We start from the raw sequence: 576,716 nt of genomic DNA, 5'->3' as shown, positions 1-576,716 counted from the left end.
AAATATATAGTTGACCCTTGAATGATATAGGTTGAGCTCCATGGGTCCACTTATACGCAGATTTTTAAAATAAATCCAGTCCATTACTAAATGTGTTTTCTTTATGATTTTTAATAATTTTTTCTCTAGCTCACTTTATTGTAAGAATATAGTACAACATACATATAATGTACAAAATGTGTTAATCTTCCATATATTAAAGGGCTCAGAGAAAAGAGATGGTCTCAACGGCCCCTTCCAGCTCTGCTTTTTGAATTCGTAATTCATTCTGATGAATGGAGAGCAAAATATTAATTATTCTGGAAGTGGTCCAATCCAAGATGAGTTAAATTATTTGATTAAGGCTGTACATTCAGTTTACCTAGAGCTGGATCTACATCCATGGAATTGATCCCTAGCCTAGTGTGACTTCTAGGCTTTCTGATTTTCTGCCATCTTACAAGTATCAGTCACCTACCACATGTCAGACCCCATGCTTAGGCACCAGGGATATCAGAAGAGGTCTCTCTCCTTGAAATCTCCTCCCCTCTTGGTTTTGGTGATGCCATGCTCTGTGGACTTTCTTCTACATCTCTGGCAGCCTCCCTGGACTTCCTGAAACCATGCTGCATGTAAAACAAATCTATTTCCAGAGAGAAGAAAGTCTGTGTTGCTCTCTTCATACCATGTACTCTTTAGATCGAAGTCCCAGCTGTGCCAGAGGCTGATAGCATCTGGAGGCCATTCTTCCCTGGCACAACAGAATTATCATTCTGATGTTGAAAAGACCCCGTGTGTCTTTTCAGCATCTCCCAGAGATGGTACTTTCTTAAAACACAGTTTGACCAAGTGGCTGAGTACACATGATGAGTTAATCAATTGTTTATGTTATCAGTAAGGCCTTCAGTCATCAGTAGGCTACTAGTAGTTTGGGGAGTCAAGTTACAAACAGATTTTTTTTTTTTTTACTGCACAAAGGGTCAGCGCTCCTCACCCCCACATTGGTCAAGGGTCAATTATAGTAGAAATTAGAAATAAGTTTGATAAATTCCAACTCAACTGCTATGACTTTAGTGAAGACATAGTTTAGCAGGTCTCATCAATTCTCTCTTATTGCTGCTTATAAGAAATTTGTTGTTGTCTGCACATTCAAGGGAACCCACTATTTGCTCTAAATGTTCAAAGGCACCACAAAATCATCTATGAGTTTAAGAAGACCATCTCTAATGCTATGGAAGCCTCAGAGAAGGTTTATGTCAATTGCAAGTCAGAAGGTGCTCTTTCTTCTGTTTCTCCATCATGGGGACCTTGAGCTACTTCCCATACTTTCTCTGGGGTGACAATGGCCTCTCTTCTCCAACCAATTCAGCTCCCTGTCTAAAGCTCTCAAATTCCATTCATGCCATGGAGCTCTCATCCCAGACCCATTATATAAGGCTATTTAATGACATCTCATTTCTTTTGATATTTCTTCTAGTCTTCAGTACCAGGAGGCCTTAAGGGAAATAAAAAGGTGAAACTTCAAAAGCAATACCTTAAAAAAAAAAAAGAAAAAGAAATCAGTACCTGACAATATAGTGAAGACTCTGTGGCACACTCCCAGGCAGGCACAGTAGACCCGAGTGTGCCATCCACTGTCATGGAATGCCATTTCACAGAGGCCAGGGCCTCACCCTGGCACCTGCTTAGTGCTCAGCAGTTGTCAAATAACCTTTCCAGGGCTCCTTAGAGAGGCTGCATGGAATAGTGGGGAACGCCTGGATTAAAGTCCTGGCTCTGCTATTTAATGCTGTGAGGCCTTGTAAGAATTGCTTAATTTTCCTGGGCTTCAGCAATATGGACCCTGGATAGCTTGGTGGGTAAAGAGTAGGCAGGATAACAGCCCACATCCTAGTCTATATTCTGTCCCTTGCCAGCTCTCAGTCAATATGGCCTCAAATGCTTTTGTTATAAAATAAGGACAATAATATCTTCCCCATGTGCACAGCATTACTGTTATGAGGAGAGGAGAGATGAGATATAGAAAGCCCTGTGAATGAAATAGTCTTCAAAGATTGAGGCCCCTCTGTGGGCCTCCTTACCTTATCCATCTGCCTGTAAGATCACATTTAAATGTTCAAACCTTTCTAAAACACTTTCTCCCCAGGACTGAAAGTACCATCTGCAGTCACATGTGTTCAGTAGTGTGCTTTCAGATGGGTCAGGAACTCCAGGACACTGGGTCTCTGCTGCCTTAGAGTCCCAGTGAGAAAACTCACAGCTGGGCAGAAAGCTGACCTCCTCCCCCTTCCCTGCCCTCATCCCTGGGTACACACAACTGACTTTGAAATGCTTAAAAATCAGGAAATTCCAAAGCACAAAAAATTGGAGCATGATTTCTTTTTTTTTTAATTTTTCCTTTTTCTTATATTTTATTTCGATTAAATTTGCCACCATGTAGTATAAGACTCAGTGCTCATCCCATCAAGTACCCTCCTTAATGCCCATCACTCAGTTACCCCATCCCCCCACCCACCTCCCCTTCTGCAACCCTTTGTTTGTTTCCCAGAGGGAGGCGTCCCTCATGGTTTGTCTTCCTCTCTAATACTTCCCCACTCAGTTTCCCTCCTTTGCCTAGAGCATGATTTCTTGATCAAGTCTGGCCATCCTTCTTTCTACCCCATGGCAATTCCCTTGCTCACAATCTGATATATTTTTTTAAAGCCTAACTTTTTCCTTCTCCATACTAACCAGCATTCTCCTTTTCTCCTGTTTGTTTTTAGAAAAGGAATCTTTAGGGGCATCTGAATGGCTCAGTTGGTTAAGTGTCTGCTTTTGATCGGAGCGTCCTGCAATTGAGCTCTGCCTCGGGCTCCCTGTTCTGCAGGGAATCTGCTTCTCCTTCTCCCTCTGCCCCTCCCCCCTGCTCAAAGGCACCACAAAATCGTCAATGAGTTTAAGAAGACCATCTCTCTCTCTAATAAATAAACTCTTCAAAAAAAGAACCTTTACACTCACAGACTTAAAGTATGTGAATGTAAATAGGTGAAATTACACTTTATTTTAGGCTCTCAACTATCTAAAGAAGTAATGGTGGAAGGCATTTTATCCCTGTTTTAGAACAACAACAAAAAAGCAGTAAGAGACAGAAAGGCTGGGTGACGGGCTCCAAGGCCACATAGATAGTATGTGGCCAAGTTGGCCACGCACACCAGCCTGCTGACTCAAGGTCAATATTCTGTTACCCCTTGTGGGTTCCACAAAAAACACAAGAGGCACAGCCAAGAAGGAACATTCTAGCCACCTAAATAAACAGACAGCCTGAATCCAGAAGTAAGCCAAAAAGTTAAAAAAGGTAAAGGTTGTTGACTCCAAGAACAACAGGCAGCATTTTGGGGTCATTCGGTCTCCCAGAGTCATGTTCAGCCAAAAACACATTCCAGGAGCCTTAGGATTCCCGGATGCCTCAGCCCCTCTTCTTCCATCTGTGGTGCCTGGATTCTACACATTTTCTTCAGGTATGGGACTTCTTCCAGTGAAAGGTACCAACAACTTCCATTTTTCTTTTAGAACAAGGATGGGGTGGGGATAGAAATATTTTAAAGTACCAATGAGAATATTCTGGAAGAAAAAACATACATGATTTTCTCCACTTTTTGCATTCACTTCAACAGACATACAGACAAGAGCCAGCTTTGTGCTTAGATTTATCAGCTTCCAGCATGATCTAGTTTCAGAAATTCTAGGGCAGTAGAGTGGTGCAGTGAAAAGAACCCCAACTCTTAAGCCAGCAGATTTGGGTTTCCATCCCAGAACCTGCCACTGAATAGTTATGTGGCCCTGGGATGCATTTACCCTGCCTGGAAACATGGGAATATCTCTTGGAAAGTTATTATAGCAAGTATCATAAACTTATGACTCATGGGCTTTATTGAGTCCACAGACATAATTTCCTTGGCTCCCCAAATTGTGAAATGTACTTTATAAATTCCTCTAGAGAACACCTGCCTTCTGTTCAGCACACTCTTTATTCTTCTGTCCGGTCTTATACTGACATGCATCAGTGTTTGTGTTCTGTGTGCAGGCCCGTGGGCCTCTTCTTCAAGAGTCCATGAGGGTATAAAAGCTCCCAGCATATAGCAAACACTGAGTGACTATTTTGAGTACTCTTTGTAACCTTAGAAGTGACATTCTGCAATCTGAGTTTCAACTTCCAGTCTCTGTTGCTGGCTGCTCCATTTCTTCCCCTTTCCCATGACAGAGTGCCCAGGGCATAGTTCTTGGGCCTCTCCCCATCCTCATGACTCCCATTGGTGACCCTATACAATCTATGGCTCCAAATACGATCTACATATTGATGACTCTCAAATATATAGATTCCCAAATGTGTTCCAGAATGGACTCATCTCAGGAACTCCAGGCTCATTTATCTAACTGCATGCATGACTGTCTCCACTTGACTATCTAAGAGTGGGGTAATCATATTTGTTTCTTAAGAACCTTCCTAGTTTGTGTAAGACAGTCTGTGCCTGTGGTCCCAGCAGCATCCCATCTGAATCTAGCATGTGTCCTTGGATTTTTTTTATTTTTAATGAAATATTATCACTACCATTTTAATTACAATGAGCTGGGATGGGTTTGTGAGGTCTCCAATTTGTACTTCCAGCTCTTGCCATGGTTTTGTCTAATAATGCATAGGCAGTAAACACAGTTTTCATGTTAACACGTGGTTACATTTGAAATAATCCATCTGTCTTTTCCCAATCATTTCCAGATGAAACCTAATGCCTCCCTCTCAAATATAGCATTGAGGACACTTACTGCTTTAAAGAAAGTCTGGATAGAAGAGATAGCTAACTCAGGGTGGCTGAGTGGCTCAGTCAGTTAAGTATCCGACTCTTAATTTCGGCTTAGGTCATGATCTCAGGGTTGTGAGATCAAGCCCCATATCTGGCTCTGTGCTGGGTGTGGAGCCCCACTGCCCCTCAATGAATGAATGAACTAAAAAGAAGAGTTGGCTAACTCCTGGTATCAGGTGGTGATATGGGAAAAGCTCCTGCCGCAACTAACCACTTGGTGTACCAGCCACTTTTGCTATGGATGCTACCAGGGCCTGCAAAATGGATGAAGACATAGTCAATGAGGTCAGTGGGCAATACAGGAATTACAGGTCAGATGAACACAAAATATGTGCGTGAAATAGAGTGAGGACAGGCCTCTGAGTAGATTAGTTTTAGTAGTTTAGTGAACTTTGTTACAGAGGTCTTGTCACTTATGGCATGATATTGATCTATAACTATTCATTTACCTTATTGTGTGAGAACAATTTTTGAGTTCTTATTTTTACAATAAATCCTTTCAGTAGCAAAGTGCTGGAAAAGAAATGAAAAACTAAGCAGATGAGCTTACCTGCCTAAAAAGTATTAATAATCAAAGTGTAATTTATACAAAATGTTAACATTTGCCAGGCTGTGGTAAAATCAGTGACCACATGAAAACCAGGTACACATCTACTGAAGAAGCTTCAGCACTTAATTTAAAATGAGTTCAATAGTGATTGCAAGAAAGCTGTGCCCAGAGATGATTTCACAGATACATTTAAATGGTGTTCTGGGAAACATGAATTTTCACATCAATTAAATGACTCTCTTAAAATTAATTTAATTTATTTCTGATTCCAAGTTTTCTTGTACATGTAGGAAAATTGAAGTGTCATTAATGATGCCAGTTTTATCTCAATATAATCAGATACAAAAAAGGCAATCATTTAAGGTAATTTTAAAAAGGGATAGATTTTTTTTAACCCAATTAATGGAATCAAAATAAAGCTTTTGGAAAAGTAGAATGCCTAGAGTGAAACATCTAACATTCTGCGAATGTCATTATAAATGAATTCAAAGGTCAACACTGAAGATAAAATTATTTTTGCAATGATAATATAAATGCAAATCTTGGTAAAAACCACTGTGTTGTAAAAAAGCCAAAGTTTTACTAACCTAAGAATCTCATGAAGCAGAGGTGTACTAGGAAGTGATTGTGTGCACATGTTAGAAATAATCTGTGACATCTTCTAACCAAAATAGACTCTCCCATTGTCAAAACTTACAAATACAAATATATATGAAATTTAAAAATATTTACACTTACAAATATTAAATGGAAATTGTTATAAATATTTACAAATATATCTAATATTTGTAAGTAATATTTGTCAGTTATATATATATAAATTTCAAAATAGGTATGAAGCATATGTTAAAATTTATATGCAAGGCAAAAATTTGCCTTCTCTCTTCGATGCATACCCTCAAGCAAATTTTAGAAAAGTCTGAGCCTTTAAAAAGTGCTTTGTCAATTAAACTTACATGTTCTACACTCACATAGAACATTTTATAAATAAGCCCTCTAAGTTGTTGGTACCTCTTGTTCTGTATCACCTGAAAGTTTTCAGTAAGATATTCAGTGAATGGAGTAACAAAAATTTCAGCTTTTGCAATTTGCTTTTAAAAGTCTCAGTGATAAAAATAAAAGCAGAAATTTACTGAAATTTATTCTATAAAAAGCAAGGGAGGAACTGAAAAAAGTAAGTAATCAGAATTTACATGGGAAATAATACTTAGCTTTGAAATTCTCTAACTGTGCTTTTCGATATCCTGATGGATAGCAATGCTTTTTTTGATGGAGCTCCTATTTTTAATTGGATAATTTTATATTCTACAATGAAATGAAATAGAATTGAGAAAATACACAAATTTTCACCATTTATATTTATAAAAGCATTGAAAATAGTCATAAACAACTTATTTGATGAATTTTATCTTACAAAAATATTTGTTGAATAAACAGAAAACTTATGAAAATATTATGGCTGCTATATTTACAAATTTCAATACAGAAAAATTAGAATTCAGATTATTCACTCTAGAGGATTTACTGTGAGCTCACTATATATCCAGATACCTATAAAGAGCATCAATTTAAAATATGATGGTCTACAGATGAAAATCAATTGAAAGGATCAGTAATTTCAAAATTATAACCATGGAATGCAACCACTTCTTCAGACAAACAAAAACTAAGGAGTTTATTGCCGAAGATTTGCCTTGACAGAGATGTTAAAAGTTCTTTAGAGAGAAGGAAAATTATGCAGATCAGAAACACAGATCTACCTAAAGAAAAGAAGAGCATCAGAGGAAGGATAAGTGAAGGTAAAATAAAACTTTTCTTTTTCCTATTTTTAATTACATTATAGTTTGTTCAAAACATTAAAAGCAATCATGTACTTGATTCTGTAGGCATATATATATGAAATGAATGGCAACAATGATAAATGGGATAGGAGAGAAGAATTAGCATTACTTTACTATTATAATGTACTGTAATGTACTCACACTACCTGTGAAGTAGTATAGTGTTACTTGCATGTGTATTGGATCACTTGTAAGTGTGTATTGCAAACCCTAGGACAACCACAAAAAAAAAAAAAAAACCCACAAAGTTTTACAAAAAGTTTAATAAACTAAGAAAGGAGAAAAATGAAATCATATAAAATGCTCAAGGCATGCCTGGGTGGCTCAGTCAGTTAAGCATCTGACTCTTGATTTCAGTTCAGATCATGATCTCAGGGTCATGAGATTAAGCCCTGCATCAGGCTCTGTGCTCAGCATGGAGTCTCTTTGAGTTTCTCTCTCTCCCTCTGCCTCTCCCCTGCTTGTACACATGCACTCTTTCTCTCTCTCTCTCTCTCTCTCTCCCTCTCTCTAAATAAGCAAATAAGTACATAAAATTCTTTTGAAAATACTTTATTAAATAAACAAAATACTCAACAAAAACCATAAAAGGTCAAAAAAAGAGTGCAAGACAAAAATAAGAACAAAGAACTAGGACAACAAATAGAAAACAAACATGGTAAATATTAATCCAACTATATCACTTGCAACAGTGCAACTGTGCCAGTTAAAAGACAGAGATTGTCATAGTGGATCAAAATACAAGACCCAACTATATGCCTATAAGAAACCCACAGGGATCCCTGGGTGGCGCAGTGGTTTAGTGCCTGCCTTTGGCCCAGGGCGCGATCCTGGAGACCCGGGATCGAATCCCATTTCAGGCTCCTGGTGCATGGAGCCTGCTTCTCCCTCTGCCTATGTCTCTGCCTCTCTCTCTCTCTCTCTCTCTCTCTCTCTGTGTGTGACTATCATAAAAATAAAAAACAAAAAAAAAAGAAACCCACATAAGAAGACACAGATTAAAAGTAAATGAATGGAGAAAGCTATACTATGCTAACACTAAGCAAAAAAAAGCAGGAGTAGTTATACTAATTTCAGACAGACTTTAGAGAAGGAGTGTTATCAGGGATAGAGAGGGGCATTACATAATTATGAAAGGGTCAATTCTCCAAGAAGACAGCCAGGAAACCACTAAGGACATAACTGAATTCAACACCACTATCAATCAAGTGCACATAATGGACTTGCATAGACTATGTCAGACAACAACAGCAGAATCTTCTCAAGCTCACATGGAATATTAACCAACATAGACCACACTCTGGGCCATAAAATACATCATAACAAATGTAAAAGAACAGAAATCATACAACGTCTGTTCTCATACCATAAGGAAATTAAACTAGAAATTAATAACAGAAAAATAGGAGGAAAATCCTCAAATGCTTGGAAATTGTTTTTTGTTTTTTTGGGTTTTTTAGGATTTTATTTATTTATTCATGAGAGACACACAGAGAGAGGCAGAGACACAGGCAGAGGGAGAAGCAGGCTCCCTATAGGGAGCCCAATGTGAGACTCGATCCCAGGACCCCGGGATCATGCCCTGAGCCGAAGGCCAACGTTCAACCGCTGAGCCACCCAGGTGTCCCAAATGCTTGGAAATTTAAAAATATATAAATAGCATATTCAGGGGATACCTGGGTGGCTCAGCAGTTGAGCATCTGCCTTTGGCTTAGGGTGTGATCCTGGGGTCCTTGGATCAAGTCCCACATCGGGCTCCTCTCAGGGAGCCTACTCCTCCCTCTGTGTCTCTGCCTCTCTCTCTCTGTATCTCTCATGAATAAATAAATAAAATCTTTAAAATAAATTAATTAATTAAATACTCAGAATAGCTAATAGGAGTATTAAGGATGGAGAACAAAGTTGGATGACTGGTGCTAACCAATTTCAAGTCTCACTATAAATTACAGTAATTAAGACAGTGTGTTATTGATGAAAGAATAGACAAGCAGGGGCAGCCTGGGTGGCTCGTTTAGCGCTGCCTTAGGGCCAGGGCCAGATCCTGGAATCCCAGGATCGAGTCCCATGTCGAGCTCCTTGCTTGGAGCCTGCTTCTCCCTCTTCCTCTCTCTCTCTCTCTCTCTCTCTCTCTCTCTCTCTCTCTCTCTGTCTCATGAATAAATAAAAAAATCTTAAAAAAAAAAGAATACACAAGAAGATCACTGGACCAGAATACAGAGCCCAGCAATAGACCTCCATAAATATAGTCAGCTGATCTTTTTTAGAAAGGGACACAAGCAATACAAAGAAGTGAAGAGGGGATCCCTGGGTGGTGCAGCAGTTTAGCGCCTGCCTTTGGCCCAGGGGGCGATCCTGGAGATCCGGGATTGAGTCCCACATTGGGCTCCCAGTGCATGGAGCCTGCTTCTCCCTCCTGTGTCTCTGCCTCTCTCTCTCTCTCTGTGACTATCATAAATAAATTTAAAAAAAAATTAAAACAAAGAAGTGAAGACAGTTCATTCAACAAATGGTGCTGGAATAGTTGGACAGCCACACACAAACAAAAATGAATCTAGATATAGACTTTACACCATTCACAACAATCAACACAGAATGGATCACAAACTGACATGTAAAATGCCAACTATAAAACTTCTAGAAGATAACATAAGAAAAAACCTAGATGACCTTTGGGTGTGGTTTTGCCTTTATAAATACAATAAGTTTTTTTAGATACAACACCAAAGATAGGATCCATGAAATAAATAATTGATAATTTGTATTTCATCAAAATTTAAAACTTCTGCTCTGCAAAAGACATTTCAAAAGAATTGGAAGGTAAGCCACAGACTGGGAGAAAGTATTTGCAAAAGATACATCTAGTAGAGGTCTATTATCCAAAACATACAAAGAATTCTTAAACTCAACAATAAGAAAACAAACGTTCCCCATTAAAAAAAATGGATTAAAGACCTTCACAAGCACCCACACCAAAGAAGATATACAGAATACAAATATGCATATGAAAAAAAGCTCTACATCATAAATCATCAGAGAAATGAAAACAAAAACAACAGTGAGATACAATTGCACACCTATTTGAATGGCTGAAGTATGGAGCACTAACAACACTAAATGCTGCCAAGGATATAGAGCTACAGGAACTCTCACTCACTGCTGGTGGAAATGTAAAATTGTACAATCATTTCATGAGACAGCTTGGCATTTTCTTACAAAACTAAACTACACTCTTATACCATACAATCCAGCAGTTGAGTTCCTTCGTATCTCCCCAAAGGAGTTAAAAACTTATGTCCATACAAAAGCCTGCACATCGATGTTTATAGCACCTCACCTCTGTTCATATCGCCAAAACTCAGAAGCAACCAAAATGTCCTTCAGTAGATGAATGGACCAACAGTAGTACATCCAGACAATGGAATATTATTGAGCATTAGGCATATTATTGAGCATTAAACATTATGACCAATCAACCCATGAAAACACATGCAGGTAACTTTAATTGCATATTACTAACTGAAAGAAGCCAATCTGAAAAGACTACATACTATATATGACACTATATGACAATCTAGAAAAGGGAAAACTATTGAGACAGTAAAAAAAAAAGTCAGTAGTTTCCAGGGGTTAGAGAGGAAGGATGCAGAGCAGAGGGGACTTTTAGGGCAGTGAAACTCCTCTGTGTAACCATAATAGTAGATACAAGTCATTATGTATTGGTCCAAATCCATAAAATATGGACCGAGAGTGAACTCTAGTATCAAATAAGGACTTTGGGTAATGACATGTTCATGTAGGTTCATCAGTAGAAGTGAATGCACCTCTCTGGTCAGGGATGCTGATCACAGGGGAGGCTGTGCACGTGTGGGAGTACAGGGTACACGGGAAATCTCTGTACCTTCCTCCCAATTTTGTTGTGAACCTGAAATTGCTCTAGACAACAAAATCAATTAAAGAATCAATTTGTAGATGTTGCAAATATGATCAGCTGTGGGACTTTAATCTGTTTTAGCATCCCTTCACTCTCAAATATTTCTCATTTTAAATGATAAATTATATGGTTCTCCTATTACTAGCATCACAGAATTAACATGCCATAACTGAAGTTCCATTATTCTCTCCGCCATAAATCTACACTCCTGAGGCTCCCCTCCTCTTAATTTAAGGACATTCCATCCTGTCGGTTTCTCAAGGCTTGAAGTCATCTTAAACTTCTCTTTCTCTTATCTTTCACACCCTATGCTAAGTTCATCAGTAAATCCCATTGAGTCTACCTTCAAAATATAGCCAGAGTCCAATACATCCCATTCATCCACTGTCAGTATTTAACCTAAGCCATCATCATTTCTGGCAACATTTTAACAAGAAAAGGTAAGAGATCCAGGCACAGAATCGAGTTTATGTGGGAACAGCAGAGGAATAGCAATTTGGGACAAGCAAACTATAGCAAACCAGAGGCAAGTCTGCAGAACCAAGAAGTCCTTTTGTAGAGGGAAAAATAGAGGGATTGTTTAGAACAAAGTTCATTGGAGGAAAATGATTTCAAATGGGTGTGAGCCTCTCATTGGCTGGAGGCAATCGACGTGGCTTCTTACTGGCCGCGGGTGAGGAGGGCAGCCTGCTATTGCCTGGCTGAGAGGAAATCTTCCTCCTTCCTGCTAGACTTCTGCGAGCTGCCTGGAACTGTAGTGGTAGGTGCACGAAAGCCTTCCCTTCTTTAGCTTCCCAGCTCCAATTTTGAATTGGGTTTCCTTAACACATTTTCACACTTCTCACTTGGATGATTGACGCCTCCTTCATCTGCCCCCACGCTATTCTCAAGCCAGAGTGAAATCTTTTTTTAAAAAAGTCTAATTTAAATATTACCATTTTGCAGCACCTAATGGGCTAATTGAATAAGTAAGCATTAAATATTATAATATAAGCTTCTAACATCACACCAAAAAAGGCAACAACTAGGCATTATACTTCTTATTGGAAGAACACAACACCATCTAAAAAGTTATCTGACAAAACTAAAACCTGAATCTGAGTAGACCTCTAAGTCTAATTAATAGTGTATAGGAAATACCGGGGCGGAGAGACATGTTGGAGTGCACCAAAAGGTACCATCAGCAAATCCAGAATGTGGAAATCTCCACAACTCCAGTAATAGCAATCTGGATTTTTCCACAAATAAACGAAAGAGTTAAGAAAATAATATGGGGGGAGGGGAAGAACTTCTAGATTAAAAAGATCTAAAAGATGATCAATCAATTGCAATGTGATTCGGCTCCCGAATTAAAAAAAAAAGACTAAAATATGACCTTTATGGGAGAAATAGAAGGATAAAAATTGGCTGGGTATGTGAAGATAGTAATATGTTATCATTAATTGTGCAGGGCATAATGGTATTGCAATCATGTTTTTTAAATGTCTGCTCAATGAACTCCAGTGCCTTCTCCTCTCTTTCAGAATTAAAAGCTACAGCTCTTACAATGGCTGCATAATAAAACCTATACAAACTGGTCCTTTTCCCGGGGGCCAATAATCTCTTATTACACTTCCTCTTAGATAATAGACAATTAAGAGAGAGAGAGAGAGAGAGAGAGAGAGAGAGAGAGAGAGAAGTGTTCAGTGGGTGGTGGAAGCCATAAAACTAAACAGTATAAACCGGAACATGCTGAAAGTCATCTAAACATGAATAGCCCTTTTATTCTACCAACTTTTCTAAGCTACTCTTCAACTTCCAGTACTGAAGCACTTATAAACCTTTTTCCTAAAATAAAATCACAATTTAGATTTAAATGGCATTCAAAATAAATATTGTAAATAGGACATCAAGAAGAAGATACGGGGGCGCCTGGGTAGCTTAGTTGGTTAAGCACCTGCCTGCAAGTCGGGTCATGATCTCAGGGTTGTGGGATTGAGCCCAGTGTTCAGCTCCCTGCCCAGCAGAGAGTCTGCTTCTCCCTTCATCTGCTCATGTTCTCTTTCTCTCTCTCTCTCTCTCTCTCTCTCTCTCTCTCTCGAAGAAGAAGAAGAAGAAGAAGAAGGAGAAGAAGAACAAGAAATGCCCGAATATATTAAAGGCAGGATAAATTGCAGAACCTCCAGATTATAAAGAAACCAAGGCTTGTTTCTAGAAGGATCAAGGTCATCATTACTCCTCCCCGCAGCTACATGCTGCCCCCCCCCCCTGAATAAAGTGCACAGCCCTTGACTTAACCACAGTAGGAGCTACACGCAGGACCGTTCCCAGTGCAGGTGTGTGCAGCACTGCCCTCCCGAGTCAGCTCCGGAAACGGCATATCCTCCACTCCAGCCCTAGAGCGGCCTGTTTTAACTCTTTGAACGCCTCAACATAATTGTGAAACGAAACAACTTGGCCCTCGTCCACAAAGCAAATACAAGAGCGGCTGGGCCTCCCCTGAGGGCCAGGTACGGACACTGCTGGCAAAGGCGGCCTGTGTGACCTGGTAGGATTTCTTAATTCCACTTGACACACTGAGTTGCAAATAGGGACGGGAAGTCACAAAGCAAGCACTGTTACACCCGTAAGCCTTCTCTAAACAACCGGCCAGAAAGACAAGTCCAGGAACTGGCTGTGGACGCCCATTGACGCAGAGCCCTGGGAGCCACGGTGTAGAATAACACGCAGCCCTGTGGCCACGTTAGCAGGAAGGCGCTGTGGGGAGGGAGGTGTGCCCATCAGCACGGTGCGTGTGCGTGTGCGTGTGCGTGTGCGTGCACAGTGAGGGAGCCTTCGCACATCCCACAGGTCTTGTGCAGTTTCCTTATTTAGGGGTGTTATGTTTTTCCAGGGGGTTTTCCTAAGACTGATGAGGACACATGCAAACTCTGCAGCTCCTCCTCTGCCCTGCCTACCCCACCCACTCCAGCCCGGGCACCTGACAGATGAAGGATTCCTTTAGTCACTACAAAGCAAGCACTGCTCCCAGCTCAGCTCTGCGCCCGGAAGTCATCAATTCCCTGATGCCACTCACCTTTGGCTCCGGTGTTGGGAACCCGGAACCCCCAACACTCTCAGGTAGAACCTGGCTGTCAGATCTCAGCAGAACTACACAGAGGCAGTAGGCTCTCTTCATCTCTTTCTGCAGGTGACGTTGGGCTCCACATCCCAGCATTCAAAGAACAGAAGCTCTCTGGGGAGTACAGAGGTTCAAAAGTGACGGGGCCTGGGGCCAGACTCCCTGGGTTCGAATCCTAGCTTTGCCACTTCTGAGAAAGCTCATCCCCGTGCTTCTATTTCCTAATTGGCAAATGGGGTCAAAGTAGCACATTCTTCAGAGGGTCGTAATAAGGATTTTAATTTGTTAATATACTTGAAGGGCTTCGAACAGTGCCTGGCATGAAGTGGGATTCAGTTATGATTCCCTAAATAAGGCAATTAAAGTAAATAAGTAAGGAGTAAACAGGTAACCTTGGGGAAATTTTCGTGTAATGGAAATAACACTGAAATTGGCCTCCGGGGTGGGGGCTGGCATCTCCTTGCTTCACTGCCAACCAGCCAGTATCTAGGGTAAATCACTTAAAATCTTTAAGGGCATATTTTCTGGCAATACCAGTATCTTTCCAGGATTGCTATGAAAGCCCCTGAGAAGTTTGAGACAGCAACACTTCATAAATAAGTGTTCTACAAATGTTGGGGATGTGCCTCTTGCATTTCCTTCCTCTTGCAATAGCTCAAATTGACACATGATCCACTTACCATGCAACTCACCCATTTAAAGTGTATAATTCAGGGACTTTTTTGTATTTTCTTGGTTTTGCAGCCATCACTATAATCAATTTTAGAACATTTTTAACATCCCCCACAAGAAATCCAATCTGCTTTAGCAGTCACCTCTCCCCTTATTACTCACTCCCCCTCCCCCAGAGCTAGGTAACCACTAATCTACTTTCTAGCTATATAAATTTGCCTAATATAGCTATGTCATATAAATTGAATAACAGGGACTCCTGAATAGCCCAGCGGTTAAGCGTCTGCCTTCGGCTCAGGGTGTGATCCTGGAGTCCCAGGATCAAGTCCTACATCGGGCTCCCTGTGTGGAGCCTGCTTCTCCCTCTGCCTGTGTCTCTGCCTCTCTCTCTGTGTGCTTCTCATGAATAAATAAATAAAATCTTTGAAAAAAATAAAAGTAGGGGCAACCCGGGTGCAGCGGTTTAGTGCCAACTTCAGCCCAGGGCCTAATTCTGGAGACCCAGCATGGAGTCCCACGTCGGGCTCCCTGGCTCCCTGCACGGAGCCTGCTTCTCCCTCTGCCTATGTCTAGGCCTCTCTCTCTCTCTCTCTCTCTCTCTCTGTGTGTGTCTCAAGAGTAAATAAATAAAATATTTAAAAAATAAAAAAATATAAATAAATTGAATAATATAATGTATGGGGTTTTGTGATAGTGTTGACTTTACTTAATGTTTTCAAGGTTCATCCAGATGGTATCTATATTTTATTCCTTTATATGGCTGAATAATATCCCATTGTGTAGATATACAACATTTTATTATCCACTAGTCAGTTGATAAGCATTTGGGTTGTTCCTACTTTTTGGCTTATGTGAGAATGTTGCTCTGAACATTCATGTACAGATTTTCGTGTGGACATATGTTTTCAGTTCTCTTGGGCATATATCTAGAAGTGAAATGACTAGGTTATATGGCCAATTTGATACCTAACTTTTTGAAGAACTGACAAATATTTTCCAAAGAGCCTGTGCTCCAGCAATCCTACTAGTTTTTGTACATCCTTGTCAATACTTGTTATGTCTTTTTTTTTTTATAGCCATCCTAGTGGGTGTGAAATGGTATCTCAGTATGGTTTTGATTTGCATTTCTCTGACGGCTAATGATGTTGAGCATCTTTTTTTTTTTTTTTTTTTTTTTAAATTTTTTTTTTTTTTTTTTTATTTTATGATAGTCACACACACACACAGAGGAGAGAGAGAGAGAGAGAGGCAGAGACATAGGCAGAGGGAGAAGCAGGCTCCATGCACCGGGAGCCCGACGTGGGATTCGATCCGGAGTCTCCAGATCGCGCCCTGGGCCAAAGGCAGGTGCCAAACCGCTGCGCCACCCAGGAATCCCTGTTGAGCATCTTTTAATGTGCTTATTGGCTATTTGTGTATCTCCTTCACAGAAATGTCTATTCAGATCCTTTGCCCATTTTTAATCGGGTTGTCTTCACATTATTGAGTGCCACTGTTATTGGCAAACATAATTACATTTCTATATGTGATAGATCCACAGTACAATTAAATATATATTGTTTTGTATGGTTGCTTTTTAAATCCACTAATATAAGAAAGGAGAAGAAATGTACATTCATCCTATCTTTTGTAATTACATAATAACCTTTACCAGGATTCTTCATTTTGTGTGTGTGGATTTAAATTATTATCTAAATAGGCTGGAGAACTTCCTTTAGTATTTCTTGTAAGGTGGGTTCGCTGGCAATAAATTCTTTATCTTTGTTGATCTGGGAACATCTATGTCACTTTCATTTTTGAAAGATATTTTCACTAAATATAAGATTCTTGGTTGACAGGTTTTCTTATTTGTGTGTTTACTTTTTGAATTTTGACTAGGACATCCAACTACCTTCTGACCTCCATTGTTTCTGGTGAAAAGTTTCAGGTGAGATGTTAATCTTATTGCAATTCCTTTGTAAGTGATATGTCATTTTTCTCTTGCTGTTTTCAAGATTTTCTCTTTATCTTTGGCTTTCAGTATTTTTACTACAATGTGTCCTTGTGTGGATCACTTTGCATTTATCTACTTGGAGTTTGTTGAACTTCTTGGATGTGTACATTAATATCCTCTCATCAGTTGTCTTTCTCTCCTTCTGGTACCTTTATTATGTGTGTGTTGGTGTGCTTACTGGTTTTCTTCATTCTTTCCTTTTTCTCTTTGTTCTTTGGGTTGCATGATTGCTATCTTTAAGCTGGTTAATTTGCTCTTCTGCAGGTTCAAATCTACTATTGAGCCCCTGTAGTAAAAATTTTCAGAAACTTTAAATGGTTGTTTTTAAATAATCCTCACAAGGTATGGTTGTTTCATTTGAGAGTAAGTCTTCAGAGCTCCTCACGCTATAATTCCAGAAGTGGAAGTCCATCCTGTGTTCTTTATTGTTCATCTCCTCAGAGACATTAAATTTGAAAATTTTTTCTCTCCTTTGACCCACTTTACTATTTAAAAAAATACCATGTCAGTGCACCTGGATGGCTCAGTCAGTTAGGCATCTTGATTTCAGCTCAGGTTCTGATCTCAGGATTGTGGGATTGAGCCCTTGGTTGGACTCCACACTCAGCTGGGAGTCTGCTTGGGATTCTCTACCTCTCCTTCTTACCCTTCCCTGCTCACTTTCTCTTTCTCCCTTTCTCAATAAATAAATAAATCTTTAAAAAAAAACATGACAAGGGAAACTTTTCAAAATATTTGATCAGTAAAAATGACAAATCACAATAAAACTTCTAGAACACATTGATAAATGCATCCAATGCAACCATGAGATCTAAGGAAGAGAAAAGAACTAGCACTTATTGTGTTGCTGTGTCAGGCACTGTGACGGGTGTTTTACCCAATGTTCTCAGTTTAAAATAATTGCTGTATGGATGGTGAGGGGGAAATGTTGCTAGATTGGCCAGATCGAGTTGCATATACTCCTTGGACATCATGATGAACCCAATTGAGGGAAGAATGTTTCTCCAGAGGGAAATTGGAATTCCATTACCAAAACAGAAATAGAGGCTAGAAATTCAAGAGAAATCACTCACATACAACAAAATGTAGCCTTTAGCTGCACTAATAGAAGCAAAGCATCCATATCTCAGGAAGCGAAAATACATGTGTAGCTCTGTCAGTTGGAATTTATTTGCTTAATTTTTTGACACATTTTAAGTGAGACTTTGGTAAGAAGACCATCTGTCTTAGTTCTCCCTGGATAGTCCCTGTTTTACACTTTTTTTGCCTCTCTAAAATCATTAGGCACACCTTTTAGTCTCAAATATGTCCCAATAATGAGGAAGTAAATTACAATATGATACTAAATCTTGGAAAATAAGAAAACATTAGTAAGTGGTATGTTCAAAATGGTGAAAGTCTGAAAAGAAAGAAAGAAAGAAAGAAATAAAGAAAGAAAGAAGAAAGAAAGAAAGAAAGAAAGAAAGAAAGAAAGAAAGAAAGATGCTGGAGAAACCAGGGATGTTTATCCAAGAGAAAGCTACCATGAGGCATGAGAGTTGTCTTCAAGTATTTGAAGAATAACCACGTAAAGAGAAGAGGTAGGGTAGAATTGTTTTGTGTGATTCCAGAAGACACAGTACCATGGGCAGAGCTTCAGGGAGTATATTTTATCTTCATATAAGAAGAAATTTCTGAGCACTGGCTGGTTGGAAGAACCAGAATGGAAGACAGTTTCAGATTCCTGAGAAGGGTTTGTGCCCAAGTGTCAGAGAATATAATGATGAGATTGCCATCTGACCACAGATCTTCAAGAGCAAACATGGTCAGACCTAAAACAGAATTTAGGATAAAGCAGTGGATGAAGAAGAGATGGATACTTGCAAGACTTGGAGGAGGTAGTAATGATCCTGGTAGCTAAGCATCTCCAGAGCTGAACACTGCGATCCAGCCCAAACCACTGGTGTCATGGAGGGATCAACAGTTAGAGTCTTGCCTTAAAGAGTGACCACTTCGGATCTGATAGCAGCATGGTAATCAGTGGTCATTCTCTTATGCAAGATAATTTCCTGAACATAGGAAATAATTTCCTGGTCAGGAGAGAGATGTGACCATGAGAAATAGGACATGCCTCCAACCATTTCAGATTAGAACACCATTATTTGCTGCTCAAATGCCACCAATTAAAAAGCTATTTAATCCAAGTCATGTGAGAAGACGAATATTCATGCTCACTATTTGACTAAACATAAAACAAGTCAATATTCCTGGCAACTCTTCTACATTACCATCATATTATAAAACATAGTTAACAGGCAAAGGCTTGTTGTTGACTAGAAATTAAACCTCAACTTTAAAATTCATGTCACATGCTTAGACACATTGATGTTTGTGGTGTCTTGGTCTGAGGAACTTATGAAGGACTCATATGTCCAATAAGATAGCCAGAAGCTATGTGAGGCTACTTAAATACTTAAAATTTAAAAATTAATGTTTAATACAAATCAAAATTTAAAAAATTAAAAGTATAGCTCCTTAGCCACATTTCAGTATTTTTACTTATAGTCATATGTAACTGGTGGCTACCATATAGCACAGATACAGAGCTTTTCCATGATTATAGAAAGTTATATTAAACAGCACTGTTCTATAGTCTATATTGAGTTTCTATCTATGTGTTTTTCTCCCTTTTATAAATGGAATCATTCCATATATACACTTATGTGTCTCAGTTCTTCTGCTCAATATTATGTTTGTGAGATCCATGTGTTTTTGCTCCTAGCAGTACTTCTTCCACTCTCATTTAGTAATGAATTGTATCAACCACAATTTATTTATCCATTCTACTCTTGATGGGCATTTAGATCATATCTAGTTTTGACTATTACAAATACTGCTGCTGTGAAAATTCTTTTGATGCATATATGTATGTGATTTTGTTGAATAGATACCTACTAGTAGAATTGCTCAACCCACTGTTTACTGAAATATCAAATGAAACAATGGAATGGAATGGAATGGAACATAATATAATAAAGTAGAAATAAGAATCCATCACATGTATTAAGGTTAAGTATTGTTTTTCACAAAAAATGTTTTTGTTCAGTCATACACATATGCTGAGAAACGATATAAAATGTATTTCTGTGGACCACAATAAATACAATTTGTAAGCATTAGATGGATGATCTCTAAAGTCTGTATTTCTACACCAAAGTGGTTCAAAACTAAATTTTGCAGGGTGGTGGGAGTTTTTTCTTTGGGGAGGAGCGTAGGGATAGTTCAAATGAGGAAAAAGGGAAGTCTGTGCTTGGCAGTCCTGGTCCTTGGTGGTCATTTCCAAAAATGAACTAGGAACATGTGGACCAGTACACCAAGTCTTACATGGCATAATTCTAGAAGCCTTTAAATTGAATACTCCTAGAAGTAATGCATCAACACAACACAAGAGATATTTTCCCAGAGATATTTTGAGAAGGCAAAAGAGGTAGAAGAAAGTAGAAGGATGTACTTGGCAAACTTGCTGTTTCCCCATCTTGCCAGGACCCTATAGAATGAGACCATGGACACTGGGACTTCGGTGGCTGGGTTGATGTTAACCAACACAAACCCTGCTTCACTCCCAAGCACCTGGGCCTAAGCACTTAGGCAGAATTCCAAGATCAGGGAATTCAAACACCCAGGCATCTTTGTCTTAGTTCTTTTTACTCAAACTAACTTGTGTCCACCCAGCTGGATATATGTGGAGATGATGTTCTTGTCATTGACAACTGGGACTCCCAGTGTATTAATCACACCTGTATGCTTTTTGCTCATCCTGGTGCCTCTGCCTGGAAAGCCTCTCTCTATCCTCTTTGGCTGCTAAACTCATAGATGTTGCTATGGCTGGCTCAGCTAACCTGCTTCTTAGAATTTCAAGCTAAATCCACCACTCCTTTCTCTATGCAATTACTGCTGTTGTACTAGTGAAATTGTAACTTAAAATCTCTTTCTTTTTTTTAAAGATTTTATTTACTTATTCATGATAGACACAAAGAGAGAGAGGCAGAGACATAGAGGAGAAGCAGGCTCCCTGTGGGGAGCCGGATGTGGGACTCGATCCCAGGATCATACCCTGAGCTGAAGGCAGACGCTCAACTGCTGAGCCACCCAGGTGCCCCTAAAATCTTTCTCTTTCAACACCTGTTTGCCCAACTAGCTTTTCCTCATATATGATAAGTGATGTTATCTTTATATCTCTTAGCACCAAGCAATACTAGGCACATAAAAAGCACTTAATAAATAACTAATTAACATGTATGGATTAGAGACAATGTCTGTGAAACTGGCTGATGGCTGGTTTTGTTACACACAAGATATAATTTATTTGCAAAACACAGAACCTAAAAGGCATCAAGAAAAGTAACACATAACATCACTGCCCTAAAAAACAAAAACCACCACAGAAATGTCTCTCCTACAAAGAATTTACTCTTGTGAAACGCCTTTTCTCTGAGCAACTGGCTTGTTTTTCTTTTCTGAGCAATGAGAAGTTTGTGATTCATCATGCTCACCTCTTTCTAGGCCCAGGAAAATTCAGTCAATTGTGCAGTGACTTTACAATTACAAAAGGATAAAAAGAGCACACAATTCTATGTGTCCCCCTGCCTTTATTTATCGATCTGATTTTATTTCCTTTTGCCTTGATATTATTGTTTTATAAAATGAAACTTATATTTTTTAATTTATATACATTTTTTCTAAATACCTCAAGAATCTCTTAGGAAAAAGTAGGGAGTATGTAGGTAAATAATCACATAAGAAAAATGTTTTTAAGTACTTACAAAACTACTTTCTTACATAATGTGGTAAACAAAATTGAAAATTATATGGTAATATGCAAACATTTTTCTCTATACTTCACTCCTGGAAACAAAAAAAAAAAAATATAACCAGTTCAGATCATCTCCCAGAGTCAGTGTCCACTCGTATTCACTGCTAGTTGGGTTCTATTTCAGATGAAGGAGCCTGATGTGGCTCAAAGATGCCCATACCTTGCCCTTGGCTGACTTGTAACCATGCAACTGCTCAAAACATTCAGCTTTATTTGCAGGATCCCAGCCCAGGAGTCCTGCTCACTATAAACAACATGCCTGATGTCTAAAACACCAATGCGGGATCCCTGGGTGGCGCAGCGGTTTGGCGCCTGCCTTTGGCCCGGGGCGCGATCCTGGAGACCCGGGATCGAATCCCACATCGGGCTCCCGGTGCATGGAGCCTGCTTCTCCCTCTGCCTATGTCTCTGCACCTCTCTCTCTCTCTCTCTCTCTCTCTCTCTCTCTCTGTGACTATCATAAATAAATAAAAATTAAAAAAAAAAAAAAAAAAAAAAAAAAAATAAAACACCAATGCATGGCTGTCTGAGACACAAGAGTCTGCTGCTTCTAGCCATTCAGTCTTGTTAACACCGCCAGTTAATATTAGCTTCAAATTTTATTCTGGAAATGTTGCAGAAGCCAAAATCTCTGACTAGTAGCAGGTAAAAATCAGACCGATCAACAGACACTGGCACCTCCTTAAATGTATTACATTTATAGCTTTAAAGCTCGCTTTGACTAGATTATGAAAAATGGGCATTTCCTACACATATACCATGACTGTCACTGGACAACCAAAGATTTATATTATAAATCAAAGTGAATCTGTGATTCAATTTTTAAAATTCCAATTCAAGTGAAATTCCTTTGAATCATCTTTAATAAGGCTATTTAATTCAAAAGCAATTATCTAACAAAGAATTACATCATCAGGATTGGCGTAAGCACTTAGGCAAATACACTCATTTTTATTTCAATTAACTAATTACATTATCATTTACAAAATGGTCAGATAGACCAATGGAACAGAATATAAAAATTTAGAAAAATAAATAAATACATATAAGTATTTGGGTGACTTACCATTTGGGAGGGAAAAAGGTTAGATTCCCAAACTTGCCAAATTCCAGATGGACAAAATATTTAAATATAGAAGAGGAAATCATAAAGCAGCAGAAGAAAATTTAAACAACCTCTGAAATCTAAATGCAGGGGAGTTTTGTTTTTTGTTTTTTGGTTTTGTTTGTTTGTTTGTTTTTTGCAAAACAAAACCAAAACCAACAAAATTAGAGACCATAAAGAGATTTCATTATATTAAAATTTAATGCTGGCACATCAAAACAAGACTACAGAAAATCAAAAGGCAGATGACAAACTGGTAAAATATTTTGTAAAACACATATTAGGACACTGACATATTTCTACTTCAGCATCCAATGCAATATGTGGCAATTATCTGGATTCTAAATGTTTACAAAGGAGGTTTGTGAAAACCAATTTTGTAGCCCTTAGCCACTCATCTACTTCGGCAGGATCAAAGGGTTTAAGTTGGAGAGGCTAGAAGTTGGAGTTGAGAGAATTTCTTTAGAAACTGCTGTTGATGTGCTATGGGTAACAGCCATGAGTGGTGTAGCACTTGGTCCTTCTCTGAAGCCTAGAGACAGATAATTTAAGACTTCGCAAGGAACTTAGTGTGCACATCCTGAAGTACACAGTGTGGGATGGACTGGTATCTGACTCAACTCTGAACTTTAAAAAATGCCCATAGATAAGGGGCAGGCTGAAGTAACTGTGTGAGCGAACCAGAGAAATACCTTTGGGAAATCATAGCAGGTCAGAGTACGTAATCTGGGGAACAGATGTGGAATCCACACTGTGAATATCAACTGGGGGGTCATTTTTTAAAAAAAGATTTTATTTATTTCTTCATGAGAGACACACAGAGAGAGGCAGAGACAGAAGTACTTTCCTCACAGGGAGCCCAATGTGGGACTCGATCCCAGAATCCCACGATCACGACCTGAGCCAAAGGCAGATGCTCAAACACTGAGCCACCCAGGCGTCCCAAATGAGGGTCATTTTTCAAGGGATCAAGGAGGGGCACCTGGGTAGCTCAGTGGTTGGGCGTCTGCCTTCGGCTCAGGTCATGATCCTGGGGTCCTGGGATCAAGTCCGCATCTGACTCTCCATGGGGAGCCTGCTTCTCCCTCTGCCTATGTCCCTGCCTCTCTCTCTCTGTGCCTCTCATGAGTAAATAAATAAAATCTTAAAAAAAATTTTTTTAAGGGATGAAGGAGGTAACATTAGGTGTCACTTTGGGTCATTCAAATCAGGTCTTCTACTGAAGACAACTGAAAAATCTAAGTAAAAGGTTTTTTTAAGCCATCTTGAAAGTATGAAAAAGCTAACTAAAGGGTAAGGAACTACCTAGCTGAAAGCCTAGAAAAGCTGTAACCTAGTGTGGGGAGTCTAGTTTTTGAAACCACCTCTTCCCTAGGGCATGTTCCTCTCTAGCAAAGGCAGCAGAGAGGGGCCAGACAGTGGTTTTTCATAGGCTCTTGAGGACAGAGGAAATCAAGAGAAAAATCCCGACCCTACTAGGACAATGACCCAAGGCAATGAGTCATGGGTTTGGTTCAAAACCTAGGAAAAGAGTGAACAAAAAGTAAACTAGTCTTGGGACCTGGACTCTTCTAGGATGTCAAGAAAAACTCAATCCCTAAAACTGGAGAAAGTTGATGCCATGTTAGTAGTGCCCCAGGGACCAAACAGAATCAAATAAAAGCACCTGCTGGAGGAACATAAAACCATCTTAGGGCTCAAATTCTCCCACAAATAATTTTTCAAAAACAATGTTCCATACATAATAAAAGAAAACAAGGCTCATTAGGAAATATGCTACCATGAACAAAACCTAGCACAGGGGATCCCAGGCTGGCTCAGCGGTTTGGCGCCTGCCTTCGGCCCAGGGCATGATCCTGGAGTCCCGGGATCGAGTCCCACATCAGGCTTCCTTCATGGAGCCTGCTTCTCCCTCTGCCTATGTCTCTGCCTCTCTCTCTCTCTCTCTCTCTCTCTCTCTCTCTCTCTCTCTCATGAATAAATAAATAAAATCTTAAAAAAAAACTAGCACAAATAAGATACAATAGAAAGGCACTCAGAGGGCTGTAAATTACAAGACATAGGCTTTATTTTAAAACTTTTATTTATTTAAGAAAGAGAGAGACAGAGATAGCAAGAGAGAGCATGAGCAGGGAGGGGAGGGAGAAACAGGGTCCTGGCTAAGCAGGGAGCCTGACATGGGGCTCAAACCCTGGACCCAGATCATGACCTGAGCTGAAGGCAGACCCTTCACTGACTGAGCCACTCAGGCATCCCCAGACATGGGCTTTAAAACAAATGTGGTAACTATTCCAGAGAATAAAATCTTGGAATGAATTTGCAAACTTTAAAGAGTAGCAAGTTTAATAAACAGAAGTTCTAAAACTGAAAGACAAGAAGAAAAAATTTAAGAACTTAACAGACAGGATAACACACCATGATGTGCATGAGTTTAATATTCAAATGAAGGATTGGTCTAATATTCCAAAATCAATCAATGCAATTCATCATGTTAACAGAATAAAGGAGAAAAATTGTATCACTTTACTAAATGAATAAGAAACATGAGATCAAATGCAATATCAATTCATGACAAATACTCTCAGCAAACTAGAAGTAGAAAATGTCCACAATCTGATGAATGTCAAGTTTTTAAAACCAACAACCAACATCAATCTCAATGATGAAATTTTAAACTATTTCCCCTATGACTGAGAAAAAGGCAGGAATGACAACTCTACCATTTCTGTTCAACATCATCCTGAAGGTCCTAGCCACTGCATGAAGACCAGAAGACAAAAGGCAAAAATGTTGGAAAGGAAGATGTAAGACTGTCTCTATATTCAGATAACATTGTTATTTATATCCTCTTAAATCTAGAAACAAATATTAAATATAAGAAGTGAACTTGGCAAGTTAAGGGGATACAATGTTGATATATATTATATATATAATTTTTATAAAGATTTTATTTATATAAGAGGGAGAGAGCACGAGTGGGGAAGGGGAGGGTGAGAAGGAGGAACAGACTCTGGAGTTCACCAGGGGGTTGACCACCAGGCTCAATTCCAGGACCCCGAGATCATGACCTGAGCCCAAGGCAGACGCTTACTCACTGAGCCACCCAGGAGCCCCACAATGTTGAAATACAAAAATAATTGTATATTTTGTACTAAGGGCAAACAAAGAAAATAAAAATTTACAAAAATAAGTCCATTTACAGTAGCATCAAATAGCAGAAAATACTTAGGAATAAACTTAACAAAAGATGCACAAACCTCTACAGTATAATATCTAACACATAGTTAATAAATATTATTTTTGTAAATGAAATAAATGGAAATGCAAACCATGTTTATGGATTGGAAGACAGTATAGTATTAGTATAAGGATAAACATAGATCAATAGGATGGAGTAGAGACCTACATTTATATAGTCAGGTGAAGTTTTATAACGATATCGTGGCTATTCAGTAGGGCAAGGATAATCTTTTCAACACGTGGTACTAGAAGAATTGGATATCCACATGAGAAAAGAAATAAACATCACTCAAATATTAATTCAAAATGATAAACCTAAATCTAAAACTATAAAAATTCAATAAAGAAACAGAACATTTTTGTGACATAGTGGTAGGCAATAATTTCTTAGATAGGATATAAAAAGCACATGCTACAGAAAAATACTGTTAAAGTAGACTTTATCAAAATGAACAAAGTTTGCTGCTTGAAAGACAGCATTAATAAAATGAAAAAACAAGCCACAGATTGGTAGAAAGTATTTGCAAATATATATATATATATAATATATATATTATATATATATAATAAAGAACATATATCTCAAATATGTAAAGACTTTTTACAAGTTGATAAGAAAAACAACTTTAAAAGAAAAGGCAAGCTAATTGAATAGACACTTTATGAAAGAAAACATACAAATGGTCAATAAGTACATAAAAAAGGACTACCAGTATCATTAGTCATAAGGGAAATGCAAATTCAACACACAATGAGATATCACTGTACACACATCAAAGTGACCAAAAATAAGACTGATGATACCGATTGTTGGTGAGAATGTAGAACAACTCTACGTCTCATACACTTATGGTAGGAACCTAAAATTGTGTAACTATTTTGGAAATTGACATCTAAAAAGAAATGTTAAAGTTTTTACATGTAGCATATGACCCAGCCATTTTTCACCTAGGCATCTACCCAAGGTAAATAAAATCACATGTCCACACAAAGGCTTGTACATGAATGTTCACTGTAGAATTATTTGCAACTGCCAAAAGCTCAGAATGTCCAAGTAAGTAAACAAAATGTGGTACATTCATACTATGAAACACTACACAGTAATGAAAAGGAATGGATTACTGATACATGCAACAACATGGATAAATCAAAATCCTTGTGCTGAGTTCAAGAAGCCAGACACAAAAGAATACATACTGTATGATTCTATTTATATAGAATGCTAGTTAATCCACTGTAATCAAAAGTTGCCTGGGGCCAGGGGCCAAAGGTGAGATAGACTGCAAGGGTACACAAGGAAAATCTGAAAGGTAATGGAAATGTTCTGTATCTTGACTGTGGTGTTAATTTCCTAAGTGTAACTTTCAAAACTTATCAAATTGTATATTTTAAATGGGTGCAGTTTTGTTTTACGAATTGTACTTCAATAACATTAAAAGAGAAAAAAAACTAGTAAGAGGAACATCACTTAGATCACTTAGACATACTTAGACTATACACAAATTTATGATTATGCAGAGAAAGCATATTTACATACTCTCTGTACATGGCCAGTTACAATTTCTCTGGACAATAAGCAATATATTGTAAATCCCTGAACATTTAGCAGAACCTTATCTAGTAGTGTTTCTAGATAGCATTCCTCATTATTTTTCAATTCTTCCAATGAGAAAGAATATAATTAAGCAAAGCATTAGAAGATTTTAGGTATGAATGTAGTTTACTTTAAATGGACACAATTTTTTTAAAAATGAATTTAATCAGCAGGGTTTTTCTTCCTACTGTTAGATAGCTTGACTTCTATTAAATCATTGTTATTATCCAATTTGTTACAGCACTCCAAAGCATTCATTATCTATGGTTGAATTATAATAATTTAAAAAAGCAGTCAGGGCATTTGTACTACATAATAAAGTCAGTGAAATGTTAAACTTATGGAGAAAACATTCTCATTTTGTTTCTTAAGCAAACTGCTGAGGAAATTAAAACTGTTCATCTTAAAAGAAATGCAAAATCTCAATGCTTAAAATGGACTGTTAGCAATTAGAGAATGGGATTTCATCTGGGAAGAAACAGCCCTCTGGGAGGGCTTTGGGGCCACTGGCCAATAATTAGTTTTCCTCATGGAGCAGTATTTCTCAGAAACACCTGGGGGGCTAGTGACAACTCAGATTACTAGACCCACCCCTAGAGATTTCCCATTCAGGTCTGTGGTGGGGTTGGAGTATTTGTATTTCCAAGTCCCCAGGTAAGGAGGACCATACTTGAGAACATAGTCATCACAGGGAAACCAGAATTGAAGATGATGAGTATAACTTGAACACAAATAAGTGAGGGAAGGAATGATCTCCTCATCAATTCAAGCTATTCATTAATCACTAAAATTGAGTTTGGGGAGGAATTGGGGCCATTTTAATTGAGTCCTGGGTGCCATGAGCTGTGCTATGTGAGACTGGTAGAGAAAGGAGAAAAGTAGATGCTGGGTGAAGGAGGGATCAGGGGCAAAGGATCAGGAATGGTCTTGGAAAATATAGAAAGTCCTCTGGGAACAGTGAAGGAGTTAATCCAAGGGAAAGTAGGGAAAGATGAGCCAGGAGGGTGGCGCCAGCTGGTGGGGAATGTCCTCTTCCACCAAGGCACACTGCTCTTCAGAGCTGAAAGTTCTACGTTCTGTGTGATGCAGCCAGATGTGATTTTACAAGGGCATTTCCAATGCTGGCCCTTTGTCCATGCTGGTGGGTCCTCTCATGACAAAACTCCCTCCTCCCCATCCTTTATCCCACCACTCAAAGCCTATTCTCACTTCAAAGACCAGATGAAGCTCTATTTCATCCCATGTTCCTTCCAAAACACTCAAATCTGTATTCACTTGTCCTACCCCTGATCTATACTTGGCTAGACTTTTCCCTTTTCTCCAATTTATATGTATTCCAGATCTCTTCAACCAATCAGAAAAACCCCTCAGGATAAGGACCAGCATCCCACAATGCCTAGTATGGTGCCAACTGCATAATAAGAACTAAAAAAACAAAAACATCAAAAAACCCCAAAACCTCATTGCTTGATTGGCAGGTTGCTAATATAATAAATAATCAACATTAATTGTTTTTATTGTTTGTTTTCTTCATGACGGTGGTACTCAAAATGTTGTTCCTGAACCAGCAGCATCAACACCTGGGAATGTGTTAAAAATGCACAGACTCAACCCTGTCCAGACCCACCGAATCACAGCCTGTGCGGAGAGGACCGTCATCTGGATTTTTTAACAAGACTTTCAGGTGATTCTGAGGCATACTCAAGTTTGAGAACCACTGCTTTCTGCAAAGTTTAAATCCCAAAATAGGTTCAGCCAGCTTATAAAAGCTTGTAGACAGTACAGTGTATAATTTAAAATGCCATTTAAAATTATAAAATTCTATTTTATCATTCTAATTTATACATTTAAATGATATATACAATATTTAATATAGATTATTAGATAATACATAAGATGTATAATTATATTTTATATAATACAATTGTATTTTAAATTACAAAGATAATTTAAATAGGAACAAAAAATAATGTGAAGAGAAAACAAGGATAGAAAACTTACCAGAGCCAGCCATATTCTTGTTCAACAAGGTAAACACCTCCCCTGCCCCCTGTCCTTTATATGTGTTACCAGTGGGCCACCCACGTGGCTCTAAGTTTTCTAAAGCAACACAAGTACACAACTCCGTGCCATGAGATGAAAGAAGAGAGGCACTTAGGAGAAGTATTTTCAGAAGTGAGACCTCTCCAGGGCTGCCCCAAGGAGATGGCCATGTAATGTAGAGTATGATATTCTCAGCAAGCTTCCAGGAAACACTGTGAGCCTCCCAGGGCTGTTTCTCTACAGAAGCTGCTGGTGGCCACAAGCCAGATGACATTCCACTGGGGTGACATTGCAAAGCTGAGAGACTAGCACCCCTTGGAGGTCTGAATTCAAACCAGGGACAGATTGCTGGGTATTTAGAAGAAGAGATGCGCTCAGCTACTCCTCTGTAAATACCTTCTTCCCTCAACTGAACTTCTGATAAACTCTAAACAGCAGTAACGTGGAGATCACAGCCTGCTGTGAGCCAGGGTGCAACCATGTGCACCCAAAAGCACAGGGGGTATAGAATTATTCCCTTCTCACCTTAGTGAATGCAAAGTTACAGTGGTAATTAGAGGGGCTGCCTTCACAACCTTTTGCAGAGTAAAGGTCTCCAAAAAGAATCCTTCTCTCACCCCACAGAGAAGCTATTCTGCATTTCAGGGTTGAAACGTGTGACACCTAAAATCCTAATCTCCAAATGACCTCTAACATTAGCCACCAATAATAAGAGGTTTGCCTTTATTATTTGCTCTACTGGAGGGAAATTTAAATTTGGAGACTTGGTATTCACACATGAGATTGCAATGACAAATATATATTAAATGTGAAACGTGAAAAAGCCCTGTCAGGGTTCATGATTGATTTCTAAGATTTTCCTATGGCTACATAATTCAGAGAATCACCTGGAAGAGTAGGCAAACAACACAATTTTACTTTGTTTGGTTTTCATGTTTATTTTTTTAAAGATTTTATTTATTTATTCATGGGAGACAGAGAGAGAGAGAGAGGCAGAGACACAGGCAGAGGGAGAAGCAGGCTCCATGCAGGGAGCCCGGTGCGGAACTCAATCCCAGGACTCCAGGATCGCGCCCTGGGCAGAAGGCAGGTGCTAAACCATTGAGCCACCCAGGTGTCCCTCACGTTTATTTTTTAAATTGGTTGTAAAAAGCTAATTATAAAGAAACAAATGAATAAATGGATGAATAAAAATAGTTTTTCAAGAAAGCTTAAACATAAAAAGTACTGCGTAACCTCTAATAAATCTCAGGCCCAAGAGCAAAGGATCCGTCATTTTCTCCCCACCCAGAAATTATCATTAAAGAGGAATGGGGGGCAGCCCCCGTGGCGGAGCGGTTCAGCGCCACCTGCAGCCCAGGGCGTGATCCTGGAGACCCTGGATCCAGTCCCGTGAGGGGCTCCCGACCTGGAGCCTGCTTCTCCGTCTGCCTGTGTCTCTGCCTCTCTCTCTCTCTCTCTCTCTCTCTCTCTCTCTCTCTGTGTGGTGTGTGTGCTATGAATAAATAAATTTTAAAAATATTTTAAAAAATATTTTTTAAAAAAGAGGAATGGGGTGGAATCTAATGTTTTGAACAGGAAGCAGTAAGCTTTCCCTTTAAGAGTTTTAAAGAAACTAAATAGTAAAGATTAGGCTTCGTGGGTCATAAGCTTTTTGTAGCATCTACTCAACCCTGCCATCTCAGCAAGGGAGCAGTCATAGGCAATGTGTAAGTAAATGGGTATGGTCGTGTTCCAAAATAATTTTATTTACAAAAACAGGTGGCCCGAGTTTATGATTCCATGGTTTTGGGAATCCTAAGACCATCCTGATGCCTAACAGGAAAGTATATGGCAAGCACAAAGGAGTACGTTTTCCAAAAAAGCCAAGTGGCCCAAGTTAAGAAATTCCTTCTTCACCATTCCCCTCATGCCTTGTTAGAAGCTCACTCCTGCCTTTAAAACCACAGAGCGAAAATAAATAAAATAAAATGAAATAAATAAAAATAAAATAAAATAAAAATAAATAAAACCACAGAGCGAGACTGCTGGGATCCATTCTCAAGGTATCATTGAGCACCGTCTGTCTAATGATGGAATGAAGCCAGGATAAGACAGGGAAGCCACCACATTCTCCCTGTCCCTCAGACCAGCACCCTCGTCATGGTGGACATCCAAGCCCCCACCTCCAAACAGCTACCCTAAGATGGCAGAGCTATTTCATGTCTTATTACTCATTCTACAATCTTATTCATGCATTCCATAGGTACAGCAGACATGGTAAATTTGCACTGTTGTCTCAAATCTGGTGTAAATTTGAGATGATGCTCACCTAGAATCTAGAATTCTAGGTGTTAATCTAGCAAAAATGTCAGATGTCTCTCCTGGAGCATGTCCCTGTGTGCCTCATTCAAATAAACATCAATGTAACCATCAAAAATCATTTAGGAAGCAATTCAAATATTTACCAAAGTCTTTCTAAAAATATCAGAAAAGACTCAATTCAAATAAAGTGTCTTAAACTCCCACTTCCTTGTTTATTCATTTATTCCTTGATTAAATTCCTGCTTCTTTCAAACTTCCTCACACTGGCCCTCAGGACTGGACTTCCTGCTCTCTCTAAGCTCCTCTTCACCCAGTACAATTCTATCCCCCTTTCTGGATTTATTTCCTCCTTTCTCTAATTTTATTTTTCAGTATAACATCTTTGGCCTCCTCCAATTCTGGAGCACTTTTCCCACAATATTCCAATCATCAACACAGATTTCTAGGATTGAAGAAGCCAGAAGGACCGTACGTAGTCCTCTATATGCAATTTGTTGTTACTGTCACATGAAGTATTTGCATCTGAGTTATATGCACAATATAATAAGCCCCGTGGAAAATAGACTCTTTAAAACATTGTGAAAAGGGTGCCTGGGTGGCTCAGCCAGTTAAGTATCAGGTCATGATCCTGGGGTCCTGGGATGGAGCCCAACAGAGAACCCCCAGGGTGAACTCTTTGCTCAGTGGGGAGTCTGCATCTCCTTCTCCCCCTCACCCCTACTCATGTGCTCTCTCAGTCACTCTCTCAAATAAATATTTTTGAAAACCTTAAAACTGTAAAAAGTACACTGTATTTTTAAATAACTAACTATATTTAAAAATAAACCTGTAAATCATAAAAATGAACTGTAAGTTACCCACTAATTCTATTGGGCCAATGGGCATCTATCTACACACACAAACACAAAAGAAAAACACCTGTTTGTTGATGAACTTTCATTTACATGGTATCTCAGGTCTTTGAGGATTCAGGTTTATAGTCTCAGCTTTTTGTTTTGCTTATGATCATGGATTTCACAGCCCTCAGTATTTTTATTCTGTGAATGCTTCACTTTTTATCTTATTCTTAATGACAGTAACATATGGGTGGGGGAGAAGATGCCTAAATAAGAGAACGGCAACAGGGCAGCCCGGGTGGCTCAGTGGTTTAGTGTCACCTTCGGCCCAGGGCCTGATCCTGGAGACCCAGGATCAAGTCCCACGTCAGGCTCCCTGCACGGAGCCTGTTTCTCCCTCTGCCTGTGTCTCTGCCTCTCTCTCTCTGTGTGTCTCTCATGAATAAATAAATAAAATCTTTTTAAAGAAAGAGAGAACAGCAACATCTGGAAAAGGCATGGCTCTTGGCCAAGGTTCCCACCTGCATTAAATCCTTTGTTAATATACATAATTACCAACTACTCGATTTAAAGGTATTTTCACTCCAATTGCCAGAACTGTGCTATAGCAATGATTGTTGAGAAAGGCCTGAAATCCTCACCTGGCTTCAGAAAAAAATGTAATTCAGAGATTCATCAGCCTTTCCTATCTGCTATGTTCCACGCCCATCTAATCACCAAACAACTGTCCTACTAAAGTAGGGTTTTTCCCATTTGGAGTTTTTCAAAATTAAGCAACAATGAGACTAGCGTGTTGATCATTCATGCTGTGCATGGACTGGCTACCTCATTTTCCATCTCTACATCTCGAAGCACAGTCTGACAAAATAATTTTTCAACAGATCCTAAAGAAGAAAAGAAATTTAGCATATGAGACCCATCAGAGGGAACCAAACAGTGACATATCCCTCTAGTCAATGAGCAGAAACCCCTACAACCCCAAAAAGGCTGTAAGTAATCACTCTCAACTCACAGAAAGGAAAGCCCGGCCTGAGAAGTTGTGATGAATGTGTAGGTTTTGAACTTTCAATCACCAGAAAAACCAATCTGCTAACAAAGGCTCCAGAAAAGATGAAGCCCTTTCCCCAGACAGAGGGCATCTTAGTTTGATTATATTTTCCTATTACAGAGTGATGAACTGGCAGGCACCAAAAATAATCCCCTGCAGAAACAGCCCCTTCCACTTCACAACTACCCCTTTATTACTTCTTGACAGGCTAAGACTAAAAGACTATCAGGTGATGAAAACAGCAAGGCCACCAGCTGGATTCACTCATTTGATCTGAACAAGTTTCAGCCATCGTTTTTTAAACATTTGGAATCTATGGAAAAGAACCATGTGGTGGGTGATTACATCAGATCCTTTCACACTATCCATTGGAGCTTCCATTTGGAAACCCATAGTGCTAAAAAGACTTAACTTTGATCTTTCTTCCTCTTTGAGTAATTACTGACTCCAAAGTATCAAACCTTTATCTGCCTCTTCCCACCCCCTTCACTCCAATCAAAAAATGTTTTCTTTGGAAATGACTTGAATTCAAACATTATTTAGAGATAGTAATGTTAGGAAAAGTTGGATGAATGGCCTATGGGAAGTCTCTACATTTGGCAAGTTTTCTGGAAATATATAATTTTTTCAAAACAAAAAGGGTTTTAAAAAGAAATGGGTTAAGCAGTGCCTGGTGGCTCAGTTGGTTGAGCATCCAACTCTTCATTTCAGCTCAGGTCTTGATCCCAGGGTCCTGAGTTCAAACTCTGCACTGGGTTCCATGCTGGGCATGGAACCTACTTAAGATAAATAAGTAATAAATAAATACATAATGAAATGGAATGGGTTAGATAGTGACAACAGTGGTAAACACTGCTGATTATATCCGGAGGAAGTAAAACCAATGGTTCCAGCTTAACTGAAGTAATAAAGAATGCAATTTTATCACCAAGAAAGAGAAAATAGTGACATCATGCTGAAATGCAAACTGTTTCCTTATTATTTCTTATGTAAATGCCTTTACTGTTGAAAACCCATAAGAATCTGCATTGGATAATGTGCCCAGGATCCTAGTAAAGATGGGTTATAATGTCTGGCAGTTAAATGAATACATACACCCTATGCAAGGCCTATTTGAGCTTTCAAGTATAATATGGAATGTGTTTGCTGCATGGGGATGCTTGTATTCTTTGCTGCTGGGATCCAAATGCAGCAGAAGTAGTGGACAACACTGCAAAGTGGGATAAAAAGGAACTGCCAAAACCCATGTGTGTGCCCATTAGGGGGTGCTCCCACCTCCCAGGGGGCAGCCCTAGTACCAGGTCTCTGCCCTGTGGGCCCAGATGTGCCTTAACCAGTATCACACTCCACAGCCAGACCTGCAGGAGAATAATTACAGAAACGCATTCCTGTGCGTAATGATGAGTATGTAAGATCAGAGAAAATTCAAGTACTGGACTATCTTTCCTTCACCTTCATTATGATGAATGGACTTTATGCATGAAATTAGTATTCTGGGCACCTGGATGGCTCAGTGGCTGAGCATCTGCCATTGGCTCAGGTCTTGACCCTGGGGTCCTGGGATCAAGTCCCCCATTAGGCTCCCTGCATGAAGCCTGCTTCTCCCTCTGCCTATGCCTCTACTTCTCTATGTCTCTCATGAATAAATAAATAAATATCTTTTAAAAATTAGTATACCAATAATTCTAAGCATTTCAATGAGACCTAGAGAGGAAAATCCATTCTTGAGGTAGGCAGAACTCAAAACACCTGCATTATTTTGTTTGTTAGCATCAAACACAGGACTTGGTACATAGGAAGTATCTAATAAATGCTAGTTTCCTCCCCCTAAATGGTCTCATACATATGGAATTCTATATTAAAATTGAAATGGAGAAGAGTAGGGGTCCTCAACTCACTTGGTTCCCCCAACTTACCTAGATAACTTCCAAATCATCCTAAACACCTACACATTTGACCTGAGATTTAAAGAGAGAACAGCCGGAATGCTACAGAGAGAGGAGTTTTCCCTTCTAGCAAGACAGGAAGGCAGAAAAAAATAAAAAAGAATCAAGGAGGGGGGCACTGTGAGGAGCTGGGCTGAAGCGGGGGGGGGGGGGGAGAGCACGAAAGCCTCCGGGACAGGAAAGTCCAGCCCCGGAGAAGGGGGAACTTTAAAAATCTGCACTAGATTCATCATGTCAGCTGAATTAGAGTTTATCCCAAAGAATATAGTAAGAGATGAATAGGGACACTATGTCATACTTAAAGGGTCTATCGAACATGAAGACCTAACAATCATGAATACTTATGCTTCTAATGTGGGAGCTGCCAAGTATATATCAATCAATTAAAAACCAAAGTAAAGACATACTTAGATAATAATATACTAACAGTAGAAGACTTCAACAGGGCAATCTCAGCTCTTCTAAGCACAACATCACCAAAGAAACAAGAGCTTTAAATGATACACTGGACCAGATGGATTTCACAGATATTTACAGAACTTTACATCCAAATGCAACTGAATACACATCCTTCTCAAGTGCACATGGAACTTTCTCCAGAATAGACCACATATTGGGTCACAAATCAGGTCTCAACTGATAGCAAAAGACTGGGATTGTACCCTGCATATTTTCAGACCACAATGCTTTGAAACTAGAACTCAATCACAAGAAGAAATTTGGAAGAAACAAACACGTGGAGGTTAAAGAGCATCCTGCTAAAAGATGAAAGGGTCAACCAAGAAATTAGAGAAGAACTAAAAAGATTCATGGAAACTGATGAGAATGAAGATAAAACCATTCAAAATCTTTGGGATATAGCAAAAGCAGTCCTGAGAGGGAAATACATCACAATAAAAGCATCCCTCAAAAAATTGGAAAAAACTCAAATACACAAGCTAACCTTGCACCTAAAGGAACTGGAGAAAGAACAGCAAATAAAACCTACACCAAGCAACAGAAGAGAGTTAATAAAGATTTGAGCAGAACTCAATGAAATAGAGACCAGAAGAACTGTAGAACAGATCAACAAAACCAGGAGTTGGTTCTTTGAAAGAATTAATAAGATAGATAAACCATTAGCCAGCCTTATTAAAAACAAAAGTGAAAATACTCAAATTAATAAAATTATGAATGAAAGAGGAGAGATCACAACCAATACCAAGGAATACAAATGATTTTAAAAACGTATTATGAGCAGCTATATGCCAATAAATTAAGCAATCTATTAGAAATTGGCGCATTTCTGGAAAACCACAAAATACCAAAAACATGGAAAAAGAAGAACTAGAAAACCTGAACAGGCCAATAACCTGGGAGGAAACTGAAGCAGTCATCAAAAATCTCCCAAGATACAAAAGTCAGGGCCAAATGACTTCCCAGGGGAATTCTGTCAAACGTTTGAAGAAAAAATAATACCTATTCTCTAAAGCTGTTCTGAAGGATAGGAAGGGACGGAATACTTCCAAACTCATTTTATGAGGCCAGCATCACTAATTCCAAAACCAGACAAAGACCCCATCAAAAAGGAGAATTATAGACCAATATCCCTGATGAACACGGATGCAAAAATTCTCAACAAGATACTAGCCAAAAGGATCCAACAATACATTCAGAAGATTATTTACCATGACCAAGTGGGATTTATCCCCGGGATGCAAGGCTGGTTCAACACTCATAAAACACTCAACGTGATAGATCACATCAACATGAGAAAACACAAGAACCATATGATCCTCTCAATAGATGCAGAGAAAGCATTTGACAAAATACAGCATCCATTCCTGATCAAAACTCTTCAGAGTGTAGGGATAGAGGGAACATTCCTCAGCATCTTAAAAGCCATCTGCAAAAAGCCCACAGCAAATATTATTCTCATGGGAAACACTGGGAGCCTTTCCCCTAAGATCAGGAACACGACAGGGATGTCCACTCTCACCACTGCTATTCAACATAGTACTGGAAGTCCTAGCCTCAGCAATCAGGCAACAAAAAGAAATAAAAGGCATTCAAATTGGCAAAGAAGAAGTCAAACTCTCCCTCTTCGCAGATAACATGATACTGCTCATAAAAAACCCAAAAGACTCCATTCCAAGATTGCTAGAACCCATACAGCAATTCGGCACTGTGGCAGGATACAAAATCAATGCCCAGAAATCAGTGGCATTTCTATACACTAACAATGATACTGAAGAAAGAGAAATTAAGGAGTCAATCCCATTTACAACTGCACCCAAAAGCATAAGATACCTAAGAATAAACCTAACCAAAGAGGTAAAGGATCTATACCCTATAAACCACAGAACACTTCTGAAAGAAATTGAGGAAGACACAAAGAGATGGAAAAATATTCCTTGCTCATGAATTGGAAGAATTAATATGGTGAAAATGTCAATGGTACCCAGGGCAATTTACACGTTCAATGCAATCCCTATCAAAATACCATGGACTTTCTTCAGAGAGTTGGATTTGTGTAGAATCAGAAAAGACCCCGAATAGCTAGGGGAATACTGAAAAAGAAAACCAGAGCCAGGGGCATCACAATGCCAGATTTCAAATTGTACTACGAAGCTGTGATCATCAAGACGGTGTGGTACTGGCCCAAAAACAGACACATAGATCAATGAAACAGAATAGAGAACCCAGAAATAGGCCCTCAACTCTATGGTCAACTAATATTTGACAAATAAGGAAAGACTATCCACTGAAAAAAAGGACAGTCTCTTCAATAAATGGTGCTAGCAAAATTGGACAGCCACGTGCAGAAGAATGAAACTAGACCATCCTGTTACACCAGACCCAAAGATAAACTCAAAATGGATGAAATATCTAAATGTGAGACAAGATTCCATCAAAATCCTAAAGGAGAACACAGGCAACACCCTTTTTGAACTTGGCCACAGCAACTTCTTGCAAGATACATCTATGAAGGCAAGGGAAACAAATGCAGAAATGAACTATTGGGACTTCATCAAGATAAAAAGCTTCTGCACAGCAAAATAAACAGTCAACAAAAATAAAAGACAACCTACAGAATGGGAGAAGACATTTGCAAATGACATATCAGCTAAAGGACTGGTATCCAAGATCTATAAAGAACTTATTAAACTCAACAGCAAAGAAACAAACAATCCAATCATGAAATGGGCAAAGGAGATGAACAGAAATTTCACCAAAGAAGACATAGACATGGCCAACAAGCACATGTGAAAACTCTCCGCATTCCTTGCCATCAGGGAAATATGAAAGTTTTAGATGTACAGAAAAGCCACAAAGGCAATAGAGTGAGTACCTATATACCCCTCACTTTGTTTTGCCTATTAGCATCTTAAATTACCATGGAATATTTGTCACTAGTAAGAAACCAAAACTGGCAAATTGAAAATTAATTAAACTCCACACATTATTCTGATTTTTAAAAGATTTTATTTACTTTATATATACAGAGTGCAGGAGAGAGAGAATGAGCAGGGGAGGGGCAGAGGGAGAAGCAGACTCCTTGTTGAGCAGGGAGCCTGAAGCAGGGCTCAATCTCAGGACCCTGAGATCATGACCTGAGCCAAAGCCAGACGCCTAACTGACTGAGCTACCCGGCTGCACCTTGATTTTGATTTTTTTTTTAATTTTTTATTTATTTATGATAGTCACACAGAGAGGGAGAGAGAGGCAGAGACACAGGCAGAGGGAGAAGCAGGCTCCATGCACCAGGAGCCCGACGTGGGATTCGATCCCGGGTCTCCAGGATCGCGCCCTGGGCCAAAGGTAGGCGCCAAACCGCTGCGCCACCCAGGGATCCCTTGATTTTGATTTTAATAGTTTTTCCACTAATGTCTTTTTTCTGTTCCAGGACCCCATCCAAGACACGATATTATATTCAGTTATCATGTCTACTTAGGCTCCTCTCACCTTGGATAATTTCTCAGACTTTCCTTGTTCATGAGCTTGACAGTTTTAAGGAGTCCAGGTCAGGTATTTTGTACAATGTTCATTGATTTGGGTTTGTCTGATGTTTTCCTCATGGTTAACTTGAGTTTCTGGGTTTTAGGAAAGAAGACCACAGAGGTATAGTGCCCCACTTTTTTTAAAGATTGATTGATTGATTTATGAGAGAAAATGAGAGAGTGAGAGAGAGAGAGCAGAGGGAGAGAATGTTCAAACAGATTCCCTGCTGAGAAAAAGCCAGAGTCAGCGCTCCATATCAAAACCCATGAGATCATGACCTGATCTGAAACCAAGATTCAGATGCTTAATTGACTGAGCCACCCAGGTGCCCCAGTGAAGTGCCCTCTTGTACACCACAGGCCATCTGCTATCAACATGACTTAGCACTGATAATGCTGACCTTGACCACCTGGCCAGTGGTACAGTACAGTTTCTGTACTGTAAGGTTACTTTTTTCTCCCTTTTCATACTCTTAAGTCAGTAAGTATAGCCCAAACTTGAATTGGGGGAGGGGAGCTTAAGCTCCACCTCCGAATTATATAAATTATTTGGAATTCTGTAAGACCGATTTAATCTCTTCTCCCCCACTGATTTCTTTATTCATTCATTCATATCAGCATGGACTCATGGATATTTTATACTTTAAGTTCTAACATTAGGTTATTTATTTTCATGCTCATATTGTTCCAGCTTTGGTCAGCTCTGGCAGGATGACTCCTGCATTCCTTGAAGATGCCCACCCTTTTATTTCTTGAACAATTCTTACTTTCTGGTGCTGCAGGATATTCCTGACTCATCTTGTATATTCCCTTCTAGGTCCCAACCCTGGACAGTCATTTCTCCAAGAAAACCTGCTTCCTTTTGTCAGGGAATGGTAACAGAAGGGAAGAGCCATGCTCTGGGTGTTGCCCATTGGCCTGGCACTCAAAGATCACACTGTAACTGTCTATGGCAGGCATGGCCTCCCCTGGAGGCTTGCTCTGGAGCATGTACTTTGTTCACCAGCATCATCTTACTGAATTATGGTTGTCACATGTTGGAGACTTCATACTGCTGTGTGGTGGGACTTCAGTTTGAAGAATTTGTCTGCCATGGACATGACTAACAGCCAAGGTGCATGGGTTCTCCTGGACACGGAACAATTCATTCTACCACTCAGAGGTAGGATGAATTATTTGGTGATTTTGAAAAAGGGAGCTAAGTTTCCTCAACCCCTTAAGGGCTCTCTCTTTCCAATGTGTCTGACAGAAGAGCAGGGGTATCAGCCACTGTCTGATGCCATCAAGAGGGCCTGGGGTTGGGAGTATTGGTCCCACTTAGGTTTGGAGAATGAGGAGGCCCACCGTGGCCATGCTGCTAGGTCATGCCAATCAATCAGTCATTCATGTGTTTGTTTCCTCCTTAGGTAACAAACACATATTTACCTCATATATACACTGTTCCAGGCACTAGTGACACAGCAGTGGAAAAACAGACAAACAAAAACCAGACTTCCTACTCACATGGAGCTAACATACTTGCTAGGGAATAAAGGTCACAAGCAGAAGCCAGTATGTAAAGATCAGAGGACTACCAGGGGAGGTTAGCTAGAGAGAGCCAGCAAGGAGGGAAGGGGGTCCGGGGAGGGGAGGGGGCGGTAACAGACCCAGAGTGAAGGGAGGTCATCAGTTGGCTTTGAACAGAGGAACAGTTCCTCTCTTTTCTCTTTTTTTAGGGACCACTCTGACTCTCATGTTTAAAGTTGCCTGTTGATAGGAGTCTTGGGCAGTAGGAAGGCAAAGGGCAAAGCAGGTAGGCCAGCCAGGCAGCTCTCATAGTCACCTAGGCCAGGGATGATAGGGACCTGGGCCAGGGTGGTGGCAATAGGAGTGGCACGTGGAAGAGAGTAGGAGCCATGGATTACTCCAAGGTGTTTGGTCTGCGCCATTCCACATAGAGTTGGACTTGACCTCGATGAAGAGGGCTCCAGGATCAGGTTGGGATGGAGAGGGTCAGAAGCTGGGCCAGAGACATGATAAGTTAGCAATGGTGAAGGAAGTAAGAACGTCAGTACCATAAAGTGCATAACTTGCCCACATCCCTCAGAACTACCTTAGAAGCAGCAGTTAAGATGTCTTTCCCACTCCAGTGACTCGGCACCCAGACTGGAATGTAAGCCCTAGGCCTGCACAACTAGAATGATAGCAGTCATGCATAGGAAGTCATTTGTGTCTCCCGTGGGCCCAGGTGAGCCACACATCCTGCTCACACCATGTCAGTCTTACACAACCCGTGCGGAGACAGGGCGGAAACCAGCTGTCTGTAGCTTGCTGCTGGCCTCTCAAGAACATGAAGATGCTGTACCTGCTGTACTTTCCATTTTGTATCTCTCTGCAAAGCCCCCTACATGTAATATGAGATTTAAGCTTATTTGTGTCTTGAGTCTGATACCAACTCATATCCATCACCACACCTGTGCTACTGCAAAATAAAGACAGTATTTTAATGTCTCTCTGCCTGACTCCCATCCTGCCGTGATTGGGAAGGGAAGAGAGCAGGGTTAATTATCGCCTCCCTGACTTTCTGGCACCCTGGAGGGGCAGGGGGAGGGAGTTTTCTCAAGGTGGTGAGATGTGCTAATCAGTCTTTGTAGTAAATCAGAGGGCAAAAAGCCACCTGATGGACCTGGGAATCTTACCCTGTTACAACAATCCAATCTTTGCCAATTCTCAGAATGATGAAAATTTCAAGTGCCACTCCGCAAATGAAGAACAAGAGGTTCCTAGACAGGAAAGGGTGAGCTGGTCTCCTGCGGTGGCTGTCACTGAACACTGAGCAGAATGGCCCCACTCCATCTCTAGAGGGCCATGCTCTCCCAGAGGACACAGTACTCACTGGTCACGGGAGTGGCTTTACCTCTTCGTGGAGCATCTCCTGATTCTGCATGAACTCAGCCCCTGGGAACCACAGCAAGACCAACCTGGAGAGAGGTCTTTGCTGAGGTTCCGATAGGCACACAGAGCAGCTGGGTAAGCCTGTCACTTCTTCCCTCCAGTGGTGGCAAGAGGAAGAGAAGGGACAGTGGAGTATCAAAAGTGATGCCGGTGGTGTTCAATCCTGATTCTAGAATAAGGGCCTTTTGAAGGAAAGCTTTGAAAATTATTTGTGAGACCATACAGAGTTTATGTGTGCTTCTCTGAAAATGATGCTAACATGCTAGCAGTTTGAGAGCCACAGATCTAGTTTCCCTTTCTTATCCCTGCTATCAGTTCCCTCACTTCCTACTTTTTAAAAAAATATTTTATTTATTTATTCATGAGAGACATGGAAAGAGAGGCAGAGACATAAGCAGAGGGACAATCAGGCTCCCTGCAGGGAACCTGATGCGGGACTCAATCCCAGGACCCCAGGATCACACCCTGAGTCAAAGGCAGATGCTCAACAACTGAGCCATCCAGGCATCCCTCAGTTTTTAAATTTTAATTGGGTCTGGCACATGCGACTTCTCTATTTCTGTCTGACAGATTGACCACTTGGCATATTAACCACTTGGCAAATTAACCACTTGGACACCTACCAACAGCATAAGCACTGGGATGAGTCCCAGTGGATATTCTCTCCTCTGCTTCAGCTGCACTTGATCTGCAAATGCTTTGAGATCTATGGCAACAAAAAAATTATCTCATGGAGATAATTCAGTTGCTTGATGGAGGCACTGCTCTGCTCTTGTACATCAGAGAGAATTGTAGTTTGGAAGTTCATGTGTACACCTCCTCGATGTCATTGCAGCCATGCCCACCTCACAAAATCTCTCTCTGGTCTAAGAGAGGCCTTCCGAACAAAATGACCCCTTGGACCAATTTATTTACTTATAATTAACTGATCACAATTCATCATTCCTTTAATATGTAATGTCAGGACTCCCCAAATAATGTGTTCTTTGCTAAATTCCTCAGACATATAATTTGGAAAGAAGGAATCATCTGAAATCTATGACTACATGACACTTGTGTTCAAAGCAAACAGACAACCTAACACACAATTTAGGTAAAGACAATGCAACAGACCTCACCCCTTCCTCTCTACTGTCTAAAAAATGCAATGCCAACAGTTCTGCCCCTTTTTATCTTGCATAAGGAATCCTCTTTCCTTATGTATAATTCACAGGCTTTCACTTCCACGCCCTGCACATTTTTACATGGGATGGACCCCCACGTCAGCTGCCCAGCTGGCAGACCCCAGAGAATGACCTCATTTCATTAACCCACTGGACCAGTTAACATGGCACCACATGGAGATCAGGAGGCCAATTACTGGACCTCTGGTTCCTTCAAGCTCCTACCACCCACCACTCACCTCAGTCTGATGTCTCGGGCAGAGTGAGCCTGCTCACCGGGCCTGGGAACTGAAGCTGTGTCCTGCTCTGCATGCCACTCAGCACATCTTAGTTACACGTCTTGGAGCACTGCAGCCTCCTGTGTGGGCAGGGAGGGAGAAAACAAAGGCCAAAAGGATGAGAAAAGGCAGAAGGAGTAGCTTTCCATTCCCATACAATTTTATTTATTTATTTTAAAGATTTTATTTATTTGACAGAGAGAGCAAGCAAGCACAGCAGGAGGAGCAGCAGAGGGAGAGGGAGAAGCAGGTTCCCCGCTGAGCAGGGAGCCCAATAATGTGGGTCTCGATTCCATGACCCTGGGCTCATGACCTGAGCCAAAGGCAGATGCTTAGCACACTGAGCCACCCAGGCACCCCTCCCATACAATTTTAAAGCCTACAGATAGGCAGGGGAAGAGGATCCACAGAAAACACTTTACTATAGAAATAAACATCTAAAGTATTTAGACAATGAAAGAAGCAAAGAGGACGGCCACAAAGTCCACCTCTAGGTACAAAGAACCATACAAAAAGTTACAAACATCAAACAACTGTTCTAAGTCCTGGGATGCTTTCATCTCAAATTACTCTGCTTGCCAACTGCCCAGCTATTTCCAAGACCTTTGCAAGAGAAAAAAGATCCAACCCTCTTCCAAAGTTTGGCAGGATTTTTATGTCAGGAAACAAACTAGGCTACCCTTTTTCAAGTTAGGGGCTGAGAAGTTATCATCCCCACCCCGACCCTGCTCCATAAATTTTGGAGGCATCTGGATGGACCAAAAAACCCCAAAACAATACAAAACAAAGCAAAAAAGAAGAAGAAGAAGAAGAAGAAGAAGAAGAAGAAGAAGAAGAAGAAGAAAAGAAAGAAAACCAAAACAACAGCACTTGACCTCCGAAAACACATTAAAACAAGTCAGTTTTATTTCCCCGTGAGAGATCTGCCAGAGAGAGCTACGCACTTTTAGCAAAAGCAGGTGTGTATCCAGCTACTGACTGGCTTGCCCTGGGGCTGCCTGCTCTGAGCTGGGATCGCTAACCAGCGTGGCCAGCCTGCGTGTTGAAATAGCATCATCCACTAGAGGCCAGACTGACACTGTCGCATTCAGTGCAGTTGAGGTCCGGTCAGCTTCTAGGGAGCACAGACTTAGGGAGAAAGGGAGCACCAACGTCAGCGAGTAACACCATGGCCACCATCGGTGACAGGTCCTCACAATGCATTTCTGAATCTCTGTGGGCGACCTTGTATTTGTAAGGTCATCTATGGCTTGTCGGCTGAAATAAGTTGAGTCCAACAAATATTGGTGGAGCCGAAGCCATTTGCTCCCTGCTTTCATTTTACAGATGGGTTAGAGGTTTCATATCTAGGAATAATGATTAATTGGGTGATAGGCATTTTAGGTTGCAAATGGAGAATGCCCTCCTTCAGTGTTACTATAATAATTTTAATTTCTCCTGTATAATCTTCATCTATTACTCCCGGGTGGACATTTAGTCCTTTCATAGTCCAACTAGATCTCCCTAAAAGCAATCCCCAAGTTCCCTTGGGAAGAGGTCCCCATATCCCCGCTGTTATGGCTTTGGGGGTTTGTCCAGCTTCTAGATATACGGGGGTGTCTGGGATTAAGTCTAATCCTGCACTGGCAGGGGTACCGCGGTGTAATTTGCTGATGTCTGGGAGGTGGGCGGTATTGGCCCTAGGGCCGACATCTGAGGAAACATTGCTGCTATTGTTTGTTGGAGCTGCAGCGAGCCCCGCTTCCAGTTTCCCTGAATAATATTACCAAATCTATCCTTTTAGGAACGGCACTCGTTTGCCCAATGATAACCTTTCTGACATCTAGGGCACAGAGAAGAGGTTTTTTTTCCCTATTTCTCCAGGTCTTTCCAGCCCATCTATTAACTGAGGGCATTTAGCCTTGAAATGGCCTGCCTGTCCACATTGAAAACAAGTTTGTCTTTTTTGGTTACCTCTTTGCTGCATAGGCCTCTGCATTTCTTGAGGGGAAATCCCCCTCAGTGCTGCAGCTAGGGTAACTCCCTGTATATATGAAGACCCTATTTCAGCACATAAACGAAGGTAATCTTCCAAGGTCCCTGTCCTTTTCCATGGTCATATAGCGGCTTGGCAGGCAGAATTAGCATTTTCAAAAGCCAGTTGTTTCACAATGATTGTGCCTGCTTCCCCATCACCACTATTCGTCCTACTGCCTTTAACAAGCGAGCCACAAAATCTTGATAACGCTCATCTGGTCCCTGTTGGATTTTGGATAACTCTTCCGACCTGGTCCCTGTTGAAGGAAGTCTTTTCCAGGCCTTAAGGGCACACTGTGAAACTTGATTGTATGCTATTGGTGGATAATCAATTTGCATATTTACCTATGCATAAGCCCCTTCCCCAGTTAGCATTTCATAAGAAACCAGAATATTTGTCCTGCGATTATACATAGACATTTCATTAGCTCTTTCAAAAAAGTCAGTTTTCCAAAGTAAATAGTCACCACCTGACAGGCAGGCCTGAGCTATGACCTTCTAGTCTCCTGGACAGAGGGCGTCCAGTCCCACACTATCTAATAAGGACAGGGTATAAGGAGCTGTGGGCCTGTACTGGGCGGTGGCTGTCTTTATCTCTTTTAGTATCTTAAAATTGACAGTAGAATAGGCTCTCTGGCCATTACCATTTAGCATGCCAGGAAAAGCCGAAAAGGCAGAGGTGTCCTCTCCAGCTTGTTGTGCTTGATGGAGAGTTTGTTGAAGAGGAGTTATTTTCAAAGGCGACAACCCGTTGGAAGGTGTTTGGGAAATACAGGGGGATATCGACCCATTGGAAACATGCTTTTAGAAGTTAGCCCTTCCTCTGTATGGAACCCCAGACTGAGGGTAAGGTGTCATTATATGACCATAAGGAGGATCTTTCCTGTAAGAGGGAGGATCAAAATTGCATGGCTGTGGCTTGGCATGATCTATGGAAGAGGGTCGTATTTTTTTGCTCATGCCTGGAAAGGGATCAATATCATGATTAGGAGCGCAGAGTTGCTCATGGGATTCCTGTGTAGAGGGGGGCCCTAGTGGCCCTGGAGCTGAAGATGAAAAAAATATTTTCTTATCATCATCTAAATATACCTCATCTCCTTCAATTTCACCTCCTCTGGTTTCAAATAAAGGTGGTGCCGTAGGGATGATTGTCTGAGGCTTATTTATGGTTTCCTTTTGCAGTTTCTGTCGGGAGGGAATTGAGTGGGCGATATCTGCCCTGGTGGTGATGGTGACTCAATCATCAACTTATTATTCTCCTTTTGTTCCTCTGAAGAGGTCTGAACATCATTTTCAGGGAGGGATTCATGAGAGGCTATAGAGATTAATTTGAAAGTGTGTTGTGGATCTAAAGCATCTCCCAAATTTGCATGGTGCCTGGAGGACAGGCCATAGGACCACAATTTTTTAAGTTGATTTTTAATTTCCTGTCCTACCCTTTGCCAGGCGTCCAAACTGACAGTCCCTTCTTTTGGAAACCAGGGACACAAGTCTGATACAGTACAAAAGAATTGTTGCAAGGCCTTTTTAGAGACCTTGGACCCTTCTCACTTCATAAGGGCCTGCAAAGTGGTCATAAAGAAGACCTGTTCCATACACTACGACTGCCCCATAATTTTTTACTCCTGTTGTGGCCTTAAGTAACTGGGCTCCCCTTACCTGATTGGCAGCGACGACTTACCTATATGTGCACCTCTCTTGCATGTGCTCAGGTCCCTGTTCGGGCGCCACTTGTTGCGCGCCCTGCGGCAACACGATCAGGGGCCTGAGGGTAAGGGCCCTCGGGAAATAAAAGAAAAGTAAAGAGATGGGGACAGGAGGGACACAGTGGATAATGTCCAAGCAGTGCCAGCTTTATTCAAGGTTCTACAACATTATAGAGCATAAGCAAAACAAAGACAAAGAAGTATCTGTTCTTAGCATATTTGTGAAGGCCTCCAAGGTTCCCCTTTATCAGCATCCAAGACAGACCCACTGGTGTCCGAAGACCTTGGTAAATAGATAAGCTTGTTGCTCCAGATGTAATTACCTCGAAGGAACATTGGATATGGTTAACAGACCAGCAAGAACAGCACAGACCCCTATTCAACTTTATGGCCAGGCCAGAATACATTGTATCTAATGTGTTATGTGGGCGATCAGGAGCAAGCAGCTCTGAAAACCATTGCTCAAGCCCTTTCTCAAGCCTCAACCAACTATTCACCCTTTAGGCTCCTGAGCCTTTTGAGTGAATGAGGGATGCAAGTCCGGGCCTGGTTTGGTTCAGTTACTCCAGCTAGTTCGCAGTCGCCCACAAATCTCTTACAAAGAGTTTCCTTCCACATCTAAATCAGGGAGCAGGGATGCCTGAGGGGCTCACTGGTTGAGCATCTGCCTTCGTGATCCCGGGGTCCTGGGATCCAGTCCCGTCTTGGGCTCCCCACAGGGAGCCTGCTTCTCCCTCTGCCTATGTTTCTGCTTCTCTCTCTGTGTTTCTCAGGAATAAATAAATATATGATCTTTAAAAAAATGAAAAATAAATCAGGGAGCAAAAGAGGCAGTGACAGGACAACACCTGTCATCAGGAGCTGACCCTGGACTAAGGACTCAGAAAGTAGCATGAAGGTGGACAGGTCTTTCTGGAACTGAAGGTCCAAAGGAAAGAAAGAGCAGCTAAGACCCTGGAGTTGGCAAGAGGGAGGCCAAGATATAGTCACGTGGCCCATATGGGAGGCGGCAGAGAAATGGGCAGGGAAAATGCCTCCCTAGTTCCCAGACCTGGAGGTGGACTGAGAACCAGCCACAGCTTAGTGCACTTGCGGGGAACTGATAACTGCACATAACACAATCACAATGGACATGGAACCTGGTACCGCTGCCAAAGACTGAGCCAGACCTGACTGTTGCTATGGAAAGCCCTCCAAGCTATGCTTAAGTAAGCAGACAGTGTGCTCTTTAGTGATGGCGTTTGTGAACACTTGTTAAGGATGCACATGCACACATATGTACCACACAGATGCATGAAAGGCTTCCAAAACCATTCACGCACACACAACCAAGAAGAAGGCTTCCCATCAGGGCCTTTGCACTTGTTGTTTATTGTCGTGACCTTCAGGAGGGGAGGGATGTTTTTGTCTGTTTTGTTTACTACACCCCAGTTCCTGAGGCAGTGTCTGCTCATAACAGGATCTCAGGAAATTTGTTACATGAATTAGTTAAGTCAAGATGTTCCCTTTGTTGGGTCATCTGAGTGGCTCAGTGGTTGAGCGTCTGCCTTCGTTCCGCTCAGGGCATGATCCTGGGGTCCTGGAATTGAGTCCCATATCAGGCTCCCCACAGGGAATCTGCTTCTCCCTCTGCCTATGTCTCTGCCTTGCTGTGTGTCTCATGAATAAATAAATAAAATCTTAAAAAAAAAAAAAAAGATGTTCCCTGAAGCATGAAGAGCTAGAAGTTACTTATAGTTACCAACGGAATGAGACAAAGGTGAAGCGGCTGCCCTGGACAGGATCTCTTGCTGACCTCTAGAATCCAAGAATCAATTAATTCTGTTGGGCCTTAGACTCTGGGCCTTTGTACCTCAAGGCTTTCACTCTCTGGAATATGTTTGAGGCAAACTTCTAACAGGGGAATGTAGCTACTCATAGACTTTTTAAAAAGACTTATTTACTTATTCATGAGAGACACAGAGAGAGAGGCAGAGACAGAGGCAGAGGGGGAAGCAGGCTCCCTGTGGGGAGCCCCATGTGAGACTCGATCCCAGAATCTCAGGATCATGCCCTGAGCCAAAGGCAGATGCTCACCCACTGAGCCACCAAGGTGCCCCCACTCATACTTTGATGGAAAGATGCCCCTCCTCTTACTAGGAAGGTCATCTACTTCAGTCAATGCCATAGGTTTGGGAAAATCCTGGAGAAGGTAGAAAAGAAGGACACCTGCCTGGTAAGTCAAACCAGCCGACTGTACCCTGGCTTTGATGGAATGGCAACTACCCTCATGTCTATCTGGAATGAAGTTCTCCTCCACATAGCCTGCTTCATCCAGTCTCAGAATGCACCAAAAAGATACAGCAGAATGCCAAGAAACGGCCCATCCAAGGTTCTCAGCAGGGAGGGGAGGGACAAATCCTCCTATCATGGTATCTTGCTGAGGTAATTTGGAATTGTCACAGCTTGGGTATTCTCTTTGCAGAGGTCTTGCTAATGGAGACACCTCCAAATACTAATTAGATTCTTGGGGGGAGGGGGCAATTCCTTAAGCAATCTAGCCCCTGAAATGGGCTAGAAAAAAAAATTGTGAAATCAATTTTTTTAAGAAAAATTGTGAGAAATGTTTTTGGAATAAAATGTGTGTTGACATGTGGGTCAGTATATAGCAGTTGGGCTAACTGTAAATATTACTGGGACGTTTTTTCTACCTTTTCATTCCTAACTACAACTTAGTTACCTCCTGAAGATCTAGCTCTACTTAGTATGTAGATAGGGAAAATTACTTGGTGCAATTTCATGCTTGGTTTGTGTTCTCTTCAGTTCTATTTATCAAGTAGTTTGCATTCTATTTTAAATGCTTTAGCTACTAAATGCATGAATAAATATGGTAATATCTTTCTTCCCAGATTATCAGACCTGGGACTATTTCAAGCATCCAAAAGCCAGCGCAGGACATAGATGAGTGAAGCTAAAATAACTCTGCATCATAGAACCATGCACTTTGCTCCTTAGGCTTTCATTCAAAGGCTTATTAACTCTTATTTAACACACAAGCTTAACAAGTATGTTTAATTAATTTCTAGATCTAAAGCAGATTGGAAGGAAAATGAGGCTAGGAAAAAGACATAATAGTAAGGCAGTTCAAGTGACTCAGCAACAAGAAAGATGATAATGATAAAAGGGCAAACAGAACTTGAGAGAAAGAGCACATGTTGGGGCCGGGGGCACAGAGGGAGAGGGAGAGAGAATCCTCAAGCAGACTCCCCACCCCGGAGCGCAGACCCTGACATGGAGCTGGAGATCCTGAGATCAAGACCTGAGCTGAAATCAAGAGTCGGACACTTAACTGACTGAGCCACCCAGGTGCCCCTATTTCATTACATTTTAGATTAAGTTCCTAGAAGGAAGAAAATGGGTGCCTTGAGAGCAAATAGATGAATAGACCAGATCTAGTCTGAGGGTGGCAAGGTGTGGAGCTCCCATGGGGCTCTAAGCTCAGCTCTGGAGTGGTCAGCCCTTAGGTAGGTCAGCCCCTAAGTAGCCCTTATAACCAGTAAGTTGCTGGTGGCGGGGGGAGGGACTCCCAGCAGGGGAACAGCAAGTGTAAAGGTTTGGGGACAGGAGAGCATGCACTGTGGCCAGGGCCTGAAGAAGTCCCTGTGGGCTGCAGTGAGGAGGGCACCAGGCAGGGTGGAACCATCCTGAGCTCAGAGCTTATGTTAGTACAGATCGTCTGCACTCTAAGGCAATAGCAGTCCACTGCAGTGACCTTTTAGGATGGTTGGAAAAAAAAACCCTTTGATGGCAGTATGAGGATCAAATCAGAGTAGAGGTCAGAGCATTTAAGGAGAAGAAGGTAGGAGATTACCATAGCCTTCCAGGGAGATTACCAAAGTCTCACCACCCCTGGAGGATGAAAGTATGAGCATGAAGAGAAATAGCTGGAGTCAAAAATATTCAGAAGGCAAAAACTAGCAGGATTTGGGATGGACCAAAATGGAAGGTAAGGAAGAGGGTGGAGTCAGGACTGCCCTCAGGATTCTGACCTGGACAGTGGGGTGTACACGGGTGCCAGCCACTAATGGAAGACACTACAGAGAAGCAGGGGTATTATGGGATGGGGAACAGGGACTCCGGGATGTAGTTTTGTACCTGCCTACTGTGGAGCTCCAGTGAAACATTCAGATGGCCAGATCAGTCAGGAGGGTGCATATTTGTGTCTGGAGTCCTGAACCCGGTCTGGGTGTAAGGTAAAATGTTCAATCCCTGCACTTCCACTGGTTATGGGCCATATGAACTTAGGGGAACCCCAGATTTTATTGCCAAACTAGCTACCAGGATAGAACTGAAAGTTCCCAAGGAAAAAGTTTGAGTGCTTTTGATACATTTGACTTCCGGAATTAAACCGCTTGCACTTTCCAAAGACATTGGATGAAGCAAGAAAAATGGATTCCACGTCAGAAAGCTCAAATAAAACATGGGAGCATAGAATCTAATAGTGCGTGGTGGCTGTAATTTAACATGAGGATATATCAACATGGCACAACATGCAGATGTCTTCATAGCAAACTATACTCAACCAAAAGTTCAAAATCACAGTCTAGGAGTGGCTTTCAGAACAACTGGAAACCGGAAGAGATTACTGCAGACTCCTTCATATAGGAGGAATATTTTTGACTCCAGCTATTTCTCTTCATGCTCATACTTTCATCCTCCAGGGGTGGTGGCATGGGCATACACAGTAAGAAATGTGTGTTAATGATCTACAGGACTATAGAAAATCAGTCTGCAGAAAAAGGGGTTCAAAGCAAGAGTTCTCAGACTGGTTTCGCTGCCACTTACTAACCGGGTGACCATGGCCGAGATCCTCACCTCTCTAATCTCAGTGACCTCTTCTGCAAAATGAACTGCTGGGAGGAATAAATGAGACACTGCACGAAACACGCTTGGCACACACAAAGTAAGTACTTTATAAAAATTCACTGTTTTGGTGATGAAGAGGAGGACTATTAAAATAGTCATGGGCTATTTTATAAAAGGGGTATAAACATATACTGAAAAGATCAGACAGTTCTAGGAGAAGTTGGGATTTATCAAATAGACGTACTATTAAAATTACTTTTACTAATCATATCTTACATGTACATAGCACTTTATAATTTTCAAAGTGCTTCCATATACTTTATTCAATTAACTTTTACAATAATCCTTCAAATAGGTAGGATAAATATCATGCCCACTATATAGGTGATGAAACTGACTCTCAAAGAGTTTTAGTAACTCAACAAAACAACTCAGTCAACAAGTGGCAAGGCCATAGTTCATATGCAAGTCTTTGACTTCAACTTCTATATTCTGGCACTGGTTAAAGGTCACAAAACAAGTGAGGAACCCTTTGGAGAAGACTACCTCCACACAATTTTGCCTCATAGCCAGATGTAATAGGAAAACGCATGAGGGTTCTTGCCATCTTGGAAGCAAAGCCAAGAAATGGGAAGAGGTTGAATGCTGATGTCATTGTGTGGAATTGCTAGATGAAACCATAAAAAATCCTCAAATAAGCAAATACATTTTTTGGTACCCCACTGAGCAGTGTTTCCATCACTTGCAACCAAAATAATCCTAATACATCCAATGCATTAAAAAACTCGTTGCTCCTTTAAAAAAAAATCCAAGTATCTTACCTCTTTGTACTCATGCTATTTCCACAAACTATTATTCTTTCTCTTCCTTCCTTTCTTCCTTTCTCTCTTTCCACCTTTCTTTCTTTCTTTCTTTTCTTTTTTTTTTTTGAGAGGGAGAAAAATGATAGGGGAGGGGCAGAGAGAGAGGGAGAAAGAGAATCTTAAGCAGGCTCCATGCTGGGGATGTGGGGCTCAATCCCACAGCCCTGAGATCCTGACCTGAGCCAAAATTAAGAGTCAGATGCTCAACCAACTGAGCCACCCAGGTATCCATGGTATTCCTTTTCTTACCTGTTGAACTCCTATCCATCCTTCAAAGTCTCTCTTAAAATCAACTAAATTATTCCTTTTCTGATTCCACCAGCATAACTTTTCCTTTTGCTCTCCAAGCATTTTATTTGAATTTTTTCTTAGAGAACTTCATACTCTGGAGTAACAGTCTCTTCTTCCCTTTTGTGTCCATTATAGCACCCTATATCTTGCCATGGTAGACTGTCAATACATAACTGATTTTACACTGTATCTTGCCATGGTAGACCTCCAACACAATTTTAACAAAGAGTTTACCACATTGTATAAACTAGAATATTAACTAATTTCTCAGAAGACTGCCAATATTGATACTTAGATATTTAAAATATTAATATTATGTCACAGAAGAGAAGTCAAGGCTTGGCTTCACATTTCCTTGTGTATGAGATGAACATGCAGTATTAGATATATCCTGATATCTCCCATAGCTGGTCATTCTGGATGTCATTTTGGGCGAAGCAGAACACAACCTCCCTAAAAGTATAAAACAAAAAGTTACAAACCCATCACATTTCATATTAAACATAGATTGTATTTTACAGATGCACTCTGTAATCTGCACTGTGGCAAGTCATGCCACTCAGCTTCCCAGATCTTATAAGAATGTTATAAGCATACTTGAATAATATGTATCTTCTACCATTTTAGCTGTATCTCAAAATAGCTTGAGTATTCTACTGTACTATTATTTATAACCAATCATGTAACTTTGTTCCAAAAAAAAAAGAATGAATTCAAGTAAGAATTTTTTTGCATAAAGGTCTAGCAAGGTGTTGTGAATTCCTAATCTGAATTTCTTCTATGAAATGAAAAGCATTAATCACTTTCTATCTACACAGCACTCAAATTGAAGAGGCAGATTCTATTTTCTAATGCTTGGTTATTAAAATGTATTTTACATGAAAGGCATAAAATGCTTATTTCCACACAAATTACTAGACAGCAAAATGAATAGAATCATCCTGCTCATGAAAAATGCAGGCACCTGAGAGAGATAGCTCTCCCGCCAAGAGAATACTGTAGCTTTGCTCTTTCCAAATAATTATTTTCCGAGATTATTTTTAATGAGCTAGTGGTTTTTGGTCTGCCAAAATAAAGCTAATATCTGCATAGTATCTTCACAGTTTATATTTTGACAACTGTCCCTGATATGGACTGAATGCCTGTGTCCTCCCAAAATTCAGATGTTGAGACCCAGCCCCCCCACCATGTGATAGTATTGGGAAGTCATTAGGGTTAGATGAGGTCATGGGAGGTCATGATGGGATTAGCACCCTTATAGGAGCCACAAGAGATCTTGTTTCCCCTTTCTGCTTCTCTGATGTTGAGAACATAGCAAGGAGACAGGAAGAGGCCCTCACTAGGACACTGGATTTCTGGCAACTTGATCTAGGACTTCCCAGCCTCTGGAACTATGAGACAGAAATGTTTGTTGTTTAAACCCCTCCCAGTCTATGGGACTTTTGTTACAGCAGCCCAGAGGGGCCAAGATAATCCCTATTTTATATTTATGGAAAATGAAGCTGAGAGGTAATACATTAATACACCAAATACATTGATGAAGCCAGAAGCTTGTGTCTTATCCCCAGTGGCCACATGACGTGTTATATAAGTGTCCGTAAATTTGCTGCTCATGAAACCCTTTTCTCCAGCTCAGAGGAGGAATGTTTATATGGAATCAGTTTACAGGGATCCCTAAGTGAACCCCACATTATCTGATTTCTTCCTCCTTCCATTGGAGCTGTGACTGGGGTTCATACTTGAACCCCCCCCCCCCAGGCAGTCTCTAGATGGGATCTTCACCTCCGGAATTGTGAGCCTTGAACTGCACGGTGACATCTTTGGTGGTCCTCAGAGGGGACTCCTCTAGTCCTCTGCACGTCTTCCCAACTTTAACCTGCAGGGGTGCATCCCCAGGGAAGGAGGTACCACTTAGCACTGTGGTTTTCAACACTAGCATGCTGCCACTTGTGGGAGACAAGGCAATTCCTGAGAACCCTCTATACTTCCTGCCTAGAACACACCTTCTAGGTGTTTCTTTATTTTCTCCAGTTCCATATAAACATTCCTCCTCTGAGCTGGGCTCTGTCTGTTTCCTCTAAAACCTTACTTCCTACACAAGCATGACTGAGTTGTGGCTGGGGCCCTAGCCTCTCAGGAAATGTCTCATCCTCACTGGAGTCTGAATATAACCACCTCCCACTCTGGAATACTTTTGTTGAGAAGAACCTTCCTCCTGAAGACTGTCAGGTGGGCACTCAGCAGCTTTTCCCTCCCCCTCATTCCTGACTGTAGTCTCTTGCCACTCTTACCACTGCCAGGAAATCCTTCCTCAAGAAGGATCTTGGAAATTCTGAGGACAAGTCCACTTCTGACCAGTTATTTCAAGGGCTTAAAAAGAATCTGTGAACGTCTGTTTATGTGCTAGACTGGTCTGCTCTGAGCAGGTCCTCTGAGAGGACCCCAGATGGGCATTTTTCTTATTTCCTAGAGCTTTTGAACTTTGGCAAGGGTTAGACTGTGGGAATCCTAGAGAAGCTGTGGGACTCTTCAGTTGGTCTCTTCTGGAAGATTGGAATATAACTTCTTTTTTTAAAGATTTTATTTGTTCATGAGAGACAGAGAGAGAGAGAAACATAGGTAGAGGGAGAAGCAGGCTTCCTGCAGGAAGCCTGATGTGGGACTCAATCCCAGGACCCCAGGATCATGACCTGAGCTAAAGGCAGATGCTCAACCACTGAGCCACCCAGATGTCTCTGAGCCCAATTCATAACATGTTGCAACTTCTTTGTCTTAGGGACCAAGGCATCGGCCAGCAGCTGGAGACCCAGTTCTGCTGAGTGGCTCTTTCTCCTGGCCCCTCCTGGGCCCTCTGGTCCTGATCCTACTCTGCTTCTTCAGGAACCACTTTGGACACTTCCTGGAAGAGAAGTATCCTTCCAATTGCTAAACAACACCATGACATCTGCAGGCCTCTCAGCCCAAAGGTTTGATTTTCTGAGAATTTCACTCTGGTGTCTTGGGAAGCTGACCGCACTGGTTGGCTGCTATTTCTGGAAGCGTCAGCTATGATCATCCCAAAGCTTTCATAGTGAGCCACATGCTTGACTCGTAAGTGCTTTAGGTCATGAGTTCAAGGAGTGTTTGCCTCTTTCCACGGAGAATCTCTAGTCAGTGTAAGGGGTACGGAACCCATCTGCAAATAAAAAGAGACAATTAAAAAAATAAAAGAAAACTAATTGATGATTCTTCTACCTACAATGTGGCCCTACTGTATTCACTAACATCCTACAACCCAACTAACATTTATATAAGAATTTGAGGGCAAGTTTTGTAACTATAGGAACAAGGCAACTAATATATTAAGAGAACGTAAGAAAAATTTCACCACTAGTATTTACCATAGTCAGTCATGCTATGGGTCTTAGTCACTGAATGAGAAAGGTTCGTTTATTTTTTTTTTTGAGGGAATATATGCTAATTAAGTGAATATAAAATAGAAGATGATTTTTAAATAAAGGTAGCCTGGTAGATTTCACTGTTTTTCTACAGTTTAATTTTTTTTTTTACCAAGTATATAAGTTCTTTTGATTTGTATAAATTCCCTAAGAATTTAAAAAGAACCAAAGAGAAAAGTCTAAAAATGGGAGGAAGTAGGAAGAGGATAAGACAGATAAAGAACATTTATTCAGACCTACTCAGTACAACCATCTCATACCAATTTAACCTTCCTACATACCTGGCCAACCCAGGCTGGGGCAGGGAGACACACAGGTTGATGAAGATGAGACAGAAAGGCTCCAGGTCAAGCAAAAAAGCCAGCAAGTCACAACAAGTTCACCTGTCAATCAAATATGCTACTCACCAAAACTGGACTCCTAACAAACTCCCACTTAAGAAAAAATTAAATCATTGCAGCCCTTTATTCCTAGTATAAGGCAAATTTTATAAAATAAAACTTCTTCCTCTCTTCTCTGCCTAATTTGCCAGTTTCCCTTGAGGCAGCTCCAGTAATTTGAAAATTATTGATCTAAAAAAATAGTCTCCAAAAAATACTATGCATAAGGTTCTTCAATATCTTTGTTATACAAGGTCAGCCCCAGGAAACTTCTGAATGAATGGATAAAGCAGTGAATGCAAGCATGGCAGACACTGATAATTTAGAGATGTGACAGCATTGAATGCAGGGCCATGCTCCACAGGTCCCTCCTTGATTGTCAACAATGATCCTGAGAGCACTTCAGGTGTGGTAAGTGAGGTGCAAGGGTGTCGGTCATTTGTTGAGACACAGATTCACACCTGCTAAGCAAAGACCAGAAGGCACATCTTCTGGTCCCATCCAAGGCACTCAGTGATTAAGAACTCCCTGTGGGACCCAGGAAATTTAACAAAAATCCCCTACCCCTGGACAAGCAGAGCAGGACTGATTTCATTTTGTGCTACACCTGCCACCTCCCGTATGACCCCCACATGACCTGCTTATTGCTTAAGGCGCTGCCCGACCCTAGTCAAGCCGCTGGGCACACCCTAATCGGAAATCGGCTCATAACAATGTAACCCTGCTTTGTGCCCGCCAAAACTGCACGCCCATTCTGACCAAAGTACTAGGCCAGCTCAAGTGGATACTATAGGGTAAGGTGTAATTCAATCGGCCACCTGCGTGTGGACCGACATGACTGTGCAACTTTCTGTGTATCCCATGGGCCACTGGCCCCTATAAAGCTGCTACGCCTCTTGGTCTGGGGTCCAAGTCCCTGCTCTGCTGTGTCGGGTACACTTGGACCCAAGCTCGAGCTTGTAAATAAACCCTCGTGTGTTTGCATCGGTGTCAGCTCCTCGGTGGTTTCTCGGATTCGCAACCTTGGACACAACACTCCCCACAACACTCCCCACTCCCCGCTCTGAGGGCAGGACCACCTGTGCTGCGAGAACCCCAGAGAACCAGGACATTTTTTTTTAATTTTTTTAAATTTATTTATGATAGTCAGAGAGAGAGAGAGAGGCAGAGACACAGAAGGAGGGGGAAGCAGGCTCCATGCACCGGGAGCCCGACGTGGGATTCGATCCTGGGTCTCCAGGATGGCGCCCCCGGCCAAAGGCAGGCGCCAAACCGCTGCGCCACCCACGGATCCCAACCAGGACATTTTGAAGGGGCCTTTGGATGTTTAAAAACAAACAAACAAAAAATAACAACAACAAAAGACTTTTAAAAAATCACCAAGGACTGTGTGAAATAAACATCTCTGAATTTCTCATCATGCTTGCTCCCAGGCTGGTCATGACTGAATTGAGGAAAGTGTCTGTCCCAGACATTTTTCTTTTTTTTTTTTTAATTTTATGATAGTCACAGAGAGAGAGAGAGAGAGAGAGAGAGAGGCAGAGACACAGGCAGAGGGAGAAGCAGGCTCCATGCGCCGGGAGCCCGATGTGGGATTCGATCCCGGGTCTCCAGGATGGCGCCCCGGGCCAAAGGCAGGCGCCAAACCGCTGCGCCACCCAGGGATCCCCCAGACATTTTTCTTAAGTGCCCATTCAACCTTGTCAAAATGGTCCCAATTTCAAAATGTTACTTGAAATATTTGGTACCCACTCCATTCTCTGATCTAGAACCAAGGTTCTTAATTCAGCTGACTTCTTTTTTTAAAAGAATTTATTTATTTATTCATGAGAGACACACAGAGGCAGAGACATAGGCAGGGGGAGAAGCAGGCTCCCTGTAGGGATCCTGATGTGGGACTAGATCCCAGGATCCCAGGATCATGACCAGAACCAATGGCAGACCCTCAACCACTGAACCACCTCGGCATCCAATTCAGCTGACTTTTACTGAGGGTCTATTATGTGATACCATAAGAGGAACAATGCTTACATACTTAGAGTCTAGAGAGATAAGCAAACAGATATCTGATGTATGGCTGTTTCCTCAAACATGCTGGTGATTCTACTTTGGCCCCATGTCAATCAGTACACAGAACTTGGTCCCTCCCTTTTTTTTTTCTATTAAAAAAATCTAAGCACATCAAGTACTCGTTAGTTTGTATAACCTTTCCAATTTCCCAGAAGTGACAGGCTACATGACCCAGAGATACAACTCCATAAACTCCTGTTCAACATGAATTACTCCTGAGTTCTAATCAATAGGGTCTTCTCCTTATATCTCCACCATTCCCCAAGAGGGACATCATCCCAGCTAATCACAGTTGCTCAGGATGCTGGGGTGCCATTGGAGAGGCATATCAACAGACTTCTGGTGAGATAATATCTCAGTTGAGACCTGAAGACTGTACCAAGTTAGCCTAGCCAAGAGAAGGGAGTGAAGAATGTTCCAAGCAGACAGAACAGTGGATGGGGAGGTTTCCAGGTAAAAGAAAATTTACTCAGAAGGCTCTTGGCCCAAGCCAAGGACTGCAGATCCCTGGAAGTGGGGTGAGTCACAGTGTCTCCAAGTAGTTGCAGAATCTTTATGTGACCTTGTATGAGAATGGCCAGGATAGTAAACAAATAACCCTGGAATTCATAAAATAGAATTTCACAAAAACAACTTCTGAACTCAGAGAAGTATTTTGACATTGTGATTTTTCTTAATCTCTATACTAGAAATATAATAACTGTCATGTTGTCTTTGGAGGAAAACATTTCCAGTTGGAACCAAGACCTTATATTCAAAAAGTCATGTTCAATGACCTAGACTTCACCTCTACCTTCCGCTTCTACAACCCCGGTAAGTGTCTGCAGGCTGATCTGACTCTCTGCCCAATAGGAAATCAATCTCATAAATAAATGCATTCCTAGGTGTTACTAAATGACAAATTATACTGCCATACAAATAATGCTGATACTAAATAGTACTAAATGGACACTTTCTCTTAAACATGCATTTATGCACTTTGACAAATAATTCCTGAAGATGCCATGTCTATCCTGCAAGAAACAGATAGTGGCATCATGAAATGTTCCAGGGGAAAGGGGCGCATCCATCTTAGGAGGCAAGGAAATGGCTGTACTGTTTTCCATAGCGGCTGCACAAATTTCCATTCCCACCAGCCGTGCACAAGGGTTCTCCTCACACCTTCCCCATCTTTTGTTTTTTTAACAATAGCCATCTGAACAGGTGTGAGGTGACATCTCATTTGGTTTTGATTTTATTTCCCTGATGATGAGTGGCATTGAGCATCTTTTCATATACTGCATGTCCTCTCTGAAGAGATGTCTACTCAGATCTTCTGCCCGTTTTTAAGCAGGTTATTTTAATGTTATTTTTTGCTATTGACTGCACCCTGTGGTCACTCAGCTTGAGACTGCAGGGTGCAGGCTCCAGTGCACGCAGGGTGCATGTGGGGCAAGGGAGGAGCTCTCAGGCTGCAGCACCCTGCCGGCCCTCCCTCTCCCGGAGTGCCATCACCTGCCTCTGACCCGCCCAGCTTACCCTGATCACTTCCACCAAGTAGACAGCTTCCTGTCTGTACTATTGCTTGGAAACTAATCATGTACTGCTTTTTCCCCCACCCTTTTTTTTAAGAATTTATTTATTTATTCATGAGAGACCCAGAGAGAGGCAGAGACATAGGCAGAGGGAGAAGCAGGCTCCCTGCGGGGACCCCAATGTGGGACTGGACCTCAGGATCCCGGGATCACACCCTGAGCCGGAGGCAGATGCTCAATCGCTGAGCCACCCAGGTGCCCCTCATGTACTGCTTCTTTAACCATGCTTGTATGGGTCACTTAAGTTATTATTACTTCAATTATTTTAATTTTTACTAATTTTTTAAATGTTTACTTCTCTTTAGAAGAACATGTTTATTCTAGGCTGGCCTCACAAGCCCTAGCAGCACTGGACTAACTGATCAAGGACTGAGATCCTAGGACTACAGAAATTAGTCAGAAGGACATTTACAGTCTCAACTTTTCACCCATTTCTAATTATATTGCATGTTGCCTTGAACTTATTTTTGCCATGATGCAGATTAGAGAGTCATTAGGGCCACAGTGGGGTAAAGATAACTTGGCTCTTGCCCAGGCCAGTGGTGCAAGAGAATAGGACCACAGCTATGCCCACAGGGCCAAGTTGCAAGAGAGGGGCGAAGTTTCAAGGGAACCTATGGTTTCTGGAAGCCCAGTGCTGTTTCCACAGTTTTTTTGACCATAAACAATGATGTCATGAAGACCACTGTCAGGAAGTTACATGTCAATTACATCAGAAATCCAGAAACCAATAACTTAAAAGGGGGAAAAAAACCTTTGGATGTGTGTGATATCCATCTCTATATCTATAATCATCAGTCCATGGTATCTATGGACAACTGTGTAATCACAATAACAATAATTGCTTATATGTGTCACTTAATGCTTTGAAAATAGAGGTACAGAGAACCTAAGTAACTTGCCCAAGGTCCCACAGCTCAGAGGTGGGAGGGCCAGAGTTCTTGCTCTTCACTCTTAGATTATACTACCTCCCACTTAATTACTTACTTGGCTCTTCATTGACATAACCAGTGAATAGCCCAGATTGACAGGTGATTAATTCAAATACAGACTGGCCTGCTCATGAAAAAGAAAATAACTGAGGCTAAATAGAATAAAACAAATGTTATAAAATCATGGCTGGCAATGACTCAAGAGCCTGGTACAGAACAGACAGTGGCAGTACATGCAGATCACAGATGTCTACTTAATAGGCTTGTTTCTCATTCCTTGGTAAATGTCAGGCTTTCTTTCTAGACTTCAGGGCTTCATTGTTTCAATACTGTCTCTTGCAATCCACTGAAATCTGAAAATCTGGCCCTACTGCCCAGCCCCTCCACTAACTGCAGTCTACATATGCCACCTACAGGCATAAGAGGATGCTGGTTTTCTCCAGGGCAGCCAACAGGATTGCTTAACTGAGTCCCATTCCCAAAGCCCCCAGGAGGCAGAGCGGAAGCCCAGGAAAAGGCAGGGAGGTGATGCTTAGCACAACAGCCAGCAACATTAAGAAAGCCAGCAGAGGAAAATAAAGGAAATGACAACCAAATGGGAAATGGAAGGGAAGGACACAAAAATGTTAAATACATTAAATTAATGGCTGGGAAAAGTAGAAGAGTGTATCAGTTACAGACCAGAAACGGAGCTTGGCTTTCACCACTAGCCAAACCACATGCATCCTGGTAAGTGATTAGAAGGCAAAAGAGAACCTTCTAGGAAGATAAACCTGGAAACACAACACAAACTTTAAAGATACTCCACAACAAGCCTTCTCCCCACAAGTCCATCAGAACCGAACCCACTGCTCTGTTTCTGGTGCTTATACAACATCTTCTTAGTTTAAAATAAAACAAAATAACCTGCAATTCTAATCTCAGGCCATCCTATGATGGAAGGAGCTGATAGATAAAACACTTCTATTCCCAGCCCCTATTTTCATGTGGAAGCTTCAGGATTCTCTAAGCCAGACCCAAGGAAACAGCAGTATAAGAGGAGCTCTCCTGCCCTCAGCACTTTGCTATTATTTACATGCTTTCTCTCTCTCACCATGCATGTGCTTATCAACTGGCTAAAGAATAATACATCCACAGTCAAATTTTCATTTTTCAGTTGTCACTTAGAAAAAAACCTCTACCTTCACCTTGGCCACTACTACATCATTCTAGATGCTCCAGGAGGCAGTGTGGTATGTACGAAAACTGCGGATTTTGGATTCTGGCAAACAATCCAGAGTTTAAATCCTAGCTCCAAAAGCAATCAGTGTCTCCTAATCCTACTTTCCTCATTCATAAAAAGAGAGAAAACCAGTACCTCCCTATCTCATGGTGTAGAAATAAGTGAGGATAAAATATCCTAGGTGCCTGGTCCAGAAAAGGTAATTATAAATCTGATATGTTTTCTGCTTCTCCTAATTTATACAACAAATGCAAAATCTCTGAAGTGCTCATTCTCTTTGTTCTTTATTCATTGACAAACTTTCCTAGGAGCCTTCTGTAGGACAAACTTACCATGGATGTGGTTGTCTCTGTCCCCATGGAACTACTGTGAAGGGGGTAGGGGGGAGCAATGAAACAGCTCACTGTTAAATGAGTGGATGAATTTGTTTGAATTAATGAGGGGGTGTGGCTTGAATTAAACCCCATTAGGGCCAATAAAGATGAACCTAAATTTAGAGGACTGAGTGAGTGTGAGCTTATGAGTCAGAGTGGGTTTAATTCTGGACTCCACCACTGGGCAAGTTTCCGAAATTCTCTATGCTTCACTTTTGTTGCAGGGTTCTTGTCTCACTGAGTCGAAGAATGAATCTCCCCTATAAGAGGGTGAAGTGAAATGAAGTGAAAGCTTATTAAATGAAGGAGAACAGTAAGGAAAGTAAAAGAGCACTCTATGGTGAAAAGAGTCCCAAATAGGTTGCTGCTGAGGGCTTTTATGGTCAGGGCTTTTTCTATTTTATAGAAAACTGACCTGGGAACTTGGTAAGTATCTTGTCTGTAACACTTAAACAAGGGGGATTTGTAAATACTATGAAAATATTTCTTCCATATTTAGAATAAACCAGGTGGATTTATTATGTTCCCTTCTCACTAGTTAATATCTTGCCTATGTCGTCTCCTCACATCTGGGATTTCTGTGAGCCAGGTTATTGGCCGCCTTGGGAGCCTAGTCACCTAGCCCACTACTCTGTCTCTCCCTACTTAGCCCTGCCTGTTCCTTGCTTTCATCTTTGCTAAACTGGAGAGAATAATTCCAAATGGGTGACTGAGAAAAGTGAAAGCAACACCGCTCCCTAGAGTTCCCCACTTCTCCCGTTTGGCACTCACTCAGCGAATCAACTGGCTTCCTGGGATACCTAGATTTCTATTTAGCTTCCATGCATCTTGAATTGCCCCAAGGAACCATTTCAGAGGTGGTCCAGGGATCATTATCAATAACCAATAATAAAAGCTGACACCTACCCCACCCACTCCAGGCCCCATGGTAGGACCAGACTAGCTGAAATGTGCAGACTAGCAACTTATCGCAGCTTTAGAGGGTTTGCTCAGGCCTAAGGGTTGACAGCAGAAAACCCAGCACTTCTTGAAGCTAGACCCTCTCCAAAGGGAAGCTGACTGGAATGAACTGGGGATCATTGATTAGAATTAATCAGGCTCAACCCAGATGTATCTGATTATACAGTTGTCATTGCTACCCTACCATCCTGAGAAACTGATTTCTGCCATCTGGTTCAGCTGAGTCAGCAGCCCTTGAAAAGAAAGGTAGGATTGAAAGGCACAGGAAGTCCACAGTCTGGGAATCACCACTTCGGTGAGGCCGGTTACTGGCACAAATGGATAAACCACATGCCTGAGTGTCCTCCTGCATCACAGGAGCACCATGCAAAGGTAAATCACTAAGACATGTAGAAATCATAGATTCTTGCATCCAAGGAGTCTGTCCCAAGCATTTGAACTGAAGGTGAAATTTACATTAAGGTGCCAGAAAAGCATGTATTCCTCTTCCCCATCCCTCTCAAACAAAAAACTCTTAAAGCTCATTTTAAATAAGCATAGGCACAAAACTACTCAGCTCAATAATAGTAATGATGACGGTGATGATTGATTTAGTTTTTAGCCTGGCTGTTCTGGACCAGAATCTCCTTTTCAGTAAGGTGGTGGGCGCTGGGGCAGACAGGTGGAACCTGACGTGGTCCTAAGGAAGCAGCTCTCTGCGCGCGGGCCTGGGTCTCCATGGAAACCGCCCGCGGGGTGGGGGTCGGGCTGTGGCTGCAGGAGATGCAGAGGTTAGAAAGCTCTTGACTTCTGGTTTCCTTGACCTTCAAGAGCTGGGCCTCTCCCCGAGACCCGGAAACAGAATTTGCTTCTCATCGCAGAATGACATGTCTCTCTCTCTCTCTCTGTATCTCTCATTAATAAATAAATTAAATAAAAAAAAAAGAATCTGCACCCAGTTTTCTCCCCAGCGGCTCGCCGGTTTGGGAGGGAGTTCTAGGAGCTGGAAATGCAGAGCCCATTCAGTTCCTTGAACTAAAGTGTAAACTGGTGGGAAGCGTTGCTGCTCTTTATGGGTTTTCCACTTGGGGGCAGCCTCCTCCTTTGCTCTGTTCATTCCTCAAAACAGCAGCCCACGTGTTCCAGTTTATTTCTGCAGCAGCCACCTTAATGTATGCTGTTCTAGAAAGCTGAGTTTGGATGCAGGGAGAAATGTCTCCCTATGAGGAATGGGGCTGTAGCCGGGCCTAGGAGTCTAAATGTATGAAGCTCTTAGCTTCATTTGCTGGTTTACATGTAGGGTTCAGAACAAAGAATCTGTTTTTATAAAGCAATGTTCTCCTTGAGCCTAATGCCCGTGCACTGGACGTCAGATTTCTTAACTCTTTGAGCCCTGTCTTTTATTGGACAACAGAATGAGACCTCAGGATTGATGCCAGCCTTAGGCCTGGACTCTGCAACCATGTGCCTCACCTGCCCACTTTCAGGAAGCAGCATGGGGGTGAAATGGGAGAAGGGGCTTGTTTCTGCACCAACGGGATCCCCAGTGTCATCATCCCTGAGGACAAAAGGGAACTGTAACATTTGCAGAAGTCCGGGGAGGCTCAGCTCCATGGAGTGGGAGTTATCTATGGGTCTCCAGGGCCCTATGCATTTGCCATGCCTTATGATGATAACCTGTTTATAGATCTGATTTCTGTTGCATGCATGGCATATAAAGGCAGATTGTTCCAGATTCACTTAGAATGTACTTCCTTCAATTCAAACTTTCAAATCAGAACTATTGCTAAATGAGTATGATGGGGCTGGGATGATCAAGGCCAATGAGAAGACCACAATATGTCCCTTGGGATAATAAAAGATATTTTATGCAAGAAAAGGGCTTTCCTGATCCAGTGTCTTTTGTTATTTTTTTTCAAGAGAAAGCTCCAGCAATGCAGCATTTCTTATTTCCCATGGTACCCTTTTTCTAGGAGTGACTTGCAGAGCAACTATGCTTGCACAACACCCCCAACTAGAGGAACAGTGTGACCTCCCCACAAAGTTTGGGTAAAGTAGGATGGTACAGAGCTGTTGGACACTTCTAGTTTTCAGCATGGCGATGGCAAAATAGATTAGGGCTGCCTTCTTCAGGCGAGGGATAGGAGAGGTCATTTGAAAGGAAGAGCTAAATTGCTGGGGGACACGCTAATGGGTATGTTTCAGGTGCTTGATATTTTTTATTCCTCGCAAGCACTCTCTGAGAAATTGTTTTATCCCCATTTTAGAGACAAATTGACACAAGTTACTCCAAAGACCTATCCAAACTTAAGTAGGCCAGAGGGGATGGGGCTGATATTCAGAGGCAGAGCTTCCTTAGTACATGGCGGAACCCAGGCCTAGCTCCACAGTAGCTAGCAGGACTTGGGGAGGACAACAGGTTTTATTTCCACGGACAGCTAAGTAATTCATAGTGAAAAGTAGAAGTAGACAACAATTGGCTCTAAAATAGTGAGCCCCCAATGGAGGCTTGTGATAGCGGGTCGGAGATAATTTTTCAAAATATAGTTAGGTAAATTGGAAAACTTGTTGGAATAGCATCAAAGCAGTGACTTCATGACTAACAGAATTTTCATAGGGTCAAAGTGGAAAGTTTGAATTTCCTGATTTCACTGAATGGGAGAAGGTAATGCCATTAGGCTTAGCATGGAAGGAGAACAAGGATTTTTTTTATTATACATATGTTTTGTTTTGCTTTTTCAAAATTTACTTATTTCAAGAGAGAGAGGAGGGAGAGACTCTCAAGCTGATCTCCCTCCCTTCCCCCCCCCCCCCATTGTGGAGCCTGACTCTGGGCTTGATCTCAGAACGCATGAGATTATGACCTGAGTAGAAATCAAGAGTCTGATGCTTAACCAATTGAGCCACCAGCCACCCCTTGTTTTGCTTTTTCAATTTTGTTTTCATGGAATGAGAATGAGTTAGCCTCAGATAGCATGAACCCAAACCCAAAGAACCTGTGGGATATTTAGGTGGACCACACATGTGTGAAATTGGGTCTTGATTCCGGATTATACTAATTTGGATTGCAGGTGCTAGTTAAAATTATTGGCACAATAGTATCAGCTGCAGAGAAAGTGTTTTGGGGAGTAAAGAGAACAGATATTTTTCAGGACCCCTGAGAAAAGAGATTTTGAGGGTGATACCGATGGGCCTGTGAACTTTTTCTCAGTTTCCAATCTTTTTGCCATCCTCTACCCAGACACAAAAGTTATTTTATCTGCAAAAGAGAATCTAAATGGCAGAAATACAGAGGGATTTCTTCATGCTAAGACTCGGTTTCTGGAAAGCATTAGGACTTCTTAGAAGCCTAAGAAATTTTTCTCTTTCAGGTTTTAGATTCACAGTCAAAAAGAAAGGCTGAATCCCTGAAGTGAATGAATCAAAAGTTAAAAATAACATGAAAGTCTGTACGTTGAGCTTGCTCTTAAATGTTTGCTGTCGTGTGTACTCCTGCAGGGCTCATATGGAGAGCCCATTTAAGCACAACAGAGATGCTCTGGAGCTCGGGAGGCTGCCGGGTCAGCTGGTACCGAGTTCCTGCTGGAGGGCTCCTCCTTTGCTCAGGCACAGCCAGAGTGTCTTTCAGTCCATAGAGTTAGCCGGGCTCAAAGCACACATGTGCAGGGAAAGAGAGAGAGTGAGCCAGCAGTCCACGTCACTGTGTGAAACCGAGTAAGAAGTACAGCTGAAACGTGAGGATCAAAGCTTAGAAGCTGGCCAAGGCTCATACTCCCAGCTGCTGAAAGAAAGGGCCTGGGGCTTGCCTCTTTCACGTGTGCTTACAACGATTAACTAGCAGGTACCAGAAAAGACCTGGCAGCTCTTAGGCTTCAGTAACTCTGATAATAGGCAGTACTCCGTGTTCAAAAAAATTTATTCCCAAAGTCATTTGTATGTCAGCTGTTTGAACCTGACGATGCTTGATTCTCAGGACAGGTCCTCAAAATTCTTTACCCTGGTAGGCATTCATTCATTCTGTGGTCACCAGCGGGGATTTAATAAGCTCCTACTGTGTGCCCAGTAGAGGGTGAAACCTACAGCGGGGAACAAGCAGACGAAAATCCTAGCTAGCATGGAGCTTCTATTCTAGTGAGAGGGGACAGGCAAGAAATAAATATATAAGAAAAGTGTGTTGTATATTAAATAGTGACAGATACAAAAGATAATGGGCAAGCAGGGGTGGGGATAAGAAGTGTTGGGGCATGTGGCCTCACTGAAAAGGGGACATTGGAGCATGGCCCTGGCAATTGGAGAAGCTAATTATGGAGTACGTGGAGGATTGGCATTCAGAGCTGAGGGGAAAGCAAGTGCAAAGGCCCTATGGTGAGAACATGAGAGCATGGTTGAAGCACAGAAGGAGGCAGTGTGGCTGGAGCTGACTGAGCAGGTAGGAGAGTGATAGGAGGTGAGGTCAGAGAAGCAGTGGGGAATCTGACTTTACAGAGCTTTGTATTCCTTTGACTTTTTCTCTTAGATATGAGGCTGTTGGAGAGTTTTAAGAAGAATAGTGTGATCTGACTTACTTTTTAAAGTATTGAGATATAATTCACATACCATTAAATTCACCCAAAGTATGCACCTTAGTGGTTTTAGCCTATTCAGAGTTGTGCAATCCCCAGTGCTATAAGTTCCAGAACATTTTCATCCTCCCAAAAGAAGCTCTGTGCCTATTAGTAGTCGCTCCCCATTCTCCCCTCCCCCAGGTCCCTGGAAGTGACTATCTGCTTTCATCTCTGTCAACTTGCCAATTCAGGACATTTACAAAATTAAATCTTATAATATGTGGACTCTTATGTCTGGTTTTTCTTTCACCTGGCACATTTTCAGGATTCATTCATATTGTACCATGCATCAGTACCTTATTCTTTTTCATGGTTAAATGATAGTACTTTATATGGCTATACCACATCTGTTACTCCATTCATCAATTGATGAACATTTGAGTACTTTCCACTTTAGGGCTTTTACAAATAATGCTATTATAAATACTCATGTGCAGATTTTTATAAGTATGTGAACATGTTTGTTTGTTTTTTTTTTTTTGTGAACATGTTTTTAATTCTCTTGTACCTAGTAGGGCAATTGCTGGGTTATATGGTAACTGTGTGTTTAACTTTTTGAGGAACCTACTAAGCTTTTTCAGACAATGTAACTCAACAATGCATTAAGGGTTCCAATTTCTCCATATACTCACCGTCTGTTTGGTTTGGTTTTTTTTGGTAGGGTGTGAGGTGGTATCCCATTGTGTGTTTGATTTGCATTTCCTAAAGACTAATGATGCTGAGCATCTTCTCATGTGCTTATTAGATATTTGGAGCTCTTTGGAGAAATATTCATATCAGTTATCTTAAAACTGGGTTATTTATGTTTTTATTATTGAATTGAAAAACTTTTTCATATATTTTAGATACTAGATTCTTATCAGTTGTATGATTTGAAAATATTTTCTCCCATTCTGTGGGTTATCTCTTTTACTTGATGGAGTCCTTTGAAGCATAGAAGTGTTTAATTTTGATGAGATCCAACTTATCCATTTTTATTTTGTTGGTAACACATTTAGTGCTATATTTAAAAAAACCAATGCTTAGTCAAGGTCACTAAGATTTACACCTATGTTTTATTTTAAGAGTTATGGTTTTGGCTCTTACATCTGGGTCTTTGATCCATTTTGAGTTAATTTTTTTTTTACATGCTCTGAGGAATGAGTCCAACTTCTTTATTTTGTATGTGGATATCTGTGATCCTAGTACCATTTGTCAAAGACTATTCTTTCCACCTTTCAATTGTTTGGGTACCCTTTTTGAAACTCTATTGTTCATAAATGTATGGGTTTATCTCTGGAGCCTCAGTAACATTCTATAGATCAATCTGTTCTTATGCCAGTGCACACTGTCTTGATTACTGTAGCTTTTTGTATTAAGTTTTGAAATCCAGAAGTGTGAGAATCCAGTTTTGGTTTCAAGATTGTTTTGGCCATTCTGAATCACTGCATTTTCATACGCAAAACAGGCAGCTGAGATTGCCTTGAATCTGGAAATCAATTTGGGGGTATTGCCATCTTACTACTAAATCTTCTATCCCAAGAACACGCAGTGTCTTTCCATTTACTTAGGCCTTTAATTTCTTTCAATGATGCTTTGTTATTTATAGCATACAAGACTTGTACTTCTTTTGTTAACTTTATTATTGAGTTTTTTACTCTTGTATATTGTAATTAGAACCGTGTTCCTGATTTCATTTTTGGATTGTTCATTGCTAGTATGTAGAAATACAATACATTTTTTGTGTATTCATCCTGTATCCTATAACTTTGTTGAACTCCTCTATTAGCTCTAATATTTTTTTGTGTATTTTTGTAGGATTTTCTATATATAAGATCATATCATATAAAAATGGAAATAGTTTTAATTCTTTCCAATTTATATGCCTATTATTTTATTTCCTTGCTCAATTCCCCTGGCTAGAACCTCTAGTACAATGTTGAATAGAAATGGCAAGAGAGAATACATTCTTGTTTCCAATCTTTTTCAGTTTTTGCTGATTGTGATATTAGCTGTGGGTTTTTCTAAGATGCTCTTGACAAAGCTAAAAAATTTCTTTTCCAGGCACCTGGGTGGCTCAGTCAGTTAGATGTCTCCCTTCGGCTCAGGTCACAATCCTAAGGTCTTAAGGATTGAGTCCTAAATTGGGTTCTGTGATCAGAGGGAAGTCTACCCCTCCCCTCTGCTCATTCTCTCTCTGAGGTAAATAAAATCTTTAAAAAAAAATTTAAAATTTATTTTCCTAGAGGTTGTGTGTTTCTATCATAAAAAGATGTTGCATTTTGTCAAATACTTTACTAAAATGACCACATGGGTCTTTTATCCTGTATTTTATTAATATTTTGTATTACATTGATTTTTCATATGTTAAATCAACATTGCATTCCTGGGATAAATCTAACTTGGTCAGAGTGTATAATCCCTACTCTATGTTGCTGGAGTCAGTTTGTTTATATTTTACTGAGGATTTTTGTGTCTATATTCATAAGTGATATTAATCTATAGTTTTCTTGCAATATATTTATCTGTTTTGGTAGCAGGGTAATGAGTTGGGAAGTGTGCCTCCCTCAGATATTTTTTGCAAGAGTTTTTTAAGGATTGGTATTAATTCCTTTTTACTGTTTGGAAGAATTCACCAGTGAAGCCATCTGGTCCTGGACTTTTCTTCATGGGAAGTTTTGTTTGTTTGTTTGTTGTTGTTTTAAGATTTTATTTATTTGAGAGAGACAGAGATAGCTATAGAGATAGCAAGAAAGAGCAGGAACAGGAAGGAGAATAAGCAGCTCCCTGCTGAGCAGGGAGCCTGACACAGAGCTCCATCCCAGGAACCCAAGATCATAATCTGAGCCGAAGGCAGATGCTTAACCAACTGAGCCACCCAGGTACCCATTTCATGGGAAGTTTTTGATTATTAATTCTATCTCTTTATTTGTCACAGGCCTATTCATATATTCTATTTCTTCTTGATTCAGTTTTGGCACCTTATGACTTCCTAGAAATTTATCAATTTCATCTACATTATCTAATCTAACGGCACATAATTGTTTATAGTATTCCCTTCTTGTCTTTTTTATGTTTTTAAGGTTAGAAGTAGTTATTTTTCATACCTATTTTTAGTAATTTGAGTTTTTCTGTGTGGTTTTTTTTATGTATGCCTACCTAAAAATTTGACACTTTAGTTTTATCTTTTCAAAGGAGCAAATTTTGGTTTTTGTTAGTTTTTCTCTATTATCTATCCTCTATTTAATTAATTTCTGCTCTAATATTTATTATATCCTCAATACTGCCTGCTTTTGGTTGAATTCTACTTTTTTTAGTTTCCTAAGGTAGAAGGTTAGGTTATTGGTTTGAGATCTTTTTTTTAAAACAGGCATCTATAACTTTTTTTTTTTTTTTTTAGGCATCTATAACTTTTAATTTCCCTCTGAGTACTGCTTTTGTGGCATCGATAAGCTTTGGCATTTTCTGTTTTTGTTTATATTCATCTCAATGTATTTTCTCATTTCCTCTCTCCTTTTTTTTTTTTGATATAATAGAACAATTGCTAGCCTGTTTAAAATTTCATACTAGGTTTGATCCTGTATATTTTTCTAGAGTTTTACTATTAGTGTACATATCTATTTTTATGAATCTAATTTTTCCAACTATTTGGAATATTTTAAAGAAGAGAAATGTCTATTCCTCTTTCCACATTGAATAGCACTAGAGTAATGGCAAGGTGTGTGTTCACCTGCTCATTCTCTAGGTATTTTATGCCACCATTCATACCAGAATGCAGTTATATCAGGGTCTTAAATGAAGCAGGGGAAAAAAAGATGAATTGGTTTAGGCACTAATTTCATCTTTTATATCCATTGAAAGTGCCTTAACTAACAAGATCACAATTTTAAGTAATTTCATCATTCATTTGCAATTCAAAGGAGAGAGAAAATTGCTGAAATGCTCACCATTTTCTGAGCATGGGATGGTGCATGTTTCATTGTCCATTATTAAGCTAACAGAACCTTGACCTTACTCACTGAACATGGCCTCCCCTGGGTAATTTGCACTGTGGCTTATTTATCATGGAAAAAGAGTTACAATAAGAAATGTAAGAAATAATTGATAATTATTTATGTATGCCTACCTAAAAATTTGTCACTTTTGTTTATCTGTAGCTGGCCAAAAATCATGTTTTATTGTTTTATGAACACTCTTTATTAGTAATCTGTTAAGATTTTCTCATTTTTCAGTCTTGATTCAGTCTTGGTGGGTTGTAGACTTCTAGGAATTTATCTGTTTCTTCTAGGTGGTCCAGTTTGTTGTCATATCATTGTTCATGTGGATCTCTTTTGGTTCATCCCTATTTGGAAATCTCTAGGCTTCCAGAGTCTGGATGCCTGTTTCTTTCCCTAGGTTAAGAAAGTTTTCAGCTATTTTTTCTTCAAATAAGTTTCTGCCCTCCTTTCTTTCTTCTGGGAGTCCTTTAATGCAAATGTTTGTCTGTTTAATGTTGTCCTATAAGTTTCCTAGCCTGTCTTCACTTTTTCTTTTTTTTTTCTTTTCCTGCTCTGATGGGATGAGTTTTACTGCCATCTGCTAGAGTTCATAGAGTTTTTCTTCTGCTTCATCTCCCCTGCTGTTGAACTCCTCTATTGTATTTCTCAGTTCAATTATCATATTCTTCATCTCTGTAACTTCTCTTTGGTACTTTCTTAATATTTTCTATCTCTTTGTTGAACTTCTCACTTAATTCATCTGTTCTCCTGAGCTTGGTGAGCATCATTATGGCCATTTTTTTTTAAATTCTTTATAGGCAAACCACTTATCTTCATTTTATGAAGATCTTTTTTTAAATAAGATTTTATCTTTTTCATTTGGGACATATTTCTCTGTTCTTCACTTTCCTTGACTCTCTGTGTTGTATGTGTGTTTTTTTTAAAACATATTTGAGAGACAGAGCATGAGTAGAGGGAAGGGGCAGAGGTAGAGGGAGAAGCCCCAATGTGGGGCTTGATCCCAGGACCCTGGGATTATGAGATGGGCTGAAGTCAGCTGCTTAACCGACTGAGCCACCCAGGCATCCCTCTGTGTTGGTTTCTATGCATTATATAAAATAGCCACCTTTCCCAGTCTTGAGTGAGTGGCCTTGTGTTGGAGATGAATGTTCAACCCTTCTCTAGCTCTTGGTTGTCTCTCAAAACTTTTTGATTTTCCTAAGCAGGCTATTTTATTCTTAGTGACTCCCAGTAGTTGATGGTGAGCCAAGACTTGTCAGTGTCCCAAAAGGGAGTATCTTAGTTAGCACCTACATTCAGGCTGCTTGGAAGCAAGACCCTCAGGCAGAAACTTTTAAAGTATACAAATATACTTCTTTCAGGGGAAGAATGGGAAATGGATGTTTCTGTGAGCTCCCTCTGCACTGAGCCCTGGGGCAATAGCTAGTTAAGAACTGTTTCTTTGCTATTATCCCATTGAATTGGTGCACACAAGCCCTGCTGGCTCCCAGAGCCAGGCAATTAAAGGGTGCCCCCTGGGTGACAGCCTCAGAAACTGTGGCAGCAGACACATGCATAAGCTTTTTTTCTGGGAGTTACCAGCAACCTGGAGGGAGGCAGAGGGAAAGCTTGAAGGCAGCACCCACTTTCCCTCTATGCTGATAAATTAAGAGGCCTCCTTCACCAAATACTAGGCAGCGCAGTCTTTGCCCCTCTGCTGTGCTCTGGGGTGTAGCTGGTTAAGAACTCTTTCTCCATTTGCTGTAAACCCTATGGGACCCCTGAACATAAGCCTACTGGCTATGTGTCCATAAGCAGTAGCTACAAAAACCTGCCTGATTTCTTTTTTGAAAATATAAGCACCTATGATTTTCTTCCTTGACCCACTGGTTGCTTAAAAGTATGTGTTTCTTTACCATATAGTTGTGAATATCTCATATTTCATTCAATAATTGATTTTTAATTGTGATTGAGGAACAAATTTTGTATAAATTTTGTTGTCTTCAATTTACTGAGACTTGTTTTATGAACGGACATGTGATCTATCCTGGAGGATGATGTATTTTTTTAAAAAAATCTATTCTGCTATCATTGGTTATAGGCCTCTCTAAATGTCTTATGGCCTATTTGGTTGATAGCAGTATTCATTTCCTTGTTAATCCTCTGTTACTGGTTTAGCCATTATATAGGTAGAGATATGGAGGTTCCCAATTACTATCTTTGAATTTTCTTTCTTTCTTTTTTTAAAGATTTTATTTATTTATTTGAGAGAGAGAGATAGAGAGAGAGAGAGAGAGAGAGAGAGGGAGGGAGCACAGGTGCGGGGAGGAACAGAGGGAGAGGGAGAAGCAAAAGCAGATTCTTTGCCGAGCAGGGAGCCTGATGTATACTAGCTACCCTGACTGCTATGCGGTGATATCTCATTGTAGTTTTGATTTGTGTTTCCCTAATAATTAGTGATATTGAGCATCTTTATGTTTCTCTTGGCGATCTGTATGTCTTCTTTGGAGAATGTCTGTTCAAGTACTCTGCCCATTTTCTAATTGGACTTACTTTATATTAAGTTATGGGAGTTCTTTATTTTGGACATTAAGCCCTTATCAATTACAGCATTTGCAAATATTTTCTCCAATTCTATATGTTGTCTTTTTCTTTTTTTAAGATTTTATTTATTTTTTCATGACAGACACACACAGAGAGAGGCAGAGACACAGGCAGGGGGAGAAGCAAGCTCCACGCAGGGAGCCTGACATGGGACTCAATCCTGGGACTCCAGGAGCATGCCCTGGGCCAAAGGCAGGTGCTAAACTGCTGAGCAACCCAGGCATCCCGTCTTTTTCTTTTGTTAATGGTCTTCTTCACTGTGCAAAAAAGCCTTTTAGTTTAATGTAGTCCTATTTACTTATTTTTCTTTAGTTGTCCTTGCCTGAAGAGACAAACGCAAAAAAATATTGCCAAGACCCATGTCCAAGAGCTTACTATCTATATTTTCTTCGAGAAGTTTTATGGTTTCCAATCTTACATTGAAGTCTTTAACCCATTTTTTTTAGTTTATTTTTGTGTATGGTATAAGAAAATGATCTAGTTTCATTCTTTTGCATATAGTTGTCCCGTTTTCCCAACACCATTTGTTGAAAAAAGTCTGTCTTTTCCACATCATATGTTCCTGCCTCCTTGTTGAAAATTAACTGACCATATGAGTGTGGTTTTATTTCTGGAATCTATTCCATTCCATTGATCAGTCTGGGTTTTTTTTGCCAATATCCTACTCTTTTGATTTCCATACCTTTCAGTATAGTTTGAAACCAGGGAGCATGATTCTTCAAACTTTATTCTTTCTCAAGATTGCTTTGGCTACTTTGGGGTTTTTTGTGGTTCTCTATAAATTTTAGATTTTTTTTTGTTCTAGTTCTGTGAAAAATGACATTGGTATTTTGATAGGGATAAAATTGATTCCATAGATTGCTTTGGGTAGTATGGGCTTTTTAATAGTATTAATACTTCCAATCCATGAGCACAGTATATCTTCACATTAATTTGCATCATCTCTAATTTCTTTCATCAAACTGTATACTTTTCAAAGTACTGGTCTTTTATCTCCTTGGTTAAATTTATTCCTAGGTATTTTATTCTTTTTGATACAATTATAATAACTATTATATTCATTATTAGCATATAGATGCAACAGATTTTTATGTATTAAATTTTTATCTTTACTGAGTTCATTTATTAGTTCTAATAGTTTTTTTGGTGATATCTTTAGGGTTTTCTTATATAGTATGCTATCTGAAAATAGTGACAGTTTAACTTTTCCAATTTGGATGCCTTTTCTTTTTTTTTCTTTTTCTTTCTTTTTTAGTGGTGTCTGATTGTTGTGGTTAGGACTTCCAGTACTATGTAAATAAAAGTGGTGAGAGTGGGTTTTGTCTTATTCCTGATCTTAGAAAATCTTTGAGCTTTTTACCATTGAATATGATGTTAGCTCTGTGTTTGTCATTATGGCTTTTATTATGTTGAGGTATGTTCCTTCTATACCCCATGTTGCAAATTTTTATCATAATGGATATCAAATTTTATCAAATGATTTTTCTACATCTATTGAGATGATTATATTATTTTTATCGTTTTGTTAGTGTGATGTATCACCTTAATTAATTTGTGGATATTGAACTCTCCTTGCATCCCTTAAATAAATACCACTTGGTCATGATGTATGATCCCTTTAATGTATTGCTAAAGTAGGTTTACTAATATTTTGTTGAATTTTGCATCAGTGTTCATCAGGGATATTTTTCTGTAATATTCTTTTTTTGTAATGTCTGTGTCTATTTTTGGTATCAGGATAAAGCTGGACTCCTAGAATGAGTTCGGAAGCATTCTTGGCTCTTCAATTTCTGGAACAGTTTCAGAAGGATAGTTATTAATTCATGTTTGGTAGAATTTATCTGTGAAGCCATCTGCTTCTGGGCTTTTATTTGTTGGGAATTTTATCATTACTGACTCAATTTCATGAGTAGTAATTGGTCTGTTCAATTTTCTATTTCTTTTTGATTCAGTTCTGAGAGATTGTATGTTTCCAGTAATTTGTCCATTTCTTCTAGGTGGTCGTATTTATTGGTATATATATATGTTCCTAGTAGTCTCATGATCTTTTCCTTTTCTGGGTTGTTAATTATAACTTCTTTCATTTATGATTTTATTTAAGCCTTCTTTCTTTATTTTTTTTAATGAGCCTGGATAAAGGTTTATTATTTTATCTTTTCTAAGTAGCAGCTCTTAGTTTCATTCATTCAATTTTAATAATGAATTAAAAATTCATTTAATTTAATAAATTTTATTTATACTTTATTTCATTTATTTCCATTTTCATGATTATTATTTCCTTCCTTCTACTAACATTAGGCTTGATTTTTCCCCCCCTATTTCCTTTAGGTATAAATTTAGATTAAAAAAATTTTTGTTGTTTCTTGAGGTGGACCTGTCTCACCATAAATTTCTTAAAACTGCTTTTCCTGCATCCATGACATATTAGACTATTTGTTTTCCCTTAAATCTGTCTCAAGGTATTTTTTTAAATTTCCTATGTTTTCATCATTGACTCATTGGTTATTTAGTAGCATGTTGTTTGGCCTCCACATTTGTATTTTTTCCAGTTTTCCTCTTGTAATTGATTTCTAATTTCATACTATTGTAATCATAAAATATATGATTTCAATCTTCATAAATTTACTGAGGCTTATTTTGTGGCCTAACATGGTATTTATCCTGAGAATGTTCCATGCACACTTGAAAAGAATATGTATTTTGTTATTTTTGGATAAAATATTCTACATGCATTTATTAAGTCCATATGGTTCAATGTGTCACTTAATGTTTCTGATTCTGTATTGATTTTCTGCCTGAATGATCTATCCATTGATGTATGGTATTAAAATCTACTGTGTGAAAACTGCACAACTACATGCAAAAATGAAACTAGACCACTTCCTCACCCCATACACACACAAAAAAAACTCAAAATGGAGTAAAGACCTAAATGTGAGACATGAAACCATAAAAATCTTAGAAGAAAACATAGGCAATAATATTTTTGACATTGGCCCTAGCATTTTTCTAGACAGGTCTCTTCAGGCAAGGGAAACAGAAGAAAAAATAAACTATTGGTATTACACCAAATTAAAAAGCTTTTGAACATTGAAGGAAACCATCAACAAAACAAAAAGGCTACCTACTGAATAAGAGAAAGTATTTGCAAATGATATATAAAATAAGTGATTAATATCTAAAATATATAAACAATATCCCAAATATGTAAACAACCCATACAACACAACACAGCCCTCCAAATAATCCATTAAAAATGGGCAGAGGACCTGAATAGTGATTTTTTTTTCCAAAGAAGACATACTGATGGCCAGGAAATTAAAGATGCTTCAAAGCATCTTTAAAAAGATGCTTGATATCACTAATCATCAGGGAAATGCAAATCAAAACTACAATGAGATATATTGTACCTATCAGAATGGTAGTCTCAAAGAAGAAACAAGTGTTGGTGAAGGTGTGGAGGAAAAGAAACCTTTATGCTCTATTGGTAGAAATGTAAATTGGCGCACCCATGTGGAAAGCAGTATGGAGGTTCCTCAAAAGATTAAAAATAGAACTACTATACAATCCAGTGATTCCACTACTAGATATTTACTCCAAAAAGCTAGCACACTAACTTAAAAAGACATATGCACCCCTATATTTATTACAGCACTATTTACAATAGCCAAGATATGAAAGAAACTATTTTCTCCATCACATATTCTTCTTTTGTCAAAGATTAAATAGCTGTATAAGTATGGGTTCATTTATGGTCTCACTGTTCAGTTCTGTTGATCTATGTGTCTGTTTTTGTGCCAGTACCATACTGTTCTGATTACTGTGGCTTTGTAGTATATCTTGACATCTGGAATTGAGATAACATCCAGATTTGTTCTTCTTTCTTAAGATTGCTTTAGCTATTCAAGGTCTTTTGTGGTCTCATGCAAATTTTAGGAAGAATTTTGTGAAAAATATTGATATTTTGGTAGGGATCGCATTGAGTCTGGAGATTGCTTTGGGTAGTATGGACATTTTAACAATACTAATTCTTTCCATGAGCATAGTATATCTTCCCATTTGTTTGTATTGCCTTCAATTTATTTCATCAGTGTTTTATAGTTTTTAGAGTATAGGTCTTTTATTTCTCTGGTTAAGTTTATTCCTAGGTATTTTATTCTTTTTGGTGCAATTATAAATGGAATTATTTTTAAACTTCTGCTCCCTAGTGATTAGTGTATAGAAAGACAGCTGATTTCTGTGTATTCATATTATATCCTGAAACCTTACTGAATTCATTTATTCTAATAGTTTTTGGTAGAGTGTTTATGGTTTTCTATATATAATATCATGTCATCTGTAAATGGTGACAGTTTAACTTCTTCCATTTCAATATATATGCCTTTTGTTTTTCTTGTGTGATTGCTATGGCTAGGATTTCTAGTACTTTACTGAAGAAAAATGTTGAGAGTGGACACCCTTGTCTCATTCCCAATCTTAGAAAAACAGATCTCAGATTTTCATTGAGTATGTTAGCTACATTTATATATATATATATATATATATATATATATATATATACACACACACACATGTGTATATATATACATATATATATAAAATGTAGCCTTTCTTATATTTAGGTATATTACCTCTAAACACACCTTATTGAGAGTTTCTATCAGGATTGAATGTTGAATTTTGTCAAATGCTTTTTCTGCATCTATTGAGATGACCATATGATTTTTATCCTTCATTCTGTTAATATGCTGTAAGATTGATTTGAGGATATCAAACCATAGCTGCATCCTCAGAATAAATCCCACCTGATCGCGGTGAGTGAGGCTTTTCATGTGTTGTCAAATGTGATTGGCTTGCTAATAACATTTTTGATAATTGTTGCATCTATGTTTATCTGGGATATTGATCTGTAGTTTTCTTTTTTTGTAGTGTCTTTATTTGGTTTTGGTATCAGGGTAAGGTTGGCCTCTGAATATATTTGGAAGTTTTCCTTTTTTATTTTTTGGAATAGTCTGAAGAGAACAGGTGTTAACTCTTTTTTCAATGTTTGGTAGAGTTCACTCATGTAGCCATCTGCTCCTGCACTTTTATTTTTTTGAAAGTTTTTTTTTTTTAATTGCCAACTCAAACTCAGTCTCATTCCTAGTAATCAGTCTTTCAGATCTATTTCTTTCTGATTCAGTTATAAAGGGTTGTGCGTTTCTAGGAATTTATTTCTTTTATATTGTCCAATTTGTTGGCATATTACTTTTTGTAGTAGTCTCTATAATCCTTTGTATTTCTGTGGTGTAAGTTGTTACTTCTCTTTTATTTCTGGTTTTATTTATTTGGATGCTCTTTTTTTCTTGATGAGTCTGACTAAATATTTATTAAAATTTGTTAAAGTGGTTTATCTTTTCAAAGAACCAGCTCTTGGTTTCATTGCTATTTTCTTTTTATGTTGTTATTATTTCTATTTCATTTATTTCCACTCTGATCTATATTATTTCCTTCTTCTAACTTTGGGCTTTTTTTTCTGGTTACTTTAGGTGGATAGTAAGGTTGAGATTTTTCTTGTGTTCTGTGGTAGGCTTGCATTACTATGAATCCCACTTAAAATTATTTTTGCTGCAGCCCAAACATTTTGGACCTTTGGCTTTTCATTTTCATTTGTCTCATGGTATTTTTTCCTCTTTTATTCTTTTCATTCTCTCATTGATTGTTAATAGCATATTGTTTAGCCTCCAAGTATTTGTGGGTTTTTTTTCCCTTATAATTGAGTTTTAATCTTGCATTGTAGTCAGAAAAGGTACATACTAGGATTTTAGTCTTTCTAAATTTATTGAGACTGGATTTGTGGCTTAACATGGAATCTTCCTTGTGCACTTAAAATGAATGTGTATTCTGTCATTTCGGACAGAATGTTCTGTATATGTCTAAGTCTGTGTTGTCTAATGTGTTGTTTAAATACACTGCTTCCTTATTGATCTTTTGGATGAATCTAATTCACTGATGTATATGGGGTATTAAAGTTCTTGACTATTATTATATTACTGTCAATTTTATCTTTGTGTTTTTGTTAATATTTGTTTTATATATTTAGATGCTCCAGTGTAGCATGCATACACATTCATACTTGTTATAGCCTCTTGTTCAATTGATCCTTTTTACCATTCTGTAATCCTTTCTTTGTCTTTCATTATATAGTCTTTGCTTTAAAGTCTCTTGTGTCTGATATAAGTACCATTACCTCGGCTTTTTCCCCCCACTTCTATTAGCATTGGAGTATCTTTTTTCTATTTTTTCACTTTCAGGCCGTATGTATGTATCTTTAAGTCTGAATTGAGTCTCTTGTAGGCAGCATACAGATGGGTCTTGTTTTGTTGTTTTTACTCATCTTCGCACCCTAAGTCTTTTTATTGGAGCATTTACACTATTTACATTTAAAGTAATTGGAGTGCCAAGGAAAAACCAGCACACAAGAGTTACAACTCCAGCGGGTCAGCCAAAGTCACCAAGCACACAGAGTTTACACAGGGGATGACCATACACAAGACCATCCCTTCAAATTTATCTTCAAAGAGATAAGTAAAATATTTTTTAAAGTAATTATTGATAGGTATATGCTTATTGCTATTTTATTATTTTTTATTATAATTAATTATTTTCTTATTTTTAATAACAATTAATTATTTTTATTATAATTATTAATTATTTTCTTATTTTTGTCATTCTCTGTTCCTTTTTTCTTCCTTTGCTCTTTTTCCTCATGATTGATAACTTTTTTTTAGTGTTCTTTTTTTTTAAATTTATTTATTTATTCATGAGACTCAGAGAGAGACAGAGGCAGAGACACAGGCAGAGGGAGAAGCAGGCTCCATGTAGGGAGCCCGACGTGAGACTGGGGACTGGATTCCGGGACTCCAGGATTACGGCCTGGGTCGAAGGGGCACTAAACCGCTGAGCCACCCGGCTGCCTTTTTTTTTTTCTTTGTCTATTACAGATTTTTAGTTTATGGTTACATGAGTTTCATTGACAACACCCTAAATATGTAGAAGTATATATTTTGATAGTCACTTAAGTTTAAGCACATTCAAAAATATTTATTTTTACTCTCCCCATTTTATGTATATGTTGTTATATTTTACATCTTTTTATTTGTGAGTACCCTTAACTAATTCTTTAGATATAATTTATTTTACTACTTTGACTTTTAATCTTCATACTAGCTTTATAAGTGTTTGATCTCCTACTTGTACTGTATGTTTGCTTTAACCCATGAACTTTTTCTTTCATAGTTTTGTCCTAATTATAACTGTTTCCTCTCAACTTAAAGAAGTTCCTTTCACATTTCTCATCAGGCCAGCTTAGTGGTGATGAAATCCTTTAATTTGTTTGAAGAATTGTTTATCTCTTCGTCAATTCTGATTCATAAACTTTTTGGATAGAGTATTCTTGGGTGTAGATTCCCCCTACCCTTCAGTACTTTGAATATATCATACTACTCCCTTGTGGCTCCCCAGGTTTCTACCAAAAGATTAACTAATAGCTTTATGGGGTTTCCCTTGTTTATAACTAGACACTTCTCTTGTTGCTTTTAAAGTTCTGTCTTCATCTTTAATCTGTGACATTTTAATTTTCATGTGTCAGATGTGCACCTCCTTTGGTTAATCTTGTTTGGAATTCTCTGTACTTTCTGAACTTGGATGTCTGTTTCCTTCCCTAGGTTAGGGGAGTTTTCAGCTAGTATTTCTTCAAATACATTTTTTGCCCCCTTCTCTCTCCTCCTTCAGAGGCCCTGTAATGTGATTGCTTGCTTGATGTTATCCAAGAAGTCCTTTAAAACTATCCTCATTTTTTTAATTCTTTTTTTCTTTTTGCTGTTCATCTTTAGTGCTGAACCTTATCTTCCAGATCACTGATCCATTCTTGTGCACCTCTAATCTGTTGATTGCCTCTGGTGTATTTTTCATTTCAGTTATTCTTCAACTTTCATTCTTTTTTTCTATTTTCTCCCTATTTAGGTTCTCACTGAGTTGATGCACACTTCCCTCCATTCCAGTGAGCATTCCTCTGACCGTTACTTCAAGCTCTTTATTGGGCAGATTGTTTATATCTGTCTTATTTAGTTCTTTTTGTTTTTGTTTCATTCTTTGTTTGGAGAATATTCTTTTTTCTCCTCATTTTGCTTGACTTTCTTTATTTCTATAAATTAGTCAGAACAGCTAATTCTCCTAAATTTGAAGGGATGGTCTTTTGTATGGTCATCCCCTGTGTAAACTCTGTGTGCTTGGTGACTTTGGCTGACCAGCTGGAGTTGTAACTCTTGTGTGCTGGTTTTTCCTTGGCACTCCAAGTTGGAGCCATCTTGATGGATGGTCAGAGCTGAAATGGGTACAAACTGAGGCAGTCCCAGGCCTTGCTGTGTAGAGGGTGCTCTAGCAGTACAACTGAAGCATGGGCTAGAGTGGTACTGTAGTTCTTTATTCTGAAAGTACTCTGGCAGGATAGCTGAAGCCTTACTGTGTGCAACTTGGGCAGCCCCAGGGTTTTCTGTGCAAAGTGCATCCTGGCAGGATGAAGGAAGCTGAAGTGGTACAAACTGGAGTGTCCCAGGGAGCTCCACATGTGGGCACCCTGTCAGGTCAGCTGGGGTAGAAGTTAGCATGGACCAGGTGGTTCTGGAGCAGTTTGCACAGCACATCTTCTTGTAGGGCAGCTAGAGCCAAGGTAGAGCCAAATGCAGTGGTTTGGGATGCTCTGCACAGGGGCACCCTCATGGGGTGGCTGGAGCCAAGGCAGGTGCATTCCAGGGTGTTCTGGGGCACTCTGCACAGCATATATCCTGGCAGTACAGCCTTTGTTTTGATGTCTATTCTGTCTGATATAAGTATTGCTACCTCAACTTTCTTTTCATTTCCATTTACATGGAATATGTTTTCCATCCCTTTGCTTTCAGTGTGTATATCTTTAGATCTGAAAGGAGTCTCTTGTGGGTAGCATATATATGAGTCTTTTTATACATTCAGATGCCTTATATCTTTTGATTGGAGCATTTAGTCTATTTATATTTAAAGTAATTATTGATCTGTACTTACTGCCCTTATACTTTGGAGACTCTTAGTGTTGTTTGTATCCCTTTATTTCTTCTACATCTATTATACATATTTGTTTTGTGATATCATGAAGTTCATATATAACATCCTATGTATATAACCATCTATTTTATGTTGACGATTACTTAAGTTCAAGTGTGTTCTAAAAGCACAACACTTTTACTCCCTGCCTCTCCTTTTTAAGTTTTTGACATATTTTTGACATCCTATTTTACAACTTATTATTTTGTGTATCCCTTTACTAATTATTTTAGGTGTAGAAGTGTTTACTCTTTTTTTCTTTTAACCTTTATACTAACTATATGGATGGTTCATCTACTCCCTTTACTATATGTTTACCTTTTCCAGGTTTTTAAATTTTCATATTTCTAGTAATGGCCTTTCCTTTTCCATTTAAAGAAGTTCCTTTAACATTTCTTGTAAGACCTATTTGGTTTTGATGAACTTTTTTAGCTTTTTCTTGTCTGGGAAACTCCTCCTCAATCCTTGAGTTCTGAGTGGTAACCTTGCCAGTTGGAGAATCCTTGATTGTAAGTTTTTTTTTTCCTTTTAGCACCTTGAATATATTGTGCCACTCCTTTCTGGCCTGTAAAGATTCTGCTAAAAAAAATCAGGTGATAGTCTTATGGGTGTTTCCTTGTATGAAACTAGTTGTTTTTCTCTTGCTGCTTTTTTTCTCTTCTTATCCTTGACTGTGGGCATTTTGTTTATAATGTGTCTTGATATGAGTCTCTTGGTTCATCTTATGGGAGACTCCCTGTATAATTCCTAGACTTGGATGTCTGTTTCCTTCACCAGGTTAGGAAAGACTTTAGCCATTATTCCTTCAAATAGATTTTGTATCCCTTTATCTCTCTCTTTTCTTTCTGAGACCCCCTATAATGTGAATGTTAGTACACTTGTCCCAGAGGTCCTTTAAGTTATATTCATTTGTTCATTCTTCTTTTTGCTGTTCTGACTGGCTAATTTCCTCTACCCTGTCTTCCAGATTGCTGATTTGTCCTCTACATCATCTAATTTGCTGTTCAGTCCCTCTAGTGTATTTTATCTCAGTTATTGTATTCTTCAGCTCTAATGATTCTCTTTTATAGTTTCTATCTCATTGATGAAGTTCTCACTGTGTTCACCCATTCTTATGTTTGGTGAACATTTTTATGACCATGACTTTGAACTCATTATTGGTAGGTTGATAATCTCTGTTTTATTTCATTCTTTTCCCTGAGATATATCTTATTCTTTAGTTTGGAACAAATTCTTCTGTTTCCTCATTTTTCATAAGTCTTTCTAGATGTTGGGTAGATCAGTTATGTCTCCCTGTCTTGAAGGATTGGTTTTATGCAGAAGGTGTCCTGTGGGGCCCTGTACCTCCTTATCACTAGAGCCAGGTTCTGTAAGGATGATGTCTGTATGAGCTGTACAGGCAGGATCACAACTGGTGTGGAGCTGCTGATGTGCAGGACTGCCTCCCTATGTGGTTGGTTGTGTGCCAGGTTTGCTAAAAGCATGCTGGTGAGCACTGCTTGTCCTCTTTTTGTCTAGCTGTGAGGCCTGACTGTGACAGCTTTGGGCATGCTGGTGGGTGGGGCAAACCTTAGGTGTAGCTTGCTGCAAAGTCTAGAGATACAACTGTTATAGGTGGTCTGGTTCACCAGGTTAGCCCCCCTGGTGGGGGCAATTGGGAGAGATTTTCACCCTAGCCAGGAGCACTTTCTGAGAGTAGTCAAGCAGGGAGCCATGTGGGGGTCTTTGTCTTGGTTAAGGGTACCCCCTGAGGGCATCTACCAGGTGTGACATTGTTGGAAGCCACTAGAGAGGGGATCCAGCCAGGTGGACAGGTTGAGTAAGGGGAGTCCACAGGGAAATGCTGGGACAGAGTGAGAAGTAATAGAAGAGTAGATGGAGAGCATCAGAAATGCTACTAGGCCACCTAAGTGGGCCAGGGAAGGGAAGGAAAGAGAGAAAAAGTGAAAAAAAATAGTGCCCACTAATGCTTCCACCCAGGAGACCATTCCAACAGATCCCTATTCCTGTAGCATATGCCCTAAAATTAGTGGATCCCCTTTACATGTAACCTAGGGTCTTGTCAAACTGCTGCCTTTGTGCTGGGATTTAGTGCAAATGAGATTGTGCACACACCCTTTAAGAATGGAGTCTCAATATCCTACTGCTTTCTGGCTCTCCCATACATAATACCCTTTAGTTTTCAAAGCCGGAGGTTATAGGGTTCATCTTCCTGGTATAGCCCCCCTGGCTCTTGAGCCCAACATGGGGCTCAGAACCCTTGTTCAGGGAGGGCCTCTGAAGTTGTGATATCCCTCCTTCATGTGGGTCACTACTCCCAAGGGTGTGAGTCATGGTGTAACCCATGTTTCCACTCTTCCTGCCCACCTGGATGTAGATTTTTCTTTATATCCTTAGTTGTGTATGATCTCCTCCTGTCCTAGGTTTTGTGTATGTAGTTGTAGATTTTGATATATCTGTGAGAAGAGATGAGCCTAGGATATTCCTATTCTGTCATCTTGATCCTGCCCCTCCACTTTTTAATTAGAGTGTTTTAGTCTACTTACACTTAATATAATTACTGATAACTTTCTTGTCTAGTATTTTCCTAGGGGTTTTTTCTACATATTTTATAATTTTTGTTTTTCTCTTCCTCCTTTATTACGCTATTTCATCCTGAATATATATTTTCTAGTGTACAATTTTAGTTGCCTGTAATTTCTTTTCCTATATATCTTTTGAGTTATTTTCTTAATGTTTGCCCAGGGTGTTACAATTAACATCTAGTTATAATAATCTGGTTCATATTAATAGAAAGATATGAAAAACAGTATATTTATATCTAATATTTATGTTTGGTGATGATCAGAGTTCTCATGTACATTGTAATATCATCTCGTGTATTTTCATTTCAATATAAGGGATGCCCTTTAGTATTTCTTTCAGGGTTATTTTGTTGGTAACAAATTCTCTGTTTTGGAATGATTTAATTTCTTCATTTTGAAGGTAGTTTTGCTGAATATAGAATTCTTGGTTTATACCTTGAATATGGCATCCCACTGCATTCTGACTTCCATGTGTTCTAATGAGAAATCAGCTATTAATCTTAAGAATCCTTAAACCTCATGAGTCACCTCCTCTTGTTGCCTTTAAGACCCTCTTTTTGTCTTTGTCTTTCATGATTTTGATTATGATATATCTAAATGTGGATTTCTTTGCATTTATCCTACTTGGGCTGGTAGAACTTTTTGGATGATTAATGCTTTTCATCAAATTTAGGATGTTTTGTCATTTCTTCAAGTAGTCTTTCTGCTTTTTTTTCAGTTATTTCCTTCTGGGTCTCCCATTATGTTTATGTTGATATGCTCAATGGTGTCTCACAGATCTTTTAGACTATATTCATGGTTCTTCATTCTTTTTATTTCTCTTTTTCAGACTGGATAATCTCAATCAGCCTATCTTCAAATTCACTATTTCTTGCTGCTAATTCAGATCTGCTGTTGAACCTTTCTAGTGAATTTGTCATTTCCGTTATTGTAATTTTTAAATCCAAAGTTTTGTTTGTTTTTTAATTTCTATCTCTACTGGCATTATTTATTTGATGAGACAGTATTCCTATATTCCTAATTTTTTAGACATGATGTAGACATTTATAGTAGCTGATTTAAAGTCTTTATCTAGCAAGTCTAATATCTGACTTCCCCCAGGGTCAGCTTTTATTAATTCCTTTCCCCCTTTGTTTATGGGCTATATTTCTTTCTCTGCTCTTAGAATGTCTTGTTAAAAAAACTAGACATTTCAAATAATATATTGTGGAATCTGTGGAAATTCAGAGTTTTGTCCCCCTCAGGGTTTATTGTTGCTTTTTGTTGTTTATTTAGTGACTTTTCTGAACTAATTATGTTATTTGTATTCTGTCATGTGTGGCTACTGAAATTTTTGCTTGCTTAGATTAGTGCTCAGCTAATGATTGGGCAGACATTTATATAAATTTTGGGAAACAGTAAATTTCTCAGTTTTTACCAATGGTGAGGGGTGTGTGCATGTGTGTATTGGAGCATATGGTACATTCAGCCAGGAAGTTGAAAACTCTGCATTAATGTTTACTTCTTCCTTTCCAAGAGCTTAAAGTGGTTTTCTTAGGTCTTTCTGAAACATGGGCACAGCCCTATATATATATACTTGTAGCTTTCTAGATTAATAGCAATTTGTCAAGCTTTTTGAAGGCCCTTTGGGTGTCTCATTCCCCACATTTTCCTTTTAAGCTTTTAATAAGCCTATTTCTTGCCACAATGGTTATCCACTGCTTTGGGCAACCCTGAAGTTAAACAATTGAGTCTAAATGTGTTAGACAAGTGTCCCTGGAGAAGAGGCTTTTTTTTCAGTCAATGAAAACTGAGTCAGGGAAAGTAGAGACAGCATTTCAAGTGAAGTCTTCTGACAATTCTTTGAGAATGAGGCTTGGAAGAAGCTCTACCCATGTTCTGCCCTCCTATGGCTTCTAGGCTGCTGATTTTCATCATAATTTAAAGCTGTCGGGATGCCTGGGTGGCTCAGCAGTTGAGCATCTGCCTTTGGCCTAGGGCATGATCCCGGGATCTGGGATGGAGTCCCACATCAGGCCATGATAGAGCCAGAGAAAGAAGGATGGGATTAGGGGAAGTTAAAACACCACACACCTTCTTACTCTCACCTAAATTGAATTGTTTTTCTGGAATAAATGCTCCCCAAATTGCTGCAATTCTTTGGTTACTTTCCAGAGTTTTGGAAGATTTGATTCTGACAATTTTTGTCAAATTTTTTGTTGGTTTTATGGTGGAGAGAATTTTAAGAGGTCATTATTCTACCATTATCACCTGTCCATTTAGAAGTTTCTTTTTAGTTTTTCCTGTCAAACAGAAACTATTTGATGCCTTTCTCTTCCATAACATTTACCCTAGTGTCCTTACTTGTTTCCTTATCTGTGTTCTTACTCAGACAGTGAGTGGGCTTTTGAGGGGAGAGACTGTGCACTAGTCTTCTCTACATCCCAAGGGCCTGATAGAATGCCCAGAATATAGTAGAACTAATAAATATTTGTCAAATAATTGAGTGGTAGCTATCCTGTGTTGTGGAACAGAGGTTAAGGAAAGCATGAGAATTAGGCAGAAACCTGAGGGCCTGGATGAGGAATCAGGAGAAGATCAGGGAAGCAAGTACCTTTTGCTGAGATCTCTTCCTTGACTGAATTATAGGGAGTCAGAACAACCAGAACCTCCTAGCTTTACTTTTCCTACCACTTTCCAAAAAAGATACCAACTATTGGGATTTTTCTCAGAGTGCTACTTTTGGAAACCAACAGAGATTTTTTTTTCCCTTTCCCTCTCTTTCTTTTTTTCTGCTTAGGTTCTATTTAGGCCATAGATACTAATGAAGCATCTTTCTACATATGGGAGGGGGAAACACCTCAAATTTATGAGAAAACTGGAGAGTTAGAATCTTCTGGGTTGGGTCTGGGGGAGAAACATGGAGTGAAGAGTAGGATGGAGCCAGAACAGGGACAGGAAGGAGATGAGTGGTATGCGAGAAGCTGTGATAGCTGGATAGGTCTTCTAGTTATAGACTGAGGGACAGGTGGAGTGTGGGGAGGAAATACAGAGCAATCCTTGGGCCTTCCAGTTTTTAGATCTATCCCCTGAGCCACAGCTAGAGACCTTAACTTGCTCCTGGACCTAGAACTTAGGAGCAGAGAACAGGTAAAGTAAGGATAGCTAAGCCATCCGAAAGCAGGGAAGAAGGCCCAATGTAGGGCAACAACATAGGACAAGGAAACTCCAATAGCCCCCTATTCCATTCCTCCATGCTGCTGAGAGTGTGACCAGGATGGTTCCTGGAAGGCTAATGCTGGCCCCAGAGATTCAGTCAGCAATGGATCCTAGGAGAAACATTGTATACAGAGGTCTCTCTGCTTTCAACAAGGAACCTGGTAAAAGATATTTTTGAAGAGAGAAAGTAGCCTTGGGTATAAGGGACTCCAGAGAAGGATGGAATTTAGGGGATTAAATACTATATATAGTCAAATTTAGCTTCTGTATCTTGGTTGTGTGAGTTAGTTCCTATGAATTGGAGAAGTTACCTAGAAAGTGTAGCCATTGCCACCTGAAGTACTTCTCCCTGTAAGTACTTTTAGGAGGGTCCAGCTGAAAGCAAAATTTCCTTTCTCTTCGTTGGGGTAGTTTCTTCAGGCTGTGCTGAATGTTCCTTGCTTCCTTGTTTTCTGTCTTTATAAAAAAAAAAAAAAAGAGGCCAGGCATTTCTATCACTCGTTCTCTAAAGTTCACTTATTTTGGATCTATTATTACAAAAGACATTCTGTGTTCTTTCCAGTTAAAATCATTGATAGGAAAAGAATTCCAATCCACGACAGTAAGCTTGAAAAAGAATATTACACAGAATAAAATTGAAATTACCCATGATATTACTCTAAAATAACTCTACTACACAGGAATATCCAATATTAACTTTGGATTTTTATTTTTTTCAGAATTAGAATAATGCTAAATCCTTCAATGTGGGGCAAAGGGACCAAGCAGAGGGTCTTTTAAAATGTTATATTTTATGGTTTCTCACAATAAAAATATACCCTTCTGCCTTTATCCTAAGTTTTCTGCCTCTATCATCTGTCCCACCCCTATGCTTCCCTATGATAGCACTAGCCTCTCATTTTGGGATATCCTTTTCCTGACTGCATGACTTCTTTCCCTTCTATTCTTGCATATCACATAGTTGGCTCCAAGCACCCAGTTCTTCTGATAAACAGCTTTGCATGTAGTCCTGTCCTTGATCAGCTGCTGGCTATCCTAGAGGCCCTTTGGCCTAGTCCATTGCTTTGGCCCAACAACATTAGATGTCAGTTTTCTTTTCAGTCACATTCATTTTTGGCTTCTCTAAACAGCATGGCTATTAGATCTCTGGGCTCCAGCCCATAGGTCATGCCAGAGGATTAAGTTTCCACAAGTTTGGCCTGTGATATCCAGATCAAATTTAAATTGGGTGCAAACTGCTCCCTTTGCTAGAGTCCCCATGGGATGCCCCTGCTCCTTCCCCAAAAGTAGATTTCTAACCTTGGTTAAATATTTTTGCAGACAGGCTAATTCTAGCTTGAAGGATTCTGTGTTCTTCCAGGGGAGAATTCCATAAATAGTGTCATCATCTGCTCCAAAGTTCAGAGGAAGGCATGCATTCTATACTCTTCTCAGACATTCCTTTCCATGTAAGGAGGACTAGGCCTCCTTTGATCTCTGCTTCTTTGCTTGACTAAGAATTTCCTTTATTTGCAATTCAGCTTCTAGCAAATTGATTTCCCAGTTTTTCCTGACTGATATCTTTTGAAGAAGGATTACGTCATTAATCAAAAGCTGACACTGCAGGCTTTCTTCTGCTCTTTGATGTCTGACTGCTCTCTACTCCCACTTTTCACCATTACTTACTCAGATGACTATAAAAATGAAACCTATTGTTCTCCCCACCCCCTTGCTGTGCCTGGGTCTGGATCAGCCATGAACTGAGGATGATCTGTCTCCAAATAGCCCTATCAATTCCTGGATATGTGAGCTTGGATATTTGAGTAATTTGTGTGTATCCGTTTCTTTTGTTTATGACACAAAAAAATACCAGAAAGGACAGAGTTGCACAGGAAGAGAAATCCAGATCTGTAGAGGGTCCTTCTCAAGTATGCAGCAGAGTAATGATCAACACATGTATATAACAAAGCTACTTGATAACCAAGAAAGAATTAACCAAAATAATTAGAAGAAATAGTGTCTGGCTCTGGCACTCACATAGAGAATAGTGCCTGTTCCCATCAGCAGTGCTGATAAGTTCCTAAATCTTGGGGCTCTCATTAGAATACACAGATGATTCTTGCCTCAGAAGTGGGAAGTTATTAGCCCTACAATAATTTCTGCTCCCCTCTTCCCTAACAAATCTTAAAAGCAAGACCCGAAGGCTCAAACTATTTCTAAGAAACCTAGACATACCTCAGAATAAGCAAAAGAAAATTTATAGGAATACAAAAGTATCTAGCACCCAACAAAGTAAAATTCACATTATTATCCAATAAAAGATAACCATTTAAAAAGTTACCATGCATATAAAGAAGCAGGAAAATATGACACGTAATGAGAAGAAAATAAACTCAGAGCTGGCAAAAATATTATAACTAAAAGCTAAGACTATTAAACATGTTCTGTATGTTCAAAAGTTAGCTAGAGATAGGAAAGATAAATTTTTAAAATTTTTCTAGGGGCCCCTGGATGGCTTGGTCAGTTAAGTAAGCAAATGACTCTTGATTTCTACTTAGGTGGTAATCTCAAGGTCATGAAATTGAGACCTGCATCACACTCCATACTCAGCGGGGAACCTGCTTGGGATTCTCTCTCCCTCTCCCTCTGCTTCTCCCTACTGCTTGTGTACTCTCTCTAAAATAAATAAGTAAATCTTTAAAATAAATAAATAAAGTTTCTGGAGATGAAAATGACATTGTGTGAGATAAAGCATAGATATACCCTTGATAGGACTAATAGCTCATCATACGTTACAGAACACAATTTAGTGAACTTGAAGACGCAACAATAGAAACTCCAAAAGGAAACACAAAGAGAAAGAAAAAGAATTTAAATAAATGAAAAGAGCATGAGTGGTACTATACTTGCAACTAGAGTCCCCAAGAAGAGAAAAGAAGGCAGGAAAAGTGGACCTCAGAGGAAAATGTATAACCCAAAATAATAAAATATCAAGAAGAAAACATTGGAGCAGATATTTCTGTCCTTCAGTTAGGTGAAGACCTCTTTGCTGTAACACCAAAAGTATGAGCCATTAAAGAAAAAAAATCAATAAATTGTGCTTCATCAAAATTTAAAACTTATACTCTTCAGAAAGTACTGTTAAGAGAACAAAAAGACAAGCCACAGACTGGGAGAAAATATTTGCAATGTGTATGTGATAAGTAATTCTATCCAAACTATATGAAGAACTCTCAAGATTCAATAGTAAGAAAACAAACAACCTGGTACAAACTGAGTGAAAAATTTGAATACAGACTGCATCAGAAAAGATCTATGAATGGCAAGCAAACCATAAAAATATCCTCAATATCCTTATTCATTAGGAAAATGAAAAATGAAGGAGGCACCTGGGTGGCTCAATGGGTTGGGCACTCAACTCTTGATTTAGGCTCAGGTCATAATCTCAGGGTTGTGAGATCAAGCCCTGAGTTGGGGTTCTTCTGAGCATGGAGTCTGCTTGAGATTCTTTCTCTCCCTCTGTCCCCACCCTCTGCTCACATGCATGCTCCCTCTCTTTCTCTCTCTCTCTCTAAAAAAAAAAAATCATTTAAGAAAATGAAAAATGAAACCACTATGAGATACCACTGTCCACTATTAGAATGACTAAAATTGGAAGGATTGACCGTACCAGCTGGTGTCTAGGATATCGAGGAATTAAAACTTTTCCTTGTATTTCTTTTTCTCTTCCTCTTCCTCCCTCTCTTTTTTCCCCTTCTTCTCCCTTCCCCTTTCCTTTTTTTATGAGCTGAGTTTATTTCACTTCTGATTATAAACAAATAAAGTGTAGATACACATTTGTCTAAGAAATTCTGCACAATGTGGACTTTATCAGAGGTATCATGCACAAGATTAAAATAAGACCAAAAAGTGGAATGACCCATCAGGAACCGAGGTTATGGGGCCAACCACCCTGGAACATGCAGAGATAAGTGAATCTGGAGTCACAGCTGAGATCTGTGTGCCTGTGGACATACACTGGTAGGAATGGTCATTTTGACAAATTGTCCAGGTTCAGTGTGGACAAAATGACCTTGAGGAACTCCAGGTCCTGCTCAGGGGAGAACTCCTGCTTTCATGGATTTTACCTCCACGAATGTCATCAGGTCTAGGTTCTTCTATGATGAAGAACCTAGAAAGGTCTCTAAGGATGGGAGGGGAAGAGTAACCATTGGGAAATACAACAGGAGCATTCTCTATAGCAAAGGCTTACTCTAGCAGGAAAGAACTACTTCACCAGAGCCTTTCCCAGGTGATAAAAAGCATTCCTCCCACATCAGCCCTCTCTAGCCTTCTCATCTAAGGAAGAAAAAAGCTAAGGAACGTCATGGCCCAGGAACAGAGGCCCACAGAAAACCTTAAAATTAACCATAATATTGTAGAATGCTTCCCCTCCCCAGTATCGCACCACCACAAAAACAGGATGTCAGTATAATAATAGTGAATTACAACAGTAAGAGAGGTGCTTAACGAAATCCACTACAAACAGGCGTGGTTAAAAACAAGGACACTGGAAGAGGTTGAATCTTCTGGCGCCTGCAGCTACAGCAACTGTCAAATCCAGGCCAACTGTCAGGCAGATTACTGTAAAAACTCACACTAAAGATCTACTTGCAACATTTCTTGTTATCTGATCTGTTACATCTGACTTTGAACAAAAAACCTTAAAGTATGATAAAAATTCTCTACAAAACATAGTCTGATGAGTTTAAAGCACAGTCTAAAGCAGGCATTAGAATCAGACTAAGACAGGGCACACATGTTATAATAATTGGACAGGGAATTTAATGATTCCCTGATTCTTGATTAATATGTCAAGGGCTCTACTAGAAAAAGTAAATGACATGCAAGAACAGATGGGTGATGTAAGCAAGTGGAAGATATTGTTGGGAGGATTTAAAAAGAAATGTTAAAAGGGCAGCACCCTGTAAGGGAAGTGAAGAATGACTTGATGGGCTCATCAGTAGACTAGACACAGCCCAGGAAAGCATCAGGGAACTCCAGCAGAGGCCAGTAGAACCTTTCCAAACTAAAATGCAAAAAGAAAAAAGAAAGGAAAAAGCCAACACCCCAGAACAACAATGGACAGGAAGGAGGGATTGGGAATACTCTGTTATAAGGTACCTGCACTGTTCATGAAGTGATATATTGTTGTTTGAAAGTCTTTTTTTAAAGATTTTATTTATTTGAGAGAAAACAAGAGACAAAGCACGAGCGGAGGGAGAAGAGCAGAGGGGGAGGGAGAAGCAGACTTCCTGCTGAGCAGGGAGCCCAACATGGGGCTCTATCCCAGGACTCTAGCATCATGACCTGAGCTGAAAGCAGGCACCCCTGTTATTTGAAATTTGACTTAGATTAGTAATAAATATATACTACAAACATTAGAAGAACTACTAAAAAAATTGTTTAAAGGAAGTACAGTTGCTATGCCAAGAGAGGCGAAAAATGGAATTATGAAATCTATAAAGTCTTCAAGAGACTCCTAACTCTGGGAAATGAACAAGGGGTAGTGGAAGGGAAGGTGGGCAGGGGGATGGGGAGACTGGGTGAAGGGCACTGAGGGAGGGGCACTTGACGGGATGAGCACTGGGTGTTATACTATATGTTCGCAAATCAAACTCCAATAAAATAGGAAGAAAAAAGGAATGGGAGAAAAAAAAATAAAACTAGGGAATGTAGAAAAAGGAGGAAAGATAAAAAAAAACAAGTGCAACAAATAGAAAACAGTTATAAATATGGTAGATATGAATCTAGCTATATCAATATCTTCATCCTTGGCCCCCTGACATCAATTTGAACATTAGCCTATCTCCAACACACACCATTGCCCACGTGAATAAAGACTTCAGCATCTTTTTTCATCCCTCTGACAGAATGCACAGTTGCACACTATCTTTTATTAAGGCTTCTGTAGGGGCACTTGGGCGGCTCCACTGGTTAGGTGTCTGACTCTTGGTTTCACCTCAGATCATGATCTCAGGGTTGTGAGATGGAGCCCCATGTTCGGATCCCCACTGAACACACAGTCTGCTTGAGATTTTTCTGTCTCCCTCTCTCTCTGTCTCTCCCTTCACTTATAGTCACTCTCTCTCTAAAATAAATAAAATCTTTTAAAAAATGATTCTTTAGTGCAGACTAATAGGAGCTGATATCATATGACCCAGAGAGAAAAATTATAAATTTATATTAATGTTTCTTTTCTGCAGATTTTCCATTTGGCCATTCTGTTACTTAGATTTTAGTTTTTGCTTCCTTTCTTGCCCTTTTTCTTTTGTGAAACTGTATTTTGCTTCTCTTATTTTTCACTTTTCTTTCTGGTTCATGGTACAGCATCAAGTTCCTCTGACTTTTCTCTCTACATTCCCTGAGTTTCTGGACCCCCACCTGCAACTCTATTACCTTCTACTTTACTGTGCAGGGTAGTTTAGATCGGACCCAGTTTCTACCCCAAACTTTGGGTGAACAGAAACTAAGAGCTCCAGCAGCAGGACAGCCTCTTACTTAGGAGGCAGTTTATACTCCCATTTGTAACTTGACCTTACATTTTGTAATATACTCCCTGCCCCAAAAGAACTTATCCAAGCAGTTTTCTTATTTTTTTCTTCCTGAAAGGAATTTTGATGTGTTACTTCTTCTCCATCTTGTACATTAATATTCCACAGGGATCCAGAATCTAGGGTAGTTTCCCTTATTCTTGACATGTTCCACACTGAAATTGCAGAAGTACCATGCTTTTGGACCATGTGGCTGTAGACACCTTCTTAGCACTTTAACTTTGAGCAGAATTAAAACAATTTTGGATGCTTTTGCACTATACAGGTCACAGCATGTGTGGTTTATAGGTGAAGATAGAAGAAAAACAGATGTTTGTGTTTAAAAAGCAAATTCTGATTCTTGTCATATCTTTCTCTGCAGCTTCCACATCCAATTTTGTTATTTTTGTTTCAAGGATGCTATGGCTTTGGTAAAACAGAAGGTTCTAGATAACTGACAAGATTACCATGAGTCTGCAATGCCCTGGTGGTACAGGACTGTACACACCAACTGCTAATACTTCTAGAGCAGTTACTATGTGTCCAGTGCTCTTTTAAAGGATTTACAAATAGGAACTGGATTAAACTTCATAACAACTATGAGATAAGTGCTATAAATCATGTCATTTTTTAAGGTGAGGAAGTCAAGACAGAAAGATGAAACCACTTGCCCAAGGTCATGCCTTAGAAGAGCAAAGCTGAGATTAGAAGCCAGGCCATTTGTCTCAGAGCCCAAGTTCTTCATCATTATGCTACGATGATTTCTTTTCCAGGTGTACCAGATGCTTTATTACTGCCTTCTAGGAACCATTTTTATACTCTGGTCTTTTGCCATTATTACAAAAGTGTGAAATCACCATCATCATCATTATCACATTATTAAAATTGCAATATTTTATTTTACTTATTATTATTTAGGTTTTATTTAAATTCCAGTTAACATACAGTGTAATATTAGTTTCATGTATACAATATTGTGGCTCAAAATTTTATACAACACCCAGTGCTCGTTGTAACAGCTACATTCCTTAATTCCCAACACCTATTTCACCCATCCCCCAGCCTACCTCCCCTCTGATAACTATCAGTTTGTTCTCTATAATTAAGAGTCTGTTTCTTGGTCTGCCTCCTTCTCTTTTTTTTCTACCTTTGCCTGTTTGTTTTGTTTCTTAAATTCTTTTTTTTTAATTTTTTTATTTATTTATGATAGTCACACACACACACACAGAGAGAGAGAGAGAGAGAGAGAGAGGCAGAGACACAGGCAGAGGGAGAAGCAGGCTCCATGCACCGGGAGCCCGACATGGGACTCCATCCCAGGTCTCCAGGATCGCGCCCTGGGCCAAAGGCAGGCGCTAAACCGCTGTGCCACCCAGGGATCCCTGTTTCTTAAATTCTTAATTGTTTCTTAAATTCCACATGTGAGTGAAATCATATGGTATTTGTCTTTCTCTGACTTATTTCACTTGGCATTATACTCTCTAGCTCCATCTATGTCCTTGCAAATGGCAAGATTTCATTCTTTTTTATGGCTGAGCAATATATATATATATATATATATATATATATATATATATATATATAATCTCAAACATCTTTTTTATCCACCATTCATCAGTAAATGAGACTTGGGCTATTTCCATAATTTGGCTATTATAGATAATGCTGCTACAAACATCAGGGTGCATGTGCCCCTTTGAATTCGTATTTTTGTATTCTCTGGGTCAATACCTAGTAGTGTAATTGTTGGATCATAGAGTAGTTTTCTACTACTAACATTTTGACGAACCTCCATCTGTTTTCCAGAATAGCTGTACTAGTTTGCTTTCCCACCAGCAGTGTAAGAGGGTTCCCCTTTCTTGCATCCTTGCCAACACCTGTTGTTTATTTTGTTGTTGATTTTAGCCATTCTGACAGGTATGAGGTGATACCTTACCGTAGTTCTGATTTGCATTTCCCTGATTATCAGCGATTTTGAGTATCCTTTCATGTGTCTGTTGGTCATCTGTATGTCTGCCTTGGAAAAAGGTCTATTCATATCTTCTGCCCATTTTTTAATTGGATTATTCACTTTTGGGGTGTTGAGTTTTACAAGTTCTTTATATATTTTGCATACTAACCCTTTATCAAATACATCATTTGCAAATATCTTCTCCCATTCTGTAGGTTGCCTTTTAGTTTTGTTGATTGTTTCCTTTACTGTGCAGAAGCTTTTTATTTGGGTAAAATAGTTCACTTTTGCTTTTGTTTCCCCTCCCTTAGAAGACCTATCTAGTAAGAAGTTGCTATAACCAATGTCAAAGAGGTTACTGCCTCTGCTCTCCTCTAGGATTTTTATGGTTTCAAATCTACATTTAGGTCTTTAAACTATTTTGAATTTATTTTTGTGTATGGTGTAAGAAAGTGGTCCAGTTTCATTCTTTTGCATGTTGGTGTCCAATTTTCCCAACAGCATTTGTTGAAGAGACCATCTTTCTCCCATTGGATATTATTTCCTGCTTTGTGTAAGATTAGTTGACCGTATAGTTGTGGGTCCATTTCTGGGTTTTCTATTCTGTTGTTCTGTGTCTATTTTTGTGTCAGTTCCATTCTGTTTGATCACTACAGATTTGTAATATAACTTGAAGTCTGAAATCATGATGCCTCCAGGCTTGCTTTTCTTTTTCAAGGTTGTTTTGGCTATTCGAGGTCTTTTGCAGTTCCATACACATTTTAGGATTGTTTTTTCTAGCTCTGTGAAAAAATGCTGTTGGCATTTTGGTAGGGATTGCATTAAATGTATAGATTGCTTTGGGTAGGATAGACGTTTTAACAATATTTGTCCTTCCAACCCTTCAGCATGAAATGTTTTTCTATTTCTTTGTATCATCTTCATCAGTGTTTTATAGTTTTCAGAGTATGAGTCTTTTACCTCTTTGGTTAGGTTTATTCCTAGGTATTGTATGACTTTTGGTGCAATTACAAACGGGATTGATTCCTTGATTTCTCTTTCTACTGCTTCATTGTTAGTACCTAGAAATGCAACAGGTTTATGTACATTGATTTTTGTATCCTGTGAGTGAAATCTAGAGTCAGATGCTTAACTGAATGAGCCACTCAGGCGCCCAGGTTGTCTTTTTATTATTGAGTTGTAGGTGCTCTTTATTATAATTTTTTTTATTTACGATAGTCATACAGAGAGAGAGAGAGGAAGAGACACAGGCAGAGGGAGAAGCAGGCTCCATGCACCGGGAGCCTGACGTGGGATTCGATCCCGGGTCTCCAGGATTGCGCCCTGGGCCAAAGGCAGGCGCCAAACCGCTGCGCCACCCAGGGATCCCAGTGTTCTTTATTATAAATATAAAACCCTTATCATGTATATGATTTGTAATTATTTTTCCCATTTGTTGGGTTTCTTTTCACTTTTTTGATGTTGTGTCAATTGAAGCACACAAGTTTTTAACATACTACCATCCAGTTTACCTAGGTACTAGGTAAATGATTTCATTTATCAGTCCTAGCTGTTTTTTGGTAATCTTTCAGATTTTCTATATATAAAATCATGTCATCCGCAAATAAGGAAATTTTTACTTCTTCTTGCTGATTTAGATGCTTTTATTTCCTTTTGTGGCTAGGACTTCCGGTACAATGTTAAATAACAGTGGACATAGTTAGTGGACACCCCTGTTTTGTTCCTGAAGGTAGAGAAAAAGCGCTCAGTTTTTCCCCATTGAGGATGACATTAGCTGTGGGTTTTTCATAGATAGTCTTTATTATGTTGAGGTATAGTTTTCTCTATTCCTACTTTGTGGAGGGTTTTTATCATGAATTGATGTACTTTGTCAAAGGCCTTTTCTATGTCTATTGAAATGATCATATGGTTCTTATCCTTTCTTTTACTAATATGATGTATCACATTGATTGATTTGTGAAAATTGAACCACCCTTGCAACCCAGGAATAAATCCCACTTGATTGCGGTGAATGATTTTTTTAAATGTATTATTGGATTTAGTTTGTGAGTATTTTATTCCATCCATGTTTATCAGGAGTATATTAAGTAATTACTAAAATATTAAAATAGTTGAATTTACTAATAAAAAGATAAAATTTTATTAGAAATCATCTCTTAATGTTACAAGTGAGATTATTCTTTATTCTATATCCATTGAGAAATACCACTATTGCTAAAGCACATCTGGGTTCAGTATCAACCTATTTCTCATTTTGATAGAATTAAGTGCTGAGAAAACTGCTGACAAGTAGATGTAAAGGAAAGATGTGGTTATAGTATTGCTGCTCAATTATGAACCCTTTATAAAATGTTACAAAAATAACAGGGAACTATAAACAAATGTAATTTTTATAAGAACTTTATTAAGACATTCATAACCATTAAATCACCAATTTAAGTATATGATTCATTGGTTTTTAGTCTATTCACAGTTGTATAAGTGTCCCCATCACCACTACATAATTTTAGAACATTTTCATCATCTGAAAACTGTACCTGTTAGTGTCACTCTACCTCCTCCCTTCCTGTAGCCCCTAGAAACCTGTAATCTACTTTATGTTTTTATAGATTTGCCTATTCTGGACATTTAATATCAATGGAATTCTATAATATACATAATGTTTTCAAAGTCATGTTGTACTATGTATCAGTACTTCATTCATTTTTATGGAATGGATAGATCATATTTTGTTTATGAGTAGATGGATATTTGGATTGTTTCCATCTTCTGTTAGCATGAAAAATGCTGCTATGAACATCTGTGTTCCAGTTTTTGTGTGAATATGTGTTTTCTGTTCTTGTGGGTATATACCTGAGAGGAATTGCTGGCTCATTTATTAACTTTACGCTTAACTCTTTTTGTAGAACCAACAAATAGTTTTCCAAGGTAGACGCACAATTTTATGTTCCCACTAGCAATGTGGGAGGGTTCCAATTTCTCTACATCTTCTCCAGCACCTGTTTTTATTATAGCCATTCTCATGGGTGTGAAGTGTTATCTCACTGTGGTTTTGATTTGCATTCCTTTAATGATGTGAAATATGTTTCATGTATTTGCTATTTGTATATTTTCTTTGGAGAAATGACTATTGTGATCTTTTGCTTATTTAAAAAATTGAGTAATCTGATGTTTTTTTGTTTTTGTTTTTTGTTTTTGTTTTTTGTTTGTTTGTTTTGAAAGAGAGAAAGCATGTGTGTGCATGGGGGGCGGGGGCAGGAGCAGAGGGAGAGAGAATCTTAAGCAGGCTCCACACTCAGCATGGAACCCAATGTTGGGCTCAATCTCACAACCCTGAGATCATGACCTGAGCGAAATCTAGAGTCAGATGCTTAACTGAATGAGCCACTCAGGCGCCCAGGTTATCTTTTTATTATTGAGTTGTAGGTGTTCTTTATTATAAATATAAAACCCTTATCAAATATATGATTTGTAATTATTTTTTCCCATTTGTTGGGTTTCTCTTCACTTTTTTGATGTTGTGTCAATTGAAGCACACAAGTTTTTAACATACTACCATCCAGTTTACCTAGGCATAGTGCTTTTTCTGTCATATATAAGAAATCCTTGCCTAACCAAAGGTCATAGGTTTTTCTAATTTTAGCTCTTAGACTTAGGTCTTTGATATTTTTAAATACTTTTTATATGTGGTATAAGGTTATGGGTCTAAAGCATTGTTTTTCATGTAGATATTCAGTTATTACAAATATTATCCTTTCCCAATTGAATTATCTTGGCACTCTTATCAAAAATCAATTGTATGTATACAATATATGGCTTTATTTCTGGATTCACAATTATATTCCATGGATCTATCATTATATCAGTACCACACTCTCTTGATTAACATAGATTTGTATTAAGTTTTGAAATCAGGAAATATGTATCCTCCAACTTTGTTGTTCTTTTTCAAGATCAGCTTGTCAACTTCTGCAAAAGAGGCAGCAGGGTTTTTGATAAGGATTACCTCGAATCTGGAAATCAATTTAGGAAGTATTTCTTTCTTAATAGTACTCAATCTTCTGGTATTTTTTTCATTGTTTTAGGCTGTCTTTCATTTTTTTTACCATGATGTTTGTTGTTTACAGTGTGTAAGATTTGTACTTACTTTGTTAAATTGCCAAATATCTTATTCTTTCTAATGATATTATAAATTGAATTATTTTTAATTTCATTTTTGGACTATTTATTAATAGTATATAAAATGTGATTGATTTTGTGTGATCTTATATACTATAACTTTAAATTTGTTTGTTAGGTTAATAGGATTTTGTAAATTCCTTAAGATTTTCTATATTAAAACATCACTTACCTCCCAATCTGAATGCCTTTTCTTTTTCTTGCCTAATTGCTCTGGCTAGAACTTACAATACAACGTTGAATAGAGGTAGTGAGAGAGACCTCCTTGTCTTGTTCTAGCTTTGGGAGAAATCAGAGTTTTGTTTTGTTTGCCTTTTTTTTTTTTACATGCTCATTGGATAATAGCACAATCCCAAGAAAAGAATGGTTGAAATAATTCAGTTTTTGACCATGGAATATGATGTTAGCTGTGGATTTTTTCATAGATAGTCTTTATCAGGTTGAGGAGCATTCTTTTCATTTCCTAGTTTATTGAGTATTTATGATTATGAAAGTATGTTAAGTTTTTTTCAAATATCCTCTCTGTCTATTATTGAACATGCAGTTTCTATACTTTATTCTACTAATATCATGTATTATATTTATTGATTTTTAATATGTTAAGCAACTTTGAATTCTTGGGATAAATCCTACTAAGTCATGGTATATAATTCTTTCTATATGTTTGCTAGGTTCAGTTTGCTTGTAATATTCTTTATGATATTTTATCTTATGAGATATATTGGCCTATGCTTTTCCTGCCTTGCAATGTCTTTGCCTTATTTTCAAGTTAGAGTAATACTGACCTTAGAATGAATTGGGAAGTGTTTTATACTCTTGTTTTTTGAAAGATATTTCCAAGTATTGGTGTTTTTTCTTAAAACTTTGGCAGAGTTGATCAATATAGCTATCAGGTTCCACATTTTTTTATTGTGGGGAATTATTTTATTACTAATTCAATATTTTTACTTATTACAGATCTATTGAGATTTCCCATTTTTTCCTGTTTGTGCAGTTTGTGTCTTTCTTGAAATTTGTCCATTTTATCTATGCTAGTTAAATTGTTGGCATACTTCTGTTCATAGCATTCCTTTAAATTCCTTTTTTATTTCTGTAAGGTCTATAGTGACATCCTCCATTGTGTTCTTGATTTTAGTAATTGGAAGTTTCTTTTTATTTTGATTAGTCTAACTAAAAGTTTTTCACTTTTGTTGACATTTTGGAAAGAACTAATTTCTGGTTTCATTGATTGTTTTCTATTGTTTTTTCCTATCCTCTGTTACATTTATTTCCATTCTGATCTTGACTTTTCCCTTAAAGCTCTTTTATTGAAGTTTAATTTATTCTTTTTCATAGTTTCTTATGGAGGATGGTTTTTGATTAGAGATCTTTTTTAATAAGGGTACTTACAACCATTAATTTCCCCCCATCACTGTTTTAACTGCACGTTATGAGTTTTGGTATGTTGTATTTTCATTTTCATTTATTTCAGCATATCTTTTTATTTTTTCTTATGATTTCTTCTTGACCCATTGGTTATTTAGGGATATGTTATGTTAATTTCTCCAGGTTTATTGAAGTATAATTGACAAATAAAATTGAAAGACATTTCAAGTATATAACATTATTTTTTTAGATATACATATACATTGTGAGAGGATGCCCCCCCCATCATGTTAATCAGCATATCCATCATTTCACACTTTTACTCTATTTTTTTTGGGGGGGGTGAGAACATTTAAGTTCTACACTCTTAGCAAATCACAATTGTACAATATAGGGTTATCATCTGTAACTAGCATGTTGTACATTAGATCTCAGAATTTATTTATTTTATACTGAAAGGTTGTACCCTCTTAGCAAACTCCCTATTTTCTCCACCTCCTCAGATCATGGCAATCATCTTCCTGCTGTATGTTTCTATAAGTATGACTTTTTAAAAAATGTTTCACATATAAGTAAGTAATATCAGGCAGGCAGTATTTCACTTAACATAATGCCTTCCATGTTCATCCATGTTGTCACAGAAGACAGCATTTCCTTCTTCTTCTTCTTTTTTTTTTTTTAGAGTTTACTTATTCATGAGAGACACAGAGAGGCAGAGACATAGGCAGAGGGAGAAGCAGGCTCCTCAAGGGGAGCCCGATGTGGGACTTGACCCCAGGACTCTGGGACCACACCCTGAGCCGAAGGCAGATGCTGAATCACTGAGCCACCCAGGAATCCTCATTTCCTTCTTTTTAAAGACTGAAAAATTCCTCTGTGTGTGTGTGTATATATATATATGCCATATATATATATATATATATATATATATATATATATATATGCCATATTTCCTTCTCTTTATCCACAGGTGGACTCTTACATTGTTTCCATATGCTGGCTACTGTGAATAATGCTGCAGTGAATAGTGAATTTGGGAGTAAGTTTCTCTTAAAGAAAATGATTTCCTTTAAAGAAATGGTATTTCTAGATCATATGGTAGTTCTATTTTTAATTTCTTGCTGAACCTCCATACTATTTTGCTTGGTGGCCGTATCAGTTTATATTCCCACCAACAGTGCACCAGGGTTCCATTTTCTCTACATCCTCCCTCACTAGCACTTGCTATCCCTTGTCTTTTTGGTAACAGCTATCCTAACAGGCATGAGGTGATATTTCATTTTGGTTTTGATTTGTGTTTCCCTAATAATTAGTGATGTTGAGCATCTTTCCATGTACTTGCTGGCAATTTCTGTCATCTTTGGAAAAAATATCTATTCTAGTCTTTTGCCCATTTTTTTTAACTGGATGATTTTGTTTTCCTTTTTTATTTGCTTTTGAGTTATAAAATTTCCTTGTATGTTTTGGATCTTATCCCCTTATTGAATATGTAAGTTGCAAATATTTTCTCCCATTCCACAGGTTGACTTGACTTTTCATTTTCTTTCTCTTTTCTTCTTTTCTTTCTTTCTTTCTTTTTTTTGGGGGGGGGTTGCCTTTTCATTTTCTTGACAGTTTCCTTTCTTAGGAGAAGCTTTTTAGTTTGAAGTAGTCCATTTGCTTTTGTTACCTTTCCTTTTTGTATCAAGTTCAAAAAATATTATTGTAAGACCAGTAATAGAAGCTTCCCCCCTATGTTTTCTTTAGATATTTTTCACTTTTAGGTCTTCCATTCAAGTTTTTAATTCACTTTGTGTTGATTTCTATGTATGATGTAAGGTGAGGGTCCAGTTTCATTTGTTTGCACCTAGCTGTCCTGCTTTCCCAACATGGTTTATTGAAGAGACTATCCTTTCCCCATTGTAAATTAGTTGATCACATATTCATGAGTTTATTTCTGGGCCCTATCCTGTTCCTGTTGATCTATTTGTTTATTTTTATGCCTATAGTATACTATTTTCATTATTATGGCTTTGTAACATAATTTGAAATTGGATGTTTGATGCCTACAGCTTTGTTCTTCTTTCTCGATGCTGCTTTGGCTATTTTGGAGTCTTGTGATTCCATACCAATCTTAGAATTATTTCCTCTAGTTCTATGAAAAATGCCATTGGAATTTTGACAGGGTATCATTGAATCTGTAGATCATTTTGGGTACTATGGATATTTTAATATTAATTTTTTCAGTCTGTGAACATGAAATATCTCTCCATTTATTTATGTCTTCTTCATTTCTTTTATTAATGCTTATGGTCTTTAGCATATAGATCTTTCACCTCCTTAGTTAAATATATTTCTAATTATTTTATTCTTTTTTATTCAATTTTATATGGGATTTTTCTTAATTTCTCTTTCTCTACTGGTGTAGTTGACACACGTTACATTAGTTTCAGGTGTACACCATAGTGATTTGTCAACTCTATACATTATGTTATGTTCACCAGAAGTGCAACTACTTTCTGTCACCATACAATGTTATTATAGTACCATTGGCTAAATTCCCTATGCTGTATCTTTCATCCCCATGACTTACACATTCCATAACTGAAAGCCTGTACCTCCCATTCCCCATTGCCTATTTTGGCCATCCCCAACTCCTCCCCTCTGGGAACCATGAGTTTCTTCTCTGATTAATGGATCTGTTTCTGCTTTTTTTTGTTTGTTTGTTTGGTTTGTTTTTATATTCCATTCCACATACAAGTGAAATCCTATATAGTATTTATTTTTCTCTTTCTGACTTACTTCACTTAGCATACTACCTTCTAGGTTCACCCATGTTGTTGCCAAATGACAAGACCAAATTCTTTCTTATGGCTGGGTTATATTCCACTGTGTGTATATATATGCCACTTCTTTATCCATTCATCTATCAGTAGACACTTGGGTTGCTTCCATATCTTGGCTATTGTGAATAATGCTACAGGAAACATAAGGGTGCATTTGTCTTTTAGAATTAGTGTGTTTGTTTTCTTTGGGGAAAAAACCCATTATTGGAATTACTGGATTTTATACTATTTCTATTTTTAATTTTTTAAAGAAACTCCATACTGTCCTCCATAGTGTTTTTCCAGTTTATATTCCCACCAACAGAGCTTGAGAAGTTCCTTTTCTACATATCCTTGTCAACACTTATTATTTCTTATCTTCCTGATACTAGCCATTCTGACAAATGTAAGGTAATATTTCATTGTGGTTTTGATTTGCATTTAACTGATGATATTGAACATCTTTTTATGCATTTGTTGTCATGTGTCTGGCCATCTTATGTATTCTTTGGGAAAATGTCTATTCAAGTCATCTGCCCATTTTCTATCAAATTATTTTAAAAACATTTTTTTTTGTTGAGTTGTATGAGCTCTTTCTATAGTTTAGATATTAGCCCCTTGCCAGGTATATTATTTGCAAACATCTCTCCCATTCAGTAGATTGCTTTTTCATTTTGTTGATGGTTTCCTTCATTGTGAAAAAACTTTTTATTTTGGTGCCATCCCAATAGCTTATTTTTGCTTTTGTTTCCCTTGCCATAGGAGACATATCTAGAGAAATGTTGCTAAGGCTGAGGTAAAAGAGATTATTGTTCATGTTTTTTCTAAGAGTTTTATGGTTTTGGGTCTGACATTTAGGTCTTTAATCCATTTTGAGATTATTTGTGTGTATGGTGTAAGGAAGTGGTCCAGTTTCATTCTTTTTCATATAGCTGTTGTTTTCCCAAAACCATTTGTTGAACACTCTTTTCCTGATTGTATATTCTTGCCTTCTTTGTAATATATTAAGAGCATATTAGTGTGGCTTTATTTCTGGGCTCTTTATTCTACTTCCTTGGTCTATGTTGTCTATTTTTGTACTATTACCATACTATTTTGATTACTACAGCTCTGTACTAAATCTTCAAATCTTGGATTTTGAGACCTCCAGCTTTATTCTTCTTTCTCAACATGTCTGGCTATTTAGGGCCTTTGCAGTTCCATACAAATTTTAGGATATTTGCTTTAGTTTTTACAAAAATTCTATTGGTATTTTGATAGAGATTGCATTGAATCTCTAGATTGCTTTGGGTAGTATGGACATGCTACTACTATTAACTCTTCCGATCCCTGAGTGAGGTATATATTTCCATCTATTTGTGCAATCTCAATTTTTTTAATTAATGTTTTATAGTTTTCATAGTACAGGTCTTTTACCTCCTTGGTTAAATATTCCTGGGTATTTTATTCTGTTCCATGCAATTGTAGAAGGAATTGTTTGCTTAATTTCTCTTTCTGTTATTTCACTATTAGTGTAATTTCTGTCTATTAATTTTGTATCTTGAAACTTTATTGAATTCATTTAATTTTTTCTAAAGTTTTTATGTCGGGATCCCTGGGTGGCGCAGCGGTTTGGCGCCTGCCTTTGGCTCAGGGCGTGATCCTGGAGACCCGGGATCGAATCCCATATCGGGCTCCCGGTGCATGGAGCCTGCTTCTCCCTCTGCCTGTGTCTCTGCCTCTCTGTGTGTGTGTGTGTGACTATCATAAATAAATAAATTTAAAAAAAAATTTTTTAAATAAAGTTTTTATGTTTTTTTCTACACATAGTATCATATTATCTGCAAATAGTGAGGGTTTTAATTTTTTCCCTTGATTTGAATATCTTTTATCTTTTTTCTTTCCTGGTTGCTATGGCTAGGACTTCTAATACTATGTTGAATAACAGCAGTAAGAGTGGGTATCCTTGTCTTTTTTGTGATCTTAGAGGAACAGCTCTGTTTTTCACTGTTGAGTATAATATAACCTGTGGGTTTATTTATGGCCCATACAGTATTGAGGTACGTTCCCTCTAAACTCATTTGGTTGAGAATTTTATCATGAACAGATGTTGAATTTTGTCATATGTTTTTTTTTCTGCATCTATTGAGATGATCAGGATTTTTATCCTTCATTTTGTTAATGTGTTGTATCGCTTTGATTGAACCATCCTTGCATCCATGGAGTAAATCCCACTTGATCATGATGAGTGACTCTTAATTCATTGTCGAATGTGTTTTACTGATATTGTGTTGAGGATTTCTAAAAAGATTTTATTTATTTACTTATTCATGAAAGACACACACAGAGAGACAGAGACATACAGCGAGGGAGAACCAGGCTCCTCACAGGGAGCCCAACATGGTACTTGATCCCTGGACCGGGATCATGCCCTGAGACGAAGGCAGATGCTCAACTGCTCAGTCATCCAGGTGTCCCTGTGTTGAGGATTTTTGTATCTATGTTCATCAGGTATATTGGTCTGTAGTTTTCTTTTTTATTTCTTTTTTCTTTTCTTTCTTTCTTTCTTCTTCTTTTTCTTCTTCTTTTTCTTCTTTTTCTTCTTCTTCTTCTTCTTCTTCTTCTTCTTCTTCTTCTTCTTCTTTTTTTGTTAGTGTTTTTGTCTGGGCTTGGTATGGGGGAAATTCTGGCCTCAGAGAGTTTATTTAGAAGCTTTTCTTCCTCTTCCTTTTTTTAGAATAGTCTGAGAAGAATAGGTATTAACTGTCCTTTAAATGTTTAGTAGAATTCACCTGGACTTTTGTTTGTTTTTTTTTTTTAAATCACTTATTCAATATTGCTACTAGTGATGTTGGTTTTACCTTTCCATTTCTTTCTGATTCAGCTTTGGAAGGTGTATTTTTCTAGGTACTTATCCATTTCTTCTAGGATGTCCAGTTTGGTGGCATATAATCAAGTAGTCCCTTATAATGCTTTACATATCTGTGATGTTGGTTGTTATTTCTTTCAGTTTAGGTTTTGCTTAATTCCTCTCTCTGTTTTCTTGATGAATTGGGCTAAAGGTTTGTTAACTTTATCTTTTTGAAGAACGAATGTTGGTTTCATTAACTTTTTTCTATTGTTTTTTAAGTCTCAATTTCATTTATTTTCATTCTTATGTTTAGGGTTTCTTTCCTTCTACTAATTTAGGGCTTGTTTGTTTTTCTATTTCCTGTAGGTGTAATGTTAGATTGTTTACTTGACAATAGCCAGTATTGCTATAAATTTCCCTCTTAGGACTGCTTTCACTGTGTACCAAAGATTTTGGACTGTTGTTTTTTCATTTTCATTTGTTTCAAGGTATTTTTATCTCCTCTTTGATTTCTCCACTGACCTTTTCATTTTTCAATAGCATGTTGTTTAGCCTCCATGTGTTAAGGCTTTTTCTAGTTTTTTTTTTCTTGTAATTGATTTCTAGTTTCATGCCATTGTGGTTGCAAAAGATGCTTGATATGATTTCTATCTTTTTACACTTATTGAGACTTGTTTGTGGCCTATATGTGATCTGTCCTAGAGAATGTTCCATCTGAACTTGAAAAGAATGTGTATCCTTTTGTTTTTAAGTGCAATATTCTGTTCAATACATTTGGTCTAATGTGTCATTCAAAGCTACTGTTTCTTTATTGATTTTCTGCCTGGATGATGTATCTGCTGATAAAAATGGAGTGTTAACTCTCCCTACTATTAGTATTACTCTCAGTTTCTCCCTTTGTGTCTATTATTTTATTCATGTTAGATGCTCCAATGTTGAGTACATAGTTATAATTGTTTTATCCTTTTGTTGGCTTGAGCTCTTTATCTTTTTTTTAAAGATTTTATTTATTTATTCATGAGAGTCACAGAGAAAGAGAGAGAGGCAGAGACAGAGGCAGAGGGAAAAGGAGGCTCCATGCAGGGAGCGCGACTGGGACTCAATCCCGGGTCTCCAAATTCACGTCCTGGGCTGAAGGTGGCGCTAAACCACTGAGCCACCCGGGCTGCCCCAGAGCGCAGTATTCTTGGTTGTGGTATTTTCCTTTCAGCACTTCGTAGGCCAGAGGAAGTGGTATTATATATTCAAAGTTTCTGCTGAAAAATCAGCTGATAGACTAATGAGGTTTCCCTTGTATGTAACTAGTTGCTTCTGTATTGTGGATTTTAAAATTCTAGTTTCATCTTTCATCTTTGACCTTTTAATTATGTATTTTGGTGTGGACATCCCTTGAGTTCATCTTTTTAGGAACTCTCTATGTATTCTGAATCTGGATGTGTTTCTTTCCTCAGGTTAGGGAAGTTTTCACCTATTATTTCTTCAATAACCTTTCTTCCCCTTTCTCTCTATATATAATTTCTGGGATCCCTATAATGTGAATGTTTGTTTTCATGATATTGTTCAAGAGATCTCTTCACCTATCCTCATTTAATTTTTTTTCTTTTTGCTGTTCAGCTGGGAGCTTTCCAGTACTGTCTTCTAGACTGCCAATCTGTTTTTCTGCATCCTCTAATCTGGTAATTCCTTCTAATGTATTTTTCATTTCAGTTATTGTATTCAACTCTGGTTCTTTTTAATATTTTTTATCTTTGCTGAAGTTCTCACAGAATTTACCTACACATTAGTCCACTGGGCATCTTTATGACCATTACTTTCAGCTCTTTATCAAGTAGTTTAGTTATCTCCATTTCATTTAATTCCCACTCCATCCCAAGATTTTGTCTTGATCTTTCATTTGGAGCATATTCCTGTGTCTCATTTTGTTTGATTATCAGTGTTTATCTGAATTAAGTGGGACATTATTTCTTCTAAACTTGAAGGAATTACCTTGTATGTGATTGACCCCTGGGTAGACCATGTGTGTCTGGTGACTCTGGCTGGCTGGCTCATTCTTCAGCTGGTATGGGCTTGGTGTCCCTGGGAACTCCATGCTGGGGCTGCCCAGTAGGATGGCCTGAGTGAATTGGGCATGGGCTGTGGAATTCCTGGAGCTCTCCATATAGAAAGTGCCCTGAAAGGACAGCTGAACTAAAGCAGGTACGTACTGGTGGGCCCCAAGGTTCTCTGTACAGAAATTACCTTGGTAGGACTGTTTAAATTGAAGTGGGCATGGGCAGGAGTGGTCTTATGACTCTCCACCTTGAAACTGCTCTGGCAGGACAGTGAAGCTGAAATAGGTACATGCTAGGATTGGGGGTCTCAGGGCTCCCCACTTAAAGTGTGTCCTAAGACAGATTAAGCTGGGTGCAAGCTAGGGTATCCTGGTGTATTCCATATGAAGAGTTAGTTCCCTGGTGAGTTGTCTGGAGCTGAGGCAGGTAAGCCTGGGATGTCCCAGGGCACCCTGTACTGGGAACACCCTGGCAAGTCATTTAGAGACAAAGTGGTACAGGCATGGTGTTTTCTGGGATGCTTTGTGCCCATATCACCTTGGCAAAACAGCTAGAGTTGTAATGAGCACTGACTAGGTGTGTCCCAGTGTATACTGTGCTGGGGACAGTGTGGGCTAGGGACTGGGGGCTCACTTAGGCATGGTAGTAGGCCAGCTATTGGACCCAGACCCTGCTCTTGTCTGTGCTGTCAAAGTAGAGTTGGAAAGTAAACTCTGGTGCTCACCAGCCCCTCTGACTGGAGAGATTTTCAGCAATTCCCCTGCCATTTGGTGTTCTATGGTTCGATCCTTTATATTCTAGTTTCTCTTTTAAATCATGACTTTCTTCCTAGGCTTCAGGAAGTACCTGAGTCTAGTGTGGGCTAAATGCATGCGGCTTACTGAGTTGGCAGGCCAGCTGTGGCATCCGGGACCCTGCTCCTGTGTGCACTATTAAGGTGGAAGGGGAATGTAAAGAGTGATACTGGCCAACCCACCTGACCAGACAGAATTCCAGCAGCTCTCCCGATGTTTGGCAGGATTATAGGGCTGGTTTCTTCATTTTTTAGTTCCCCTTTTAAGCCATGGCTTTTTTTTTTTCTCTGCCTCAGGGCAGACAAATCAGTAGTTGGCAGTGTCAGGGCTCTCCTCATCACCATGTCTCCATCCCTCTTGCTGTTTCCTATGTGGTTTCTTGTTGTATAGAAGCTACTCATCAGCCCTCAGTTATTCTTCAGGAGGAATGGCTCTAAATAGGGGTAGATCTGGTATGTCTGAGGAGGAAGTGAGTTCAGGGTTTTCCTACATTGCCATTTTGGACTGGAACTGGTTTTTTTTTTTTTTTCCTCTCTTCCTGAGAGTTCACTGTTACATAAAAACAGCTTATTTCTATATGTTGACTTTGTATTCTGTAACTGTACTGAATTTGTTGATTAATTCTAATAGTTTGTGGTGATTTTTTTGTGGGGTGTGTGTGTGTTTGTGTGTGTAGTCTTTAGGATTTTCTATGTATCATATCATCCACAAAGACTGTTTTACTTATTATTTTGCAGTTCAGGTGACTTATTTTTTTTTCTTGCCTGATTACTCTGGGTAGGACTTCTGTACTATGTTGAATAGGAGTGGTTAGAATAGACACCCCTGTCTCATTTCTGATCTTAGATGAAAAGCTTTTAGCCTCTCACTATTATGTTAGCTGTGGGCATGTTATATCTGTCCTTTATTATGTTGAGGTATATTCCTTTTAAACTCCATTTGTTGAGGGTTTATCCTGAAAAATGGATTTTATCAAATGCTTCTTTGACACCTATTGAAATCACCATATGTTTTTTTTTATCTTTCTATTAATGTGATGTATCACATTTATTGATTTGTACATGTTGAATCATCCTCGCATCCCAGGATAAATTCAGCTTGATCCTGATGTATGATCCTTTTAATGTGTTGAATTTGGTTGGCTCATCATATTATGTTGAGAATTTTTACACCTATATTCATCAGGGATATTGGTCTGTAGTTCTTACCTTATAGTGTCATTAACTGGTTTTGGTATCAAGATAATTCTGATCTCATAAAAGGAGTTTGAAAGTGTTTGTCTTCTGTTCTTTGGAAGAACTTGAAAAAATGGCATTAATTATTTAAATGTTTCACAGAATTCACCAGTGAGACCGTTTGGTCCTTGGCTTTTCTGTGTTGGAAGATTACTGATTCAATCTTCTTGCTTATTATTATTCTGTTCATATTTCTTCACGATTCAGTCTTGGAAAGTTGTATATTTCTAGCAATTTATCCATTTCTTCTAGATTATCCAATTTGTTGGTGTATAATTGTTCATCGTAGTCTCTCATGATCTTTGGGGTCTTTGTGGCACCAGTTGTAATGTGTAACCTCCCTCCTAGAACTGCTTTTGCAGCATCCCAGAAGCTTTGGTATTGTTGTATTTCCATTTTCATTTGTTTTAAGGTGTTCTTTTTTTCTTGATTGATTTCTTCTTTAGCTATTCAGGAATGCATTTAATTTTTTCATGTCTGTAATTTTTCCTTATTTCCTCCTGTTAGTGATTTCTAGTTTCATACAATTGTGGTTAGAAAAATTACTTGGTATTATTTCAGTCTTCTTAAATTTGCAAAGCCATGTTTGTGACCTGTTGTATGATCTTTTCTGGAAAATGTTCCATATGCGGTTGAGAAAAATATTCTGCTGCTGTTGTATGAGATATACTCTACATACAATAGGCACTTTGTGTCTGTTCTACAGATATTTTCTTTATGGTTACCATTGCAATTACATAAAACATCTTAAAGTTATAACAGTCTATTTAAAACTGATTGCTATTTAACTTTAATCACATATAAAAACTCTAACATCTGCATCTCACTCATTTTATGTTGACACAAATTACCTTTTTATATTGCATATCCCTTAACATAGATTTATAATTACTTTTATGCTTTTTAAAAGTTGTATGGTAGGTTTTTAAATTACTTATATACCTACATTATGATATTTCAGGATTCTATACTTGCCTATGTATTTACTTTTATCAGAGATTTTTATATTTTTATATAGTTTTGTGTTGCTTTTTATCATCCTTTCACTTCAACTTAAAGGACTCCCTTCAGTACTCCTTGTAGGGCAGGCCTAGTGATGATTAGCTTCTTCAGCTTTTGTTTATCTAGAAGCTTTTCATTTGTCCTTTGTTTTTGAAGGACAGTTTTTCCATGTATAGTGTCTTTGGTTAAAAGTTTTCTCCCTCAGCATTTTGAATATGTCATCCCACTCTATCCTAACCTGCAAGTTTTCTGCCGACAAGTTGCTAATAAACTACTAGGAGCTCTTTTGTATATGATTAGTCACTTTTCTCTTGCTACTTTCAAAATTCTTTGCAAATTCTGACAGTTTGATTATTATGTGGTATAGTATAGAACTCTTTAGATTTTCCTAGAGTTCTTTGAGCTTCTTGAATTTGTATGCCTATGTCCATCCTCACATTTGGCAAATTTATCCATTATTTTTCAAATAGGCTCTCTGCCCCTTTCTTCCTCTCCTGGAACTCCCATAATGTATATGTTTTCCTGCTTACTGACGTTCTGTAAGTCTCTTAGACTATCTTTACTTTTCTTCATTCTTTTTCCCTTTGCTCTTGGCCTTGGTAATTCTGAATGTTCTGTCTTTGAGTTCACAGATTCTTTCTCATGCCTGATCAAGTCTTCTGTTGAGTCCCTCACGTGAATTTTTCAATTCAGTTATTGAATTCTTTAGTTCCAAAATTCCTTTTTGGTTCTTTTTCATAGTGTCTATCTCTTTTTTTATTTTGCTTCTTTTTCCTGATTTTGTTTAGTCATCTGTGGTTTCTTTTCATCACTGCTCATAGTTATGGTGAATATTTTCAATACTTTCTTTTGTAATTCATATATTTCTGTTTCTTTAGCATTAGTGTCTAGAGATTTCATTTGTCTTTGGGGATGCATTTCCTTGTTCTTTATATGCTTTTTTTGTCTTATATAAGTTTCAAATTTATAAAATCTTCCACCTTTTTCACACTTTGCATTTTTATTTTGTACAGGGAGGACATTCTCCAATCACCCTGGTTAGAAGTTCTAGAGACCTCTGAATCATCCCTTTCTGAAATGTGTCCTCTCTGGGCAGCCTGGGTGGCTCAGCAGTTTAGCGCCACCTTCAGCCCGGGGCGTGTGATCCTGGAGACCCAGGACTGAGTCCCGCGTCAGGCTCCCTGCGTGGAGCCTGCTTCTCCCTCTGCCTGTGTTTCTGCCTCTCTGTCTCTCTCTGTGTCTCTCATGAATAAACAAATAAAATCTTTAAAAAAAAAAGAAATGTGTCCTCCCTGGGCATTTTTGTGTAATCTCCTAATTAAAGAATTTTGCCAGTTTCTACTGAGGAGCTTCCCCTAATGTCTTTCTCTTATACTATGGTCTCTCTGATGATACCAAAAGCTGTGATACTGGATCTCTACCCAGTGTATGTATGTGGTACTGTGCTCTGGTGCACATTGATTGTCTTTGTTCTCAACTTCCCCCTACCTGTTCCTGTCAATACTTAGATTCAAGCAACACAGAAACAAGCCCCTTTGATAGTTTAATGAAAAGTCAGAACATTGGATTTATGTTCTACTCTTCTCTTTCTCTCTCAAAGGTCAAGAATTGGGAGTTATCTCCCAATTATGTCACATACTAAAGGGAGGGCCTCTGGTAAGTGATTACCACAAATTTTCCTACAGAGCTTCATTGCAGTTGACATCCTTCTCACCTGAGATGCAGATGCTTCTTAACTAGTTTTTTGATTGCTCACAAAGGTGACTGGTTCAGGTATTATTGGTAAGTCAGTAACTCCATGAGAGGACGGTCTGGGGTTTCTGGTTTCAACAACTTGTTCTGCCACTCTTCTTTGTTAAGTTCTTTTTAGACTCAGCTTGGATTATCACCTCAGGCAGCTGCTAAATTAATCCATTGCCACTAGCTGTTTTTCAAGAAGTGCCGTGGGAGAGCTGGGAGCACAGATGGAGCTTTGGGTAAAGTCAAATAAAGAGAAGTTTGAGAATGGATCCTTTCAGGGAACTGCCATACAGGTTGAACACTTCCTTGTGGGTGGGGCTACTGGGGAACTCACACACCCATTCTATCCCCTACAGTGGCTACAATTCTGCTATTTTTCATAGCTTTCATAGTTGTGAGGCTGTTGGTTTTCAAGGATATTGTAAGGCTGGCTAGGAGATGTGAATAGGGCAGGTTAAAATGCCACAAAGTCCACTCCACTGATCTTATTAATACTCAGCAGGTTTTCCTTGAATAAATTGTCTTAGTTATTGGAAGCTTGTGGTTAATTTCCAGAGTTCTGGAAAAGTTGATTTTCACAATTTTTGCCAGTGTTCTCATTGCTATTATGGAGGAAAGGATTTTTTGAAGTCTACTCCAGCACTCTAGTAGTTTTCCATAAAATAGAATTTTAATGATCACATAACTATTCTAGTTGTTTTTACATTTTATTGAAAGAAAAAAATTGGTAAAGACCTGATCTGAAAAAGGATGTGTCGTACTCATTAGGATCATTCACTTCCTCAGTTATACAGAATTATATACCAAAAAGGCTTTACCAAATTCTAGATGCTGAAATTAATTTTTATCCATTCTTTCACTTATATAGGTACCTTGTTTAACCTAATTTAATCACTAGAGTTTGAGAAAATCAAATTATTCACAAAAAGATAATTCCCCCACTTCTTGTTTTCATATAGAAAGTAAAATATTTTTATATATAGACACTTTATCATTATATAGATGGTTTTAAATTCTTCAAAGAAAGAAAAATTAGCCATATGCATTTAGTTTTTACCCTCAAATCTTCAATTCTGATCACCAAAATATTCACTTCCAATGCTCTGTCTCTCCATTCTTGTAAGCCAGTCAGGGTCAGTGACATAATTTGCATGACCCAGAGCAAAATGAAAATGTGGAGCTTTTTGTTCAAAATACAGTGGAGAGAAGGGGCAAGATGGCGGAAGAGTAGGGTCCCCAAAATCACCTGTCCCCAAAAAATGACCTAGATAACCTTCAAATCATCCTGAAAATCTACGAATTCTGCCTGAGATTTAAAGAGAGACCAGCTGGAATGCTACAGTGAGAAGAGTCCGCGCTTCTATCCAGGTAGGAAGACGGGGAAAAAGAAATAAAGGAACAAAAGGCCTCCGAGGGGGAGGGGCCCCGCGAGAAGCCGGGCTGAGGCCGGGGCGAGTGTCCCCAGGACAGGAGAGCCCCGTCCTGGAGAAGCAGGAGCTGCACCAACCTTCCTGGGCGGAAAGGGGCCCGCAGGGAGTTAGAGCAGGACCCAGGAGGGCGGGGATGCCCTCGGGCTCCCTGGGACACTAACAGACACCTGCGCCCCGGGGGAGTGCGCCGAGCTCCCTAAGGGCTGCAGCGCGCACGGCGGGACCCGGAGCAGCTCGGAGGGGCTCGGGCGGCGGCTCCGCGGAGGGGGCTGCGGGGCGGGAGCGCGAATCCAACAGCGCAGGCCCCGGAGCACAGGGCGCCGGGACACAGCCCAGGATCCGGCCTCCCCCGGGACAGGCAGAGGCCGGGAGGGCCCAGGACACCAAGGACGCTCCTGCCCCGAGCTGAGCAGATCAGCGGCCCCGCCCCGGAGCCTCCAGGCCCTGCAGACGGAGAGCCCCGTAGTTCCTGCGGAGGCTGAATCCAGGCTTCCAGAGTTGCCATAGCAACTGTGGCTGTTCCTCCTGGGGCCTCAAGGGGTAAACAACCCCCACTGAGCCCTGCAGCAGGCAGGGGCAGAGCAGCTCCCCCAAGTGCTAACACCTGAAAATCAGCACAGCAGGCCCCTCCCCCAGAAGATCAGCTGGACGGACCAGTTCCAGGGGAAGTCAAGGGACTTAAAGTCTACAGATTCAGAAGATACTCCCCCGTGTTCCAATAAAACTTGTTTTTGGCCACTCTGCACTGAGCAAAATGACTAGAAGGAAAACCTCACGTCAAAAGAAAGAATCAGAAACAGCCCTCTCTCCCACAGAGTTACAAAATCTGGATTACAATTCAATGTCAGAAAGCCAATTCAGAAGCGCTATTATACAGCTACTGGTGGCTCTAGAAAAAAGCATTAAGGACTCACGAGACTCCATGACTGCAGAATTTAGATCCAATCAGGCAGAAATTAAAAATCAATTGAATGAGATGCCATCCAAACTAGAAGTCCTAACGACGAGGGTTAACGAGGTGGAAGAACGAGTGAGTGACATAGAAGACAAGTTAATGGCAACGAGGGAAACTGAGGAAAAAAAGAGACAGACAATTAAAGGACCATGAAGACAGATTAAGGGAAATAAATGACAGCCTAAGGAAGAAAAACCTACGTTTAATTGGGGTTCCCGAGGGCGCCGAAAGGGCCAGAGGGCCAGAATATGTATTTGAACAAATCCTAGCTGAAAACTTTCCCAATCTGGGAAGGGAAACAGGCATTCAGATCCAGGAAATAGAGAGATCCCCCCCTAAAATCAATAAAAACCGTTCAACACCTCGACATTTAATAGTGAAGCTTGCAAATTCCAAAGATAAAGAGAAGATCCTTAAAGCAGCAAGAGACAAGAAGTCCCTGACTTTCATGGGGAGGAATATTAGGGTAACAGCAGACCTCTCCACAGAGAAGTGGCAGGCCAGAAAGGGCTGGCAGGATATATTCAGGGTCCTAAATGAGAAGAACATGCAACCAAGAATACTTTATCCAGCAAGGCTCTCATTCAAAATGGAAGGAGAGCTAAAGAGCTTCCAAGACAGGCAGGAACTGAAAGAATATGTGACCTCCAAACCAGCTCTGCAAGAAATTTTAAGGGGGACTCTTAAAATGCCCCTTTAAGAAGAAGTCCAGTGGAACAATCCACAAAAACAAGGACTAAATAGATATCATGATGACACTAAACTCCTATCTGTCAATAGTAACTCTGAACGTGAACGGGCTTAATGACCCCATCAAAAGGCGCAGGGTTTCAGACTGGATAAAAAAGCAGGACCCATCTATTTGCTGTCTACAAGAGACTCATTTTAGACAGAAGGACACCTACAACCTGAAAATAAAAGGTTGGAGAACCATTTACCATTCAAATGGTTCTCAAAATATACCCTAAAACTATAGAACACTTCTGAAAGAAATTGAGGAAGACACAAAGAGATGGAAAAATATTCCATGCTCATGGATTGGCAGAATTAATATTGTGAAAATGTCAATGTTACCCAGGGCAATTTACATGTATAATGCAATCCCTATCAAAATACCATGGACTTTCTTCAGAGACTTAGAACAAATTATTTTAAGATTTGTGTGGAATCAGAAAAGACCCCGAACAGCCAGGGGAATTTTAAAAAAGAAAACCATAGCTGGGGGCATCACAATGCCAGATTTCAGGTTGTACTACAAAGCTGTGGTCATCAAGACAGTGTGGTACTGGCACAAAAACAGACATATAGATCAATGGAACAGAATAGAGAACCCAGAAGTGGACCCTGAACTTTATGGTCAACTAATATTCGATAAAGGAGGAAAGACGATCCACTGGAAAAAAGACAGTCTCTTCAATAAATGGTGCTGGGAAAATTGGACATCCACATGCAGAAGAATGAAACTGGACCACTCTCTTGCACCACACACAAAGATAAACTCAAAATGGATGAAAGATCTAAATGTGAGACAAGATTCCATCAAAATCCTAGAGGAGAACACAGGCAACACCCTTTTTGAACTTGGCCACAGTAACTTCTTGCAAGATACATCCACGAAAGCAAAAGAAACAAGCAAAAATGAACTATTGGGACTTCATCCAGATAAGAAGCTTTTGCACAGCAAAGGATACAGTCAACAAAACTCAAAGACAACCTACAGAATGGGAGAAGATATTTGCAAATAACATATCAGATAAAGGGCTAGTTTCCAAAATCTATAAAGAACTTATTAAACTCAACAGCAAAGAAACAATCCAATCATGAAATGGGCAAAAGACATGAAGAGAAATCTCACAGAGGAAGACATAGACATGGCCAACATGCACATGAGAAAATGCTCTGCATCACTTGCCATCAGGGAAATACAAATCAAAACCACAATGAGATACGACCTCACACCAGTGAGAATGGGGAAAATTTAACAAGGCAGGAAACAACAAATGTTGGAGAGGATGTGGAGAAAGGGGAACCCTCTTGCACTGTGGGTGGGAATGTGAACTGGTGCAGCCACTCTGGAAAACTGTGTGGAGGTTCCTCAAAGAGTTAAAAATAGACCTGCCCTACGACCAAGCAATTGCACTGTTGGGGATTTACCCCAAAGACACAGATGCAATGAAATGCCGGGACACCTGCACCCCGATGTTTCTAGCAGCCATGTCCACAATAGCCAAACTGTGGAAGGAGCCTCCGTGCCCATCGAAAGATGAATGGATAAAGAAGATGTGGTTTATGTATACAATGGAATATTCCTCAGCCATTAGAAACGACAAATACCCACCATTTGCTTCAACGTGGATGGAACTGGAGGGTATTATGCTGAGTGAAGTAAGTCAATCGGAGAAGGACAAACAGTGTATGTTCTCATTCATTTGGGGAATATGAATAATAGTGAAAGGGAATATAAGGGAAGGGAGAAGAAATGTGTGGGAAATATCAGAAAGGGAGACAGAACATGAAGACTCCTAACTCTGGGAAATGAACTAGGGGTGGTGGAGGGGGAGGAGGGCGGGGGGTGGGGGTGAATGGGTGACGGGCACTGAGGGGGACACTTGACCGGATGAGCCACTGGGTGTTATTCTGTATGTTGGTAAATTGAACACCAATAAAAATTAATTTATAAAAAAAACAAAAAAACAAAATACAGTGGAAAAGTACAGGTAAAAGTATAAAAGTTTTTTCTTTTAAAAATATTTTATTACTTATAAAAGGGTGATAGTAATACATGAGTAATGATATTTATGTTACAATATATGATGTTACAAATTACAAAGAACAATATTTTAATCCCATAATTTTGTGTAATAAAATAATGATTACTTGTTATATTAATATATATCAATACATAAGTATCTTGATCATAACATTTTTAGGGTTCATTTTTCTGCAAATTCATTTATTAAGTCATCAAAACAATATTTTAAAACTCCGTTTTTCTTTTTTTCTTTTTTTTTAAAGATTTTATTTATTTATTCATAGACACACACACAGAGAGAGAGAGGCAGAGACACAGGCAGAGGGAGAGGGAGAAGCAGGCTCCATGCAGGGAGCCCGATATGGGACTCAATCCCGGGTCTCCAGGATCACACCCCAGGCTGCAGGCGGCGCCAAACCGCTGCGCCACCAGGGCTGCCCAAAACTCCGTTTTTCAATTAAAGTAACAGTCACTCCTGATAAATGTAAGATCACAAATAAGTTTTGATGATTTTTAAAGAAGGGTTGGCTGATGCAACTGTTACTGGTACTGTTAAGAATATTTTATAGACCTTAACAATATTCAGATAAAGTTCTGATAAATTATTTTGAAATACAAATTTTAGTACATCCAGACTTGGTTATTCTTGCAGAATAATTTTTCTAAAAGATTAATTTTTTCTAAGTCTGAATTTAGGTTTAAATGTTACTCTAATGGCATTTTAATGTTTCCTCTAATCTTTGCTGTAACTTGTAGAGGTTGTACAAGAAGCTGAAAGTTGGTTTCATGATTTATATCTAATTTAAAATACTATTTATGAATTCTACTGCTATGTCTTCAATCGCAAGGGAAAACTATTTTAAAATTGTCTATTAGTTAATAATTGGTCCATGAAAGTTTTTATATGAAAATAGCTGGGGGTGGGTAGTTTCTGTGGAATGTGAGGATCTTTAATATCTATTTCCAAGCCTATGGATATTTGCTTTGCAGTGTTGCAGTGGTTTTCAAAATCAGAAATGCTAAATCTCTGAAGAATTCTAATGACTCTCTGGTATAGTTTGATATAATGTCTATGTGTACACTTTTATGTTGTGATAAATTACTAACAGTTTACTGCCTAAGTGGTGGCAGATATTGTTCCAGTGCTCAGGGCAGAGTCGATATCCATGCAGATGCTCCAGGGATGGATTCCAGGGATTGATGGGCAAGCTGGCCTCCCACCACAGGTTCCAGAACCATCTATATATGGAGTACCTCCTATCTCCAGGGCTGGCTTTTGCTGCAGCTGCCTCCTTTGCCATTAATCTGGGCTCAGATTCTGGTGCAGGAAGTCCCCTCAGGGACTGCTCGTACCCTAGACTGCCCCATTTATGTATGTGTGCATGCCTGTACCCAGGCCAACGGTACCATATGGGAGTGCTTATTGTTGCCTGACTGATCTCTTTTACATTTCATTGTCCCATTGGACTTCACTTATAAAACAACTTCAAAGATAAAATTTAAAAATTTCAAGATGGTGATAGCAGAGCGTTAAACCAAACCTTTGAAAGCCGGGTCATTAATAGGTTCACAGGTCACATGCCCATGAAATCACTCCTGAATGCAATAGTTCTCAACCAGGAGTGAGTTTGCCCATCAAGAAGGGCTACCTTGGGTTCTAATAATGGACTATTCCAATTGAGCCCCTGAAAGCAAAAGTGATAAGACACATTAGCACCAAATGTAGGGCCCCCACCCAGGTTTGGCACTCTCAAGTGCAGAAGGGTATCTCCTCCCCTCTGTAGAGTGGTTCTCTGATAGAATCTTCTCAGAGACTCCAGTGCTGGGGAGTTCCAACACCTGTTTTCATCTGTACTCTCCTTCACTTGGTGAGACAGCAAACTTGAATAGTAGGAGGAGTGGTAGCAACAATGGACTTGGAAATTACCCAGTTGGGACTTTGTTGGTCAAGTACTCCAAGACAGGCTTGATTTAGGGTGAAGTGGGAGGTGCTCTGCTGCACACAGTCATTCAAGCATCCAAGTTGTTGGCAGCTCTAATATCCTCAACTGGTGGCGTCAAGGTCACCGCAGGTACTAACACCCAGTGACAAAAGGAAGGCCTACACCAAATCTAGGGCTTGGAAGTGATATAGATCACTTCCTATCCAAATTCCATTGACCAAAACTCAGGAATACAGCATACCCAAGTACACAAGGGCTGAGAAATGTAGTCTAATTCCATGCACAAGATGAAGAGGAAACTGTTTTGGTGTTCAGCTGCCAGTCTCTGCCACAAGAAATTTACAAAATGGGAGATTTGTAGTAAAATGTGTATAATGTGTCCCCAGACCTCCTAAGATAGGCCTGTCTCTGGGAACATCTGGTGTGTTGAGGCAGACTGCCTTGAAAGGCAGCTTTCCAGCCATGATTCCTTGTGCTTGATAATGTTTGGTTCATATTACAGCTTATGTTCTGGGAAAAGCACACATGGAGCATTGAGCATCAAACAAGTGCCAAGCTGGCTGACATTTCTCAGTATAAATGATTGAGTTGGCTTGTGTGTACCTGGTGTGAATGGTTATTCACAATTAAACTGATCATCGGTGTTCTGTATCAGTGTTCTATACAGATCAGAAATGTCAAAATCAGGGCTATGGAAGTAAAAGGAGCATTGAGATCATTCTAACCTACCTGCCTCACATTAAGCAAGAAATTTAACGTTATAAATGGTGAGTAATTTGAGTGTGTAACATTAAAGATTCAGTGCCAGAGACTCATTTAAAATGATCTGAGTAATTTGTAGTCTTAGACCAAACCACATGATAAGACTATTTTTGGTAAATTTCAAGCAGTATTTTGTGGCAAGGATGAGAATATGAGTAACAGGCAATAATCCTTCTCTAACTTTGTCAAAAGCTTTATTTTAGAGAAAGAACCTGGAGCAGTTTTTGAAAGAGGGCACCTAGCTATTGAGCAAAAAAGCCTTACAGGTAGAGTATCTGGAGCCATCCTAGTTAATACCTGATGTTGTGACATAATCACTAAAAATACCCCCTTTCACTCTCCAAAGAGTTCTGGAAAATAAATTACATAGGAACCCTAAGATCAGGGAGCAGTATGTTTATGTGGCCACCACTGTTCAAGGTCTGGTTTGCAACTTTGCAGAACCAGCAGTTCAAGATTGTTGGGACACTTGGGCTGATCCAGGATGGGAGGCAGTTGATTCCCACCAAGTAAATTACAGGAGATTGATGCTGAAACCAGAATGCTGAATTTTTAAATTATGAAAACTGTCAAGCAGAGTGAAAATTCCTACAGGTTTGTTAGTACGTTCTCTCCCCTGAGAGGCTTAAAGGCTAGTCTCAGAAAGCCAATTTTCATAATCCTTATTCTTGTGGATGAGGAGTTTCAAAGTGATCAGGGTTAGCTGGAAGAGCTGCTGTAATTCATAAGACATGTTTCAATACTTAGTACTCACCTAAAGTATATCCTTTGTCTTTGTAGGAGTTTTCCTTTACAACCAGAAAAGTGGCCTTGGTTCTCTTTCCAAGGAGATATGTGGGGTAAGCATCAGCTCTAGATAAACAGGGATGTGGGGTTCCAACCAACCCTCTTTTCCTTTACTAATATTGACTCTCAAGTTCCCTCAGCCACTTGCAAGGCCAGTCAGGTCTGGTGGCAGACAACCCCGGGTACCTGAAGTTCAGCCAGAGCAGACTTCTCGTTTCTTTCCTTGCTGGCAACATTGGAGGTTGCGGAGACCCTAAATATTCTTGAGTGACCTTAGTGCAAATCTTGTCCCCACCCAACACCCTGGTTCCCAGTAGACAATAGACACAAGGGTCAGGAAAGGAGTAAAATCAGTTTTATTAATTGATTAGACAACACAGCTGGAATCTGAGACCCAAGTGAGGCTTCTTTCGTCCTCTTGGAAGTGATGACCGCTGAGCCCACTGGGCAGTGCTCGCCAAACTTACCCACCCCATCACAGACTGAGGCTGGAATGTGGAGAGCCGAGTCCTGGCTGGGCCCACCACGGGCAGGTCCTGCTGGGTCTGTTTACTGCATGTAGACTGGAAGCCCAAAAGCAGGTCCAAGAGAAAAGTGAGAGAGAGAGAGAGAGAGAGAGAAGAAGAAGAAGCAGGAGGACAAGTAAGCAGGGACTTTTAGTACATTATCTCCACCCAGTAGAGAAAGATGGCCCAAAGAGGCTCACATTCATCAACCACAACCATCCCAAGGTCACCCCAGAGATGGAAGCTTCTCCCCAGTACTTTCCTTCCAGGCTGGAGTGTGGTTAGGAGATCTTTTCCCTGTTTGGCTAAGCAAAGAATGGAGGAATAAGGAAAACGGTTTCTCCTAAGAGGTGAGGTTGGGTCAAGAGCCTGGACTGCTCAAGGAATAAGTAGCCAAGGGTCACTTTGTATGAACCTTCCAGTCTGCAGACACTAAGCCAAACAAAGGTGCTGGCTACAGCCACTGGAGCTGGAACTGTAGGTCCCTAAGTCACCTCATACCTGAAGAATAACCACACAATTCTTTTTCTTGCCTGTACTTTATAACCTGGGCCTCTGATGACTGCTGAAAGAACCTGACACTCCCTAGCCACTCCCTACCCCCCAGGTGGGCGAAATGGATGAAGGTGATCAAAAGGTTCAAACTTCCAGATATAAGTTCTGTCTGGAGATGTAATATACAACATGGGGACCCTGGTTAACAATACTGTATTGTATTGAAAGTTGCTAAGATATCTGCTCACAGATGAAAGTTCTCATCACAAAAAAAAAAATTTGTAATTCTGTGAGGTGTTGGAGGTTGACCAAGCTTCTTGTGCAATCATCTCACAACATATACATATATCGAATCATTATATTGTATACCTAAAACTCCTAGAATTTTGTATATCAATTATCTCCGTAAAACCAAGATTGACAGGACTTAAGGGGCCACCACAGCTGAGGTAAATTTGGCTTGACATTATGGTGTTCCTATTGTATAGAGAGCCCCTTCTGCTTCATTCACAGTAACACCTTCTGATCTAGCGGTCAGGCATGGAGTTGTTAGCTTTGTGTTAAACCAAAGCAGTGGGCCTTCTAGGCCATGCTGTATGGAAGGGAAGACCAGAATAGAAGAGTAAGGTTCTTCCAGGGTCCATGAACAGATTCAAGTTTCATGGCAAGTGTTGGACAGTTGAGTCTGATGTAGTTCTCTCTGGCATAGGAAAGCACCCTTTTCTGTCAGAACTGAGGACCTACTAATTTTTATCAGTCTGAAATCCTTCCTCCTATCTGCAATGAAGAACACCTCTCTATTTTTCCATGCTTTGCTATTTCTCTAGTTAGCTATAGTTATTAAGATATCTTTTATGTTTGGGTCCATTTTCAGTACACTCAATATTCCTGGTTTTAGCCTGAGTGATTTCTTTTCTTTTCTTTTTTCTTTTTTTTCTTTCTTTTCTCTTTCTTTTCTTTTCTTTTCTTTTTTTCTTTTCTTTTCTTTTCTTTTTTCTTTTTTCTTTAGCCTGAGTGATTTCTGCAAAGGACTAATCCCATCAATTACCTGTGATTTTTTTTTTTTTCAGACTATCACCATTCAAGGGTGACCTACCTTTCTGTAGTTCCAACAGGCTATTAATGCAACTTTACTTTGAATAAAACTAAATGATTGCAGAAACATTTTTCCCCAGAGTATTTTTATTAGGGATTCCTGCCACCATATTAACATATAAAACAATCTGGATGTTGACATAGAAATGCAGATTTCACTATACAAAGATAAGGCTCCAATCACAGGTAACATGGCCCCCGTATCTCTAGTATTTCAATGAAATCAACTTTTGAATTCTTCCCAGAGTTGTCTTTATAAGTATTAGACAAACCACAAAATATATTCCAAATACATAACATTTTACAGTATGCTCCAAGCACAGACAGAAATACACGATACTTTACCTACATTTTTTTCATGATCCAACTTGCATTAGCACTAAAGACAAGATTGTGTGTGTATATGTATGTGCCATATATGTGTGTATATAAAACCACAAATGTACACACAGTTGTTTTCATGGAAAATTGAAACTTTTGAGACTGTGGGTTTTATCCCATGGTATCTGAGAGGGAAAAGGATAACAATGTGTCACAAACTCCTCAATTGGGGAAAAATAAATACAACTATGTATGAGGGGCATATCAGTTGTGTGTATACAAATACACACATATATACAGATTCATATATAAACACATCTATACCAATAATATGGAATATACATATACTCACACACTTGCTTTGAATTCTGTATCTCTCACTATATTATATATTCTCCATCTTTGGAAGCACTTTTCTCCTCATTAGATTCAGGCAGCTGGTGACTGTCTCTTAACAAAACTGAAGTGGATATTTCTAAAATGCTGATTCTATTCTGACAAATGGCATTTCAGGATCCCAGTTTTACATTTAGTAGCTATTGCTTAAATTCAGCAAGCCCTATTCTGTTAACTCCTTTGCTTAAAAACATTTCTATCGATGTCTTTGCCCAAAAGAGATGTTACCTGGAAATGTTAAAATATGTTGATTACTCCCTAACATAAATCTGCATGGTTGGATTATGTGTGGTATTTATCCTGTCAGTATTTTTCAGTGTTGTATGATGGGCAATATATTACTTCCATAATTAAAAAAAATATTTAATGTTACTTTTAAATGGCAAGGACTAGGCTTGTTATGGTTAGAACTTCAAAGGAAATGATAGGAAGCATGATTACAAGGGGGACTAATTTTGTGCAGACTACACTGGGGTAGCCTTTTGTCAGAAAGTATGACTTGGAAATAATTAACAAAGAGGTAAAAAAAAAAAAAAGCCTTCAATGTCAAAGCTGGTCATTTGAAAACTTCCAAAATAAACCATAGAAAATATATTCTATGTTGGTATCAAATTTCAGGTACTAAATATTCTTCAATAAAAAGCAAAATAAGTTATGAAAGCACAAGAGAGAACACCCTACAAACTTAATAGCAAATGTATATTATAGTTTGCTCAACTGAATTCTTTGAAAGCTAACTCTTAAAACTTATTTTAAAACTTAGATGTCTAATAGAGCACTCAGAGCTCCATAAATGAGTAGGACAGGCATGGCCAATTTAGAAAGGATGCTAATAATAGAGCTGGAGCATCTATTACAGCTAAGGAGAGACTAAAGGTGCCCAATTTCTTTGTAAATGAAGGTAATGGAATATTCTCAGTCCATGGAGAAATCCCAATGCACTATCCTAAGCTCCATACTCTTTTCTTTCTTAATTATACCACAGTATCGGTAAGTACTCTGCATGGGGAGGCATCAATCATTTATTGTGGATTTTATGGTATGAAGGAAGGTACTAGAACATCTGTCCCCTCTGCTATCTGGTTAGGGAGTCATTTTACTGTTTAATCCAACCTGAAATGCTAGATCATCTAATGAGTCTCTTCTACTCTCTTAATGGGAGCCCCAATCAGGAATGAGTTAAGATCTTTAAAAATCTGAGAAAGAAAAAGAGTATAAGGGCCATCACAAAGGAAGATCATCAGCATTTATCAAAAAGCCAAATTCTATTCTTTTCATATCCTCTCTGTCTCTCTCGTTCTCTCTCACACAACTTTCTTTTGAAATTTCTCCCACCGAATCCAATGAACGGCATGAGGGACCCAAAAAATTATGCCTTAAAGTTTCTCCACTTTTATTTAGATCCATTTACACATATTCGTGTCAACTCGGACAGCAAGTGCACATTCTTTACATCATCCAATACCATGCATCTCCACCACTTTCATAAAAGATGGTTTGTCTGCCACCCCTAGCATCACCAGAACTCCTGCTTTGCTACTTGCCCAGTTCCCATCTGCTTCCACTCTTGGATTAATGTACGATAATATGCAATTAACTAGCATACCTTTTAACCTTTTTCCTTTAAAGTTTCACTTTCTTTTAAAAACATTCTGTTTCCCCAACCAAAATGTATGAACATAATGCAAATGAAAGTAGTAAGTCATCTTGTCCAAATACTCTGAAAAAATGGACCATCCTGTGTCCGCTTGAGTATTGTTTCTACATCCTCCAGTTCCATCATCCATTTCAAGAGCTTACTTACTACAGTGTCTTTCTACCTATTTTCTATCTTATATGCAGGTAACAACAAATTATGCAATTGGTTCAGCCAAAAATATTTTAAAAAACAAACCAGTGCCAAAACATTAAAAAAAATTCCTGACATACCCTTTGTGCATTAATCTTACAATCTGTACACTTAAATAACTCCAGGAGGCTTCTTTTTTTGCTAAAAATTTACCAAAATATTTTGAACACATAAAAATATTTTTAAAAAAACAGAAAACAAAAGCCCAGCATAAATTTAGTTGTATAGGCATCGGTTAGAGGACATTGTTTTCACTAAGGATTATATTCAAAAACTCTCTTGGGTTTTTACTAAAATTCTGATTCTGAACCTTATAATGGTGCTATTAAAAAAGGGGAAATCTAATTCAGCTCAATGTATTATGTATTATGATAAAGAGTATGTCTGTAGTATAATAAAAAATAAATACATTTTTGGTTATTGAAAAGCCATCTTCCTGACCTGTAACTAAAATGACTATTTGACGTGAACTTATTTAACTGTAGTGAATTATGGAAAGCTAACTTAAAGTTTTCAATAATCAGTTATAAGTAAGGAACACCTGTTCATGGCCCTGTGACCATTCAGAACTAGGCATTTGCTGAAAAAAAAAAAAAAAAAACTAAAACAACAAAGACAAATCACTAGTATTGAATATAGCCCTTAGTCATATAAGTCACGACCTTTATGAGCAACCCAGCATGTAGAGGATGAGGTTTACTTTGCCAGCCACCCACTCCTTTAGAGGGCAGTAGTATTCATAGTGAAACTGCTCAAACTCTGGCGTCTGGCGGATTTCACATAAGAAGGAAAGATCAATACCTGACTCCAAAAGGAGGAGGAGCAGGGGGAATACAAAGAACAGCAGCCCCAGGCCCACCACAAGGAGCCTGGAAAAACTCTTGACCAGTGGGTTCACCCGAATATGGCCGCTCAGAATGTCATAGCTCCACGACAAAGCTTGGCGAGCCTCCTTCAGCTCTTCTTCTTCGGCCATCAGAAAGGCATTTTCATCTGCTTCCAGTTCCTCAAATGAATCTGTGTCTTCTCTTTCCAACTCCAGCCTGGATGGACAGTCAAAGAGCATGTCAATCTCATCATCATCAACAGGGGTGGGGAGCAGGCTGGCGCTTGGGTTGTACGCCAGTTCAGAGATGGTCAGGGGCTCTTCTTTTATTTTATCTTCCTCTTCACTTGGGGGGCTTTCATACTCCCGGGCTTCCTTCACTGGTGAGCTAGAGATCAGAGGGGCAGAAATGTCTTCTTTGGGTAATGGAACACCTGTAAAGAGACATTTTTTTTCCCCTTAATTTTAGGTTTCAGGTTGTTTTTTTTTTATTCCCACAAAGATCTATAGATGGACACTAACAAAACAAAATCAAAAAAAAAATGGAATTCAAGGAATCCATGAAATTATTCTAAGGAATCCTGACTTTTAACAAAGTCATTTTAATAAAAGACCCTAACGTCAATATGCTAAACCTAAAATAAGCAACACCTCAAATGGTTGACAATATTTACAATATTTATGTGTACAATCATGGTCTGCAAACCTCCAACTTTGGTCATGTCTGCAAGAATAAGATGACAGTAAACCACTATTGTAATTCTGAGTGAACACTTACTGTATTACTTCATTGGATGACAAATTACAGAATCTACTATCCAGTGATAGTCTACCTTTATGTATTCCAGTCTTCATTCTAGGCACAAGCTAGTTTTCTAGTTTTGTATAACTGCAATCATGTATTCATAAACTTGTATCTTGCTCCCTCCATTTAACGTTTTAACTTAGACATTCTCTATTTGAAATGAACTCCAATAGCATTATTTATAACAGTTGCCAAGTTCTCTAATACAATAAATTAATTGCCTACTGGCAAAGATTTAGATTGCTTTGTATTTGTAAAAAAAAAAAAAAAAAAAGGTGGGGGGGAGATGTTAGGAGACATCTTTACGTATAAAAGCTTTTTTACCCTCTCATTTGAGTTCATTTGCCACAGATATCTAAAAGGAAAATTGCTTGGTCAAAGAGTATGCAAGTTATTTCTTAAAGTTTATCAGAGGAGAAGTGTTTCTCAACTCTTCGTCTTAACAGATGGAAAATGAAGTTGCGTAAAGCCAGCTTTCCTCATTTTGAGTCTTGGGTTCTTAGTGGGAAATGAAGGTCTGGCTTTATCAAAGCCATGTTCCTCAGGGTGGATCTACAAGGTAATAAAATGGTAGTGAGGTGCATTAGTCACTATAAACCAGCTTTTAATTAATACATTTCAGGATTTCTAAGATGTGTGAGAAGTGATATCACCAAGATGCTGACATTGGTCATACCTGACTTAGTTGTTTGCTTCCCCTCATAAGAAACAGCTATTTCTGGACAAGACACCAATGAGAGAATCCTAGAAAATGAGAGTGAGGCTGAAGCAGCCCACTGCACCTCAGAAAACAGACCGACCACACTAGAAGGGTGGAGGAATGGCTACATGCAGACCATATTGCCTCTTCCCTGGCCAGTGCAGCACCATGCTGGGAAGTCTCCCCCGAGCTGATACACACTCCAGAAAAGAGAGACTAGAGGTGATATCCAGGATTGTGGGTTGCTTCAAGGGAGCTGGTTTTGCCCCGTGGGGATCATAGGGGGCTCTGTGGGGCTCAAAAACTGGGAATCTGTGACAGAAGAGCAGAGGAGGACTTCCCACAAGCAGCACTTGGATCTCGGGAGAGCTAGCGCATACCTGCAGCGCCTAAGTAGTAATCCCAACCAGTGGCTCTGTTCATTTGCAGAACCAAGTCAGGGATACACTCTGGGAATGCAGCAGGGTTCAGGTCTGCTTGATTTGGGTTCTCAGATGAGTTTTATCATCCCTGAAGCCTGGTCTGACCCTTCTTCCCTCGTCAGAAAAATAGAGTCATAGCCTCACACTCTGTAGAACCTGGCTCCTGGCCCCTCTCAACCAGAAAGCCTGATGGGAAAATTTAAAAGTTGCCTGAAGGGGGCCCTCCCAGGCAAAAGAGTTGAGTCACAGCTAGCAGCTATGGAGTTTTCCCCAGAAAACTGTTTACCCAGAACGTGATAGGAAGGGCTGGTGAGAACACCTGGAAGCTACATTAGACCACCTGGGCAACACTCAGCCTGAGGGATAGGTGGGCAGAGCTGACTGAGCAAAGTAAGGGTCCTCAGAGCAAAGTAAGGGTCCTGTTTGGCCACAAAATCTGTGGCATGAGTCCACTGGAGTAAGGACAACCAAGAGCCTTACTGGTCGCTGAGCTGCTTCTCCTGCAGGGAGAACTAAGTCAGAGCGCTGCTCATTGCTGAATAGGCTTCAGCTCCCCTGACCAAAGAACCTCATGAGAACACATCAGAAACTGCTTAGCCCTTCCAACAGCCCTGCTCACAGTGGCACTTTGCAGAGCAAAACTGGTAGCCTCACCTGCCCAGGGTATCCTTGCTTGATTCAGGTTCCCAGACAACAAAGAACACAAGGGTCCTAAGTCCTGTCCTGCTGCTCTGGCAGGACAGGGAAGCTAATCCATAATCCCGCTTTAACTGCTGAGCATGGCACCCAGGCCTCACCATCTAGTAAGACTACCCAGAGAATCTAGACAACTGTGATGCCCACCCTACAGCCTCACTTGGGCAAGTACCAAGCCAGCAGTCCCATCCAGCTGTTCTCAGTGGCATACCCACCCACCCATGACCTCAGAGCTTATATACCTGCCATGCCCCAAAATAGCCCCTAATAGCAGGCCCACCTTCCCAATGATGTTACCAGTAGCCAGATCCAGAAACCCAAACCAAGCTGTTGAAGAACCCTCTCTGCCAAAATGAACCTGCAAAATCTGGGGGAGGAGATCACTTACAATTTGCAGATAACAAAGTATCTCACTGGTGATCAATAATCACAATAAGTCAGGTAAATATGACCTGTCCAACAGAAACTAATTAAGGCATTAATAACTAACCCTAAAGAGAGAGAGAGATCTGTGAACTGTTGAAAAATTCAAAATAATCCTTCTAAAGAAGTTTGGTGAATTACAGGAACACATAGGTGATGAAACAAAATTAGGAAAATGCAAAACTGAACAAAATGAATGCAACCAAGAAATAGAAACCATCAAAAAAAAATTCTAGAGCTGAAAAATACAATAACTGAACTGAAGAATTCAATAGAGTGCTTCCACCACACATTCAAATAAGCAGAAGAAAAAAATCAGCAACTTGGAAGATTGGACATTTCAAATTATCCAGGCAGAGAAACAAAATGAAAAAATGAAAAAAAAAGGGAGGTTAGCTTACAGAACTTATGAGACACAATGAAAAGAAACAATATTGGCATTATGGAAAATCAAGAAGGAAAGGTGGGGGAAGGATAGAAGGTATATTTAAAGCAACAATGGCTGGGCTTCTGGTCTGAGCAATATAGGGAGCCCCTGAACTCACTTCCTCCATATACACACCAAATCTATAGCTAGTAACAGAGCAGTTCCTCCTGAAGAACTGAGGTCTGAACGAACAGCTTCTGTACATGATAGAACACAGAGAATGGCAAGAGAGGTGGAAACACTGTAATGAAGGAAATCCCTTCTCCTGCAAACTGCACAGGGGAGGAACAGTACTGAGGGACTGTGAGCATATTCATTGCTCTGGAGCACAGAAAACAAGCTACGATTAAAAGACCAACTAGAATAAGCCCTAGAACTCTGCCAGATGGCAAGAGAACTGCTGAAACTCTCTTGGGTCACAGGGACTGGCAAGTGCCATGGTTTACATTCCCCCTCCATCTTGATAGCACAGATGGGAGCAGGGTCTGGACAAAATAGCCAGCCTGCCACCCTAGCAAGCTCTGAGCACCCAGCCCCTACCCATCCTGGATGCCCTGGGACACACAGAGAAAGCTGTGGTTTAAAAGAGCAGCAAGGATATAAAGGATCCAGCCCTAGAATTCTGCCAAATGTCAGGAGAGCTGCTGGAACTGTCTCTAGGCCAAAGGGGCTGGTGACCACTATAGTTTACGGTCTCCCTCTGTCTTGATAGCATGGACAGGAGCGGTTGCTGAGAGCCCTAGTTTACTGCCTCAGTGAGGTCTCGGGATGCTAGCCTACACCACCCCCAACTGTCCAAAGTGGCCCCGGCACAGCACACTCTGAGACTTGCCTGATCCATGCTCACTATAGCTCCAGCTGTCTCACCAAGGTATTACAGGAGCAAAGCACCCTGGAACCCTTCAGGCCCATACTACTTCAGCTCCAGATGACTTGTGAGGGCATCATGACTAACACCTGCTTTGGGTCCAGCCACTCCACTCAGGGAACTCCCTGTACAAAGCATCCTGAGAAAACCCTGCTAGTACCTGCCTCAGTTTCAGCCACCTACCAGGGTGCCCCCTGTGTGAGCACCTCAGGATCCACTGGCTTGTACCCACTTTAGCTTCAGCTGTTCTGCCAAGGTGCCCTCAGCAGAAAGAGCTCTGGAACCCCAGCCTACACCAGCCACAGAGTGAGCCAGCCAAAGCAACCAGGAACACATGGCTTACACAGGGGATGATCAGATATAAGACCATTCCTTTGTGTTTGGAAGAAGCAATTGTTCCAACTAATTCATAGAGACAAACACAGAAAGTCAAAATAAGGAGGCTTATTTTGAATTTCATTTAAATGAAACATTCATTTAAATGAATTTAAATTTATTCATTTAAACGAAATTTAAAAAGTAAGAGAACTATGAAAGAAAACAATCTTCTAACCAAAAGCAAAAATTCAGTAAAGGGAGTAGAATGAACACTTATTAAGCTTACAAAAATGTTAAAAGACGGAAGTAAAATCAATTATATCTTTAAAGTTAAGGGAACTCACAAAATAAAAGGATGTAAAATATGACAACATATACGTAAAAAAGTGGAGGAGGTAGTAAAAATGAAGTTCTTTTAGGCTATGTTCAAACTTAATATTGGTTGCTATACATGATATATTATATATGAGCCTAATGGTAACCACAAATTAAAAATCTGGTATATATACACAAAAAATAAAAAGAAAGGTATCAAAACCATAAAACTAAAGAACGTCATCAATTACGAGGGGAGAGAACAAGAGAAAAAAGGGAGAACTACAAAACAACCAGAAAGCAATTAATAAAATATCAGTAAGTATATACTATCAGTAATTATTTTAAATGTAAATGGTCAAAATGCTCCAGTCAAAAGACATCAGGTGGTAGGATGAATAATGAAAACAACAAAACCCAACCCATTTATATGCTGCCTACAAGAGACTCACTTTAGACCTAAAGATACATAACAGACAAAGTGAAAGGATGGAAAAAAATTATATGCAAATGGAAGTTAAATAGAAGGTGAGAGTAGCAATACTTATATCAGACCAGAGATGTTAAAACAAAGACTAATGAGACAAAAAAGGGCATTACAAACGATAAAGGGATCCACAAGAGGATATAACAACTGTAAATATACATGCAACCAAAGTTGGAACACCTAATACAAAGCAAAAATGAACAGACACAAAGGGAGAAACTGACAATAATAAAACAGTAGTACAGAACTTTGACACCGCATTTCCATCAATGGATAGATAATCCAGGCAGACTATCAATAAAGAAACTATGTCTTTGAACAACACATAAGTCCATCTGGTCTAAACAGATATATACAGAACAGAATATACAATTCTTTAGAGTACACATAGAACATTACATGAAATAGATCACATGTTAAGCCACCAAGCAAGCCTCAATAAATTTAAGAAGGCTGAAATAATCTTGTATCTTTTCTAACTACAGAGGTATGAAACTAAAAATCACAAGAAAAAAAAAAGCTGGTGGAAAAAAAATAAAAACATGGAGGCTGATCAACATGCTCCTAAACCAATGGGTCAATGAAGAAATAAGAGGAAATTTAAAAATACATCAAGACAAATTAAAATGAGAACACAAAGGTTCAAAATCTTTGGGACACAGGAAAAGCAGTTGTAAGAGGGAAAGTTCTAGCAATACAGGCCTATCTTAAATAACAAGAAAAATCTCAATCTAACCTCATATCTAAAGGAACTAGGAAAAGTACAAATGCCAAAGTTAGTTGAATTAATTAAATAATAAAGGTAAGAGCACAAATAAGTGAAAGAGAGACAAAATGACAAAAAAAAAAAAGCAGAAAAAAAAATCAATGAAACCAAGAGCTGGTTCTTCAAAAAGATAAACAAAATTGATAAACCTTTAGACTTATTAAAAAAAAAAAGAGGAACCAAATAAAATTCAGAAATGAAACATGATAAGTAATAATACCACAGAAATACAAAGGATTCAAGACAATCACAAAAATTATATGCCCACAAATTAGACAATATAGGAGGAATGGATAATTTCTTAGAAACATACAATCTTAAAAATATAAATTAGAAAGAAATAGAAAATCTGAACAGACCAATTACAAGTAATGCAATGGAATTGATTGTCAAAAAACTCCTGACAAAAGCCCAGGACCAGATGGATTCACAGGTGATTTCTTCCAAACATTTAAAGAAGAATTTATACCCATTCTCCTCAAATTATTTTTAAAAAATTGGGAAAGAAGGAAAGTTTCCAAATATATTCTACAAGGCCAGTATTGTCCTCATACCAAAACCAGACAGACACCATGCACAGATGGATGGATGGATGGATGGATGGACGGATGGAAGGAAGGAAAAAAGAAAAAAGTACAGGTCAATTTTCCTGATGAATACAGATCCAAAAATCCTCAACAAAATATTAGCAAACCACATTCAACAATACATTAAAAAGATCATCCACTACAATCCAGTGGGATTTATTCTGGGGATTTATTCAGTATTCACAAATCAATGTGAAACAACACATTAAGAAAATGAAGGATAGGGATCCCTGGGTGGCGCAGCGGTTTAGCGCCTGCCTTTGGCTCAGGGCACGATCCTGGAGACCCGGGATCGAATCCCACGTCGGGCTCCCGGTGCATGGAGCCTGCTTCTCCCTCTGCCTATGTCTCTGCCTCTCTCTCTCTCTCTCTCTCTCTCTCTCTGTGTGTGACTATCATAAATAAATAAAAATAAAAAAAAAGAAAATGAAGGATAAAACTCATATGGTCATCTCAATAGATACAGAAAAAGCATTTGATAAAATTCAACATCACTTATGATAAAAACTCTCAACAAAGTTGGTTTAGAGGCAACATACCTCAACATAATAAAAGTCATTTATGAAAACCCACAGGTAACATTGTATTCAATAGTGAAAAACTGAGAGCGTTTGCTCTAAGATCAGGAACAAGAGAAAAATGTCCACTCTCCCCACTTTTATTCAATGTAGTGCTGGAAGTCCTAGCCACAGCAATCAGACAAGAAGAAGAAATAAAATGCAAGAAAGAAGTAAAACTTCCACTGTTTACAGATGACATGACACTATCCACAGAAAACCCTAAAGCCTCCACCCAAAACAGAATATATGAATTCAGTAAAGTTGCAGGACACAAAAGTAATATACAGAAATTGGTTGTTGCTATACACTAATAATGAAATAACAGAACACAATTCCATTTACTATGTGCACTAAATACCATTTACAGCTGCACCAAAATGAATAAAATACCTACAAGTAAACTTAACCAAGTAGATAAAAGACCTGTACTCTGAAAACTACCAAACACTGATACAAGAAATTGAACGCAACACAAACAAATGGAAAGACATCATGTGCTCATGGATTGGAGGAATATCATTAAAATGTCCATACTATCCAAAGTAATCTACAGATCCAATGCAATCCCTATTAAAATACAAACAGTATTTTTCACAGAACTAGAGCAAATAATCCTAAAATTTGTATGGAACCACAAAAGACTCCAAATAGCCAAAGCAATCTTAATGAAGGGACAAAGCTGAAGTTATCACAATTCCAGATTTCAAAATATACTATAAAGCTGTGGTAATCTGGCACAAAAACAGACACATGGATCAATGAAACAAAATAGAGAGCCCAGAAATAAACCCACACTTAAATGGTCAATTAATCATCGATAAGAGAGGCAAGATACACAACAGAGAAAAAACAGTCTCTTCAGTAAATGGTGCTGGGAAAACTGGACATGCAAAATAATGAAACTGGACCACTTTCTTATACCACACACAATATAAACTCAAAATTGATTAACAACCTAAATGTAAGACCTATAACCATAAAACTCCTATGCCTTAACATTTTACTAGGTATGTCTTCTGAGGTAAGGGAAACAAAAGCAAAAATAAACTGTTAGGTCTACATCAAAATGAAAAGTTTTTGCACAGCAAAGGAAAACATCAACAGAAGGAAAAGGCAACCTACTGGAATGTGAAAAGATATTTGCAAATATCTGCTTCTCCTTTTCCCTCTGCCTGCCTTGCAATCTCACTCTCTCTCTCTCTCCCTCTCTCTAATAAATAAATGAAAATCTTAAAAAAAAAAAGAAAGGCTAATGGAGGCTCTTTTAGTGGAAATAAAAGGATTCTAATTAACATTAAGAGGGCAGTGTAAAACTCACTGATAGTGGTAAAATATAGTCAAAGATTGTGTAGTATGGTAAAGGTGGTACATAAGTCACTTAAAACTTTAAAAAATTAAAAAACAGTAAAAATAATCATAACTAAAATAATCTATTACACAATATAAAAATATGTAATTATAATTAAAATATGTATCATAATGATAACTTAAAATGTAAGGGAAAGAAGTCAAAGTGTAAAGCTTAGAAATTTTATTAAAGTTAAATTGTTTCCCTTTATTGTCTTTCACTAATTTTTATATTCCCCAAATGAATGAGACCATATAATGTTTGTCCTTTTCCGATTAACTTATTTCACTCAGCATAATACCTTCCAGGGAAAGGAGAGAAAATGAGTGAAAATATCACAGAGGGTGACAAAACATGAGAGACACCTAACTCTGGGAAATGAACAAGGGGTAGTGGAAGGGGAGGTGGGCAGGGAGTTGGGGTGACTGGTGATGGGCACTGAGGAGGACACTTGGCGGGATGAGCACTGGATGTTATGCTATATCTTGGCAAACTGAACTCCAATAAAAAAATTTTTTTAAAGTTAAATTGTTATTACTTTCAAATAAGGTGCTATAATTTTAAGATATTTTATGTAAGTGGGGCACCTGGGTAGCTCGGTCAGCTAAGCGGCTGACTCTTGATTTCAGCTCAAGTCAGGATCTTGGTGTCCAGGGATCCAGTCCTGCATCAGGCTCCAGATTTAGTGTGGAGTCTGCTTCAGGATTCTCTCTCTCTGCCCTCCCCTACCACTCTCTGTCTCTAAAATAAATAAATCTTTTCAAAAAATATATTTTATGTAAATTTCATGGTAACCACAAAGGAAAAATCTGTAGCAATCACACAAAAGAACATGATAAAGAAGTCAAAGCCTGCTGATACCACAAGATACCAAAAATAAGGAACAATGAACAAAATGGCAATAGCAAGCTCTTCCTTAGCAACAATTACTTTAAACATAAACAGATCAAATTCTCCAATCAAAAGACATAGAATGGTTAAGTGTATTTTTAAAAAATCCAACAATACGCTGCCTGTAGGATGTTCACTTTAGCATTACAGACACACATAGATGGAGAGGACAGGATGGAAAAAGATATTTCAAGCAAATGGTAACAAAAAGAAAGCAGGGGTAACTATTCTTACATGAGACAGAATAGTCTTGTATGATCCTTTGTATTTCTGTGGTATGGGTTGTAATGTTTCCTTTTATAAAGCTGACATTTCCCTGTTAACAAAGCCAGAAAAGGACACTGCCAGAAAACTAAAGACTAACATCCCTGATGAATTTAGATACTAAAACTCTTAGTAAAATAAGAGCAAACCAAATTCAGCAGTACATTAAAATGATCATCATGATCAAGTGGGAGTTATACCTGGGATGTAGGGATGGTTCAACCTGGGATGCAAATCAATCAGTGATATATTACATTAACAGAATGAAGAAATCATATGGTTATTTCAATAGCTACAGAAAAGTATCTGACAAAATTCAATATCCACTTATGATAAAAACTCTTAACAAATTAGGTTTTGAAGGAATGTACCTCAACATAATAAAGATCATGTATGATAAGCCCACAGTTAACATCATACTCAATGATGAATGCTTTCCCTCTAAGATCAGGAACCAAGATAAAGGTGCCCATTCTCACCACTTCTACCCAACATAGTGCTGGAAGTCCTTGCCACAGGGACTGGACAAGAAAAACAAATAAAAGGCATAAGAATAGGAAAGGAAGAAATAAACCTGTCTCTATTTACAGATGATGTGATTTTACAAACAGAAAATTCTAAAGACTCAACTAGAAAACTGTTAATAAATTCAGTAAAGTTGCAGGATATAAAATTAACACACAAAAATCAGTAGTATTTCAATACAGTGAGTTACCTGTCAAAGAAATAAAAAATCCCTTTTACAGTAGCATCAAAAAACAAGTATGCTAAGGGAAAGAAGACAGACACAAAAGGTTACATAATGTATGATTCCATTTATCTGAAATCTCCAGAACAGGTTAGTCCATAAAGACAGAGAGCAACAGGTGGTTGCCAGGGGCTGAGGGAAGAGAGGAATGGCGAATGACTACTTAATAGGCTTCATCATCCTTTTGGGGTGATAAAAATGTTTTGAAACTAGACAGAGGTGTTAGTTGCAAAACACTGTGAGTTTACTAAACACTACTGTGTTGTTCACTTTAAAACGGTTTTATGTTACATGAATTTTGATTCAATAAAAAGTTAAAAAAATAAATGCAAGCCATAGTTTTTCTTCTACCGTATAATACTCCATGAAGCCTGAAGGGAGAAAATATTCACCGTGTTGGAAGAGGATGACAAGAGTTCTGACTCTGTGAAAAGCTAAATCCCAGGATGCCTTGGTGGCTCAGTTAAGTGTCTGCTTTTGGCTCAGGTCATGCTCTTGGTATCCTGGGATCAAGTCCTGCTTTGGGCTCCCTGCTCGATGGGGAGGCTGCTTCTTCATCTCCCTCTGCCCTTCCCCACCACTTGTGCTCTCTCATGCTTGCTCTCTCAAATAAATAAAATCTTTAAGAAAAAAAAATCTAAATCCTTACATATCTGGTATTCCATATCCCCAGAATGTACTTTCTTCTTCAGGAAAATAGTGAAAATAATATACATGAGTGGTACTACTGCTCTAGAAAGACCATCCCCATCCTCTGGCTATTTTCTTTGCTCTTGTGGTCACACAGATCTCCCATGCTTTTTGTTCTAGCAGCATTTCCATGTATGGCTTTTCCTAAGACACAACCTGTTCTCCTCTGTCTTACACTTCCAACATCCTTCTCCTGTAATGAGGATAAGGGAAATCTCACGTTTCCACATGCAGTATTTTGTTGATGGCAACTCCATTCTTCCAGTTGCTCAGGCCAAAAGCCTTGACTTTCCTCTGCTCACACCCACACTACACCTGTCAGCAACTTCTAGATCTCTACATTCAAACCTCTCCATAATCAGACTATTGCTTACTACCTCCACTGCTACCACTCTGGTCCAAGCTGCCATCCTTCCTCACCTATGTTACCTCAATAACATCTTACCTGGTCTCCCTGCTTCATCCTGTGCCTATGTTAGGGCTACTGTCAACAGAGCAGCTGAAGTGATCCTTTGAAAACAGTGGATTATGCCATTCTGTTCTGCTTGCTCCAGTGGCTTTCATCTTACTCAGAATACAAGCCAAGTCCTTGCAGGGGTGTCTATGGCCCTCCTCAGTGTGTTGCCTCCTTCCCTCCTAATCTCTCTGACCTTGTCCTCCTATGGCTCTCTCCTTTGTTCACTCCATTTCAGCCACAGAAATGCCCAATTGTTCCTCAAATACGCCAGTCATGCTCCCACTGAAGGGCCTTTGCACTCACTGTTCCCTTTGCTTAGAACTCTTCCTCCAGATTGGTTCACACTCTCTCCCTCTTTGCAGGTCTTTAAACAAATCTCACTTTCTCAGTGAGACCCTTCCTAGCCACATTAGGTAAAATTTCAATCCCTATTCCCATTGCTCCCTATTTCCCTTCCCTCATTTATTTCTCCTCTAAGAAGTATAAGATATAAGGAGAAAAAATAGAGCATAGGCAAAAGGTAAAGCCATTAGCTTCTGGGGAAGACATAAGTACAGTAATTAACACAGGGTCACAAATGCAGTACCTCCACAGGCCAGACAGGTACTTAATGTGAAGGGAGTATGGGACAATAGGGAGTGGTGGGGACTGGGGAAAATTGACCAGATTGAGCTCCATCTGAAAGCTTTAAAACTCAAATTTAAAAAAAATACCCATTCAGCTCACACAAAATGTGCTTGCAGGTCTTTTTAGGCATACAGGTTGCTAGTCTATAAATGCTGCTGTGATAAAATGAGTGAAATTGCTGATGTTTCAAAGTCACCCAAGTGTTCTAGAACTTTCATCTCAATAACAGAAGTATTCACTTATTTTCCTGGAAAGGAGGAAGTAGGCAAGGAAATAAGTGCTGTCTTTACTTTCATAGTTTTTCTAGTCACTTCATATTATTTTCCCCTCATTTTTATGTTCAAACTTTAAGTAAGGCAACTGGGGTAGAGTGGTAAAGACACCAGACAAAGGCTAGAAAACCCTGGGTTTAAGTATTATATTAGCTATATAAGCTATATTAGTTTGTAGCTTACTTATAAGACTTTAGTTATTAAGTAACTTCAATTAAAAGCTAATATTCTGAGAGTGTTTGGGTGGTGTAGTCAGTTAAGTGTCCAACTGTTGGTTTTGGCTGTGATTGTGGTCTTGGGATCATGAAACTGAGGCCCATGTCCAGACCTGGTGCAGAGTCTGCTTGGACTGACTCTCTCTCTCTCTCAAATGAATAATTTTTTAAAGCTAATATTCTTGGAACTCAAGATGCTTCTCTAGAACACAGGCTGCTTCCCTAGAATACCTCATAAGGCTAAAGTGATGGTTAAATAAAATGATGGATGCACAAGTTTTCTCTATGGCAAAAAAAAAAGCTATAGAAATTAGATATTACTATCTTAGCAAAAATTTGATCTACTATGAAGCAATATCATCTTATCAAACGTAGATCAGTTTTCTAACAAGTCTACTATTTATAGTACAAGGAGAATAACATTATAGTTGGTTATCCGTATTTTCTCAGTGTTCTTTATATGATAGATACTTAAAGTTTCCTACACACCTATTCTGGTGAATTCTAACAAGAATATCCAAAGAGACCAGAAATACTAAGTTAGTTATATTTACCTACACTGATTTATTACATTTGTTTTTACTTTATCCATATATGAGAAGCTGCCTGAATATAGGCACAAAGCTCAATGATGGACAAAATTTTTAGAAGTGAAATGATAGTAATACAGGAAAGGGAAATAGCTTTCAAATTTATATAATTATGCAGTCCGAGTTAAAATTAGATAATAGCTGTAAAGTTTCTAACATAGAAGAAATGCTCAATAAATTTAAACTATTATAATTACATATTAGTACAATAACATAACTCTTTTAATGCCATTATTGTCATCATTCAGTTTGAAGAAATACTCTATGAAGTGAAATAGCAAGAATAAAAAGATACTAATGGAAAAGACAGGCCACTGATGATGGATAGACAATGCACCTGCCACGTACAGTCAGGCAGGTTGCACACTGCCTAATCCATCTAACACGATTCACACAATTCCCAGTGTGATGGTGCTCCTGAAAGATACACCATGCACCACAAAACAACCTATGCAGCAGGATTCTGACAGATGGTATCACTGAAAATGTTCTTTATCTCAGTGCTGAAGTGAGAATACAGAGATCTTTTAAGTACACAGCAAAATTAGTGGCAGGTAAAAATGGAATAAGTATTGCCCACATTTACATTCAGAAATCAGCCCCTCTATTAACTGAACATATAACAGAATCCAAATACTACAGCTAAGATCACCAGCAGCCTGTGTGTGTACAAAACAGCTAGAGACTGCTAATGGTCTTTATCTAATTTGCCTGCGTGTGATGATGTTTGTGAATGAAGCAATGTAGTTAACAATTGTCACCAGACTAAATCTCTTAAAATGAAGATAACAGTGACCCCTAATTATCTCAGGAGTTTGCAGAAAGGTTCAAAAGTGTGTAGGGGAAAAAATGTGAGAAAGCCCTTTAGGGAAAATATCATAACTGTCATTTGCATTTATCTACACTAACCTCATTAACAAAGACTGTAGTGTTTGGATTACTTGGGGGAACTTTAAACCCAGTTGGCAATAACTTTTCTATTTAGAATCTGCCAGTGCCATTGCTGTCATTGGCTGAAATCAAACCAGCTTGCTTTGCAGGAGATACTCCTGCAGGCTCACTCCTCGCTCCTCCTGCCATTGGCCTTGGCACTCACCCTGTGAGCAACATGCCTTTCTTGGTTTGGGCTTTGGGAAATGGCACCATTGGAAAACACCACTCTGGTTCCCTGTAAGGCACCCCAAGTCACCCTTGTGCTGATTTCCAACTACAGAATGCCCCTGAAACTATGCAGAGGTGGAATACACAGAAAGTGGTATGGCCACTTGTCAGAGAGGAGGGTAGTTAGAAAATCATAGAGGCTAGTTTTGGAAGTCACAATGACTAGAGGGGCCAGCATCATTCAGTGGGTGTGGGTCAGGGCTGACAGATATCCTAGACTATGCCGGATGGTCCCACAAAATGAACACTTATTGTGCATCCCACACAACTTTCAGATGCCCTATCACATATTACCCATCTAGCAAAAACTTACAATGATCTGAAACTATAACCTGTCTCTATTTTCATTTAAACTTAAGGCATCTGGATAGGATAAACATAATTTGAATTTTTCAGGCATATAACCACTGGAGGTTTTTGGTTTGTGTGGGGTTTTTGCCAAGAGTTATTTACCTGTTCAGAGTATCACATGGCTGCTAACCAAGATACCTACATAGTAGCAAACATCCTTGTGTCTATGAGTAGTGTCCTTGATGCCCGTGTCCCACCACTGTGTGTACATAGGGACCAGCATCCCACTCCATTCTGCCCCCCGTTGAGTCATATTTCAGAAAAACCTTTGGAAAGACTTAGTATTTTATTATAAATTACTTCTAATTTTTCCTAATATTACCATTAAAGCATTAATTTGACTTTTAAAGGTGTGTGTGAGTAGACTGTTTTCTGAGTGTTTCATCTCAGGATGGTAGAGAGAAAGTTACAAAATCTTTGTGACTAAATGGGAACACTGGATCTGAAAGGGTTGACCACCACAGGTTAGACACACACGAAACTGACAGGTCCTCATGGAGGTTGCATATTTGTGGCCTAATGACCAGAACCACCATCCTTTTGAGGGCAGCTAACTTCTAATTAATCTCCTTATGCTGATGGACATAGCCATACTGGCTCTGGGAAGTGTGCCTTATTTACTCTTAAACTGAGGGCAAGGACAAGAAGAGTGAAGGAAGAGGGGGAGAGGATAAGGGAACAGGTCATCACTCCACCTCTAGGAAATATGACGGAGTGGGAAGAACAACGGCCTGGGATTCTGGGGACCTGGATTCAGTTCGCAGCTGAGCTGGAATGCTGTGTGTCCTTAGACATGTCACCTCAGTTCTCTCTGTCTTGGACTTTTTATCTGCAAAATGGACCAAATCCTTTCTGGTTCCAGTGTTGTGTGGCTCTTTCTTAGTCTATGTCTATCAAAATGTCCCACTGAAAACTACACATGCACTTTCCCTAAAAGCACCAATCACCTATATGTAATAAGCAAAGCTATTTCTCCTTTAACTATTGAAAAATGTGGGAGGCGGAGAAAAGACAAGGCGCTTAGAGTTTTAAAAATTTTTGACAGGGCTGGACATTCTAAGTACATGATCACGTGACATGCCTAAAAAGAGAGGAGGAGACAGACTCAGGTTAAGTAACTTGGCCAAAGTCATGAGGCCAGGAAGCAACAGAGCAGAGTTAGTACCCAAGCCTGTCTGACCCAAAGTTTGTTCCAAACAATGAGAAAAGGGGATCTGAGAGGCCCCAAGAGACTCTTACTTTGTAATGAAGAAGGAGGAGTCTTCTTTGTTACTGGCCCAATTTCATTTGCTCAAACCAGTGTCATCATATGTAGGGGGATCATTTGTCTCCATCTGCCCAGAACAGTCCTATTGTATGCTGTTGTCCTAGCAGCATTATGTTAAAAGATCTATTTATTTATTTGAGAGATAAAGTAGAGAGAGGGGCACAAGGAGAGGGAGAGAAATCTCAAGCAGATTCCCCACCATGCGCAGAGCCCAATGTCCTTGGGCTCTAGCTACCAAACCTGAGATCATGACCTGAGCCAAGACTAAGAGTCACATGCTTAACTGATTGAGCCATGCAGGGACTGCCTAGGAGCATTATTAAAGTTCCCTTTCACTCTGAAAAGATTTGCCTAATAAATTTTACAGTCACTTAATTATATTTCAGATCTGTGACTGTATCATGACCAGGATAGAAGCCAAGAGAAAAAAAAATCACTTCCTGTTGTGAGGATTAACAGTTTGGGTTAGAGATAAAATAAACTTTAAAACTTACTACATTCTGCATGTGCATTATCAGTTCTTAAAATGTTTTCTATCCACATTCAGCAGGATGTAGCCTTCCAAAATGTGGTAAGACAGTAAACCACTAACCTCCTATGTGAATATTTTATCTTTCCTTTGTTAGGGATAAAGTTTAATTCTTCAAGTAAGCTCACGTCCCACAGGTTTAAAAAGATCCTAAGAATGATGTTTACTTCTTCGGATGAGGGTTTTTACTTTCATACATGGACATTGCAAAATATCTCATAGAGAAATGTACCTAATGCCTCTGAGTATCCTTGGGAGGCTGCCCATTCATTCTATTTAAAACCCATGAAGAGTCATCCCAGTGACTCAGGAAAGTATAGATGACTAGAAACTTACACACACACACACACACACACACACACACACGCAGAAAACCCAATGTTTTTCCCATCTAGGCATTCCAATTTTACTTCTACATATGGTCATTATCTACGAACCTCCTGGCCATATCTCTAAGAGTAGCTGAAATTTTGACACTTTGTAAAATTGTACCACCATTTTGGGCAACTTCCATATCTAAAATTCAAGATGATTCACTCAGTCCTTGTTCTTCTGTTGTAGCAGTCAGCTGTCCCCCCACCCCAGCCCACTGAAATTGGCTCTTACCAGGATTGTCAATGACAACCGTATTACTAAAGACAATGTGTGTTCTTTTTTGCCCTCGTATTGACCACTTGATCTCTGAGACTCCACAAAATCTTGGTTTTCATCCAGTGATTTGGAGTTACCTCTGTCTTCTTCAAAATCTCACCCCTTTATGAGCAAGAGCCCTCTGATTTTCTCATTCTGTACTCTCTCCCTTAGAGTCTCAACCATATATGCATGGTTCCAATATGCTACTGCACCTCTGCTCAACACAGCTCTGTGCATCACTAGTGTCCCTTATAGTTCTGCCAGTTGTTTTTCAAGAGTGTTCTATGGGGCACCTGGGTGGCTCAGTGGTTAAGCATCTGCCTTTGGCTCAGGTCCTGATCCCAGGGTCCTAGGATTGAGTCCCTCATTGGGATCCCTGCAGGGAGTCTGCTTCTCCCTCTGCCCCTGTGTCTCTGCCTCTCTCTCTGTATCTCTCATGAATAAATAAATAAAATCTTTATTTATTTTTTATTTTTTTATTGGAGTTCAATTTTCCAACATGTAGCATAACACCCAGTGCTCAGCCCATCAAGTGCCCCCCTCAGTGCCCGTCACCCAGTCACCCCCACCCCCCACCCACATCCCTTTCCATCACCCCTTGTTCGTTTCCCAGAGTTAGGAGTCTCTCATGTTCTGTCTCCCTCTCTGATATTTCCTACTCATTTTCTCTCCTGTATATGTATACAATGGAATATTACTCAGCCATTAGAAATGACAAATTTGCTTCGACGTGGATGGAACTGGAGGGTATTATGCTGAGTGAAATAAGTCAATCAGAGAAGGACAAACATTATATGGTCTCATTCATTTGGGGAATATATAAAAAATAAAATCTTTTTTTTAAAAGAAAAGAGTGTTCTACGGTCTTATTAGTTTGAGAAACTGTACACACTACCCTTTTAGATATTATCTTCAAGGTTAGAAGTACAATGTCATATGGCTATTAACCAAACTAGAAGATATGGTAATGGAAGTCATCCAAGCTGCACAGCAAAAAGAAAAAAGAATTTTAAAAAGGAGTACGGGGGATCCCTGGGTGGCTCAGCGGTTGAGCATCTGCCTTCAGCTCAGGGCATGATCCTGGGGTTCTGGAATTGAGTCCCACATCGGGCTCCTTGTGGGGAGCCTGCTTTTCCCTCTACCTATGTCTCTGTCTCTGTCTCTGTCACTCATGAATAAATAAATAAAATCTCTTTAAAATAAATTAAAAAAATAAGTAAAAAGGAGGACGGGGCACCTGGGTGGCTCAGTTGGCTAAGCGTCCAACTCAAATCCAGCTCAGGTCATGATCTCAGGGTCATAATATTGAGCCCTGTTTCAGGCTCTACACTGGGCATGGGGCCTGCTTAATATTCTCTCTCTCCCTCTCCTTCTGCCTTTCCCCACCCCCTGCTTGCACGCTCATGTGCTCTCTATCTCTCTTTTAAAAAAAAAAAAAGAGAACAGATTAAGGAACTTCTGGGACAACATCAAGTAGGCTAACACTCATATTATGGGGCTCCCAGAAGGAGAACAAAGGGAGAAAGGGGCAAAAAACTTATGTGAAAAAAAAACTCATTTGAAGAAATAAGTAATAGCTGAAAATTCCCCTAACCTGGGGAAGGAATCAGACATTTAAGTCCAGGAAACACAGAGATCCTCAAATAAGATGAGCTCAAAGAGGTCTACACTAAGACAATTAATAATTGAAATGTCAAAAAGAAAACAAAAAAAAAAGATAATCTTAAAAGCAGGGAAAAAAAGCAACTAGTTATTTACAAGGAACACCCCATAAGTCTAGCCACTGATTTTTCAGCAGAAACTTTGCAGGCCAGAAAAGAGTGACAAGATATATTCAAAATGCTGAAAGGAAAAAATCTGTAACCAAGAATACCCTACTCAGCAAGGTAATCATTAAGAATTAAAAGAGATACAGTTTCCCAAACAGAAGTTAAAAGTTAATCACCACTAAACCAGCCTCACAAGAAATGTTGAAGAGACTTCTTTAAATGGAAATGAAAATTCCATAACTAGAAGATAAAAATTATGAAAGAAAAAAATACAAAATTCAGTTAAGGGTTTCACAAAATTAAAAAAAAAGAGTAAAATAAGACATCATACACATAAAACATAGAAAGAATAGAAATGTAGTGCTTTTATAATGTGTTCAAACTTAAGTGACCATCAACTTAAAATAGACTGCTATATATATAGGGCACTGTGTATGGACCTCATCATGACCAAAACCCTATAATAGGAAGACAAAAAATTAAAGAGAAAAAAATACAAACATAACACTAAAGAAGTCACCATTTTACAAGAGAAGAGAGCTAGTGAAAAAAGAAAGGAATAGGGGAAGAACTCCAAAAACAGAAAACAATTAGAATGGCAATAAGTATAGGCATGCCTGGTAGCTCAGTCAGTTGGGCAGCCGACTCTTCACTTTGGCTCTGGTAGTGTCTCAAGGTCATGTGATGGAGTCCCATGTTGGGCTCTGCACTCTGTGTGCAGTCCACTTGTCCCTCTCTCTGATCCCCCTTTGCCCGTGTGCTCTCTCTCTAAATTAAACAATTCAAAAACTTAAAAAATGTCAATAAGTATATACCTATCAATAATTACTTTAAATATAAATGGTCTAAATGCTCCAATCAAAAACACAGGGTGACAGAAAGGATAACAAAAGAAGACCATCTATATATTACCTACAAGAGACTCACATCTGACCTGAAGACACATTCAGACCAAAAGCAAAGGGATGCAAAAAGATATTTCATGCAAATGGAAGCAAACAAATGCTGAGATTTTTTAACCTTAAGAGTAACATGTAAATTCAAGTGAACTAAAACATGTACCTTTTCTATTTTATTACTTTCTCCTCACCTTCATGAACTTAGTACACCATTGGTCATTAAATAGGCAATTGAAAAAAAAAGGCTTGGATAGCAATATTTAGGCAAAATAGTCTTTAAAAGAAAGACTGTAATAAGAGACAAAAAAGAGCATTACATAATGATAAAGTGATCAATCCAGCAAGAGGATATAACAATAATAAATATCTAAGCACCAACATAGAAACACCTAATATGTAAAGCAAATATTAACAGACATATATTTTTTTAAAGATTTTGTTTATTTATTCATGAGAGACAGAGAGAGAGAGAGAGAGAGAGAGAGAGAGAGAGAGAGAGAGAGAGGCAGAGACATAGGGAGAGGGAGAATCAGGCTCCATGCAGGGAGCCTGATGTGGGATTTGATCCCAGGACTCCAGGACCATGCCCTGGGCTGAAGACAGGTACCTAACTGATGAGCCACCCAGGCATCCCTTTTTTTGTTTTTTAAGTTAACAGACATAAATTGACAGTAATGAGTAATAAGGGGGATTTTACTACCCCAGAGGGATCAATGGACAGATCATCCAGAGCAAATCAATCAGAAAACAGTGGCTTTCAACAACACATTAGACCAGATGGATGTAACAGATAAATACAGAATATTCCATCTCAAAACAGAACATACATTCTTTTCAAGTGCACATCAAACATTCTCTAGCTTAGACCACAATATATTTTAAAAGACTGAAATCCTGTCAAGCATCTTTTTAGACCACAAACCATGAAACCAGAAATCAATTACAAGAAAAAAAAAAAACTAGACAAAAACACAAACACGGGCAGGCTAAAAACAACATGTTACTAAACAACCAATGGGTCAATGATGAAATCAAAGACAAAATTAAAAAATACATGGAGACAAATGGAATGGATACACAGTGTTCCAAAAAATCTCTGGGATGCAGCAAAAATAGTTCTAATGAGGAAATTTATAGTGATTCAAGGTCTACTTCAAGAAACAAGAAAATCTCAATCAGACCTTATACCTAAAAGAACTAGAAAAAGAACAAGGCCCAGTTAGAAAGAAGGAAATAATAAACATCAGAGCAGGAATAAATTAAATAGAGACCCCCCCAAAAAATAAAAAAGGTCAATGAAACTAAGAAGTGGACCTTTGAAAAAAGATAAACAATACTGATAAAATCTTAAGTCAAACTCATCAAGAAAAAATGAGAGGACTCAAATCAATAAAATCAGAAATGAAAGAGAAGTTACAACTGATATCACAAAAATACAAAGAGTCATAAAATACTACCAAAAAATTTACACCAGCAAGTTGGACAACCTAGAAGAAATGGTAAATGCCTAGAAAAGTATAATCTTCCAAGGCCAAATTAGGAAAGAAAAATCTGAACAGACTGATTACTAATAACAATATGAAATCAGTAATTAAAAAAAAATGTCCAGGACTAGAAGGATTCACAACTGAAATCTACCAAGCATTTAAAGAAGAGTTAATACATATTTTGCTCAAACTATTCCAAAAATCAAAAAAGAAAATTTCCAAATATATTCTATAAGGCCAGAATTACCTTGATACCAGAAAACAGATAAAGATACTAAAAACAATAACAACAAAATTACAGGCCAACACCCTGATTAATATAGATATAAAAATCCTCAACAAAGTATTAGCAAACCAAATTCAATAATACATTAAAAGGATCATTCATGGTGATAGAGTGGGATTTATTTCAAGAATGTAAGGATAGTTTAATACCCACAAAGTAATGAGCTACATCCCATTAACAAAATGAAGGATAAAAATCTTTTGATTATCTCAATAGATGCAGAAAAAGCATTTGACAAAATTGAACTTCTGTTCATGATAAAACCCAACAAAGTGAGTATGGGGGGAACATACCTCTACGTAATAACAGCCATATATGAAAAGTCCAGAGTTAAATGTCATACTCAATGGTGAAAATCTGAAAGCTTTTCCTCTAAGATCAGGAACAAGACAAGAATGTCAACTCTCACCACTTTTATTCAAAGCAATGCTGAAAGTCCTATCTATAGCAATGAGACAAGGAAAGAAATAAAAGGCATCTAAATTGGTAAGGAATAAGTAAAATGGTCACAACTGGCAGCTGACATGATACCATATGTAGAAAATCCTAAAAACTCCCAACAAAAAACTATTAGAACTAATAAATGAATTCAGTAAAGTTGCAGGATACAAAATTAATATTTGGTAATGTGTTGCATTTCTACACACTAATAATGAATTATTAGAAAGAGAAATTAAGAAAGCAATCCCATTTACAACTGCATCAAAAATAATAAAATACCTAGGAATAAATTTAACCAAGGAGGTTAAAGACCGAGACTCTGAAAACTATCACACACTGATGAAAGAAAATGAAGATGACACAAACAAATGGAAAGATATACCACAGTCATGATTTGGAAGAATATTGTTAAAATGTGTATACTACTCAAAATAATCTACAGATCCAATGCAACCCCTATCAAAATAACAATAGCAGTTTTCACAGAACTAGAACAAACAATTTTAAAATTTGTATAGAACCACAAAAGACTCCAAATAACTAAAGCAATCTTAATAAAGAAGAACAAAGCTGGAGTTATCACAATTCTAAATTTCAAATTATACTGCAATCTGGCCAACCAGCAAGAGCAGTGCAGAGAGATTAAATGAACCTCGGCTCTCAATCCAGGAATCCTCCCTGACTCTGGACTTCGTGATAATAAATTGCCTTATTATTTAAACTAGTGTTTGTTAGAGCTCTCTATCACTTGCTGCTGATGGCATCCTCGCTGATGCAGCTGTCACACCATCTCTTGAATCTCTCTGTCATCACAATCAATCATCACACAGCAACGTGACAGAAAACCCTTGCTACTCTTCAGTCTTCTTCTGGTAGCCCTCAACAACACAACATGATAAAGACAAAAAAATACTGTATTGTTAATATCTGAAAGGAAGGCACGAAACTATCACTCTTTTCATGGGACACTATTATCCACAAGAAAGGGCAAATGTTTCAAAAGAGAAGCTATGGAAACTAATGAGAATTCAGTGAGGTGTTCAAATGCAAGATCAAAGCAGGTGGTTTACTTCACACAAGCCAAGACCACATAAAAATATGATAATGGAAAATCTCATTCACAATAGCTAAATACACAAATTAGCCATATAGTATTCAGAAATATCAGTAAGAAATATCGAGTATTTGCACGGGAAGAGTATTAAAACATAGCTGAATAACAAAAAAAGAAAATCTGAAGAAAATGAAGAAACATAATCGTGTTTCTGAATAAACGAACTCAACATTTTAAAGATCCATATCTTTTCTAATTAAACCAAAATTCACTGCAATTCCAGCACAAATCTCAACATGTTTTCATAAATGGCAAACAGAAAAAGTACACATGACCAGTCAAGAAATTTTGGATAAAAAAAATATTCATGTGGGGGGAACTTGACCTGACATTGAAACTGTTTAAGCTTCTTCATTAATCATAAAGAAGAAAACACTTTTTATAATCTTGGAATGAGGAAAACTAACATTAATAAAAGAGGTGGACTTAGACCACAGAACATTGGAGTTATCTGCACTTGTAGAAGTTCTCTGTGCACATGAACAGTCCTGGTACCTCAAAGTCAGCATTAAAATAAATTGAAAGCTAAGAAGAAATTGGGAGAAAAAGTGAATATCTGCAAAAGGCCAAGGATTAATATGCAGATTACAAGAGAGTTTCTACAATCTATAAGGAAAGGATGAAAAGAAAACAGAAATGTCCAAAGTAAACAAGCAATTCCCAGAAGGAATGGAAATGAAACTTTGCCTTTGAAAAGATGCTCACCCTCACTAATAAAAAGGGACATGTAAATCAAAGCAATAAGATCTCATTTTTCTTTTAACCGTTTTTGCAAAAGAAACTGGTTACATCAGGGTTAGTGGTTATGTAGGGGAGTAGACATTCTCATTGCACACATTATGAGTGAATGTTAGTTTAAGAGTATAATTCGCCCGTTTCCGTCAAAATTTAAAACGTGTGTATCTTTCAACCCAACAATTACACTTTGATGAAACTATCATAGGAAATGCCTGTGTGTGCACAGTCATTGCAGCACTTTTTGTTAAGGCCAATAAATAGGAAATACCCCTTTCCAACAATAATTTGGAGATTAAATAATTATGGTTTCTCTACACTACGTAATATTCTTCAGCCTTTTAAAAAGATAGATTAATACGTATTGATATGGAAAGTATCACATCATGATAAAGTGAAAAAACTACATCGTGAAATAATACAGAACAGTTCCATTCGTGAAAAAAAAATTCTGTATCACGCATGTCAAAATGCACTGATTGGCGACTGGGAGTATTGGGGCCAAGGCAAACATCTTGTGTCATTGTACTTCTAGGGCTCATTTATGGTAAGTACACATCACCTATGTCATTACACAAATTCGAATTAATTTCAATTCACTTAGAATTCAGCTCCACATGTGTGTACGAGGTATGGCCAGTTCTAGACAGGGCTCAGAATTTCTTTTGTTCTAATTAATTGGTGAAAGCCACATATCTGTATCTAACAGCATCTTCTTTTCTACTGATTTAAGTTCTGATTTTTTAAATTCCTCTTTCCCCCAAGGACCACAAAATAAAACACAGAATATATTTTCAATGAGAAGGAAATTGACAGAACAGCCCCCAATTCTTTAACTGATCTTGCATTTCAGTAACGCTCTGCTTTGAAGATAAAGGGGGAGTTATACCTCACCCAGGAAAGCACCCTTGAAGGTTTTATCCTTTAAATAATGAAAGGAGTGGGGAGCACATTGGATCATCTAGTCTGCCTTCTCCATAATTTTCCATCCTTCTCGAGCAATCTACGTGGGACACACCACCACGGTCTCCTCCCTGAGGCTGCCAACGGGAGTGTGATGTATTAGCCTCTATGACTTCACACCATTTTCAGGCAACAAGAGTCAGGACCCCCATTGCAGGCCCTCCCGTTTTCCCTCTGCTCTTGCTTGCTCGGTCTGCCTTTCTCTCTGCCTCCTTCTCTCCCGAACAGGAGGTTCACCCTTGGCTTCTCTGCCAGCTGCTGGGGGTGAGCAGGAAGCTGGAAGCCCATACCTTCCCCAGGCACGGAATGCCAGCGCAGGGCAGGGCACATACCGGCATTTCTAGCTGTGATCTTGGAGCTGTGTCTCAGCAGGCGGACAAACACGTTGCTGTTACAGTGGTTCACCATTTGCAAGCGGAGGCCCCTCCGAGTCTGGATCTTGACCAAGCATTTTGCCATAGTTGTTCTGCAGTTTCCCTCCGTTCTCCTCTGCCTGTTAGGGCCCGGGGTGGCCACCACCAACCATAGTGGCTTTGACCTTCCACTAACTCTCCATTCTGTTTTAAAGGACTGAGGCAGGGCCCACTCAATGAATCAAATGTCAGGTTCCTAATGCAGCCAACAGAAATAACTCAGGAGGGATCAGCATGGGGCCAGAGGAGGGAGGGGGGGTGCTATTTATAAACTCTTCACTCACTCTCCTAACAAACAATGAAATATTATGCATCATCCCTCCCCCAGCCTCTTCTAAACCATCAGATGAGAGCCCCCCCCAATGCCTTACAGCAGCTTAAGAGCCAAATGCCCCCAGGGGATAAAACAAGTGGGCTACTGCATAAAGGAGAAACACAATTGTCTTGATTTCTGTTTAAAAAATTTTTTTAATTGGGCCTTTATTTTGTTTGAGCAGCTCTGCCCAATAAAAATATAATGCAAGCCACATTTAAAAAGGAAAAAGACACAAACAGTAAAACTATATTAATCAGAATAGTGTCTTTTATCTGAAGTCAAGGTATCCAAAACATGATCATTTCACCATATAATAAAATAGAAATTAATAGTTTTGGTTCTTTTTTGATACTACATCTTTGAAACTGGTGTGCCTTTTGCACACTCAGAGCACACCTCCGTTCAGATGAGACACATTTCAAGTGCTGCAAGTGTCATCACATGGGGCTGCCTTACCAGACGGATAGCACAGCTGTGAATGGAGTGGTGAGCTCCTCTGAGCATTTTCTGCATCCTTACAACAACTCCAATATTTTTTTCATCTTATAGAGAAGGAAACAGAGTAACCGATCTGACCACATTCACCGTAAGTGACAAAGCCCTGGGCTCCAATTAACATCATTTGACTACAAAAACAGTTCTCTGGCCTGAGAGCTATTAATGGTACCACCTCTCACCAAATGTTTTAAATGCAGCATTCAAACGTCACACTGTAACTCTCAGCACTTGGAAAGTCCTATACTTGTACATCTGTGGCATAAAAGGTGCTTGCACCCCAGTTTAAGTGCTCAGGGAGCCACTGATTTTCAGATTGAACAAATCTCAACTGATAATATTAACTGTGACCCACATACTCTTCCTGGTATATTTCCATTATTTTTTCCTTCACACACCTACAGTTTCATCATGCGTACATGCATTTTTCTACTTTTAATAGTGACTGTGGCCAAAAGATAATTTTCTAATAAAAATGCTCTATTTTTTTCTTTCCTGGCAAAGCATTACATTCAGGGCAGTCGGCTGAAATTCTGCATTGTTACACTTCACTGTGGGACTATAAATTGAGCATTTCTGGAAAGAAGTTTAACAAAATACATTGAGTTTTATAGGTGGTATATTCTTTGACCTAGAAATACCACCTTTAGGAATTTATTCTGAAGAAATAATTGGAAAGGTTGACAAAGATTTTTGAACAAAGATGTTCATCAGAGTTATCACTTGTTAGAGCCACACACACACACACACACACTATATATATATATATATATATATATATATATATATATATATATATTTCCTCTGGGAAAATGATTAAATACATGTGATGGGACATGTATAGGAATTACATTTAGGAATTTAATAATGTAGGGGAAGACTTGCATATATCAGTAAGTGAAAAAAGCAGTTTATGTAAGCAATAGGACCTTAACTATGTAAAATCCTACATTATAGGCCAGACTATAAATCTTGAAAGGACAGAAAGGTGGCAGTCAGCTGTGCACTGTGAGCAGAGGTCACCTCCACAGGCCATCCAGGGGGTCTCTGGCAGCCTCCTCCCAGGGTATCAATTCTAGGAAGAGTAGGGGGTTAGTCAATTGCCAAATTTGAATCTTGAAAGGAAAACACCACTAAAAATTCACCCTTGTGAATTTTTCAACCCTTTGCAGCTCCATTTGTGATATAATTCAGATTAAAATCCCCATATATAAAACAGATACACTACACAAAAGTGGGGCCCTGGGATAGAACCTACTAGGCCTCTCCTCACTAGCCACCAACAATGAATCTTAAGGAATTGCTAAAAATCTTTAGGATACTAAAGAACAAATAGAAAATCCCTGTTCTCAATAAATCAATCTTTTGTAGCAACACGGATGAAGAGTTTCAATAATTCATGTGGGTTCATTTGCATGGCAGTGGTCCAGGCTCAAATAACAAGAAAATCCCCCTTTGCCTATTTGGAGGGAATATAGATAAATCCGTGTGCCTGTCATTCTGTTAATACAACATGTGACCTGATCCAATAGCACACTGTAAACAAATAGACCTTCCCCCACAAAGAAGGCAATGAGAAAACCTGAAACAACACACTGTACTTTATTTCTGTTTTTTTTTTTTTTTTTTTTCCACCAAGAGTTATTCTCCCTTGATTCTCAGGCTTCAAATCTCACCAGTTCTAAAATGTCTCCTCCTTTCATTAACTACAACTAGTCACAATATTCTGCGTTTCAGACATTTAAAATTTTTCCCTCTCTTGTATTTGTTCTCACTCTTCATGCTACTTTTTCAGAGATCTGAAATAGATTCTTTAATCTTCTTTCTGCTGGAGAACTTCTTTTATTTAGAGAGAGAGAGAACCCAGTGGGACCAGCATTCCATATTGTCCTAGCATTTCTCTCAACCCTTGCCCAACTCTACCCAAAGGCTCAGCAGCATTTCAAGAGGGAGCAGCAAAGAAGCGCGGGGATGCAGATCTAGCTTGAAGATTCTGCTAGGTACCACACAGGGAGGGTTGTTCTTGGTCAAGGTGCTCTGCTCAGAAGAACAGTATCAACAGCACAGCATTTGGACGCCCTTGAATACCCTTCCTGGTCAGATCCATCTGTTTGAAGACTCAGGAGTGCATGTCTGAGCAGTGACAAGAGGCTAAAGAAAGCTGAGGATATGTGAAGGGAGAATCGATTTTCCATAATGAGATGCCAGAAGCACTGATAAATCAAGCAGAAGCCAAAGTGGAAGGAGAAGGTTCAACAATAAAAGCTGTTCACAGGCCTGAATTCCATGTCTACTTTAGTGACAAACTTCCTGACACAGATTTGGCGTAAGGGAACAAGCTCACCTCTGCTGTGGGTGACTGAGAGCTACTGGGTAAACTGGAGTCCGGTGCAAGTGTAACATGGAGACAGTGCTCCTCTCCTGGTTGTTCAGACCATGAGATCATGCATAGCAGCTGCCTGGTATAGTGCTGGTTCCTGGTCAATGAACTAGAACTTTTTATGCAGTTGTAGAAAGCAAGGTTTAAAGCACAGGCTCTGAGTTCTAATCCTGACAGGACTGTTCATTTCTTCTGAGCCTCAGTTTCCATGACTGTAAAATAAGCAAAAGCAGTACCTACCTCTGAGGGTTGTTGTGAGGATTAAGGTGGCAAGCTGAGATCAGTGCCTGACATAGAATTATTCAAGAAGTATTAGTAATTTTTTCCCCAATGGTAGGTGCTCATTCCTTTCTCTCCCTTAACTACTCAAGGGGAAGACAGTGAGGATTTTAAACAGTTTGGATTCTCTTCCTTCTGTCAACCATCTGTCTCAAGCATTTCTAGTTCATTCTCCCCAAAAAAGTAGGGAAGCAGTATTGCTGGTTGTTAGAGTTTACCTGACCATACCTGTAACTGTGGGAAAGTTATACAAGCTTATTGAAATACATTTGTTTTCAGCTTTGTAAAATGGTGATGATGTCGGCACTTCGTAACTGGGTGCCTGATATGTAGTAGGCACTTAATAAATGCTAACTATTCTACTCTGTCATCATCAATACGTGAGTGCCTTAGCTGTTTTGATAACAGATTTCACAAGCATAGTGGATTTGGCTATTAGTTAAAATAGTTGTAGAGATTCACTAAAATTGTAGCTGTTAACTCCAATTAAAAAGATAATTAAAAAGTATTACATAATTTAAATGTACTTTGTCAGAAATTTAGACTTTACCCATAATTAAGAGTCCTTGGGGAAAAAAAAAAGAGTCCTTGGGATTATTACATACCATAGAGAACTTTTCTAATATTTTTTGACATAATAAAAATATAATAATGATATAAAATATTTTAATAGTATATTTGTGATATGATGAGTATATTCTTGGGTGTACAGTAAGGAGAAATGGAGGCACTTCCCACCACTGGAACAGAGGCATTTGGCTAGTCAATTACTGTAGAATTCAATTTCCTCAATTGTAAAGTGAGGCAACCATGTCTGTCCTAACCATTTGAAAGAAATAATCATGAGTCTCAAATTATGATAACTGACATGAAAAAACTCTGAATATATATAAGATGCTTTGGCATATTGGATACTCATAGATTTATTGTTCCCCTTATCAGACAGAGGCAGTCACTGAATGTTTCCTGCCTATGAAATGGGAACACTGCTCGGTGGGGCCAGGCATTGCCATGTAGTGGCAGGAGAAAAGCCAAATGAAAACCCTCCGGAGAATTATAGTTGCAAACAGAACAGAATTCAAGCGGTGCAGCTGGGCTCTCCACAGCACCCATGTGGGGAAAGAGAATACTCTCTGCAGGAACTCCATGGCTGCAGAACGTTTGAGCAGAAGGGCTCATCCATCTGTTTTCCTGGCGGTCTCATACACTGAGAAGCATGGCATCTCTAAATAAGCAGCTGATGCAAGCTATGCCTAAGGGAGCAGGAGAGAGGCAGAGAGGCAGAGCCCTCTGTCTGTCTGTTGGGGCTGCTGGTGATGATTTCTAAATAAAGGTAGAAAATCCAAGACAGAGAGATCGGGGAAGAACCCATCAGATACTGCTCTGCTCTCACTTCCTTTATCAATACGGAACAGACTACTATGTTCTGAGCAAGAAAAACGGGGTCCTGAAACGAAGCTGTAGCAGCAGGCTGGAGAGCTGGGGGCAAACGGCAGAGTTCCTTCTGCAATGGAATGGATTCTGGTGACTGTGTGGATGGGAGCACAGGAAGGGGTAAAGGGGCAAGGCCGGCTTCCAGGTATCTGGCTGGGAAACTGTGTCGATGGTAATGTCACTAACCAAGTCAAAGCAGGAATAGCTTTGAGTTTGGGACTTGAGGAAGGAAGAGAACATGAGCATAGTTATGCATCCATTAAGTTGGATGTAACTGGTGTGAGCTGTTGTGTGGCTTCCAGGCAGAGGTGACCAATAACCAGCTGACAGTTCAGGATGGCACTGTGGGACCGAGCACTATGGATGGAGGCTAACAAGGGAAACAGAGAGGAGGTCAAGGTCATGCTGGTCAGTGAAAACACTGAACCTAGAATCCCGGTCTCGTTATTACAAGTTGAGTGGTCTCTCCACGTCACTGCCTTGTCTCTCTCCAAACACTAGTGAGTAAGGGACAGGTAGGGCTAGGTAGGGAGAGATAGATAGGGGGCTATGTGATCAGGCTCACAGAAATCCCCAAAATGCTGACATGTACAGAAATCAGAGATAAGGGAATAGACCAGACCACCTGATCCTGGATGTTAGGAAGCATTTTTCTTTGGCAGCTACAAAGTAATGAGAGAAAATGATCAGACCACAAAGAAGTCAGTCATTAAGGGTGTTATCAATAGTCCTTACTCAAACCAAGACAGCGTAAGAATCTCAAGGCCACAAGCTTTCCAGTCCGTTCTCAATAAAAGACTGCCACTAAAAGCCCTCAGTGGTAACCCTCTCAGGATCCCTCTCACTCCTGAGAGCTTTTTCTGTATCCTTGCTTAATAAGCTTCTATCACTTTACTCACTCTCCTTTGCCCACGAGATTCATTCTCTGACTCTGAGACAAGAACCTAGCTCTCCCACTTCACTAGCAAAGAGTAAGCTTTACTGTCTCTAATCAGGTTAAGATAATATTCTGAAATGTTCATTGATGGGTTTCTCCTTCCACTCAGAATTCCTGAAGGCCTTTTCTTTATCCTCAGCCCAGAGAGCACAGCTAACCCATCCATCAATAAAACAATGACCACGAATGCTTGACCATTCATTTCACAAACCATAAATTCAAGACAGAAAGACCTTCCCCACCTGCAGATGGAAAAAAGAATCCATATTCTGAGTAAAGGAGAATTGAAGGGGCCATGGAGAGGGTGACAATAGGGACCAAAACCTTCAATCAGTATCAGCTGCTGACAGCACCAAGGGGCTTCATGGGAGTCATTACCCAGTAAGCCAACCATAGATTGTGCAGCAACATAACTCTCCATCCCCTGTCTGACTTATCTAAGAGACACACTAATTCTCCAGCCCAAGGCACTCTTAGAACCTGTGATTAGGGGCACCTGGGTGGCCCACTCAGTTAGGCATCTGACTTTTGATTTCAGTTCAGGTCATGATCTTGTGGTCTCGAGATCAGGCCCCATGTCAGCTCCATGCTGAGAAAGGAACCTCCTTGAGATCCTACCCGTTCCCACCCTGCTTGCATGCTCTCTCTCTCCTTAAAAATAAATAAAAGTTAGCTTTTAAAACAACAACAACAGCAACAAAAACCCTATGGTGGTACCTGGGTGGCTCAGTGGTTGAGCGGCTGCCTTCAGCTCAGGTCACCATCCTGGGGTCCTGGGATCAAGTTCTGCATCAAGCTCCCCACAAGGAGCCTGCTTCTCCCTCTGCCTGTGTCTCTGCCTCACTCTGTATCTCTCATGAATAAATAAATAAAATCTTAAAAAAAAAAACCAACCCTATGAATAAAGACAGGACCTGAATACCTGTAGTTCCCCCACTATATGGGGTTGAGTAACATAAAGGGGAAACTTCCCTAGCTGTCCATAGATGAAACCAGCAAAAATCTCCCACAGAAGTTGGACAGGGACTAGAAATTTTACAACTTCACTGCATTTTTCAGAAGCAGACATGATGATCTCCCTTACAGAATTCAAACTATTTGGCTGACCAAGGCTACCTATAATTCAGATTCTTCCTTTCATATAAACACAGCATTTTCCCTCTATCCTAGTTGAACCTCGGGCTTAAACGTTCTTTGATGTTCTATGACTTAGATATAGCAAGGCAATCTATTGGATAGTGCACTTTATCAGATGCCAGTTCAGTACCCAGAGATTTCCCTGGAAGAAATGGGTGACAACAGTGCCCCTACACCTCCAAACAGAACAGCCTCCTTTGGTCTGTGTTTAGTACTTTTTACCAAGAATCTAGTTTTTTTTGTCTCTGGACAGAATGAATTTGTTTTCTCACCACTTCTACTTTATTATTTCAATCCCTCCAGGCACAAGTCACCATTACAGATAAGCCATTTTTCTTGGAGTAAAGGAAATTAAACTCAGCTGCATTAATAAATGGAGCTCTAACTTTTTTGCTCCATTTTTCCCCAACAGTTTTGCAGATGGTATTCAGGAACAAGGCGTCTGTATCTCCCTGTGGGGAGAAAAAACAAAAAAGCAAAAAACCCAGGCTCTTCTGGAACCATGGGCTCCCTGTGTAGCTGCTGTGTAATCAAGAAGCTAGAGGTACCAAGACCCAAACCTTCTGCCCAATACACCTTGAGCCAAGAGCCTCTTTTGTACACATTCTAGTTACATGCTCAAAGGGAAACACATTTGTTATTGGTCAAAAAATAAAAGAAAAATGTCTGGCCACCCTAAGTTTTTACCTTTCACATTATCAAAGATTTTTAAAAAGTGTTATACTTGATATAAGGCTATGTTAAGACATTCATATATAATTTGGTGGGAGGTGAGGGAGTAAGAGATATTTTTGTATATTTATGTGATTGAATAATGTATGTCCATTAAAATTGAAACTGAGGAAGAATATTTAATGTCATAGGGAATACTCCTCTGATATTAATGAAAAAGCAGATTACAAAATAATATCTCTAGTGTAAGTCTATGTTTCTGAAACATATACGGATGGATTATACACAGGAAACCACAGTTTGAACATAAAAGATGGCACATACTTTTAAACTTTTTTTTTTTTTTGTAGTTCTGTATTTTCCAAATTTTCTACCATGACTGTGGTATGGCTTTTAATTTTAGATTAAAAATGGCATCTGGGTGGCTCAGTGGATGAGCATCTGCCTTTGGCCCAGGTCATGATCCCGGGGTCCTGGGACTGAGTCCCGCATCGGGCTCCCCACAGGGAACCTGCTTCTCCCTCTACGCATCTCTCATGAATAAATAAATAAAATTTTTAAACATTTTTAGATTAAAAAAGCAAAGCAAAATGGAACATACCATGGTTGGCTTCTGGTAAAGCCTAGTAATAGCTGAGAATAGCCTCCTTACATGCTTTCTCTTATATAAAGAAAAGCTGTCCTGGTTGTAGTTAGAAATCATACATTCATGCATTTGCTTATTTGCCAAGTATTAATTTAGCCCCTACTATGTGTCAGAACATCTCTAAGTGCTGGTGATAATGTGGGGGTGGGGAAAGAGGCACCAAAGTCTGCTTTCATGAAGCAGACATTTTAGTCAAGGGAGACAGTCAACAAACAGGACAACTAATCAACAAGTGTTCGACAGTGCTAACCACTTTAACAAAACTCAAACAGGGTGATGGCATGGGAGAGAACAAATAGGTGGGTTGGGAAAACTAACAGAATTGGGTAGTTAGGGAAGCTGAAATCTGAGCTAAGGTTTAAAAGAAACAGCCAGTCTTATGAAGATCAGAGGAAAACCTCTTCTAGTTAGCTGAAAAAGCTTGTGCAAAGGTCCTGAGGTAGCAATGAGCTTAGCATAGTTGAGGGAGAACGGGAAGACCTGTATGATAGGAAAACAGAGATTCAAAAGGAGAGTAGGAAATGGTCTAAGGGCAGGTAGGGGACAAAGTGTAGCCCAGAGCAAGGAGCTTGATTTTATCACAACTAAATCTGAGTTCCATTTATAAAAAATCACTTGCCTGCTGTGTATGAAGTATGGGTGGGGGGAAATATGGGATTGGAATAGAAGCAGAGATACTACTGTCTATTTAAAAAATAAAATAAAATTGATTCCTCTACTCAAGATGGGGCAAGCACCAGGAAACATGGGATGTGGCCCTAACAGAAGACAGGAAGGGAGATCCGTGCAGGCTGTTAATTCAAAGAACAGGGTGGGGCTGCTGCCAGCAGGGTCAGGGTTGGGAGTATGGCCCAGCCCTAGGGAGAGGGGCCATTAAGGTCCTAGAGGGACAGAGCACCCGGGGCAGCACCAGAGCAGAGACTCAGGAAAAGGAACAAGGCTGGCATGAGGACCAGAAGAAGACGGGGCAAAGTAACAGCAAGACTAGAAGCCTGATCCAAAGCACCAGGCTTTGGCTTCTCAGTTCCCTCCCAGGTCAGGACATGGTTGGCTCTCGGGTCAGAGCAAGGCTGAGCCTGTATTTAGGGGCAAAATCATGCGGCTGTGGCAGAAGGGCTCAGGCAAGGAGTGAGAAGCCCATAGATCACAAGGGACACTTTATTATTTAAATATGGATACTCCTTCCTTTAACTGCAAAATCCAGTCTACATTCATATGATCAAGTGGGTCATCATGAAATCCCTATTTATTTCTCTTTCAGCCAAAGCATCTGCCCATTTTCACATTTCCTATGCTGAAGTGGAGATTTGGGGGTTAAAAAGCTTCCAAATTGGACTTCTCTTCTAAAAGGAGACGTTAAAGGATGTGAGAGTTCTTTCAAGTGGGGAAATACTTATTTTCTATTCCCTTTTAAACTAGCTGCTATTAATTTTCAATTTTATGCTGGCAATTTGCAACTCACAGAATGAAAGGGGAAAAAAAAAACGTAACTCTGCTTTTATAGATGATTGTGCCTCATGCTTACTGTTTCGTTAGCCACATCTGAGAAGATGTGTATACCGTTTGTTTCCCAAGGTATGGACAGATGATCCAAAAGCACATTTTTAAGAATAGCAATTTTGGGGGAGAATTATGAAAGAACAATCAGGGTGGTGAGGAAAAATCATCTCATCTTGTTTTATAAAAGAGGAATTAAGATCCAAGTGATATTAGTCTCCAGCATGTAGCAGATAAGCAGTAAATGTTTATTGAATGAATGAATGAAGGAAGAAACAAAAGAATGAACAAATGATGCAAGCCCCCTCTCTCTCTCTTTTTCCAGTACTATCTCCACCACCACTCCACTAAGACTGTGTCCTGTGCCCACTCACAAAGTGGAGTCTGGCACCCTTGTAAGTCAGGGACATGGGGCTTCCACAGAACACTTCAGTGGGAGTGACACAGTACCTGCCATGTGGCTTGGCAAAGGCCTGGCCTGTGCTTGGGTGACTCACCCTGGTTTGCCAGTGCGAAACACCAAAAGCATGTAACATGGCATGTCACCACCGTAACTAGAGCAGATAGATCTCACATCTATTTTAGGAATCTGGGGGTTTGGCATGAACAGGGATTTCAGAGGTTCAAAAACATGCCCTGCCTTTTCTTGTTTGTAGACTCATCTGGAAGATCTGCTGCAGATGTATCTGGACCTATTTAGCTGGGAGCAGGGGGGGCAGTGGGGACAGGAGAATGCTTGTGCATATTTATGAATGAATGCATATTTGTTTATAAATTAGATACATAGGGTATCCCTGGATGGCTCAGTGGTTGAATGCCTGCCTTTGGCCCAGGGCGTGGTCCTGGAGTCCTGGGATCGAGTCCCGCATCAGGCTCCCTGCATGGAGCCTGCTTCTCCCTCTGCCTGTGTCTCTGCCTCTCTCTCTCTCTCTCTCTCTCTCTCTCTGTGTGTGTGTCTCTCATGAATAAATAAATAAATAAATCTAAAAAAATTAAATATATATACAGTTGTCTTCATATATTATGGCCATTATAAAAGTTATTAATAGAAGCTTCATAAGGTCATACAAGGAAAATACCAATAGAAGTCTAAATAGTTTCTCCATCCCAGTGGATGATGGTATGCACCCATGGTACATGCACCCTACTCTGGAAGCCTCCAATTCACCATTAGCCAAACCAAGCAAGGGGCTGTACCCCACTGTAGATGACATTGGACATGTACCCCAGTGGACACGCCAACATTCATCCTGTGCCAACTGAACAGAGCCTCTTCTTTCTTTTGTTTCAGTTACACATTTATTACTATTTGGTAGAATCTAGAAACTTCTGAGATTATAAAATCAACCTAGAATATGTTATTCTAGGGCACCTGGGTGGCTCAGTTGGTAAAGCCTCTGCCTTGGGCTCAGGTCATGATCCCAAGGTCCTGGGATGGAGCCCTGTATTGGGTTCCTTGCTCAGTGGGGAGCCTGCTTCTCCCTCCCCCTCTCCCTACTGTGCACAATCTCTCTCTCTCTGTGTGTCAAATAAATAAAAGCTTTTTTTAAAAAAAGAGCATGTTATTCTTGCCATTCTGTGAACATATTATAATTTCCTTATATAACTACCTTCCTCTGTTTAACTGTGGCAACACAGACCATTCCTGCAGACACTAAATATTGTAATGTGTGCAAAATGTTAAAATTATTTTAAAATAAAACATTTGGAGCCTCTTTTCCAAACCCTGCCCATACTGCTCATATTGCCATGGACCTACCATTACAGGTAGGTCTTGTAGGTCTCCCTACAAGAGTGGATCTAGCCCAACACTTTTTTCCACTAATTCTGGGTTGTGACAGAAGAGCAGGAAGGGAGATCCTACCTCAAGCTAAGCCTGGGTATCACAGAGTACGTTGATTTCATTCTACCAACCCACTAACAAAAACACTAGAAAACAGAACCCCATGCTGATTCTGGAATGCATCTAAAATTCAGAGGATTACAGCCTCTGCTTCCTAATGACAATGGTTTAGTAATATTTTCACTTTTCCCCTTCTGCGGTTTCTTAGAGATGTGATGGGAGTGTTTACTTGCCTAACTGCCAAACAAGATGTCTCTCCACCACAGACCACACTCTGGCTGTCACAACTACTCACACTTGCACTCTTCCCCTGGCTCACATCCCAACCCTCAGAGACCACGACCGGATTACTTCATGGGACGCTTGACTGATACATTTTTTTCCACCCCAGCTGAATCCTTTAAAGCAATTAATTATTACTACTTAAGTACAGCAGCAAAGTGCCAACCTGAGCAGGAGCCAGGATTTGGGAAATTCTGAAGTGAAGGGCTTTCACTAATGAAACAAAGATCCTTAACAGAGAGTAATGAGCAAATGAGTAATTAGAACTTGGCCTGAAGTGAGCCATTCCTTATTTAACAAATTCAACTTTAAAATCAGAATGGGATTCCCAGAAGGCAACACACTTAATGTTCAAAGTCTTGGGTTTCCCCTGCAACTGGGCTCTACTAGGAATTTTTCCTGATGTGGCACAGTCTGTCCACATTCCAAGGTGAGGTGACACTGCGGTGTGCTGGAAGTCTCCGAGGGGTCACTAGGTCCTGGCATGCTGTGATTGAAAACCAAAGGCTCAAATCGTGCCCCAACCATGCAGCAGCTCTTCTCACTGAATCATAGATTCCCTAAATTTACAAAAGTCATCTCTTTTCACAATTTATTTGATATAATTGAAAAATAAATGCAGTTCTTCAGTTACTGGTTCTGTTTTAGCCAAAAGATACTGAGCCATTTTAGGTGTGTTTGATGTCATCTAAGATACCTGGGCCAGAAATTAGACAACCAGGACCTGATCCCAACCCAACTACTTACCCAGCTAGTGACTTTGGACAAACTATTTCCCCTCTCTGGGCTTTGTCTTTGTAGAATACCAAAGGAGTAAGGAGTGCTAGGCCAGGGACTGGCAAACTTGTCCTCTAAAGGCCCAGCGAGCAAATCTGAGGTTTTGCAGGCCAAGAGGTAAAATCAAGGATATTATGTAGGTACTTATATAATCATTTAAAATGTAACCATTAACTCTTGGGTCAGGAAAAAAAAAAATGGGCACAGGCCATAGTTTGCTGAAAACTGTGTTAGACCATCCTCAAAATCCCCTATAGCCCCCAAAAGCTGTGAAAAACCTTCCTATCCCCAAGTTCCCATTCTCATTATAAAAGACTGCAAGCCATAGTCTTGGAATTTGACATTGATATTAAGCAAAAGAATTGAGTTTAGAGCCAGAATGTTTTTGAGAGGTATTCAAGTCCACTCTTCTTATCTTATGGCCAAGGAGAATGAGGCTCCAAAAGGTAGAACATCCTGTCTGTGGTCACCTACCTGCCTGGTGGAGGTGCTAAGACCAGAGTTCATATTTCCCCACTTCACCAAGGTGTCAGTGCAGAAACAGAGCAGCTCCCTAAAGCATTGCTATGTTTACACTGATGAATACGGTATTTCATAAAATGAATAGTTAATGGGACTTAGCCAACTTTAGAACTGCAATGGTGCACAGTTTGTGTCCTATGATGTAACATATAAAATCTTTGCAAGATAAAAATGCATGTAAATTGCATCAGAAATAAGGCATTTAGCTTCCTTACAGTAGAAATTTTAAATACTTAAAATTTCAAGGACCTCCTTCAAGGGAACAAATTTAAGAGTACTTGAGTAGCCAGTATATACCAGAAACCACAGTTCCAACTTATGAAACAAATCCCAAAGAAAAGCACAAAAAGGGACAGTGAAAAGCTTTTGAAGAGCTCACAAATGTGAACTTGCAGAGCTCATTCAGGCCTTTATCTTGGCCCTTGACTTGTTCTTGGTATCTCCTACCCTAGGGGAATCGTGACCCCAAACCGTGGTTCTTTCTTCCAGAATTCAATAGATATTACAAATTATGAATTTTGACTTTGCTGATCCAACACTACAGTTATAAATAAACCCAGATTCTATCCTCTGCTCTGTGGAGGCTCCTAGCTCCTACAGAAGCATGTTTGGCTGCTGTGTATCTATCATCAGTGGAAAACTATGGATGTTATTAAATGAAAAAGTTCAGGAGAGCGTACACTTGTGCAGTGCTGATGATGCTTGAAAGAGCCTTTTTAGGAGTGCCTTCTTATTCAGAATATTAATCCATTTATTTGCATTTGTGTTAAATATGTTACCAATTCATTGTTTGACCTATAGTTCAATTTATGATATATCTTCAGGCACTAATGTTTTCAATACCAAGAAAACAAAGCAGGAATTTCAAAAACCATATACACAAGTTAATTGCATGGCATTATAATGCATAGGGAAGGAAACTGTTAACACATTAACATTGATTGCTTCTAAGAACTGGGACAATCTGGGAGATGATTTTTTTCTGTTCTATTACTTTCTAAATTTTCTAGATCACAATCAGTTTTATAATAAAAAAAAATAACATAGTAACCACAAACCCTGTGACAGGGACAAGTACAATCAGAGTTGGGACCATCACCAGACAGCAGTAACCACAAGGGAAAAGGTGGTTCCACAAGATTTATGAACAGCTCCTACTGCTTAATGAAACACAACATAAAAGAAATCTCCTAAAGACCAGTGCAGTACTCCTAATGGACATCTTGACCTGCCCTAAACCAAGGGAAGAAATTACTTAGCACAAGGAGAAGGAAGCAAGGAAGAAAGACACTGAAGCCATAAGAAGAGGGTACATTTGTCTGAGACATAGCCATGGTATTCCACAAGGGAAGAAAAGAGACAGGAGAATTGTCATATCTGATCATCAGGAAGTGGACCATACTCAGTGGAGAGTGGAAAAAGGAATTCAGAAGTAGCATAACCATAGCAGCCCTGAGTTGTTAAAGACTTCACCACTGATGTGACTGGAGTAACTGTGTTAGTGTATGTCTGGCTCTGCCTTGTATGATGTTGAAAGACTCACACATGGAGCAGAATGGAAAAAAAAAATCCATCTGCATGTTGTCTACAAGAGACTCACCTTGGGCCTAATAACACATGCAAACTGAAAGTGAAGGGATGGAAACACATTTACCAGACAAATGAAAAACATGCTGAGGTAATAATGCTTACATCAGACAAAATGGACTTTAAAACAAAGACCATGTAAGCAACAAGGGCATTACATAATGATAAAAAATGATATCCAACAAGAGGATACGATAAGGTAAATACATATGCACCCAATATTGGAGCACCTAAATATATAAAGTAAATATTAACAGACTTTAAGAGAGAAATTTATGGTAATATAACAATAGTAGGGGTCTTTGAATATCCCACTTACATCAACGGATAGATCATCCAGACAGAAAATCAGCATCTTTGAATGACATTAGACCAAATAGACATAATATACACACAGAACATTCCACCCCAAAGCAGAAGAATACACATTCTTTCCAAGTGCACATGAAACATGTTAGATCACATGTTAGGCCACAAAACAAGTCTCAATAAATTTAAGAATATTGAAATCATGCCACATATCTCTTCTGACCACAATGGTATGAAACTAGGAATCAATAAAAAAAAAAAAAAACTGGAAAAAACCCACAAACATGTGGAAGCTAAACAAAATGATACTAAATCACCATTGGGGGATCCCTGGGTGGCGCAACGGTTTAGCACCTGCCTTTGGCCCAGGGCGCGATCCTGGAGACCTGGGATCGAATCCCACGTCGGGCTCCTGGTACATGGAGCCTGCTTCTCCCTCTGTCTGTGTCTCTGCCTCTCTTTCTTTCTCTCTCTCTCTCTCTCTGTGTGTGACTATCATAAATAAATAAAAATTTTTAAAAAAAGTTTAAAAAATAATCAATCAATCAATCACCATTGGGCCAAGAAAACAATCAAAGAAGAAATTTTAAAAAAGAGATAAATGAAAATGAAAACACAACAGTCTAAATTTTGGAAATGCAGTGAAAGCAATTCTAAGAGGGAAATAAAATAATAGGCCTACTTCAAGAAACAAGAAAATCTTCAAACAATCTAACCTTACACTTAAAGCAACTAGAAAAAGAAGAACAAATAAGCCCTTGCTAAGTAAAAGAAATAATAAAGATGAGAGAATAACAAATTACTGACTCTTGATTCCATCTTAGGTCATGATCTCAGGGTCCTGGAGCAAGCCCTATGTCAGGCTCCTGATCAGCGGAGAGTCTGCTTAAAGATTCATTCTCTCTCTCTCTCTCTCTCTCTCTCTCTCTCTCTCTCTGCCTTTCTCCCTGTTATTTATCTCTAAAATAAAAAAATAAATCTTTTTTAAAAATCCATCTATACTGCTAAAGAAGAAGTTATGCTGTCACTGTTTGCAGATGACATGATACTATACACTGAAAACCCTGAAGCCTCCAAAAAAATACAAAAAGTAATAAATGAATTCAAGAAAATTACAGGATACAAAATTAATATCCAGGTATTAATATCCAGGTAATAAACTACCTAATCAGTACTAATTAGGCACTAATAACAAAGTAGCAGAAAGAGAAATTAAGAAAACAGTTACAATTATACCAAAAAAAGATAAAATTCCTAGAAATAAACTTAACAAAAGAGATGAAAGACCTATACCCTTAAAACTATAAAATACTAATGACAGAAACTGAAGATGACACAAACAAATGGAAAGATATTCCATGTTCATGGATTGGAAGAATTAATATTGTTACAATGTCCATACTACGCAAAGCAATCTACAGATTAAATGCAATCCTTATCAGATAACCAACAGCATTTTTCACAAAACTAGAATAAATAATAATATAGATTAATAAAGCAATCTTGAGAAAGAGGAACAAAGCTGGAGTATCACAATTCCAGATTTTAAGATCCACTATAAAGCTACAATAATCAAAACAGAATGGTATGGGCACAAAAATAGTCACATAAATCACAGAATAGAATAGAGACCCCAGATATAAACCCATGATTATATGGTCAACTAATCTATGGCAAAGGAGGCAAGAATATCCAATAGATAGCCTCTTCAACAAAAGCCATTAGGAAAGCTGGACAGTGACATGCAGAAGAATGAAACTGGACTGCTTTCTTACACCATACACAAAAATAAACAAAATGGATAAGAGACCTAACTGTGAGACCTGAAACCATAAAAATCCTTAAGGAGAACACAGGCAGTAATTTCTCTGACATAGGCAATAACAACATTTTTCTAGACATGTCTCCTACTAAGGCAAGCAAAACACAAACAAAAGCAAAAATAAACTATTGGAATTACATCAAAATAAAAGGCTTTTGCACAGGGAAGGAAACTATTAACAAAAAAAAAAGGCAATTTACTGAATGAGAGAAGATATTTACAAATGATATATCTGATAAAAGGTTAGTATCTAAAATGTATAAGGAACTTACATAACTCAGCACCAAAAAACCCAAACAATCCAATTAAAAAATGGGCAAAGGACTTGAATAGACATTTTTTCCAAAGAAGATATACAGATGGCCAACAGGCATATGAAAAGATACTCAACATCACTAATCATCAGGAAAATGCAAATCAAAACCACAGGAAGATATCACCTCATACCTGTCAGAATGGCTAAAATAAAAAAGAAATAACAAGTGTTGGTGAGTATGCAGAGAAAAAGAAACCCTTCTAAACTGTTGATGAGAATGTAAATTGGTGCAGCCACTATGGAAAACAATATGGAAATTCCTCAAAAATTAAAAATAGAAATACTATATAAATAAGTAGCTTCACCACTGGATGTTTACCCAGTAGAAACAAAAACACTAATTAAGGAAAATATATGCTCTATGTTTATTGCAGCATTATTTACAATATCCAAGATAGATACAAAGGCAAGCTAAGTGTTCACCAGCAAATGAATGTATAAGGAAGATGTTGTATGTACATATACTATGCAGCCATAAAAAAGGATGAAACTGTGCCATTTCTGACAACATGGACAGACCCAGAGGGTATTATGCTAAGTGAAATAAGTCAGACTGAGAAAAACAATTACCATATGATTTCATTCACATGTGGAATGTAAAAAAATAAACGAACAAACAAACCAACATAAAGTAGAATCAGACTTAGGAATACAGAGAAAAAACTGATGGTTGCCAGAGGCTTGGGGGGAGGTATGAGCAAAACAGATGAAGGGGAGTGGGAGATACAGGCTTCCAGTTATGGAATGTATAAGTCAGGAAGTATAATGCACAGCATAAAGTCAATGATAATGTAATAGTGTTGTAAGGTGATGGCAGCTATGCTTGTGGTGAGTGTAGCATAACGTACAGATTTGTCAAATCACTATGTTCTACATCTGAAATAATGTAACATGGTGTGTCAATTATATTCAAATAAAAATAAAAGAAAGACAGACCTCAAGATGGAAAAATACAGTAGGCCCCACAGGTCACCTGATACGTGTTGGGTTGGAGGGGGTGAGGTCAAGGTTATGGCTTGCTTGATGAGCAGGACAATACTCCTTTTATATGCTCAAAATGCTTTCACAGGTTCACATACAGACTTTCTAGAATTTCAATGATATCATCTTAAGCAACCTATGGTTAGGACTAGACACTGTAAACAACCCTTTAAACACACCCTCACCCCTCCACACACAGAGCCACACCCATGACACACCCACACACTAGAAAACATACAAACATGTACAGGGACACACACAGAAACAGCTAAATGGTGTCACAGGAGAGCTAGTTTTATCACACTCTCCTTAATTTCCTTCTATTTCATCTATTCCATCATCTCTTTAATTTTCCAACTATTCAACAGGTATAGGCACATTCTCAATCATATGCAAATCCAAGCCACCCCAATCCAACCACATTGACACCCTGAAGACACTCCTTTATGGAACTTCTGGTGTCTCCATTGTGCTTTCACTTTGCTAACAGGAGGGTGTCAAACACTTGGAACTTTTACTTAGTTTTTTCTACCAAGGGGAAGAAAGCATGGTTTCCTGCCTGTTTATTTATGCCAGACTGCACCATTGCCCTGGTAGACAAGAATTATGTTCACTGGGTGGCAGTAATTGCCAGCTGTGAAGTCCCACATGATTGATGTTTTTCACTTTCTCTACCATAGTCCAGCACTTTTCCATAACAAAAAATACACTCCACCAAGCATTTTGCTGTTTACACTATGGAGACTCTACCTTCCATAGTGCATGTGATTTTACTCAGATTATTGACTCCTTAAAATGTCATTTTTACCCAGAACAATTTCCTTCAATTTTTTCTTCTTCCAAAATTCTCATAAGCTCCACATGACACTTTGCAAATGGTCTGCTGTTCTCATAGAAGGTTTTCCATAGCGCTAATCAAGTTGGATCCTGTAACTGAGCAACTTTAGGGTAACAATGAAAACTTCTCCTGTTGCTTAGTGGTGCCTAGGAGCTGATTTTGTTTTTTCTCTACCCAGACACCGCCAACTTCAGAGCTAATCCTCCAGCTGTCATATGAATGAATGGGGTCACATGTTCTCCCAGAGAGCCACTGCGCTAATTTGGGCAATGATGATCTCCACAGCTGTCTCTGAGAAACATGAAGCTCTAGGAAGAATAAAGAGCTTATCAGACAAATGAGTTGTTATAACCCCATAGAGTCATGATGGCAGCACAGATGCCACCACCACAGCACCCATGTGAGACTCAGGTGCCAGGATCTTCCCAGGACTTCACTGAGATTGTGTCTCCAAGAGTTAGGAGTTAGGACCTTCTCTCCTCCCAACCTGATTTTTAAGAAATAACCAGACAAGTCTTTTAACAGAACTCAGGCTGCCAACCTTGACCTGTTCATGGGTCAAGTTCTAAAATGTTTGATTCGAAACTCCCTAAAATAAGAATCTGAACCATTATACAGAGTTGGGGAATAGTGTCCAAGTGTCCTCCACTCCCTATCTGAAGATCAGCAAAGGAATGCACAGTATGTAACTCTCTCAATGGCTCCAATGTTTAAATGAAATCATTTTTGCCATTGACTCCCTGTGTGATACTGACATGTCATGTAAGCCTTCCTGTGCCTCAACCATGTCATCTTTAAAGAGGCTGAAATTAGGATACCTGGGTGGCTCAGTGGTTGAGCATCTGCCTTTGGCTCAGGGCATGATCCTGGGGTCCCAGGATTGAACCCCACATCAGGCTCCCCATAGGAAGCTTGCTTCTCCCTCTGCCTATGTCTCTGCCTCTCTCTGTGTGTCTCTCACGAATAAATAAAATCTTTAAAAACATATAAAAAAAAACAAAGAAAAATAAAGAGGCTGAACTCTTTTCACTCTCAGAGTCTCTTACCAAGAAACACAGTCTGTTCACAAAGGTGGAGATATCTTTGTTTAAACCTGTGTTCTCTGCCTCTCTTCTCTTTATATACCAGAGAAATACCAATCGATAAAATAAGTATTTATCCCTATGGATTGTCTAAATCTCATTGCATTATACTCAAAGACAAGACACATGGAGCAGAATCAGACTTTAAAATAGTAACAGAGATATATTGGTATCAAGAACACAGAGCTACGTTCACTATAGGAATCATAACTTTGAATTTCATGGGACCTAAAATGATTTTGTTCTCTTTCTCTAGATTGAGAAGGTCATTCCATCTACTGGACATTTAATAATACTGTCATTTTTACTTCTTTTCCTTTTAAGTTGATTCTATATCCTGGAGATTAATAGGATTTTCCCGAGCTTTGAAACCCACAAGATGTCCCATAAGGGGATTGTCTAATAAAAAAGTTTTATTAGACATTTATAGAGCAATTTTGGATTTTTTAAGAGAGTAACTTATCAGTTTGACTTTATAGCTTGTGAAAGAATTTAAGATTCTTCTTTAAAGTAACTGGAAACATTGAGAAGGTGGCTTATGGGTTCTTATCACATATCATGAACATTTTTATTTTTATTGCAATTAATTATAATGTATGAGTCTCTTGTCCACAGCATTCATGTTAAAGTCAAGGCTAGGGTTTAGCCATGGAATGTCATTATAGAAAAGGGAGCAAAATGGAAGGCTTTATTTGAATGAGGTAAAGCGTCCAGGGGAAAGCTTGTCTAGTTACCTGTTATATCCTGCGGATGACTCCTGGAGCCACAGTGGCCTGACTTCCATATTCCCCATGGAATCTTTATTCCCAACTAGATTTCCATTTTTCTAGACAAGACACAGTTACAACTTTTCCTTTCCTTTCTCCATTCAATCTTGGGAGAATCGTGATCTCCAGAAAAAGCAATTTCCACTAAACCAAATATTCCAGGTATATGAGCGGGTAGAGGTCCATGGTAAGCCACCCAAAATGTATTACGATGCATTTTATTTTGAATTGAAGCTACTTGGGAAGCAGCTAGTGCAAGGACACTCAGACCCTCCTCTGTCCCCCTGTGAGCAGGAAACAAATCTCCGTTATGAAAAACACCCTCCCTATAATGAGAAGTAAAAGATATCCTTATCACCAGAGATGGGACTTCAAAGCTGAGAAAGCTGTAGGAACAAACCTTGTTGTTTTTTTCTAATCTTTTTTAAAAAGATTTTATTTATTTATTCACGAGAAACACAGAGAAAGAGGCAGAGGCACAAGCAGAAGGAGAAGCAGGCTTTTCATAGTGAGCCTGATGTGGGACTCGATCCCAAAACCCAGGATCACACCCTGAGCTGAAGGCAGATGCTCAACCACGGACACCCAGGCATCCCAATTTTTTCTAATCTACTAGACCTTAGCCTAAAGTCTGCTTGGAATTTCCTACTAATTAAAGCTCCCAAACACCTGTTTTCTTTACCCTGTCACCTCCTCCTCAATTTATTGTCTCTTTGTCTAAGATGTATACAAACTGCCTGCCTTCATCATTTCTTTAGGTCTCAGTTTTATTGGGGGGCCTTGTGTGCACATAATGAAACTTGAGATATTTTTCTCCGGTTAATTTGTCTTATAAAAATTAAATCTTGGTCCAACTGAACAACATTGAAGGGGAAGACTTTTTCCTTCTCTACAAGAGGAAGCCCAGAAAAATCACTGGGGATCAGAAATGAAAGCTACTTTTATTATACTTGAAAAACATACAAAAACAGAGAGGGTACTAGAAAACGTAGACAAGCAACATGGGCCCAGAAACCCTTGGGCTAAGAAGACTAACTTCAGTATGGAACTTAGAGAGTTTGTTGTTAAGGCCATGATTACACTAAGACCATCCTCATTGTCATCATCTTATAACTCAGCTAGGGATAAAGGCATCTCCTAAGGCCCCACCCTTCCTGTTTTGCATGCTTTCCTTCTACTCATGGAATTTGGGGCATCTACCTGTCCAGTTCTCCTTTAAAAAAATTTAAACTTCCTTTCAGTGCTAATGGCACAAAAACAGACACATAGATCAATGGAACAGAATAGAAAATCCAGAAGTGGACCCCCAACTCTATGGTCAACTAATATTCAACAAAGCAGGAAAGACTATCCACTGGAAAAAAGACAGTCTCTTCAATAAATGGTGCTGAGAAAACTGGACAGCCACAAGCAGAAGAATGAAACTAGACCACTCTCTTGCACCATACACAAAGATAAACTCAAAATGGATGAAAGATCCAAATGTGAGACAAGATTCCATCCAAATCCTAGAGGAGAACACAGGCAACATCCTTTTTGAACTTGGCCACAGCAACTTCTTGCAAGATACATCTATGAAGGCAAGGGAAATAAAAGCAAAAATGCATTATTGGGACTTCATCAAGATAAAAGCTACTGCACAGCAAAAGAAACAGTCAACAAAACTAAAAGACAACCTACAGAATGGGAGAAAGATATTTGCAAGTGACACAGCAGCTAAAGGGCCAGTATCCAAGATCTATAAAGAACTTATTAAACTCAACAGCAAAGAAACAAACAATCCAATCATGAAATGGGCAAAAGACATGAACAGAAATTTCACCAAAGAAGGCCTACACATGGCCAACAAGCACATGAGAAAATGCTCCGCATCACTTGCCATCAGGGAAATACAAATCAAAACCACAATGAGATACCATCTCACACCAGTGAGAATGGGGAAAATTAACAAGACAGGAAACAACAAATGTTGGAGAGGATGCGGAGAAAAGGGAACCCTCTTGCACTGTTGGTGGGAATGTGAACTGGTGCAGCCACTCTGGAAAACTGTGTGGAGGTTCCTCAAAGAGTTAAAAATAGACCTGCCCTATAACCCAGCAATTGCACTGCTGGGGATTTACCCCAAAGATACAGATGCAGTGAAAGAACGAGACACCTGCACCCCAATGTTTATAGCAGCAATGTCCACAATAGCCAAACTGTGGAAGGAGCCTCAGTGTCCCTCAAAAGATGAATGGATAAAGAAGATGTGGTCTATGTGTACAATGGAATATTACTCAGCCATTAGAAAAGACAAATACAAAAAAAAAAAAAAAGACAAATACCCACCATTTGCTTCAACGTGGATGGAACTGGAGGGTATTATGCTGAGTGAAATAAGTCAATCGGAGAAGGACAAACATTATATGGTCTCATTCATTTGGGGAATATAAAAAATAGTGAAAGGAATCAAAGGGGAAAGGGGAGAGAATGAGTGGAAATATCAGAGAGGGAGACAGAACATGAGAGACTCCTAACTCTGGGAAACAAACTAAGGGTTGTGGAAGGGGAGGTGGGCAGGGGGATGGGGTGACTGAGTGACAGGCACTGAGGGGGGTGACATTCACTGACAGGATGAGCACTGGGTGTTATGCTGTATGTTGGCAAACTGAGCACCAATAAAAAAATATACCAAAAAATAAATAAAAATAAATAAACTTCCTTTCAGAAAAAGATTTACTAAAATCATTTACACTTCAGTGTGAAGTAGCTGCTGCTTCTCCCAAGGATATCTACATTCTAAGCCATATTTTCATTACAAACTGAAGGGTTTTCCCCTATGGACAAAATTCTTCAACTGAAGCTGCAGGTGAAAGTGATCTGTTGGAGACAGACCTGCACTCTTGGAACTGCCCAGTACCCAAAGTCTAAAAGATGAAACCAAAGTCACTTAAAGTTAAGGAAAGCATGTTATATTTGTGTTCAGGGTTCCAAGAACTTTGAGTGCATTTTCAAATATACTTTGAAATTTATGTGTGAGATTACTTCCCGAGGTGTCTATAACAAGCAGTGTGGGAAGATTCTTCCCTGAAGTAAGTCCTTAAAAGCAAAAAGCCTAGATGCACATAGAGTACAGTCCTTAAGAATACAGCTTTTGGGTTGAAGTGGACTATGTGTATTTTAGCTTGTATTAAAACTATCAGAGAAAGGCCTCTGGAAAAAGGGAATATAAGTAGAAGAAATATTCAAGCAGAGCAGAATGACCAGTATAAAGATACTTAGGAAAAATTCTTTACAATCACTAATTTAATTATAATAAAAACTTACCACTCAGTAGAACTTTCTATAGTGATGAAAAAGTTCTTGGTCTGATCTTTACATAATGGTAGCCATTAGCCACATGTGGCTATTACTCATTGGAAATGCAGCTAATGTGGCTAGAATTGAATTTTTAATTCTAACGAATTTAAACAGCCACACATTGCTAGTGGCTACCCTGCTGGACAGTGGGGGTCTAACACCATTACTCCTTTAACACATAATTTTTAGGACTACTTTGTATCCATGCCTTTCTCCAGGGGAAACTGATAGAACTCTCAAAATAATGCAGTCTTCCAGCTGGAAACAGTTTATTTTCTAGGAACAGTTTATGACTCATTCAGTCCCCCACCCCAACCACTACCTAGGTGCCCAACCATTGGTGCCTCACTCATCCCTTTAGGGTAAGCCTGCAATGCCAGCTTCTGGAAGGAAGGGTACTTACCTTCACCCAATGGAAGTTCTTCTTCTTGCTCACTGGGGGAAGGCAGCAGGGGCTGCAGGGGCTCCATGTTAATGATGAGCTGTTTGTTCAAGGAGTAGGAACTACGGCTCTGAGTAATGTTGGCTCTGAAAACAGACACAAACCGGGGGGAATTGGTCTCTGTGGCAAACACCGGCCTGTCCATCTCAGTCGGCTTCCTGAGTTGGGAACTGTCTCTGCACTCACACACTGGATGAGGCCAGTGGTAAAGGCAACATAACACTGAAGACACACACAGCCCTCTTCATCCTTAAGGTTCTGACAAAATGTTCACGTGTTCTAATGCAATGCAGCGAAGGAAACCTATTTCCCCATATGTCAACAGACTCAAGCGTACTAGGTGACACCGAAAAACACAAGAGGCAGGTGTCACTGACCTAGATATGCAGACAAGTGAATTAAAGGCATCACCCAAGTAATTTAATAACCATCAAAAAACCAAAAACGAAAACAGAACCCAGTCAGAGAGATGGTACAGGTATTCTATGGCTCCGAGCTACCTTGGTGTTGCTGGATGTCCAACATTTAATATCAGTGTTTAATGCTCACATTCAAATTCACACTCCTCTCACCAGCCAGCCACAGACACCCTGCTTCTGAGGCAGCAAACACGTGTCATTTGCTGTGAAGGGCAGCAGATGGCAAGGAAAAATGTACGAGTGTCATGTCAAGAATAGTGGCTGATAGCAGGAAGCCTGTCTACACTGCCTGCTGCAAGGAGACCAGCTGTCTGCCTTGAAAGACAGGGAAGTGGGGCTCCTCTAGTGGTGTTTCAGCACCTTTCCCCTCCCTAGGTTTCCTGTCAAAACCCCAACCAACCCACCCTTTAAAGATGCTGTGAAATGTCTCCTACCATTTGGTGCCCCCTTGGATGGGCACCTGACAACACATTTTCACAACACATTTGCACATTCTCTCTTTCTCTCCTCATACTACTCTCCCTTCTTTCACAACTCATGGCATTCAGCACCTCTCGCTGTATTTATTGGTGTACTAATCAGTCCCACCTTGAGAAGCACCTTAAGGGCAGAAACTGATCCATTCTGATGCACTTTACAGTGCCTCCCTAGCTGTCTTATTAAGGGCCATTCACATTTGAAATCGAAGTAAACAAGGGCACCTGGGTGGCTCAGCAGTTGAGCATCTGCCCTCAGCTCAGGGCATGATCCTGGGGTCCTAGGATCAAGTCCCACATCAGGCTTTCCTTGGGGAGCGTGCTTCTTCCTATGCCTGTGTCTTTGCCTCTCTCTCTGTGCTCTCATGTATAAATAAATAAATAAATCTTTAAAAAAAATAAGGAAAGAAAGAAATCTAAGTAAACTAAATGCAATCCTGGCTTGACAGAAGCTGCCATTTCAGATTGGCATGAGTGTTGTCCCTGCCTTATAGCCGGGGCATTCCTATTTGGCACGGGACAGGGATGGAGAAGAACATGGTACCCTCCACAGCTGGCACTGGCTGGAGAAAAAATTGAGGACTAGCTTTGCCATGGAGTCCTGTCCTTCATTATTTCACTCGCCAACCACTTACTTGCAGCTAATACGTATGCAGCATTGGATGGCCTGCCTCGTTCTGGTGAGCCATGGTCCTTGCATTAAGGAACTCACTCTCTAGCACTATGATATTCATACTTTTTGATGGAGACCTGCATTAAGGAATGCATCTTATATCATTTCTCTGTACACACGTAGGGAGACATACAAGTAAAGCAAATGTTTCATGCAACGACAGTAACTCTTGTTATGTGTGATTCGCTTTTCCCCCCCCATTCTAGTTTATTTTGCTTGAAGTGCTGGTCTTTTTTCATTTCGTGACCCATTAATGTGCTATAGCCACAGCTGGAAAAGCACACATCTCATGGAGGAGACTGATGGCCAAGGGTCTTCTGTAAACTCTAAGGAGGGGCACCTGAGGACCGTGGAGCTTTCTGACCTCAGAAAAGCCCATTTTCCATTGCTACTCAAACTAGATCGCTCTGACCCACCTCTGATACCCAGGCCAGTTGACTGGCAGCAGTTCCATCCTCCAGAAATTACTGCATATCATCAAGGAGGGCCTGTAATGAGCCTTTATGGAGGATATTTTGCTCCACAGCAGTGCCCCCCCAACACTCTTCAATTGGAGATGTAAAGCATCATGCCCCTTGCCCCACGCCACCCCCTCAACACTGCAATATCTGGGCAACTGCTCTGTGTTTAGACAGCCTGAGTTCACTAAGAGTGATCTCACAGGTGTGAGCCTGCCAGGCACTGGCTGGTCAGGAGGATGCTGACTCAGCATGTATGCTCACAGGCTCCTGCTGCCACACTGTAGCAGAGGCCTATGGCCAAGGTCAGAGAGGTTAGGGTCTGCTTAGGGTTAGGCCAGATGAACCCTACAGAGAATTACAATCCTGAGACCCTGAGTTCTATGATTCAGAGATGAACACTGCCTCCCAATAAGTCCAAGACTCAGATAAACCCAAAAGTGGGCACAGCTAGAGTTTCCCTAGAGCACAAAGAATCTAGGGCTCCAGGCCTGGGTGTTGGGCCCTGGGACAACTAGAGAGTAAGATTAAGCAAAATTAGAATCAAAAGGCATGTCTCCTATCCTTTCTCTACTAACTCCTGAAGACTATAGGTTACCTTTTTATATTTCTCTCCTTGTGACCTTTTTAAAGGTGCAACTGATCCTGGCTTCGTTTAAATCAAGAGCCCACCAGCACAGTTATGCTAATAATAAATATAATGCCAGAATTTGATGGTTTATATATATGACCATATTTGTCTTTCTCAGTGTACCTGTGAGACAGGCAAGAAAAATACCATATTCACAGATCAGGACATCGAGACTCAATGAAGTTATAGAACTTGACTAAAGAAAGACACTTAGAGTTGACTAACTTGACTAGAGTTGAGATCATCTGATTCTCAACAGTGCCTCCCTGAACTTTCTGCATGATTTATCCTACAGTGCCGGAGAGAGGACTCTGTTCACTATGGCTAATGTCCACTGTGTCAGGTGATCTTCTAGAAGATGTGCCAACATCCTACTCAGCTCCCACCCTGCCCTTATGCCTGGGCTCCTGATGTAACAGCTTCTCTGGCTGGAGTCCCCTCAAGCCAGGCAAGGGTCAGTGTTGTGTTTTCCAGTCTCAGGATCTATCCATCAACTGATTCTGCAAAATGCCTGACCCACTTTGTACTCAGCACAGAACAGTTTTCTAATGAAACCATCACTAGGAATTCTACTGAGGTAAAAAGGTTTTCTTTGGAAAGTGCAAGTACATTCTAAGATTGGCTTCAAAAACTGAAAGCATAATATAGAGCAACTGAAGGCTTGTGGAATTCCTGCACTAGTCCTTGCAGTGAAGCAAGTGCTGTTGGCCCATCATCAAAACTCCATCTGAAGAAGCTTTAATGAGGACACGTCTGTTAAATTCTAGCTTCCCGTTTTTGGATGAGAGTTATAACACCATCATCTCACATTCGTATGGCACTTTCTAATTTTTAAAGCACTTTATTTTAATGCCCATAACACAATCTAGAAGTTGGGCAAAGTAATATTCTGAATCTCATTTTACAGATGAGTAAATTGATGATCAGAGAAGTTCAGAGACTTACCCAAGACCACCCAGCTTGTAAGCAACACAAACTAGATTAGACTACACAGTTTATAAGCAACACAACCAAGTTCATGACTGGTGGGCAGCCCGGGTGGCTCAGCGGTTTAGCACTGCCTTCAGCCCAGGGCATGATCCTGGAGACTCAGGATTGAGTCCCACGTCAGGCTCCTTGCATGGCCTGCTTCTCCCTCTGCCTGTGTCTCTGCCTCTCCGTGTGTATGTGTGTGTCTCTCATGAATAAGTAAATAAAATCTTTAAAAAAAATTTCATGACTGGTGCTTGTTTCAGGTCCAAATGCTGCTTCTGGGTGTGTCCCAGTAGTGGCTGCTATGCCCAGGTGGCTCATGCGGTCAGCCCTGGGCTCAGTGAGCTGCAGCCTTCTGCCTCACAGCCCCTGGCATAAGTGGTTGATTCTCACCAGGTAGCCAGCCCAGGAGGACTTTGCTTAGAGACCTTGTCATCAGTAAAGATCAGTGAACTATCATGAGAATTAGTTTTTTCTCTTTTTGAAAAAAAAAAATTCCCAAGACAGTGTTCTCAATCTGTCTGTGTTGTGTCTCTCTAAATACACACACCTCAGCAAAAGTTGTATTCCATGAACTTGCTGTTCTTTGAAGAGTACACTCTCAAGTGGGAAGAAAGACAACTAACTAAAGCCTTACTATCACCATTCTAAAGGAGTGGTCATCTCTGAACACAGCAGAGAAAGGATTCATTACTATATTCTCACTTTTGACAGCCACATCAAAGAAGCCAAAATAATTCAAAAATAATTGTTTAAGGGAAAAAGTGTCCTTCCACGCAACTGGCCACTGGAAAGAAATGAGAAGTTGCTACTGGAAGGATCTATCTCCATGGCTCTAATAGCACTACTGCCTCCTAGGAGGTCAAGGTCCCCAGGGCAGCACCTTGGACAGATCTCAGGTCTTCTCAGAAAATCGCAGGCACATTGCTGTTACCTCACACCCCTGATTCATATACGCATTCAACAAATATGTACTGACCTCTACTATGTGCCCAGTGCTGTGTTAGGTGTTGGGTGATACACAGATGACCAAATAGGCACAGCTTTTCCCTCCCACAGCTTGCTTTGTATTATTACTTTAAACAAATCTTCCTTGTATTGTCAGAGATTTGAGACATACCACCACAAAGCTGAGGACCAGAGAGGTGTCCTGAGCATGTGGACTCAATAGGCTTTCATATACACATAAAAGGGGTCAGTGGAAAGGCAAGAAATACCATATGAACCAGAGTCTCAAGGGCCCATAGGTCCTTGTTTGCAGTAACATCCCTGGGGGACTTTAGAAGATTCCAGAAAAGGGAAACTATAAATTGATGCCTCATTTCCCAGCCCTTCTGGCGGTTTGGTTCTGTCCATTCCGGAAAAAGATTCTCACTATGGCCACTCTGCTCCTTTTACACCCACAGCCTGGCTCCTCAAAATGTGGTTCCTGAACCAGCATGGCCACCATCTTGGAGCTCATTAGAAATGCCAGATTCATGAATCGGGAATCTGATTTTAACAAGACCTGTAGGTGATCCCTGTCCAAGTTAAAGTTTGAGAAGCCCTTATCTAGGGATCCTTGAGTCCCATAAACTATGCAAATCTCAGTCAAAAAGAATTTTTTTCAAATTATTTCTGATCTCATTATCTATCTATATATGATAACTATGGGATTCATGGAAAATCTTACATATTGAGAATATGAGCCTCTGAAAGCATATTGTTAAAAACAGTTTCCCTCTTTGTATTTGTGCTGTCAAAAGAACTCCCCAGCATCAAGTATTTCTTTTTTCTTTTTTTAAAGATCAAATACTCGCACTTCAAATTAGAAAAATAAAACCCAAGCGGAGCCCCTGAGATGGTTCTGCCTCCCAGCTTCTAAGAGAATGCCAGAAGCTTTCTGGGTAGCAAATGCTACAAAGAAAAGAATACAGGCTTAGGTCTGCCACACACACAAAAAAATTTACAACTTGAGATAAATCATTTAACTTCTCTGAGACTCAAGTTCCCTTGTCTATAAAATAGAAGCATCAAATTAGATGATACTTAAGGTCATTTCTGGCCCAGAGTCTAGAAAAGTTCAAATGATACATTTTATCATTTCATCTTTTTCATTTCTGCCACAGAGTAACTACGATTTGTGGTAGAAGAGGGACTCTAAAGACTATATTAAAAAGAAGTAAATAACAAATAAAAGATCAGTGTCATCAGTGGGTAGGCTCTAAGACTTTCACAGTTTTGCACTAAGGTACCTCCAGACAATGTGCTCCAGCTTCTCTAGCCCTACATCTTTCTCCTGCTTCTTAATGCAGGAAAGACCACTTCTACAGACGTGCACATGACAGCTTCCACTGGGTCACCCAAACCAGGAAGGAATTATTCTCTGTAGACATCTGCATGGGATCTCGTGCCAACTGTAGTTCTGCTCCCTTGTGTGGGAGAGAAGTGTTGTCTGGATCCCCACGCCAGGCTGGTTGGGCAACATTTCCAAAAGACCCAACAACAACCCAGGGAATAAGGAAAGAAGCACCCAGTTCACTGGGTCATGCTGGAAACAGATGAGACTGGGCAAATATGAGCAAATATGAGCCTAAGGGAGACTCTGCCAAATCCAAAGGCGGGGAAGGAAGGAAAAGGTGCCAACCAGTGTGTGGCAGCCTCCTAAAAAGCATAACTTAGGATGATCTTGCCTTCAAAAAGGGAAATGTCATGATGAGAATATTCAGCTTTAGATATCTAGCATGTTTAAGGTTGAGAATATGCAATGATTTGTGCATATTGTGGTGATATAAAGTCCAACATGACGAAGGGAATATTTAATTCCTATGAACTGCATAGACTACCACATTATGAAGATGCGTACCCTTGAACTGCTAATGACTACATTCCTCATTCCCCTGAGTGACCTTTGGGAGTAAGGAGCCCCAGGAGTGATGAGCACCCCCGGCCTTCCTCCTGTGAAACAGTCTAAGAGAAGTTGGGCCAATGGGAATTGGCCACATCTGATGAGGCAGGAACAGAAGAGTGTTCTTAGACAGCAGGATGATAGCTTCAGCCAGGAGACAACACTCCTGTGCCTCACACACTGTTCATGTGACAATCCAGGCCCAAGCAAGCCAATGATTCCTCCCCACAGAGCAAGCAACTCAAAATGGAGTCAGGCTGCACTCACACTGTGACCCTGTCAAGTCTGTCCCACAGAGACTTCCAGGACAGCAAGAGCGCCGTGCCTGGAAACAGATGTGCCCAAAATGACACAGGCAGAGGCAGCTGGTGCCCTTATGCCCTTTCCCATTATAGAGGATTTGGCAAAGCAGGCGTTTAAACCCTTCCACCCATCCCAGAAGCCTCCTGGAGCCCTGGGGATGACCCCACATACCTGTGCACCTCTGGAGGCTCCCTCTGGATTTTGGAGCTGGCCTCTACCACCTCTTTGGCAACTTTACCACTGCAAAAGAAAAACACAATGTCTGTGCACAGATACTCAGAGCAGAAGGGGAGTAGTGTGTGTGTGTATTTTTTTTTAATTTCACAGTAGCCTGATCCACTCTAGAAATCTATGCCTTCTCTTCCTCCATGAGAGAAGTTACTATGGAATTTGAGGGGAGTTCATGAGTGTAAGACATGAGTGGAGTAGAAATGGAGGATCAAAGCAGGTGTACAAGCCAAAACACACTGATTTATAAGCAAAGTATTCAAAAAGTCAATGGCTGGGATGACTGGGTGGCTCAGCGGTTGAGCATCTCCTGTTGGATCAGGTCGTGATCCCAGGGTCCTGGGATAGAGTCCTGCATCAAGCTCCTCATGGGGAGCCTGCTTCTCCCTCTGCCTATGTCTCTGCCTCTCTCTGTGTGTCTCATGAATAAATAAATAAAATCTTAAAAGTAAAAGTCAGTAACAGCCCCCACCCCAACTCATTATCAAAATGGAACCACAGGTACCCACCTATATCGAAATCTACTTCCTTTAAAAAATATCTTGCTGCTTGACACAGTCTTGATCTGACTGGATTTCGCGTACCTATAAGAAGCAAAACAGAGTTGGTAGTGATATTGTAAAGTCCGAATGAGACATGCTATATAAAGTGTGATAACTGGATATTTTTGACTCTAAGAAATATATGATATTGGAGGATTGCACATGTGCACACATACCTGAAAGAGAAGTTTCACCAAAAAACAAAACAAAACAGTGTATTTCACTATATGTATACTCTGCTATCTCTTCATTTTTTTTAAAAGTAGGCTCCATGCCCAACATGGGACTTGAACTCGACCTGGAGATGGAGAGTGACATGCTCTATCTACTAAGCCACTCAGGTACTCCTCTTTTCTTTCTAAATGCTGGTGGTAGCCCACACAGTTTGGTTTCATAATCCGTTAAAGGGGTCAGACCTGCAGAAAGGACCAGGCAATACTGATGATCAAAAGGGATTCTTTCCCAATTTCCATTTGGAAGATACAGAGAAGAGTGGGGGTGACTGGGTGATGGGCACTGAGGTGGGCACTTGATGGGATAAGCACTGGGTGTTATTCTATATGTTGGCAAATTGAACACCAATAAAAAATAAATTTATATATAAAAAAAAAGATACAGAGAAGATGGATTGTGTCACAAGGTGTCAAGTTTCCAGTTGTGGGGGTCGGGGTGGTGAGGGGAATTTTCCTGCCTGAGCTGAACCAACACTGCAGTAGAAGACAGCTTCCTGGTGACACAGGTCACTCACCATGTCTCAAAGAACCCACCTACTGTGTACTGCCCAAAAGAGAGCACAAGGGCTCTTGTGGACACGGTCACTGGCTTGGATATGTTCCAGTTAGGTCACCATGACCCAGTGCCCTTTAAAAGAACCCAGGCTGGTAAATGACTAAGACACACATGGAATAAGAAGCCCAGCCAAGCACTGATTCAGCAGCTCTGAGTGTGCCCTTAACCATGAACAAAACCACAGCACTCTGAAAACAATGAGACCGTGGGCTGCATACAGGCTACACCCAGGGTGCCAAATTGCTGTGAGGCTGACAATGCCTCTTGGTCAATAACTTTAAGCCTTGTGCAACTGAACCCAACCTAGAAAGAATGGTCTCCAAGATTTCAGGACCATTTAAAATACTGGAAGTCACAAAATCTTAACAGAAAAACCACCCAGAGCAATATGCTGTATAGAATTCTGAGCAAAGATGTGCACACAGCCAGAGCTCTGGTTAGAAGTTTCCATGCCGGCAGCAATCCCCACCACTGGGCCTGGTTGAAGCCCTGGTTCATCTGTTCAGCAATTGTTAACCGAATGCCAAGCCAGCTCCACACACTGCCGCTAGGTTTAGGGAAGACACACGGCCTCTGCATTCATGGAGTGTAAGGTCTAGAAGGGAAATGGATATTAATCTAAAAACCAGACACATAAGTGAATAATTCTATATTGTGGTGGGGGGCATGAAGGAAAAGATGCAATGATTGCACGGGAGGGGGAGACTAAGCCGGCGTAGGAGCCAGGGGTCTGAGCCGAGATCCTGGGAGGGGAAGGTGTTAGCCTGGCAGGTTGTGGGCAGTGTTCTGGGCAGAAGGCTCAGCAGGCATAAAGCCCAGAGAGTTTAAGCACTGGAGGAACCTTTTTAGTATCTGATGTGCATCTCCCCACGTTATTATTATTATTGTCATTACAAGCCCCAACACATACATTTTCTCCCTCATTTAGCAGGACCTGACCTTGAGCTATGCTAGTTAAGGATTTTGGCCTTTTCCTCAGAACAATGGAAAGCCAGAGGAACGCTCTTTTGCAAAGAAGCCCCTTCTCCCCTTCCACCTCTGCAAAGGGCCTGAGACAACAGAGAAGGGCACTGGGGACAGAAAAAGCACAGGGAGAATGAGACAGGAGGGGAGGGGGGTAACCTGGGGAGGGAGGTACAGCCTATGAGATCCCACCCAGGGGGCTCCTGACACCTGGTACACGCAGTGCGGGCTGCTGGCCAGAGCTGGGCTGTGGATCCACACGCAGTCAAGAGGATAAAAATCCCCAGCAAGCTGTGCTAACATGGGACAGAGTCCCAGGGGGCCCTCCTCCTCCAGCGAGGACACACATGCCCGGGGTGCACCTGCCCCCGCCACCACCACCCCAGCCCCAGGGAGCCGTGAACCCAACACGTTGTTATCTACGTTTCTCAGGGAGCCTGAGAAAAGGGCCGGCTTCATCTCCTTCCCATCTTCTTGGCAGGGTGGTTGCTCCCAAGCCTCAGAGGTAGGCGACAGGGACCTTTAAAGAGCTTCTGCTTTTCTCAGTGTTTGTTATTACTGTTCTGGGGCAAGGTAGTCTGCTAAAAAGACAAAGAGCCTTAATTGGAGTTTTTAACCCATGAAAGTAATGTTACATTGTACCAACTATACTTCAATAAAAACATTAATTAAAAAAGAAAAAGAGCCTGAATTGGCGTTTCCAAAGGCAACTCTGTGCCCAGCTTATAGAAGATACCAAAAGCATAAAATGGTGAGGTTAGCCCAGCTGCTGGAGGGAGCCCCTTGTGGGGAGAGGGAGCGGCTCTGCTCTTCAAGGGTTCAGCCCCAGCTCTGCTCCTCCAGGGCCTCAGAGGAGGCCGCTGCCTGTCCCACAGAGCAGCCTCTTGGTGGGAGGCTCTCAACTGTGCTGCATCTACACAAACCCTCAGAGGACATGTTTCGCAGAAAATGTGAACAGCCTGCCTGCTCAGGACGTGAGGAGTAGAAACGTCATTAGCTTCTTTCAGGCAGCTGATGAGTGCTTGTGTCATATCCTTTGCTCAGAGACACTCCCCAGGGCCTTACCAACTCCCCACCCTTCCAAGCGTGCAGGTAGATGCCCAATCGCGTTGGGGTTGGGAGCTTCAAATAAATTTGAACAGGGAGGGGGTATATACCAGGGGGGTTATTCCTTGAGAGCCTGAACAACAGAAACCCCCAAGAAATGGGAAGCATGGGAGGATGGAGGGAGATGGTCAGGGGAACAGAAAGGTGGCCACGTGATAGGACACGCCTCCAGCTGTTCCCAAACTTGGCTGTATGCCAGCAGCACCTGGAATAAGGGTTAGAATGCCAGTGCTTAGGCTTGGTCACTAGAGATTCTCATTCAGCAGGTCTATAGTGAGACCAGGAGTTTGTTTTTTTATCAAACACCCTGATGTCATTCCAACCTCTGAGTCCCCAGATTCTCCTTGAATGACCCAAGAGGGGGTGTTTTACCTGGAAGAGCAGAGGCCCAAGGATCCTACCCGCTTTTGATCCTGCAACCTTGGGCAAGTTATACAGCTTTTCTAAGCCTTAATTTCTCCATGATTTTTTTAAGGGGGGGAAGGTATGACAATACTTAATTACAATAGTATTCTGAGGAGAGTTAAATGAGATCAAATCATTTGATAGCACCTATTCATTGTTTAAGTTTCCCTCCCTTCCTAATATCACTCTCAAAACCTCTCCATTGACTTCTCACTATTCAGCCACCTAAGCCAGTCCTCTAGGCCATGAAGATTCTGGGGGAACTGTTTCAAACCCTCTGCAGCCAGTAAGAGACCCTTTATGCTCTAAGGGTACCTGAGTGGCTCAGCAGTTGAACATCTGCCTTTGGCTCAGGGCTTGATCCCAGGGTCCTGAGATCGAGTCTTGCATCAGGCTCCTTACAGGGAGCCTGCTTCTCCCTCTGCCTCTCTCTCTCTCTCTCTCTCTCTCTCTCTCTCCCACAAATAAATAAAATCTTAAAAAAAAAAACCCAACTAGCTGATAAGCACTGATGCTCAGTTCACCAGGCTCTCACATCAACAATGAGCCCAGAGCAAAAGTCTGCCCACTGCAGGCAAGAATGCACAACCTAGCTAAAAAGCAATTCTCTCTCCTCCAGCCTTCTTCCTCACCCACCCTCTCCCCACTGCCACCTCCAACTCCCCATCACAATCCCAGCACAGAACCTACAGAAGACTGTTCTCAAACCTCTGACCTCACAGAGAAATCCACAAGCTCCCCCATTTACCAACACCTGGCTTGACAGCAACTGTGTATCCACATGGTGGCCTTGCCACAGCTCCCCACCACCCCTACCCCAGAACTGCCAGGGCAGCCACTGGACCCAGAGACCTCCTCCCCCCGCATTAGGGAGCTCTGCCCAGTCCTGAGGCTGAAGCTGTGTTTTGAATGTGGTAACATGTGTACAATGTGCAGTGCATGCAGATGGTGCCTGGGATGTGCAAAGTGCTCAGTCAGGAACAGCATCCTGAGATACACACACAGCCCAGCCCTGCACCAGCACACCGCCCCTCGCCCCTGCCTCTGACCTCTCCCCTGAGAGGAGCACCTGCTACTATACATGCTGGGGATGGAGGTCAGGCTAGGTGCTGGGGAGATCCTGGATGGTGCGCTAAGAATTCACTTCTAGAATTAACAATATAATTTCCCATTTTATCACGGGTACAGCTTCTGGAGTAACCACAGGAGTAAAAACATATGTTATTACTGAGCACCTACTATGGGCCATATGCCATCCAAAGCATCTCAAACATATTAGTTTATCCTCACAGCACCCTCCTAGGAGGAAGCAATCCACCTTTTTATGAGAGGAAACTGAGGCACAGAGGGGTTAAGTCACTTAATGGCAATACAATAGAAGCTGGAGGAACTTGATTGCAAATCCATGTCTGTCTGTATTTTTTAAATAACGTATTAGGGATCCCTGGGTGGCGCAGCGGTTTAGCGCCTGCCTTTGGCCCAGGGCGCGATCCTGGAGACCCGGGATCGAATCCCATGTCGGGCTCCCGGTGCATGGAGCCTGCTTCTCCCTCTGCCTATGTCTCTGCCTCTCTCTCTCTCTCTCCCTCTCTCTCTCTCTCTCTCTCTCTATCATAAATAAATAAAAAAAAAATTTTAAATAAAAATAAAAAATAAAATAACGTGTTAGCCATGCAGGTTCTCAGACTTCAAAGAGCATCAGATTCACATGGCACGCTTCTCAAAACACAAGTTTCTGGTTCAGTGAGGCTGGGGTGAAGCCCAGGAATCTGCATCTCCAGCAAGTTCCCAGGAGATGCTGATGCTGATTTACAGCCCCTACTTTGAGAATCATTGGATTAGAGCATTTAACCCTAGCCTGCACATTAGCACCACATGGAGTCAAGCAGACTCCTTGCTGAGTGTGGAGGGTGATTTGGGGTCAGTCCCACAACCCATGAGATCATGATTTGAGCCGAAATCAAGAGCCTAATGCTTAACTGACTGAGCTCCCCCAGCACCCCTGAGGTCCATATTTCTAATAAGGTCCCTGGTGAAGCTGCGCTGCAGGCCCATGGACCACACTTTGAGTACTAATGTTCTAAAGCAGTGCTTCCCAGCACTGACTGCACATTAGGACCACCTGGGGGAGCTTTAAAAAAAAAAAAAAAAACAACACCAAGCTGTGAACATTACACTAAGTGGAAAGAAGCCAGACATAAAAGGCCACGTATTGTACGATTCTATTTGTGTGAAATGTCCAGAATAGAGAAATCTAAGAGACAGACAGCAGATTGGCGCTTGTCTAGCCTTGGGAGTGGACGAGATGAGGAGGGTAATGGGAGGTTGGTTTTTCCTGGGGCAATGAAAATGATTTCTCATTTAAAAAAATTTGTGAATTGGAAAAGATTTATTTCTACCAATATCTAGATCCCTCGTCCCAGATTCTGATTTTTTTAAATAACAAATTGATTGAGATATAACCCACATACCATGGGGTTCACCCTTTTAGACTGCACACTTCAGTGGTCTTTAATATAATTCACAAATTTTTTTAAATGAGAAATCATTTTCATTGCCCCAGGAAAAACCAACCTCCCATTACCCTCCTCATCTCGTCCACTCCCAAGGCTAGACAAGCGCCAATCTGCTGTCTGTCTCTTAGATTTCTCTATTCTGGACATTTCACACAAATAGAATCGTACAATACGTGGCCTTTTATGTCTGGCTTCTTTCCACTTAGTGTAATGTTCACAGCTTGGTGTTGTTTTTTTTTTTTTTTTTTAAAGCTCCCCCAGGTGGTCCTAATGTGCAGTCAGTGCTGGGAAGCACTGCTTTAGAACATTAGTACTCAAAGTGTGGTCCATGGGCCTGCAGCGCAGCTTCACCAGGGACCTTATTAGAAATATGGACCTCAGGGGTGCTGGGGGAGCTCAGTCAGTTAAGCATTAGGCTCTTGATTTCGGCTCAAATCATGATCTCATGGGTTGTGGGACTGACCCCAAATCACCCTCCACACTCAGCAAGGAGTCTGCTTGAGATCTTCTCCTTCTCCCTCTGCTCATCCCCCTCCTGTCTCTCTCTTTCTCTCAAATATATAAATCTTTAAAAGAAGAAGAAAAAGAAGGAGGAGGAGGAGGACAAGGAGGAAGGAGGGAGGAGGAGGAGGAGAAGAAATATGAACTTTGATGCCTCACTTGGATCTACTGAATCAGAATCCACATTCTTACAGGATTTCCACATAAGTCATGTGCTCAATAAAGTGTGAGAGGCTCTGATATAGGGAGTTCTCAGGATCCTTACCTACCAAGTGTTCTGTTTCTCTGACAAAACGCATACCAAACTCTGGGTAAGAAACTTCTTAGGGACTGCCTTTATGCCCTACAAACAATCGTGGACAAAGTTGAGGACTAAGAGTATCATTTGAGCCTGTACAGTGTCCCCAGTGCCTAGCACAGTGCATGGCATAAAGCAGGTGTGTGTGACAGACTCACTGAATGGAAACTCCCTGAGCCACTGAAATCTTCAGTGAATCTGTGTGCTTTCAGGGAACCAGGACCCTGGGGGTGGCAGCACCTAGAAAACACATGGCATAAAGGCATCTCTGAAATGGTGACTGTCTACCAGAGTTTTGGACTCCATTCCCAGGCAGCAGATCTCAGAGCCAGGGTTTTCAAATCGGATCGGTGGCCCCAGGCCAGCCAGCAACTAGCAGCACATTCATATCTTAAAAGCACACGAGGGAATTCTTAGACTTGGGCTACCAGGCCTGCCTGTTCCTAAGACAGGTGAAGTAGAAAAAGAGGGAGCAAATCACACCCAACCCAAGAAACAAAATCCGGACCTTGCTCTGCCAGCTGAAACCATTACAATGCAGTACCAGTTCAACAGAGCTAGAAACAGGCACTTGCCCTTGAACTTAACAGAATCAGAACCCATCAGAGTCAAAGGGACAGGGCTCTGGAACCAACTGGCACTCAAAACCCTTTTGTCATTACTGGAGGGGGTAGTGGTCATGGTCACTGCTGCAGCCACCGTTCATCGACGGTCACTGGGACAACTAATCACTGCCCTGCAGGTACTACTGATCACCTTTTACAGATGAAAAACAAAATTGGGGCTCAGAGTGTAAGGGCTTTGTTCCAGACCACAGTACTAGTGACAGTCAAGACTCTAAGCCAAGCCTTTCACTTCCAAGGCCCATGCTCATTAACACTAGGAGAAGGCTGAAGCCAGGTTTGTCCAAGGTCATATAGTCTGGTCAGAACAGGTGACATCTTTCCTTCTCCATAAGGAACAGAGATGATTATGGAACAATAAAGAAACAAAAGTTTCCAAGAAAACTCAGATCAGTACAAATATTAGGGATTAGATGTCTTCATGAGAAGATGGGGTAGCCTGACCTAAGCAAAGCAGAACCACAAGGACTTGGTCACCTCTGTACAAGAACCTCAATGGAACCTCAATGGAACCTCAATGTATGATGGTTCCATTTATGGTATTTTAACTTAGGATGGGTTTATCAGGGTCTGGCCCCATGGTTAAGTCAAGTAAGTCAAGGAAAATCTGTACACAAAATTTGTGCTGACCACCAAACCACCAGGTCTTCAGAAGCAGCCACAGAAGACTGAGAGGGATTCCTCTGATATGCGTAGTTGGCCCATCTAATGACAGAATTACCACACTGACCTCTTTACTAGCTGCCAGTTAATGCGTATACCCTAAAATGTGCAAAACAAATTCCCCAGTCTGCAGGTTTTTCTCCTTCTTTCCCTCCTTTCAATTGTTTTGTTTGGTTTTTTTTTTTGTATATTTTTTATTGGTGTTCGATTTGCCAACATATAGTATAACACCCAGTGCTCATCCCATCAAGTGTCCCCCTCAGTGCCTGTCACCCAGTCACCCCATTCCCCCTCCCACCTCCCCTTCCACTACCCCTTGTTCATTTCGCAGAGTTCGGAGTCTCTCATGTTTTGTCACCCTCTCTGATTTTTCCCACTCATTTTCTCTCCTTTCCCCTATAATCCCTTTCACTATTTTTTATATTCCTCATATAAGTGAAGCCATATAATGATTGTCCTTCTAATTGTCCTTGTCCTAATTGACTTACTTCACTCAGCATAATACTCTCCAGTTCCATCCATGTCGAAGCAAATGGTGGGTATTTGTCCTTTTTAATGGCTGAGTAATAGCACTACAGGGGATTTACCCCAAAGATACGGATGCAGTGAAAAGCTGAAACACCTGCACCCCAATGTTCATAGCACCATGTTCACAATAGCCAAACTGTGGGAGGAGCCTCAGTGTCCATCGAAAGATGAATGGATAAAGAAGATGTGGTATGTATATATATACACAATGGAATATTACTCAATTCTGTTTTTGTCTTTGATTCCATCAATTCATAACTCCCTCACACATGATAAAACAATGTGTGTGCAAAAGAACTAATTTATGTCCTAAATCATTCTTTGATAGAGATCCTATGATTTCACCTAAAGGATCTTCAAAACTGTGCTAAACTCCTCCCCAGAAAGGCTTATTGAGAAGCCTCTAAAAGGTCTATCCACTGGGTGTTCTCTTCTACTTTGGCCCCTTCCACTGCCTGTGGTCAGCAACCATCAACCACACCCTTCGCTCCTCTGCTGCCTGTTTCATGATGGCTGAACCCTCTGTGTCTGGCCCCTCATCTCCTCCCTGTCTACTTCATGTACCCTCTACTCCAGCATGCGTAGCTGCTCATCTTCCTCAGTGTCTTCCATCTTTCTGCCTTGGTCTCTTACCAAGAATGTCCTTTCCTCATCTGAAAAAGACTTTCACCTCCTGGCTCCCCTGGCAGCAAGACTCGCCCCTCCTCTGGGGTGCCCTCCAGCATTTTATTTATACTTCCCTTTTGGTTCCCTTTGAAACACAAATCTCGAGGATAGGAATCATTTCCTCGTCAATTGATCCTCATCAATTGATCCACGAAATATTTTTTGAAATATTTTTACCTGGGGTCTTTGGCAAACACAAAGATAAACAGAGCCTAGTTCCTACCATCAGAGAGATCTGATCTAGTATAAATATGTACATAAAAATCTACAGTGAAATAGGTCATGATCCATCTTGTTTTGCTTTGTTTCTAAAACTCCATCTACCAGCTCGATCATTTGTGAGAAAATATTCATTCAAAATGACTAACTACATGAGTCTAAATTATCCCCTGACAGGAACCAGATGATTTCATTAAAGGAGGAACTTAAGACTTCCAAAAGCTTAAGCTCCAAAAATAGTTTGTCCGTTCCTCAGAAAAATAAGTATAGAGTTACCCGATGATCCAAAAACTTCACTCCTAGGTATAAACCTAATAGAACTGTCCACAGAAAAACTTTGCTATGAATATTCATAGCAGCATTATTCATAATAGCTAAAATGAGGGAAGAACCCAAATGTCCATCGGCTGGTGAATGGATAAACAAAATGTGGTATAGCCAAACAATAGATTATTATTCAGTCATGGAAAGAAATGAAGTTCTGATGCCTGTTACTACATGATAAACCTTGAAAACATTACCTTCAGTGAAAGAAGCCAGGCACAAAAGGCCACAGAGTTCACAACTCTGTTTATATAAAATATCCAGAAGGGGTGAATCCATAAACATGGAAAGTAAACCAGTAGTTGCCAAGGTCTGGGGAGAGGGGGAATGAGGAGTGACTATTAATGGATGCAAGGTTTCTTTTGGCAGGGATAAAAATGTTCTGGAATCTGACAGTGGTGATAGTTGCATGACTTTGTGAATTACACTTAAAACTACTGAGTATATACTTTAAAATGGTGACTATTATGGTATATGATCTCAATTTTTCAAATAATTAAGAACAGCAGCAAGCTGTTCTGTTATGTATGCACAGGCCTCCACTAGAGACAGAGCATCAGACCATCTACATCTTCGTCTCTCAGCTCTTGTGGGTGTGAACAGGCCTGGACATGATTTCAGAGGCAATCAGTTGCCCTTATGTACCAGTTCCCAAACACCTCACGGGACCTACTGGTGGCTTGAGGCGAAGATGGTTGCAGGAAGGTCTTTTGATACACAGCATTTTGGAGGTCATCTCATCTAACGGCTTTCAAACTATGCCCCTGATAGGATCTTCCAGGACTGAGGGTTCTCCCAGGACATGGGATTCTCAATGCTAAGATTAGGGAAGCCTGGGCAAATGCAGACAACTTGTCACTCGAGCTCCTGAGAAGCAGTGAACAGCAGGTGAAGGGTCTCCAGTCTCCAATCCCAACTCTGGTCCCCAACAACCATAGTTCCTCTATTTTTATCTTTTTTTCAGTTTGAGAAAAGAGTTCTGTGGTTAAAAAAGGATTTGAAAAAGATTGTCCAAGCATTCATTCTTCTGATCCTTGTCAGTCAAAGCCAGAGAGGTTCAGAGAGTCAGCATTTTCAGAGACATGAGTCTAATGAGCAAGGCAGAAATCAGGGCAGCGGGGCAGGGGGAGACCAAGCAAAGGTTGCCTGAATGAGCACCAGGGGCCAGTTGATACCCTGGGCAGGGCTGACCTGGGCTCCTGACTGCATCCCTCACCACCACTCTTCCAAATCAACAAGTGTGTCTCAAAGAGGAGAAGCTGGAATTCAGTGGGAAGATCCTAAATTTGAAGCTCTTTAGAAACCTGAGAGCTGGGCACCTGGGTGGCTCAGTGATTGAGCATCTGCCTTTGGCTCATGTCATGATCCTGGGGTCCTGGGATCCAGTCCCTCATTGGGCTCCCCGCAGGGAGCCTGCTTCTCCCTCTGCCTATGTCTCTGCCTTTCTCTCTGTGTCTCACATGAATGAACGAATGATGAATGAATGAATGAATGAATAAATAAATAAAATCTTAAAGAAGAAAGAAAGAAACAAACAAATAAACCTGAGAGCTTTATGGATGGTTTCTGAAGTCCTGTCCAGTACTGACTTGCCAAGATCCTAGATTCCACCCACAAACTTTTGGCTCTCATCTCTGTATGCTGCAGGCTTCTTTACTATAAACACCTGTGGCTCTCTGCCAAAGCTTGATTTCTCTGGTTGTGAGAGCACATTCAGCCCACACTCCGAGTAAGCCAGAGAGTATTACTCTGCCCTCTGAAATGGTCTTCAACTAAAATGAATGGAGAAGGGAGGGGCAAGATGGCGGAGGAGTAGGGTCCCCAAATCACCTGTCCCCAACAAATTACCTAGATAACCTTCAAACCATCCTGAAAATCTACGAATTCGGCCTGAGATTTAAAGAGAGACCAGCTGGAATGCTACAGTGAGAGGAGTTCACGCTTCTATCAAGGTAGGAAGACGGGGAAAAGAAATAAAGAAACAAAAGGCCTCCGAGGGGGAGGGGCCCCGGAGGAGCCGGGCTGAGGCCGGGGCGAGTGTCCCCAGGACAGGAAAGCCCCGTCCCGGAGGAGCAGGAGCTGCACCAACCTTCCCGGGCGGGCGGAAAGGGGCTCGCAGGGAGTTGGAGCAGGACCCAGGAGGGCGGGGATGCCCTCGGGCTCCCGGGGACACTAACAGGCACCTGCGAGCGCAGGAGAGTGCTCCGAGCTCCCTAAGGGCTGCAGCACGCACCGGAGCAGTTCGGAGGGGCTCGGGAGCGGCTCCAGGGAGGGAGCTGCGGGGCGGGAGCGCAAATCCAACAACACAGGCCCGGGAGCACAGGGCGCCGGGACACAGCCCAGGATCCGGCCTCCCCCCGGGACAGGCAGAGGCCGGGAGGGCCCAGGACAGCAAGGACGCTCCTGCCCCGAGCTGAGCAGATCAGCGGCCCCGCCCCGGAGCCTCCAGGCCCTGCGGACGGAGAGCCGAGAGCCCCGAGCCCCGTAGTTCCTGCGGAGACTGAATCCAGGCTTCCAGAGTTGCCATAGCAACTGCCGCTGATCCTCCTGAGACCTCACGGGTAAACAACCCCCGCTGAGCCCTGCAGCAGGCAGGGGCAGAGCAGCTCCCCCAAGTGCTAACACCTGAAAATCAGCGCAACAGGCCCCTCCCCCAGAAGACCAGCTGGACGGACCAGTTCCAGGGGAAGTCAAGGGACTTAAACTCTACAGAAATACTCCCCCGTGTTTTTTTTTTTCTTTTCTTTTTTCTTTTCTTTTTGATTTCTGATTGCTTCCCCCACCCCCTTTTTTTTTTCACCTTTCTTTCTTTTTCTTTCCCTTTTTCTTCTCTTCTTTCCTTTTTCTTTTCTTTTTCTTTTTTCTTTTTCTCTTTTCTTTCCTTCTCTCTCTTTCTCTCATTCTCCCAATACAACTTGTTTTTGGCCACTCCGCACTGAGCAAAATGACTAGAAGGAAAACCTCACCTCAAAAGAAAGAATCAGAAACAGCCCTCTCTCCCACAGAGCTACAAAATCTGGATTACAATTCAATGTCAGAAAGCCAATTCAGAAGCACTATTATACAGCTACTGGTGGCTCTAGAAAAAAGCATTAAGGACTCACGAGACTTCATGACTGCAGAATTTAGATCCAATCAGGCAGAAATTAAAAATCAACTGAATGAGATGCAATCCAAACTAGAAGTCCTAACGACGAGGGTTAACGAGGTGGAAGAACGAGTGAGTGACATAGAAGACAAGTTAATGGCAAAGAGGGAAACTGAGGAAAAAAGAGATAAACAATTAAAGAACCATGAAGACAGATTAAGGGAAATAAATGACACTCTAAGGAAGAAAAATCTACGTTTAATTGGGGTTCCCGAGGGCGCCGAAAGGGACAGAGGGCCAGAATATGTATTTGAACAAATCCTAGCTGAAAACTTTCCCAATCTGGGAAGGGAAACAGGCATTCAGATCCAGGAAATAGAGAGATCCCCCCCTAAAATCAATAAAAACCGTTCAACACCTCGACATCTAATAGTGAAGCTTGCAAATTCCAAAGATAAAGAGAAGATCCTTAAAGCAGCAAGAGACAAGAAGTCCCTGACTTTCATGGGGAGGAATATTAGGGTAACAGCAGACCTCTCCACAGAGACCTGGCAGGCCAGAAAGGGCTGGCAGGATATATTCAGGGTCCTAAATGAGAAGAACATGCAACCAAGAATACTTTATCCAGCAAGGCTCTCATTCAAAATGGAAGGAGAGATAAAGAGCTTCCAAGACAGGCAGGAACTGAAAGAATATGTGACCTCCAAACCAGCTCTGCAAGAAATTTTAAGGGGGACTCTTAAAATTCCCCTTTAAGAAGAAGTTCAGTGGAACAATCCACAAAAACAAGGACTAAATAGATATCATGATGACACTAAACTCATATCTGTCAATAGTAAATCTGAACGTGAACGGGCTTAATGACCCCATCAAAAGGCGCAGGGTTTCAGACTGGATAAAAAAGCAGGACCCATCTATTTGCTGTCTACAAGAGACTCATTTTAGACAGAAGGACACCTACAACCTGAAAATAAAAGGTTGGAGAACCATTTACCATTCAAATGGTTCTCAAAAGAAAGCAGGGGTAGCCATCCTTATATCAGATAAACTAAAATTCACTCCGAAGACAGTAGTGAGAGACGAAGAGGGACACTATATCATACTTAAAGGATCTATCCAACAAGAGGACTTAACAATCCTCAATATATATGCCCCGAATGTGGGAGCTGCCAAATACTTAAACGAATTATTAACCAAAGTAAAGAAATACTTAGATAATAATACACTTATACTTGGTGACTTCAATCTAGCTCTCTCTACCCTTGATAGGTCTTCTAAACACAACATCTCCAAAGAAACGAGAGCTTTAAATGATACACTGGACCAGATAGATTTCACAGATATCTACAGAACTTTACATCCAAACTCAACTGAATACACATTCTTCTCAAGTGCACATGGAACTTTTTCCAGAATAGACCACATACTGGGTCACAAATCGGGTCTGAACCGATACCAAAAGATTGGGATCGTCCCCTGCATATTCTCAGACCATAACGCCTTGAAATTAGAACTCAATCACAAGAAGAAGTTTGGAAGGACCTCAAACACGTGGAGGTTAAGGACCATCCTGCTAAAAGATAAAAGGGTCAACCAGGAAATTAAGGAAGAATTAAAAAGATTCATGGAAACTAATGAGAATGAAGATACAACTGTTCAAAATCTTTGGGATGCAGCAAAAGCAGTCCTGAGGGGGAAATACATCGCAATACAAGCATCCATTCAAAAACTGGAAAGAACTCAAATACAAAAGCTAACCTTACACATAAAGGAGCTAGAGAAGAAGCAGCAAATCGACCCGACGCCCAGCAGAAGAAGAGAGTTAATTAAAATTCGAGCAGAACTCAACGAAATTGAGACCAGAAGAACTGTGGAACAGATCAATAGAACCAGGAGTTGGTTCTTTGAAAGAATTAATAAGATAGATAAACCATTAGCCAACCTTATTAAAAAGAAGAGAGAGAAGACTCAAATTAATAAAATCATGAATGAGAAAGGAGAGATCACTACCAACACCAAGGAAATACAAACGATTTTAAAAACATATTATGAACAGCTCTACGCCAATAAATTAGGCAATCTAGAAGAAATGGACGCATTCCTGGAAAGCCACAAACTACCAAAACTGGAGCAGGAAGAAATAGAAAACCTGAACAGGCCAATAACCAGGGAGGAAATTGAAGCAGTCATCAAAAACCTCCCAAGACACAAGAGTCCAGGGCCAGATGGCTTCCCAGGGGAATTCTATCAAACGTTTAAAGAAGAAATCATACCTATTCTACTAAAGCTGTTTGGAAAGATAGAAAGAGATGGAGTACTTCCAAACTCATTCTATGAGGCCAGCATCACCTTAATTCCAAAACCAGACAAAGACCCCACCAAAAAGGAGAATTACAGACCAATATCCCTGATGAACATGGATGCAAAAATTCTCAACAAGATACTAGCCAATAGGATCCAACAACACATTAAGAAAATTATTCACCATGACCAAGTAGGATTTATCCCCGGGATGCAAGGCTGGTTCAACACTCGTAAAACAATCAATGTGATTCATCATATCAGCAAGAGAAAAACCAAGAACCATATGATCCTCTCATTAGATGCAGAGAAAGCATTTGACAAAATACAGCATCCATTCCTGATCAAAACTCTTCAGAGTGTAGGGATAGAGGGAACTTTCCTCGATATCTTAAAAGCCATCTACGAAAAGCCCACAGCAAATATCATTCTCAATGGGGAAGCACTGGGAGCCTTTCCCCTAAGATCAGGAACCAGACAGGGATGTCCACTCTCACCACTGCTATTCAACATAGTATTGGAAGTCCTAGCCTCAGCAATCAGACAACAAAAAGACATTAAAGGCATTCAAATTGGCAAAGAAGAAGTCAAACTCTCCCTCTTCGCCGATGACATGATACTCTACATAGAAAACCCAAAAGCCTCCACCCCAAGATTGCTAGAACTCATACAGCAATTTGGTAGCGTGGCAGGATACAAAATCAATGCCCAGAAATCAATGGCATTCCTATACACTAACAATGAGACTGAAGAAAGAGAAATTAAGGAGTCAATCCCATTTACAATTGCACCCAAAAGCATAAGATACCTAGGAATAAACCTAACCAAAGAGGTAAAGGATCTATACCCTAAAAACTATAGAACACTTCTGAAAGAAATTGAGGAAGACACAAAGAGATGGAAAAATATTCCATGCTCATGGATTGGCAGAATTAATATTGTGAAAATGTCAATGCTACCCAGGGCAATTTACACGTTCAATGCAATCCCTATCAAAATACCATGGACTTTTTTCAGAGACTTAGAACAAATTATTTTAAGATTTGTGTGGAATCAGAAAAGACCCCGAATAGCCAGGGGAATTTTAAAAAAGAAAACCATAGCTGGGGCATCACAATGCCAGATTTCAGGTTGTACTACAAAGCTGTGGTCATCAAGACAGTGTGGTACTGGCACAAAAACAGACACATAGACCAATGGAACAGAATAGAGAATCCAGAAATGGACCCTGAACTTTATGGTCAACTAATATTCGACAAAGGAGGAAAGACGATCCACTGGAAGAAAGACAGTCTCTTCAATAAATGGTGCTGGGAAAATTGGTCATCCACATGCAGAAGAATGAAACTAGACCACTCTCTTGCACCATACACAAAGATAAACTCAAAATGGATGAAAGATTTAAATGTGAGACAAGACTCCATCAAAATCCTAGAGGAGAACACAGGCAACACCCTTTTTGAACTTGGCCACAGTAACTTCTTGCAAGATACATCCACGAAAACAAAAGAAACAAAAGCAAAAATGAACTATTGGGACTTCATCAAGATAAGAAGCTTTTGCACAGCAAAGGATACAGTCAACAAAACTCAAAGACAACCTACAGAATGGGAGAAGATATTTGCAAATAACATATCAGATAAAGGGCTAGTTTCCAAAATCTATAAAGAACTTATTAAACTCAACACCAAAGAAACAAACAATCCAATCATGAAATGGGCAAAAGACATGAAGAGAAATCTCACAGAGGAAGACATAGACATGGCCAACATGCACATGAGAAAATGCTCTGCATCACTTGCCATCAGGGAAATACAAATCAAAACCACAATGAGATACCACCTCACACCAGTGAGAATGGGGAAAATTAACAAGGCAGGAAACAACAAATGTTGGAGAGGATGCGGAGAAAAGGGAACCCTCTTACACTGTTGGTGGGAATATGAACTGGTGCAGCCACTCTGGAAAACTGTGTGGAGGTTCCTCAAAGAATTAAAAATAGACCTGCCCTACGACCCAGCAATTGCACTGTTAGGGATTTACCCCAAAGATTCAGATGCAATGAAACGCCGGGGCACCTGCACCCCGATGTTTCTAGCAGCCATGTCCACAATAGCCAAACTGTGGAAGGAGCCTCGGTGCCCATCGAAAGATGAATGGATAAAGAAGATGTGGTTTATGTATACAATGGAATATTACTCAGCCATTAGAAACAACAAATACCCACCATTTGCTTCAACGTGGATGGAACTGGAGGGTATTATGCTGAGTGAAGTAAGTCAATCGGAGAAGGACAAACAGTGTATGTTCTCACTTATTTGGGGAATATGAATAATAGTGAAGGGGAATATAAGGGAAGGGAGAAGAAATGTGTGGGAGATATCAGAAAGGGACACAGAACATAAAGACTTCTAACTCTGGGAAATGAACTAGGGGTGGTGGAAGGGGAGGAGGGCGGGGGGTGGGGGTGAATGGGTGACGGGCACGGAGGGGGACACTTGACGGGATGAGCACTGGGTGTTATTCTGTATGTTGGTAAATTGAACACCAATAAAAATTAATTTATAATAATAAAAAAAAAAAAAAAAGAAAAAAAAATGAATGGAGAATTGGTAGACAAATAGCCCAGGCCCTTTGCTGGTCAGTGGGAGAACTCTGAGGCATGTTCCACAGTATGACAGAGTTCCCCAGCAGAGCTAAGCACACTGCTCTCAGCAGTGACCTGATCGATAATGAGCCCTGTGCCACTTGCTGCCCTACCTCCCTTCCCAATTGCCCTATGGGTATGTTCAGAAACCACATCCCTAAGAAACCACTTGCACTCAACTTTTCTCAAAGTCTGCTTCCAGTGGGGGCACCCAACCAAACACAGATTCTGTGACATGTTGGATGGAAATAGCAATGCAAAAAAAAAAAAAAAAAAAAAAAGTGCTCATTGCAATTCTATGGGCATCACTCGTGGAGCTCACGGCTGGATGGGCCAACAGTGGTTGGGAGTCACCCTGCACAATGCACCAAATTTACAATTCCCTTAAATACAATAAAAAGAACTGATTTAAAAGAAATGCATATGCAGCTATTTGCCCAACATAAATGGTTCGATGGATGCTTTTACAATCTATGATTAAATGAATAAAAGCTACGCACTTATAAAAGGCCTGGTTCTCCACCCCACACTTCCAAAGATGTTTGCAGGCAGCTGGTGTTGAAGTATGGAATGCCAACATGGCTTTTTTCTAATAAAAAAAGACAAAACAAGAAAAGGCATGTGAAACATAGTTTATCTTTTAAGGTATTTACCAATCTGTAACCCCGCACCTGCCCAACAGGTTAAAAGTAACTCGGGCATTACTATGGTCTTAAAAGTGTTGTTGAAATGGTGTCCCTCTGCCTCCCTCACTCTTTGCAGATATCATGAATCTAGCTGGGCCCTGTTTCTAACAAAAACCAGCATCACAATCCTTCTCGACAACCCAGGAATCACCTGCCTCGTGATCAGACTTGTATTCGTTTAAAAACTTATCTGTCACTGCTGAATAACTGGTGCTTTATCTGAAAACTATGGCCAAGGAAATCTGCAACCCTCCAGACCTAGCTCTGAGGCTCAAAGCTTCCATGCTGGCCATCTCTCCAGATGCCTCTTCCCTGATGAACCCAACCTGCATCTGGTCTTAAGACTCCTGGGATGGTCTAGATTCTATTTCTAAAACTCTCACCAGCAGTGGTTGAATATCTAGATTTGGAAGTATTCTTTGCTTGTTTCATAAATCTGTATTTTGGTAGATTACAGAGGTAGGAGGAGGTCCCATTTTCTTTCTTTTTTATTAATTTAAATTTCAGTTAATTAACACACAGTGTAATATTAGTTTCAGGAGGAGGTTCCATTTTCTATCCCAGTATATTTTCTACACAGCAGTATACTGTCAAGCATTGCTCACGGACTTTCTTTTCTTTTTTAATTTTTTATTTAAATTCAAATTAGTTAACATATAATGTGTTATTTGGTTCAGGGGTAGAATTTACATGCCTTCCTTAATGCCCATCACCCAGTTTCCCCATCCCCCACTCAACTCCTCTCTAGAGACCCTCAGTTTCTCTCCTAGAGTTAAGCTTACCATTTGCTTCCCTCTGTTTTCATCTTATTTTATTTTCCCTTCCTTTCCCCTATGTTCATTTGTTTTGTTTCTTAAATTCTACATATGAGTGAGATCATATGTGTATTTGTCTTTCTCTGATTCATTTCACTTTGTTCTTAAATGTGCAAACCCACTATTTGTTTATCTCTAAAATGTTTAGCATACAGCTTCTATTACATCATAAACTTCAAAGTGGTGGGCTACAATACTAAAGGCACATTTCATGCTCATGTCTTTCTGGTACACACACACACACCCTCACACATGTACATACAACTACACGTCATTAGAAAAGCAGTCACTGACCTCTTTCTGGGTGCCAATCACATAAAATGTCTTTCCTTCAAACTTCAATTTGCAGACATCTGACCTAAGAAAAGAAAATCTCTTTGGGTGAGGAGAAAAAAAAAAAAAAAAGTGGCAGCTATCCAAGGTACCTTGGTTTCCCCTAGGAATCTGGCTGACTCGCAGATACCAAGCCGGCTGCAATGAAACAAGATATTATCTTATTATCAGTGAAGGCCTAATGAGCAGTGAATAGCCCCCAAATGAATTATACAGCAATTTCCTTCCTAAGAGAGGATCCAGAGGCAGCTCAGAATTACTTCTTCCATTTTTTACAGTCAAGCAGCATCTTTCTTCCAAGGAACTCTGGAGGCTTTGTGAACATTAACGACCAAAACAATATTAATTGGCCAGCCCACTTTGCGAGGTAGGAAGAATGTGATTATTTCAGGTTCGGGTAATGAAACTATATGGATTCACAGTATCAGTCTCCCTCACCCTTTCACATTCATCTTCAAGGAACACCCACACAAAATTTTCATTTCTGCTCTCCCTGCTTGTGCTAGAGTAAGTTTTTTTTTTTTTTTTTTTTTTTTTTTTTATGATAGTCGCACAGAGAGAGAGAGAGAGAGAGAGAGAGAGAGAGAGAAAGAGAGAGAGGCAGAGACACAGGCAGAGGGAGAAGCAGGCTCCATGCACCAGGAGCCTGACATGGGATTCGATCCCGGGTCTCCAGGACCGCGCCCTGGGCCAAAGGCAGGCGCTAAACCACTGTGCCACCCAGGGATCCCTAGAATAAGTTTTATTAAATACTGAGATGCTCAGAATTGTGAGGACAGCTTGACACATTGTAGCCAAAAGAGTGACTTTAGGTTTTATCTTAAGGAGCTGCTCAATTAAAATCTGCCTGAAATAGGGAACCTAGGTCACCTCCTTGGTGAGAAGATTTGTGTAAAGAGAGAGACAATTCTATTTTTAGTCCTTTGATCTAACTTCTAGAAGAGGGATTTCTGCTCCTGTGTTTTTCCTGAGGGAAAAAGAACAGTGTAGCCACATTAAGCTGCTTGAACTTAGGAGAGGATTTGCAAGAGTGACAATTCTCAGTGGATGTTAAAAAACAAAAACAAAACAAAACCAGGATTAACATTGGAATAAAATTTGTTTTGGTAACATGTCCATGGCTGTTCCAGAGGCTAGAAGGAGATGGGGATGACAGCAGCCCACCAGGAACACCAAGATGCAGAACCCAGGAACAAATGGTCTGGGGATTGTCCGTCTCAAGTCTTTAGTGGACCCAAGAAGAAATGGAAGCCCAAGGGAGAGAGACATGCAATTAATCTGCACTTGAGACATGTCAGGTTCTCCCCTAATTACTTCAAAACTCAAGCAATTCATAAACCTGAGGATCTAACCCTCAAGTCTTCTGTGGTCCCGGAGTAGGATGGGAAAAGTCCTCAGATTATCCATGCTTCCCAAAGTCAACAGGAATCCCTAGGGAGATTACTCTGGAATGACCTGAAGAGTGATGAATACCCTTTTTTCCAAGGTGCAGGAAAACAGAGAAGAAAACTGGTCACCCCATCATGCCACACATATACGAGATATCAGAATTCACGAATCCCACCACTCACAACACAGTTGCATTTTCTTCTCCCCCAACCCCTTTCTTCCCTGTAAAACAGACAGATGTAAGTGATTCCCATCTTATGAATAAGTACACAGAGGCTCAGAAAAGCTAGGTGATTAAGAGTTTTGAGAGTGCTCATTGTGGAGAAAGAGAACAAGTGGGTGCAGAGAGGAGCACAAAGTATGAACTGAACAAAAGGCAATGATAGAGAGGTTAAGGAAGAGATTGATGAAATCGGGGACCTCAGAAAAAAGAGGGCTGGTCATAAAGAAGAGCAGAATGTATAGAGTGGAGTGGGTATTAGCTGACTGATGCTAGCCCAGCAGAGAAGATTTGAAAGGGAGCTGGGAGGTACCAAGAGGACAGTGCACAAGTGGGGGTGTTGATAAAGGGGTGCTGGAAGAAACCCTCAAGCTAACAGAACCACTAAACAGACGTTTAGGTAAGTGCAAGAGCATTTCCAAACCAGGACTGAAGGTGGATGCCCACTGGCCCATCAGGAAGAACTTCAGGCCACAGGAGGGGCCCACCACCCGGTTAGACGTGACAGGAGTGACAGACTGTCAGGGGCCATCGGGGAGGAAACTGAATCAAGCTGAAGGTATGAACAAGACTGAGCCTTTACCATATCACACATATGTTCAGCCTTCTCATCCCTTGCCTAAACCGTTCCGCTCCTTGATTGGACAGTGGGCCCTGCTGGTCACCTACCCTGCTCCATCCTCCCACTTCTGTACTAACATGACTCAGACTTTTTTCTTCCTCAAAGTGACATGTTCATGGGGATCACACTCTTCTCAACAGCAAGAAGTGGATCTTGATTTGACCAACCCAATCATGGAGTTCCCACTCTTCTCAGAGGGATTGGTTTAAGTGGGTGCATGAGACCCAATCCTGCCCTATTAGATATACGAGAAGTCTCCTACAAGGCTTCTGTAAAACAAGTCCTCCTTGTTTTAATAGGAGACACAAACACAAGCAGATCCTCTCTTCTAGTCTCCAGGTGGTGCTGTATGATGATGGGATGCACAGAGTTACTTGCGTGGCCACCATATGAGCATAGGCCTGGGGACAAAAACCACTACCCTGGGATGACAGAGAAGAAAAGGGAGACCTAGGGCCTTCATGCTGTTGTCAGGAAGTTAAAGGATCATGGAAATGCCTGACCTCTGGAACTTCTGCTGTGTGAAATAATCAGTCCTCTTATCTGTAAGCCAATGTGAACAGATGTGTTATCTGAGCCAAAAGCATCTTCACTGATATCCTGGGTAACACAGGATGAGTCTGCAACAAGGACTCAACAGAAGAAAATGGAGAGAAGGGACCGGAAGAGGGTCCTGAGTTATTCAAGGGAAATCGCACTTTACCCTGCCCTGCCCTACCCCATGGTCACCCCTTTGGCCAGAACAGTAGCTGCTCGTGAGGAAACACTCAACACCCCTTTGAAGACACAGCTCCTGAGCCCAAGACACACATCTCTGGGTCTTCTAAGGTCTAGGGCAACCTAGATCAGCTTTTATTTATAAGTGAATAATCCTTTTATAATGAAGTTCCACAGCAAAGAAATGAATAATAGTCATTCCGCTGGACATTTCCAAACCAAACAAAAAAAAAAAATCAAAGGCTGGGAAAGAAAAGCAAGATTGAGGAAAATGGTAAGCTAGTTTCCCAAAGAAGTCCTTACCATTTTATCAAATGGATTCTCTTATTTCCCTGGAATACCACAAAGCCTGCTGCAGTGAATCCTAAAAATGTTGTTGTACCTGTTGAATCCTGAAAAAAGAGAAACAAAAACATTTGGATTAAGAAATATAAAATAAGTGATAAATTGTATTCTCATTCATCCTCTCCCTGGGTTAATTTCAGGTTAATTCCATTGATCATGGCAATAAACTAAGCTTCTGAAATGGAACTTCCATGAACAGCACTTCAAAAATCTGGGGAAGGTCTGGAAACATGTAACTTTTTCCTTGGAGGAACAGACCTTCTACCTCTCCAGGAACATCCTGGGAAAATACAGATTAGTTCTGAACCACTATGTCTATTTCCAAATGTGTCCTGGGGCCACCGGAGTTCTTGGATCTGCCCTATAGTTTGGGCAAACCATGCTTGCTCATCATTAGCCCTAAAACCAAAGATGCTATGATACCAAAGCCCTTAGCATCTAATTTAATTTGATTAAATTCCACACAAGATTTCTGGCCATTCTAATGTAAAGATATGTCCAGAAATTCCTACTCTGTTTCCAGCCTCAACCAGAAAAACTAAGCATAGATCAGTAAAAGCAAAGGAATGACAGCAACAAAGATCAAGTCTATCTCCAAGTAATAAATAAAACAAACAGGGTCAAAATTGCAGAAAATATTTAATTCACTAAGCGGAACGAACTGATTTATATTACTAGGAAGAGGATTCTGGCAAATATGCTAAAATCATTGTGCCAATAAAAATTAAAATGCCAAAGTGAACAAGTACCACCCGCTCTCTGCCTCGGCTGCATGTTGGAATCATCTGGAGAGCCTGGTCTGTTCCCCCCCAGATCCTGATGTCACTGGGTGGCAGAAGTGTACGAAACTCCCCAGGTTCTTCCAATCAGCAGCCTGAATGAAGAGCTGGAGATCTAGTACTTCACCAAATACTATTAGCTGATCCCATATGGGTAAAGAAATTTGCCAGCAGGACTCAAGAACTTATCTTTAAGAGCCCGGCTGAGATAAATGCTTAGTTTAGGATTCTGCTTAGCATCTGGTTGATGTGTGCTTAGTTTAGGGTACAGAATGGAGAAAACGGTTTTCATAAAACATTTCTGGAAAATGTGTGCATAAGCTTGGGGGCTTGTTAAAAAAGCATATTACCCAGATGTACCCCCAGTGATTCTGATTTAGTGACTCTGATACATGCTTGAGAGAAATACTGTCAAATAATATGAGCAAAGGAAACAAGACAAAAATATTCCTAATGTCAAAATATAATTTTAAGCCTTTTTTTTTTTGCTTCTACTTTCCCAATTTTTAAGATTGCCCTCTTGCTGACAATGGTCTTAAAGTAAATCTGTTGGGATCCTATAACTTCTTAGAGGTAGAATCATCTACTTGATGGATGAATGAATGAATCATGTATGTTAATTTAGGAAAATGAGGCTACTATAAAGCAATTAGCAAGCAATTGGAAGGCTTGCAATGGAGAAAATCAACCACCAGGCCATGGGACTGCAGTCTGCTGTCATCCCTTCCAGTTAGGGACAACGGATCAGCCTGTAGAAATATCCTGCACACTAACTCTCTTGTGAGCAAAACAATCATTACAGGTCAGCCTGCTATGAGGGACACTCACCTTGCATGGGTGGGGGTCCACCCCATAGGTTTCCAAAGTGTGAGCTTTTAGGAGTAAGTTAAATTCAGCAACTGGTGGGCTCTGGCCTCTAGAACCACACAAGAAAAGTTTAGGGTGTTAATACAGAAGATAACAACAACCTAGAGTCCCTTTGTTCAATAAAATGGGATATTCTAAACTAAAAAAAAATCCCTACATAAATAATAATCAGTAAGACCAATCACCATTCCTCCTCATAAGGAGCTCTTTTCTAAGGAATCTGAGCTCGAGTTTCCTGGCTAATTGCTCCATAATAAAACCACATGTACTCTGAGGACTCCAGTGACCCATACAGTTAATCAAGGTGATCAAGTTACCAATAAGTAAGCCTTGCAAATTCAATCTTAATATTAAATAGAACTCAGCATCTGTTCTTTCCAACTCACTTAAAAAGATTATCCAGGGTAAAGAGCATTCCCTCTTGCTCAGGGTACAATATGGGCAGTCCTGGTATGCTACCAGCAAGCCTGAACAAAGCCATCCGCGCAGGAAGAACTGTCAACCATTCCAATGGAAAGCCCTGGATTTTGAAAGGAAATCTCACCCACTAATCTTAGCTGTGCCCTCCAGGGTGGCAAACAAGGTCCTGGCCTCAGTGAGGGGGAGGGGGCTGCAGCAGAGATGACTGTGAAGCCTTCTGGGGCTAACTTCCAAAGCAGGATCTTACAGCATTTTAAAGACTCCACTTTGACTAAATCCCATATGTACCTTAGAGAATCCAAACCATTCTCCAAGGATAAATAGGTCACCCTAACAACTGAGAAGAGTTTGCCAAAGAAAACAACAGGAATTTGTTTTCATTTCCAAAATGTAAAATTACGTTGTAGCACTGAATCTACTCCCACCCAAGCTTCTCCCCATACATGGATTCCCTTCCTCTACCCCTCAAGAATCAACATGCCTCTAAATCCTTTTGAGATCTCTTTACCCCCAGCAACTGAAATTTCATTATGATAGTGAGGAGTGTCTTTATTTACTTATTATGATCAACACTGTGGGGACACTTTTAATCCAATAATTTGTATCTTTTCCCTGGTTGCTTGATTCTTCTCTTCCCAACCTCCATCCTCACCCCCAACCATCCTTTCTTTCCCTCTCCTCTCCTTTGGGAGGCCTAAGTAAATGGTTCTTGAAACCCTGTCCTCCATGCCTTATTTGTTTGTTTCATTCTCTAAATTTTTTGGTACTACATTCTGAATGATTTTTTAATTCGAACATCCAGCTTGCTAATTTATTTTTCAGCTGGGTGCATCCTGCCTTTCTTCCCATTTAGGAGTTGTTTTTTTTTTAAATACCAATTAAATATTTCACTCCAAATATATCATCTATTTGGCTCTTGAAATAGCTGCCTGTTCCTGTTTTATGCAATAAATTCCTCATATTCCTCTGAGGAAATCCCACTTTCTTTCCTTTAAAGTCCAATCCTGTTTGCTCTGTTAATGCAGCTTTCTCGGTGAGGGTCCTTTGGTTTGGAACAACAGTCAGAATCTCGCATTCACGGAGTTGATGTTTCCTTGTCTGGTGATTCATGGATGGATATTTCTGTATCTTTTTTTAAATATATTTAAAAATTTTTTAAGATTTATTTATTTATTCATGATAGATGTAGAGAGAGAAAGAGAGAGAGGCACAGGCACAGGAGGCGAGAGAAGCAGGCTCCATGCCTGGAGCTTGACGTGGGACTCGAACCTGGGACTCCAGGATCACGCCCTGGGCCAAAGGCAGGCGCCAAACCGCTGAGCCACCCAGGGATCCCTGATATTTCTTTTTTATTTTTATTTTTATTTTATTTTTTAATTTTTATTTATGATAGTCACAGAGAGAGAGAGAGAGGCAGAGACAGAGGCAGAGGGAGAAGCAGGCTCCATGCACCAGGAGCCCGATGTGGGATTCGATCCCGGATCTCCAGGATCGCGCCCTGGGCCAAAGGCAGGCGCCAAACTGCTGCGCCACCCAGGGATCCCGATCCCCGATATCTATATCTGATGTTATCTGTCTAATGCAGTGGCCTCCAGAGGTTTGTAGGGAACTGGTGGATGGTAGGGGCATGCCATCTGGGAAAAGTATATGTGATAACTTGATTTTAAACTGCAAGTTGTAGTTCCTTCCGGATGTTGCCCACACATGGGGTACCCTCCAGCTCAAGACTGCTGTTGCCCACAAGGAACCAGAGAAAGAGGTCAGAGCTGCCCAACTGTGCCAAATGCAGTTACCCACTCACCATGGTGGCCACCCTGTGTATGTTTCCTGACGCACCCAGAACCACTCCTACCCTACATGTGTTTAACCTGGATTTGCTCCATCTGTTTCCCATCTTCCAGAGACACTGTTGGAATTCTGATCCAAAAATTGTATTCTCTCCTGGATCTGCTTTCTAGGACTTTTTCCATTATCTACAGGGCCTTGGAGAAGGAAGAAGAGGTAGCCATATGTGTTAGTTTTTTCTTTTAAAACAAGAGATAATTTTTAATCCATCCTTGATGGAACATATTTCTGAAGGATTAACTCAAACACCCGCTTTAAGAAAATAAAGTCTTTCTAAAGCCTTTTAGGCTTTCCTCTTTAGCCTTAGTGTTCTACAGTTTCACTGTGATATATATAAAGGCAGCATCTTTATTTATTCATCCTGACCAGCATTGTATGGATCCTTTCAATACAATTCCTATCTTTCTTTGATTCTTTTTTTCAAGTCATAGTCACTGTTACTATTTCTCTTCTTGATACCATAACAATAGGTTCAAAAAAGTTACAACTATATATTTCTTTAAAAATTTTTTTATTTATTTATGATAGTCAGAGAGAGAGAGAGAGAGAGAGAGAGGCAGAGAGACATAGGCAGATGGAGAAGCAGGCTCCATGCACCGGGAGCCCGACGTGGGATTCGATCCCGGGTCTCCAGGATCGTGCCCTGGGCCAAAGGCAGGCGCTAAACTGGTGCACCATCCAGGGATCCCACAACTATATATTTTTTAAAGATTTTATGTATTTATTCATGAGAGACACAGAAAGAGGCAGAGACATAGGCAAAGGGAGAAGGTTCCCTGCAGGACCCCAGGATCATGACCTGAGCCAAAGGCAGATGCTCAACCACTGAGCCACCCAGGTGCCCCAGTCACCAACTCTATTGATGAAAAAGGGAAATGGGATTTTTGAAAGTTTTCTCAATACATACTATGATTTCTCCTTAGCTCTCTTAAGTTCTAGGAGTAATATTTTACCTTTCACTGAAAAATCAATTATTAATATTAAATCCAAATATTGGTTGCTACTTCTCTCCCTGCCATATCCTCACCCCGTGATGAGGGACAAAGCACAGAGCAGAGCTGTCCAGCATGTTGCTGTCCAGCATGTTACTAACCAGCACCCCCACTCTGATGGCCCTCAATGCACAACTTCAGCCTAATGACCCCAGACAAAGGCCAAAAGGAAGCAGGACTGGAGCCAAAGCAGCCTAAGCCATTAGTTCTGCTCCAGGATAATCCTCCTGCTTGACATGAGAGGACCCCACTCTATCCCACACTAATAAGAACTCCTCCACTCCAAGGAGCTGGCCATTTTCCCTGGTGGTTAAATTATCAGCATCTTTGTATAAGCCACACATTGTTTATTCTTAAATCCAAGCTTGGTTTTAAAGCTCACCTTTCTTTTGTATTCAGTCTGGAAACAAGTTAATCATGAAAGGTTGTAATTTGGAAGTTTGTTTTGGAAAGTAAGTTCTGCTTGCCTAGGTGGTCTGACTACTTTCCTGTCCTTTGTAAATCCAAAAGGCATCCAATTTCTAACTGAAAACAGTCAACCACAGATGGCAGCAGGTGCAGTGCTACACAGCTTCAGAGGATATGCCATTAAACTCAAAGACCTCTGGTTCACTGGGACATCTCATTCAGGGTGTGAAACGGTGAGCCCCAGTACAAGGAAAGATTTCAGTAACATGTACAACTAAAAAAAGGGACTTCTATGTAGAATTTTTTTAACTCCTATAAATCAATAAACAATAAAAATTTTAAATATATATAACTCAGAAGAAAAATCAGCACAAGACTTAAATAGGTACTTCATAAGATATCCAAATAGCCTACAACTACATGAAAATGTGTTTAACCTCTTTATGATCAAGAAAATGCTCATTAAAACTATGAGAAATAGGGAAGCCTGGGTAGCTCAGTGGTTAAGTGTCTGCCTTTGGCTCAGGGCATGATCCTGGAGTCCTGGGATCAAGTCCCACATCGGACTCCCTGCATGGAGCCTGCTTCTCCCTCTGCCTGTGTCTCTGCCTCTCTCTGTGTGTTTCTCATGAATAAATAAAATCTCAAAAAAAAACCTATGAGAAATAATTTATACATCCATCTAAATAGCTAAAATTTAAAACATAGTACCAAGCACTCATGAGGATTTGCAGCAAGAGCAATTCTTATACTGCTAGTAGAGCAGTAATTTGGTAGAACTATCTGGGAAGCTGGCATTATCTATAAAAATTCAACATGTTTACTCTATAATACAACAATTCTATTAATAGTTCCATATGCAACAGAAACTTGTGTTGCACCAAGAAATATATAGAATTTTCATAGTAGTGCCATTTGTAGTAGCAAAAAATAGGAAACTCAAATATCTACCAACAGGAGAATGGATATACAATGGAATGCCATACAGCCACTAAATTAAATGAATTAAAGCTACACATAAGAAGGGTGACTATCACAAAAATAAAACTGAACAAAAGAGGCCAGATATAAATGAATACACAAGGAATTAATTCAGTTTATACGACTTTCCAAAATGAGCAAAACACAACTAAAGTGTTAAAAGTCAAAGATGTGATCACTTTTGGGGAGGAGGGAAAGGTAAATACAGAGAAGGGGCAGAAGAGAAGTTTCTGGGTTGTTACTAATTCTCTCTGACTTGGGTGGTAGTTACATACATGCTTGCTTTGTAATCATTGATCAAGCTTTATATTTATGCTTTGCACACTCTTCTAAATCTGTTATATTTCAATTTTTAAGAACTTAACAGAAAAGAAAAAAGGTTATAAAGCACTGGGAACCCTCATGTATTTCTGGTGTGAATGTAAGCTGGAGTAACCCCATTAGCAAACAAGCCATCATTTCCTAGAAAAGCTAGCACTGTATAAACTCTATGGCCCTCTAAATTCCACACTTAGGTTCATACCTAGGCTAGGAATTCCTTCACATACTCCCATGAGAGTTATTGAAGAAGCTATACTAAATTTGTCATAGTAAAATCCAGAAATAACCCAAATGCCCATCAACAGAATTGATACATAAAATGTGACCTGTTCGCATCATAGAATCTTAGATACACAGAAGCGCAAATGAAGACCTATGGCTATATGCATACATACGAATGGGAACCTCAAACACAATGCTGATGGACAGAAGTGAGATGCAAGAATAGAATATGATTCCATTTATATGAAAGTCAAAAACATGCAAAAACAAAGCAATGCATTACTTAGTGATAATATGAAGTATGTTTAACAACAGCAAAATAAGAGATTGAAAAACCTCAAATACAGAATAGTGCAGAGAAGGGAAGAAGGTGATCTGGGAGGAGCACAAGGGTGATTTCAGAGCATCTGATGATGTTCTAATTCATAAGCAGAGTCAGGGGGTCATGGGTGTTTTTTAGGCTATTCTTTAAATTATACACATATTATATACTCGTGTATTTGCAATGATACAAGAGGAACAATTCCTGTCTTTTTAATAAAAGAATTATTGAATAGAATAGAGTCCAAAAGCACTGCTGAACTAAAGAGAATTGGTCAGGAACCATAACAGATATGCATGTAGCTACTTTTTACTAAACTCTACTGTTCTGAGCAATATAGAATCATTTATGTTGTCAAGCAATATATGTATTCCGTCACTTAGTATTCATAAAGGAGGAATTGTCATCTTCCTTTTGTAGATGAGGATTCTGACACTCAGAAAGGAAAAGTAATTTGCTCAAAGTTACTCAGCTAGTAAATGCAGAAGTGAGGTTCAAATCTAAGTCTGCCTGGTTCCAAAGCACATCTCAGTGCCTGAACCACCATCACAACCAACGTGATATGGTCAAGAACCATCTGCCTGCCCTCCTACATGCCATGGCAGAGCATATCAAAATAACACGGTTTCTATCAGTTCTTATAGAGAGCTTTTCTCAAATTCTAAACATCGGTGTTTAGATCGGTGATGAGGCAATCCACTCCAGGTACCTGATATTCAGACCTGATGGGAGAGCAGCAAGGTCTCAATTTTAAATGAGGTCAAAGACACCCACACTAAAGCCCGCAGGTGAATCCTGACCATCAACAGGTTTTGTACAGCCCTTGAGCTAAGATTGGTTTTTCCATTTTTAAATGGTTTAAGACAATCAAACGAAGAATAATAGTATGCCATGACCCATAGAAATTATATGACACTCAAATTTCAGTTCCAACAGATTCTCTTTTTAATTTTTTTAATTTATTTATTTTTTTTTAATTTTTATTTATTTATGATAGTCACAGAGAGAAAGAGAGAGAGGCAGAGACACAGGCAGAGGGAGAAGCAGGCTCCATGCACCGGGAGCCCGATGTGGGATTCGATCCCGGGTCTCCAGGATCGCGCCCTGGGCCAAAGGCAGGCGCCAAACCGCTGCGCCACCCAGGGATCCCTAATTTTTTTAATTTAAATTCAGTTAGCCAACATAAAATACATACTTAGTTTCAGATGTACTGTGCAATGATTTATCAACTGCATATAACACCCAGAGCTCATAACATCACATGCCCTACTTAATTCCCATCATCAAATTACTCCATCCCCCCACTCACCTCCCCTCTAGCAACTCTCAGTTTGTTTCATATAGTTAAGAGTCTTTCATGGTTTTTATCCCTCTCTGATGACTTCCCATTCAGTTTCCCCTCCCCTCCCCATGATTCTTTGCACTGTTTCTTATATTTCACATATAAATGAAACCAGATGATAAATATCTTTTTCTCATTGACTTTTTTTGCTCAGCATAACACCATCCAATTCCATCCACATTGATGTAAATGGTAAGTATTCGTCCTTTCTGACAGCTGAGTAATATTATTCCAACAGGTGGGTGTGGCTGTGTTCCAATAAGAACACATCTGTGTACTGTCTATGGATGTGGTCATGCTCCAATGGCAAGAGTGAATAATTGCAACAGAAATCCTATGTTCTGCAGAGCCTAAAGAATTTATTAAATGGTCTAATATAGAAAAAGTTTGCTGAGCCCTGAGCTAGGAACTGCACACAGGAATGGAGAATTGCTAAAGCTATAGCTCCTTGACTCCATAAAATGAAGATAAAAATAGTACCTATGTTGAAGATTTGGTATATAGAGTAAGCAGCTGACAGATGAAAAACCATTAAACTAGTGCCTGGCACAAACAGTGGTCTCTCCTCACCCTCAGAACAGCATTTGTTCCCCCTCCTAGCCCTGCACATGACTGAAATCAGAATTATGACATTGGGGGAAATGTCAGGAAGCATGTCAAGACAGTCACAGCAAAGCAAGGACCCCTCTTTAAAATAAAAGTCCTCAAATTATCCATTGCTTTGGGTTTGACTGCAGCTCTCCAACAGCTAAGCACTGAAAATATTTTATATAAGAAATCACATTCAGAAAAAAACTAACTGCAAATGTTCAAGCCAGGAAAAGTATTCAAAACCAGTGGAGGAGGGACACCTGGGTGACTCAGTGGTAGAACGTCTGTCTTTGGCTCAGGACATGATCCGGAGTCCCGGAATCAAGTCCCACATCAGGCTCCCTGCATGGAGCCTGGCCTGTGTCTCTGCCTCTGTGTGTGTGTCTCTCTCATGAATAAATAAATAAAATCTTAAAAAAAAAAAAAAAAAACAATGGAAGAAAGGTAGAGACCCCACTGGCACTAGAAACTGAGTCTCCCTGAATCACCGAGTAAGAAACCATTTAATGATCATGTTTTCAGGAAGACACCAAGACCAATCAAACAAAATTCTTTTTGTCTCCTCAATCTCCCATTGGATAGTTCTTTCTGGTAAAGACACTGTTTAGCAATGGAAAATAATGATTTTCTATCCTTTAAATCTTGCATCAGGAACTGTTCAACTAAGATGAATAGTGTCTCTAATGAGACATTTAGATGTAAAAATCAATGATCATTTGAATTCTTTAAGAGCTAACAATTCTCCAAAAATATGCTTTTCTAATAAAGTAGGTGAGGTCGAGTAGTCACATATTTAGGCATATATTTCCCTTCTGCCTACCTGGTACACTTTTTGCCAAAAGGACCACTTTCTTATTGACCCTCCTTTAGCATACCATCACATAGACTACAAAAATATACAGCGCCCTAAGAATGTGTGTATATTATTAGTATACATTAATTGTGCACATTATTAGTGTACATTAATTAAATAAGGTGTGTGTCTTGCCCTATACGAATTGGATTGCTGGGAGCACAGTTGGCAGGAAAGGGTGGATTTGGCTCCACCTTATCCATTTGGGTCTTTGTGTTGTAGAATTAAACAGGGCTTCAGCAGGGCTTGGGATCATAGCCCATTAGACTCTGGAGAGTTCTCTACTCTTTACAGCCTTGTTGTCAACTTTTTGAGCTTCAAGGAGTCTCCTTTGCTCAGTCCCATCACGGGCTCTCAGCACTTCAGAAGGATCTCCCTGTGGCCCTTTCCCTGCTGTTGGCAAGAGCTACCCTGCCCTGGATGAAAGCCTGGAGTGCCTTAGAAGAATTTCACTCTGCTCTCCAGCCATGTCTGACTTCTATCTTTGCTTGGTGAAGGCCTAGAGCCAAATGGTGGTGGGAAAGTATAACTCACTCTGCAGCTGTCATCTTTGCAATCCCAATGAGCTAAGTCATCCCATCCATGGCCATCAAAAGCTTGCTAAAGACTTGACTAGTTCCCCTCGACCCACCTATGGCATACTCCTCCTCCTCCTCCTCCCACACCATCAGAAGTGAAAGCAAGCGTATGTCTCCAGTGTCCTAGGAAAGACATTCTGAATTTTACTTTAGGTTTCTTTGCCTTCAGATTTGTTTCAAAGCTATGATTCTGTAATCTATGTGGCTTGTTGTGTTATATTGGTGTTGGGGGAAATGGATGTCTCATGCTTCTCTACATCCTCACTAGAGGAGTCTCCAGTCTGTCATGTCTAATTGTTTAAAGAGGAACATGGTCTCTTACAAACTCCTTGGACCTTTAGGAACCATCTTTATGAGAACATTAGATAGAACACTACTAATCTGGGTAACTCCCATACTATGAGGGAGACAGTGGTAATGCCCTGTGGCCAGACAAGGACAAGACTTCCAGGAGAGCAGTCAGTTAGAAAGATATCAGAACACTGTACAGGAAAACATGGATTTCAGGTCAAATTCTATTGCCTTCAAATTGTAAGGCCCTGGATAAATTAATTTCTCAGACATCTGTCTCCTTATTGGTACAAGAAGGTGGTCTCAAACTCAATACCAATGGAGACAGAAGGTGAACTGGCCAAGCAGGGATGGTGGCAATTTAGAGAGCAAATGGGTCTCTTACAGAGCACTGCTGCTTAGCTCTAGCTGAGTGTTATCATGTGGGGCAAGGCCTAGTGTTACCAAATCTCCCAGGTGCAAGTAAAGCTGGAACGTTTTGGCAACTGATTCCATTTTTAAAGACTTAATTTGGCCCCTTCAGTAAATGGTGTTAGAAAAATTGGACAGCCACATGCAGAAGAATGAAACTAGACCACTTTCTTACACCATACACAAAAATAAACTCAAAATGGATTAAAGACCTAAATGTGAGACAGGAATCCATCAAAATCCTAGAGGAGAACATGGGCAGCAACCTCTTTGACCTCATCTGCAGCAACCTCTTGCTAAACATAAAACCAAATACAAGGGAAACAAAAACAAAAAATGAACCACTGAGACTTCATCAAGATAAAAAGCTATTGCACAGCAAAGGAAACAGTCAACAAAAGGCAACCTATGGAATGGGAGAAGATATTTGCAAATGTCTTATTAGATAAAAGGCTAGTATCCAAAATCTATAAAGACCTTCTCAAACACAATACCCCCCCCCAAAAAAATCCACATGAGAGATGGGCATAAGACATGAACAGACATTTCTCCAAAGAAGATATACAAATGGCCAACAAACTGAAAAAATGCTCAGCATCACTCAGCATCTGGGAAATACAAATCAAAACCACAATGAGATAACTTGGGAAATGACAGATGTTGGCAAGGATGTGAAGAAAGGGGAACCCTCTTGGTGGGAATGCAAACTGGTGCAGCCACTCTGGAAAACAGTATGGAGGTTTCTCGAAAAGTTAAACATAGAGCTACCCTATGACCCAGCAATTGAACTACTAGGTATTTATCCAAAGTATACAAACATAGTGATTCAAAGGGACACATGCACTTCAATTTTTATAGCAGCAATGTTCACAATAGACAAAATATGGAATAATGGAATAAGCCTGGATATCCATCGACAGATGAATGGATAAAGAAGATGTGGGGTGTGTGTGTGTGTGTGTGTGTGTGTGTGAATATATTTATAATAGAATATTACTCAGCCACCAAAAGAACGAAATCTTGCCATTTGCAATGATGTGGGTGGAACTAGAGGGTATTATGTTAAGTGAGATAAGTCAGAGAAAGACAAATACCATATGATTTCACTCATATGTGGAATTTAAGAACAGATGAACATAGGAGAAGAAAAGGAAAAATAAAGTAAGATGAAAATTGAGAGACAGGCAAACCATAAGAGATGCTGAACTCTAGAAAACATACTGAGGGTTGCTGGAGGGGAGGCAGGTGGGGAAAAGGGATAATCAGGTGATGGGCATTAAGGAGGGCACTTGATGTAATGAGCCCTGGGTGTTTTAGGCAATTGATGAATCACTAAATTCTACCTCTGAAACTAAAAAACAAAAACAAATACTAAAAACTAAAAAAATATATATATATATTATTTGGCCCAAGAAACGTACATCTGGGTCAGAGTGTAACACAACAACTGTCATTTTATAACCCCTATTTTGGACTCTAAGAGTTCCTCAAGTATAATAATTGGGGGTCAAGTTTTTTCTTTTGGCTGGTGACCTCTGGATATTCAAAGGCTCTGGGTGATAGTTGTAGCTGTGTATGACAAATAAAAATTAGGAAGCAAATTAATTGTATTGTTTTTTTAGATAAGTATAGATGAGGAAGAGGATCCCAGTGTTGTGGTAAAGCAGTTGAAGATTAGTGGGCTAGGTCATCCAACACTTGCATAGTTCCTGACACAGAGCTGCCTTTTAATAAATATTGTTGTATGAACAGATGAACGAATGGATGTATGGATGAATCGTGAATGGGTGCATGGATAGATGGATAGGTGTATGCATGAATGTATGGATGTATGGATGAGTCATGAATGGGTGCATGGATAAATGGACAGGTAGATGCATGGATGAATCATGGATGGGTATATGGATGGACAGAGGGATGGATACACTGTTATAAGCTCATCTAAAGTTCAAAAAAGTCTTTGACTATGCATAATTTACATGTCACATGTCAGGGGGATCAAAGAGTATATTATTAGGTCATCGCTGATTCAAGCTGTCAATACTATTCCTCTCTCTTTCTTCAAAGCCATGTTGCACTTCAGTGACACCACTCTTTCTCCTTTCAAGTCACCATAACCAGATTTTACCTGTGTAGAAATGTTGGTGACTTGGGTGCACACATGATTTGCCCCTGGCCCAACCCTCCCCAGAAACATCCCTGACTCCAGGCCACATAATACAAGGATTCAGTTTTTATAGGAGGAGCATGTGATACTAATAATTCCCTCTTCCAATTCCTATGCCAAATAACAACAGAGAATGGAAATGCATTTGATAACCCACCAGAGAGAGAGAGAGAGAGAGAGAGAGAGAGAGAGAGAGAGAGAAATTCAGGGTTTTAAAGTAAGAGACTTGAGAAGGGAAAGGCCAAAGGAAGGAGAAGAGTAGAGAGGATGGAAAGCGTATCTCAAAAAAGATTAGAAGTTTTAAAGTAAACTGATCTTTCCCATTTTCCTTTAACACAATATATGCTCTTCCCAAAACCCACACACAAACACCTCCTAGGGGGGCTCCTGTGATCTCTTCATCAGAAGCACAGGTAGAGGGTGTTTATCAATGCAGGTCACTTATCCCTAGAATGCTAGACATTTTTGAAAGTATAAAGCCTTGCTAGGATGCACATGATTTACACAGAATGTGAATTTTGAAAAATAAAGAGATAATGACTTTGTCTGAAATCCACTCAGTATCATTATTGCTTCTAGCACAAGCCTCACTGCATCAGATCATTATCATGGTAGCTAATTGGATGATTTTTCTGCTTTTTAAGGACATGAATATACTTCATCAAAACAACTTCACTCCCAAGTGAGATTTATTATATATTTGAAATATTATATTATATTATATATTTGAAAGCTGATGACCTGTGCCTGAAGCTAATCCAAATGTCTTTGCCTCTAATGAGAAATCTGATAAACTGGTATGGAGAGAACTAGCTGAGTAGAAACTCTAGGAAAAGCTCCAGAGAAGCCTATCAGGGTTCTTGATAGTGAAATCAATCATATTCTTGATCTTCAACCCCCTCTGTGCACCCTGAGGACGAATGGGATGGGTTTTCCCTTCTAACCCACATACATGGCCATGATCAAAGCTGTGTGAAAAACAGCAACCAAGACCCTCAAAAGGAAGAGAACTGTCACATCCCTGGGAATGGTGGGGTCAGCTTCTTCCAGCCACCAGAGGGCTCTGGAAGGAGGGTTAACCTATTTCTAAGCAGTCCCAATGCTAGAACCTCATCCCTGTGTACCAAACTGAAATGAAATCTGTAAATTTTAAGATTCTTTTTTATACGTAGTTTTAAAAACAAATACAGCTCTTTTGACTTAAAATTATCTACAGAGGCAGGCAGTGAAGCAGAAATTAATTCCAGACCTGCTCTGCCATGTGTTTAAGAGTCCACAAGCTAGAACCCCCAGGTAAAATCTGGCCCACCATCTGTTTTGTCAACCAGGTTTCATTGAATCATAGCCCACTAACTTAGGTGTGGTCTTTGTCTTCTTTTGCTCTACAAAGGCATAGCCACGTGACTGAAATGTTATATATATATACTCTGATCTAGAAGAATCATTCAGCCACAGTGAGTTCTAGCATTAATATCTATTCAATAATGTGAATCATACATCCCCAGATCTTCTAGTTTACAGGATATTAGGAGGCCCAATGATACCTCTATAGAATTTTTCTGAATAAAGCACTGTTCACCGCATGCTTATTAGAATGACCAAAATCAAGAACACTGATAATACCAAATGCTGGTGAAGATGTATGGGAACAACAGAAACTCTCATTCATTGCTGGTGGGAATGCAGCTGCTTTGGAAGACAGTATGAGGACTTCTTTCAAAACTAAACATACTCTCGCCATACAATCCAGCAGCCATGCCCCTTGATATTTACCAAAGGAGTTGAAAATGTATGTCCACACAAAAGGCCTGCACATGAGTGTTTATAGAAGCCTTATTCATAATTGCCAAAGCTTAGAAGCATCCAAGATGTCCTTCACTAGGTCAGTGGAAAAATTGTGAAACATACAATCAAATATTATTCAGCAAGAAATGAGCTATGGATGGAAACACATGGAGGGATTTTAAATGCAGGTTGCTAAGTAAAAGAAGAGAATCTGAAAAGGCTGCATACTGTAAGATTCTAACAATATGATACTCTAGAAATGGCAAAACTGGGGAGACAGTTAAAAGATCAGTGTTTGCCAGTGGCTGGGATGGGGGAGGAGAAGGAGATGAACAGCAGAGCACAGAGGATTTTTAGGGCAGTGAAAACATTTTGCATGATACTATACATGTCATCATACTATTGTCCGCAGAATGCACAACCTCCAGAGTGAGCCCTAAGGCAAATTATGGATTTAAGTGATAATGATGTGTCAGGGTAGGTTAATCAATGGCAACAAATGCATCACTCTGGTGGAGATGTTGATAACAGGAGAGGCTATGCAGGGAGAATAAGGGAAATCTCTGTACCTTCCATTCGATTTTGCTGTGAATCTAAAAAATAAAGTTTTTTAATAAAAAAAGTTTAAAGAAGCCTATTAGCTAATGAGATTACAAAGCCCATTAAGAGCTGTTTGCTAGCTATTTCCAGTTTGTACTTTCCTTGCCATTAGGTAGGAACATGTGACTAGTTATGGCCACAATCGTTAAGCGGAAGTGATGTGTATCACATCCAAGCTGAAGCAAGACTTTCCAGAACTCTCTTTTCCCTCTGGCTCAACAACTGGCAAATTCAAACCTCTGAGTGCCCTGAGTGACAGTGGTGAGCAGAGACTCCCAGCTGACATCTGGTAGAGACATAGCAGGACAAACAATAAGCTTTGCTTGTTCTAAACACTGAGCTTTCAGGATTGTTTCCCAAGCAAAATCTAGTTTATCATGTCTAATACAGAGATGATCAATAACTATACTATTACATTTGCAAAACTGTCACTTCTCCCTACCCTATCCTCCTGTTCAGATGGCACATTTAAGAAAGCAAGGTTGGCCCAATCATACATTTCAATCTTCATTCACAAATCTCTTAATGTCTGAAGGAATCTAAGTTGATGGAAATTCTAACTACACTTTTGGTCTTTTATTTTCAAGCACCCCAAAATTCCAAGGAGTCTCTCTTTCTTCCTCCTAAAGAACTCTTTCATTCATGGCTGTCTATCACATCACCTTGGTCCCATCCTCAAGCAATCCGTAGCCTCCTAGACAGAGAGGTTCTTTTCCTCCCTGGTTACTTTTCTCCCAAGAATCACAGCTTTTTCCCCTTCCTCAGAAAGTATAGAAAGAGAACAATTACAATCAAGGAAAAAGGCAGAAGAAGGTTGGGAACCCTCGCAGGTAAGTATGTTAATCTCACTGTAAATCATTATCACCATTATCATTTGTATGTTGCCTGCCATCTCTTGTTTTCCTTCTCCACTGGTTCAGAAACCAGGCAGGAAGCAGGAGGTTAACTTTGGGGGCCCCTCAAAGCCCAAGATAGGCCAGCTGAATCCTCTCAGGAAGTTTCTGTAATAGTTCAATGATCATACATTATCCCTTTGTTGCGTGGGAGGGTCATGGGTGAGGACCTTGGAGAGTAAGATGGTAACATCTTGGTACAACCTCACATGGTTCTCTTCCACCTACAACTCCTTTCTGACACTGTTGGTTTTGCAAAGCAATCCAACCAAAGGTCCAGTTCTCCAGGACACTAGAAAAATCAACACTTTTATAATCTGTGTGCAAAGGGTCTGCTGAACCCTCAGAGTAACCTCAGTCTCTATGGCAGGTTTCCAACCAATTCTAAAAAGTCTCTCAGGCAGCCCTGGTGGCTCAGCAGTTTAGCGCCACCTTCAGCCCAGGGCGTGATCCTGGAGACCCGAGATCGAGTCCCATGACGGGCTCCCTGCATGGAGCCTGCTTCTCCCTCTGCCTGTGTCTCTGCCTATTTCTCTGTGCGTCTCTCATGCATAAATAAATAAAATCTTCAAAAAAAAAAGTTTAAAAAGTCTCTCTCCCTCTGCACTGTCAACTTGTTCTGCTCTTATTTTCCCTTACAAATCTATAATCTCTCTCTCTACTGCACGATGCCGAAGAAAATGCACAACTACTTGAGAATGAGCAAAAATTCACTGGAAAATACCCTCTGTATCTCTCCATGCAATGTCACATAATTTCTGGCTATTTTGTTCTTCAATATACAACTCTAATTTCTTCACAAGGGCTTTCTGGATGTTACAAATGCCTAGTGCTTCAGAATGCAGCTTCGATCAAGCCATGGCATTTACTTCCAAGATCTATAAACCATGGCTGATTGATGACCCCTTCTCTTCTCCTGGTGTATGATGTTCAAGGTTATCAACAAAGTCAGGTGCTGGCACGAGGTCCAATCTACAGCTTTCTGATTATAAAAAGCAATCTAGAATCTTCTTTGATTCATTCATTTACTCACGAAATTCAGTGGGCCATTGTCTTGATATAATATTACTTAAAACTTCTTCTTTCAATTTTCTCTACTCCTATTCTCTACTCCATGGCATCTCTTGTTTGGAGAGCAGAAGTAACTAATTGGTCCTCCTGCCCAGTCTCCACCCTGTGGCACTACTGCCATGTGACTGCTATGGAACACCAACATGACTACTTGGTTGCCTTATGATTGCTCAGCAGAGTGAATAAGAGCATGGATGTTGTTGTCAAGTAAGAGCAATGTTCAACTCCTGACTTTGTTGCTAACAGGGTGAGTCCTTTATCCACTGCACATTGCACTTTCTTCACCTTGAAATGGGAGCAACAATAGCACCTTCCTTTTAGAGTTTAGGAGGACTGAGTGGACATACATAAGAATCTTTGCACAGTGTTTTGGCATCCAGTAATGCTTGATAAATGTTTACTAATATCATATGTCTTGAACATTTAAGGTCCTGCAATTTCTGGTCACAGTAGACCTTTTAATTCCTATCTCTCACCAATCCACACAGTGGGTATGATTCCCCTCCCCAGAGGTCCCCTCCCCTGTGCTGCCCAGACACTGCTTGTCCACAAACTCCTCAGCTAGAATATTGGAGCTTTATTTTTACCTCTACTAATTCTCATCCCCCAAATGTAAAAAAGAGTAGTCAATGTCCTATATTTTCAACAAAGCTTTTCATTAGGAGACAATACCCTAAAATTACCCATAGGGATGGCATGTTGCTTTCTGAAATCAGTACAATTTTTGATGTTTAGTTATCTTTGTTAAGAACAAAGGTCATCTTTCCAAAGCTGGAATATGCTGCTGCTTTTACTGCCCACATATATACTATGCTCAGATTCACCAGAAGGGGGAGTGCCTGCGTAAAGTAGGGAATTCGAGCACTCTGTCTCAAGGGGACAGTTTCTTGTTCCAGAATTCATAATCTGGTGACACTATTTTTCTTTTCTATAATTACCAGAGGTCCCGAAGATGAAGGCATCTGAGTTCCTCCAGGTCTTCATCCATGCTTGTCCTAACATAGCCCATGTTTATTATTACCAAAGTGAATTTTTCCTTGATTTGCATAGATCTAAATTTTAGTTACACACTAGAGTACTAGAGTTACCTGATTCCAAGTTGTGAGGGACTCCTACCCATGCTCCATTTCCTACCTGGTAGCCTATGCAGAGCAGGAGCATCACAAGCATGAAGAGCACAGACTCTGGAGCCAGGCTGCCTGGATTCAAATCCTGGCTCTGCCACTTGCTAGTCTGGGTAAGATGCTTAATCTCTCTGTGCCTCAGCTCCCCTATCTGTAAAATGGAAACAACCATGGCACCTATCTCCTAGATATTGTGAAGATTAAATGAGTCACTATGTATAAGTACTTAGAATGGTGCCTGGTACACAGTGAATACTGTATGCAGTTTTCTAATTCTACCATTTTTACTCTGTAGTTAGTCACAATCATCCTGGAGCACCACAGACAAGAAAGAAAGCAGACACTGAATCAGTCATCTTGAAAGCAGCTCAGCAAAGGAAATCTTATCAACGGATTTCACTCTACTTGGAGTCAAAGCTTCCAGCAATGCCATAGGAGAGGAAGAGGCAATGCAAAATTCAAAATAGAAATGATTACTTATTTACCCTAGATTTCACTCACTGGAACTTAGGGTGGTTAAAACCCATAGGAAAATATATGGCTCTAATAACTGGATGGTTCATAGACAGCCACCTAGGGGACCTCACACTATGGAGATTGTTACTGGTGGAAGATCTTGACAGTGCCCAGAAAGATTGCTCTGCCACCTGAAACAGTCCTCATACATTACCAACATTCTTACTTCACAACATGATTTCCACATTCCCTGCAGTAAGAATACCTTCTTCCAAATGTCTACCCCTATTACCTGAGTTCATTTTTATGGATTTCCACTATTTTTCTTTCCAGCTTCTGTGACTGCTTGGGGAAAATCTCAAACTCATTGATGTAATTCTCAGGATGCTCATCAGGATCGTAATCACCGAGCTCAGCTGTAACGAGTAAAAAATAAGAGAGAAAGATTAAGAACAAGAATAGGGTACTTGTGGAATGGTTTCTGCCACCCAAATTAAGAGCTGGCAATAGCTCACCCAACAAAATGGATTTTTATCCATGGGAGGACCACACCATGAGTGTCTAGAAGCCTATATTCGAGCTCAGATCTAGCCATATGAGCTTGGGCACTTGTCAACTTCTTTGAGTCTCATTTTCTTCATCTACATAATAAGGAAATTTAGTTGTTTTTCAATGAGGCACTATTGGCACTTGGAAAGCCAAACAATTCTTTATCTTTTCAGATATTTCAAAGCATGATAGTACATTCATCACCCTACCCATCAGGTATTAAGTGTTAGTAGTACACACAGTCATTATGACCAACACAGATGCCCCCCAGTATTTCCAAATGCTCCCTAGGATATTAGTTGGAAATCACTGGATGTCCCTCAAGGTTCCTTTATAGCTAATTTTCTGAGTCTGGGAATTCTATGATTCATACAAGTATAGGTGCATCCCATAAAAAAAAAAAATTCACAACACGAAGGCACCCAAGAAGACTGCACTTAAAAATAAATGGAATCTTTCTCCAATTAAAAGTGTAAATCTAAGCATGGGAAGCAAGATGAAGATTATTCTGGATTCTAACACAGAGCACCTCCAGGGGGTCTTTAATGGCAAAAAAAAAATTAATAAATAAATGCTGGCACATCTCTGAGCTCCCAGAAGGTCTAGGAGAGGATGGACCTAGAAAGTACATCAGCCATAGCCTGGAGCAGCAAAGGTGATGTTCTGGCAGTGGGGATACTTTTTAGTGATTGCACAAGCCTGCATGGAAAATGTACCAAAAGGAGCAAGTGTCTCAGGCAGAAATGGCCCAGGAAAGAAGATTAAAAGATGGTAGGAAAATTGTATTAGAAGAACTTGATCACCAACATGACTTTGTAGTAGATAAGAATCAATATGCCTTAAGCACATCTGCAAAATCACATCCAACTCTGTAATTTGTACCTACTGTCCTTTCATTGTTGAATCATCTAATGACTACAAAAGGACAAAACTGGGAGGAAAGCAAAGCTCTTTAAAGCTTCCTAATAGAATTCAAATTACAGAGTTCTTAAAACTCCCTAAAGTATATATCCTACATGAGGAAGGACTTTAAAAATAAGACCCAAAATACCATTAACCATAGGAGGGAAACTAATTGGAAAGTGTCAAGATTAAAATACTTCTGTTAGTTAAAGGTAGTCACAGTCAAAATAACAGACAACAAATTGAAAGAATATATTTACAAAGTCCGAAACAGACAAGGGCTAATATGTAGAATAAAGAAGAAATCCCTACCAATCAATAAGAAAATGGGCAGGAGGACCAATGGGAAAATGGTCAAAGAATATAAACAGCCAATATAGACAAATGTTCAAACTCATCAGTAATCAGAACTATGGAAATCAAAATCACTCCACACCTAAAAAATTGGCAAAATGTGTAGAAGTGGATGATTCTATATGTTGGCAGAGATATAAGGAAATGAAAATACTTGCACACTTCTGGATGATCCTTGATGCACGTAGCTCTTCTAAAGAGCAAGCTGGGAATATTTAGTCAAACAATCCCACTGCTGGGCATACATTCTAGAAAAACTCTAAGTACAAGAAAGGATAGGAAGGCAACTTGGGTGTTCATTGTTGATAGGAGCAATAAATAAAACATGAGCAATGTACCCTACCAGATACTCTGTAGCAATTAAAAGCAATTTATGGACACTCAAAAACCTGAATAGATCCCCAAAGCCATGTTTTGAGCATAAAAGGATTAAAATACGTTTTACAGCCCCACTTAATACATGAAACTTAAAAGTGTATACATACAAAACAATGTTATCATTTATAAGGTTGAATGGAAAGTCAAAGATCTATATGAACCCCATTGTTGTCTTAAGGAATGGAAACGGAGAATAATAAAAAGAAAAATCAGAGGAGGAGGGGCAAGATGGGGGAAGAGTAGGATCCCCAAATCGCCTGTCCCCACCAAATGACCTAGATAACCTTCAAATCATCCTGAAAATCTACGAATTCGGCCTGAGATTTAAGGAGAGAACAGCTGGAATGCTACAGTGAGAAGAGTTCGCGCTTCTATCAGGGTAGGAAGACGGGGAAAGAGAAATAAAGAAACAAAAGGCCTCCGAGGGGGAGGGGCCCCGCGAGGAGCCGGGCTGAGGCCGGGGCGAGTGTCCCCAGGACAGGAGAGCCCCGTCCCGGAGGAGCAGGAGCTGCACCAACCTTCCCGGGCGGAAAGGGGCCCGCAGAGAGTTGGAGCAGGACCCAGGAGGGCGGGGATGCCCTCGGGCTCCCGGGGACACTAACAGACACCTGCGGCCCGGAGAGTGCCCCGAGCTCCCTAAGGGCTGCAGCGGGCACGGCGGGGCCGGAGCAGCCCGGAGGGGCTCGGGCGGCGGCTCCGCGGAGGGGGCTGCGGGGCGGGAGCGCGAATCCAACAGCGCAGGCCCCGGAGCACAGGGCGCCGGGACACAGCCCAGGATCCGGCCTCCCCCGGGACAGGCAGAGGCCGGGAGGGCCCAGGACAGCGAGGACGCTCCTGCCCCGCCCCGGAGCCTCCAGGCCCTGCAGACGGAGAGCTCTGTAGTTACTGCGGGAGCTCACTCTAGGGCTCCAGAGCTGGCCTCTGCCACTGGGGCTGTTCCTCCTGGGGCCTCACGGTAAACAACCCCCACTGAGCCCTGCACCAGGCAGGGGCAGAGCAGCTCCCCCAAGTGCTAACACCTGAAAATCAGCACAGCAGGCCCCTCCCCCAGAAGACCAGCTGGACGGACCAGTTGCAGGGGAAGTCAAGGGACTTAAAGTCTACAGAATCAGAAGATACTCCCCCGTGGTTTTTTTGTTTTGTTTTGTTTTTGTTTTTTGTTTTTTGCTTTTTGATTTGTTTGCTTCCCCCACCCCCTTTTTTTCCCTTTCTTTTTCTTTCTCTTTTTCTTCTTTTTTTCTTCCTTTTTTCTTTTTTCTTTTTCTCTTTTCTTTCCTTCTTTCTCTCCTCTCTTTTTCTCCTTTTCCCAATAAAACTTGTTTTTGGCCACTCTGCACTGAGCAAAATGACTAGAAGGAAAACCTCACCTCAAAAGAAAGAATCAGAAACAGTCCTCTCTCCCACAGAGTTACAAAATCTGGATTACAATTCAATGTCAGAAAGCCAATTCAGAAGCACTATTATACAGCTACTGGTGGCTCTAGAAAAAAGCATTAAGGACTCACGAGACTTCATGACTGCAGAATTTAGATCCAATGAGGCAGAAATTAAAAATCAATTGAATGAGATGCAATCCAAACTAGAAGTCATAACGACGAGGGTTAACAAGGTAGAAGAACGAGTGAGTGACACAGAAGACAAGTTGATGGAAAAGAGGGAAAATGAGGAAAAAAGAGGCAAACAATTAAAAGACCATGAAGATAGATTAAGGGAAATAAACGACAGCCTGAGGAAGAAAAACCTACATTTAATTGGGGTTCCCGGGGGCGCCGAAAGGGCCAGAGGGCCAGAATACGTATTTGAACAAATCATAGCTGAAAACTTTCCTAATCTGGGAAGGGAAACAGGCATTCAGATCCAGGAAATAGAAAGATCCCCCCCTAAAATCAATAAAAACCGTTCAACACCTCGACATTTAACAGTTAAGCTTGCAAATTCCAAAGATAAAGAGAAGATCCTTAAAGCAGCAAGAGACAAGAAATCCCTGACTTTTATGGGGAGGAGTCTTAGGGTAACAGCAGACCTCTCCACAGAGACCTGGCAGGCCAGAAAGGGCTGGCAGGATATATTCAGGGTCCTAAATGAGAAGAACATGCAACCAAGAATACTTTATCCAGCAAGGCTCTCATTCAAATGGAAGGAGAGATAAAGAGCTTCCAAGACAGGCAGGAACTGAAAGAATATGTGACCTCCAAACCAGCTCTGCAAGAAATTTTAAGGGGGACTCTTAAAATTCCCCTTTAAGAAGAAGTTCAGTGGAACAATCCACAAAAACAAGGACTAAATAGATAATCATGATGACACTAAACTCATACCTTTCAATAGTAACTCTAAATGTGAACGGGCTTCATGACCCCATCAAAAGGCGCAGGGTTTCAGACTGGATAAAAAAGCAGGACCCATCTATTTGCTGTCTACAAGAGACTCATTTTAGACAGAAGGACACCTACAGCCTGAAAATAAAAGGTTGGAGAACCATTTACCATTCAAATGGTTCTCAAAAGAAAGCAGGGGTAGCCATCCTTATATCAGATAAACTAAAATTTACCCCAAAGACTGAAGTGAGAGATGAAGAGGGACACTATCTCATACTTAAAGGATCTATCCAACAAGAGGACTTAACAATCCTCAATATATATGCCCTGAATGTGGGAGCTGCCAAATATATAAATCAATTAATAACCAAAGTGAAGAAATACTTAGATAATAATACAATTATACTTGGTGACTTCAATCTAGCTCTTTCTACCCTCGACAGGTCTTCTAAGCACAACGTCTCCAAAGAAACGAGAGCTTTAAATGATACACTGGACCAGATGGATTTCACAGATATCTACAGAACTTAACATCCAAACTCAACTGAATACACAACCTTCTCAAGTACACATGGAACTTTCTCCAGAATAGACCACATACTGGGTCACAAATCGGGTCTGAACCGATACCAAAAGATTGGGATCGTCCCCTGCATATTCTCAGACCATAATGCCTTGAAATTAGAACTAAATCACAAGAAGAAGTTTGGAAGGACCTCAAACACATGGAGGTTAAAGACCATCCTGCTAAAAGATGAAAGGGTCAACCAGGAAATTAAGGAAGAACTAAAAAGTTTCATGGAAACTAATGAGAATGATGATACAACCGTTCAAAATCTTTGGGATGCAGCAAAAGCAGTCCTGAGGGGGAAAAACATCGCAATACAAGCATCCATTCAAAAACTGGAAAGAACTCAAATACAAAAGCTAACCTTACACATAAAGGAGCTAGAAAAAAAAAACAGCAAATAGATCCTACACCCAGCAGAAGAAGAGGGTTAATAAAGATTCGAGCAGAGCTCAACGAAATTGAGACCAGAAGAACTGTGGAACAGATCAACAAAACCAGGAGTTGGTTCTTTGAAAGAATTAATAAGATAGATAAACCATTAGCCAGCCTTATTAAAAAGAAGAGAGGGAAGACTCAATAAAATCATGAATGAGAAAGGAGAGATCACTACCAACACCAAGGAAATACAAACGATTTTAAAAACATATTATGAACAGCTCTACGCCAATAAATTAGGCAATCTAGAAGAAATGGACGCATTCCTGGAAAGCCACAAACTACCAAAACTGGAACAGGAAGAAATAGAAAACCTGAACAGGCCAATAACCAGGGAGGAAATTGAAGCAGTCATCAAAAACCTCCCAAGACACAAGAGTCCAGGGCCAGATGGCTTCCCAGGGGAATTCTATCAAACGCTTAAAGAAGAAACCATACCTATTCTACTAAAGCTGTTTGGAAAGATAGAAAGAGATGGAGTACTTACAAATTCGTTCTATGAGGCCAGCATCACCTTAATTCCAAAACCCGACAAAGACCCCACCAAAAAGGAGAACTACAGACCAATATCCCTGATGAACATGGATGCAAAAATTCTCAACAAGATACTAGCCAACAGGATCCAACAATACATTAAGAAAATTATTCACCATGACCAAGTAGGATTTATCCCCAGGACACAAGGCTGGTTCAACACTCGTAAAACAATCAATGTGATTCATCATATCAGCAAGAGAATAACCAAGAACCATATGATCCTCTCATTAGATGCAGAGAAAGCATTTGACAAAATACAGCATCCATTCCTGATCAAAACTCTTCAGAGTGTAGGGGTAGAGAGAACATTCCTCAACATCTTAAAAGCCATCTGTGAAAAGCCCACAGCAAATATCATTCTCAATGGGGAAGCACTGGGAGCCTTTCCCCTAAGATCAGGAACAAGACAGGGATGTCCACTCTCACCACTGCTATTCAACATAGTATTGGAAGTCCTAGCCTCAGCAATCAGGCAACAAAAAGACATTAAAGGCATTCAAATTGGCAAAGAAGAAGTCAAACTCTCCCTCTTCGCCGATGACATGATACTCTACATAGAAAACCCAAAAGCCCCCACCCCAAGATTGCTAGAACTCATACAGCAATTTGGTAGCGTGGCAGGATACAAAATCAATGCCCAGAAATCAATGGCATTTCTATACACTAACAATGAGACTGAAGAAAGAGAAATTAAGGAGTCAATCCCATTTACAATTGCACCCAAAAGCATAAGATACCTAGGAATAAACCTAACCAAAGAGGTAAAGGATCTATACCCTAAAAACTACAGAACACTTCTGAAAGAAATTGAGGAAGACACAAAGAGATGGAACAATATTCCATGCTCATGGATTGGAAGAATTAATATTGTGAAAATGTCAATGTTACCCAGGGCAATTTACACGTTTAATGCAATCCCTATCAAAATACCATGGACTTTCTTCAGAGAGTTAGAACAAATTATTTTAAGATTTGTGTGGAATCAGAAAAGACCCCGAATAGCCAGGAGAATTTTAAAAAAGAAAACCATATCTGGGGGCATCACAATGCCAGATTTCAGGTTGTACTACAAAGCTGTGGTCATCAAGACACTGAGTGTGGTACTGGCACAAAAACAGACACATAGATCAATGGAACAGAATAGAGAACCCAGAAGTGGACCCTGAACTTTATGGTCAACTAATATTCGATAAAGGAGGAAAGACGATCCACTGGAAGGAAGACAGTCTCTTCAATAAATGGTGCTGGGAAAATTGGACATCCACATGCAGAAGAATGAAACTAGACCACTCTCTTGCACCATACACAAAGATAAACTCAAAATAGATGAAAGATCTAAATGTGAGACAAGATTCCATCAAAATCCTAGAGGAGAACACAGGCAACACCCTTTTTGAACTTGGCCACAGTAACTTCTTGCAAGATACATCCACGAAGGCAAAAGAAACAAAAGCAAAAATGAACTATTGGGACTTCATCAAGATAAGAAGCTTTTGCACAGCAAAGGATACAGTCAACAGAACTCAAAGACAACCTACAGAATGGGAGAAGATATTTGCAAATGACGTATCAGATAAAGGGCTAGTTTCCAAGATCTATAAAGAACTTATTAAACTCAACACCGAAGAAACAAACAATCCAATCATGAAATGGGCAAAAGACATGAACAGAAATCTCAGAGGAAGACACAGACATGGCCAACATGCACATGAGAAAATGCTCTGCATCACTTGCCATCAGGGAAATACAAATCAAAACCACAATGAGATACCACCTCACACCAGTGAGAATGGGGAAAATTAACAAGGCAGGAAACAACAAATTTTGGAGAGGATGCGGAGAAAAGGGAACCCTCTTACACTCTTGGTGGGAATGTGAACTGGTGCAGCCACTCTGGAAAACTGTGTGGAGGTTCCTCAAAGAGTTAAAAATAGACCTGCCCTACGACCCAGCAATTGCACTGTTGGGGATTTACCCCAAAGATACAGATGCAATGAAACGCCGGGACATCTGCACCCCGATGTTTCTAGCAGCCATGTCCACAATAGCCAAACTGTGGAAGGAGCCTCGGTGTCCATCGAAAGATGAATGGATAAAGAAGATGTGGTTTATGTATACAATGGAATATTCCTCAGCCATTAGAAACGACAAATACCCACCATTTGCTTCAACGTGGATGGAACTGGAGGGTATTATGCTGAGTGAAGTAAGTCAATCGGAGAAGGACAAATCTTCTCATTCATTTGGGGAATATAAATAATAGTGAAAGGGAATATAAGGGAAGGGAGAAGAAATGTGTGGGAAATATCAGAAAGGGAGACAGAACATAAAGGCTCCTAACTCGGGATCCCTGGGTGGCGCAGCGGTTTGGCGCCTGCCTTTGGCCCAGGGCGCGATCCTGGAGACCCTAGTGCATGGAGCCTGCTTCTCCCTCTGCCTGTGTCTCTGCCTCTCTCTCTCTCTCTCTCTCTCTCTCTCTCTCTGACTATCATAAATAAATAATTAATTAAAAAAAAAGATTCTATAAAAAAAAAAAAAGGCTCCTAACTCTGGGAAACGAACTAGGGGTGGTGGAAGGGGAGGAGGGCGGGGGGTGGGGGTGAATGGGTGAACGGCACTGAGGGGGGCACTTGACAGGATGAGCACTGGGTGTTATTCTGTATGTTGGTAAATTGAACACCAATAAAAAATAAATTTATTTTAAAAAATAAATAAAAAAAAATAAAAAAAGAATTTCAGAGGCAGAACTTTGGAGAAGAAATGTTTGAAAAGTCTAATTTGGCAAAGTCTCTGCAAATCTGTATTAAAACCACTACTTTAAAAAAATAAAAAAATAAAAATAAAAAGGAAAATCAATCAATCAATCAACTGATGGACCCAGAGGGACTAGTGAAGAGAATGAGCCATCCACTAATGATTAACCTAACCTGAGTTTCAAAAGATACACACATAATAGACCTATACCACATCCATACATATGTATCACCCTGTGAGCTGGCTATGGACCTAGAAATTTAGGAGGTGGTATAACTCAATGCTTCCATTTTCCATAGAGAATGGACCACCAATACAAAACTAGGTCAGTTTCAATGCAAATGTCAGCTTGCATGGTGGTTGGTAAGGGAGGACATTGGTGCCAGGGGTGGGGTGGTGGGTCCCTATCCAGGGAAATGAGATAAAATGAACTTGTACTGCTAAACACTGCAAATGAAGAGCTTGGAAAATGCCAGAAAACTAAGAGAAGAAATGCTATGGAACCTGCACTTAGGTTGCTAGCAAGGTAAATGTCAATGCTCTCGCATCACGTGCCCTGCTTGGTTGTCCCTTAAAGCTGGTCTTTGCCTGACTTCACCTGAAGCAAAGGCAGTTCACAAATGATTCAGGACTTTTAAACATTCAGACTTTGTCTTCCCTATCAAGAGGAATTGGGTAAGCGAGGGTCAAGTTGTGACAAAATGTACATCAGATGGCTTGCAATCTGAAACGGGCCCTGGTGGGTTTCTAAGGGAATTTAACTGTCAGAAAAATCCAAAGAGTTGAAGCAAAAGGGTGAGTGCTATCAGGTGATGATAAGTATAAAGGGCAAGCTCTGCAATGCATTTCCCCTGGTTTGGAGAGGACTCATTCCAAAAGAACATGAGAGACAGGATGTTCCAGGGGCCACTCCCCCAACAGCCTTCCCTGATCCCCCTCACTGGGTCTGGAGCCCTCCTGAAGTCAAAGCAGGCACTTGGGTGTCCCTCTATTGAGCCATTAACACACATGTTACACCTGCCTGCTTACTGTCTGTCCTTCCCCCTCCTCCCTCCCAACCAGGGACTTTGGAATCCAGTGCCTGCCACATACCAGCTGCTCAGTAAACATTCAGAGAACATGAGCAAATAAATACATGAGGGTAGGGAATCAATCACTCTTTCCCAAGCAGAGAAATAAAGCACACAGTGGTGCAATTTAGGCAAGTGCCCTGGTTCACTTAACATCATTACTAGAGAACTTACTACATGCCAGACACAGGGATATTATGGTGAAAAATGCCCCCAGAGCTCTACTTCCATGGAATTTAGATTCTACATAGAGGGAATGCATAAGAAGTCACAAAACAACTCAATAATGTAATTTCCAGTATAAGTGCTTAAAAGGCAACAAAACAGGTATGAGACAGAATGAGGTGCAGGAGACATGCTACTTGAGTAGGCCAGGAAGACTTCTCAGAAGTGATATGAATTGAGATCAAACTGAGTTCTGAATATCTGCAATGCAAGAGACAGAAGAGAGAAGAGTGACAATCCCACCATGTTGCTGTTCTGTAGAAGGAACAGGAAAGATACCAATTTTACCAAGAAAAAGATATAAACAGATACCTAGGATTTTGTGTATCTGTGTTACCATTTGTATTATGAAAGAAAATGCACTGCATGCATTGAATACGCTCACTGTGTTCAGGACGTACATGTAGCAACACTCTGGGTGCTGCCTGTTTTTCGTGCACTGAGAATATTCTGAAGCTTCAAACCCACTCCTTCAGAGGTGGTTGGCAAATGAGAAGCCAATGAACTGTCATATGGCCTCCCACTTTCTAATAATTCCCTCCCTCTCTCTGTAAGCATATCAGGTGCACCAAAGCAGATCTTTATCTCTAGGGCCGCTGAAAGATCACCTCAAGCACCAGAGAACATCAAGAATCCAGCTTTTACTCAATTTGCTACGGATGGCCCATGGAGGCTGCTGTATCTTAGCGCTGAATGGTCCCTTCCCAGATCTGCCGGTCCATTTCCAGCTCTACTGTCTCCACAGCATCAGTGCATGATCAGGGTTAATAGCGCCAAGGGCCCTGACTGTCTGGACGGAGACCTTGTGACTTTATTTCAAACATAAAACAGGATGGCGAGTTTCCCGTTACAGATCCATATCGAGCCGGTCTGTCCTTGGAGACTTGACCATGATTCACTAATGCCTAAATGAGTTCTGAAATGCTCATGTGCTGGTCTGGTGCTTGGATTAGTATTGATCTGCTTTTCCCTTATAGAGGACACTGCACCCTAACCAGGAATTTGCAACCTCACAGGGAAGGAGGGGGGACTATGGGTTATAACATCCCTAAGCCCTGCCGTAAGAGAGGTAGTTTGGGGAAGCACATGCTCCACACTCCGTCTCGGGGAAGACGGAAGGACCATTTCCCATCACCGGACCACTGTGGTTCTGACTTTAAACTTGAGTATCTCCAAGGGTTTTAACACCTCTGCCAAAATCTGCTGTGCAGCTCACTAGATGGATCCCAGGGGAAGGGGAAGGCAACACAGATACACTCTTCAGAATTCTCAGAAAGCACACACACCCATAAACAGGGCCCAAGGAACTATTTCACAGCACAGAGCACCCCACGGGGACAGTGGTGAGTGACAGTGAAACCCAGGCGAACGATGGGTGTCTTTCTCAAGCTGTGAATGAAGCTTGGCATTGAAAAGGCAGACGATCATCGTGATCTGCTTATCACCCATCAGAAAATCCCATGTTATTCCAGAGTCTTTATAAAGAGGATCTGCTCACTTGATAACTTTCTCTTTCTCCCTCGCCTGCCTCTACTCCCCTCACCATCTCCATCTCCCCTCACCATCTCATCCCCCTCCCGCTCCCCATCCTCCTCCCCTCTCCCATCCCCCTTCCTTGTCCCCCCTCCCCTTTCCCCATCCTCCCCTCCTCTCTTCTCTCCATCTCCCCTCCCTCCTCCTCCCCTTCTCTCATAAACATGTCATAGCATTCACACCACAAATGGCCACATCACCTAGGTCCCTCCAAACAAGACTAGCTATCAGCTGCCTCCCAACTGGCCCAGGGGAACAGAATACCTGAGTCATTCTTCACTTGGATTCGGGGCCCACCCCCATGGCCATGCACCACCTTGGGCCAGGAGACTGCTTTCCAGGTGGTTTTTTCTTTTTCTTTCTTTTTTTTTTTTTTTTTGGTATATTTTTTTATTGGAGTTCGATTTGCCAACATATAGCATAACACCCCGTGCTCATCCCGTCAAGTGCCCCCCTCAGTGCCCGTCACTCAATCACCCCATCCCCCCACCCACCTCCCTTTCCACCACCCCTTGTTCGTTTCCCAGAGTTAGGAATCTCTGTTGTTCTGTCACCCTTGCTGATATTTCCCATTTAATCTTCTTTCCTTTCCCCTTTATTCCCTTTCACTATTTTTTACATTCCCCAAGTGAATGAGACCATATAATGTTTGTCCTTCTCCGATTGACTTATTTCACTCAGCAGGTGGTTTTTTTTTTTTTTTCTTATAGGTAGAAACATCCAGAAGCCAAGCCAAGCACCCATGAGCTTACTATTTCCCACTGCCCCACCCTCTGGGGCCCGTTCAACCCTGAAAATAAGTTTCATGAAATCTTCACACAGAAGTTAAAGAGGTATGCCACTCCATTTAATATATGCTTAAATAATTGAAATAATTTGTCTGTGGTAAAATAGCCAGTAGACAGGAAGTGAGATTCGACCTGAGTATGATGGGCCATGAGCCTGGCACTTTCCTCATCATGCTCCATGGCTAGAAAAGCTGAAGCGTTCAATATGCTGCACATGTATTCATCTATACATATAGGAATATAGTCAGGAATAAATAGAATTTATATATATATATATATATATATATATATATATATATATATATATAAACACATTTATATATATAAATGCTTTGACATTTCACTTCAAACTGTTTGACATCTACCTCCCTGGCCAGACTTTTCCCCCTCAATATACCCATCAGACACCATGCCTGGCACTCAGAGCTCAGAACATACAGCACCCCACATCCCTTCAGAGGGGGTGAGCAGCTGCGGCCACCTTACCTTGAACGATACAGGCACCCAGGTAGGCAGCATCTGAAAAGGAGCAGAGCAGTCGACCATGGAAAATATCTCTTTTAATTTGCAGGTACAAAAGATACCTGCAACACAAAATGAGCAAGAGTCACCATAAGTCTTGCCTGAGGCCTGGAAGAAGTAGAAGCATTGTTCACGCTCCATCCACTTTGGGCCACCCGAGCCACACCCAGCCCCTCTGAGGGCCTGCAGGAGAAAACGAGGGGGCCCTCCAATTCAGGAAATCTGAAGTGACCTTGGCACCTTCCAAAGCAGGGGGTTTGCCCCTTTTAAAAGAGATAGGAAGACAGAGGAAAGCCACAGGGCCCAGCAGCCACTGTTTCTAGAAGGAACTGCCACATGGTGATAACCACCCCCACCCCTGGTACTTGTGAAATGGAGTGTTAGAAAATAGACTCAATCAGTATCCAGAAATTAGTCTCAGGGGCAGACAGATTCACATTAATCAATCTCAAAAGGACTTGGTTATGAGGCCAGAAAGCCAATTTATTCACAACTAGTGCTGTCATCTGTTTAGTGCCCTGTCCCCACCTCCAGGGATGGCAAACTCAGGGACGCATCAAGCCAGGCAAACCTGATAATGAGCAAAACAAGCTGATTTAAGGGGGTCCAGAGGGCAGAATGGAGAGCGCTGGCTCCCAGGAAGGGTCAGCCCAGGACCAGTGACGCAGTGCAGAAAAGTAGACCAAGCACAGCCCACTTTTCCAGAAAAATCAAAGAGACTGGATTTAGAAGTAAATCCCTTTGAATTTTAAATATTGTGACAAACTGTTTTTGAAAACACTGTACTGTCGAATAATATATAAGCCGAGGCTCTATTCAGCCAGGGGAAACGGGGAGAGGTGGGTTTACAACCCCTGGCTCAGGCTCATCTTATTACCATCCCTTTTGTTCTCCAGGCTCATCAAGCCCTCTTTCAATTTACTCCTATTTCTTCACCAAATTGGTTCTTCCCTTCAACGCTCATGCCTGGGGTCTACATTTTCTGACTAAAGTGATTTTGCACGTGTATGCATATTCTTTGTTTATTTTCCTTTAACTCTCAGAGACCGATCTTTTTTTTTTTTTTTCCTTCTTAATTCTAGGTTCTTGGAGCCAGGTGGGGCAGCAGTCAACTGGTTCCAGTTATCGCTTCCATGCTCTAAAGGATCTGATCTTTACTCGGTCTATGAGGAGCCATGCACACAAGCTCACTCAGAGGGCACGATTAACGTGCTAAGATCACACAGGTGCTGCCAGCCCCAGAACACCGGAGCTGCCCAGCTCTGGGGGCTGGATCACCTACAGCACACACTGGACACACCGAAGTATTCAGAGGCTCTTTGCTGTTTCCATTTGATGAATCTTTATCCCACACCCACTTTATGCTGTATAATGTGCTTAGGCACTGGGGACACTGTACAGCTTCAAATGACACTCTGTCCCTGACCTTGTACAGGATCATCTGCAGGGGATAAAGGCAGTCCCTAAGTAATTTCTTACCCAGAGTCCAGTACGCATTTTGTCAGAGAAACAGCAGGACACAAGGTAGGTAAGGACCCTGAGCGCCCCCTACGTCATAGCCTCTCACTCTTCAGTGAGCCAATGAATTGCCCGGAGATCCTGAGAGTATGTGGAGTCTGATTCAGTAGATCTGGGTGGGGCTGGAGCATCAGAGTCCATATTTCTAATAAGCTCCCTGGTGAAGTTGTACTGCAGGCCCATGGTCCACACACTGAGTACCAAGGTTCTAAACCAGTGGTTCTCAGTGCTGACTGTACATTAGAACACCCAGGGGAGCTTTTCAAAAAAATACCAAGCTGTGAACCCTGCCCCAAATCCAATAAATCAGAATCTGGGTCCTAACAAAAACATGTACACAAAGGTTTATAGCAGCATTATTCATAATAGCTAAAAAACAGAAAAATCCAAATACTCATCAACTGATGAAAGGATAAAAAAAGGTAAAAAGAATGTGGAATATCCACACAATGGAATATTATTCAGCCATAAAGAAGGATGAAGCATGGACACCTGCTACGAGATGGATGAGCCTTGAAAACACTATGCTAGGTGGGAAGAAGCCAGACATGAAAACCCACATATTGTATGATTCTATGTGTACGAAATGCTCAGAATAGAGAAATCTTTACAGTAATTAATGGCTGCAGGGAGGGGAAAACAGGGAATGACTGGATGGGTACTAGTGATAAAAAATGTTTTGGGATTAGATGGCAGCAACAGTGGCACAACTCTGAACACATGAAACTCACTGAGGTGTGCACTGTAATGTCTGCCAAAAGAAACTGATACTTTTGAAAATCAACTGCCACAGAGTAGTTCTCAAATTTTGACATGCTCTAGAAACACCTGGAAGGCTCATGAAAATACAGATTGCTGAGTCCCATCCCAGGTCTGGACCAGGGGTCAGGTACCCAGGTACTGTGGCTGCTGGCCTGGGCCCTCACTTCAAGACCCTCAGCCATAGACCATTCAGACTACCAAGGTCACACAATATGATCAAATATTTAAGGACTTTTTAAAGACTGTAAACTTCCAGGGCAAATACCATGAAGCTTCTTGTCTACTTGTTAAATGTTACACATTGAACAAGAAGCATTCCTTTCTATCTTTGATGAGTTTTGTAGAGAAAAATAGTTTCAAATAGTTACGTACTGATGAACGAGTGGTTTGTATTCTCATAACTCTGAAATCAAGCTTGATGGACACTTCCAGAGAAAAGAAAATCTGCTTTTACATATCCGAGCTGGGGTCCTTGCTCAATACCAGTGATCTCTAGAGATAATCATGGATTACTCTGCATTCAACATAATCCACTGAGACTTACAAATAGCTTCAGGTTCAGATACTCATTTTTTTAATATAATAGCCACCAAAACATAATAATATTGTATCTCCTTTTAATATCACTCCTGTATGAAAAGGTTAAGCAATAAAAGCACAAAAGGATCTGGGAGACACATCCTTAGCCACCATTAACAATACTGCTTTTCTATCTAACATGAACTTAATGATGGTTCTTATTTAAAAAAAAAAATACTTTGATCACATTCAGTTGTATACAGCATTTACAAAAGCCCTAGAAATGTAAAGGGTTGTAAGAGGACTGTGTAAATGGAGAGATAAATGAAGGATAAAAAGGGATCTCAAATATCCTTTTTTTAATGAATATTTGTTGCCTTTTCTCCACCTGCCTTTTCCCCAATGTTTCTTTACCCCTAAGCATAGTCATGAATGTAATCCTAAATTCTCATGTTAGCAAATTCTTCTTAAACTTTAATCTTACAACAAAATAACAAGTTATCAAAAGAAAAATGAAACTCTTTCAAGATAGGATTTAAACCATAAGTACTGGGGCATTCCACAGTTTCTAGATTCGCTTAGAATTCTAAGGATAGTATTGACTAAGAAAGCATTGTCTTAGCACTGTCTTAGCATTGTCTTAATTTCCTTTGGAGACATAAAAATGTACACAATCTTCCACCATTCATACCTCAGCTATTCAGTCAAATGCAGGGAAATGTTAGCAAATTCAACTGAGAAGAATTGAACTGGCGTTATTAACTAACACTTCGTATTCTTTTACTTTCAAACGGGAGTCTTCTCAACAACAAAAGATCCATCCTTAACTTGTATCATGACACATATTCAATTTTTATCTTCTAGGCAAGATTATAAAGAAAACAAATGACAAAACGTCTGACTAAATAATGCCTGACATTAGTATTGAATTTGATCTTTCCAATTACATTGTCGGCACCCGGAGGGCAGGACAAATGTTTTTGTTTTTTGTTTTGTTTTTTTTTTTTTTTTTTTGGTAGTTCATGCCGCCCCTGCCACGTATCACATGACTCCACTTTAGGAAATGTTCAGAACAGGCAACATAAATGAGCAGATGAGTGGTTGCCAGGGGCTGGGCAAAAGGAGAGTGAGGTGACTGCTACTGGATACAGAAGTCCTTTCTGGTGATGAGAAAATGTTTTGGAATGAGATACGGATGATGGTTCCCAACAATGTGAACATACTTAATAACACTGAATCATACACTTGGAAGTGGTGAAATTAGTTTATGTTACATGAATTCTACCTTAATATTTTTAAAAAGCAGGCCAGATTGCAAAATGCCAGCCACCATTTATAATGTCCATTATTTATGTGTCCCTCATTTTCACCTACCCCCACCCTCAAGCACAAAGCTCACTAATGGTTGTGTGCAAATTAATAATAGGGAATGGAACCATCTGCTCCCTTACAAGGTCACTTGGTGCCACAGTGATAAAGCTTTACTGGAAACTCATGAATAAGGAGAAAGCAAAATATCCAATGCATCACCTTGCATCTCTGCTGCATTCAGATCTCTGCTGATTATTTCAAAAGATGATCATGCACAGTGATCTTTATAGTCACCTAATCAGAATCCCATTAAGGACTAAGCACACATTGCCTCTTCACTATTCACCAAGTCGGCCTTCCTGGGACCCCGCTCAGCTGAATTGGCTGGTGCTGTTCTCAAAAGCAAAACCCCAGGAGGAGGACTGAATACGGCCCCAGTCCAGAAAGATCAGAAGGGAGGAGACCAGAGAATTGGAAAATTCAGAGTCAGTCTGACAAGAGTCTACAAGTTGAGGGAAAACAGCCCACAGTTGGCCATTCAGCAAGAGGAATGTGGGGTAACAAACAGTTCACACTACCTAGTGATCTTTTTCCCTTTCAGAACACTCCAGATCCAAAAGATTGTCCCTAGGTGCTACACTAGCTATGAATTTTCCCATATCCTAAAGACAGTCATCTTCTATTTATTTTTAGCACCCCACTGTCAGATGTTTTCAGAGAATACCTCCTCCTTATAACCACTGCTTTTTTGTGTGCAGTTAATTACACTCCCAATGACAACTATTTGAAAAATCCCAAGATAATTAAGTGCAAGAGAAACATTCCAAGCCAAAATTCTGAGCTGAGTCTGCTTGGTTGAGATGTTCTACTCTAGACAGGAGGCACCTCTAGCCTGGAGGACTTGGGAGGCCCTGGCTGGTTAAAGGTGCATGTTAAACGTACAAACAAACGAAAAATACCTTGTGAGCTCTTCTTTTATCTTCAAGGGTTCATGTGGGTAGAATTTCACTCTAAAGCACATGGTGTATGGTGGATGAGCTGAAACATCATAAAGAAAAGGCATGAGAAAAGCAGCAAAAGACCATGGACTCCAACACACACAGGAAAGTCAGCCGTGAAGTTACAGTCTAGCCTGAGGGGGCAGGGACCAGGAGAAAGTGATTTTTCTGGAGGAAGCAGATCTTATGCTCAAGAAAACAAAGCCACAGTGACAATTAAACTAAAAAAAAAAAAAAAAAAAAAAAAGCTTGACAGGACACCCAAAGCAAATGCGGGACACAGGCAACCTAGTCAGCATAACTTTCCACCTCACATTTTCTCCAGATCATAGCTTCAAATTCAAATAACATTTTTCCTTCTGATTCTTCCCACCCCCTTGTGACAGATAAATTGCCCACTCAGGTCTGGGCCTAGTGAGATATTTTTCAGACTGTGAGGTGGAAAAATGTCACTGCACATGACTAATTTTCCCAAAATGATGGTGCCTTTGAACTAAAATCACAATTTTAGTGATTGTGGAGTCTAGCCATGCACAGATCCTACTTTGTATATTTTTAGTATTATTTTAGTATTATCTATGAGGCAGTCACTATGAAAACAAACATTTTTATAACTTCCTGATTTGTATGAATCAAGATAGCATGATGCTGACTGAAGTTCTGATTGAGGTTCGTGATTCTAGAATGTTCTAACTGCATTAAATATCTGGAACTCAAGGACCGGCTGAGTGGAATTGACAGGATTTCTGACACCCTTAATTATAAAAAAAAAAAAGTATTGATTTAACAATATTAACCTAATAAATGCACACAAGTGTAGTAAGAAGCATTTCAAATTTCAAATAGCATATAAAATGAACACCTTAAAATGAAAGAAATATGATAGTTAGCATTATTATTTCTATGGATCTTACATACCCACTCATGTTTTGCCTTTATCTCACTATGGCTACTTGGGATCAACTCCGAGTCTCCATCCAAATGCAAATATGAAACAGCATCCTATTCTTGCCCAATCCTCTTTCATAATAAGGAGGGGTTAAATCCCCAGCCATCTCTATAATGCCTGGGGCTATTCTGTATGTAGACAAATTCTTTATGTAGAAAGAACTACCAGCATTAAATATGAATGCATAATAAGTATAATCTAATATGGAAAACAGTTCTTAAAAATAATTTGAAAGAAAGCATCCAAATCACAGGAAAACACAGAAGCATCTTTCTGGCCTCTCAGAAGAGAAAAACCGATTACACACATACGCCCCCACACACAGATGTCAGAACTCTTCCCATTCAATGCCCTACTTCTCCACCAGAAACTAACAAATTTCTTAACTGAGTTGGCTGCTCCTAACCTAACCCTGTGTTCCCCAGATGTAGGGAAACATTTTTCTGGAGCACCAGGAGAAAATAAACACCATCTATACAGCAAAGAATGAAGGAAAAAATACAAATAATTTTCAAGTCATTCATCATTCATGATATCTAGAATTTCAGTTTTGACTCAAAATATTTACTTTTTACACATTCCCCAGATTTCTTTTAATTTTTTTAGGTTACCATCTTTAAAGGATTAAACCTAATTGTTTTCTATCACAAACCTCTGGATTGTCCTTAGTAGAAAGGTTGAGACAGTTTTTATAATATAAGAACCACAGAGCAAAAAAATGGAAATAACATAAAAAATAAAATAAAAGGGGATTTTTATTTCTTCTTTATTAGTCTTCAAAATTAATACATGTCTAAGCATAGCCAATGAAGATGATTGGTAGATAAATAATAGTAGATAGATGGATGGATAATGGATGAATAGATAGATGGACAGATGGATGACAGATAACAGGAGGGCAGACAGAGAGACAGATGGAAAGACAAGTAGACGAATGGATAAACCATCCCCTTTCACTTTCCTTCCCTTTGTCCTTACTCCTGCCCCTCTGTCCCTCGGGCCCCCACCTACCCTACTCCAAACTCTCCCACCACCATCAACAACTTCATCTTATCTTTCCACCCCTTTTGCCAAACTCATACAAATATATGCCAATATGATTACATATGTGAGGGATTTTTTTATAATTTATTCTTACAAAATGAGATCACAATACATGTTTCTCTTGCTTTTCTCACTTACCTCTGCCCATTCCTCTGGCACAGCAGTCATAGATCTAACTGTCTATACTAACTGCATTATAGTTCATATTATGGATACACCAGAATTTATCCCACTATTCTCTCTTAATTATCATACAGGTTGTTTCCATGTTTCTGCAATACAATTTTGTTTATATTCTTGTGCACATATCATTAAATATCCATATTTTTATTTCTAAAATTTGAATTTTGGGGTCAATAGGTATGGACAAATATTTTCAAGGGAGCTGAAAAATAAAAACCCACTGAAGGTAAGTTGGGGAAAGAAGGGTCACAGAAGATGATCCCAAACCAGAGCTGTTACTTTCTCTTCCTCCTAGTCAGTGATCTGGTTACTATGCCCTACACACATTTGTGTGGCTACAAATCAGGACTGGCAATCTGCCTAAGGAATCAGGCACTGAAACAGGAAACTCCCCGGGCAGCCATCTTTGAACACTCTTTACTATAGGAAGTCCTTTTAAGTAGGCATCCTCGTTCCAAGCTCTGAGGCTCCACATGGAAGGCAAGGAAGCTCCCTTTCCATCACTTGAAGGAGGCTCTTAAACAGCATTTACGGTTCTTCTGAGTCTTCTTTATAATAAACATCCTCCACCCCATCAACTGCTCCTCATATGAAACAGTTCTGAGTGTCCTCATGATGAGTAGATTCTTGGCTCTGTTTCCTCAAGTACAGGGCCCCAGGGGTTGCCACATCCACTTGGGCGAAGAGATCATCACCAGCCTTGTTGTGGACATAACTGTCGCTCCCCCTCAAGAGCCTCATCTCAAAGTTGAGAGTTTATAATAGGCCAACGCTTTTAATCCTTTTCATATATGCTGTTGCTTAGCATATGCCTATGCTATATGCTTTTCCTATATGCTGTGACACAGAAAGTCACATCTGACATCTCCTTCCATTTTCTAGGATGTGATCATAGAAGAAATTAATAAGGTACTAGGAGTACACTCACCACTAGATCCATTATCAGAGAAGGGATGAGAGCAGGCAACAGAAAAAACTTAGAGACACTTCAAGTCTGAAATTTTCTATCCATTTTCCTTTACCATCATATAAACCCCTACTGTGTCTTTTACTCATATTGACCCAGGATCATTGACCCCATGTCATCAATAAAAGAAGAGTTTTCTGCAAGTTAAAAGGAACACATGACCATGACATAGTAAATCACGTGCAACACCAAGACCTGCGCTGACCAGAAGCTCAACCTCACAGCCCAAGCCTGAAGAGGCCAATGTGGCAGTGGGCTCCTCCTTGAGAAACTCTCTTAAGGTTCTGGATACAAAATTATATTACAAAGTAAATAGTAAAAAAAAAAAGTAAAAAAAAAAAATAAAAAAAAAGTAAATAGTAAAGTTAAGGGATGTTTCTTGACAGAGTTGGAACAGTCTGAAAAGATAAATGATTCCCCCCCAAAAAATGTTGATCTAGTTAAGGATGAGCAGACTTACGAGAGTATGGAGTCATATGTCTTGTACAAATTTTTTATCCCTATAGCTAATGACTAATAAAAGATGGATCCTATCTAACTGAATGAATGATTAAACCCAAGTTTTGATGCAGATGTCAAAGAGAAAAACCATGTCCTGCCATCACATTCATCCCATCAGAACACTGGTCTAGAAGGTCCACAGTCTGAATGACTGGCAATTCTTTTGATTTAGATTTTGAAAGCCTCTGGTCCTATATCTTCAACTTCTGTCCTTCAACATGTGAAACAAATTCAGGAACTCTGGAGGTGGTTAGAATAGCTATTTCTAGAGGGAGTATTAATTCAATCAACAAATACTTATTGAGTACCTTCTAGATACTAGGTACAAGTTTAGATGGACAAATAGCAGCTATAAAAAGATAAAAACTGTGTCTTCTTGGAAGACATTCTAGTGGAATAAACTGGTATAAAATCAAAATTAACAAATGAAATATATAGGACATTTAGAAGGTCATAAATGCTACAGTCAAGAACAAAGCAGAAAGATTTTGAGGGGTAAAAAAAGACCACTCCCTCCTCTGTTCCCTTTTCTCCTCACCACTATAACCAAATCCAAGCAAGTGAGGTGCAATTTTCTTTACTACCTTCTAGAAAACCAAAGAAGGGAAAAAATATAGTTTAAAATGTTAAGTCATTAGACAGAAGATATGGGGAAAGTCACCACCAAACGTGTTGGCACTGGTTTGGGGTCAAAAGTCCAGCTTTGGGGCACTGGCATGCACCCATACCAACTGGGTAACTGCCTAAAAAAGTGAAACAGATAACCAGAGTTAATGGGACTCCTAAGTGCAGCTCTAACTTTTTACCCTAATCCTCTTGTTCTCAGAATACAGCCTGCAGCCATGTTTCCATAGATGACATTCCTAGACACCGTGATAACAAAATGTTGATTTAGTTGTTTTGCAGAGACGCAAGGCTTCACCAAGAAATGGGCCAGAGATGGTCAGGACCACTGGCCACCTCTTTGAGCATGCACTTGAGTCCAACGGATGAACTTTTGACACAGAACAGCCTAAAACTCAACCCTTCAGTCATACTATGGATGCCACTGATGATGTAAGTAGGTAAAAAAAAAAAAAAAAGAGTACAACCCTCCCCCACTTATTATCTAATTCTGAAGTCACATAGCTCTTCTGCCTTCTACCCAGATCCTTGATCCTTTGCCTTTAAGCATTCCTGAGTCTTCCGCTTTGGGGAGGCATGTATGCAGCTTGCCTTCTTGTCTCTTTGTTTGGCTGCCTCTTAAATCCTTTCCTTGCTGCATTTTTGATGTGTTAGGGATTGGCTTTGTTGTGCATTGGGCAAATGAACCTGGATTCATACACAAAAAGGACCTTCCCAGGGTCAACCTGGCAGATGGCTGGGACGTGTGGGGAATCTCCTCATGGAGATGAGCCCATCTCCTTCTCCAACAGACTACGGGTCTCTGCCATTCCAACTTCAGGTCTTCTTATTCTTAAGCTACAGAGGAAAGGGGACGAAGTAAAGGATTTTACTCTTACATGTGTCAACTATTTGGTGCACAATCAATAGCTAGAAACATCTGATGAAAGAGCTACCTGTGGAATAGGAAGCACATGGAGCCCACGCCCTGCACTGGGACCCTACACCACAGTGTCATCGTGAACAGCCTCTGTGTGTCTTCATTAGACCAGACAGCATGGTCACCCCATGGGGGAAGACATCGTAGCCCATTTTTTGCCATGGTACTAAGGCTTTGGCATCAATGATGGGGACACATGGCATGGTAGCAACCCCAAATCCCCAGGGGATGAGTCTCTATATTTTGAGGGGAACATCCAACAGTGACCTTGAACAAGCCACCCAAAGTCTCTCTTCCCTCTTCTGGAAGAGGGGACAACACTAGGGACCACATCTACCTTCCACAGGTGTTTGCACAGGCTCTTGGCAAGTGCACATGGCACACTGCCCTAAATTGAAGCTTTTGTTTTGTTGGGATGTTTATCCTACTCCTACTGGAAAGAGAAGGAGATGGGGAGTTGGAAATGGGAGGAGATGGAGAAGACTGAATTGAAGTCAGTCGAGAAATATTTACTCAGCTATGTAAGTGCTAAGAACAAGAATACTACTGAGGAGCAGAGGAAGGGGAAAAAAGGCAGAACTCCAGTTTAAAAATGCTTAGAGCATGTAACTCTGCTGAGAACAGCAGGTCCCTCCCTCGCAGACGTCTATTACCTACCATACAAGGGCTGGGGAGGCTGAGGGTCTCCACAGGGCAGCTGAGTAGCCCCTTTCTGCATGGGCAGATCCTGGGGTATTATCATTTTGGTAGTTGGTTAACAGTGAGAACATGGGGAGAGGAACAGCCATTTACAAAGCAGAGACAGATTTTCTCATCTCCATTTTGAGATTTTGCCCAGAAATGGGGTTGGGGACACTTGATGATTAGCTGAGTAGGGTCCTAGGTAAAAACAAAGAAGACGGCTTTCTAGTTTTAACCAATGACCATTCTCAAATCTTTGCAAAACAAAAACAAAACAAAACAAAAATAAAGTTTTGGGGGCTTTTTTGAGAGAGAAACATCACTTAGTAGCCTTTCATAAAAGGCAGTTTTCCTCCAGTTATCATACAGAGCTATAGGAAAACAAAAAACATACCTTCAGGAATATACATGTAAACACATGATCTTTATCAGGTACACTCAGGCTAACAGCTACGAAAACTCCTACATTATTTTTTTTATTTTTAAAAGATTTTATTTATTTATTTATTTATTTATTTATTTATTTATTTATTTATTATAGTATGTGAGCAGGGTTGGAGGGGCATAGAAAAAATCTGAAGCTGTGACTGCAGAGCCCAACATGGGGCTCAATCCCAGGACCCTCAGATCATGACCTGAGCTGAATCCAAGAGTCAGATGCTTAATTGACTGACCTGCCCACTCAGGCACCCCTTCTCAAATTCCTTTAAACCCCAACTGAAGCTTAGAGCCAGTGACTTCAGCAGATGTTAAACTAGTGCCTAGACCTGAACTATGTCTCTCCTGTGCCTCCCTACTCTAGGAGTCCATGGAGGCGGGGGGATGATCCTTTTGTCAGATTTTAAGACTTGGGAGAAACATAGCAAGGAGCTTGTGGTTTCCAGGAAGACCTCTACTCTCCTGCAAATATGAGGCTTATTCTCCAAAGGGCCCCAAGCAGTCATCAGGGTTCCTCACCTTTGTAGCACAAAAGATACCATTTTTTGATTCCTAAACAAATGAACAGTGTCCCTCCCATGTCTTTTGGGGAGTGGGGTGGAGGCTTCACAGTGAAAACCAAGGGGTACACCTCACTTTGTTCATACAACCCACTATGCAGCATGCATAGTGACACCAATGTTTTTCACTGGTGCTGCTTCTTCCAAGATAAAACCACTCAGGAGCACATTCTGCCCATGTGCAAAATGACACTTGGGTACCAAAAGGGCAGAGCATTACTCACTCATTCAACAAACTATAACTCTTGGGATATGTTTTAATGAGCCAGTCGGAGAACTCCTCTCATAAGGATTGCTCTATTCTTGTTGGAAATGATTATGATCATTCAGCAACAACTGTTACTATCATCATCATCAAGAGTGATAATCCCTCCATCACTCGTCTACTGAAATGACAACCAGCACCCTCCAAGATGCTACTGGCACTGTGTTGCCTCTACTTCCAAAGCAGAAAGGGTTTTTTAATTCTATTTAATTCATCCTCCTCCTGCTACAGTTCTCTTGGGTTGGAATCATACACACAGGCACACCCACCCACCCACATGCATGTAGGGGATCCCAGATCTCCAAGTTTTTACCTCACAAACACTTGTTCTGGGAATCTTCTGGTTGCCTGTGCTGTTCAGGAGAAGCTCTAATAAGGACTTTGGGATCCAACATTTATTTTTTTTTTTTTATTTATGATAGTCACACAGAGAGAGAGAGAGAGGCAGAGACACAGGCAGAGGGAGAAGCAGGCTCCATGCACCGGGAGCCCAACGTGGGATTCGATCGCAGTCTCCAGGATCGCGCCCTGGGCCAAAGGCAGGCGCTAAACCCTGTGCCACCCAGGGATCCCCGGATCCAACATTTCTAACCCAAGTTCAGCATTTGGACAAATTGCTCTGACCAAACTGAAACCATTCAGCTTCCATTTCCCCCTTTGTAAAATGAGGATAATAATGGAACCAATTGCCTAGAGATCAGCGAACTTTCTCTGTAAGGGGCCAGAGAGTAAAGACTTTTGATTTTGCAGGCCTCAAGGTCTCTGCCTCCACTACTACACTTAGCAGGTATGGTGCAAAAGCAACCACAGACAAGGCATAGACCCATAGGCATGGCTGTGTTCCAAATAGGACACTGAAGTCTCATTTAATGTCATCATCACAGGTCACAAAGTCTTGTGTTTTGCTTTTTTCCCCTATCCATTTAAAACTAGGACACCTACTTCTAGCCTATTAGCCTTACAAAAAAGTGATAGCAGGCTGCTTTTGGGCCAGGGGCCATAGTTCATATATCCCAGATACAGAGCTCATGATAAGAATGAAATGAATTAAGGACATAAGGCACTCAGAAGACTGCCTGAGACCTAAGAGTTGTTACTACTCTAGAGGACAAAAAAGAACTTAATGTGGATGAAGGGGAGCCCTTAAACTTGACCTAGCCCTATATGAGCAGACCCCAGAGATGTTGAGGGTTCAGTTCTAGACACCACAATAAAGCAAGTATCTCCATAAAGCAAGTCAGAATGAATCTTTTGGTTTCTCACTTTGCTCCCTGAGTATAGGGTAATGACTCAAGAATTTTGAAAGGAAAGGAAAGGAAAGGAAAGGAAAGGAAAGGAAAGGAAAGGAAAGGAAAGGAAGGAAAGGAAAGGAAAGGAAAGGAAAGGAAAGGAAAGGAAAGGAAAGGAAAGGAAAGGAAAGGAAAGGAAAGAAAGAAAGAAGAAGGAAGGAAGGAAGAAGGAAGAAGAAAGAAAGAAAGAAAGAAAGAAAGAAAAAGAAAGAAAATGAGTTAAACAAAAATACATGAAATTGAAGGCAGGAGATCCAGGTGCTTGCTTGCTGCGGATGTTGTATAACTACACCCTCAGGAGTCATGTTGGTAGGTGTGACTCAACTAGTAATAATGATAATTATAAGAGCCAAATTCAATTACTTATGTAACTTCACCCTAAAACTTTACACTATAAAATCGCATCCAAAAATGAGGCATTATAAAGGGTTTCCAACCAAAGGGAAACATGAATAAAACTGCCCACTTGACCCATGTTTGAATCACCTCTAGTACTCCTACACCAAGTATGGAATCTCTTGGTACATCAGGGTTCTCATTCAGACATTTAGACGGCCAATACGAGCTGTAGTTTTGAATCATGCAGTCAATCATGAAACAACATGGGTGCTCCTGAAGGGAAGCCCCTGGAAGTACACCCCAGTGACATATGGGAGATGCTCTTTTCCTTCTGGTTTCTTCGATACCCCATTAAATTCCCTCCTTCTAACAAGGAAGAATTCTGGGTCCTCCATGAAGCCCAAGAACCCACCACTGTACCCACTCAAAATGGCATAAGTGTTGCTACCAACCATAACATAAGGATACGGTTAAAAAAATTATAAATCTGTGGCTTATCAACTCTGCATGCCATTTAAAATTGCACACCATAAAGAGTTTTTTTGTCATTACCTATTGTTACCATTATTTTTTTCCATATTGGAAAAAAAAACAAAAGAATGCAACACTAGAAACCATTTATCGGCCCAAACAGCATGAACTTTCTGATACAAGGTTCAAACACAGAAATTTTCGATGAAACATTTGTACCTGGAAGAAAAATAGTTGCTCTGCATACAGTAATAAGATCTAGCTTCCAAAACTGTAAAGAAACAATGGAATGAAGAAAACTAGAAAGAAAAAAAACAGCCAAAACTAAACCACAAAAATGGGGACATACAGTTACTTGATCTATGCAATGGGTTTTGTTCAGGTGTGTGTTTTGATTTGCTTTTAAAGAACATGGTGGTTAAACATCTTTTACCTGCTCCCTAAAAGAGCATTTTGATTCTAGTCTACAAGCATTGATTGTAAATTGATTATATGCATGGATCAGGTGAAGAAATCTTCCAAACTAAACACTGGAGATAGGACTAGACAAGTATATGAATGAGGCCAATGGGATAGGTTGCCCCAAGAGGTCAGAGATGGGTTTACTATCACTATGGGTATTTTGAGAAGTAAAATATGTGAAGCTTTACTATCAGAAGCATATGATCAAGTTCCACAGAAAAAGAACACACACACAAAATAAGAAATGAGCCACAAAGCAAGAGCATGAAAGTAACCAAAATAATAAATAGAAATATTAAAACATGTTGGAGATCTGAGTGGGGGCCACTTGGTATAGTGGGCTGGGCAGCGTTCCCTGGAAATTCCTGCCCATCTAGAACATCAGAATGTCACCCTATTTGGAAATAAGGTCTTTGCAGATGTAATTAACATGAAATCATACGGGGTTAGGGTGATCCCTACAGCCAATAACTGGTATGTTTCTACAAGAAAGGAAAGAGACACTTGGACATAGAGACAGAGAATTGCAGAGAGAAGGTGATGTGAAGAGGAAGACAGGGATTGGAATGAAATATCTACAAGCCAAGGAAGGTATGCCAAAGACAGTCAGCAACCATCAAAAGCTGGAAGAGGCGAGGAAAGATTTTTCCCTAGAGCTTTCAGAGGGAGCATGGCCCTGCTGATACCTTGAGCTCAGACTTCTAGTCTCTACAACAGTGAGAGAATAGATTTCTGTTGTTCTAAGCCAACCAATGAGGGTAGTTTTGTTATGGCAACCCTTGAGGAAGTTAATTACTCAGCAAGAGGAGTCCTTGGAAGAACAAAAGTGGTGGAAGGCAGACATCCAAACTGGCCTCATGAATAGGCATGGGACCCATGGTTTTTCTCCTCTGTTCCTTACACCAGAGCAAAATCTAGGCTCCTGGTATTCTCTCAGTATGCTACAGAAGAAGATGTGTTCTCCACTGATGAAATTATTTAGCAGCAAGGGGAACTGTTCATTAAATTAGCCTCAAGGGGTGCTGGAAGGCTCAAGAATGTGACAATAACCAGGCAGAGCCATTGTAACTTCAGCGAGGGAGCAGTACAGACACCAGCCAGCAACCTGACTCAACAGTGCTCTAGGGCCCAGTCGTACCAGGTATTATGCAGAAGCTGGGGAGGGGGGTCCTCTCTACCCTGATTTGCATGCAGAAGTCATTTTCAAGCACCCCTGTCCCTTCAGGGTGCTTGGCAACAGCACAGTATCTGATAAATAGAGCAAGAAGGTGATCTTAACTTCCCGGCTGGGCTAATCAGGTTCCAGCCAAGATTAAGCAGAGAACCTCTCTGGAAGTGGGTCTTCTTTCATCTAAGTCTGTATTTTTATAGTACATTCTTTTTAAAAAGATTTTATTTATTTATTCATGAGAGACACAGAGAGAGAGGCAGAGACACAGGCAAGAGGGAGAGGCAGGGTCCCTGCAGGGAGCCCAATGCAGGACTTGATCCCAGGACCCAGGTTCACGACCAGAGCCAATGGCAGATACTCAACACTAAGCCATCCAGGTGGCCCTTACTGTACCTTCTTAATCTATAATGCACTTTGATTTCTCCCTTCCTCTCTCCCCTACTTTCTCTCTCCCTCTCTTTCTCAATGTTTACATAAAACTCTTTTTGTGTTCTCTTTATTACCAAGTGATCTAGGAAAATATATTTTACTCAGATCTTCCTAATGAGAATAACTATATAATAAAATACAACCATATACTGTATTAAATATAATGTGTCCTCATCTCCCTCTACCCTACTCTCTTCTCCTGAGGTAAGTAGTTAGTATACACCTTTGTGGCCCTTCTCTGCACTTACATGTTCATCTCAAATAATCTATTTTCAGATAGATAGATAGATAGATAGATAGATAGATAGATAATAGATAGATAGATAGATAGATAGATAGATAGATAGATGATAGATCATCCTACATGTGGAATTTTTACTTGCTTTCTTAACTCTAAGATATATCTAATAAATCTTTCGATATCAATACTATAAGTCTGCCTTGTTCCTTTTATTTTTTTAAAGATTTTATTTATTTATTCATGAGACACACAGAGGGAGAGAGAGAGAGGCAGAGACACAGGCAGAAGGAGAAGCAGGCTCCATGCAGGGAGCCCGACGTTGGACTCGATCCCAGGTCTCCAGGATCAGGCCCTGGGCTGAAGGTGGCACTAAACCGCTGAGCCACCTGGGCTGCCCTGTCTTGTTCCTTTTAATGACTGTATGTATTCCACATAATTTATTTAGCCTTGTCAAAATTACAGGCTTTTTATTTCTTACAATTCTCAGTGCTATAAGCAATGCTGCAATATATATACCTTGCATAATATATACCTGGGCTTGGATAAATTTCACTTTCGATAGATTCATAGAGATGAGCTTGTTAGATCAAGAGACATAGGTATTTTTTAAAAACACATCTATACTTTTATTTCTGATTTATACTTTAAATATCCTAGACACTTTCTCTGAATTCATTCATCTCATAAATTCTGATGTTGAATACTGTTAACCATTCTAAACTAACTCAGGAAGCATATCATTGCACACTGCAAAATTAAAATTCAAGAATCTCATATAGGAGGTAGTTTATTCTACATGGAGAAAAAGTTAAAACTAATTAGCTGAGTCCAAATGAGTGATGGCTGATACCTTTAGAGAAAATTTAAATTCAACAACAAAAATGTAATCAAATCATCCAAATTTTTATATTACCTTCCAGCTACTTTTTTGAGCATGTCAACAAAAATGCAAGCACAAATTGTCCTTAGCATGTGAAGAAACACACACATTTTTAATTTAGAAAGATATGGCCAGATTTCCCTCCTAAATGGTTTTACCAGTTTATATGCCCCCGCTGGAGGTGTAACTCTCATCCTCATCAACTGGATATTATCAGTATTAACCATTTTCTCAGTGTAACAAAAACACCTTGTTTTAATTTACATTTTCCTTGTTGCTAATGATATTGAGCATCTGTTCATGAGTTTATTGGCCATTTATTTTTATTCCTTCTATGGGTCTTTTCACATTTTTTATTGAGTTGTTAATCTTCGGGTTTATACCATCACACTTTATATATTCTGCATATTTAGTACTTGTTATATATTTGGCAAATGTTCTCCCATTATTTACTTTGTTTTAATTTATTTATAATTTGTCTTATACTCATTCATTTAACAAATATTTACTGAAAATCTACTCTGGGTAGTGAGCAAATATTCTTGTACATGAGTTTAATTTTTACACAAATTTGTCAGCATTTTGCTTTGGTATTTGTTTCTGTTTTCCTTAGAAAGCCCTGTTTGACTCCATAATTATAAAAAATAGTCCTAAATTTTTACCTAAAACTTCTATATGTTATTAAATATATTGGGTTTTTGAATACATCTGGAATTAACTGCCTATATGCTGTGAGGTAGTCTTTAGCTTTTTTTTTTCTTTTTCCAAGTGGAAAAGCAGTCCAAAAAAATCATGGCTTGAATAATCTTTCTATTTCTGATATGAAATACAATCTTCATCATAACCCATATCCTCACAAATAATGGGCCAATTTGAGATTGGGGCTTTTTTTTGTTTCTTTTCCTATTCCTATGTCTATCTTAATTACTATTTGTGTCTACCATGAGGATTCAACTATTATAGCTCATATGCCTTGATTTGCTACCTAATAAAAGAAGAATCCTATCCTATCATTGTTCTTTTTTCACAGATTTACTGGCTCTTCTGGAGCATTTTCTTTTACAAATGAGCCTTAGAATCAGTTTGCTAAATGCCATAAAGAATCTCACTGACATTTTGATTTGAAAATTATTTGAATGTATATACTAATTTGCAAAGAACTGACTTTAACAATATCAAATGGAAACATAAGAAGTCTCCGTTTATTGAACTCCTTTTTTTGTCTACTCTACAGTAACTCCACAGTAAAATTTCATAGTTGTACTTATTTAGATTTTGCATATTTCTTGTTATGTTTATGAGAAATTTAGGTTTCTCCTTGTGATTGCTATTGTGTAGGTAATAGCCCTTTTTCCCATTACATTTCAGAAATAGCTGCTGCTTGTATATAAGTATTGTTTTAGTATATTAATCCTGCATCCAAGGATAAAAGCCATTATTAATTGTAGGGAGAGGGTGGAGAAGGAAGGCAAGTAGAGAGCTTGGAGAGATCCAGAGAGGACAAAACCACATTTAAAATGCTATCTGCCACTATGAGAAGTCATCCACCCCCCCTCAACACCCTAGCTTGGCTAAACAGGGTGAAGCATAAAACCAAGACAAATAAATCCCGTAGGAGTATGGGGAAGTGTTCTGTTATGACTTTGGAGAGCACTGAAGAAATGGCCCCACACTACTTTTAAGCAGAGAAGGAGCCTTATATAGGGGACATAAGTTTTCCTGAGGCTAAAGTGAAGCACTGCACAGAAGAGGCTGAGCAACATCTACCTGTCCCAGTGGTAAATACAGAATTGCTGAGAGCCAACGAGTGAAAGACACCTGGAATGGGGATCACCAGAGGGCACAGTCTGTAGACTTGCAGGGCAAGACCATGATCCGGAGCAGCAGTCTCAACAGCACATGGCCAATGTAGACTGAGAAAAGCCAAGTGGGACCAGTTACATTCAGAGAGGATGCAGTGAAGAAAGATGTCAGCAACCAAAAGCCAAATCACCTAAGACAGGCCAGGGGAAGATTCAAAGGACTGAGCACAAGAGAGATGTCATCCTTGCTGCCATGCTGATACATAAGCATCCCCTGCCTCATGATGCCATTCTGGGAATGGAGAAAAAGGAAAAGCTATTGATATGGGAAAAAATACCCCATATAGAAGTATGCACTTTGAAGTGATTATGATTAAATAATTAATTCACTGAGTAATTTCCTGAAAGAGATGAAATTCTAAACTGGCAGATCTTAAGTTACCCTGAAACGGCAAGATTGAACTTTTTGCCCCCAGAAGAAAGAGGCTCACTGAAAACTGAATTCAGTCTTGGGGAAATAAATGTCACACTTATGCACATCTGAGTCATAACGTGTAACTTTTTAAAAATCTCTTGACTACATAGATCCTGCAAGACATGAAAGTTTTGTTCTTTTGATGCATGCCACTCATGTATACACACTAAGCTACATTCCACAGTTATGGGAACGAAGCTAAAAGCTATAGGTTATAAGTGAGAACACTCACTATTCCTACATGGAAAACAAATTCTGAAAATCAAACATCCAAAATACACCACTTCATTTAATACTTTGTTTGTAGACAACCTTCTATCTAAATACTCTGAAAAGGAAAAGATCAAAGGTCATTTCATTTCACAATGGATACACAATGATGGAATAGGGCAATGAGGAAGACATTTCCCTCAACACTGCCCAAATCATGTAGCCTACTTCCATTTTGACCTAGTTGAGAAGAAATGATAAAAAGTTTGATTCAAAGTTTCCAATTCCAGGAAGTACTGACTAATTGTACTCACCCCACCTTTCCCACTGAATGCAGCTTTAAAACCTGGACAGTAAATAATAGCAGGCAGAGTGGGAAAGGGCAATAATTCACGAGATCACCGAACTGGTGTTGAAATCTCCACATTTTTCCCTCTGGTATCCCCTGGATAGAACTCAGAGATCCTGGAAAGGCATCACTATGGATGGGGAAAGCTCCAGGAGAAGCTCCTAGTTAAGGCAAAGGGGGCTCTGGCAGCAACATAGCAACAGCATGTTGCTATCATGGGCTGGAGATTTTATTATCTGGAAATTTATCCTCTTTTCTTTGATAATCATAGAACTACTCAAGTTATGTATTTCATATCGTGTGAGTTTTGGTAATTCATGGAGTTTGAGGAATGAGCCCATTTCATCTAAGCTGTCAAGCTTACATATTCAGAGTTGTTCTGTGGGGCCTGTAGTGATAGCCTCTTTCATTCCTGATATTGGTAACTTGTGTCTTCTTTTTTATCAGTCTTACTAGAGGTTCATCACTTTCTTGATATTTTCAAAGACCAACTTTTATTATTTAATAATTTTCTGTATCATGTACTGACAAACATAGCAGCTTGGCTGAATCTCAGAGCTATTAGAGCAGATTAAAGAAGCTGATCTCAAATGATTACATGCTATATGATTCCATTTATCTGACAATCTCAAAGGAACACAAACTATACTGACAGAACAAATCAAGGGCTGCTGGTGCTTAGGGGTGGAGGTTCATGACTACAAAATGGAGCACAAAGGGAGGTTTTTGGGGTGATGGATCTATTCTCTACCCTGATTCTACTGGAGGTTATACAAAACTATATGTTAAAATTTACAGAACTATACACCAAAATAGTCAATTTTACTACATGTTCACTTACAGAATAAAATTTAAATTCAGAGGAGAAATAAGACTTTGGTTTAAGAAGTTTTTCAGCTTTAAAATGTACACCCTGGGACACATAGGTAGCTCAGTTGGCTAAGCATTCGATTCTTGATTTTGGCTCAGGTCATGATGTTGGGGTTGTGAAACTGAGCCCCACACTGGGTTCCATGCTTATCAGGGAGTCTGCTTGAGATTCTTTTTCCCTCGCCCTCTGCCCCTCCCCCATTCACATGCACTCTCTCTAAATAAACAAAATCTTTTAAAAAATAAAATAGAATGTATACCAAATTAAGGAACTGTCCAATTAATTATTCTTTCAATTAAATATTTCTTCCTTAATAAATTTGAAGTCATCATAAAAATAAGTGTGATTCTATCTATTTTCAACAAGATTTGGGGGAAACAAACACTCTCACATAATATCATTGGGAGTAAATTACTCTAAGGTCTTTAAATGGATATTTATCACTAAGAAAGGTAAAATATATACCTTTTGATCCAACAATTTCACTTCTAAAAGGAATTTCTAGTATATATGTACTTACAAACATGCAAGAAAATACATACAAGCATGTTTATTACAGCATAATACAATATACAATAATACAATATTACAGCATAATAGCAAATTATTAGAAAATACTTTGATGTCTGTTCTATATTCATGTAATTATCAGAAAGGCATTTTTTAAAGATTTATTTATTTATTCATGAGAGACACAGACTGAGAGAGATGCAGAGACACAGGCAGAGGGAGAAGCAGACTCCTTGCTTGATGTGGGACTTGATCCTGTATCCTGGGATCATGACCTGAGCCGAAGGCAGGAGCCCAACCACTGAGACACCCAGGCATCCCCAGAAAGGCATTTTTAAAATGATACCAATATTGATATTTTTAAAATCTCTAAAGCTATTTAAAATAGTAAGATAAAAAATAATATAGAGAGATTGATTCAGTTTTGTTTATAAAGGATCTTATATATGATGGGGAAGCTTACATATATACATAAGAAATCTCAGAAGGATATGTAAAATATTGTTAAGTTATTTCTTTGTGGAGTGAGCTTGTGGATATAAGTGGAAGTGAAAAGAAATAGTTTGGGTTTTCATTTTAAATTCATCCGAACTAAGAAAACTCATGGATGTCATTTAAAACCTGTTTTAATACATGAGGTATGAATGTCTATGTGAGGTAATGGATGTTAAATAATCTTACTGTGGTAATCATTTTGCAATAGACACATATATTAAATCATTATGTTATAGATCTTAAACTTCTACAATGCTACATGACAATTATATCTCATTAAAAAGGGAAAATTTTTAAATAGCAAGTAAAATGAAAATAAACTGTCTTTAAAAATACTAGTAAGAAATAATACTGCCTGAAAGTCTGCCATCAAACCATTCTTCCAAGAAATTTTGCCCTCATTGGATACTCAAAGGCAATCAAAGAATAAAAGGTATACACATACACATGAATAAACTTGCCTGGAGTTCTGCAACTATATCATTTTGATAGATTCATGGATGAGTCCCAGGAGTTGAACCCAGTTTCTCTAGGTTAATAATATACAAATCTTAGTTTAAAATTTGTTCTAATTTACAGTAAAGCTAATTATTTCTGGGAGATATATAGATATAGATACATATATGTACATACATATATATACATACACATATTTGTATTTATATAGATACGTATATATATATATATGTATATATACATACACAGAAATTCTTGATACTAAAAAACACCATCATCAACAAAATTAGATTTGTGACCCTGAGAAAATTACATGATTTCTTGTTCAGTTATGTCCTCAAAAATATAACAGAAGACTGGGTGATGGATAAGACCTTTACCAGTTCCTAGAACCAATAAGTATACCAGTCTGGTATAGAAATGGAATTTTACATAGTTCTTCTTTCCAGATTCAGATTTCATTTGTCATTAGATTGACATTGGCTACCATTCAAATGTCAATCTTTAAAACATTTTTACCAAACCTTATAAATTTTCAGTTGGTTGTTCAGATTTACTTCGCATGGGGACAAAGCTCATAAGCAGCAAATTCTTCACAAATTAAAAGTTTTGTCTTTTATTAAGTGCTGAAATACATATGAGGGATAAATTTATATTTTAAAAGTGTGTATAGCCTAAGGAAAATATCGTGTGACATTTAAGAACCAAAATCAAAGGACCATTTACTATAAATAAGCTTACTGGAAAATTGTCTAAACATTTTAAAACACATAAACAAAAATATCAAAACTTAGTAGCTAAGGATAAAAGCTAGGCATCAGCAATTTTTTAAATATTTTTTTCACTTATTTATTTTAGAGACAGAGTGTGTGTTTGCACGTGCACATGTATGCAACTAAGGGGAGGAGCAGAGGGAGAGAGAGAATCTCAAGCAGATTCCCCACTGAGTAAGGAGCTCAGATCATGATCTGAGCAGAAATCAAGAGTTAGACACAGGGCACCTGGGTGGCTCAGTGGTTGAGCATCTGCCTTCAGTTCAGGTTGGGATCCCAGGGTCCTGGGATCAAGTCCTGCATCAGGCTTCCTGGGAGGAACCTGCTTCTCCTTCTACCTGTATCTCTGCCTCTCTCTCTGTGTCTTTCATGAATAAATAAATAAAATCTTTAAAAAGAGAGAGAGAGAGAGAGAGAGAGAGAGAGAGAGAGAGAGATTTAATTGACTTAGCCACCCAGGTGCCCCAGCAATATTTTTAGACATATTAATTCATTCTTATTATCCTGCATATCATTCTATATAGAGCTTCCAGATACTTCTGTCCTGCTATTTCTTTTTAGATTTTTGTCCCAATTCTATTCCAGCTTCACCACAACAGACTGACCTCTCTGGACTTCGCATGACCCCTGCTGCTTCCTGTTTCAACTTTCCTGTCAGCTCCTTCAACAGCCATGGCTCCCAGCAGCCATGGGCATCAGCCTTCCCCAGAACGACCTGGCTGTCTTTCCTGCACTAATCAGACAGAGTTTGCTTCTGAGAGATGGGGCAGGGAAGGAAAAGGAATGGAAAGGGACAAAGAGAAGAAGAGATAAGAGGGAGGGAACAAGAGGGGGGAACAAAGAAGGTTAAGGAATAGATGTATTGGTTGCTAGTTTGCCATCGGCGTTCAGTTTCTGCCTTCTCTGACTTAAAAGCCCTGCCCAGAATAATTTCTTTATATTTGAAAAAGGAAGGAATCCCTTGAATAATGATAAGTGACATAACATGTGCTAAACTGATTTCCGATGAGAAACTGATTTATCTCCTACATTTCAGAGCCCTGGGAAAGTTGACATGGAGGGATAAATGGATCTCAGGGCAGGCAATGAATTTCTGAAGTGCATTTCAGAAGCCCTCCTCCAAATCATAAATATAAAAGCAGGCTGACTACAGCCTTGCACAGATTACCAAGACAAAACACCATATCATCCTGGATCCAATCACAACACCCTCCTCACAACACCCAAAGTGGATGACCAGATGTTCTAGAAAGATGTTTCCCAAGGCAACTTCTCTAAGAGTTCATCAATTAAAAAAAAAAATCAGTTCAGAACAGGAGGGTTTGAAAGCAATTACTTGGGGGAAGAAATTATTGTAGGGAGTTTGAAGAGTAGAAAAGAATAATACAATCTTCAGTAAAGTCAGCGGCAAGAATCTAGTTTCAAAATACACCTACTTTTCTCATCCCCTTAAGACTGCACCTCCCACCCTCAACCACTTACTAGCAATTCCCACAATCCAAAGGAACCTGGCACCTCGTGGTTATGTTTAACAGATCCTCAACCTAATTCCAATAATCCTGTTCATATTTGAAATATGAAGGTAGGGCGATGGTAATAGGAACTGCAAGGAAGGCAAAGGCTAGCAAATAAGAGAACTCACTCACTCTCTCTCCAATGGGAGAGAGAGGCCCCCACCCACAGATCTTCAACTCCAGCCATTTCTTCCCTGGCAGCAGAAACTTTGTCGAGAAACAGAACCTATCTTTGGACATTTCACAGCAAAAGTGAAACCACAGATTGACACTTACATTTCATTTGCTTGGAGATGGACTTGTTAGGTTCAAGCCAGTGCTAGGGAGAAAAAAAGCAGAGATTATGGGTCAAATGGCTGAACCATATGATGCATACTTAATAACTAAAAGAAATTTAATACAATCCTTTTCCAAAGCACAGTCTTGGTTCCCATAGATATTCCTCAAGGTTCCACCTTCTTCAGATCAACACAAATGATTCCATAATAAAAATACAACAGGCAAGGGTATAAATTACAGAGAATTAACACTATGAGTAGTATTTGAGTCATACCAAGAGAGAAGAACTAGGGAGAGAACATGCACTTCAACGGATATTCTCGTGGCTCTAGTGGATCCTAGGTTATGGGGTTCCATTGCTCTGGGCAAGTCACAGATGGCTAAGGACTTTGATGTCCATGACCTCAAAGAGCCACAGTCCAAGACAGCTACAGTACCCTATTCCCCTGCCAGGTAGCCTCCGTTGTGAACAGTGGGACAAGTAAGCCTTAGCCCAATCATACAGAGGCAATTCTTCCTTACAGTAGGGAGGAACAAATGACTTTAAATATATCACTTCAGAGGCCTGAGATCATCCACAAGAAACACTAGCTGTATCACAAAACAAAGAAGCCCAAAGACCTCAGTAGCTCAGAATAGCATTTAGTGACAAGCATTTGAAGCAGATACCATGTTGATCCCAGCAGCCAGCTCACTCTACATGCTAAGAGCCAGGTAGCTTTTTATATCCCTAACCATGATGTCCCTGAAGCCATTTAGGGCATGCCAGGAAGCATCACTCTATACATCCACAGTTTATAAAGACAATAGGAGTGCCATTGGTATCCATCAGGAGGTTAGAGAACCCTCACTTGCCAGGCACTCATCACACTTGATACTAGAGAGGAAAGGAGGACACTTACCATCAGTGGGGGCTTACACCCTTGTGTCATCCAATTAAGCCTCAGAGTTCTGTAACACCCCTACCTTTTGATATAAATGCATAACCATAAAATCTAATAAGAGCTAGCATAAAAAAAAAAAGAGCTAGCATATGCTGAGTGCCTCCTAAATGCCAGGGCCAGCACTACCACCCCATTTGCAGATGAGAAATCAGGAGGCTTGGGACATTAGACAACTGGCCTGAGGTCACCTAGAGAATAAATGATAAAACCAGTGCACAGTGGGATTCCAGAGCACAGGCCCTTCACCTTGGCCATACTGCCTCCCCAGCAGATCTGCTCTAAAACACACTATTCTTGATAAACATTCCTTCTTTCCCCAGGAGTAGATAAATTGAGTGGCCAAATCAATAGTTTCCAATCCAGGGGGTCAGATCTCTGCAGTCTTCAAAAATTAGAAGAAAGGTCTTTTCACTATGTCAACATCAGGAAGAGTTTGACAGAAAACCACACATTTACTTTTAATGTATTACACAAACTGAAATAGCAAGTTTCTTTGATTCTGATCAAAATTATGTCTGTTTATTTTGAGAACCTGTTTTTCTCCTTTTTCATTTTTTTTAAATTGTGGTAACATATACAACATCATATTCACCATCCTAATCATTTTTAAGTGCATAGTTCAGTAGTATTAAATGTATTCAAAACAGTGCACAATCATCACCACCATCCATCTCCAGAGCACTTTCACCTTGTAAAACAGAAACTCAAGTCCTAATAAACAGTCACTCTGCAGCCCCCTTTCTCCAGGCCCTTGGAAACCACCATTCTACTTCTGGTTATCTCCTTCTAGTCAAAAGTGATGTTTGGCATTCACACAGTTATCATTTAATAGTGGGAAAATTTCTCAATTGGACTACTTACTACCTGTATAACCGTGTACAAAATGTTTAACCTCACTCTCAATTTCCACAACTATCATATGGGAATAGCAATCATACCTACTTCACAGGGTTATTGCAAGGATTTTAAAAGTTAGTAAATAGTAAACATGAGACACTTAAACGGTGCCTGGCACGTGAAAAATATCAATAAGTCCTTATTTGCTGATGCTGTTGTTAGTTAATAAGTATGGTTTCATTAGCAGACCACATCCCATGGAGGAGAATAATAAAAGGGGCCTCAGATGCTTATGTTCTAGAAATAAATAAGATAATTTAGAACTAAGGCAAGAAAAAATACCTACTGAGATCAGTATCTACTGCTACTGTCTCACAGAGAAGAATCACTAGTCATTTGGCCAATAAAGTCTGAAATACATTTTCTGAATTCCCCTTGCTTGGCATCCTTTGAACTCCTTAGCCCTTCTCTGCCTAACTGCAACCTGCCTCTCCACCTCATCTCTGCTTACAGGGAGGACAAGTACATTTCATTTGATATGCCCATACAAGTTAGTGCCAATCTCCCAGGGCTGCAAAGAAGGATCCAAGTCTCAGTGAGAATGAGTACCATGATGGAATGGCAATATCTGCCATGGAGGGATAGGGAACATGTAAGGGATGCCTGCAAGGTATCTTACCATCTGTGCCCTAAATAAATAATTTATTTTAAATGAACTGGCCTCCTCATTATCCTATGAAATACAGTTTCTGATGGGTTCTGAGCTTCCTCATCCTCTCAGCCTATTCACACCTTACCCTTGCCTCTCAAACCTTGTGCATCTTAATTACCTATGTCTATAGTGTGACCACTACATACTTTTCCCCAGGACAACTATTCTTCTGCAGTGAGATAGTCATGGGGTATAAAGCCCTAAAAAAAATAGGCTAGCAATAGTCATGTTTCAAGGGATTATAGAAAATCATTTCTTCAGACAGGGTCAAGCTCAGTTCATGAACTTAATTTTAATTTTTATTAAAATTTAAAAATCTGACTGACCTATGGCCCAATAATCCCCTTATTTCCTAATTTGCCCATATGAAAAGAGGAACATAACAAGGATCCTCATTGCAAGATTATATTAAATTATAAAATATTAGAATATAATGGCCATCATCAGGAAAATGGTAAATAACCTATAATCTGTTTATGTTCTTGATGATTCTTCAGTGTATTATAGGAGGTAGATCTTTATGTGTAATGTTATTAGACCTCTAAAGCACACTGCATGATGAAAAAAGTGAACTGCAAAATTTATAACTATGGCCACAGTTCCCAAATCATGCACTGACGTGCCCCAGGGAAAAAGGAGTCATTCTGGACATCTTTCAGATATCCACCGTGCAAACTATAAGCTCAAGGAAGTTCCCAGCTCCAATGTTAGATCATGCTATATTCCTTTTTATGTCATACTTTTTGCAATTCTTAGTTGCTGGTGATTGCTGTGATAAAAAGCAAGTACTATGCTAAAAGAGGCATGAGAGGTAATGAGTATGGCAGTATCTGATCTGGTCCCAGATTCTGAGGAGCCAGGGGGCAGCCAACAGGGGACACATCCTGTTCCTGGGTAATGGTGGTTAAGAATGAACTGGAAATACTATTTTCATGTAGGTCATGTTCTAAATGGTGTTAGGATATAAATACCAAGTTTGTTGTCTCTAACTCTTATTACAGAGGGCACTATGAAATAAATACTTTTGACCTAGGGCACCATGAAATCATTACTAAGATACTAAGAGAGCCATAAATCAACAAAGTTTGGGAACTTCTGAACTATGGTATCATAGAATTAATGTATTTTCTTTTTTAAGTAAAAAGTACAAACACTACCCTATATTTTCAAAGAATACATAATAAGTATCTAAATGTACTTTTAATGTACTTTTAAAGATCTGAAATGAAACATGATAAACAGATAAGAGAGAGAAAACAGGAATTTAGAGGTGTTGCTCAAAAGAAACTATGACTTCTGTTTTATCTGTGATGTTTTAACTTCTGCTTTTTACATATATTCATGCATTACGTGAATAATTAGAAGTCAATATTTTTAAAAAAGAAAGCTAAGCTCTACTCAGGATAAAGGTGGGTTTTTATGTAGTTTAGACTTATTGAGACTCAAGAAGAATTTCATATATAACAGGCAGATGCCAAGTCCAGCTAAGCCCCCAGCTTTGGCACTGTAGTCCAATATCAATCCAGGAGGCATGCGTTCAAACCCCAATTCTGCCACTTATTAGTGATGTGACCTCCAATGAGTTTCTTCCTGTTTTCCCACTTACAGCATCATCGTGAGGTATAAGTAGGTTAACACATTAAGAAGTCCTTAGAACAGAGCTTAGAGCATAGTGAAGGCCTGGTAAACCCCAGCTGTTCCCATCTTCTTTGTGTTCACTCAGACACTCCCAAGTTGATGCAATGACCCCTCCTAGTGGGCCCACCTCTGGAACTCTCTTCTTCTCACACTCCCACCCCATCTGCCTTCTGTTCTACATGAAAGGTAATTAATTCTCCTCCCTTTTTTCCTTCTTCCTTTTAGAGTTGCAAGTTGGGCAATGAATTCAAATCTGAACTACACCAACAACTCCTGCTGTTACTATATGTACAGATGGATTACACGCCTTTGAGAAAGAAAGAACCATGATTCTGCATGCTTGGCAATTAGACAGGAGGCTCAGAACATACACTGCATTGCTATTTCCCTTTCAATTCCTACTTGGAATATATGCTAGTTGTTGGTTTTGTTGGGTTTTTCAAAATTCTGCTTCCTTACTGGAAAGTGAAATTCCCTAAGAGAGGTAGAAAGAAAAGCCTGCCAACCAAATATCTGAATTTGCGGCTGGTTTACTATAGCTGAAACCTTTATTTCTTCAACTTACATTTAGAATAAGAATTCCAAAGGCTAAAGAAGCTAAGATCCAATTACTGATTCTATCTAATGAGCTTCAGAAGTCAGATGAACCTGAGGAGGCATTCCTTCAGCATGATCTGAAGGTATCAGGAAGGTAGGTCTGCAGGGATACTGCCAGGGTTCTGCCCAGATGCCCTCAGAGGCCCTTTTCTCCTTAGTTATACAGCAGCTTGATCTTTCTTAGGAAGGCTGCCTCAGGTTCCTGGAACCCAATGTAGGGGAGAAGGAACCTCCTCCACTCACATCTTCCCTGTCAGGTTAAGAAGTGACAGGTCGGGGAGGATAAGTACCTCTGCTCCCTTGCCCCTTGGCCAGGACAATTCTAAGGCATGTGGATTTTTATGTAGTTTAGACTTAAACTACACTCTTCCAGAGCTCCTCTGTGGCTTTCAGCCAAGTTCTCCTCTGTACAACTTTGTTTAACATCACACACTTGTGTGACCATCCACCCTTCTTTGTCTCAATTCCCCCAAGCTCCTAAAAGTCTTTTTCCTGGGAACACTTCCTAATAAAACTGAAATTTTCATCTCTAGATCCACTTCTGGGTACCACAGTCAAGACAGCCTCCCTAACTCCCCACCAAAAACTGCCCTCTCTCCATGGCTTGATCCCCAGTAACCAGTATATCCTGCTATGAGAGGTTCCAATTTATTTTTTATTTAAACTCAATTTGTGGGCAGCCCGAGTGGCTCACTGGTTTAGTGCCACCTTTAGCCCAAGGCCTGATCCTGGAGATCTGGGATCCAGTCCCACATCAGGCTCCCTGCATGGAGCCTGCTTCTCCCTCTGCCTGTGTTTCTGCCCCTCTCTCTCTCTCTCCCTCTCTCTCTCTCTGTGTGTGTGTGTCTCATGAATAAATAAATAAAATCTTTAAAAATAAAAAAATTTTAAAAAAATAAACTCAATTTGCCAACATACAGTATAACACCCAGTGCTCATCCCATCAAGTGCCCTCCTCAGTGCCCGTCACCCAGTCACCCCATCCCCCCGCCTTCCTCCCCTTCTGCAACCCTTTGTTGGTTTCCCAGAGTTAGGAGTCTCTCATGGTTTGTCTCCCTCTCTAATTTTTCCCATTCAGTTTCCCTCATTTGCTTAGAGAGGTTCCGATTTAAACAAGGTTTTCAGTCTGGACAATCTAGCCTGACCACATTTCAAGCCACCTCTTAGAACAAATTTATTTTGATTGATAGCAGCTTGAAGCAAAGAGAAGTTGAATGAAGCCTCACAAAGGGGTGAAAAGTAGGGTGCTGGCTAAGCCCTCTACTCTCTGATTCCCTCTTCTGTGGTCTTGGGGGACAGATTCCAGGACTCCTAAAATTCCTTCAGCTCTCACATTCCACATTCTATGAACCTGAAGTATGAGAACATTACCAACAAATGGTTTTTTTTTAATTTTGCTAGGCTTTCTTATATTTAGCCTTAGATCATTCTTCTCTACCCCATCATAGAAATGGGGTATTTCTTTCATATTCCAACTTTGGCTTGTTTGGTGAGGGAGAGGAAGATGGGTGTGAGGCTGTGATTTATGACTAAGTAGATTGATTTTTAATTTGGTAGCTGCTGAGCTAGGAAAATTAAAAACCTAAACAAAAAACCTCCCCAAAGTAAACAATATAACACACTTGGTTATCTTCAAGTGTTGGGCTTCTGTTGAAATTGATTCAGCCTATGATTACAGAATAAATTACACACCTCTCTCTTATCTTTCTCAAAACCCTTGGTGCCCTACACCAGAATAATCCATAGCTCCAATAAATGTGTTGAGTAACGAATGGGGCTTCAAACAAGAATGAATGCACCTCCCAAGCAGGAGATTGCTTTTCCCCTCAGAAGTAACCAGATCCATAATTTACCAATTCTCATCCTAGCCCTGAAAAGATGGCCTGATTCTCACATCTCACCTGGATAAAGCCCCAGAGTAACTCAGTCTCCCTGCATTATCTAGCCAATTTATGCCATTTCTAGGCCCTCTGGCCTCTACAGGGGAAAAAAAGAATGTCATCCAAATGAATACAGCCTAGCAGTGTTCTGGGTCATCCAATCAAAACTAGGCCCTAGCTCATTAGCTACCAGTAACCAATGGTTTTCACTCCAGTTTCTTTTTTTTTTTTTTAAGATTTAATTTATTTATTCATGAGACACAGAGAAAGAGAGAGAGAGAGAGAGGAGAGAGAGAGAGAGAGAGAGAGAGAGAGAGGCAGACACAGGCAGAGGGAGAAGCAGACTCCATGCAGGCAGCCCGACATGGGACTCGATCCCGGGTCTCCAGGATCAGGCCCTGGGCCAAAGGTGGCGCTAAACCTTCTGAGCCACCTGGGCTGCCTTTCATTCCAGTTTCAATGAAATCTATAACACAATGGCAACAACAGCAAAACTATCTATAGACTAGGCATGCTCACAAGTTATTGTCCTCCTGGCAGTAACCTAGGCAAAGAAACCTTTACTGCTTCAGTGCAATGTTTTTATTTCTTCAACCATAACTGCTCCTGCATTCTGGGTCCTTAGGGATAAGCAAAATAGAAGTAACAGCTGGGAGAAGAAACACCTAGGAAACAGAGGCAGAAACAGGAAGCCTAAGAAAGCATAAGCACCATTTTTTTTTTCGTAAACTATCAGACAGTATAAATATTTTAGGTTTTGTGGCCCATATGGTCTGTCAGGACTACTCAACTCTGCCATTGGAACACGAAAGTAGCCAGAGACAACACATAAATGAATAGAAATAGCTGTGTCCCATAAAATGTTATTTACTAAACAAATGGGGGCCATCCTGACACCTGTGTGCCAACCCCTGTTCTACATCCAAGAAATCCTTAATGTATGTATACTTAAAAATAAAATAGTCTGAAAATACAATAGAGGTTGTAAAAACACTCAGTGCTGTTTATTTTAAAGTACACGAAAACACCAAAAATGCAATTACAGAGGAAATGATGGGATTCCTTCAGGCTTGTTACATTGGAATTTACCACCATATAACACTTGCTGTCAAGCCACAGAAATTTCACATTGTTACCAAACTGTTCTACAGTCAAAGATCTTCTAGCTGCCAGAACCATGAACCTTTCAAACTCTTTAAAGCATGTAGTAAAAAGACCCATCACATGTTGATAATATTGACTAATGCACTTAAATAACAACCCTAGGGCATAGTTATTATTATTAGTGTTCCCATTTTACAGATAAAGTAATTGAGGCATAGGTTAAGGAGGCTGTTCAAAGTCCTACAACCAGAGGTAGGATTTAACCCCGTCTTCCTGGCATCAAAGCTTTCAGCACCTGAGCAGTAATGTCCTCCAGCCTCCTTCCTTCTTGAGGTTTTACACTATAGCCCGTTCTTATAGTAAGTCTACAGCTACCATTGCTTCCAGAAGGTCTCTCTCTCCCCATTCTTTTTTTCTACTCTGTATATTCCTGGTCAATCTCCTTTGCTGGTTTCTCCTTCTAGACATCCTTTCTAAAAAATGGATAGTCTTTAGTTTTCAGATACTCGTCTTATTCTATATTCATTCCCTTGGCTGTGCAGTATATTTCCTAAGGTTTATGGAAGTGAAAACCTCATGGGGTCCAAAATCTCCATGGGTGACCTAAACCTCTTCATTAAGCTTCAAATCCATATTCCCAAGTATAGACTAAACATCTCTACCTCAACATTTCATAGGTATCCCAAATTCAACATGTCCAAAACTTACTACTTCCCGCAAAACACTCTTTATATGATTTACTTGGTTAAGTGGTTCCACTTGTACTTGGAGCCCAAAGGGGCCCTGCAAGAAGCTCAGACACCCAGCTAGACAGGCCATGTAGAGAAGCTCTGAAACCACATGCAGAGGCAGGAGGGCCCCAAGCCCTACCTTCCAGCCATCTCCATCAAGGTTCCAGGAATATGAATGAAAACATATTGGACCCTCTGCCCCCCACCCAGGATAGATCAATCACCAGCTGCATACCACTGAGAGAGCCCAGTTAACACCATGTCAAACAGAAGAATCACTTTGCTGAGCCCTACTCAAATATCTGACCCAAACAATCCTAGAATATGATAAAATTGTGTTCATCTAAGCCCCTGAGTGTTTGAGGAAACCTGTTACACAGCAATAGATAACCAGAACTCTTACTCCTTATTATGGAATGAATGGTTGCTTCCTAACCCCCACCAAATCCACATGTTGAAGACCTGACCCCCAATGTGATAGCATTTGGAAGTGGGACCTTTGAAGGTAATAACATTTAAAAGTCATGAGGGTGGAACCCTTGATAGAATTAGTGCCCTTATAAGATTAGTAAGAGAGGCCAGAGCACCTACATGCTCTCTCTCTCTCTCTCTCTCTCTCTCTCTCTCTCTGTCTCTCCCCACCTTGTGTGGACACAGGGAGAAGGCAGCCCTCTGCAAGCCAGGAAGAGAGTTTTCACTAGGAACCAAATTTGTCGGCATCTTGAACTTGAACTTCTCAGCCTTTAGAACTGTGAGGATTAAATGTCCTGCATAAGCAGGTGTTTTCTTATAGCATCCCAAGCTGACTAAGAAACTCCTCATTATTACTCTCCATGGATATAACACAATTACAATTGAACTTGTAAAAGACATTTGCTTTAGCATGCAAGAAAAAGAAATGTCTGGTCCAATTGCCAATCCTTACTTCTACTGCTTTTATTTCTCCAAGTTTTATTCATCATCTTTACAGTCTAGTCTTCCTCTCAGCTTGACTTAAAAACTGTCTCTAGAGCTATTTGAAACTTCCAAACCTGCTGGTCTCCCATCAGCTCTGATGTTCTTGCCTGCTGGAAGCCTCTGGTGAGTGCTTCTCTGTCTACCGATGGAACTTAAACCTTACCAACCTAATTAATTCCTGCCCTCATCTGAACCAAGCCCAGGAGCTTCCCACCACCAAGGAGGAAGACTATCTTACCCTGAATATCTTCCTGTTTTTCCCCAAACTCAATAAGGATAAATGGCATTTTCGCCACGCTTATTCCTATGTCTGCCTATTGGCCCAAACAAGATAACCAGTTCATGTACTTGCTCCTTCGTCCACTAAAATTTGGAAATCCCAGTTACCTATGACTTACAGATTACAACCTGTCATTATCAGGCATCCCCATACCTTCCTAGGAGAGGACATCAGGTGTAGACAGAGTCAATTATGAGCAACCATTTTAGTTCTGCTCTCTGCCGAAGACTATGACAATTTCCACAAATCTGTCAAGTTAATACCTTGGGCCACAATTGAACCATTAGACAAAATATCCAATTTTCAAGCTGTTAAGATACTGCTATGCTCCTTGTAATTTGAGTACTCTGAGGCTTTTCCCATAAAGCCAAGTTACTTGTCCATACCTCCTCCCCAAATAGGCATCCAAGTAGTCTTGATTTTTAATACCCCTGAGACATTAAAAACAAAAGTAGACTCATTAAGCAGACAAATTCATGACCAGTGACCTAAAGCAGCAGTACAATACTTCTCTTCAGTGCAGGGCTGCCCTAAATCTAATGTACCACTCTTGATCCTATGTACAAGCATCTGTGAAGCAATTGTCCCCAAGAGCAAGAAGCAGCCTTCCAAAGGCAGGAGCAGCTGGTGGGACATAATGCTGTCTGGCTTCCTGGCATGAGCCCCAGAGTGAAACCTAAAATCATTGGGGTTTTTTTTTTTCATTCCATTCCATGTCCTCCTCAAAGGTACCTTTAGAAAATGCAAACTGCTCTAACATAGAAAAGGTCTTTTCCCATTATTAATAAAACTCATTGATAGGTTCACTAGTTCTTTCTGGCTACCAACACAGAAACCTCAGGGCTGTAATTCTATCCGGGGGAAGAAGGCATCAGGGTTCAGGATGCCCTTGCATTTATGACTTTCCAGGTCATCCTATCGAAAGTGTAGCCAGTGGCCACATGACATACACTGCCCAAACACAAGAGTGTTGGAGGAGATTGCCACAGAGATGTTGATTTCCAAAGTGAATTTGTTGTCTTAGGGTATGAGCCAGAATGGTCCTTAAGTGAGAAAACTCAATGATACTGATGTAGTCAATGATACTGATGTAGGTCCTTGAGTGAGAAAAGTCAAAATACTGATGATCCCTTAGAAATAGGGAAGTTAAAATCAAAAGCACTGAGTCCAATCTTCCTGCAGACTGTAAACCAACACCCACAACTTAGTCCCAGTATAATTCCTCCTCTGACTGGGCTGGTTGGAAGGACAGGGAAGGGAGTACTTCCTGCCTTCTCAGGCCCTGGGAGTTACTTCTCTCTAGCTGGATTTGGGAAATGGGGAAAGGCAGAAAGAGGGAAAAACCAGGACAATGGACAGCCTAAACCATAGTTATAGAAAACAGAATTACAAGGGGCACCTGGCTGGCTCAGTCAGAAGAGCATGGGCCTCTTGACCTCAGGGTTGTGAATTCAAGCCCCATGTTGTGTATAGAGATTACTAAAATAATAATAGTAACAAAACAAAGTAAGAAAACTGAATTATGAAACCCAGTTCATTATTTCCAAACTTCATATTCCCAAAGAGAAGCTACTCAAACACCTGAGAAGCAGTGGAGAGAATATGTTACATTTAAGAAAAAATACCTGAACTTAAGTCAAGTACTACCTTCTCCTTTTAGAATTGTTCCCTCAAAGACTTCTAAGCTTATAGTCCCAGTTTTCTCTTTCAGTAAAATGAGAGGGACACCAGCCACCCTTCCCCTAATCTCAGGCACTATAATGATATGAGTTCTTCAGAAGAATATGGTAGAAACTTGAGGGGATTTTTACTGACTGGTGTTCAATCTGCCCCTCCCTACATCAAAACTAATGGAAATTCTGAGCCCTTGCCATTAAAATAGCAAAAGATAGTCATCATTTACTAACTCAGTCTTCATCACTCTCAGAGCATATGGGGCATGAGACATCTTGTCAAACATATGGTGTTCCAAATGTAATAGTGCTAAATATTTAATATTCCCAATGGTTTACTGTAAATCAAGTTGTGAAGAGTTGTAGGCAAACCACCAACTCCCACACCAAAGGTAAGTTCCACTTCAGTTTTTCTAACTAACTTGATTTTCTCTGTTGATTAGCTTTCTATCCAAATAATTCATCAGTTTTATTTTCCATTGAGAAAAAGTATAAGACCTGGTAAAACCACCAATGCTGGTCAATTGATCTCTGCTTAAAACTCCCTATCAGCATGTCTGTGTGCTTCTGGGCCCATTTTTCTAATTACTCAAGGCTCACACTTGTCTACCCAAAGATCATAATAATGGCCATCCTGCCTTTAAAAGAAGTTCTGAACATTTCTAGATTTTAGAGTTGCTAACCATGTTGTATTTCCTCATATAAATGCCTCACCTATGCCAAGCTAATGCACAATAATTATAAGAATCACAACAAAAATAGCATATACCATGTACTCAATATATACCATTTGTTAAACATTTGCATACTTTATATTGAATTCCTATACCAACCCTACCGGTAGGTACTGTTATCTGTTTTAACCATCAGGACAGGGACTCGAAAAGGCTCAATAACTTGGTCAAGACCACATAGTTTATCCCTCAGGAGGGGTGGGATTTAAGGCACATCTTTCTGAGTACAAAGTCCATGTGGTTTCATGTAGCAACTATTCTGCAACCAAAGTGGAAGCTATACTCATACTGAATCCTCAGAATCAAAAGTCTCTAAAGGCTATGAGGCAGGGGGAAAAATGACGATTCAAGCAGCCCTGTAAGCAATTTAATGGATACATCAGATAAGACAGTTTTGTTTTGAGTGCAGCCCACATTTTTTCCACTAATCTACTACCCAAATCTGGACACTAAACATTAAGCTAAACCAAGTCAAAATACAAAGAACAATGAAGCACATCAACCTAAACACTTCTTTTTAACTTTAAAAAATAATTTTAGACATATGAAAAAGGTACAAACATAAGCACCCTCTTCCCCTAATGTTAGCATAATACATAACCAGACTACAATTATCAAAATTAAGAAACTACTAACACAATGCTAGTAACTGAACTACAGACTTAATCTGGAGTTCACGAATTTTCCCATGCCAGATTTTTCTCTGTTCCAGGATCCAATCCAGAATCCCACATGGCCTTAGTTGATCTGTCTCTCTAAACTATGAGAGTTCCATGGTCTTTCATTACCTCAATACTTTTGAAGAATATAGGTAAGTTGCTTTGGAGAATATCTCTAGCTTCAGACTTTCCTATTTTTCCTCAAGATTTGAATGAAGTTATGCATTATTGGGGAGTATACCACAGGGACGATGTGCCCTCCTCAATGAAGGATAATCAGGGGATATGTGACATTGGAATGTCTTCTCACTGGTGATGTTAACTTTGATGGCTTGGTTAAAGTGGTGCCGACCAGGTTTCTCCACTATAAAGTTAGGCTTTCTCCCTTTATAATTAAAAGATATCTGGAGGAGGGTGATGGGGAGAGGTACTTTGAGACTATACAGATATGTTGTTTCTCCTCAAACTTCTGCCCACTGATTTTATCATTCATCAATGAATCTTGCACACAACTATCATTGTGATATTCCCTCAACCCTTCCATACTTATTAATTGGAATTCATCTGTAAGGAAGAGCTATCTCTTCTCCCCTTTTATTTATTTATTCAACTACTTATATCAGTATGACTCATGAGTATTTTACTTTATAGATTATAATCCAATAGTATTGTTATTTATTTTTGTCACTCTAATTTTCCAGTTTCAGCTACTGGCAGTTCATTCAGGTTAGCTCTGTGACTTTCTAGTGACCTTTTATTTTTGAGCAGTTTCTTACTTTCTGGCACCACAACATGCTCCAGGCTTATCTTGTGATTTCCCTGCCTCTGCCCTAGAATCAGACATTTTTTCAAGCAGCCTTTGTTCCTTTTATTAGAAAATGATATTTAGAAACCAAATCTAGGGGGTTGGTGTGCTCATTGCTACTGTGGTGTCATTGCTTCTAGGCCATCTCAGAAACCAGAACTTGGAACAGCATACATATGCGTAGTAGCCCACATGCACACATGCACATCTATATTTCTGTATCTATGTATATATTTTTTAAAAACCATGAGTTCATACCAACATCTGATTCCAATTCTAAAGATTTCTCTTAATAGTTTATCCAGTACCTCCCTGATGACTCAAGAAATAAGAAAACAACTCTTGCATTTAAGTGGTTTCCAGATATTATCTACGCTAAGAGTCAGCAAATTATGGCTAATTGCCTATTTATAAAATACTTTTATTGGAAAGAAGTTTTATTAGAACACAGTTATATCCATTAATTTAGGTATTGTCTATGGCTGCTTTCCACTAGAATAAAATAATTGAAAAATTATGACAGCAGTGGTATGCATCACAAAAATGAAAACATTTTCTATCTGGTCCTTCACAGAAAAGGTCTACAAATCCCTGGTCTAGGTTATGTTTCAGATTTTCACTTGGGAGATAATTAGAAAGAGTGTGGGTCCAAATACCATCCTTCCACCATTAATTACTAGCCCTGTAGCCTTAGACAAGCCACTGACTCTCTGCACCTCAGTTTTCCCCCTCCTTACACTGTTGTAGGGAAGACTAGAGACCATGACAGTAAAATTCCTGGCATATGACAGATGCTCAACTAATAGTAGCTAGAATTACTTCCACAGGCTGCTTGTTTAGAGTTTAGGATGGAATTTTGCACAAAAAGAATCTATATTCAGTGGTTAGAAAACTAATATAGTCCACAGAGTCTGTTTGCCCTGCAGGGGTTTGAACCATAATCCTAAACTAAATACTTACTCCATTACTTACTAGCTATAGAACCTTGGGCAAGTAACAATATCTTTGAATCTGTTTCTCTCTCCATAAAAGGATAATATCTTCATAAGCCACAAGAAACTATGTCTATGAGTATCTTTATGCCATGATCCCCAATACCAGCCTGAAGACCAAAGCTGGGATGGCTATGTCAAAACTAGAATCAGGGACACCTGGGTGGCTCAGTGGTTGGGTGCCTGCCTTCAGCTCAGGTCATGATCCCAGGATCTGGGATCGAGTCTCACAGCAGGTTCCTTGCAGGGAGCCTGCTTTTCCTTTGCCTGTATCTATGCTTCTCTCTCTCAGTCTGTGTCTCTCATGAATAAATGGATAAAATCTTTAAAAAAAAAAAGTAGAATCAGTATGTGCTAAAATACATGTTCTTGGTCCTAGCCCCAAGGATTCTGATACAGGAGGTCCAGAATAGGGACCACACTCAGCATTATTAGTAAAACCCTAAGGTGATTTTGTTGCAGAGCCAGGTCTGGGAACCACTGTTAACAGTAGAAAATGCCACATGAATCCCCTCTGTGACCTCATGTCAGCCCTACATCCTCACTAGTATCCTGCTACCTCCCTCTCATTTGGGTAAATATTTGACCCATTAGAGAGTTCCTGCAAGTGCTATAGGAAAGCAAAATCTCTTTCTGAGTCACTGTATTGTATATGTTTATAGAAGATTAGGTCTTACTGGACTCTTAAAGCTAAGTATGATTCTCCACATTTCAGAACAAAATCTAATATATTCCTTAAACAGCCTGTTCCTTTACAGAAATACACTCTGTTAGCTTCTCCTCATTGTATTGGGTCAGTAAATATGAAACTAAGAGCCAAGTGGGACTGTGGAAAGGGAAGAGAGGAGAGAAAGATGACCAGGAACACCCACAGGAGGACCAAATTAAAGAAGACAGAGTGGACCTGTCTCCGCCCACCCACCCCCGACCCCAGACCACCTATAGCTAGACCCTTTCACACACACTGACTTGCTTGGCAGTGGGGAAGGGTAAGAAGCAGAGATCAAAGAAGGTATAGGGCCTCCTAATCCATATCTAGGAACCACAGAAGGGTTGCAGAAATGGGAAACCTCAGGTGGTGGGAGCTGGGATGGATATTCCTGGGACCTTTTGGATGTGAGGGACATATATCACTGAATCCAACATATGTCACAAACATATATATGCTTGTACAGTACCCAACTCAAAAAGTAACACTCCCCTGCTCACTCTAACAAAAATTAACAGATAGCAACAAGGGCAGGTATACGCAGGAACAAGGATATAATGAGGGCTGTTAAAATTACTGGGTTTCAAAGAGCAGCTTTGAAACTATCATGATTGCTCTGAGAGGAACTTCTTTGGTCACCCACAGTGTGAGTCACTCCCCCAAATGGGTCCAGACAGAGGTTGGCTCTTACCCGTTGCTTCTCTGGGTCCACAAAACGAATGCCAAAATAGTCCTTCTCCAGCAAGCTGTAGTAATTGCAGATGTGGTCAATAAGAAACTGCCCTTTGGTCTCCCTCTGCAAAAAAAGCACATTTAAGTTTCAGCCAGAGCTCACCTTGTACATTCATGTCTAAAATGTGCCTCATTTACCCCATAGGTCTGCACTTAGAGAAATGGATTATCCCACTCCAGTCCCTGAAGCAGGGGCTTCTACACTCTTAACTACAATCCACAGTGAGCAATATATTTTTACACTGTGGACCATTACACACACACACACACACACACACACACGCACAAAACCAAAGGAATGCTAAAAAGAGAGCCAAAGAAACACCAAACCACACCCTCCACAGATGCAATGTACTCTGATATGTTCTATTTTATTCTGCTATGGGCCATTTAATTTATTTAAAGCTGTTTATGACTCTGAACACTGACTTAACAACTCAGTACCTAGTGGAGACCCACAGTTCACAAACCCACATATAATTCCACATATAGTACACCTGAGTGGTTGTCATAATTGCACAGTAGGTATTCATTCATTTAGTTTTCATAACAATCCTAAAGAAACAGATGCACTGAGAGGTTCGGTGGCCTGCCCAAAGTCACACAACCTGTACAGAGCAAAGTAGAATTTGACCCAGGCCACCTGGCTATAGAATCTGGGTTCCTACCACAACACTTTGTCTCCACTGCAACTCTGCCAAAAGGCCCAACCTGGATGGCATGAGACTACAGTGAATAGTATTAGATGGAACACCCTGCTTCTCACCAGGAAAGGCAGAAAATCTGCTGCGTTGGGCCTCAAAGCCAGTGCACCACATCCATAAGGGATGTGGTACGTGGCAGGGGTGGGAGGAAGGCAGACTGGGACAGGCCCAGGTGACCTTGGGCAAACCCCCCAGCTGTTTCACATGGGCAAAATGACCCCTTTAGATCATTTTTCCTTCTAAAATTCTATAAATGAAAGATTTGTCAGCTAAATCTGATTAAGATGAATACCATTACCAAAAAAAACCCTGTTAATAGCAAGGACTCTTCCAAGCCCTCATCAGGATATTTGATAAGATTAATTTCTGCTTCCATCAAAGTTGCTGACAGACCCATGGAACATTTTAGGGGTGGAATGTGACCTATAAAAACAAAAGAAGAAATTAGAGACATTAAGTTAGCCACTCTTCCAATCCACTAAAAATAATTTTGGAAGAGGTTTGATCGGTTCATTAGAAACTACTAGCATCAGCTCAAGAAGTTGATGAAAAAGCTACTCACTGATCTGGGATGTACCGCTCTGAATAAAGAACAAGGGCAAATAAGCACATATTGTGATACAAAGCCCAGATTCTCCTGAAATCATGTTGAGTTCAATTTGGAATAAACTTTGAGCCTTTGCTTCCTTTATAAGAGAAACCATTTGATAGCTCAAAAGGGACAAAGCATTAAAATGGAATTTGTTTTTAGATTTCTCTAATTGTTTTTAACCCTGGAAGCTCAAATGGCAAGCTATATCTGATGACAGCTGAATCTACTGCCCAGAATACAATCAATGGATTTAGTTTCTGTTACAGATTTACACTGTAATGCATCCATAGTTAAGAGGCTGTTGAAGAATCAAATCACTGAATATAACATGCGAGTCTGTCATTTTCTGATTGTATTGCCAAGCTCTCTGCATTAAGATTTACTATGGTGGACGGCCCCCACCACATGTGAGACACACAAGATATGTGGGTCAAACCAATGCTTTGTAATGATGTGGGATTGAGCAGAACTTGATTGTGCCTGACAGCGAGCATTTTGCCCTGAGGATCTACTCAAAACACAGCAAAGTTTTTTAAAAATGATTAAACACATCAACCAATACATACTCTCATATTATATAAGACCCTTGGGAAAAGGAAATGCCACTGCAGACATTGTGTTGAGTAGAATACACAAGTGTGGCTGAAACAAAATTGATACCTTCCACAAAAGCAAGTGAGGCCAGTTTCCACGCTTCCAAGCCACCAAGCCCCTGTTCCTAAAAGCACTGCCCACAGACCAGCAATACTGCAGAGCAGTAGCCTCAGCATCACCCAGGAGGGAGCTTGTTGCAAACACAGAATCTCAAGCACAGCTCAGACCAACTGAATGTAATGTGCATTTTAGCAATAGCTCCTGGTTATTTACATGTTCATTCATTTTGAGAAGCACTGGTCTAGGGAAATGTCCCCCATGTGTGAGAAGTGCAAAAATTGTACCTGTCTGCAGACTGCACTAGAAAAAAAAAAACAAAAACAAAAACAAAAACACAAAGCCCTTTTTCCCCATGGAGAATTGTCTATTCCTCAACTCACAAAAATGGAACTGTTTTCCATTCTCAGGAATAAAAATTGCCCCTGCATCTACAGGCTGCCAGCCAGCCAGCCTCGTCATCTTGAGATGCTCTTTGTCGCTGATTCATGCCAAGAAAGCCAGCTTACAGCCTCGCATTCTGCTCTGCTCTGCCTGGAAATCTGGACAATGTTCTTTAGGCACTTAACTTCATATTATTATCAGTTTGGTGCATGAAGCACAGTTCTTACACTAAAAAGAAAGACCACCCAGACCCAGTACCAAGGGTCAGAAGAGCTCATTCAGTGCCAGGTGTGTGAACCCAGGTCCAGTTGCCAGTTCCATATATCTCATAGCAGGGGAGGGCCTTGGGATGAACAAGGCCTCCCAACCCCCACTCCTAGAACTCTGTTGAACTGACCCAAATCTTCCATTTGCTTCCTCCTGAGCTTCCTGAGAGTAGAAGCCACTGCTCACCACCCTGCCTGGCACACTGGAAGTTATTGAAGGAATAAATGAGGCATTGCTTTTTCTCATACAAAACCTGGGATCTAGGAACAGATGGGTAGCCAATGGAAGACACAAACATCCTCGAGGAGATGGAGATCCCACAAACATAGTGGAATTAGCCAGCTGTCACCTAAATCCTTCAAGGTCTATGCAGAGAAGTAGTTATCAAAGATTTCAAGTGCAAGACTTCCATTTTTAATGTCAAAATTTTCATTCTCCCACAAGACAGCAGTTGTACTTTCAATACTGACTGAATGGAAGAGGGGGGGAATCCAAAAAGCTTATATTAACTCTTTATAGCTATTACCCAAGTTGTGTTTTACCACAACAGTAGCACATAAGAAAAACTTTAGGACATAAGTATGTGATATGTGCCTTAAGACAGTGCCTTAGGTTTAGACTTTAGATGCTACCTTTAAATGAGGTTATACAGTAGGTCCCAGAAATGCTCTGACATCATTGAAGAAACAATGTATTCACTTCACATGTTTAAACTTATGTCCCAGTACTGGTTGTCGCCACCTAGAGCACACTATGGATTGATTTACAAATACGGTGCTAAAATATCATGAATAAAATCATAATTTTTTCAACTGTAGTTTATTTAATGTGTCAAAAAAAAAAAAAACACAGGAGAGGGCTGGGTCCTCTCTCCACCTTTTCTGCCCATTTTCTGATAATTCTTGGTGTGAGTGCATATCCCTGAATTTCTTGCAATAATCCCATATTCTCTCGGGGCCTTCTCTCATAGGTTGGAAAGGATTCTAATTTTTGTAATTACAAACTAGCTGTTTTTCAAAAAACCTACCTCTCATCTCCACCTGAAAGTATGTACTGGAAAAAAAAAAAAAAAAACAGGCCACTATGTTAGAGTTCTGTTTCCACCACTCACCAGTTGGCTGACCTAAAGCAAGTCATGAAATCTTCTTGTGTAAAAGAGAAATAATGGTAACTTTCAGAGTAACCTATTCGGGTAGATTTGAGACTCATTCATATATTTGTTAAATATCTATTTTGCAAGACATTGGGATGGGCATTTGAGATAATGAATGAAACACAATTTTTTTTGAAACACAATTTTTAATCTCACAGGTCTTAAAGCTCTAGTTTGTATAATATGAAAGCATTTTGCAAATGGGCAAAGCACATACCATGGTAAAAGGTCATTAACAATAATATTCAGAATAATCTGAATCTTAAATCTTTGTATCCAATTTCATAGATCCTTTTAGATACAAGGAAGGTAAGAGGAACAGTCTTTTCCTCCTAGGCCTGGCCTCTGGGAAGGAAAACTGAACAAAGAGACTAAGAACTCAATTCTGTTGCTTAACTCCTCTTGCAACTAATTGCTGATGATGCATTTACTTCAACTCTAGTTCTACTGAAGTAAAAACAACAAAATGTTTGTGCTTAAAGAAGAAGAGCAAGAAAAGAAGAAGAGCAAGAGAACTCAATTGGCTAAATCAGCAATGGTTTGTCTCCAGTGAAAAAACATGGCAGATTTCAATACCTACTTCCTCAATCTCTAAACCAAGACATTTCACTACCTTTTAGATACTGGTTAAGTGAGAAGAGTAACAATCCCAAACTACTTAATGTATTGCTATAACTCAGGGTTTAGAGTTTGAATAGGTACCTTCAGGAATAAAAGTATAAACCTCATGATAGGTACTATTCATTGAACACTTATCATACACCAAGAATTGTGTTACATACTTTGTATTTAATATCCTGACAACCCACTGATGTAGCTAACATTCTCCCCATGTTATAGACATGATGCTCACTTTAACTGTGAACTTTCAGGACTGTCAGCAAAATTCCTTGTTGTTTCAACTAGTAAAAATTGGGTTTTCTGCTTATTGCATCCAAAATTTTCACTCAAGAAAGAAGGTGAATCAATAGGACCAGCAGGAAACACTATCACAGAGATTATCAACTAATGAACCAAGCAGCTGAGTCCATCTACCGTGTCCTATTTGACCAACATAGTATTTTTGTATCTCCAAAATGAGAACCTGCTCAGAAAATCTGGATCCTGGCTGCTTTTGAAAAGCTGGAGGATCTAGAAGCTGGACCATAAAGGTCTGCTGGAGCTCAGTTCCAGATCCCCTTTCCATGCGGAATGAACCTTGCAGTTTACCACACTCCCACCTGCCCTAGGGTCTTCTACATCTTCCATTTCTCACATTTCCCTGACCCTTAGAAAAATTTGAGTTTACAACCCTGATCTGAGGCAAATTAGAGGCTTTCAAAGTGTTCCTTAGGTTTCCCTTGACAGTACTTAGGAGCATCCTCACAGCCAGAAAAGGTCCTCAGTGGATGCAGCTTGAGCTGCTCCCTAAGGCTGTGTAGCCACTGAAGTCCTAGGACCCTTCAGCAGGGAAGAAGGGTCCAATACAGACCAGAGACTTTAGGGAGGAGCACAGGTATGAGGGGAGTAGGCAACAACTACAAGAATCTGAAACACAAATCTAGGACACTGGGAATAGTTCACTCTGGGGCAGGAACTAAACCTCTCCAGGAATCCTCTATGACAAACACAAGTGGGACTATCAGACCTTGTCTGATAGTAATTAAGGCCTTGAGACTTTTGTTCAAAGGGCTCTGTTGCTCAGAATCCTATGTTCACATGAGTTGCTCCTTTCGAAAGGGGCAGCCTGGACAGATACACATTTGGGGGAAGAACAGAATTATCAGTCTCTGCTGACTCTTCTACAGGAAAGGATGAATTCAATTCCCATCTGGATATCTAGAAACTCCAAAGGGGCTTCTAGACAATTATAAGGCCCTGAACAGTAAACTGAATGCCATCAGGGGTAGGTCTTCTCCCTAGAAGTTGCATTTCTTTTGTGAATTAAGGTCCTCAATCCATTGATTTTCACAGAGAGATAAACAGTAGTTTATCAGAGAAACTGGTAAACTAAATAGTTCTGCTTCTATAGTGAAGGACAAGCATTAGTTAATTTAAGAAGTATTGTGACTTGAAGCGCCTGGGTGGCTCAGTCAGTTGGGCATCTGACTTGGTTTTGGCTCAAGTCATGATCTCGGGGTCATGGGATCAAGCCCCCATCAGGCCATGCACTCAGTGTAGAGGGGCACTGCTTGCCCCTCTCCCCCTGCTCCTTCTCTCTCTCTCTCAAAAAAAATTAAATAAATAAATAAATAAATGAAAATAAATAAATAAATAAATATTTTTTAAAAAAGAAATATTGTGGCTTGATTGAACCTTTTTATAAGCACTGTTTATTTCTCTGCTAAAAAACTTCAAGCATATTTGCATAAATGTGTACATTTTGTTACGGTAGGCACCATAGATTTAACCAAAACAGAGCTTTTCTTTAGAAATAAATTCACTTTTATAATTGGATTTTAAGTAGCAAGTATTACTTTGTTAATTGTTCCTTCCCATTGTAGACATAACTGGTATTTGATATATGGCTGGGACATTCATTCAGAAAATGGCAGTATCCCAAGACAGTGAGGAGAGAAGTAATATTAAAGCTGTTTAAATAGGAGGAAATGTAAAGAAAGAACAGAGGGACCCTCATGGTTGAACCTGTGATTCTCATACAGATTAAAAGTTAGTTTTTATTTGATGGGGAAAAGAGTCTCTTCAATAAATGGTGCTGGGGCAGCCCCGGTGGCCCAACGGTTTAGCACTGCCTTCGGCCCAGGGTGTGATGCTAGAGATCTGGGATCGAATCCCACATCGGGCTCCCGGCATGGAGCCTGCTTCTCCCTCTGCCTGTGTCTCTGCCTCTCACTCTCTCTGTGTCTGTCATTAATAAATAAATAAAATCATAAATAAACAAATAAATAAATAAATAAATAGTGCTGGTAAAAGTGGACAGCTACATGCAGAAGAATGAAACTGAGCCACTTCCTTACACCATACACAAAATAAACTCAAAATGGCCTGAAGACCTAAATGTGAGACCCGAAACCATAAAGCTCCCAGAAGAAAATAGAGGCAATAATCTCTTTAAGAATGGCCATAGCAACATTTTTCTAGATAGGTCTCTTAAGGCAAAGGAAACAAAAACAAAAATAAACTATTTGGGCTACACCAAAATAAAAAGCTTTTACACAATGAGGGAAACCATCAATCAAAGGCAACCAACCAAACATGAAAAGATATTTATTTGTACATTATATATCTAATAAGGGGCTAATATCCAAACTATATGAAGAACTATGACTCAACACCAAAATAACCCCAAATAATCAAATTTTAAAATGAGTAGAGGAGGGGCACCTGGGTGGCTCAATCATTTAAGCATTTGTCTTTAGCTCAGGTCATGATGCTGGGGTCCTGGGATTGAGCCCCATATCAGGCTCCCTGTATGGCAGGGAGCCTGCTTCTCCCTCTCCCTCTGCCCCCCCCCCACACACACACACTTCTCTCTCTCTCTTTCCCTCTCACTCCATCTCTCTAATAAATAAATAAAATCTTTTTTTAAAAAATGAGCAGAGGACCTGAATAAACATTTTTCCAAAGACTTAGAACAAGCTGTGTGGTCAACACAAACATGAAAAGATGCTCATCATTCATTATCAGGAAAATGCAAACAATGGAATATACTCAGCCATTAGAAATGACAAATACCCACCATTTGCTTCGATGTGGATGGAACTGGAGGGTATAATGCTGAGTGAAGTCAATCAGAGAAGAAACATTATATGGTTTCACTCATACGGGGAATATAAAAAATAATGAAAGGGATTATAGGGGAAAGGAGAGAAAATGAGTGAAAATATCATTAAGGATGACAAAATACGAGAGACACCTAACTCTGGGAAACGAACAAGGGGTAGTGGAAAGGGAGGTGGGCGGGGGCTTGGGGTGACTGGGTGATGGGCACTGAGGGGGGCACTTGGCAGGATGAACGCTGGGTGTTATGCTATATGTTGGCAAATCAAACTCCAATAAAAAATATATTAAAAAAGAAAAATGCAAACCAAAACCACAATGAGAAAACACCCCACACCTGTCAGAATGGCTAGAATCAAAAAGAAATAACAAGTGTTGGTGAGGATGTGGGAAAAGAGGAACTCTGGTGCACTGTTGGTGGGAATGTAAATTGGTAGAGCTATGGTGGAAAACCATATGAAGTGTCCTCAAAAAATTAAAAATAGGGATCCCTGGGTGGCGCAGCGGTTTGGCGCCTGCCTTTGGCTCAGGGCGCGATCCTGGAGACCCAGGATCGAATCCCATATCGGGCTCCCGGTGCATGGAGCCTGCTTCTCCCTCTGCCTATGTCTCTGCCTCTCTCTCTCTCTCTCTGTGACTATCATAAATAAATAAATTTAAAAAAAATTAAAAATAAAAATACCATATGACCCAGTAATCCCACTACAGGGTGTTTACCCAAAGAAAATTAAAACCCTAAATCAAGAGGACACAAGTATCCCTCTATTTATTGCAGCATTATTTACAATACCCAAGATATGGAAGAAACCCAAGTGTCTAGCAATAAATAAATGGATAAAGACGTCAAACACACACACACTAGCCATAAAAAATGAGATCTTGCCATCCACAATGACATGGATGGACCTAGAATGTATTATGCTAAATGAAATAAGGTGAATTAAGTCAGAAAACTATCATGATTTCATTTATATGCAAAATCTAAAAAACAAGACATAAATAAAAAGCAGAAACAGACCCATAAATCATAAATACAGAGAACTGATGGTTCCCAGAGGGGAAGGGTAGGTGGGCAAAATAGGTGAAGGGAGTGGAAGATACAAGTTTTCAGCCTTGAAATGAGTAAGTTACAGTAATAAATGGTAGAGCATAGGGAATACAGTCAATGGTATTTTAGTAGTGTTATATGGTGACAGATGGTAGCTACACTTGTGGTGAGCATAGCATAATGTATAAACTTGTTGAATCACTATGGTATACACTTGTAACTGTACTATTGTGTGTCAATATGTGATATTGTATGTCAAGTATACTTAAATTTTAAAAGCTGCTTTGATTTTTATTATTCAAGTATCTTCAGATGTATAAAAGATAAAGCCAAGGTTTCAGGAAGCTGAAGTACCTAATTCTGAATAAATATCTTCTATATAGTAATTGTATATTGTGGTTAAGATAAATGAAAATACAGGCTTAGATACATTAAAGACATTATTTTGCACAACAAATAATCATATGTTAGGGGAGGGGAGGACTATAGCAGTGACCTGAAAACCAGAAGAAAACAAAACTACCAAAGCCAGACACTCATGGCAGGGAAGAAGGCAGGGAATCAATAGTTTCCTGAAAGTAAGTATGTGGCTGCAAAAATAAAAGGCCAAACACAAGTGGCCACCTAGCCCGTTGAGGCTCATTGGCAGAGGCAAAACCCAACTGCTTACCTCAAGTCCCTGGTGGCCTCTACACCCTCTGAGAAAACAGAAATATACTGCCTTTCTCACAGCTAGAGGCTTAGTAGGCTGGAGAAATTTTAAGAAGCCCTAAAGAAGAAAAACAAAGAAGTAGTGCATCCATGAAAAGAAACAGCAGCCACAGCAGGTTGACTACTTTATTGTCTGGGTCCTGAAAGGTGTCTCCTGAATGACTGTCACAGTCAAATAAGCCAGCAGGGTGCTTTGCACTTGGTGATGTTTCCTTCTCTTTGCTTTTCTTTGGGGTGTTTTTTGCCTCTGTTACTTTGTCTATGATCCACATCTTTCATTATTTTTTTTAATTTAAATGCAATTTGCCAACATATAGTACCTCATTAGTTTCAGATGTAGTTTTCAATAATTCATCAGTTGTGTAAACACCCATTGCTCATCACATCACATGCCCTCTTTAATGCCTGTCACCCAGTAACCTCATCCCCAACCCTCCTCCCCTTCAGCAACCCACAGTTTGTTTCCCAAAATTAAAACTCTTGGTTTGTCTTCCTCTCTGATTTTTCCCCATTCAGTTCCCCTCCTTCCCTTATGGTCCCTTGTGTTATTTCTTATATTCCACAGATGAGTGAAACCATATGATAATTGTCTTCCTCTGATTAACTTATTTCACTTAGTATAATACCCTCCATCTTCATTCTAAAGGATGGGCTGTGTGTCTACACTCAGTCATAGGGTCATTTCTCTTCTGACTGACACACAGATCCATCCCAATGCTTGAAGAATCATATTTGATGTTTCAGCTCTTAGAAATTTCTGTCACTTCTCAGTACACAAAAAATTTTTCCTTCTCCTGCTTTTTCTTCCTGTTCCCATTTTTGGGTTTGGTATCCTTGTCAGACCCAACTCCTGAAGGCACTCACTTCAGAATAATTTTAAAGTTTTCCAACTCCAATCCTTTCTGCAATGGCAATGAAGTCTTTCTCCAGCTCCCCTCATGATGTGGAAACAGGCTCAGAGAGACTATTGACTAATTACCCAACATCAATACAGCTAGAAAGGAGCATAGTCAATATTTAAGCCCAGGTTGGCTTAATTTTGTTATTATACTCAAATTTTCAAATAGTTGAAAAGAAATAACTGGATAATATTAACTTGATAACATCTACAAAACCTTACACTTAACATCATACTTAATGAAAAAAAACTAGATGCTTTCCTCCTAAGATCAAAAACAAGGCAAGGATGCTCCCTCTCACAATTTCTACTCAATATTATACTGGAAGTTTGAGCTAATGCATTAAGAAAAGGAGGGGGAAGGCATACAGATTGGGAATGAAGAAAAAAATTTTATTTGAAGATTATATGATTGTTTATGTAGAAAATTGAAAATAAACAACAACAAATTTTCTGGAACTAATAAGTGGTTATAGCAAGGTTGCAGGATACAAAGCTAATATACAAAAGTAAATAGTTTTCCCATATTATTAGCAAGAACAATTGGGAGTTGAAATTAATAAACACAAGATCATTTACATTAGCACCCAAAAAATGAAACCCTTAGGTACAAATAACAAGTATGTATAAAATCTAGATGAGAAAACTACAAAATTCTTATGAATAAATAAAGACTAAATAAATGGAGTGATATCCCATGTTCATAGATAGGAAGACTCAATATTGTTAAGATGTCAGATTTTCCTAACTTTATAGGTTCAATACAAGCCAGTCAAAATCTCAGAAAGTTACTTTGTTTATATAAACAATGTGATTTTAATGTTTATGTGGAAAGGAAAAAGATCCAAAATAACCAATACAACATTGATGAAGAACAAAGTCAGAAGACTGACATCACTCAACTTCAAGACTTACTATAAAGTTACGGTGATTAAGACAGTGTGGTACTGGCATAAGAATATACAAATAGAGCAACAGAACAGAATAAAGAACCTCAAAATAGACCCACACAAATATAGCCAACTGACCTTTGACAAAAAATGCAAAGGCTCTTCAATGGAAAAAAGATGGTCTTTTCAACAAATGGTGCTGGAACAACTAGATATTCACATGCCAAAAATCATCATTATCATCATCTAGACATATACATTATACCCTTCACAAAACTTAACACAAAATAGATCACAGACCTAAATGTGAACCACAAAACTATAATACTTCTAGAAGATATCATAGGACAAAACCTAGGTGACCTGGGTTTGGTGATGACTTTTTAGATACAATGCCAAACCAGGAGAAAAAAAATTGATAAGCTGAAGTTCACTAGAATTTAAAATCTCTGCTCTGCAAAGAAACTGTTAAGAGAATTAAAAGACAGGCCACAGACTTGAAGAAAGTATTTACAAAACACACATTTGACAAAAGACTTGTATCCAAAATTTACAAAGAACTCATAAGATGTGATAATAAGATAGAAACAACCCAATTTAAAGGTGAACAATTTTAACAGACACTTTACCAAGGAAGATATGCAGATGAAAATAAGCATATGAAAAGATGCTCCACATTATAGGTCATTAGGGATTTGCAAATTAAAACAATGAGATACCACCACATACCTACTGAATGACTAAAATCCATAACACTGACAACACCAAATGCTGATGACATGGATGTGAAGCAAAAGGAACTCTCATTCACTGCCAATGGAAATGTAAAATGGTACAGGCACTTTGCAGGAGAGTTTGACAGTGTCTTTCAAAACTAAACACAGGCTCAATCCAGCAACTGTGCTCCCAAATGAGTCAAAAACTTATGCCCACACAGAAACTTGCACACAAATGTTCATAACAGTTTTATTCGTAATTACCAAAGATTGGAAGTAACCAAGATGTTCTTGAATAGGTGAATGGATAAACATGGGATATTATTCAGGGATAAAAGGAAATTAGCTATCAAGCCATAAAAAGAAATGAAGAATATTTAAATGCATATTGCTAAGTGAAAGAAGCCAGTGTGAAAAGGCTACATACTGTATACATACATATGGCACTCTGGAAAAGGCAATACTACAGAGATAGTTTAAAAAAAAAAAGATCAGTGGTTGTTGAGATTGTGGGGGGTGGAGGGAGATGAACAGGTGAAATACAAAGGATTTTTAGGGCAGTGAAACTATTCCATGTGATATTTTAATGGTGGATACGTAATACTTTTGTCATAATGGGGTTGTCATAATGGGGTTGGCAGAAAGAGAGTAGATGGGAACTCCGTACTTTCTGCTCAGTTTTTCTGTAAACTTAAAATATTCAAATATTAATTTAAAAGTAAGGAAGAAAAAGAGAGGAACCAGAAAAGCGCCCCTGAGGATATGAACCTAAGGATTGCAACTCATGGGGTACCTGGGTGGCTCAGTTAGTTAAGCATCCAACTCCTGATTTTACCTCAGGTCATGTCGTCAGAATTGTGAGAACAAGCCCTGTGTCAGGCTCTGCACTGGGCATGGAGCCTGCTTAATATTCTCTCTCTCTCTCTCTCTCTCTCTCTCTCTCTCTCTCTCTCTCCCCATCTCTCTCCTCCTCCTTCCACCCCCCACCCCTGCTCCTCCCTACCCTTCACTCTGTCACTCTTAAAAAAAATTGCAACTCAAGAGACAGACCAAGAAAATAAGTCAAGAAAAATGTTGTAATTATCCAAAATAAAAGTAGACACAAAGATATTTTATTGGGGTGCCTGAGTGGCTAAGCCGGTTAAGTGTCTGCCTTTGGCTCAGGTCATGATCCCAGGGTCCTGGGACTGAGCCCCATGTTGGGCTCTCTGCTCAGCGGGGGGTCTGTTCTCCCTCTCCCTCTGTCACTCCCCCTGCTTGTGCTCTCTCACTCTCCCTCTCTCAAATAAATACAATCTTTAAAAAAAAAAAAAACAAGGATATTTTCTTTCATTATTTAAAGTTCAAAGGGGAAAAATACATTTAAGTGATTCCTCACTCTGGTAGCTGAGACAAGATTCTAAGCACAGTACTTTCATAAGGAAACTATCTACATTAATCAATACTTCCAAAATTTAAATACATCTTCTTCTAATATCTGCCTTTTTTTCTTACTGCAACCTATGATATGCAACATTTATTACTCTAACAAACATTCTGAAATAGATAGCCCAAGCCTTCTGGGCCTTGCAATCCTCCCAAGCTACATCAGGGAATAGGAGATGCTAGCATCACCTCCTCTTCTCATATTGGAATAGGCAGGCATTTGCTTAAAGACTCCTTAATTCCTGGCACTGTGGGCCATATTCTTTTTAAAATTATTTCAACTATTCATCTGATTTAATCCACATGAGCCCAAGGAACAAGCTGCTTTCTCATTTTTTAGGAGAGGAATATAAAACTTAGAATGGTTGAGCAACCTGCCCAGAGTCATATAGCAAGCAAGTGGCAAAATTTAAGTTTGAACTCTAGCCTCTCAGAGTCCACATAGAGAGGACTAGAATTATTAACAGGGAACAGCACTAACTTTTGTATTAAAAAGGGCAGAATCACAGAATGTTGGCGTTGGAAGGTACTATGGAAAGAATCTGCTCCAAACCCCTCATTTCAGAAATAGGAAAACTGAGGCTAAAATACCTCTGGAATTTTAACAAATACAAAATCCACAAATCAGTGCTAAAATTGAAATTTAAAATCAAGAGTTGAGAGTCAAGATGTATCAGTCAGGATAGGATTAGTTAAGCTGCCGTAACAAAGAATTCTAACATGTCAGTGGGTTAACAGAACATAGGTTTATTTCTCACCTATAATACACAGCCAAAGCTGATTGGCAGGGGAGAGCTTTTCTTATCATAGCTTAGAGATTCAGAATGATGAAGGCTTCCTCTTGACAGCAGTTCCAACTATCACCACAGCAGTGGGAAGGGAATGTGGCAAATCCCACACTAGCTTTTAAACATATGTCACTTTAGCTCATTAGCCAACACAAGTTAAAAATTTCGCCTGACTTTAAAGAGGATAAGGAAATGAAATTCCACCATGTGCCCATAGGGATACAAAAAAGAATGTTCGTGAAATTTTCGATACCTATCATACCAGGACTGATCCAACACTTGGCTTAATTAGCATAACATGCCAGATTTACTCCTTCTACCCCCACCCCTGCCAGGTATTTTTAAGATACCTAAAACAATAGTAATGCCACCCATTTTACTATCCTCACCAATTTACCTTGGACATCTCTATTAAAACAATTCAGTTTTTAAAAATTGAGAGTACAGAGCTCTAAGAAAAATATGACAAGAGTCAATTAGGAGTTTCCACTCATATACAGGGAGAACAAAGAGATCATTTCTGTTTATGAAATTCTTTTTTAAAAAAATATTTTATTGGGGGCAGCCCAGGTGGCTCAGCGGTTTAGTGCTGCCTTCAACCCAGGGCATGATCCTGGAGACCCGGGATCGAGTCCCACATCAGGCTCCCTGCATGGAGCCTGTTCCTCCCTCTGCCTATGTCTCTGCCTCTCTCTCTCTCTCTCTCTCTGTGCGTGTGTGTGTATCTCTCATGAATAAATAAAGTATTTTTAAAAAATATTTTATTTATTTGAGAGAGAGAAAATGTACAAGAGAGCAAGAGAGAGTATGATAGGGGTGGGGTAGAGGCAAAGGGAGAGGGAGAAGCAGGCTCCCTGCTCAGCAGGATTGATGTGGGGCTCAATCACAAGACCCTGGGATAGGATCATGACCTGACCTGAATGCAGATGCCTAACAACTGAGCCACCCAGACACCCCTCTTTATGAAAATCTTAATGCACCCACAAACTTAATAAGATAGAATTTCTCCTGAAATTGCATACACACGTCTACAATGAGCTCAAGAGTTTTAAAAGCAAAGAAACAAAGTACTTGGGTCCCATTAAACGCAGAACTACTTCATAGTCCTATCTGTCAAGAGCCTTGGGAAGAAGGATCCCCAAGTTTCTAAGAATAACCTTACAGAGCAGCTCTTGGCCCATCTAAGATGGTGAAGTAAAGCAACCAAACAAGAATTGTTAAATGGTTATGGAGAAATTCAAAACCACTTGCACAGTTAGCTAAGCTTGCTCAGAGAGGGGGGGAAAGAATCCCTTCAACCTAAACCAATAAGAAAAAAAAGCTAAATAAAGGCAAAAGATGCTTTCAAGAGATTGTACACATGTAGCCCTAACATATCTACAGGAGTCCACATGGCTCAGTCTACACAGCTCAGACACATTCAAAGAGGGGCAGGTCAATAGCAAAAGTACTTAAAAGCAATTCAATTCTTTATTATTAGTTCTTAAGGAACATTTCAGAGCACCAAGGGTTGAACTCACAATATTTCCTTCAGCCTTCCCAAATCTTCTTTTATCTTCCAGATGTTATGAAAACTCTGACCCCCCCAAAAAAAAATCATTCCCCAATGCCAAACCCACAAGACTTTATGTCCCACCTACTAGGTTAGTAGCCTTATTTGCAGCAAGAAAAATTTTCTCTCCAAGAGAGAGGAAGGAAGGAGAAACAAGAAGGTCAAGGCAGAAGGGTGGCTTGAACACTCATATACACTTAGAACTACAGAGGTAATGTGGTTTGGAAGGGCACTCTAATGGCCCAAACCATATCACTGTCGTATTTAGCCATGCTTGCAAAGAAACATTCCTGGCAAAAGTTAAAAGGCCAGGCCAAGAAAGATGAGATTCCACTGGACAACAAATCTACTATGTTGGCATACATGTCTGGACATGGTCACCCCATAGGAAATTGTAACTCATTGTGATAAGTAGCATGGCAAAGGTTGCAAGTGAAACAGGCATAACAGCTACAAATTACTGAGTGCCAACTATAAAGGAGGGCTCATGCTAAGAGCCCCACAAGAGATTATGCCATTTGCCCCTTCCAACAATCCTAGCACCAACCATATTTGGGCAGATGACCTTCTAAAAATGTAGGCTTCCCACCCACCTCCATTCCTAATTCTCCCAAGCTGCATTTTTTTCCCTCTGAAACTCTACTCATTCTGGCAAAAGAACAACCTAGCATGGCTCCATAATTTCTACTTTACAAATGCCTGATGCCTCACTTCAATAGTGTCATTCTCGAAGATTCTCCTATCAGTAGTCAGACCATGAGCTAGTCTGTACCCCACACAGCCCCTGAAACGACCTTTTGTGTGCTGGGATGAGGGGATTTTTGTGTACACACACACACCAGACCATTTATCACAAATATTTAGAGACTGGAAGGCGTAGGCTGGGTTCCCCGACTCTCACACTCCCCTTTCTTCAAGTGATTAGTCACAAAGGAGGAAAAACATCTTGGTTATATTTACATCTCTTCTGACTACACAGCAATCCAAGTCAAGGGTGCTTCGCTTTTTATGAGACTAAAAATATAGAGAATGATTGATGTGAATTTTAACAGCCATTGTTATCTATTACAATTACAAACCAGCTTTCATCTTTAACTCTCCTCTGCCCTTTTTTTCCTACTCTTTACAACAGACAGGGGCTTCCTGAGGGAAGGAAAGATCAGATGCAATCTACTAGTACTTTATACTCAAAGAACGTTTCAATCCATTATTTAGCAGTGCACAACACAGATCCTGATGGCCCCATTACCAACACAGAAGAACACACTCAAACAGTTGCCCAAATGGAGCATAGAAGTGAGAACCCCACCTCAGGAATTCACTCTTAAGAACACATGTGAAGGTGTCAAGACACAACATAAAGATTGGGGGGGGGGGATGATTTTGATAAAATTCCTATTTTTACATATGTGTGCAGGTTTATATATACGGTTACATACACAAAGAATAGAGACTTAAAGGCTAAATGTTGATGGTGCTGTTTTAGAGAGGAGTTATTTTTAGTTTTTCTTTATGCTTATTTGGATTTTCCACATTTTTTTAACAAATAACAACCATTAGATTGGTTATCGGTATGATGTGCTTCTTTCTAATCACTTTCAATCACTTTTAGTCAGGTTTAAGCTCTGGTTTACCCTGAGGGTAACATACAGGCTAACATACTGGCCAATGGCTAGAAGTATCCTTAAGACTCACAAACCAGAATCCCAGTTATTGTCATTGTCCAGAAGTGCCACCTCCTTTTCATCCAGAAAGAAAGAAGCAAGAGTCTGGGTATAATGAAGATGCTTCTGATGTTGTAGTCTGTTACAGGTCTAGAGTTCCCTGCCTCTACCAACCAATGACCCTGGGCCAGTTAGCAACATTTCTGGGCCTCTGGGTACCCAGGTGTTCATTGGTGGGCTGGCCCAGATGATGGCAAGGGTCCATCCCAGACCTGAGCACCAGCTTTTCTGGATTTCCACAGTACTTCCACTCAGAGGGCTGCTCTGCCTTAGCGGCACTCATGATAATTCATTTGCAATTTCAGGTGGGGGGGTGGCTAAAAGTGGGATGAGATGAGGAAGGGACGGCTCTGGGATAAGGAGAGATGATGTGGAAAGGTGTCCATCACCCCTTCAAACCAACACTTGCAATGAGAGTAGGACCAGGGCTGACTGAGGTGTTTATCTTGGCAAGTTTGTTGAAAGTGGGCCACGGCTGCAAGATTGGCTCTTACTTACAGTCCTGATGAAAAATCTGCCAATTTTGCTCAGTCACAGATTAAACCAGACAGTAATGTAGGTTTCATTTTACATAGCCAATTTTTTATCTTTTGCGGTAATTCTACCACATTCCATATCCCCACTACACACACACACACACACACACACACACACACACACACACACTGAGAAGGTGGCTGTAATGCTTTTTTGTAAGGCAGCCAGGTTTAGGAACCAGAAAAACAGATGAACAGTATAGCTTAGGAACTGCATGCAGTATTAGCCTTCCTCAAGCACAGAACACAATCCTCCTCTGCTTCTTCTGCCTCCAGTCACTGAACACTGACTTTCCATGCTTCCCTCTACTTCCCTCCACCTGACACCTGCCAGCTCCTAGCTCTAGGAGGAGCTTCCTAATATTCCTTCACCATCTACAGATCCAAAAGTTGGTAGATGAGAAGGATGAAAATCAGAGGCCACCAAAGCCAAGGAATTTTTCGTGATGAATCGAAAGGTCTTCAACGACCAATCGGGAAAGCTCACTCTGGGTCCAGTGCTCCACTACCAAGTTTATATACACATGCTTTATAGAAACAAGGATGATCAGTACCCCCTGAAGATTCTATCTAGGCCCCCTGGGAGGGAGGAAAGCCGCCGCAGGGAGCAAGCAGCTGGCTAACTGTAAAGATCCGGAAAGGAAGAGGACATAGCTTGACTCCTGCAAGCCAAGGATAGGTCCTGATGATAACCCTCCCAGATCAGAAGACACCTTTCAACCCCTGAGCACTGCTCCTCCAAGTTATAAGCTACATCTCCAAAAGGTACTTCCTTGGGCACTGGATGATGAACAGGATGTCAAGGGGTATTTATGTGGTAGTCAGCAGATACTAGTCAATGCCAGTAAGGACATACTTCACCAGAGAGAATAACTGAATCCACAAACAGAAGTAGTACCTATCTGCTGCTCAAGCAGCTGGAAGTTTTTCTGTTTATTTATTTTCCACATTTTCCCTCCAGTTCATTTTTTCACTCAAATACTCTGCAAAATGCCCTACTGCCATGGATTCACTCATGCTGCTCCTCCGCATGAACAAAGCCCTCCCCTCTACCTACCCAAGTCCCCCTGGCCACCCACACTAGAGAACCTGCTACAGGACCTGTCTCTCCATGACAGCCCACACAGATGACCCACACCCTCAAGGACACCTCCATCCTCCTCTGGAAATTGATGGAATGCTTCCTGGTCGTCAGCACTGTCATGTAGTACTGTGTTCAACTCTACTTTTATCACTTTTTTCAAGCTTAAGATAACTTACTCATCTTCAAATTCTTCCTTGGACCTCACAGAATAATTTATATCGATTAAATGGCCATAATGAAATACCATTTTTACCTACCAACTTCACAAAGCCAAACAAAATTCTAAAAGTTGCCAAGGCTGCAACAAAGAAATTATATCCCAACAGGAGCCAAAATTAACATGGGTGTTAGTGAAAGTTTGGAGCTATTTAGAGAATTTTTTAATTCCCCACTTTTCCTCCCCTTACCCAGACTTCTCCCCAGTTAGGAGGTAGCAGTCTCTGCAGTCCCTCAGAGGATCTAGTGGACAGAGTGAAAACTAACAGTTGACATCACCTCCTGGATTCTGTTTCCAAGTCTTTAAACCCATTGAACTGAACAGAATATAAGGAATGTTCCAGTTATTTGCTGCTCTGTAACAACCCATTTTAAAACACAGTGGTTTAGAATGATGATTTTAATATTATCTCTCGTGGTTCCATGTATTGCTGAGCTCAGCTGGTTGGGTCTTGTTAGGGTCCCTTACACTACTGCTGTCAGGGGCGGCTGTGGCTGGAAGCATCTGAAGATTCCTTCACTCACATGCCTGGTGCCTGGTGCCTGGTGCCCAGCACCTGGGGTGGCTGAGGCACAGTGATGGGGCTAGTGAAATCCCTCTCTCCATCTCTCCCTCTGTGCCCTGACACTCCCCTCTCTCTTTACCCCTTTTTTCCTCCCCTCCTCTCCTCTTTCACTTTCTTCCATGCAGCCTCTCCACACAGCTGGCTTGGGCTTCCTCATAGCAGGACAGTCTCAAGGAAGCCAGACTTCTTGATTGGTAGCCTGTTTTCCCCTGGGTGACCATTCCCGAAGGGTCCAGGTAGAACTGCCCTCATACATTGTCACTTTTGCTACATCCTGTTGGTTATAAGTGAGTACTTAAGGCCAGCCCAGACTCAAGGAAATGGCAGTTAGACATTGCTTCTCGATGGGAGGAGTAGCAAAGTATTTATGTCTGTCTTTAATCTATCACAGGGAAGAAGACTTTTTCCAGATTAAAAAGAAGGAGAAATGCTCTGTGGACCTGAGCTTGCTCCCTGGATGTGGTCTGTGTTGGTAGAAAGAGATTAGGAAGGACAGGTATGGTGTACCTAGGAAAACACAATCACAGGCACAGGGTTTTCTGGCCTCACCAGGTTGCCAGGTCCCAAGAATATCTACCAAGTCCAAGGAACAAACTGATATGGACATCATAGCCAATGATGAACATGCCTCCCAAAGTCGGGGAAAGTTTAGGAAAGACCAGGGAGGAACTCCCAACCACCCCACCAGGTTGTGAGATTGGCATCAAAATTAGTTGCCTGGTTGCCATCTCCCTTCCAGCTTGGGTTTGGGGACTGACACTCCTTGCCATGACACCTGGCATTAGATCTCAAGTTTTCTTTCTCCCAACCTGACTCCAGTGAAGAGGCATTCTGTCCCTCAAAATTGAATCTTCTGGTTATCTCCTTTCATCACAATTACCTGAGCAGAGTTCAACCACCCACAGGCACCCTCACAACAGCACAGGGATTCAAAGCTCAACCATTCAAGGGCAGAGAAGACAGAGGAGAATGATCCAGGACTCAGCTTGGAGATGGAGTTTCCTTCCCATGATGGGAAAGAGAAAAGAAGGAAGGAGTAGGACTCGGAACCAACACAATGCCCAACCTATTGTCCTGAAAGTCCCAGCTCCAAGGCAGCTCCAAGAACCCTGCAAGAGATTACATGCCCCACTCTGTTGCCCCACAACAATCAGTTCTGCATGGGTCAGCAACACATGTGGGAGTGCAAAGGTGACAGGTCTGCAGGCCTGAAGGTTGACTCTTTCTTTGCCAGGATCCCAGAATGTGACCCCCATAGAAGTGGAAAGCTGAACCCAAAGGCCATTGAATGATGCAGAGGTGACTTTTTATACAACAGCCAACCCAGGACAGGAATCTGGGCGTGTGGAATTGCATGCCCCAGCTCCCCGATTTTACATCAGACATTACCAGTTTGAGAAGGAGATCAGCTGCCCTTCTCTTGTTGCCCTCAGCCTGTACCTTCCTTTCTAGTACTTCGTTCCATTGGACACCCATTTAATAAGTTGCTACTTGCTCTCTGACTGTGGCTGTCTGCCTGTCACCCAACTGCTGCCCTCCTCCAGGGGGGGGGGAAAAGCTCTCTCCATCAGCAAACCTCTACCTGCTTCCCATGTCGGTTCAAAAAAAGATAAGAACTTTTGTAAAAGAATGTGAGACTACACAGAGAAAACTGGCCACAACACACTCTTGTATACAGTCACAAACCATCCGAGTTTCTCCATAAGAACATAGATTTTTAGTGGCACTGTGCTAAGACACTACCATGTATGATTTATCCAATCCTCTCAATCACTTCTGTAGATAGCACTATTTTCACCCCAGTTTACAGATGGAGAAACTGAGGCACAAACAAGTAGAAGTGGGACCAAGACTAATTCTCTCCTGTGCCTCTCTAAAGCTTCTGCTCTTTTATACTAAGTTACAGGTCTTCAAACGGTGAGAACACTTCTTTTTCAGTAAGTTCTTCCATTACCCAACCAACTAATCTCTGTTTTCCTGAGTATTCACTGACCTAAGTATAAAAGGGATAGTAGAAAATTAAAGGGTAGGTATCTGACAGCCTCTCCTCCTCTTCTTCTACCACACAAGGGACACATCAACCTTGTGTCTTAGGATTTTTTTTTTACCAGGATCTCCCCTATCACGAATGGAAAAAGCAGGAAACCCTAAATTTTTGAACAACAGATTTGCTCCCCTCCGCCACAAGCTAGAATAATGAGGCCAGGGCATCCCAGAAGGGCAAGTTGTTCAGTAACCGGAATCACATATCCCTGTGTCCAAGAGGCAAGTGGTACCTTTTACTGACCCTCCGGGGGTTTCTGAAACATAATTCTTAATGACACAGGTCCTTGCTGGGATGCCTCAGAAGATTTGGGGCAAGAGTGAAAAATCCTCATCTTCTCACCTTCCTCTAGGGCTGTAACATCACCTGCCTGTTAGATGCCTGGCTTATTAAAATAGTCAATTCCCATCTGGGCCTCAGGCTTCAGGCCATTTCCCCTTTTAACAAAGTCATATTGGAGTGGGTAAGATGAGGCTAGCCACAATAATTTCAGTTAATATATTAGAGATTCAACTTTTCAATGCCAGCATGTTTGCCCCATGAAAATGTATTAATTCTCTTCTGGAACAGACTTCCTGAAATCTCATCCTATGGTGGTTGGTCCCTATTGATGCAGGAAGGAAGTGACTAGAGAGAAAGATAGGGAAAGTCTGTTATTGAGAGCTGCCCTCCACAAGCCCTGGGTTAGGTGCTCCACCTACACTATCCCATTTAGCGATGACACTGTGAGGTAACCTATTTAATGTTTGAAGACATGGAGACCCAGAGAGATACTTTAGGAATCGCCCCACCAAGATCCAACAGCTAAATTTCAAGCTCCAGTTTGATTTAGTTACAAAGTCTATGTTTCTTCCACTCCATCATGCCATGTCTTTACATGCATCCAAAAATTTCTCAACAGTACAGGGAGGGGGCTGAGAAATACAGGTTGGAGTTTTAAATAAGATGGTCAGAGTAGGCTTCGTTAACTCAACAGCATTTGAGCGAAGACTTGAGGACATGAAGGCATTAGGAAATGAATGAGGGAAATGCATCCCAGAACAAACAGGGCTAAGGTGCTAAGGCTGGAGTGTTGGGACAAGTGGAAGGAATACTGGGGAGGCTGAACTGAAACTGGAGCAGAACTAACAATGGGGGCAGGAGTAGAGGAGGTCAGACAGGGGAAGATGGCCTGGTCCTGTAGGACTGAGAAGGCAGGCCCCAATCTGCACCAAATGATGCAACTCTCTACTCAAGCTAACAATGACCTTGAGAGGAGGAAGAGCAAGGGAGGCAGGGGAAAGGAGGGAGGAAAGAGGCCCTCAGAAGACCATTATTCTGCTATGCATTCCTTTGTAAAACTAGGCTGCCTTTTTGGTAGGTGAGTAGAGAAGTAGAAGGGTGGCTGGGAGCTACAAACCAGAGCCTCTTAATTTTTTTAAAAAGATTTTATTTATTCATGAGAGACACAGAGAGAGAGGCAGAGACACAGGCAGAGGGAGAAGCAGGCTCCCTGCAGGGAGCCCGATATGATCCCCAGGACTCCGGGATCATAACTGGAGCCGAAGGCAAATGTTCAAACACTGACCCACCCAGGTGCCCTTCTTAATTTAATATCTTAGGTGAGAAGCAAGCAGTTTTAGACAGAACTATTTCACTGAAACTCACTATTATACATTATTTCTCACCTGCATATCTGGTAGCTAGACACAGCACATGGTTCCTAGTTTAATAAACACTACAGCTAAAAGTTGAACTCACGGGGAAAAAAAAGTTGAACTCATAGAAACAAAGAGCAGAATGGTGGTTGTCAGGGGCTGGGGGCAATGGGGAGATGCAGGTCAAAGGGTACAGACTTCCAGTTACAAGAGGAGTAAGTTCTGGATGCCTAATATACAACACGGTGACAACAGTTAATAATACTGTGTTGTATGGGGATCCCTGGGTGGCGCAGCGGTTTGGCGCCTGCCTTTGGCCCAGGGCGCGATCCTGGAGTCCCGGGATCGAATCCCACGTCGGGCTCCGGTGCATGGAGCCTGCTTCTCCCTCTGCCTATGTCTCTGCCTCTCTCTCTCTCTCTCTGTGTGTGTGACTATCATAAATAAATAGAAAAAAAAATTAAAAAAAGATTAAAAATAATAATAATAATACTGTGTTGTATACTAGAAATTTGCTGACAGTAGATCTTAAGTGTTCCTGTCACACAGACACACATGCCAATAACTCTGTAAAGTGATGGATGTGTTAACCCTGTATATGTGTATCAAAACATCACAGTACACTTTAAATATATGCAATTTTTATTAGTCAGACTTTAATAGAACTAAGAAAAAAAATTTTAAAGGACTATGATCTTCCCTGGCCAAAGCCCTGCTTCAGATGTGTGGTATTTGCCAAAACAATGCTGCCTGCCCATGATCTAGCCTCCTTAGGTTCTTGCAGTGCATTCATTTAGATCATCAGAAATCCACAGGCATCAGCACCACTGTAGCTTCTCTCAGAAGTACCCGCACCAATCTCAACTGGGTGAGAGACAATTCCTTGACTTTTGGAGAATGGCAAAAGGAATAACTATTCAAGATCTCTAGATACCCTGCCAGAATACAGCCAGAGAGATTGCCCATGACCCAGTGCCTTTTATAAGATGATACAAATAATTCTTCCCAAAATGATAGAAATGAGGTCCTAGCAGGAAACAGTCTTGAGGACCATGCAAAGCATTGGGATTCCCTTTTTGCTCTGGCTTCCAGAGAACTTGGAGTGGAGGTTTTTGTTTAATAACTATGCATCTCACAGACACACACACAGATACACACACCCCTGAAAGACAAATCTATAAAGACAGAAAGTGGAACAGTGGTTGCCTGGGGCTGGGCAAGAGAAGGTGGAGTGAATGTAAATGGGCATGAGATTTCTTTCCTGAGTGAAGAAAAGGTTCTAAAATTTGTTTGTGGAGATGGTTGCACAACTTTAAGTAAATTTACAAAATCATTGTACTCTTAAAATGAGTAAATTTAATAGTATGTAAATTATACTTCAATAGAGCCATAAAAAATCAATCCAAGGTGAATCATAGACATAAGTATGAAAGTAAAAACAATAAAGCTTCCAGAAGAAAATATAAGACAGTATTGTCATGATCTTGAGAGTAGACAGAGATTTCTTCAACAGTACGTGAGAACACTAACCACATAGTAAAAATAATGAAAAAATGGACTTCATCAGAATTAAGAATGTCTGTTAGACAAAGGACATAAATAAGATAATTAAAAGGCAAGCCACAGGTGGAGGAGAGATATCTGCAATACCTGTATCTGACACAAGACTTATGTCTAGAATGTATCTTTAAGACACTCCTACAAGTAAGCAAAAAGATAACCCAATTCTAAGGGCAACAGACTTGAACAGGTGTTTCACAAAAGAAGATATCCATTTGGCCAATAGACATAAATAGGCATACAAATGTCATGGCGAACTCCATTCCTAGTTCTGTGTCTCTATGCCTTTCAATTTGTTTAATAGTGTTTATCTCTTTGTTATGTTTTGGCATTCATATCTGCCAAAATCCCAAGAAACATATGGCACAATTTAGAATATTTTAGTAAGTTTTCCTTTCTGAAGAAATTGATTATAAGAGTGTGAGTTGGATGGAAGGGCACCACCAGAAGTAGTGTTGAAACCCAATAAAGAGCAGCAAAACTAAGGATGACTGGGTGGCTCAGTGGTTGGGCACCTGCCTTCGGATCAGGTGGTGATCCCAGGATTCGGGATCAAGTCCCACATCAGGCTCTCTGTGAGGAGCCTGCTTCTTCCTCTGCTTGTGCCTCTGCCTCTCTCTCTCTCACATTCTGTGTCTCTCATGAATAAATAAATAAATGAATCTTTACAAAAAAAAAAAAGCAGCAAAACTGTTACCCTCAACACACACACACACACACTGGATGAAGGAGGCAAATACTGGGACCCAGTAGAGAGTATCATGCAGAATAATAGCCTCAGAAGGAGTATAGTGACCATGGATGTAGGAACACAACCAGCCTGAAGCCACCTCAGACCTTACTTCCTGGAAGAAGCCTGGTGAAAAAAATCTCACTTTCTCATCCATGTGGCCTCCTTTCAGGGGCCTCCATTGGTCAAATCCAGCTGGAAGCCAAGAGGACAAGGTAGCTCTTGCACCAGTGTGATTGATCAGGTCAGCCCTCCAGGGCAGAAGAGGCAGAGTATGGCTCTGGATGGGGCGAATGGAAGATAGCTCGCACTCTGTCATAAGCTGCCTGGAATCTCTTTTTAAATATGCAGGAAATAAATAACGAGCAAATACCACAACCAGTAAAACTATGCTCCTGAAACAGAAAAAGGAGATTCTTTGGAGACATTATGTTTGTGAAAGAGAAGATGGAAGAAGTAAAAAAGGTAGTGGTTCATTACTTGCCCAACCAAAATAATGCCTTGCAAAATTTGTTTTCTACTGACTGGACACACAGCTGACTCTTGTCTAAAAGTGAATTAGACACCCTTAGGAGTAAGTGATATAACTTCTCAATATCATTTAAGAGCATCGGGATACTCGGGGAAAGTTACAAAGTGAGTCTCCTCTTCTACAGCTGCCTCCATTTGAACAGCTTGTTAAGGAACCATCCAGCCTTTCCCTGGTCTCCCCTACATCACAAGCTTGCTCAGCTGCCCCATCCCACCCCAACAAATCCATTCTCTTCATCACTTACTCTTAACTCAGTTCCCAACCACAGTTTCCATTAGTGCAAGACACAAGATGTCTACATCGATTTTCTTAAAAGGCTTTAAAAGTGTCCATCAAGAAGCACGTTGATAGCATTTTTCAGTTTCATAAGCTTCGGCCCACAAGGTGATCTGGGACATTGCTCAATTGCTTTCTATTCTAAACCTCTCTGTATTGTTGTGCAAAGCAAAAATCAAGCTTCCATGCAGAAGGCTCCTCTGAACCTGAAATAATCTTGCATATTTAGCAGTGTGTATGTCTGTTGTCTCCTCTATTAGAATGAAGGTTCAGGTGAGCAGGGATCTTGTCTATCTTGTTCACTTTGCATCCTAGCATCCTATCTTGTCTCACACAGCACCTGCACCTGGTAGGATAAATATATGGTAAATGAATAACTGAATGTGACATCCTTTCTTTGAATTCTTCTTTGGTAGCACACGGCCTAAGTCTGCCACTCATTCTGACTACTTTTGCAATAAAAGTCCACTTGTGCGGTACCTGGGTAGTTCAGTCAGTTAAGTGTCTGCGTTTAGCTCAGGTCATGAACTCAGGATCCTGGGATCAAGCCTGGCATCAGCAGGGAGGCTGCTTCTCCCTTTCCTTCTGCCCCTCCCCCAACTCATGCTTATGCTCTCTCTTGCTCTAAAATAAATAAATAAAGATCTTTTTTTTAAAAAAAAAAAAGTCCACTTGTGGTAAGTTAAGGAAACTGATGGATGTCCCTAAAATATCTCTTTGAAAAGCTGGTTAGCCAGCTGGTCTGCCATCTTGTTTCACACAAGAGTGTTCTAAGCTACTCAGCTCAATAGCGAATCCACATACAGCCATCTAACCACATTATTCATCTAGCCCAAGGCATCTTCCTGATCACATTCATCAAATACCACTCCTTTCTCTCACTTCTGAGACCTCCCCAATGTTTAAAGCACAAGTGAAAATAAAAAAGTTCTGCAGAGCCCTCGGTCACTGGTAACCAATCAATCAAACCACTGAGCAGTGAAAGAAAAATACAATCACTTTATAATTTTCGAGTTGAAAGGGACATTAAAAGTCATCTGGTCCAGTAGCTTTCAAATTTTTTTGACCACAACCCATAACAGGGATATATGTTTCATATCACAACAGAGTACACATTCATTCTTTAAACAAATATAGAGTTGGTACACACGACAAACACTGTTATAGATGCTAGAAATAAAACAGGAAAAAAAACAATTTTAAAAAAGCAAAAACAGAAACCCTGCCTGTTCTAATGGAGCTTACCTAATGTAAGTTAACGGTATGTAAACTCATCTGTGTATATATCTTTTGTTTGCTTGCTTGCTGATTTCTTTGTGTTAATGCTGACTACAAACCTCTAAATTATTTCCCAAACTCACTAACAGGTCACAACCCATAGCTTGAAGACTACTCATCTGATCCTACATTTTTATTTTGTAGGTTTAGAGAGGGTGACAGTGAGTTTAACTTTGAACGCATTAGTTGAAAGTACCTGCAGATATCCAAGTAAAGATACGTAGGAGACATTTAATATAGGTGTGAAGCTCAGAGAAGATGTTTAGAATGGAGACACAATTTGGGAGTCAGGTAGTTAAAGCCATGAATGAACAAAGCATTGCAAAGAAGGTATATACATTTTGTTTATTTGTTTTTAAGAGTGTTCTGTAGGATGCCCTGGAGAACAGTGACATTTAAGGAATGTGCAGAGGATGTCAAAGAAGACAGTCAGAAAACCAAAGGAGAGTAGTGTGAAGAAAGTTCCAAGAAGGGTCATAGTGTCCACTTTGCAAAGAGGTAATATAAGGCCAATAAGCATGCATTATATTTGGCAATTAAAGACATCTGGTGACCATTTCTTCCCTGAGCAGTTAAAATGAGGCTTGGGCAGAAGGTAGGCTGAAGACAACAGAGACAAGAGTAGGAGACATTAAGTGAAGACTAGGCTTTCAATAAGCTTGACAAGAAAAGGAGTGAACAACAGCACAATAGCTGGAGAATGGGGAGAGACTGGAGGGGAGAAGAATGATTTTTTTAAGATTTTATTTATGTATTCATGAGAGACACACAGAGAAAGGCAGAGACTAGGCAGAGGGAGAGGCAGGCTCCCTGTGAGAAGCCTGATGCAGGACTCGATCCCAGGACCCCAGGATCACGATCTGAGCCAAAGGCAGATGCTCAACCACTGAGCCACTCAGGCGCCCAAGAAAGATATTTAAAATAAGAAAAGATATTCACAGGGCTGAGGGACAAGAGCCATTAGAGATGGAGCGGCCCAATATCAAGGAGACCAGAGCAATGGGATATTATTAGACAAGGTTGTTACAAAAGCACAGGTAGAGACAGAAGGAAATTTCTGCTGAATTATGGGGGAAGAAGAAGAGCTTAAAGGCAGATGTGGTGAACTGAGGTGATCATTTCAACATATACACTTATCAAGTCATTATGTTGTACCCCTAAAACTAATATAATGTTATATGTCAACGGTACTCAATAGAACCTGTATTTTTTCATCATTGCATACCATAATGATAAAAGCTTCAAAACTCCTGTGATACATAACAAATGGAATACACAACCAGCAGCCTGAATGCTGCTGCATTCAGTGAATGAAGACTGTAGAAACACCACCACTGCAAGTCATCAGATTGAGTCTCCCAGATGTCACATCTAGGTCTAAAAGTATAAGTGAATATACACTTTCTTGCCTAGGTTTGAAGGAGGAAGCTCTTTTCCTCCTGTAAAGAGCTCCATACATCCACAGCTGGCTCTTCCATTCACTCAGCCTCCATTAATTGATGCTCTCAAGGGAAAAACAAACAGATACCCTAAGGCAGAGATTCTCAAACTTAATGTGCATCAGAATTCCTTGGGGAGCTTGTAAGAACACAGATTCCTGGGCCCCATCCCCAGAGTTTCAGATACAGTGGATCTGGAATGGGGGTATCTTAGAATCTTCACTTCTAAGTTTCCAGGTGTATTAGTTTCTACACAAATTTAGTATGGTAATTTAAAACAACACAACTAAAAAAAATTAAAAAATAAAACAACACAACTTTACTACATTATAGCTCTGGAATGCAGAACATTAAGTCCAAAATGCATCTCACTGGGTGAAAGTCAAGGTTTTCTACAGAGGTTCTAGGGGAGAATCTACTTTATTGCTTCTTCCAGTGTTGAGAAGCCACCTGTATTCTTCAGCTCATGGACCCCATCTTTTATCATCAAAGCCAGAGATGTCTGGGCAAGTTGTTCTCACATAGCATCACTGTACGACCATTCTGTTTCCCTTCTCCACATTTAAAGACCCTCACGATTACAATGGAACCAACTGGATAAGCCAAAAAGATATCCCCCCTATCTTGAAGTCAGCTGCTAAGCAATCCAATATCACATGCCACCTTAATTCCCCATTGCCATGTAATTTCACAAACTCATAGGTTCTAGGGATTAGGAAGGAGACCTCTTTGGGAGGCTATGATTCTGCCTACCACACCAGGTGATGCTGAGGCTACTAGTCTGGGACCATACTTTGAGAACCACTGGTATAGTGTGACGCTAGCTATGATGAAATTTAATACCGCAGGATCCAGTGACAACAGGAATGGAACGGAACAACAGAGGAGGCTAAAAAACAGGGAGAAACAAACTACAGGAGGACTTAAGACAAGAGAGAGGGGGCCAGGGACTGTAGAAACATCACCACTGCAAGTCATCAGAGTGAGTCTCCCAGATGTCACACAAAGAGAGACGAAGGAGAGCAACCCCAGGAGTGGTGATTATGAAAGAAATTCTTCCCAGGTGAGAAAGAAACAGTGCCCATTGAAATTGTTCCTTTCACCAGTACTGCTCTGTCAAGGAAGGTACTGAATATTGACTAAAAACATCTAGGTCTAAAAGCATAAATATCTCCTAAGGGATCCATCAGTTCAATACACTTGGGGGGTACAATAAGACTTCTGATGGCAGCAGACTTCTTATGGCCACTGCTAGTTTTTATTCTGAATTGGAAGTTTTCCATTTCTAGAGAATTTGACTTTGTAAATATGTTTTGCTTTTAAATAAAACCTACAGTTGACTTTGCTTTAATTTCTTCTTTTTAATTTGGGAATGGAGAATACTTAAAATATCTGTTAGGCGTAGTTTTATCAGGCATTATGATGGGTCCCGAGATTTACAAGTGTGTCACATACCAGAGAAGTTGTCACAGGTTTCATGATCATGAAGGGCTGATGTGTGTGTGTTTGAGTGTGTGTGGGGAGGGTTGTGGATGTATGTGTTATGTGGGTATAGTGGGGAGCAGGATCAGAAAGATCTGGGAGGTATGATTCATATTCTGTGTTCACCTTATTCTGAGTACTTACATCAGCCAACTTAACTCTATCATCTACATTTGTTTTATTATTATTATTATTATTATTATTATTATTATTATTATTTTAAAACAAATGTTCATCTATCATTAATACCAACCCTTAGAGACATTTTTCTTTCAAAAATGAGAGAAAGTGAGTTGATGCTATGCTACAAAATAACCTACAACAGACCATGGGCTAGAAACTGTGTGTTCCCTTAATGTGAAGATTCATCTGTGGCCTAAAATAGAAATTCATATCCTTCTCCTATTTCTCCCTGTAAGACAGATCCATGCTTGCCAAAAGCACAATGTCTTAATGACTCTGTTCCCAAAATGATATGTCCAGCCAGCACTTAGCTTCCTATAAGATCATATGCTGTATTTTCCTGTAAACTCTACTTAAGGAAATGGAATTCCAGAAGGCAGATGGGAGTGTTTCACGGATAGTGATAGAGAGTGGAAAAGCTGGTGAAGAGAAGAATAATCCACCACATCACTTCGAATTCCCTCAAAAGGTTGAACAATGAAAAGTGGACCACTTGGCTTCACAGATCAGACATTATAAGCAAAGACCATTATACTTCTGCCTCTTGCATTCTCGAATTAACAGATCCAAATATTCCATAATCATTCCCACAGTAAGCTTTCCCAGGAAAGTTTCCTTAGCCACCCACTACTCTGTTTATGACAGTGATAAACCCAAATGGTGTCTTTGCATCTAGAAAGACCCAGGTCCTCTCTCAGCAGCTCTGAAATGGTCAGCAGACAGTAATGGGAATGGTTATCCTTTGTGGAAGGTCTGCTAATGTGCTCAGCACTCTACATGCATCCTTGCACTGAATTCTCACCACAGCCCTGCAAAGCAGGGATTAAGCCCTATATTTTTAATATGAGGAAGCTGAGGTGCAGAAGAAATAAATCTTTCGTTCAAGGTCACACACAGCCAGGAAGTGGCAGATCAGAGCCCCAAGCATAAGTTGTCAGGATCCAAAATCTGTAAACCACTCAAAGAGCTATTCTTCAAATAAAAGGATGGACTGCCATCCCCTCATCAATAAGCTGACAGCTGAGAGTTATCACAGTGATGGGTTTCCTCTGAATAGGCAAAATATTCTTGCCCTCTCTTCCTCGAAGCCAGTAGTCACCAATGGCAGAATGGTGTGTAAAACTAACTTCTCTGCATATCATCATGATCTCGCTAGTGTCCTATATGTCTTATCCTTATCCTAAGTCTCTGAAGTCAAAGTAACCACCAAATCAAACCACCAAAGAATTCAAAAGGACAAGGATAGTGTGATGCAAGTAATGAAGCCTTTTGAGACTCTAATAAACACTTTGGATTCTCTGTCCTAACACTGAACATATACACAAAACTCTGCTATAATTTTAGGGGTTCATGGACCCCCCTGAAGCTTATTTATAGAACTATAAATCCAGAGACCCAAGTTTTCCTAAACTGGCTTTTCTGCCACTACCAGGGAAGCCCCATAGAAGAACCTTCACTCTGTTCAATGAGATGATCGCACCAATCCCTTCCCACTCACAAGGTCTAAATGTGGGTGCATCCTAATGAATCAGGCAATATTTAAGGACAAAAATTGATATAAGGAGATGACAAGCTCCCCTATACCTGATGATGAAATATTTCTGAGATGTAATCAAATGTACATTTGTCAATAATACTTCCATTTGAGAATAGAAGTTCTTTGCTATCACATCAAGCTTCATTTAAATTCACCAAATGGCTCTTTGATTTCTCTCAACTTAACAGAACCCTGAGGTCACATGGGAGAAGTGGAGGAGGTCAGATAGTCACAGAACTCCATTTGGTGAAAAATGAGGGCGACTACAGACTGAACAAATGTTTATTTACATCATTGCTTGACCGCGTATCACCAGTGAACAGCTGGAAGTGTTTTGAATTGCCAAATTTGATAAAAAGAATTTCAGTTTGGAATAATGATCAGAGATTATCAGCATGGAGGAGGAAGAAAACAAAAGAAATCTTAAAGATACAGAACCTGCTTAAATCACCACAATACACAGGTGAATTTTACATAGCAGATGCCCTCACCTGAGCAGTGCTCAGGACAAGAGGACAAAGATGGTATGCCGGAGCAAAGATGTAGAAACAGAAGTTTCTCAATACTCCTCAGGGGAACATAACTAAAATAATTTAGGGTACCACTGAACTAGAGAGTTCCCCATAAAGGAAGAGTAATATTAAAGGAGAAATAAGGCTAATAGAAAGCATCAATTTTCATCTTGTAAGCCAGATACATTGTACATAAAGCAAAGTAGGGAAATAGGTCTTCTGATCTTCAGGGCTTTATGAAATAATAGAAATAACACAATTAGAAAAGGAGATCTTTCGATGTATTGTGTTGGTTTAGTGCAGGTTTTTGGTTGTCAGGTTTGTTTGTTTTTATTCCCTATGCAGTTCCGAGACTGACCAACTAACCATTCTTAGCTTCTAGAGAAGAAAGTAAGTGTGTCAGCAATGCTGGGCTCTTGGACTATTTCCAGGGACTATGCATAGAACCACAATCACGGATAAGGACCCCAGAATAAAAAAAGGACCCCAGAATATTCAGTGGTACCCCTTGGCCATGCAAGGACTATCTCCTGGCAGTGATGGGGGCTGACATTACCATCATGAGGAATGCTTTAAGAAAACCTGATAGAATCTCATGTTGTACTGCCTAGTTTGGTAGCCACAAAACACATGTGACTACTTAAGTCTGAATTACAGTTAATTAAAATAAGCTGTAATTTATCTTGATGAAGTCCCAATAGTTCATTTTTGCTTTTGTTTCCCTTGTCTTTGGAGACGTGTCTAACAAGAAATTGCTGTGGCTGAGTCAAAGAGGTTCCTGCCTGTGTTCTCCTCTAGGATTTTTATGGATTACTGTCTCACATTTAGGTCTTTAATACATTTTGCATTTATCTTTGTGTGTGATGTAAGAAAAAGGTCCAGTTTCATTCTTCTGCATGTGGCTGTCCAACTTTCCCAGCACCATTTATTGAAGAGACTATCATTTTTCCATTGGATATCCTTTCCTGCTTTGCAAAAGATGAGTTGACCATAGAGTTGAGGGTCCATTTCTCTATTCTGTTCCATTGATCCATGTGTCTGTTTTTGTGCCAGTACAATACTGTCTTGATGATTACAGCTCTGTAATATAGCCTGAAGTCTGGCATTGTGATACCACAGCTTTGGTTTTCTTTTTCAACATTCCTCTGGCTCTTTGGGGTCTTTTCTGGTTCCATACAAATTTTAGGATTATTTGTACCAGCTCTTTGAAAAATGTTGATGGCATTTTGATAGGGATTGCACTGATGCGTAGATTGCTCTGGGTAGCATAGACATTTTAACGATATTTACCCTTCCAATCCATAAGTATGGAATGTTTTTCCATTTCTTTGTGTCTTCCTCAATTTCTTTCATAAGTTTTTAGAGTACAAATGCTTTACCTCTTTTGGTAGGTTTATTCCTAAGTATCTTACGGTTTTTGGTGCAATTATAAATGGGATCAATTCCTTAATTTCTCTTTCTTCTGTCTCATTGTTAGTGTATAGAAATGCAACAGATTCCTGTGCACTGACTTTATGTCATGCCAAGCGAAATAAGTCAAACAGAGAAAGACAATTATATGGTTTCAGTCATATGTGGAATATAAGAAACAGCACAGAGAAAGGATCACAGGGTAAGGGAGGGAAAACTGAAGGAGAAGTCATCAGAGAGGAAGAAAAACCATAAGAGACTCTTAATTCTAGGAAACAAACTGAGGGTTGCTGGAGGGGAGAGGGGTGGGAAGATGGGGTAACTGGGTAATGGGCATTAAGTAGAGCACATGATGTGATGAGCACTGGGTATTATATGCAACTGATGAATTACTGAACATTAACATCTGAAACTAATTATGCACTATATGTTGGCTAATTGAATTTAAACAAAAAAATTAAAAAATATAGTTTAACTTTAGTTCCTTAATGGCACTCGACCTATTTCAAATTCTCAGCCACATATGGCTACTATCCACCATATTAGATAACACAAATATAGAACACCGCCATCACTCCACAAAGTTCTACTGGACAACGCTGGCCAAAAGCAAAGCTTCTTTAATGTAAATTTGAATCTTGTGAAGATCTTATTAAAATGAAGCCACCTAGGTGGCTCTGTCGGTTAAGCATCTGCTTTTGGCTCAAGTCCTGGGATTGAGTCCCACATCAGGCTCCCTGTTCAGTGGGGTGCCTGCTTCTCCCTCTCCGTGTGCTGCTCCACCCCTTTTGTACACTCTTGCTCGCTCTCTCTCTCTCTCTCTCTCTCTCTCAATTAAATCAATGAAAGCTTTTAATAAAAATTAAAAAAAATAAATGAAGCTTCTGAATAAGTAAGTCTGGGAAGAGCCTATGATTGCATATCTAACAAGTTCTGGGTGATGCTCATGGTCCTGGTCCATGGACCACACTGAGAGGCTGGAGAAGATTCAAAGCAACCCTGTTAAATTCACCCTTGGGCTGAATAGTAAATGTTTTTCCTACTCTAGTATAGAGAGCACTTTTTATGTTCGAGTTGTAGTTCTATGAAACAATAAACGAATGCTAGGCAACACATAACTTCTCCCTTGCCTATCTCTCTACCTTAGTACTTTCTGCTTTTAAATTTTTCCAGCAAAAACAGCGTAAATGTGCAGAGCACTGAATATCTTTGCTACACTACCACTGTCTTCAGTGGAGATTTCCTTTAAAAAGCCTGGCCTGGTATAACTGAAGCAGCTCTGTTTTCAGAAGAACAGTCCTTTTATAACTCAACACGGTGGTAACTCAAAGAAGAGCAGTCACACATGTGCAGGGATTCAGTGTAGCTACATTAGCAAAATATATTCAGAGTAATGAAAGGGGAAGAAAGAAGCTCTCTTAAGTTAAAACCAGAACATTGCATCACAATTAAAAAAAAAAAAAAACATAGTGCCACAAGTACCAAATAATTTATTTGTAGCACTACCACTGTTTTCAAACAGAAATAACTCAGTTGGTTTAATCTGAAAACAAGGAGAAAGTCTTACCTGTGGTATGCATATTCAACATTTCCACATCTCAATTAATCATTATAACTACCCACACAAAGTAGGATTTATTATTTCCATTTTTGCAGATGTGAATACTCTCAGAGGAATTAGGAAACCACCTGGGACTCACTCAGATTTCTCTAGCTTTGCAACTGACACTCTATCCATTGTCCTGAGCTACTGCTCCAACCAGCACTGAAAAACAAGTTTATGAATAGATGAGAAGAGAGTAATTGCATCCTTTAGGCAAAATAACTATTATAGACTGACAGCCTTCTCTAGCTACTCCTTACCCACAAGTAGAATGCCTCGCCCATCAGTCCATTAAAGGATTAATATGATCATTAAGAGATCTCTACTAAAAGTGCTGAGGGAAACTAGAAACCATTGTGTTCATTATTTGAGTTTGTTGGGTTTTAGAGAATATTGGAATTATACATTAAAATAGACACATATTCTAGTTTACACAATAACCATCATAGTAAATGCAAGAGTGAACTGGTAACAAGGTCCCCTTTGTAAGAATCAGCAGCCAGAGCTTGAAGCCTCAAACCTGACAAGTAGCCATGGGAAGAGGCCAGAGTCAGTAACTAAAGGGTGCCAGGAGTAGGGCAGTCATCATTCATCCTCCTGAATGCACCTTTGAGAATGAAAGGGGCACTCAAGGTCAACGGGAGTAAGTGTGGACCATCCTGGGCACCCTATTCATGAGCCAGCATGGGAGATTTGGACTTTTTCCTAAAGGCAGAGGGAGCCACCAATAATGGCATAACTCAAATTTGCATTTCAGAAAGCCCATCCTGGCACCTGTGTAAAGAACAGATTTAGAAGAGAATGAGGCGGTTAAATATCAGACTTACTCCGTAAGAGATGTGTACATGTGTGCTCACAAGCATGAGTTCAACCATCCAAAGGAAACACAAAATCCAGGCTAATTTTAAACCCACTAATCTTGACCTAAATTAGGCATAAAAAAAGTTGAATTCTTCCAATGCCAAAGCTAGCCACCCACTCCTCTGCTCCTCCTTTGGGAAGGTCTGTTGCATTATAGAAAGTGGAGCCAAACCTTCAGGCCACAGGCCACCATCTGGAAATGCAACGAGTCATTGGCCTCAATAGGGAAACAACCACAAACAGCAACATACAAATATCTGTCTGGGGATCCCTGGGTGGTGCAGTGGTTTAGCGCCTGCCTTTGGCCCAGGGCACGATCCTGGAGACCCGGGATCGAATCCCACATTAGGCTCCCGGTGCATGGAGCCTGCTTCTCCCTCTGCCTATGTCTCTGTCTCTCTCTCTCTACCTGTGTGACTATCATAAATAAATAAAAAAAAAAAAGCTTAAAAAAATTCTCTTAAAAAAAAAAAAAACAAATATCTGTCTGGATTATTGGAATCATTGGTTTATTTAACAGGTCTTTGTTAAATATCTCCTATATGCTAGGCACTGCAAATGTAAATGAAGATAAACAGGGCATAATTGCTACCCTCAAGAAATTTATAGACAGACAAAGCAGTTATGTTACAGTGTGAGAAGCATGGCAGAGGTTGGCCCAGGTGCTAAGAGCATAAAGGAGGGGCAGTTACAATTCAAGAAGGAGCAACTGATGCTTCAGAGTTTTAGACTCTTATGACTCTAAGTGTGGTCCCCAGACTTAGCAACATCCTGTAGCACCTGAGAGCTTGCTAGGAATGTGGAGTCTCAGGCCCCTTCCCAAACCAACTAAATCAGAATCTGCATTTTTGCAAGATCCCCAAGATTATTTGCGTGCACATTAAAGACTGAGAAGCACTGTCTTAAAGAATAAGGATGAGTTAGGCCAGAAACTCTCATACACTGCTGGTAAGGCTATAAAGAAGCCCAAACCACTTTAGAAAATGGTTTGGCATTACTTAGCAGAGGTGAAGGTGTGCATCATGAGAAAGCCTAGAGTCTAGCACATGTGCACTGGGAGATATGTATAACAATGTTTAGAGTAGCATGGTTTGTAATAGAATAAAACTGAAAATGGGGATCCCTGGGTGGCTCAGCAGTTTGGTGCCTGCCTTTGGCCCAGGGCGCAATCCTGGAGTCCCGGGATCGAGTCCCACGTCGGGCTCCGGGCATGGAGCCTGCTTCTCCTCCTCCTGTGTCCCTGCCTCTTTCTGTGTGTGTGTGTGTGTGTGTCTATCATAAATAAAAATAAATAAATAAATCTTAAAAAAAAGAATAAAACTGAAAATAATTCAAATATCCATGAACAAAAAGATGGAAAAATAAGTCCATCTATACATGCAAACACAAATCACATGTTTATTATATATACATTCTTATATTTGTCTGATATCTTTCAGAAATAGAAATATTTAGTCCTCAGTTCATTTAGTCAATTATTATTTCCATGATTTAACACAATACTAGATGTTTTTCACATATTTCAAATTATTATAAAAAACATTACAAGATATAATGATTACCTTACAGCTGGAAAAAATTAAAGGATGCTTTTAGCCTAAGATCACACCACTGGGAAAAGCTACAGCTCAGATTTGTTCCCATAACTCCAAAACTTAGGTTTTCTTGCATTGTATTTTTTTCCAGAAAAATCTCAATCACAATAGTATGTGTTAAACCCATTATCTTGATAATGATGTAAGCACAATAACAAATTAATCCTTACAATGTTGCTCTTGATATGTGGCCCTATTCTTCACTGAAACTAAAAACAAAACCAGAAACAAAAGAATTCATGTGCCAGCAACTAATAATATGGTCTACTTGAAGGAAAAAAAAAAATGAAATCTAATTAAAGTCATCTCTAGTTAATCTTGACTACATTTATTTGTGTTGAATTATCTATAATTCATGAGAATTAACATGAGTGATCCATAGAAAATGTTCAGATAAAAAGAAAATAGACAATATTTCTTTTCAGAGTAATGATTACTTTGCCATCAGCTTCCAGAGCTCCCTTCAAATCTGAAGCTCTCCTACTATGATGTCCCATCACTGCTCAGGGCTGAGGCATTCTGTCCATAGAGAGCTTCCTCTCAGTTTCCTGTCACTCTGAAGATTTCTTTTGACCCTATCTATGCCTCTGCTTTTTGACTCAGGCCCACCAATTATTGTGGTGGTATACCTGGTATACCCCAACACCAATTTTCATCTTTAGTATTTCCCTCCCCCTTTGATCCTTCCCCTCAGGTGACAAACATGCTTCCCGTGACATCCCTGACATCTACAGAGGTACCTTTCTTTTGCTCTGATATGCACCTAACTAAGCTCTCCCTCACTCCCTTTACCACCCTCCTGACTGAGCCCAGCATGTCCCCCAATCCCACTTCTAGTCTCTAATTGATTTTCCCTGTTTCCTCACCTACAACACTGCACAACCATATCTCTTCCTGGGCCCAGTGAGAACATTTGTATGATGCCAGGTACCAAGCAGGAGTTCATCAGTCCCCTATTTGAAATCTTTTCTCTCTTGGATTTCACTGAGCTCCCTATTCTTTTCCCTGGACCTGGGTCTTTGTCTCTTACTTCCATCTGTCAGTAGCTAAGGGAACTCACCAGTTCCCTAGCTCCAACCATAACCTCTCTGCTGAAAAGATGAAACTCAAGCTCTATATCTGGACTTGAGGTCTCATCTTGTAAATCAACAGATCCCAAGCCAAACTCATCACCCTTAATCTTCCAGAACCCCGCTGCTTACCAACTGCTCCTGGACACCACTTGCCAGTTTCTTAGACTTGAGACTTTATAACCAACATGAACTCCTCTGTTTTCCCATCACTTACTAAATCTTATTCTGTAAAACCCATAATGCTTTCATCATGCTCTTCCTTATCACATTGAAGTTACTTGCCCCTACTTCTAGCCTCAACAGCTCTAGTTGAAATTTCAAGAGTGTCTTGCCTAATTAATCTCCCTGCTCCCTCATCTCATCCCTCCTCCTTATCCAACAAACCAGTGCAAAGAGATCTTCCTAAAGTACAGACCCACTTCAGCCACTATCCCCTCCTTCTGCAGCCACTGCATCTGCCAAAGGTCTACCTGACTAATGCTCAGAGTTGAAGAGTAATTAATAGACTGACACACTCTCTTCACATATCTGTTCAAGTTGTTAAAATTACAAACTTAGGACCATGAGAAAAGAAAAATTCTTTTTACTTTCACAAACTTGCTTTTTTTAAAATTCTGTCTTTGCACACCAAGGAGCCAGGATACATTTGTCTGTTATATCCTTTAAAGTTTAAAGACAGAAGCAATTATACCAAAAAAAGGAAAAAAACACATCCACACTGGTAAAGAACATGGCTGTCAATACTTGCAGATGACATAACAATATATAGAGAAAACCCTAAAGATTTCACCAAAAAAACTAATAGAACTAATAAATGAATTCAGTAAAGTTTTGGAACACAAAATTAATACCCAGAAATCTGTTGTATTTCTATACACTAATAATTAAATCACAGAAAGAGAAATTAAGCAAACAATCCCAATTACAATCACACCATAAATCAATCAATCAATCACAATTCCTAGGAATAAACTTTCCCAAGGGAATGAAAGGCCAGTACTCTAAAAACTATAAAGCAGTGATGAAAAAAATTAAAGATGACACAAACCAATGGGAAGATACTTTATACTCATGGATTAGAAGAATCAATATTGTTAAAATGTTCATACTTCCCAAGGCAATCTACAGATTCAATGCAACCCCTATCAAAAAACCAATAGCATTTTTTACAGGACTAGAATAATACTAAAATTTGTATAGAACCACAGAAGACTTCAAATAGCCAAAGCAATCTAGAAAAAGAAAAACAAAATTGGAGGTTCTAAATTCAAATTTCAAGATATACTACAAAGCTACAGTAATCAAAACAGTATGGTACTGTCATGAAAACAGAGACATAGATCAATAGAACAGAATAGAGATCCCATAAATGTACCCACACTTATATACTCAATTTTAACAAAAAATACAAGAATATACAATGGGGAAAGGGCAGACTTTTTAATAAAGGACACTGGAAAAACTGGACAGCTACATGCAAAAGAACAAAACTAGACCACTTGTTTATACCACACACAAAAATAAACTCAAGGAATTGAAGACCTAAATGTGAGACCTGAAATCATAAATCTCCTAAAAGAAAACATAGGCAGTAATTTCTTTGACATTGGCTAGAGCAACATTTTTCTAAATATGTCTCCTCAAGCAAGGAAAACAAAAGCAAAAATAAACTACTGTGACTACACCAAAATAAAAACCTTTTGCACAGCAAAGAAAACCATCAACAAAAGAAAAAGGCAACCTATTGCATGGGAGAAGATATTTATAAATGATATATCGGACCAAGGGTTAATACCCAAAGTATCACACACATACACACACACACACACACACACACACACACACACACACACACACCCCAAATGATTTGATTAAAAATGGACACAGGACCTGAATAGACTTTTTTCCAAAGAAGGTACACAGATGGCCAACAGACACATGAAAAGATGCTCAACATCACTAATCATCAAGGAAATGCAGATCAAACAATGTGGTTTTATTGTAATTTATGTAAAATGCCACTGGAGCCCCTTTGCCACACAAAGTATGTCCAGCAAGTTCACACTGAGCAACATGTCCTTGTAGATGGGATCCATTGGCTCTTCATGAACCCATCTAAGAAGCATCCCTCAGATGATGCATTTGTGTAACTTGTTGGGACTGTCCGATAGCAGGGTGTTTTATGTCATCAGCCACTTGAGATGTTCTACTTCCCTCATCCAACAAGACTTCCAGCCATAAATGATTATGACATTGGCATAATATATTTGTTTTGCAAAGTGAAACTTATACCATGTGTGCTTCCAAATGCTTATTATTCCCTTGTGAAAAATTTATCTTAGTACATTTCTAGAATTATGAATTAGGATGACTTGGTCTGCTCTCCAATATCATCTTCGTTTTCTTAAAAATGTTAGAACAAGCTTAATTAAATTCCAAAGTTTTAATTTATCCTAATTTGTTTCTAATCCTTTTCTTCCTTATTCTATTCTTTTATTCCTATTCTATTTTTAATTTTTCACTTTGTATTTCACAGGTTATCATCTTAAACAGCTTTGTGGTTTAGCTTGGTGTGTTTGTGTGTTTTTTTTTTAACACTGAGGTTAAATATTTGTCATCTCTGCTATTTTAGTTCCAAGGAGTATCACCTTTTGCTGAGCCTCTAAAGGTATCCAAAATGTCACTTGCCTTGACCTTCCCTCTTCTCTGATTTGTTGATTCCAAAGCTCATTTTCACTTCTGCAATCTTGCTGCTCCCTTATTATCTTGGCTTTCCCAGTTTTGTGCCTGCATTTGGTGTTATTTCTCCATAATCTCACTCTATGACCTGGCCTGAGTTCTATTCGGAAGTTTCCATTTGCCTTTCAGGAACGAGCTCTTATCAAAAAAAATCACTGAGTCATAAACATGCTTGCCTGCCAGCTGCCAGCACAGCACTCTGTAGGGAGAAGACACTCAGTTAATGTGGGGCTTTGACTGATTCAGAGAAACCCTGCGACTCTTCAGAGAGAGTCCATGGCAGCTCTGGACACAAACAATCCTCACTAGGCACTGAACAACCCATGTGTTTATTATCTACACCTTTCACCCAGGCCCCTTCCCCGAAAGCAGTCCCAGGGCAGCTGGGTGGGACCAGGCCACACTACTGGCAGGGTGGGGATCAAAACACTGCATTTCTCAAGTCTTCCCCATGTTCCTACCCTCTGGAGGTCTCACCTCCTCCCAGGATGATGATCCTTTCAGAAGCCCTGCAACCTCCTCCAGAAACTGATTCTGCAGCTCTGGCCTCATCACTAAGCCTGCATCACTGTGCTTCCCCTGCATCAAGGAATCCAGGAATCCACTCCCAGGAGAATAGCAGAGAGCACTGCCAGATGGCAAGCAGCCACTATGCTTGTCGGATGGCTCCGGAGGAATGTGACTGCATGCCCTTTGTGTGGCTGCCTCCCCACATGGCCTGGCCAGCCCACGCTCCCCAACAACCCACCCACATTCCAGGGTCTTCTGTATGAATCATAGTGAACACCACCACCACACTGCAGAAAATGCCACTCATGGCTCCAGGCCCTCTGGAACTTTCAGAGCTGTCCAGCCCAACAGGTTAAACAAAGGCCATAAATCACAAAAGCAAAACCTGCCGAAATATCTGGTTCCAAATCCAATATAAAAGGGATATAAGTTCGCATGCAATGTAAGTCAAGTGCAGTATGAAAGCACTTGAATCATTTTTGTTCTTAAAATATTTCTTCATAGGAGAAAAAAACTAGGGACAGTAAGAAGGCCAATGAGAGCTTGTTTACAGTTATTATATTAACAAAGGACATGGAGTAGAAGTGACGTTGAACCACATCATAAAATTCCATTTTGGGGCACCTGGGTGGCTCAATTGGTAAAGTATCTGCCTTCAGCACAGCTCATGATCCTGGGGTCCTGGGATTGAGCCTTCCATCGGGCTCCCTACTCTGTAGGAAGCCTGTTTCTCCCTCTGCCTCTGCCTGCTGCTCCTCCTGCTTGTGCGTGCTCGCTCTCTCTCTCTCTCTCTGGCAAATAAATAAATTTTTTTTAAAAATCTGGTTGTTCAGTGATAATGATGGAAGCAGGAGGTTAGGAGAGACCATAAGATAAGGGGTTAGAAGAATTAGGCCTTCTCCCAGAACTATGCCTTGTCCCTTTGCTGTCTTCCTTATGGCAACACTTTTTAAAGGGCAGGAGTTTTCAAAAGCCACTATCTTGCTCAGCTTTACCTTTACCACCTCCTCTCCAAAGCAGCAGGGGGCACAGTTTGAGGCTCCTGGACTGAAGGGAGATGGAACACTTTCAGAAACTTCTTTCCTCATGGCTACAGCCTCAGCGATTTGATTCACAAATATCAGATTCTCCCTAAACTAAAAAAGGAACAGCACTCTTGGCTAGGGTATTCTGTGCCTTGGTTACTGGCCCCTTGGCCACCTGCATCTTTTAGGATGTTGCACAGCTGACCTCCAGAGGCCAGGGGAAAAAAAGAAAAAAGGAATTTGACCTGCTGTCCCAGGCAGTGATGTCAGGCACAATGCGACTTCAGTTCCCATCCTGGCCCTGGTCCTTCCTGGCTGTGTCACCTGGGACAAAGCACTGGCTCTCTGAGACTCAGTTTCCTCAACCGTGAATTGAGGCAAATGTCCCCCATTAAATTATATGGTGCACGTGCAACATTTGGCACAATACCTGGCACGTGTCATAAGCCCAATAAACCACAGCTCAACTATCCTTTCATGCTTTACCAGCTGTGCAGCAGTGGGGTTTCTGAATCATTAGATCATCTTGAAAAGCTTTTTTTTTAAGATTTTATTTATTGATTGATGAGAGAGAGAGAGAGAGAGAAGCAGAGACATAGGCAGAGGGAGAAGTAGGCTCCATGCAGGGAACCCAATACGGGACTTGATCCCAGGACACCAGGATCATGCCCTGAGCCCAAGGCAGATGCTCTACCACTGAGCCACCCAGGCGTCCCTTAACAAGCTTTTAAAAGCAAACTAGTTCATACCAAAGCAGACACAAGCCTGTTGATGAAAAATTCTCTCCTAATGTCTTAGACTTAAAGTTCAGGGAGTCATATGGTTTCCAATGTAGGGGTGGAGGCAAAGTGTTGCACCACGATCAATCATTTTGACCTGTCCTTTAAAAAGGAAACTGTAATTAACATAGGATGCTAGCATCTGAATCCCTTACATGGTGCTCCTTAGTACTTCAGTTCTACTTACCCCCATGTAGAAATTGGAATATCACTCCAATGATAGTTTTTTCTCTGTGTGTTGATATAGTTATAAAATATGACCCCATCATCACGTACAATATATATTACATGCACATGTACATAAGAGCACATACACACACGCATCCACGTGGAATGACAGTAAAGCCTGGAATACACACACCAGGTATAAACATGTTTGGCTCTCAGGACATAACATGAGCATCACACACAGACTTCCAGTTTATTTCCTCAGTCAATATGTACCCAGTGGTCTGCTGAACTCAAGCATCCAGGCACATGCAGGAAATCCTCTTGTCCGGCCTAGTTCGGATAAGAGAATTTCTCATGAAATCAAGTACTCTACTTAAGAGAAAGTTGGTACCTCTCAAAAGTGAGTCTAAAGCCACTGCAACCCAGGAAGCCAGTGGGGAATGCTCATGGCTCCCAATCAAAAAGCTTCTTACTGAATGCCAGGCCTCACTGGTGAGTCACCCTGGATAACAAAACCCTTCCCTAAACCACAAACACCCTCTGAAAGACTGTCTTGTCATGTACTCTTTGGTATGAATGATTTTAACTGAAATCTTTTGCCTTAACAAGAAGTCAGGATGATTTCAATAAAAGAATGTTTCATTTGTTTTGTTTTTATTTGGGACAAGATTTGAGGGGTGACGCAGAATTAACACAATATCCATTTCAACGGTTCTCAAATTATGATAATTGCTTGGCAGGTGGGGGTTGTTTAAAATGGTGATTCCCTAACCCCAGGTTCCAATTTAGTAAATCAGAGGTCAAAACCAGGAATCTACATATTTTTAACAACTCCCTCCCCCAATGACCCTAGTGTGGTCCTTAGACCATAATATGGAGAAACTGGACCAGGCTGTATCACTGTAAAATCCCTAGAACCTAGAAGCTGGCTTAAAATAAAAGTTAAATCCCCACAATCTAAATTATTAGGAAAAGAGCACCAAGTAAATGCACATGTCTGGGGATTCCCAGAGCACCAATATCTCCCTGGCAGTCCCACATCACACCAATTCCTTTTATCACAATCCCATTTCTGAGAGAGGGGTATTAAAGTTTCCAACCATAATAGTGGATTCATCTATTTCTCCCTGCAGTTTTTTTTTTTAAGATTTTCTTTATTCATTTTAGAGAGACAGACAGAGAGCAAGCGGGTGTGGGGGGAAAGAACAGAAGGGGAGGGAGAGAATCTCCAGCAGACACCACACTGAGCAGAGAGACCAATGCAGGGCTCAATCTCATGACCCTGAGATCATGACCTGAGCCAAAATCAGGAATTGGATGTATAACCAACTAAACCACCCAGGCGCCCCTCTCCTTTGTGGTTTTATTAGTTTTGGTTCATGGAGCTTAATATTCTGTTGTTAGGTTCATACATGTTGAGGATTGTTATATCTTCTTAGAGCAAGTGGCCTCTTTATCATGTAATGCCCCCCCATCTCTATTTCCTTGCACTGAAGTCAGCTCTGTCTGCAATTAACATAGCTACTCTCATTTTTTTTTTTTTAGTACTGTGGGCATGGTTCATCCTTCTCCATTCACTTACTTTTAATCCAAGTATAGTTTTTATATGTAAAGTATCTTGTGGACAATACAGAGTTGGGTCTTCTTTCCTGACTCATGGCTCCTAGCCACACTCTGACTCCCATTTACCCTGCCTCTATTCCCAGAAATCCTTTTCCTGGAGGTTCTGATCTTGGACCCTGACTTTGTAGCATCTTTCTCAAGATGTGCCTTCCTCAAGCATTTCCGAAAGAAAGAAATGACCGTAGAAATCCATTAATGCCATTTGTTGTTCTCACACTGGGGGTCAAGTCATAGCTCCTGAAACATAATTAGATCAAGTAATTGACACATAAAACAGTCTGCACAACAGACATTACAAAAGACTCAAAGGGCTTCATGATATTTAGCCTTTTACTAAATAAGAATCTAGCATGTCTGAATTAATCACACATTTTTCTTTGAAGAAGTCTAAATTAATAAGATTTATTGTATGTGCGTCTATGTGTTATGTGCCTGTGCATGCATAAAAGATAAACCCATTAGCAAAGAAAACTTCGCTTCCAGAGGCAATAAAAAAATAATTTGAAAGTCTTCAAGGATAAAAAAAAAAACATTGCTTATAAACTTAAAGATATAATAGTCATTTCCTTTATTGAAACCAGCCACTTCATAAGATTTGTTTAAAATTCTGTTCTGGACCTAGATAAAAATACAATCTTGTTTCTAAATCGTACCTTCCTCAAAATAATTGTGCCATTTAAAGACATACATTTTTACCCTGTGACTGAAGTTTTCCAATCTGGACCAAGAGAAAAGGAAAAAGAAAAAAAATAAAAAACAAGAGAGCTGGACAGGAAAAGAATATTGATCCAGATGGTTTTCCTAGGAGCCATCATCCTGAAATTAGTCACAATACACCACACTGGGAAGAAAAAGAAAAACAGAGACAACATTCAGGCCATAGACACCCATGAAAAAGTTACCATTTATAATACATAACAAACAAGAAATCAGAAGACTGTCTAATGGTCCCATAGGTAGTATCATACTGTCAAGAAAAGTTATCTCAAATTTGGAAATAGGGCACAATGATGACCAGGTACCTTTTCCAGGTCACACAGAGCATTGTCTGACAAAGCCTAGTAAAACTATTTGAAGCTTTACAGAAGATACCGGGGCTTGACTTAATATTTACCACTCCTTAGGGGCCAGACTCTATAAAGTTAGACATTAGCTTATGGACGATGGACAAGCTACAAATGATTTCTGCCCCTTTTTTGTCCCAAGAGCCAAAGATTGTGATTTTGTCACCTCAGACAACATTGTGTATCTCAGCTGTACCTCAGCAGATCTTATCCTGGAATGTGGTTTCATTGACTATGTGTACACCTAAGTCTCCATACTCTTCCTTGGAGACCTAAGTCTCCATACTCCATAGTCCATACTCTTCCTTGCCACCTGTTAGTTGTTTCATTAATGAATTAGATAAATCTGTGACACATGCTTAGTGTATGTTTTTATAAGAGTCATAATGCCAATTTATTAAAAATTATACATCCAGACTTTACCATTCGGTTCACCCATCTTCCTGTACTGGGAACAAAAGCCTGTTCTATTCTTTCTTACTGAAGTCTGAGCTTTAAAATTATTTCTAAAATCCCAGGAAGCCTAGGAAGGCTCCATCTGGCTCACACAATTGTCTCTGGTCAATCACCACCAACTGAGGTCACAGTTACTCCTCCTCCAGCCAACACCAAAAGGCTCTTTCCAGGGACCTCACTGTGGAAGATCTGAGTCTTCCACAGAAGCAGAACAAATGCAAAAAAGAGAGACAAGACACACTTGCATCTATTTCTTTTTTGCTCCTGGGCATTTAGCTTCTATCAGACTTGCCATTTTGGAAGGATGTGTATGTCATTGGAAGTGACAGACCAAGGCTACATGAATGAAGCAGGGGGTATTCTCAAGAGCACAAAAGGCAGTGTGGAATAAAAGGAAGTGAGAGAAGAAAGAATGAGGGCATGTGAGGGCACATGTGGGAAACACACTTAGTTTTGAAGAATCGGCCCCCACTCTCAGCCTTGCCTCCCACACACTGGCTGTTCTGGTGCTATAAGCAGACTCCCCAGGAGGCTGCAAGTGCCGGTGCAAGGCTAAAAATTTCTGCTAAATTACTATTAAGCATACCAGGAAAAGATCTGACTCAAGGAAACACCTTACTGGATTTTCCCCAACAGAAAAAAATGTATCTTCCAAAGCAAGCCACAAAGTATGGGGTAGCTATGTGCATACAGCATTACCCCCAAAAGGACAAAACCTACGAATTCCATTTTTGAAACTGCTGAAAGAAACCCTTTCCAGCTATCTGGGGGAAATCATGATTGGTATTTACAGAAGAAGTCCTAAAATTGGTTCTTGAACATGAATGCTTAGGAGGAGTCACAGATAGTTTCCCTCTGTCCAGTGTACGAGTCTCAGAAAAGAGTGAGTATTCTCCATACAGCACCTGAATTAGGCCAAACCACCTCACCGAGGGCAAGATGTAGAAACAACCTTCCTTGACCTGTGCATTGTGTGGGTCACACAGTTAAGAGGCCATCAGGAATCGCTCTTGCCTCTAGGTTGTGCCTCAGTATAGCCTTCCTCCCCGACAAGGAATAGCTACAAAAGGCCACCATCCAGAGGGAGAAAACTCTTCTGGATAAAGGGAGGAGATGCCTGCAAACTCCAACCCACATGTGTGAGCAGCATCTCAAGCACATTTGAACTTCCTTTAAAAGGCATCTGTGAGTAACTGCTGCTTCTTTCTAGCCCCTGACCTGGGTCATGTCAAGGAGAGCACTTCACCTATACTCTAATTCTGCGATCCAACTCACACCCAAGGAAATGTCTTGATGAAATTGTCATTTAGATAAATAAAACACAGAGCTTCCCTTGTAAATGTAAACTAAATCATGTCGGTTTAACGTGGAGGTCCCTAGTCCCAATGACCAAGGAGAGTATTTGCCCAGTTTCTGACTGTCCCCAAACACCTCCATTACTTCTCTAGTGACCTCAGGATTCTCCACATCCCTGCAGACATGAAGGGGTGAATGAGCTCCCAGCTGGACCACTCTCACAGAGCTATCAGCAATTGTCACACTCAGCCTCCCAGGGCAACTTTCAATAATCATAGGGCACATAAAAATTGATCACAGGAGGAAGATTAACTGGCAACATCCAGGGAAAATTGGGGGAAAAAGGTGAAAGTCTAAGCTATCAAAGGCAATGTAACATAGAGGGAAGTGTATAAATTTTAGTATCAAACAGACCGGACTTCAACCCCTACCCTCCATGCCCACGGGCAATTCACCTTACTTCTCTCTAATACTGTTTTATCATCTACCAAATGGAAATATGAACCTGTAGCTTACAGAATTAGGATGAAGATTACAGATGATAAATGCAAGGCACCTGACATAGTCTGGTACCCGGGAGGTGTGGTGATCATTAGGACAACTCCCATGCATTCTGGTTCTCCTCTCCTTCCAGGTCCATGGCAGAAGTGAACCTTCAGCTTCATTTGAAGTCAATCTTGGCCATGTGTCCTGTTTTGGTCAATGAAGCTTAAAAGGCCAGTGAGGGATTCATTCCATTCATCATACCCCCTTCAAACTACTATGGTAGTCAGAGAAGCATGCAAGATGAAACCTCTGTAATTCTGGATCACTAAGAGACCATGGTGGGCAAAAAAACCCCTATAGACCTACATACTGCATTATAGCATGAACAAGCAATGTTGTATTAAGCCACTGAGATATGGCAGTGCTTTTGTTACTGCAGCATGACCTAGCCCATCCTGACTAAGAGAACAAGTACTCAATGAATTCTAGCAGTTGTGATTCTGTTTTTATTATTTTCAAAATGCCACCCTTGAAAAGAAGGTGGGAATGCCTAAACAACCAAAGATTTGGACTCAAGTGAACAGATTGATCCCAAGGCAGTTCGCCAGGCAAGGACCCTAACTCATTAGTTATTTAGACTTAAAAAGAGAAAAGATAGAGAATGCCAGTTCCTGAATCTGAACTATGCTTCCATGAATTAAGGATTTAAAATCACTTTGAGCACAGTAGGATAAATACACAAAAGAATTTCTGCAGATTAAAAGCTCTAGAGCGCTGGGCCCCAGCCAGAATAATCATAATCCAAGAATTGAGGTCAACAGTCCCGGAAAATAACTCTTAAGTATTTGCAGCCTTTAAAACTCTTCAGTGGACCAGAAAACATCTGTTTCCTAATCTAGTGGAAAAAAGCTTCATTGCTAAAGAGTAATAAGCACCCCTAAGCATGAAATTCAGTGCCATTTTTCTAGGCAAAACAAACACACACATTAACCCTTCTCTCTTGTTATCTGTAGATGTCATCATCTCTAGATGCCACTGCAGAAGGGAAGCTTTATACTCAACTAATGAACAGAATGCTTCACTTTCCCTGAAGTTGCCAGAAAAGGTCCATATGAACTCCCAAGCACTGGCAGTCAACCCCTACAGATGTTTAATGTGGAAGAAATGAAATACGTGGGACTTTCGACTGAATAAATATAATCTTTTTTCTTAGTCATTGACTAAGTGCAATATAATGAATGTGAGCTCCAAAACCTTACAGACTGGAGTTCAAGTCCTATCTTAACCACTTACCAGCTGTGTAATCTTGGGGCAAGCGCCCTCTCTGGCACTCAGCTGACTCATATTTAGAATTATAATACCGATACCGCTTTGTGAGGGCCTGCTGGATGGAGGTGTAAGTGCTTCTTGTGCATTACACCTTTATACAATGACCATACGAAGGCTTTACATGGATCTCACAGATGAGAAAAATAAGGCTCTAAACTAGCAGGAAATAAAGCCACATGCAGATCTGGCTCCATCTGGCCCCTAAGCCTGAGCTCTCATCCCTGGGGATCCTGACTCTGTAAGCCTACCTCTCAAAGTAACAAATGACAGACAGTGTGGAAGGTAAATCCCCTGCACTATCCCCATCTGAAGTCAACACTCAGCCAGTGTTCACCCCCCCCCCTCCCGCCCCCGGCCTCTTTTTTTTTTTTTAAGATTTTATTTATTTTTTTCATGAGAGACAGAGAGAGGCAGAGACATAGGCAGAGGGAGAAGTAGACTCCCTGCGAGGAGCCCGATGGGGGACTCAATCCCAGGACCCTAGGGTCATGACCTAAGCCGAAGGCAGACACTCAACCACTGAGCCACTCAGGCATCCCATTTCCTCCTTTCTCATTTCCCTTCTCTGTCCATCCCATTTTATCTTCTAGTAAATCTTTACCTTGCCATCTTTTTTCCCAATGGTGTATCTGGAATATCCCTTTGGAACCTCAAATCTTCAATAGTTTATACTAATCTCATTAATCTATGAAGAAACACTATTGGCATAAAAATACATATGGCTTTAGATGTATTTATAACGAGATATAAATACAGGAAAAAATGGAAGGAAACGTTAACTGATTATCTCTGAGTAGTGGAATTCCCAATGGGTTTTCATAACTCCAAGTTTTATTGTATTGTGTCTAATTAGAGTATTTCTTTGATAAGCAAGAAAAAATAAATACTTTTCAAAGTCATGGAAGGAGATTACTGGGCTCCTTTTAATTTTTTCGGCATTCGCATTTATCGCTTCCAAAATAAACAAGGGTATTAGTCACTAAAAATATATTTCTTTGTTTTTGCTTACTTAAAAAAAAAATGTTCAAATGCTGCAATTAATGCAAAGGGAAAAAATCTAGTCTGCCCTTAGAGCTGATTAGCCTGATGTTCCTTGCACATTGTGAACAGGCTGCAGTAACCACAGTGGACTCAGGACAACAAGCATTTACCAGTGGGAGGTATGGAGACCCATTAGCATGGCCACGGCTGGAGTTAGACCTCCATCAGAGGGCCTGAACCTTCCAAACGCCTCCTCACAAGCCAATGATCTTCCCCTGCCCTTGGCCAAAGTGACCATTTCTATACATAAAACCAAACTTAGGTCTGGTTTAGCCTCCATGTCACCAATACAATGACTGATGAGTCCCCAGACAGTCAGGATTGCCAGACTTCCTTGGAACATTCAAGCCAAGAATGAGATACAGCCTGTCCTCTTCAAATCTTCCCAGGCACAATAGGAAGCATTATGGGCTATCTTTAGTATTTCCTTCAAAAATCATGCATCCTTTAGCTCTGCGAAAGTAAAGTCTGTTCTCAGTGTCCCAAACCAAAGTCAATACAGCCACAGAAAGCTGTACACTTAGGCTGAACTCACCCTAAGTGGCAGGCTACCATTAACAGCAGGTTCGGGAAGTTGTATGGCAAGAAACAGGAGGTGGAAACCTGTTTCTGATTCCAGTGTAAGATGTTAAGACCACTGTTGACTATGTCTCCTATGGTCTGCACAGCCCCGGGGTGGAGTTAAGCATTGAGAAATCTTTACCTTCCAGAGTAACCAATGAATTTTTTTCTCTCGTGCCTAGATAGCATTTCTTTTTTCTTTTATTTTTAAAAATTTTTTTAAATTTATTTATTCATGAGAGACACAGAGAGAGAGGCAGAAACATAGGCAGAGGGAGAAGCAGGCTTCCCACTGGGAGCCCGACTTGATCCCAGCGGGACTCAATCCCAGGACCCCAGGATTACCCCCTGAGTCAAAGGCAGACACTCAACCACTGAGCCACCCACGTGCCACTGCATGTCCTTTTTCAAGGTGCCTTCCAGAAAGTTCATAGTCAAATGCATGCCCTCCCCCGCCCCCACAACTGTGCAGATCATATAGCCTACAAACTAGCATTCAGCTTTGTCCCATGATCCTGACGTTCCATTTAGTCTACATTTATCCTGATTCTTACTTTGTATTCTTTCTTAATATTTTAATACTTTATTATAGTACCCCTCGTTAGCTAATGCAAATCCTACATATAAAAAAAAGCATTCGATATGAATTAACCAGACACTGCTAGTGGGCACCAGCCATGTCGAAAGGGTGCCATCCAAAGGGTATGCCACAAAGAGCACCAGAAGGGTACTCTCCTCTCCCCATCAAAGTCTCATCTCAAATGTATGGAGTTCACCGTTGAAATCCACATTCACTTAGCAAAACTATTTTCTTCTGTTCTTGGGAGAGAAAGCAAATACACTCAGAAAAGATGCCTCACTGTTTACCTTTGCAGAGAAGTTTATGCTGACCCTGTCTAATCATATGTAGCTCAGCACAGGTGTGGATTTAGGAAAAGAGAAGATGTAAGGAGAAGGATAATTGAGTTTGATGAAAGATTTAGGATATGTTTGGAGATCAGGAATATTTACACAGTGGGGAAACTGCTTTTCCGGGACAAGCAAGCTGATGGACTACAGGGCTTTTTTGATAAGGGGAGGAGAGGAGGGAAGGAACTAAGACTCATTTACCTACTTCATAATTTGGTACAAACACCCAAACTCAAGCCTAACAGCCTGTGGTGAAGGCCTCAATGCTTGTAGTAAATAGCACTCAGAACATCTCAGAGTTCACAAGGAACGCTTTATAGATATTTAATTTTCAAAATGGCCTTAGAAGTTTCCATTATTCTCTTTCTTAGTAAGTATGAGAACTGTGGCTCAGAGAAGTTAGGAACTTGTCCAAGGGCACACAACTTACTTGGCAGCAGAGGAGAGATAAGAACACAGATCCTGGGGCAGCCTAGGTGGCTCAGTGGTTGAACGTCTGCCTTCAGTTTAGGCTGTGATCCTGGAGTTTTGGGATGGAGTCCTGCATCAGGCTCCCAGCAGGGAGCCTGCCTCTCCCTCTGCCTATGTCTCTGCCTCTCTCTGTATCTCTCATAAAAAAATAAATAAATAAAATCTTTAAAAACAAAGAACACAGATCCCTGGCCGAACCCAGCAAGTGGAGCTCACGAGCAGGAACAGGAGCACCCCGGCCAGGACGCTCCCATGCAGGAGGTCTGATCCCACCATGACTTCTGCAAAAGCCTGGCATTCCACTCTGTCCATACAGTCTGCCTCTAGGTAACCCTAAACACAGATCTCCCAGCAAAACTACAATCCATCCTTGAAAAATCCACCTGTCTGCTGCGGCCAATATCCACACCCAAGAAAACACCTGCCAATTAAGAAAGTCCTTTCCTGGTACTTAGTACCGATTGCCCTTCACTTGCCCCATGTACAGGAAAGCATTTCTAGGGCACTTGAGGAGGAGGTGTTAAATTTACTGGATTCTAAGGTGTTCTCATTTATTTATAATAGAGAATATGTGAAAGGGGAGGCAAATGCAACCCTGAACAGTGAATTACACCTTCCTGCCTCAGACACACTGCCAACTCCCAAGCCCTCCTCGCAGATGGCAGATCACGGTTCAGATGAAATGAGAACAGGACAGCTGCCCTCCTCTGCAGTGTGGGTCCTGGGAATGGGCCTCCAGACCCTGAGGTCATGGCCATGGTCTACGGGCAGAGGTTCATGCTCCTGCCTAGCAAACACCTACCCCAAGCAGACAGGGATCCAAACCTGAGGAGACCTGACAGGTGATCAGACCTGAGGACTGAACCAGGCTGGATGAACGCCAGCCACAGGCCCAAGGTGCCATGGTGGCAGGGGGAAGATCCACCACACGGCAGAACAGGGATCAGCTGCCAGCACTGCAGGGAACTGGAGTGTAGATGTGAGCCTGGACCTTGGGAAGTCAGAGAGTCATCCCAAAGTACACAGGCTCCAGAATGGGCGAAGGGCACCCACCAGCAATGGAGGAGCCAGAGGGCAGCAGAGCAACAACCCCAGCTACACCATAGTGCAGGGTAGAAGCTTTGAGACTGGAGACAGAAGTCAAATCTTAATGCCACTGTGTTGTGTTGACTCCAAACAACTCTCCCTGTGCCCAAGTCCCTTAATCTAAGAATTAGAGATGAGAGACCTACTTCACAGGATTGCTGTGAGCCTTAAGTGAGATTATATTTACAAAAATCCAAGACATAATCTGGTACATCATTGGTGCTCAGTAAATGCTTCCTTTTATTTTCAAACTCTACTGGAAGTAGCAAATTCTCAGTACCCAAGCTAAATACCCTCAGGGGTGAGTTTGGGTTTTACTACTGTTGGGCTTTTGTAGTTCTAATACCTAACAGTTGATTATTTAGTGTATATGAGTCCAATGTCAATGTTACTTCCCCTACAGCCTTCACACCTTCATGATCTTCCTAGAGGAATTCCTACATACCCTTCTCTGAGCGACATGATATCACATACCTAAAAATCAGCATCTTCATCTAATGAGGGGCATGCCCATCTCTGCTGCAGTCCCCACTACTCCCTATTGTCTTTCCCTGTTTGTACTTTGATGCTCCCTGCCTGTCAGTGTAAGGCATCTGCCCTTAAGCTGAGGATCAGGGCAAGTAGCAAGCAGAGGCATATGAGAGATAAAGAGCAAGAGCTCACATAGCCTACCCTCAAACCCAACCTCAGTCATGATTCAACAATGACCACCCTACCCCTGAGAGTAGCTGCATTCCATAGCAGCAGAGCCAAACCCAGAAGAACACCAGATCCTCAGGCACCACCAAGTAAATGGAAGCCCTGGCGAGATGAGGAGGAAGAGGAGGTGCATCAGCAACCTTTTGGGGATAGCCTAAAAGGTAGCAAGTCAGCATCGGCTGAGTCTCCAAACTGATGAATCTCAGAAACAATCACCCAGGGGGCACCTGGGTGGCTCAGTCAGAGCCACCCTTGGTCAGGTCATGATCTCAGGGCCCTGGGATCGAGCTGCAAGTCAGGCTCTCCGCTCCCTGGGAAGTTTGCTTCTGCCTCTCCCTCTCCCTCTGTGTTCTCCCTCTGTATGTCCCTCTCTCTCTGTCTCTCTCTCTGTCTGTTTCTCTCTCTCTCTCTGTCATAAATAAATAATAAATAAATAAATAAATAAATAAATAAATAAATAAAATCTTAAAAAGAAAAAGAAACAAACACCCAGGTGTTTGGCCCACAGCGTGGGGATAAAATGCTTGAAATTAGATTTGATTTTTTTCAAGCTTCTGCTCTGTTTTGGTTATGATGATGAGCCATCCAAACCTCTGAAGCACCTAGTCTCCACAAATTCCCAATTACCTTTGCAGCAGTGGGGGAGCAGTGACCAAAAGTTTCTTCCTATGGATCCAAAAGGATCTCCTATGGCTCTACTGGTAGGGCTGGAAGACATGAGGGTTGAACACATCCAGAGAGCATATGCCCCCTTGTGAGAGGTTCCCAGGCCTCCTGCAGCCTGTGGTCTTGCTCAGCTCACAGTAGTGATGTAGCCACACAGGCCTTCAAGTCTAATTCATGTGAAACATGACTGTGTTCGCAAGTGGAGGGTTTGCTGAGCTGCTGTGGGCAGCAGACCTAACTGGGAGAACAATACTGGGGGAATGTTCTGGGGGCGGGGGGGGCGGGGGGGTGGTCTCATCAAATGCCCTCAGGGGCCACATTCAAGATATTTAACAAGGGGATCCCTGGGTGGCGCAGCGGTTTGGTGCCTGCCTTTGGCTCAGGGCGCGATCCTGGAGACCCGGGATCGAATCCCATATCGGGCTCCCGGTGCATGGAGCCTGCTTCTCCCTCTGCCTGTGTCTCTGCCTCTCTCTCTCTCTCTGACTATCATAAATAAATAAATTTTAAAAAAAAGATATTTAACAAGATATTTAACAATAGGCATGCAGGCACTGCCAAATCAGAAAGAAGGTCCCACCAGTCAGCAGCCCCTTGCGGAAATTGTATTATTAGCCACATTTTACCCTTTTGAAAACCCAGTGCAAATATCATAACAAAAAATTAAAACCCTAACACACAACTAGTGAAAGGCTCCCTAAACTTCCATCCAGCCTCCTGAGAGGCCTGGCTGCTGCCTCCTTGGGGAAGATAGAATGAGGCCAGCAAACAGCTGTAAAATGTCTTTTAGAAGAGAAACATCTGGTCTGGTTCCCGAATCACATAAGTTTTCCTGGTTCAACTCTGAGGTTACGAGGCTTATCGTTTTCACATGAAGGTGAACAGGTCCACTGGAATCATAGTGCCCTCAAACTGTAGAGCAGGACCTCAGAAATCAAACCCAAACACAGAGTGACTCCCAGCGGGCAGTGACAGAGCTGGGTCCTCCGGCTCCCACTCAAGGAACTCTCGAGACAACAAATTCTGCCCCTTGCTCATGACACACATGCACAAGCCTCGGCTTCGTTCGAAGTGAAAGTAGATACATAGAGATCTCAGCCATGGAGTCACTTTGTTGGTTGGAAATCATGCGAGGTGCCAGGCTTCACCTCAGAAGCTTTATATGAAGATTTAGGAACTGGGAACTGGACCGGCACGGGTCGGGAAGGGTAGCAGTGATACACTGAGACAGGAGACTCAATATATTCCTAAAATGATCGCATCGAGGCCCCACCCATCCAGAGTATGGAAATACTCTCATCTTGATCTACGCTGTTGGCTTAAGAGAGCACACTTGAAGCATTGACTGCATGCATTTTGTGCTGCAATAAAAAAATAAAGCAAAGCTATAATAGATCTATTCTTCCCAGTGAATACCCCTCTAAAAAGCCTAAGCTGAAATTTAAAGACATTCACAGACGCACTCATAAAGAAAAATAACCAAGCCTGATGCAACCCAACTGACAATTCTTTTAAAGCAAAGCAAGTAAATTACATGGCACAGCTTGAAATGCCTGCCCCACCTCCAGGCGCACAAATACACATGCACAAGCACACAGTTGCACACTCACACACACACATGCAGTTTCAGCTCCTTAGACACAGCCAGCCAGCCACATGCCGCAACCTCCTTCCCAGATACACTGTGACAGCCACTAAGCTAATGAGATCCCAACTGTCACCCTCAGTTTTTACAATTGTTTCTCACGTTTTCTTCCCAAGACCATTGCCCATCAGGCAGTTATAGGCAAAATGCATATCATCAGCATTCTTCTTCCTCCTCTTCAGAGTCTCAGAGTCCCAAGTGGCAGCCTAGAACAAAGACTCTCAGCTCCCTGGGAAGGGGGAGGGCTGGGACCCCAGGGACACGACAGAGCCAGGTCTCTGTGGCCACCAGGCTGCGTATTAATCAGCTATGGCTGCTGCTGCTCTGCAGGAACTGTCTGCCCATCATCTGGGGCAGGAGAAACAAAATTAAGAAACTGCAGCTCCAGAAAAATATTGGGCTGGAAATCAAGTGCCAGAGCCAGCAACAGAGACATCTGAATGCTTACACTTGTGAGATTATTCAAAGTCAAAGCAGTGTAAAAAGACACTATTTCAAATTGTAGAAGGGAGAAAGGTGATCTTCCCAAGTAGATGAAATGTAGGAAATGAGGTTCTAATGAATGCCCATTTCATAAGTACCTGAACATGAAATATGGTATTCAGAGAAGCTCTGAGGCATAAGCAATCCATTGCAAAATATTCTCAACCCAAGAGCACTGAGTACAGATCCTCTAAGCTATAAGCAAATTTGTTTGCTTGGTTTTATGACAAAAAAAAAAAAACAAAAAACAAAAAACACTACACCTTATCCTTTAAGACAAAATTACTGGGTTTTCTCATAAAGGATCGTTTCATAAAGGAGGTCAACAGGCTGCTTCAGTGACTGTCTTGAGGTAGGGAATTAACAGAGGTTGTACGGTCCTTTGCAGTTTTCCATATTTTCCATAATAAACATATATTTATCAAAAACTGCAGTCATTCAACTTTTTTTGATGGATAAGCATACGTTTCTTTCACTGAAGTATAGTTGACATACAATATTATGTAAATTTCAGGTATATAACACAGCAATTCAACAATTATATATAAGGCATATATAATTTTTTGACCTCTTTTAAGAGACACTCAACTGCCCCAATGTGCACGCATGAGCACACACAAGCCATGCATATAAATAGTGAGAATTTCCATGCTGTCTCTATTTTATTTTTTTAAGATTTTATTTATTTATTCATGAGAGACACAGAGAGAGAGGCAGAGACATAGAGAGAGGGAGAAGCAGGCTCCCCTCTAGGAGCCTGATTTGGGACTTGATCCCAGGACCCCAGAATCATGCCCTGAGCCAAAGGGAGATGCTCAATCACTGAGCCACTCAGGTGCCCGTCATATCTCTATTTTAACAGGAAACAATGATTACCCATCGAGTTGTCTGTCATTGAGCAAGGTGACAGAGCCACAGTGGGGTACAGACTACTTCTTACTACAAGTGCTCTGAAAATCAGGCTGAAGGTTTAACTAGGCAAGAGGGTGAAGGGGAAGTTGTCAGGGACGAAACAGAAGGAGAGCAATTCCTCTCCTGCAAATGAGTAGTCCATAGGAGTGACACTACAAAATAGTACTCAAATCAGATTTGGTCCCTTCCCTGCCCCTCACTTTGACAGATAAAAATGCCTGTCAAGGTGTCTATACATTATTAATACCTAGCTCAGGGATCCCGATGAATTCTTGGCAGAGTGTGAGTTTAAGAGGAAGAACTAATTCTATTTCCAGGAAAACCTCAAGTCCCCAGACCTCATTCCTCTTAACAAGATATCAACAAGGAGACAGGAGCACAAAAGACCCTTGCCCCTTTCTCTGGGGTCTCAGAACATTCCAGCAGCCATACTGATGGGGGAATAAATAATTGTGGCCTTCCTCCAACAGTTCTCATCTAGTTAAATGGAACTTTGACACAAGAGGCTGTTTATATCTACGTCAATATTCTCCTACATGATATGAGAGGTGTCAAGAATCTGGAATACAATCTATACTCAAAATTAGTTTGGTGAGATGGGTGAAATAGATGAAGGGAATTAAGAATACACTTACCATGACCAGCACTGACTAATGTATAGAATTGTTGAACCTCTATATTGTAACACCTGAAACTAACAGAAAGCTATATGTAACTACACTGGAATTAAAATTTTTAAATTAAAAATTTTTAATTAAAAGTTTTTTAAATTTCAAATTCTTTTTTTAAAGATTTTATTTATTTATTCATGAGAGACACAGAGAGAGAGAGAGAGACAGAGACAGAGACACAGGCAGAGGGAGAAGCAGGCTCCATGCAGGGAGCCCAACGTGGGACTCAATCCCAGGTCTCCAGCATCACGCCCTGGACTGAAGGCAGTGCTAAACCGCTGAGCCACCCGGGCTGCCCTAAATTTCAAATTCTACTAGTATATGCTCAGTAGTTAAATTAGCCATCGCCTTGTTAACCAATTCTTGAAATTCACTTAAACCGTGCAATTATATTTTCTATATTTTTGAAGTTCCATTAAATGGACTCATTTATGTTCAAATGTATTACCTTCTTTTCTCTAAAAACTGGAAAGTTAGGTATCACTTCTTAGGGTTAGAGCTACTGGGATTTTTTTTTTTGACCTGCACTTAAGTGTACTTTTGGAAGAATGATCATCCAGAGTTTTATTTGAGTCCCAAACGTCAAACCTGAGTTCTCAGAATTAGGTTCATCAAAACAGGTGCAGCACTCACTCAGGACACTAATTTAACCCAAAACAATACGGACATCTGCTTTATTCATTTATAATCTACTCAAGAGTAAGAATATATATCTAATTTTTATTATATACCCTCAAAAACATATTGACAGATTCTCTCAGAATCAAGAAAGAAAGTCTAATATATAAGTTCATGAATGAGTTCCAACTCGGCACTGTATTGAGCACTTGAAATGTGGCAAGGGAGACTGAGGAGCAAAATATTTCATTTTAATTAATTCTAACTTAAAAACGATGCCCAATTCAGTTACTGAAAAATCTTTAAGTATGTATGGAAGTTGGGTATGTGAATCTACTTTTTTAACTGTTATAGTTCCTAAAATCTAAATCCCGATCAAGTTATTTCTGATAAAAAATTTAGCATCCAACCAGAGGTGTAAAATACATATAGGATTTCTAAGACTTAGTACAAAGAAAAAGAATATAAAATCTCATTAGTAATTTTTACCATTAATTTTGTATTGAAATGAAAACATTTTTACATTGAATTACATAAAAATATATAATTAAAATTAATTACTGATTATAATTATTCATCTGTTTCTTTTTTATTCTTTTAATGTGGCTACTAGAAAATTTTAAATTTCATATGTGAATCACATTATATTTTTATTTGACAGCACCATTCTACCTAACTCTATATTGTGGGGTAACCGACAACAATAGCGTATTGTTCATTTATTATCTCCATATATTAACACATATAGTTATTGTAGGATAATCATGTTTATTTTCCCACACTCTTTTCATCCTGTCTGTAAATATTAAACAAATATGTGAACCAAACGACTGCTCCCCAAAGAAGCAAAGGTTATTCTCCCATTGTAGTGGGCAGCAGTAAATGCCAGTCATTCTAGCCACTCCCATGCCATCTGCCCAGGGGCTGGGCATATATTCAAGAGAAACAGCAACAGGATTGCTTAGTGGAATTCAAGAGTCACCCCCACATTAGCCATCCTAACCAAATCTATACAGTACAGTTGACCCTTGTTCAACATGGGGGTTAACATGGCTCCTGTGCAGCCAAAAATCCATGTATAACTTTTTTGAAAAAGATTTTATTTATTTGAGAGAGTTAGCAAAAGCGATGGGGAGGAACAGAAGGAGAGGGAGAAACAGACTCCCCGCTGAGCAGAGAGCCAGAAGAGGACATGGGGCTCCATCCCAAGACTCTGAGATCATGACCTAAACCAAATGTAGACTCTTAACCAACTGAGCCACCCACGCATCCCCATGTATAACTTTTGACTCCCCCAAAATCAACTACAAAATGCCTACTGTTGACCAAAAGCCTTACAGATAACATAAACGGTTAACACGTATTTTGATGTACTGTATTCTTACAACAAGGTAAGCTAGAGAAGAGAAAATGTTGATAAAGTCATAAGGAAGGAAAATACACTTATGGTACTATACTGTATTTATCCCAAATATCCACATTTAAGTGGACCTGGGCATTTTAAACCCGTGTCATTCAAGGGTCAACTATATTTGTAAAGAGGGTCACTGAGTATGACACATAAAGAAAACATCCAGTCTTGGTGTGAAACATTAAAAAAAAGGTCTTTTCCAATCTATATACCCTGGAGAAGAAGTGGCAAATAAATTTTATTATTGACCCAATAACCTCTTTATATTTCATCTTTATTTCCAGTTACTGAGAAAATTCCCAAGGTTTTTTGTTTTTTATTTTTCCTACCCATCTGGAAAGTTGCAGACATCATCAGTTGTGTGCACTTCTTTTCCTGGGGTCCCGTTACACAAGATGATGTGCCAGAAAATTAAACACTACCCATCAGACTCCATTTCAGCATCTCAGAGAGTTTTTGTGACTATTTATTCATTTTTATAGATATTTTATGAGGGGGTACTTGGGTGGTTCAGTCAGTTAACCATCGGATTCTTGATTTCGGCTCAGGTCGTGACCTCAGGGTTGTGAGATCGAGCCCTGTGTCAGGCTCCACATTCAGCAGGGAGTCTGCTTCTCTCTCTCTCTCTCTCTCTCTCTCTCTCTCTCTCTCTCTCTGTGTGTGTGTGTGTGTGTGTGTGTGTGTGTGTCCCTCCCCTTGCTCCTGCTCTCTCTCTTTCTCTAAAATAAATAAATAAATCTTTTAAAAAAACATTTTGTAGGGCCCACCCTCTGCCAGGTTCTCTCTCTTCTGTGTATTACCATGATACAAAGAACAAGGATAATAAAGGTCCTTGATTCCCAAGCTGTTTCTACATCTTCTAACAATTTCGTGGAACTCAGACTATAATATCATGGGAGTAAATTAGAAACATGTATTAACTTTTTGCATTATGATGCAATGTTTGAAACATGCAAGAAGACATAAAGAAAAATGTGATGAACAATCATGCAGCCATTCCTCCTGAACTCCATATCTCCATGGACCTCACTGAATCAGTGTTTACAATGTTCAGGCATTTCTTTATATTTTCAGTACATATTCATGTGTCCCTAAGTAATATGTGGTTTGAGATGTTTTTAAATTGCATATACATAAATGTGTTTTAATCTGATATTTTTAAAAACTTCCATAAAGTTGAGATAAGCCACTGTCTCTGACTACACTTGAAACCTCAACAATTTACCATATTTGTGGATAGAAAAATAAGTTTTTCTTTTGACTCATCACATAAGCCACATACACATGAATATAATTTAAATATTACATATGATTGTCTTGTGCAGATAGATAACACACAGAGTTCATAGTAAATAATAGAGTTCAGTGTATTCTATAATAATTAAAAACTTTTAATGGGCAGATTGGAAATCACTTGCATATGTGCTTCTGTTCCCTAAAACAGACTTTTTTAAAAAGATTTTATTTATTTATTCATGAGAGACACATACAGAGAGGCAGAGACATAGGCAGAGAAGAAGCAGACTCTCTACAGGGAGCCTGATGCGGGACTTGATCTCAGGACCCTGGGATCACCACCTGAGCCGAAGGCCGACACTCAAACACTGAGCCACCCAGGTGTCCCCCCTAAATAGACTTTAAATCAGGATTTTTAAGTGACAGAAAATATTAAAAAAGAGTTTCTAGATAAAAGAAAGCCTCCTCCAGCCTTTGCCCCCAACCCCTGGACAGCCCTCCTGTAGGCAACCAGTATTATTGCTTATGTATATGACCAGAGATATGACACATATAAACAAGTAATTGTGTATATGCTCTTCTCTTTTTAACACAAATAGTACCACTTTGTTATTTTCAATTAATATCTTGGAGATTTTTTTCATACTGGTGCATAAATAGCAATATCCATTGTTTAGATATGCCATGATCGATTTAGCCTTTCTCCCATTGATTGAGAGGTAATTTCAAATCCTTTGAAACAAACAGCGTTATTCTGAATATACCCATATACATGCAAATGTGCAAAAATATCTACAGCACAAAACTCCAGAAATCTAGAAATGGATTTTTGAGTCAGAGAGATTATTACATATAGGCATATATGTGTATATATGTGTGTGTGTGATTAAACATAAACACATATGTAATATTTTGATGGATATTAACTCCATGGAAGTTATACAATTTAACTCCTACCAGATATGTATAAGAACATCTTTTTTTGCTGCCCCCTTGCCGACATAATGTATTATGCGTCCTATTCACCAAGCTAAGTGATAAATGGTATCTCCTTGAAATAGTACTTTATGAATGTTTTAAATACTTTAAAAATTCTCGATTTTAAAGGTCATAAGTACAACTCAAAACAAATAAGCTAAGGGACAGAAGAAGCCTAATGAATGAGACACTGACTTGTAAAGAAGAAGGTCTATGGGCAGCCTGGGAGACTCAGCGGTTTAGCGCCGCCTTCAGCCCAGGGCCTGATCCTGGAGACCTGTGATCGAGTCCCATGTCGGGCTCCCTGCGTGGAGCCTGCTTGTGTCTCTGCCTCTCTCTCTCTCTCTCTCTCTCTCTCTCTCTCTCTCTCTCTCTCTCATGAATAAATAAAATATTTTAAAACAGAAGAAGGTCCATAAAATTCAAGGTGTGACATTACTCTCTGTAAAAGGATATACTGACTTCACATGATCAATAAGACAAACATCTAATGACAAAATTGCCCAACCTCTTACAATAAACTAATTCAGAATGTTGACACATGTACAAGCTTTACAAAGACTCAGGATGGTTTCTATCATACATAAAGAACCACCCAGCCACTGTCTAAAGTTCAACTACTCAGAAATATAGTGGTATTACTATACATGAGAATCTGCTTTATGCTTTATGACTTTCCTGGACATAACTAGTGAAAAGAATAGATGAAGGATAAAGTTGTCTCAGTGGCTCAGTTGATTAAGCAACTTCAGCTCAGGTTATGATCTCAGGGTTGTGGGATCAAGATCTGAGTTGAGCCCCACATCAGGCTCCATGCTCATTGGGGAGTCTGCTTGAGGATTCTTTCTGCCTCTCCCTATGCCCTTCCCCCTGCTCCTGCACTCTCTCTCTTTCTCTCTCTTCCCTAAATAGGTGAATATTACAAAAAAAAAATAGATGAAAGACAAATCAAGGGTAAAAGAAAGTGGTTCTTCCCAATGCCACATATACCCTCAATGAACCCAAGAATGTCCTACCCTGCAGATCAACAATGGATTTAGAGTTAAGTCACCTGTGTTCAGAACCAGGGCTGGGCTACTGGATCGTTGCATGAACCTCATCAAGTCACCTGATCCCTGTGGCTTCAGAGAGGACCTAAATGCCATTCTCCTGGAGGTCCCCCTGCCCCGCCGCCGCCAAACTGAAAGATGTTCTTGATGCGAGTTAATATGTCCCGAGGCCTTCACCTACCTTCATTATAACTTGCAGTTGTTAGACTCATGGCTATAGCTTAGGGGTGGTCAATAAGCTCTGAAACCAAATAACAGAAATTTCTTTGTGTATCAAGGGTACTATAACCCAGGATGCATCCAAGAGTCCACTGATAGGCGTATCTGCTCTTTCACATTCCATGAATCAGAGAGATGAGCAAATACATTCTGAAATCTGAAATCAATAAGCTCAACAAGAATTAAAATCAGTGAGACATGGGGATGCCTGGGTGGCTCAGTGGTTGAGTGTCTGCCTTTGGCTCAGGGCATGATCCCAGATCCCGGGATCAAGTCCCACATCGGGCTCTGTGCAGGGAGCCTGCTTCTGTCTCTGCCTCTCTCTCTCTCTCTCTCTCTCTCTCTCTCTGTCTCTGTCTCTCATGAATAAATAAATCTTTTTAAAAATTAAATTAAATTAAATCAATGAGACATGGAACTCAACTCAAGACCCTTGCAATGGGATGATGCGTCCTGAGGATTCCCAGAAGCTGTGCTATCCATAGAAATGAAAAGCAAGAGGATTAAGAAAAAATTACCATCTTTAATGAAATTAAAATGCAGAAAAATGGAAACAGTAACAGAAATAATTTTATCCAACATAAAAATCCAGTTGTGACCTTAAGGACATCACACTAAGTGAAGTAAATCAGATGGAGAAAAACAAATACTGTATGATCTGAATTACATGTGGAACCTAAAAACATCAAACTCATAGAAATAGAATAGAATGGTGGTTTCTAGGAGCTGAGGGGTAAAGAAAATGGGGTGATGCTGATCAAAACGATACAAAAGGTACAAGCTTTCAGTTATAAGATGAGTAAGTTCCAAAGATGTAAGGTACAGAACAGCACAATACTGTGTTGTGTACTTGAATGTCGCTATGAAAGTAGAGCTTTAATGCTCTCACCCTACAACAACGATGGTAATTATGTGAGATGAAGGAGGTGTTAACTAACCTTCTGTGGTAAACATTTTGCAATATTCACATGTGTCAAATTATCACTTTGTAAAATTTAAACTTCCATGATGTTATATGTCATGTATATCTCAATAAAGCTAGAAAAAGCAGTCATAATGGTCATCTTCATCAAATATAGAAATTCCATAGGTAAAACAACAGATGCTAAATGAAACAAGAGACTTGGTGAGGAGAAAAATCTAAAGAAACAAGAAGAAATATGGTCTGTTGGCCAAGCACCAATTTCCATTTATGAATTAATTATGCATTCATTCAATAAATGTTTATTAGTCTTGACATTTTGTTATACTCAGCTACCTTGCTGCCACCTGCCATCAAGTTATTTCACTCTTCATTAGCTGCCCACCCCCCTGCCAAAAGAGGGAAAAGTTCAGTGTCTGGCAGTTGGTCTTACTCAGGTAAGCAGCAATAGAAAAAGGTTGTGTGAATAATGCAAAGGTAGGAAGAGAAAAAATTGAACTCAAGTTCTGTGGAGAATCTAACATTCCATTTATTTGTCATTTAAGAGCCCACATACTCTGCAAAGCTCTGGCCACTGGACCCTTGCCTCTACCATCCCACCAATGAGTTCAGCCTGCTGCATATTCACTTCCTCTCTCCTAATCCTAAGCCTCCCAGCCCTCAGCTTGGGTCATTTCCAGGTATCTATGAGCAGACACATCTGGTACACCCACTCCCATGCTCTTTGCCTCACCCCTAATTTCTACCCAGTCTCATATAGACTCCAGCTTGCTTCATGCCGACAGCATGTGGCACATGCTGTGCATCCTCACTTCAGCTCCTGGGTCTTCCCTAAGACTACCAAGGCTGTGAGGAGATGCCCAGGCCTGGGGAAATACACGGTCCACCAATGTAGAAGAGTTAACCATCTGATAGCCCATGCTCCACCAATAGGGGAGAAGCCAGAGTAAATGCCTGCCCCACCTTCTGTTTTCTGGATGGAGAATTCTGAAGCCTCCTCATCAGGAGATCTCAGCAGGAGTGAGATCCCTGTCCACAATGCTTCTGTATTAGTCTGTTGGGCTGTCCTAAACAAAACATCTCACACAGGATGGCCTAAACAATAGAAATGTATTTTCTCAGAATTCTAGACCCTGGAAGTCCAAGATCAAGGTGCCATCAGCAGTGATATAAGGTGAGAGCCCTCCCTGCAACTTGCAGATGGCTGCCTTTCCTGGGAGCTTCCAAGAGAGAACTCTCTGGTGTCTCGTCTTATAAAGACAGTAGCCCTATCAGATCACAGCCTCACCCTTATGACTTCATTTAACTCCGAATACTTCCTTAGAGGCCCCATCTCCAAATACAGCCATGCTGGGGGTTAGGGGCTTCAACCACAGGAATTGGGGGGACACAAATATTCAGTCACAGCAGCATCTCTAACTTGACTCTCCTCTGCCTTAGGCTCCCTAACCCCTCATTCCAGCTCTGTGGCATCACTTCTCAAACCAATCAGCTGTGCAAAAAATTCTTTCCTCAGGTTCCACGTCCAAGACCCAGCTAAGATGGCCTGTCACCTAAAAACGTATTTCGATCCCACCTGCTCAGATGTTTTCTGCCAGTCCCCCTCACAGGCCAGTCTTCTGTTCTAGCCCCCTCCCAATCCAACCCATCCCATCACCTAAGTTTTAAGTTGGCCACTAAGTTATTCATTCATTTAACAAATAAAGGTGGGGTTACTAATACAGGACAGGAAACTAATGCAAAATGCCCATGGGTCTTGGGCAGTTAATGCATATGAGCGATGAGAGCCAAGGGAGAGTGAAAAATCCCCTTGTATCACATGTCCAACATTGCCAAGTTTTGTGCTTCTCATTAAAAAGGGACTTGCAGTTATTATACAAAGTCTCCCAATTTTTAAATGTTAGTAACAAATTTAAATCTATTCATAACACTGCATAGATCACGCCATCTTCTTAAAGCTTCCAGTTTGAAGTATCTGTACAAATTGCTGGGAAGCCAACAGGGAACAGAGACTCTGAGCTCTAGAAGTCTAAGAAGGAGACAGCCAAGAGGAGAGGCAATTACCACACAGTGTGACCAAAGCACTGATGGAGGGTGACAGGTAGCATAAGGGCCCCCCAGCGATGTCCATGTCCTTACTCCCAGGACTCATGAATATGTCAGGTTACATAGCAAAGGGGAATTAAGGTGGCATGTGGAAGTAAGGTTGTTAATCAGATGACGATGAGATGGGGAGCTTACCCTGGATTTTCCAGGTGGGCCCAATGCAATCACAGGGTCCACTGATCTGGAAGAAGGCAGAAGTATTCAGAGTTAGGAAGATATTTGAAGATTCTGACTTTAAAGATGGGGGAAGGGACCACAAGCCAAGGAATGTGGGAGACCTCTAGAAGTCAAAAAAGGCAAGGAACAGATTCTCCCCTAGAACTTCCAGAAGGAATGCAGCCCTACTGACACTTTGATTTTTAGCCCAGGAAGACACATTTCCAACTTCTGAGCTCCAAACTATAAAACAATAAATGTATCTCAAACCACTAAGTTTGTCATAATTTGTTACAGCAGCAGTAAGTAACCAGCACATGGGGTAAACCCAGGAGGCTAAGAGAGATAACTAACACAGAGGTAAGGGTTATCAGGGAAAGCTTCTCAGGGAAGATAACATTTAACTGAGTCCTAATGGATGAACAAGCTTTGGGAGTTGGGAGTGCCAAGGAGTAGCATATGCATGTGCAAAGGCCCTAATTGCATTTAAAATGGCAAGACTACAGATTTTGTTAGTCAAATTCCCAATTTTTTCATTAATTTCTCAAACAATTCGCTTAGGAATTCTATTGGGGAATTCCCTTTATTGGACAATCATGAATAAAAGACCTAGAAAGACTGAAAGACCTCAGAAAGTTACATAGCTGTGAGCTTCACTGTCTTTATTTGTGAATTAAGGAAGTTACATTAGGTGAAACATAAGCTTATCCATGACTACTTAGCAGATGAGCTCAGGTATGAAAGAAATATAACATTTCTCTATTTTTGCCATATAAATCTGGCTCTGGTTCCCCATACTCCCTGAGCTAGAGGTAATTTCAACCTCAGCTGTTACTGGTACATACCCAGGCCCTCTACTCTGGCCAGGGTTGTGCCAAGGTCCTAAGGTCTCTGAAACATCTAAGCATCAAAGAGGTCCCTGTGTTCTTGTCAGTCAGGTTGCTAGCACTCAGTGGTTACGGCTAAGATGCCCATTGTTCCAGCCAGCATCTCAAGTCCAGTGGCTTCAATGCTTTTAGGCAATGCTGGGAGCCCATGTCCCTAGGTCCACCCTCAATGGGATTATATGATGCCATCTCCATTGTGATACTCCCCCCAGGAAAGACCTACTCAGTGTAACATTTACAAGAGAGCTCACAGCAGGGTGGCTCAGCAGTTGAGTGTCTACCTTTGGCTAAGGGCATGGTCCCGGGATCCTGGGATCAAGTCCCACATCAGGCTACCTTCAGGGAGGCTGCTTCTCCCTCTGCCTATGTCTCTGCCTCTCTCTCTATGTCTTTTCATGAATAAATAAATAAAATCTTTAAAAAAAAAAAAAAAAGAGCTCACAGCTGGTGGAACGCCTACCTGCCACCCACCTTATAGAGAAATTGGGCCCTTGTCCCTGGATGGCCAAGGTGTCCATTTGAGTTTTTGCTCCCAGCCAGGTAGGGCAAGGGGAAGACAGGTCATCTGACGGGACCACCAGGTCCCAGGAGAACTTCAGCCTCCTCTCTCCACTTCTCCAGCTCCACTGCCGCCCCCCTGCTCCCAGGATTCCTGAGCATCTCTCCCAATTCTCAGCACATCCATCCAAGTGCCCAGCCCTAATTGCACACACTCAATATGCGAATGATCATTATTCTTTGGCAACCAGTGCTATCAAATTTTCTCCCACTGTGACACTTGCCAGGAGTGGCCAGCACCTTTTGAACTTCAGATTGGACTACTCCTATTGTTATTGCTGACAGCAATATTCATGAATTATTCAACAGCTTCTTTATCTGGGCTGGCATGGAAAGGCTATTCTGATTGGAGGCTATAGTGTCATCCAGCCATCACATTCTGGATCTTCATCAGACCAGACAATTGCCTTCAGAACTAAGCCCAAATCCTCCATTGGGTCTGCTGGTTCAGGAGCCAGAGATCTATCCCAAATGGGGCCAGCTGGGTTCTCGCTCTTGTCCTGTCACATCAGATGATGGAGGATAGAAGATCTCACAGGTCATTGTCACAGCTGTCCAGTCTGAGATGAAATCCTCTCACTTGCCCACAGGCCAGACTGGTCAGCATTTCCTGGGGAGAGAAGGCTCTCAGAAAGTAGGCTCAAGCTTCCCAAGTACACGGGGGTCTGACCAGAACTCACAAGGCAAGAACCTGTGTTGGAGAGGCAGTTTAATGACCGACAGCTCTTTCTGACAGACGTCCTACTCCTGTGTCAGGGGCTTTCACTCCCTTTGGGGTTTTTTTTCTTTTTTGTAATTTTTTTATTAATAAAATGTCTTAGCTAGTTATAGGCTGCTAAGATTGTGTATCTGTTCAGCAGTAAGTCCTGATAGTTTACATCTTTTTATTTCAATATTTTTTAAGGCTTTCATGTATTTTTAAATTTTTTTTATTGGAGTTCGATTTGCCAACATATAGCATAACACCCCTTTCACTCCCTTTGAAAAGCACTCTCCATTTGGGACCTTGAAATTGATCAAAGATTAACAAGATTCTCTAGGATAGGACCAGCAGATCCTAGGGAACCTGTTAAGTTCAACTGGCACTTCATTCTTCATTTCTATATGCCTTCCTTTCCATAGCACAACTCTTTGAGGTCAACAGGAAGCCTTGTTAGATGAGGAAGCTGTAATGAATTATGTCCAGAAGTACACAGCAAGTCCATGACCACTGAGCATCCCAACTCCCTTTCTTGGCTTTTCCCAAAGCTCCAGTCTCCCCTTCTTCCTCTCCTTCCTCACTCCCTCTCTACCTCCTCCTTTAGCATAGATGCCACACAAATCTTCCTCCAGGATTTTTTTAATTTTCTTTTGTTTTTCATTTTTTCAGTATTCTACAATTTTATGACATTCTGCATGCCTCAACTCCTTGGGATGGGTAAATCTGTGCATATGTCAAATAAGTAAAGGTGACCTGAAGATAACAGAAGACCTAACAATGGGACCTGTCTACAAACTGCACCTTGGCAGCTGGCTACCTTCCATAAACTGAATTTGTATCTTTCAGCTTTAAAGTCAGCAAAAGGTGGGAAAGAAAGTACTAAAAACTATTTCCTATTTTCTACTGAACCAATTAGAGCAGGGTTCAACTCAGTTTTTTTTTAATTCAAAAAAGTCTTAATCATGGGCTATAATCCAACCAACAACAAAATTCTTAGGCTCTTAAGATAAATCATAAAATGCCTGAAAGCACCCATCTGTTTAGACCACACTGGGATTTTCTATAAGAAATGGTTACCATTTGGAAGTCCCTCATCTCATTCATAGCCACCAACCACTATGACTCAGGCAGCAATCAGTTTCCTCAATATCCTGTAACATGAGGAGTACAAGCACCCAGTCCTAGGAGCAAATAAAAGGGAACAGAACAGAAGAAGACAAGCAGGTCTACCAAGACCCCATTACACAATCTGGCCATCAGCATCCTTCCCTGAAATTACTGAGGGACCTCTTGGGGAAGCAAGCTCCTGTCTGACAAATTAGCACAACCAGCAAGGAGGGGGGGTTAGTTTTTGTGCATTTTATTTCTTTACAAATTTACATTTTACTTTAGGCCATATACCTCCAAAAGACAGTATGCTCGTCTTTCATCAACAAAAATTACCTATCATGCTGGGAAAATTGGACATCCACATGCAGAAGAATGAAACTAGACCACTCTCTTGCACGATACACAAAGATAAACTCAAAATGGATGAAAGATCTAAATGTGAGACAAGATTCCATCAAAATCCTAGAGAAGGGCAGCCCTGGTGGCGCAGCGGTTTGGCACCGCCTGCAGCCTGGGGTGTGATCCTGGAGACTCAGGATCGAGTCCCACATCGGGCTCCCTGCATGGAGCCTACTTCTCCCTCTGCCTGTGTCTCTGCCTCTCTCTCTCTGTGTGTCTATGAATAAATAAATAAAATCTTAAAAAAAAAATCCTAGAGGGGAACACAGGCAACACCTTTTTGAACTTGGCCACAGTAACTTCTTGTAAAATTCATCCATGAAGGCAAGAGAAACAAAAGCAAAAATGAACTATTAGGACTTCATCAATATAAGAAGCTTTTGCACAGCAAAAGATACAGTCAACAAAACTCAAAGACAACCTATAGAATGGGAGAAGATATTTGCAAATGATGTATCAGATAAAGGGCTAGTTTCCAAGATCTATAAAGAACTTCTTAAACTCAACACCAAAGAAACAAACAATCCAATCATGAAATGGGCAAAAGACATGAACAGAAATCTCACAGAGGAAGACATAGACATGGCCAACACGCACATGAGGAAATGCTCTGCATCACTCGCCATCAGGGAAATACAAATCAAAACCACAATGAGATACCACCTCACACCAGTGAGAATGGGGAAAATTAACAAGGCAGGAAACCACAAATGTTGGAGAGGATGCAGAGAAAAGGGAACCCTCTTACACTCTTGGTGGGAATGTGAACTGGTGCAGCCACTCTGGAAAACTGTGTGGAGGTTCCTCAAAGAGTTAAAAATAGACCTGCCCTATGAGCCAGCAATTGCACTGTTGGGGATTTACCCCAAAGATACAGATGCAATGAAACACCAGGACATCTGCACCCCGATGTTTACAGCAGCCATGTCCACAATAGCCAAACTATGGAAGGAGCCTCGGTGTCCATCGAAAGATGAATGGATAAAGAAGCTGTGGTTTATGTATACAATGGAATATTACTCAGCCATTAGAAACGACAAATACACACCATTTGCTTCGACGTGGATGGAACTGGAGGGTATTATGCTGAGTGAAAGAAGTCAGTCGGAGAAGGACAAACATTATATGGTCTCATTCATTTGGGGAATATAAAAAATAGTGAAAGAGAATAAAGGGGAAAGGAGAAAAAATCAGTGGGAAATATCAGAAAGGGAGACAGAAGATGAAAGACTCCTAACTCTGGGAAACGAACTAGGGGTGGTGGAAAGGGAGGTGGGTGGGGGGCTGGGGGTGACTGGGTGACGGGCACTGAGGTGGGCACTTGACAGGATGAGCAGTAGGTGTTATTCTATATGTTGGCAAATTGAACACCAATAAAAAATAAATTTATAAAAAAAAATTACCTATCAAGGTGTGTATCTGATTACCAGGGCTACCATGACAAAATCCCACTGGTGGGTTAAACCACACACATTTATTGTCTCACAGCTCTAGAGGCTGGAAGTCCAAGATCAGGGTGTTGGCATGGTTGGTTTCTTCCAAGGCCTCTCTCCTTGGCTTGTAGATGGCTGCCATCTTCCTGTATCTTCACAAGGTCTTTCTTCTGTATGAGTCCTAACCTCCATTATGACACCAGCCATATTGGACTAGGGCCACCATATGACCTATTTTACCTTAATAATCTCTGTAAAGATTAGTCAGTATAGGGGTTAGAACTTCAACATCTGAATTTTAGGAGGACATAAGTTGGCCCATAACAGGGTGGAAAGGTTCTTGTAAATTGCTCTATGCAGAAAAACTATGAAGTTGGGTTCTACAATTCTGTGGAGCTCAAAGTACTAGGACTCTGCAACAACATTTGTTCACTAAGCATGTCTGAGAAAAAAATCTCAGTATGGTCACCAGGGGAAATAACAAGTTTACACATTGTGTGCTGAGCATTTACCTAAACAGAGGCTGCATCCCACCAGGCCACTCTGAGAGCCAACCTTTTTAGGTATCCCAGTTCATAGAAAAATTGCAAAGGAAATGTATACCAGTTGGTATGGGCAAATATTGAGAGCTTGAAACAGCATCTGGAGGTGTGTCATTTCAAAACAGACCTCTGCCATGTTGAGCTGTAACTGTGATTCCCTGTGAGCAATTTAGAATAATTCTAACATCTCTCTACGTACACAGCTGTGCATGTATACAAGGCATATATGGGCAATTAACTACAAAATGTCCAATTGTTCAGTAAATAAGGCAGAGATGGTGAGTGTTCATGAAAATGTTTAAAATGAAAGAATGTGGGCCAAAAAGATGCTGAAAATCCAGGAAAATCACATTCCAATTGCTGATAGGCAAGGCTCTGTTTACCTTTTCCCTCCCTGAAGGGGGGAACTGGTTCCCAAACCTCAGTCTGATAAAGAAACCTTAAGACCTGCATTATAATATCCAGTAGGTTCTTAAACAACCAAAATAATTTTAAATTTGTTAATCCCTTGGGAAGCCACCAAACTATTTACCATGAAGATATCCAAAAATGAAGCATTAGTGATACAAAGATTTCTTTCACTAATCACAGATATAAATGGCAGGTGTTATCCAAAACAAAAGATGTTGCTTGGCTAATTTTTAGGAATTCTATCTCAGTCTTGACCTTAGCAGGAAGCCCAGTGGTTGAATCCCTGTTGTCTATACTTGGTCAGGAAACAACGTCTTTCAGAACTATTATTACCATAGGAACTTGAAATTTTACTCTGAGAGGAAAAGATAATATTACACAAGAGTTCTAGCCTGGTTTCTCAAAATATCATTAAGCAGAAAGAAAAGATTCCTCCAAGATACTTGTTAGAAGCTCTCCAAAAGATCTTACTGAATTTCACACCTCCTTCTAATTTGCTTCAAAAAAATAATGCGCAGTAGTCAATGTTGCCCAGCATGTTAAATAAAAGTGTGCCTGAATTGATTACATTTTAAGATGAACATGTACTTTTGAAAACTGTCCAAGCAAACCTCCTTTTACCTTGCCAGGCCCTGCTGGATTTGTTTGACCATGATTGGCCAGTACTCCAGAGTACCGCCAACTGGTCTCCAGTCTCCAGGAGCTCTGGGGGCTCCACTCAATGTTTCCCTCAGTTTAAATATTGCATAGCTCACTCACAGAGATCTTGCTACCACCAAAATCCTATTTCTTGATTTCTCTTTTTTTTTTAGATTTATTTATTTATTTATTTATTTATTTAAGAAAAAGAGAGTGTACAAGGAGGGGGAGTAGCAGGGGAGAGGGAGAAACAGACACCCCGCTGAGCAGGGAGCCTGATGCGTGGCTCAATCCCACACCCTGGGATCAGGACCTGGCCAGAGGCAGCCACTTAGCCAACTGGCCTACTCAGGTGCCCCATATTTTCTGATTTCTGTCACAGTAAACAGTTTGGTGGTTTTCTAAAGAATTAATAAACACATGATGCTTTTAATCATGCAGGGACCTGTTGGATATTAAGATGCAAGTTTCCCCATTCTTCCATCAGATAGCATCAGATGGCTGTGGGTCATGCTTAGGTCTCAGTTCCAGCTACCATTAGAAAAAAACAAATCTTAAAAATTCAGTGGGAATAAAGACATCAGCCAGAAAAAACACTTACTTCTGAGCCCACTGTCAATAAGACATCCTGTTAGAAACCAGCTTAAAGGGACACCTGGGTGAGTGGTTGAGCATCTGCCTTCAACTCAGGTGGCGAACCCAGAGTCCCCAGATCAGATCAAGTCTCCCATCAGGCCCCCTGCAGGGAGCCTGCTTCTCCCTCTGCCTGTGTCTCTGCCTCTCTGTGTGTCTCTCCTGAATAAATAAATAAAATCTTTTTTTAAAAAAAAAGAAAAAGAAACCAACTTAAAAGTGACATCGTATAGCGCTAAGGCCATTAGATTTAATGTAGTTTTGTGATATCAGTAAGACATTGAAATGTTGGTTTTGGAATCATTTGAAACCATTTGCAGAAGAAATTGAAAGACAAACCCCAAGAAAACCCCTCAACAAATCTTATTTCCATAAAAAAAATGATGTGCTTTAAGTCATTTCTAGTTACGTATCTTTCCCAGGAATATCATCCATCAAAACCATAACAACCACCTGAAGCTGCTTTCTCAAATTACATTAAATGAATGCTTACTATATAACGAGAGGCAACCAAACCAGGGAATTTGGGTGTGCAGAGTTCAGAACCAAAGGATTCTGGAAGCAGAATTTCAGGGTGAGGTCAATACAGCTGGTCCAAACTTCAGGTTCTGAAAAGGTTTGTTTCTTCTCTTTATTAGCCATAAGGAATGACTTAGACTCAGGGCCCAGACAAGACAAGTCTTGCTGGATTTATTCCCAGAGCTATGACCCACCTCACAAATCCCTACTGTCCCTGATTTCTCAGGAAACATGAGGCTTGATTAATTGCTCCCACCCTCCCCAATGGCAGGATTAGTGTGCTTGTCTGTGGAAACCTTTGGACAATTAACAGAAAGGAAAAACACAGCATGTGCTCACCACAGGGTCTGCTGACCTCTGCTTCAGCTCTGGGACAACAGGGACCTGGGAGGTAAGCCGAGAATAACAGGGAAACTCCTCTCCAGGGCCAAGCCCATGATGACAGCCAAACAGCTGAGTAGCATCCAAGGCTTTGACTTCTAGCCACACCCTGGAGCCCCAACAGCACGCTGGCTGAGTAAGTCTATGTCCAAGCCCTCCAGCTGGATAAAAGTCAGGACAGAAGCACCCAAAGCTGAGAGGCAGCCACCACTGAAGCTAATTCAGGCACACTGCCCTAATATGGTCTACAATGTCCAGCTACATAGCAAAGCATCCAAAGGAGGTTAAACTGAAATATGACAAGATATGGATGGGAAGAGAGATGAGGAATTACTCTGGAGAGAGATAACCCAACACCAAGCCAACAAAAGTCATTTCAGTCAGAGATAGGCAGACAAAAATTAAAACTCCAGTTTGCCCAAAGTAAGCTGGGTGAGGATGGAATCTCACCTCCACAGCTGGTAGATAGAAGTTCATTGCCAAGGGTTAACTACCATCCAGGACACTCTAAGAGCTCAAGTGTGACAAACTGAATCTAATAAAGACTCAGTCAAAACATTCCCTTGGTGGGGTGCCTGGGTGGCTCAGGTGGTTCAGCATCCAACTCTTGATTTCAGCTCAGGTCATGATCTCAGGGTCGTGAGATCAAGCCTCACAGCAGCATGGAGCCAACTTGAGATTCTCTCCCTCTCCTTCTCCCTCTGCCCCTCCCCTACTCCCTGCTCTCACTCTTTCTCTCTCTAAAAAAAAGAAAAAAAAGAAAAAAGCCCCTGGTAAAGCCAGTACTAAGAAAGTCAGCATGCTTCTTAGAAAATCACTAGGTGGTATATCTACAGGTCAAGAGGCTTAAGGATTTCACATGTGCCATAGAGAATGTGAATTTCCACAGGGCAAAATAGCAAAAGCAAACTGGAGTAGAGGGAGGCAGAGAAGAGTCTGGTGAGAGAAAGGAGTCATGTCTTATTCATGAGGCTATCAGTTGCAGCGGAGAAACTCAAAACCAAATAATTGCACCTTCTCAAAGTCATTGATTAAAGATAAAAGTACATAAGCCACCTCACTGAAAGCATGGAATTAAATAAAAGCAAGAACATCCTTTTTTACGAAGAAAAAGAAGAAGAAGAAGAAGAAGAAGAAGAAGAAGAAGAAGAAGAAGAAGAAGAAGAAGAAGACTAAATTAGGGAAGAGAGAGATGAGTGAATTCAAAGCCAAGATGGAAATTAGAAACCAACAGTTGTCAGGTAAAGGCTCTGTGGTCATACATAATTAAAACTCATATGGCCAGTATCTCCTCACCCATGGGATGTCTCAGAAAACTAAGATCAGGGTCAGAAGGGACCTGGATGAGCAATAATGAGTTAGAAATGCCAGAATGAGTCATTGCAGGTCTGCCTGTTCTCAAACTCCGATGTACGCTGGAATCCCCTGGAGCTTTGTAAAAGCAGACACTTCTAGGACAAGGACCTCTGGGAGGACTGGGCAGCTGTACTTTTTACAAGTGCAAGTGATCCAGGGTGTTGAAGCCATTAAGGCTGGCTAAGAGGACCTATGAGCTCATAACTACTTTCAATTTTCCAGGAAAAACTGATGCATAATGTTTAAAAGATTTTTTTTTAATTAAGGAGAGGTTCTACTACCCACAGTCCCCAATTCCAGCTGCCTCAAAGCTCCATTTGCCATTCACCCTCCTCCAAAGCACATCAAGAAAAGCCCAGAGAAAGTTCTGGAACCTGTTCTACTGCACTTCAAATCAGAGATGCCAGTGACAACCCAGCTTTCCAAGTCTGTGGGACACCAGCACGTACCTCACCGGGAAGGTACGACATTTTGACATCCCAAGAAGGTCTGGATTCAGGAAAGAACACACAAACTAATCTGGTAGCATTTGATGCAGTGATTCTTGGTGTCCAAGATCATGCATAGCAACCTGAATGGTACAGATGAGTAATGAATGAATACTTAAGGGCTGAGTGGCCCCAAGAAGGCTTGAGGATAACCTGTGAATTACATTTCAGGGCAATTCTCCTTTTCCCTCACTTCCAATAAAAGTAACTGAAAGAGTCTTAAACAAGCTGGAACATTTTCCCCCATCTGTTTAGTTTCTAAGTCTTTAAACTAATTAATTGTTACTAACAGAACATAGAGGCAAACAGTTGTCGAGCGATTCAATGGTCCTGCCTAAATGCTAGAGGAAAACTGCTTACATCTGACTTTATTCTATAAAGCTCCAACTTCAGGGATAGCAGTACCATCCTTCTGCCTCTTTGAAAGGTAAGAGGAAATAGAGAAGAAAGGATAAACAAACACTCCCTTGAGAAGGTGCACTCAGAACAGACCCAACAGCACACAGCTGTTTTTAGCATCTTCTCTCCTGGCCAAACAGGGACATGTCCTGAAAAGAAGATGCAGGAAAAAGAAACGGAAACATTCTAAGCAACTCAGAATTCCCAGGGCCATCAGAGAATTCTGCAACCCATCAAGCAATTGGGAAAACAAGCAAGTCATTATCTGAATATCCCTGTGCCATCTCCACATGTCCATGTGCGGCCTTATGCTGGGATGCTTAGGAGGTAACTGTGCTTCTCTGGGGCCATTCTGAACCAGCACTCACAGGGGCAGGAACACGTGGCCATGGATGAGTGAGGACGGGCAGGGCACCAGCTCTGGGAAATCAAAAGAACGAAGGTAAGGGCGGAAGGAGCAAGTCCACAGGAGTCCACATGGTTTAGTGCAAAACAAAGGAGGTGTTAGTGGGCACTCGGAGTCCTCTCCTATGGGAAGAGGTTGAAAAGGAACCATTAGAGACTCACTTGGTTCAGAGCTTCTTTTCTAACCACAGAAAATGAAATAGATCACTTCTGAAAATACCCAGGATGCGTATTTCACCAGCACAAGTTTTGTATTTGTCTAATTGGTGAAGCATGAAAACTTCGTGATGCACAGCTGCCCTTTTACTTAAAGACCCTAAAATCCCACCAGACAGCTCACAAAGAGGTCCTCGCTGGGCTTGAGTTGGTCTGGATTTGAGTTCTGGCGCTGTCATTTCCTACCATGGAACTTTAGACAAGTGTCCTAACTCACTGAGCCCCGGTCTCCTTAGACCTGCTCCAGAGGGGTGTCATGAGGTTTGAATGGGAGAATACATGTAAAGCCCTTGCCGAGGGACAGCAGAGAGAGGCGGCCTCATAGACGTTCCCTTGCTCATTCACTGATGGGGCGACGCTGCCATCAGGGAGGCCACCAGTATGGACTGCATTCCCCACCCTGGATTTCTAGCCCCTCATGTTAGTAAGTGTAATGCAAAAATAGTGTTCCCTGGTCAAACAGTATAGGAGACAATGGGTACTACATTGTTCAGCCAACTTCTCAGAGCCATTAAATATGCTAACGTGCACTGGAATCTTCGGAGGATACTCAGGACAGTGAATAAAATATGCAGCAGTTCTCAAACTTGATTCTGTAAGGAACTCATTTTCTGACATACACATTGACATACACACTAACCCAGGAGAGTGTTTCATGATCCTCCATTCAGGAAATGTTCATCCAGAGCAAAGGTCAGTAATGCATAGGAGAGAGTGGCTCACTCAGCCACCCTGTGGGGTGTGGTATTTCCTGAGTGGCATTTACCCAGGAACCATCACAACAGAAGAGACATTGTGGAGTCACGAATGATGGTTATGCTACCAAAAAAGGAGAGCACCAGCCAGAGGAACAGCACACAAGCCCACGTGAGGCCCTGAATATCAATCCAGGGGAGGCCAGACCCACCCCAGCAACTCCTCATTAGAGGCTCAACACAACATCCATTAGGGGCCCTTCTTTTTTTTTTTTTCCAAGAGAATGTATCACTAAATTTACAATTCATATCAACAGAAAAATCAGAATTTCCTTACTGAAAAAAAAAAAAAGAAAACACTTTTTGTGTGAGTAGATCCATTTTGTAAAGTATGGAATAAACCTGTACCATTAGAGTTGACTATTTGTCACAGGTGAGAAGAAAGGGTTTAGGATTATTTGAAAAGGTTTCCTGTAAAATAACCTTTGTTAATATTTTTATGTTGTACTACTTCAAACACACATAATTTACATTTGCATAAATCTCAACAGTTTCTGTTCCTAGCCAATCAGTCACCAGTGTTCTTTCAAAAGCATTCCCCAATCTGCCACTTCATTTTCCTGTTCGTGTCACCAACCCTCACCACACTCACTGGTATTATAGAGAAACCTCCGACCCTCCATGCCTACAATATTTCCCCTTCCAACTCATTCTGTGTGCTGCTAGCTCAACCTCCCTAAAACAATCACTGCACTCCCCCATTCAGAGACTCTGATGTCCCCCTGCCCCCGCCTTTGCCTATGGGATGTCCAAACCCAATCTAGCAACTGGCATGTGAGATTCTCCACAATGGCAATTCAGCCTCTCTACCCAGGTCCTCCCAGTAATCTTATATGACACTTTCTGAGACCATAAGCCTGCCTTGCTCCTCCATATCTCAAAGCTTTGTGCCTCCAGTCACCCTAGCAAACATGTCCATCCTGAGCCTTGCCAACTCTAAATCCTCAAGGACTCTCAATCTTCAAGTCTGGAGATCTTTCCAGGTGACTCTAGTCCACTCGTCCCCTAATCAAATTTCTATAGCAGGGCCTATACTCTCCATTAAGTACTTCATCCTGTATTACCTTCTGTTGCTATTTAATTTTTTCTATTGATATTTAATTTTTCATAGCTCTTGGCTTGGATCCACACAACTAAATTCCAAGTTTCTTAGGGACAGAAGGCCTATCATCTGCTTTCTTTGTAATCCCACTAACAATAACAATAATGGGGAGAAGGAGAGAGAGAAGGAACAGGTTAGTAAGCTTGAGTGGGAAAATTCAGCCTCTGAAAGAAAGCATTCATGCCAACCTCCAATTTCCAAAGAACTGGGGCTTCTCTCTCACAATTATCACAAGAAATTGCAGCTTGGCATCCTTTGGGTTCTAGGTTCACCAGTGGCAAAGAAGGAAAGAGAAAAATGAATAAACAGGGGCAGGTGTAGCTGCATCAAATAAGACAGCAAGGTGATGAAATCTCACAGCCACAACTCCTGCCAAGGTTAGCCACCTCTTGGTTTCAATTTTTTTGCCTTTCCTAAAGGCTGAGATTGGAGATAACTTTTTTTTTGGCATTCAATGACTTTTTGAGAACAGGGGATCCAAAAAAAGGGCCTGTGGTACCGCATATGTGTTAATGAGACACCAACACAAATGCAGGGAAATGCATTGAAAACTCTTCAAAACTTATTATCATACCCTTCAAAACTGCAAACCTTCAAAGGTACAAAGTACAGTGAAAATATCAGCATAGTGAGGCCACTATAAATTACCACAGTCTTCTGTTCCTCTGTAGAAAAATTACTACTCTTTGTGACTACTTGGGACACCAAATTAGGGATCTGAATCTCCTGAGTTATACCTCTTTTGTTATCATTCATTTAAACCTGTTCCCTGCTAAACAAAACTTCAGACTACATCTGATCAAGCACGTAATATTCATTTCACTCATTTTGGGGGTTACCTCCTCAGAATACAAAGCAAAAGTTACAACAAGGGGAAAAGCCAAAGTTTCTTATGGGACAAGCAGGTGGTGGACTTGCCCTCAGCTTAAGCAAAGATCTCTCAACTGCATGTATAAATGGCACCCTTTTGGGGGGACAATCTAATGAGTCAAAAACCAGCCCCATCTATTTAAATTCCAAAGCTTTTCAATAAAAAAATAAATAAATATCACCTTCCAGCAATAATAGACAAGCATATAGAAAAACTGGATAATATAAAAAAAAAATCTCTTTGAAGGTGTCTAAAAGTTATCAAAACAATCAAAATGTGAAAGGCTAGTTCCCAGAGTAAAGAGGCACAGAAGTTGCCCAAAACTCTCTCCCACCACCACCACTTAGGCATTTGCTCATTTGTCAATTTCTCTGGCAGAGAGGAGAGAAGCAGAGCAGAAAACAGCTTCTAGAGGGACGATAAACTAAGTAGAGCTGTCACCCCTAATAAGGAGATATAACCAGGAGGTCAAAACCTAGCAAAGTGGAAGAGCCCTCATATACACTCCAGGCTTTCAGTTGGGACCTCTGAAGAGTTTCACCTTCTGTGTAAGAGAGATTGAATTAAGATAATCTGCTCCTACTATAAAAAGGTGTCCATCGAAAGATGAATGGATAAAGAAGATGTGGTTTATGTATACAATGGAATATTCCTCAGCCATTAGAAACGACACATACCCACCATTTGCTTCGACATGGATGGAACTGGAGGGTATTATGCTGAGTGAAGTAGGTCAATCGGAGAAGGACAAACATTATATGTTCTCATTCATTTGGGGAATATAAATAATAGTGAAAGGGAATAGAAGGGAAGGGAGAAGATTATAGGTAGGAAATATCAGAAAGGGAGACAGAACATAAAGACTCCTAACTCTGGGAAACGAACTAGGGGTGGTGGAAGGTGAGGAGGGTGGGGGATGGGAGTGACTGGGTGGCAAGCACTGAGGGGGGCACTTGACGGGATGAGCACTGGGTGTTATTCTGTATGTTGGCAAATTGAACACCAATAAAAAATAAATTTATTTTTAAAAAATAAAAAAATAAAAATCATTTGTATTTCCTTGGTAAAAAAAAAAAAAAACAAAAACAAAAACAACAACAACTCTGCCTGCCTGCCAGAAGCTAAAGAAAAAAAAATCCTCTATGTGAGAACATCTCATCAAGAGCCACCATAGTTTTTCATTTAAAATGCCCAAAATAGGGATGCCTGGGTGGCTCAGCGGTTGAGCATCTGCCTTTGGCTCAGGGCGTGATCCCAGGATCCTGGAATGGAATCCTGCATCGGGTTCCCCACAGGGAGCCTGCTTCCATTTCTGCATCCCTCTGGGTCTCTTATGAACAAATAATTAAAATCTTTGGAATAAATAAATAAATTTTAAAAACGCCCAAGATTCATTTAAAAGTTACCAGGCATACCAAGAGATAGGATCAAGAGGAAAAGAAAAACAACTGAGATGATCTCATGGGTGATCCAGATATTGGGGTATTAGAATAAACTTTATTTTTTTAAGATTTATTTATTTATTTATTTATGATAGAGAGAGAGAGAGAGAGAGAGAGAGAGAGAGGCAGAGACACAGGAGGAGAGAGAAGCAGGCTTCATGCTGGGAGCCTGACGTGGGACTCGATCCCGGGACTCCAGGATCATGCCCTGGGCCAAAGGCAGGTGCCAAACCGCTGAGCCACCAAGGGATCCCCCTAGAATAAACTTTAAAATAACTGATGAACATAATTATGAAAATAGATGACAAGATATGACTCTCATCAAAAAAACTGGAAAAAAATATATATATATAAATGAAAGAACCAGATGGAAATTCTAGAACTGAAAAATACATTGTAACAGAAGAAACTAAGAATGTTATAAATGGATTTATAGCAGAACAGACCCAGCTGAAGAGAGAATTAGTGGTCCGGAGGATGATAGTTCAGTAGAAAATATCCAGAGTGGTGCATGGAAAGGAAAAAGAAAAATCCAAAGAAAACCAACAGAGTATTTGAATCTGTGAAAAAAAGGACAAATATTTACTGAATACATGCCACAGGCTAAACACAATTGTTTTCAAGTAGCTATAAGTCTGATTTCATAAGACACACTGATTTGTATTTACAAATTTGAGGAAAAAATTCAGAATTGATATTTAAAAGAGACTTTATTTTTAAAAATATATTCATAGTAATAACAAGGTAGAGAACACTTTACCATGAATGAAGTGTGAAGCCTAGTAAAAGAACATGATGGTCTATTTTCAACTCTTTGAGGAACCTCCACACAGTTTTCCAGAGTGGCTGCACCAGTTCACATTCCCACCAACAGTGTAAGAGGGTTCCCTTTTCTCCGCATCCTCTCCAACATTTGTGGTTTCCTGCCTTGTTAATTTTCCCCATTCTCACTGGTGTGAGGTGGTATCTCATTGTGGTTTTGATTTGTATTTCCCTGATGGCGAGTGATGCAGAGCATTTTCTCATGTGCTTGTTGGCCATGTCTATGTCTTCCTCTGTGAGATATCTGTTCATGTCTTTTGCCCATTTCATTTTGTTTCTTTGCTGTTGAATTTAATAAGTTCTTTATAGACCTTGGAAACTAGCCTTTTATCTGATACATAATTTGCAAATATCTTCTCCCATTCTGTAGGTTGTCTTTGAGTTTTGTTGACTGTATCCTTTCCTACGACCCAACAATTGCACTGTTGGGGATTTACCTCAAAGATACAGATGCAATGAAACGCCAGGACACCTGCACCCCGATGTTTACAGCAGCAATGTCCACAATAGCCAAACTATGGAAGGAGCTTCGGTGTCCATCGAAAGATGAATGGATAAAGAAGCTGTGGTTTATGTATACAACAGAATATTACTCAGCCATTAGAAACGACAAATACACACCATTTGCTTCGACGTGGATGGAACTGGAGGGTATTATGCTGAGTGAAGTAAGTCAATCGGAGAAGGACAAACAGTGTATGTTCTCATTCATTTGGGGAATATAAAAAATAGTGAAAGAGAATAAAGGGGAAAGGAGAAAAAATGAGTGGGAAATATCAGAAAGGGAGACAGAAGATGAAAGATTCCTAACTCTGGGAAACGAACTAGAAGTGGGGCGGGGGGTGGGGGTGACTGGGTGACGGGCACTGAGGGGGGGCACTTGACAGGATGAGCACTGGGTGTTATTCTGTATGTTGGCAAATTGAACACCAATAAAAAAATAAATTTATTATTTAAAAAAAAGAACATGATGGTCTATAAAGTTGGAAAAAACTATGTTCACAACCTGCTGCTTTCTTTTGCCTGGACATACTATGGGCCTCAATTTCTTTATCTATGAAAGGCAACAATACCTTCCTAAAAAGTCATTGGGAAAATTAAATAAATTAAAGTACATAAAATACATAGCAAAAACCCATAGGCTAAATAAATGCTAGTTCCCTTTCTTCCCCCAAGTCTCGCTTATTTAAACAACATTCAGTATGTGATTTATTCCACTTAGGTCACCTGTGAATCAAACACATGTCATATACACCCTTTTCAGATCCTATGGCAAAAATATATGCCACCCTTGGCCCAACAATAGTTAAGGCCATATAGTTAAAAAAAAAATGCTGAGTTTTCCCTAGTGGTGGCATGTCAGAAATGTTGGAAAACTGGTTGGTGAAGAGGATAAGGAGTTTGTCCTGAAATACATTGGATTTTAGGTGCTAACATGTCTCCTAATTGGAGATGTCCATCAACAGTTGGAAACCTGAACCTGGAACTTAGTAGAGAGGCAGAAGTGGAGACTGACTGGATAAAGAAAGCCAAGAGACTGGCTGAAACCACCATGGGAAAAATGTACAGCAGGAAAAAAGGGTCAATATGCTAAATATAGCCAGTGCTTTGGGAAGCTTCAGGAAGAAGTCAGTGAGTTCCCACAGCCCAGAATGAGCATCAGAACACAACACGGGTCTCTTGGGGCTTACTTTACCTCATGAGTCACAATCATGTTCCACAAACTAGATCAAGGCCCCCTACCATATGGTTTCATAGCAACCTATGGATTTCCTTTGGGGTCCTAATCCTAAATGTATTTAAGTAATTTTTGTGAAATGGTTGGTGTATTGCCTTTCCTCCTAGATTTTATGATCCTTGAAGGCAGGGGTTGTCTCTTTCTTGTTCACCACCACATCCCCAGTGCCTAACTACCAAAGTGTCTTGCAGATAGTACCTTTCAATAAATGTGATAAATAAAATAATGAGTAAAATCAGCTCAATGGTTATGAGCCTAAAATCCTGCTTCTCGAAGTGTGGTCCAGCAGCATCACCAACACCTGAGTGCTTGTTAGGAATGCAAATTCTGGGGATCCCTGGGTGGCTCAGTGGTTTGGCACCTGCCTTTGGCCCAGGGCCCAATCCTGGAGTCCCGGGATTGAGTCCCGTGTCGGGCTCCCCACATGGAGCCTGCTTCTCCCTCTGCCTGTGTCTCTGCCTTTCTGTCTCTCTATGTCTATCATGAATAAATAAATAAATCTTAAAAAAAAAAAGAAAAGAAATGCAAATTCTCACACTCACCCCAGACCGCCAGACCTATAACCCCCAGGTTATTTGTATGCACATAGAAGTTTGAAAAGCACTGGCTCAGTTAAGACACTTGATAACTAAGCCAAGAAAACCTCCCCTTGAGAGAGTGGAGGAGGATGAGGGAAATGATTTTGACTTGGTAGCCTGTTTTCAACCAGAATTATCAGGGAACTAGTATTTTTCAAAGACAGCTACAATGTATAATGACTATCTGACTATTTGCCCTCAAATCAGAGGTTCTCACTTTGGCTGCACATAAGCACCAATGGGAAGATTTTAAAAATACTGATGCCCACCTTCCCTTCCCAGAGATTCTGATTCAGTGGGTCTGGAGGTCTGGTTTTCAGTGGACTCTAAGAACTCAACTCTCAACTCAGGGGTTGGGAATCACTTCCCTAGGTAATCCCAACTCCTACAACTGGAGCCTCTGAGCCAGGCGTACCCCAGATGGTACCAAGCCTCTCTCTAGTTATGGGTTATGAGGAGCCCCAAGGGAAGTGGATGATGAGCTCAACTTCAACCCAGCTAGCTGCTGGTCTCACTCAGAACTTGATCATATTATGATTCACTTCCAAGAAACATGAAGGCTTTGTTGCCAAGCCCTTCAACGACTGCACTTCTCCCAGTCAATTACCAAGACCTTCTCATGGCAAGGTTCTATTACTGATGAAGAAAAGTTTGGTCTCACACACCAGCACCATTTGAGTGAGCTTACAGAGCAAAAAGTATTCTGCTATGCCCTAGTACTTCCAGATACCATCCATGGCTCAGTTATTAGCTTCTTGGTCCTATATCCTCAGTCTTCTTACCATTGCCATCTCTGCTTTCAGCCTTTCTTGATGCTGCCTGCCTGGACTTCCAGTTGTCCACACCACTCCCACTTGGTTTAGACATTCCAAGTCTTTGACTTTGTTTGGATATTTCCTTAAAAGAATTCACATATTGCTTGTCCATTCCCACAGTGACCTGAGCTCCCAGTGTGAGAAAAGCCATCAGACTCTTATCTCCCCTCATGAGTTCATCTCAAAATTCAAAATGTTTGCCCTGCTCTAATGTTTAGACAAATTTTCTTTATCCAGACCACAGCCTTACTCATTTTCTCAGAAAAAAACTTTTTCTTCAAAAAAGGTTTATTTATTTTAGAGAGGAGGATACAGAGGGAAAGAGAGAATCCTTAAGCAGACCCCCCACAGAACTTAGAGCACAACACAGGGCTCAACCTCACAATCCTGAGACCATGACCTGTGCTGAGATCAAGAGTTAGATGCTTAACTGGCTGAGCCACCCCAGGCACCCCTCCTCTAATAAGGGTTCTTTTTTTTTAAGTTTTTTTTTTAATTTATTTATTCAGAGAAAGAGAGAAAGGCAGAGACACAGGCAGAGGGAGAAGCAGGCTCCATGCAGGGAGCCCAACTTGGGACTCGATCCCGGGTCTCCAGGATCACACCCCAGCGCTTAACCACTGCACCACAAGGACTGCCCTCTAATAAGGGTTCTAAACCTGGGCCTGTAGCTCCCCATATGGGCATCAGGGGGTCTGTGATATCCTCCTCTTTGTTGTCATGCAAAGTGTGTAGAGTGAACATACGTATATTTTCTGTGCAGAAAGTCCACAATTTTTATAACATCTTCAAAAAAGTCCTGAAGCACATTAATCATTTGGAAAATGCAAATCAAGCCCACAATGAAATACCCACTTTCCAGCCATCAGAATGGCTGTTATGGGGAGAAAAAGAAAAGAAAACAAGTGTTGGTGAGGATGTGGAGAGATTAGAATCCTTATACATTGCTGGTAGGAATGCAGTGGAAAACAGTGTATTGGTTCCACAAAAAATTAAGCATATAATTACCATATCATCTAGCAATTCTACTTCCAGGTATATATCCAAAAGAACTGAAAGCAGAGACTCAGATATTTGTATGACCATGTTTATAGCAGCATTCACAATAACAAACAGGTAGCAATAACCCAAATGTTCATTGATAAATAAACCAAATGTGACAGATTTATATAATGGAATATTATTCACCTTTAAAATGGAAGGAAATTCTGATGCATGTTACAACATGAATGAACCTTGAAGTCATCATGTGACATGAAATAAGCCAGACACAAGGAAAAATATTCTATGATTCCACTCATATGAGATACCTAGAATAGGCAAATTCAGAGACAAAAAGTAAAATGGAGATTAGTAGGGGCTAAGGGAAGGGGTATATTGGGATTTTCTGTTTAATAGGTCCAGAGTTTCCATTTGAGAGGATAAAAAATTTCTGGAGATAGACAGCAGTGACGGTTACATAACATTATAAATGCACTTAATGTCATGAATTGTACACTTAAAAAAAGTTAAATTGGTAAATTTTATGTTATGTATATCTTACCATAATAAAAAGTGGCTTAAATGGTAAATTTTATGTAATATGTATGTTACCACAATAAGAAAAAGAGTCCTAAACCCCAAAGAAATAGAAGCCTCTACCTTAATAGAAGGGAGAAGCTGAGCCTCAGTGCCATTCACCTATCACATATATTTGAAAGGCTTGAAACATTCTCCCACTGCCACGCTGACTCATCTGTTTGGTAAATTATCCTTCAAGACTTGGCTCAAACATCATAGCCGGCATGAAGCCTCCCCAGTTGCCTTCAAGCAGAGTAAGGTACCTCTTCCTCTGAACTCCCCAAGGCCCCTCAGAAAGAACTCCTATACATTATATTGTAGAAAATGGCCTAATCAGTAAATGATAATTGAATGACCTGTTGAATGAAAGAATGGACAAACTTACATATATATTTGCTCCTTTTCTCCTCGACAGGGAAAAATAATTACAAAATTTCCAAGTTGTAAGAGATCTTAGAAATCATTTTCCTAATATATCAAGTGACTTCAAAGAAAAAAGCATGTAATTCTTAAACATTTGTTTTCTGTTTCCTGTCCTCTCTTCCTTCTAATTTTATTTCTCTCACCATAATCACTCCTAGTCAACAATGTCTTGAAGGTCCTAGCCACTGAAATCATACAATAACAACAGCAACAATGGCTACAGGACTTGGAAATGTGGAAATAAAATTGCCATTATTTGCAAATGATATTATTGTCTGCCCAGAACACTGAAAAGGATCTGTAGACAATATATTAAAAATAACAGAAAAGCTTAGCAAAGTTGCTCGATATAAAAATAATATACAAAAAATAAAATAAATAAAATAAAATAAATAATATACAAATGTCAGTTGGATTTCTATTCAAAAGGAACAAACAACTAGAAAAATTAATTAAAAAGAAAACATCATTTACAGTAGCACAAGAGAATATCAAGTCCCTAAGAATAAATCTAATGAAAGATGGTATGATTTCTTTAGAGAAATTCATGAAGCCTTATTAGGAGACATTAACTTACCATTGTAAATATGTCAATCTTCTTCTAAAAGAAGTACAATTCTAATCAAAATCTCAACAGGGTTTTTCATGATACTTAAGAAGATGATTCCAAAATGTATATGGAAGAGCAAAGGGCTAAGAATAGGCAGAAAACAAATGATTTTTTTAAAAAGGAAACAGAGAAAAGATACTTGCCCTACAGGTATCAAACTTAGTGGGAGCCACAGTAGTGAAAATAATGGGTATCAGCACAGAAATGAACAAAGTAACCATTAAATAGAATGAAGAACCCAGAAAGAGACATTTACACACATGAAATCTTGTACTGAAGTCAATAGATGATTGTAGTGGCTTGTAATATTGGTGAAGACAAGTTATTCTTTACAGAGTTTGAAAAACTAGTTCCCCATGAGAAAAAGCATGAAACTGGATCCCTACCATACTCCATATAAAAAATTAACTCCAGATAAGTCAAGAATTTGAATGTTGCTATAAACTGAATTTTCGGAAATGCTAGTGTAAAAAACAAAAAAAAAAAGCTAATCAAAACCAGTAGTGCTTAGGGAAATGCAATGCAAACCAAGACCACAGTGAGATATCTTTTTAAAGGGTTCAACTGTGGCAGCCCAGGTGGCTCAGTGGGTTAGCACTGCCTTCAGCCCAGGGCATGATCTTGGAGATCAGGGATCGAGTCCCACATCAGGCTCCCTGCATGGAGCCTGCTTCTCCCTCTGCCTCTGTGTGTGTGTCTGTCTCTATTCTCTGTGTCTCTCATGAATAAATAAATAAAATCTTTAAAAAAATAAAAAATAAAGGATTCAACTGGCAAGTTTTAAAGCCTGAGTGTTCAGGAGATGTGGATCCACAAGACCTTTTACACACTGCTAGGGAGCATATAAATTAGTGCAACCTTTGGGGAAACTTGTAATTAGCTACTAATGTGGTACATTTTCACTCCAGTAATGCCACACTTACACATACACTTCAAGAGATTACTATTTTAAAGTACAACAGAAGACATGTATAAAAAGTTGTACAGCACCACTTTCTTTTTTTAAGATTTTTATTTATTTATTCATGAGAGACACAGAGAGAGAGGCAGAGGCATAGGCAGAGGGAGAAGCAGGCTCCCCTCTAGGAGCCCAAGGTGGAACTTGATCCCAGGACCCTGGGATCATGACCTAAGCCGAAGGCAGACGCTCAACCACTAAGCCACCCAGGCATCCCTGCATAGCATCACTTTCATAAGAGTAGAAACTTAGGAACAATCACAGTGTCTATCAACAGGACAGAAAATGAATAAATTGTGGTCTATTCATATAACATTATTCAGCAGTCAAAACAAATAAATTCAGACAAACACTATGACTGAACCATAGCAACACAGGATTGAGAAAAGTTCCAAGAGAAGACACACAGCAGAATACAACCATTTTATAAACTGAAAAACAACCAAAAATTTTAAATACTTTATGGGAAAACATGTAAGAAAGAAAACTAAATTCAAGAAAATTAGATAAAAAGAAATGCAAAGGAACGATGAACTCAGAAGCCAGAATGATGGTACTCGCGGTAGAAGGAAGCAGGGAGATGGGAGTGAGGAGGGCACATACAGTCAGATGTCCCTTATTGTTAAGGTTCCAGGTTTAGGGATGCTTATTACATTCTTATAAACAGATTAACAAATAAAGAAGAAGGAGGTTTGTCATGTTCCAATCATATGAGAGTGTCGCAAACGAGGGATTACAATTAATCCAATTCTCTGTATTAGAGGTATTTCAAGGAAAACAAAAACCAAAGGGGAAAAATGGCTTTTCTAAGGGTATAATGAAAAAAACGACAGTTCTATTCTTAAGAAAAAGTCTGCTTCCAGCTTTTTAAAGTGAGCATTGTTTAGAAAGCTATCCATACACAACAAAGAAAATACTACAATAACATCATTAAAGGAAAATCAATACATGATCATATGAATTTATATTTAAAAACATGGAAGGAGAGACTAATCATGTTGAAAAGAAGTCTGATACTAACTTTTTTACAAGGTAAATATCTTCATTTTTTTTAAAAGACTTTATTTGAGAGAGAGAGAAAAAGAGCACAAACAGGGGGAGGAAGGGCAGAAAGAAGGAGAAGCAAACTCCCTACTGAGCAGAGAACCCAACGTGGGGCTTTGATCCCAGGACCCTGGAATCATGACCTAAGCCAAAGGCAGATGCTTAATCGATTGAGCCACCCAGGTGCCCCTGCTCATTTATTTAAACCCAAGTTTCATATATAAAACTTAAGTTTATCCAAACTTTCCAGTGTATTCAACTTAAGAATAATTCAAAAGAATGTTCAAAAGTTATCTGGAATGGTGGGGGGGCAGTCTAATAAAGAAGGGAAACTCTGAAGGCTAAATAAAATTAAACCAATTTCTTCTTCCTGTAGGGCTTCCTACAACACTTTACATGCAGTGTGACCCCCAAGAGGGGGACTGTAGCGTTTCCCAAAGGTATGTGACCACAGAACCCTTTTTTACAGACAGCCCATGTCCTGCCTATAAAACATACTTGGGAAATGCTGTCATGTTTTTTTGTTTGTTTGTTTTTGGCTTCTTTATAAAATAACTTCATGAGGACAGTGAAGGAGAGAAACCTAACAAATGAGACCTAAAAGCAAAGCAAACAAAAAAGCTTTCAGCACATCACTTGCACTTTGCCAGGAAATCTTTTGTGGCTCTTTGCTATCTCCAGGATGGCTGTTGGGCCTCAGCCATTGTAGACAAGGCTCATCATGAGGAAAGTATTCATTTACTGGGAGTTCCACCAGGTACATTTTTGGAGGTGGCACTCCATCTGTTTGAAAACTTCATAGAATATTTATTTGCTTGATTCTCTATGCTAGGATTTCAACAAAAACTGTGACGCTTTTCACAACAGTGTGTAACTCACAAAATAGTAACAAAGAGTTTTCTTTTTTAAAGACTTCAGTAGGTACTGTCTGTAAGGAGGTTAACATTATCCATTAAGCTCTTAAACAGGTATCTCTGAAATATTATAATATAATATATATATTATATAATCTGTCTGTAAGGAGGTTAACATTATCCAGTAAGCTCTTAAACAGGGCCAAGGGGATGTTCCAAGAGAAGTTAGACTCCATGCTTTCAGTGATTCCAGTTCTTTATCGCTAATACCTTTAGGTCATTTACAATAGATTCTACTAGGCTTACTGGATGAAAACAGGTATAAAATGTGGGCTTACAAGCTAGTCAGAAAGACAGGAAATGTAAACTTGTTTAATATTAGAACAAGACAGAGATGCCTGAGTGGCTCAGGGTTGAGTATTTGCCTTTGGCTCAGGTCGTGATCCTGGGATCCTAGGATTGAGTCCCATGTTGGGTTCCCTGCAGGGAGCCTGCTTCTCCCTCTGCCTATGTCTCTGCCTCTCTCTGTGTGCCTCTCATGAATAAATAAATAAACTAATTAAAAAATATATTAGAACAAGACAATGATGGGTATATACAATAACTATTCTGTTGGAGTGACTATTACCAAAAAGATAAAAGATACCAAATGTTGGCGAGGATGTGAAAAAAAGGGAACTCAGGTGCACTGTCATTGGGAATATAACTTAGTATAGCCATTATGGAAAACAGTATGGAGGTGCCTCAAAAAATTAAAAATAGAGGCACCTGGGTGGCTCCATCAGTTAAGTGTCTGACTCTACTCAGGTCATGATCTTAGGGTCCTGGGATTCAGCCCTGTGTTGGGCTTCGTGCTCCACAGGGAATCTGCTTGTGGATTTCTCTCTCTCTCTCTCTCTCTCTCTCTCTCTCTCTCTCTCTCTCTCAAATAAGTAAATGCATCTTTAAAAAAATAATAAAAATAGAACTACCATACAATTCAGAAATCCCACTTCTAGGTATATATCTGAAGGAAATGAAAACAATATTTCAGAGATACCTGCATTCCCATGTTCATTCCAGCATTATTCACAACAGCCAAGATACAAAAACAATCTAAGTGTCCATTAACTGATGAATGGATAAATTGTGGTACAAAGACACATACACAGTGGAATATTATTCAGTATTTAAGAAGGAAGGAAATCTTGTCATTTGCAACAATATGGATGAACCTGGAGGACATGATGCTAAGTAAAAGAAGCCAGACATGGAAAAATACTGCACGATCCCACTTACATATGAAATCTTAAAATGTCAAATTCATAGAAACAGAGAGTAGGATGGTGGTTAGCTGGGGCAGGAGGGTGGGGGAAGTGCTGATCAATGGGTACAAAGTTTCAGTTATTGCTAGAATAATAAATTCTAGAAATCTAATGTACAATTTGGTGTCTATTGTTAAAACTATGGTATTGTACACTAAAATCTGCTAAGAGAGTAATCCTTAAGGGTTCTTACAACAAAAAAAATGCTATGTCAGGTGATAAATACATTAATTAGCTTGACTATTGTAATTTCACAGTTTATATGTATATCAAAGTATCATGTACAATTTAGTATACATGATTTTTATTTTTAAAAGAAAAGTTTTGTAGGACATATGACATAGGAAAGTTTCTGAAGTTGAAAGCTGTTGAAGATGGACTCTTGAAAGAAGTAAGACATCTCAGGCTATGTGTCAAATGAAGAATGATGGTGGTCAATCAGAAGGGAAAGCACAGAGGTCCTGCAGGTAGGTGGAAGGGCTCATGTAAAGACACAGGCAGGAAGGAGCATGGATGCCACCAGTAGACCAATTTGAGTCAAAGAATCCAAGCTTGACCACTGAGCCTGTGCCTGCCCCTGAGAGCCACATGAGCTGTGTTTATAAAAGTCTACAAAGAGGCAGGGAAGGAACAGCTCTGGACCAGGAGCTATTGCAGGGGCATCCTGGAGTGATCATGGCAGGAGCTGCAATACTATTGGCAGTCTGGTTCTGCTTTTGAGTCCCTCCTGGGAGCTCAGCCCAGAATGTGTTTTCAACCCTGTCAATGAGCCTGTGAGCTATCTCCATCACTTGGTAAATCCTTTTGTGTTTAAAGGAACTATTGCAGATTTTAAATTTCAGAGTTCAAGAATAAGTGCCTATTTAAGGGATTATGTTTAAGGGCCTTTGTAGTAATCAGTATAAAACTTTCCTCCACAATCCCTAACATCTTTCTTAAAGATTTTACTTAGATCAATTGCTCCTTATCTGTTTCCACATTAGCTGTGGGAAGGGATGTTATAGAAGTCTGAGCACTGATGTGAGCATGTTTCTAAATGATATTCTTCACCAATACAGAATACACACATATACTGAAATTTCTGCGAGTCACAAAATTCCCCCATGGGCACCTGGGTGGTTCAGTGGTTGAGCATCTGCCTTCAGCTCTGGTCATGATCCCAGGGACCTGGGATGGAGTCCCACATCAGGCTCCCAGGGGGAGCCTACTTCTCCTTCTGCCTATGTCTCTACCTCTCTCTGTCTCTCACGAATAAATAAATAAATCTTTTAAAAATAATAAATAAATAAATAAATAAGTAAGTAATAAATAAAATTCCCCCAATCATGGAAAAATGTGGTAAAGGACAAGGCAGTCCTGTGTAGACACAGGTGTTTATAATGTGTTGCCAATTTTTAAAGGGGTATAAAATATCAATTCATAGACAAGCAAATGTCTCAGATCTACTGAAAGGGAAATAATTCAGGTTTAGGAAATATTCACATCCTAGTAAAATCAAAGCAGTTGCAAAAAGAAACTATACAGAAAAACACTCTCTTGTAGACACAGTTTAGGGACACAGTCTGATAATTTTTCTTAAAAGCAAAATAAAGTCCACTGCTGTGGATGCTAAATAAATATATTTCAATGACTTCGCTTCCATGTATATTGAAGGACTGTTGTAATTCTGTCCCTAAGGCCTCAGCCAGAGAAACAAATATCGATGACTGGCTCTGTCTGGGAGTTCACTAATAAATCCTCAGCGAAATACCAGACAGATGAACCTAAATCAGAATTCTACACTGAGGGCCTAGGGAAGATCATACATAGACAACAAACCTGAGTTATAGTGTTTGCTCCCTGGTGTGTAGAATTACATGTACTTACAGTTTATATTTCTGATGTTAAAATACCCTTCAGTAATCCAATGTGGAGAATCAGCTAGTTTGCCTTCAACACTAACATCCATCTCATTAGACTGTAAGGTAATTCATAAATAATTTAACAAGCACATGACTAATTTTCCAGTTCCTTTTTGATCCTTAGGAGATGAGAGATCTGTAAACAGTGCATCATTCTTTACTGCTGCAGAGCACTTAATTACATTAAGCAATTTCATTAAATCCAAGAAACATAATTTAGAAGTATTTAAGTCCTTCATGTCATTAAATTCTTTTTTTTTTTTTTTTAATAATTCTTTTTTTTTTTTTAACTTTTATTTATTTATGATAGTCACAGAGAGAGAGAGAGGCAGAGACACAGGCAGAGGGAGAAGCAGGCTCCATGTACCGGGAGCCCGACGTGGGATTCGATCCAGGGTCTCCAGGATCGCGCCCTGGGCCAAAGGCAGGCGCTAATCCGCTGCGCCACCCAGGGATCCCATGTCATTAAATTCTGAGCAAGAGATATGTTGTGTCTCACATCGAGAACTGGCGTTCCTGTCAAACCCCCAGGGATGCACTGCATCCTACACTGATCCTCCATGTCAGGAGAGTATGGGAAATACCGTCTTGAATCACTGAGTTCACTTTGGGAGTCCCATTTCCCAGATGTGATCAGATCAACCAGAGAAAGGCAAAGAAAATGACAAGTTAGTGTGAAATAATATAAAGTATGTAAAGCTAGACATCAGAAAACATATAATCCAGCTCCCATTCAGACACAAATGTACCATGTGATACACACACACAGAGACACACACACACAGAGAAATGGCTTATCCTTAAAAATTAGATGAATTTAACCAAGAGAGTTCAAAATTCTCTTACAGGCCAATGACTCTAAAACACCTTCAAAAATTATTTAAGGAGGGCAGCCAGGGTGGCTCACCAGTTTAGTGCTGCCTTTGGCCCCGTGTGTGATCCTGGAGTCCCAGGATCGAGACCCACCCCAGGCTTCCTGCATGGAGCCTGCTTCTCCCTCTGCCTGTATCTCTGCCCCCCCCCCTCTCTGTGTGTGTGTGTCTCTCATGAATAAATAAAATTTTAAAAAATTATTTAAGGGAAGAAAAAACTCTTTTATCAGATTCTAATATGTTAATGTGTATAATGTATATTGTATGTTATATATAATATTTACAATGTAACATATAATACGTGATAAACATGTTAATATAGTAATATATAATCCTACAGAAAAGAATTACTACCTCCTTGCAGGAGCATATATTCATATTGATCAACAGTGAATAATATCTTATGCCTACCAAAATTCCACCCAAAGGCACAATTTTGAAATTTGAGACCAACAGAACTAGGAAATCCTATTTTGCCTACTCATGATTCTGAGAACTCACCAAGGCTGACCATCACCAAGCATTTCTTCCTGGCTGTACACTTTACAAAAGGCTAAGGACTTGACGGTCAGGGTCTCCATCTTCCCTCAGGAGCTACATTCCATGGCCAGCAGGCAGCAGAGAAATGTCCTTTCCCAAATGATGGCACTCCAGGGTACCTGCCATTTAAGGGGCCAACCCTTCCCCAGCCATCTTCTCAACTTATATATTCTTGCAGGCCCACCTGGTTCCACTGGCCCATGAATCTATGTGAAAGCCATTAAAATCTGAAACATAATGGAGGCTTACTCTGTGCCTTTAAGCAAAGGCACATGTTATAATTTACAAACACACATAACCCACAAAGACCTTTGAAAGCAATCACTGAATATTCAGCTCTATGTCTGAGTTTTAAAACATGAAAAATTGAAGTAAATATCCGCATTAACAATGACATCTTGAATCAACATGATGCCATAAACTGATTATGAATATTATTCCAAGAGACACTGTGAGCATGTTTTGTCTAAGCATTTGGTTAGCAGAGATACTTGCAACACTGTTTGCATGGCAAATAGCATTATTTCCCATCTAACCCCTGCCATTCACCTCATTTGACATGCTGCTCATTTTCAGCAGAGCAAGGAAAAGAATATTAATGGTGTCACCCAAGTTATCATCACCAGGAAGCAAAATTTACACCAGTGGTCACAATCCTGTGGGGAAGATACCATTAATGATGGATTATAGGAAAGGTCGCTGAATAGTCACCTTCCAAAATGAATCAAATGAGTTTTGTTAAAAGCACTTCTACATTTTTCTTTTGTGCCTAAAAACCAAGACTCATCACCTCCCTCCAGCTCCCCACCCCTAAAGCTGATCTCGATAGAATAAGAGAAAGCTAAAGACCATATGTGGTATATTTCTCTCTACTTGTAAGGAATTCAATTTTAATATGAACCACCTTTCGCTCATCTAAGAAATCTGCTGAAAGACTTCTGAAGGTATCAGTGGGATGTTCAAACAGATCTCCAGGATGATGCTGGAGGTGAACTTCAAACACTATAACGGTAGCTAGGCTCTCAACAAACACATTTAAAGCAACAAATATTTACTGAGCACTATCTAGCTGGCAGCCCTACTTCTGCAGACTAAGGAATGCAGGTGTACTGGGAGAGCCCTCAATTAATCCAGCCGAGGAGAGAGATTTCACCAAAGATTACTCTATAAAAGAAACTACAGTGAAAATATAAACTAGCACAGAGAAGAAAATTAATTGCCTCAAGGGAGTATGAAGAGACATAAGAAAGGCTGTGGGACATCAATACGGTTGGAGTTTGAAGGGAAATGATGCATTACCCCCAAAACGATAAAAATTTCACCAAAATGTCTTCACAATCTTGCCATGGGTTAACTGCCCATTGCAGTGATGTAAGGCTAGCTGAAAATAAATTTACATTCAAGTTCCAATCTAGAATAGACACTGAATTTTCACCAATTGTTGGCTACAATCAATATAGAAATAGGCCCCAGAGGTGCCTGAGTGGCTCAGTCATTAAGTGTCTCAGAGTCCTGGGATGGAGCCCCGTCTCCAGCTCCATGCCCAGCGGGGGATCTGCTTCTCCCTCTCCCTCCACCAATCTCCTCACTCATGCTCATGCACTCTCTCTCTCAGATAAATAAAATATTTAAATACATGCACACACACACACACACACACACACACACACTCACACACATAAATAGACCCCAAGCTATTGTCTTGGATTTTTTTCCTATCAGCATCACTAGTCATGAGACTATCTGGTTATACCAAAATATATACTGCTTTTACTGCCTTTTAAAAGAAGCACATTTTTAAGAAAATTAAAGAAATGGGCAGCCCGGGTGGCTCAACGGTTTAGCGCTGCCTTCAGCCCTGGGCCTGATCCTGGAGACCCAGGATCGAGTCCCACGTTGGGCTCCCTGCATGGAGCCTGCTTCTCCCACTGCCTGTGTCTCTGTCTCTCTCTCTCTGTCGTTGTCTCTCTCTCTCTCTCTCTCTCTGTGTCTCATGAATAATAAATAATAAAATCTTTTAAAAAATTAAAGAAACACACTTAACCACTAAGGTGTTCATACAAGTCTATTACAGTTACCTAATTTACATACAACTAAATAATTGGCATTGAGAATGCACAAACATATCAGTGACATGCTCCTTCAGCTCAGCTGCAGAAGAAACAGCAATGCTCAAGAAGGAAGAACAGAATAAAAGTATGTCATGTGGAGCCCCTGTGAAACACCTCCCTCTGCATCAGTCCTGAGTTAACATTAATTTTGCACAGCTTCATTGACTTAGCCATCGTTAAATGCAAATTTCGTCATGCCTGCCACTAAAACCCACATGGAAGCTGATCAACAGTAAAAGAAAATGCCCCACTACTTAAAACTATGGACTAAGACACATTGGCTTACAGAAGAAGATAAGTGGTCAATGAAGCCATACCAGAGTGTCTACAATTTAGAAAAGGGGAACCCTGGTTTTTAAAAAAGTTGGATGCAATACTTTCACTTTCCTGATTATTTGAGTCATCCTCTCCATTTCATTCCACACTCAAAGTTCTGCATTTCCTCAAAGACCCTTCTGGCTAATCAGCGGGCTACCCACGCAATGGTGAGGTATACAAGGGCAAGCACCTTTTTCATTGACAAGCCTCCTTCCCACTCCCCATAACTGATACTAGACCATCAACATCGCCTTCACTAAATGTTTGACCTATTAGGTAAAGAACTTAAGCAGCAAATGACTTCAGACATTGTCCATTTTACATAATGAAGAAAACCCTACAAGGAAAGTGGAAAGAAATTATGCAGGCTTTGAGAAATGGTAGACTTTCAAACCATCTGGATGTCTTCCATTTCCCTCTCAGCTGGAGCTCAGTCACACAGACATATGTGTATTTTTTAAACGACAAGAAGAAACTCTGCTCAGGTCTCAGATCATTTTAACAATCCTCTCAAGTGGCCCTGCGGTGACCCATGGCAGAAACCCGCAGGGCCTCAGATTAGGTAAGCAAAGATGGAAGGAAAGAAAAGTATTCCAATTGCTGTGCTATGGGGACTTGGCACCATATTTTAGGACCACCTGAGAGAGAACCATTTAGAATAAGAAACCAAAACCAATACGAGTTCATCATGAAACTCAGCAAAAGAACCTGGACAGTTTGGCTGCCCATGTGGTCTAAGAGGCTCTTTCTCTCAGTTTCAGACATTTTGTCATTGAACTTATACACAGTCCTACTGAATTCACCACTTTTTAAGTTATTATGTGTGATTCGATCTCAAATAACAGCAGAAAAATGATTTTAATAACTGCTGTTAAAAACAATATTAAAAATGTTTAAATAAATTCTATTAAAAAGATAGCTGTGAGCTATCCAGATAGATAATTTGCTAATCAGAATCTCAATAAATCTAAGAACCAAGTACAATAAACATAGAGAAATATGGGAGCTCATGTCTTATACCTTGGCCTCCCCAGATCAGACACCCCTAGTCACCCAGGCACTGAGATTTTAAACACAAGAGGGTAGCCAAACTTTGTCCCAATCCTAACACATTTGATTTATGTTTCCTGCCCTCTTGCTCTTCAATCAAACCCCAAAGGACATAAACACCCAACCTTTTTTTTATATTCTGTCACCTTGCTTTTTCTCTGCTAATTGTGCCTCTTCCCCACCCCTGCCCCGCGCCCCGTCATTACAGCAACTTCCCTGGGGCCTGCTAGCTCATCCCAAAAGCAGAAACAATTGCAAATCTGTCAAAAACACTAGATCATTAGCAGCAGAGTCCATCGGAAGATGGACGCTCCTGGGAAAGACTGCAGTGGAAAAACAAACAGGCATTTTTCTAACTTCCTTTTGCAGTTCTACATCCTATAATGGAATTAGCATTTAATCTATTTGGCACAAAAGAGATTTGGGAAATGTAGGAGACACAAATACTAGGAAAACAAAATCCTTTGGGGGAAAAAAAATGCCTTTAATGAGCTTTCTATAATTTGCAGACTGAAAGCCTGATTAACCAGTTTGTGAAAAGATCCAGTTTGTCTGTTTCTCTCTCTCTCTCTCTCTCTCTCTCTCTCTCTCTCTCTGTCTCACACACACACACACACACACACACACACACACACACACACACACTGTTCCTTGCTATTGCCAGTAGCAGCCATTTAGAAAGCAAGTATAACAAAGTGAAAAAGAGCATGGAAAGTCCAACAGTCCAGTCCAGCAGATCCCAGTGTGCTCTGACCCCCTTGTTTTATGAGATGCTTCATTTTTGAAAATTCCAGGCCACATGACTTTGATAATCACCGTGTGTATATTTCACTCCTGGAGAACCACAATAAGCATTACCATATTGAAGGCTCCGTGAAGTCCTGTCATTTCAAAAAAGGGGGGGGGGGGGAGAGAATTTATTTAAGCCTTATTTTCCCATGAAATCCCTTTGTTAAGATAATACCTAGACTATTTCAGGACATATAATTGCACTCACTTTGTGCTCTCTTAGCTACCTTGATTAGATTTGAGCACAGAAACTTGAGATAAAAGAAACCTTACTCGTTAGTTTACTTGTCCTACCAGGGGCAAGAGGAGAGGGTTGTGATAATAAACTGAGCCCCAGGGGCACCTGGATGTCTAAGTCGTTGAGCGTCTGCCTTTGCTCAGGCTGTGATCTCGGGGTCCTGGGATTGAATCCCACATCAGGCCTGCTTCTCCCTCTGCCTGTGTGTGTCTCTGCCTATCTCTCTCTCTGAGTCTCTCATGAATAAATAAATAGAATCTTTAAAATAAATAAACAAACGGAGTCCCAATCAAGAAAGCATAAGTGTGACCGGAAATAATGTAAACATGATGCTCACTAGGTTTCCTGACTCCCTGCCGGGGACTGGGGGACATGCATGCCATGGAGCCTCCTCCAGCCAGCAGTGGGACCCCGCCTGAGTGAAGAATCTCAGGACACACCAGTCAGTGACACCCCCATCCCTCAGGCTCCACCTCAGAAAGAGATGCCACACATGGCAGAGGGCACCAACCAGCATTTCCAGTCTGCAATGAGCCAAGCCAGCAAGGGTCACTTGCCTGGAAGATTCTGTCATGGTGGCAAAAAGCCTTGTCCTTCCACACAAATCCTTGCCGGCCCAGCACAATGGAAAAAGGGGAAGTCAGCCAAGAAAACCACCTTGAAGGCCTCCTGACCCCGACCACTAGTAGGAAAGCGATTGCATTACACGGAGTTGGGCCGTAGTATTTTAAGCTCTCGTCTTCTTCACTGGATATGGTTGCCTGGAAAAGTTATCCCCCTCAGAGAGAGTCGGCACGCATCTGTAACAATGGCAGGTGGTGCTGGGAGAGGCTAAAGGAGACGAGAAGGGACAGGCGTCTACAGGGGACTTACAATGTGTGTTAATATTTTTTAACATATTGGCTAATGTGCTATTGCTCAAGCTGGATGGCATGGATGGTGTTTGTTATCATCCACTCTTGTATTTGTGACATTTTTTATTTAAAAACATAGATGCAACATAGATGCAGGGACATCCAGGTGGCTCAGTGGTTGAGTGTATGCCTTTGGCCCAGGGTGTGATCCTGGGGTCCCGGGATAAAGTCCCACATCGGGCTCCCTGCATGGAGCCTGCTTCTCCCTCTGCCTGTGTCTCTGCCTCTCTCTGTTTGTCTCTCATGAATAAATAAATAAAATCTTAAAAAAAAAAAAAAAAAAAGATGCAGTACACTTTGGGCCCCCAAGGAAAAAAAGTCCCATACACACCAGGAGACAGTCAAGATTTCTGTCATTCTTCCAGGTCACTCTGGGACAATCCAGCTGTAAATTAATTACTGCCCTAAATGAAAGATGATTTGATTAAAGCTTCTTCCCATTGGAACCTACAACGGATACAGCTAGAGAGTGAAACTGAAAAATGACAAGGGTACTGTGAGTCCTCCTCCCCCACGGAAGAGATACAATAAAGCACCTGCACTTATCCATTGAGAAATCTCATCTCACTGGGCTACAAACATGGCATGGGGTTGGGTTGGGGTTTTTTCCCCCAAAATTGGCCCCAGATGTGTTGCATCAAACTACTTTTCTACTAAGTTCCTTAAAGGTAATCAAATTCCCTAACTTTCCAGTCACTCTCACATACTAGGACAGGTCCCTGTGGGCATTTCAGACACAGTCATGGGGCACCTGGGGGGCTCAGTCAGTTATGGGTCCAACTCTTGATCTTTACTCAGGTCTTGATGTCAGTCAAGCCCCATGTTGGGCTCCATGCCCAACGTGATGCCTACATTTAATAAAAGACACAGGCCCAATGAATTAAAGAGTTCAGCCTCAAGCTCAAGTCAAAACCCATGACTCTAGCGGCAGACTGGAAGGACTCTTTTCATACCTGACCCTTCTTTCCACCCTGGTTCTTCCAGAGTAGGGGCACGGAGGAGCCACAGAGGGTGCAGTAAAATGCTTATCTCCCTCATCTTGGCTGGCCACCGAGGCCTCCACGGGGTAGGCATCTTGATGCTCAGCATTAAAGCATGCTTTGAAGGGTTCTACTGGGATCAGTCTCACCGCTCCACACAATTCCAAGGCACAGTCAAAACAATTATGTGCCCACCTCTCCCGCTGCCACAATTTACCAGAGACCCCGACCTCCTGGGACAGCCCTCCTAGTGGATGGCAGTTGTTCAACTACAAGGCTACAAGCTCCACTACCATCTCAGTCACCCAGTTGATTAATGGAAGATTATCCAAGCTTGCCTTTAGGGCACCCCCCCACCCTCTCTAGTCCCCTCCTCCTCAGTTAAGGGAGCACAGAGGTGAGACAGCAAGTTAGTTACAAAATGAGTCTCCCTTCTTATAGATGCTCTCAACAGCACAGGTGACCCTTCTGGAGTCCTTCCCTCAACTTTGGGGAGGAGAAGCACCTGCTGCCTCTCTATTCCCCTTTCCATGGACACTGCCCTCCCCCAGACCTCTTGGCCCACCCACCTCCCATCCCATATTCTTGTTCCAATCATCTCCTTACAGTCCCAAGAGGGTGCACTGGGTGGGGTGTTGGTGGTGGTAGGGTTCCTTTTCTAAACTGGCCCCTCCCCGTTAGCCTTCAGGGAGGGGTTGGCCCCAACTGCTGGCACCTCTCATGCCTATATGATCCTTGCCATCCTCTGCTCTCCAGCTAATCTAGCGCTTCCCAAAACCTGTTCCAGGAAACACTGGTTCAACAGATTCATAGCTGATATATATGAAGAGAGCTCTGTGGCCAAATACTTTTGGGAAATTCTGAGTTAAACATGGTCACATAGTTAATAGTTTAATAGATTGTTTTTTTAACTTCAGGACTTCTCAAAGCTTTTAATATGCTAATGTGACTTGTGAATTTACAAGACAGGTATATAATGCACAGCAGTTCTCAAACCTGTGGTCCACAGAACAACTAAGTACCTAGGTGTTTCCCAAAGTCTCAAGGAACAGACTTTGGGAAATGTTGATCTTACCCAATCCCATCACGCCCCATTCAAGACCATCCCCTCCGCCCTCCCCCCCCCCCCCGAAATCTTCAGGAAACCTCAGTTTTCTTGCTGAGGCACTTCCTATAATGCTGTGGCCATCATTAGTTAAGGTGGATGTGCTACCATGTAATTCTTTTAAACTAAGCTTATTTTGCTATAACTCAAAAGCCATTTCCAAATCCCTTCTCCTTCATCTTTTACTATAGAGGCTGGAAAAAACTCAATAGTCACTTTTCCAGCCTCCCTCCTAGAATAGTCCATGTGACAACAGTGCTAACAGAGGAGGGGTTCTGGGAAAGGCCTGCAACCTACCCTTCTTCTTTCTGCCTTGAATAACGATGTGATGTCTGCAGCTTAGACAGCCATGTTGTGACCATGAAGAAGTTAAGGGAATTTCAAAGAAATGGCAACACTGCCCTCTGTAAGCCCCTAGAGAGGGCTGCAACCATCTACCTCTAGATTCCTAGTTCTGTGGGAAAACTAAACCTGTACCTCTGTCTAAAGCCACTAAAAATTGCCTATCACAGCTGATTTCCTTCCTAATACATTCAGCAAATAAAATTATAGCTACACTGTGGCAAGAATTACACCATGTATTTCTTTGCGTGCTGCGTGGTAAACAGTACAGCACGGTTCTTATTTCCATCTATTAGGGGATTATATTGATTTTAAAAAAACACTAGATGCACTCCTCTCTCACTTGACTTGCATATGTTCATACATGATCATAATATTATTATTTTGTCATTAAGGTGTAAAAATGGGAAGACAGAGAAAATAAATTTATTTAATCATTCTTGTTCTCTAGAGTGTGGGGGAGTGGTATGGTACTTTTCAATTACTTGTGTTAATGAAATGGAGCAAAATATTTTAAAATAAAGGACTCAGAAAATCACATTAAGTTTTTCCACATGTATTTTTCTTCTAACATAGAACATGAATGTGTGTGTTACCCTTGGAATTCATGATAATATATTGTTACCAAAAAGCAACATCAAATGATGTGATTCAGTAAGATCTGGAATGTTTCCCCCTTGTCATCCTGCTCCATGGAAATCAACCCAGGGAAGCAGGTCTTTCTCAGATCTTTAGAAGCTTTTCTTTCTTTTTCAAAAATTGTTTTCTTTATAATAGTAATATATATTCCTTTTGGGATTTAAAAAAATAGTTAACATCTGTTGAAATTGTGATATATTTATACCTGCCTTTTCATCTACACATATACGTGCTACATATGAGGGTGTATGTATATGTGTGTGAATATGGGTACAGGATCTTCTATAAAATCACCTAATCCTATAAATACAGTTGCATATCCTACTTTTATTTAAAAGACCACTAAAGAGACACCTGGGTAGCTCAGTGATTGAGCATCTGCCTCCAGCTCAGGGCGTGATGCTGGGGTCCTAGATTGGAGCCCTGCATCAGGCTCCCTGTGGGGAGCCTGCTTCTACCTCTGCCTGTGTCTCTGCCTCTCTCTGTGTGTCTTCCATGAGCAAATAAATAAAACCAAATAAATAATAAATAAATAATAAATAAATAAATAAATAAATAAGCAAGCCAGCCAGCCAGCCAGTCTGTTTTTTTGTTTGTTTGTTGTTTGCTTAATTTTATTTATTTATTCATGGGAGACACAGAGAGAGAGAGCAGAGACACAGGCAGAGGGAGAAGCAGGCTCCATACAGGAAGCCTGACGTGGAATTCAATCCCGGGACTCCAGGATCATGTCCTGGGCTAAAGGCAGGCACTAAACCACTGAACCACCCAGGTATCCCCAAACCAGTTTATTTGAAAACAGTATTTTTTCCCCATGGTCACCATAAACAAATAGAGATGGGCATACCCAGCTAAAGACAGGGTCAAACAAATGATTAAACTTAAAAATGACTTCATGATGTGACATTCATTATCAGTTGAACATTGGTTAGTGTAAATATTTTGCTTTAATTAAGCAAAAGGCTACAATGGCTACAATGAAAAGTAAGTGTTTGAATCTTCACAAGCATATTTGTATGTCTCAAGCTTATAGGGTGTACCTCCCATAAAAAATTCATAAACTGCTACTTCATAAACAAGAGGCCTTCTTACATTGGAACAATGAATTACTTTGCACCATGTGACCCAAATACAGTACACGCTTCATAATGAGTACTTGAAATAATCTAAACATTTTTTAGTGGTAAGATTATGATTTCATAGCATAATATTTCCAATGTAAAGAAGTTGGTGTATGTAATTGAAAGAAAAATGTAAATAGCTGTAAAAATGATATGAGACCATGCAAAAGTTGTAGAAATGTCAGAGCAAGGGCTGAATTCAGGAAGTGGATGAACTCCAACTCAACATGTCAACTCTTCTTTGGCAAGGACACTAACTGCCTGTGTTAGATACTAGTTTTTTGTCATTAACCTGACTTATTTGAAAAAAAAATCCAACCTTCCAATCCTAGTTAGTGCCTTAAAGATAAAGAAGAGTCCCCAAATAATGCTAAGAATAATCAAAAAGTGCTTATCAAATATACATTTTTAGACCCTATCTCGGATCCACTGAAAACAGGGTATTTTGCATTTTTGACAACTGCCTTGTGATTTTATGATCAGGGAAACTTGGGATATAATGACAGAAAGTACATCTCTATAAGTTCCACGTGATGCTAGAAAAATGATAGTTGCAGAAAGAGGAGATTTAGGAAATGGTTTGCCAGTTTAAAGCTGGCTGTTGTGAATGAAGAATGCATTTTACCATGATCCATCATACATGGAGTTTTGCAAAACTAAAAATAAACAAAACAAATCACAGGGTACTTTAAGAATGTTGTAGTAATGCCCAAGTTCAGCACAAGCTTGAAGAAATTGCGTATGATACTCTTTCCATGTGTGTTTCAGTTCACATCCCGAAAGATGTGAACCAAAATTGTTCAGCTAGATAGTGAAGTCATTACCATAACTTTTTTTATTTATGTGCACCTGCGCCCGAAGAGTCTCAGAGTGAATTAGCAGTGTAAAAGCCAATGTTAAAAAAAAGTCAAATTTACTGAGAAATTAAAGGTATCCAAGCAAATTCCAAAGAAGGACTAAAACCCAGAAATAAAATATCCTATACAACTTAATGGAAATAATTTAAAATTCCAAAATCATTCTAGAGTGTTGGAATTTTTTAAGTGCCAAAGATTTAGTGTGGAAAAGACATTTACTACATTTACTATTCACCAAATATGCACAGGCTCCCCCATATTCCCCAACCCTCTTGCATGGTCAGGGCCATCGTCAAATGCTGGCCAAAGGAGTGTGACCAGAAGAGAGTGGGTCATTCTGGGTCTTAACACTTAAGAGCTGGAGTGGACCTCTCCTGTGCTCTCTGTTTTTCTCCTGCATGGATCTTGGTGACTCCAATGATGAAAAAACAAGATGGAAACAGCCAAGATCACTGAGTGACCTCATGGAGGACAAATGCCCAGATGCATAACTTTTTGGAAGAGCAAGAACTGAGACTTCATGGTGGTGGTACAGCCCAGAGAGTCCAGGATGAACCTGGTGCCACAGCATAACCTAGCCAATCCTGACTAATAAACTCGGCACTCACCTGACTTCTCTAGTTTCCAAATCAGAATTCTCCAGAGCAGAGGGAATGCATTCAATGGCTTTGCCCATGTCACATTCACCACTGAAGCTAAATATCTTGAGAGTGTGCTCTCTGTGGTTCTCATTATATGTGGGAAACTGAAGCTCAGAATGTTCCAGTTCCTCGTCCTGGGTCATAGAGCACACCAATGTAAAGACTGAGAACTTTGTGCTCCTCAAACCTTTGCATCATTTACAAACTTCTTGAGAACCATATAAGGCCTGACTTGATGCAGAAAATCAAATCAAGAAGCATTTTCAAGGAGTCACCTCCAATTCCACGATGGAAAATAACAGACATTAAGTTTTTCAGATTTAGTTTAGTTATATCTCCCTTAAAATCTCTGCAATTCTACCAAAGGGAAGAGCAAGCTGCTTGACAAGCAGTTTATGCACTCCCCTATATTCCTCAGCTGCTAGCCACAGGAGGCTACTTACAGTTATATTTAAATTAATTAAAACTAAATTAAATGAAAAATATACTTCCTCAGTCATACTAGCTGCATTTCAAATGCTCAATAGGCACATGTGGCTAGTGGCTACCATCCCAGACATTTCCATCATCAGGCAAGTTTTGTTGGGCAGTGCTGGCCTAAAATACCCTGACAACATTCCCTAAAAGCCATACACAGTTGACCCTTCAGCAACACAAGTGTGAACTGCGAGCAACCACTTAGACACAGATTTCTTCTGATAAACACTGTTCCATACTGTAAATGTATTATCTCTTCCTTGTGATTTTCTTAATAACATTTTCTTCTATGCAAATTTCCTACTCCATATGTGTCGATGCCTCTCTCTGCTCTCATTGTGGAATGGTCAACTTTACATATATTTGAAGCAAAACAGTGTACTTGCCATGTAAAAGCAGCTCAGAGACAAGACTCCCAGACCCCTCTCCCAATAAATATTATCATTATCAACGGGGTAAAACTGAGAAAAGCAAAACTTAGAAATATGTGTAACATAAAGAAAGGCTTTAGCATAAGAACTGCCATGTCAGCTTTTCAAACTGAGGTCAGAGATAAAGCATGATGTGCAAGGTACATACGTGAGGTCTAACATGGCAATCTCCTTGTAGGTTTACTGAGTCTTTGGTTTTTATCACCACAATGCAAAAGTCTTACTGAAACAGGTAGAGTTGGTGAAGTTGATTATCATGACTGTTACTGACACTGACGGGTGTCAGGGCACCAAAGCCAACTCAACCGAGCAAGTACCATGGGACTGCCTATAAACAAAACTCTGTGTGAGGTACTGTCCAAAATGACAGCGGAAGACATCTTACAGCAAGATGTTTTTCCCCTGAGGGCAAATCTGCTGCAAATTCACTGCACTGACAATAAGATAAAAACCCCAACAGGGCCACTTCTTTAGAACTAAGGAAGTGTGAAGGATATGCTCTAAGAAGAAACTCAGCTAGAACAAGGGAGTTGACGAGGGGGCCTCAAAGAGTGCTCACCATGTCTGACACTTGATGGGAAAGAGCTAGATTCGTGAGTAAAAATGAGGAGGAGAAAAATTATCTTCTGAAACATACAGGGTTCAGTATGCATTAGTATGTCATAATTTTCAACTCCTGTCTACCCGTGCAAGTGCATATATGAGGCTCACATGCCTCGCATGCTTTGTCAAAATCAGTCTACAAGGAGATAGTGCTTCACAGCCATTAGCTAAAATCCAAAATGTGGAGGATGCCAGATGCTAGTGGGGACATGGGACAACAAGAACTCATTCACCACTGGTGGAAACATGAAATGATAGTCCCTCTGAAAGACAGTTTGGCAATTTCTACAAACCTAAACCTGCTACCATCCAGCAGTGGGCTCCTTAGTAGTTAGTTACTCAAGTGAATTGAAAACACATCCACAAAAAAAACCTGCATGTGAATGTTTATAGAAGCTTTACTCAAAATTGCCAAAACTTGGGAGCAACCAAGATATCCTTCAGCAGGTGAACAGATAACTGTAGCACACCCAGACAATAAAATATCATTCAGTGATAAAAAGAAATGAGCTATTGAGCCACAAAAGGACATGGAGGAAACTTAAATGCATATTGCTGAGTGAAAGAACATATATAGAAAGGATCCCAACTATATGACAACCTCCAAAAGGCAAAATTATAGAGAGAACATAGTAAAAAGATCAGTGGTTGCCAAGGGTCTGGGAAGAGAAAGGGAGGGATAAATAAGTAGGAAATACAGGCCTCGTATCACGATTCTTTATGACACTATAATGGTGGATTCATGACATTAAGCCTTTATCAAAACCAAGAGAGGGCAGTCTGGGTGGCTCAGCGGTTTAGCGCAGCCTTCAGCCCAGGGTGTGATCCTGAAGTCCCGGAATCAAGTCCCAAGTCGGGCTCCCTGCATGGAACCTGCTTCTCCCTCTGCCTGTGCCTCTGCCTCTGTGTGTGTGTGTGTGTGTGTGTGTGTGTGTGTGTGTCTCATGAATAAATAAATAAAATCTTAAAAAAAAGAGAGACTTACACAGCAGGAAAAGTGGTAAACTATGGCTTTAGTTAACAATAATGTATCAATATTGGTTCATCAATTGTAACAAGTGTACTAATGAAAAATGTTAATAATAGGGGAGAGCCAAGACAGAAAAGAAGGTAGATGTGAACTCTGTGTTTTCTGTACAATTTTTCTGTATACATAAAGCTTCCCTAAAAAAATAAGTCTATTAATTTTACTGAAATCATTCTGAATGTCCATTTACTACTCTAGCATATCCCAGGGCTGTCAGCATGTACACAGTACATGCACATGTGTACACGCACAAACATACACACATACAATGTCAATATTGGGGTAAGACCACACTTTGAGAACAACTGGTCTACAGATTCATTAAAGGTAAGGCTCCCCTCTGTGAAATCACTATATCAAAGAGATGTCTTCCTCCCCCCACCCCGTTGACTGCCACATTATTCACAAGAGCCAAGACATGGAAACAACCTAATTGTCCATTAACAGATGAATGGATAAAGAAAATGTCCTAATAGAGAGGGAGAATATTATTCAGCCATATAAAAGAAGGAAATCCTGCCATTTGTGCCAACATGGAGCAAACCTGAGGGCATGATTCTAAGTAAAATAAGCCAGAGAAAGAAAATACTGTATGATCTCACTCATACGTGGAATATATAAAAACTGAACTCAGAGAAATAGATTGGTGGTTGCCAAGGAGCTGGTAGGTGGGGGAAATCAGAAGATGTTGATCAAAGGATTCAAACTTCCAGTTATAAGAGGAATACGTTCTGAGGAGCTGATATAAGGCATGATGACTACAATTAACAACACTGTCTCTTATACCTCAAAGTTGCTAAGAAAGCAGATCTTAAATGTTCTCCCAGCAACAAATTTTTAAGGTAAAGCTGCTCTATCTTTTATAGTGTGTTTTCTTCTCTCCATCTCTGCGGCTGTAATCCAAACAAAGGGAAGGCCCAGCACAAGTTCTGGATGAGTCAATTAACTATTCAGTGCAGTTGGCTAAAAAGGTTACAGAATTAATATATTCTTTGGACTCTAACAATGTGCAAAAATCTAGAGACAGCAAAATATGTGTTTGGAAGACAGAAGAAGAGTGCAGAATAAAGGTTAGCATCTCTCTAGCACTTTATAACTTAACAGTTCAGTGCTCTGTAATTATCTGTCAGATAATTATTAGTCACACTATTGGGAAAGATAACAAACAAAGAAAGAATTAAGCAACCAAAATCCCCTCCTTAGCATGGTTAGCTCTATTTTAAAAACTGATTTGCATAGTATGTGTGAAAAATGTCCATATCAAAGTTGTCAAAAACAAACTAATCTAGTTTATTCTGATGTTTATCAAACATTAAGAGATAATAAATGACTGTTATCTGTAATTGCTTTTCTATAGATCTTATAAGATACAACTACAGATCTTCCTTGAAAATCCTACTTAAAAACTGTACTCCTTCACATATCACAGGAATCAGCAAATATCATTGGAAGGAGCAAAGATAAGTGCTATAAAGATGAGGCAAGACCCCTTATTTTACATATAAGGTACCGCATTAATTTTTCAGAGAGCAAGATTACACACTCAAATTTTTATAAATGTGGAATGTTCTTTCTTGGGAGCATTACAATACATTCAGGTTTTATAGAGCTGAGCTACCAAGCTAGTGGCTATAACTTGCAATTTCTTGCAGATAAAATTACCTACATTCTTCCAGTAGAAAAATGAGACCAATGTGTCAATAACGACATTATACAAAACCACGCATTTTAAACCAAGCAGTAATGCTCGAATATTGCAGCAGATACCCACCCTGAAAACCTAGATTTGCTGCCTCTAATAAGGTGATTGCCATATACCCAACAGCAAGGCAATCGCATCTATTTTTCTTGGGAGGAATTTCCTATTGTTAGTGGGGGTTGGTTTTTAGCTCTGCAGCAAGTGCCCACATTGAGAGATGCATTTGATTAAGTGACTCCTTGTACTTGAGAGACAGGAGAAGGAAAACCAATTCCAAGTTTAATATGATCCTTTTTTCTCTGTAATGGATTTACCTCCTCCTTCTCACTGCAACACTAAATGAGGGACAATTTAAATCAAGCACCAAAATTTGCTACTTATGAAAGCAACTTCTCTCAAGTGCCTGAATCATTAACTGGTTTTATTTATCTATTTATGTGCCTTGTTCTGGAAAGGACGTAAGACAGAAAGCATTAACTATTTCTAGGTAGAGACCAGGGATGGCTCATGAGACTGAACAGTGTCAATTGGACAGACACCTCAGTTCCAAAGAAGAGCACACCCCATCAATTGGTACCTTATTGGTACCTACTACATACAATGTGATGATGTGATGTCCTAGGAACCAGGGATACAGAGGTGAGTACAACAGAGCCCACATTCTAAAGGTGTATCCAGCACCAGGAGCAAACATAATGTGCCAGATTGCCTGTTAAAGCCGGAGTCTAGGGGATCCCTGGGTGGCGCAGCGGTTTAGCGCCTGCCTTTGGCCCAGGGCGCGATCCTGGAGACCCGGGATCAAATCCCACGTCGGACTCCCGGTGCATGGAGCCTGCTTCTCCCTCTGCCTATGTCTCTGCCTCTCTCTCTCTCTGTGTGACTATCATAAATAAATAAATAAATAAACTTAAAAAAAAAAGTCGGAGTCTAGTTAGAGAAAAGATATTCCAAGACTTGATATCTGCCTCTACGCATCTGAATAACCATAATTTATAAGAGAAAAGAGGCATTTTTTGTGGCTCTGGGCCATACATGGATAGGTGGGGTAAAAGTCAGAAAGAACCTAATAGGGGCCAAGCATTTTTTAATAAATAAACCTGTCCAAGAACAGAATACACTGCATTATAAGGTAATTAGCTCTCAGTTGTGGGGGGCTCCAACAGCGTTGGTAAGCTATCAGAAAGTTGGCTATGATGGGTAAGAGCAGGTTCATGGGAATATTAGAAGCTACTTCCTACTTTATGGTTCAGAAGGCTCTGAATCAAACCCCAAAAGTACCCTGAATACCTCAGGCCTCAAAATGTTAGCCTTAATGATCAAATAAGAAGCTTTAATGATCATATAATAATATAATAGGCCAGAATGTCCCTGCCATTCAGAGTCAGACAGAAACACTAGGCGCTGATTTCTGATTGCTATGCCGGGTTCTGGGGCATCAAGTGTCTTCGGAATGCCAACAGTCTCTCTAAAAATCAAGGGACCTAGGTCCTGGAAATTAAAGCACACTGTAGTAACTGCCAGGTACACCAGCCACGAGGGCAAGACAGGTAAATGAACACTACTGGTATCGTAAGCAGAAGAATGTGTCAGGGTAGGCAGCTTCCAGAGCTAATAAATGGGTATCTCTTTAAGGCACTCAGGATACAGTCATGTTATGAAACAAGAGAAGCAATACAGAATCCAAAAGGTGAAATGAAGCACTGTAAGCTGGACCTAAAGCTTGGAATGAATGGCCGACACTCAAGCTACACCTCCATCAGCTAAGTAAACCGGGTGAGTTCTAACCCAGAGAAGTCTAAGGAAAGCAGCACCACCATTGACTTCATCGCTATCGTAAGAAGACAAGAGGTAACAAGTGTCAGTGAGGACGTGGGAAAAAGGGAACCCTTGTGCACTTTTGGTAGGAATGTAAACTGGCTCAATCACTATGGAAAACAGTATGGAGGCTGGTCCGTCAAAAAATTAAAATAGAACTACCATAAGATCCCCAATCCCATTTCTGGACATAGATCAAAGAAGTAAAAATGAGGTATTAAAAGATATCTGTACTCCCCTCTTTACTGCAGCATTATTCACAATAGCCAAGGTATGGAAACAATCTAATCATCCATCAATGAACAAATGAATATTATATACTTTAAAAATCACTAAGACTAGATCTTAAATGTTCCCACCACAAAAAAAGAAATGATAGTTTTGTGACATGACAGAGTTGTTAGCTAACTACCATATTAATGGTGGTAATCATATTGCAATATATAAATGTATCAAATCAACTCAATATGTTGTACACCTAAAATCTACACAATCTTCTATGTAATTTCTATCTCAATTAAAAAAGAAAGAAACTTATCTTGGCCCAACTTACTTTGGCAAGAAGGGGAAGGAGGAACGCTGGCTTGGGAAGCTCTGTGTGATTATGCTAGGTGAAACTCTCCTGCTACGTAGGGGAGGGGACTGCCCTGCAGCTTATGGCAATGGGGGTGGGGGTGAAGGACAAGGATATACTTGGGGTCCTACTGAGATTTTGGGTGTTCCCCAAGGGCTGATGACACCCAGATGCTACACTGCTTTGCTGGGGTCTGTGCCCTGGAGTGCTCTGTGGTGATGGCCCTCAGAGGGGAAGAGGGGCAGGGGGCTGCAGCCCAGGGAAGCCCTTACTGGCTCCCTCTGCAAAGACAAGATAGTGTTCATTGAAATTCACACAAAGGTAGAATAGCATATTCTGGACCACTGAACATTCCTGGCAGCCTTGGATCTTCAAAACTTCTCACCTGGAGTCATGCACTGGCCTTCTCACTGGTCTTCCTACTCTTGCTCTGTCACCGTAGGCCTATCCTCAGCATAGCAGCTGAGCTATCTTCTCAAAAGACAGAGGTCTGACCATGTGATCCTCTACCAAACCCTTCCAGTGGCTTCTGCAGTACTTCTAGTGGCCTGTAAGACCTTGAAGGTTGACCCACCACCACCTCCATGAGCTCCTCTCCCCTGATCACTCCCCTTTCTCATGCTCCTCACAATACCGCATTCTCTTCAGCTTCAAGATCTTTCAACCTCTTCTCTTTTCCTGGAATGCTTCTCTCAGGTATCCACTTGCCTTTATCCTTACTGCCTTCTCACCCTGTTCAAATATCACCTTAATTGACCAGAAAGATCATCCCAGACCACTCCATAAAGAACACTACCTCTCCCATACTCTACTTCATTCTCTAATCCCCCTTACCCACTTTTTTTTTCCACATGGAATTAACCACCATCCGTCAAAAAATTTCTTGTATAAGTGCTTGATTATTGTCAGCCTCTCCCCTCTTGACTATAAGCTTGGTGAGCTTGTATTGCCTTATTCACTGCTATTTCCCAAAATCCTCTTGTAGTACCATTCAGAGTAAATATTTGATAAATAAATAAACAAGTGAATGGATGAATGGTGGGAAGTCTAAGAGACGTTGAGTGATCAGACTGAGACAGTTAGCAACAAGCAACATTGGATTCAGGAGACCCCAATATAGTGGAATGTCAGAGTTACTACAAGATATTCAAAGACATACTTTCCTTACTCAGCCTTTCAGCAAACAATTTCCACACATCTACTCTGTGCCAGGTATCTATTCCTGTCACAAGAATTTCTCCCACATGGGAGAAGGAGAACACCCCTCCTACAATAATGCACCATGAAAGCAGTATTTTACAACAATTCTCGTAGTAGCAATAGAACAGTCTCGAAATAGCCACACTATTAGGAAAATATAGCACACAAATTTAAACAGGTGAGAGCACTCGGAATTGCCAAGTTAGAAGGCTGCCTTCTCTCTTGCTTCCTCTGCTCTCCTAATTTCCTCAGTCTACCTGCTTGTCTTCTTGGGCTCCTCAGTTTAGAATGAGTCCACAAGAAGGAATGTTCCCCCTCTAGTTGAATCAAGAAGTGCTCAAGAAGGACACAGAGGCTGCACAAGCCCCATGTGGTGGCTCAAGTATATTCTGGAACTAGCCAAGTGCTAGGGTCATCAGATGGGCATCTGGGGCCATGCTGTTTACCAAGAGGATAGCTTGCAGATGGTGGGGGGAAGCATTGCTGGCTGAGCAGAGGGGTGATAGGACAGGTGGCCTGAGAGGTCAGGGAGAAACAAGAGAGCCACTAACATCCTCCTAATACAGTGATCAGATTTCTGTCTCATGACTCCACAGCTGCAGAGTACACCTGCTCTGCATTTTCAGCACAAGGACCAAGTTTTCATAAAGGTCAGCTTCAAAATCATCAAAAAGGGATCTACTCATGGCACTGCTTGGGCCCTTCACAAAGAGTGCTCACACACCTCTTCCCTTCTCGGGGCAGATCCCACCTTGAGATGCCTATGTTCTTACATTCCTTCCTTGGATGGGGGAAGTGTTTGTAACCTAAAAAACATAGTTTTCCTGCATTGTGGGTTTACAGATTTAAAGAATAGAGGTTCTCCATGACCCCACGGATTATGGTTGTGGAAGAAGACCCATCACACAGGAGCCTCACCATGGAACAAACATCTGCTAGAGGAATGTCAAAGGGAAAGGCAGAGGGTCCTAACAATGGCTTGAGCAAACCACATCAACTCATGATGCATGTCCACTGTACAGCTAGGCCTGTGGGCAGCTGTGTGGCTGGCCGGTTCTGACCTCTTAAGCTGCCACAGGAAGCCAAAAGCCTCATCCCTGGATGAGTCTGGGAAGGTTTGGGCCTGTCTTGTTCTCAAACATTTAGAACCATTTTCAAAACACTCTAAAATCGCCTACTTGCCTGACTCTGTGGCACTTAGGAGCCTATTATTTATTTTTAAAAAAAGAGTTAAAGTTAACAAAGCAGGTTGTAGTGGCCAAAACTGGAAACAACCTCAATATCTATCAACAGCAGAAGAAGTAATCTGGGGTGCTTGGGTGGCTCAGTTGATTAAGCACCCGACTCCTGATTTTGACTCAGGGCATGATCTCAAGGTCATGGGATCGGGCTGAGTGCAGCATCTCCTTCAGATTCTCTCTCTCCTTCTCCTTCTGCCCTCCCCCCGTCAAATAAATAAATAAAATCTTTTCTTAAGTAATTAAATAACATCATATTCATAACTGACTCCCATATGTCAATGACAATTAAAGAATTATAACCATAAGCAGCAACAAGGATGAAACACAAAAACATAATGCTAAGCATAAGGGAGGGACCAGATGCAAGAAGACACCAGAGTGCATGTTGCACAATGCTTTTTATGGAAAATTATATGAAATTCAACAATGAGCCTGACTACCCTATGGTGTGAGAAGCGAGGCTGGTAGTCACCCTCTGGGAGCAGTGCCTGAGAGGAAGCACAGGAGGGCTTCCAAGATGCCAGCCATGTTGTGTTTCTGGATCTTGGATCTGGGTGATGTCACCCAAGAGTATTCACTTCATAAAAGTGTGTCATGCCATACATTTGAAATTTTGCATACGTTTCTGTGCACATGTCATGCTTCAATTGTTTAAAAAAAATGGTTCATTGATTGTCTGAATATTCTTAATTAATTAACATGTATTAAGTTTACATCAGCCTATAAATCCCCATGGGATGGGTCCTACCGCCTCTTCCACCTCATCTACACTTTCACTTGTTCAGTCAACTCTTATGCCCTAACAAGTCATCCACAAACATACCTCAGGGCCTCTGCACTGTCTGTTGCTTCTGTTTGGAATGTTCTCCCCACAGATATCCACAGGGCCTACCATACAATCCACTACCTCAAAAAGATCTTGTAACCCCATGTTATTGCAGCATTATTCACAACAGCCATGACATGGAAATAACCTAAGTGTCCATCAACAGATAAATGAATAAAGAAGGTGTGGTATACACATGCATGTGTGCACAAGCACAATGGAATATTTCAGCCATGAAAGAAGGAAATCCTGCCATTTGCAACATGAATGAACCTTGGACATACTATGCTAAGTGAAATAAGTCAAACAGAAAATGACAAATACTGTATGTTCCCACATATAGAATCAAAAAAAAAAAAAAAAACCTCACAGATAAAGAGAATAAATTGATGGTTATTAGAGGCAGGGGTAAGGGGTAGGAGAAATAAGTGAAGGGCATCAAAAGGTACAAACTTACACTTATAATTAAGTCCTGGGCATATTATATATAGCATGATTGTTCCAAGGAATATATTACATATAATAATTATATTCTGGAAAATATAAGTTCCATGAAGGCAGACATTCCCATGTGTTTGGTTCTCTAATTGTATCCCCAGCACCTCAAGCAATGCCTAACACAGAGTTATAACTTTATAAATACACGTGGAATTAATGAGAGTGTCACATTCAAATGATCCGCCAGGTATCACACTGACCAATTTTATCATCTTTAGCTCATTTACACTCTTTGCTTCATTTAAAGGATTTTTATTTCCCCAGTGTGAGTAGTTCTAAGTTAAAATGAGATCTTTGCCAGGCTTAATTTCCTTTAAAAGTTCAAAGGATTCAGGGCAGCAGTAGCAGCCAGGGCAGGGAAGATTCAACATTAGCAACTGACCCTTAAGAATGGGGATGAGAAGAGAGGGATAGCATTATTAGGTGTGTCTACTTTAAGCCAAAATCAATCAAAAAGCTGAATAACTTCTGTCAATAAATAACCACTCCTCAGGAGCAGCTCATTTGGATATTGGGTCCTATAGTCCACATCCTGGGAAGAGCAGGCAACTGATGGCTCAGAAATAGTTTGACTTCTTGGCACAGCTCCAAACATATCTTCCAGTCCCTCAGTAAATCACTTTCTCCCATAGTTCAACAGTTCCAAGGATGGGATCTCTCGGTATTACTTTTTTCAGCTGTGCCTGAATCTACACCTCACAATAAAGAATGTAACTTTTAAAAATAAAACTTATGGGGCACCTGGGTGGCTCAGTGGTTGAGATGCCTTTGATTCAGGTCGTGATCCCTGGGATACTGGGATGGAGTCCCCTACAGGGAGCCTGCTTCTCCCTCTGCCTATGTCTTTGCCTCTCTCTGTGAGTTTCTCATAAATAAATAAATAAAATCCTAAAACACACACACACACACACACACAAATAAAAATAAAACTTACTCTAAGGACTTGGCTCTGCTAATCTATTCATTTTTTAGAAAATACACCTTTTTCAGTGCTGTGGGCTTGATGTATATAGTGTCTTCATAAAAACACTGTGACTTTAGAAACTTCCATAACTTTAGTTGTAGGTATGACAGGATAACATCTGTACCCGACTTTAAAAAGAAAATTGCTTTAACACTTCATTTCTCTTGTGGACGATGGCTCAATCAAAATCCACAACCTGACAGGCCTGCAGTTGGGAAGGCTCAAGGGTGAGGAATGTCCCATGGACTGGAGGCTGCCTGAGGAGAAATGGGCTCCAGAAACAGCCACACTGTCTTCACCTGTTCACATGTTAACCCCCAAAAGAATAGCCAGCCGCCTAGGAAAAATGTATCATCCAGATGCTGGTTGATACCATCAGGAAAATGCAAATCCAAGCCAGACTGCAAATCCACTTCACACCCACTAAGATGACTACAATCAAAAAATCCAAAAAACATTAATTTAAAAAAAAATTCAGATTGTGAAAAGTGTTACTTGTGAGAACATGGAGTAATCAAAACCTTCATGCACTGCTGGGTGGATAACAGTCTGCCAGTCCCTCAAAAAGGTAAGCAGAGTCACCACATGACCCAGTGATTCTGCACCTAGGTAAACGAAAACAAATGTTCACATAAAAACTTGTACACAAAGTTCCTAGCAACATTATCCATAATACCCAAAATATGGAAACAACCCAAATGTCCATTAAACAGTGAACGGGTAAACAAACTATAGTATATCCATGCAATGGAATACAATTCGTGATAAAAAAGAAATGAAGTACGGATGTACACAACAACATGAAGAAGCTGGAAAACAGTGAGCTAATTGAAAGATGCCAGTCTTTGTGTGATAGAGACAGAAAGCCAATCCGTGGTTGCTTAGGGCTGGGAGAAATGCAGGGGTGGATGGAGTGACAACTAAGTGGTCTGGGGTTTCTTCTGGGGGTGATGAAATGTTCCAAGTTTGACTGTGGTGATGGTTGCACAACTCTGTAAAATAGTTACATATAAAGTGTGTAATCACTTAAAACAGGTGAATTGTAGGGTGCCTGGGTGGCTCAGTCGGTTGAGAGTCTGACTTCAGGTCAGGTCACAATCTCAGGGTCATGGGATTGAGCCCCTGCATCAGGTCCTGTGTTCAGTAGGGAGTCTGCTTGTCCCTCTCTCTCTGCCCCCTCCCTGCTTGTGTGTCTGCTCTCTCTAATAAATAAAATATTTGATAAACTAGACACATAAATAAACGTATTAATTGTATATGTGTATAATATCCCAATTCAGCTGTTTTTAAAAAAATAGATTTGAGAGACACTGAACAGCACCAGCCCCCATGAAGAAGATGCATTTGGTCCCTCTTGAGAAGGCTGACCTCACCAGGACTAACTCACTAGGATAAACAGGGGTGTTGGGCCTGGATTCCTCAGAGTTCTCTTCCCTACCTCATGACTTACTTCGAAAATGACCAGTAAAGTGATATACAAAGATTTTACAAAATATAATGTGCTGTATAGATTTATAACAAGAGGCTCAAATGATCCCCAAATAGTACAACAGTCGAAGAGGCAGGAAAGCAAGTGAGGCCTGGAGACACCCAGGACTGAGGGAGTTTGCCATTACAAGGGTGCTCGTTGGGCCTCTGATTTCTCTCAGTTGAAGCTCTCCTGGCAGAAAAATGGATCAAATGGAGCTAGCTCTGGCCACCTATACTGGTGAAAATGGCTCTCAAGTATTCTACAAAATACAACATAAAAATAAAAAATAAAAAAACTTACAAGCACTGAGGGGCCCTTTGGAGAGCCAGGAAAGACTAACAAAAAGGTGAACCATATGGCTGATTGCTGAAGGCTTGCTTTCTCTCCCTCGTTCATTAACAGAAAAATAAATAACTAACTGCTGAACTTCCTGACTTTAATTTCATGCACAGTGTTTGTTAGGATTCAATGCCAAGAAGTGTTTCTGCCTCAGCACCTAAATAATTCACGACTGCTCAGAATATCTACCCAGAACCCATATCAGTGATAAACCAGCTCCCCAGAACCATGTTGGCAGGCTGTGTGGGTGTCTCCCTCCAAATTCCTGAAGAGCCGGTGCCGGGTCTGCTACCAACCACCTGACACTCATCTGGAAGGCACAAACCTCCTCCTTTGGGCAGGTGCCCCTTCCTGAAGTTTTTGCCCAAGGTTGACATCTCTGGGGATTACACCTTAATTTACTGAATTTGGTGGTCTTGGACAAGGTTCAAATCTCAGCCCACTACTCAGGCTGTTGATTTGGGACAGGATGGTTCTCTGTGGCTCATCTTCCTAACCTTTAAATAGGGATTAAATAAGATAAAAGGTGCGTGCCAAGGGGGTCAGCACACAGTAAGCGCTAGGCAAATGGTAGTGATCACTGTCATTATGATTTGGTAAAGTGTATTCACTTATTTTTTCTTTTAGCTAATCAACATTTGTACTAAGCACCTACAATGTCCTAGGCACTGGACATGTTCCAGACACAGGGATACAGCAGCAGCCCTGCCCTCACAAAGCTGCCAGTATGGTAGGGAAGCCAGAGAGCACACCCAACCACCACAGCGTTTATGAATTGACCAGGAGCAACGTGATTTGGAGTGTCACTTTAGAGAGAAGGCTCAGCTCATGTGTGCAATGGGGCATTAAAATTTTGTGGCTTTATTAAATGTTTACTGGCTGATCAACTGATCCATTGGGAAATCTTTCTAAGCCCTCCAGCAAAAATGAGCACAAAGGCTATCCAGGTCACATATGCAACCGATATGCCCACGGCAAGTCACACTTCCAGGCTACCTGAGTAAATCTCTTCCTTCTCTGGCTCTCCTCCTCCCAGAGGCCAGGCCTCCTTTCTTCCCCAGGGTCCTCTGGGATCTAAGTAAGTAACTATTTCTCTGGGAGGAATGTCACACGTCAGATGTCTTTCAACATCTCTGACTGTTCTTCACACATCACTAAGGGCGTAGAATTTTAAACAGAGCCCTTGGGAGGAAAGGTCTATCTTTGAAGACATCCTAAGTCTGCAGGACAGGGAGGTGAGTAGAGAAGGGGGAAGAGCATTTATTCCAGTCACACTGCAAAGGAGGGAACTAAATAACAAGATGGAAGAAGAGGTGAGGACACTCCAACTCCAAATGTGACTATCTACCGTACAGCGCATACACACAAGCCCACCAAAGGGAATAAAGGAGCTTAGAGAAACATTAAGTGGCTCCAACATTTCTGGAAGCATTCAGAGCAGAAAATTCTTCTTTTTTCAGAAGAAAAAACAAATGTCTTACCTCTAGTTCTAGAAGTGTAGCCAAGCTAGCCCTATAAAACAATTCTCCAGGTCACGTGGCCCACACAAACTAAACCCCAATGGGTTGTCACTACTCTCTAATAAATATTGTTTTCTGAAAGGAAACAGAAAATTCTGGAAAGATGCACCAAAAAAATCAGTAGAAATTGTGACCTCTAAGGAGTACATCTGAGGTGAGGTGTAGGAGGGTTTTATTTCATTGTGTAATCTTTTACATGATTTGAACTTTTACTATGTATTCTATAATAATTATTAAAGATAAAATATATTATCTCGAAAATAAATGATGGAGGGAAAACTGCTGATTTAAGAGGTGCTGTTTATTTATCAATAATTACAAGTTTCAGGACTTAATTTTGTCTGAATCACTGGATGATCCAACAAGTATAAAAAGAAGTACATACCATAACCAACTGGGATTCATCCCAGGCACACAAGGCAGGTTTGACTTTAGAAAATCAATTAATGGGGATCCCTGGGTGGCACAGCGGTTTGGCGCCTGCCTTTGGCCCAGGGTGCGATCCTGGGGACCCGGGATCGAGTCCCACGTCAGGCTCCCAGTGCATGGAACCTGCTTCACCCTCTGCCTGTGTCTCTGCCTCTCTCTCTCTCTCACTGTGTGCCTATCATAAATAAATTTTAAAAAAAAAGAAAATCAATTAATGTATTCTGTCACAACAAACTAAAAAAGAAAAATCACATGATCCTATCCATCAGTTCAGCAAAAGCATTTGACAATATCCAATACCATTCGTGACAAAATCACCCAGTAAACTGGGAATAGAGGGGAATTTTCCCAACTTGATAAAAAAAAAAAAAACTACCAAAAACCCTACAGCTACCATCATACTCAATGGTGAGATTCTCACAGCCTTCCCACTAAGATCAGGGACAAGGCAAGGATGTCCCCTCTTGGGACCTCTTTTCAAATTGTACTGGAAGTCCTTGCTAATGCAAAAAGGCAACAAAAGAAGAAGGACGGAGGTAATAAAACTGTCTTTGTTCACAGATGACATGATTGTCTACATAGAAAATCTGAAAGCACCAACAAAAAAGCAAGGTTAAGGGGCACCTGGGCGGCTCAGTGGTTGAGTGTCTGCCTTGGGCTCAGGTCATGATCCTGGGGTCCTGGGATCAAGTCCCACATCAGGTTCCCCACAGGGAGCCTGCTTCTTCCACTGCCTATGTCTCTTCCTCTCTCTTTCATGAATAAATAAAATCCTTAAGAAAACAATGCAAGGTTAGCATACAAAAGTCGACCTCTTCCCTATATACCAGCAATGAACAGTAAAATTTGAACTTAAGTCATTGTATGTCACTTATTTCTAGGTACAGAGGCAAAACAGCAACACTGACCAAGCTCACATGAACCATGCTTTTTCACGAAGTCAGGAGAATGATGAGAATGGATGCCTGGATCCCTGGGCCCCGGCCCTCTCGGTGACTCACCAGGTGAGAGCCTTCTCTTCTCTGGGCCGCAGGGACTCCTGAGAAAGATATAGGCATTGGACTAAAAATCGAAAATCCTTTCCAATGTTCTAAGTGCTCTGGGAGAATAAAGGCACGTAGATCTTCCTCAAAATGTCTTATGCTTTCAAAATTACAGAAGTAAAAAAACATAAGCCGACCAAAAGTTCAAATGGTACAGAAGTACACAGAGACAAGCAAAAAGGCTTTTTCTTGTGCTGCTCCCCTGCTCCACTCTCAATTCCTCTCTCCTTCCTTAATTAACTGCCACTAAGATGCTAACGCCATGCTGTCCAGTATGATAACCACGAGCACGTGGAGCTATTTATATTTGGACTTTTAATGAATTAAAATGAAATAACATTGGAGTTCAGTTCCTCGGGCACATATGTCACATTTTACAAGCTCAACAGCCACCACAGGCTAGTGACTACCAAGGTGGATGGCACAGATGTAAGAGTTTCAACATCACCAAAGCTCTATGGGACAGTGCGTGTCCAAAGTGCATCAGGCGCATCTCATTTGTGTTCAGCACTTACTTCCTGGAGCCCCCACAATGACGCCCATCAGGCCCTCCCTGGCTGGACTCAGAACCACCCTAAGTTAATGGGCTGAGTTGCCTTGGAAAGGTCTGTCAGTTTCCTGATTTCCAGTTAAGAAAGACTTGCTTTATCACTGGGCTCACTGAAGGCCATGGAACATCACCACCCCAATGACACATAAAAGTTTAAAACCTTCATTAAGAACTAGAAAACTTTAGTGTTCCTCAGGGTGGTGCTTTTTAGGGGCGCCTGGGTGGCTCAGTCAGATGACCATCTGCCTTCAGCTCAGGTCAGGATCCCTGGGTTCTGGGATCAAGTCCCACATAGGGCTCCCTGCGCAGTGTGAATTCTGCTTCTCCCTCTCCCTCTGCCTCTCCCCCTGCTTGTGCTAGCTTGCAAGTGCGCTTGTATGCGCTCTCTCTCTCTCTCTCTCTCTCTCTCTCTCTCATAAATAAATAAAATCTTTAGGGGGAAAAAATGGTGGTGCTTTTCAAGAAGCACTGAGGCATTCAAAGCCTGAGATAAAACACCCTATGTGTCTTGCCTCTAGCTCTGGAAGTGTAGCTGAGCTGCAAAACAATTCTCCAGGTCATTTTGGCCCAAGCAAACCACACCTCAATGGGGTAATCTCAATTATCCCCTAGTAAACAGTAGCCATATTGTTTTCTAGACACCAACTCTCCACTCTAGTGTCTACACAGTCTGAATAGGTAATTGCCAACTTTCTACTGCATAGTATAGACCTCTCTGTGGATATATAAAATCATAATGCATTTCTTTTAGCTTCCCATAAACACCATGCCTTTACCTATTCTCAACCCTCTACCTTCTTTCCTCACTTTACCCCTTCTGAACACATTCCCCCAATTTATTGGCTAGACAATGCTTACCTTTTCTTTAAGACCCATTTGAGATGTCATCTGCAGAAAACCTTTGCTGTCCTTCTTAGGCTAGATTAGGAGCCCCAGTGGCTACTCCAGAATTTCTCTATAGGAGACACTTGGCAGGTGAAAAGTTGGTAGGAAGTAGTGAAGGGAGTTTGTGACTTCTCTTTAAATCATATTTTATTTTTTTTAAGATTTTATTTATTTATTCATGAGAGACACAGAGAGAGAGGCAAAGACACAGGCAGAGGGAGAAGCAAGCTACATGCAGGAAGCCTGACGTGGGACTCGATCCCGGGTCTCCAGGACTAGGCCCTGGGCTGAAAGGCAGCACTAAACCGCTGAGCCACCTGGGCTGCCCCGAAATCATATTTTAGAGCAAGGTACAATTTTTGCTGAGATATCTGCAAGAAGAGCAAAGTTATTTAAGATGTTCTTATCTACAAGTAAATGTGAGTAAGAAAATATCAGTGATCCCTTTCAAAGAACAACCTTTTGAGGAGTACTGACTTTGGAGGAGAGCAACCAGAGTTTAAAAGAAGGACACATCCTTCCCCAAGCTGCACTTCAGCTCTCCTATTGGCTCATCTATGTGCTCCAACAATGTCCTGATGGGTGTTCTTCTATCATAGCAGTACCGACTTGAGTCTGCTTATGTATATGTGCATCTTCTCCATTAGACTGCAAAGGACCATACTTTTTATTTATCTCTGTATCTCTAATACTCAGGCCAGTGTTTAAGCAGAGGTGCTCAATAAATGTTCGTTGGATGGATAGGTGGGTGGATGGATGAATGTGTGGGTAGGGCTGATGGATGAATGGATGGATGGATGGATGGATGGATGGATGGACGGAAAGATGGGAAGAGATGCTTTCTCAATATTCAATTTTTCCTTCAGACCAAATCTTCTAAAGGATAAAGAGCAGGGATTTCAAAATCAATATTGCTCCTGTAACCTCTCTCTGTCTCTCTGTCTCTCCCTTCTCTCTTTGTCTCTCCCTGTTTCTTTCTTTCCCTGTCTCTCTCCATTTCCAGTAACACACACAAAAAAAGAGCTTTATATTTAACAACCACTCAATACAAAGGCTGGCATTCCCCACCTAGTGAGTATACTAAAGAAAGACTGGGGGAAAAGAAGAAAGAAATCTTTAACAATAAATATTGGATAATAGCATTAAAAGCCTCCCCTTCTCTAATGGAGGCACAATTTGGAGATAAACCTAAACCACCTTCCTCTCTGTGGCATATGATTAAAATCTGCTTTGTTCTTCTAATTTGCTATTCTCAAATTACCACACTGCTGCTGGCACTGCAAACTCTCAGACCTCATGGCTGCCCTTGAATTACTGTACAACTTTTTCTCCCTTTTTTTTCCCTTTTAATCAGCGCTGAACCAAGAAGCTGCCACCTACACCTGGTGGAGAAATAATGTCTCCAAAACTGGAGACAAAAGGTGCCATCCAAGGTGCCCCTGCCACCACCACCCCCGTGCCATGTTGCCCCTCAGCAGAAGCACATCTCCCTTGAGGTTTGGGAGCACAAAAGGTGAAGTCATCCTTGACAAGGCTCCAGGTGGTACAAAGTGTTTTTTCCACCCCGACTCCAGAGATTTTATACTGCCTCAGCTTTCAAAACAAAGAGAGCCTGAAAAGGATGTGACTAGTGCCTAACTATCAAACACTTTGTTTTCATATATTTCCAGAAGTCCTCTAAATACCATGGTCTGGGATTGCTAAGATTTCAACTCTCAAAGCCAATCTCAAAACTACAAGGTAAATTACATGGAGGATAGAAAGAAAATTCTTTTTTTTTTCCTTAGGAAGGCTTTTATTTATTTTTTAATAAATTTATTTTTTATTGGTGTTCAATTTGCCAACATATAGAATATTGACATCATCCTTCCTCTTTCTTTTTCCTTTCAATTTCTTAGAAGTTAATTTGAATTTCAAACTACAAGTAATGTCTATACCAAGCCAAATGTGTAAAGAAAAGATGTCTTTCAATGATCTAGTATGTTATACGGCAAAATACTCATAAATACATGATAACTTGATCACAATTTTCATGGGGACATCCACTGACCCACACACTGACTAAAAGAAAGTAGAGAAGAACTAAAACTGTGTCCTTGGATGACAATTTTAAAAAATCAACATGCTTTTTTCATCCAGAAATGTGGTTAGTGTATGGTTTCTCCCTTTTGCTATTAGAAAAGTTGCCAGTTAGGGTCACCCAGCTGGTTCAGTTGGTTGAGCAATGGACTTTTAATTTGGGCTCAGGTCATGATCCCAGGGGCGGGAGATCAAGTCCCACAACAGGCTCTGCACCCAAGCAGAGTCTGCTTGAGATTCTCTTCTTTTCCCTCTGCCCTTCCTCTTGTTCACATGCTCTTTCTTTCAAATAAATAAATACATTTTTTAAAAAAAGAAAAAAGTTGTCAGTGAAAAAGAATCATATCATTTCGACTACTAAAGAAGATTCGAAGACAAAATGATAGCATTTAATATAGTAGGAGCAAACTTAAAACTCAAGACACCAGACCTCATCCTAATTTTGCTAAGTCTGTGACCTTAGGCAAATCATATCACCTCTTTGGATCTCAATTTAATCTACTAGCTAATGCACATTATTAACATACTACTCAAGAATATCAAGCAGCATACGAAGGAAGAGAAAGGATGCTACTAAACAAAGAATAATAAATACTCAACACCACCATAACATTGCAGGCAACACCTACATACAGACACAGATTACAAGGACTAGCATTATGTTCAGAACAATGAGCATCCACAGGTATGTAGACCAGCCCAAAAAATAACATGAACTACTGGCATCAAGGAAGACTCATCAGTCAGCCTATTAATTAGGTTTTTGGGGACATCTGGGTTGGCTCGGTGGTTGAGCATCTGCCTTTGGCTCAGGCTGTGATCCTGGGGTCCTGGGATTGAATCCCCACATCAGGCTCCCAATAGGGAGCCTGCTTCTCCCTCTACCTATGTGTCTGTTTCTCTCTGTGTGTCTCTCATGAATAAATAAATAAAATATTTCTTTAATTAGGTTTTTGTCCTCTCTTTATTAATAAGTCTAATTAGTTGCTGATAGTTTAAGACTACTTATTTTTATTGCCAATCCATTAGTAAATGATACTTTGTTTGAATCTTCAGTTTGTGTGTCAAGGCAATCCTTTCCAGGCCAATGTTTTACCAGCAAGCCCTCATGGCTCAAAGCAACAAATTACATCTCTGAGGGGAGACATAATAAACCAAACCCTAATCTCTTCACATGCTAATTGCTTTTCCTCATTACAGAATAATCATACTTCAAACTTCAGCATGATACACAGATATACATTCAGACAAAAATGTTACACCTAACATCCAGGTCATTGCATTACTCAAATTAGATTAATTTTGGAGTGATTTTTACAGAACTTGAATTTACTTTAACTAAAATTGACAATAATCCCCTGGGAACTAATTAGAAAACAAAATTTGCTGGAGGGGATATCCAAGATATAAGTTAATATTTAAAAAAATCTAAATTATTACAGCATAACTTAAAAAACTGCTCCTCATATAACACATTTACTTCAATTTTGTACCAAGTTGATAAGATTTTAAAATGTATTATCTACTTAATGTTCATGACATTGTCTCAAAGGGTGACTTCCTAGAGTGCAAATCCTATGCTTTGTAACTCAGAACCTTCCAGCTGAGAGAGGACTTTTTTCATTTGATAGTCCAAGCAAGGAAATGAGGATGAAGAGCAGAAAAATGTTTTTCTACTGGTAACTCTGTTTTGGCTGTCCTAGTTGCAGAAGAAAATGGAGATGCTCCTATTCTGGTCAAAGTTGCCTAACAAAAGAAAAATGATCAAGTACTCTTGGGAAGAATTTCAGAGCTCAGAATCCATTGGCTTGATCTACAAGGATGCCCTAAGCAGAAAGATGGACAAAAAGGACCTATCCTGATGGTTTCATTCACACACCGACGTGGCTTCTACTACCATTTGCATGAACACTAAGTATCCCCTTATCTGTGTCTCCATGCCAGACCTCTATGCTGACTTTCTTTGTTTATTTCCAGGTATCTACTGGGAATTCTCTGCTAAGATACTCTCCAGACTCCTCAAAGTTAAAAGCCCAAAATGAATCTCATCATCTCCTCTCCCAACCTGCTTCTCCTTGATTTAGTCCTTTCAGGGCCAGCTTCATGGATGAATGGCCCATGCTTAGAAGGGCTCCACACTTGGTTTAAATGTCTGCTACTGCATTCTTGAAATTTTTTATTTTTGAACAAAAGGTTCCATATTTCCACTTTGCCCTGAGTCCCAAAAATTATGTGGCCAGGTCTGTCTTTCCTGGGGGGGCATGGCCATTACGTTTGTTACGGAAACCAACCTCTTGGGACTGAATCCCAAATCCTCCCTTCCTTCATTTCTGTATCTGATCATGCTGTTTCATGTTCAGGGTTTTATATCAAGCAGAGGCTCTCCTTACTTGAAATGCCTTTTTCTCCTTCTTCAAAGAATTGATTTCCACTTGTTCCTTAATTATTAATCAAGTTCGTCTATACCAGAAATACTTTTTGATGCCCCAATCTAATATAGATACCTACCTCCTCCTGGTCTGCCACTTCCATATACCTATCCCTACAGCTGTCATTTCATCCCTGTAGAGACTATCTTGTCTCTCTTCCCCCAAATGACTGGGAGCTTCTTGATGCTCATTATTTTTTCCTTACCTAGTTCCCAGCTCTGTACTTATTAAATAAGATTGATGCTATTTCAAAAAAAAAAAAAAACTTCATTAATTCACTTTTGGAAAACATAATTGCTTGATCTATACAATTGTTCTTTCCTCTCAAAATAAATTTTCCCCCTAAAGTTATCCTCTCATTTCCCTCCTGAATCTTCAGGCAAAGCCACCAAAACAAACAGCTTAGGTTTGTTACCAGAGCTTATGTTACACCTCAAATGTATTTTTCATTGTCATCTCGGGTCACTGTCCCCTGGGGTCACTTCCGCAAGTAAGGACAGCTGGGTCCCTGGTATGCCTTTGGGAGTTTGTAGGCACTGCCAGCTTATACACAATGATCTGTTTGTGCCAAGAAGGTGCCAGAATTCCCTTGCAATGCCACTAAGAGTCCAGGATATGGGAAATCAAGAGTGGGAAGTGTGGTCCAGAGGGACAAGAAGTCTCTTATTAACCCTGGGCCCCCATGTGCTATCAGATGTTCAGCACTTCAGGTTGGCCATCAGAGGAAATCCTGCTTGAAAAACAATCTCATGATTTGGCTGCAGCTGGGAATCAAAAGGAATCATGCCAGCCCCAGTATCAGTGTATAATCAGTATTTCAGTCTATCATGATACATGCACCTGGATGGATTCTTTTATTCATTCATTCACTTAAACATTCATTTACCATCTACTGAGGGAAACATGCTGGGTGAATGTTTATCAGGGGAGAGGCCAAAAAGTCCCCACACTCAAGAAAATCAAAAACTTTATTATGAAACAGATAAATTCCCCTAACACCTTACTATTCCAAGTGTGGGGCATAGACGTTGCATCTAGAAGCCTGTTAGAATGCTGAATTCTAGGGCCCTCCTCCAGAACTCCTAGATCAGAATTTGCATTTTAACAAGAGCACAAAAGATCCACAATATCAGAGACCAAGAAGCATTTACACATCCCTCCCAAGAGCTGAACACCAACTCCTCTGAGTCTGAATTAAGTTCAGCTCTCAGTTGCAAAACCTGTCCTAAGGATTCCTCATCATAATCCCACTTTTCCCCATCTCTAGACTCCATGTCTAGCTCTCTGCTACTTCATAGAAGCAACTTGAATCTTTCATCACCTAAAGTGGAAACTAAGAGGAAGCCGGGCTATGTACCAAATGCCTATCACTCCTGCCCATGAATCTCGTATTAGACTTTCTGCAGGACACATTCTGGTATTTCCATTCCTGCAATCTTTTAAGTTTCCCCAAAATGCCTACTCAGAAAAGGAAGTAACCACTGAAGGACGCATTCAAGTACTTTACATTTTAAACTCTTAATGCATTGTTATTTTACAATTTCAACAATCAAAGGAGGGGTCTCAAGACTTGGCTTCATCGAATTGTTGGAGGTGAAAGATTCAGCTGGAGAGCAAGTACAGCTGGGAAATGCTCACCACAGTGGAGCCAGGCCTTGTCCTTCTCTCAGCATTGGCATGCTTATATGCACACACTTACACACACATGCGCACACACATACACACAGAGAGAAGTATATGGTTACTATTAAGAATTCCAAATACACATATACAAATTATCCTTGGATGTACACAATGGATTTAGTTGATATCATTTAGTTGATATCATTTCAAATACCTGTAAGTTGTCAGGCATCTCTCAGATCTCCCAAGATGTACTGGGAGTTCTGTTTTATTTGGTTGGGTTTTTTTTTTTTTTTTAAATATTTCAAGACATCCAGTAATTGAGAGTCACCAAAACCTACCATTCTTAAGCTTCTTGGCCTCAAATTTCCCTTTCACTCTGGAGGAGCGATAGAATTTTTATTTGTGTCAGATATATCAGTTTCCCGTGAATTTTTTTGAATATCAATTTTTTGATTCATGTAAAGATAATGAACCACTGCACGTTAACAAAAAAATGCATATTTTATGAAAAATAACTTGTATTTACAAACTAATAACTGATTTAATGAAAAAGTAGCCTTGTTTTACATTAATGCTTGGCTCAAAAGAAGACAGGTAGATTCTCGCATCTGCTTCTGCATTTACTGCATGTCTATATCACATATCATCTGGCCTCTGGAAAACTCCACTGTACACTTGTGAAAGAACAATAGTGGAAAAGCAAACAACATCTCAAAAAGGATGACAAGACAATTCAGCAGGAAAGAAAATTGTGTTTGCAAATAATGGTGCTGGGACAGCTGAATATTCACGTGGAAAAGAATAAATTTGGAGCCCCTACTTTACACCCTATACAAAAGTTAACTCAAATTGGATCAAAGATAAGAAGTAGCTGTGTGCTACTGTGAATTATAATCAGAAATATATATTTTGTCTTTGTCCTCATTTCCCCATCAAAGCTCCTAAAACCCTTGTAATTTGCTAAGTGACATGAGCAAGAAATGTGTCTTTTGTTATGTTAATGAGGTGACTTTTGGAAATCCCCTGTGGATGATGGCTGGTTGCCAGGGGAACCGACCACGTGAGTAGAGGTCCCAAGGCCCAGACCTCCAGGGAGGGGAGAGGGGCTGGAAATTAAGTTCAACCATCAATGGCCAATGATTTAATCAATTGTGCCGGTGTAATAAAGCCTCCATAAAAACCCAAAAGGACAGGATTTAGAGAGTTTCTGGATTAGTGAACACATAGAGGTGCCTAGAGATCAATACTCCTGGAGAGAGTACACCCTTTCTTTCCCCTGACCTTGCCCTATGCATCTCTTCCAACTGGCTGTTCCCAAGTTACATCCTTTTATAATAATTGTGATCCAGTAAGTAGAATGTTTCTCTGAGTTCTGAGAGCCACTCTAGCAAATTAATCAAATTCAAGGAGGAGGTCTTGGGGACCTCTGATCTACAGCCAGTCAGTCAGAAGCCTGGCCTCATGACTGGCCTCTAAAGTGGGAGTGGTCTTGTGGGACTGAGCCTGTGGGATCTGATGCTACCTCCAGGTAGACGGTGTCAAAATGGAGTTGAATTGTAGGTGTAGGTGGTGTCAGAGAATTGTTGGATACAATGGAATTAGAACCAAAATACTCTCCATACAATGGAATTAGAACCAAAATACTCTTTGGTTCTCCATACAATTGAATTAGAACCCTTCTAATACAATGGAATTAGAACCAAACAATGGAATTAGAACCAAACATACAATGGAATTAGAACCATACAATGGAATGTATTCCATTCAATGGAATTAGAACCAAACAATGGAATTAGAACCAAAATACTCTTGGGCTGTTAATGGTACAGGTTTATTCGGGGGAAGATGAAGTCTTCTGGAAATAGAGAGTAGTCATGATTGACAACCTTTTGAATATACTAAAATCCACTGAAATATATACCTTAAAATAGTAAATTTTGTGGTACATGAATTGCATATTAATACAATAATGAATCAAAAACCTAAATGTAAAACTATAAAACTGTTAAAAGAAAACATAGGCATAAGTCTTCATGACCTTGAATTATGCAATAGTTTCCTAGCTATGACATCAGAAACACAAGCAACAGAAGGAAAAAAAAGTGAATTTCATCAAAATTTTGACTTCTGACACTATCAAGAAAGTAAACAGCCCACAGAAGAGGAAAAATATTTACAAGCCATGTATTGTACAAGTATCCAAAATATAAAAAGAACTCTTATGACTCAATAATAAAAAGACAATCCAATTTCAAAATGGGCTAAGAACCCAAAGAGACAGTTCTCCAAAAAAGATACACACGTGGCCCACTGGCACAAGAAAAGATGCTCAACATCATTATCCATCAAGGAAATACAAATCAAACTCACAATAAGATATCACTTCACACCCACTGAGATGGTTATATCAAACAGATAAATAATAACAAGTGTTGGCAAAGATGTACAGAAATCAAAATTCTTACACACTGCCGATGGGGATGCAAAATGGCATAGCCACTTTGGAAAACAGTTTGGTGGTCTTCCAAAAGTTAAACACAGATCCAGTAATTTCACTCCCAGATATACACACAAAAGAAATATGTGTCCACCCAGAAATTTTTAAAGGAATGTTCGCTGCAACATTATTCATAACAGCCAAAAAGTGGAAATAACTCAAATTTTCACCAACTGATGAATTGATAAAAAGTGATCTAGCCACATGATAGAATATTATTAATATTATTCAGCAATAAAAAGGAAAGAAGTACTGATCCATGCTCCAACACAGATGAACTTTGAAAACTTGCTAAGAAGCCAGACATGAAAGCCCACATATTGTACGACTCCATTTTTATCAAATATCCACACCAGACAAATCTATAGAAACATAAGTAGTGCTGGTTACCCAGGGCTGGAAAGTTTAGGGGGAATGAGGCAATGGCTGCTAAAGCACTGAGTTTCTTTGGGGAATGGTAACAACGTTCCAAAACTGATGGTGGTGATGGTTGCACAGTTCTGTGAAAATATCAACATCGTACACTTTAGGTAGGTAGATTTTGTGATATATGAATTATATCTCAATAAAACTGTTACCCAAGAAAGGCAAACAATATTTTAATATTACTTTGAAAATAGTTTGAACCTTGAAGACCCCCTGAAAGGATCTCAGGGATCCCCAGGGGTCCCCAAAACACAATTTGAGAACCACTGACCCAGACAAAACTATTCTAGGGTATATCCAGATATTCTAGGGTATTATGGGTTATCCTCCTATCAGCCATTTCTACGCACCCCCAACCTTCCTTCTCAAGAGAGCCTTGATTTTTAGGCATTGACCCCTGCCCCATGCCAACCACCACCAGGAGGGAAGTTGATGCCATGCTGAGGTCCCACGGCCAGGTTCTGCTCACTTTGAGGGAAGGTACATTCCCTCTGACTGATCACAGTCACTGGGTTCAGGGGTGGGCATGTGATTTGGGTCTGATCAGAATGCTGCAGGACATCTGCTGGGAATTCTAAATTGGAAGTAGTTTCTCTCTGCCTCTGAAGCAGGCCCCATGAAAATGTGAGGATCAAAACTACCAGAACCATTTCACTGCCAGTCTGTCTGAGGATAAAGCCTTACAGAAGGCAGAATAGTCACTGAATGAAGCCCTACACTCGAGACTTCAGGATATACAAGCCAGTAAATGTTCTTAATGTTCAAACCAGTCTGAATTAGAATTTGTTAGATGTAGTTACAAGCACCCAGCTGATAGACTGTCCAAATGATGTGGAGCCAACAGGATTACATTCTCTCTGCAGTCAATACACTTCGCCTTTGCTCTGAGGACATCAAGAGATAAGATCTTAGCAGACCATTGAAATAACATTAGTTTTTTTTTCCACAATGTACTTAATACAAAGACCTGGCCCATATAATCTAGGCCTAAAAACGTCAGAGCTGGGCCATGGTATTTAACGAAGTGTTTCTCCCTGCTATTCCTTTTGTGCCCGATTTTCAGTGGACTCTGAATGGCATTCTAGATGAGTTTGATAGAGAAAAGTGTTGGATTGTCCTTTTTATCAGAAGAGGTGTGGCTGTCAGCTGGACCTCACTTGGAATTCACCACCAGGATCACCATGGGGCCTGATATTTAAAATGTTTGCATGTGATCATTCAGTTCCTGTTCCAATAGATAAGAAACTCAAAGATCAGTAAACTACTTGCTCCCCCACCCCCGCCCCACCAGCTAAATTAATTAGAATGGTGCTCTAGAGGCAGCCAGGGTGGCTCAGCAGTTTAGCACCGCCGTCAGCCCAGAGCCTGATCCTGGAGACCAGGGATCGAGTCCCACATCGGGCTCCCTGCATGGAGCTTGCTTCTCCCTCTGCCTGTGTCTCTGCCTCTCTCTCTCTCTCTGTGTCTCTCATAAATAAATAATTTTTTTTTTTTTTTAAGAATGGTGCTCTACCTTTGGGTGACATTTTGACATTTATGACATGCTTTCACATACATCATCTCAACAACACAGTGGAGGTTGGCAACTGAGGAACTATTGTGTCTATTTTACAGATGAACAATGGGGGGCCCAGTGACTTGCTCAAGGTCTTGCACCATCATAGAATGATGAATTTAGACTTCAAGATGTTAGCTTCTAAGCCAAAGCTTCCCTGCTAAATTACCTCAAACATACCTCCACATAATAGAAAGATAACAGTCAATATTGTTTCAACTCTTACTGTGGGCCAGCTACCAAGCATCGCAACAGGGCCATGAGGTCTGGCCCATTATAATCCCCACTTTACAGATGAGCAAGCAAACTGAGACCCAAACTGGTAAAGTGACTTGCCCAAAGACACCTGGCCAGTCAGTGGCCTAGCCAGGGTTCCAACCCAAGTGAGTAGTGCTCCAGAACATGAGCTCTCAACCTCTTCGTCTTGGCCACTTCAACAAGAGTAGAGCTCTACCAGCTGTGCCTGCTCTATATCAGATGACTCAGAACTACCCAGAACCCACCAGTTCAGTAAGGACCAAAGTGATATTTAACAACACAAACAACAAAGGATGATTCAACAATTTTTCTTGTTCTGGAATTTGATCACACAAAGATTGCCTATAATAAGCCAGGGCTTAGATAACATCTTATTAAACTTTCCTGACAATTTTATTGTAATAATAATTATAACTCAATTTGACTGATTCTGAAAGACACCACTGCTTGCTTAGCCAACAGATGTCTCTGCCTTCCACCACAGACAGACAGACACACACGCACGCACACACACACTTCTCTATTGATTCCATAATGCCAAACCCCACCTCCTACTATAGGGAGTGAAGAGCCAAGATACCAGATGCACACATTCCTAGACTCTTTTGCAGGTAGGGCATGGGTATATGATCCAATCCTGCCCAATAAGACCTGATAGCAAGACTGATGGCGGCCTCTAGAAAAGGTCTTCCTCTGTGACAAAAAGAAATGCATGAGGAGGCACCACTTCTTATACATTGGAAATGGTAGTGCCTGACTCACATCCACAACTACTGCAGCCACCTTATAAGAATCACCGCTCTATGCAATATAGCTGATGTGCTGAGGATGACAGTGTGGGCAGATGGAAAGCACCTGTGTCCACACAGAACCCCTGAGCAACCCTGAGGCTACCCTACCTCTGGACTCCTCATTAGGTAAGACAATATACTTATTACTTAAACCACTTTAATTTGGCTACTCTCCTACTTGCTGGCAAAACCTCTTAAGCCTCAAGAGGTAGCCACAGAGAAGAAAGAACTCTGGATTTTCAGTCCAACAACCTGGGTTCTAATCTATTTACTTGCCAGGTGACCCAAATCACTTAATCTCTCTCACCCTTATTTTCCCTATCTATAGAATTGAGGTGACACTCCATAATACAACATCAATAAAATGGAGACATAAAAATCCTGAAATAATGTGTATCCAATCACCTCGTTAACAAAACTGTTTCACTCAAATGCAACTGGTCTAGGTAGTAATTAAATTAGATTTATTAAATTGGAACTATCCATCTAACCCAACTCCTTTATTTTACAAAAGAGGAAAGGAAACACTGACTCCAAATGTCAAGTGACTCGCTCAATGTCACAAACTGCATGGTAACATAATTAAACCATGCATCTCCTGATCCCCAATCCAATGTTGTCATGCTACTCTCATACTGATAGGTAATGAGCTAGATTAAGTACTGGGCACTCATTCAATCAACAGGTGTTTGTTGAACATGATTACGCGCCAGGTACTACCCTAGGTATTGGGGAATCCCTAACAAAAAACTACCACCACCACGAAATGTTCCTACTCTACAGATTTAACTGTCTACAAAGGATGTTATTCAATCTACATTTATAAATATGAATTGAATGCCTAATATGTATTAAGCACTATGCTAGGATTTCTGTTCAAACACAAATCAGAACTCCCAGTCAACTCCAATAATACCAACCATGTTTACCAGCCTTTGCTAAAGAATGTACAATGTGAAAAGTTTACATTTTACTCAATAAAAGTCAATATTGAAAAATGACAAGTTCATTAGAAGGAGCTGTGAATAACCATGCCAACATCTGAAAAAGGTGGATAGAATGGGGAAGATGGCTCGGACTCCACTTTACTTGACGCAGCAAGACTGAATAAAAGAACTTAGAGTTACCTCATGTCCTTCTACACTGTCCAGACTACAAGGGCTGGCTCAGCTGGAAAAGCCCAATAGGAGTATTCAGTCACTCCTTCCATTCTCCCAGGCAGCCTTCTGGTGCCCTACCCTCTCTTCGGCTCCCTGTTCATCTGGAATTCCTCTTCCTCAGACCTAAACACTCACACCCTAATGACATCATGTGACAACATCCTAAACTCTGGAAAGAGACAAGGCAAGTGACTTTCAGCATCTCCTCTGGAAGTGGATACCAGGCGGCTGCGACTGGGCCACTAGGTGGTTTCTTTGAAAGTCTGTCAATTATATAATTTGGAACAGAATAATTAAAAGCTGTTGTTTTGCAAAAAAAAAAAAAATCAATAACTCATTTCATGCAGGTTATGGAGGGAGGATGTGTGTGACACTGTATGACAGTCCACATACTCGTTTACCTTTGTGATTTCCTGGAACAGAGGAAAAAGGCAAGCAAGGAAGGAAGAACAGATGGATGCCCTGGGGCATGGACTGGTGACTTCAAAAGGTGTTTTGTTTTGTTTTTTTTTCAAAATACCATTTTGTTCTAACTTTAAACAACTGGATAGTTTTTTATGACCCTGTACCCAGTAGTGCAATTTCAAATTCCTGGGTTTGAAAAAGTCTAGGAAGATAAGGTCCAAAATTATCAATATAGGATCTTTTCATTCATCTTAATGGTGAAATAATCACCATTTGGGGCCAGAAGGAGTAGAAAAAAGATATGCCACAAAATGAAGTGTTTGATTTTTTAAAAAAATTCCAAAAATCAACATTTTGGAATATAGCATTTTAACCTCTTTGGCACCAGCTGGGCCATACAAACTGTAACTTTCCAAACTATTATTAGACCAGCTATAGTTTATTGTTTCCCAGGACACCAGACAACAAATACATGCTCTTTGTGGACTGCTTATCTATTCTAAGAAAGACTAAGTCCCGAAGGGGATAAAACCTAGTGGTATCAACTCCAAATGGGACAGGACAGGACACACAGAGGAGGGACAGAGCAGAGGAGAAGTCAAAATCCCTCACTCTCTGCTGCTGGTTCCTCCACTTATTACATATTCGATATGGGTGAAATGATCTGTACAGTACATCCACTTTAGAACCTAAGGCAAAGTGCACAATTATCTCTGGATCACAAGACAGTACATGTGGAACGTTTCTGTGCAACCCTGTGGCAGGAGAAAAACTGCCTAACCTGCTAATCCTTTTATTATTAAGTTTAGCAGCGCTGCTTAGCTCAGAATGAAATTCAAGATCCTCCAGAAAATTCACTGGGAGCCTACTCTCCTGGGAGATAATGGGGCACCACATTCCTTTGAAACTTGTCCAACTGTCTGCTTACAAATTAGTTGCCACTGTCTCTGTGTCACAAACTCCCATGGCAAACAAATGGGAAAGACCTTTCATTCATTCATTCATCTGGGGTTAACACAGCCCAGAGACCTGTTCCTGCCGCTGAGGGACGCTGCCTCCATTCATCTCTCAACGGAACTGCAGAGTGGGCTCTGTATCTAAAAAAACAACAACAACAACAACAAAAAACAAAAACAAAACAGCTCAGTCCTGAAGCCTCAAGACTCAGGTAGGCAAGAAGAGGAAATCCCCGAGATAAATAAGCAAATAGATTTAAAAGTCAGAAGCTAATCGTGCTGAGCCCTGACACAACCTTTCCAGATTGTGCTCGCCTAGTGGGTCAAAGGAGAGAGCGCACCGAAAGTGCACGCGCGCGCACACACACGCGCGCACACACACACACACCCTTGCAGCTCACACTACATCTCCTGCAAGCTCAAAAGCACTTAGAACCCGAGGAGGAGGCTGCCAGGAAAGCTACCTTCGGCCAAAGAACTCTTGCTTTGTCCAACTTGGGCAAGAGCAATGTCCACCCACACGCCAAGGGGCGCTTCTTCCCGGGAGCCAGGTCCTGCGAGGCTCCCTCCCTGCCGGCCTCACAGCCCTTTTCCTTTCTCTGAAACACACCGATTTCAGGATTCCTTGCGGGGTAGCTCCAGTTCCGCGCAGCGCGCGCCCCATCCCTGAAGGCTGAAGCCCGAAGCCCAGGTCTGCCCAGCCTCTCTCACTCCCGAGAAACTTCCCCGCCGCCCCCACGCGGAGTAAAGGCCATCGGCAGGGGGGCGGCAGGGAGTGAAAGCGGGCCCCGGGCTGAGGGCACCTTCGGAGCCCGGGCGCCAAGAGAGCTGAGTGAAGCCGAGCTGTGCATGCCTTCTCCACGTGGAGGAAGGGAGGAAGGAAGAATGGGCGACAGGCAGGTGTCCCTCTCGGCTCTCCGAGCTCCCATTTCGGGGAGCGGGGGAGGGGATCGGGGGGTTGGCTTCTCCCAGGAGGCAGCTGCCCCGCGCCCCCAGCCTAGGCGCAGCGAGACGTGCGCGCAGCTTGCACGCCAGGGAAGGGGCCACGGCGCGCCTAACGCGCCCTGCGCCGGCAAGGGCTCCCAGCCTCGCGGGCGGGGAGAGAGAAATCTGGCTCGCTAGCAGGCCCCCGCACGGGTTCTCTCGCCCGGCCCGCGCACGCCCACCCGCAGAGGGCCCCGCGCCCTCGCCCCGAGCAGCCCGCACCTGGATGTGGCAGGAGATCTCCGAGTCGTCCAGCAGCCGGATGGTGCATTTCATCTCCTGGCTGAGCGATTTGATGCTGGAGCTCCGAAAGTGGATCATTTTCATGGTCCTCCTGCCTCTCGGCACACAGTGGCAGGAGGCGAACATGCACCGCGGCCCGGGGGAGCGAGCGGGAGGCTCGGGGCCGGCGTGGCGCTCGCCCGCGCGGACCGACACACTCGCGCACGCACCGTCCCGGACACCCGGGTGCGGCTCAGCCCCGGGACAGCGACGGCGACGGGCGCCTGTGGCCACACATGCCGGGCGGCCGGGGCGCGGCGGGCGGGGCGGGTCCCTCCCTCCCTCCCCTCCCTCGCCTCCCTCGCCTCCGCCTCGCCCGCTCCTTTCCCCGCCTCCGCCCGTCGCGCGCGCTCCTGCGCCTCCCTCCGCCCGGGCTAGCGCGCAGGGGGTGCCCCGGCCCGTGACCCGGGGCGGCCGCGCGACGCACTCACTCCCACGCGCGGGGAGCCGCGGGAGGCGGAGGCGGAGGCGGAGGGACGGCTGGCGCCGGGGGCCGGGGGCCGGGGGCCTGGCAGTGGCCTGCTTCGCCGCCGCCGCCGCTGCGTCAGGCTGGGCCCGGCCGCCTCCTCCCTCCCCGGCCGCAATCGCCCGGGCTCCTCCTGGTCACGCTCGTCCCTGCCCCGGCTCCCCAGGCGCCCGACAGCGCCCGGCTCCGCTCGGGCCCGGGGACCTGGCTGCGCCGGGGGCGGAGGGTGAGCCTGAGCTGCACCCGCAGGGACGATTCCGCCGCGGGAGGGGATGGTTGGACCAAGGACTAGCCCCCTCCCCCCCGAAAGTGGCATGAGGCCCCGGTATGGCTACCCTAGGAATATGGCTAATAGTAACAATCTCTAGTACTCGTGGGTATTTTTAGAAGCCTTTATTTAATATTAACTGGGAGTTCATCTCCTTAAAAAAAAAAAATCAAAATCAAGGGTGCCTGGCTGTCTCAGTCAGTAGAGCAAACTACACTTGATCTTGGAGTCGTGAGTTCGAGCCCCACCCTGGGGGAAGAGTTTACTTTTAAAAAAAATTTTTTTTTTAATCAGAGCTTTCTTTAAGCAACTTATTTATAACTCCCAACATCTCAATATGATCTGTGGAAGCAGTACCCTAGACCTCGGTAAGAGGGTCTCTCTCCTGCACCACCCCCTTTAGGGACCTTCCTCTTCTCCCCTCCCAGCTCCGTTGCCCAGGAATAGAGATGTGGCCGTTCCTGTTTTATTTTTTTTATTTTTTCTTTTTTTTAATAAATTAATTTTTATTGGTGTTCAATTTACCAACATACAGAATAACACCCAGTGCTCATCCCATCGTGTCCCCCTCAGTGCCCGTCACCCACTCACCCCCACCCCCACCCCCCGCCCTCCTCCCCTTCCACCACCCCTAGTTCATTTCCCAGAGTTAGGAGTCTTCATGTTCTGTCTCCCTTTCTGATAGTTCCCACACATTTCTTCTCCCTTCCCTTATCTTCCCTTTCACTATTATTCATATTCCCAATCCCTGGGTACTGGGGACCCTGGAATTCCCTGCCCACTGCCAGGGTAGTAGGGATAGAGGACCTGCTGCCCCTGTGTCTTCCCCAGGGTGGATCAAACCCCTTTCAGGTATACCCATAGGCCCAAGGGGTGACCAAGGGCCGTCTGTGGAGGCAGGTCTGCGGATGTTGGATGTGGGGTCAGGCACGTCTGGGAGCAGGAAGAGAAGGGCTACTCATCCTCCTGCCCTTTCTGAGCTGTTCAGCATGTTCAAGTCAGTATTAAGGAATATTTGTTAGAGGAAGAACTTTGCCCAGCTGTCACCTCCTGCTGCAACTGACAGATCCCCCTCATCCAAAGGTGAGAATGTGGGAGTGAAGCCCAGCCATCTCACCTAACCTTGGTACATCTGATGGGCTGAGTGTGCTCTAGGACACCCCCTGGGATTGGCTGTGGCTTGGCGGCACCCACATTGCAGTTGAACTCCCTCTGGCTACTCTTTGCTTCTTCCCCCTGTTGCTCACTAGTAAATACCCTTCAGCCAAACTCAGCCTCAGTATCTGCTTCTGGAAACTCCAAATGATGACAATTTGTCAAGATAGGAAGATGTTTTATTTAACAGTCAATAGCTTGATTATTGCTTTTAAATATGATAATAGCATGTGGCCCTCTTTGTGTACTCTTGCCCTGGGCTGGTGAATATTAGAGCAGGGCCTACCAAGGAGGTCAGCATGAAGTGTCTGGGAAGATGATGATTTGATTCTTGTTCTAGCTCCTGATCAACCCTTGCGACCTTGGGAAAGCCTTTTCACATTTCTTTTCTCAGCTTCAAAGGTGAGCACATCAGTGTCTATTCTCCACATCTCACAGGTGGCTGAGATACTGTGATGAGGCAAGGCCAGTGGGAGATAGATTATAGTCTGTGAAGCCCCATATGCATGTATGAATGGCAATGATGAGCCCCAACTGCTACTGGGCTTGAATCATCTCTCCTAACCCAAGAACAGATCTAAGATAGCCTGGAGATCAAAGAAAAGTCACCGCCCAAAACAGTCCAAGCTTTTCTTTTGAGGCTACTTGTCCATCCTTATTATAATGACACTTTGGCTTCAAAAGAGTCATGCTCAATACCCCAAAACTGGTATCTCAAATTTCAAGGAGCAGAATTAGACCAGCAAGGACAGTAGGAAAGAAGACAGAAGAAAGATCACCCTAAGTGGGATTGCAAGCAACAGTATTTTGAGGAAATGAGAATTGAGAAGAATCTGGGGTTGGTTGTCTGACCGGATTTGGGATGAAGGCTGAGTTCAGCTAGCATAAAGATATACTCGTTGGCCTATATGGAAAAAAACTAGATAAATTACCATATATATTCACTTGAATTAAAGTATCCATTGAAGACAAGGCTTTGGGAAACCAAGCGGCCACGTTCAAAAAATAATATGAAAAGCAAGAGGAATTCAAAGAATGAACTTAAGAGCTGAGTTTAAAACTGGACCACTAGGATCCCTGGGTGGCGCAGCGGTTTGGCACCTGCCTTTGGCCCAGGGCGCGATCCTGGAGACCCAGGATCGAATCCCACATCAGGCTCCCGGTGCATGGAGCCTGCTTCTCCCTCTGCCTATGTCTCTGCCTCTCTCTCTCTCTCTCTCTCTCTCTCTGTGTGTGTGTGTGTGTGTGTGTGTGAGACTATAATAAATAAATTTTAAAAAATAAAATAAAAAAAAACTGGACCACTAAAAAAAATAAAATAAAATAAAACAAATTAAAATAAAATAAAACTGGACCACTTAGGGATGTTTGACTGACTCATGATGCAACTATATATCTGGGGGTTGTAAGTTCAAGCCCCAGGTTGGGTGTAGAGATAACTTAAAAAAAAAAAAAAAAAACCTGGACCACTTAAAGCAGTGGTACACTGAGAGTCCTAAACTCTCAGCTCAAGACTTTTAGAAATCTTTATTCTTTCTACAGCAGAACTAAAAGGTTTTTTTATTAATTGAACTGTAATTGAAAACCAAACTCAAAGTCAGTTGAATTATCAGCCTCACCAGATTTCATGTATGAGAGACAATTACCATTGAGAAAAGAGTGGGAATCTGGAAATAGAAATGGGACCAGGGGTGGCTCAATGGTTGAACGTCTGCCTTTGACTCAGGTCATGATCCCAGGGTCCTGGGATAGAGTCCCACATCAGGTGGGAGCCTGCTTCTCCCTCTGCCTAGGTCTCTGCCTCTCTCTGTGTGTCTCTCATGAATAAATAAAATCTTAAAGAGAAAGAAAGAAGAAAGAAAGAAAGAAGAAAGAAAGAAAGAAAGAGAGAGAGAGAAAGAAACAAGAAAGAAAGAAAGAAAGAAAGAAAGAAAGAAAGAAAGAAAGAAAAAGAAAAAAAGAAAATAGAGAAGGAAATGGGACCATGAAAGAGGATATGGATAATTCCTAGTAACTCAAACTCCCAAAACCCAATTGGCAGCAGAAGCAAAGCTTCTCCCTTTATATGATGAGGCTGTTGCTGCCCTATTTGAAGACCCTGTTCTGGCCTCATCTGAGGCAGTAACCTTGCAAAGGAAAGCCAATCTCATCGCCACCCCTGGCCCACCACCTCTGAATATTCTCACTGTTAATACTTGAATCAGATCCAGGCACACTGTAGGAGGCCAATTACAAAGTCACCCCCAGGAACAGAAAGAATTGCAAAGTGTTATTAATTTAAATTGAAAAGGCTGTATGTGAATAAACCTGAATCTGTTGATGTGAGTGCACTTTCCAGTGATTCTGGTTTCAGTGTACCAACTAACTGAATGACTTGTACCCAGCCAAATGAAAATGAGGAGGAACTATCCCGATTGTTGTACAGAAAAGAGCCCAAAGAATCAGGGAGAAGGAAATACTCTAGCGTATTTTCATATGTAGCCAGCTCACCTTCCTTGCAACCTTGTCTCCAGAGGCGGCCTCCACCAAGGCTGTCAAAGAATCAGTGGTGAAGGAAGCAGCACCATCTTTGAAAAATTCCATGGTGACCAGGATGTCATGAAAGATGCTATAGTTGAAAGGAGCTCCCTGATGTAAATGCAGATGATGGGAGCCTAACTTAGCAGAGGACAGATATTTAACTGTCAGTGCTGAGAAGGACACTAGGACAGTCATGAGCAGTGGGACCCAAGTAGATTTCAGAGTGATGTGACCCACAGGGATTTGGCTAATAGCTGAGCATCCAACTAAGATCCTGTCTCGTCTGAAAGACAGACATTTCTAGGTCTAGCAAACAAAAGTCTGACTACCCCACACACATACACAGGCAAAATTCCCCAATCCTGACCTGGTCTCACAACCAGAAACACCTGAATGAAGAAAAGTGGATCTACCTGAAGAATAAGAACATTGGCCATGGCAGTGAAGAATTGGCAAGGTCTCATTCTTAATAAAGAAGCGGCAGTCAGGGGGTGCCTTGGTGGCTCAGTTGGATAAGCGTCTGCCTTCAGCTCAGGTCATGATCCCGGAGTCCAGTGAGCCCACTGCTCAGCAGGGAGTCTGTGTGTCCCTCACCCCACTCGTGCTCTCTCTCTCAGTTAAAAACATAAAATCTTAGAAAAAGAAGAAGGAAAAGGAGAAGGAGGAGAGACAGAGATTACAGTAATCTTATGCTCAGTGGTTTTAGCTGCTGCTCCTTGTCAAAAAACTTCACATCCCATAGGTCACACAGCATTTTGGTGAACCAGAAACAGAAAACAAGTGATCTGACACAAAAGATTCACAGTTATAAATACTGTGTATTGATAGAAAAAAACATTTTTCAGCATTTTTACAGCCATCAAAAATTGATAATTGAAAAAAGAAACACTTAGATATAACTAACAAAATCCATATGAGATCTTTCTGAGAAAACTAAAGCTGATGACAGACATCAAAGAACTAAATAAAAGGAAAGATACTCCATGTTTGTAGATGAGGAGACTCAACATTTTTAAGATGTCAGTTCTTCTCAACTTGATCTAGGGACTCAGTGCAATTCAAACCAAAATCCCTACAGGTTGTTTTGTGGATATTGACAAACTTTTTCTGAAGTTTATATGGCAAGGCAAAAGACCCAAAATAGCCAACACAACAGTGAAGATGAAGTCAGAGGACTGGTGCTACCTGACTTCAAGACAACATAAAGACAGTGTGGTATTGGAGAAAAAAAAATTAAAAAGACAAATAAATCAATGGAACAGAATAGAGAGCCCAGAAATAGACACACACTGACGTATAGTAAACTGACCTTTCACAGAGAACTAAGTCAACCCAGTAAAGAAAGTATAGGGTTTTTTACTATTGTTATCTTTTTATGTGCTGGAAAGCTGGACATCCACATGCAAAAAAATTAATCCCAACACAGACCTAAGCTATTTATAAAAATTAACTCAACTCAAAATGGTCAATAGACCTAAACATAAAATGCAAAACTATAAAATTGCTTGAAGTTAATACAGGAGAAAATCTAGGTAACCTTGAGTTTGGTGATGACTTTTTAGATATGACATCAAAAGCACAAGAAGTTGAACTACATTAAAATTAAAAACTTCTACTCTGCAGATGACACTGTTAAAATAATGAGAAGACAAGCCACAGACTGGAATATCTGCAAAACACATATTCGACAAAAGACTTGTATCCAAAATATACATACAACTCTTAAAACTCAAAATAACAAAAACAAGTAATCCAGTTTTAAGATAGGCAAAGACTCTAAACTGCACTTCACCAAAGATATAGGGGTGACAAATATGTATGTGAAAAGATTCTCAACATCATGTCATTAGGGGATTGCAAAATTAACACTATTGAGACACTACTACACACTTATTAGCTAAAATTCAGAAGAATTTTATTTTTTTTTTAAAGAAAGCAGTTCTTTTTTTTTTAAATTTTTATTTATTTATGATAGTCACAGAGAGAGAGAGAGGGGCAGAGACACAGGCAGAGGGAGAAGCAGGCTCCATGCACCGGGAGCCCGATGTGGGATTTGATCCCGGGTCTCCAGGATCGTGCCCTGGGCCAAAGGCAGGCGCCAAACCGCTGCGCCACCCAGGGATCCCCAGAAGAATTTTAGAAAAGTTAAGCCAGCCCCTAATCTGTTCACTGCCTCCCTGCATGTGGATGAGGAAATTATACCAGACACACAGCATTTAGGAGAGCAACTTACAGTAGAGGAATTGAGATAAAAAACTGGAGGATATCATGGAAACAAAACATTTTTTTTTGACAGTTCCTAGGAAAACCTGCATAGTAATTCTTCAGATGCGCCAGATGGCAAGTTGTTGGGCTATTTCTATATTAATATAGTTTGTTTTAATCAATAAAATAAAAATCTCTCATTTTAAAAAAATAGCTAAAATTCAAAACATTGATAATACCAAATGAATGCTGGCAAGGATGTGGAGCGACAGAAGGTCTCATTCATCACTGATGGGAACGCAAAATAGTACAGCCACTTTGGAGGACAGTTGGGTAGGGTTTTGTTTTTATTTTTGTCATTTTATTTAGTTAGTTTCAGAGGTAGAATTTGGTGATTCATCAAATGCCCTCCTTAATGCCCGTCACCCAATTATCCCTTCCTCTCACCCACCTTCCCTCCATCAACCCTTAGAATGTTTCCTAGAGTTCAGCATCTAGTATGGTTTGCTTCCCTCTCTATTTTCATCTTATTTTTCCATCCCTTCCCAATGTCATCTGTTTTGCTTTTTATTCCACATATGAGTGAAATCATATGGCATTTGTCTTTCTCTGACTGATTTATTTTGCTTAGCATTATACACTCTAGCTCCATCCACATCCTTGCAAATGACAAGATTTCATTCTTTGGCTGAGTAATTTTCCATTGTATATATAAACCACATCTTTATCCACTCATCAGTTGATGCACATTTGGGCTCTTTCCATAGTTTGGCTATTGTTGATAATGTTGCTATAAGCGTTGGGGTGTGTGTACCCTTTTTGAACCTGTATTTTTATATCCTCTGGGTAAATACCTAGTAGTGCAATTACTGGGTTGTAGGATAGTTCTATTTTTATTTTTTTGAGGGCCCTCCATACAGAGTGGCTGCACCAGCTTGCATTTCTACTGTGTAAGAGGGTTCCCCTTTCTCCACATCCTCTCCAACATCTGTTGTTTCCAGTGTTGTTAATTTTAACCATTCTGACAGATGTGAGGTGATATCTCACGATGGTTTGGATTTGTATTTCCCTGATGATGAGTGATTTGAGCATCTTTTCATGTGTCTATGGCCACCTGAATGTCTTCTTTGGAAATATGTCTATCCATGTCTTCTATCCATTTCTTTTTTTTTTAATTTTTTATTTATTTATGATAGTCACACAGTGAGAGAAAGAGAGAGGCAGAGACATAGGCAGAGGGAGAAGCAGGTTCCATGCACCGGGAGCCTGACGTGGGATTCGATCCCGGGTCTCCAGGATCGCACCCTGGGCCAAAGGCAAGCGCCAAACCGCTGCGCCACCCAGGGATCCCCTTCTATCCATTTCTTAACTGGACTGTTTGCCTTTAGAGTTTGGATACTAACCCTTTATCAGATGTGTCATTTGCAAATATCTTCTCCGTTCTGTAGGCTGCCTTTTAGTTTTGTTGATTGTTTCCTTTGCTGTGCAGAAGATTTTTATCTTGATGAAGTCCCAATAGCTCATTTTTGCTTTTGTTACCCTTGCCTCCAGAGATGTGTCTAGTAAGAAGTTGCTGCAGCCAAGGTCAAAGAGGTCACTGTCTGTGTTCTCCTCTAAGATTATTATGGTTTCCTGTCTCACATTTAGGTCTTTCATCCATTTTGAATTTATTCTTGTATATGGTGTAAAAAAAAGTGGTCCAGTTTCATTCTTCTGTAGGTTGCTGTCCAGTTTTTTTTTAATCTTTTTTTTTTAAGATTTTATTTATTTCTTCATGAGAGACACAGAGAGAGAGAGAGGCAGAGACAGGCAGAGGGAGAAGCAGGCTCCATGCAGGGAGCCAGATGTGAGACTTGATCCCATGACTCCAGGATCATGCCCTGAGCTGAAGGCAGACACTTAACCTCTGAACCACCCAGAGGTAGCTTGAAAGAATCTTTAAAAAAAAAACAAAAAAACATTTGACCATCCATGTAAGTTTATTTCTGGGCTCTCTCTTCTATTAGTCTTTATGTCTGTCTTTATGCCAGTACCACACTGTTTTGAATATTGTAGCTTTGTAGTAAGTTTTTTTAAGATTTTATTTATTCATGAGAGACACAGAGAGAGGCAGAGACACAGGCAGAGGGAGAAGCAGGCTCCCTGCAGGGAGCTAATGCAGGACTCAATCCCAGGACCCTAGGATCACACCCCGAGCCAAAGGCAAACACTTAACCACTGAGCCACCCTTGCGTCCCTGTAGTAAGTTTTGAATCAGGAAGAATGGGTCCTCCCATATTGTTCTTTTTAAATATTGCTTTGGCTATTCAGTGTCCCTTGAAATTCATTTGATTTTTAGAATGGGTTTTTCTATTTTTGCAAAAGCTATCATTGGGATTCTGAAAGCAATTGAATTGATCTACAAATTATTTTGGGCAGCATTGACATGTAAACAATATTAAATCTTCCAATCCATGAACATAGGATGTGTTTTCATTGACTTATAACTTCATTACTCCAGCATGTTTAATAGTTTTCAGGGGCCCCTGGGGGGCTCAGTGGTTGAGCATCTGCCTTCAGGTCAGGGCATGATCCTAGGATCCGGGATCAAGTCCTACATTGGGCTTCTTGCAGGAAGCCTGCTCCTCCCTCTGCCTGTCTCTCTCTCTCTCTCTCTCTCTCTCTCTCTCATAAATAACTAAAATATTTTTTAAAAATAGTTTTCAGGGATCCCTGGGTGGCGCAGCGGTTTGGCGCCTGCCTTTGGCCCAGGGCGCGATCCTGGAGACCCGGGATCGAATCCCACATCGGGCTCCCGGTGCATGGAGCCTGCTTCTCCCTCTGCCTGCGTCTCTGCCTCTCTCTCTCTCTCTGTGACTATCATAAATAAATAAATAAAAAGAAAAAAAAGGAAAATTTAAAAATAAATAAATAAATAAAAATAGTTTTCATTGTATAAGTCTTTTTCCTCTTTGGATAAGTTAATTTCTAAGTATATTATACTTTTTGGTGCTATTGTAAATGGATTTTTTTTGTAATTTCCATTTCAGATTGTTCATTGTGTATAGAGATGCAACTAATTTGGTATGTTGACTTTGTACCCTGCAACTTTGCAAAATGCGTTTATTTTCCTGTGGAATCTTTAAGGTTTTTTGCATGTGAGAATATATTATCTGCAAACAGTGATAAATTTCATCTTCCTTTCCAATTTGGATGACTTTGTTTCTTTTTCTTGCCTTACTGTTCTGGCTAGAACTTCCAATACTATGTTAAATAAAAGTGGCAAGAGTAGACATCCTAGCCTTGCTCCTGATCTTGGAGGAAAAGTTTTCACTCTTTCATTAGGGAGTATGATGTTCACTGTGGGTTTTTCATATATAGTTTTTATTAAATTATAATCTTAAATTCCTTGTTTGTTGAGTGTTTTTATCTTGAAAGGCTGTTGAACTTTTTCAAATACTCTTTCTGCATCCATTGAGATGATCCTGCGGCTTTTTCCTTTCATTATGTTAACATGGTGTATTACAGTGTTCAATTTTCATATGTTGAACCAGCCTTGCACTCTGGGATAAATTCCACTTGATCATGGTGCATAATACTTTTAATATGCTACTGAGTTCAATTTCCTAATATTTTGTTAAGGATCATTGTTCATAAGGGATATTTGTTTGTAGTTTTTATTTTTCTTGTAATATCTTTGCCTAGTTTTAGTATCAGAATAGTGTTGGCCTCATAGAATGTGTTAGGAAGTATTCCCTCCTCTCCAATTTTTTGGAATGCTTTAAGGAGTGGTATTAGTTCTTCTTTAAGTGTTTGATAGAATTCACCAGTGAAGCCATCAAACCCATAACTCTTTGTCAAAAGATTTTGGATAACTGATTTAATCTCCTTACCGTTAAAGGTCTACTCAGATTCTATTTCTTTTAGATTTATTCTTGGTAGATTTTATTGCCAGGAATTTCTCTATTTTATCTAGGCTATCCAATTTTTTGGCATATTATTTTTCTCAGTACTCTCTTATAATCCTTCTTACTGTAGAGTTGGTAGTAATGTCCTCATTTTTGCTTCTGAGTTTAGTAATTTGAGTCTCCTTTTTTCCCAGTTCATCTAGCTAAAGGTTCAAAAATTTTGTCAATCTTTGCAAAGAATCAACGTTGTTTTACTGATTTTCTCCATTGTCTTTCTATTTTCCATTTCATTTAACTCTCCTTTAATCTTTACTATTTTCCTACTCCCACTAGCTTTGGGTTTAGCTTCTTTTTCTAGTTCCTTTATCTGGAAAATTAGTTTGTTCATTTAAGATACTTCCCATTTTTTTTTAATGTAAGCATTTATGGCTATAAATTCTCCCCTTAGCACTACTTTCACTGTGCCGCATAAGTATTGGTATGTTTTCATTTTCATTTATTTCTAAGTATTTTCTAATTTTCCTAGTGATTTCTTATTTGATCCACTAGTAGTTTAAGCGTGTGTTGTTTAGAGGCACCTGGCTGGTGCAGTCAACTCTTAGTTTCAGCTCAGATCGTAATCTTGGGGTCATGAGATTGAGCCCTGTGTTAGGCTCCACACTCAGTGTGCTTGGGACGCTTTCTCTCTCTCTTCCCCTTCCCCCTAAGCGCTCTCTCTCTCTCTCTCTCACTCTAAAACACATTTTTTAATTTTTTTTAAGATTTTATTTATTTATTCATGAGAGAAACACAGAGAGAAGCAGAGACATAGGCAGAGGAAGAAGCAGACTCCTCACAGGGATCCCAATGCAGGACTTGACCCCAGGACCCCAGGATCACGACCCAAGCCAAAGGCAGACACTCAACTGCTGAGCCACCCAGGTGTCCCTAAAAAATTTTTAAGTTTTAATTTATACAATTTTGTGAATTTTTAAAGTTATTTCTCCTTTCCTTATATGCATATTTTATAGCCCTTTCCCCTGAGATTGCATTTAATGCCCTAAAGTTTGAATTTATACCAGCTTAACTTCAATATTATACAAAAACTCTGCTTCTTTAAAGTTCCATCCCCACCCCTCTTAGCTGATGTCACAAAATTATATCTTTATGCATTGTGTGCCCAAACCATAAATTATTCTTTTCAATGCATTAATATCTTAAATAGCACAGAAAACAAAGTTTATAGTTACAAACTAAAGTTACAATACTATCGTTTAGACTAATAATTGTTTTCCTTTAATATATTAGTCCCTCAAATCATTTAGAAATAAAAAGTAGAGTTACAAACTGTTATTATAATACTACTAGCTCAAAAAAAAATACTACTAGCTCTTCTAGCCATCCATGTATTTACTTCCATTGATATTTTTATTTTTTCATACAAGTTACTGCCTAGTATCTTTTCACCCTACAAGACTTCCATAAGCAGTTCTTGCATGGTATCTAGGGTAATGAATTCCCTCATTTTCATCTGGGAATATATTCATTTCTCCCTCACTTTTGGAGGACAATTTTGTCAGATTTGGGATTCTTGGTTAACTGTTTTGGTTTGTTTTTTGTTTTTGGCATTTTGAATATGTTGACTCACTGCCTTCTGACTTCCAGTTTCTGATGAGAAATCTGCTTGTGATGTTATCAAAGATCTCTTGTATGTGATATGTTGCCTCTCTCTTGCTGCTTTCAAAATTTTGTCTTCAGCTTTTGAAAGTTTGATTATAATGTGTCTTAGTATGCATCTCTGAGTTAATCTTTTTTTTAAAGATTTTATTTGAGAGACAGAAAGCATGTGTGAGCAGGGGGAGGGGCAGGAGAGGGAGAGAGTGAATCCTAAGCAGACTTCACACTGAGTGTGGAGCCCAATGTGGAGCTCAATCCCACAACCCTGACCTGAGCAGAAATCAAGAGTTGGACACTTAGCCAACTGAACCACCCAGGTACCCCTCCTTGAGTTCATCTGACTTGAACTTCTAGGATATTTATATTCATGTCTTTCATCACATTTGGGGATTATTTTTAGCCATTGTTTCTTCAAATATTCTCTTTGCTCCTTTTTCTCTTAGGATTCCCACAATGCATATGTTGACCTACTTGATGGTACCCTCAAGTCCCTAGGGCTTTGTTACCTTTTCTTTGATCAGATTCATAATTTCCATTGCCCTATCTTCAAATTCATTTATTTTTTCTTCTGCCTGCTCAAATCTGCCTTTGAATCTCTTGTGAATTTTTTGTTTTAGTTGTACTTTTAACCTCTAGGATTTCGTCTTTTTTTTTTTTTTTAGGTCTGCTATCTCCTTATTGATGTTTCTGTTTTGTTCATGCATGGTTTTCTTGGCTTTCTCCACATGTTCCTTTAGTTATTTGAGCACTTTTAAGATCATTGTGTTATTAAAGTCCTTGCCTAGCAGATCTGCCATTAGGTCTTTATCAGGGACAATTTCTGTTGATTGATTTTTTTCCTTTAATGGACCAGACTTCCCAGTATCTTTTATGCCTGTTGCTGTTGTTGTTGTTGTTGTACACTGAAATTCGAATCTAATAATATGGTAACTCTAGAAATAGATTCTGCTCCTTTCCCCAGAATGCTGAGTTTTTGTTAGTTTTTGTTCATTGTTTCTGTTTGGGTTTTTGCTTTTTTACTTTTGATAATTTTAGGCTGTCTCTAAAGGACCACACTGAGGTATAAATTTTAGGTCCTCTCAGGACTTCTCTGAGCTTGTGCCTCTCCCTGAGCATGTGTAGTCACTATCTGATTTTCCCTATATGGGCAGTTGTTTAATGTCCTAGTCTTTAATGAGGAGGGAGAAAATGGGTGCTGGTCTTTTAAGCCTCCTGGAAGTTACTTCAGCCTAAAGGGGAGGAGCTTTCAAGAATGAAGGGAGGTACAGCAATGACCACCTTTTTTTCTGTATGTCTGTGACCAGAAGCATCAATCAACAATTGGAGCACAGATCCCCGATCTGTGGAAGACAAAGTCCTTACCATCATCCTAGCTCCTGAGAGCTGTGTGCAGGCAGCTCCAGCCACAGGTGTAGAGCTCCTTCCATGGGGCTGGGGGTGTGGATGGGTAATTGTTACTTGCTAAGAGCTGAAATTGACCAAAATTAACCAAAATATACAGTTTACTGTCCAAGGTCCCCTGAAAGTTGCAAACCTTTAATAGACTTCTGAATTCTAAATTAGTTATATCAGATAGAATCTGCCAATGCAATTATTGTCTAGGCAGGGAGAAAGATTATTAGTCCTTCCTATTCCCCCATCTTCCCAGAATCCTTCCTCCATAGTTTGTTAAAAGACCCTAAAAATGATAACCTAGAAATACACTGATCAAAAGATTTTCTGAAACCATAAAGGCCTCTAGTTCCCTGGAGTGTTCTAGGTTTTTTTAAGATTTTATTTATTCATGAGACACACAGAGGAGGCAGAGATATAGGCAGAGGGAGAAGCAAGCTCCCTGCAAGGAGCTTGATGTGGAACTCGATCCCAGAACCCCAGGATCATGACCTGATCCAATGGCAGATTCTCAGCCACTGGAATGTTTTATATTTAAATATTTCTTTTTTATACATTTATGGAAATTTTTAATTAAATTTTAAGCTATTAGATATATAAGAAAGACATAGCAGTGAAAAAAAAAGATTTTGAGCCCTTAATTAGTAATTTCTAAGGAATGTCTCAAATTTGGATTTGCCCCACTAATCTTTGCATTCTCAGCTCAGAGGTCATATTTGCAGCTAGCAAATAAAGCAATATCCCCATGCAAACTACACCACCACTTCAACCCAGGTCCTCTATATTCAACAGAAAAGGATACAATCATTTCCAAATATCAAATACTCAAAATGAAAAACAAAGTCTTTTAGGATACTGGTAACAGTGCTAGAGCACTGGTCATAAAATTAATACCTAAAGCTAAAATGCCTCACACAAATGCAGACTTGCCCTTTTTATGTGCTTGTGTGGAAGCTATCCAGAGCTAAACTGGCACTGCCAAAAGTAAAAGAAACAGAAAAAAAAAGACCTCCCCATCAGATGGTACTATTAGCAGACATACAGATGACATTATATATGATGGAGAAACCACACTAATGCAGAAGTTTATTAATTGATTGTAACTACAGATATGAGTAAGCGTGTCTGTTAATAGCACTAATTAGAAGGCCTAAAGAGAAATGCTTGGAAGAATAGTATTTGTTCCACAATAGTAGGGGAGTATAATCTTGGCTGCAGAGAAAAGCAATGTGCATCTGCAAAGAAAAACACAGTTTATCACAAAGAGCTCAGCCCCTCTTTTCCTGTGCTTCTGTTGTATCTCTTGCTTTTCTATCTGCACTTAGCTGCTGTAGCACAATTACTTGTATGTGTGTCCGTCCTGTGGGCGACCACGAACTAGCTGGAGTAACTGAACCAAACCAGGCCCGGACTTGCGTCCCTCATTCACTCAAAAGGCTCAGGAGCCTAAAGGGTGAATAGTTGGTAGACGCCTGAGAAAGGGCTTGAGCAATGGTTCTCAGGGCTCGCTTGTACGTGATCACCCACATAACACAATAGATACAACTTATTCTGACCTGGTCATAAATGTAAATAAGAGTCTGTCTGTCCTTGCTGGTCTGTTTACCATACCTAATATTCCTTTGAAGTATGCACATCTGGAGCAACAAGCTTATCTATTTACCAAGGTCTTCTGGAACCCATGAATCTGTCTTACATGCTGAGAAAAGGGAACTTTGGAGGGTTTCACAAACCTGCTAAAAATAAACACCTTCTCGGCTTTGTTTTGCTCATGCTATAAAATGTTGTAAAATCTTAAATAAAGCTGGAACTGCTTGGACATCATCCACTGTGTCCCTCCTGTCCCCATCTCTTTACTTTTCTTTTATTTTCCTCATCCCCTCATCCTCAGGACCCTGATCGTGTTGCCGCAGCGCGTGCAACACCGTCCCTCCTCTAGTATTGTGAGTTTCACAAGACAGGGATCATGTCTTCGGCATCATCCCAGCCTAGTGCAGGTACCAGGTACCTATTATTTATTGGAATAAAGGGAGTAAGCGAGTGGATGGAAGTAAGTACTCCTAGTCTAGAGAAGGGCTGATATATGCAAGTGAACAGCCCCAGAACAATCTGACTAGATATTTAGGAAGTACTAATGGAAGGACAATGGTTTCTCCAATTCAATAGTCCTCTTCACCCAGAAGGCTGGAAGAACACCTATACAGTGAGATGAGAGGAGGCATGTAGTTAATGGTTATGACGAGTGGGTTCCTCGATGGGTCATCCTTTATTACTTGAATCAGCTGTCACTCTTTGAGGGGGGGTGGGGAAGAGGGAAGGAGGACAAAAATAGCACCAGCTCTGGCAAAGGCAGAGCAGCTGAGGATGAAGCAGGCCACCACGATGACCTCCCTGGTGGGGGCTGCCCACAAGCCGCTGGGATGCTCGCACTCGGGCACCAGCAAGCTGTGCTCCCGGGAGGTGAGGTGAACCCTTAATGAAAACCACATCCTGGACTGACCACCACAAGGCATTCAAAAGCCAAGCTCAAGGTGACATCGAGCAGAAGCAAATACAGGACCAGAACTCCACGGCCAGGCCACCTGGGCTTGCCTCCTTTCTATGTCTTCACTGCCTGTTCCAGCACAAGTGGCTCCAAAAGACCTTTAGCCATTTCTAAGTATTGAAAACAATCTCTTGGGGCAAGAATTTACTGTCATTGAGTCATAGACTCTATGAAAAAAGGGTCGGGACACCTGGGTGGCTCAGTGGTTGAGAGTCTGCCTTCAGCTCGAGTCGTGACCCTAGAGTCCTGGGATTGAGTCCTGCATTGAGCTCCCCATGGGGAGACTGCTTCTCCCTCTGCCTATGTCTCTGCCTCTCTCTGTGTGTGTGTGTCTCTCTCATGAATAAATAAAGCCTTTAAAAATTAAAAAAAGAGTTTTGCTTTTTGTGTGTGTGCAGGGTGCAGAAGTGGAAGACAAGATATCATGTCAAACTTGCTGTAATAATAGAACTACAGGACATCAGGATTGCTGGGGACTCACAGACCAATCACTTATACTCTCTCACTTCAGATCTCTGGGCTAGAAGTTTCTAGATGACAGAACCATGTCTGTGTATACCCAGAGGCCAATACAGGATCTCGCCTATGACTGGTGCTCTGGTGCTCCACAAAGTTTATCGAATAAGAGTATGTAAATACTTGTGGGGGGTTTTGTGGGTTTGTTTGTTTTTTTTTAAAGAGACCTCTAACTTTCTCTACTTACCACCTAAATCTCCTGTCCAATTTTACTCCACATAAGTATGAGGAAAGGGAAAGAGGGAAGGAGGAATTTCTACATCCCTAGTAAAAGCCAGGTCCCGGAAAGCCCACAGGGGCAGACCACCAGCCTGTCTCTCCTTATGTTTGCACATTTGCAAGACTATGAAGGCTCTAGCAGGCCGGCTAAAACTTGACAACTTAATAAAGCCCAATGGAGAACAGGATGTAAATAGCAGGGCTGGTTTTCCTAACTAATGCACAGCAGGAAGAGGACTCCTGGACCCCCGCGTTTCAGGGAAACACATCTCTCATCTGCCTCAGTTGCTCAGATCTTCCTGTGGCCTGGTATCTGCTGAACTGGCTGATGTTGGACCATTTATAGAGAACCACACCCCCTATCTGCACTCAAGAGCTAGCACTGCAGCCACCAGGTAGTTCTGGGTGCTGGCACAGAATCCACAGAATCCTTTAAAAACTTCTGCTTGGCTTACCAAGGAGGGGCTTGGGGCCACGTGAAGGAGGTACAGCCCAGGAGCCGTATTATTCACTTGTTAACCCCGAGAGGCCGTCGGTGCAGCAGGCTGGCCAGGCTGGGGGCACAGAGCCAGCCCCAAAGATGGAGCGTGATCACCTCAGAAGGCAGAGGCAGCAGATGTTAGGAATATGTTCTATTTGAGGCTTTGTGGCTGCCCGGATGGCGCTGGCTGGTAGTCAGATCATGGACACCAAGCACATTTAACTTCATTTCCCCCATATAAACACCGTGTGAACTCACTAAGCCAGAGAGCCCATTTCCCAGGAATAATAATAATAATGAGATTTCACCAGGCTCATGATTGTTCCAGTTACCTTCCTTCCTCCATTGTTCTGCTGAAGTATTCCAGAGACCAAGGATGCTATTTTTGAAAAGGAAGCAGCGGGCAGAGATCATCGGCCAACACACAGGCAGCCCATCCTGGATCCTTCCAGTACATTCTGGGCCCCTGCTAGACCAGGGCATTGCAAATGGGTATGAAAATGCCAAAGATGGGAGATTTTCTATTGATTCTGAGGTCACTTTGGATTACTGAAAGTACATGCAATCGTTTTGGAATTCAACAATAAGGAAGAGCAAGGACGAGAGGAAGTTGGTTACCCAGAGGCTACCCCCAGATCAGGAGTCATCTTCTTCCCTTGAAGCCTCACTGCTGGACACAGGGCTCCCAAGCCTGAGACATTTGCCCCTGCAGAGATACAGTTCTTGGCCCCATGACAAAAACCTGACTGTCCCCAGGGCCAGAGCCTCCCATCTGGCAGGTGCATGCTGGGTCTACCCCCTGGATTAGCTGGCATCCGGGAAGCCATGAGTGGTGATGCAGGTGTTGTCACTCCAAATACAAGAACATGCATTTAACTGAAGCTTAGCCTTAACCCGACTTTTGCTGATGACGGAGGTTTGAGGCAATACAGCAGGCTGATAGAGAAATGTTTGGGACCAAAGATTTCATTTCATACTAAATAAGCCACCAATTATTCAGCTGACATGTGAAGCCAGCTCTTCACACCCCACCTGTGAGAGGAACAGAGGCTCTCAGGTGGGGTGCTATAGCACTATTTACAATAAATGGTCCAACTGAAACAATCATGTAGAAATATGCCAAAGCTCATTTTAAATTATACTGAGAAGAAAAACAAAATAGTATGTACCCTATTATTGTAACTTTTTAAAAAGATTTTATTTATTTGTTCATGAGAGACACACAGAGAGCGGCAGACACACAGGCAGAGGGTGAAGCAGGCTCCCTGTGGGCAGCCTGATGCAGAACTCGATTCCAGGACCCCAGGATCACGACCTAAGCCAAAGGCAAATGCTCAAACATTGAGCCATCCAGGCATCCCTCACTGTAACTTTTTAAAGCACATAAATGTGGGTAATATTTGACACAGTATTAGAAAATGTAAACAGCTGATCTGAGCAAGGGGTATGATTATAGAACCCATTTTGTTTCCTTGAAATTTTCCAGTTAAAATTTTTTTTCTTGTTACAAATTATCTTAGAAAAGGAAGGACATGGTCTAAAACATTCTACCCTGAATGTTCCAGAGATTCTCTGAAGGTAGATCAAAGAAATACCTATGCTCAGGTACTGAACTGTGCTGATGAAACAGATATTTAATGCCATTTTTTTAAAGACTCACACCATTTTTTTTAATGGAGCATGTTTGTATTAGATAGACTGCTGCAGGACCCCATCTCCCATTAGAGGAGATATCTCTCCTCCTGCAGATGGAACTTTCCAGATAAATAGATTCTCTTGCACACCAATGTAAAGAGCCCCCACCCATCCACAAGCATCCATCTGTCCTGCAGGGGAGGTGAGAGCAGGCTGCCAAGTACCCAGCCTCTCCTCAGAAGCATGGGGTCTTTCCTTCCTGTCATGCCATAAGCGTCAAATCGACGAAGTGACCAAAATGGCCATTTAATTGTTGTTTCCATTTCTAACTTTCCTTCTTTCCTTCTTCCTTTTAACCAGGCTCCACACCCAGCATAGAACCCAGTGTGGTACTTGAACTCATGACCCTGAGATCAAGACCCGAGCTGAGATCAAGTGTCCAACATTTAATTGACTGAGCCACCCAGGCACTCCTCCATTTCTAATTTTCTAAATTTGCTAGCACGTTTCTGACCTGGTTATCTGAAAGTAAAATCTCTTGAATATTCCATGCAAGTTTTTTTTTTCATTATTTGCCTTCAATCAAAAGCATTTTGAATAAACTAAAATTCCCTAGAATACTGCTTTCTGGAAACTCCAAAGTCTACGGGTGGGTACAGAACTCCTGGGGTTGGTTGGTTGGTTGTCTTTTTAAGTTCCCACCAGATTTTTTGGGATGAGGTTTTTTTGTCCAACAAAGTGGTTTCTGTTGATTCCTACTTCCTCCTGCCTTCATTCACTCATGTAACATGCTATTTTATTTTTAAGATTTTTTATTTATTTATTAGAGATAGAGAGAACAGAGCAAATGAAAGAAAAAAACACAAGTGGAGGGGGAGCAGCAGAGGAAGAGGGAGAAGCAGGTTCCCTGCTGATCAGGGAGCCCAATGTGGGTCTCCATCTCAGGACCTTGGAATCATAACCTGAGCCAAAGGTAGATGCTTAACCCACTGAGCCACTCAGGTGCCCCTCATGTGATATTTTGCAAACATTTACTGAATATCTACTATTTGCCACACATTTCTCTAAGCGAATATACAACATAAACAAAACACAAAGTTCTCTAGCCAACTTATAGTAATAAATCACAAATAAACAGAAAAATAGTAAACTTGATGGTGATTCATATTCTTTGTTGGGAAAAAAAAGAAATTTATTTTTATTTTGAGAGTAGGGGTACACACTGCAAGTTATTAGGTAGAACTACAGGAAACTGCCATCTTGGAGGTCAGTTATGGTTGATTACCTGAAACTTCCTCTCATTCAATTTGCATCAGTTTTCTGTTGTTGCCTAAACAAATTTCCATAAACTTAGTGCTCTTAGCAAAAAGTGCAGTGAGTGCAATGAGGCACCTGTGTGCCTGGATTAAGGTCTCTGCAGCTGGAACGGAATGAGAGAGAAGGAGAATAACAGGACCCCAAGTCAGGAGGCACTGTGGGGTAAGTAGATCATGTAGAAACTTCTAGGTAATTGAAAGGATTTTGGCTCTTACTCTGTGTGTTGGGAAATCAATAAAGGATTTCTTTTTTTTTTTTTTTCAATAAAGGACTTCAAGCAGAGAGGGGACATGATCTGACTTAAAAATTAATGGGATCACTTGCTCATGTGTTGAGAACAGATTGAGAAAGTCAAGGGAAGAAGCAGGGAAACCAGTTAGAAATCTGATTCTGTTATCTAGATAAGAGATAATGGTGATTCAGAGCTTGGTGGAAGCAATGGACATGGTGAGGAGTGACTGGATTCTGGATATATTTTGTAAGTAGAACTGAATTTTTCTAATGGTAGGAGGTAGGAGAAAAAGAAAGAAGTCAAAGAAGACGCCAAAGTTTTGACCTGAACAACCAAAAGGAGGACATTGCCATCATGAAAATAGGGAAGACTATAAGAAGAGCAAGTTAGGGGTAGCCCCGGTGGCCCAGCGGTTTAGCACCGCCTTCAGCCCAGAGCGTGATCCTAGAGACCCGGGATCCAGTCCCACGTTGGGCTCCCTGCATGGAGCCTGTTTCTCCCTCTACCTGTGTCTCTGCCTCTGTCTCTCTCTCTCTCTGCACCTCTCATGAATAAATAAAATAAAATCTTTAAAAAAAAAAAGAGCAGGTTAGTGTGGGAGAAATCAGGAGCTCAGTTTTGGTCAGGGTGACATCCAAGTTGAGATTTCATGTAGATACTCTGTATACAAGTCTGGGGTTAGAGAAGAGGTCTACTACCTAAGAGAGGAATGGGGTCTGCGAATAGCACCTAAAGCCACAAAACTGGATGACGTCATCAGGGAATGATTTCTAGACAGGAAAACATCCAAAGATTGAGCCCTGAGACATTCCAGTGTTTAGAGGTCAGAGAGATGAGAAAATATTGGCAAAGGAGACTAGGAACAATTAGCCAGTGAGATAAAGAGAGAACCAGGGTCCATGGTATTTTGGATGAAAACTTTTTTTTTTTTTTAAGGCATCTTGCCACTTTCTGGCACTACAAGATGCTCCAGTTCCTTTTCTACTTTCCCTGCCCCGGCCCTAAAATCAGCTGTTCCTTCAAAGGGCCCTGGCTCCTTTTACTAGAGAAAAGTAATAAAAATCAAGCCTAGACCTTGACTGTGCTCATTGCTACTGGGGTGCTCATTACCCCTCAGCCCTCTCAGCAGATAGGGCTAACAACATATATATGTGTGCTCATACATGAATATGCACATACCTACAATTGTGTCTATACCTACCTGTAGCCACATATGGTTATGTTAAGCCAAGTCTAAGTTCATACTGCTGTCTCTTGACTCTACTTTAGGACCACAGGATTCACTGTAGTCTTCCTGTCTTCCTTCTCTGACTTTCCTCCCTTACAATGAGAAGTGTGGCTCCTACTAATAAAAGTCATTCTTGACCTTTTCCCAGCAGTTTCTGTCATATGCAGGGATCTGGAATGTTTCAGAGAGAATGAGAAGAGAGAAATTAGAGTTCACAACTGTATGTTAAACAGTGGTTCTCAACTCTTAGCCTGCATCAAAATTACCTGGAGGATTTATTATAGCACAGATTGCTGGGCCCCACTGCCAGAATTTTTATTCATTAGATCTGACAGGGAGCCCATGAATCTGTATTTCTAGCAAGCTCTCAGGTGATGCTGATGCTGCATCTCAACGTGCACTTTGTGAACAAATGGACTCAAAAAATTCTTCTTGAAAAGGAAGATAAGAATAGAGCAGTAAGTAGAGGATGAAGTAGGTCAAGAGAACTTTTTGGATGTAGGTATGAGTATGCACATGTGCTAAAGAAAGAAGTAATGAATGATATATCTGTAGTCTAATGAGAAGAGTCCAGTAAAGAAGAAAATAGTAGTGGGGCTCCTGGACGGCTCAGTTAGTTAAGCATCTGGCTCTTGATTTCAGCTCAGGTCATGATCTCAGAGTGGTGAGATTGGCCCCATGTCGGACTCCACACTGAACATGGAATCTGCTTGAGATTCTCTCTCTCTCTCCCTCTGCCCCTCCCAGCCCCACTCACTTGCTCGCTCACACTCTCAAAAATTCAAAAACAAAAAAAAAAATTTTTTAAGAAGAAAATAATAGTGATGCAAGAAGATGAAGGTGATAGGGATGGCAGGGAACTAACGGCGCAAAATCCTTGAGCTGGTGAGAGAGGATAGATTCAGTGCCAGGAAAAGAGCTAGCCTTTGGGAGAAGCATGTTCAGTTTATTCATAGTAACCCAAGAAGAAGCAGAAGTACATTGAACAAATGGAAGAAGGTGGAGAGGTGGAGTTTTATAAATTCTCTTCTAGTTTGCCTCTCTCTAGTTTGCCTCTCATTGTTCAGTAAAAGAAAATGTAAGGTTATCAGCTCAGATAGAGGCTGGAGGAGACAATGCTAGAGGCTGGAGAGCCAAGAATGAAGTAATCACGTAGGATAATGGGAGCGTGAGTCCATTCAGAAAATGTGAAATGATTGCTGCATAACATCAAGGGCCCTCCTGGGGGTAGTGATCAGGAACTGAACATGAGACCAGACAGTGCAGCTGGGTTTTATTCTCCAGCTACATTCAGAAGTGAAGAAACAGTGTAGTCTAAGAGAAAAGTTGAATTTGAGCAGGATGTGGTTCTTGCAAGAGAAAACAATGCAGTAGGAAAGTAGGAGATTTGCCTTGTCAGCTGTGATGAAAGCACTTTTCACTTCTGTTTGCCTTATGAAATATTCAGTATAAATACTTTATGAAATTATTTTTCCCAAATTGAAGCAATAATAGCAATTTTGAAGGCTGTGAACATCGTGGAAAGATAATACATTGTTTGGGAGGGAAAAAGTAGAATACAAAAGTAGGTCTGTCCTTGGACTATACTTGAATAAAAATAACGAAAGAATGTGGACAAATAGGATGTTAATCTCTTTAACAGAATGCATTAGGTAATATTCTCCTGGTTGTAAGCAGCAGGAACCTACTAAGATTAACTAAAGCAAAAAGCCAGATCTGTTCAGCATAGAGCCTACAGGTAATATGGTATTGCAAATTTGAAGCAAAGGGATGCGACCCAATCTCAATAATATGAACAAAAATCAAAGATTTAATCCTAATCAAACCTCCACCTTCATTTAGCTTTCTTACCAGTGCTTCTCACTGCAGAATGGTTTCCTCACTTTTTCAGGCAACAAGATGGCAAATGTGGTGCCAAGAGCTTCTAGGCTTACATGTTACTGGTCTACACAACTAGAAGGAAAATAGGTCTTTCTTATCTCTGGTCAGACAGACCAAATCAAGGGTAGCTAGGTAGCCTGGATCACACTGTATTAAGCATGGCTAGGGAACTCTGTCACTATAACCAGAGAGGGAATAGACAAGTTCCCATATACACTTGGTCAACAAATACATAAAACTGTATTCCAACAAATTTAGATGACTTAGATGAAATAAATTCCTAGAAAGACAAAAACTATCAAACTGACTCAGGAAGAAGTAGAAAATCTGAATAAACCTGTAACAAGTAAAGAAATTGGATTAGTAACTTAAAAACTTCCCACAAAGAAGAGCCCAGGTCCAGATGGCTTCATTCATGAATTCTTCCAAGAGTTTAAGGAAAAAATTGCCAAGTGTTCACAAACTCTTCCAAAAATACAGAAGATATAGGAACATTTTCCAACTAATTTTATGTGGCCTGATTCCAAAGCCAGACAAAGATAGTAAAGGAAAATTACAAACCAATAGAATCTTACAAATATAGACATAGAAATTCTAAATACTAGCAAACCAAATCTGGCAACATATAAGAAGGATTACTCACTGTGACCAAGTAGGATTTATCCCAGAATGCAAGATTGGTTTAATAGCCAAAAATCAATGTACAATATCATATCAAAAGAATAAAGGACAAAACCACATAATAATCTTATGAGGTGGAGAAAAAGCATTTGACAAACTAACACCTTGTCTTAATAAAAATACTCAACAAACAAGGAATAAAAGGGAACTTCCACTACCTGATAAAATATATCTACAAAGAAGCCCAACAGTTAATGGTCAAAAACTGAATGCTCTCCCTGTAAGATCAAGAACAAGACAAGGATGTCCCTTCTCACTACTTGTATTCAACATTGTACAGGAGATTGTATGTAGCCAAGGTAACTAGGCAAGAAAGAAAAGACATCCAGATCGGAAAGGAAGATAAAGGAAGAACTACCTCTATTTTGAAATGATTTTTTTATAGAGAAAATATGATGAATCCACCAAAAAGCTATTAGAACAGATGAACAAGTTCAGCAAGTTTGCAGGGCACAAGAACAACATTTTTAAAAAAATCAACTATTTCCATATGCTAGCAATGAACAATCTGAAATTTTTTAAAATAACTCCATTTATAATATTATCAAATAAGATAACTAGGAATAAATGTTTAGAAATGAATACAATCTCTGAAAAGTATAAAACATTATTGAAAGAAATTCACCTAAGTGAATAGAAAGACATCTGGTCCCAAGTTGATGATAGGAAGAACACTGTTAAGATGGCACTATTCCTCAAACTGACCTACACGTTTACTGCAATCCTTGTCAAAATCCCAACTTAGTTTTGTGGGGGGTTTTCTCAGAAATTGACAAGGCTATTCTTATTCATCATATTCAGAATAGCCAAAACCATCTTGAAAAAGAACAAAAGTTCCAATTTCAAAACTTACTACAAATCAATAGTAATAAAGACAGTGTAGAAAGGACAACAGATGACAATAGATGATTCTATTCCATCAATAGATGGAGTCCACACACCAAGCTTCATATCTATGGTTAGTTGATTTTCAACAAGGACATCAACACAGTACAAGGAGGAAAAGAATGGTCTTTTCAAATTGTGGCTGAGACCAATGGCTATCTACATATAAAAGTATGATGATGGACCCAATTCTCAAATCATACACAGAAAGTCCAAATGGGTGATCATTATATCAGAGACCTAAATGCAAAAGCTAAAATTATAGAACTTTTCAAAATAAAAATAGGGTAAATCTTTGTGAGCTTAGGTTAGACAAAGCCTTCTTTAATAAGGAACCACAAGTACAAGCAGCAATGGAAAAAGTAAATTAGACATCAGCAAAATTTTTAAATGTTATGCTGCAATGAAGGCCATCAAAAAAGTGAAGATCAAAACCACAGTGGTATACTACTTCACACCTACTAGGATGGCTATAATCAAACAGACATAATAACAAGTGTTGACAAGGGTGGGGTAATTGCAACCTTCGTACACCACTAATAGGAACGTCAAAGGATGCAGACACTTTAGAAAACAGTTTGTCAGTTCCTCAAAGATTAAACATAAACATGGTGCCAGTGATACTCAAGTTTTTTTAATCTTTAAAAAAAAATTAGAGGCACCTGGGTGACTCAGTGGTTGAGCATCTGCCTTTGGCTCAGGTTGTGATCCCGGGATCCTGGAATGGAGTCCCACATTGGGCTCCCTGTGGGGAGCCTGCTTCTCCCTCTGCCTATGTCTCTGCCTCTCTTTGTGTGTATCTCATGAATAAATAAACAAAATCTTTAAAAAAAAATAAAAAATAAATTAAAGGGGCACCTAGGTGGCTCAGTGGGTTAAGCATCCAATTCTTGATTTCGGCTCAGGTTGTGATCTCAAGGCTGTGAGATCAAGCTCCACACAGAGCAGAGTTTGCTTAAGACTCTCTCTCCCTCCCTCCTCCCTGGCTTGCCAGCTCCTGCTCTCTAAAATAAGTAAATAGGGGCAGCCCAGGTGGCTCAGCGGTTTAGCTCCACCTTCAGCCCAGGGCCTGATCCTGGAGACCCGAAATTGAGTCCCATGTCAGGCTCCCTGCGTGGAGCCTGTTTCTCCCTCTGCCTGTGTCTGTGCCTCTCTCTCTTTGTATCTCTCACGAATATATAATTAAAATATTTTTAAAATAATAAAATAAGTAAATAGCCACCTGGGTGGCTCAGTGGTTGAGCATCTGTCTTTGACTCAGGGTGTGATCCCAGGACATAGGATCGAGTCCCACATCGGGCTCCCTTCAGGGAGCTTCTCCCTCTGCCTATGTGTCTGCCTCTGTCGCTCACTCGCTCTCTGTCTCTCATAAATAAATAAACCTTTTAAATAAAAAAATAATATTAAAAATGTGATTCAGCAATATCACTACTAGGTGTATACCCAACAGAAGTAGGCCTATGTCCCCATAAAAATTTACACACAAATGTTCATAGAAGCATTATTCAAAATACCAAAAGAGTAGAAACAACCCAAATGTACACCAGCTGATGAATAGATAATATATAGTATATTTATACAATAGAATATTATTTGGCAATAAAAATAATGAAGTGCTGATAATGCTGTAACATGAATGAATCTTGGAAACACTACACTAAATGAAAGAAACCAATCACAAAAGACTACATATTGTGTGAATCCTTTTTTTTTAATTTTTTTTAATTTATGATAGTCACAGAGAGAGAGAGAGAGAGAGAGAGAGGCAGAGAGAGAAGCAGGCTCCATGCACCGGGAGCCCGATATGGGATTCGATCCCGGGTCTCCAGGATCGCGCCCTGGGCCAAAGGCAGGCGCCAAACCGCTGCGCCACCCAGGGATCCCCGTGAGTCCTTTTTTTATGAAATAACCAGAATGGGTGAGAGAGAAATGGAAAAGACTACTAGTGGATACAGGATTTCCTCTTGGGGTGATGAAAAGGTTCTAAACCTAATTTTGGTGATGATTGCACAACTCTGTGAAAAACCATTGAATTGAACACTTTTAATTGCATAGTATATGAATTACAGCTCAACAAAGATGTTATAAAAAATTAAAAAGCAGTATCTTAAATCACAACTTGAGATCAGAAAAAGTTGAGACTGGAAACATTCTAGGTTTAGTGAAAGGATATCCAGTGGATATTCGAGAAAATTTCCAATTCTTAAATTCAATTGCAGTGATATTACATAACTTATTTTCTCTTAAGCTTGCTTTACTAGAGAACTTAGCGTTTGTTCAAGCTTGAATATTTTAATAAGAGTTGTATTTTTATTTTAAAGTTTCAGGATAGGAAGAGATGTTAACTCCCCTTACACTGGGACACCCCCAAATCACTCATCTTTCACTTATGTGCTCTGACTATAAACTTGAAGGACTTACAGAACTGGGTAGAATGGAACCTGTTAACTTAAATGAACAAAAAACACAACAAAAGTTACTCATGTAACAGATCACTGATGATAAACGTAATGCGAATTAAATTAAAGTAGTTAAGAAATTAAATGAAAAGTTTGTGAGATGCTAGGTTTTAACATCAAGACCCTGGAACTGGTAGCATTTGGAGAGCTTCCAAACTTGATTCTACAAGGCCAGTCAGTTCTCAAACTTAATTTCGTGACTTAGAGCTGAAATTAGGAACAACTAGTAAAAAAATTTCTCACACACATCCAGAAATTAATCTCAAATTGTAAGATAAATTCTGAGATAGATAAGCTTGTAGCCTCTTTGCCCATAAAAGGTTTGAACATGAAAGTCAAACCTCAGTCATAAGGAACCAATGTGTTTTAAAAACTGAAATTATTCCGCTAAACACTAAGCCCTCAGGTGATATTTAGAATCATCACTGGCCAAGACTTAAAGGATTCATTTCCAGAACCAAGAGTAATTATTTTCCATCCTAAATAATTCTGTGACTTTCAAATCTCCTCTATTTTTGAGAAGTCATTTTAGTGAAACTTTGCTTTCCTAGTTTTACTGCCTTTTCTGTCCTTGTAAAAATTTAGTTTGCTTATATTATGCTTCTCCAAAAAAGAATATACTGGCTAAATTTCACTTTGGAAAACTTCAGTGTTAAGGACTTAACCCTATATTACTCACACTTGGTCCCCCCCCCCCCCCAGCATAGCACCAGCCATACCCAATCCCTACCACTAGAGGGAGAAGCACGGGTCCTTTCTAGCTATACTTTCTGCAATGTTTATAATGGAAAAGATTTTACTTCTTCTTCAATTTTCCCATTGTACTGGGCATATTTCTATTATAGTTGTTACAAAGGTAAAATGCATTTTTATCACTTTTCTCAAAGAATAATTTAAGTTGCATTACCAGATCCATGGGGCACACTTTAGTCCAGGCTACTTAGATGGTTGGCAGCTCCCTTGAGAGCTTTCTCTTTTTCTCCCACCTCTCTGGCCACACCTCCTCAGTCTCCTTTGATAGACTCCTCATCTGACTCTTGGGACTCCACAGGTTTTGTTCAGGATGGAGCTCCTGTCTTCCCCCATAATCACGTTACTCCTCCATTCTTCCATGCCTCAGGATACAGCATCTCCACCCACCTGGTTTTTAAAAAGCAGAACCCAGGGTGTCATTCTGAACTCCTTTCTTTCCCTTCCTGCCTCCGCATCCAACCAATCACCCAGTTTTATCAACTTACCACCTAAATGCATCTGAAATGCATCGATTTTCTCCCAGGACCTCCCCGGCTACCACCTAGGTCAAAATCATCAGCATCCGAGCCCTAATCCTCCCTCTGTCAGGCATCACATCACAGAAGTTTCCAACTTCAACTTTGAGTCCCCCAACTTTAGTTTACCTCACTTTTACCCAATTTCTAAGTATTTATTAATAAGTGTATAAACAGTTTCTAGTACCAGTTCCCGTGGGGGTGGCGGGGTAGGTACCTCACACCAACATCACCAGCAGGGTCTCAGAGAATCCAACTCAATTCTGACACACTCTCCCTGGAGACAGCATCAGATTCCACAGGTTAGCTCAGTTAAGGGCTCAGAGCCACAAGACTGTCCCACACGCCCGACTTCAGATACCAATCGCAAGCCCAAGCTGTGACCTGTGTTCTGACCAACTCTAAACCAAAGGTTTCCAGTACCTTCTCCTCTGGTACAATTAATATGCTAGAGCAGCTCACAGAACTCAAAAGAAACATGTCACTTACTAGATCACCGGTTTATAAAAAGATATTAACTCGGGAACAGGCAGGTGGAAGAGATGCATAGGGCAAGGTGTGGGGAAAGGGTGCAGAGCTTCCCGCCCCCCTCCAGGCACGCCCCCTCCCCAGCAAGCCCCCTCCAGCCACACCCCCTCCGGGCACCTCCACCTGCTCTCCCAACCCAGTCCTTTGGGGATTTTAGGGAGCCTTCATTACACAGGCATGATGGATTAAACCACTGACAGCTGGTGACTGAACTCAATCTCCAGCCCTTCCTCTCTCACTTTGGTGCTTTCCAAAGATCACTCACTGACGTAAGGAAAGACACTTTACCATTCTCAACACTTAGAACATTCCAATGGTTTGGGGAGCTGTGAGTCAGAAAGAGGGACAGAGACCACATATATATGTCTTATTATAAATCACAATAAAACAAGGAGGGGGTTTTCTTTTGCTTTGACGATTGCTTTCTTCTCTATGCCAGTGCTATCCAAGAGAAATGGAATGTGAGTCTACGGCCATACCACCTTGAACACGCCCGATCTCGTCTGATCTCAGAAGCTAAGCAGGGTCGGACCTGGTTAGTACTTGGATGAGAGAAACAGAATATGAGGCACGTGTGTGGTCTAAAGTGCTTTAGTAGCCACAGGTGAAATTAATTTTAATACATTTTATTTAACTCACTATATCCAAAATACCATTTTCTCTTGTAACCAATATGAAAATTATTAATGGAATACCTTAATTCTATTTTTGTTCTAAATCTTCAAAATCTGTTGTATATTTTGCATGTACAGCACTTCTCAATGTGGATGAGACAAATTTAAGTTTTCAATTAGCCACTAGTGGCTAGTGTCCACAATATTGGAAACTAGACTGTAGCCTCCTTAGTGATGAAAGAAAAAAACTAAAGACCCAAAATATGAGCAAAGCCATTTTAGATTTTTAAGTCAGCATGATTGTTCATAAACTCTGCTTATGCCAAAAGTCCAATTTGTGGTCTACTATGAATGCATTGCATACCTGCATAATTTGTGAATGAGTAGTAATCCAAAGGAAAACCATCTTGTCCTTAAGCTATCCATCAATGCTCCTACTCCCTGCATTTCTTAATGTTAAAATTCATGATCCCTGCCTATCTGCTAATCTATAATTCTTTGAGCTTTTAGAAGATGTAAAAAAAAGTATATAACCTTATAAAAACCTTTCTTCTCCAGACAGCTTTCTTCCTAGCAAGGAGTGTTTCCTGGGCAGCCGTCCTAACTTGGGCTCCAATAAAATCTGAGACTCTAAAAGGTTTGTTCATTGTGTGTCTACACCAAAAACAAAGACCATATCCACTTTGCTCTCCATAGCAGCACCAGCACTTAACAAGTGCCTGAATATAGTAAGTAGGCAATCAACATTTATTAAATGAATGAATAAAATTTCCAAGCACTTCACAAGATTGCTTTCAGGGACGTGCATGCTAATGTGACATCTTCGCCTTTCACCAGAATCCTTCCCAGGAATTAACCTTATTTAATCTCTCCTCTGTATATTAAACTGCTGTCAAAGATACTGTTATCATCTCAGGATTTCTTGCATGGTGGGGAGGAATGTCTATTAAGCTTTTTGAAAACTTTTCTTTAACAATTGCTATAATTCATCATGATAGCAAGGGCTCTATAACCTTCCCTCTACCTGGAACTTTAAGAGAAGGATGCCCAGGCACATCACAGGTATTAACCATTTTGCCACTGTGTTTTAGTCTTCCTTTTAATTATCTTGGTTTTTCTGCCTTTTTCCATCTTATTGTTTAAATATGTCCCTTCTTGTAAGCCATCTCAAGTCTCTTTTTAAAGAGTATTTAGGTGGGGTACCTGGATGGTTCAGTGAGTTAAGCTACTGCCTCTGGCACAGGTCATGATCCCAGGGTCCTTGGATCAAGTCCCCACATCAAGCTCCCTGCTCAGCAAGGAGTCTGCTTCTCCATCTCCCTCTGCCCTTCCACCCCATTCCCCCACTCTGCTCCTTCCTCTCTCTCTCTCCTCCCTCTCTCTCAAATAAATAAATAAAAACCTCTCTTTAAAAAAAAATATTTAGGTAGGGGCACCTGGATGGCTCAGTCTGCAAAACATCTGACTCTTGATTTTGGCTCAGGTCATGATCTCAATGTCCTAAGATCAACCTCCATGTCCAGCTCCACATCTGGCTCTGGGCTCAGTGCAGAGTCAGCTTGGGATTCTCTCTTTCCCTCTCCTAGCTTGTGCACTCTTGCTCTCTCTTCTTCTTCTTCTTCTCTCTCTCTCTCTCCTAAGTAAATAAAATATTTTTCAAAAGTGTTTAGGTGCAAATTTTTTAAGTAGACAAGTATGAAAATTAAGTCATCTGCTAGGGTTTGGTTGATTTGCTCATCATGCATTCTCCCCTCTAATGGTGACAGCATCCCTTTCCTTTTGGGAACTAGTCACTTCCTTATAGGTTCATTAGGGTTACCTTCTCCAAGCTAGGTGAATTAGATATCTTGTCCTTGGAAGCCAACCTTTGAGCAGAGGGACAAGACTGACAGAAGAGGATGACGTCCATTTTCTCGAAGCACTGCCTGAAATTTCCAGTGGTTCCTGCCCTCAAGTCCTTCTGGTTCCTCTCTGTTTCTCAGTCTGTTCTCCAGCTGCCTGTGGGTACCATGGGCTTCCAGCCACCTCTCCATATTTCCTCTGACTTGAGTTCACAAAAAATATGTGACCTGCAGTGTGAAACCTGGAAGACGGAGCCCTGGAGCCCGTAAGGGGTTGGAGGAGGGGTTGCTCAGGCAGAGGCTGCTTACCAGTGCTCTTAGAAGCATTTTGATAGGTCAGTAACTGGTGCAGTAACTAGAGCTGGGAGCCAGCCAGCTATCAGGCCTGAATATGTGCTCAAAGATAGATCCAAAGGAAACCCTTTAGACTTTAGCAGCAGGTGCCTCGGGAATAGGAGACTCATTGTGTGCTCTATACCCGTTGAGCAACGGTTCATACCCACTGAATTTTTTACAACGATCATATTCTACTTTGTGTGATCTTTCTTTTTTAACCTAGCAAAAATGGCAAAGATTTACTGCTCTCCATGAGCTTCCAGAAGACCATCCCAGGATCCCAGTGAATTACTAACCAGGCATTGTGCTATAAAATACGAGATCTACACTTTCATTGCTCCAGACCATAGTGAGAGAGTACTTCAAGTACCTACCTCCATTTTGGCCTCAAGTCTGTACTTTCTAATTAAGTTTTTCTGTCCAGCTTATCTCTTAACTCAGGCAAATGACCCCAGGACAAAGCATCCCCTGATGGGAACTGAACTACACCACCACCACCCCCCACCCCACCCCACCCCGGCAAGCAACAGGGACTGCCCCTGATGCCAGCAAATCCCATCTGACTGACCCTAACACAATGATGCACCTGACCACCTGCACGTACCACCCACTTCTGTCCCACAGCCTGATTAGGTAGACCTACCAGAATTTTCGGCACTTCAGAGACAGACTTTGAGACATATACTCCTTTCTTATTTCACCTGCCTGCCTTGGTCATTTCTTTAGGTCTCAGTTGCATTACTGGGCCTCCATGAACATGTAATAAAACTTTTTTACCCTGTTAATCTGTCTCATGTAAGTTTAATTCTTAGTGCAGCTGGAAGGCCCTGAGGGTAGAGAAGAATTTCTTCCTTTTCTTCAAGAGTAAAGAAGGAGGGCTCCTTGGGTCCCACAGAGGGCTCCTTCTTCAGGTGACCTCCAGCAATGGATTCCCTTAAGATGTTCAAACTTCACAAGGGTCAGAGTGCCCTGGGGGGCTTATTAAAACACAGATTGCTGGGCCCTGCCCTCAGACCTGCTGCTTCCACTAGTGTGGGGTCTGAGATTCCCAAGCTTGGCAAGCTGCAGGTGAGGCTGCTGCTCTGGAGGTAGCCCCCCAACTTCCTGATGCTGTAACTGAGCTTCCACCAGTGGCCAGGGCCAGGGGTGCAGCCGGCTGTCCCTGTTGTCTCCAGCCATACAGGCATTCCAGGGAGCCCAGGGGTAACTCGAGCATTGCCCAACTTTGTGGATGTTCTACATTACCCTTGTCCTCCCTCTGTCATAGGAGTAGGGGGGAAAGGTGCCAGGTGACAATTTTCAAGTGTTATTTTCAACGTCTTGCCACTTGGCTTAAGTTAGAGGAACTCAATGCTTACTCAGCGGTCCCAAACTTTGCTTCCTCTTTATTTATTTATTATTAATACTATTGTAAAAGGGGCACAAGGTGCAAGAGCGCCTGGCCCCAGGGGTCCCAAAAAGACCAGGTCTGGTCACTCACCACTGACGAATTCCAAAGGCCAGGAGACTGCTGGTGGTAAAAAAAGAAAGGAGCTTATTTCAGGGAGGCTAATATCGGGAAGGCAGTGGACTGATGTTTCAAAGGCTGTCTCTGAAGTGCTAAAAATCCTGGTAGGTCTGTCTAACCAGAAGGTGGGACAGAGGTAGGTGGTATGTGCAGGTGGGCAGTGAAGGTCAGGTGCATCACTGTCTTGGGGTCAATCAGGCGGGATCTCGCTGGTGTCAGGGCAGTCCCTGCTGCTTGAGCGGGTAGTTCAGTTCTCATCAGGGGATGCTTTGCACACGGGGTCATTTGCCTGAATTAAGAGATAAGCTGGACAGAAGAACTTAATTTGAAAGTACAGACTTGAGGTCATAATGGAAGTAGTTGAAGTCCTCTTTCAGAATGATTTCAGAAGGGACTTTCTGAAGAAACAGCTCCTACCTGCCCAGGCTTCATCCATGCCTAAAAGTCAATGGCCAGATCTCTGCTTCTTGGGCATGTCCACCTCCTCAGAGACAGCCAGCCAGTGGGCGTGGCCACCTCAATGAGAAGGGGGAAGGTTGAGCTGCTAAAAAGAAGATGAGAAATGAAATGATAAGTGAGGTACCCCCTTGGCTGTTCTAACTAAACCTCAATGGAAATGAAAGAGTGAACAAGAGGGAGAAAGCTAAAAAGTTACATTGCTTAAAACCAGTGTCTTGGGAGATTTCAAGCAAGTTTCACTTTGCTTTCAAAATTTTCCTCCAGAGGCAGTATGAAGGAGCTCTCTCTCTCAGGAGATGAGCTCAGGAGTCTGCCACTTATTGGCTGTGTGATCTCAGGAAGTTACTTAACTTCTCTGTGCATAGGTTGTTTGGTGTCTGAAATGGGGCAATAATAGTACCAGTAACATGCCCAGCATGTAGCGTTAGCTGTTATTATATCAAGACTTCTGTTACTGAATTAAAGGAATCAAGACTTCACAGCAAACCACTGAAAGACAGGGGTAGCCTGGGAACAAGAATAACGCATTTCAATTCACCTTGTGTTTATGTCTGTGGTCTCTTATACTAGAACCACATTAAAACCCTGAAAATATCTACTTTTCTCATTTGGAGCCTCTCAGGGGGACTGGCAACATCCCAGGTCCTCCCATGTTGTGGTTGTGAACTTTGTAGGGAGTGACCGGTGGCCTGCTGATCCCCTCACTGGCAGCACTGTCTCTGGCAGGTGAAGGGGATGCAAGTGGGGAAACCTACAGGATGGCTACAGGTCAGCCTCATTCTATACAAATTGCAGACCTCTCTCCCAAGGAGGAGTGATGTGGTCCCATTCATAAAGCAAGACAAGTGGCCCAGGACGGAAAGCCTGAGGGCCAAAAGAAACCAACAGAAAGGGAGCGGTCTTGGAAAAAAACACTAAATAAACATGGTAACAGAAACTGTTATATATACACCCATAAATGAAGATGACAGTTCTCAGGATCCTTTGAGATGGATGTCCCTATGCATCTAAATTTTGACCAATGGGATGTAAGCAGAAGTGAACTTATACTCTTCTCTCTTCTTCCCTGCTGCCTGGAATGCAGACATGATGGCTGGAGCCCCAAGCAGCATATTGGACCATGAGGTAATCTTAAGTCTGGAAGCCTCTGCTAACAGAGACATGAGCCTGAGTCCCTGAGAATTGTGTGAAACTGCCATCTTGTCCTAAACTGCCTACTTCCAGGTTTCTTTTATATGAGAGAGAAATAAAATGGCAATTTATTCAATTCACTGTTATTTTTGGCTTTTCTGGTACAGGGAGACCACTGTAATCACAACTATACAGAAATTTGATACAAGTAAGTTATCTAACAAAGATTTTTTTAAAGATTTTTATTTGTTTATTCGAGAGAAAGAGCAGGAAGGCAAGCAAGCAAGACCCGGGGGAGGGGGAAAGGGTGGAAGTAGACTCCACGCCCAGCAGGGAACCCAACACAGGGCTTGCTCCCAGGACCTTGGAATCATGACCTGAGCCAAAGGCAGAAACATAACTGACTGACCCACCCAGGCACCCCAGTTAAGATTTTTTTAAGTTTATGTGTAAACAACATAAACAAGGAACCTAGATATTGATGCTGGTTCTGTAGAAAGGGGTAGTGAATATCCCAAATGGCAAATAAGGGATAAAGAAAGAACTTTCATAATAATAAAAGAATAATCTCATTAGGAAGATTTTTTTAATCTTAAATTTGTATGTACTTCACAGCTTACTATAAAATAAAACAAAAACTGACAGACTACCAAGAGAGATAAACAAATCCACAAAGTTGGATATCTTAACAATTTCTCTTAGCAACTGATAGAACAAGGAAGCAAACAAGCAAACAAAAGAAAGGCAAGAATAGAAAGTTTAAACAATCCAGTTCCCTCTTGGGTATATTCCAAAGAAATGAGACCTTACATGCTCCCAAAGACATATTCAATAATATTCACAGCAGCTTTAGTTAAAACAGACCCGAAACTGGAAATCTACATGGTTCTCAGTAACAGAATAAATAAATGACTTGTGTTATGTTAATTAATAGAATATTACATAACAAGGAAAAGACAATACAGTTCATTCACCGATCATACAGATGTGATGTTGAATGAGAGAAATCAGTTACAGAGTGCATATTCTATGATTCTGGGTACATGAGGTTCAAAAATAGGCAAAAATTCTGACACAGGTCAGAATGGCATTTAAGCCTTGGGGCTTATGAGTTAGAAGCAGAGCAGAAGGGAATCTCTTCGGATGCTGAAATGTTCCATATCTTTATCTGGGAAGTGATTATATGGATGTACATATGTGTAAAAATTCATCATAGTTATCTGTACACTATAAGCTATGCCTCAATAAATTAAAAAATGGAAGAGGCATTATTTGGAAGTTACATGCAAATTCATTAATTCATACACCCTCAAATCCCTCTACTTAACACTTAGGTGCAATAAAAATGTTAATTTTCTCTATGTGCCTTGACAGGGAAAGGCTTGAAATCCCTGCTCTGGGTAACAAGAAGCTAGTTAAGTTATTCAGGCAGAGCCTGAGGGTAGAGGACCACTACAGAGGATACTGGGAATCGACTGGGGAAGGAGGTATGCTGGTCAATTTCATGTATCACCTAGATGGGGCCACAGGATGCCCAGATCGCTGCACAAACATTATGTCTGTGTGTGTCTGTCAGAGGTGTTTCCAGAAGTGATTAGCATTTGAATCAGTGGACTTGGTAAAAATAGATGGCCCTCCCCAAGTAGAGTGGGCATCAGCCAACCCATTAGGGTACAAACAGAAGAAACAGGCAGAGGAAGTTTGAATCCCCTCCCTCAGCCTGACTGCACGAGCTGACATATCAGTCATCTCCTGCCACTGCCTGCTATGGAGGGATATTTAAGAACGAGCCATGAGAAAACTGCTATTGAATTGTCTGTGATGAAGGAATGGAGGATGGGGGCTTCAGCATCTCTCAGAGTCCCCTAGGTAAGGACTTGTTGGGAAAACAAGTTTTCTCTCTCTCTCTTTCTCTCTCTCTCTCTCTCCCTTCTCAGGCATAGCAATGGGAGATTTTGCTCTTTTGAGAAGCTGGTTTGGGTTTACCTTACAGTAAATGAGTCTTTTCCCCACTTTGTCTTGGCTGCTACCCAGCTTGCAGCCACAGCAACTGGAGAGGACTCAGAAATGCACCTGTGCACCCCACCCCCCTTTCCTGCTAGCTTCATCTTCTTTTTCTCCTTGTGCTTTCCTTCACCCCAATTTCATTTCATCTTCCTACACCTATCTTTGGAGGTTGCCACAACTCCTCTTTTAGGATACAGGTGGGGCATAAATAAATAAGAAAAGGGATGGATGAGGACAGGGGGAGGCAGTCCACTCAGATGGAGAAAGAGTGTGTAAAGTAAAGGCTGAATAGATATTACTCCGGATGATCTACAATGCCAACAAACATATAAAAGGAAGCTTAACATCACAAATACTTTGGGAAATGCGGATCTGAACCACAATGAGACACTGAAACATCACCTCATACCCATTTTGATGGCTTCTATCAAAAAAGGAAGGAAGGAAGGAAAGAAGGAAGGGAGGGAAGGAAGGAGGAAGGGAAGGAGGAAATAAGCGTTGGCAAGGATATGGAGAAAAAGGAACCTTCACCCATCACTGGTGGGAATGTAAACCAGCGGAGCCATTTTGGGGAACAGTTTGGAGGTTCCTCAGAAAATTAAAACTAGAACTACCATAGTATCCAGCAGTGCCACTTCTGGGTATATATCAAAGGAAATGAAGGGTGGATTTGCAAGAGATTTGCACACCCATGTCTATAGTGTCATTATCCACAAGAGCCAAGAGGTGGAAGCAACCCCAAGGTCCATCAACAGATGAATGGATAAACAAGTAGGATATATCCACGTACAGGAAGGTTCTTCTGTCACATGGTACTGCATGGATGAGACTTGAGGACATTATGCTAAGTGAAATAAATAAGCCAGTCACAAAGAGACAAATATTGTATGAATGCACTTATGTAAGGGATCTAAAGGGATCAAATTCACAGAGACAGGAAGTAAAATGGTGGCTACCCAGGGAGGTGGGCGGGGGGGGGGGGGGGGCAGGGGGGGCGGGGGCGGGGGGGGGTGTTGTTTGATGAGTACAGAGTTTCAGCTTCACAGATAAAAAGCTATGGAGATTGGCTGCAGAGCAATGTGAATGGACCTAATGCTACTGAACTGTACACTTAGAGATGCTTAAAATGCTCAATTTTATGTTGTGTGCCTTCTTTTAATTAAGTGTAATTTTTTTTAATGTAAAGACAAGAAAGACTAGCTTATCTTTTGACAAGTTTGCTCAGTGTGCTTCCTGGTGTTAAGCTGAAAGAAGCCAGGGCTTCATTTAGAATCTGTCCATCCCATCCCGGTCACTCAGGAGAGAGAGGAGGTATTTACAGCCAGCCAGTGAGGGTAAGAGGAAATTCAATCACCTGGCTTGGATGTCAATAAACATTCAGGATTTGCATGATAATTCTTCTTAGGTTTCTTTTTTTCCTAAGTTAAGATTGCCAAACAATTTTAACTGCTCTCCTTGAATACATAATCAGAACCACGTTTATGAGACAGGATTTTTTCCCCTTTCTACTTCTCTCTCAACATCTACTTTGTTCCTATGTTCTTGTGACAATGTACCTCCCACACACAACCAAAGAAGCACAAATTTTAAATGAAGTGGTTTATATCGAGGATCTTGGTTATTTAACATGCCATGTCACCGAAGCGAGCTAATGGAGTAAGCAGAGAATATAGGTTAGTGAGTCAATACTATTAGAGTTCATCTGAGGCCAAGCAGTGCTTTCAGATGATTCATGTTCCATTCATTTTCATTCTGTCACAGATGCTCTACTCTTCCTTCTGACCTAAAGGCCACGCTAGTGGCTGGTCCTCGTTCCGTGGCTTTGTGCAGTTTTGTAGAAGGTTAAAACTTGATAAGTCTGGCTCAGATATCTGGTTTTAATGTCATGTGATAAAAGCTGGAAATCAACAGACAAAACCAGGAAAGAACTTCTAAAACAAACTGAATTTCCTGTAAATTAAATAAGTGAAAAACTGTTTGCTCCACCTGACACACATCACTCCACACCCAAGTATAGAAACTGAGTTAAATTCAGATGGAAATCATACTTGTTCCGTGACCTTGGGAGTGTCTTCCACTTTCATCTAATTTCTTCCATCCATAAAATGATCATTAATAATATTTACTTTTTTTTAAGATTTTTTTTTTTTTAAGTAGGCTCTAACTTGGGGCCTAAACTCATGACCATGAGATCGAGACCTGAGCAAGGATCAAGAGTCAGACACTTAACTGGCTGAGCCACCCAGGTACCCTAGTAATATATACTTCTGACTTAAGACATCCAAATCTGTTTAAAAGAGAGAGGATGGGGTGCCTGGGTGGCTCAGTGGTTGAGCATCTGCCTTTGGCTCAGGTGGTGATCCCAGGGTCCTAGGATTGAGTCCTGCATCGGGCTCCCCTCAGAGAGCCTGCTTCTCCCTCTGCCTGTGTCTCTGCCTCTCTCTGTGTCTCTCATGAATGAATAAATTTAAAATCTTTTAAATACATACATACATACATACATAAAGTAGAGAGGATGCACCAAGGTTACCAGAAGCACTGAAATTGCAATGTGCTAGACTGGCTGGCTGGTTATAGTCTCATTAACCCAGGCTGACAATCATGGCCCTAAGGAGTCCTCCCATCTTGTGCCCATGGTGAAGACAGCTTCCAGTCCATTAACATGGGACTGCAAATACCATCCACATACATAAGTGGTCTCCAAAGGTCTGTCAAGTGGTCTTTGATAGTTTGGTCATTTCAGAAGAAAATGTGATCAAATCATTTTGTTTACAGGGATTTCATAAACTTGGAATGTAATACTAAAGCACATTTTTGCAGGCATCCTATTACATGATTTTTTTCAGGTTTGAAATCTTTTTATTTGCAGAGTCAAAATTATGTGTTCCAATAATTAAGATTATTTGAACAATAGCAGCAACAAAAAGAAATGGCACTGATTAAATTGCATTTTACAGCCTGCAGGACCCCTTGGACCAGCTTGGTTTTTACTTTAAATTTCACTGTCATCCCACCAGCTTCTTCCTTCACCAACATGCAGGCTCTTTTTCTTCCCTGCCAGCCAGCTGGCAGATGGGAGAGGCAGGCACGGCTTGTTGTCAATAGTTCTCAGTTCTTTGATGTGAAAAGGTGTGGAATAGTCATTTAAACTTAATCCAACCTCTTTGCATTTTACAAAGTGAAACAGCTGAAAGGGACTTGTGGAAGGTACAGTGCATGCAGGCACATTCTGATTCACTTGCTCACTTCTCCTGTTCAACAGTTTTAAAGGTAGTGGGTTTTTCTCTTGTGTTTCTGTCTCCTTCAATTTCCATTTGATGAATTTCTCAATCTCAGCCACATTGGATTAGTCTGTGCACTGGCCACCGAGTGACCACTCTACTACATTCTTAATAGTTATAGATTTTTTATTTATTTATTTATTTATTTATTTATTTATTTATTTATTTATTTATTTGAGAGAGAGAGAGAGAGAGAATATGAGCAGGGAGAGGGAGAAGCAGACATGTTGCTGAGCAGGAGCTCATTGGGGCTTAATCCTACCCTGAGGTCATGACCTGAGCCAAAGTCAGATGCTTAACGAACTAAGCCACCCAGGTGCCCCTTAACAGTTAATTTTTTAGAAAGTTGTACATACACGTCAAAGATTTTGTGATTTAATCTTGGAGTATTTTCACCTCACTAGCATGTTCCTCTTAATAAGTAATATAGTAATAGAGACCATGGAAATATGTAGCAATATAGTATAGTACTGTATACTACCATAACATAGAGTATGTATTACTAAGTAATATAGTAAGATCTAATATGGTAGCTAAGAAAGGAATAGACTTAACAATCAAAGAATTTCCTTCTAAATTGGTATCAACTAATATATGCCACCAGTATTTCTATAGCATTTTGCAGTTTATAAATGCTTTCAGTTTCACTTCAGCAAACTGTGAAGGAACTAAGCTCCCAAAATTTAAGTGGTTGAGATAGCCCAAGTTTGAGACAGCTCCAAGCCATTAATGGTAGCTCCATCAAAATTTGAAATACACCGCTAGAGAACAGAGAAACTAAACTTTTTTTTTTTTTTTTTTTGAGTGGAAGGGAAGGAGAGAGAGTATGAGTGTGAAGGGGAGTGCAGAGGGAGAGAGAGAATCTTAAGCAGATCCTGGGATCATGACCTGAGCCGAAATCAAGAGTCGGCCCCTTAACCGACTGAGCCACCTAGGCGCCCCAAACCTAACATTCTTTTTACAGAGATGCATGATTTAGAAAATTTGGGTTTTTCTTTCAGATCACTTTGTACTGAAGATGAGGAACTAATTTCATTTGAACTGCCATCAAAATATGATTTTTGTTTCATTATACTGTTTATGAATTAACTGAGGCATAATACTTTTCAAAAACAAGCATTATTTTATGATACCAAAAATGCAAACTGAGGATTCTTTTTATCATTTCAATTGACCCATTTAATAGTCCTCAAGTGAATTGTCTTACCCATTCCTTCCGGGCTAAAATTTCTCATTTTAATGCAGGGGAATACAGTGGGAGAAGGGGGGGAAGGCTATCAGGATATATTAAAAGTAAAGGACAATTGTGCAAACAACTAATTGTGAAGTTTGGCTCTTTCCCCACAGTTGATGGTTCTTCATTCATTCAAGAATAAAATCAATGGCATGTTGTTGGGCATATTTTCACACCATATGCAGATGCTTGTAGAACATGAAGAATGACTTTCCAGGGCTAAATGAAGCCAAACTGGAGTAGGAATCCTTCTCCATGGCAACATATGCGTGACATACTGGTTGGATTACTATCTGAATGCAGTCACCAGTGAGCTCTGTCCATCATGTCTGTGCGATCCAACGCCATCTGACAGGCCCCCAGCACCTGCTGTCATCCTGACTCATCATTGTGAATCTGTATTCTCTAAATCCACAGAAGTCAATTCTAAGGAAATAAACTAATAAAGGTGTTGAACTTAACCTAGTACTGAAGCTTTTCATCAAGGTGTAGATAGATACCCTGCAAGAGATATCAGTGTAATCCCTCCCATCATTATGAAACCATTATCACTAATTTTTTTTTTAAGGAGGCTCCATGCGGGGCTCTAATGTGTGGCCTAAACTCAAAACATCAAGATCAAGACCTGAGCTGAAATCAAGAGTTGGACACTTAACCAACTGAGCCATGCAGGTGCCCCAATTATCATTAATTTTTAAAGATTCAGCTTCATGTTTATTATTTGAAAAATTGTGACAAATATATTTTTAATTAACTGAAAATTTGGGAATTACACATTTCTTGAATACCCATTAGAGGCCCTACAGAGAGCAAAGATTCAGAATTATGACATAGAAGTTTATTTTTTTTTAATTTTTATTTATTTATGATAGTCACAGAGAGAGAGAGAGAGGGAGGCAGAGACACAGGCAGAGGGAGAAGCAGGCTCCGTGCACCGGTAGCCCGACGTGGGATTCGATCCCGGGTCTCCAGGATCGCGCCCTGGGCCAAAGGCAGGCGCCAAACCGCTGCGCCACCCAGGGATCCCTGACATAGAAGTTTATATACTACGTTCACAAGAAACACTCATTTCCCCATGAGGTGGCAACTAAAATCATACAATGGCAAGTCATATTTTACCAATCCACAGAATTGAAATAAGTTTCTGAATGGAATTTTCTCAAGACTTGGGCACCTGGGTGGCTCAGTGGTTGAGCATCTGCCTTTGGCTCAGGTTGGGATCCTGGGATCCTGGGATCTAGTCCTGCATCAGACTCCCTGCAGGGAACCTACTTCTACCTCTGCCTGTGTCTCTGTCTCTCTCTGTGTGTCTCTCATGAATAAATAAATAAAATCTTTTTAAAAAATAAAGAATTTTCTCAAGACTGTATTTTTTCTTCCATACATTTTCTTTCCCTTGGCACACGCTAATCTTGTCTATAAATGAGCATCACCAGTAAATGATTAAAATTATAAACTGATAACAAAATATTTACTAAATCTTTTAATTATGCAACTTTTTTGACATGCCTCAGCATTTTTCTAGGGTATCTGGGTGGCTCAGTCGGTTGAGCATCTGCCTTCAGCTCATGTCATGATCCCAGGGTCCTGGGATAAAGTCCCAAGTCCCAAGTCATCCTCCCTGCTCAGAGTAGGGTCTGCTTCTCCTTTTGCCCCCACCCCTGCTCATGCTTGCTCTCTCTCCATCTCTGAAATAAATTTAAAGATGTATTTTTTTAAAACATTTTTTCGGGGATCCCTGGGTGGCTTAGTGGTTGAGCACCTGCCTTCTGCACAGGGGCATGATCCTGGAATCCCGGGATCAAGTCCTGGGATCGAGTTCCGCATCGGGCTCCCTTCCTGGAGCCTGCTTCTCCTTCTCTCTCTGCCTGTGTCTCTTCCTCTGTGTGTGTGTGTGTGTGTCTCATGAATAAATAAATATAATCTTTATTAAAAAATAAAAAAATTAAAATAAATAAATAAATAAAAACATTTTTTCTACTGTTAAAGTGATTCCTACTTGATATGGCAGAAATAAATATCAAAATATTACAGCATATTACATAAAAATGCCATGATTTCTAGTTTCATTAAAAAAAAATAATTCAGAATATACATTAAATAAAAATCTTAAGTTTCACCAGGCCAAGAAGAAAATACTGTAAATAAAGTAATAAAAGACAAATAGGAAAATACATTACATTAGAGGCTTTTCCAACACAGTAAGAAAAGGAAACAAGCAAGAGAAAATGGAGGAGGGACATGAATGGGTGTCATTCTGAAGAGGAGCTACAAACACCGTCTCTGGTGATTCCTGGTACAGGAAATTGTGCACAACACAGAGTAATGAACTAGGGCTCATTAGATTCTTTATGGCTTGTGGTAAATATCTGCTGAGCCCATTCAATACTTTTTCACCCTGGATCCCTGCCCACCAAGAAGCTTCTGATTAATAATTTGTTTTGTTAGTTTTCTGGAACCTGAGTAGGAGGAGCTGAATTATAAATCATGAATGCATAAATTAGCTCTGGGACCTATACACAGTCTCATAGTAAAAGAAACTAACAGGTGAGGGAACTAGGGAGATGTTCAAGTGTACATACTTGCAACTACCAGATAAATAAGTCCTGAAGATCTCATGCACAGCACAGTGATTACAGACAATACTGTATTATAAACTTCAAAGTTGCTAAGAGACTAGATCTTAATTGTTCCCACCACACAAAAGAGATGGTAATTATGTGACACGATAGAGGTGTTCCCTAAGGCCACTAGGAATCATATTGTAATCTATAAAGCCTACCATAAACTTACACAATGTTATATGTCAATTGTAACACTTTTTAAATAAGATCTTATTTATTCATTTGACAGAGAACACTAGAGAGTACAAGCAGGGGTGGAGGAGATGGTGGAGCAGAAGGATAGGGAGAGGGAGAACCCTACTCCCCACTGAACAGGAAGCCCAATGCTGCTAGATCACTGGACCCTGGGATCAGGATCTCAGCTGAAGGCAGACCCTTAACCAACTGAGCCACCCAGGTGTCCAAAACTAACACTTTGTAACAGAAATTTATAGCTAACAAAATACCTTCACATTTGTTGCCAATTGTGAGTTTGCATCAAAATCACTTCTCTGGGCCTAATCAATTCTGGAGACCAATATTAATCAATTTTATGGACTTAAAAACCCAGGAATCAAATCCTTTATTAGTAAAATGTTGATTCCATGAGAAGTAAGAATGCTGTGGGATATGCTCGGGATTTTGTCCAGGGACAGAGAAAAAGAAGCTAACAGAATGGACTTGAGGCAGTCAAGGTGAGAAATAATGAAATTGCTTGGTTCACAACATTCGCAGTTGGGCTTATCCAACAAACCAGTTCCACTAGGGGTCAGGCTTTACTCACAGTCTATGCCAGTCCCTGCCAGTGAGGTATCAGAGGTGGGTTCCCTTCCCTCCCCCTCCCCCTGCCCCCCACATCCTGCCCTTCCCTCCTTTCTTCATTCCTCCCTTCTTCCCTCCTGGTTGTTCATTCAGCATGTGAATTTTGACCACTGGCTATACACCAGGCACAGTAGCAGATGCTAAAGGTACAGGTAAGAGCTCCCACAGTCACAAAGACAAGAGTAGCAAAAGGACTTTAACAAAATAAATTGTAGAAACAAAATTACAAACCCTGTATTCTTGAACTCAACCTTGGTTAGAAAAGGTAATTACAGCAGAAGTTAGCCACCACCTCATCAGCAGTTAATATTCAACTCTTAAAATAGTTCTCAAAGTGAAGTCCACAAAACCCTAGGGTCCCTTGGGAGCTTGACAGCTTCCCAAGATTTGAAGACTTTTCTAAATAAACAAATAAACAAACACAATTTTCTAATGAGATCAATGGTGATATTTAAGTTTATTTTATATCCAAATCTGTTAACATTTGCATGATTTGCATCAGTGAACCAATATTTTCCAAATGATCAATGTTAGAAAATCATTGCATGAGTAAAAGATCCATTCAAAGTATAAGACGGGTGCAGGGATTTTTTTTTTTTTTTTAGGTGAAGGTATTTTAATGTAAGAGAGTACAAAAGTTCATTTGTGTATGGGTTCAGATTCTACATCACAACTAGGCTTTAAGAAACTACCATTTATCAAGTTTCAATACATCAAAGAATATAGTCAACTGTCTTAAAAGATTTGTAAAATAGCCCCACCTCCACCTCAACCGACATTTTTTTTTTAAGATTTATTTATGCATTTGAGAGAGAGAGTGTCTGTGCATGAGCAGGAAGAGGGTCACAGTGAGAGGAGAGAATTCCCAAGCGGATTCCGGGATGAGCCAGGAGCCCCACGTGGGGCTCCATCCAGGACCTTGAGATCACAACCTGAGCCAAAATCAAGAGTCAGCCATTCAATCAACTGAGCCACCCAGGTGCCCCCCACCCACCATTTCAAATGCACGTCCACATGAGACCATATTTTCTCCATAGATGTCAAACAAGAACAACTTATCAATTGAATGCAGAAGCAGGTATTCTATTGAACAGTCTGTTAAGCCAGACATGAAAGAGGTTTGCAAAAATGTAAAATAATGTCACTCTTCTCATTAATAATTTTAGTTTTAGAAAATATAGCTATCTTTTTTTGTTAAATAGGTTATTTCTGTTAGCACTTAATGGAGGTTTTTTTTTTTTTTTAAGATTTTATTTGTTTATTCATAAGAGACCCAGAGACACTGGCAGAAGGGGAGCCGGCTCCCCACTAGGAGACTGATGTGGGACTTGATCCCATGACCCCGGGATCATGACCTGAGCCCAAGGCAGATGCTCAACCACTGAGCCACCCAGGTGCCCCCATGTAATGGGTTTATTATTTCCATTTTTAAATGAATTAATAAGTATTTTTACATTTTTCAGTGGTAATTTTTTTTAAATTTTATTTATTATTTATGATAGTCACAGAGAGAGAGAGAGAGAGAGGCAGAGACACAGGCAGAGGGAGAAGCAGGCTCCATGCACCGGGAGCCCGACGTGGGATTCGATCCCCGGTCTCCAGGATCGCGCCCTGGGCCAAAGGCAGGCGCCAAACCGCTGTGCCACCCAGGGATCCCTCAGTGGTAATTTTTAATACAGTTAATATGATGTCAGGCCTATTTATAGAAGTTCTTTGCAGTCATCAATAATTTCTAAGAGTAAGAGAGTTCTGAGATTCATACCTCAGCATCACAATCTTTTTTTTTGAAGATTTTATTTTTATTTATTTGACAGCGAGCATAAGTAGGTGGAGCAGCAGGCAGAGGGAGAGGGAGGAGAAACAGGCCCCCCACCAAATGGGGAGCCTGACATGGGCTCCATCCCAGGACCCTGGGATCATGACCTGAAGGCAGATGCTTAATCACTTAACCTCTTAACCACTGAGTCACCCCGTGCCCCTCAGCACCACCATCTTAATGGAATGGTGGGAGGAAGCAGAGGTTTCTTTCTTCTCTCTGCCGATGGGCAATGGAATTCAGTTCTCTGTGGACAGTGAAGAAGGCCGTGGGCAGAGGGCAATCTGAGATTTGAGAAGACGCCAGAAAGTTTGAGACGGTTGATTTGGAAACCCAGGAGGGTGCTGGAAATTCGGTGTGCTGGTGCCCTGAGGCTCCTTAGGTTCCTCCTTTTGGACACTCTTTCTGAAGCCAGTGGCATGTGTGCAGGGCCTTTCTTGCCTGCAGAGCTGTCTCCAGATAACCCAGGGCTGCCAGCCCTCCTTGTTGTCACAGAGCCAGAGCCGTGCTGAGATTCAGAGATTCAAGCAGAGGTGGGCAGGGCATGGGTCTTTTTGACTCTAGTCATCCTAGTGGGCACAAAGTGGTTGGTATCTATGGTCATTTTAATTTACATTTCCTTCATGGCTAATGATGTTGAACATATTTTCATGTATTTATTTTCCATTCGTATATCTTCTTTGGAGAAAGATCAACTAAGAGCTTTTGTCCACTTTTTAATTGGGCAATTTGTCTTGTTATTATTGTTTCCTTTACATATTCTAAATATAAGTCCATTATTAGATAGGTGACTTGCAAAAATTTTCCATCATTCTGTGGGTTGTCTTTTCACTTCCCTAATAGTGCCCTTTGTAGCATAAAGTATTTAATCGTGATGAAATCTAACTTACCTTTTTTTTTTTTCTTTTACGTCTTGTGTTTTTGGTTTCAGAGTCAAGAAATCAATTGCCTATTCCAAGTTCACAAAGATTTATTCTTATGTTTCCTTCTAACAGCTTTAGGGTTTTAGCTCTTACATTTAAGTCTTTGATCCATTTTGAGTAAATTTTGTCTACGGGTTTTAGGTAGGGGTTAAGTTCATTTTTATTCATGCAGATATCCAGTTGTCCCAGCATCACTTGTTGAAAAGACCATTCTTTCCACATTGCGTTTTCCCGGCACCTTTGTTGAAAATCAATTTCCCATGACTGTATGGATTTATTCCCAAACCATCAGATTTAGTCCATTGATCTGTATGTGTATCCTTACACCAGTGCCACATTGTTCTTTCTGAGTACACAGGTATAGCATGTTTTGTAATTGGAAAGTGTGAATCTTCCAACTTTGTTCTTTTTCAAGATTGTTTCTATATCCTTTGAATTTCCATAAGAATTTAAGATCAGTTTGCCAATTTCTGCAAAGAAGCCAGCTGAGATTTTGATGGAGATTGCACTGAATTTGTATATCAATCTGGGGAGTATTGCCATCTCAAAAACATTACATCTTCCAAACCATGAAAAGGAGATGTTTTTCCATTTATTTAGATCTTTAAGCTTTTAAATAACACTTTATAGTTTTCAGAGTACAAGTTCTATACTTATTTTATTAAATTGTCCCCTAATTATTTTGTTCTTTTTGATGCTGTTGTAAATTTTAATTTCATTTTCATATTGTTTATTGCTAGTGTGTAGAAATACAATTGATTTTTATATGTTGATCTTATAGCCTTTAACTGCTGAATTCATTTATTAACTTTAATAGATTCATCATGCATGCTTAAGGATTTTCTACATTACAAACTCACATCATCTGGAATCACAGTTTTATTCATTCCTTTCCAATCTGAATGCCTTTGTTTTTCTTGTCCAACTACATTGGTTAGAACCTCTACTAGAATGTTGAATGGAAGTGGTGAAAGCAGACACATCCTTGCTTATTCCTCATCCTAGGGGAAACAGTCTACCACTAAGTAGGATATTAGCTGTGGTGCTCCACAGATGCCCTCTGTCAGGTTGAGGATTTTGTATCCCTAGATCATGGAGTGTTTTGGCCATGAAGAGATGTTGAATTTTGTCAAATGCTTTTTACTGCATCTACTGAGATAATAGAAATAATTTTGCCTTTGTGTAAACTTTGTTCTGGGCCTGTCATGTGATCCTTTTTAGTTATGAAGATGCGAAGCAAGTACACAGCCATTACCTCCAGAAGAGCAGGTAACAGGCTACTCTGGAGATTAGCTATGATCCTGGATTGGATCTGTGGAGCTCTCCCATGCATCTAGTTGGTTTTCGTTTGTTTTTAAAGATTTTATTTATTTACTAGGGAGAGAACATGAGCTGAGGGTAAGGGGCAGAGGGAGAAGGAGAACCAGACTCCTTGCTGACCAGGGAGGCAGATGTGGGTCTAGACTGACCCCAGAATCACGACCTGAGCTGAAGGCAAATGCTTAACTGCTTAACCTACTGAGCCCCCCAGGCACCCCTCCCATGCATCTATTTGAATTCTCAAAATTTAATCAGTATCAAGCACTCTTCTGGAAGGGAAGAGGTACAGAGATATTGCCTCTTCTTGATGAGATATATCAGATTTCCAAGGCACCTTTTATGGGAATATCTGCCCTACCCAGCCATTCTAGTAGCTGATTTGCTTCCCAGGGAAGGAAGGTGGCTCAGTGGTTAAGTGCATCTGCCTTCAACTCAAGGTGCTATCTTAGGGTGATCCTAGAATACCGGGATTGAGTCCCACATCGGGCTCCATGCATGGAGCCTCCTTCTCCTGCTGCCTGTGTCTCTGCCGCTCTGTCTCTGTGTCTCTCATGAATAAATCAATAAAATCTTTTAAAAAAAAGAATAGAAAGTGTTCCCAACTGCAACCCATTTATCCTGTGGAAGGGGTAGCTGCCTATAGAAGCTCTTCCACATCCACCATTTACTAGACAGTGTGGGTTGTCCTCAATATGGGGGTGATCTGGATTTGGGTCACCAGGTAGCACATGCAGGAAGCTTCATCAAGGGTCTTTTCCGGTTCCCAGGGTATCATGTGGCTCAGCTATTAAAGCAGTTCCTGTAGTATACAGACGGGACCTAATACCAGATGGATGTTCAGCCTCAGGGTTGCCCATTAGTAACATGTGAGAAGCTCTGAGACTACCAGGACCACTCTTCAGAAGCCAAAAACAACAATAACAACAAAAAGGTGAAATTTAGCTCTAAGGTGCACCTCTGAGTTCTGTCCTGGAAGCATGCACAGGAGGATTATTTCACTGACTGGAGAGCAGAAGTGCTATCTTTCCTGTGCCATATACTCTCCATCTTTCTCTTCCCTGCTCTGTGCCTGGGAGATGGGCATGCATGGGCCAACTCAACAGACCCGGACTCTGCCTTCCAATTAGGTTTAGATGGTGAGGTTTGATCACTAGCAGAGGATCAGAAGACCAAAGAAGGGGAAGGGAGGTCATTTATTCTCCTGGTTTTCTCTTTTGGGTCAACAAGGGGGTATCTGTCTCTGTCTTGCTAAGGCTATTTTTCCTGTCAGTTACTGGAAACAGGGCACTGCCCCTTGGTGCTTTAACGGACCCCACCTGCATCTCTGTAAACAGTCCCTTTGTTAAACCCTTTACAAACAACCCAACTTGAGTGTGCTGCTTCCTGCCACTGCCTGGACTAGTAAAGCAAATTTGAGGTCCTTGAACTTATCTTGGGAGGAAGATTTGGAGAGAAAAACTAGACTTTCTGCTATTCATTCTGATTTGAACTTTGAAAGAAATGTGAACTTATTGTCCATGCCAAAAAGCAGAGCACAAGTAACAGCATTTGCTTTCATCTATTCCCCATCTACCTGGCAGCATCTGGACAGCAATATTCATATTTGGAGTCCTGTGGGTGATAGATGTTCAAGATATGTTCATCAGCCATAACTGAATTGTAAGACCTTCGGCAGGTCACCTCCTCTCCAGGATTCAACTTCTTCAGACTGGTGCCTATCCAGGAATACCCACTCTGGCTAAGTAGGAATAAAACAAAGTTAGTATAGGGCTAATTGGAATACTCATTAGATAAGTGCTTTATGTCAGCTTTATTGTTTTTGAGGACACTGTAATATGAACTTGGTTAACAGAGGAGGTTGGACAGAATGTCAGCGAAGTGCTCTTAATCAAATATTTTAAATGACACATAATTACCACAGTGTTCTAGAGCAAATGGGCCTTCAAGGGGATTGAGTCCCCTTGAGTCCCCAAAGGGATAGTCCTCCCCTTAAGTAATTTACCTGAGAACAGGAGCCAGATTAAAGAACAGAGCCCTGCAACCCTGGTGGCATAGTAGTTTAGCGCCGCCTGCAGCCCAGTGTGTGATCCTGGAGACCCGGGATCGAGTCCCACGTCGGGCTCCCTGCATGGAGCCTGCTTCTCCCTCTGCCTGTCTCTCTCTCTGTGTCTCTCTCATGAACAAATAAATAAAATCTCTCTAAAAAAATAATAAGAAGAAGCAGAGCCATACAGCCAGGACATGTGCCACTATGGTCCAATCTATATACGACACCAAAAGATGCCTGCCGCTTATAATTGTAACAAAATGCCCGTTTATGATACTCTGTGTACAGCGTGATCCCAATTTCATAAAGTGTTCATACCCACCTGTTTATACGGGAGGAGGGATCATTTTAAGAATGGATGTTTACACTTATGATGAAAAACCGAAGAAATGAATTTTTGAAAAGGGCGATGGATGTTTATTGCTGCATGGTGCGGGAGAGTGTGAGCTTCTTCTTTCTGTAATTAAAAAAAAACCCAAAGCTATTTGCATTTGGTGGAGGAGGACCTGGGCGAGGCTCCCCTGCAGGGGTATCGGAGAGGAGGACGGCAGGTGGAGAAGAGCAGGTGGAGGGGCTGGGGGTCGGCTCGCTCCTGCCGGCCTGTAGCTGCACTTCCCCGCCACCGCGGGCGACCCAGTGGGGCACCGAGCCGGGGACCGGGCGGGGCGGGGCGGGGGCGGGGCGAGGGGCGGGGCCGGCCTGAGGGCGAGGGGCGGGGCGCGGCGGGGGCGGAGTCGTCCAGCCCGCCCCGCGCCCAGCGCTCGGCCCCCGGTGCCCGGGAAGGCTGGGCGGGCGGCCGGGCCCCGGCAGGCGGCGGGAAGGAGCGCGACTGCGGGCCATGGCGGCGCCCGACGTGCTGCTGGTGATGGGCGTGAGCGGCTCGGGGAAGTAGGTCGGGGGGGCGCGCGGCGGAGGCGGGGGCTGTCGCCGCTCGGCGCCCGCGGGGCCCACGGGTCCTGCGCACCCCCGGCTTGGCCTTTGCAGCCGAGGCGGCTGAGGCCCGGGGCACCCGCTCCCTCTCCCCACCCTCCGACCTGCCCGGCGAGAGCCCTTTGTGAAGAAGCACCTGCTGGGGCGCCGCCCGCGGTGACCCCGGCGGTCACAGGGCCCGGGTTTGGGAGCCTGTTGTCAGAACGAGGTGGAGGGTGCAGGGTGCAGGGTGGAGGGTGCAGGGTGCCAGGGGCAACCCGGGTCCGGGCCTCCGCAGACCTCGGGCGGGCCGGGCCGAGCGGCCGCTCCCTCCCGCGAGGTGCTGGACTTCCATCCTGAGACTTTAGAGAGCAAGGGAATTTCACCTTCGCGTCTGTTTTCTCTGCTGTGATCAGCGTTTTTCAGCTTTAACTGGAAGGAGTCAGTGTTAATAACAGGGAGTCACAAAACCCTCTAAGGGTGTGCAAGGAGGAACACCGCCTGGCCAACCGCGGGGCTGGGAGCTAGACTTTGGCTTCTTATCAGACCAAAATCAAGCTGTGCCCTTTACCGGAAAAGGCAGCTGCCGCCGCATTCTGCCACAGGCAGCAAAAGACACACCGGAATCCGGTGAAATAGCATAACTTCAAAGGCCTACAGTATCCTTCTAGAATCTTCTGAGCCAGGAACCGCTTGTGTGGTCAAATGTAGAATTAAAGACTCTTTCTTGCTCCAGGTTAGGAAAGTATAGGTCTTCAAAGTTATTGAGGCATTTTTAGCCTTATCTCTTGGGAAATTATTTTGGAGAGTCTTGAAATAAAACAAGGAGCCTGAAGAATCCTTAGCTGTTGTATGATTTGAAGAAGTTGAAGAATGTAAGATTGCTTCTATGTTGGGATGTAGTGGATGTTAAGCACCCAAGGCCTTGTTCTGATGCTGCTGCCTGGGTGTGTGAGCTTGGGCAATTCACGTGCCCCTCTCTGCCTTGGGGGGGGGGGTCTGAACCATATGATTTATATGCTTCCAATATTCATGCATTCAGTAACTATAGAGCCCAATCCCGACTCTGTCACTGATATATAGTGAAGAGTACAGGTAAAATTCCTGCCCTCAAAGAGTTTACATTCTAGGGATGCCTGGGTGGCTCAGTGGTTGAGCATCTGTCTGCCTTTGGCTCACCGGGTGTAATCCTGGTTACCTGATCGGTTCCCACATCTGGCTCCCTGAGGGGAGCCTGCCTCTCCTTCTGTCTCTGCCTCTTTCTCTGTGTCTCTCATGAATAGGTGAATAAAATCCTTTAAAATAAAATTACATTCTAGTATGGGAGACAGGAAGTGAATAAATACATGTATATAGTGTGCTAGGCAGTGGTAGGTGCTCCAGGGGAAAATAAAGGAGAGAAACTAGGATAAAGAAACAGCAGGCAGGATGGCGAGGGAAGGCTCTTCTGAGGCAGTGGTATTTGAGCAAGACCCATAAAAAGTGAGGAACTAAGCCTGATGGCTAGCTAGGGAAAGGACAATATAGGCAGAGGGAATCTAGCAAGTGCAAATGCCCAGGGGCTTTGTTGTATAGTGGACTACCAAGGAAGCCATTGCGGCTGAGTGATGGGAGATGAGGTCAGAGAAACAAGGTGAAGAGAAGTGGTCATAAGCAGGGGATGTTCTGAAGGCAGAACCAGAAAGGTGTGTTGGACTGGATGTGGGGTAGGAGAGAGGGAGAAAGGTGTCAAGGATGACTTAAGGATTTTTGACTTGGGTAACCAGAAGAAGGGAGTTACTATTGACTGATGGGGAAGCAGGAAGCAGAGCAGGTTTGGAGAAAAAAATAGCATGAGCTCAATGTGGGATGTGGTGAATTGTCAGTCATCCAGGCGGGTTTGTCAAGTGGTGGATGGGATACCCAAGTCCGGAGTTCAGGAGGGGAACTTCAGATACAAATGTAGGAATCCTTGGTTCAGATATAACTTAAAGATGTAAAATGTTAGATCGTCGCAGGAGTAAAGATAAAGAAGCTGGCCAAGGACTGAGCCCTGAGCCTTCTGATGGTTAAAGTTTAGTGTCAACTGTCGCTGAGGGATAAATGAGTAATAAAATGAGAATGATTATATTGATCAGTGGATATAGCAACATTCATTTCTTCGGGGACTTTTGTGAACCCTTGTTAGGGCCTGGCAGGACTTTAAATCATTCTCCGTAACATTTGTGAGGAAAGAAATGACTCCAGAGAACAAGTCTCAAACCAGAAAGATTGTAGTTAAACAAGTAACAATGTCAACCAATAATTTGACTTATTTACTATGTTTACTGCCTCCCCCTCCCGTACCTGAATTCAAGGGATCTTTTTCCTTTTCGTTTACTGACCTGTCTAGAACAATGCCTGGCATGTAGTAGATGCCCAGTAAATATTTGCTAACTTAATGGATGAATGAACAAATGACTGAACAGAGCTATTTGAGTAGTTGACAATGTTTGTTTTCTTTATATTTTAACAGCCTTCGTGAAGCCACTCTCAGCTTCCAACCTTTTGAATATCTTTCGCACCTAATCTATGCCCCAACTACCACTACTGTCCTACAGTCTTTTTCAGTCTCCTTGATCCTGCTTTAGACCAATATGCTTAGAGACATTTGGGCTCTGGTGTGTGATGCTTGCTCCAACCAGTCTCCTCTGAGCGAGCACTGTGCCTTATTTCTGCCGCAGGTCCCTTTCCATGTCCATGTCGAGTCCTGTTTTCTCTGGTTTAGGTTTGAATAGAGCAGGAGATAGTGGCTTTTTCTTTTCCTTCTTTCTCCTCCCCACCAGTCTACACCCAAATCTAACTGGCACTTTTTTATTTTTAATTATTTATTCATGAGAGACACAGAAAGAGAGAGAGAGGCAGAGATACAGGCAGTGGGAGAAGCAGGCTCTTCACAGGAAGCCTGATGCGGGACTCAATCCCAGGACCCCAGGATCACGCCCTGAGCTGAAGGCAGATACTCAACCACTGAGCCACCCAGGCGTCCCTAGCACTTCTTTTAAATTGCGATTGGTGGCTGACATCTTCATCCCTGGCTGATCTTAGACTTCAGTGTAATTTCTGGTATGCACAGCTCCGGCTTCACCAGCCATGGGGCTCGTCACCAGTTGGCTGTGATATGTCACTCGACGCAAGCTTCAGCACAGTGAACCTAATGGGAGAAATTCCAATCCTCTTCAGTCCTTTGGTTACATCAGGGAGCAGGTCTCAGCTGGTGTGCTTGAACACCCACCCCCATACCTCTTCACAAAAAAGAGCACCCCAGAATCCAGCTAGACTATAAGCAGGGTCTTATTTTCATTATTTTCTGTCCCGGGGACTAGCAGGTGCTCAGTAAGTACTGGTTGAGTGAAACGAGCAGTGAGTGGATACATGTAGTTCAGTTCCCTGTTCTGCAGGTGAGGGGCTGAGACCCCAAGCCCTTCTCATCGAGAGTGCTGCCTGGAAGGGCAGCAACAGATCCTTGTCACACGCATTGCACAAAGAGCATTTACCTCCCAGGCTGACTTCTCATTCTGATTTTTATTTTATTCTTTAAGAGGGTGTCTCTGTTAAACCCCAAACACGGTGTTAATGCTTTTATGAGCTCCTTAAACCTTGTGCTGGGAGGCTAAATGCCCAGTCAGACCCCTCCTTCCAGTACCCTCAGTAAAACCTTATCTCTATTCAGTATTTTTTTCTCAAAATATAATTATCTCTAAAACAGGGACCAAAGAACTTAAGGAGTTTAATGAGATCTTACATATTGCTTTTTGGAAGAGAAAATTAGTGGTAACTCAGTAATTATTTAAATTCCTGAAGAACACAAATGTCATGCTCTGGATTCCAGGGCTGAGAGCATTACTGTCACTGCTTCAATATCAAAAAAGTATGGGGTCTCAACACGGCAAGGTGGCTGTCTGTCTCCCAAGGTACCCCTCATGGTGGGAGGCACGCAGGGCTTGGGCAGGGCAGTCACTCGAACCTCTGTGTCCTCTCCGCAGATCGACCGTGGGCGCCCTGCTGGCATCCGAGGTAATGTGTTGTGCTGCTTCCCAAAGGCGAGGCCCATTATGCTCTTTGCTTCTCTCCCTTCAGCACCCTTCTTCTGGCCCATAGTGGTTTGTAAAACTCACCACAGATGTGGCTTCTGAAACCCAGTGGAGGCATGTTGGTCTTCTTGTGATTACCAATAGTGATGAATGAAAGGAGCAGCAGCCCAGGGAACAGGGACAGTGAGGTGGCATCACAGCCCCTGTTCCTGCGTCTGGGGGGAGGAGGGGGAGGGGAGACAGGGTGGTGGGTGGTCCTCGGGCTGCCCGTTCCCACACCTGCCTGGTAGTATCAGTCGTGGTGGTTGTCACATGGGCCACACTGCCTGCCACGTACACCCTCTCGCTTTGCTCTTAAAGCTAGGATGGAAATTCTATGATGCGGACGACTATCACCCAGAGGAAAATCGAACGAAGATGGGAAAAGGGATCCCACTGAATGACCAGGTAACATCTGGCCTCTGTTTCCAGCCGGGAGCCGCAGGTAGAGCTCTCTTGGTGTAGAAGGGCTCACGCCAGAGATGATCATGCACAGCCCGGGGTCCTGCATGCATGTCAGCTTTGGTCCTGAACTTGTCCTGAACAGAGTGAGGAGGGGTCCCACCTCGCCCCTCCTTGGGCAGGGCCCACCTGGATGATGCATCCTTGCAGGTTTTTAACCTATGGGATGTAATTCCCAAGAGGGCAGAGGCCCTCCTGTGCAGACACATGCCTTCTCCCCTCCTCAGGCCTTTCAGCCACAGGTGCAGACTCGCATCCACCCCAAAGCCAGAAAGATCATTACAAATTCAAATCCAGCCTTTTGGAAGTTTCCCATCCATCTCAAGGTCAAGACCAAATACCCAAACGCCTCCAAATGCCCCACTCCAGTATCTTCGGTGCTGTGCCCACCTTCCTTCCTCCACCAGAGCCCCTGGGCCCCTTTCAATCAATCGTTCCTACTGCCTTGCTCCTCCCCACAGGGCCTTTGCATCTACTTTCCCACTATCTGGAATACACTTCTGTCCCCTCTTCTGTTAACCCCACTCCTATATATACTCACAGCTCAGCTCCCATGCCACTTCTTCAGGGAAGCCCTCCTGGACCTACTGAATGAAGTAAAATCTCCTGCAATAAGCCATAGCACCAGGGGCCCGTGTAGCCCTGGTCCTGGTTGCAACTTGGCATTTGAGAATTTGATTCATATTTATTTCTGCAACTAGATTTTCCTTCTGAAAGAGCAAGAACTGGGGCCTGTTAACTGTCCTATACCCCCAGGGCAGGCCACACAGCGAAGGTCAGAAGATACTTGTGACTCAGTTGTGAGTGAACGCGTGATGGAGAGAAGGAAGGAAATGAGGAGTACTGTCACGAGGCCATTTCCTAAGGGCCCCTCCCAGAGCAGAGGTACAAACTGGCCTGGCTGGCATAACTAGCTGTGGCCCAGGAGACACAAAGGTATCATCCACACCCCTGCAGGGGACGTGTCCAAAGGGCAGGAACTGAGCAGAGCTGGCCAGAGCCCAAAACTGCGACTACGCTGCCACTAGCTCACTCTGTCCCCTTTGTCCTGCCTCAAGGCATTAGAGCCCCCACCATCACTGGGTCTAATTCTAGGGACTCTGAGTGTACACTTCTGGGAGTACGGCCTGTGTTGGCAAAGATTCAGACTTTGAACCATCAAAATTAAGTTTGTGACATTTGATTTTAGAAGACTGGTGGAGGGAACCATAAAAGAGATACAGAATAATAACTGAGGCATAATAATGTTATACCAGAGATAAAGACTTGGTGCAGATAACCTGGCTCTTGTGTGGCCTTTGGCACATGGCTTAGTCTCTCTGTGCCTCATTTTCCTCCTGTGAAGTAAGGATGGTAACAGGACCCATTTTAGTGGGTTCTTGGATTAAATGAGATGCTACTAAAAAAAAATATGCACAGTGAAGTACCCAAAGCATTTAATAAATATCACTTATGCTTGTCACTAATGAATCCATCCATACTTTATGGGTATTTCTACCGAGTGTGTGAAATGTGACTGTGGCAGTGTTATTTTTCTCCTTGGTGAACGCAAATAAAAGTTAAAGAACGAAGTAAAGCAACCCAAATGCCATTTGAACATCCTTCATCTTGTTCACAAGCGAGGCTTGTTAAGTGGGCAGGATGGATGGTGGGGGGACAGGGAGGTAGAGTTCAGAAGAGGAATTTCTTGTATGGAAGGAAAGGTTATCAGTCACTGGAAGAAACATTATGAGTCACTAAATACCTTCAGGAGAAACTGCACCTTTTAGCCAGACTTTAGACTTGCTCTTTAGGGAGAGAAAGAGCTGGGATGGCAGAGGGATCACGTTCTTGAGGAGAGCTCAGCCGAGAGTGAAGGTGTGGGCTTCAGCCAGGCTGGCACCCAGGGCCCTGTGGGTCACCCTAGTGACCAGTCCTGCCCTGGTGACCCCGTGAGGAGGACCAAGGGGAAAGTCAAGGCAGAGGTACAGGTTCCTTGGGGAGGCTCGGGCAGGCCTGGGGTTTGAAGAGCAAGAACCTGCATTGAATATTCCAAGGGCTCTGTAAGGCTATTTAAATGTACATGAATATACAATAAATGTAAGCTCCAGTTCTCGGGTCACACCACCACATTTCAAGCGTGGCTGGTGGCCACCATCCAGATGGCACTGAGGCATGACAGAAAGCTCTAGTGGATGGCCCTGGCCTAGAGAAATGTGCCCCCCAGGCTGTGATACGATGTTAGTGTGATGATGATGATGATCAAGCATCTGCGAGCTCCCACCCCCCGACCCAGGTCCGTGTGTCCGGACGCCCACGGTGACATGTAAGCAGACTGCAAAGTCTGTTCAATGAGGGTTTTTTGAGAAAAATTTTCCTGATTATAAATGTAATACTTGCTCTGTTTATAGAAAATTTGGAAAGTACTGAAAAACATCTTTACAGAATACGTCACCCTTGGTTTTATCTTTCAAAAACCTCTACAAATTTTGGAGGTTTTTTTTTCCTATCTTTTTTGGGGTATATATTCTTTTTACATGCTTTCTTCTGTGGTCTCACGTTTATTTTCACACCAGGTAAAAACCAGTCCCTGCCCCTGCTCTTCCCCTCCTGCTCCTTCCTTCTGCTCTGTCCGCCTCCCACAGCAGTGCTGGACATACTTGGCCTCTGAGTTGTTCCTCTGAGTTTAGCTCCCCTTCTCCCTCTAATCACCGTCCCCTCCCAGGAGAACCACAGGTATCTAGAGGTTTCCATCATATCACTCACAGGCCCAGGAATCTTTCTCTGTCCTCTTGATGCTCTAACTCCTGCATGAACGCCTGCATGCACAGAACTGGCGCTGGGGGCACACCACCCACAATGAGATGACATTGAATGTCAGACCCAGCAGGCAGAGATGGGTCTGAATGAGCAGAAATGCTCATTTCAGTTATGTTGTTTCCTCTTCTCTTCCCCTAAGACTCTTTGTGTGTTTGACTTCCATAATTTATCCTACCATCCATAGTAACTACTTAGAATGAGTGAATCTGCTCTAATATCTCCTTCTTGTTCCAATTTCTGCTTCTGTGAAGAGATCTCAGTCACTCCCTTTTTGTCACAAATGTGAACACAAAATTTGGAGCTCATGCCCCAAGTCCTCCCTAAAATCCTTATGGCAAAGTCCAACCTCCTTAACAGGTCACTCAGGTCCTTGACCACCCGGTCCACAAGGCTTCTCCTGACCTTCCTTACCCCCACACCTCCTGTTCAGCAGTGCTAAGCAGCATCTGCTTCATTCATTTACTCAAGAGTCTCCGCACACCATCTTTAATACTCCTAGTCTTAGATTATGCCCTTCCCTCTATTTAGAAATGTACAACAAAAAGTGCTGTCAGGACGCCTGGACAGTGGTTGAGCTCAGTCAACCACTGAGCTCAGTGGTTGAGCTCAGTCAACCACTGAGCTCAGTGGTTGAGCATCTGCCTTTGGCTCAGGGCGTGATCCTGGGGTCCTGGGATGGAGTCCCTCATCAGGCTCCCTGCAGAGCGCCTACCTCTCTCTCTGCCTGTGTCTCTGCCTGTCTTTCATGAATAAATAAAATCTTAAAAAAAAAAAGTGCTGCCAACCAAAACTTACGGGATGCAGTTGAAACATTACTTAGAAGGAAATGTATGCCCTATGAATGCATTTCCGGAAAAACAATAAGAATGGAAAGTAATGAGTTAAGTGTTCAAGGAGGAAAAACAATAAACAAAAAGAATGTAAGAAAAAAATAGAAGTGAATGCTGAAATTAACGAAATATAGAACAAAGGAACAAAAGCTAATCCCATTGTTAGTGATGAGCAATGCTGACTGAAAAAATAAAAAGACAAATTTCTAATGAGACTGATCAAGAGTGGTGGGGGGGGGGGGAAGCACAATTAAGACTAGGGATGAGGGGCAGCCCGGGTGGCTCAGTGGTTTAGCGCCGCCTTCAGCCCAGGGCGTGATCCTGGAGACCCGGGATCGAGTCCCACGTCGGGCTCCCTACATGGAGCCTGCTTCTCCGCCTCTCTCTCTCTCATGAATAAATAAGTTTTTTAAAAATCTAAAAAAAAAAAAAAAAAAAGACTAGGGATGAAAAGAAGGCTGTGAATAAACTGTTAGTAAATTTAAAGACTTAAATTGGACAACTTAGAAAAATATAAATTACTGTGGGAAAATGGGCTTGGATGGCAGTGACCTGGTGCTGGGGATGAGTCCACTTCTCCCCCCACAAATGGAAATAAGACCTTGCTGATGCTGCATCTGGCTTAAGAATCAGAAGATCTTAAGTCCAGAGATCTAACTGTATGTGTCATCCCTTCCTGCTACCTCAGATACCAAAACTGAATCAAGAATAGAAAACCTGAACATAACACGATGTTCGTTAAAAAAACTGAAGAAAAATAAATTAATAAAATTAATAAAATTAAAAATTAAAAAACTGAATCTGTAATCAGAGATCTCTCCTCAAAATGGCCCCAGGCCCAGATGGTTTTTCAGATGAATTTTGGTCAGCTTGGACCTCTGTAACAGAATACTACAGACTGGGGGCTTAAACAGGAGACTTTCAGTTCTCACAGTTCTAGAGGCTAGAAGCCCAAGATCAATATGCTGCAATATCGTCAGGTTCTTGGTGAGGGTCCTCTCCCTGGCTCACAGGTGTGGGAAAGAGGAGCGGTTACAGCACAGGAGAGAGAGCACAAATTAGCTCCCTGGTCTATTGAAAGGGCGCTAATCCCATCATAACGCTGCTGTGCTTAACTGCCCAGAGACTTGACCCCGCAGCAGCCTTGTGCATGGCCTACCCTCAAAATCACTAAGATTTCTCACTGATGAACATGATTAACAGTATTTCTACACAAATAAACAGTATCTGGGAAAGTCACTTGTGTCTGCTTTAATTTCAGGACAGGATTCCATGGCTCTGCAACTTACATGACATTTTACTAAGGTAAGAGAGCATCAGGCCTTGATAGCCAACAGGTAAAGAAAACTCATCAAAAAGGAGAGGCATGGGGATCCCTGGGTGGCTCAGTGAGTGGTTTAGCACCTGCCTTCGGCCCAGGATCCTAGAGTCCCAGGATCGAGTCCCACATCGGGCTCCCTGTGTGGAGCCTGCTTTTCCCTCTGCCTATGTCTCTGCCTCTCTCTCTCTCTATGTCTATCATGAAAAAATAAATAAAATTAAAAAAAAATACACTCCTGAAGTCACAACTGGCTGGTGACTAAGGATCCCAGAAATGGAGTGGACTTCTGTTAAGTAACCAACAATGATTTAAATCAGCCAGAATCCACCTGTAATTTAGTTGGGTTCTGGAGATGAACCTTCTAGATAGCTTCACAGTTATCATCTAGAAATCTTGATCAACTGGCTTCCATAAGCACATTTCTTCATTTGAAAATGGGGATAAATATAGTTCTTACAGATTATTGTGAGAATTAGTGAGATGAAGTATGGGAGGCACTCAGAACGGTATCTAAAACACAGTAAGTGCTGGAGAGGTGGTAACTGATGCTACCACGGTTCTAGTCACATCTTGGTCACTACTTCTTCCCCCTACTTCAAGCTGTGGCAACCAGGAAAGACCTGGGATCATTTGTAAATGAACAGATAATTGGTCACCAGAACTGCAGTCCCAAACTGTCCTGCTCTGTATTGTGCCTCTGGTCCCCTCCACCCATCTGGGGACCTGACCCCTAGGAATCCTGGTTGGGATGTGGAGAAGGATAAAGAAAAGGCAGGGAATAGCTTATAAATCTTGCTTTCTAAAATCTTGCTTGCTTTTTTTTTTGTCAATGCAATTTATATAACTTTTAAATTTTAATACACTTTCAAATTTACAGGAAGGTTGCAAGAGCAGTACAAAAGAATTTTTACATATCCTCCACCTATTAACATTTTGCCCCATTTGCTTCATTATGAATGCAATTTATAAACATGATCATGCTTAATAAAACAATTTTATAGCAATTTATAATTTTTTTTAGCAATTTATAATTAATCAATATTAGTAAAAATGATTTAAACCCAAGCTAAAAAAATACAACTTTGCTGCCAGGGTTAACAAATATAAATCTAATCAGATATAAATCGCAGCCTTTGAATTGGAAAGTTCATTGGATTCTGCCCTATCTATAACCCACACATAATTACGGGTGACAATGTTAGGACACCCAAGGGTGACCACAGTGATGTTCATTTCAATGTGAGCTTATTTTTCAAAGGAGAATCACTCTAAATGGCCTTTGAAAAAAAAAGCTGTTAATGCCAAAACAATATTTGTTTTTGAGAGAGAGAGAGAAGTGTGGGGAGGGGCAGAAGGTGAGAATCTTGCTTTCTTCTAAAATGAAGCAAGATTTTAGCAAGCAAGCAAGATTTCATTTAGCAAATGAAGCAAGATTTTTCTAAAAGAAAGCAAGCCTTCTAAAATTTCTAAATGAAATCTTGCTTTCTAAAATGAAGATATTTCATATTTTATAAATCTAAAACCATCTGCACCATATGCAATTAGAATATACTTCACCTTAAAAATTCAGTTTACTTTTTCACATGGCACCGACGCAGCTGGCAACCCTGTCTTTGCAGAGGTTTGGAGTTTAGGGTTTCAGGGTTTGAGAAATCCTACCCACCTGAGTCTCTAATACAAATAGGCTTGTCAGAGATAAAATACACTGACCTGTGATGGAAGCAGAAGTGAAGATCCTCAGGAGAGCAGTGATCAGACCCAGAATAACCAAGCTCTCACCCATGGCCTCTGGGAAAAGCCAGAAGGCTCAGGTACATAAGTTTGTTGCTTATGATGCATTCCATCCACTGAATCTCAAGTGTATACTGGCTGTAGGTCAGAAGCAGACCCCTTCAGAATCCTCCGTTCTAAAGCAAACATTCTACCAAGTTCCCAAGTCACGGTTTACCCTTCACGTCTTGAGTCCCTTCCCAGCCAAAAATGACTGCCTCTCCTGCCCACAGACAGGGGGGCACACAGCAGCTTGGTGGAACTGGGGGCTCACTTCCTTGTGCAGTGTCGGCGCATGCTGCTTTCCCTTTTTGGTGCCTTATCACTCTGCGTCTATTTCTGGCTCAGGTTTTTTTCTTAGAACATCCCTGGAAGCTTCTCATCTCTTGCTCATCTTGACCACACAGAGTCTGATACTCCCTTTTCTCCTGCTTTCTCCAATTCTCCATGGGTAACTTCACCCGACTTCCAGCATACTGGGAAAACCCAGTTGTAAAATTCATATCACTGAACACCTGTAGAGAACCTGAGCTGACGTGTGTGTCCATGTCCACAAGTGGTGGCTGAGCCACATCCTACATTCACAGCACAGCTGACACCTACCGAGCACTTCCTGTGTCCTGGCCATCTTGATAAACTTTTTCTCACAATTCTATGGACAGGTACTCTATGTAGTCCCATTTAGCAGAAAATGAACTGATGCTCAGGGAGGTAAATACCTTGCCCAAGGGATGGCTCAGCTCACTAGCAGAAGGAAGAGCTTTACCTTAAAGCCTGGACTGCCTGATACTTGTCTGCCATTTTGTAATGCCTTCCACTGGCAGAGAAGTAGGACCGGAGTCTTCAACCTAGAATTGACACCAATGATTTTCAATGTCCTTATTCTTAGTCCCACTCCCCCTTTTTTAACAGAGATGTAGCCTCCGGACAGCATGTGGTTCTAGCCTGTTCAGGTCTGAAGAAAATGTACAGAGACATCTTAATACGAGGAAAAGATGACACACCTCTGAAGTCTGATGGGACAGGGAAGGACAAACAGCCAGCTGAGGTGAAGCTCCTCGTGGTCCATCTGAATGGGTCTTTTGAGGTCATCTCTGGACGCTTACTCAAAAGAAAAGGACATTTCATGCCTCCTGAATTACTGCAGTCCCAGTTTGATACTCTGGAGCCCCCATCAGCTCCAGAAAATTTCATTCAAATCAGTGTGGACAAAAATCTTTCAGAGATAATTGCTACAATCATGGACACTCTAAGATAAAAGGAGAACAGTTTTAGATTGGCAGTCTAGAACAATCAGGAAACCTTTATTCCATCCCAAACTATGTTCTGGTGTCTTTGCCAATACTGTATTCTAAATTCCTAAGGTGAACAAATCATAGTGTACTGAGATACACTTTTTGGGGTATATTTTTAGGAATTTGTGCTCTGACACACTGAGAGGAAACGGCAGGGAACTCTGAAAGTAAAGCTTCAGTAGAAATTCAAATTCCTATGACCTAATCAAACGATCAGAGGGAACCCCGTAATCGATGCTGTAAATCACCACCTTATTTAGAACATTTCTTGATCATACCTATATTTGAACAAATAAATCAAACTTGGCTATCCTTGGTATCCCCTAGAAATTGGTCCCAGGAGCAGAAACGTGTACATAATCGACCACTCACCACCAAGTCATGTCACACCACACACTTCTAATCCTCTCCTCTCTCCTTGGATTATCTCAAGGTAAATAAATTAAAAGCACAGTGGATGAAGCATGAGACTCACTGACCAGCCGTCCCCACTCATTTTGCAGAGACCCTTGTGAGACCAGGCTGGTGTCAGCCACCTGCCTTCCTGCTGCAAAAGCCATCAGCAACAGATCCTAGGACAAAGAAGGAACACCACAGCTGTTACAGCCCAGACATGAAATGAACCTTTCACATGGGCAGCAATGTGCCAGGGGCAATGGGACTAGGGGAGGCTGTGTAGGACGTTGGGAGGCACGGGTGCATGCCAGTCTACTCAGCACAGGCTGGGTTTCAGCCCTTCCCCCAGAGGCTCCAGAAAGAAGTTTCTTTGTCTCTTTATCATAACCAAGGCCACAGAATGCAGCTACTCTGCAGGGCCACCGAATAGCCCTGCCATAAAAGTGAATTTTGGAACCAATAACCTGTTTTTCTCCAAGGGCATGCAGTTTGTCTTGAGAACCAGAAATAGAATATCTGTCGGGGGTGCCAGGGAGTGAAAGAACCCTTCTGGGTAGACAGACCTTGCTTAAGAAAACTGAAGTTTAAGCCTCAGGTTTTCCTCTCTGCCAGGTGACTAGAGAGGCAGCTCCTGCCTGGCTTCAGTCTCTGTCAACCGTCACTGCTCAGCATCTGAGCTCTCCAGTAGGCCAGTCAACATACTCAGGCAGGCCGAGAGTCCCCCCAACATAGAGGAAGGACTCGGTGATTGTCCACTGCACTCAGTGAGTCTGGATTGAGTACTGTGATGGGCACTCTGCAGGGTCTAAGGACCTACAGGGTAACACAAAGCTCTGGTTCTCAGCTGGCTTCCATTGGGGTGGAAAGATGGGGTATCTCATAGCCTCTGGCCCAGGCCAGAGTTCTCGGTGAAAGCAGCTACTCCCAAAAAGGAATTGATTTTCATCCTGCTGGACTGTCACGTAGGACCTAGTGAAAAAGCCTGTTTATGATTACAGGAACACAGAATCTATCATATCCCTCAATAAAAATGTTTTTTTGCAGTTGTACCATACAATGAAGTTTCTGAGAATACCATAAAGGAGCAATTGTATTCTTTTTTTTTTTTTTTTTTTACCACAAATTGTTTACCATTTCAGAAGATCATGATGTATTTTCCCATCACGAATATAACATGCTCCATCACGCTCCATCGACACCCTTACCTGCCCACAGGCACAAGCACCCAACTGCTCCACTAGGTTGCTTTAGGGTAACTGTGTCCCAATGTTACATATTGAAACTCATTAGTTTATTACAAGTTACTTTCCCTTTGTTATAGTTAAGGTGTCCTATTCAGTATTTGCTGGGGTTTTATTAGCCATCAGTCTCACTGCAAAGTGGTTATGGGGGGTATCAAAAAATTGCTGTTAAAAATAACCAGAGGCACGGATTCTGCTGGGGTTGAGAACCACTGCTCCAATCTTCCCAAGAAGGCCACACGGAGGACAAGGCGTGGGCTAGTACTGCCCCCTGGTGGCCCGCGGAGCACGGCCGGCACACTTGAGCTCCCAGCCCTGGAGAACACCTCCCGCAGGCAGCCCCTCCGTCCTGTCCCTGCTGCTCCCCGCCTGGCCCTGACCATACCCTGCTCAGCCTCCACGACCTGGAAAGAAGGGGCCGGGGAGACTTGTTTGCTGTGGCTCAAAACAGACGCCAGTGATTTTCCCCACTCTGCAAATACCACTTAACACCCCTCTGGCAGGACTTCTCCCATCTCACCCCCCACTCCAGTCGGTACTTCTTCCTTTCCTATAAAGCACCACCTGCCTCGTCAAGTTAGAACTGAGAGAATACACGCACAGTGCGGAGGCCGAAACGGACACCACTAGCCAGCCCTTGTTACACCTGTCACTCCCTGGAGGCTGACGGAGTGTGGCCACAGGACAAACTCCACTCCTCTGCTTTTCAGACTGTGAGGAGCTTATGAACCCCTGCTTAGAATGTGAATCTTAAGTCTTTGGGATTTAACAGGTCCTCCTCCTTAACTGCTGCCAGGCTCTGCTAACACCCCTGCCGAGCCCTCGGAGCCTGTCGAGACTCTGAGATGGGCTGTGCACCGGCTCTGGAGTCAGGAGACGCTGAGCTCCAGGTACAACACTGCCATACACTCACTGGATAACTATGGGCAAGACACCACTACAGGGTGTCACCAGTGCCCCAGAGGCCTAGAACTCATACCGTCAGGCCCGGATTCTCTAGAGACTGCTCTGATGAGCAATCTATCTTCCCTGGAATGGAAGGGCCAGAAGGGAGAGATTAGAACAGGCTGGCTTTATTTTTCTTTTTAAGATTTTATTTATTTATTCATGAGAGACACAGAGAGAGAGGCAGAGACATAAGCAGAGGGAGAAGCAGGCTCCATACAGGGAGCCTGATGCCAGACTCGATCCTGGGGCTCCAGGATCACGCCCTGGGCCGAAGGCAGGTGCTAAACCACTGAGCCACCCAGGGACCCCAACAGGCTTGGCTTTAATCAAAGGTACCATCACCCAGAGATTTTCATGTTTTGACACTACTGTGCAGGTTTATTCTCCCTTCACTGAATGGCAGATCTGTATGTTCAAAATGATTGAAATTTAAGTATTAACTGTTTTGTGGGCATAATGAATGCCCAGCCATTACCAAGGAAGAGAATACTAGACGTCCAGCCTACAAGTTGTGTTGGGCCTCCAAGTAGGGAGGGGTTTCAACCTTTACAGCATCTCAAGTGTAAAATGTAGCCTGGTGTCAATTTCCAGACAATCTTCAATCCCTCCAGTGAAGTTCTCCCCCAGCAACCTTAAATGCTGCAGAAACTGAATTTTACTTTCTGGGTTAAGGTTGGAAAGTCATAGGCCATCACTCAGAAGGACCCAAGACCTAATGTGAACACCTAACACATAGCTCAACTAAGGATCCAATGAGGTGGTGGTGGAGGTAGTGGAGGGTATGTCCCCAAATTGTGACAGTCAGTGGTAGGGCCCACACATTTGAATGCCCAGAGGGCCTAGAAAAAACAGTAACGGTGGTATATAGCAGACATCAGGTAGTGTCAAGGGCTATGACACAACAGATAATGCGTGCCTTATCTAAAAAGGGCAGCCACTACTCAGCCCAATGATACAGGAACACACTGGCATTATACAAGTTGGGTTTATTGCTCATTGAATAAGGGAGAACAAACCTTCAGAATCACGGGGTGGGGGGTGCAGTTAAGATGTCACAAAAGGGGATGCCTGGGTGGCTCAGCAGTTGAGTGTCTACCTTTGCTCAGGGCATGATCCTGGTCTCAGGATCAAGTCCCGCGTCAGGCTCCCAGAGCCTGCTTCTCCCTCTGCCTGTGTCTCTGCCTCTCTGTCTCTCTCATGAATAAATAAAATCTAAAAAAAAAAAAAAAAAAAAAAAGGATGTCACAAAAGGACTTATGTTTTGGATGAACAGATTAGGTGATTTGAGGGAGGATTCAAGGAAGCTGCAGAGGAATTGGAGAATCACTGGGATCTTAAGGTGAGAGAAATAAACTGAGGCTAAAGCTATCATTCATCAAGAAGTGTATTAGCCAGGACAGGGAGGTACTGGTCATTTTTGTGGACTGGATAATGTTCATGGTTTTCTCTGTGAGCAGGCACAATTGCACAATGGGTCTTTTGACTTTGGTCACTGAGCAGTCTTGTAACTATGTAGGTATTTGGCAAAATTATTCAGCAGGACAAAGAGACCTCAATTTTAGTAGTAGGCCAGCTCCTGGATGACAGGCAATGCCTGCCTTCCCTCTAATCATCAGAGATCATCATCCCTAAGATCTGTTAGGCCTAGATGTGAAGTAGTTGAGGACACATATATCTGTAGGACACAAACAGAGCTCAGTGTTTAACTTGAATTTCCCTTCTCAAGAAGTGAGAATTTGGTAGGCTTTCCATTTTAAGTAAGGGTCAGGTTGGAGCAGTTGATTATACTGAGGTCTGAGTAACAGAGAACTAGTGGATTAATCTCTAAGCATCTATACCTCTTCCTTCTGTAGTTGGGGCTCCTGTGGTTAACCTTTTAAAAGACTGCTTAACTGGTTTCCAAGTAGCTACATCATTTTACATTCCCACTAGCAACCCTACCAACGCTTGTCACTTTCTTTGTGTATATGGCCATCCTAGCAGATGTAAAATGGCATCTCATTAAGGTTTGGATGTGCATTTCCCTAATGATGTTGAACATCTTTTCATGTACGTATTTGGCTATTTGCTTATCATCTTTGGAGAAATGTCTATTCAAATCCTTTGTGCCTTTTTAAATAGGGTTGTTTTATCTCTTTGTATTGTTGCATTGTAAGAGTTCTTTATATATCCTGAATAGATTCTTTTTATTATTTATTTATTTGTTTGTCTGTTTATTTATTTATTCATGAGAGGCGCAGAAACACAGGCAGAGGGAGAAGCAGGCTCCATGTAGGGAACCCGACACGGGACTCCATCCCAGGTCTCCAGGACCAGGCCCTGAGCTGAAGGCAGTGCTAAACCGCTGAGCCACCCGGGCTGCCCTGGATAGTAGATTCTTAACAGATACACTGTCTGCCAATTCTGTGGGGTTGTTTACTTACCACCTTTGAAGTACAGAATTCAAGTTTGCTGAAGTCCAACTTATTTTTCATTGGTTGCTTGTTTTTGGAATCCTAGCTAAGAAACCACTGCCCAGTCCAAAGTTAGGAAGATCTACACCTTTGTTTCTTCTCAGGGTTTTTATAGTTTTAGCTCTTACATTTATGTCTTGGATCCATTCTGAGTTAGTTTTTGAATATAAATTCACATTTTAACAAGACCACAGGTCACACGCACAATGATGTTGAGAAACACTGCCTTAAGTGACTAATAAATTCTCATTTCCCTTTAAATCTGTGGGTCTAGTGCTGGCAGCATATTACAATCACTTCAGCTTTACAAAATCATGCTTGACTTTAGCCAGATATAACAATTCCACTTGGTCTGGGGTGGGCTTATTTTTTAATCTCTTCAGTTGCTTCTGATGTGAAGTTAAGAGTTGAGAAATACTACGTCTTCACAGATTCTGCATGGATTTCACTGACATACCTTTGCTAGGCTGGTTTGCAGGTACTACCTGCTTAGTATGTGATGTCTGGACTTCTAACAGAGCCACAAGAAGACTGGGATCAGTGTTCACAATGTGTACGTAATGTGAGATTGTAAGCTTAGAGTCTGGATAGGACAAATCACACTTGATCACTGCAAGATGGAGGTCATATTGAGTGGTTGTATATGTAGACAGAGTGGAGACAGGTATGAGAAGAGGAAATAAAGAAGGTCAACACTGTTCTAGGAAAACCAAAGACAGCTAGCTATATTTTAACCTTTGGTTATCAAGTTTTGACTGAAGTATTACTTGTCCTTGTTCTTTTTCTTTTTTCTTGAAAGAGAGGAATGGATATGCATTGAATCTTATCTTTCTTTTGCAAATCTAGAACCACAGAACCAATTCAAATGGGTCAATGATCATAAAAGCTAAGCTGATAAAATTCTCGTAAGAAAAACACAGGAAAAAAAATCTTCATGACTTTGGACTTGGCAATGGATTCTTATATATACCACCAAAAACAAGAGCAACAAAAGAAAACATGAAACAGATAAATCTGACTTCATCAAAAATTAAACACTTTTGTACAAAAGACATTAACAAGAAAGTGAAAAGACAACTTACAGAAAAGGGGGAAAATATTTGCGAATCATGTATCTGAGATTGAGCCCCACAGGTCAGGCTCTGCACTCAGTGCAGAGTCTGCTTGAGATTCTCTCTCTCCCTCTACCCCACCCTGCACTTTCTAAAATAATAAATCTTAAAAAAAGAAATTCTCTCCCTCTGCCCCTCCCCCCACTTGCTCCCTCTCGCTCAAAAAAGAGTTGGCAAGGATGGAGAGAAAACTGGAGCCCATACACTACTGGTGGAAATGTAAGATGATGCAGCTGCTATGAAAAACAAGCAATTCCTCAAAAAAGTTAAAAATTAAAAACTATATAGGACCCAGCAATTCCACTCTAGGCATGTACCCAAAAGAATGGAGATGCAAATGGATACTTATATGCCAATATTAGAAGCATTATCTGCAATATCCAAATGGTGGAAGTGTCCATCAATAGATGAATGTGTCGTACCCATATAACGGAATATTATTCCACAATGGAATGAAGTACTGATACATGCTACAACATCAATAAACCTGGGACACATAAGTGAAAAAAGCCAGACACAAGTCTACCTATCATATAATTCTAGTTAAATGAAATAACCCAGAATAGGTAAATCCAGGGAACCCTGGGTGGCTCAGCAGTTTAGCTCCTGCCTTTGGCCCAGGGCATGATCCTGGAGTCCCGGGATTGAGCCCAGCATCGGGCTCCTTGCATGGAGCCGTCTTCTCCCTCTGCCTGTGTTCTCTGCCTCTCTCTCTCTGTCTCATGAATAAATAAATAAAATCTTTAAAAAGAAAAAAAGAATAGGTAAATCCAGACAGAAGGCAGACTAGTGGTTGCCAAACTTATGGGGGAAGTAAGTGACTGCTTAAGGACTAAAGGGTTTCCTTTTGGGGTGATGAAGTTCTGGATGATTGTGATAGGTTGCACAAAACTGTGAATATACCCAATATCAGAGAACTACACACTTTAAAATGGTTACATTTTATTACATCTATGTTACCACAATTTTTAGCAAAAAAATACAAAACCACAACCCCTCCCCACAAAGCAGAGCCCATCTCACTAACCCTACTACCATATGCCATGACATCAGACTAGAAAAGAGACAAGTGTATATAATTTCTTCTATGGTATTCTATAAGTAGGCAAGTTATTACTTATTCCTCAGGAAAGAATAAACACTGGAGAAGAAAAATATGCTCCTCTAACTTTTTTCCCCTCCTGGGATCAAACTGTATAGTAGATTAAGATAGTTACAAATTCTCTGACATTCTACCCATCAAGAAGTGGGGCCTATGACCCTTAAATCTAGCCCAACTAAGACTGACCATTAAAATACAGGAGAGGGATCCCTGGGTGGCGCAGTGGTTTGGCGCCTGCCTTTGGCCCGGAGCGCGATCCTGGAGACCCGGGATCGAATCCCACGTCGGGCTCCCAGTGCATGGAGCCTGCTTCTCCCTCTGCCTGTGTCTCTGCCTCTCTCTCTCTCTGTGACTATCATAAATAAATAAAAATTTAAAAAATTTAAAAAATATAATAAATAAATAAATAAATAAATAAATAAATAAATAAATAAATAAATAAATACAGGAGAAATAACATTGGATCAATTTGGGGCCCTGACATTTAAAAGCTAACAGCTTTCATGTTTCCTGAAATACTCGATCTTTAAACCTATCAACCTATGTTGTAAAGAAGCACAAATAGCCCTGTGGAAGAGGAACTGGGGCCCCAACCACACACTCCCAGGTGAAGGCATATAGCAATTAAACAGCCATGTAAGTTCTCTTGAAAGTAAATACTCCAAGACCCAGTCAAGTCTTCTAGCAGGATTCACCAAGCCCTGCCAAAACTGCAGGGTAATTTGTTATTAAGCATCAGATAACACAGCACAGTGGAAATTCCCTTCCCTCTCTTGGAGCAGATAATCTATCTAAAGAGCTTTTTTTTAAAAAAATAAAAAAAAAAAACCTGGCTTGAATACACAGCAAGTACTTCAGCTCTGGTCTTCTGACTTTTGAGGAAAACTACACTGGGAGCTCTAATATGTGCCTAGAGGTTTTAAGCACAGAGTGGGGCAAGCAACACACTCTGGTGCTGTGGACAACAAATCTTAACATGTTTAAATTGGAACTGCAGTCTGAGCATGTGCTTCATTGCTGGCTAGCTCTGGAAGAAATTTCAACCTCATTCTCTTCAATCTAACCAAAGCAAAGTTGTGAGGAGGGGGTTGCTTTTGCTCCACTTCGGAAAGGGTTGCCCATAAAAAAATATTTCAGATGGGCTGGGAAGGTAATACTCCTGCAAGCAAGGAAAGGCAGCTCTAGCTGAGGAAAATGATGGTGTGTGTATGCGCCTGCTTATTTAATTTATAAAACCTACTCTGGGGATCAAATGCTAGTAACTCTTTTCTCTTTTTACTCTTTGGGAGAAAACAATGACTCCATATTCTCTTCTTAAATCAAGCCCTCTCCACACACCAGGATCACTCACATTAGAAGACAAATATACTGCATTACTTCCCATCTTAAAATTCAAAAGGTAAAGTTCCTCAGCACCGCCACTACTCTCTTTACCACTTACTGCCATTTCACTGACTCTCTTTGCTTCAAAAACTGTGTTTCCCGCTATAGCCGCACAATTTTACCCTCATCACTCTATAAAACCTCACAGTCATGAGAGTGGTAGCTCCCTTTATGGATCCACCGGTTAATATTCAAACCATGACAAGTATGTAAAGCAAGAACATTTTACACAGTTCATTTACCATCTTTCTCCTTGTGAAAAAGTGCCTTGCTTGCTCTCAGGTCTACTTCGCTGGTTTCCTCTCCTCTCCTTGAACGGAAGTTGGGAGTAAAGTGGCCTCAATCCTCCCAAAGTGTGTTTATTAACATTCTCTACAATTCATCTGGTCAGGATTTCTTGGGATCCCTGGGTGGCGCAGCGGTTTGGCGCCTGCCTTTGGCCCAGGGTGCGATCCTGGAGACCCGGGATCGAATCCCACATTGGGCTCCCAGTGCATGGAGCCTGCTTCTTCCTCTGCCTATGTCTCTGCCTCTCTCTCTCTCTATCTCTCTGTGTGACTATCATAAATAAAAAAATAAATAAATAAAAAGGATTTCCCAACCGTAGCACTGGAACATTTTGGACCAGAAAAATGTGTTGTGGGAGCTGTCCTACGCACAGCAAATGTTTAGCAGCATCCTTGACCTCTACTCACTAGACACCTATAGCAGCCCCAATCATGTCAAGAATGTGTCTCCAGATAAAGCCTATTAGCAATTGCCTCCCCCTGTGTGTGGGGGTGGGGGGAGGAGGAAAATCGTTTCTGGTTGAGAACCACTAGCTTAGTTCTTTGGCTTTCAATACCAGATATGCACACTGGCAGCTGTAAAATGGCTACAGTTTGAACTTCTCTCCTCCAACTGCCTTCTCATTGTGTCCACTTACAGGTCTTATCAAGTATATCCCACTTACCGTGTCAAAAATAAAAATCTTATTAATACTCCACATCGTGTATGCCTGTACCTAGCTTGTCACCATGCTTGACACCTCTGCTGCTCTTTGAGAACTTCACAATTTTATCCATCAACAAATCCTACTGGCTCTGCCCTCAAAATATACCCCAAATCTACTACTTAATACTTCCACTGCTATCAAGCTCAAGCCCATATGATCCCTAAGATCATTACCTCATTCCCTATTCTACCCTGGTTCCCCTAGTCCAGTGGTTCTTACCTAGGAACTTGTTAGAAATGCAAATTATCCTCCAAACCTAGGCAATTAGAAACTCTGGGGATGGGACACAAAACCTGGGTATTAAGTCCTCCATATGTGAGGGCACTCCTTGCCCACATCTCTCCAATCATATTCCCTATACCACTTTCTCCCTAGCTCACCTCACTCAGTCACACTAACTCCCTGTGTTCTATAAACACACTCAGAGCGCTTCCACCACTGGGCTTTTTCAATAGTTATCCCTCCTCCTGGAAAGTTATTCACCCTCGAAGATAATCTTCAAGTCTCTATTTAAATGTCACCGTTTCAATGAATCCTTCTTCCTGGACTACCCTACATAAAATAAAAATGCCTTCTTCCTGAACTAGCCTCCTTGCTCTGCTTTTTCACCAAAGCACTCCGTTACTATCTAACCAGGCTATGTATCTGTTGTGTTTATTATTGTCTCCCTACACTCTACTATGTAACCTCATATGGACATGTTTTATTTACTGCTACACTTTGAGCAATTAGGAAAGAACCTTATACTTAACAGATGTTCAGTGAGTGTTCACTTTCTGAGGCAATGGCTTCCTATGGTCCATTAGAGGAATGATACAAAGAAGTCAAGGAAGAGTATTTAATGTTACTTAAATAACTACCAAGAAAATATCAGGGAAGAAAAAGAAAAAAAAAAAAAAAAAAACACAAAGCAAAAACATTACACCAAACAAACAAATCCCAAACTCAGAGCTGTAGGGTGACTGAGAGGGATGGATGCAGCAGCTGAGAGTAAATTAATCACTGGTCAGCAAAGTTTAGGAAGACTTCAGAACTGAGCCCAGAAGGAACGGTCGGCCTTCTGTAAACCGAGGATGACCGATGAAATTACAGAGAGAGGACCATGTGCAATACCACAGAAGTGGAGGCTGGCTGGGCAGTCTTCCCAAGGTGTGTTCATATAGCATATCCCTGAGGAACAATTTGGTGAAGTGAAAAGGATGGTGGAACATTGGAGAAGGCTGGATTTGACAGCTTTAAACAGATTTAACACAGGTCTTCTTGGTTAATGTCAATCTCTAAGAAAGGAAGTAGAGTATGCAGTATTTCCCTGCCTTAGCCACATAATCTTTTCTCATTTTGCACAAGCACACAGACATGAAGCCAAGCTGAACTTTTATTACTAATGTGACATTTTTCCCCACTTCATTTTGCTGTAATTTGCCTACTAAATTAACACAGTAATAATGTGTCCCCAAACGAAAGACTCCCTTCATTAGCGTATTTAAACCAAATGTGCAACTCCAATTCTGAACATGCCCAGAAGCCAGCTGTCATTTTTCACTGCATATTGTTTAGGGTATCACAAATCTTCCACTTGGGAAATAAAATCCTGAAATGTTATTTTCACCACTCCATTCTTTATTCAATTTGCAATAAATAACCCACTATGAGAACAATTTAAGCCTACAATATTTTAAGAGTCTTTTTTAATGCTTTTGAGAATTTTAGGTATTCTGACCTCCTAAAAAGATATTCAGATCTAAGATAAACATATTAGAACTAAACAACAACAACGAAATAGTAGTGCTTCAGCAGCTGGAAGGCACTCAAGAGACTACACAGTCCAGTGTGCTGAAAGGCCTCACCAGCCCCATTACAGCAAAGAAATCATGATGTCTTTACTCAAAGTCAAATAATGAATTAGGTACCAAAAACAGCAAACAGAGCTCAGGTCACCTGACATCCTAGTTGGTTATCTTTTAAACACACAATACAGTGTATATACATATTTTACTTAAAACCTGATAAAGAATGATCTAAAGTGTGATAAAATCTGGGTAAGTCAACTCCAGTGGTCTTCAAAAGACATAGAGAAAAGTTAAACTGAAGACATCCTTTTCTACAAATAAGGCAAGACAAACCAAATGTAAAAGCTAGAGATTTATTGTTATTTTGTGATTAATAAATTGTCAAATTGGTTATGACACTATCCCACACTGTATACCACCATTCGCCAGTACAGAAGTTTTTTAACCAGACTGAGGCATACGGCAGAGAGAGCAAAGACACATGAATACCATCCTTAACAACCTCCTCTAGTCATGCCTCCACCTTGATCATCACTCATGTTTTCCTCCTAGGGAAAGTGTCAGAACAGTGCACGGGCTGGTGGGCAACCTGGCCTCTTGACCTTTTTTAATAGCAAGCAACTTACAGAAGTAATGGAATTCAACTTGTATTTCCTTTGATTTTATTGGTCTGAACTCATTTTAGATTAACATTTTAATTTCCTGTAACTGTACATGAGAGTATATAACGACCTAAGAGAATACTGAACCAGAGTCAGCCAAATATATTACTGACCCCAAAGTTGTGTTTTAATTGGTCCTAAAGGAATGTACCACACCCCAACAGTTTGAGAGTTAGGCAAACAGAACTTCTTTGGGGAGGGAAGAAAAAGGCTGTAGAACAGCCAAATGTACTCAACATTGTTAAAACGGCTCTTTGTTTTTCACCCCTGAATGATACCTCTTTACTACACTATATGCACAGAAATCCTAACAGAATCTTGGTTGCCAGTATTATTTAGGCTGGCCCAATCCAGGATAGATCCCCACCCCCCGCCCCCAATTCCCCTTTTCTGAGGCTCTGGAAAGCACAATATTTAACTATTTCTTATTAGAACTACCAAAACACTTCAGAAACAAGTGGCTCACAAATCATTTTAAATTCGTGTATTGCCTGTGCATGAGAAAACTGATAAACCCAAAAGATAGTTCTATTTTTATATGGCAATTAAAAATAACTGAAACATCAAGACACTTTCAGTGAAAGCAACATTTCAATTACAAATTGTAATGCCTGTTGAACTACCTATGGGAGAAGCTGAAAGTCCTAGGCAAATGCACTTTTGGGTTATACTACAGTGCTCCTTCAGTCTGCACAAAGATAATTTACAGTCAATCTGTGAATGTTGAGACAATGTTACATTTTGTTGTCTGTACAATTAAATGTCCTTAGAGAGATAACCAGAATCAGCTTTTCTACTATATTTTCAACAAACCTGACTAACCGGCACTTTTGCTGAGAGATGTTTATCAAAGATGCTGTAAGATTCTACACAATTAAGAAATACTCAGCTTTAAAATATTTCCTTATCTTCACTTTTTTTGGTTATAGGTGCTCTGCTCAGATAATCTATTGCAGTTTGTTTCTAGAAATGCCATCCCCAATGTGCATACTACACTGTATTCAAATAAAGCAAAAACTGTCAGTAGTATAAATCTTACAGCATTTTTTTGCAAAAATACATGCCAAAGTCACAATAAGCAATATTGTACCACAAATTATAGAGCGCAAATGATTTGCTTCTTTTTAATGCTTTTATTCTACATAAATTACTACCATAGGCTAATGTTTAAAAAGCAAATAAATTGGACAGATGCAGAACAAAAATCTGTTCACCCAACTATAAAAGGTGAGGTTTTTTTTTTAAAAATTACCATAAATGCAGAAGTGTTTGATGCATGCAGTAGCCTTAAATGAAAAAGCATTGATTCCCACTGTTAAAAAAAAAAAAAAAAAAAAAAAAAACACAGAGAAACCCACACATCTTACTGCACTCCACCTTAAAATGCATCATATTGGGTTTGTTTATAACAGCACAGAATCCCAAGAGTCAAAATGAAATAAAGCGGGTATTTTAAAGATTTAAGAGCCGTTATCAAAAATAAATTACATTTTTTCAAGATACAGAAATGCTGCTATGATGGCTGGGAGCCCAGTAACCTTTCAATAGCAGCATTGATATCACCTCCTGTTGCTATTAGCGCTTGCAAGTTTGCTTCACGGTTCAAAAATCCCATTGCACTGAGCTGTTCCAGTTGTTGCTGAAATCGGACTTCTGGATTCTGTAGCTGTTAAAGGAAAAAAAAAACACACAAACTAACCAAAACTCTAAGGAAAATCAGTCTGTGTCACGCCTAGATAACCTCTAAAAAGTTTTATTTTTTTTTATAATTTTTTAATTTTTTTTTTAATTTATGATACTCAGAGAGAGAGAGAGAGAGAGAGAGAGGCAGAGACATAGGCAGAAGGAGAAGCAGGCTCCATGCACCGGGAGCCCAATGTGGGATTCGATCCCGGGTCTCCAGGATCGCGCCCTGGGCCAAAGGCAGGCACCAAACCGCTGCACCACCCAGGGATCCCTCTAAAAAGTTTTAAATGCTCTTTTACAAATATGCTGGTCTACTAAGCTGTAAAAGCACTGGCCTCTCTTGAAACATAGTCAACATTTTTAAACATCCAGTAGCACTTAATGTTGTTATTTTAAATAATTTAATTTAGACTTAATCCTGTCAAATAGAATACAAAACTCTGCTCTTAAAAAAATTGCTTTTGGGGCAATTCTGGGAGGCTCAGTAGGTTATAAGTCTGACTATTGATTTTTGGCTCAGGTCATGATTTCAAGGTCATGAGATGGAGCTTGGCTTCAATGTCAAGAGTCTGCCTAAGGGATCCCTGGGTGGCGCAGCGGTTTGGCGCCTGCCTTTGGCCCAGGGCGCGATCCTGGAGACCCGGGATCGAATCCCACGTCAGGCTCCCGGTGCATGGAGCCTGCTTCTCCCTCTGCCTGTGTCTCTGCCTCTCTCTCTCACTGTGCCTATCATAAATAAATAAAAACTAAAAAAAAAAAAAAAAAAAAGAGTCTGCCTAAGATTCTCTCTCTTCCTCTGCCCCTCCCCCTGCTTGCACAAGCACTCTCTCAAAAATAAAATCTTTTAAAAACTCACCTAATAAACCTCATTCATTACATTAAGTCTATTTAAGAAGCCGCTGAAACTGCAAGAAACTTAAAAGTATAGATATAAACAGCTCAGAACTAAGGATTTATTTTGTAGCTAGTGACCAATTGGGTAAATATAAAAGCTAGTGTCCTCACATTCTAAAGGTTGAATGAGGCTTAGTCTGTACACTCAATTTTGCACTGGCTGGTCAAGTCTTCAGGAGAGTTCCATTTCCAGGCCCACAGTATATTATATACTCCTGATATTTCAGCTCCATCAAATCTTTCTTCAGAAACGAAGTTAAGACAAAATACATAAAGGATCAAACAATCCTAGCTAATCTGATAATGAGGAGGCCTATAGCCTGTTCAACTTAAGTAACAATTCTAATACCTAACATCTTTTTTACTTACTAATTCCATGAATATTATACTGAGCCAGAGCAATGTTAAGTACTGGGAATACAAATAGTTGTATAGGATAAAACTCTGCCCTGTTTATTAGATCTAATAAGGCTTAAAATCAGAAAGCATGCTCTATTTTTTGCCATGCAGAATTACAGGGGGAATCTACCATTAACAGGTTTGACTGGCTCTCATCTTTGTACAACAGCAGATTCTTAGTAAGGCTAATTAATGTTTCCAGATGTGAGAACATTATTAGAAGTCCACATTTTTAAGTCATATATTTGTGAGGCTTATATATGTAACACAAGTTACCACACGCAGTAGTAGTGGGCAGGGAGAGAGAGGACATTTTCTTTAAGACAAAATACAAGGACAAGATAGAACTATAGTTAGAGTTGTTCAGGAGGCATTTGGGATAATCAAGCTTCTTTTTTAAAAAAGATTTTATTTATTCATGAGAGACACACAGAGAGAGGCAGGGACATAGGCAGAAGGAGAAGCAGGGGACTCAATCCTGAGACATCAGGATCACAACACCTGAGTCAAAGGTAGACGCTCAAACACTGAGCCACCCAGGTGCCCCTGGAATAATCAAGTTTCTACGCCAACCTGACAGACTTTTAAAAAATACAACATACTTCAAATAATTTCCCAAGATGGACTCTAAAAAATGCACTTTAAAAAGCAACTTCCAAATAAAGCAAAGTTGGAGTATTTTTTTCCAACCACAGTTTCCTTTGATGTCTAATAGTACACCAAATAATTTTGTAATGCCTATTCTACAAAACTATGTTTTTCACTATACTCTAAACCCTGAAGGACTGCCTCTTTCTTTTTTGGTTGTTTGTGGAAATATCTAAATTTCCAAAAAGGAATACAAAATGTGAGCAGAAAGAATCTTTACCTGAGGATTTACTCCAGCAAGAGCCTGCAGCATCTGTTGGATAAACTGCTGGTGTCCGGGTTCAGTGGTTCCGGTCGTGGGACTTGGGTTGTCAGTAGGGGCAGAGTTAGACCCGTTGCTTCCTGAAGAGCCTCCAGTGCTTCCTAATGCCCCCAGGCCAGGAGTAAACCTAGGGAAGCAAGAATTGGTAAAAATAAACCTCAGGTCCTGCAATAGGAGGCCAGACCAGGCCCCTGATGGTAAATCAGTTATATTTTTAAAATAGTATTAGCTGTTATCTTCTTAAAATGAGCATTTTTAACTTTGAAAACTCAGTCTTGAAAACAATCTCAACAAAAATGGGCACAATAATATATAAGTATAAAATGCTCAGAGAGAATAAGCAAGTACTATGCACTTTCACAGTCATCCCCAAATGAGCCTACCCTGGGATGAGGCCAGGGGCTTCCGTTGCTAATGTCTGTAAACCCTGCTGAATTTGTAACAAGGCCTGCATTGCTCTAGGATTTGACATTGCCGATAATGTATCAGGATTCTGCATCTAAGGAAGAAAGAAAACAGGTGGTTAACAAAGGAATTAATTACAATCAGTGAAAGTAAAATTTAAATGTTTCTTTGCTACATTTCCGGGGAAAATCTAAAACCTTACTCCCAGACACTGGTAATCCATAATCTTTCCCCAGATAAACACAAGCACCTCTTCCTTGACAGCAAACCTAGAGGGCAAATCGTGAACTAACTTGCTCCCAAGTCCATCATGAAAGCCATTTTTCATAAGGAAAGATAATCAGGAGCTACTCTGGAAGCCACAACTGTTCCCCTTCTCCAACAGAAGACAGAAGTATTATTTCTAAGAGACAACCTCCAACTGCACAATTTGTATAACATGGTAAAATATGGTGAAAGCTACAGATTCTTCCCAACCAAGTGTTATCTGTTGCCGATATAACAATTTTACCAGTAAGATATACTCTAAAACAATAGTTCCAAATTTGAAGTTAGTATGTGTATTCTAATGTTCAGCATCACTACTTCCAAACATAACACCACCTGACTGACCAAAAGAGATAGGCTAACATTAACATCATTACAATAGATCAAAGGACAATAACTAACCTTGGATAATAGTTTACAGACCCAAGAATCATTTGTATAATATTTAAACACCCTAGAACTACTAGTTTCAAAACACCAAGACTGACTTCTCTTTTGTCTTTTTAAGTAATAAAATACCATTCCAACCTCAAGGTTTGTTTTTTTTTTTTTATAATAAAACCTTCCTTGTAGGACAACACTGACAATTTTAATCATGCTAATTCCGAGTCTGAGGAAATGAGATCTACCCCTCAAAAAAAGAAACATTCCAATAATTTGGAGGAATTAAAACATTACAAAGAAACCAAACCTGTGAAGAAACAGAATAGGGTAGCTCCTTCCTGCTACTCGAGATTAGTTAAACCACAAAGCATAACATAACACAATGGAGCACTTCAAAGTTAGTAAAGTGAAAGGAAATGGTTTATGGTATTAACGAAGCATTCCAAATCCTAAATCCTCAAAAGCAAAAACAAAATGGTTCTTTCCTCAGAATTTAAGAAATATGAGCAAGAGGTCAGCAGTGAAATGGGGCTCAGTTAAGATCAAGCCGAATTCTCTGTGAATTGACAGCAGTGTCAAGCTAACATCTATGGTTTGCTATCAGCCAGAGAAGAGCAAGGAAAACGTTTATCATCAAACTTTTTCAAGCAAATCATTACCGAAGATAGCTAGCATCTTTTCTTACTCACTTGTTGGAGGAAAGTTGGGAGCTGTTGTCTCATTTGTTCTTGAAGCTGAGGATTTCCAGCAAATAGGGGATTATTCAGCATCATCTATGGGGCAAGTGTTCAAACATTTTTAACTGGAAATATCTGAAACAAGTAATGTACCTTGTTTAATAGTCTATCTTCCCCCAAGTGCCTAATCTGGCACTTACAGAGAGGAAGGTAGAACATGAATAAAAAAGAAGGGAAGATACTATCCACAAGAGGGATCTCCAGAAAAAAAAAAACAAAAACAAAACAAAAAAATGAGGTATCTTCTCTCTCAATGAGAATGGTGAGTATGATAATGACATGCAATATCCTAAAAAATAAAAACAATCGTTTTCTTCGGATTTTCCTCGAGCAAAGTAAAATATATGCCCTTAAAAAAAAATAGGGATAGCTGGCATTCAGGAGGATACAATAACTGCTACACTGACAGAATAAACATAAGCATCAATACATGAAACAATACATGGCTTGCTTAGACACCTCAACACACAAGTGGCAAGCACAGAGAAAAATCCAGATCTGGAACCACTATATCTATCTCTACCTCCCTACTGCAAAACAGCTAGTATTAGGTCCAGAAAAATAACACTGCAGAACGGCAATCACCCTGCCAGAGAAATGGAGCTGCTAGGTGAAAATCAGTCCAGGACTAGCACCAACAGATCTCTGGGTAAAGTATTAAAATGTGTTAAGACCTGAAAGATATAAATCTGTTTGAGAACACCAAGATTAGCCTCTGGATTTCACCTCACTACCACCAGAGATGAGAAAAGTGGCATGCCTCCTAACATTCACATAGGTGTTAAGAATTCAAGTCAGGGTCAATATTAACGTTAATACCTGAAAATAAGATTATGATACACAATCAACATAACCAGAAACTAATTCTCATAGCTTTGAAAAAGACGAAAGTTTTATCACTTTCCCAGATGGTATGAAGTCAACAAACAATGATTTACTGATCACCTATTTACCAGTCCAAAGTCTGGAGGGTAAAGTAAAATCATCATTGCCCTCAAGTAGTTAACCATACTTGAGAGCAATTAATTATATGTACACACTAGAAATAGAATTCCACTTTCTCTCCTTTATTCTTACAAAATGGATTATTTAATTTCAACAAAATGAAGAAATGTTTTATGGATATACAAATATTTGTTTCAAAGTGACCAATAAATTCACAGTAAATAATACCTACTTGATATCAACAAACCTGCTTTATTGTCTCCATAATGCTTTTAATTATGAGAACAGATTAATAAAGTTATCACATTTATCTTCCAGGATTCATGTCATTTGAGAAAGCATGGCATCTTAAACCCATTCATTCTTTCTCAGAAAATCATTTTGTTTGCTTAAGATATTTCTCCTAACTTACCTCACTATAAACAATAGTTTCTATACTCAGACTTTTTCGAATATCTAAAAAACAAAATCAGCATAGAAAAACTACAAACTTTAATTTGCTGATAACCAGAGTATGTTGTAAACATTTCTAAATTGTATATAATAAAAGACATGCATATCTAGCCTTCTCTGTTAACATTTTACTTTAGAGTGAAAAACAATATATCGAAGTGCTCAAGTCACTGTATAATGTAGTTAGTTTAAATGGCTGGAAATATGCGTATTAAAATCAAACTGTTTTTTAAGATTTTATTTATTTATTCATGAGAGGTGGGGGGCAGAGACACAGGCAGGGGAGGAGCAGGCTCCATGCAAGGAGCCTGATGTGGGACTCGATCCCAGGTCTCTAGGATCACGCCCTGGACTGAAGGTGGTGCTAAACCGCTGAGCCACTGGGGCTGCCCAAAATCAAACTTTTAAGTGAAATGCACATTCAGTGCTAATTAGTCAAACAGACTTTTAAAAACATACATACATATTTTCCACATTTATTTTAAACAAAAGTGCTATGATCACAGTAAGTTGAGCATTTAATACTAGTAACTCATAATTTTTATATGAATAAGAATATACAAAAATTCAAATACAAAAACTTGTTCTTTATTTCTAATTCCACAAATATTAAGAGGGTAGAAGTTATCTGCTATATACCTGAATCAATATGGTTCCAGACTTCAGAAAACAAAAACCATTTTGTTTGACATAATGAAGAAAGTGATTAAAAGCTTTTAGAATTCTGAAAATAGGAATACACTATAAAGGAAAAGATGTAAAGTCCCTAACACTCTAAGCTTTTAATACCCAGTAAACTACAGATGATCAAGGTTATTTAACATCCTCCAAGGTTTTTTTTTTTCAAGCCCAGTGTTTCTTTTTTTTTTTTTATTATTATTTATGATAGTCACAGAGAGAGAGAGAGAGAGAGAGAGAGAGAGGGGCAGAGACACAGGCAGAGGGAGAAGCAGGCTCCATGCACCGGGAGCCCGACGTGGGATTCGATCCTGGGTCTCCAGGATCGCGCCCTGGGCCAAAGGCAGGCACCAAACCGCTGCGCCACCCAGGGATCCCAAGCCCAGTGGTTCTTAACCTAGGGACACATCAGAATTGCCCAGGGAATTTGGGGATAGGGGAAATGCAACGTAATTACAACAGAATCTCTCAGGTTAGAAAGATTTTTCTTCATTCTTTTTATTTCTTTTTTAAAATTTTTATTTATTTATGATAGTCACACAGAAAGAGAGAGAGAGAGAGAGGCAGAGACACAGGCAGAGGAAGAAGCAGGCTCCATGCACTGGGAGCCAGACGTGGGATTCGATCCCGGGCCCTGGGCCAAAGGCAGGCACCAAACCGCTGCGCCACCAAACCGCTGCGCCACCCAGGGATCCCAGAAAGATTTTTTTTTTTAACTTTAAAGCTCCCAAAGTGACTTTTTGTTTTAAGATTTTATTTATTTATCCATGAGAGACGAGAGACGAGAGGGGGGGGGGGCAGGCAGAGACACAGGCAGAAGGCGAAGCAGGCTCCACGCAGAAAGCCCGATGCGGGACTCGATCCCAATCCCAGGACTCCAGGATCACGCCCTGGGCTGAAGGCAGGCACCAAACCGTTAAGCCATCCAGGGATCCCCTCCCAAAGTGATTCTAAGTGTTCAGCCAGAGTTCAGATCCACTAATTCCCCTAGTTATAATCTCTTCAAAACGAATTAGAAAATGAGCAAATTAATAAAAGACCATCATACTAATTTTGGAGAGGAATCTATAATGGAAAGAATGAGAACACTGTTCCACAAATCTCCCCCTGCATTTTAACAAATGATTTCAGACTATTTTATAACTTCTATTTTTTTTTAAAGATTTTATTTATTTATTCATGAGAGACACAGAGAGAGAGAGAGGCAGAGACACAGGCAGAGGGAGAAGCAGGCTCCACGCAGGAAGCCCAATGTGGGACTTGATCCTAAGACTCTGGGATCATGCCCTGAGCCAAAGGCAGATACTCAATCACTGAGCCACCCAGGCATCCCTATAACTGCTATTTTGAACATGACTATTTCTCAAAGATTTATATGATCTAATAAACACAAGTATTCCAAGAAATGTATTAACACTGTACTTAATCACTTTCAAGATTTACATTTCACTAAATATCTTCCAGAGAGTCATCCAAAACTTTGTATTCATCTCCTAAATTAACATATATACAAATTAAACCTTCACTTCTTTCTAGCCAATGAATAGCAGATATGAAGCTGTTTTAATTATACATGAGGACGTTAGTTTACTGCAAAGGAACAAAGTATCCAAAATATTGGAGGTGCAGTTTACCTACTTTTCTAGGTAACACAACATAACCCAAACATGCCAAAATCACATTTGATTCGGCTCTTTCAATTCATACTGCACAGTCCTTTTTAATACAATTAATTACAAACTCACCTGTGCAGCAAGGTCAGGGTTCTGACTTAGTGACTGCATCATGCTTCTCATGTAGGGGGCAGACAACATATTTTGCATAAGTTGTGGGTTTTCAGTTATTTGTTGCAACAAGCTCTGCATTCCTGGTGTGTTGAACATACTAGCTGAAAGGTAAAAAAAAAAAAAAAGAAAAATGACACTGTATCAAGGAAAAAACACATAAACACAAGTGAAAGTTTTAAAGTACAGTACATACCATGTGTAATTTTAGGAACTACAGATGAGCACACATATTACTAATCAATTGAACTAAGAATTATAAAAGAGTATCTCCCAAACTACATGCGAAACATATACCAGTAAAGGAAGGCTTATGATGTTAAAACATTCTGCTTATGTTTCCAATAAAATCACACCTAATGGAAAGGGCTAAGTTCTAAGTTCTAAAGTAAACTTAAGAGGCAAAAATTAGGTATGGTCAAAATTACTAACTGAAAAATCCCACATAGTAAATCCGGGCTAACGTTTCCTCTAGGACTGCCTGATTAGAACCACATCCAGCACCTGATACGCTCACACTGAACCAAACCCTCTCTCTTCTCGCCCAGATTTCCTCATGGATGAGCCTCCATTCCACTTTCACCCAGGACTGATACGGAGTAAAATAGCAGGCACATTTAACGTATCAGAGCAAAGACTAAGTAGGAACAGTGACCAGAGCCAGATTACCTGGGTTCAAATCTAATTTATGTAATCTTGGGCAAGTTATTTGGCTTCTTCATACTTCCAGTTTCCCCATCTGTCAAATGGAATAAATAGTATCCACTGCATGGACAGGTTGTGACAGCTAATGTGCCTAAGTGTTAATTTTTTTTTATGAGACCTACTGCTAAATTTATGCAAATTCAACCTTCTATGAAAACTAATCTGTTCAACACATAACCAGATTTTCACTTGCTGACTAGATAAACTCAAATATATTCTCAAACTCATTATATGCAAACTTAACTCCTTAGTTTTTTCATTTCCCTCCTGCTCTAACTCCAGAGTCATTTTATCAGGCTTAAAATATTCAACAATTCCCATTTATCTTTCTGGTTTATTAGAAGTCTTTTGGGTTTTTTTTTTTTTTGGTAATCATTCTTTTTTTCCTATTTTCTCAAGTTGTTTCAATTAGGTTATTTTCCACATCCTGGAGTCTAAGAATATTCTAACACAAGTGTTGAAGAAACACTGCCTGCAAAGCAAATATGGCCCATGACCTGTTTTTTTTACAACCTACAAGCTAAAAATGTTTTTTACATTTTTGAATGGTTAAAGAAACATTGTGAAATGTGAAAACTATATGCCATTCAAACTTCAGTGTCCATAATAACATTTTCTTGGAACACAGTCTTGTTCACTTGTTTACAGTCCACAGACACCTACACCTAGTAGTTCCCACGAGGCTGTGGCCAGCCACCTCTCCCCTGCTACTGCAGATGCTGCTGAATGCATCACACACCACGGGGACTCAGTCACGCCTCACACCACACACATCACTATAGCATGTTGTTATTTTCTTTCTCTTAACTACCAGAACATACCAATCACATAAGCACACAAAGAAAGAGTTGGGACCATAAAAATTGTGCTTCTAAGGTACAATGGAGCAAGGGTTATTTTATCAAATGAGACAGCAAAACACTGTATTTTATGCAATAACATGAAGGAATACAAAATACTTCAATATTGCTAGACTAAGCACTCATCACAGAATTCCCAAATCAAGAAAACAAAAAATTAAAAAAAAATTAAAAAAAAAAAAAGAAAACAAAAAATTTAAAATGCAGCCATCTACTCACAGATTTCTTTACAAAAATAAAAAATGAAAATAAGGCTACAACCAGTAAAGTTTTCAAGTGGCTTCTTTGTTAGCCAAAAAGAAAAGCAGGACACTAGTAGTGATTAACTGGCATACTTAATGAAATCTTGATTGCAGCAGCCAAATACAAATCTGTCCAGAAAAAATAAAAAGTTTAAGTCTTTCAAGGAGAAGAGTTTCTCAAGAGTAAAGGACACTGAGGGCAGCCCCAGTGGCGCAGCGGTTTAGCGCCGCCTGCAGCCCAGGGCGTGATGCTGGAGATCCTGGATCGAGTCCCACGTCCGGCTCTCTGCATGGAGCCTGCTTCTCCCTCTGCCTGTGTCTCTGCCTCTGTGTGTGTGTCTCTATGAATAAATAAATAAAATCTTTAAAAAAAAAAAAAGAGTAAAGGACACTGAGCTCACAGCATCAATATTCAATAAAAAAATGGAAATTATTCTGTGTGGTATTCCTTTGTTCTTAATGAGTTGACAGATGTTAGTGTTTGAGGAGTCAATGTCAAGCTTAAAGTGACTGAAAAATTAGCCTTTGTAAACAGTCTGCATAGAACTACCCACAAAACTATTTTCGAAGTCCAGAAAACACTAATACAATGCAACCTGAAACAGAATCTGATAAAATGTGCCTATCTGATGATGATGAAAACATAAGTGGAAGACTGAAAGGATTACTTAGACAAATACAGAAAGCTTATAAAAATATAAAGTATTTAAAAACTATGGTTATTCACAGTCTTATTAACCATCAGGTAGACCAGAAGATATTTTGAACTATCATGTTATTCAACCAGTAGGAATATCAACGGTGAATACCATTTCACTCCTGTGAACTTCATATAGTCAATTCCATGAATTTTTGTCCGAAATATTCTGACTTGCCCAACCAAACAGCAGCAATCTGATGGCTTAGAAGAGGTAAAGTTTTTGTTTTGTAGGAGGTAAAGTTTTACTTCCATTTTTTTTTTTTTTTTAAGCTAAAGGCTAAGACTGAAATTCTTCTGAACCACTTAACCACCATAACCAAACACCAAATGACTCTGGAAAATTACCTTTTGCTAGAGACCTTAGTAATATTTCCCAATAAATTCAATCCATATAATTAGAAGGCAAACAGCATGCAAACAAGTAAAACTCATACTGTAGTGATTGTGACAATAACAAATTATTCAAATGACAATGTTAAGCTACTTTATACATTCTCTTGCTGTCAAAAAGCTAAAACAAGATTTCCATTCCCACAAATTTACAGTAGGTATATATTTTTAGTTCATACTACTATTCCAGCAGCATTTTTTGGACCTCAATGCAAGTGCAAAGAAAATTTCCACATTTCAAAATTCACTTAACGGTGTAATTGAGGTCCTACCACCAAACATTCAATTGTAAGTGATCAAACCTGCAAATAACATGTTAAAAGCAATGAAGAATCTAACAATCCTATAAATGCTTCCAACTGATGACTATGCTATTAAAACCACATGCTTTTGGAATGAGTACATATTTAAGTAAAAACTCATTATATATTATACTAACAGATGAACACAATTTGATTCTGACAACAGGAAAAACTGTAAAAATCAATTAAGTATTATCCCTAAAAAAGAATTCCATTCCTATCATTCATAGATATATATGAAACAGTATTATACTTAATTATTATTATATTTTCACTTATCATAATGTGTTTTCTCATAGTATTCTCAACTTCGCTCTTGGCCTGCAGGGCCTAAAGTATTACCTGACCTCTTGCAGGAAATTTGCTGACTCCTGCTCTAAGATTTCCTTACCTTCTAGAGTAAATGCTTACAGGGCAAAAGAGGAGTCAAGAGTTTTATCTTTACAGGTATATGTGGGTACATACATGTGTATGTAACTGCAAAGAGTTGAGTAAAAACACAATAGTGTACACTATGCTAACAAATCATTAGGCTAGCAGAGTCTCTTCACTTTTGCTGTTTTTTGTTCTCTTTTGATAGACACAATAACATGAAATCAAGCCATTAAGTAAAAAATCTCAATTAAAAAGTTACAAAACTGATTTTTTACAAAAATTGTTACCGTAGATAACCATAATTTAAAACAAAACAACAACAATTCTCCTATCAGGAGATCTGCCTAATCTTTGCTCTGTCTGGTCTGAGATCTTTGAAGTGTGAATAAAGTATCTCTCTCAAATGATAATAAGAGTCAAATAAGCAGTAAGTAAGATACAGAGCAGGATAATTGTTTTGCTGATTTAAAAACGGTATTACTTCAGATGTGAACTAGACTTACTATGGTGATCATTTGGGAATACACACAAACACTGAATCATTATACTGTATATTTGAAACACTATGCCAGATATAGTCTAATTTTTTTAAATGGCAATACTTCCATTTTTACAAAATTTGTATTACATTCAAAAACTTCATGAAACCCACTATAGTCTATAAAGAATATATCTTGGAGTGACCACCAATGACTTCCCCTATTATGATTTCTTCTCTCAGTAATGACCTTCCTAAAAATGCCTCATCCAGGGGAACCCTGGGTGGCTCAGTGGTCTAGCGCCTGCCTTTGGCCCAGGGTGTGATCCTGGAACCCCGGGACCGAGTCCCACTTCGAGCTCCCTGCATGGAGCCTGCTTCTCCCTCTGCATGTGTCTCTGCCTCTGTGTGTGTGTGTGTCTCTCAAGAATAAATAAATAAAATCTTAAAAAAAAAAAAAAATCCTCATCCAGCACCTCACCTTTCCACTTCCTCCGCCAAACACCAGGGATCTTTTAAAGCACATCCAAGTCCTCCTCAACTTTAGGAAGTAGCCCCATGCTTTCATTTCTTCTCATTTCCATGCCAACCACTAGGACTAAAACCATCACTCTAGCTACATATTTTAGATTTAAGTCTTAGCATCTGAATAGCTGACAAAAGGATTTCTATTTATTAAGTCCAGTCTACAGAGAAATGATCAAAAGTAAATTCCTAATCTGTTCACACTTCAAAATCTCCAGCAGCTTTTTATGCAAACATAGATCTTTTTTAAGTTTTTTTTTAATTTTTTATTTTATTATTTATGACAGTCAGAGAGAGAGAGAGAGAGGCAGAGACACAGGCAGAGGGAGAAGCAGGCTCCATGCACCGGGAGCCCGACGTGGGATTCGATCCCGGGTCTCCAGGATCGCGCCCTGGGCCAAAGGCAGGCGCCAAAGTGCTGCGCCACCCAGGGATCCCGCAAACATAGATCTTAAAGCCACTGTGAAGATTCTGATCCATGAAGGCTGAGGTTAAGACCTGGGAATCTGATTTTTAACAAACCTGGTAAGTGCTCTGATGCAGCTCATTTAGCCCTGGTCCCAGGACTGGAGTTTGAGAATCCACTGATCTAGAATACAAACTAGACTAAAGCCAAGAAACACGTGCTCCAGTAGGAAGTCCACAGGTAACTATATTCCCTCAGCATTCCTGCTGTTGAAATGAAATGACCACCTACTACTTCTCCCAAAACCATTTTATGAGAACGAAAAAACACACCACAATCTCTGGAAATCTTCAGTAACCTTTTCCACTATAATGCACACAAGTGATTAGTACTCATCATCACTACATATTTAAAACCCATTTAAAAACCTGCAACATGAAAAGATAATTCATAAAAGCTACTTGACACACACAAAAGCACAAAGATTAAAAGCATAAAAAAGTGTTTTCATTATTCAAAGAAGGACAACAAAGAAAGAATGAATTGTTATGAGCCTACCTCCTACTCCAGGCCCCAAATTTGGCGCAGATGAACTCTGCCCAGAAGTGCCACTGGCAGCACTACCACCAGTGCCCCCCACAGCGCTGGTGGTGCCACTGGAAGCTGATGAACTCTGGGAAGCTTGTGGAGCCCATGGATTGGGCAATGGATCTCTATTTTCTGTACGGGAAGGTTGACTACCTTCACCTGAGGATGTATTGCTCACTAGGGAAGCAAATGGATTACCACCAAACTGTAATAAAAGACAGAAAAATCATAAAGAATAAACTTTTGTTTTAAATAACAGATATGGAACTCTTTTCTTAATGAAAACTGTGTTTCCCATATAAAGGTACCCTTCAATCACACACCTATTTATATTAAAATAGGCACTACCCTTGGAACTAAGCCTTGGGGGCCAAGGTTATCACCTGTTCTTGTGCAGCACTCAACATTGGTTCCTGAATATCCGTGTACATGCGCCGTAAAGCATTATATCCCCCTGGGATGCTTTCTAGGTTGCTCAAGGCTCGGTCCTGGTTTCTCATCATTTCCTGCATCATTGCTGGATTCCTGGCAAGTTCCAATGTCTAAGAAAAAGATATCTATATGAAAAGGCACTGAAATACACATGGATTAATTTAGCTATTAACCACTACAGCTGATTTGTTTTCAAGTTTTCTAACTCTAAGAAGTAGCAGTCTTCAATATTTAAATCAGAAACTTATCTTAAATAATTCCTGCTAGATTTCACCTCAATCTAACATTCAAGTCACACCAAGAAAAAAGCACTCTATTGTGAGTGAATGCCTATCTCCTGAACCAGATTCTTTTTGTTTCTCGAATCTGCAAAATAACTGTTCAGAGTGATTTTTAAAATACAGCAGAAAATTCAAAGTTCAAACAGTCCAAATTTGTGTGTTGTTGAGTTTTCCTGAACAAATATCAGGATTTCTTTATGGAGCTTAGCCATCTACAAAAGGCAAGCCCCTTAAGTATAGATAATTAAGAACTAAGTACATAATTCCTTAGCTAAAGGAACTAAAAGAACTGTCCACATACTTGTCTCATAATATCTGGATTATTCAGCATATGACTAATTTCTGGATTTCTCTGAATCAACTGCTGCATCTGTGGATTGGCCATAATTAACTGCCTCATCAGGTCAGGATTTGAGAGCATGCTCTGGACAAAGGGATTCTCCATAATCTGGACCATCATTTCAGGATTGGACATAAGTTGCCGCTGCATCTGACTTTGTAGTTCAGAGAAGTTAGTAGTATTCAAACCCAAGCTACTCAGGCCTGCAAGCCCTCCAAGGCCACCTAAAGAGATAAAGGGAGAAAGATACATAAATAAAAGTCAGAAATTTTATCACTGTGCTAAAATATGAAAATGCAATAATATTGACTCAATAGTCCCATTATGGAAAACCATTTTAAAGCAACAGAATTCCTATTACTTCTATAAGTACATGTTTGATTTCTGTAATTAATATTAGCCAAAATCCATTCACTTTGTTAATTTAAGTTTAAATAATAAAACCAAATAAAATGTGTATTTCCTATGTGTGGTATAATACAATATTTTTGGTCTTTCTCCCAGATTCCTGGCATAGATCTCCTAAAAGCCTTAGAATCTCCAGAGTGAAGGGAGTGTCTTTTGTTATACCATTACAAGCCCCTTTAAATCATACTTCACTTATGCTAATTAATTACTTACTGTGGGGCACCTAGACAGCCTCAGGATTGGTGATCACCAAAAAGACCAAGTAACAAAAGAGCTGGTACTTCCAGCCCCACCCACCAACCTCCAGAAAGGGGAAAAGAACTAGATGAGAAACTGAGCTCTAACAAACTCCTTAGCAATGAGATGCAGAGACCTTCCATGTTGGTGAACACTTCTAGGGCATGGGAACTCTGCACTCTCCCATACCCCCACATTTCTTGCCCTATTCTGAAGAGTATCCTTTATAATAAACTGGTAAACGTAAGTAGGGTTTTCCTGAGTTTTGTGAGCCATTCTAGCAAACTACCAAACATGGAGGGGAATTGTGGAAAGCCCCCCCACAAACACAATTTATAGTCTGCAGGTCAAAACACATGGTCCAGTCCCCAGACTGGTACCTGAAGAGGCAGTCTTGGGGGACTGAATGACTCACTTTTAAACCTGTAGGATAGGACACTACCTCCATGTAGGTACTGTCAGAACTGTACTACAAGACACCCAGATGGTGCTGGATAATTGGCTGATGTCACAGAGATACTCTAGAATATGCCCATTCAAAAAGAGATGAAAATATGCAGGGTTTATACTTGTAAATAATCTCTTTCTAGGAGACTAGGTTAAGTTCAGCAAGAAAAATTCACCTACAAACTCTGGTTCGAACAGAGGTGCTACCAATCAAGGAGAGAAAAGGACAGGACATACTACAGGTGTCTCTTTGGAGGAATTAAGTCATAGAAAAACCTAAGAGACCTTCTTTTCATCAAGAAGATGAAAGAGTGATTATCGTAAAATGTTAACTTTGTAAAAATTACATAACCAACCAAACGCATTCATTCAAGGAAATAACAACAGGGAATAACTGCATGGGATGGGGTAGAGAAGAGGTATGGAGATTTAGTGGGGAAGAGGTAGTAGTTTAAAGAGCAAGAGAAGAGTTTTTGCATTTGTTTTCCTTATTTACTGAGCATTTTCTAATAGGCCAGAGACTGTGCTACACATATAGAGAAAAACGTGACAAGAAACAAGTACTACATACAGAACTCAATATAGTAGGAAAGACACATGGAAAACAAATACAGAATAAGTACTTTAATAGAAATGGTCACAAGATAATATGGTGATGCAGTACCTAAGTGGAATGGCTGCTTTTCATAAGATGACACTTAATGAGTATAGAGAATGAATAAGCTGTGAAGAAATGGGAAGGACTGGAAGAAAGATTTAATACTAAACGCAACAAACTCTATATACAAAAGGCAGGGCGACAAATAGGACTACTGATGTATTCTTGAAATCAAAAAATTCAGTATCACTGGAATGGCAGAGAGTAGTGCTTACCAAACATTCCACATGCAGTCTTTTATTTCTTTTGCAGTTGGACAGGCCCAAGTGACTAGTTATGACCAAAGGACTTTAAAAAATGTGTGTTACTTCTGGTCAAAGTACAGAAGGTCCAGCATGGGACTCTTAGCTATCTCTTCTGCCATGTCCCAAGTGGAGCAGCTATAAGATGGCAGGATTCCATTAGCCTTTGTCCCTGAAGACTGACCATGTGGATGAGGGGCCTCATTGACCAGTGAAAAACATGCAGAATGAAGGAAAGCTTTGGAGCAAGAAATTAAGCTTTGTGTTAAGAAGCCACTGAGTTTGCAGTTATCTATTACCAAAGGATAGAGACTCTAATAAAACTGTTGAGCAGAGTTAAGAAATAAGAACAGAGAGGTAGGTAAAAACTAAATCATAAAGCCTTGAAAGATTTTAGGCAGAACAGTCACTTCAGATGTTCTTCCTTCTAATAACAGTGTGGAAATGACTCAGAGTAAACATTACAGATTTGAAAAGTCCAGGAACTGCATCAAGGAAGTAACAAAAGGGGATAATTATCGCATGGGATGGGAGAGAGAAACAGTATGGAAAGAGATTTAATGGGGAAAAGGTAGTAGTTTGAGGGGCAAGATGAGAGTTTCTGCATTTGTTTTCCTTTGCTTTCTGAAGACACACACACACACACACACACACACACACACACACAGGTAAAGTACTTAGAGAACATCAGGTATATCAAAGAGGAGTGCTTAATACAAGACGTGGAATTCACAAGTGCCACGGGTTGACATACAGATTTGAAAGTTACCAAGATACAGGAGGAGGATAATGTTATAACAAGAAAAACAAGGCAGAACTCTGGTGAACAATACCAATCAAGAGAGACCCATAAATGAGAAAGAAAAAAAAAAGTCTGGGATTAACCAGAGAAAAACAGGAAGAAAATTTCAAGGACTGGTAAGCACTGAGAAAGACTGAATTAAAACAAAAATGTGTCCCTTGAATTCAGCAAGCCAAGAGGTCAATGGTGACTTTATCAAAGTAATTTTCAGTGAAGTGACGGGGGAAAAAAACAGAGCACAGCAAACTTAGTGAAAGGGAAATACAGACAAAAAAAATGGAAAATACCTCTTCCAAAGACAGTGAAGAACAAAGGAAAAGGTGGTGGTAAGATTCAACAATACCTTTCAAGACTCTGAACTCATCATTTCACCCTAATCTCTCTAGATTGTTCGTGCCAATAATCCTGCCATCTAAAATTTACCAAAAGAGACACATTTAACCTAAGATCATTTCAGAAAACATGAGCAGCAAAAATGTAAAAGTTAAAAAAAAAGAAAAAGAAAAGCAATTATGAATTCCTGCCATGCCCTAAAATGATTCCAACATAGTTGTACAGAACTAAATTACTAACAAACTAGGAAGGAAGGAAGGAAGGAAGGAAGGAAGGAAGGAAGGAAGGAAGGAAGGAAGGAAGGAAGGAAGGAAGGAAGGAAGGGAGGGTATGATCCTTGATATGTGAAAACTGTACATATTTTTTTTTTTTAAATGTCAGTTCAGAAATGCCTGGGTGGCTCAGTGGTTGAGCATCTGCCTTTGGCTCAGGTTGTGATCCCAGGGTCCTGGGATAGAGTCCTGCATTGGGCCCCCCAGAGGGAGCCTGCTTCTCCCTCTGCCTATGTCTCTGCCTCTCCCTCTGTGTCTCTCATGAATAAATAAATAAAATCTTAAAAAATAAATAAAATTTAAAAAATAAAATGTCAGTTCAAAATACTATTATACTTATCATCCAACCTAAGAACTGAAAGAAGCATCTAGCCATTTATCTATCCAGTTCAGTGTGTGTTTCAGAATACTCTTTTTTCCCCAACAAAACCTTCCACAGAACCTCAGTATAAAACTGATATAAGAAAAGTGGTTTTGGCTGATGCAGGAGCTCCTTAGCCAATGGATTTGCTAAGCCCCAGCCCCCCTCTAGTTTCAAGACACTAATGCAATCTGAGTCCTTCATTTTACAAATAAGAAAATCACATTCAGGGGGTTAACTTAGCTTATCTTTCTCAGATTCAATGATGTGGCAGTCAGATCAGGTACACATATACTAGATCTAGATCTGTTTCACTATTTAAAAAAAAAAAAAGGGGATCCCTGGGTGGCGCAGCGGTTTGGTGCCTGCCTTTGGCCCAGGGCGCGATCCTGAAGACCCGGGATCGAATCCCACACTGGGCTCCCAGTGCATGGAGCCTGCTTCTGCCTCTGCCTCTCTCTTTCTCTCTGTGACTATCATAAATAAATTAAAAAAAATTTTTTTTTAAAAAGTGCTGCTAATTTATCACTTCTTCAATGTAAATGTAAGCTAACCAAGCACATCTGTATTCCCAACTACTTTCCTTAATACCTACAACTAAAGAAATAAGCTATAGAAGCAATTGTCATTGTTGTGGAAGTGATTTAACATTTAATTCTATCATTTTACCCAAAACCACCCTGAGGGTGAAAAGGAGTTTTCTATCTCTATAAAATAACCAAAGGCATTTACCTAAACCAAAAGGGTTGCTAGTGGCAGAACCAGATGTGGAGTTAGTACTAGGCGCTGATGATGTGGTAACGTTGCTTCCACTGGTATTTGTTTGCTGAGCTGAATGATCCTGCGGCCTAGGAAAAATAATCAAATCATGGTGTAAACAGTGGAACTAATTATTTTTAAAAGAACCTCTGGAATTCCAGAATTCTCAGAAATAAAAGTGTAACTTTTCAGACTAATTCAAATCATAAGGTAAATAACCTGAAATAATTAAGCATTAAGAACATAAACATAGCAAAAACCCTATACAATTTAAACTATACTTCAACTGCCCCCCCCCAGTACATGTACATAAATATTTCATTTGGCATAATGATAATGTAAGATACGGAGACAGGTCAACTCACAGAAGAGAAATCAATGACTAGTCATATCCACAAAGCTGGACTATATAAGCAACTTTTTATCTACTCCCTTCTTTCTTAGTTCTTGAGGATTGGGGGGCAATTCTACTCAGCCCCTTTAAATTGTTAGAAGTTAAAAAAAAGGCTGAGAAAATACCAGTAATAACCTATATTGATATAATTACTTAATACTATATGTAAAAAAAAAATACTTTATTGGAAACCCCTTCCACCTGATACCAGTTAAGAGTTCTGAATCACTCACTGCTTCATTCATTGTTCTAAGATGTACGTTTTTTTCATTATAGCATTTCTGCAATCAAGAAGTCTTATAATTGCTGACAACCAGGCATCAACTGTCATGCCTGCACACAGGTATTCTGTATGACTTCAACTGAGTGATTATACCAGACATGCTGTGTTTAATAGCACAGAAAATGTCTTCAGGAAGATTTCGCCATTAATTGGTACTAATAGTTACCAATGTGTATACAGAAAAGTATAGAAACAGAAGAAATGAATTTCCATCAGAGAAGCAAATATTTGCTGTTGGGGTAAAACCAGCATAAAATATTGTAGAATGAGTGTCAGTGGCTTGAAGAAATGCCTGGAGAAAATACTGTAGCAAATCTTTACAAAATGCTATACCACAAATTCTCAACAGTAGAGGTTCACCACATACGCAAAAATGTGAATATTTATGATGAAGTCAACATGATTCAAAAGAATCACTCAACATGAAGTAGTGTTAGGAAGACTTTAACCGATTTATTTCATGTCTATTTTCTATGTATGCATAAGAGTTATATAATAAAATATATCCAAAAATAAGTCTAAAGGAACTTTCACTAAATATAATATGAAAATTTCAAGTGAAAAGAAAATATAACACGTTTGGCAGAATCTTTTATTAGTGATACAAAATATAAAAGTATCTTTTAAAAACTGATAATGAGGTGCACCTGGGTGGCTCAGTTGGTTAAGCATCTGCCTTCGGCTCAGGTCATGATCCCAGGGTCCTAGGATTGAGCCCCATGTCAGACTCAATGGGGGTCTGCTTCTCTCTCTCCCTCTGCCCACCCCCCCCATCTGCCACACATGCTCTTTCTCCCTCTCTCAAATAAATAAAATCTTTTTTTTTTTTTAATTTTTATTCATTTAGGATAGTCACACAGAGAGAGAGAGGCAGAGACATAGGCAGAGGGAGAAGCAGGCTCCATGCACCGGGAGCCCGACATGGGATTCGATCCCGGGTCTCCAGGATCGCGCCCTGGGCCAAAGGCAGGCGCTAAACCGCTGCACCACCCAGGGATCCCAAATAAAATCTTTTAAAAAAAATTGATAATGATATATGGCTACTCATTTGTGGGTTACCAAGGAAATAGACACCTTTGATCCTATCCAAAAATCACTCTACACCACAAAGCATAGCTAAAAACATATCTGCTTGTTCTATAATTCAATAATTTAGAATTATGACCATTCAGAAATATGACAATACTGATGAACTCCTTAAAATATCAAATGTGAAAGCATCAGCATTACCGAATCACATTTTTTTAACTTGTTATCAACAAATAAGTGAATTTTAATCGATTTTAATATTAACAGTAGAGAAAGTCATTTAAAGCCAAGACTAGGGCCACCTCGGTGGCTTAGTGGTTGAGCATCTGCCTTTGGCTCAGGGCATGATTCCGGGATTCTGGGATGGAGTCCCGCATCGGGCTCCCTGCAGGGAGCCTGCTTCTCCCTCTGCCTATGTCTCTCTCATGAATAAATACAAAAATCTTTTTTTTTTTTTTAAAAAAGCCAAGACTACTTATTTTTTAAAAAGAAATAGTTAATAAAAAAAAGAAATACAGTTGACTCTTGAACAACACAGGTTTGTACTGTATAGGTCCAATTATACCTAAAGATTTTTTTCAATAAAGACAGTAGAGTACTAGAACTGTATTTTCCTAATAACCTTTTTCTCTAGCTTATAGTATGGAACCAGTATATAATACATATAACATACAAAATAAGTTTGTTCAAGTTCCCAGCAAGGCTTCCAGTCAACAATGGGCTAGAGTAATGAAGATTCTGGGGACTCAAAAAGTATACTCAGATTTTTGATTGCATGGGGGTTGGTGCCTCTAACACCTGCATTATTCAAGGATTAATTGTATAAACATTTTTTTTAATTGTATAAACATTTATTCACAGTTTAAAGATCTAAGTCTTCTAAAAACATACCTGTTTTGTGTTTTGATGACAAGGTGAACAGTAAGTCCATCATGAATTCCATGCTGACTCAAAGTATCTTGATCTTTTAAAATTTTTCCAGCAAATATCAACACAAGTTGGTCAGTATGTGATTTGAAACGTTTAGAGATTTCTTCCTTGAACTAAACAAGATAAAAATAATTATTATAGGTGTTTACATAGCACCACCTAGTCTAGTTTCTACTAGTACTTCAAAAAGGCTCCTACTACAAATATTGCAACAATTCAATCAGTATAAAGATACATCTTTTGTCTGTATCTTGATCACAGTGGGAAATGAATATCAGCACTTCACACTCATCTGCAACACTAAGGTTTTGTTCTAAGTACACATGTCCTATTTTCAACTTTCTGCTAAGGCCTGACAATTCATTTCTTCCCAATATTCTTGTTCTTTCTACACCAGTGGTGCTAACTCGAGGTCAAGTAACATAGGTGTTACCAAGTTTACAATAATCTATGCCTCAGACTTCCACTCCAGTCCTGCTCCATTCTAGCTGAATACATATACAGCCAACCTCATATTCTCAGGCTATTATACTTACTTTCCTAACTTTTTCATTCAACATTTATTAACAGGAAGCATTATCTACACACACACACACACACACACACACACACACTATCCACATGCAAAGATACAGAGCAAAAAATCTTTCCTTGAAGGACAGCAATTAAAGTGTTATTAGTCAAGTAACACTAAGTACAGAGGGCAGTTAAAGAAAGCTTTCCAATGAAAACTGAAGAAAGATTAGGAACTAGCCAAGAAAACCTGAAGAAGGGCTTTCCAGAGACAAGAAAAACATGCAAAAAACAGAGAAAAGAGCTTCATACTATTTAAAAAAAAAAAAAAAAGCCCTTATTTATTCGATGTTAATTCAGTGTTTTTTCAGATCTTTATCACAATCACCTATATGCTAGGGTTTACTTCACTGTCTAAATCAGGAGATCTCAGAGTAGGCCAAGGAAACTACATTAAGAGACTACCTCAGAGAATCAGTCCAAATTCAGAAAAGAACTACATCTTAAACCATTCTACCCCAATGCCCTACAAAAATGGGTATCAAAAGATGAAGGCACTACCACCAAGGGAATGTTTTGGAAATATAAGGGAGTATTTTTGGTTGTCATAATAAGTAGGAAGATACATTAAATAATATCTGAAACATTATAAAATCTTGCAGAAGGAAGGGAAGGGGAAGTGTAGAGGGATATAAATAAAACACAGGTGATCTATGACAATAATTGTTGAAAATGAGAAATGCGTGAAAGTTCATCACACGCTCTTTTTGTATGAATGAAATTTTCCATAATCAAGTTACAACACTCAGTGTAAACAACTGTTTTATCATAAAGACGATGCAAAATTATGTCACAGTAAATATTTTAGTTTTTCCATCTAAGCTCTTTCTCTGAAAGTACATAATCTGTAACTTTTTTTTTATCCAAGATAACGATTTCCAAATAACTAAAAAATCTTTGTAAAACACCATTTGGTGATATCCTCTGGAGAGGCCAATCAATAATTTAACCATTTTCCTATCACTGACAGGTCATTTCTCTCCCTTTGGTAGCTACTAGAAATAGTAATAATGTAACAAGCAGCAGAACACACGGTTTCCTTTTCTTCTTTTTTTAAAAGATTTTGAAAGAGAGAGAGAACATGATCAGGGGGAGACAGAGGGAGAAACAGACTGCCTACTGAGCAGGAAGCCCAACTTAGGACTTGATCCCAGGACCCTGAGATCAGGACCTGAGGTGAAGGCAGATGCTTAACTGACTGAGCCACCCAGGTGCCCCAGATAACATGGTTTTCTAATGACTGAATGACAATGTATGTAAAATGCAAGCATCAAGGACATTGCTGGTGATCAATAAATAGTAGCTACTACTATGCCAAGCCTTTTAACCCTCAATATCTCTGAGGTAGATAGGTTTTAATCCTAGTTCAGATACAGAAACAAAGAGAGGTTCAATATGTCCCTCTCAGTAACACGGCTAATAAACTGCCAGGTTAGGATTGAAACTTGACTTCAAGAACCAACCTACCTAAACTATGATATCTATTTTATATTATAAAATGGGATTAATTTAAGTCTAAATGTTTCCTAACCTTAAAGAAAACCTTTTCAGAATCTTTAACATCCCTCATATGTGGGGGGATTTAACTAAGTATAAAATTACATAGTATTTTAGTATATTTTAGGATTTGAAGGTACGATGCCAAACTAAAAAAACACATCTATTCTTACATCCTAACTTCCCACTAAAATAGTAAAGGATTTTTTAATGCTTTATGTAGGTATAACTCACATACCATACAATTTTTGCCCATTTAAGGTGTACAATTCAATGGTTTTCAGTATATTCACAGATATGTGCAATTATCACCAATTTTAGAACATTTTCATCTTCTCTAAAAGAAACTATTACCCTTTAGCTATCACCTCCCTATTCCCCATCACTGCAACCCTTAAGAAACCACTAATCTACTTTCTATCTCTACAGATTTCCCTATGCTTGACATTTCATATAAATACAATTATATAATATGTGGTCTTTGTTAACTGGCTTTTTGGCATTTTCAAGGTTCACTCATGCTATAACATGTATCAGTACTTCCTTACTTTTTATAGCCAAATATTATTCCATTGCATGGATATACAACATTCTCTGTATTCTTAATCAACTGATGGGACATCTGGGTTGTTTCCACCATTGGGCTTATATATAAATGCTGCTGTAAACATTCATATACAGGTTCTGGTGTAGACACAGGTTTTCATTTCTCTTCAGTATATACCAAGATGTAGAATTACTGGGTCATATGGTACCTCTTTATTTAACCATTTGAGGAACCACCAGAGTATTATCCTAAGTGGCTGCACCATTGTATATTCCCACCAGCAGTGTATAAGGGTTCCAATCTCTCCACATCCTCACCAATATTTATTATCTGATTTTTTAAATTATAAGCTATCCTAGCGGTTTTGATTTGCACTACCCTGATAGCTATTAAATATCTGTTCATGTGCATAGTTATAAATCTTCTTTGGAGAACTATTTATTCGGATTTTTTGCCCTTTTTTGTATTGGTTTGTCTTTTTATTATTGAATTGCAAAAATTCTTTTTTAAAAGTTTTGTTTATTTAAGTAATCTTTACTACCCAATGTGGGGCTCAAACTTGCAACCCTAAGATCAAGTCACATGCTCTTCTGAGCCATGCAGGCACTCCTCAAAAGTTCTTTATATATCCCAGATACAAATCTCTTTCTGGGACAGGATTAGCAAAAAGAGATAACAGAAAAAACTGAGACTTTTCAGTCTCAACTGGAACAAAATTTTAAAGCTGGACATCGGATGAACACCTGATCAATTAATTTAGCAGACCCAAGAGAACTGAATCCTAAACTGACAATGCAGAAAACAATAGCTAATTCAATCCCCAGAATCTACAGAATTCCTAGAAGACTCAATACTGGTACCACCAGAGGCTGAGGGCAGGGGGTCATGGGTTGAGAGACTTATAAGGGCTAAAACACAGAGGACTATTTGCAAGTCTCGGAAGCAGACATATCCTCACTTCACACCAAGCAACAACTGCCCCTCCTCAAATCCATCAAGAGACTAAGGGACGTTTTTCTTCTCTAGAAAGGGAACAGAGAATCTCTGGACTAAAGAACACACAAGGCACAATGAGACTGGGAGTACAATATAAAATGAAAAAAACTCCACACAGTTTTCCAGAGTGGCTGCACCAGTTCGCATTCCCACCAACAGTGTAAGAGGGTTCCCTTTTCTCCACATCCTCTCCAACATTTGTTGTTTCCTGCCTTGTTAATTTTCCCCATTCTCACTGGTGTGAGGTGGTATCTCATTGTGGTTTTGATTTGTATTTCCCTGATGGCAAGTGATGCTGTGTGGAGGTTCCTCAAAGAATTAAAAATAGACCTGCCCTACGACCCAGCAATTGCACTGTTAGGGATTTACCCCAAAGATTCAGATGCAATGAAACGCCGGGACACCTGCACCCCGATGTTTCTAGCAGCCATGTCCACAATAGCCAAACTGTGGAAGGAGCCTCGGTGCCCATCGAAAGATGAATGGATAAAGAAGATGTGGTTTATGTATACAATGGAATATTACTCAGCCATTAGAAACGACAAATACCCACCATTTGCTTCAACGTGGATGGAACTGGAGGGTATTATGCTGAGTGAAGTAAGTCAATCAGAGAAGGACAAACAGTGTATGTTCTCATTCATTTGGGGAATATGAATAATAGTGAAGGGGAATATAAGGGAAGGGAGAAGAAATGTGTGGGAGATATCAGAAAGGGACACAGAACATAAAGACTTCTAACTCTGGGAAATGAACTAGGGGTGGTGGAAGGGGAGGAGGGCGGGGGGGGGTGAATGGGTGACGGGCACGGAGGGGGACACTTGACGGGATGAGCACTGGGTGTTATTCTGTATGTTGGTAAATTGAACACCAATAAAAATTAATTTATTAAAAAATAAAAAATAAAAATAAAATGAAAAAAACTAAACCTGACACATTAGATGCTGAGCCTTTACCCCCTTCACTACCCATCTATGAAACCGAAAGCTAGGGCCTTCACCATCAGGCAGTTAGACTATATTATTATAGCATCTCCAAGGAAAATCTAACTATCCTAAAAGAAAAATACCTAAAGATATGGATGTAAGAGTTTTTTCCAGGCACCCTAGAGCAGTGGTACCCAAGGCAGGTGGATCCACTCTGGGAAGCATCTGGCAAACTCTGTAGACATTTCTGCTTGTCACAACAGGGGTTAAATACCACTGTCATATGGTGGGTGGAGCCCAGACATACTGCCATACATCCTACAATGCATAGGATAGTCCCACCCAACAACAAAGAACTATCAAGTTCAAAGTGTCAATAATGACAAGGTTGCCAAACTGCCCTAGAGCTGTACTTCTCAAAGGCCCAGATAAGCAGCATTCACCTTTACCAGGTAAACTTGGTAGAAATAATTTCTCAGTTCCCACCCCAGACCAACTAAATCAGAACAACAAATGTTGCCAAAAAATAAAAATGATAAAGGAACATATCAAATGTCATCAAAAGGATACAACCACTCCCACACAAAAAATCCTCAACAAACAAACCTACAAACCTGTAGATGAAAATGAAACTTTCTTTTAAAGTAGGCTTCACGCCCAGCACGGAGCCCAATGAAGGGCTTGAACTCATGACCCTGAGATCAAGAATGGAATGCTTAACCAACTGAGCCACCCAGGGGCTCTGAAAATGAAAGTTTTTAAGTACACGTGGGTTGCTCACCAAGCTAGACCATAAAGTGGATAATAGAAAAACCTTGGTAATTTAAGATAACTGAAATCATGTAAATATATTCCCTGGCAATTTCAGAATTACACTAAAAACCAGTAAAAGATGATTACCAGGAAAATCTCCAAGTTAAACAAAATACTTCTAAATAATTCAAGGGTCAAAAAGGAAGTCTTGAGTAGAAATTAGAAGTACTTCCAACTAAATGAAAATTAAGCTACAATATGTCAAAATGTATGAGATTTGGATAAAGCAATACCTAGAGAAATTCACAGTATTAGGCTTACATTTAAGATCACAAATCTATAATTTAAGTTTTAACCTTTAGAAACTCAGAGAGAGGGGATCCCTGGGTGGCGCAGCGGTTTGGCGCCTGCCTTTGGCCCAGGGCGCGATCCTGGAGACCCGGGATCGAATCCCACGTCGGGCTCCCGGTGTATGGAGCCTGCTTCTCCCTCTGCCTATGTCTCTGCCTCTCTCTCTCTGTGTGCCTATCATAAGAAAAGGAAAGAGAAAGAAAGAGAAAGAAAGAAAGAAAGAAAGAAAGAAAGAAAGAAAGAAAAGAAAGAAAGAAAGAAAGAAAAGAAAGAAAGAAAGAAAGAAAGAAAGAAAGAAAAGAAAGAAAGAAAGAAAGAAAGAAAGGAAAGGAAAGGAAAGGAAAGGAAAGGAAAGGAAAGGAAAGGAAAGGAAAGGAAAGGAAAGGAAAGGAAAGGAAAGGAAAGGAAAGGAAAGGAAAGGAAAAAGAAAAGAAAAGAAAGGAAAGGAAAAAGAAAAGAAAAGAAAAGAAAAGAAAAGAAAGAAAACTCAGAGAGATGGCATCCCTGGGTGGCACAGCGGTTTGGCGCCTGCCTTTGGCCCAGGGCGCGATCCTGGCGACCCGGGATCGAATCCCACGTCGGGCTCCCGATGCATGGAGCCTGCTTCTCCCTCTGCCTGTGTCTCTGCCTCTCTCTCTCTCTCTCTGTGACTATCATAAATAAATAAATAAAAATTTTAGAAACTCAGAGAGCAAATGAAACCCAAACGAGGGATATAAAAAAAAGCAGAAATCAGCAAAATAAAAACAGAACAAGAGAAAAATCTTTTAAAGTATCAGTAAAACTGATAAATCTCTAGCTAGATTGACCAAGAAAAAGCAGAAATACATAAATTAATATTATCAGGAACAGAAGGGAAAGTCTACAGACTTCATGTACAGTAAAAGGATAAGGGACATTCCACACACGCTGTGACAAGTTTGATGAAACGAGTCAATTTCTTCAAAGAGTGAAGCTACCAGAACTCATTCAATCTCTTTTGAAAATACAAGCGGGGACACCTGGGTGGTTCAGTGGTTGAGCGTCTGCCTTTAAATCAGGGTGTGATCCCAGAGTTCTGCTTCAAGCTCCCTGCAAGGAGCCTGCTTCTCCCTCTGCCTATGTCTCTGCCTCTCTCTGTGTCTCTCATAAATAAATAAAATCTTTAAGAAAAAAAAAAAAAGAAAGAAATACAATTCTCAACTCATTTCATGAGGCTAATACCACCCTGATAACCAAACCAAAAAAACAAAGTACAAGAAAACTACAGACCAATATCCCTTATGAACACAGATGTAGAAATCCTCCACTAGGGGATCCCTGGGTGGCTCAGCAGTTTGGCGCCTGCCTTCGGCCCAGCTCATGTTCCTAGAGTCCAGGGATTGAGTCCCATATTGGGCTCCTGCATGGAGCCTGCTTCTCCCTCTGCCTGTCTCTCTGCTTCTCTCGCGCTCTCTCCCTGTGTCTCTCATGAATAAATAAAATCTTTGAAAAAAAAGAAAGAAATCCTCCACAAAATACTAGTAAATCAAATCCAGCAATATGCAGAGAACCAACAGGCTAAGTCAACATTTGAAAATTAATGTAATTCACTTTATCAACAGACAAAAGAAGGAAAACCAAACAATCATATTATCAGTCAACAGTAAAAAAGCATGTGACAACATTCATTCATGACAAAAGTCTCAACAAATTAGGAATAAAAAGGAAATACCTAGACCTGCTAATGTGCATCTAAGAAATATGTGCAGTTAACATCATAATTAATGGTGAATGCTTTCCCACTAAGATAAGGAACAAACCAAGAATATCTCACACACACTCCCCCCACCCAATCACCACCACCACTCTGCTCAACATGGTATTCAAAGTCCCAGTCAATCCAACAAGGCAGTAAAAGAAAGGCACAGATACTGGAAAAGAAAAGGAAGGAAAAAAGAAAAAAAAGAAACTTATCAGTCACTAGCAATGTATGAATCTTATCTGTATTCCACTTCAAAACTTAATCTTTTTAAACAAATGAGAAACAAGCCAAACTGAGTGAAAATATCTGCAAAAAAGCCACGTCTATCTGATAAAGGACTATTATCCAAAATATATGAAAAACTAAAACTCAACAGTTTAACAACCAGGTAAGCTGATTTTAAAGATAGGCAAAAGACTTTAACACCTCACCAAAAATGATATACAAAATGCAAACAAGCACATGAAAAGATGCTCCACATATGTCATTAGGGAACTAAAAAATAAAACTTGGAAACTGCACTACACTCTTACTAGACAGAATGACCAAATCCAAAATACAACACTAGATGCCAGCAAGGATATGGAACAGGAACTCTTATTCATTGCTGATGAGATACCATTTGGTACACTCTGGAAGACAGTTTGGCAGTTTCTTGTAAAGCTAAACATACTCTTACCAATTGAACCAGCAATCACACTCCTTGGTATTTACCCCAAAAAGTTAAAAACTTAGGTCCAGGGGATCCCCGGGGTGGCTCAGCGGTTCAGCACCTGCCTTCAGCCTAGGGTATGATCCTGGAGTCCCAGGATCGAGTCCCATGTCGGGCTCCCTGCATGAAGCCTACTTACTTCTCCCTCTGCCTGTGTCTCTACCTCTCTCTGTGTGTCTCTCATGAATAAATAAAATCTTAAAAAAAAAAAAAAAAGAAAAAAAAACTTAGGTCCACACAAAAGGAGAAAATCAGAAGCTAAGTAATATTAACAAATGATAAAAGCTGCAAACTTATGTACACACAAAAATCTGCACACACATGTTTATAGCAGTTTTACTCATTACTATCAAAATTCAGAAGCAACCAAGATATTCTTCAATAGGTGAATGAATAAACTGTGGTACATCCAGACCACAGAATATTATTCAGTGCTAAAAACATTATATGAAACCATATGTATGTATGTATGTGTATATATAGGAAAGGATAATGAATAGGCAGAGTACATGTCATTAAACATTTGTCAAAACCCAGAATAGGGACACCTGGGTGGTTCAGCGGTTAAGCGCCTTTGGTCAGAGCGTGATCCAGGGAGTCCTGCCTGGGGCAGGAGCCAGGGGCTCTCTCTTCCTGTGTCTCTGTCTCTCTCATGAATAAATAAAATCTTAAAAAAAAAAAAGCCCACAGAATATAAAAACATCAAGAATGAATCTTAAACTATGGAGGAGCCTGGATAGCTCAGTCTGTGGGTGTTTGACTTCAGCTCAGATCATTGAGATCAAGCCCCATATCAGGCTCCCTGTTCAGCAGAGTTGGCTTGTCCCTCTCCCTAGGGCTCTACCCCTGCTGGTGTGGTCTCTAAAATAAGAAAAAAAAAAAAATCTTAAAAAAAAAATGTAGAAGAGTGAATCTTAAAGTATGGACTTTAGGTGATGCCCATCAATTTTAAGAAACGTACAACTACAGAGTGGGATGTTGATGCTTTGGGAGGTGGGGGGATGTGGAGCAGGGGGTATGGACACTGTACGTTCCATTCAATTTGCTGTGAGTATAAAACTACTCTAAAAAAATACAAGTCTTTTTTGAAAACGATTAAAAATATATAATTATTCTATCATTATGCTAAAAACTCATTTTGAGATAGCAAGGAAATCCTGAACTGATGAAATTAAGGGATTATTCACTACAAAGGCAGAATAATGTATCGATTTTTAAAAAGGTCCTTAAAAAAAAATTTATTTTTCTCCCTCTGCCTGTGTCTCTGCCTCTCTCTCTCTATCTCTGTCTCTCATGAATAAGTAAATAAAATCTTTAAAATAAAAAAAGGACTTTTTTTTAGGACCTTTTTTTATTTTAAATATTTTATTTACTTATTTGACAGAGAATGTGAGAAAGCACAAGCAGGGGGAGCAGCAGAGAGAGAGGCAGAAGCAGGTTCCTGGCAAGCAGGGAGCCCAATGCAGGACTCAATCCCAGCACCCTGGGTTCATGATGTGAGCCAAAGGCAGACACATAACCGACCAAGCCACCCAGATGCCCCAGAAGGTCCTCATTTTTTTTAAAGACACATCCTGAAATATTAAAGGATGAAATGATATAATGCATGAGAGATGCATCAAAATAATGAGGAAGGGATCCCTGGGTGGCGCAGCGGTTTGGCGCCTGCCTTTGGCCCAGGGCGCAATCCTGGAGACCCAGGATCGAATCCCACATTGGGCTCCGGTGCATGGAGCCTGCTTCTCCCTCTGCCTATGTCTCTACGCCTCTCTCTCTCTCTCTCTCTCTCTCTCTCTCTCTGTCTGTGACTATCATAAATAAATAAAAATAAATAAATAAATAAAAATAAATAAAAATAAAAAAAAATAATGAGGAAAGGTAGGGTGCCTGGGCAGCTCAGTTAGGTGTCTGCCTTCAGTTCAGGTCATGATCCCACGTTCTGGGATTGAGCCCCACACGGAGCCTGCTTTTCCCTTTCCCATGTTTATGCTCTTTCTGTTGAATAAATAAATAAAATCTTAAAAAAAAAAATGATGGGGAAGGTGCCTTAAGGGAAAGTATACTTGAAACAAGGATGGCTTTAAGATTAGCTGTCAAAGGTGGGTACAGGATTCCTGAGGGTTTAACTAATATCTATTCCCCATATACTTGAAATCACCCATAAAAAAAAAAAATTTAGAAGAGGGAAGAATAACTGGCTGGCCTAAAATTTTACATACAGTAAAAAAAAATTCCTCAAAGTGAACATTTTCAGACATACAAAAACTAAAATATTACCTGGCATATACAGACTATAGGAAATGTTAATGTATTCCTCAGACAAAAGAAAAAAACCCTAAAAGAAGGAATAAAAAGTGGAATATATACATGGGTAAATCAAAATAAAATTTTGATAAAGCATTAATAATAATGCCTTGTGTTATTATGAAAGAACGTCTAGTCCAGAGGCAGGTGGGAGTTTAACTGTTCCAGTTAACTAGTCCTTTAGTTTAAGGACTAAATAGGAAGAAGTACAAGTACTTATTTAGTCATTTTACAAATTAAGATGCATATGGTAATCTCTAGTACTAAAAAAAAATAGTAAAAACAGAAACATCCACCAACTTAATAGTAAAAAACAGAATACATCCACCAACCTAACAGAAAAGAATAAACAGGAAAAATAAATAATAATATAATGGATAAATGTAAACCAAATTTAGCAGCAATTACATAATAGACTATATATTAAAAAGACAAGGACTACCAAACTGGATTTAAAAACTCAACTTCGGGATCCCTGGGTGGCGCAGCAGTTTAGCGCCTGCCTTTGGCCCAGGGCGCGATCCTGGAGACCCAGGGTCGAATCCCACATCGGGCTCCCGGTGCATGGAGCCTGCTTCTCCCTCTGCCTATGTCTCTGACCCTCTCTCTCTCTCTGTGACTATCATAAATAAAAAAAAAAAAATTATTTAAAAAAAAATAAAATAAAAAAATAAATAAAAACTCAACTTCATGCTGCTTAAAAATGGTATTCCTAAACTGCAAAGAAAAAGAAAGATTGAAAAAAAAAAAAGATGGGTATAACCAAAGTGAGTGAGGTTATTCTAAACAACAAAACAGACTTTAATACAAAAGCAACAAGACATTTCAACATTCTGAAGTGTTAAATTTGCAAACCAAAACTTTATATGTATACATATATAAGACAGCTTCAAAGTACATAAAACCTAACATAACCACAATGAAAAACACACAAATCCAAAAGTACAGTAAGATTTGAGCACATTTACCTCAGTACCTGATAGAATAAAATAGGAAAAAGAAAAAAAGGTAAGGATATAAAAGATTTGAACATAATTAAATAATGTCTTAACTGGAATGTATAGAAAACTGCATCCAACAACTACAGAATAAGCATTCTAAGTACATTTATAAAACTAGACCATATGCTGTGCCATAAAGCAAGTCAGCATATTTTAAGTTAAAATCTTACCAAGCATGTACTATGACCACATGGAAATTAAACATTGCCATGCAATTAAACAGTCCCCAAAATAGAAATCAATAAAATTCTATACAACTGGAAAAGATTTCCTAAGCGGGACACAAAAGGATGTAAGCATTTGGGGAAAAAAAAAGGGGGGGGGACAATAGGGACGCCTGGGTGGCTCAGTCAGTTAAGCATCTGCCTTTGGTCAGGTCCTCTAATCAGGACCCACAGCTGCTCTCTACTCAGCAGGGAGTCTCCCCCCCCCACCCCCCCCCACACACACTCATGAGGCACAATAAACTGAACTATCATTAACAGAGATAAGCAACAGAGAAAACATCTAAAATATCAACAACCAAGAGGGCTTGAATCCAGGTTTTATACAGGATATGCACAATCACCAAGACAAAACCCAATTAAAAAACAGTTCAAGAGACTAAAACAGGAACTTCACAAAATAAAAGCTAAATGGCTAACACAAAGGAAAATGTGCTTTTTTTCCTAATTATCAATTAGGTAATTTTCAAATCAAAACCAGTGATATGGGACGTCTGGATGGCTGGGCAGTTGGGCGCCGCCCTTTGGTTCAGGTCAAGATCCCGGGATCCAAGATCAAATCCCACATGGGGCTCCCTGCAGGGAGCCTGCTTCTCCCTCTGCCTCTTTCAGTCTGTGTCTCTCATGGATAAATAAATAAATCTTTAAAAAAAAAAAAAACAATGATACATTCAACCTAAAAGACTAGTACAGAAAGTTGTAGATGATGTGGAACAACTGGAATCCACATACATTACAGGTAGCAGTATAAATTGTTGTATTTTGGAAAAATATTGAGGCAGAAGTTGAACCGATGCTTACCCAACAATTCCACTTACAAGATTTTATCTAACAAATTACGGATCCATAGGTACACCAAAAGATATGTTCAAGGAAGTTCAAACCAGTATTCTTTGTTATTAGCCAAAAACTTTAAATAACCCAACTGTTCTTTAGAAGAAGAAATTGTGTTATATTTACTAAGATATTAGTAATGACAATGACAACACACTATGACAACAAACTATATGACAAACACAATGACAACAAACTATACTCACGTATCATCATGGATCCCTCAGTGGAGAACAAAAGCCAATCACTAACGAAGATAAACTGTGATTTGACTTATATAAAGTTTTTTTTTTTTTTTAAAGGAGGTAGGAGGGGGCAAAATCCATATTGTGAAAAGTAATAGTAGTTACCTTTGGGAGAAGGTGGTAATTTTAAGGGATCATAAGGTGACTTCTGAGGAATTGGACCTTTGTGCTTAATACATGAAACCATACATTCATGATGAGTGCATTCTTCTGTACTATAAACTTCAATTAAAAATATGTTTAAAAGTTGACTGTAGGGACACCTGGGTGGCTCAGTGCTTGAGTGTCTGTCTGCCTTTGGCTCAGGGCATGATCCCAGAGTCCCAGGATTGAGTCCCACATCGGGCTTCCTGCATGGAGCCTGCTTCTCTCTCTCTCTGCCTGCCCCCCTCTCTCCCTCTCTCTCTCTCTCTCTCTCCCTCTCTATATATATATATATATATATATATATATATATATATATATCATGAATAAAAATCTTTAAATAAAAAAATAGAAGTTAACTGTAGAGATACCTGGGTGGCTCAGTGGTTGAGCAGACATCTGTCTCCGGCTTAGGGCATGATCCCGGGGTCCTAGGATCAAGTCTTACATCGGGCTCCCCACCGGGAGTCATCTTCTCCTTCCGCCTGTGGGTCGCGCCCCCCCCCGCCCCGTGTGTCTCTCATGAATAAATAAAATAAAAAATAGTCGATTGTAAATGCCCGCTACGTAAGAAACAACAGGAAAGCAAAACACAGGAGACCAACTTTCCTGGGCATTCCAATTTCAAGTGTCTCACCTAGCCAGAAAGCTAACATAGACCTTGCCTTTGGCAGCTCATCTGAAAGGAACTGACGATGAAGATGCTCTAATTTTAGGTAGCGGACCAGAGTAGATACCAGACCTGGAAATCACAACAGAGATGATCACTCAAGAATAAGAGATGATCACCTGTGAGCACTATATCTGACAAAGACAGTTAAGACAGGCTGTACAAAACAGCCATAACCTCAAAAGCTTATAGAACAGCTATGAAAAGTTTAGTTGAGCACTTAGTAATACTGAAGGGCTGGAGTCCTCCTAATATCAGTATCTTAAGGATAATCGGGACTTTCTGGACAGACTATAGGCTGATCAATGATGCCCCAAAGCAAGAGAGTAAAATCCCATGGCACAGTTCATAAAGCATTTAAACGAATCATTTTTTGATTAAGCAGCTACACTGCTCCTGGCACCATATACTATCTCATTCAATCCTCACAACAAAACCTCAAAAAACTAAACCAGTCCTGACCCATTACAAAAAAAAAAAAAAAGCAACTCTTTTTTTAAAGATTTTATTTATTTATTCACGAGAGACCTAGAGAGAGAGGCAGAGACATAGAGGGAGAAGCAGGCTCCACGCAGGGAGCCAGATGGGGGACTCCATCCCGGGAATCCAGGATCACGCCTTGAGCCAAAGGCAGACGTGCCTAACACTGAGCCACCCAGGCGTCCCCAAATCACTTTCTCTTACAGAATTTCCAGCGCTGTTCAAAATTAGTATCAATAAATATAGGATTCTCCAATCTCATGGAACTCCCGGTTTTCGGGGGCACCTAAAGCAATTCAATATGAGTTCACAGCACTTCATAGTGCAAGTTGGAAAGCATTATGTTAGAGATGGTGATAGAGTTCAACTATATGTCTAGTACTATACAAAGGGAAAATGTATAATCTGACTACCAATTCTAACTCAGTTCTTATAAATTTTAAGTTTCAAACCAATGTCAAAATACTTAGATATTAGAACCACTCCCCAAATAGAAGACTAATTTTTTTTAAGATTCTATTTATTCATGAGAGAGAGAGAGAGAGAGAGGCAGAGACACAGGCAGAGGGAGAAGCATGCTCCATGCAGGAAGCCTGATGTGGGACTCAGTCCCAGGACTCTGGGATCATGCCCTGATCAGAAAGCAGATGCTCAACTGCTGAGCCACCCAGGCATCCCAATAGAAGACTAATTGGATTCTGAATAAATGATCCAAAGCTTTGAACAAACTAGCAAAAACCAAGGGATTCAGCTGCCCGCTACTCCATAAACCTTACTTTTATAATTGTATCATCTCAAATATCTAAGATATGCTTTTCCAAATATGCATTATTTTAGAAAACTTTAACCCAAATATGATCAATGTAAACAATGTTGTTTTCATTTTTTTAAAAAAGATTTTATCTATTTGTGAGTGTGAGAGAGAGAATGAATGGGGGGAGGGGGCAGGGGGAGAAGCTGACTCCCTGCAGAGCAGGGAGCCCAATGCTGAACTTGATCCCAGGCCCCTGGTATCATGACCAGGACAGAGGGCAGACACCTAACCAACTGAGCAACCCAGGGGCCCCAATATTACACTTTTACAGAATAGCCGAAACTACATACTTCAGATTTTCCTTAAACTCCTAAACACTATTTAGGTAGAGGGAAATAGTTTCAGCTTATAGTGGCTTCAAACTTTCCAAAAATTTTCTAACATTTGAACTTTACTTCCATGTCTGTTTTATTTACTACAATTTTGTTGAACACAAGAGGAAATCAGAGGCTAAGTAGTACTGACAGAAAAAAAAAGAAAAACAATTAGCAACCTTGAAAACTATCAAAGCTGTTTTATATAAAAGCAGTCCACAGATACTATTTCTCCTATTTCTCTGCAGAAACATAAAACTTATATAACAAATTATATAAAATGTTTTCATCTACCTAGGGAAGAATCTTAACCAGAAGGGAAAGATTTTTACTAATTTACTTATTTCTAGACTATCTAGATATTTTTGTCCTAAGGCTTACATTGCCACCACTAATCCAAAATGAAAAATACATGCTAGAATGGGCCTCTACGGGTCCATATTTTCCTATAAATGTATGTTTCCTACTCTGCTCTTGCACTGACAACCTACAGTAATAAACAATGGGCCAAACAGCTGAAAACTTAGGAGTACTACATGTTTTCCCAATAACCAGAAGAATCAAAATTCTAACGTACTTCAGATAAGTAATTTAAGCCAACGGTTTGAAATCAACCCAGTATGTACAAAACAAATGTCACTAGCCTCTTCTCTCAACCTCACCCAAAGTCAGGTGTTTCACATCAGCTAATTTATGTTTACCTGGGTGTGATCAGAACGCAAGTTTTTGAGAATGCTGAGTTACTGCTGCATATATCTACTGCTGTTCTGCAATACAGTGACACTATTCCAAACTCTCAAGGTGTCCAGTATCTGCTTTTTTCGCCAGACTGTCAGCTCTTATCTTGACAGCATACCTCCCCCGCCCCTCTAAATTTACTATTTTTAATCAGGGAAGAAGAGGCAAGTAAGCAATTAAGAATTAGAAAACCAAATAAAATAGAATGCTGAGATAATTTGAAATGCTCTCCTGACATGAAAACGTATGATCTAGTATATCAGCTTTTATGATACCAATCTCAGTGGTTCAGGGCCCACTTCACTTATTTCCTGTTCTTGATTGATTAGGGGAAGAAAGACACACCAGGTGAGGAGAGCAAACAAAAATGTTTAAGAAAAAAATGTTTTTGAAACATTTAGATTTTAATTCAAATCTTGGTTTTGTTACTTTCAAGCTGTGACCTTGAGGATGTTACTTAAGTGTCTCTGCCCCTAAAATGGAGGTATTTATTCTGTAGGGCAGATGGGAGAATAGAGAGAGGTATGGAAAATGCCTGGGGGGCAGAATACTCACACACTCAGATATTCAAGCCTAATTATGTAAAGATAAACTCTGAATCGTAACCACGTTTTAAAATTAAGTTAATCTGATTTTTAGATTACCTAAAACAAACACTGTCATCCTTTGCAAATATCCCACAATCCAAACTTGCCTTTAGTCATCTCTCCGCTATTAAGTATCCTCAAAAAAATATTTTTGTGACCTTTAAAAAAAAGTTCTGATTAAAACATACATATTAATTGAATTTCTTGCAGAACCACACATTAATAGCATTAGCAAGAACTCTAAACAGTTGTCAGAATAATATACTTCAAATATTTGCTATTTTAGTATTTTAAGTTACAAGTCTTTTTTTTTTTTAAGATTTTTATTTATTTAATTCATGAGAGACACAGAGACACACAGAGAGAGAGAGGCAGAGACACAAGCAGAGGGAGAAGCAGGCTCCATGCAGGGAGCCCAATGTGGGACTTCAGGATCATACCCTGGGCTGAAGGCGGTGCTAAACCACAGAGCCACCCGGGCGTCCCCAAGTTACAAGTCTTTTAGTCAGTTCCTCATTCCATATTCCTAATACCTCTAAAGAAAAAATCCATATTCAATAAATCATCCTATGTAGTATTTCACCCAGTTATCACTCTCCAAACACCTATGTCCAAGTAACATTAATTAGTACTCTCATTAAAAAACATTGCATAAATCTAACACAAAGATATCGAATATGAGCCGTAACTAGAGACATGAGCAGCTATATGGGAAAAGCACTCTCTTTTCTTATAAAGTTGAACATTCAGCCATAAATGTTATAGTGCATTAGCTATAAAACATACTATTTTTAAAGTTTCTATGATCTAAATCTGACAAAGAATAGCAAACTAAATGTTTCATTATTCACATGCTATATACTATTAGAGCTTCCTTCTACTGCAAAAAATTAAGACTCAACTCACTGTCAAATAAAAGGGTGCAAGAGGAAAGAAACCAATACAAATAGAGCATAGAAACCCTAAGCCAAATACTTTACACATATTATCTCATGAAAGCCCCCATACAATCTTGTGAATGAAGTATTATATTGCATTTTAAAAATGCTACCAGTGAGGTTCAAAGGAGTAAAAGCATCTTGCTCAAAAATCTCTCCAATTCCAATGTTCACATTGTCTCAAAAATGCAGACATTTCAATATACTTAAATTAATTTGCCAATAAACACTTTCCCCCTTTCTTAAAATCCTAACAAAAATTTTATGAATAATAAATAAGTGTGGAATAAGTTAGTTCCACACATGCCAATATGGAAAGACCACAACACAAATAAACAAGTGAAAAGAGAGTAAAGAAAAATGAGGCTAATGATCCATCTGCTTAACAAAAATAAATAGAAAATTATATATGGGTATAGAGATAAGTGCTTTTCTGAACAGAATCCACTGAAAGAGTTTTAAAGGTTGTTTTGGGTTTGTTTGTTTGTTTTGGGGGGTTTGTTTTCCCAAAAACCATTACACCCAAGTCTCAAGTCTAGAAACCTGTAGCAGCTGCTTAACCAGTAATAAGTAAACTAAGCAGTCTATGTTGTCTTATCAGTAAGAAATCAAACCAGGTCATAATGGCATAAATTTACCTGGAAAGACCAAAGTTCAGATTTTCTGGGGTAATGAAAACATTTTGCAAAATACCGGCACACACACACACACACACACACATATATACACTTTATCATACATATAATGAATAGAATGTTTTGTATGCTAACCCAAAACTTTTTGCATCAAACAGATTTACAGATGTTATCAACTTAAGTCTCCAATCCTAATGAAATGTTCTTTTTTAAATAGAAGCCGCTCTTACAGAAAAACAGAAATGCCATTAGACACTTCAACTAAAAATAAGCATCACATTTTTCTAAGTAAATCACAATTAAAAATATCTCCAAATAAGTACAAAGTATTGCAAATAAAACTTTAAGACATTATTTGTTCACTCAATAAAAACATGCATTACACAGTATGTGCCAAGCACTACGGGATTAGGAGGTAAGCAAAACAGCCCCTACCGCCTGCAAATTCAGTATGAAATGGGAAGGATAAAGCCCATATATATTAATCACAAAATGGTATCACATATTATAATTGTTGAACTCATTTAGTGAGTCCAAACTCTGATCACTCTAACATTTAATTGTAATCACTGTATTATACACCTGAAGTTAATATTACACTGTATGTTAACTAAAATTTAAATAAAAACTTTTAAAAATATAAATAAATAAACTTTAGAAAAGTCAAGGCAACCTGGAGTAGTGGTTAGATTTGAATCTAACCACCACCTCCAAAGTTAGTCACTGAATTTGAATCTAGGCTCCACTATTTAATGGGTATCTGAATTTTTTTTTTTAAGATTTTAATTATTTATTCGAGAGAGACATGGAGAGAGAGGCAGAGATACAGGCAGAGAGAGAAGCAGGCTCCCTGCAGGAAACCCGTTGTGGTTGGACAGTGATAACCCAAGGGGACAGCAATTTAAGGCAAGCTTTGATGAGGGCAAGAAGCCATGAGATCATGTATATATTGCACCCAATGAAGGCTCAATAACAGGCAATTATTATTAAATACATGTTATTGTACATAATGGGTCTAAATTCACTTGTAAACAAATATTTACTGAACCCAAACTATGTGTTATGCTTTGGTAATCAATGGTGAACAATCAAAGACCATCTCTAGCAGAAGAAATAAGCTTAATCAAACACCACATAAATATTGAATTTAAATTGTGACGAATTATGACCAAAAAACAGTGCTGTGAGAAAATACAGCAGGAAATCCCAGTCTAGACAATCAGGGATATGAGCAAGTGACCCTCACACTGAGATTTAAGGTAGGAGTGGGAACAGGCAGAGTAGGAGGCTTTACAGGTAGCAAGAACATAGTCCTGAGGCAGGAAAAAAAATTAACAGATCAAGGAACTAAACAGTCAATGTGGCAAGAGCAAGTAACTGAGGAGGAAAGAACACATCAGAATGGAGAGGTAGGCAGGAACTATATAGCACATAGGGGGCCCCATGGCTGAGTTATTTAAGTCTAAGATCAGTGCAGAACTATTGGTAGTTAAATAGAGGATAACATCTGATTAAAATTTCACAGAGACTGACCCAGGAATGTATGTTAGAGGGAAGGCAGTGAGGTGGGAGACTCATCAGCAAGCTACTATGGTTTCTAGGCAAGAGGCAATGGCAATTTAGTGGAATCTGGAGTCAATCCACCATCTTACAAGTACCTACTTAATGTATTAAATATTCAGAGCAATTTTTGGTCTTTAGGACATCACTCTCACAAATCTGAAACCCAAGCTTTTGTTTATGTACATTGTATCTACTGATATTTGCTTTATTAAAAACTAAAACTGAGGCATCTTTAAAAACATTCATTTAAAAATAACAATAAACCTGGGACGCTTGGGTGGCCCAGCAGTTAAGCATCTGCCTTCGGCTTAGGGCGTGATCCTGAAGGCCAGGGATCGAGTCCCATCATTGGGCTCCCTGTGTGGAGCCCGCTTCTCCCTCTGTTTACGTCTCTGCCTCTCTCAAAAATAAATAAATAAAATCTTTAAAAAAGAAATAAATAAAAAATAACAGTAAACTCATTACATATAATATAAATAACATTCTTATGAAAAGTAACTATATTTCTCCAGTGTGAAGAGTAGCACTGTTTTAAATTTTTGCTAATCACTTTAGTTTCATAAAGAAGACTGTTGTAATATCCCATCACATCTTACAGCTTCCGAGAAAGTGTGCTGCTGATTTTTTGAAGAATTAGAGTGAAAAATACAATAGAATTATTGTGAAAATAGTTTTGATCTCGTGGCCCTCCTAGAAAGGGCTTGAGGACTCCCAGACCACACTGAGTCATGTAATCACAATGAGATGCACTACACAGTAACTAGGATGGGCAATAATCAAAGACAGACAATAACAAGTGTTCCGGGGAATGTAGAGTAATTAGAATCCTCATGCACTCCTGGTGGGAATATAAAATGGTGTAGTCACTTTGGAAAATAGTTTGGCAGTTCCTCAAAAAGTTAAACATAGACTACCACATGACCTACCATTTCCATTCATAGGTACACACTCAAGAAATACAAAGACATGTCTATACAAAAACTTTTGGGTTGTTCACAGAGACGTTATTCAGGCTGGTCGAAAAGAAACAACCCAAATGATTAACAACCCCTTAGCTGATGAATAAAGAATAAAATGCGATATATTCCCCTACAATGGAATACTATTCGGCAATAAAAAGGAAGAACTGATCCATGCTACAACAACACAGATGAACCTTGAAAACATTAACTGAAAGAAGCCAGTCACAGGTTTTCAAAATCTGTAAGTTATGCTTTCAGCATATTTCAAATCAATCCAACCACATTTTAAGTATTCAATAGTCAGATGTGGCTGGTAGTACCAAAGTGGACAGTACAGTTCTACACTCATCATAAAGTATAACGTTACATGATGTTTGTGGTAATGATCCTGAAACACAGCAATTTCCCTTAACAAGAAAAGGCTCAAATCTATGCAATACAATACTTGTTATGTCTAAGTATATGAATATTCTAAAAGTTTCAAATGATAAAAATGTTTTCTAAGACTAGAATGTATGTTGCCTGAATATTTCAGAGAACTAGATTTCAAAATCTTTTACTATAACCTAGAGCACTACAAAATCCCGGAACAAGCTAATTAGACACGTTACCTGGAAGCTCCCTTCTGCTCTCTGCACTAATTTTAATGAATGAATGACAACAGAAAGCACTTTTCAGAATAAAAATTCAAATGTCATCAGAATAAGTTGCTTCGGAAAAGCTTTAATTTAACCAATTTACTTTGGTTACAGAAAAGTAAAATTAAAACTCCCACAGGCTTTAAAATTCTAATGTCACTCTCACACACACAATATATATATAAATCCTAACAGTACCTCATAAAATAAATGTACTTTTCTATTTATAAAATATTGACTCTTTCCAATCTTTTACAATAAAATGCTGAAAGCAGGCAGGAAGGTGGAGACCTGAATTAGCAATCCTAGAAAGAAGATCTAAGGGCTTCAAAAGCTAATATACCTAGCAGAGCTAAAATGAAAGACTGACACTATCAAATGCCAGCAGGGATGTGGAGCAACAGGAACTCCCAAGAACCTTTGGTGGAACCTTTGGTGGAATACTGAATAGTATTCCATTGTAGAGGAATATATCACATTTTATTCTTTATTCATCAGCTAAGGGGTTGTTAATCATCTGGGCTATTTCTTTTCGACCAGCCTTTAAAAAGAGCGATAGAAGCTCTTTTTAAAAAGACAGTTTCTCATAACTAAGCCTTCAACTACGCTATCACCCAGTCATTCCACTTCTAAGAATTTTAACAGGAAAAACTCCCTCTGTCCAACAAAAAAAGTTTGTATGTTCTCAGCAACCAACTGAGCAACCAACATGTGGCCCTCAACAGAATGCATTAATTAATGGCATATTCACACAGTGGAAAACACAGCAATAAACAGGAATTACTGGCATATACAAGAATGCATCTCAAAAACAGAATATATACTATATAATCCCATTTATGTGAAGTTCTAGAACAGGCAAAAACTAATGGTGAAAAAAATCAAAACAGTGGTGTATGGAGGGGAGTGACTGAACTGTAAAGTTCTACATCTTGATAAAACTTTGGATGATACAGGTATATTTGTTGAAATCATTTAATGATACTTGCAACTTACTCTAAAATGCATTCAAAAAGTAAAAGGAAGTAATACATGATTAGTTGTGTGATAAAGCAAATAAAACGTCAATTGTAGATGATGAACTATGAATGTGCACTGTACCATTCTTTCAACTCTGCTAGATGTTAGAAAATGTTAAAATGTTAAGAGAAATTTTTATACAATTGGGGACCCCCCCCCCACACACACACAAAAGGTGATTCAGTAGGTGGTAAAAGTTTCTCAGTTGATGGTACACTCTACTTACTGCTCTACTCTATTCACACCACTATTTCCTGCTCTACTCTACACCACCTTTCAGAACGATTATGTAAACCAATATCCCATTTACAGTTTATGAGAAAACTTACATGTACATTTCACATTGTTGTTTCCTCCAACTGTTCCCATTTTAGATCGTCAGAGATCAATTCAACAACTATGCTAAATATTTTCAACAATAAGCCACAACAAATTTGTTGAATTCTTCAAGATTCTTAATTGAACAGCAAAGTTTGTACACCCGAACCCAATTTTAAGCAGCAAATTATCTGGCAATATTCTCCATTAACTCCAATTTTGTTCTCTTGCATTCGACTGCCACCGCTAATATCTGCAAAACGTGGCTACCATCCCTCTAAAATCAAACAAAAACCTTCCCGATGACTGGCACCTAAGGGATGCTAGATAAACACTAAAAAGAAAACCGCAAGTCATCAATGAAAGTCATCCACCTTTCTTCCTTAAGGCTAGTACTATTAAGATGTGGCTGAAAACGATTTCTACGTCATGGTTAAATTTTTTTTTTTTTTGAAGATTAGAAGGTAGAAAAGATTTCAGCAATCAAAACGCAGAACTAAATGTACACGTGCTCCTCGCCCCAAAATCGACCTTAAGCTGCAAGCAGGTAAAACAATGAGCACGCACCCACCCACCCACCCCTTTTTTTTTTTTTTTTTTTTTTTAAACTCAGGAGACAAAACCGCAGAGGAGGCTACCGCGAACCCTCGCCCAGCCCGGCCTCCACCCCGCCCGGAGCCCGGCGGTGGTCCCTTTCCTTTGTGAGCAGCCGGAGGGAGGCGGCGGGGGGCGGGGGCGGGGGCGGGGGGCGGGGGCGGGGGCTGGCGGTCCGCGGGAGCCGGAGGAGGGCGCGGGGGGGAGCGGCGTCGGCGAGTCCCACGGCAGGCCGCGGCGCCCCGCCACAAGCCTCTGCCTGCGGTGTCCCAAGGAGCACACCCGGCAACTTGGGTGTGATCTGATTCGGGGCGAGACCCGCGAGGCGGGCCGACAGCACCTCGGGGGACGGTCCCCTCCCAAAAGCGTGTCCTCCCGCCGCGGGCGGAGGTCCTGCCGCCACCCCCACCCGGGCCCGAGGCCAGGGCGGCCCTCACCTGCTGCACGGAGCTGTTCTCGGGCACGGCGAACTCCTCCTTCTCCTTCGGGGTCTTCACGGTGACTTTCATGATCTTGGGCTCCGCGGCCGCAGCGGCCGCGGGGGCGCCTGCACCTTCGGCCGCGGCGGCGCCGTCCTGGGAGCTCGGAGGGCCGCCGCTTTCACCACTCTCGGCCATGGCGGCGGCGGCGGTGACTCAGGCGCGCAGGAGGGAGCGGGCGAGCGAGGGGGAGCCAGCAGACGGCAGAGCCGGCCGGCCCGGGCAGCGGAGAACGCGGGGCACGCCGCCTCAGTGACAGCCGGTGCAGGGCCGCCCCGGCAGGCGAGGGGCCGCGGAGCTCGGCGCGGGCTCCGGCGCAGGCCCGGGCTGGGCGCTCGGCAGCCGCCGCGAGTTCAGACGCCGCTCGGTCGCAGCGACATCCGCAGCCGCCGCCGCTCTTCCTCCTCCCCGCCCCTCCCCCCACGTCCCTCGGCCGGCGCCGCGCAGGGCACGCCGGGTAACTCGGCTGGCGGCGTCGCCGAGTCATCCCCGGCCAGCCCCGCTTCCAGCCCCGGCCGCCTTTCTTTCCCTCTCCCGCTCCATGGCCCAGAGGGTAGGCGCAGCCGGAGAGGAGAGCTAAGAGCAAAATGGGGCGGGAGGGATCAGTTCATTTCATTTCACCCCCTTGGCTAAAAAACAAATTAGCGTGTTCTGGGAAGCACGGTAACGGCGCGCGGTGATGACCTCACGCCTAGCGAAATTACTAGAAAGGGGCTCGACCACTGGGCGCCGCGGACGCGGACGCGGACGCGCCTGCGCGCTGTGGTTCGGCAGCGTCCCCCGCCCCCTGCGGACCCCGCGGCGGCCGTGCCCGGCCCCTCCGCGCCGTAGCGCTCGCCTCGCCTTTGCGCGCACCCGGGACCCCGCGGGGAGGGCAGCAGTGGGAGTGCTGGCTGTCGCGGTAACAGCCGTCCGTTTGCCTACTTGTAGCCTTTGAGATGCTTGCTCGTACTGCCCGGTGCGCGGGAGGTGGAAGCTACGTTAATGGAGGAAGGCGCTTCGTCGTAACGAGGGAAGTGGGCCGCAGCCACCCTGCGCGATCCCGCGGACTCGCGGCCCCGCGGCCCCGGCGGCCCGCCCTCGGGTCAGCCGGTTGGGTCTGGCGATCAGGCCACCTCTACTGACAGGCCGCCGCCCCCCGCCCGGACAGCCTGCGCGAGCGCCCCGGATTCTCCGGACGCTGCCCCTCAAAGTACGGGTCAGAAACGGGGGCCCAGGGGCTGCCCCCACACACACACCTGGGGCGCTTGAATGAAGCCGAGGTGTTCGTTTTACATTCTGTCAAGTTATTCCTGCAGTTCAGACTTTAGGTTCAAAAATCCTTTTTAGTAGAGTGTGGGTATAAATAATTTAATTATTCCCCCCCCCCCCCGAGAACTCAGGCTTTGAAATAACGTCATTTGCCTTTAAAGATGACTTGCAAGGAATATAGAACCCAGGACATTAGCTTTATTAATCAGTATTGCGCAAATGGAAACCCAGACAGCCCACAGTGACCCAAATACGCAAAGACACGTTCTGTATTTGTGTTTTTAAACGATCCAGCCCTGTTCTGGCAATAAATACTGTCCCATGAAGACTGCTTTTTAGCAGAACACCTTTGGAATCTGGGTGTTAAAAGAGTCCCGAAAAAACAGACTTCAATATAGACATCGTTTGACATCAGCTAATTTCTGGCAGCATTGTTCAATAAGGTGAACAGGTTACCTTACAAGGCTCCCTGTTGAAGGATACACGCTGCTGACGGATGAAAACTTGCATATGTGAGGTAATCACTACTTCTCAAGGTAGAAAGTTCCACCACTGGAACCAATCATTACCTCTAGCCCTGTTCTTATGAAATCGCTCTGTAATTATTATCTGTGTCTGCTTTAATTTATTAAAAAAAAAAAGCATGTGCACAACTTATGAAATAATACAATTTATCTCTAAGAATATACAATATATATGCCACTTTTTATAAATAATCCTACTAAGGAACCGTTGGCAGTTGGGGTCTAGATAGGGATCAGCAAATTTCCAGGGTAGGCTAGATAGTAAATATGTCAGGCTTTGCAGGGCATACATTCTCTATCTCAAATACTCAGTTCTGCCCTTGTAGCACAAAGCAACCATAGACCACACATACATGAGGAAGCGGCTGCATTCCAAAGCCACTTAGAAAAGAAGCGTTCGCTGGCGCCCGGGTGGCTCAACGGTTTAGCGCCGCCTTCAGCCCAGGGCGTGATCCTGGGGTCCTGGGATCGAGCTCCGCGTTGGGCTTCTTGTCTGGAGCCTGCTTCTCCCTCGGCCTGTGTGTGTGTGTGTGTGTGTGTGTGTGTGTGTGTGTGTGTGTGTGTCTCATGAATAAATAAAATTTAAAGAAGAAAGAAAAGAGGCATGGGATCCAATTTGAATTATGCAGCATAGGATCTGATTGGAACCAAAGGGTCTATGTGTCTACTTGACGAATTTTTTTACTTAATGGTCAGTCTGGAGAAAAATTACAAGAGCGTATCTCATTCATTCTATAAACATTAATTGAGCATGACCAATGTCCAAATATGTTGAGAATACAGGACAAATAAGACACGGTCTCTGCCCCCCAGAAAACCGATGCTAGTTGAGTGGGGAATAGGAAAAGTGAGGGAGAGAGCAAGGACATGCTGGTAAACGTTTAATGACCAATTCTCCAGAAAACAAGCTTTGATTTATAGCATTTGCTAATTTCCTTGATGTAAATATTTGCAAAATGGCCAGTCTCAGTCTACCGACTTGAGGTCAACTTGCTCACAAAATTCCTGAAATTTTACCAGTCAGTTCAGTTCTCACAAACTAATCTGAGCCAAACTTCAAGTATAATGAGAAAAGGTTATTGTTCACATGGTAGAAGGATTCTTCCTTGGCAAAATGAGTCAATTAATTCAGTCAACATGAATTTATTGAGCACATTTTAATACTGTGTCCAAGAACTTACATAGCTTCAACACAAGGTAATATACATGTCATGACAAATAAGTAGTGTAAATAATATGCATTCATCATGTTACTCCCCTACTCAAAATCCATCGTAAGTTCCATGCTGCTTGGAAAATAAAGTCTAAATTTCTTTTTTTAAAAAAAGATTTTATTTATTCATGAGAGAGAGAGGCAGAGAGACATAGACAGAGGGAGAAGTAGGCTCCCTCTGGGGAGCCAGATGCAGGACTTGATCCCAGGACCCCAGGATCACACCCTGAGCCAAAGGCTAACACTCAACCACGGAACCACTCAGATGTCCCAAAGCCTAAACTTCTTTTAAAAAAAAAAAAAAAAAAAAAACAACTCTTTTTTTTCTTATGATAGTCACACACACAGAGAGAGAGAGAGGCAGAGACATAGGCAGAGGGAGAAGCAGGCTCCATGCACTGGGAGCCCGACATGGGATTCAATCCCGGGTCTCCAGGATCGCGTCCTGGGCCAAAGGCAGGCACCAAACCACTGCACCACCCAGGGATCCCCAAGCCTAAACTTCTTAATTAGAAATTCAAGGCCTTCCACTAACTCTCAATCTGTCTTTCAGGTTTCATTCCCATTACCCTGTAGATACACTCAACCATAGTCATGCATATTTATCACCATCTGTAGAAACACTTGTACATTATATACTCTCCTCACCTCTGATCATTCCTTCAAGTGATTACATCCCCCTCACATTGTACCCATTATTGCTGCCTCCTCTGTAATACCTACCTTGAACACCTACATCTACAAAATCATTTTTTTCTCCGATCCTCCATCATAATTATTAGAACAATTCACATAACAATTCATCACTCGTAACATAGCTTCTATTATCTAAAACTATTCTTCTGCTACCAATCTAGTTCACACTCTTAGAAGTTCTGGCCTAGATTACAATAGCCTCCTACAGAGGTTCTGCCTCAGTGTAAAGTCTCCACAAAAGATCTTGCTTCTCCTTCATAACTGACCCCCTAACCAAACGGGTCCCCTAAACTCTCCACACTTGTCTTGCACTTTCCTGCCTCAAGTCTTTTTTTTTTTTTTAAGATTTTATTTATTTATTCATGAGAGACACAGAGAGAGAGAGGCAGGGACACAGGCAGAGGGAGAAGCAGTCTCCATGCAGAGAGCCCGATGTGGGACTCGATCCCAGGACTCCAGGATCACGCCCTGGGCTGAAGGTGGTGCTAAACCACTGAGCCATTTAGGCTGCCCTCCTGCCTCAAGACTTGGACACAACATTGGCACTGCAAGTAGAAATTCTTCCCTCTCATGTTGACTTCATTGTTTGACCCACCCTTCAAGCTTCACCTGAAATGTGACTTTCCCTAGCAATTTTTCCCTGATAATCTTTTCTTGATGAGACATTTTCTCTAAATACTCTCTATTTCCATCCAGTTTTATTACCCTTTGTGGTGTCATGCCTTGTACTACACTTAATTGTGTGCATATCTCCTTTGTTAGACAAGTTCCTTGAAAACAGGGGTCAAGTCTTAGTCATTATATATACCACCTTGCCCAAACTAATCCTTGGCATGAGAGCATTCACTGTTGAACTGAAGTGTTGAACTGTCATGTTTCTACTAGAGAGGAAATTCATTTGAATCAATAGATCATTTATACTCTTTTGTCTCTCCCAAGGTTTATGGCATAGTGACATATAGATAGAAAGATAATAGATATGTACACACGCACCTTGAAACTTATTTGATTTGCAATAGGTTCAAAGGAAGGAAACAGTATGTATTCCTGCTTGGGGTATGGGAGGGGAAGGCGGGTGAGTCAGAGAAGAATTTTGAAAGAAATGATTTGAGCCAGGCATTAAGGAATGGGTATGATTTTGTTAAGTGTTAACAGAGGCAACATCATGATGCAGTGGTGAGAAATAGAAATTCTGCTAGCGCGCAGATCTCGAAGTGCGGTCCACAGCCTACGGACAGTCCACAACTATCTTTAGGGCTATGTCAAAATCAAAGAGAATCAAGTAAAACATTCAATAAGTTTCTGAGCCTTAAGGCCAAGGAAGAGGTGGTAGTGAAGAGAAGTACTTACTTTATTAATTGGCCAACCAAAGCTGTAGACCACTGGGCGGAATGCAGTCACCACAAGCTTTGAATCAAAACTGCTAAGTAGGATCCCAGAGCTGTGCCAGGCACTGCATAAAACACAGAAGCAGAGAGAGGTCTAGCAGCACACCAGAGAAGGACATATGGCAAACCTCTGAAGAATATACCTTATTTTGGTATATTGTTGCATAATATCAAATAGGAAATTGACGTCAACTAGACTGCGTGCCTTATGCAGTTTGCACCATATTTTTTAACCTGTTTTCATTTGCATACGTGTGTGTGTGTGGTTCTATGCCGTTTTAGCCAACATACAGATTTAGGTAACCAAAATCACAGTCAAGACAGAGTGATTCTTTTTTGTTTTTTTTAAGATTTTACTTATTTATTCATGAGAGACACAGAGAGAGAGAGAGAGAAAGAGGCAGAGACACAGGCAGAGGGAGAAGCAAGCTCCATGCAGGGACCCCGACGTGGGACTGGATCCCAGAACTCCAGGATCGCGCCCTGGGCCGAAGGCAGGCGCCAAACCACTGAGCCCACCTAGGGATCCCCAAGTCAAAGTGATTCTACCGCTAGTCTCACTATTTTTTTTTACTTTAACTTTTTTTTTTTTTTTTAAGTACTCTCTATACCCAATGTGGGGCTCTAACTCAACGAGTCTGAGATCAAGAGTTGCGTGCTCTACTGATTGAGCCAGCCAGGCACTCCAGTCTCACTATTTCTTATCCTTCCTGTACAGCAGGGTTTCTCAACCTTGACACCACCAACATTTAGGGCCAGATAATTCTTTGTTATGGGGGCTTTTTTGTGCATTTAGCAGGATCCCTGAGATCTACTCATTAGATGCCAGTAGCACCCCCAGCCCAGCCCAGCCCACCCCTAGGATGATATTCAAATGACTCTAGGCACTGCCTAATGTCTCCAGGAGGCAAATTGCCCCTGGTTGGGAACCACTGCTGCACACAGAATCATATTTCACTACAAAGTCTCTTTAATTCTGAATCACCTTAATAACATGACAAACCTGATATATTTTCCCCAGTATTGTAAATATTTCCAGGATTCCATTATGAACTTGCATTTAACTTCAGCTGTTGCATTTCACCTACTCACCTCTTACCGTGAGTTTGGAATTTCCCCAGGCCTTCTGAAAATGCCTAAAAATATTCCAGGACTATTCTGCTTTGACCTCTCTTATGAACAGGTACTGCTGATATCGTGAGTCACAGTCCCCAGGGCAAAGCATTGAATATCTTACAGAAGTGGTAAGACTGGTTCTCCTGGAAACATATGAATACAACCATAAATATTTTTATAATTAGCTCAAGCTTGGTTTTATTTTGCATAGAGTTCCAACCGCGATGATTTCTTTTCAGAAGACAAATTTATTCAACACATACGTATTTTGAATGTGTTTCCTGATCTTAGGAGGTTACACTACACAAAGAGTCTGCTTATTGTGTTGTGTAAACTAAGTGAAGGAGCCATGGGGAAATTTTAGGTGCTCTCTGAGGGCAGAGAGAAGTAGGTTAAAGTGTGCAAGAACTATTGTATGAAGCAAATCATTTAGGAATTCCAGAAGATAAAATGCTTTTGGGGAACAAAATTCTTCTGGATGTTAGGGAGTTTTGTAGCACTCAAGAAGTTAGCCTGTTGAGGGCACCTAGGTCTTCAGTTGGTTAAGCGCCTGCCTTCAGGTCAGGTCATGATCCCAGAGTCCTGGGATCAAGCCCCTCATCAAGGCTTCCTGCTCAGCAAGGAGTCTGCTTCTCCCTTGCCCTTTGCCCCTCCCCTCCCTACCCCCACTCCGGCTCTCTCTCTTGCTCTTTCAAATATATAAATAAATAAAATCTTAAAAAAAAAAAAGAAGTTAACCTATTTAGATATGTTACAGAGGAAGCTTAGAGGTGTTAGAAAAAAAAGTATATAGTTCTATTTCATCCAAATAATTCTTACAAGCTTAGTTCCCAAATAAGTTAAAAGGGAAGACAGAAAAAAAAAAAAAAAAGGGGAAGACAGAACAACACTGAGTTATCGGAGTTCTTCTATAAATCTATCAAGAATTGTGAACAGTCTGAGATTTTTCCCTATTTACAAGCTAACAGTTTCATGAATGCTGGCAAAAGATACAAGACTCCCAGGTCAGAAACACAGTACTTTGTTACAATAGCAGTGGCCCCGGTATCAGCATTTTCTTGCAGGTTTTCCCTCTTCTGCAGAGTGATGCCGAGGGCCCGTGACACCTGTACATGCAGTGGGTTGCATTCTAAGAGAGGAATCCCAGCATGGGAACCTTGGATTTTTTAAGTGGGGAGTGAACCTGCAGCCCTTTGGGAGGGGGGGACTATATCTTCAAATACTGTTCACTATATAAATATCCTTGAAAAACAAGTTCAGAACAAAGGCAGTGTATTAGTTTTTTCTGTTGCAGCTGTGACAAATAACGACAAATTTCGGTGGCTTGAAACAACAGAAATTTATTATTTTATAATTCTGGACGTCAGAAGTCCAAAATGGATCTTTTTTTTTCTTTTTCTCCTTATTTTTATTAACTGACATATCACATAGTATAAATTTTAGGTGTACAACACATTTGATGTATGGATATATTGCAAAATGATTTCCATGGTAAGATGAATTAACATCCATCATCTCACATAGTTACGATTTTTTTTCTCTATGATTAGAACTTTTAAGATATACTCTTAATAACTTTCAAGTATTCAATATGGTATTGTTAACTATAGTCATGATGCTCTACATTACATCCCCAGAGCTTATTTATCGTACCCTTGGAAGTTTGTGCCTTTTTGTTTTCATTTTTCGTCATTGTTCTATTCAAATTCACGTTAGTTAACATATAGTGTATTATTAATTTCAGGGTAGAATTTAGTGATTCATCAGTTGTATATAACTCCCAGGGCTCATTACATCACATGCCCTCCTTAATGCCCATCACTCAATTACCCATCCCTCCATCCCTCTCTCCTCCAAAATGGATTATATATACATATATATATACACACACATATATATATATATTAAGATTTTATTTATTCATGAAAGACACACAGAGAGAGGCAGAGACACAGGCAGAGGGAGAAGCAGGTTCCCTGCAGGGAGCCCAATGCAGGACCCAATCACGACCTGAGCTGAAGGCAGACGCTCAACTGCTGAGCCCCCAGGCATCCTCCAAAATAGATCTTAAAAGGCAAAAATCAGAGGCTGTATTCCTTCTGGAGGCTCTAGAGGAGAATCTGTTTCTTGCCATTTTCAACTTGTAGAGTCTGCCCACATTCCTTGGCTTGGGGACAAGTCACTCCAACCTCTGCTTCCATTGTCAATCTCTGAGTTTCCTACCTTCCTCTCTTCACTTACAAGGACCCTTGTGATGACATTGGGCCCTCCTAGGTAATCCAGGATAATCTCCCTGTCTCGGGATCTTTAATCACAGCTGCAGAATGCCTTTTGTATTTCAAGTGATAGAATCACAGCTTCTGGGGATTAGGATGTGGACCTCCTGGGAGAGCCATTATTGTGCCCACCCCATGCAGTCAGTGCCTGTATTCACAAGATGTGCAGAATTAGGAGAGACCCATGAAGAATTGTCTCCCAGTAATGTCTACCCATTTCTACACTTTCTTGGCTTCTGACAAACCTGCCCGTGAGTATGCCACTCTGTTCATCATTCTGATTAAACTCCCCACCAGAGGCTGCGGCAAAACCCATTCGACTTGTTTCCTATAGCCTTTAAGAAGGCCAATATCAACAGGATGCTAAGTAGCAGGATGAAGCCAACCTTTAGTATTCATAATTGAACTCCTCAGGGTCCAGACCCAATCAGCTGAATGAATCCCATAAACCATCAAGGTCTACTTTGGGTGCCTCCTAGGAATTGTTTCTGTGTTGACTTTTCTCCTTGGCCCCACGGTATTAATCTAGGCGCAAGAGGATGCATTAGCAATTGTCCATACTTCGCCATGGCCTGCAAGGAGGAAATCTGGGGCAATTATATCAATGATAACAACCCTGAGCAGAGAGTTGAAGCTCACTTGAATGCCTTCCAGTGCCAATGCGATACATTGATCTCTTCAGCTAAAATCAGGACACATTTTGTTCCATCATTTCTAATTAGGTGGTTCTCATCATAAGAATAACTGCACATGAGATGCACACACACAGCAAATAAGTCATCCCTCTGAGGAACTCCTCCAAGTAATCAAGGGCAGCATCATTTTGGATAGTTCTCCTGGTCATCTGAGGCCTCTGTGATCTACTAATGGTATTTTCTTAAACACTCAAAGGTCTTTAATGACCACCCCAAAGGAGTAAACCACTGTGGTTTTCGAGTGGAAGCAAGTTAACTCCTGACTTCTACATAAGAAGCCCAGTCCTGGGAGCTCACATGGTGCACCTGCGAAGAAAATGTTGTTTCTGATTCTTGGAACCCTTCAAGGGTGATCTACAGCAATTAGGGGGCACAGGTTGACGCATCTTCACTATGGCCTCTCAGCTGTTGGTAGGCCTCTGGGTTCTTCAGTCTGTTTGAAATGAGTCTAGTCCTTATTTATGGAGTCTAGTTGAAACTGTCCTGTTTGTTCAGGTGGCATTCATCCAGTCCACAGGACTAGTGAAAGTGACAAGGAATAGGAGTGGGAAAGATACCTAGAGGAGTTGACAGATTTTGCATGAAAGGTGCAGGAGCTGGGCTATTCCCTGCCATTTTCAATGGGTTTCTTGTTAAATCTATGGAGAATGGCGATCAGGTGTGGTCAGAGCTATCTGGCGGAGTATAGCAGACTCAGCAGTAAATTTATTTATTTTTTAAATTTTATTTTTATTTTATGATAGTCACAGAGAGAGAGAGAGAGGCAGAGACACAGGCAGAGGGAGAAGCAGGCTCCATGCACCGGGAGCCCGATATGGGATTCGATCCCGGGTCTCCAGGATCGCGCCCTGGGCCAAAGGCCGGCGCCAAACTGCTGCGCCACCCAGGGATCCCCTCAGCAGTAAATTTAGTATTAGTTCAGGAGACCCTAACCTGAGGGCTTTCCTTTATGAAGAAAGGTCCAGGGATAGCTTGGAAATATGGAAGATTACTAATGTCTCTCCCTCTCCAGTGCCTCCCAAGGTCCAAGATGTTCCCTTCCTTGGTGCTGGGAAGGCTTACTACTGGCGTGTTTTCCCTTTCACCTTTTTCCTAATCATCTCCCACTTACACCCAGACCTTTTGTCCAGAAGGTAAGGTGCAAAAGGGATGAAGAGATTTTTCTAAAACTTACGGAGACCCATTATGTCCTCCATTTGGGCCCTCATAGGCCACTATAAGGGAACTCGAGGGCACTGTGCTCAGCTATGTAGTTATTATCCTCATGCTCTAGTCCATGTCAGTCCAACTGGAGAATCCAAGTAGCTGACCTAGAATTAAATTCAAATCTCTTAGGCCCCCTTTTGGCAGGACTGCCACTAAGAGGGTGTACCATGCAGGCCTGCAATTGCCATTAGGGGAAAGAAAGAAACATCATGCCCAGGAATGTCCAGGGTAGATTTCCGGATTTTCAAAGTAGGGGTGTAAAGTCCCCATCTCACCCATTTGTCCTTATCATAGTCTAGGAAGTGGCCAAGAGAACATGATTCCTTTCTGGGGACAGCCACATTCAGTGACCAAAATATCCCAACTAAAGTATATTATCCAGGAGGAGGCGAGGGATATAGAAAGAAATCTTATAGTAAGAAATCTTTTTGAGTTGATTTCTGAAGTGAACTGTTCCAACACTCAATGCTACCAGATGCCTATTGATAGTAGAAAGCATGGAAAGTCCATGAAGTAACTTGGCCATTAGCCTATCGTTGAATGGCTTTTGCAACAAAAAGTACACCATTGTCGGACCACAAATGGTCCAGAAAGCCTAACACATGACACAGATTAATTTCAAGAGCCACGCAGTGTGACTAGAGTCAGTTAACTGGACTGGAGCACTAACCCCAAAAGCTAAAAAAGTGTCAACAATAGTGAGGCACAACCAATAGCCCTGAGAGAGGATCAAAAGACTAATGTAATCCAGGAGTAGGTGGGGGCTGCACTCATGCAGTGTGGCCTCATTCGCTGTGAAACAAATGTGTCCTCTTTTGTCAGGAGGCCACGTCTGACAGGCAGTAGTAGCCTGTGCATAAGAAACATTAATTCCTATACTCTGCGCCCGCTCTTTGGTTGTTGTGGACTGTGTCCAACATAATGACAGACATAGACGGCAGTGGTGGTGCTTAGGGCAGCACAAGGCTCTGCTGGCTGCTGGACTCTAGTCGGTGTCCTCAGAATGGCCACTTCCAGGGACATGTACAAGAAACATCCGTGTGACTGGTTCTGCAGCCGTGATTGGTTTCCATAGTTCATGTCCCCAAAGAAGAGGGCTATTTTCCATCTGCCAGTCTGTCGTTTTCCAAGTTTAGACCAAAGAGCCAGGCCATTGGCAACAGCCCAAGAGTCAATACAAATATGACAAGAGCACTATTGGGCAGAGGTAAAGAGAGTGGCCTTGAATTTTGCCCACTGGGTATCCCATTTTGGCTTCTACACGTTGACACTAAGCTTGAAAAGCTGTTACAGTTCTTTTTTTTTTTTTAAGATTTTATTTATTTATTTATGTGAGACAGAGAGAGAGGCAGAGACAAAGAGGGAGAAACAGGTTCCCTGTGAGGAGCCTGATGCGGGACTCGATCTCAGGACCCCAGGATCACGCCCTGAGCCAAAGGCAGATACTCAACCACTGAGCCACCCAGGTGCCCCCAGCTGTTACAGTTCTGAAACCTACCAGACTTTGGTTTAGCCAAACCATCCGTGAGTCAAACCCAGGCATTTAGGGGAAACTGTGATTCGACAGCTCCATTGAGCCAGTAGCTTTGTTCCCAACAGAAAAGTCAGGGAGCAGAAGGCAAGGATAAAGTTTCTCCTGCTGCCGGGGGCCGGGGGGATCCCACTTGTTTGTACATGGCCAAGATGCCACTGGGGCCAGAACAGGATCATTCTTAGATATGCCATTTCCATTTGACAAGCACGGCTTATGGAGCCCTTCTCACTTGGACAGTCATTCAGGCCAAGGTGACCCACCCCAAAATGGAAGTAGCATGCTGAGAGTTGCAAGGCCTCTACCAAGTAGGCCTACATTTGCAACAAGAGCTCAGCAGCAAAGCCAAGAGCTGCGTTTCTGCTTTTCTTTTCTTTTTTTTTTTTTAATTTTTATTTATTTATGATAGTCACACACAGAGAGAGAGAGAGAGAGAGGCAGAGACATAGGCAGAGGGAGAAGCAGGCTCCGTGCACCGGGAGCCCGACATGGGACTCGATCCCGGGTCTCCAGGATCGTGCCCTGGGCCAAAGGCAGGTGCTAAACCGCTGCGCCACCCAGGGATCCCTGTTTCTGCTTTTCAAGAGGCGTGTATGCAGTAGCCGGGTTAGAGAGGCTGGGTCCCAAACCCCAAACTGACACCTCTGATGGGCAAAATCATCAGTCCTATTGACTCGTTGCTCAAAATGTCGAGCCTCAAAGGTACTAGCCTGCTCTACGTGATAGCTCTCTACAGTCAGGAGAATCTCCTCTGGCCCTTATGGGAGGGGAAACACAAGCCCCCCCCCCCATCAATTCCTAATATACATTCAGATGTAAAAATAACAACACATCCAACTGGCCCAGAGGGCCTCACCTACAGGATCATGTTAATCTCTTCCCAGGGGTGAACCAGCCCACATCCCACTAGCTGAGTCCCAGTGCCACTGCCCCGTAGAACTGTCAGTCTGGCCACTGGGGTGTGTGTACGCAGCACAGTCATACAGGTCTGAGTTCTGAGTTCCTCTCCTCCCCAGAGCTGCCCAGCATACTGGTCAGGTGCATGGACCTTTGGTTCCCCTTGGTGACAGGGAAACTTTGGCTTCCCCCAATCATCTTTCCCTTAAAGCAGCTGAGGTTGGCATAGAGGAGGGGGAAGGGTCAGGAGACACTTAAGGAGGGTGACTACGTGCAGGAAGCAAGGTGCCTTGACTTTGTTCGAATTCGTGCAGTGGTTGACTGACTGTAGCTTCAGACTTCAAAGTTTTCAATCCACCCAGCCCTGTATTAAGAAGCAGAGTCATCATTGCTCACACTGTTCCAGCTTCAGGAACCGTGGCAGGCCACAGCCAGAGTTCCCAGCTTGGGGCGGAGGAGGGGGGGGGGTCTGCCCTTTGGCTGATGACCTTTTTTGAGAAGTCCGGCTAATCTGAGGCATCACCTGCCCGTTATCAAAATAACATCGCTTAAATTCAACGTAAGTAGTAGGGGAAAGTTCTCCATGATGGAAGGGCAGACTGTAAGAACTTAATCTATATTTTTTTTGGTCTGTTTCTCAATCTTTAGCGGGTCACCTCATCAGCATTGTAAACCCAATCCGGGGCGGTAAGAGCCTTAATACTAATCTAAAATGCCACACTTATGGTTTCCCATAGGAATCAGTCTGCCTCAGAAAAACTGGAGAAGACCAAAGCTCCTTATGGCAGTTTGGATGAATAGTAAACAAACAAACAAACACACAACAACAACGACAAAAAAACCTCTGAAATTCTACTGTCATCTCTGGGTGGATCTCAGATTAGCATGATAGGCTTAAGGGAAAGACAGCTCAGCTGTTGCAATTCCTTTTTTTTTTTTTTTTTTTTTTTTAAGTTTATTTATTTAGTAATTTCTACCCTCAACATGGGGTTCCAACTCACGACCCCAAGATCAAGAGTCGCTCGCTCTTCCAACTAAACCGGCCAGGCGCCCAACTGGTGCCTTTCTGAACAGGCTCCAACACCTCTCCCTCATCTCCCAAGCCAGCAGCCAAAGATCTAAAAATCTGCCAAGTTTATGCCCCTAGCAGTTGTGAATTTCCCCTTCGTGTCCCATGTGGCTCATGTCTCTGTCACTGCTTTCTGAAGGAGGACTAAACTTAGTACTAGTTGTCACAAAGGCGTGAAGCTGAGGGTGATCTAATAGCCTCTCCTTGCCAACTTGCAAGCTGCCAGGTGGGTCTGTCACAGCTTCGTGGGGAGACATGCGCAGAAGACACAGACTCCCAGGTCAGAGACGAAGGACTCCGGTCCCTTCCGTGAGAGCCGGAGGCAGAGGATCCAAGTCGCCGCGGCCCAGGACGTAAGCCAGGTGAGCCTGCACCCCTACGCGCTCTAGTCCACTACCTTGGGTGAGCTGGGAGAGAGTCCAACCTGGATGAGAAAAAGTCTGAGTGTGAACATAGAAGTTGCTTTCAAATACGTGATGAGTAGTCATGTGGTTTCTGAGCACAGAATGAAGACCAATGCGTGGAAATGACAAGGAGGCAGATTCAGTACATCCTAAAGGAAAAGCCTTTAATAATTAGAGGTCCTTAACGATCGGCCAAATGGACTTGTGTGAATGTTCACGTAAAAGCCAAACAAAAAGTTGACATTACAGATGTTACAGAGGATTCATGCAGTGGCTGGGCCTGGTAACCTCCAATATACTCCTCACTTTAAAGTTCAATGGAGAGGGGCACCTGAGTGGCTCAGTGGGTGAAGCCATTAGGCGTCCTCCTTTGGCTAAGGTCAGGGTCTTGGGAGTCTTGCATCAGCTCCCTACTCAGCGGGAAGTTGGCTTTTCCCTCTCTGCACCTCCCCCCTGCTCATGCTCTCTCTCTCTAATAAATAAATAAAATCTTAAAAAAAAATCAATGGAGAAAACACAGCTAAAAATGTTCAGCACAAATACTGTTTTTCAACCTCCAAAGAAGCTGAGTTGTGCCCTAGTACTGGTGTAGTATCTATTCCTAGTGTTGGGCAGTATCTGAATTTTTTTTAAGTGTAAAAAAATACATCTTTTAGGGAACTTAAGTGTCATTAGATCTTTGTAAATACAGGCTGGATTTGATAATTCAATGAAAACTTTACAGGATAGGTAGATTGGGCCTAGACCAATTTTTGTAGGAGTTTAGACTCTAAAATAACTTACATAACGACCAGCTGTTTTTTTAAGAATGCTATGCTTTTAAATTCACTGCTGTTCCAGCTACCATAACAGTGAGGGAGAGAGGGGGAGGAGAAACAGAAAGGGAGAGAGAAGGGAGGAGGGGGGAGCATGTTTTGGGAGCTGCTGGCCAGCCACTAGGAGGTAAAACAAATATTTCAAAAGGGGTCGCTACTGTTCAAAGTGGAAACTAGATCTATTGGGATCAGTACTAAGTACACATGAGAAGAGAAAGAGATTGTGTCCCAGTGAAAGGGAAGAGAACATAGACATCACTGACCTGTAAAAGGTGTTTTTGTCATTTGAAATTGGACTACTAAATCTATTTTACTACATTGTTCTTCAACACTGCATTTATTCCAAAGGGCTCCAAAGGATAAATCCAAACCTTCTGAATCGTAGTATCATCAGTATTTAAAACCTAAGACTTTGCAGAGACTAATACAATGCAGAACTAAATGACTCGTCAGGTACACCATTAACACAGCCAAAATGCACAGTCTGGGTTTACTGAATTCCTAGTAGACAGATACTTGCTTGCTGAAGGTGCTGTGTCCCACAATCATCTGTAACTCACTTCAGAAAAGTTAGATAATTTTCCATCCAGTTAAAAGACTGGATAAGTAATACTTCTGAATCTCTGATTAATATAACAGCAATAAAACTGTAGGGACCTTTATTAAACAGCTTGAGGGAGCCAGGACAAAGAGAAAAGACTTTATATTAAATATTGAACACATTAGCCCCAAATTGCCTGATATTTGAAATAGGGAAACTGCCCCCATGGTTTTACCCCCAAGATCAGAGGACTGTTTTATTCTCTCCTGAGTGAGCAGTTGGATGTGGAAATCAACTGTTGACCAAACAAAAGGGAAGAAGGTTTGTTTTGTTTTGTTTTTTAGATTTTTCTTTATTTATTCATGAGAGACAGAGAGAGATAGAGGGAGGCAGAGACATAGGCAGAGGGAAAAGCAGGTTCCCTGTGAGGAGCCCAATGTGGGACTCCATCCGGGGACCCGGGGATCACAACCTGAACCAAAGGCAGATGCTCAACCACTGAGCCACCCAAGCATCCTGAAAAAGGGGGTATTATTGCAATGATTTTTCTTTTTCCTATTAGCAACACTATTGGAAAGTGGCAGGGGCTTGGTGTAATGTGTGCCATCTTGTTTGTTCTATTTTATTTTCCACTCTTCAATTGCTTATTTTCTGAGATTTCCTTCAGTTAACTTCTCTTCCTTGAGCTGCTTTCTTGTTTAAGGCTTAGGAGGCACTAGGCTGTTGACAAAATCGTTTGTAAACACATTCGGTTTCTCTAAAGAAAAGTTTATATTCAGCACTTGTAGTCTTCAAGCAGAAGCCTGCTGATGAGCTGGGTGGGGTGGAGGTGGGGCTGTTGATTTGTAGCATTTATCAGTTGCCAGTATCCATGCTGTAAATATTCCCTTCTTGGCCAATTTCGAGCTATCAATGTGATTGCAATATCACCGATTTCGGGGTTGGGAAGAAAGGCACACCATCAACTCTCAGCAGCCAGTAAAAGTCACAACCAACACATCACTATGATCTTAAGTCACAGATTACTACTCAACATAGAGTATTCCCATTTTAGCCTTTATACTTTTTAAAGGGTAATTTTAAAACTTATGTGGTGTTCAAAAATTCCCTGATAGTGGGAACGCCTGGGTGGATCAGCGGTTTGGCGGCCGCCTTAAGCCCAGGGCATGATCCTGGAGTCCTGGGATTGAGTCCTGCGTGGGGCTCCCTGCATGGAGCCTGATTCTCTCTCTCTCTCTCTCTCTCTCTCTCTCTCTCTCTCTCTCTGCCTGTGTCTCTCTGTATCTCTCATTAATAAAAAATAAATAAAATCTTTTAAAAAAATTCCCTGATAGTATTTTTTAAATCACAAAAATGAGCAATGGACATTTAGAATCTTCAAGACACCCAGTCACATTCATAAGTCAGAGAGAGAAAGAGAGAGAGAGAGATGCCTAGTTTTTCCTGGAAGGATTTAAATAGTTGTTTTTTTTACCTCAGGGACTGAGATCTAGGATCCTTTTCATTTTCTAACATACCATAGAACTGCCTTAAGGAGAGTATTAAAACAAGAGATACTTGCAAACACCTTCCCTTTTTTACTAATTAATTTTGTGATATATAATGGACAGTGCAGATGGAAAATGCATTATATATACATTTTAGACATATTTATGTAGAGATAGAATTATATTCAAGATCAGTAAATAGAATATTCTCAGCACCCCTGAAGACCCTATTAACTGTGTGTTTTCCTATCATAATCTTCTTCCATCTGCTAGAGATAATAAAATGACTTTCAGAATAATCATATATTTGATTTTGAGTTTTATCACCTAAAATAATATGCAATGAAGTTAATTTTGCCTGCTTTCAAATTTCCTTTGCATAAACTCATACTATTTGTATTTTTTTCTGTCTTCCTTCTTTCACTTACTATTATGTTTGTAAGATCCATCCATCAGGGATGCCTGGGTGGTTCAGTGGTTAAGCGTCTGCCTTCGGCTCAGGTCATGACCCTGGGGTCCTGGGATGGAGTCCCCCATTGGTTCCCCGGGTTCCCTGCAGGGAGCCTGCTTCTCCCTTTGCCTATGTCTCTGCCTCTCTGTGTGTGTGTCTTTCATAAATAAATAGATAAAATCTTAAAAAAAAAAAAAAGATGGGGCAGCCCGGGTAGCTCAGCGGTTTAGCGCCGCCTGCAGCCCAGGGCGTGATCTTGGAGTCCCAGGATCGAGTCCCACGTCGGGCTCCCTGCATGGAGCCTGCTTCTCCCTCTGCCTGTGTCTCTGCCTCTCTCTCGCTCTGTATCTCTCATGAGTAAATAAAATGAAAAAAAAAAAAAAAGATGGACATTTCACCCCCAGTTTTTTCCTATTACAAACAGTGCTATTGTCAATATCTTTATACATTATCCCAGGGTATATATAAATATGGGTGGAGCTGTTGGGTTATGGGGTCTCTGAATCTTCAGCTTTGCCAACTAATGCCAAAAGATTTTCCAAAGGGGTCGTAACAATTTACACCCCTACCAGCTCTGTATGAGAACTTCAACTGACCCCAAATTTCACCAACTATTGTATTATCGACCTTTACACTTTTGCCATTTAGTGGAATGAGTGGCTTTTCTCTATTTTTTTAAGTTTATTTATTTATTTATTTATTTATTCATAGAGAGAGAAAGAGAGAGAGAGAGAAGAGGCAGAGACACAGGCAGACTCCATGCAGGGAGCCTGATGCGGGACTCGATCCTGGGTCTCCAGGATCACACCCCGGCGCTAAACCGCAGCACCATCAGAGCTGTCCTGAATGGCTTTTCTTATAGTTGGAATTTAAATTAATTTGGGCACAGTTTCATATTATATTGGCCATTTGGATTTCTGTTTATGTATACAGCCTGATATTCTTGTGCCTATTTTTTTCCTGTTTGGTTTTAACAATCTTCCAGGTACATAACTGTGATTTCCATTTTTATTTCCCTTATTATTTTTAAAGATTTTATTTATTTATTAATGAGAGATACAGAGAGAGAGGCAGAGACACAGGCAGAGGGAGAAGCAGGCACCATGCAGGGAGCCCGACGTGGGACTCGATCCCTGGTCTCCAGGATCACACCCCAGGTGGAAGGCAGGCGCCAAACTGCTGAGCCACCCAGGTGTCCTTCCCTTATTATTAATAAAGCTGATCACCTTTTTATATGTTTACTGGTCATTTGGATTTCTCTCCTCTTCTATAAAGTGCCTGTTCAAGTCTTTTGCCTATTTTAGAATTCTGGTCTTTCATCAGTTATATATATTGCAAATAGCTTTCCCCACTCTGTTGCTTGCTCTTTTGGTTTTCATAGTATCTGTTCCTGAAAAGAGGTATCTCTAATTTTATTTAGAATAGTTAATCTTTTCTTTAAAAGAAGTGTTAATGTTAGTGGCTAGTGGCTAGTGTTTTTGTACTTTTTCAGATTCTAGGGTCATGAAAATATTCTCCTATGTTATTATTTCCTAGAATTGCCATAACAAACGACCACAAGCTGGGTGGCTTTAAACAGAAATTCATTTTCTAACAGTTCTGGAGGCCAGAAGGCTGAAATTAAGGTTTTGGTAATGTTGATTCCTTCTGGAGGCTCTGAAAAGAGAATTTGTTCCATGCTTCTATCCTGGCAAGCACTCTACTTGCTGTCAGCAACTCTCGGGAGTCCTTTGGCTTATAGTTGCAGAAGTCCTGTCTCTGCCTCATGTTCACATGGCCTTATCCCTTGTGTTTCTCCTGTACATCTTTTCTTTCTCGTATAAAGACACTCATGGTTGGATTTGGCGTCCACCTTAATCTAGAATAATCTCATCTCATGATTACATCTTACTTACTTAATTACATCTGCAAAGACTCTTTATACCAAATAGGTCACATTTGAGGTTCCAGATGAATATCTTATTTAAGCTACTACAATTATGTCCTAAAAGTTTAGCGTTTTGCTATTTACATATAGCTCTTCAATCCATCCATAATTAGTGTATTTCTATGCATATGGTATGAGTTAAGAAGGTTTTATTAAATTAATGAATATTTATTTATTTATTATTTTAGAGAGAGGGGAGGGGCAGAGGGAGAGAGAATCTCAAGCAGACTCCCCACCACTGAGCATGAAGCCCAACACAGGGCTCGCTCTCATGGCCCTGAGAGCATGACCTGAGCCAAAATCAAGAGTCAGAAACTTAACCAATTGACCCATCCAGGCACCCCCGAGGTAAACGTTTTTTGTCCAGTTGTTCCAAGACCACATATTGAAAAGACCATCCTTTCCTGTAAGAAATGATCTGCAGTACCATTCTCAGAAACCAAGTCCTGATACAGCTGTGCTCTAAATAACTCTCTTTTCAATCTATTTTTCTGTTCCTGAGGCAATTCCACAGTTATAGATACTGTGATGTTATAAAAATTCTTGGTAGCTGGTAGAACAAATCCTCAAATAATTTTCCACCTTCAAGGATGTCTTGGCTTTCCTTGGCCCTTTCCTTCAGTAAGCCAAGTACCACAAAACAAAATAAATATTCTGTTGAGAATAACTGAGGTTATTTTAAGTCTATAAATCCATTTGAAGATAATTAAAATCTTTTTTTTTGAAGATTTTATTTATTCATGAGAGACACTGAGAGAGAAAGAGGCACAGACACAGGCAGAGGGAGAAGCAGGCTCCATGCAGGGAGCCCGACGTGGGACTCGATCCCGGGTCTCCAGGATCACATCCTGAGCTGAAGGCGATGCTAAACTGCTGAGTCACCCGGGCTGCCCAAAATCTTTAATGTATAGAACTTCAACTCCAAGAACATAGATACATGTATTTATTTAGATTTTTATTGCCTCCCAATAAACTTTCATACTTTTCTTTTTAGCAGTCTTGCACATCTCTTTTTGGATTCATGCTATACTTTTTTGTGTTATCTTAAATGATATCTCTTAAACTTTTTATTTTAAATTATTTAATGGGATATGTAGAAATAAAATACAATTATTTTATGTATGTGTGTTTGGCTAAAGATGACTTTTAGTTCTCTTTGCTTGCATAGATTTTTTTTTAAGATTTATTTATTTATTCATGAGAGACACACAGAGAGAGGCAGAGACAAGGCAGAGGGAGACGCCATCTCCCTTTGGGGAGCCTGATGTGAGACTCAATCCCAGGACCCCTGGATCATGACCTGAGCCAAAGGCAGATGCTCAACCATTGAGCCACCCCAGCGTCCCTGCATAGGTTTTTTTTTAAACATGGAGCATATACAAAAAGGAATTTTTAAATCTACTCGTTTTAAAATATCATTTATACACTGTAAAGCACACTTAATTTTAAGTGGATGGTTCAGAGTCTTAATATATGTACATCTGTGTAACGACTACCACAACCAAGATATAGAACATTTCTATTACTGTGAAAAATTCCCTGAGCCCTTTCCCAATTAATGTTTACCCCTGACGATGGTCCCTAAAAAACTATTTATCTCTCGTCTGTCATTATATAGTCTTTTCTAGAGTTTCATATAAATTAAATCAGTATGTAATCTTTCATGTCTGGTTTTCTTTATTTAGGAAAATTTCTTTAGCAAATTGCATAAAACAATATATTAAAAAGATCATTCACGGTCACCTCCCCACTGAGTCCAATGTAGTGTTCGATCGGAGGACCCTGGGATCATAACCTGAGCAGACACTTAACTGACAGAACCACCCAGGCACCCTCATGGTTTCAGATATTATCTAAGAAAATTTTCATTTTACAAAGAAATCATTTTACAAAGGTGAATTTTACAGGTGAAATTGAAGTTTTGTGAACTTAAAATACTTGAGAAGTATTTTGAAAGTTGCCAAAAGAAAGTTGCCAGTAAACTCTAATATGTATATCAGAAAAAGCAAAGGTAATGTGGTGATTATCAAATTGTAACATGTGTAAGCTTTTCCTGGGAGAGTTTGTTAGGATTTTAGATACCTAGGCCTGCCTCCAGAAATATTGATTCACCATAACTGGAGTAAAGACCAAAATGACATGTTTACCACTAGGTGAACAATGCAGATAATTTGCAGACCAGTTTGAGAAATAGTTATAGTGGAATGGAACTGCATTCAGAGTTCTAGTACCTGGCCCCATGATTTGGTCACTAGGTGACCTTGTGTAAATCATTATTTAATTAAAAGCTAATAATATCCTGCTTCCACACATGAAAGCAGGCTCCCTTTTATTCTTCTAGTGATCCATTTCACAGAGAGTATAAACTTGTCCATAGGAAATATTGTTGCCTTCTGTGTTCTCAAAGGGAAGTCTAGATGAAGCTCCCTAGCCAAGGATAAAGAGAAGAGAGGTTCTTGCCATTCCAGGCAGATACTAGTCCCTGATGGTGGGAAGTACTGAAGAAGAGTTATTGTTCCATCATTTTGGGGTGGGAGGCATGCCTCTAAGGAAGTCAAGGAGGAACAGTTTATTTTCAGAGTTATGGCATATTTAATGCATGCTAAGGTATGTGGCCTTAATTCTGGCTTCCCAGAAGAGGACCACAGGGCCCTCTATTTTAGGCTAACCGGATGCACTACTAGCTCTTTGTGAGAGCTACTATATTTGTGGCTTGACTCTCCCTGTGTAGTTAAGTCACTCAACTTTTATGTTTCTATGATAGCATGTTTTTCTGAATTCAAACCACTGCAATGTAACCAATTTGTATCACCTTATTACCAAAGCATATAGCTTTCGACCAATTTATAGGCTAATCTAGTGAGCAAAGGGTGAGAAAGTCTTTGTTACAAAGTGGCATTTGTGCAGAAAGAGGTGCCCCAAAGAAGAATATTCTAGGTATTTTCTACCAATAAAATTCCTGTAACTCTGGATTTCAGTTTACTCATCTAGAAATTGAGTGGATACATTTGTTAAAACTAATTCAACATTTAAAATTCTCTAGTTTTAGTGGTTGCTAGATTATGACTTGGCTGTTGAGGTGTTTGTTTTGTTTTTATATATGACACAGATTTTTAAAAAGATTTTATTTATTCATGAGAGACACAGAGAGAGGCAGAGACATAGGCAGAAGGAGAAGCGGGCTCCATGCAGGGAGTCCAACGTGGAACTCAATCCCAGAACTCTGGGATCATGCTCTGAGCCAAAGGCAGACACTCAACTGAGTCGCTTAACTGACTGAGCCACCCAGGCGTCCCTATAACACAGATTTTTAAATTAGCCTCAAAGTTGACTCATATCTCACTATAAACATCTAGAACATTGCATGACCTAAAGACTGATGGATTCATTCATCATTCATTAAGATATTTTTGTTAAGAATCCGCTACATGCCAGGGGCACCTGGGTGGCTCAGTTAAGTGACTGCCTTTGGCGCAGGTCATAATGCCAGGGTCCTGGGATGGAGCCCCATGTTGTCTGGCTCCCTGCTCAGTGAGGAGTCTGCTTCTCTCCCTCTCTCCCTTGCCCCACTGCTTGTGCTCTCTCTCGCTTTATCAAATAAATAAAATCTTAACAAATAAAAAATTAAAGAGTTGAGGAAAGAGCACTGTAGGTAGAGAACATGTGTTTTAGTCTCATTTGGGCCGCCCTAACAAAAATACCATAGACTGGGAGGCTTAAACAATAGATACTTGTTTCTCACAGTTCTGGAAACGAGAAGTCCTAGATCAAGGTGCAAGTAGTTTGGTGTCTGGTGAGACCCACCTTCTGGTTCATAGATGGCCCCCTTCTTCACTGTCCCCCAAGGCAGCAAACGCTCTTGCAATTCTTATAAGGACACCAATCCTATTCATGAGGCTCTACCCTCATGACATCTCCCAAAGGTTCCATCTCCAAATAACATCACGTTGGAAATTAGGTTTCAACATATGAATTTGTTGCCGGGGGACATTGACATGCAGTCCACTGCAAAGTACAAAGCCCTGACTGAAGTAGGAAATTGTTGAGTGTATCCAGGGATCAAAGAAGGAAGCAGTATGGCTGGAACATTTATAGTCCAGGAGATTTGAGAAGCTGACAGAGAACGTCTCCTGCATATAGGGTCTTGTATGCCACAGAGGCCAGTTTGAATTTTATTTTCTGTGCATTGCAAAACTAATGATGGGAATGACATGGTCTGATTTATAGTTTTGAAAAGTTGACCTGGCTGTATGTGAATGAATAGTGTAGGAAGCAGGAAGACCAATTAGGAGGCTACTGCACTAGTCCAACACAGAGATGATGATGACTGGGAACAGGGTGTTAGCAATGGGGCTGGAGAGATACGGGTGGATTTGAGATAGATTTGGAGGAAAACTTGACAGGGCTTGCTAAGAGATGATGTGAGGAGAGGCAAAGATCAATGACAACAGAAGCATGTGGATGGATATTTGCATCATTTACTGGGAGAGGAAAAGTTGGAAGGGTGATAAAATAATTTGTCTCTTAAAAATATCCAGGTGAGGGATCCCTGGGTGGCGCAGCGGTTTGGCCCCTGCCTTTGGCCCAGGGCGCGATCCTGGAGACCTGGGATCGAATCCCACGTCGGGCTCCCAGTGCATGGAGGCTGCTTCTCCCTCTGCCTGTGTCTCTGCCTCTCTCCCTCTCTCTCTCTCTGTGTGACTATCATAAATAAATAAAAATTAAAAAAAATCCAGGTGAGGATAAATACAGGTGACCCTTGAACAATACAAGTTTGAACTGCATGGGTCCACACATATGTGGCTTTTTTTCAACACAGTACTATAAATGTATTTTTTCTACATGGCCATTTTCTCTGTGTTTATGTGTCCCAACCCTCCCCCACCTCTGCTCTCTTACAAAGAGAAATTATTGGACTAGGACCCACTCTAATATAGTATGACCTCATCTTAACTTGATTTCATCTGCAAAGACCCTTAACCCAAATAAGGTCACATTCATAGGTATTGAGGGTTAGGACTTGAACAGAACTTTTTTTGGGGGGCCGGGGTGGGGGAAGAGGGTGCGTAATTCAAGCCATTATGGCTGGATATTGTCAATTTGTGATCAGTACCTATTTCTCACTCTCTTCAAAAGGTAAAGGTAGAAATTGTCAGTCTCTTAAGGGGTCATTCTGCTATATTCTGTCGATCAAAGAATACCCTGAACCACCCAGATTCGAGGGACAGGGACACAGACCCCTCACCTTTCTGTGAGAAAAAACATGAAACAATCTGTAGGCATCTCTAGTCTTCTATAGTCTGCCCTCTGACCATATATCATTTATATTCCTCCAACAAGCAAATATACTCATTCACTACCCTGATTCCCAAAGTTTAATGTTATTGCAGCCTCAGTCCAGGATGTCAGCATCTGAATCAGGCCCAGGTGTTAGTTCCTCTCAATTCCAATCAAGAGACAAGTCATCTGCCACCTGCCGATAAACGGGATAACCACAACAGACACTCCTACTGAGAAAGGAGAAAATTATGAGAAACTCAACGTGTTGTTACTGGTCTACTTAGCAAATCTGAACTCTAACAAGGCACACATTGCCAATCCCTTGATTAGGGCCTAATTCAGCTCTGTTCTTGGCTTCTCTCTGAGTCACCTTTTTTTCTTAAAAAAATAGCC

The 576,716-nt window shown here is 40.6% G+C and overlaps 3 protein-coding genes across 8 annotated transcripts; 1 reads left to right on the top strand and 2 right to left on the bottom strand.

Moving 5' to 3' along the window:
* Positions 1-126,420: 126,420 nt before the first annotated feature.
* On the bottom strand, positions 126,421-427,978 carry FRMD3 (FERM domain containing 3). 3 transcript variants are annotated; one of them, XM_055311651.1, is made up of 15 exons: positions 427,673-427,978; positions 285,588-285,692; positions 269,642-269,684; positions 249,459-249,537; positions 244,354-244,451; positions 231,748-231,871; positions 213,744-213,831; positions 212,095-212,183; positions 208,805-208,868; positions 207,510-207,598; positions 189,339-189,413; positions 188,773-188,841; positions 181,744-181,868; positions 131,534-131,992; positions 126,421-126,633 (listed from the first exon to the last, which is right to left on the bottom strand). In XM_055311651.1, exons 1-15 carry the CDS (start codon positions 427,817-427,819, stop codon positions 126,620-126,622), a joined length of 1,668 nt encoding a protein of 555 aa, XP_055167626.1. In that variant the 5' UTR covers positions 427,820-427,978; the 3' UTR covers positions 126,421-126,619. The 3 variants fall into 3 exon arrangements, with proteins under 3 accessions (XP_055167626.1, XP_055167625.1, XP_055167627.1); XM_055311650.1 differs by lacking the exon at positions 126,421-126,633 and having other exon boundaries at positions 128,242-131,992; XM_055311652.1 differs by lacking the exons at positions 126,421-126,633; positions 269,642-269,684; positions 427,673-427,978 and having other exon boundaries at positions 128,242-131,992; positions 285,588-285,642.
* Positions 427,979-479,850: 51,872 nt separating this feature from the next.
* Positions 479,851-494,045, top strand: IDNK (IDNK gluconokinase). 3 transcript variants are annotated; one of them, XM_055311865.1, is made up of 5 exons: positions 479,851-479,985; positions 484,011-484,041; positions 484,419-484,505; positions 489,450-489,493; positions 492,192-494,045. In XM_055311865.1, exons 1-5 carry the CDS (start codon positions 479,936-479,938, stop codon positions 492,535-492,537), a joined length of 558 nt encoding a protein of 185 aa, XP_055167840.1. In that variant the 5' UTR covers positions 479,851-479,935; the 3' UTR covers positions 492,538-494,045. The 3 variants fall into 3 exon arrangements, with proteins under 3 accessions (XP_055167840.1, XP_055167841.1, XP_055167842.1); XM_055311866.1 differs by having other exon boundaries at positions 479,893-479,985; positions 484,423-484,505; XM_055311867.1 differs by having other exon boundaries at positions 479,906-479,968.
* Positions 494,046-504,332: 10,287 nt separating this feature from the next.
* Positions 504,333-551,967, bottom strand: UBQLN1 (ubiquilin 1). 2 transcript variants are annotated; one of them, XM_055310970.1, is made up of 11 exons: positions 551,515-551,967; positions 527,938-528,089; positions 525,314-525,429; positions 520,783-521,045; positions 520,152-520,310; positions 519,739-519,973; positions 514,159-514,301; positions 510,290-510,373; positions 508,928-509,043; positions 508,503-508,671; positions 504,333-506,321 (listed from the first exon to the last, which is right to left on the bottom strand). In XM_055310970.1, the coding sequence occupies exons 1-11, from the start codon at positions 551,692-551,694 to the stop codon at positions 506,169-506,171; spliced, it is 1,770 nt and encodes a 589-aa protein (XP_055166945.1). In that variant the 5' UTR covers positions 551,695-551,967; the 3' UTR covers positions 504,333-506,168. The 2 variants fall into 2 exon arrangements, with proteins under 2 accessions (XP_055166945.1, XP_055166947.1); XM_055310972.1 differs by lacking the exon at positions 510,290-510,373.
* Positions 551,968-576,716: the final 24,749 nt, after the last annotated feature.

Source organism: Nyctereutes procyonoides, unplaced genomic scaffold (assembly GCF_905146905.1).
Source record: "Nyctereutes procyonoides isolate TBG_1078 unplaced genomic scaffold, NYPRO_anot_genome, whole genome shotgun sequence".
Classification (NCBI taxonomy): domain Eukaryota; kingdom Metazoa; phylum Chordata; class Mammalia; order Carnivora; family Canidae; genus Nyctereutes; species Nyctereutes procyonoides.
The sequence above is the reverse complement of the archived record's forward strand: the minus strand, read 5'-3'. Positions and strand labels throughout refer to the sequence as shown.

What these genes read in the sequence shown, in the direction of transcription:
- IDNK (XM_055311865.1), top strand. Translation starts at nt 479,936, where the DNA reads ATGGCGGCGCCCGACGTGCTGCTGGTGATGGGCGTGAGCGGCTCGGGG. An exon ending in GGCGTGAGCGGCTCGGGGAA is followed by an intron (nt 479,986 to 484,010) that starts GTAGGTCGGGGG and finishes TCCTCTCCGCAG; the next exon opens with ATCGACCGTGGGCGCCCTGC. An exon ending in TTACATGACATTTTACTAAG is followed by an intron (nt 489,494 to 492,191) that starts GTAAGAGAGCAT and finishes CTTTTTTAACAG; the next exon opens with AGATGTAGCCTCCGGACAGC.
- UBQLN1 (XM_055310970.1), bottom strand. Translation starts at nt 551,694, where the DNA reads ATGGCCGAGAGTGGTGAAAGCGGCGGCCCTCCGAGCTCCCAGGACGGC. An exon ending in ATCCAGATATTATGAGACAA is followed by an intron (nt 520,311 to 520,782) that starts GTATGTGGACAG and finishes TCTTTTTCTTAG; the next exon opens with ACATTGGAACTTGCCAGGAA. An exon ending in GCCCCTGGCCTCATCCCAGG is followed by an intron (nt 508,672 to 508,927) that starts GTAGGCTCATTT and finishes TTGCTTCCCTAG; the next exon opens with GTTTACTCCTGGCCTGGGGG.
- FRMD3 (XM_055311650.1), bottom strand. Translation starts at nt 427,819, where the DNA reads ATGTTCGCCTCCTGCCACTGTGTGCCGAGAGGCAGGAGGACCATGAAA. An exon ending in GGGTGCCTGTATCGTTCAAG is followed by an intron (nt 231,872 to 244,353) that starts GTAAGGTGGCCG and finishes TACTCGTTACAG; the next exon opens with CTGAGCTCGGTGATTACGAT. An exon ending in GAGCCTCCAGAGGTGCACAG is followed by an intron (nt 181,869 to 188,772) that starts GTATGTGGGGTC and finishes GTCTGTTTTCAG; the next exon opens with AGCCAACATTACTCAGAGCC.